Raw genomic sequence first — 576,716 nt, forward strand, 5'->3', positions numbered from 1 at the left:
GTCTACAGGGCTCTTCCCCCTCTTTCAATCCCCTCCCCCAGCTGTTCTATTGTACAGGGCTCTTCTCCCTCTTTCAATCCCCTCCCAGCAACTGTTCTAGTGTACAGGGCTCTTCTCCCTCTATCCCCTCCCCCAGCTCTTCTAGTGTGTAGGGCTCTTCTCCCTCTTTCAATCCCCTCCCCCAGCTCTTCTAGTGTGCAGGGCTCTTCTCCCTCTTTCAATCCCCTCCCCCAGCTCTTCTAGTGTACAGGGCTCTTCCCCCTCTTTCATTCTCCTCCCCCTGCTCTTCTAGTGTACATGGCTCTTCCCCCTCTATCCCCTCCCCAAGCACTTTTAGTGTAGAGGGCTCTTCTCCCTCTTTCAATCCCCTCCCCGAGCTCTTCTAGTGTACAGAGCTCTTCTCCCTCTATCCCCTCCCCCAGCTCTTCTAGTGTACAGGGATCTTCTCCCTCTTTCAATCCCCTCCCCCAGCTCTCCTAGTGTACAGGGCTCCTCTCCCTCTTTCAATCCCCTCCCCCAGCTCTTCTAGTGTACAGGGCTCTTCTCCCTCTATCCCCTCCCCCAGCTCCTCTAGTGTACAGGGCTCTTCTCCCTCTTTCCATCTCCTCTCCCAGCTCTTCTACTGTACAGGGCTCTTCTCCCTCTTGCAATCTCCTCCCCCAGCTCTTTTAGTGTACAGGGCTCTCCCCCCTCTTTCAATCCACTCCCCCAGCTCTTCTAGTGTACAGGGCTCTTCTCCTTCTTTCAATCCCCTCCCCCAGCTCTTCTAGCGTACAGGGCTCTTGTCCCTCTATCCCCTCCCCCCAGCTCTTCTAGTGTACAGGGCTCTTCTCTCTCTTTCAATCCCCTCCCCCAGCTCTTCTAGGGTACAGGGCTCTTCTCTCTCTTCCAATCCCCTCCCCCAGCTCTTCTAGTGTACAGGGCTCTTCTCCCTCTTTGAATCCCCATCCCCCAGCTCTTCTAGTGTACAGGGCTCTTCTCCCTCTTTGAATCCCCTCCCCCAGCTCTTCTAGTATATAGGGCTCTTCCCCCTCTTTCAATCCCCTCCCCCAGCACTTTTAGTGTAGAGGGCTCTTCTCCCTCTTTCAATCCCCTCCCCCAGCTCTTCTAGTGTACAGGGCTCTTCTGCCTCTTTCAATCCCCTCCCCCAGCTCTTCTAGTGTACAGGGCTCTTCTCCCTCTTTCAATCCCCTCCCAGCAATTGTTCTAGTGTACAGGGCTCTTCTCCCTCTATCCCCTCCCCCAGCTCTTCTAGTGTACAGGGCTCTTCTCCCTCTTTTAATCCCCTCCCCCAGCTCTCCTAGTGTACAGGGCTCTTCTCCCTCTTTCAATCCCCTCCCCCAGCTCTTCTAGACTACAGGGCTCTTCCCCCTCTTTCAATCCCCTCCCCCAGCTCTTCTAGTGTACACGGCTCTTCTCCCTCTTTCAATCCCCTCACAGCAACTGTTCTAGTGTACAGGGCTCTTCTCCCTCTTTCAATCCCCTCCCCCAGCTCTTCTAGTGTACAGGGCTCTTCTCCCTCTTTGAATCCCCATCCCCCAGCTCTTCTAGTGTACAGGGCTCTTCTCCCTCTTGGAATCCCCTCCCCCAGCTCTTCTAGTGTATAGGGCTCTTCCCCCTCTTTCAATCCCCTCCCCAGCTCTTCTAGTGTGTAGGGCTCTTCTCCCTCTTTCAATCCCCTCCCCCAGCTCTTCTAGTGTTCAGCATAGCTCGCAACCATTTGTGTTGCAAAGGCGGGTGAAATCACCCGATTTTTTTTTTGGCGGGTGAAACGCCCATTGGAATGAATGGGCGTGCAGGAGGCTTGGCGGGTGAGTCAGCCCTTTACAAGGCGGGTGACACCCGCCATAAGAGTGTGAGTTCAGAGCTATGGTGTTGAGGGCTCTTCTCCCTCTTTCAATCCCCTCCCCCAGCTCTTCTAGTGTACAGGGCTCTTCCACCTCTTTCATTCTCCTCCCCCAGCTCTTCTAGTGTACAGGGCTCTTCTCCCTCTATCCCCTCCCCCAGCACTTTTAGTGTAGAGGGCTCCTCTCCCTCTTTCAATCCCCTCCCCCAGCTCTTCTAGTGTAGAGGGCTCTTCTCCCTCTATCCCCTCCCCAGCTCTTCTAGTGTACAGGGCTCTTCTCCCTCTTTCAATCCCCTCCCCCAGCTCTTCTAGTGTACAGGGCTCTTCTCCCTCTATCCCCTCCCCCAGCTCTTCTAGTGTACAGGGCTCTTCTCCCTCTATCCCCTCCCCTAGCTCTCCTAGTCTACAGGGCTCTTCTCCCTCTTTCAATCCCCTCCCCAGCTCTTCTAGTGCACAGGGCTCTTCTTCCTCTATCGCCTCCCCCAGCTCTTCTAGTGTTCAGGGCTCTTCTCCCTCTTTCAATCCCCTCCCCCAGCTCTTCGAATGTACAGGGCTCTTCCCCCTCTTTCATTCTCCTCCCCCAGCTCTTCTAGTGTACATGGCTCTTCTCCCTCTATCCCCTCCCCCAGCACTTTTAGTGTAGAGGGCTCTTCTCCCTCTTTCAATCCCTCCCCCAGCTCTTCTAGTGTACATGGCTCTTCTCCCTCTATCCCCTCCCCCAGCTCTTCTAGTGTACAGGGCTCTTCTCCCTCTTTCAATCCCCTCCCCCAGCTCTCCTAGTGTACAGGGCTCTTCTCCCTCTTTGAATCCCCTCCCCCAGCTCTTCTAGTGTATAGGGCTCTTCCCCCTCTTTCAATCCCCTCCCCCAGCTCTTCTAGTGCGTAGGGCTCTTCTCCCTCTTTCAATCCCCTCCCCCAGCTCTTCTAGTGTTCAGCATAGCTCGCAACATTTGTGTTGCAAAGGCGGGTGAAATCACCCGATTTTGTTTTTGGCGGGTGAGACCCCATTGGAATGAATGGGCGTGCAGGAGGCTTGGCGGGTGAGTCAGCCCTTTACAAGGCGGGTGACACCCGCCATAAGAGTGTGAGTTGAGAGCTATGGTGTTGAGGGCTCTTCTCCCTCTTTCAATCCCCTCCCCCAGCTCTTCTAGTGTACAGGGCTCTTCCACCTCTTTCATTCTCCTCCCCCAGCTCTTCTAGTGTACAGGGCTCTTCTCCCTCTATCCCCTCCCCCAGCACTTTTAGTGTAGAGGGCTCTTCTCCCTCTTTCAATCCCCTCCCCCAGCTCTTCTAGTGTACAGGGCTCTTCTCCCTCTATCCCCTCCCCCAGCTCTTCTAGTGTACAGGGCTCTTCTCCCTCTTTCAATCCCCTCCCCCAGCTCTTCTAGTGTACAGGGCTCTTCTCCCTCTATCCCCTCCCCCAGCTCTTCTAGTGTACAGGGCTCTTCTCCCTCTTTCAATCCCCTCTCCCAGCTCCTCTAGTGTACAGGGCTCTTCTCCCTCTTTCAATCCCCTCCCCCAGCTCTCCTAGTGTACAGGGCTCTTCTCCCTCTATCCCCTCCCCCAGCTCTTCTAGTGTCCATGGTTCTTCCCCCTCTTTCAATCCCCTCCCCCAGCTCTTCTAGTGTACAGGGCTCTTCCCCCTCTTTCAATCCCCTCTCCCAGCTCTTCTAGTGTACAGGGCTATTCCCCCTCTTTCCATCCCCCTTCCCCAGAACTTCTAGTGTACAGGGCTATTCTCCCTATTTCAACCCCCTCCCCCCCAGCTCTTCTAGTGTACAGGGCTCTTCCCCCTCTTTCAATCCCCTCCCCCAGCTCTTCTAGTGTACAGGGCTCTTCCCCCTCTTTCAATCTCCTCCCCCAGTACTTCTAGTGTACAGGGCTCTTCTCCCTCTATCTCCTCTCCCAGCTCTTCTACTGTACAGGGCTCTTCTCCCTCTTGCAATTCCCTCCCCCAGCTCTTCTAGTGTACAGGGCTCTTCCCCCTCTTTCAATCCCCTCCCCCCAGCTCTTCTAGTGTACAGAGCCCTTCTCCCTCTTTCAGTCCCCTCCCCCAGCTCTTCTAGCGTACAGGGCTCTTGTCCCTCTATCCCCTCCCCCCAGCTCTTCTAGTGTACAGGGCTCTTCTCCCTCTTTCAATCCCCTCCCCCAGCTCTCCTAGTGTACAGGGCTCTTCTCCCTCTTTCAATCCCCTCCACCAGCTCTTCTAGTCTACAGGGCTCTTCCCCCTCTTTCAATCCCCTCCCCCAGCTCTTCTAGTGTACAGGGCTCTTCTCCCTCTTTCAATCCCCTCCCAGCAACTGTTCTAGTGTACAGGGCTCTTCTCCCTCTATCCCCTCCCCCAGCTCTTCTAGTGTACAGGGCTCTTCTCCCTCTTTCAATCCCCTCCCCCAGCTCTTCTAGTGTACAGGGTTCTTCTCCCTCTATCCCCTCCCCCAGCTCTTCTAGTGTACAGGGCTCTTCTCCCTCTTTCCATCTCCTCTCCCAGATCTTCTACTGTACAGGGCTCTTCTCCCTCTATCCCCTCCCCCAACACTTTTAGTGTAGAGGGCTCTTCTTCCTCTTTCAATCCCCACCCCCAGCTCTTCTAGTGTACAGGGCTCTTCTCCCTCTATCCCCTCCCCCCTCTCTTCTAGTGTACAGGGCTCTTCTCCCTCTTTCAATCCCCTCCCCCAGCTCTTCTAGTGTACAGGGCTCTTCTCCCTCTATCCCCTCCCCCAGCTCCTCTAGTGTACAGGGCTCTTATCCCTCTTTCAATCCACTCTCCCAGCTCTTCTAGTGTACAGGGCTCTTCTCCCTCTTTCAATCCCCTCCCCCAGCTCTTCTAGTGTACAGGGCTCTTCTCCCTCTACCCCCTCCCCCAGCTCTTCTAGTCTACAGGGCTCTTCTCCCTCTTTCAATCCCCTCCCCTAGCTCTTCTAGTGCACAGGGCTCTTCTCCCTCTATCCCCTCCCCCAGCTCTTCTAGTGTACAGGGCTCTTCTCCCTCTTTCCCCTCCCCCAGCTCTTCTAGTGTACAGGGCTCTTATCCCTCTTTCAATCCACTCTCCCAGCTCTTCTAGTGTACAGGGCTCTTCTCCCTCTTTCAATCCCCTCCCCCAGCTCTTCTAGTGTACAGGGCTCTTCTCCCTCTACCCCCTCCCCCAGCTCTTCTAGTCTACAGGGCTCTTCTCCCTCTTTCAATCCCCTCCCCCAGCTCTTCTAATGCACAGGGCTCTTCTCCCTCTATCCCCTCCCCCAGCTCTTCTAGTGTACAGGGCTCTTCTCCCTCTTTCAATCCCCTCCCCCAGCTCTTCTAGGTTACAGGGCTCTTCCCCCTCTTTTATTCTCCTCCCCCAGCTCTTCTAGTGTACAGGGCTCTTCTCCCTCTATCCCCTCCCCCAGCTCTTCTAGTGTACATGGCTCTTCTCCCTCTTTTCATCTCCTCTGCCAGCACTTCTACTGTACAGGGCTCTTCTCCCTCTTGCAATCTCCTCCCCCAGCTCTTCTAATGTACAGGGCTCTTCCCCCTCTTTCAATCCCCTCCCCCCAGCTCTTCTAGTGTACAGGGGTCTTCTCCCTCTTTCAATCCCCTCCCCCAGCTCTTCTAGCGTACAGGGCTCTTGTCCCTCTATCCCCTCCCCCCAGCTCTTCTAGTGTACAGGGCTCTTCTCTCTCTTTCAATCCCCTCCCCCAGCCCTTCTAGGGTACAGGGCTCTTCTCTCTCTTCCAATCCCCTCCCCCAGCTCTTCTAGTGTACAGGGCTCTTCTCCCTCTTTTAATCCCCATCCCCCAGCTCTTCTAGTGTACAGGGCTCTTCTCCCTCTTTGAATCCCCTCCCCCAGCTCTTCTAGTATATAGGGCTCTTCCACCTCTTTCAATCCCCTCCCCCAGCTCTTCTAGTGTGTAGGGCTCTTCTCCCTCTTTCAATCCCCTTCCCCAGCTCTTCTAGTGGTCAGGGCTCTTCTCCCTCTTTCAATCCCCTCCCCCAGCTCTTCTACTGTACACGGCTCTTCCCCCTCTTTCATTCTCCTCCCCCAGCTCTTCTAGTGTACATGGCTCTTTTCCCTCTATCCCCTCCCCCAGCACTTTAGTGTAGAGGGCTTGTCTCCCTCTTTCAATCCCCTCCCCCAGCTCTTCTAGTGTACAGGGCTCTTCTCCCTCTATCCCCTCCCCCAGCTCTTCTAGTGTACAGGGCTCTTCTCCCTCTTTCAATCCCCTCCCCCAGCTCTCCTAGTGTACAGGGCTCTTCTCCCTCTTTCAATCCCCTCCCCCAGCTCTTCTAGTCTACAGGGCTCTTCCCCCTCTTTCAATCCCCTCCCCCAGCTCTTCTAGTGTACAGGCTCTTCTCCCTCTTTCAATCCCCTCCCAGCAATTGTTCTAGTGTACAGGGCTCTTCTCCCTCTATCCCCTCCCCCAGCTCTTCTAGTGTACAGGGCTCTGCTCCCTCTTTCAATCCCCTCCCCCAGCTCTTCTAGTGTACAGGGCTCTTCTCCCTCTTTCCATCTCCTCTCCCAGCTCTTCTACTGTACAGGGCTCTTTTCCCTCTTGCAATCTCCTCCCCCAGCTCTTCTAGTGTACAGGGCTCTCCCCCCTCTTTCAATCCCCTCCCCCCCAGCTCTTCTAGTGTACAGGGCTCTTCTCCCTCTTTCAATCCCCTCCCCCAGCTCTTCTAGCGTACAGGGCTCTTGTCCCTCTATCCCCTCCCCCCAGCTCTTCTAGTGTACAGGGCTCTTCTCTCTCTTTCAATCCCCTCCCCCAGCTCTTCTAGGGTACAGGACTCTTCTCTCTCTTCCAATCCCCTCCCCCAGCTCTTCTAGTGTACAGGGCTCTTCTCCCTCTTTGAATCCCCATCCCCCAGCTCTTCTAGTGTACAGGGTTCTTCTCCCTCTTTGAATCCCCTCCCCCAGCTCTTCTAGTATATAGGGTTCTTCCCCCTCTTTCAATCCCCTCCCCCAGCTCTTCTAGTGTGTAGGGCTCTTCTCCCTCTTTCAATCCCCTCCCCCAGCTCTTCTAGTGTTCAGGGCTCTTCTCCCGCTTTCAATCCCCTCCCCCAGCTCTTCTAGTGTACAGGGCTCTTCCCCCTCTTTCATTCTCCTCCCCCAGCTCTTCTAGTGTACATGTCTCTTCTCCCTCTATCCCCTCCCCCAGCACTTTTAGTGTAGAGGGCTCTTCTCCCTCTTTCAATCCCCTCCCCCAGCTCTTCTAGTGTACAGGGCTCTTCTCCCTCAATCCCCTCCCCCAGCTCTTCTAGTGTACAGGGCTCTTCTCCCTCTTTCAATCCCCTCCCCCAGGTCTCCTAGTGTACAGGGCTCTTCTCCCTCTTTCAATCCCCTCCCCCAGCTCTTCTAGTCTACAGGGCCCTCCCCCCTCTTTCAATCCCCTCCCCCAGCTCTTCTAGTGTACAGGGCTCTTCTCCCTCTTTCAATCCCCTCCCAGCAACTGTTCTAGTGTACAGGGCTCTTCTCCCTCTATCCCCTCCCCCAGCTTTTCTAGTGTACCGGGCTCTTCTCTCTCTTTCAATCCCCTCCCCCAGCTCTTCTAGGGTACAGGGCTCTTCTCTCTCTTCTAATCCCCTCCCCCAGCTCTTCTAGTGTACAGGGCTCTTCTCCCTCTTTGAATCCCCATCCCCCAGCTCTTCTAGTGTACAGGGCTCTTCTCCCTCTTTGAATCCCCTCCCCCAGCTCTTCTAGTGTGTAGGGCTCTTCTCCCTCTTTCAATCCCCTCCCCCAGCTCTTCTAGTTTTCAGGGCTCTTCTCCCTCTTTCAATCCCCTCCCCCAGCTCTTCTAGTGTACAGGGCTCTTCCCCCTCTTTCATTCTCCTCCCCCAGCTCTTCTAGTGTACATGGCTCTTCTCCCTCTATCCCCTCCCCCAGCACTTTTAGTGTAGAGGGCTCTTCTCCCCCTTTCAATCCCCTCCCCCAGGTCTCCTAGTGTACAGGGCTCTTCTCCCTCTTTCAATCCCCTCCCCCAGCTCTTCTAGTCTACAGGGCTCTTCCCCCTCTTTCAATCCCCTCCCCCAGCTCTTCTAGTGTACAGGGCTCTTCTCCCTCTTTCAATCCCCTCCCAGCAACTGTTCTAGTGTACAGGGCTCTTCTCCCTCTATCCCCTCCCCCAGCTTTTCTAGTGTACAGGGCTCTTCTCCCTCTTTCAATCCCCTCCCCCAGCTCTTCTAGTGTACAGGGCTCTTCTCCCTCTTTGAATCCCCATCCCCCAGCTCTTCTAGTGTACAGGGCTCTTCTCCCTATTTGAATCCCCTCCCCCAGCTCTTCTAGTGTATAGGGCTCTTCCCCCTCTTTCAATCCCCTTCCCCCAGCTTTTCTAGTGTGTAGGGCTCTTCTCCCTCTTTCAATCCCCTCCTCCAGCTCTTCTAGTGTTCAGCATAGCTCTCAACCATTTGTTTTGCAAAGGCGGGTGAAATGACCCGATTTTGTTTTTGGCGGGTGAGACGCCCATTGGAATGAATGGGCGTGCAGGAGGCTTGGCGGGTGAGTCAGCCCTTTACAAGGCGGGTGACACCCGCCATAAGAGTGTGAGTTGAGAGCTATGGTGTTGAGGGCTCTTCTCCCTCTTTCAATCCCCTCCCCCAGCTCTTCTAGTGTACAGGGCTCTTCCCCCTCTTTCATTCTCCTCCCCAGCTCTTCTAGTGTACAGGGCTCTTCTCCCTCTATCCCCTCCCCCAGCACTTTTAGTGTAGAGGTCCCTTCTCCCTCTTTCAATCCCCTCCCCCAGCTCTTCTAGTGTACAGGGCTCTTCTCCCTCTTTGAATCCCCATCCCCCAGCTCTTCTAGTGTACAGGGCTCTTCTCCCTCTTTGAATCCCCTCCCCCAGCTCTTCTAGTATATAGGGCTCTTCCCCCTCTTTCAATCACCTCCCCCAGCTCTTCTAGTGTGTAGGGCTCTTCTCCCTCTTTCAATCCCCTCCCCCAGCTCTTCTAGTGTGCAGGGCTCTTCTCCCTCTTTCAATCCACTCCCCCAGCTCTTCTAGTGTACAGGGCTCTTCCCCCTCTTTCATTCTCCTCCCCCAGCTCTTCTAGTGTACATGGCTCTTCTCCCTCTATCCCCTCCCCCAGCACTTTTAGTGTACAGGGCTCTTCTCCCTCTATCCCCTCCCCCAGCTCTTCTAGTGTACAGGGCTCTTATCCCTCTTTCAATCCCCTCCCCCAGCTGTCCTAGTGTACAGGGCTCTTCTCCCTCTTTCAATCCCCTCCCCCAGCTCTTCTAGTGTACAGGGCTCTTCTCCCTCTATCCCCTCCCCCAGCTCTTCTAGTGTACAGGGCTCTTCTCCCTCTTTCCATCTCCTCTCCCAGCTCTTCTACTGTACAGGGCTCTTTTCCCTCTTGCAATCTCCTCCCCCAGCTCTTCTAGTGTACAGGGCTCTCCCCCCTCTTTCAATCCCCTCCCCCCCAGCTCTTCTAGTGTACAGGGCTCTTCTCCCTCTTTCAATCCCCTCCCCCAGCTCTTCTAGCGTACAGGGCTCTTGTCCCTCTATCCCCTCCCCCCAGCTCTTCTAGTGTACAGGGCTCTTCTCTCTCTTTCAATCCCCTCCCCCAGCTCTCCTAGGGTACAGGACTCTTCTCTCTCTTCCAATCCCCTCCCCCAGCTCTTCTAGTGTACAGGGCTCTTCTCCCTCTTTGAATCCCCATCCCCCAGCTCTTCTAGTGTACAGGGTTCTTCTCCCTCTTTGAATCCCCTCCCCCAGCTCTTCTAGTATACAGGGTTCTTCCCCCTCTTTCAATCCCCTCCCCCAGCTCTTCTAGTGTGTAGGGCTCTTCTCCCTCTTTCAATCCCCTCCCCCAGCTCTTCTAGTGTTCAGGGCTCTTCTCCCGCTTTCAATCCCCTCCCCCAGCTCTTCTAGTGTACAGGGCTCTTCCCCCTCTTTCATTCTCCTCCCCCAGCTCTTCTAGTGTACATGTCTCTTCTCCCTCTATCCCCTCCCCCAGCACTTTTAGTGTAGAGGGCTCTTCTCCCTCTTTCAATCCCCTCCCCCAGCTCTTCTAGTGTACAGGGCTCTTCTCCCTCAATCCCCTCCCCCAGCTCTTCTAGTGTACAGGGCTCTTCTCCCTCTTTCAATCCCCTCCCCCAGGTCTCCTAGTGTACAGGGCTCTTCTCCCTCTTTCAATCCCCTCCCCCAGCTCTTCTAGTCTACAGGGCCCTCCCCCCTCTTTCAATCCCCTCCCCCAGCTCTTCTAGTGTACAGGGCTCTTCTCCCTCTTTCAATCCCCTCCCAGCAACTGTTCTAGTGTACAGGGCTCTTCTCCCTCTATCCCCTCCCCCAGCTTTTCTAGTGTACAGGGCTCTTCTCTCTCTTTCAATCCCCTCCCCCAGCTCTTCTAGGGTACAGGGCTCTTCTCTCTCTTCTAATCCCCTCCCCCAGCTCTTCTAGTGTACAGGGCTCTTCTCCCTCTTTGAATCCCCATCCCCCAGCTCTTCTAGTGTACAGGGCTCTTCTCCCTCTTTGAATCCCCTCCCCCAGCTCTTCTAGTGTGTAGGGCTCTTCTCCCTCTTTCAATCCCCTCCCCCAGCTCTTCTAGTTTTCAGGGCTCTTCTCCCTCTTTCAATCCCCTCCCCCAGCTCTTCTAGTGTACAGGGCTCTTCCCCCTCTTTCATTCTCCTCCCCCAGCTCTTCTAGTGTACATGACTCTTCTCCCTCTATCCCCTCCCCCAGCACTTTTAGTGTAGAGGGCTCTTCTCCCCCTTTCAATCCCCTCCCCCAGGTCTCCTAGTGTACAGGGCTCTTCTCCCTCTTTCAATCCCCTCCCCCAGCTCTTCTAGTCTACAGGGCTCTTCCCCCTCTTTCAATCCCCTCCCCCAGCTCTTCTAGTGTACAGGGCTCTTCTCCCTCTTTCAATCCCCTCCCAGCAACTGTTCTAGTGTACAGGGCTCTTCTCCCTCTATCCCCTCCCCCAGCTTTTCTAGTGTACAGGGCTCTTCTCCCTATTTGAATCCCCTCCCCCAGCTCTTCTAGTGTATAGGGCTCTTCCCCCTCTTTCAATCCCCTTCCCCCAGCTTTTCTAGTGTGTGGGGCTCTTCTCCCTCTTTCAATCCCCTCCTCCAGCTCTTCTAGTGTTCAGCATAGCTCTCAACCATTTGTTTTGCAAAGGCGGGTGAAATGACCCGATTTTGTTTTTGGCGGGTGAGACGCCCATTGGAATGAATGGGCGTGCAGGAGGCTTGGCGGGTGAGTCAGCCCTTTACAAGGCGGGTGACACCCGCCATAAGAGTGTGAGTTGAGAGCTATGGTGTTGAGGGCTCTTCTCCCTCTTTCAATCCCCTCCCCCAGCTCTTCTAGTGTACAGGGCTCTTTCCCCTCTTTCATTCTCCTCCCCAGCTCTTCTAGTGTACAGGGCTCTTCTCCCTCTATCCCCTCCCCCAGCACTTTTAGTGTAGAGGTCCCTTCTCCCTCTTTCAATCCCCTCCCCCAGCTCTTCTAGTGTACAGGGCTCTTCTCCCTCTTTCAATCCCCTCCCCCAGCTCTTCTAGTGTACAGGGCTCTTCTCCCTCTATCCACCCCCAGCTCTTCTAGTGTACAGGGCTCTTCTCCCTCTTTCAATCCCCTCCCCCAGCTCTTCTAGTGTACAGGGCTCTTGTCCCTCTATCCCCTCCCCCCAGCTCTTCTAGTGTACAGGGCTCTTCTCTCTCTTTCAATCCCCTCCCCCAGCTCTTCTAGGGTACAGGGCTCTTCTCTCTCTTCCAATCCCCTCCCCCAGCTCTTCTAGTGTACAGGGCTCTTCTCCCTCTTTCAATCCCCTTCCCCAGCTCTTCTAGTGTACAGGGTTCTTCTCCCTCTTTCAATCCCCTCCCCCAGCTCTTCTAGTGTAGAGGGCTTGTCTCCCTCTTTCAATCCCCTCCCCCAGCTCTTCTAGTGTACAGGGCTCTTGTCCCTCTATCCCCTCCCCCAACTCTTCTAGTGTACAGGGCTCTTCTCCCTCTTTCAATCCCCTCCCCCAGCTCTTCTAGTGTACAGGGCTCTTGTCCCTCTATCCCCTCCCCCAACTCTTCTAGTGTACAGGGTTCTTCTCCCTCTTTCAATCCCCTCCCCCAGCTCTTCTAGTGTACAGGGCTCTTGTCCCTCTATCCCCTCCCCCCAGCTCTTCTAGTGTACAGGGCTCTTCTCTCTCTTTCAATCCCCTCCCCCAGCTCTTCTAGTGTACAGGCCTCTTCTCCCTTTTTCAATCCCCTTCCCCAGCTCTTCTAGTGTACAGGGTTCTTCTCCCTCTTTCAATCCCCTCCCCCAGCTCGTCTAGTGTACAGGGCTCTTCCCCCTCTTTCAATCCCCTCCCCCAGCTCTTCTAGTGTACAGGGCTCTTGTCCCTCTATCCCCTCCCCCAACTCTTCTAGTGTACAGGGCTCTTCTCCCTCTTTCAATCCCCTCCCCCAGCTCTTCTAGTGTACAGGGCTCTTGTCCCTCTATCCCCTCCCCCAACTCTTCTAGTGTACTGGGCTCTTCTCCCTCTTTCACTTTCATTTCTCCCTGTGGCGAGTTAGTGCTGGGGAGGCTCTGCCTGGAGACGGGTGATGCGGCGGGTCTCTGGGTTCTGATTGGTGGAGCCGGCCCCAGTGCAGGGCTGGGGTGAGGCTGAGTGAGTGAGTGCTTGCGAGGCTCTGCCTAGAGACTGGTGACGCGGGAGGGACGCTGCATTCTGATTGGTGGAGCCGGCCGTGTAAGGGGCTGGTCCGCAGCTGAGTGAGTTCAGAACTCACGGGACAGTGAGTGCTGAGGAAGGTCCGCAGCTGCTTCCAGCGTCATTACATCATAAAATGCTCCGGGGTCTCCGCATGGATTTACTGCCCCCTCTCCTCCTGCTCCTGGGGGGGCTCTGGGTGCAGCCCGCGCGGGCAGGTGAGTGACTTAGGAAGGGAAGGGAAGGGGGGGGCTTGCACCCTGGAATCTCCGCTCTCTGACCCCTCCTGTGTCTTTCTCCCCCAGGTTCGCACTCCTACCGCTGGTTCTACTCGTCCCTGTCGGAGGGGGTCCCCCGCTTCTCCATAGTGGGGTTCGTGGATGACGTCCCCATCGCCGGGTACAGCAGCGACACCCGCAGGATGGAGCCCCGGGCCCCCTGGGTGGAGAAGGCCGTGGACCCCCAGTACTGGGAGAGGAACACGGAGAGGGCCCGAGGAGTGGAGCCGGCGCAGAGGGCCAACGTGGAGATTGCGATGGAGCGAGTCAACCAGACCCGGGGTGAGTGATGGGGGAGCACGCACAGACCCGGGGTGAGTGACGGGGGAGCACGCACAGACCCGGGGTGAGTGATGGGGGGAGCACCCACAGACCCGGGGTGAGTGATGGGGCGAGTCAACCAGACCCGGGGTGAGTGATGGGGGAGCACGCACAGACCCGGGGTGAGTGATGGGGGAGCACGCACAGACCCGGGGTGAGTGACGGGGGAGCACGCACAGACCCGGGGTGAGTGATGGGGGGAGCACCCACAGACCCGGGGTGAGTGATGGGGCGAGTCAACCAGACCCGGGGTGAGTGATGGGGGAGCACGCACAGACCCGGGGTGAGTGACGGGGGAGCACGCACAGACCCGGGGTGAGTGATGGGGGGAGCACGCACAGACCCGGGGTGAGTGATGGGGGGAGCACCCACAGACCCGGGGTGAGTGATGGGGCGAGTCAACCAGACCCGGGGTGAGTGATGGGGGAGCACCCACAGACCCGGGGTGAGTGATGGGGCGAGTCAACCAGACCCGGGGTGAGTGATGGGGGGAGCACCCACAGACCCGGGGTGAGTGATGGGGCGAGTCAACCAGACCCGGGGTGAGTGATGGGGGAGCACGCACAGACCCGGGGTGAGTGATGGGGGGAGCACGCACAGACCCGGGGTGAGTGATGGGGGGAGCACCCACAGACCCGGGGTGAGTGATGGGGCGAGTCAACCAGACCCGGGGTGAGTGATGGGGGAGCACGCACAGACCCGGGGTGAGTAATGGGGGAGCACGCACAGACCCGGGGTGAGTGATGGGGCGAGTCAACCAGACCCGGGGTGAGTGATGGGGGAGCACGCACAGACCCGGGGTGAGTGATGGGGCGAGTCAACCAGACCCGGGGTGAGTGATGGGGGAGCACGCACATACCCGGGGTGAGTGGTGGGGGAGCACGCACAGACCCGGGGTGTGTGATGGGGGAGCACGCACCTAGCCAGAGAGTGAGTGACGGGGTGATGAGTGACAGCACACAGGGAGGTGGGGGGTAACTTTAGGAGGAGGTGTAGCTGCCGGTTCTCCTCTGGTGATGGAAGACCAGCCCCCCCCCCGCCCCCATTATTTACATGAAGCTCTTCCATCTGCGAGTTTCACAGGGACTCGTGCCTCACCCCCTAAAGCTTCCTGGTCCTCTGAGGAACCACTCTGGGTCGGGGGGGTGCAGGGGGGCATGTCCTGGATAATGCCCCCTACCCAACCCTCGAGGAATGAGCTTTACACGATTACCCGGAAGAGAGTCAGGCAATTGCACCATGGGGTTGTGGTGGGGGAGGGGGGAGGGGTGTAGCAGCACTTGAAGGGCTGCTCTTGCTCTCCTAATATTCTGGGGAGGGGTGCTGGTATTCGGCCCCACGAAAAAGGGAGGTAGGAGCCACTGAGTGACAGGACTCTGGAACCCGGAGGTGCGGGGGGGGGGGGCAGTATAATGTAATATAATTATGTATTTGTAAAGTGCTTATACACAGGTGAAGTGCTTCAAGGCGGGAAAGGGACAAGGGGTTACCATCGTCATTATTAGGCCTTGAAGTTTCCGAATGATCTAACAGCAATAACTAGCGCCCTAGGCCGGGGCAATTCTACTAGTGTAAGTGCGTGACAAGGAGTGGGCGAAGAAGGGGGGCGGGGGGCAAACAGATCACTAAACTACCGCATCAAGCCTGGCGACATTTCAGACGCTTGGTGGTTGGTCATCCAATGCGCCTATGCACGGGCATTTCAAGCACAACCAAGCTGGGAGTGGGGGGGGGGGCAGAGGGAGGGACAGGACAGACTTGCAGGGCCTCAAGCATTCAAGGTCAAGGTCATACAAGTGCGCAAACAGGAAGTGCGAGGGAGGAGGAGGGGGACAAGTGCACCCTGTCCGGCAGGGGCCTGGGTTAAGTGCAGAGTGGTTGCCCCTCTCATGGAGCATATGGCAGTAGTGCCAGGCAGAGTGCGGAGGCCCGGAGGCAAGTGCAGGACTGGCGGGGGAGCCTGGGACCTGTGAGGCTCTGGAGGTGCACCAGGCGACCAGTCAGCGAGCTGAGCAGGTTGGGGAAGAGAAGGAGGGAGGGAAGCAGGAGAGAAAAGAAAGGAGGTTACGAGGGAGAGAAGAGGTAGGTCTTGAAGAGTTTCTGGAAACTTAAGGAGGTCCGGCTCAAGACAGAGAGAGGCAGGGAGGCTGTACCAGGGGGAGGCACCTGCAGAGGATAAGGATCTACCCCCTAATCTCTGGAGAAAAGGCTCAGCCACAGAGGGTTGCAGGAGCCCGAGGGCAGGGCTCTAGAAGGAGAGTATTTGGGAAGAGAGCGTTGTACATGGTGCAGGCCCCGACCCCAGAAAGCCTTGTGGACTATGCAGGGGGTCTTGACCTTGATCCTTGCAACCACGGGGAGCCAGTGGAGTGATTTTCAGCGCGGGAGAGATGCATTCCCTGGGCTTGAGGCCAAGGATATGATATTTTAGGATAAGTCAGTGACCAGCTCCCACCCCCCAGCTCCCACCCCCTCTCTATTAATTATAATGAACACGCATCATTCAGAAACCAGATACATGTTTATAATAACATGGAATGTTGTGTGAGGGGCATTTTCCAGGTCCCCAGAGCAGTGTCCCGGGTGTAAAAGCAATCAATTAATTAAATAATCACCCCTTATTTGACACCTTAAACACTATTCCGGAGCATTTCCTGCTTTTTCTGGGGCACGGAGCAGAACTGCCATGTCCAGCTGCCCCTACGCTCCGCCAGCAAAAACCAAACATTTCCCTCCCGCCACAGGTGCCTCGGATTCCAGGGAATCCGCCTGCTCTGTACAGCAGGAGGACGCTTCCTGCGGCCACAGATGCCTCGGATTCCAGGGAATCCGCCTGCTCTTACAGCAGGAGGACGTTTCCTGCGGCCACAGATACCTGGATTCCAGGGAATCCGCCTGCTCTTTACAGCAGGAGGACGTTTCCTGCGGTCCCCAGTGGAATCCGCCTGCTCTTTACAGCAGGGGGGACGTTTCCTGCGGCCACAGATGCCTGGATTCCAGGGAATCCGCCTGCTCTTTACAGCGGGGACGTTTCCTGCCAGGGAATCCGCCTGCTCTTTACAGCAGGAGGACGTTTCCTGTGGCCACAGATGCCTGGGATTCCAGGGAATCCGCCTGCTCTTTACAGCAGGAGGACGCTTCCTGCGGCCACAGATGCCTCGGATTCCAGGGAATCCGCCTGCTCTTTACAGCAGGAGGACGTTTCCTGCGACCACAGATGCCTTGGATTCCAGGGAATCCGCCTGCTCTTTACAGCAGGAGGACGTGTCCTGCGGCCACAGATTCCTCTGATTCCAGTGGAATCTGCCTGCTCTTTACAGCAGGAGGATGTTTCCTGCGGCCACAGATGCCTCGGGTTCCAGGGAATCCGCCTGCTCTTTACAGCAGGAGGACGTTTCCTGCGGCCACAGCACAGCAGAGGACGTTTCCTGCGGCCACAGATGCCTCTGGTTCCAGTGGAATCTGCCTGCTCTTTACAGCAGGAGGATGTTTGCTGCGGCTACAGGTGCCTTGGATTCCAGGGAATCCGCCTGCTCTTTACAGCAGGAGGACGTTTCCTGCGGCCACAGATGCCTGGGATTCCAGGGAATCCGCCTGCTCTTTACAGCAGGAGGACGTTTCCTGCGGCCACAGATGCCTCGGATTCCAGAGAATCCGCCTGCTCTTTACAGCAGGAGGACGCTTCCTGCGGCCACAGATGCCTGGGATTCCAGGGAATCCGCCTGCTCTTTACAGCAGGAGGACGTTTCCTGCGGCCACAGATGCCTGGATTCCAGGGAATCCGCCTGCTCTTTACAGCAGGAGGACGTTTCCTGCAGCCTCAGATGCCTCGGATTCCAGGGTACAGCAGGAGGACGTTTCCTGCCATGGAATCCGCCTGCTCTTTACAGCAGGAGGACGTTTCCTGCGGTCCCCAGTGGAATCCGCCTGCTCCTCGCGCCCGTTTCTTGCCGCCTTTGTGCGTAATTGGGGAGCGGACTTTACACTCCATGCAAATGTTGCTGTGTCTACTTTGCACACCTGGCGGCGCAAGTGATAAACAGTGCAGGGCGGTCCTTCTTGTGTACACGGGACCTCAGCCCACCGTGCAAACCCCCTCCTGCCTCATCAGTATGAAGATGTCCAGTTCGTTGCTCAGGAGGGCATTTATACAATGTGTAAACTGCACGGACTGCACCCTCTATAGTACTAGCACTTCTCAGCGTGGCGCTATACTTCTAATAGCGCGGCGCCTGCACTCCCAGCAAAGGCGCTACATTTCTTTCAATAGCACCTTCACTCTTCAGGAGATCTGCCAACCTGATGTGGGCAGCGCCAGCATTTCCCAAAAGGGGGCTTTACTCTAAAGTGCACAGCATGAGCACTTCGCAGCGCGGCTGGCACAGTTCACAGCAGGCTGGCACACTTGCTCTAGTGTGGCAGTGCTTCCACGCCCCTGGCTATACTCTAAAGTGCACAGCATGAGCACTTCACAGCAGGCTGGCACACTTGCTCTAGTGTGGCAGTGCTTCCACGCCCGTCGCTGTACTCTAGTGCACAGCATGAGCACTTCAGTGTGACTGGCACACTTGCTCTAGTGTGGCAGTGTTTCACGCCCCTGGCTATACTCTAAAGTGCACAGCATGAGCACTTCACAGCACGGCTTGCACACTTGCTCTAGTGTGGCAGTGCTTCCGCGCCCCTGGCTATACTCTAAAGTGCACAGCATGAGCACTTCACAGCGCGGCTGGCACACTTGCTCTAGTGTGGCAGTGCTTCCGCGCCCCTGGCTATACTCTAAAGTGCACAGCATGAGCACTTCACAGTGTGACTGGCACACTTGCTCTAGTGTGGCAGTGCTTCCATGTCAGAAGGACCGCTTTACTGTTGAATCATAATAATAATAATTGGTTATTTATAACGCGCTTAATACCCAGAGGTTTCTAAGCACAGACCTGGAGATCCAGAGCGGGATCATCCATTAGGCCAAGTAGGCCCCGGCCTCTGGGCCCCACTCCTTTTAGGGGCCCCGCGACAACAGATCCAAATAAAGCCGTGCAGATCATTTAAAATTAATTGAGAGATAAGTTGTGAGGGAGGGCCCTGACATTTCAGCTGCCTAGGGGCCTCTGCTGGCTCGAACCTGAGTTGCTCCTCTTTGTCTTGCTTCCAAGACGAGCGCGTTGCCCCTGAGCTATCCTCCAGCGACGTTAGTAGCACAGGCTTGGCACCTGTTAGCCAGGGTCAGACTGGGCCATACAACTGTCTCGGGCACCAATGAAAGAGTGGCCCACAGGTATTAATATTACATGTTTGCACCGCGCAAGACACCCATGGGCCTCAGTGCACTCGCAGACACAAGGCAATACCCATAACGTGTCAGAGCAGGTGAAGTCCAGTAGCCACAAGGAACTCCAATCTAATCCTCGGAGTCACAGAGGAAGGTTTTATAGCTTCTTGAGGCCTTCCAGCAAGTGGCTTCCCTGATATCACTGGGAAGGGAATTCCAAAGGGTCAGTGCACCGACATTAAAGCAGGTACCCCAACATGTGTCAGTTTATACCGGGGTGCAGAAAGCTCGGCCAGTCCATTAGAGCGTAATGGTGGCAGGACTGGGATTTTCTGAAGCCGCCGTGTCGAGTAGGCCGGAGCTTGGCTCGCCAGACATGTATGGGGAGAGACCAGATCTCACGAGGGATGTGACGGTGAGCCGGTAGCCAATGCAGGGATCTCCTTGCCTGCAAATGGCCATTCATTCCTTTTCTGACACTGTTTGAATAGTACCCAAGTTTGGGGGGCTGGGGGTGGATAACATGTGATGCAAATTTGTGCATTTTAAAGAATATTTATTCAGCAACACTGGTCAAAACTACTAGCCACATAGTGAAGTAACTCATCAAACTGGCCCACGCCAGCATTTTGCGTTTTTGGTTTCGCCGTGAGCCTATTGCCCTATAGGCCAGTCCAAGCCTGCTGTTTGCAGTGTCAGCAGAGTCCAAGAATTGAATAGTCATCGTGTCTGAACACCAGGGGGTACTGCCAGGAAGTGTGAACACCCAGGGGGTACTGCCAGGAAGTGTGAACACCCAGGGGGTACTGCCAGGAAGTGTGAGAAGATGTCATGGCTTCAGTGTAACCCGCCATTTGTATAGCGCCTGTCAGCATTGGTATGGTCAAAAAACGCTACAGGTTGAACACCCTCGGAGGGACCGAAGTCCAGGGATGGGAAACTCGAGGAGGTGCTGGTATGCGTGTGTGCATATTAACCAATATGAGGAGTGGCCAAGTCCCTGCCAGCCACCCATGTCTACCTGTGCAGAATGTAACCTTAAATTGATGCCAGTTCGGTACCTTCCATGCCCTCTGTATGCGTGATATGACTGACACAGCCCCAACCCTACCAGCCTTGAACAGGTACTTGTCTGTCCAAATGTCAGCTGGATTCTATAAAGAATAGTCTGGCATAGGCACTGGTAAAGTTAGGTGCGCACCAGCCATGAGCCGGGCACCCCTCACCTGAGACTGGTAATGCTCCAGTGCTGTGGAGCTGTCGCAGGCAGGAATCGGCCTACTATGAAAAGTGCAGCTTTCTCCTGCTCAAGAAATGTATCTTCAGCCTGTGGCTTCCTGGATCATATTCTGGAGAGATAGGCTGATGGGTTAATGTGCCTGCAGCCTATGGCTTCCTGGATCATATTCTGGAGAGATGGGCTGATGGGTTAATGTGCCTGCAGCCTGTGGCTTCCTGGATTATATTCTGGAGAGATGGGCTGATGGGTTAATGTGCCTGCAGCGTCCTGGATCATATTCTGGAGTGATAGGCTGATGGGTTAATGTGCCTGCAGCCTGTGGCTTCCTGGATTATATTCTGGAGAGATAGGCTGATGGGTTAATGTGCCTGCAGCCTGTGGCTTCCTAGATTATATTCTGGAGAGATAGGCTGATGGGTTAATGTGCCTGCAGCGTCCTGGATCATATTCTGGAGGGATAAGATGGTGGGTTAATGTGCCTGCAGCCTGTGGCTTCCTAGATCATATTCTAGAGAGAGAGGCTGCTTCAGTCTGTGGCTTCCTGGATCATATTCTGGAGAGATAGGCTGATGGGTTAATGTGCCTGCAGCCTGTGGCTTCCTAGATCATATTCTAGAGAGAGAGGCTGCTTCAGTCTGTGGCTTCCTGGATCATATTCTGGAGATAGGCTGATGGGTTAATGTGCCTGCAGCCTGTGGCGTCCTGACTCATATTCTGGAGAAATAGGCTGATGGGTTAATGTGCCTGCAGCGTCCTGGATCATATTCTGGAGAGATACAATGGTGGGTTAATGTGCCTGCAGCGTCCTAGATCATATCCTGGAGAGATAAGCTGATGGGTTAATGTGCCTGCAGCCTGTGGCTTCCTAGATCATATTCTAGAGAGAGAGGCTGCTTCAGTCTGTGGCTTCCTGGATCATATTCTGGAGAGATAGGCTGATGGGTTAATGTGCCTGCAGCCTGTGGCTTCCTAGATCATATTCTAGAGAGAGAGGCTGCTTCAGTCTGTGGCTTCCTGGATCATATTCTGGAGAGATAGGCTGATGGGTTAATGTGCCTGCAGCCTGTGGCTTCCTAGATCATATTCTAGAGAGAGAGGCTGCTTCAGTCTGTGGCTTCCTGGATCATATTCTGGAGATAGGCTGATGGGTTAATGTGTCTGCAGTCTGTGGCGTCCTGGATCATATTCTGGAGAGATAGGCTGATGGGTTAGTGTGCCTCTTGCAGCGATGCGTGTGTTCATAAGACTTCACAAATGCGGCAGAGTCGAATTAACCTTCACTTGTTCATTTATTTACAATGTAATGTGTTATAGTTAAAAACTTTACACATTTCATATAAAACATTATATAAAAACATGCATGAAACACAGAGGCATTATAAACAAGAGACATACAATTCCGAAAAATATAAAATACTGAACAGGTTTCTTAAATAACTACATCATAGTTCTTTGAATAATCGAGCAAAACCCTATTGAGAAGACACCGAGAATCTTGGGGGGGGGGGGGGCATCAGCAGATTCTATAGAGTGCCAGGTGCACGCTATTACTGCTGGTATTCACACGCTATCCTCGAAAGGGTCGACCTTTAATCGAGTCTAAGTGACGGGCAAAGCCCCCGCGGCCTCGCATATAAAATACCCCAGTTCTGGACATACAGGGAATGCACGTGTGGCTGTTTCCCTGCACCCCAGATTATCACACAGTCACCAGCCTGCACCCCGGATTATCACACAGGGTTCAGGATTCAACCAACAATGCTAAGCGGCCCACAGGCAATCATTTAAATAAATAAAGCAGCAGATGGAAGACCAACTCACCCCAAAGTGGATGCTGTGGCGTCCCCCAGGGCTCCATTCATTCTATCCTTAGAAAAAGTCTCCATTACACCCTTGGCTTCTCGGAGCGGGCACTGGACTGGCTTACCTCCTTCCTAACTGACTGTTCCTCCAAAACCGTTCTTGGCCCTTTCTCCTCCCCTTCTTGTGGCGTCCCCCAGGGCTCCATTGCTTCGCCCTGGCTCTTTAACATATACCTTCTCTGCTGGCACGACTCTTTCCTCCTTCTCTCCCAACTTCCAATGCTACGCTGATGATGCACAACTTTCCTTCAAACTTCCCACTGACGCCCTTGCACCCTCCTTCATCCCTGACTGCCTCTCTGCCATCCAGGCCTGGTGCACTGCCAATGACCTCTGCCTCAATGCCAGCAAAAGAGAGATCCTCCTTATTGGGTCCCCTGCACCCTACTTCTTTCCTGCACTCTGGCCTTCCACCATGGCCCCCCCCTCCCCCTCCACTGCAGCTAGGAATCGCAAAGTCCTCTTCAACTCCTCCCTCTCTTTCGTCCCTCATATTCAGGACATTGTCAAGAAGTCCCCCTTTCAGCTCTTCCTTATCAAAGTGACTCTTCCTTTCCTCACCTTCCCCCAGAAACTCAATGTCACCCGTGCTCTGGTTCTTTCCAGGCTAGACTACTGCAATAGCCTCCTCAATCTTTCTTCCTTCACCCTGCGACCCCCTCCAGCTAACCCAGAATAGGGCAGCGAGACCTATCCTTGGCCTCAAGCCCAGGGACCGCATCTCTCCTGCCCTACAAAGCCTTCACTGGCTCCCGGTCTCAGCACGGATTCAATGCAAATCCCTCGGTATCATACACAAGGCTGTCTCTACCTTCAACGCTTCCTGACCAAATACTCTCCTTCCAGACTCCTCCATTCTGCCGGCACCAACTCCCTACGTGTTAAGCGCTTTGCTAAGCGGAGAGCTGGTGGGCGATCACTTTCCTCGGCTGGCTCTCTCCTGTGGAACAGCCTCCCTCTCCCTCATCGTCTTGAGCAAGACCTCCTTAAGGTCCGAAAAAGCCTCAAGCCCTTTCTTTTTACCTCCTCCTCTCTTCCCTGCTAATCCTACAGCAGCGTGACTGATGTGCAGGGCCCTTATGTGTCCTTGGGGCCTTGACCCCCCCCACATCTCTCGTCTCAACCGCTTTCTTAATACTGCACTTACTTGGCTCACCCACTCGATCAGTGATTGCGCTTAAGTTCTGCTCCTCCTTGCACTTACTCTTAGCACTTCTCCATGAGCATCATAGCACCTTTACTTCCCCCCCCTCCCCCTCTGCACTTGGCACGTTCTGAACACTCACAAGGCATAGTAGGTTTGTCTCCCCTTCCCTTATTCTCATTATTTGTTTGTACTATTATTGCAATCATTTATCCTTGCTGTAATTGATTGTCCAACAACCCCTGTCCCCACCATGTTGCCCTGTGGGCGCTTTGAAACAGTTTTGCTAATTGTATAAGCGCCTAACAGCAGAATGTAAAATTCCTACAAAAAAGATCAAAACCTCAGCATGAAAGCTCAAATTAACAGTCTTGTACCCACACCCTCCTCTTATATAAGGCTATTGTCTCATATATGCCAATATCGCTCCAAAAAGAGCAGTTAGACTATTGGGAGAGAGATTATAGGCTCCAACTTAGACGATTGCAGCAGCCTTTTGACAGGAGTAAACAAAGGGGAAATCGCAAGACTCCAGGTCTTACAGAACAGTGCCATCAGAGCTATATTCAGACTTAAAAAATACGACCATATCTCAGAAGCCAAGAGGGGCTTACGTTGGCTCCCGGTGCAGGCTAGGATACACTTCCGTTTGCTCACCATAGTGCACAAATGCCTGGAGGGTTCAAATCCGCAATATTTGGCAGAATGGATAACCAAGAAGCCTGCTGTAAAAAAAAAAAAAAAAAACACTACTATACATAGAGCTGACTGGGCCGCTGGCCTGGCTCTGAGAATAGAGTTACGGTTACCACTACCATACAGAGAGCGGACTGTGGGCCGCCGGCCTGGCTCTGAGAAGAGAGTTACGCTTACCACTAGCATACATAGAGCTGACTGTGGGCCGTTGGCCTGGCTCTGAGAAGAGAGTTACGCTTACCACTACCATACATAGAGCTGACTGTGGGCTGCTGGCCTGGCTCTGAGAAGAGAGTTACGCTTACCACTACCATACATAGAGCTGACTGTGGGCCGCTGGCCTGGCTCTGAGAAGAGTTACGCTTACCACTAGCATACATAGAGCTGACTGTGGGCCGCTGGCCTAGCTCTGAGAAGAGTTACGGTTACCACTAGCATACATAGAGCTGACTGTGGGCCGCTGGCCTGGCTCTGAGAAGAGAGTTACGCTTACCACTAGCATACATAGAGCTGACTGTGGGCCACTGGCCTGACTCTGAGAAGAGAGTTACGGTTACCACTAGCATACATGGAGCTGACTGTGGGCCGCTGGCCTGTCTCTGAGAAGAGAGTTACGCTTACCACTACCATACATAGAGCTGACTGTGGGCCGCTGGCCTGGCTCTGAGAAGGGAGTTAAGCTTACCACTACCATACATAGAGCTGACTGTGGGCCGCTGGCCTGGCTCTGAGAAGAGAGTTACGCTTACCACTAGCATACATAGAGCGGACTGTGGGCCGCTGGCCTGTCTCTGAGAAGAGTTACGCTTACCACTACCATACATAGAGCTGACTGTGGGCTGCTGGCCTGGCTCTGAGAAGAGTTACGGTTACCACTAGCATACCTAGAGCTGACTGTGGGCCGCTGGCCTGGCTCTGAGAAGAGAGTTACGCTTACCACTACCATACATAGAGCTGACTGTGGGCCGCTGGCCTGGCTCTGAGAAGAGTTACGGTTACCACTAGCATACCTAGAGCTGACTGTGGGCCGCTGGCCTGGCTCTGAGAAGAGTTACGGTTACCACTAGCATACCTAGAGCTGACTGTGGGCCGCTGGCCTGGCTCTGAGAAGAGAGTTACGCTTACCACTACCATACATAGAGCTGACTGTGGGCCGCTGGCCTGGCTCTGAGAAGAGAGTTACGGTTACATACATGGAGCTGACTGTGGGCCGCTGGCCTGGTTCTGAGAAGAGTTACGCTTACCACTACCATACATAGAGCTGAATGTGGGCCGCTGGCCTGGCTCTGAGAAGAGAGTTACGGTTACCACTAGCATACATAGAGCTGACTGTGGGCCGCTGGCCTGGCTCTGAGAAGAGAGTTACGCTTACCACTAGCATACGTAGAGCTGACTGTGGGCCGCTGGCCTGGCTCCGAGAAGAGAGTTACGGTTACCACTATCATACATAGAGCTGACTGTGGGCCGCTGGCCTGGCTCTGAGAAGAGAGCTACGGTTACCACTAGCATACGTAGAGCTGACTGTGGGCCGCTGGCCTGGCTCTGAGAAGAGAGTTACGGTTACCACTAGCATACATAGAGCTGACTGTGGGCCGCTGGACTGGCTCTGAGAAGAGAGTTACGCTTACCACTAGCATACATAGAGCTGACTGTGGGCCGCTGGCCTGGTTCTGAGAAGAGTTACGGTTACCACTACCATACATAGAGCTGACTGTGGGCCGCTGGCCTGGCTCTGAGACGAGAGTTACGGTTACCACTAGCATACATAGAGCTGACTGTGGGGCGCTGGTCTGGCTCTGAGAAGAGAGTTACGCTTACCACTACCATACATAGAGCTGACTGTGGGCCGCTGGCCTGGCTCTGAGAAGAGAGTTACGGTTCCCACTACCATACATAGAGCTGACTGTGGGCCGCTGGCCTGGCTCTGAGAAGAGTTACGCTTACCACTAGCATACATAGAGCTGACTGTGGGTCGCTGGCCTGGCTCTGAGAAGAGAGTTACGCTTACCACTACCATACATGGAGCTGACTGTGGGCTGCTGGCCTGGCTCTGAGAAGAGAGTTACGGTTACCACTACCATACATAGAGCAGACTGTGGGCCGCTGGCCTGGCTCTGAGAAGAGAGTTACGCTTACCACTAGCATACATAGAGCTGACTGTGGGCCGCGGGCCTGGCTCTGAGAAGAGAGTTACGCTTACCACTACTATACATGGAGCTGACTGTGGGCCGCTGGCCTGGCTCTGAGAAGAGAGTTACGGTTACCACTATCATACATAGAGCTGACTGTGGGCCGCTGGCCTGGCTCTGAGAAGAGAGTTACGCTTACCACTACCATACATGGAGCTGACTGTGGGCCGCTGGCCTGGCTCTGAGAAGAGAGTTACGGTTACCACTACCATACATGGAGCTGACTGTGGGCCGCTGGCCTGGCTCTGAGAAGAGAGTTACGCTTACCACTACCATACATGGAGCTGACTGTGGGCCGCTGGCCTGGCTCTGAGAAGAGAGTTACGGTTACCACTACCATACATGGAGCTGACTGTGGGCCGCTGGCCTGGCTCTGAGAAGAGAGTTTACGCTTACCACTACTATACATAGAGCTGACTGTGGGCCGCTGGCCTGGCTCTGAGAAGAGAGTTACGCTTACCACTACCATACATAGAGCTGACTGTGGGCCGCTGGACTGGCTCTGAGAAGAGAGTTACGGTTACCACTAGCATACATAGAGCTGACTGTGGGCCGCTGGCCTGGCTCTGAGAAGAGTTACGCTTACCACTAGCATACATAGAGCTGACTGTGGGCCGCTGGCCTGGCTCTGAGAAGAGAGTTACGCTTACCACTAGCATACATAGAGCTGACTGTGGGCCGCTGGCCTGGCTCTGAGAAGAGAGTTACGCTTACCACTACCATACATAGAGCTGAATGTGGGCCGCTGGCCTGGCTCTGAGAAGAGAGTTACGCTTACCACTACTATACATAGAGCTGACTGTGGGCCGCTGGCCTGGCTCTGAGAAGAGAGTTTACGCTTACCACTACTATACATAGAGCTGACTGTGGGCTGCTGGCCTGTCTCTGAGAAGAGAGTTATGCTTACCACTACCATACATAGAGCTGACTGTGGGCCGCTGGCCTGGCTCTGAGAAGAGAGTTACGGTTACCACTACCATACATAGAGCTGACTGTGGGCCGCTGGACTGGCTCTGAGAAGAGAGTTACGGTTACCACTAGCATACATAGAGCTGACTGTGGGCCGCTGGCCTGGCTCTGAGAAGAGAGTTACGCTTACCACTACCATACATAGAGCTGACTGTGGGCCGCTGGCCTGGCTCTGAGAAGAGAGTTACGGTTACCACTAGCATACATAGAGCTGACTGTGGGCCGCTGGCCTGGCTCTGAGAAGAGAGTTATGCTTACCACTACCATACATAGAGCTGACTGTGGGCCGCTGGCCAGGCTCTGAGAAGAGAGTTACGGTTACCACTAGCATACGTAGAGCTGACTGTGGGCCGCTGGCCTGGCTCTGAGAAGAGAGTTACGGTTACCACTACCATACATAGAGCTGAATGTGGGCCGCTGGCCTGGCTCTGAGAAGAGTTACGCTTACCACTACCATACTGTAAAGACTGGTAGGGGGTGTCTGTACTTCCGCTCTCTATATGTAGAGGAGAGGCACAGAGGACCCCAGCCAAGATTCTCTATTGTGGTAGCAATGGACGAGCAATCAAGGCCTAGCTTCTCAGGAGGTGATGCAGGCTGGTTCTTAAGTACAGTGTAGTCCCCAAGCCCCCACAAAGGAATGTCCACACACTGTATTACTGAAAACACAGTCTTTATATAATTAATATTCAAAGGTTATATACACTTATCACAATAACTCACTTTGTGCTCAGGAAAGTCAACAATGGTAAATATCTACAATTCTAAAGTGGTACCACTAATAATGTCAGAATGTCACACAGATCAATAGCAAGGAAACCAGCAATAGAGAGAGGAGGGAAAGCAGATGGTTGAAACAATAGGCAGAAGACTGACCCTGTTACCTAGGTACAGTTCTGTGTGGAGATCCCCCCCCACCTGGGCAACCTGTAAAATAAAGAGATATAACACAAGCCCAGTCCATATATTGTTCAATAGTCTTATTCTTCTAAGAAGCGTCGACAGATCCTTCTTGAGTGACCCCCTTTAAAGCCGGAGTCACGGATCGTCGAGAGGCGTCGAGGAACTCGGTGTTCGGCGTCGGGGAATCGACGGCCCTTCTTGAGTGCCTTCCCTTTAAAGCGGGAGACACGGGTCATCGAACGTCCGACAGTGAACGAGGTGGAACAGCGTTGATGAGGCGGCAGGCTTCGATCCGAGCGGTGCTCGTCGGGACGTCGGCGTCCTGCGAGGAAGAGGCGTGCGGGGCACCTCGGCGACACTAGTTCTGGACCGCAAAGATTGGGAATGACGGTGGCCCAACAAGGGCGTCGAGCCGCTCGAGTCTTTGGGGTCGTGAGGTGGCGGGAAACCCACCGGCGGATTCTCCTCGGTGCGTTGGTCGTCCTCGATTTTCTCCGGCAGGATAAAGCGGTCGACGGTGCGGACGAGGGAGTCCTTCGATTCGAATGTTCTTAGGGAAAGGAGCGGGCGGCTGCAGTCGTCGGTGGCACGGCGTCAAGCGGTTCCCTCTTCTGGGACGACACGGCTTCGACGGGCCTCCAGCGGTTACACGAACCTGTGAACCCTGGTCGACGGCAATGGACTTCGACAGCGTCGAGGTCCGGGTGCTTTACTTCGTTCTCCTCGGCGGTCCCCTTCTCCGGTCGGCAGCCTTTCGATGGTCTGGCGTCCAGGGAGCTTCGGCGAAGATTCAGCGGTGCTCAATGGTCCCTCGGAGCACGGGAAGAGGGCGCCTAGCCAGGTCCTCTCTCGGGTCAGTCCTCGACGATTTCGGCAGCCTTCGGATCGGTCGAAGCAAATGCAGCAGCAAGTCTTCTTCTTCCAGCTGGGCGTCAAGGATCAGCAGTTCCAGTTACTCTTAGAGTGGAGACTCAGCTCCAGAACGCTTCTGAACAATTACTAGTGGTGAGAGGTCCCCAGATATACTATTCTGTCTCTCATCCACACTGCTGGCACACACTCAGCAGCCAATCATACAGAAGGGCATTCATGCAGTCAGTCAGCCAATCAGGCACACAGTGCATTCAGGCCATCCTCCTCCCTCTCAGACACTCACAACAAGGAATGTGGATTGGGACAAGTACCCAGCCATTCAACACTACACACTGCATTCAGGCCAGTTTCGGACAGGGCTGTCTCAGTCTTTGTCTCTCATGCCAGAAACCAGACGGCCACAACAAGGAGTGCATATTGGTCACACCACTCCATTCACCCAGGTCCCCGCCACAGGGGTACCCACAACACACGGTCACTGGGAAGGCTCCAGCTAGTCTCGCCTGGCCTTTACAACAATACCATATATGGAACTTCCACCCAACAGCCAGTCAGGGGGAAGGGACAGAGTCAGGGCTTCCCAGGACTTTGGGAAAACAAGGTAACAGGCAATAGAAAGCAAGAGGCCACAGGGGCCATCTTGTTTTCCATCAGGAATCAACTGATTCCAATGGCAGGGCCTGGGTGTCCCAAAATGGAGGACCCCCAGAGCACCTGTCAGATTCAGCACGGTGCTGCCACCAGCCTATACCCTGCTCTGTGGGTCACACACAGGTGCCCAAAAACATACACTAGGGGCACAGGATTGTACCCCCACCCATGGGTGCCATAAAGGTATCCATGGGTCTGTACACCAAACCAAAAAGAGGAAGAGCTGCACTGCCAGGAGTCCCACTTGGACTTGGGCAGAAAATAACACAGAACACAATATGAAAAAGGACTACAGGACAAGGACAGGGAGCCCCTGTCCCTCCAATGCCTTTCCAGCATCACACATACATAGAGCTGACTGTGGGCCGCTGGCCTGGCTCCGAGAAGAGAGTTACGGTTACCACTAGCATACATAGAGCTGACTGTGGGCCGCTGGCCTGGCTCCGAGAAGAGAGTTACGCTTACCACTACCATACATTGAGCTGACTGTGGGCTGCTGGCCTGGCTCTGAGAAGAGAGTTACGGTTACCACTAGCATACATAGAGCTGACTGTGGGCCGCTGGCCTGGCTCTGAGAAGAGAGTTACGGTTACCACTACCATACATAGAGCTGACTGTGGGCCGCTGGCCTGGCTCCGAGAAGAGAGTTACGGTTACCACTAGCATACATAGAGCTGACTGTGGGCCGCTGGCCTGGCTCCGAGAAGAGAGTTACGCTTACCACTACCATACATTGAGCTGACTGTGGGCCGCTGGCCTGGCTCTGAGAAGAGAGTTACGGTTACCACTAGCATACATAGAGCTGACTGTGAGCCGCTGGCCTGGCTCTGAGAAGAGAGTTACGGTTACCACTACCATACATAGAGCTGACTGTGGGCCGCTGGCCTGGCTCTGAGAAGAGAGTTACGCTTACCACTAGCATACATAGAGCTGACTGAGGGCCGCTGGCCTGGCTCTGAGAAGAGAGTTACGGTTACCACCAGCATACATAGAGCTGACTGTGGGCCGCTGGCCTGGCTCTTAGAAGAGAGTTACGGTTACCACTACCCTACATAGAGCTGACTGTAAGCTGCTGGCCTTTGAGGCTCTGAGAATTGAGCGGTGACTAGCTCAGAAAACTCTTTGATTTAATCACGTAATACATGAATGTCTCTTACATATACCTAGCGGTGACTGCGGGCCAAGTGCCTTTTGAACCTCTGGAAAGTTAAGCTATGTGGGCAGTCCTTAGGGACAAAGGTTTTGGTGTACCTTTCATAAATGTAATAATAATCGTGCTCTAGTGAAAGAAATTAAATGATATGATAAGGCATTTATAACGCGCCTTTAGACGAGTGTTTCAGGGCATGACAAATTAACCCAATATCGTCTGAAGGATGGAAGAGCTATATATTAGCTCTTTATTTTAGAGAGAACGTAAAGGAAAGAGACTTGTCCTATGAAACCTTGGAAGACAATGATTTTTTTTCAAATTTACTCGAGGATATTGAAAAAATTATAAAAAATCCGAAACCCTCTAGAGCCCCGGGTCCAGACGGCTTGCCGAATGTCCTATTTAAAGCTCATTCTCAAATATGGGCCCACGTTGTGTTTAGTATTTTTCAGAATATCTTGGTAACGGGCCAAATACCAGATTCCTGGAAGCAGTCCCAGTTAATCGTGATATATAAAAAATGTCCTAGAGATCTCCCGGGTAACTATAGACTACTGCCCATGATTGATTGCAGTGCCAATATACCAATACTGGCCATGATATATTGCAGTGCCAATATGTCAATACTGGCCATGATTGATTCCAGTGCCAATATGCCAATACTGCCCATGATTGATTGCAGTGCCAATATACGAATACTGGCCATGATTGATTCCAGTGCCAATATGCCAATACTGCCCATGATTGATTCCAGTGCCAATATCTTCTGTACAATATATGAATGCATGGCTAGAGAAAGAGCATATCCACAGCATCCAACCATCTGGATTTAGAAGGGGTTTAGTACTATTACAAATGCATGGGTTTTGATGTATTTTATTTGTAAGCTTTGAGTGATCGAAGCAAGACCCTCTATATCTGTTTTATTGATTTTACGAAAGCATTTGATACTGTTGATCATCACATTTTATGGGGAAAAAATGAGGTTGGGGGAATTGCATGACCAGATCTTATTTTTTCGCTAAAGCAAATTATATGAATAAGAGAGTGGAAGTCAGAATAAATCAGGGAGGGGATTTAAGTGGGGATATCAGAGTCGATCATGGTTTAAAACAAGGTTGTAATTTTGGCTCCCTCCTGCTTCAATATCTAATTAGCAGACTTGGGAACTCACCTGCAGGACTGTAATAATGCGCCATGAGGTGCGCAATGCCGGCGGCTTGGCTTTCGTATGCCAATGACCTTGGGCCTCATTACAAGGTGGACGGAATGGGTTTACCGGCACCGGTGCCACTAAACCCATTCTGCCCTATTATGAGGTTCCCCCTCTGGTCAGACCAGACGTCCTTTGCAGGTCCCGCAAGGGGACCAGGGAGCTAATAAGGGGCCCCGTTATTAGCTCCATCCCCATTCCCATTGAGCCCTATAGGGGCTCGAATGGGGATGGGTTTTTTGAATGAGGAATTACCGGGTCCTCCAAGGTTGGAATGACCTGGTAATTCCTCATTGAAGGAACCCGGACATGATTTTGGAGGCAGCCATGGCGCTAATAGCATCATGGCTACCTCCAAACTCGTAATGAGGCCCATAGTCATTTTTGACCAAACTGCATTGGGCCTACAGAATAGTTTAAAGGCTCTTAAGAGGTTCGGCCTGGAAAATGGTCTGATCATTAACTTGGGGAAAATGATATTAACATGTAAACTTTATATTAGAATCCTGATGAGTCAGGATAGAACAAAATCACTATATTCCTATTTCTTAAATCAGCAGGGCTCTTTTATAAGTACAGCAGCTTTGAAAGAATGTAGAAAGGATAGGAATACCTTTCTGATGAATATAGGATGTACATGTGAAGCTACTGAAAATCTTGCCAGCAAATTTAAAGAGATAAAAAGTTAGGCTGCTACTTGGGACAGTAAAGAAAGCTGAATTAATCTCTCCAGGAAACGTAGCTATGCAGAATTCTCAAGACAGGCTTTTCCTGTTAATACTCTGTGTACATATATAAAACATTTGCAAAAGCAGCATGTTAGGAGCTTTCTAATGCTGTTAAGGTTTAATCAGCTCTCTGTGAATTGGAAGTAGAAACGCCATGGCATCTGCTTACTAATTGTTATAAATTAACTACTGAATAAGCATATGGGACCAGGGTACATGCACTGCACTTTATTTGCACTGACCAATTTGGGTCTAATGTATATATTGGAGATAACATAGTTTTTTGAAAAAAATATATTTTTATTTGCATTTTCAACACCAAACATTACAATGCACCATTAACCAACAACACACTTAACTCTTCTACTGGCACTTCCGTATCGGGGTCCGTCATATCACTTGCTTGCTCATTTCGCGGCAGAGCCCTCTTCCACTGTCCGTGTTGTTTCTGCGCCATTTTGTGCATTTCGCCCTGATGTGGCTAAGCCGGCCCTGTTCTTTCACAGCATCAGAGCTTCCCTCATTGCCCGTTAGCTCTCGGCTTGGTTGCCTGGCTCATCTGTACTGTCTCCTTCGTTGTTTTTAAACAGTTTGTGCACTAGTGCATTCCATGCTAGTATCTTGGCTCCACTATTGCCCTCCCCTCTCTGCGTCGCCCTTGTCCATACTGTTGTTTCGGCCATCGCCCATTTGGTCAGATCTACCCACCCTCCATCGAGGGTCCTGTACTTGTGTTCCGCGCCATTGCTATGCGGCGTTTCGCCAGTATTGTCATCGGGTCCTTCATTTTTGCCAGGTGCGATCTCTGCTTGTCTCCCCTCGGGAACGGGCCCTTCTGCGCTCTTTCCTTGATGGTGTCCCAGAAGTTCATTATTCTCGGGTGACATATCTGCCAACTCCTCCGCACTTCCGGGGCAGCTTCGGGTCTGGCCTCTTTCCATTCTCGACATCCGTTTTGGCGTCAGATACGCGCTATGCGTGCGTAAGGGAGATATGAATTTTACCTTATTATCTGTGGAAAGAAATGTATTCGATGTTTTGGACATTAGTTGACTGGTTTCTTCTTTGTTTTAGAAATGAATTTTTTATGACATGAATTTTTCGTGAAATGTTATGAATGTTTATAAAGTGTAAAAGGTTTTATCTAACCAAAAAAAAGTGTGTTTTGCTGTAATTGCCTGCAACCGCCACGAGGAGGCAGTAGAGTATTACAGAAGCCGAGACTCGAGTTTGAAATCCATTTGTCCAATTATTTTTTTAGTGTTGAATTAAACCAGCACCGTTTTCTGTATTTACAAAGAAATCCGCTATATTCATTTACTTTTTAAAGGACTCACAGGTGGCAAACTCATCGCAGCCTTTTCCCCGCATTTTTTTTATTTTTTATGTGGGGGCAATCGCACACAATAATAAAAAAAAAAATCCCTACTTTTCCACCCACCCCACTCCCCCAAACGGCCAGATGATGCCCCAGTGAAGGGAACCTGGACTTCATTAGCACTCTGTGGCCCCTGAGAGCCATCATACCCAAGGGCCCTGCAGGCAAAGTGCCCTGGCCTCTACAGCGCCCCCTCTCCCCATCAGGACACTTAAAGAGTCTCCTGCACTCACACACACTCCTGACCTTCCTCAGCCCCTGACCACATGCAGGGCCGGCTCACACACTCTCCTGATCTCCCTCAGCACCCGACCACATGCAGGGACGGCTCACACACTCTCCTGACCTCCCTGAGCCCCTGACCACATGCAGGGCCGGCTCACACACTCTCCTGACCTCCCTCAGCCCCCGACCACATGCAGGGCCGGCTCACACACTCTCCTGACCTCCCTCAGCACCCGACCACATGCAGGGCCGGCTCACACACTCTCCTGACCTCCCTCAGCACCCGACCACATGCAAGGCCGGCTCACACACTCTCCTGACCTCCCTCAGCACCCGACCACATGCAGGGCCGGCTCACACACTCTCCTGACCTCCCTGAGCCCCTTGACCTCATGCAGGGCCGGCTCACACACTCTCCTGACCTCCCTCAGCACCGGACCACATGCAGGGCCGGCTCACACACTCTCCTGACCTCCCTGAGCCCCCTGACCTCATGCAGGGCCGGCTCACACACTCTCCTGACCTCCCTGAGCCCCTGACCACATACAGGGCTGGCTCACACACTCTCCTGACCTCCATCAGCACCCGACCACATGCAGGGCCGGCTCACACACTCTCCTGACCTCCCTGAGTCCCCGACCACATGCAGGGCCGGCTCACACACTCTCCTGACCTCCCTGAGCCCCTGACCACATACAGGGCTGGCTCACACACTCTCCTGACCTCCATCAGCACCCGACCACATGCAGGGCCGGCTCACACACTCTCCTGACCTCCCTGAGTCCCCGACCACATGCAGGGCCGGCTCACACACTCTCCTGACCTCCCTGAGCCCCCTGACCTCATGCAGGGCCAGCTCACACACTCTCCTGACCTCCTCAGCCCCCGACCACATGCATCCCTCCAATGGTAAGCTCTGCCCCATGGGTCCTGCTGCTCCGTCCTGGCCTAGGTAAGTGCCCCCCTGGTCCTGCTGCTCCGTCCTGGCCTAGGTAAGTGCCCCCCTGCTCCTGCTGCTCCGTCCTGGCCTAGGTAAGTGCCCCCTGGTCCTGCTGCTCCGTCCTGGCCTAGGTAAGTGCCCCACCTCCATATCTGCCCCACGGGCCCTGCTGCTCCATCCTGGCCTAGGTAAGTGCCTCCTGGTCCTGCTGCTCCGTCCTGGCCTAGGTAAGTACCCCCTCTGGTCCTGCTGCTCCGTCCTGGCCTAGGTAAGTGCCCCCCTGGACCTGCTGCTCCATCCTGGCCTAGGTAAGTGCCCCCCTGGACCTGCTGCTCCATCCTGGCCTAGGTAAGTGCCCCCTGGTCCTGCTGCTCCGTCCTGGCCTAGGTAAGTACCCCCTCTGGTCCTGCTGCTCCGTCCTGGCCTAGGTAAGTGCCCCTCTGGTCCTGCTGCTCCATCCTGGCCTAGGTAAGTGCCCCCTGGTCCTGCTGCTCCGTCCTGGCCTAGGTAAGTACCCCCTCTCCATATCTGCCCCATGGGTCCTGCTGCTCCTTCCTGGCCTAGGTAAGTACCCCCTCTGGTCCTGCTGCTCCGTCCTGGCCTAGGTAAGTACCCCCTCTGGTCCTGCTGCTCCGTCCTGGCCCAGGTAAGTACCCCCTCTCCATATCTGCCCCATGGGTCCTGCTGCTCCGTCCTGGCCTAGGTAAGTACCCCCCATGGGTCCTGCTGCTCCATCCTGTGCTGGTAGTTTTGCCCAATCAGGAGTGTAGGCTGCTTTCTATGCAGAAGAGTCTGCGCTGGGAGTCACTTTGCCCTGCTCCAGACCTCTGCTGACTGCTGAAGGAGGGCATCGAGCAAGTCTTGTGATAATAGCCCTTGTTGGGTCCGTTCCTCTAATGCGTGCAGTAGGCCTCGCCTATGGGCAGCGGGTGCTCAGTGGGCAGCAGGGCTGGCTTTACATGTGTGCAAATGCAAAACGGCATCAATACTGGCACAGAAATATGAGCCCCAACCCAAAGCTCCGGGCTTGTGGGCAGTTGGATGACTTGCACCAAAGGCAGCGTAAACCCCAGGCCCTGCTAATGGCCGCACCTGCGCCCTGTGTTAGTGCGACTGCAGGCACCCTTGGGGGTCTGGCAGGAGCCGGAATGAGGTAGTCTGGTATTATGCGGCCTGGATCTGAAGGCAGGGGGTGGGGGGAAATAGGGGGTTCTGCAGGTTTAGGACGATTAATATCCCTGCAGATCATGAGCACAAAAGCCAGCACTGGCCTTGGTGTGGACTGAGGGTTCCTTCTAACCGGGGGTGGTCATGTTATGCGGGAGAATAGGAGGTCACCGTCCTGGAGGGATTACAGCTCTGATGGGGGAACACAAGCGGCCTGATTTACGCGGGAGACTCACGAGTTTTCATTTCAAAATGGTGCTGGTTTTTTTTTTTACTGTCTCCCGCCTAAAATAAATCTAACCCCAATGCAATCCTTTGGGAAAAGTACATTCTCCCGATGTCTGTGGTGCAATCCAAGCTGGGACTGGCCTATAGGGCAATAGGCCCATGGCCGACCAAAAAGGCAAAATGCTGGCGTGGGGCAGTTTTTTTGGGTCAAGTGGGTCGCTTTTTTGGCCAGTTTGATGAGTCACTTCACTCTGTGGCTACTAGTTTTGACCAGTGTTGCTGAGTAAATATTCTTTAAACTGCACAATTGTCATCACATTTGATCAGAAATCTCCCCTTGGGTAGGATTCAGACAGTGTCACAAGAGGAATGAATTGGCACTTGTCACTGTGGGCCACTTTTTCATTGGTGCCCGGCTCACACTCTCCGACCCTGGTGAAATCTCCCTCTGGGGGGCTCCGCAATGTTGGCACGTCTGCTTCAGACTATTACTCTGTGACGCAAACAGACTCCCCCCAAATGTGATCCATTCCAGATCAAGGGAACCCTACCTATATAGTGACCTCGCTTACCTGACCAATGATGGACCTGCTTACGCGCCACAGTGGCAAATCTCCCGCAGGAATGCGGATCTCATACTCCAGCAACATAAGCGCGGAGTGATGGAGAACAAGAACTGCCTGGTGTTCCTAGAAGGGCAGGATGAGCCTTCTGAGGCGCACATACATGACGAGAAGACGGAAGCGTGTCATGTATCATGTGAAATGAACGCCGCGTGCAGAACAAAGAAAAAGCACGTGTTAGAAAGATTCGAACATTGCTTACAATTCTATGAACCACGTAACATTCCAGAGCAATGGACAACACTTTGCCAGAATGCTTTGGGGTCTTTTAGTTGCAATACGCAAAGTAGGAATAAAATGGTGAGAAAAGAATCCAAGAGACTGTAGCAATATGGCTACCAAGGTGGCGCCACTGGGTTTCCTCCGTCACAATATATGTATCAAGCCTTTGCAAGTAGTTAGACAGTAAACCCCAAAGTCTTATGGAGGAAAATGGTGGAAAGAGCCCTTGGCACAGGGGTGTGCTTTGCAAAGCAAGTGCTTCAGGAGTGCTCTCGTTTCTGAGTGATAACATATATGGCGGGCCATTTTGGTGCGCAACATTCAACCCTGAAGGGGTTGCGGGATTAAAACTCAGGTGGGAACCATCTGTGCGTTAGCCGTGTTGTACCACTGAAGATGGACTCGGTTCCGAAATGCAACGGCTGCACGACACCTATGTACGCTCCCTGCCTTCCATGATGGAATTATATCATTGGTCTTGAGTGATCTGCTTCAAGAATGCCCTTAGCATTGAATGTATGGTTTTAATGAATGAGTAATTTGAATGGAATTTGAAACAAATTGGGATTGAGAGCATATGGTTGGCCCAGGGGCAACCCTGAACCACTTGTTTTCTTAAAAAAGCTAAGAGAACTTTAATGCCAGTCAAAGAATCACCATGGGATTCCTTTAGACCAGAGGTCTTCCAGGACTGGGGATGCGCAGCAAAGATGATTGTATGGCAATTAAAAGCTTAACATAGAAACAGAATGATTGAAATCTGAGGAGACTACAGCAGTCCTGACGTCACTGAAGAACTCTCGAGCTCCTGGTCCAGATGGCTTGTGCAACATTGTGATTCTCCAGAATGTTGGGCAGGGTTTGCTGGACCAGTGTTTAATGCAATCGCAATAAGAGGGATCATCCTAGATTTGGGGCGAGAGGAACTCCTGGTATCCATCGATAAGAAAGGCATTGGATCCATCTTCGTATTGGCCAATGGCCCTTCTTCACTCGCTTAGTAAAGCGTTTGCTTCTCTAGTCCGAAGGAACATAAAGCAGTGGTCGACGGACCATCACATCTTACACCGGTTCCAAATAGGATTTAGAGAAGACTGCTCAACATTTCAAAGCCTACTAACCCTCATGGCCTTGGCCACATTTTCCAGGCTCAACAATAGAGCACCCTTATTTCTGGCCTAGATGGATTTCTCCAGAGCGTTCGACCGTGTGTAGAAATCGCCTTATTTCAAATCTACAGAGAGCAGGTTTAGACCCGGCCAGGGGTAGATCTGTACAGATTCTGCATTCAGATGCATCAGGGAGGGTTGGATTAGAAGAAAGAACCTTCAGAGGCCTTAAACAAGGCAGAGTCTTGGCTCCTTTTTGGTTTCCATTTCATCAGATTTTCACTCTGCTCTCGACAACGCAGACGCGTTCCCTCCTGAGTTGGGCAACGTGCATATTCAATGGTCCTCGTACACCGAGGATTTGGTTGGATTTGATCAGACACCGTTGGACCGGCAGAGAACAGTAAATCCACTGCAGAGGGACGCAGAAGACGCCCATTAAGCACTAAATCTGAGAAATCAAAGATTATGATTTTCTCAGACTGAAAGAGGGTGTGTCAAACAAAAGTATTCTCTTGGCATCTGGCCAAAGATAAACTGGATATAGAGTAAAGACATTACATATTCGGATATGGAATTTTGTGAAGCCTTAAATGGAAAGACTGAAAAAAGACCAAAAAAGGCGGCCATTTTGGGATCACCATTGAGAGGGATTGATCATAAGATCGGCCGCTATTCCCTAGTACCAATTCGTATGATATACTTGCAGAAATATACCCCATCAATCAGATATGATGTCGAAAAAGGACATGGACAAAGAACCTGGAAGGATAGCGCGGTACATTTAGGTCTGTTATGTTATCAAATATTTATATAGCGCTGTCACCCATTGGTATCCTGGCGCAGGGTTCAGGGAGAGTCGTGAACGGAGCAAAGACCGGGTCCACTGTCCTAGCTAATTGGGATAGAGAAAGGTCTTGAGTGCTTTCTGGAACTTGACATGATTTTCCGTCTGTCTGAGGGCCAGTGGAAGCATGTTCCAAAGGGAGGCGGCCGCTAAGAAGGCGCTGCCACCCACAGACCCCTTCTTAAACCTTGGAACAAAGGAAAGACGGAGATTGGAGGAGCGGAGATCTCTGAGAGGCGTATAAGGGATGATCTTCTCGTGAAGGTGAGAAGCACCTGCCCATATAAAGCACAGTGAGCGGAGATCTCTGAGAGGCGTAGAGGGGATGATCTTCTCGTGAAGGTGAGAAGCACCCTGCCCATATAAAGCACAGTGAGCGCAGATCTCTGAGAGGCGTATAGGGGATGATCTTCTCGTGAAGGTGAGAAGCACCCTGCCCATATAAAGCACAGTGAGCGGAGATCTCTGAGAGGCGTATAGGGGATGATCTTCTCGTGAAGGTGAGAAGCACCCTGCCCATATAAAGCACAGTGAGCGGAGATCTCTGAGAGGTGTATAGGGGATGATCTTCTCATGAAGGTGAGAAGCAACCTGCCCATATAAAGCACAGTGAGCGGAGATCAGAGGCGTATACGGGATGATCTTCTCGTGAAGGTGAGAAGCACCCTGCCCATATAAAGCACAGTGAGCGGAGATCTCTGAGAGGCGTATAGGGGATGATCTTCTCGTGAAGGTGAGAAGCACCCTGCCCATATAAAGCACAGTGAGCGGAGATCTCTGAGAGGCGTATAGGGAATGATCTTCTCGTGAAGGTGAGAAGCACCCTGCCCATATAAAGCACAGTGAGCGGAGATCTCTGAGAGGCGTATAGGGGATGATCTTCTCGTGAAGGTGAGAAGCACCCTGCCCACATAAAGCACAGTGAGCGGAGATCTCTGAGAGGCGTATAGGGGATGATCTTCTCGTGAAGGTGAGCAGCACTCTGTCCATATAAAGCACAGTGAGCGGAGATCTCTGAGAGGCGTATAGGGGATGATCTTCTCGTGAAGGTGAGAAGCACCCTGCCCATATAAAGCACAGTGAGCGGAGATCTCTGAGAGGCGTATAGGGGATGATCTTCTCGTGAAGGTGAGAAGCACCCTGTCCATATAAAGCAGAGTGAGCGGAGATCTCTGAGAGGCGTATAGGGGATGATCTTCTCGTGAAGGTGAGAAGCACCCTGTCCATATAAAGCACAGTGAGCGGAGATCTCTGAGAGGCGTATACGGGATGATCTTCTCGTGAAGGTGAGAAGCACTCTGTCCATATAAAGCACAGTGAGCGGAGATCTCTGAGAGGCGTATAGGGGATGATCTTCTCGTGAAGGTGAGAAGCACCCTGTCCATATAAAGCACAGTGAGCGGAGATCTCTGAGAGGCGTATAGGGGATGATCTTCTCGTGAAGGTGAGAAGCACCCTGCCCATATAAAGCACAGTGAGCGGAGATCTCTGAGAGGCGTATAGGGGATGATCTTCTCGTGAAGGTGAGAAGCACCCTGCCCATATAAAGCACAGTGAGCGGAGATCTCTGAGAGGCGTATAGGGGATGATCTTCTCGTGAAGGTGAGAAGCACCCTGTCCATATAAAGCACAGTGAGCGGAGATCTCTGAGAGGCGTATAGGGGATGATCTTCTCGTGAAGGTGAGAAGCACCCTGTCCATATAAAGCAGAGTGAGCGGAGATCTCTGAGAGGCGTATAGGGGATGATCTTCTCGTGAAGGTGAGAAGCACCCTGCCCATATAAAGCACAGTGAGCGGAGATCTCTGAGAGGCGTATAGGGGATGATCTTCTCGTGAAGGTGAGAAGCACCCTGCCCATATAAAGCACAGTGAGCGGAGATCTCTGAGAGGCGTATAGGGGATGATCTTCTCGTGAAGGTGAGAAGCACTCTGTCCATATAAAGCACAGTGAGCGGAGATCTCTGAGAGGCGTATAGGGGATGATCTTCTCGTGAAGGTGAGAAGCACCCTGCCCATATAAAGCACAGTGAGCGGAGATCTCTGAGAGGCGTATAGGGGATGATCTTCTCGTGAAGGTGAGAAGCACCCTGTCCATATAAAGCACAGTGAGCGGAGATCTCTGAGAGGCGTATAGGGGATAATCTTCTCGTGAAGGTGAGAAGCACCCTGCCCATATAAAGCACAGTGAGCGGAGATCTCTGAGAGGCGTATAGGGGATGATCTTCTCGTGAAGGTGAGAAGCACCCTGTCCATATAAAGCACAGTGAGCGGAGATCTCTGAGAGGCGTATAGGGGATGATCTTCTCGTGAAGGTGAGAAGCACCCTGCCCATATAAAGCACAGTGAGCGGAGATCTCTGAGAGGCGTATAGGGGATGATCTTCTCGTGAAGGTGAGAAGCACTCTGCCCATATAAAGCACAGTGAGCGGAGATCTCTGAGAGGCGTATAGGGGATGATCTTCTCGTGAAGGTGAGAAGCACTCTGCCCATATAAAGCACAGTGAGCGGAGATCTCTGAGAGGCGTATAGGGGATGATCTTCTCGTGAAGGTGAGAAGCACCCTGCCCATATAAAGCACAGTGAGTCAAGCAGAGGGCTTTAAACTTCCCCCTGCTTTCAGCCGGGAGCCAGTATACTTGACGTAGTACAACAGAGGTATTTGCCTACTTTGACAGGCCAGCAGTTAGCAGAGCCGCTGAATTAATTTTGCAGGATTTGTAACCTGTTAAGATGATACTTGGACTGGGCCAGTAAAGTCTCATTGCAATAGTCAAGAATTCCTAAAACCGAAGAAGCAACCACAGGCCCCCTTAATGCATCGGGATAAAAGGCATCATCTTTTTTTTAGTGTTTTTAATTTAAAGTGACCCGCTTTGTACATTAAGATCCATCCTGTGTTCATGTTCCAGCTTCATGCACTGGCTTGACTTTCTCCATTAGTGTTGCCTTCCAGCTGGATGCGATTCCCTGCCCGCTTTGGTTAGCAGCGCCACACGAATATACAAGGGTGCCATGTGCAAGTCACGACACATTGAGGCGCAAGTGCAATTATGTATGGTCACGGTCAGACGGATTCACACTTGGGTCCTGTGGATTCACTCTTGGGTCCTGTGGATTCACTCTTGGGTCCTGTGTATCTGGTATCATTCCATTTCAGTCCGTGATTATTCATCCAGTCTCCAATGGCTGCGCGACAGCCCCTTAAAGGCACAGTTGCTTCCTTCAAGGTCTGATCCACTCTTCGGACCAACTGAGTGTCCTCAGCGTACGAAGGAAAGCGGCCTCCGTGGGAGTGACTGAGGCTAGCTGAGGGAGGGGAGCGATGGGTGATCCCTGTGGAACCCCGCAGGTAAGGGCAGAAGAAGCCGACCTAAACCGCGGGAAAGATAACGTCGGCCTGCAAGGAAGTACCTGAACCAGTGAAGCTCAGTGCCTGTCACCCCGGCTTCATCTAGGTGATGACACAGGATGGAGTGGTCGATCGTATCAAAAGCCCCCCCACGACGTGAAGGGGCGCTCGTAGCCCACCCCAAGAATGTACACGGGCCAAGAGAGCAGCAGCCACCGGTGACTCGGCACACTGACCCCACACGTTGCTCCACTCAGACACAGGATTATGGATGAGTTCAAATTCCTCCTCCACAAAATAAAGGTAGGAGCAGCTGCAGGCCTACCTGTAACGGAGTAACGAACAAATGTAACGAGTGCGAATCTCCGACAAATCACCTGCTACTCAGCCCGATGCCCACACACCGCAAAGCAGTCCAAGTTCCCGCCAAAAAAGGAATTATAAAAGTGCTAAAGCACCATTCATATCAAAGGGGAAAGGCCCCGCAGTCACCACTCAGCCGGGGGGGGGCAGCAATCGAAGTGCGCCGCACAAATAGAAAGCAGATTTTGGAAAGCTTGGAGATGGAAAGCCTCCCACAGAAAGAGATATTCCCGCGGGAAACACGAGAACACACTTCACCGCACTCCGCAAGCTATGGAACTACAGGCCTGCAGCCCACAGGCCCCGGACTGCGGAACAGCGGGTAGCAGCCCACAGGCCCCGGACTGCGGAACAGCGGGTAGCAGCCCACAGGCCCTGGACTACGGAACAGCGGGTAGCAGCCCACAGGCCCTGGACTACGGAACAGCGGGTAGCAGCCCACAGGCCCTGGACTACGGAACAGCGGGTAGCAGCCCACAGGCCACGGACTGCGGAACAGTGGGTAGCAGCCCACAGGCCCTGGACTACGGAACAGCAAGTAGCAGCCCACAGGCCCCGGACTGCGGAACAGTTTCCTCCTCTCCACTTCGCTCTGCTGCCTGTACCACTCCGCCATCACCATAACCAGTGGACCCAAATGAGGGCAGTTGGCACCCAAGCCTCCCCCATGTACCACACGAAACGTTAGAGTGTTGGCAATAAAAAGGCTGTGGGGGGTTTTTATTGCACATCATTATGTGATAATAAACAAAACAATCCTAATAACCAAAACATAATGTGTGCTCTTGGGCGCAAGTCCTGAGGTTAGGCCCCCCAGGCCCGTGCCGCCTTCTTGGTCCCACGGTGGTGTGGGCCCCGTGCGGTACCCTGTTCTCTCTCCTCCTTCTTCTCTCCCTTTTTCTTGGGTAGGAGGATTTCGGGAATGCGTAAGCAGGGTACTTGTTTGGGGCTCCGTACGGAGTTCCAAACAGATTTGTTTTTTTTAATTTCTTTATTTACATTTTACCAAATAAGAAAACAAGAAACAAAAACACCATTGCATGTGATGAACAACAACATAAACAACAAGTGAAGAGAAGGAAGAATAAAAATAAAAATTATAAACAAATAATGCCCCCCCCCCACCCTAATACATACCTGAAAACACATCCCAGACCCTAGCATGAAGGTGCAATTTTCCCATCCTCCTGTACATTCCCTTTTCAATAGCCGCCAAAGAAACCATCTCATCAATCCAATCATTCGAGTTAGGCGGGATCCAGGATTTCCAGCCCCTCACGATCATTTTCTTGGACACTGAAGCACCCCTGAACAGAAATTTTTTCCTCAGACATAGAAAGATCCTCAAATAAAATACCACTGCCCAAAACCATCGTCCTAAAATCCAAATCAATACTGCAATTCAGGACCTGCAAGCATATAGTACAAACCTCCTGCCAGAAACCCCTGACTCTGACACAATCCCAAAGCAAATGTTCGAGAGTGCCAACTTCCACAGCACAACACCAACACACATCCGAATCCGACATGCCCCTGCTCCTCAGCCTCTCCGGACACCAAAACATTCTGCTGAGAACTTTAATTTGCCTAGAGCGCTCACACAAATTAACGGGACAAAGTCTCACATTCGCACACAACTCAAGCCACATATCAGCAGTGATCTCACAACCCAAACGTCTACTCCATTCATCCATCAGACCAGTATTATCTTTTATTTATTTTAATTTTTATTTTTTATTTTATTTATTTTATTGTCATAGCTGAACTGAGTCAACTTTACAATATTTCATTCATATTCCATCTTCATTCATATTTATAAAATTATAGAATTGTATATAAAAAGGTACACATAAAAAAAGTACAAAAAAAGTACACATATACATACATATATATATACGGAGTTTGGCAGCAGAGTTGAAGCTGCAGTCTGTGGCAGTCCGTGGACAGGACGAGCAGCCCAGCAGGATGGTACCTAAACCACCGTCGGGCCGGGACCGGGAAGATGGACGAAGACTGACGAGGAGTGTGAGTGTATCGCTAAGCAAATTAGAGCCAGCCAGGGGTGCCTGATCCCGAGGCTGCCCGCCCCATACCCTATCCCTCACCAAAGACTCCAAATACGCTCGGCAATCTAACTGTTCTGGAGAAATCTCGTCGGCAGACAAAACATTCACACAACTGGGGTCTCCTACCCCAGTTAATAAGTTCACTTTTCCGCAAGCTATCTCGCCTAAGTCTGTGGCCGACGACACTTACGTGAAGATGGCACCGCTGCGCTTACAGCATCTCCAGCATCTCCAAGCGGCGAAGCCGAGCTCACACAGCTACCACTGCCCGCAGCGGCATATACTCCTGGCTCGCCCCCAGTGCAGTCTGCCGAAGGGCTGACTGCGAGGGACTCGCCTGCCGGTTCGAGCTGCGCTGCTGAGGGGCAAGACGGTCGCCCTCGGAGAGGCGCTGGGTTCCCACTCGGCGTGCCTTGGCTGGGACCCGCGGAGTCGAGTGTCTCGACGGTGGAGGTGGTGCTCCCCACGGCCGACACCCCGCCGATGAACTCTATAGAGGAGCCGCGGGTGCCGGATACGGTGGAGGAGCCAGATTCTTCATCAGAGCTGCGGCGGAATGCCGTGTTATTCCACGCTGCGGAAAATGCTGCCCCGCCCCCAGGGGAAGGTGGAGTCAAGAGCCACTTAGAAGAAGAGGAAAAAGAAAGAGGAGGAGAGAGCGAGAAAAAACAAAAGAAAATGTTTTGGTCAGCGCCGGAAGGGCAAAAGCCCCGTACTTTGATCTCAGAGTCCAGTGTTCAATGAAATGAATACCACGGAGGACTCTACCTCCTCCATTGTGACCCCTCCTCCAAAGAAAAAAATCAACAAAGGAAAGCAAGGGCCAAAAGTGTCTAATTCAGCAGTGCTAAAAAAACCTAAGAGCATGCAGCAAATCGCACAAAAAAGAAACCGCCTGCTCTAAAGACTATGTCGAAAGCAGTGCTATGCAACTCCCTGAAGGAATACTTCACCAGCCAAGGGAAAAGGAAATACGATGTCCTAAAAGAACTTACGGACGCAGAGATACTAGAAGTCTCTTGTGAGCATCTAACAGAACCATCTCAGAGCGTGGCTGATTCAATTGGCTTCAACAACTATAACAAAGTCCTTGGGCCGTTTAATTTTTCAAGCGTAGTAGAGGTTCCCCTGAAGGCCGTGTGCCCGATTATCTTACCGGCCCCGGCAAGTCCAGTTCTTAATGTTAACCCTACGGTTAACACCAACGACAAAACCTGTGGTCTTGTTTGTCCAAATTTTTTACCACAGATTCCGTTATCGCTTACTTCAACAATATTACTGAAACCGCAATCCCTTTCGCCAAACACGTCTCAATTGGAAAGCGTGACGGATCCAGAAAGTTCAACAGATCTTTACAACGGAACCCCACTTCAAGGAAACGCTAAGAGAAACCAGACCAGTTCCCCAAGAACTTGCTCCCCACCTCAAGGGGCTGTATCCCCGATAGCTAAGGCCCCGAGTTGTAGAGCGGGGAAAAAGAGTCGGGAGCAAAACCCTCAGCTTCCCTCAATTCCCCACTTAGCAACCCCAAGGAGAAAAAGTAAATCAGGAGAACAGCCTCAACAAGAAAATCAGAAAGACTTGCCTCCTAAGCGGCTGGATCTAGCAACGCTGATGTCTGCAATCACTATTGCCCTAGCCCCGTTCGGCAAACTCTACGAGGCATTAAGTGATTCATCAAAAGATCATACTACCCTACCAGCAATGATCCACACAAAACTGATTTACCTGGAAGGTTATATCGCAGCAAAGGAAAAACTGGATTCTGAACTCTTTAATAAAATCCTGCTGACATCCTCTAAAACTGTCTCGACGCCAAAACAACCAAGCCAGAGACCGATTGAAATTAAAGACTCTACAGACCAAGGCTCACAAACTGAACCTGTTCTTCAGCCGACGCATCAGTTGACATCTAACCTCTGTGGGGCGGCCAGTAACCTACCCGAGGCCAATTCTCTCGTGTCCCAGCTTAAACATAAAAAGAACACGTCCTGCTCTGTTTTGGTGGGTACAACCAATTCATTTTCGTCGGCAAACGGGGGGAGGGGTCCCTCCACCATTCAACCACTTCCTAAAGAACGTCCTGTGAAAAAACCTATGGATACTCCGAACAGCTTGTCACTCCCGTCAACAAGGAGGGACACAGCGAAGGTCCTGATACACAGAGATAAAAATACAGATTCCCGAGATCAAGAGACCACTACTCCGCAATCACCTTTAACGGGACCTTCGACCAGGCCCAAAAATAATCACCTTAAGGTCAAAGAACTTCCATTTCGAAATTCGGCTGTAGAAAACCCAGCAACTCCATCTAATCGAAGAAAGTCCCCAATCACAACGGAAGATTTCATGAGTGACGGCCACTTCATGAACCTCACCCCCCATTCTTCACCAGCAAGTGAAGAGGAACTACAAAATTGGCACCAGGAAAAACAGGTTTTGTCACTTGAAAAGAACAAATCTGCCTCTTCCCTACCGCTAAAACGAAGAAGACGGAGTGGTACATGCATTGATGACTATCCGCAAAGATACCCAAGAGGTCCGAAGGAAGGAGGTCAAGTTCCATCTCCAACAAAACACCGCCGGAAAGAACCAGACTCAAAGGAAGACAATTGCCGCGACTCAAACAGGAGAAGATCTTCTACTAGTCCTAGAAGATACCGCACTTCAAAAAAACAAAATAGCCCAATTAGACAAAAAGTCTTTTCAAGAGTCCATAGATCCGAAAAAAAACTTCCTCCATCGACTATCTTCAAAATTGAACAAATCCCACAAAACTCAGAAGTAATACAATCCTAAAAATTCTGAAGCATTCCAAGATTTTAAAACATCTGACAACGGAAGACTTAACCCTAGTGGAACCCTATCATAAAGGAAACAAAGCTAAGGCTTTTTTTCATGTCAAACACCAAGCGGTAAGGAGAAGTAATAGTGACGATTCCAGCGATCTCCGCAAATGCGTGTATACCATCACTGAATGGTTATGCACAGCAGACAAAGAAACCAAGTCTGGGCAACACCGACGAGCTACTCAAGGCAAATCAGAAAGAGAAAGAAATAGGAGTACCAGGGACTACAGTAAACCTTCAGGTCAGCAGACACTCTTCAGACTTAACAACGATAAAGAGGGGGGAGACCCAAAAGAGAAAGTAAACCAAACACCTGTGGCAGTAGTAAGCGATAAAAGAGAAGAACACAGTACAAGCCCAGTTCCAAAAGATTTATCGGCGACATCAAGAACCGAGATAAACACGACAGCTGAAAAGTCAAGGTCTAGGCCCCAACAAGCAGGAAACACCAAATCATCATTTGCCCCTTTAAAACAACTTCTTGCGTGGCTCCCTCAGGCACCAAAGCCATCAACGAAAAAATAGCAATCATCATCATCAGTGAGTCCGAGAAATAATGACTCCATCTCTCAACTACTCTCGAGAGACTCACAAGCCTTAACGCCCGAAGAACGCTCGGATATTACGCTGATGTCTTGGAACACAAGAGGATTTAACCACCTTACAAAACCTGGTGAGGTTAACCTTGCAGATTATGACATTATCACCCTGCAAGAAACATGGCTCCTAGAAAAACCAGGAATCGATGGATTCTCAGTCATGGTAGCACCAGCTAGAAAGGGTCGTGTGGGACGCCCCTCTTCCGGTCTGCTGATAGTACGAAACGGAGTAGGTCTCACAATCAAGAAGCGTTTGGGAGCCACTCAAAATCATCTAGCTGTGCTTGTCGAATGGTCACAATCCTCTGAAGCAACGACTGATGAAAATAAAAATAGAAAAAACAAACAAAAAGAGACACATTGCCTCGCCATTATCACAACGTACTGGAACCCACAGTCCATTACGGACGAGAAATTCCTTAACATCATTGAAGCTGAGATAGATGGAATTCTAACAACCCAAGAAGATTCGCTGATTATAATAACGGGAGACCTGAATGCAAGATGCCCAAGAAAGGGACAAGACAACATCTCCACAAAAGAAAAAATCAAGGCAGGTTCTCGAGGGGATAAATGGCAGTCACTTATGAACACCAGAAACCTTCACAACATCGAGGAAGCACTCCTCCCAACGAACCCGATCCCGTCTTGGGAAAGAGGCAGGCAAAAGGGGACAATAGATTACATTTTTACATCAGAGGCCCTGTTAGCCCGGATGACCTCGTTTGAAATTTTGCGCTCTGGGGCGAGCGACCATAACATCTTAAAAACCAGCTGGCCATCCACGCGAGACGCAAGACTTTTTCTATCTGAAGCCTCGGAACCCACCCTGCAAGGAAACCGACTCAAACTCACGAGCAAAAGGATTAGAGAACTGACGAGTGCGTATGAAAGGCAGCAGTATAGAGAAGTGGATCCTCTAAACCATCTAGTAGACTACCAACCTCTGCTAATTCCATATTATTCTAAAACTCAAACAAAAAGAACTGCAATTAAGCCTTTTCACGAGTACAACCGAGAATTAGTACTTAAAAGACGAGAGCTCCGGAAATTGAAAAGACAGGCGACAAACTTAAGAACGACTGACGCTGTGAAACTTTATATCCAAGAGCAAAAAATCTACAAAGCCTGGTTACGATTCCATCGATTTGCTTTATACCAAAAGGACGCCGAAGAAATGCTTAAGAAATTAGCAGACAAAAACTTGGGAGCGTTTTGGCAACTGATAAAAAAAAAACAACGGCACCGATATGTCATCTATAACCTCAAATTGTGTTGGAGAGGCAGCATGGATATCCCACTTCTCGTCCATTTTCAAACCCCCTGAGACGAATGTTAAGAATAGAATATCGCCAGTTGCAAACAACGTCTGGGAGGATCTTTCTGACATTGACGACATCAGGCTAGCCATAAAAAGGCTAAAACCATCCAGAGCGCCGGGCCCCGACGGAATTACTAACATCGACCTAAAAAACCATCCCGCAGAATGGGCCTTGTTTATTAGCAAAGTGTTCAAGAACTGTACTCTGACTAGATCAATTCCGGAGTCCTGGTCTACTTCAGTTGTTTCCCCCATATATAAGAAAGGGGACAGGTCGGCCCCGGTCAATTACCGCCCAATCGCCTTGTTGGACACTATTGGAAAGATCTACGGGTCGCTTCTCCAAAAAAGCTTTCAATCGTGGTCCAAATCAGCAGAATGTAACGGTCCCTTCCAAGCGGGCTTTATGAAAAACTGCGGAACCCAAGTCAACATATTGATTCTCAGCATTTTGAAGAGCAAAGTGATCGAAGGATCCGGGAAGATCTATTTAGCCTTCATAGACCTTACCCAGGCTTTTGACCAAGTCGATCGAGAGCTGCCATGGACCAAACTATCTGCCTGGAACTGCCCGCCATCATTATTGGCACCGATTAAAGCTCTCCATACAGCAACTTTTATGAGAGTAAAATTGAACCGTCAAGGGTTACTTTCTGAAGCCATATCGACCTTCAGAGGGGTAAAGCAGGGCTGCCCCCTTGCACCGGCCCTGTTTATCTCCTTTATGGGGGACTTTAAAGAAAGCGCAAGCCAAATAAGATCTTTTCCACCTAAAATTGGCCAAACACCTTTAGCCAGGCTTCTCTACGCCGACGATATTATCCTTCTCGATCAAACAGAAATTGGCCTACAAAGGCAACTTAACAACTTGGCCTCGTATATATCCGCTAACAACTTGGAAATCAATAAGGAGAAGACGAAAATCTTGAAAATAGAAAAATGCCAGGGGAAGAAGCAAAGAAAAAAAACCAAGCTGGAACATTGACAAAGTACCCTTGGAGAGTATTAAAACCTATAAATATCTCGGTGTAATGATTGACAGCTCCAAATCTGAACTCGCCATGCAGCACCATCTGTGGGACAAAACCCGAAAATTAACAACACAGGCGAGGATCATAGACAGGAAGTTCGGACGCTTCTCGTTGATACCGGTGCTCAAATTCTACAAGGGTAAGGTAGTTCCTTGCCTGGTCTACGGAGGCGATGCCCTTCCCACCCTCCCGATGGCTTTATGGGGAAAACTGGAGGGGTACTTCTGGCGGAAGGTCCTCCAGCTTCCGAACTCGGCACCGATTGCAGGTATCAGAAGGGAGCTAGGTTTTCGATCGCTGAAAGCAGCTAAAGAGGCAGGAGAAATGTCACTATTTAGAAAAATACTTATGCCCAAGTCCCCTCCGCTATACAACCTGTTAAATACAGAAATGAGCAGCAACACCTGTAAGATGCTGACCACATGGGCGTCTAAACAAAGAGCTATTCTTGAGAACATCGCATGCACAGAAGAGACATTGATTGGTAACCCAGTCAAAGTAAAAAAAAAAATGGACCAAGAGGACTGGGTTGAAACTCACACAATGGCCGAAAAGAACAAACTTCTAAAACATCTCCCGTCTCAACCTAAAAAATTGGATGCGATTCCCGAAATAATCAAAAGATTTCCAGACAGAGCTCTCCGCTCAACTCTTCTAAGGGCGAGATTGAATCTTTTGCCTACCAACGAAATACGGGCCATAAGAGGCCTTTCTGACTCAAACCTCTGTCGACTGTGTAACACACAATCCGAAAAGGAGTCCGTGAAACACCTTCTCATGAGTTGCCCTAAAACCATCAAATGGAGAAGAGCGTTTTTAGGTCCTCTATTAAAACCCTTCTCACAGTATGATGAAGAAGTGTGGTGGTCCCGTTTAATGAGTGGCTCACGGACCACGTGGTCTATAGCAACAGCCAAAATTCTTAATGCCGCGCTGGACGAATGCGCAAAGAAAGGTTTGGTCAACGTCAGTGAATAGTACTGAATCAAACTGAAACAAACTGTTAATTGAAAATACCCACAAATGGACGGGATAACAAGAAATAAACAATCGAAAAAAAAGGAAATTAAGTGAAAAGAAATGAAACGTAACAACAATTTTGCAAAATCATAAAAATGATAAAAGCAAAAAACACAAAAAAGGAGAAAAAGACACACCCACAGGGCTTAACTAACTAAATAAACTGCACAGATTTCAATCATTAAAGTAAAACAGAGCATCAGTATCTTCTATCACTTAAACAACCAACATAATCTCTACTTGCTCCTTCCAACCATCAGTACACTTCTTAAAAATGTACTCATCATTATCCATGCAGTTTAATTCCTAGCAAACTCCCTAATATTCTGCTCAGAGAATTTTAATCTACTCATAACCGATTCCCATGTATATATGTACTTAGCATTTCAGCTATATATAAAAACTGACTAGGCATTCATCAGTATCAATAGGTGCACTCTTTTACCTCAGTATTTGTACGTATTGTTTATCTATGTTGTACTATGTTAGCCAAGACTCATCTAATCTTACTCTTCTCCCAATATCCCTCACTAATGGTTACCACAGTGGGTTATACCTTGGGTTCTGTCAGTTCTTGATCAATATCCAATCTCAAATCCTTCACAAGAGCAATGGTAGCAAGCCTTAGAGGAGTGGTATGCCCGCAATAAATCAACCACCAAAGAGATCCTGTTGTAATTTGGGTGTTTTCATATAACAGTGGTTTAAAGCAGAGCTCCTGTTTCTGTTTAAGGGTTTGACATTCTGTAAGAAGATGACGTAAGGTTTCAGGTTGATCATTTATCTTACAGAAGCGGCATAAGTTATCTTCCTTCATTATCATTTTCCGTTTAGCTTTCAGATCCCTCGTCTCACATAAGTTAAACCATATTCTTAAAAATTGTCTTCTATGATCAGTTGATGGTGATCTAAGTAGATATGGTTCCACTATACTATGCCTTTTATGCAGGTACGGATTTTTGGGGAAATCATGATACTTCAAACATATCTCCCTCGTACGTAACCAGTCATGCAGAAATATCTTAGTTTTGGCTCTACCTGGATTTGTAAGGAGGTCATCAAGGGAGAGATCCGCTTCAGCCAAAGCGTCAATTATAGTGTACCGCCATTTCACCATATATTGGTCATTAGTTGTGAACACGTAATCAGCAAGGGTATTGATCAATTTATGCCTACCAGAAGCCAAAATACATTTTCTGAACAATGATATCATTTGCCAGATGTAACGTGCATGCAATGATATTAGCCCTAATTCATTCCTAATCCAAGCCATAGGTACACATTTTGGTAAACCCAGAATGCGTTTCCAAAATTTACTCTCAAAACGTAACCATGTATTTCCCATTATACATGGTTTTCTTTCCGCTCCATAAAGTAGTACCGGGACCACTTTCTGTTTGAAGTATGTTATGGCGGGTGTGATGGTAAATTTACCATATTTGGCTTGGATAATTGAGGCTTGTGAGATCATGATATTCAGCTTCTGGTTGAGGCTTAGTAGGAATGCTTTATTACTTGCTCCATCAATAACAACTCCTAAATAAGTATATTGTGGAACTATTTCTAGTGTATGCTCTTGTAAACACCACCTTAATGCTTTTTGTTTCTTGTTTAGGGTACCACTTGGGTTTGGGTTACAAACCATTATCTTTGTTTTGTTCATATTCACGGTTAACCTATTCTCAGTGACATATCTGGCAAGTGCATCAAGCAGGTTTTGAAGGCCACGGGGAGTCTTCGAAAACAGTACCAAATCGTCTGCAAATAACAGAGCTGCAAGTGCTTTGCCTGCTAATTTTGGCGCATCGGAAATAACCTCTTTGAAGGCTTTGCATATATCGGCGATGAAAAAATTAAGCAAAGTCGCCGCAAGTATGCAGCCTTGGCTGAGGCCTCTATGAGTTGAAATATTCGTGGTTAGTAAGCCTTGTAAATTTAGCCTCACTCGTATGCTGGTCTCTGAGTGTAACATACTTATCAAATTAATTAAGTATGTAGGGCACTTTTCTCGGGCTAGTTTGTCAAATAATATTGATCTAACCACTGAGTCGAACGCCGCTCTAAAATCGACGTTGTTTCAGGAGGTTATGATGCTGTATTAAAGCTGTTATTGATAACAGATTTATAGAAGTCCCCATGCCAGGTATAAACGCTGTTTGATGCGGATCTTGCTTGTCACAAGTTCTTGCTCCATTGTTAAAGTCCCGTAAAATGAACCTGCAAAAGATTTTCCCAGGTATATCCAAAAGCGCGATCGGTCTGTAATTAGCCGGTTTAGACCTGTCGCCTTTTTTAAAGATGGGCACTACCACAGAGGATTTCCAAGACTTTGGAATACTGTTGGATTGTAGGACATGGGTAAAGATGTTATACAGAATCAGGGCCCATTGTTCCGGATGCTGCTTCATCATATAGTTGGTTAACCCATCAGGTCCTGGGGCCCTTGAGTTAGACGCTTTGTGGATATATCCTAGTATATCTTCTCTAGATATTTGTAATAGTTCCATGCTGTTACATATTATCACAGGGTTATTTTGTCTGACCTCAGGGTCAGCATATAATTCCGTATAATAGTCGATCCATAGTGTTTCAATTACACCGTTTATCTGGACCCTGTTCCAAATGGTTAGCAGCAATTAAGCAAAGCCCAAATTTGGGCTGTGTTTTTTGACATAATCACCTTGAGCATTTCTTCACCATCAGACTGATATAGAATACATCTACGAGTACGGATCCAAGCCGTGTATGCACGTTGAAGAGAGCGAATGACCTCAAACCTGATATTCACTGGCAATAATAATTCCATTCTCTTTTCTCGTCTCAGTAGGGTTTTACGTTTTTGAACCTGTTCGTCAGCACTGTGTCTGGGTGCAAAGTACATATGAGTTTGTATTGAAGAGTGCAGTTTGAACATTTGGAGTGTGACGTTATAAGGTTCTTCTACCCCACCGTTCCCCGTCTGTTCACCCAGCAACTCTTCATTCAACTCATTCAGTGTAGATTCATTCCACCTAAACCTTATTCTTGAGTTATTTGTTATCAGATTGGTAGCATACCGCCCTTTTTCTAGGTTTTGTGGTTCTTTATAACAGTTCCATTTCAAGGTTAGCATGTGATGATCACTCTCAGTCTGTGTTATCACCTTAAATGAAGCAATGTTTTGGAACGTTGCTTTGTCCGTGTAAATATAATCAATTGTAGAGCTACTGAGTCCTCTACGCCACGTCTCACTAGAGGGTGTGTTGCCAGGTATCGCACAGTTAAGCATCAGCATATTACGATCACACATCACATCCGCCCATATTTCATTTATGTGGCCCTTTTGCGTTTTTTTGGCTTTCAGACATTGCATATTCAGATCTCCCACAAGAATAACATTTGTTATTTCGGGGGTCATAAGAATCATGTTGAAGAAATTCTCCAGTTCTTTAATGAAAATCTTATCTGAAATAGCCATCGGGTTACGGTAGATATTAATTAGAGCCAAACATCCCCCAGGATACATTTTTTTAACTAATTGCATAAATATATTTGGGGCTGCCCAAGGCCTAATTGACAAGCCCCTCCCCATTTTGGTGGCAATTAGTAACCCAGAGGATGGACGTCCTTTCCTATTTGATTTGGCTGCCAGAAATGCTATTTCATGATTATTCCATACCGGGCAATCCACCAGCCACGTCTATTGTAGGGCAACTACATCATAGTTGTTAAGATCATTGCTATCTTTTACAGAGAGATGGGCATGACCACAGGTATTCCAACTCACTAGGGTCAGTGTGTCATCCCGCCACCCCTTGTATTATGATCTTTTATCACTCGGTCTGTATTCATTTTTTCCCAAACCTCCTACCATCTTGTTTTGATCTAGTGAGTTTTGTTTATGATATACGTTTAAGGATCTAGTAGTCACGTTATCATTTGGATCCTGTAATTTTTCATAGTTCATATTAGTTGGTAGGATTGTAGGATCAACTGCTAGCAAAAAACCCGTTGTGAACAATTCCATCCTAGCTTGCCATATAGTATTTCTGACAAGGTTGGATGAAATCCACAATCGGACAGCGTCAAGCCTCTCCTCATTTAGAAATTCGACTTGTTGAATGTCAGTTGAAGAGATATCTCTTAACTCTTCAGTATCTTCAAATATCGTCAGCCCGCTTGTTCTATTTAGGTCATAGGATATATGGGGAGAAGGGCGACATTTCAGAATGAATCTATGATATAGTTTCGGTCTAGGGCATGTTTTAATTTCTTTCCTGTACCCCCACCCAACCGTTCCATCTCAAGTCGTTGGTTTGGTTCCGAATTTCTCTCAATATTTTGTATTGTATCAGATGGATACACTGTAGTTTTGCTGTTAAATGACACTTTACCTCTCTCCACTACAGTGTTTGCCACGAGAGTCTGATCTTGCTTCCATTTTAGATACTCATCAACCGAGTTCTGTATGGTCTCTTTAATGTCTTTTAGTATGTCCAGCGAAGGTTCTCTCGCTAGAGGAGGGTTCGCGCTTGTAGTATTTGTTATAACATCATTCTTTGGGTGGTTTGTCACAGCAGTACTAGCCAGTGGGATGCAAGGGGTTTCATGGGTTGTGATATCAGCAGCTCGTTGCAGCCGCAGTTGTTCCTCAGAACCTTTTTTTGCAAGCAAAGCCACTAGATCGTCTAGTGGGACATAGTCGTTGTGAGATACAACATTCACAGGTTGACTAGCTACCGGTTCTCTAGCCTGTTTTAAATTAGTATAATTAACTTTTAATCCTCCTCTCACAACAGCTTTACTTTTGGTGGTAATTTGCAGTCGTTTTAGGAATTGATTAGTAGCGGCCTTTGTTGGTCGCAAAGCCTGCTTCTGATTCTTAGTTTTCTTTTTAGTTATTGTATTAGCTTTTGATCTTACATTGGTTCTTGAATCAAACATATTATACACACCAAAGTCATTCTCTCGGTTATCTTCAACAATTTTATCTTCATTCACCTTAATAGGGATACAACTTTCCACTGTCACCATCTCATTACTAGAGGGGCTACAGTGCACTTCATCATCACTGGGTATGACAGGGCATATAATAGCCTCAAAAACAGGTAAGATCGGTACTACATTCTCAACCTTGCTCTTCTCCTTTACATCAGATGTCATTTGTGCAGTCTCTTTATTTTTAGTATCTTTCGTTGTCTTTGGTAGCCTATTATCACCCATGTCAATGTACCTAGACATTTTATCTAGGTTCTGGGTAATCGGTTCAATCTGCTTAGCATCCAAGGTCTCAAACAATTTAAAAAGGGACATAATCGAGATGTTTATGGCATTCAGCGTTATTTCCACCAGTGAGCCATGTACAATTTGTCCACCATTACCATCTGTGATTCCCACACTCGGTGTAGGATAGACAAAGGAGGATGTCAAGTCTCTAGGGCACTGTGTATGGTGGTCAAAAAGGCTTGGAGAGCCATATGGACTACCATCATTACCCTTAGTTCTATCATTAACAATGGGAGATTCAGACAAACATTAATAGAATCTTCCAAATTAGATTTGTTTGTAACAGTTATATTTTCATTCTCCTCCTGCATATCTTTATTCTCCCCCTCGTTAGCCGCTTCCTCATTAGTATAGTTTAGGTCGTTTTTACATGATAAAACAGGATTTTGTGTAGTTAAATCGATTAGAGGGCACTCCTCAGTTCCCTCAGAGTCACGTTGTGTTGAGCATATCTCATTTACAATAATAGTGTCTGAAATCGACAGATTTGAATTCACAGGAACCACGTGCGGTGCAATTGGCCCTCCTCCCATATTTACAGGGCTCGAAGGTTGATTTTCAACACACGTGGGAATAAATAAATCTGAATCGCCCCTTAAAGTGCAAAATCCTCGTATATCACTAGTAGAGTTCTTTCTCACGGGAGTCACAATAGGTGAACCTCCTAATTTTTTTTAAGAATAGTAATGGGGGAGGCTTTAGGGGTTACAGGCTTAAGGTTCACAGAGGCTCTTGTAATTACAATGTTTGCTGGCATCCCAGACGTCAGCGTATATGTAATACCTTTCATTCGGCACGTTTAACAAACTAATGGTTAACAATGCAACAAATTGGATATAAGCGAAAAAGTCTTACTCCGCAGTCCACAACCCGCTATACCCGCTCTAACAGCGGTAACAGCAACCTTTCCAAAGCAAACTTGCAGAGCGCGCGCGCAAAGCACGTGCATTTGCAGTAAATAGATTCCTGTTGGCTGGGGGCGGAATTTCACCACAGCACGTCCTATGGGTGAAGAGGAGACAAACTACCGTGAGTGCACTGATAAAATTCGCCTAAGCAGTTGCTTAAGCAGTTGCACAAACAGTTGCCTTATACAACCTTGGGTAGTAAAAGTCACAAGAGTTCTCACTTTGGTGCAGGCAACAGTCAATCACACTTCGTCTGTGAGTCCAGTAACGGAGCGTCTCGCAGCGGTAACAGCAACCTTTCCAAAGCAAACTTGCAAAGCGCGCCTTATCTTTGTAGCTCGCAAAAATTCGGCGATACACTTTGCTCGCAACAGACTGACAGCCCATCACCAAATGTTCCAAAACCACAGAATCACTCCCATCAATCTCATCAATGCATCTCTTCAATTTCCTGTAGTCTGCAATGGAAACATTTTCAATATTGAAATTTGCACATAGTACATCAAAATCAATACATTTTCCAACTCTGTATACATCATTAATCCAGTGAACTCCACCAACAAACCATTCCGGCCAAAATATAGGCTTGCCAGCCTCTGTGATTGCCTTATTAAACCAAGTCGAGGCCGAAGGTGATTTCAGAGCAGTTGAACCACACATTTCGTGAAAGCCTCTCTACACCTCACGCAAAAAATGGGTCAAAGGAAATCTCCTACCACACTTACTAACAGTCGTAAACGCCTCTCGAGGGGCAAGAGGGCCTAAAGCACTTGCTTCCGCCACAGCCCAAGCACTCGGAGAATCAACCAGAAAAGGAAGTAAAAACTGGCAAGAGAAGGCAAGATGATACACTCTAAAATTGGGGACCCCAAGGGCACCTCTTTCAACAGGCAGCTGCAACTTCCACAGTTTAAGTACAGGAGGTTTCCCGTCCCAAAGGAAAGATTGCCAAGTTGCATCAATTAATCTCCAGTAACATGCACTGACCCTCAAAGGAAGCATACTTAAAACATAGTTGATTTTCGGGGCCGCAACCATCTTCAAGGCGTTCACCTTGCCCCACAATGACAAACGTAAGACCGGCCACCTCTGCGTAGATGACTTCAGCTCACGGCAGGCCTCCCCTAGGTTCACCTCCACCATATCACTCACAACTGGAGTCAGCCAAGTCCCCAAATATTTCATTTTGCGTAAACACCATTGAAACCCACATCCAGTCACCAATGATTTAGCACAACTCCCCGTGATAGGCAAAACCTCGGACTTCGACCAGTTTATTTTATATCCCGCCACCACGTGGAATCGATCCAGAATGTTCATCAAGGATGGCAAAGAAATTTCCAAATTCCGTAAAACCAACAAAAGGTCATCGGCATAAAATCAAGTTTTCTGTTCAACCCCATTGAAGGACACACCTTTCAAGTACGAATCACTCCGCAGGGCAATAGCAAGAGGTTCAATGGCCAGCACAAACAATAAGGGAGAAACCGGACATCCTTGTCTAGTGCCCCGCAAAAGATTGAACGTTCCAGATAAAAAGCCATTCGTCTTAACATTCGCCGTAGGACGAGCATACAAAAGGGAGACCCAAGAGATGTACTCATCACCCAGATTCATCGCCCTCAGCACCGTAAACATATATTGCCAATGAATACGATCAAACGCTTTTTCAGCGTCTAAAGAGAACACAGCCACATCTTCGTCCATATTCTGGGCCTGTGACATGGTCAACAAAAGATTCCGAATGTTGCTAGAAGTTCATTGATGTTTAATAAAACCGGATTGATACGTGTGACTAAGTCTTTGAATAACATCCTCAATGCGTAAAGCGAGCACCTTAGCCAGGATCTTATCAGTATTTATTAAATTTATATGCCGATAGCTGGAAGGTAAGGCACTATGCTTTCCTTTCTTTAGAAAAATTGAGATGGTAGCATGATTGGTGGATTCTGGAAGAGATCCCGCCTCCCTGGACTCAATATACATATCCCTCAAGAGCCCCAGTGCCGCTTCAGGAAGAATCTTGTAAAACTCAGCCGGCAAACCATCAGTCCCCGGAGTTTTCCCAGAATTCAAACCGGCATTAGCAATCCTATTTTCATCAACAGTAACCGGCCGGTTCAGACCAGCCATAGTATCATCAGAAATGTTCGGAATATTCAAATTATCAAAGAAGCGGTCGCCACGACCAGTAATACCAGCCGCACACTCGTACAAGTTCATGTAAAAATCCTTGAAAACAGCATTAATCTCACATGGATCAAAAGTAATCACCCCATACAGACCTTTTATAGAAGTAACTGCACTCTCCGAAACCTGCTGCCTCAGTCTGTAGGCAAGCCATCTGTCACACTGCTCGCCCTTCTCCAAGTAAGCACTTCTAATTCTATATAAATCCTTTTCCGCTCTAGCGTCCAAAATATCATTCAGGTTTTTTTTCAATCAAATCATTCATCACTTCTACAATGCAGGCATCAGTTTCCAACTGCACCTTTGCCAATCTTTTCCTCCTGCCACAGGATAAGCCTAGAGTAATGCCCCTCATCGTACATTTGAACACCTCCCATGTAACATTCTTACTCATATCATCTGAAGAATTCTCACTCACAAAGCATTCAGCCTCCGTTCTGATTTTCTCTAAAATATCCTCATCCTGTAAAATGGATGTATTCATCTTCCATTGAAAAGTTTTACAGCGGTCAAAATTCAAAAATAGGCCCGAACAAATAGGTGCATGGTCAGTGACCGCAATACAACCAATTTGACTAGTCAAGACTTGAAGTCGCTCCACCAGCAGTAAAAAACATATCAATCCTCGAATAAGTGTTATGAGATCCAGAATAGAACGTATACTCCTTGAGTCTGGGTGTTGTAACCTCCAACAATCTTTTAGATCAAAATCCCCAATCGGCGTCCGAAAAGAGCAAAAATGTGCGTCCCTCCTCTGTATAGCCGAACGTCCAGTGCTATCCATGGAAGGATTGTCAAACAGATTGAAATCACCACCCAGAATGATATTAGTGGAGTTCAAGTCAAGTATCATCTGCGACACTTCCCCATTGTCCACCGACGGAGCATAGACATTGCATAGCACATGTTGGACACCTTGTATTTCCACCAGAAGAGCCACGACCCGCCCCTCCCGGTCACAGCTAGACTTCAGAACTTTAACAGGAGAATCCTTTCGTAAAAGAAACGCTACCCCCTGATCTTAGAGGAATAACAGGAAGCAACAACATCACCCAACCACCTCTTACGCAACACCCCAATTTCCTCCAACAAAAGATGAGTCTCCAGTAAAAAAAAAACAACCATCACATTGCATCTTTCATACAGTTCCAAATGTTCTGCCGTTTGGCAGGATTATTATCCCATTACCATTTCCATTCCCATTCCCATTACCATTCCAGGAAGAGACCAAAAGACGAGACCCTCCAATGTCAGACATGCTGAAAGTTAGAAGGAAGCCAAGAAAACACCCCTATCCAAAAACCATAAAAAAACAAGACCAAAAAGAAGAACTCCCCCCTGCACCATCTGCAACAGAAAAAAGATGCCAACGTTGAAAAGCAACAAAAAAGAAAAAAAAAACAACCCAACACCCCCGGTACCCCTCACACAAATTCTCCAGTGCTGAATCCTACATACCTTAGAAAACACAAATGGGCAAATAGCCAAACTCATATACCCACCCAATATTACAGTGAGGGTGTAGCCGTGGGTTTGTATTCTGCTTGGTCTGTGTGGTCTTGTCACAGTAGGTTGGTGTCACAGGGTCTTCGCAGTGATGGGCCGCGGGTAGCGGTGGAAGGGGTTTGCAGTGGTGGCAGTGAGTATTCTGATTTTTCGCTGCCCTGGGCTTTGTCTGCCTGTGTGGTGGCTGTGCCCAGCCCCCGGCCGGCTGGCGCTGATGGCAAATCGCACCCTGAGGTACTTCCTTTGTTGTTACCTGATGTTCCTGACCCCCCTGCCCTGGGGTACTTGCACTTGCTTGTTGCTCCCACCTTGCCCCTCATCCTGCCTGGCTCCAGGAGTCTGAGGAGAGTGAGGGGAGGGGGGTGTGCTTTTGTTTTCCCTGACTTTGCTGTGCTGCTGCCAGCCATTTTCCCCGACCCCTCTCCTTGTCCTACCCTCCTTGGGGCACAGGTTACTGGCCCTGCGCGTTCGAGCTGCGGGGTCCCCCCTCCGCAGCGCTGGCTAGAATCGGAGGAAAGCACCTCTGAACATCAGTACCAGGGGGTCAAGCCGCACCTCCCTCGCTACTTGCATTGAGTAAAGGCCGCTTCCAACAATGGCTTTCTGTACTATGAAGACAGTCATGCCTCCAAAACGTCCCCTGTAAAATCCCTGGAATTTCACGCGTGCTACATCCCTGTTGTGATCCTCTGCACACAGGGTTGCTGGGGGCAGAAGGAAAGCACAGGGGGCCTCACAACCCAAGCAGGAACCAGATGCTGGCAGCCGGGCATCACTGACCCTCCTCCCTACTCTGGAATCCCGAGGCTGGGCATGTGTGCTGCTTTCCTGTTGTGATCCTCTGCACACAGGGTTGCTGGGGCAGAAGGAACGCATAGGGGCCTCTAACTCAGAGGGACTGGGAGCCGGGAATCGCTGCCCCGCCCCCTGGAATCCAGAGGCTGGGCATGTGTGCTACTTTCCTGTGATCCTCTGCACACAGGGTTGCTGGGGCAGAAGGAAAGCATAGGGGCCTCACAACCCAAGCAGGAACTAGGAGCCGTTGATGCTGGCAGCCGGGCATCACAGACCCTACTCCCTACTCTGGAATCCCGAGGCTGGGCATGTGTGCTGCTTTCCTGTGATCCTCTGCACACAGGGCTGCGGGGGGGGGGCAGAAGGAAAGCATAGGGGCCTCTAACTCAGAGGGACTGGCAGCCGGGCATCACTGACACTCTTCCCTACTCTGGAATCCCGTGGCTGGGCATGTGTGCTGCTTTCCTGTGATCCTCTGCACACAGGGCTGCTGGGGGCAGAAGGGAAGTATAGGGGCCTCGTATGTACTTGGTATGTCGGGGTTGAAAGATTTATGCAGGTGGGCTCATGATGTATTTGGGGGTTATTATAAATCGCTGCCTAAGTGAGAAGGCAGGGTACCCGACCAGTTGGCGGCCCCAGGGCTGGGATTGCACAAGCGATGGGGCAAGTTACCGTGGCCCCGGCTCTGACCTTTTATAAACAGAAGGTGGTTCCGATACTCACCTATGGGGGGAGGGAGGGGGGCCTCCCATCTCTCGTGGCTAATCTGGGGAGTTCTGGGGGGATTCTTCTCCCTAATTGGGTCCACCCCCAATGTTTGTTATTGTTCTTTGGGAATCTGTCCTTTGGGGTTTTGAGAAACACGAATAATGGCAATGCTGATTGGTTACTGGATAGCTGGCCAATGATATGTGGGGGCTGGGGAATGATATGTGGGGGCAGGGGAATGATATGTGGGGGCAGGGGAATGATATGTGGGGGGGCTGGCGAATATGTGGGGGTGGGCTGGGGAATGATATGTGGGGGCTGGGCTGGGGAATGATATGTGGGGGCAGGGCTGGGGAATATGTGGGGGTTGGGCTGGGGAGTGATATGTGGGGGCTGGGCTGGCAAATGATATGTGGGGGCTGGGCTGGCAAATGATATGTGGGGGCTGGGGAATGATATGTGGGGGCAGGGCTGGGGAATATGTGGGGGTTGGGCTGGGGAGTGATATGTGGGGGCTGGGCTGGCAAATGATATGTGGGGGCTGGGGAATGATATGTGGGGGCAGGGCTGGGGAATATGTGGGGGTTGGGCTGGGGAGGGTTGCCAGTCATTTGGTCGAAAAAAATTGGTCGACCAGACAAATGGTTGAACCAATTTGATCGAAAACCAAATGGTCGAATTTTTTTTAATTTTTATTTTAACCCTTTTTTTTTTTTTTTTGGGGGTCCCCCCCCAACCCCCTTTTTTTCTCTAAAAACCCCTTGTTTAACTAAACGAAAACCCAAAAAATAAATATATAAATTAAAAAAAAAATTCGACCATTTTCGACCGAGTTGACTGGACACCCTGGGGAATGATATGTGGGGGTGGGCTGGCCAGTGATATGGTGGGGGGGGGCTAGGCTGGCAAATGATATGTGGGGGGCTGGGCTGGCTGGCGAATGATATGTGCCTCACCCCTCCCCCCCCCCCCCCACCCGGGAATGGGCAAGAAAAGAGGACTGGGGAAACTCGAGAACAAAGAAACACACATAGATCACCATTCCTGTGTTGCCAGGTGCGCTTATTATAAGCGACTTTGGGCTTGTTTTTGCCCAAAGTCGCTTATAATATTTGGAGGTCGCTTGTCGCGGTTGGACCGTCTGTGCGCGTGTAATTGGGCTTGTTTATATTGCTCTTAAGCCCATTACACGTCGCACAGAGCGTCCTGCACTGGGCTGCTGGCAGCACTTGTGTCTTGCTCCCGGTGCGCCCTGTATTTTGAATATGCTTAAGTGTTTGGCACTGATGGGATCGTTACTTGCCCACCAGGTGGCCCATCAATGCCAAATGCCTAAACATATGCAAAAAGAAAGCGCCCTTTAAAAGTTTTGTCATGCAGGCAGACACACTGACATGTACAGATGTAAAGAAGGGGATTGGTTTAGTTTAGCAAGCGTCACTCTATAGCAATATTATCCTGGTGATATCCCCAGTGCTGACGCATTATCCACTAACATCCTTTATTTATTTATTTTTTTAAAACTTTTTTTTGCAAGACTGGGTTAGAGGATTATTGGAATCTATATACAACATTTATTTTCTCAGAAACATGTATGCAGGAAGGCCATGTTTCTTTTCAGCTTCCAATTGGCCATGTTACAATATTATATAGCGCCTTGGATTAAGGCGCTATATAAAACAATAAATACAAATATTTGAGGGCCGTATTATTTTGCAATCTGGGACTTCTAGTCGCCATGCAATACAATATTGTTGTTCTAACACACTATGTCAGTGTTCTCTCTATGTATGTGTTATGTTCCTTACTTTTGAGAGCTTTCCACAACCTTTTAGGTGCACGCTTGTTTTGGGCTTGTTTTTGAAGGGCATTCAGCTTATTTTTTCCTTCCGACCTGGCGACACCGTGTGAGTGTGCTGAAGAGTGGTCTATAAAGTGTGCTGGGGGGTGGGGGGCACAGGGGGGGGGGGCTTGCCCCCTGAGTGCCTGGCTGCTGTGGGAGGGGCGCGGGACCCCCGGACTCTGGCCGTGCTCAGTCCCCGGGTTTCTAGGGTCCGGTGGGCGCTCGAGCCTCGTCCTGGTCCCTGGGGGGGGGGGGAAGGGGGTCGTCTCTCACTGGCCCCCACTGCGCTCCTCTCTCTATTGGGGTCACGCCCCTCACTCATTCTCTCTCTTCTGCCCCCCCCCCAGGTCTGCACTCCTTCCAGCTGATGTACGGCTGCGAGCTCCGGGGGGACGGCTCCATCGGGGGGTTCCAGCAATACGCCTATGACGGGGAGGACTTCCTGAGCTTCGATAAGGACCGGATGAGGTTCATCGCCACCGCGACCCCGGCCCGGCTCACCGCGGACCGATGGAACTCGGAGAAGATTCAAGCTCAGAGACAGAAGGCCTACCTGGAGGAGGAGTGCATCGAGTGGCTGCAGAAATACCTGCAATATGGGGAGGAGACCCTGCTCAGGAGAGGTGAGGAGCCCTGCATGGGGGAGGGGAGGAGAGCCTGCTCAGGAGAGGGGAGGAGCCCTGCATGGGGGAAGGGAGCCTGCTCAGGAGAGGAGGTGAGGAGCCCTGCATGGGGGAGGGGAGGAGAACCTGCTCAGGAGAGGTGAGGAGCCCTGCATGGGGGAGGAGACCCTGCTCAGGAGAGGGGAGGACCCCTGCATGGGTGGGAGACCCTGCTCAGGAGAGGTGAGGAGCCCTGCATGGGGGAGGAGACCCTGCTCAGGAGAGGGGAGGACCCCTGCATGGGTGGGAGACCCTGCTCAGGAGAGGTGAGGAGCCCTGCATGGGGGGAGGGGAGGAGACCCTGCTCAGGAGAGGTGAGGAGCCCTGCATGGGGGAGGCGAGGAGAGCCTGCCCAGGAGAGGTGAGGAGCCCTGCATGGGGAGGAGACCCTGCTCAGGAGAGGTGAGGAGCCCTGCATGGGGGAGGGGAGCCTGCTCAGGAGAGGGGAGGAGCCCTGCACGGGGGAGGGAAGAGCCTGCTCAGGAGAGGTGAGGAGCCCTGCATGGGGGGAGGGGAGGGAAGAGCCTGCTCAGGAGAGGTGAGGAGCCCTGCATGGGGGGAGGAGACCCTGCTCAGGAGAGGTGAGGAGCCCTGCATGGGGGAGGAGAGCCTGCTCAGGAGAAGTGAGGAGCCCTGCATGGGGGAGGGGAGGAGAGCCTGCTCAGGAGAGGTGAGGAGCCCTGCATGGGGGAGGGGAGGAGCCCTGCATGGGGGAGGGGAGGAGAGCCTGCTCAGGAGAGGTGAGGAGCCCTGCATGGGGGGAGAAGAGCCTGCTCAGGAGAGGTGAGGAGCCCTGCATGGGGGAGGGGAGCCTGCTCAGGAGAGGTGAGGAGCCCTGCATGGGGGAGGGGAGCCTGCTCAGGAGAGGGGAGGAGCCCTGCACGGGGGAGGGAAGAGCCTGCTCAGGAGAGGTGAGGAGCCCTGCATGGGGGAGGGGAGGAGAGCCTGCTCAGGAGAGGTGAGGAGCCCTGCATGGGGGAGGGGAGGAGAGCCTGCTCAGGAGAGGTGAGGAGCCCTGCATGGGGGAGGAGACCCTGCTCAGGAGAGGTGAGGAGCCCTGCATGGGGGAGGAGACCCTGCTCAGGAGAGGTGAGGAGCCCTGCATGGGGGAGGGGAGCCTGCTCAGGAGAGGTGAGGAGCCCTACATGGGGGAGGAGAGCCTGCTCAGGAGAGGTGAGGAGCCCTGCATGGGGGAGGAGACCCTGCTCAGGAGAGGTGAGGAGCCCTGCATGGGGGAGGGGAGCCTGCTCAGGAGAGGTGAGGAGCCCTGCATGGGGGGAGGGGAGCCTGCTCAGGAGAGGTGAGGCGCCCTGCATGGGGGAGGGTAGGAGAGCCTGCTCAGGAGAAGTGAGGAGCCCTGCATGGGGGAGGGGAGGAGAGCCTGCTCAGGAGAGGTGAGGAGCCCTGCATGGGGGAGGAGACCCTGCTCAGGAGAGGTGAGGAGCCCGGCATGGGGAGGAGACCCAGCTCAGGAGAGGTGAGGAGCCCTGCATGGGGGGAGGGGAGCCTGCTCAGGAGAGGTGAGGAGCCCTGCATGGGGAGAGCGGGGAGGAGAGCCTGCTCAGGAGAGGTGAGGAGCCCTGCATGGGGGAGGGGAGCCTGCTCAGGAGAGGTGAGGAGTCCTGCATGGGGGAGGAGAGCCTGCTCAGGAGAGGTGAGGAGCCCTGCATGGGGGAGGAGACCCTGCTCAGGAGAGGTGAGGAGCCCTGCATAGGGGATGGGAGGAAACCCTGCTCAGGAGAGGTGAGGAGCCCTGCATGGGGGAGGAGACCCTGCTCAGGAGAGGTGAGGAGCCCGGCATGGGGAGGAGACCCAGCTCAGGAGAGGTGAGGAGCCCTGCATGGGGGGAGGGGAGCCTGCTCAGGAGAGGTGAGGAGCCCTGCATGGGGAGAGCGGGGAGGAGAGCTTGCTCAGGAGAGGTGAGGAGCCCTGCATGGGGGAGGGGAGCCTGCTCAGGAGAGGTGAGGAGTCCTGCATGGGGGAGGGGAGCCTGCTCAGGAGAGGTGAGGTGAGTCCTTCATGGGGGAGGGGAGCCTGCTCAGGAGAGGTGAGGAGCCCTGCATAGGGGATGGGAGGAAACCCTGCTCAGGAGAGGTGAGGAGCCCTGCATGGGAAGAGGGGGGAGGAGAGCCTGCTCAGGAGAGGTGAAGAGCCCCTGCTCAGGAGAGGTTAGGAGCCCTGCATGGGTGGGAGACCCTGCTCAGTAGAGGTGAGGAGCCCTGCATGAGGGAGGGGGGGAGCCTGCTCAGGAGAGGTGAGGAGCCCTGCATGGGGCAGGGGAGGAGACCCTGCTCAGGAGAGGTGAGGAGTCCTGCATGGGGAGGGGAGCCTGCTCAGGAGAGGTGAGGAGCTCTGCATGGGGGAGTGGAGGAGTCCCTGCTCAGGAGCAGTGAGGAGCCCTGCATGGGGAGAGGACCCTGCTCAGGAGATGTGAGGAGTCCTGAATGGGGGGAGGGGAGCCTGCTCAGGAGAGGTGAGGAGCCCTGCATGGGGGGAGGGGAGCCTGCTCAGGAGAGGTGAGGAGCCCTGCATGGGGGAGGGGAGCCTGCTCAGGAGAGGGGAGGAGCCCTGCATGGGGGAGGGAAGAGCCTGCTTAGGAGAGGGGAGGAGCCCTGCATGGGGGAGGAGACCCTGCTCAGGAGAGGTGAGGAGCCCTGCATGGGGGAGGGGAGGAGAGCCTGCTCAGGAGAGGTGAGGAGCCCTGCATGGGGGAGAGGAGACCCTGCTCAGGAGAGGTGAGGAGCCCTGCATGGGGGAGGGGAGGAGAGCCTGCTCAGGAGAGGTGAGGAGCCCGGCATGGGGAGGAGACCCAGCTCAGGAGAGGTGAGGAGCCCTGCATGGGGGAGGGGAGGAGACCCTGCTCAGGAGAGGTGAGGAGCCCTGCATGGGGGAGGGGAGGAGACCCTGCTCAGGAGAGGTGAGGAGCCCTGCATGGGGTGGGGACCCTGCTCAGGAGAGGTGAGGAGCCCTGCATGGGGTGGGGACCCTGCTCAGGAGAGGTGAGGAGCACTGCTTGGGGGTGGGCAGTGACCCTGCTCAGGAGAGGTGAGAAGCCCTGCATGGGGGAGGGAAGAGCCTGCTCAGGAGAGGGGAGGAGCCCTGCATGGGGGAGGAGACCCTGCTCAGGAGAGGTGAGGAGCCCTGCATGGGGGAGGGGAGGAGAGCCTGCTCAGGAGAGGTGAGGAGCCCTGCATGGGGGAGAGGAGACCCTGCTCAGGAGAGGTAAGGAGCCCTGCATGGGGGAGGGGAGGAGAGCCTGCTCAGGAGAGGTGAGGAGCCCGGCATGGGGAGGAGACCCAGCTCAGGAGAGGTGAGGAGCCCTGCATGGGGGAGGGGAGGAGACCCTGCTCAGGAGAGGTGAGGAGCCCTGCATGGGGGAGGGGAGGAGACCCTGCTCAGGAGAGGTGAGGAGCCCTGCATGGGGTGGGGACCCTGCTCAGGAGAGGTGAGGAGCCCTGCATGGGGTGGGGACCCTGCTCAGGAGAGGTGAGGAGCACTGCTTGGGGGTGGGCAGTGACCCTGCTCAGGAGAGGTGAGAAGCCATGCATGGGGTGGGGACCCTGCTCAGGAGAGGTGAGGAGCCATGCATGGGGTGGGGACCCTGCTCAGGAGAGGTGAGGAGCCCTGCATGGGGGAGGGGGGAGGAGAGCCTGCTCAGGAGAGGTGAGGAGCCCTGCATGGGGGGAGGAGAGGAGACCCTGCTCAGGAGAGGTGAGGAGCCCGGCATGGGGAGGAGACCCAGCTCAGGAGAGGTGAGGAGCCCTGCATGGGGGAGGGGAGGAGACCCTGCTCAGGAGAGGTGGGGAGCCCTGCATGGGGGAGGGGAGGAGACCCTGCTCAGGAGAGGTGAGGAGCCCTGCATGGGGTGGGGACCCTGCTCAGGAGAGGTGAGGAGCCCTGCATGGGGTGGGGACCCTGCTCAGGAGAGGTGAGGAGCACTGCTTGGGGGTGGGCAGTGACCCTGCTCAGGAGAGGTGAGAAGCCATGCATGGGGTGGGGACCCTGCTCAGGAGAGGTGAGGAGCCATGCATGGGGTGGGGACCCTGCTCAGGAGAGGTGAGGAGCCCTGCATGGGGGAGGGGGGAGGAGAGCCTGCTCAGGAGAGGTGAGGAGCCCTGCATGGGGGGAGGAGAGGAGACCCTGCTCAGGAGAGGTGAGGAGCCCTGCATGGGGGGAGGAGACCCTGCTCAGGAGAGGTGAGGAGCCCTGCATGGGGGAGGGGAGGAGACCCTGCTCAGGAGAGGTGAGGAGCCCTGCATGGGGTGGGGACCCTGCTCAGGAGAGGTGAGGAGCCCTGCATGGGGTGGGGACCCTGCTCAGGAGAGGTGAGGAGCACTGCTTGGGGTGGGGACCCTGCTCAGGAGAGGTGAGGAGCACTGCTTGGGGGTGGGCAGTGACCCTGCTCAGGAGAGGTGAGAAGCCATGCATGGGGTGGGGACCCTGCTCAGGAGAGGTGAGGAGCCATGCATGGGGTGGGGACCCTGCTCAGGAGAGGTGAGGAGCCATGCATGGGGTGGGGACCCTGCTCAGGAGAGGTGAGGAGCCCTGCATGGGGGAGAGGAGACCCTGCTCAGGAGAGGTGAGGAGCCCTGCATGGGGGAGGGGAGGAGAGCCTGCTCAGGAGAGGTGAGGAGCCCGGCATGGGGAGGAGACCCAGCTCAGGAGAGGTGAGGAGCCCTGCATGGGGGAGGGGAGGAGACCCTGCTCAGGAGAGGTGAGGAGCCCTGCATGGGGGAGGGGAGGAGACCCTGCTCAGGAGAGGTGAGGAGCCCTGCATGGGGTGGGGACCCTGCTCAGGAGAGGTGAGGAGCCCTGCATGGGGTGGGGACCCTGCTCAGGAGAGGTGAGGAGCACTGCTTGGGGGTGGGCAGTGACCCTGCTCAGGAGAGGTGAGAAGCCATGCATGGGGTGGGGACCCTGCTCAGGAGAGGTGAGGAGCCATGCATGGGGTGGGGACCCTGCTCAGGAGAGGTGAGGAGCCCTGCATGGGGGAGGGGGGAGGAGAGCCTGCTCAGGAGAGGTGAGGAGCCCTGCATGGGGGGAGGAGAGGAGACCCTGCTCAGGAGAGGTGAGGAGCCCGGCATGGGGAGGAGACCCAGCTCAGGAGAGGTGAGGAGCCCTGCATGGGGGAGGGGAGGAGACCCTTCTCAGGAGAGGTGAGGAGCCCTGCATGGGGGAGGGGAGGAGACCCTGCTCAGGAGAGGTGAGGAGCCCTGCATGGGGTGGGGACCCTGCTCAGGAGAGGTGAGGAGCCCTGCATGGGGTGGGGACCCTGCTCAGGAGAGGTGAGGAGCACTGCTTGGGGGTGGGCAGTGACCCTGCTCAGGAGAGGTGAGAAGCCATGCATGGGGTGGGGACCCTGCTCAGGAGAGGTGAGGAGCCATGCATGGGGTGGGGACCCTGCTCAGGAGGGGTGAGGAGCCCTGCATGGGGGAGGGGGGAGGAGAGCCTGCTCAGGAGAGGTGAGGAGCCCTGCATGGGGGGAGGAGAGGAGACCCTGCTCAGGAGAGGTGAGGAGCCCTGCATGGGGGGAGGAGACCCTGCTCAGGAGAGGTGAGGAGCCCTGCATGGGGGAGGGGAGGAGACCCTGCTCAGGAGAGGTGAGGAGCCCTGCATGGGGTGGGGACCCTGCTCAGGAGAGGTGAGGAGCCCTGCATGGGGTGGGGACCCTGCTCAGGAGAGGTGAGGAGCACTGCTTGGGGTGGGGACCCTGCTCAGGAGAGGTGAGGAGCACTGCTTGGGGGTGGGCAGTGACCCTGCTCAGGAGAGGTGAGAAGCCATGCATGGGGTGGGGACCCTGCTCAGGAGAGGTGAGGAGCCATGCATGGGGTGGGGACCCTGCTCAGGAGAGGTGAGGAGCCATGCATGGGGTGGGGACCCTGCTCAGGAGAGGTGAGGAGCCCTGCATGGGGGAGGGGGGAGGAGAGCCTGCTCAGGAGAGGTGAGGAGCCCTGCATGGGGGGAGGAGAGGAGACCCTGCTCAGGAGAGGTGAGGAGCCCTGCATGGGGGGAGGAGACCCTGCTCAGGAGAGGTGAGGAGCCCTGCATGGGGGAGGGGAGGAGACCCTGCTCAGGAGAGGTGAGGAGCCCTGCATGGGGGAGGGGAGGAGAGCCTGCTCAGGAGAGGTGAGGAGCCCTGCATGGGGGAGGGGAGGAGAGCCTGCTCAGGAGAGGTGAGGAGCCCTGCATGGGGGAGGGGAGTAGAGCCTGCTCAGGAGAGGTGAGGAGCCCTGCAGGGGGGAGGGGAGGAGAGCCTGCTCAGGAGAGTGAGGAGCCCTGCATGGGGGAGGGGAGCCTGCTCAGAAGAGGTGGGGAGCCCTGCATGGGGAGAGGGCAGGAGAGCCTGCTCAGGAGAGGTGAGGAGCCCTGCATGGGGGAGGGAAGGAGAGCCTGCTCAGGAGAGGTGAGGAGCCTTGCATGGGGGAGGAGACCCTGCTCAGGAGAGGTGAGGAGCCCTGCATGGGGAAGGAGAGCCTGCTCAGGAGAGGTGAGGAGCCCTGCATGGGGAGAGGGGAGGAGAGCCTGCTCAGGAGAGGTGAGGAGCCCTGCATGGGGGAGGAGACCCTGCTCAGGAGAGGTGAGGAGCCCTGCATGGGGGGAGGGGAGCCTGCTCAGGAGAGGTGAGGAGCCCTGCATGGGGAGAGGGAAGGAGAGCCTGCTCAGGAGAGGTGAGGAGCCCTGCATGGGGAGAGGGGAGGAGACCCTGCTCAGGAGAGGTGAGGAGCCCTGCATGGGGGAGGGGAGCCTGCTCAGGAGAGGTGAGGAGCCCTGCATGGGGGAGGGGAGGAGACCCTGCTCAGGAGAGGTGAGGAGCCCTGCATGGGGGAGGAGAGGGGACCCTGCTCAGGAGAGGTGAGGAGCCCTGCATGTGGGGGAGACCCTACTCAGGAGAGGTGAGGAGCCCTGCATGGGGGAGGGGAGGAGAACCTGCTCAGGAGAGGGGAGGAGCCCTGCAGGGGGGGGTAGAGCCTGCTCAGGAGAGGTGAGGAGCCCTGCATGGGGGAGGGGAGGAGAACCTGCCCAGGAGAGGTGAGGAGCCCTGCATGGGGGAGGAGAGCCTGCTCAGGAGAGGTGAGGAGCCCTGCATGTGGGGAGGGGAGCCTGCTCAGGAGAGGTGAGGAGCCCTGCATGGGGGGAGGGGAGCCTGCTCAGGAGAGGTGAGGAGCCCTGCATGGGAGGGGAGGAGAGCCTGCTCAGGAGAGGGGAGGAGCCCTGCCTGGGAGAAGGGGAGGAGAGCCTGCTCAGGAGAGGTGAGGAGCCCTGCATGGGAGGGGAGGAGAGCCTGCTCAGGAGAGGTGAGGAGCCCTGCATGGGGGGAGGGGAGCCTGCTCAGGTGAGTGAGGAGCCCTGCATGGGGGAGGGGAGGAGACCCTGCTCAGGAGAGGTGAGGAGCCCTGCATGGGGAGAGGGGAGGAGACCCTGCTCAGGAGAGGTGAGGAGCCCTGCATGGGGGAGGGGAGCCTGCTCAGGAGAGGTGAGGAGCCCTGCATGGGGGAGGGGAGGAGACCCTGCTCAGGAGAGGTGAGGAGCCCTGCATGGGGGAGGGGAGGAGACCCTGCTCAGGAGAGGTGAGGAGCCCTGCATGGGGGAGGGGAGGAGAGCCTGCTCAGGAGAGGTGAGGAGCCCTGCATGGGGGAGGGGAGGAGAGCCTGCTCAGGAGAGGTGAGGAGCCCTGCATGGGGGAGGGGAGTAGAGCCTGCTCAGGAGAGGTGAGCCCTGCAGGGGGGAGGGGAGGAGAGCCTGCTCAGGAGAGTGAGGAGCCCTGCATGGGGGAGGGGAGCCTGCTCAGAAGAGGTGGGGAGCCCTGCATGGGGAGAGGGCAGGAGAGCCTGCTCAGGAGAGGTGAGGAGCCCTGCATGGGGGAGGGAAGGAGAGCCTGCTCAGGAGAGGTGAGGAGCCTTGCATGGGGGAGGAGACCCTGCTCAGGAGAGGTGAGGAGCCCTGCATGGGGAAGGAGAGCCTGCTCAGGAGAGGTGAGGAGCCCTGCATGGGGAGAGGGGAGGAGAGCCTGCTCAGGAGAGGTGAGGAGCCCTGCATGGGGGAGGAGACCCTGCTCAGGAGAGGTGAGGAGCCCTGCATGGGGGGAGGGGAGCCTGCTCAGGAGAGGTGAGGAGCCCTGCATGGGGAGAGGGAAGGAGAGCCTGCTCAGGAGAGGTGAGGAGCCCTGCATGGGGAGAGGGGAGGAGACCCTGCTCAGGAGAGGTGAGGAGCCCTGCATGGGGGAGGGGAGCCTGCTCAGGAGAGGTGAGGAGCCCTGCATGGGGGAGGGGAGGAGACCCTGCTCAGGAGAGGTGAGGAGCCCTGCATGGGGGAGGAGAGGGGACCCTGCTCAGGAGAGGTGAGGAGCCCTGCATGTGGGGGAGACCCTACTCAGGAGAGGTGAGGAGCCCTGCATGGGGGAGGGGAGGAGAACCTGCTCAGGAGAGGGGAGGAGCCCTGCAGGGGGGGGTAGAGCCTGCTCAGGAGAGGTGAGGAGCCCTGCATGGGGGAGGGGAGGAGAACCTGCCCAGGAGAGGTGAGGAGCCCTGCATGGGGGAGGAGAGCCTGCTCAGGAGAGGTGAGGAGCCCTGCATGTGGGGAGGGGAGCCTGCTCAGGAGAGGTGAGGAGCCCTGCATGGGGGGAGGGGAGCCTGCTCAGGAGAGGTGAGGAGCCCTGCATGGGAGGGGAGGAGAGCCTGCTCAGGAGAGGGGAGGAGCCCTGCCTGGGAGAAGGGGAGGAGAGCCTGCTCAGGAGAGGTGAGGAGCCCTGCATGGGAGGGGAGGAGAGCCTGCTCAGGAGAGGTGAGGAGCCCTGCATGGGGGGAGGGGAGCCTGCTCAGGTGAGTGAGGAGCCCTGCATGGGGGAGGGGAGGAGACCCTGCTCAGGAGAGGTGAGGAACCCTGCATGGGGGAGGGGAGGAGAGCCTGCTCAGGAGAGGTGAGGAGCCCTGCATGGGAGGGGAGGAGAGCCTGCTCAGGAGAGTGAGGAGCCCTGCATGGGGGAGGGGAGGAGAGCCTGCTCAGGAGAGGGGAGGAGCCCTGCATGGGGAGGGGAGGAGACCCTGCTCAGGAGAGGTGAGGAGCCCTGCATGGGGGAGGGGAGGAGAGCCTGCTCAGGAGAGGGGAGGAGCCCTGCATGGGGAGAGGGGAGGAGACCCTGCTCAGGAGAGGTGAGGAGCCCTGCATGGGGGGAGGGGAGCCTGCTCAGGAGAGGTGAGGAGCCCTGCATGGGAGGGGAGGAGAGCCTGCTCAGGAGAGGGGAGGAGCCCTGCCTGGGAGAAGGGGAGGAGAGCCTGCTCAGGAGAGGTGAGGAGCCCTGCATGGGAGGGGAGGAGAGCCTGCTCAGGAGAGGTGAGGAGCCCTGCATGGGGGGAGGGGAGCCTGCTCAGGAGAGTGAGGAGCCCTGCATGGGGGAGGGGAGGAGACCCTGCTCAGGAGAGGTGAGGAACCCTGCATGGGGGAGGGGAGGAGAGCCTGCTCAGGAGAGGTGAGGAGCCCTGCATGGGAGGGGAGGAGAGCCTGCTCAGGAGAGTGAGGAGCCCTGCATGGGGGAGGGGAGGAGAGCCTGCTCAGGAGAGTGAGGAGCCCTGCATGGGGGAGGGGAGGAGACCCTGCTCAGGAGAGGTGAGGAGCCCTGCATGGGGGAGAGGAGACCCTGCTCAGGAGAGGTGAGGAGCCCTGCATGGGGGAGGGGAGGAGAGCCTGCTCAGGAGAGGTGAGGAGCCCTGCATGGGGGAGGAGAGCCTGCTCAGGAGAGGTGAGGAGCCCTGCATGGGGGAGGGGAGGAGAGCCTGCTCAGGAGAGGTGAGGAGCCCTGCATGGGGGAGGGGAGCCTGCTCAGGAGAGGTGAGGAGCCCTGCATGGGGGAGGAGAGCCTGCTCAGGAGAGGTGAGGAGCCCTGCATGGGGGAGGAGACCCTGCTCAGGAGAGGTGAGGAGCCCTGCATGGGGGAGGGGAGGAGACCCTGCTCAGGAGAGGTGAGGAGCCCTGCATGGGGTGGGGACCCTGCTCAGGAGAGGTGAGGAGCACTGCTTGGGGGTGGGCAGTGACCCTGCTCAGGAGAGGTGAGAAGCCATGCATGGGGTGGGGACCCTGCTCAGGAGAGGTGAGGAGCCATGCATGGGGTGGGGACCCTGCTCAGGAGAGGTGAGGAGCCCTGCATGGGGGAGGGGGGAGGAGAGCCTGCTCAGGAGAGGTGAGGAGCCCTGCATGGGGGGAGGAGAGGAGACCCTGCTCAGGAGAGGTGAGGAGCCCGGCATGGGGAGGAGACCCAGCTCAGGAGAGGTGAGGAGCCCTGCATGGGGGAGGGGAGGAGACCCTGCTCAGGAGAGGTGAGGAGCCCTGCATGGGGGAGGGGAGGAGACCCTGCTCAGGAGAGGTGAGGAGCCCTGCATGGGGTGGGGACCCTGCTCAGGAGAGGTGAGGAGCCCTGCATGGGGTGGGGACCCTGCTCAGGAGAGGTGAGGAGCACTGCTTGGGGGTGGGCAGTGACCCTGCTCAGGAGAGGTGAGAAGCCATGCATGGGGTGGGGACCCTGCTCAGGAGAGGTGAGGAGCCATGCATGGGGTGGGGACCCTGCTCAGGAGGGGTGAGGAGCCCTGCATGGGGGAGGGGGGAGGAGAGCCTGCTCAGGAGAGGTGAGGAGCCCTGCATGGGGGAGGGGGGAGGAGAGCCTGCTCAGGAGAGGTGAGGAGCCCTGCATGGGGGAGGGGAGGAGACCCTGCTCAGGAGAGGTGAGGAGCCCTGCATGGGGTGGGGACCCTGCTCAGGAGAGGTGAGGAGCCCTGCATGGGGTGGGGACCCTGCTCAGGAGAGGTGAGGAGCACTGCTTGGGGTGGGGACCCTGCTCAGGAGAGGTGAGGAGCACTGCTTGGGGGTGGGCAGTGACCCTGCTCAGGAGAGGTGAGAAGCCATGCATGGGGTGGGGACCCTGCTCAGGAGAGGTGAGGAGCCATGCATGGGGTGGGGACCCTGCTCAGGAGAGGTGAGGAGCCATGCATGGGGTGGGGACCCTGCTCAGGAGAGGTGAGGAGCCCTGCATGGGGGAGGGGGGAGGAGAGCCTGCTCAGGAGAGGTGAGGAGCCCTGCATGGGGGGAGGAGAGGAGACCCTGCTCAGGAGAGGTGAGGAGCCCTGCATGGGGGGAGGAGACCCTGCTCAGGAGAGGTGAGGAGCCCTGCATGGGGGAGGGGAGGAGACCCTGCTCAGGAGAGGTGAGGAGCCCTGCATGGGGTGGGGACCCTGCTCAGGAGAGGTGAGGAGCCCTGCATGGGGTGGGGACCCTGCTCAGGAGAGGTGAGGAGCACTGCTTGGGGGTGGGCAGTGACCCTGCTCAGGAGAGGTGAGAAGCCATGCATGGGGTGGGGACCCTGCTCAGGAGAGGTGAGGAGCCATGCATGGGGTGGGGACCCTGCTCAGGAGAGGTGAGGAGCCCTGCATGGGGGAGGGGGGAGGAGAGCCTGCTCAGGAGAGGTGAGGAGCCCTGCATGGGGGGAGGAGAGGAGACCCTGCTCAGGAGAGGTGAGGAGCCCTGCATGGGGGGAGGAGACCCTGCTCAGGAGAGGTGAGGAGCCCTGCATGGGGGAGGGGAGGAGACCCTGCTCAGGAGAGGTGAGGAGCCCTGCATGGGGTGGGGACCCTGCTCAGGAGAGGTGAGGAGCCCTGCATGGGGTGGGGACCCTGCTCAGGAGAGGTGAGGAGCCCTGCATGGGGGAGGGGGAGGAGAGCCTGCTCAGGAGAGGTGAGGAGCCCTGCATGGGGGAGGAGAGGGGACCCTGCTCAGGAGAGGTGAGGAGCCCTGCATGGGGGAGGGGAGCCTGCTCAGGAGAGGTGAGGAGCCCTGCATGGGAGGGGGAGGAGACCCTGCTCAGGAGAGGTGAGGAGCCCTGCATGGGGGAGGAGAGCCTGCTCAGGAGAGGTGAGGAGCCCTGCATGGGGGAGGGGAGGAGAGCCTGCTCAGGAGAGGTGAGGAGCCCTGCATGGGGGAAGGGGAAGGAGACCCTGCTCGGGAGAGGCAAAGAGCCCTGCATGGGGGGAGGAGACCCTGCTCAGGAGAGGCGAGGAGCCCTGCATGGGGGAGGAGAGCCTGCTCAGGAGAGGTGAGGAGCCCTGCATGGGGGAGGAGAGCCTGCTCAGGAGAGGTGAGGAGCCCTGCATGGGGGGAGGGGAGCCTGCTCAGGAGAGGTGAGGAGCCCTGCATGGGGGAGGGGAGGAGAGCCTGCTCAGGAGAGGTGAGGAGCCCTGCATGGGGAGAGGGGAGGAGACCCTGCTCAGGAGAGGTGAGGAGCCCTGCATGGGGGGAGGGGAGCCTGCTCAGGAGAGGTGAGGAGCCCTGCATGGGGGAGGGGAGCCTGCTCAGGAGAGGTGAGGAGCCCTGCATGGGGGAGGAGACCCTGCTCAGGAGAGGTGAGGAGCCCTGCATGGGGGGGAGACCCTGCTCAGGAGAGGTGAGGAGCCCTGCATGGGGGAGGAGAGCCTGCTCAGGAGAGGTGAGGAGCCCTGCATGGGGGGAGGGGAGCCTGCTCAGGAGAGGTGAGGAGCCCTGCATGGGGGAGGGGAGGAGAGCCTGCTCAGGAGAGGTGAGGAGCCCTGCATGGGGAGAGGGGAGGAGACCCTGCTCAGGAGAGGTGAGGAGCCCTGCATGGGGGGAGGGGAGCCTGCTCAGGAGAGGTGAGGAGCCCTGCATGGGGGAGGGGAGGAGAGCCTGCTCAGGAGAGGTGAGGAGCCTTGCATGGGGGAGGGGAGAGCCTGCTCAGGAGAGGTGAGGAGCCCTGCATGGGGGAGACCCTGCTCAGGAGAGGTGAGGAGCCCTGCATGGGGGAGGGGAGGAGAGCCTGCTCAGGAGAGGTGAGGAGCCCTGCATGGGGAGAGGGGAGGAGACCCTGCTCAGGAGAGGTGAGGAGCCCTGCATGGGGGGAGGGGAGCCTGCTCAGGAGAGGTGAGGAGCCCTGCATGGGGGAGGGGAGCCTGCTCAGGAGAGGTGAGGAGCCCTGCATGGGGGAGGAGACCCTGCTCAGGAGAGGTGAGGAGCCCTGCATGGGGGGAGACCCTGCTCAGGAGAGGTGAGGAGCCCTGCATGGGGGAGGAGAGCCTGCTCAGGAGAGGTGAGGAGCCCTGCATGGGGTGAGGGGAGCCTGCTCAGGAGAGGTGAGGAGCCCTGCATGGGGGAGGGGAGGAGAGCCTGCTCAGGAGAGGCGAGGAGCCCTGCATGGGGGAGGGGAGGAGACCCTGCTTAGGAGAGGTGAGGAGCCCTGCATGGGGGAGGGGAGCCTGCTCAAGAGAGGGGAGGAGCCCTGCATGGGGGAGGGGACCCTGCTCAGGAGAGGTGAGGAGCCCTGCATGGGGGGGAGACCCTGCTCAGGAGAGGTGAGGAGCCCTGCATGGGGGAGGAGAGCCTGCTCAGGAGAGGTGAGGAGCCCTGCATGGGGGAGGGGAGGAGAACCTGCTCAGGAGAGGTGAGGAGCCCTGCATGGGGGAGGAGAGCCTGCTCAGGAGAGGTGAGGAGCCCTGCATGGGGGAGGGGAGGAGACCCTGCTCAGGAGAGGTGAGGAGCCCTGCATGGGGGAGGGGGAGGAGAGCCTGCTCAGGAGAGGTGAGGAGCCCTGCATGGGGGAGGGGAGGAGAGCCTGCTCAGGAGAGGTGAGGAGCCCTGCATGGGGGAGGAGACCCTGCTCAGGAGAGGTGAGGAGCCCTGCATGGGGGGGAGACCCTGCTCAGGAGAGGTGAGGAGCCCTGCATGGGGGAGGAGAGCCTGCTCAGGAGAGGTGAGGAGCCCTGCATGGGGGAGGGGAGGAGAACCTGCTCAGGAGAGGTGAGGAGCCCTGCATGGGGGAGGAGAGCCTGCTCAGGAGAGGTGAGGAGCCCTGCATGGGGGAGGGGAGGAGAGCCTGCTCAGGAGAGGTGAGGAGCCCTGCATGGGGGAGGGGAGGAGAGCCTGCTCAGGAGAGGTGAGGAGCCCTGCATGGGGGAGGAGACCCTGCTCAGGAGAGGTGAGGAGCCCTGCATGGGGGGGAGACCCTGCTCAGGAGAGGTGAGGAGCCCTGCATGGGGGAGGAGAGCCTGCTCAGGAGAGGTGAGGAGCCCTGCATGGGGGAGGGGAGGAGAACCTGCTCAGGAGAGGTGAGGAGCCCTGCATGGGGGAGGAGAGCCTGCTCAGGAGAGGTGAGGAGCCCTGCATGGGGGAGGGGAGGAGAACCTGCTCAGGAGAGGTGAGGAGCCCTGCATGGGGGAGGAGAGCCTGCTCAGGAGAGGTGAGGAGCCCTGCATGGGGGAGGGGAGGAGAACCTGCTCAGGAGAGATGTGGAGCCCTGCATGGGGGAGGAGAGCCTGCTCAGGAGAGGTGAGGAGCCCTGCATGGGGGAGGGGAGGAGAGCCTGCTCAGGAGAGGGGAGGAGCCCTGCATGGGGGAGGGGAGGAGAGCCTGCTCAGGAGAGGTGAGGAGCCCTGCATGGGGGGAGGGGAGCCTGCTCAGGAGAGGGGAGGAGCCCTGCATGGGGGAGGAGAGCCTGCTCAGGAGAGGTGAGGAGCCCTGCATGGGGGGAAGGGAGCCTGCTCAGGAGAGGTGAGGAGCCCTGCATGGGAGGAGGAGACCCTGCTCAGGAGAGGTGAGGAGCCCTGCATGGGGGAGGGGAGGAGACCCTGCTCAGGAGAGGTGAGGAGCCCGGCATGGGGGAGGGGAGGAGAGCCTGCTCAGGAGAGGTGAGGAGCCCTGCATGGGGGAGGGGAGGAGAGCCTGCTCAGGAGAGGGGAGGAGCCCTGCATGGGGGAGGGGAGGAGAGCCTGCTCAGGAGAGGTGAGGAGCCCTGCATGGGGGGAGGGGAGCCTGCTCAGGAGAGGGGAGGAGCCCTGCATGGGGGAGGAGAGCCTGCTCAGGAGAGGTGAGGAGCCCTGCATGGGGGGAAGGGAGCCTGCTCAGGAGAGGTGAGGAGCCCTGCATGGGGGGAGGAGACCCTGCTCAGGAGAGGTGAGGAGACCTGCATGGGGGAGGGGAGGAGACCCTGCTCAGGAGAGGTGAGGAGCCCGGCATGGGGGGAGGCGAGCCTGCTCAGGAGAGGTGAGGAGCCCTGCATGGGGAGGAGACCCTGCTCAGGAGAGGTGAGGAGCCCTGCATGGGGGAGGGGAGGAGAGCCTGCTCAGGAGAGGGGAGGAGCCCTGCATGGGGGAGGAGACCCTGCTCAGGAGAGGTGAGGAGCCCTGCATGGGGAGGAGACCCTGCTCAGGAGAGGTGAGGAGCCCTGCATGGGGGGAGGAGACCCTGCTCAGGAGAGGTGAGGCGCCCTGCATGGGGGAGGGGAGGAGAACCTGCTCAGGAGAGGTGAGGAGCCCTGCATGGGGGAGGGGAGGAGAGCCTGCTCAGGAGAGGGGAGGAGCCCTGCATGGGGGAGGAGACCCTGCTCAGGAGAGGTGAGGAGCCCTGCATGGGGAGGAGACCCTGCTCAGGAGAGGTGAGGAGCCCTGCATGGGGGGAGGAGACCCTGCTCAGGAGAGGTGAGGCGCCCTGCATGGGGGAGGGGAGGAGAACCTGCTCAGGAGAGGTGAGGCGCCCTGCATGGGTGAGGGGGAGGAGACCCTGCTCAGGAGAGGTGAGGAGCCCTGCATGGGGGAGGGGAGGAGACCCTGCTCAGGAGAGGTGAGGAGCCCTGCATGGGGGAGGGGAGGAGACCCTGCTCAGGAGAGGTGAGGAGCCCGGCATGGGGGGAGGCGAGCCTGCTCAGGAGAGGTGAGGAGCCCTGCATGGGGAGGGGAGAGCCTGCTCAGGAGAGGTGAGGAGCCCTGCATGGGGGAGGGGAGGAGACCCTGCTCAGGAGAGGTGAGGAGCCCTGCATGGGGGAGGGGAGGAGACCCTGCTCAGGAGAGGTGAGGAGCCCGGCATGGGGGGAGGCGAGCCTGCTCAGGAGAGGTGAGGAGCCCTGCATGGGGAGGGGAGAGCCTGCTCAGGAGAGGTGAGGAGCCCTGCATGGGGGAGGGGAGGAGACCCTGCTCAGGAGAGGTGAGGAGCCCTGCATGGGGAGAGGGGAGGAGACCCTGCTCAGGAGAGGTGAGGAGCCCTGCATGGGGGAGGAGACCCTGCTCAGGAGAGGTGAGGAGCCCTGCATGGGGGAGGAGACCCTGCTCAGGAGAGGTGAGGAGCCCTGCATGGGGGAGGGGAGGAGAGCCTGCTCAGGAGAGTGAGGAGCCCTGCATGGGGGGAGGGGAGGAGAGCCTGCTCAGGAGAGGTGAGGAGCCCTGCATGGGGGAGGGGAGCCTGCTCAGGAAAGGTGAGGAGCCCTGCATGGGGGAGGGGAGCCTGCTCAGGAGAGGTGAGGAGCCCTGCATGGGGGAGGGGAGGAGAGCCTGCTCAGGAGAGGTGAGGAGCCCTGCATGGGGAAGGAGACCCTGCTCAGGAGAGGTGAGGAGCCCTGCATGGGGGAGGGGAGCCTGCTCAGGAGAGGTGAGGAGCCCTGCATGGGGGAGGGGAGGAGACCCTGCTCAGGAGAGGTGAGGAGACCCTGCTCAGGAGAGGTGAGGAGCCCTGCATGGGGGAGGGGAGCCTGCTCAGGAGAGGTGAGGAGCCCTGCATGGGGGAGGGGAGGAGACCCTGCTCAGGAGAGGTGAGGAGCCCTGCATGGGGGAGGGGAGGAGACCCTGCTCAGGAGAGGTGAGGAGCCCTGCATGGGGGAGGGGAGGAGAGCCTGCTCAGGAGAGGTGAGGAGCCCTGCATGGGGGAGGGGAGGAGAGCCTGCTCAGGAGAGGTGAGGAGCCCTGCATGGGGGAGGGGAGTAGAGCCTGCTCAGGAGAGGTGAGGAGCCCTGCAGGGGGGAGGGGAGGAGAGTGAGGAGCCCTGCATGGGGGAGGGGAGCCTGCTCAGAAGAGGTGGGGAGCCCTGCATGGGGAGAGGGCAGGAGAGCCTGCTCAGGAGAGGTGAGGAGCCCTGCATGGGGGAGGGAAGGAGAGCCTGCTCAGGAGAGGTGAGGAGCCTTGCATGGGGGAGGAGACCCTGCTCAGGAGAGGTGAGGAGCCCTGCATGGGGAAGGAGAGCCTGCTCAGGAGAGGTGAGGAGCCCTGCATGGGGAGAGGGGAGGAGAGCCTGCTCAGGAGAGGTGAGGAGCCCTGCATGGGGGAGGAGACCCTGCTCAGGAGAGGTGAGGAGCCCTGCATGGGGGGAGGGGAGCCTGCTCAGGAGAGGTGAGGAGCCCTGCATGGGGAGAGGGAAGGAGAGCCTGCTCAGGAGAGGTGAGGAGCCCTGCATGGGGAGAGGGGAGGAGACCCTGCTCAGGAGAGGTGAGGAGCCCTGCATGGGGGAGGGGAGCCTGCTCAGGAGAGGTGAGGAGCCCTGCATGGGGGAGGGGAGGAGACCCTGCTCAGGAGAGGTGAGGAGCCCTGCATGGGGGAGGAGAGGGGACCCTGCTCAGGAGAGGTGAGGAGCCCTGCATGTGGGGGAGACCCTACTCAGGAGAGGTGAGGAGCCCTGCATGGGGGAGGGGAGGAGAACCTGCTCAGGAGAGGGGAGGAGCCCTGCAGGGGGGGTAGAGCCTGCTCAGGAGAGGTGAGGAGCCCTGCATGGGGGAGGGGAGGAGAACCTGCCCAGGAGAGGTGAGGAGCCCTGCATGGGGGAGGAGAGCCTGCTCAGGAGAGGTGAGGAGCCCTGCATGTGGGGAGGGGAGCCTGCTCAGGAGAGGTGAGGAGCCCTGCATGGGGGGAGGGGAGCCTGCTCAGGAGAGGTGAGGAGCCCTGCATGGGAGGGGAGGAGAGCCTGCTCAGGAGAGGGGAGGAGCCCTGCCTGGGAGAAGGGGAGGAGAGCCTGCTCAGGAGAGGTGAGGAGCCCTGCATGGGAGGGGAGGAGAGCCTGCTCAGGAGAGGTGAGGAGCCCTGCATGGGGGGAGGGGAGCCTGCTCAGGTGAGTGAGGAGCCCTGCATGGGGGAGGGGAGGAGACCCTGCTCAGGAGAGGTGAGGAACCCTGCATGGGGGAGGGGAGGGAGCCTGCTCAGGAGAGGTGAGGAGCCCTGCATGGGAGGGGAGGAGAGCCTGCTCAGGAGAGTGAGGAGCCCTGCATGGGGGAGGGGAGGAGAGCCTGCTCAGGAGAGGGGAGGAGCCCTGCATGGGGAGGGGAGGAGACCCTGCTCAGGAGAGGTGAGGAGCCCTGCATGGGGGAGGGGAGGAGAGCCTGCTCAGGAGAGGGGAGGAGCCCTGCATGGGGAGAGGGGAGGAGACCCTGCTCAGGAGAGGTGAGGAGCCCTGCATGGGGGGAGGGGAGCCTGCTCAGGAGAGGTGAGGAGCCCTGCATGGGAGGGGAGGAGAGCCTGCTCAGGAGAGGGGAGGAGCCCTGCCTGGGAGAAGGGGAGGAGAGCCTGCTCAGGAGAGGTGAGGAGCCCTGCATGGGAGGGGAGGAGAGCCTGCTCAGGAGAGGTGAGGAGCCCTGCATGGGGGGAGGGGAGCCTGCTCAGGAGAGTGAGGAGCCCTGCATGGGGGAGGGGAGGAGACCCTGCTCAGGAGAGGTGAGGAACCCTGCATGGGGGAGGGGAGGAGAGCCTGCTCAGGAGAGGTGAGGAGCCCTGCATGGGAGGGGAGGAGAGCCTGCTCAGGAGAGTGAGGAGCCCTGCATGGGGAGGGGAGGAGAGCCTGCTCAGGAGAGTGAGGAGCCCTGCATGGGGGAGGGGAGGAGACCCTGCTCAGGAGAGGTGAGGAGCCCTGCATGGGGGAGAGGAGACCCTGCTCAGGAGAGGTGAGGAGCCCTGCATGGGGGAGGGGAGGAGAGCCTGCTCAGGAGAGGTGAGGAGCCCTGCATGGGGGAGGAGAGCCTGCTCAGGAGAGGTGAGGAGCCCTGCATGGGGGAGGGGAGGAGAGCCTGCTCAGGAGAGGTGAGGAGCCCTGCATGGGGGAGGGGAGCCTGCTCAGGAGAGGTGAGGAGCCCTGCATGGGGGGAGGAGAGCCTGCTCAGGAGAGGTGAGGAGCCCTGCATGGGGGAGGAGACCCTGCTCAGGAGAGGTGAGGAGCCCTGCATGGGGGAGGGGAGGAGACCCTGCTCAGGAGAGGTGAGGAGCCCTGCATGGGGGAGGGGAGGAGAGCCTGCTCAGGAGAGGTGAGGAGCCCTGCATGGGAGGGGAGGAGAGCCTGCTCAGGAGAGTGAGGAGCCCTGCATGGGGGAGGGGAGGAGAGCCTGCTCAGGAGAGTGAGGAGCCCTGCATGGGGGAGGGGAGGAGACCCTGCTCAGGAGAGGTGAGGAGCCCTGCATGGGGGAGAGGAGACCCTGCTCAGGAGAGGTGAGGAGCCCTGCATGGGGGAGGGGAGGAGAGCCTGCTCAGGAGAGGTGAGGAGCCCTGCATGGGGGAGGAGAGCCTGCTCAGGAGAGGTGAGGAGCCCTGCATGGGGGAGGGGGAGGAGAGCCTGCTCAGGAGAGGTGAGGAGCCCTGCATGGGGGAGGGGAGCCTGCTCAGGAGAGGTGAGGAGCCCTGCATGGGGGAGGAGAGCCTGCTCAGGAGAGGTGAGGAGCCCTGCATGGGGGAGGAGACCCTGCTCAGGAGAGGTGAGGAGCCCTGCATGGGGGAGGGGAGGAGACCCTGCTCAGGAGAGGTGATGAGCCCTGCATGGGGGAGGGGAGGAGACCCTGCTCAGGAGAGGTGAGGAGCCCTGCATGGGGAGGAGAGCCTGCTCAGGAGAGGTGAGGAGCCCTGCATGGGGGAGGGGAGGAGAGCCTGCTCAGTAGAGGTGAGGAGCCCTGCATGGGGGAGGGGAGGAGACCCTGCTCAGGAGAGGTGAGGAGCCCTGCATGGGGGAGGGGAGGAGACCCTGCTCAGGAGAGGTGAGGAGCCCTGCATGGGGGAGGGGAGGAGAGCCTGCTCAGGAGAGGTGAGGAGCCCTGCATGGGGGAGGGGAGTAGAGCCTGCTCAGGAGAGGTGAGGAGCCCTGCATGGGGGAGGGGAGTAGAGCCTGCTCAGGAGAGGTGAGGAGCCCTGCAGGGGGGAGGGGAGGAGAGCCTGCTCAGGAGAGTGAGGAGCCCTGCATGGGGGAGGGGAGCCTGCTCAGAAGAGGTGAGGAGCCCTGCATGGGGGAGGGGAGGAGAGCCTGCTCAGGAGAGGTGAGGAGCCCTGCATGGGGGAGGAGAGCCTGCTCAGGAGAGGTGAGGAGCCCTGCATGGGGGAGGGGAGGAGAGCCTGCTCAGGAGAGGTGAGGAGCCCTGCATGGGGGAGGGGAGCCTGCTCAGGAGAGGTGAGGAGCCCTGCATGGGGGAGGAGAGCCTGCTCAGGAGAGGTGAGGAGCCCTGCATGGGGGAGGAGACCCTGCTCAGGAGAGGTGAGGAGCCCTGCATGGGGAGGGGAGGAGACCCTGCTCAGGAGAGGTGAGGAGCCCTGCATGGGGGAGGGGAGGAGAGCCTGCTCAGGAGAGGTGAGGAGCCCTGCATGGGAGGGGAGGAGAGCCTGCTCAGGAGAGTGAGGAGCCCTGCATGGGGGAGGGGAGGAGAGCCTGCTCAGGAGAGTGAGGAGCCCTGCATGGGGGAGGGGAGGAGACCCTGCTCAGGAGAGGTGAGGAGCCCTGCATGGGGGAGAGGAGACCCTGCTCAGGAGAGGTGAGGAGCCCTGCATGGGGGAGGGGAGGAGAGCCTGCTCAGGAGAGGTGAGGAGCCCTGCATGGGGGAGGAGAGCCTGCTCAGGAGAGGTGAGGAGCCCTGCATGGGGGAGGGGAGGAGAGCCTGCTCAGGAGAGGTGAGGAGCCCTGCATGGGGGAGGGGAGCCTGCTCAGGAGAGGTGAGGAGCCCTGCATGGGGGAGGAGAGCCTGCTCAGGAGAGGTGAGGAGCCCTGCATGGGGGAGGAGACCCTGCTCAGGAGAGGTGAGGAGCCCTGCATGGGGGAGGGGAGGAGACCCTGCTCAGGAGAGGTGATGAGCCCTGCATGGGGGAGGGGAGGAGACCCTGCTCAGGAGAGGTGAGGAGCCCTGCATGGGGAGGAGAGCCTGCTCAGGAGAGGTGAGGAGCCCTGCATGGGGGAGGGGAGGAGAGCCTGCTCAGTAGAGGTGAGGAGCCCTGCATGGGGGAGGGGAGGAGACCCTGCTCAGGAGAGGTGAGGAGCCCTGCATGGGGGAGGGGAGGAGACCCTGCTCAGGAGAGGTGAGGAGCCCTGCATGGGGGAGGGGAGGAGAGCCTGCTCAGGAGAGGTGAGGAGCCCTGCATGGGGGAGGGGAGTAGAGCCTGCTCAGGAGAGGTGAGGAGCCCTGCATGGGGGAGGGGAGTAGAGCCTGCTCAGGAGAGGTGAGGAGCCCTGCAGGGGGGAGGGGAGGAGAGCCTGCTCAGGAGAGTGAGGAGCCCTGCATGGGGGAGGGGAGCCTGCTCAGAAGAGGTGGGGAGCCCTGCATGGGGAGAGGGCAGGAGAGCCTGCTCAGGAGAGGTGAGGAGCCCTGCATGGGGGAGGGAAGGAGAGCCTGCTCAGGAGAGGTGAGGAGCCTTGCATGGGGGAGGAGAGCCTGCTCAGGAGAGGTGAGGAGCCCTGCATGGGGAGAGGGGAGGAGAGCCTGCTCAGGAGAGGTGAGGAGCCCTGCATGGGGGAGGAGACCCTGCTCAGGAGAGGTGAGGAGCCCTGCATGGGGGGAGGGGAGCCTGCTCAGGAGAGGTGAGGAGCCCTGCATGGGGAGAGGGAAGGAGAGCCTGCTCAGGAGAGGTGAGGAGCCCTGCATGGGGAGAGGGGAGGAGACCCTGCTCAGGAGAGGTGAGGAGCCCTGCATGGGGGAGGGGAGCCTGCTCAGGAGAGGTGAGGAGCCCTGCATGGGGGAGGGGAGGAGACCCTGCTCAGGAGAGGTGAGGAGCCCTGCATGGGGGAGGAGAGGGGACCCTGCTCAGGAGAGGTGAGGAGCCCTGCATGTGGGGGAGACCCTACTCAGGAGAGGTGAGGAGCCCTGCATGGGGGAGGGGAGGAGAACCTGCTCAGGAGAGGGGAGGAGCCCTGCAGGGGGGAGTAGAGCCTGCTCAGGAGAGGTGAGGAGCCCTGCATGGGGGAGGGGAGGAGAACCTGCCCAGGAGAGGTGAGGAGCCCTGCATGGGGGAGGAGAGCCTGCTCAGGAGAGGTGAGGAGCCCTGCATGTGGGGAGGGGAGCCTGCTCAGGAGAGGTGAGGAGCCCTGCATGGGGGGAGGGGAGCCTGCTCAGGAGAGGTGAGGAGCCCTGCATGGGAGGGGAGGAGAGCCTGCTCAGGAGAGGGGAGGAGCCCTGCCTGGGAGAAGGGGAGGAGAGCCTGCTCAGGAGAGGTGAGGAGCCCTGCATGGGAGGGGAGGAGAGCCTGCTCAGGAGAGGTGAGGAGCCCTGCATGGGGGGAGGGGAGCCTGCTCAGGAGAGTGAGGAGCCCTGCATGGGGGAGGGGAGGAGACCCTGCTCAGGAGAGGTGAGGAACCCTGCATGGGGGAGGGGAGGAGAGCCTGCTCAGGAGAGGTGAGGAGCCCTGCATGGGAGGGGAGGAGAGCCTGCTCAGGAGAGTGAGGAGCCCTGCATGGGGGAGGGGAGGAGAGCCTGCTCAGGAGAGGGGAGGAGCCCTGCATGGGGAGGGGAGGAGGAGACCCTGCTCAGGAGAGGTGAGGAGCCCTGCTCGGGAGAGGTGAGGAGAGCCTGCTCAGGAGAGGGGAGGAGCCCTGCATGGGGAGAGGGGAGGAGACCCTGCTCAGGAGAGGTGAGGAGCCCTGCATGGGGGGAGGGGAGCCTGCTCAGGAGAGGTGAGGAGCCCTGCATGGGAGGGGAGGAGAGCCTGCTCAGGAGAGGGGAGGAGCCCTGCCTGGGAGAAGGGGAGGAGAGCCTGCTCAGGAGAGGTGAGGAGCCCTGCATGGGAGGGGAGGAGAGCCTGCTCAGGAGAGGTGAGCCCTGCATGGGGGGAGGGGAGCCTGCTCAGGAGAGTGAGGAGCCCTGCATGGGGGAGGGGAGGAGACCCTGCTCAGGAGAGGTGAGGAACCCTGCATGGGGGAGGGGAGGAGAGCCTGCTCAGGAGAGGTGAGGAGCCCTGCATGGGAGGGGAGGAGAGCCTGCTCAGGAGAGTGAGGAGCCCTGCATGGGGGAGGGGAGGAGAGCCTGCTCAGGAGAGTGAGGAGCCCTGCATGGGGGAGGGGAGGAGACCCTGCTCAGGAGAGGTGAGGAGCCCTGCATGGGGGAGAGGAGACCCTGCTCAGGAGAGGTGAGGAGCCCTGCATGGGGGAGGGGAGGAGAGCCTGCTCAGGAGAGGTGAGGAGCCCTGCATGGGGGAGGAGAGCCTGCTCAGGAGAGGTGAGGAGCCCTGCATGGGGGAGGGAGAGCCTGCTCAGGAGAGGTGAGGAGCCCTGCATGGGGGAGGGGAGGAGACCATGCTCAGGAGAGGTGAGGAGCCCTGCATGGGGAGAGGGGAGGAGACCCTGCTCAGGAGAGGTGAGGAGCCCTGCATGGGGGAGGGGAGGAGACCCTGCTCAGGAGAGGTGAGGAGCCCTGCATGGGGGAGGAGAGCCTGCTCAGGAGAGGTGAGGAGCCCTGCATGGGGGAGGGGAGGAGACCATGCTCAGGAGAGGTGAGGAGCCCTGCATGGGGAGAGGGGAGGAGACCCTGCTCAGGAGAGGTGAGGAGCCCTGCATGGGGAGGGGGGAGGGGAGCCTGCTCAGGAGAGGTGAGGAGCCCTGCATGGGGGGAGGAGACCCTGCTCAGGAGGTGAGGAGCCCTACATGGGGGAGGAGAGGAGAGCCTGCTCAGGAGAGGTGAGGAGCCCTGCATGGGGGAGGGGAGGAGAGCCTGCTCAGGAGAGGTGAGGAGCCCTGCAGGGGGGAGTAGAGCCTGCTCAGGAGAGGTGAGGAGCCCTGCATGGGGGAGGGGAGAGCCTGCTCAGGAGAGGTGAGGAGCCCTGCATGGGGGGAGGAGACCCTGCTCAGGACAGGTGAGGAGCCCTGCATGGGGGAGGGGAGGAGAGCCTGCTCAGGAGAGGTGAGGAGCCCTGCATGGGGGAGGAGAGCCTGCTCAGGAGAGGTGAGGAGCCCTGCATGGGGGAGGGAGGAGACCATGCTCAGGAGAGGTGAGGAGCCCTGCATGGGGAGAGGGGAGGAGACCCTGCTCAGGAGAGGTGAGGAGCCCTGCATGGGGGAGGGGAGGAGACCCTGCTCAGGAGAGGTGAGGAGCCCTGCATGGGGAGGGGGGGAGGGGAGCCTGCTCAGGAGAGGTGAGGAGCCCTGCATGGGGGGAGGAGACCCTGCTCAGGAGAGGTGAGGAGCCCTACATGGGGGAGGGAGAGGAGAGCCTGCTCAGGAGAGGTGAGGAGCCCTGCATGGGGAAGGGGAGGAGAGCCTGCTCAGGAGAGGTGAGGAGCCCTGCAGGGGGAGTAGAGCCTGCTCAGGAGAGGTGAGGAGCCCTGCATGGGGGAGGGGAGAGCCTGCTCAGGAGAGGTGAGGAGCCCTGCATGGGGGAGGAGACCCTGCTCAGGAGAGGTGAGGAGCCCTACATGGGGGGAGGGGAGCCTGCTCAGGAGAGGTGAGGAGCCCTGCATGGGGGAGGGGAGGAGAGCCTGCTCAGGAGAGGTGAGGAGCCCTGCATGGGGGAGGAGAGCCTGCTCAGGAGAGGTGAGGAACCCTGCATGGGGAGGGGAGAGCCTGCTCAGGAGAGGTGAGGCGCCTTGCATGGGGGAAGGGGGGGAGAGCCTGCTCAGGAGAGGTGAGGAGCCCTGCATGGGGGAGGGGAGAGCCTGCTCAGGAGAGGTGAGGAGCCCTGCATGGGGGGAGGAGACCCTGCTCAGGAGAGGTGAGGAGCCCTACATGGGGGGAGGGGAGCCTGCTCAGGAGAGGTGAGGAGCCCTGCATGGGGGGAGGAGACCCTGCTCAGGAGAGGTGAGGAGCCCTACATGGGGGAGGAGAGGAGAGCCTGCTCAGGAGAGGTGAGGAGCCCTGCATGGGGAGAGGGGAGGAGACCCTGCTCAGGAGAGGTGAGGAGCCCTGCATGGGGGAGGGGAGGAGACCCTGCTCAGGAGAGGTGAGGAGCCCTGCATGGGGGAGGGGAGGAGACCCTGCTCAGGAGAGGTGAGGAGCCCTGCATGGGGGAGGGGAGGAGACCCTGCTCAGGAGAGGTGAGGAGCCCTGCATGGGGGAGGGGAGGAGAGCCTGCTCAGGAGAGGTGAGGAGCCCTGCATGGGGGGAGGAGACCCTGCTCAGGAGAGGTGAGGAGCCCTACATGGGGGAGGAGAGGAGAGCCTGCTCAGGAGAGGTGAGGAGCCCTGCATGGGGAGAGGGGAGGAGACCCTGCTCAGGAGAGGTGAGGAGCCCTGCATGGGGGGAGGGGAGCCTGCTCAGGAGAGGTGAGGAGCCCTGCATGGGGGGAGACCCTACTCAGGAGAGGTGAGGAGGCCTGCATGGGGGAGGGGAGGAGAGCCTGCTCAGGAGAGGTGAGGAGCCCTGCATGGGGGAAGGGAGCCTGCTCAGGAGAGGTGAGGAGCCCTGCATGGGGGAGGGGAGGAGACCCTGCTCAGGAGAGGTGAGGAGCCCTGCATGGGGGAGGGGAGGAGAGCCTGCTCAGGAGAGGTGAGGAGCCCTGCATGGGAGGGGAGGAGAGCCTGCTCAGGAGAGGTGAGGAGCCCTGCATGGGGGAGGGGAGGAGACCCTGCTCAGGAGAGTGAGGAGCCCTGCATGGGGGAGGGGAGGAGACCCTGCTCAGGAGAGGTGAGGAGCCCTGCATGGGGGAGGGGAGCCTGCTCAGGAGAGGTGAGGAGCCTGCATGGGGAGAGGGGGGAGGGGAGCCTGCTCAGGAGAGGTGAGGAGCCCTGCATGGGGGAGGGGAGGAGACCCTGCTCAGGAGAGGGGAGGAGCCCTGCATGGGGGAGGAGAGCCTGCTCAGGAGAGGGGAGGAGCCCTGCATGGGGGAGGGGAGCCTGCTCAGGAGAGGGGAGGAGCCCTGCATGGGGGGAGGGGAGGAGAGCCTGCTCAGGAGAGGTGAGGAGCCCTGCATGGGGGGAGGGGAGGAGAGCCTGCTCAGGAGAGGTGAGGAGCCCTGCATGGGGGGAAGGGAGGAGAGGAGCCTGCTCAGGAGAGGTGAGGAGCCCTGCATGGGGAAGGGGAGGAGACCCTGCTCAGGAGAGGTGAGGAGCCCTGCATGGGGGGGAAGGGAGGAGAGCCTGCTCAGGAGAGGGGAGGAGCCCTGCATGGGGAGGGGGAGCCTGCTCAGGAGAGGTGAGGAGCCCTGCATGGGGAGAGGGGAGGAGACCCTGCTCAGGAGAGGCGAGGAGCCCTGCATGGGGGAGGAGACCCTGCTCAGGAGAGGTGAGGAGCCCTGCATGGGGGAGGAGACCCTGCTCAGAGAGGTGAGGAGCCCCTGCATGGGGAGGGGAGGAGAGCCTGCTCAGGAGAGGTGAGGAGTCCTGCATGGGGGAGGAGCCTGCTCAGGAGAGGTGAGGAGCCCTGCATGGGGGGAGGGGAGGAGACCCTGCTCAGGAGAGGTGAGGAGCCCTGCATGGGGGGAGGGGAGGAAGCCTGCTCAGGAGAAGTGAGGAGCCCTGCATGGGGGAGGGGAGCCTGCTCAGGAGAGGGGAGGAGCCCTGCATGGGGAGGAGAGCCTGCTCAGGAGAGGTGAGGAGCCCTGCATGGGGGAGGGGAGGAGAGCCTGCTCAGGAGAGGTGAGGAGCCCTGCATGGGGGGAGGGGAGGAGAACCTGCTCAGGAGAGGCGAGGAGCCCTGCATGGGGGAGGGGAGGAGACCCTGCTCAGGAGAGGTGAGGAGCCCTGCATGCGGAGATGGGGGAGGAGAGCCTGCTCAGGAGAGGCGAGGAGCCCTGCATGGGGGGAGAGCTGCTCAGGAGAGGTGAGGGAGCCCTGCATGGGGGGTGGAGAGCCTGCTCAGGAGAGGTGAGGAGCCCTGCATGGGGGGAGGGGAGGGGACCCTGCTCAGGAGAGGTGAGGAGCCCTGCATGGGGGAGGGGAGCCTGCTCAGGAGAGGTGAGGAGCCCTGCATGGGGGAGGAGACCCTGCTCAGGAGAGGTGAGGAGCCCTGCATGGGGGAGGAGACCCTGCTCAGGAGAGGTGAGGAGCCTGCATGGGGGAGGGGAGAGCCTGCTCAGGAGAGGCGAGGAGCCCTGCATGGGGAGGAGACCCTGCTCAGGAGAGGTGAGGAGCCTTGCATGGGGGGAGGGGAGGAGAGCCTGCTCAGGAGAGGTGAGATGGGGGAGGAGACCCTGCTCAGGAGAGGTGAGGGAGCCTTGCATGGGGGAGGGGAGGAGAGCCTGCTCAGGAGAGGTGAGGAGCCCTGCATGGGGAGGGGAGAGCCTGCTCAGGAGAGGTGAGGAGCCCTGCATGGGAGAGGAGACCCTGCTCAGGAGAGGTGAGGAGCCCTGCATGGGGGAGGGGAGGAGACCCTGCTCAGGAGAGGTGAGGAGCCCTGCATGGGGGAGGGGAGGAGAGCCTGCTCAGGAGAGTGAGGAGCCCTGCATGGGGGGGGGAGGAGACCCTGCTCAGGAGAGGTGAGGAGCCCTGCATGGGGGAGGGGAGCCTGCTCAGGAGAGGTGAGGAGCCCTGCATGGGGAGAGGGGGGAGGGGAGCCTGCTCAGGAGAGGTGAGGAGCCCTGCATGGGGGAGGGGAGGAGACCCTGCTCAGGAGAGGGGAGGAGCCCTGCATGGGGGAGGAGAGCCTGCTCAGGAGAGGGGAGGAGCCCTGCATGGGGGGAGGGGAGGAGACCCTGCTCAGGAGAGGTGAGGAGCCCTGCATGGGGGAGGGGAGGAGAGCCTGCTCAGGAGAAGTGAGGAGCCCTGCATGGGGGAGGGGAGCCTGCTCAGGAGAGGGGAGGAGCCCTGCATGGGGGAGGAGAGCCTGCTCAGGAGAGGTGAGGAGCCCTGCATGGGGGAGGGGAGGAGAGCCTGCTCAGGAGAGGTGAGGAGCCCTGCATGGGGGGAGGGGAGGAGAACCTGCTCAGGAGAGGCGAGGAGCCCTGCATGGGGGAGGGGAGGAGACCCTGCTCAGGAGAGGTGAGGAGCCCTGCATGCGGAGATGGGGGAGGAGAGCCTGCTCAGGAGAGGCGAGGAGCCCTGCATGGGGGGAGAGCCTGCTCAGGAGAGGTGAGGAGCCCTGCATGGGGGGTGGAGAGCCTGCTCAGGAGAGGTGAGGAGCCCTGCATGGGGGGAGGGGAGGGGACCCTGCTCAGGAGAGGTGAGGAGCCCTGCATGGGGGAGGGGAGCCTGCTCAGGAGAGGTGAGGAGCCCTGCATGGGGGAGGAGACCCTGCTCAGGAGAGGTGAGGAGCCCTGCATGGGGGAGGAGACCCTGCTCAGGAGAGGTGAGGAGCCCTGCATGGGGGAGGGGGAGAGCCTGCTCAGGAGAGGCGAGGAGCCCTGCATGGGGGAGGAGACCCTGCTCAGGAGAGGTGAGGAGCCTTGCATGGGGGAGGGGAGGAGAGCCTGCTCAGGAGAGGTGAGGAGCCCTGCATGGGGGAGGAGACCCTGCTCAGGAGAGGTGAGGAGCCTTGCATGGGGGAGGGGAGGAGAGCCTGCTCAGGAGAGGTGAGGAGCCCTGCATGGGGAGGGGAGAGCCTGCTCAGGAGAGGTGAGGAGCCCTGCATGGGAGAGGAGACCCTGCTCAGGAGAGGTGAGGAGCCCTGCATGGGGGAGGGGAGGAGACCCTGCTCAGGAGAGGTGAGGAGCCCTGCATGGGGGAGGGGAGGAGAGCCTGCTCAGGAGAGTGAGGAGCCCTGCATGGGGGGGGGGAGGAGACCCTGCTCAGGAGAGGTGAGGAGCCCTGCATGGGGGAGGGGAGCCTGCTCAGGAGAGGTGAGGAGCCCTGCATGGGGAGAGGGGGGAGGGGAGCCTGCTCAGGAGAGGTGAGGAGCCCTGCATGGGGGAGGGGAGGAGACCCTGCTCAGGAGAGGGGAGGAGCCCTGCATGGGGGAGGAGAGCCTGCTCAGGAGAGGGGAGGAGCCCTGCATGGGGGAGGGGAGCCTGCTCAGGAGAGGGGAGGAGCCCTGCATGGGGGGAGGGGAGGAGAGCCTGCTCAGGAGAGGTGAGGAGCCCTGCATGGGGGGAGGGGAGGAGAGCCTGCTCAGGAGAGGTGAGGAGCCCTGCATGGGGGGAAGGGAGGAGAGCCTGCTCAGGAGAGGTGAGGAGCCCTGCATGGGGAAGGGGAGGAGACCCTGCTCAGGAGAGGTGAGGAGCCCTGCATGGGGGGGAAGGGAGGAGAGCCTGCTCAGGAGAGGGGAGGAGCCCTGCATGGGGAGGGGGAGCCTGCTCAGGAGAGGTGAGGAGCCCTGCATGGGGAGAGGGGAGGAGACCCTGCTCAGGAGAGGCGAGGAGCCCTGCATGGGGGAGGAGACCCTGCTCAGGAGAGGTGAGGAGCCCTGCATGGGGGAGGAGACCCTGCTCAGGAGAGGTGAGGAGCCCTGCATGGGGAGGGGAGGAGAGCCTGCTCAGGAGAGGTGAGGAGCCCTGCATGGGGGGAGGGGAGGAGAGCCTGCTCAGGAGAGGTGAGGAGCCCTGCATGGGGGAGGGGAGCCTGCTCAGGAGAGGGGAGGAGCCCTGCATGGGGGAGGAGAGCCTGCTCAGGAGAGGTGAGGAGCCCTGCATGGGGGAGGGGAGGAGAAGCCTGCTCAGGAGAGGTGAGGAGCCCTGCATGGGGGGAGGGAGGAGAACCTGCTCAGGAGAGGCGAGGAGCCCTGCATGGGGGAGGGGAGGAGACCCTGCTCAGGAGAGGTGAGGAGCCCTGCATGCGGAGATGGGGGAGGAGAGCCTGCTCAGGAGAGGCGAGGAGCCCTGCATGGGGGGGAGAGCCTGCTCAGGAGAGGTGAGGAGCCCTGCATGGGGGGTGGAGAGCCTGCTCAGGAGAGGTGAGGAGCCCTGCATGGGGGGAGGGGAGGGGACCCTGCTCAGGAAGAGGTGAGGAGCCCTGCATGGGGGAGGGGAGCCTGCTCAGGAGAGGTGAGGAGCCCTGCATGGGGGAGGAGACCCTGCTCAGGAGAGGTGAGGAGCCCTGCATGGGGGAGGAGACCCTGCTCAGGAGAGGTGAGGAGCCCTGCATGGGGGAGGGAGAGCCTGCTCAGGAGAGGCGAGGAGCCCTGCATGGGGAGGAGACCCTGCTCAGGAGAGGTGAGGAGCCTTGCATGGGGGAGGGGAGGAGAGCCTGCTCAGGAGAGGTGAGGAGCCCTGCATGGGGGAGGAGACCCTGCTCAGGAGAGGTGAGGAGCCCTTGCATGGGGAGGGGAGGAGAGCCTGCTCAGGAGAGGTGAGGAGCCCTGCATGGGGAGGGGAGAGCCTGCTCAGGAGAGGTGAGGAGCCCTGCATGGGAGAGGAGACCCTGCTCAGGAGAGGTGAGGAGCCCTGCATGGGGGAGGGGAGCCTGCTCAGGAGAGGTGAGGAGCCCTGCATGGGGGAGGAGACCCTGCTCAGGAGAGGTGAGGAGCCCTGCATGGGGGAGGAGACCCTGCTCAGGAGAGGTGAGGAGCCCTGCATGGGGGAGGGGAGAGCCTGCTCAGGAGAGGCGAGGAGCCCTGCATGGGGGAGGAGACCCTGCTCAGGAGAGGTGAGGAGCCTTGCATGGGGGAGGGGAGGAGAGCCTGCTCAGGAGAGGTGAGGAGCCCTGCGTGGGGGAGGAGACCCTGCTCAGGAGAGGTGAGGAGCCTTGCATGGGGGAGGGGAGGAGAGCCTGCTCAGGAGAGGTGAGGAGCCCTGCATGGGGAGGGGAGAGCCTGCTCAGGAGAGGTGAGGAGCCCTGCATGGGGGAGGAGACCCTGCTCAGGAGAGGTGAGGAGCCCTGCATGGGGGAGGAGAGAGCCTGCTCAGGAGAGTGAGGAGCCCTGCATGGGGGAGGAGAGCCTGCTCAGGAGAGGTGAGGAGCCCTGCATGGGGGGAGGGGAGGAGAGCCTGCTCAGGAGAGGTGAGGAGCCCTGCATGGGGGGAGGGGAGGAGAGCCTGCTCAGGAGAGGTGAGGAGCCCTGCATGGGGGAGGAGAGCCCTGCTCAGGAGAGGTGAGGAGCCCTGCATGGGGGAGGAGACCCTGCTCAGGAGAGGCGAGGAGCCCTGCATGGGGGGAGGAGAGCCTGCTCAGGAGAGGTGAGGAGCCCTGCATGGGGGGAGGGGAGGAGAGCCTGCTCAGGAGAGGTGAGGAGCCCTGCATGGGGGAGGGGAGCCTGCTCAGGAGAGGTGAGGAGCCCTGCATGGGGGGAGGGGAGGAGACCCTGCTCAGGAGAGGTGAGGAGCCCTGCATGGGGGAGGGGAGGAGAGCCTGCTCAGGAGAGGTGAGGAGCCCTGCATGGGGGAGGAGACCCTGCTCAGGAGAGGTGAGGAGCCTTGCATGGGGGAGGGGAGGAGAGCCTGCTCAGGAGAGGTGAGGAGCCCTGCATGCGGAGATGGGGGAGGAGATCCTGCTCAGGGGAGGTGAGGAGCCCTGCATGGGGGGAGAGCCTGCTCAGGAGAGGTGAGGAGCCCTGCATGGGGCAGGGGAGGAGACCCTGCTCAGGAGAGGTGAGGAGCCTTGCATGGGGGAGGGGAGGAGAGCCTGCTCAGGAGAGGTGAGGAGCCCTGCAGGGGGGAGGGGAGCCTGCTCAGGAGAGGTGAGGAGCCCTGCAGGGGGGGAGGGGAGCCTGCTCAGGAGAGGTGAGGAGCCCTGCATGGGGAGGGGAGAGCCTGCTCAGGAGAGGTGAGGAGCCCTGCATGGGGGAGGGGAGGAGAGCCTGCTCAGGAGAGGTGAGGAGCCCTGCATGGGGGAAGGGGAAGGAGACCCTGCTTGGGAGAGGCAAAGAGCCCTGCATGGGGGGAGGAGACCCTGCTCAGGAGAGGTGAGGAGCCCTGCATGGGGGAGGGGAGGAGAGCCTGCTCAGGAGAGGGGAAGAGCCCTGCATGGGGAAGGGGAGCCTGCTCAGGAGAGGTGAGGAGCCCTGCATGGGGGAGGGGAGCAGAGCCTGCTCAGGAGAGGTGAGGAGCCCTGCATGGGGGAGGAGCCTGCTCAGGAGAGGTGAGGAGCCCTGCATGGGGGAGGGGAGGAGAGCCTGCTCAGGAGGGGTGAGGAGCCCTGCATGGGGGGAGGAGAGCCTGCTCAGGAGAGGTGAGGAGCCCTGCATGGGGGAGGGGAGAGCCTGCTCAGGAGAGGTGAGGAGCCCTGCATGGGTGAGTAGCCTGCTCAGGAGAGGTGAGGAGCCCGGCATGGGGGGCAGAGACCCTGCTCAGGAGAGGTGAGGAGCCCTGCATGGGGGAGGGGAGCCTGCTCAGGAGAGGTGAGGAGCCCTGCATGGGGAGAAAGGAGGAGAGCCTGCTCAGGAGAGGTGAGGCGCCCTGCATGGGGAAGGGGAGCCTGCTCAGGAGAGGTGAGGAGCCCTGCATGGGGGAGGAGACGCTGCTCAGGAGAGGTGAGGAGCCCTGCATGGGGGGGGGGAGGAGACCCTGCTCAGGAGAGGTGAGGAGCCCTGCATGGGGGAGGGGAGGAGAGCCTGCTCATGAGGTGAGGAGCCCTGCATGGGGGGAGGAGAGCCTGCTCAGGAGAGGTGAGGAGCCCTGCATGGGGGAGGAGACCCTGCTCAGGAGAGGGGAGGAGAGCCTGCCCAGGAGAGGTGAGGAGCCCTGCATGGGGAGAGGGGGGAGGAGAGCCTGCTCAGGAGAGGTGAGGAGCCCTGCATGGGGGAGGGGAGCCTGCTCAGGAGAGGTGAGGAGCCCTGCATGGGGGAGGGGAGCCTGCTCAGGAGAGGTGAGGAGCCCTGCATGGGGGGAGGGGAGCCTGCTCAGGAGAGGTGAGGAGCCCTGCATGGGGGAGCCTGCTCAGGAGAGGTGAGGAGCCTTGCAGGGGGGAAGGGGGAGGAGACCCTGCTCAGGAGAGGTGAGGAGCCCCGCAGGAGGGGAGGAGAGCCTGCTCAGGAGAGGTGAGGAGCCCTGCATGGGGGGAGGGGAGCCTGCTCAGGAGAGGTGAAGAGCCCTGCATGGGGGAAGGGGGAGGAGACCCTGCTCACGAGAGATGAGGAGCCCTGCATGGGGGAAGGGGGAGGAGACCCTGCTCAGGAGAGGTGATGAGCCCCGCATGGGGGGAGGGGAGGAGAGCCTGCTCAGGAGAGGTGAGGAGCCCTGCATGGGGGGAGGGGAGCCTGCTCAGGAGAGGTGAAGAGCCCTGCATGGGGGAAGGGGGAGGAGACCCTGCTCAGGAGAGATGAGGAGCCCTGCATGGGGGAAGGGGGAGGAGACCCTGCTCAGGAGAGGTGAGGAGCCCTGCATGGGGAGGGGGGAGGAGAGCCTGCTCAGGAGAGGTGAGGAGCCCTGCATGGGGGGAGGAGAGCCTGCTCAGGAGAGGTGAGGAGCCCTGCATGGGGGAGGAGAGCCTGCTCAGGAGAGGTGAGGAGCCCTGCATGGGGGGAGGGGAGCCTGCTCAGGAGAGGTGAGGAGCCCTGCATGGGAGAGGTGAGGAGCCCTGCATGGGGGAGGAGAGCCTGCTTTGGAGAGGTGAGGAGCCCTGCATGGGGGGAGGGGAGCCTGCTCAGGAGAGGTGAGGAGCCCTGCATGGGGGAGGGGGGGGAGGAGAGCCTGCTCAGGAGAGGTGAGGAGCCCTGCATGGGGGGAGGGGAGCCTGCTCAGGAGAGGTGAGGAGCCCTGCATGGGGGAGGGGAGGAGAGCCTGCTCAGGAGAGGTGAGGAGCCCTGGATGGGGGGAGGGGAGGAGAGCCTGCTCAGGAGAGGTGAGGAGCCCTGCATGGGGGGAGGAGACCCTGCTCAGGAGAGGTGAGGAGCCCTGTATGGGGGCAGAGCCTGCTCAGGAGAGGGGAGGAGACCCTGCATGGGGAGGAGAGCCTGCTCAGGAGAGGTGAGGAGCCCTGCAGGGGGGATGAGAGCCAGCTCAGGAGACGTAAGGAGCTCTGCATGGGGGGAGCCTGCTCAGGAGAGGTGAGGATGTAACGGTTTATTGAGAAGCCACCCTCAACATGTGGAATTCCATCCCTCCCCACTTAAGTGGTTATGCACCAAACTGTTTAGCAGATTCTTTTCTTTAGCCCTGTCTCACACACATATCATGCCCCTTGGATCTCTCTTTCTCCTGAGCTAAGAATGAGCCAAGAACCAGGCCCCTGTACGGGAAATATATTGGTATTTGTTTAAATTAAAAGTAATAGAAATTAGCACGAAAATGTCCAAAACCACTTTATCCGTAGCATAACACAATCAAATTATCCCATCATAAATAAATCACAAAAGTGAGTAAAAAAGAACACCGACAAAATGCTTCCCTTTCTGTAAATTTCACTTCATGAAATAATTACACTGATCAATAACGAAGGCACTTATGTAATGTGTGATTTTAATTTTCCTGCAGGCTTAAAAGTCTAGCAGTAGGATTTCAAGATTGGTAAAAAAATACATATAGCAATAATAATTTCGCCCACATTTTTGGTTTCAAATAAACACAGGGTGATTTATCCCTTTGTTTTTCAGCCCCAGCCCCCTTGGGAAGTCAGACAGAAACATTGGAATGCTTTGGGTGAATTTTGGATTTCAGACCCCTCTTACTGAAAGGCCTGTGTCAGGGAAGAACAAAGACAATCCTCTTCCTTAAAGAAGTCAGGGTCAGCTGGACAACAAGGATTACCCAATTAAATTATAGGCTATAGTTTTCACACTGGGAATTGAGATTTGTAATTTAAAATTTTAACAAAATTCACCCCGTAGTGTTCTGCCAAATGGGGAATTAATTAAATTAATGTTTTTGGTTACATAGGTCTCAGATTCTGTAGGTTTATCACTCACACTTTCCTTACCACTAGCCCACTCCTCACCTGATGATTCTGTGTGGGTCTTTACGGATTCGTCGGATGAGCTTTCCAGCTTTTCCCTCCAGGCTGTCTTTGTCTTTGTCCTGACGGTCTTATTCTTCTGTTTGACGAGATAGGTGCGAGCTCCCCCGGAGGCCACTTTGCCTATAAGCAATTAGCCCGGCAGCGGGGACTCCGGGGAGCTCACCCCAAACCAGGGAAAAGCCTTGCCGTAAAACCCTGGAAGATTGTGTAGCTGTAGTAGGCAGGGGTAAGTTGTAGTCATCCAGAGAGGAAGTTGTCGGTGAGCACTGGTATCCAGACTTCAATACCCAGCATGCACTGGTAAGTGTTCGTAGTAGATAGGGAAATAACGATCCATTGCGGAACAGCACAAACAGTTCAGTACTCCAAAGTGTTCCCAGCAAAGAGCGTCTGACGGCAGGAGAGACGCTGTAGCAGGAATGAGTACTAGAAGGCAGCGCGGAGCGCGGCACAACAGCGGAAGCAGAAACAAACAGGTAAGCGGAATAAACGGGAGGGGGAAACCGCGAACAGCGGTGACGGAAAGACACGGGCAGACGAACAGGGAAGGAAGGCAAGGGAAACACAGAGGATCAACTGGAGGCAGAGCACAAGCGTAGTGAACTCATGTAGGCAGCAAGAAAGTTGCAACGCACAGGTGTTCTCCATTCTCAGGTTCTTGTAGGTAGTACAACAGAAAGACTAGACCGCACCTTGCAGTGACTCGGAGTCTAGTCCTTCTTCCATATCGCCCATCTGCTCCATACTTTCCATGGGCGATATGACAATAGGCTAAGGATCTACACAGTTTTAACCCCCCGACCCCCCCCCCCCACCCACTATAAAGGGACATGATTCAAGGCAAGCAAATTACCCTCACCTTTTGGTTTTCTAGGGCTTAGTTCTACTTACATAACAAACCTCTGTTTAAGGTTCAGGAAAGCCAGCTGCATCTCAGGACACTCTGGAAAGATAGGGCAGGGGACTGGTCACTCCACTTTCAAAGATGGCCTCCCGCTCTCCACCACAGGACCCAGTCAGCTTTGAGGCCTTCCTAGAAATAGACAACTCCCCCCAAATGCACTCTCAGCAATCTCTTCTGGTGTCTCCTTGGACCTGTCAGATGGTAAGTTTCAGCAGCCTTCCTGATGATCTGTCTCTTCTCTCTTTCCTCCTGTCTTTCTCCTTTTTCTGTCTCCCTGGTTTTTGTGTCTCCCCTATCCTAGTGCAGTCCCCATTATTTAGCAGAAATGACATCACCAATTTTACAATCTTGTGGAAGTACCCTGCAATAATTCCTGCTACTAGGATTGGACCGTTACTCCTCTCTCTCCTCCCAACCCCGCCTCCAAGCCAGGATTGGTTTAGGGGACTGGAGCAACATATGGCACTTCCTATTTGTAATCGGCCCTTTGTTCTCCCTTCAACTTTTTGGCAAAAACTAGTTATGTAGTACAACTTCATAATTCTACTAGCAACTGCCATACTAAACCTATTTTTTATTTTAGCTGATCATGGAGAATTAGATAAACCGACCACCAAATCCGTACGATGTAGCAGGGCCATGTGGCACATTTCTGCCGTTTCCATAAAAATCACAACAGTTATGAATATGTAAGTTATTAAGCATATCCCTAATTTCATTTTCCACCCGCTCACCAACTCTCACATTTGGAACATGTTCCGATCAGCCAGAAACCTAGTCTATCTGGCCATTACAGTTACTAGAGTCGCAGGTAGATGGATTTTATATCCCCAAAATCACTTAGAAATGACTTAACAAATGGTACAAAAATGAAATCCATCCGCCTTACGATGTCTGGGAAAGAGGCCTAAATGATAATAGTCTATTTAAATTAATTGTATATCTGTAGGTTCAGCAAATGGGAGATCTACTTCATCCAGCACAGCCATCTGTCTCCCTGGGCCTGCCTGTTACCAGAGGTTTTTATGAGTTTCTTTGAAGTTGGTAGTTTGCTCTTTGAAATTGCAGCCCCCAGTCTTCACACCTTTTAGTCATGCTCCAGCCAAGAGTGAATTTCCTTGAAGTCCCTACTTTAACTGCCAGCAAGTCTGGAGAACACTGGGCTTTCGACACCTTCAGCTGTAAATGTTATTGTGAGTGGTCATTAGATGGGAGATGTGACATCCAGGCTAAGAGTGGGAGTTTTCCTTATGATGTTTTGCCCTCAGCCAGCAAAAGGGTCTGCCTTGGGCTGACTTTTTTTTCATGAAGACACAGTGGCTTTTCAAACATCACTGGAGTTTTGTGGGTGAAACATAATATACATTTCTTTTATCAACCCACACATCATGTTTTGTTTTCCTGACATTTTTCTGTGAGCAGTGATATTTTTTTCAGTTTCATTTTTTTCCAACCGTTTTTATTTGCACACACATGTGTAGGCCGTTTTTGTATTCAGTGTTTAAAAATCCTGTTTTCCATATGACGGGGATCTTGAATTCCTCCTTCTTTTGTAAACTAAAAGGCTGCTTGTCCATTGGTAATGACAGGTTGGCCCCCTTCCATATGGCTCTTTAACTTTGCTTAAAAAACAAAAACGAAAGCCAAGCCATTTTTGTTTGTGTTTAAAATCGTGCTGTTCATGTTAAAGGGACTTCTGTTTGGGGCCTTTAAATGCACCCCACATGCCCCCCCCCCTGTTCTTCCATGACTCTTTGTTGGGGAAGAGCAGGGCAGAGTGGGGTTAGGTGCAATTCTCTTCATCAGGGAGTGGGCACTCCAGTTTCCCCTTCCATCTCTGGGTTGGGGTGTATGGCATGGCACCGCCTTTTCTTCTTTCTTTTGGGAGTGGACACTCCAGCCTCCCCTTCCATCTTTGGGTTGGAGGGCATGGAACGGCACCTCCTTTCTTCCTTCCTTTCCAGGTCCCTGGGATTCTCACCGGACTCCACTCTCACCTACAGGCTGGAAGTTAAGGAGGTTAGTTCTCTAATAAAAGATAGAAAAAGAGTTACACACATTCTTCCCTGGGAAGATTTACATAGTGTTTACAACAACATGGGGCCTCATTACAGGTCGGGCGGTCCGGAATTAACAGTGGCGGTAAACACGCTGCCACTGTTAATTCCGGACCGCCCGATCCCAACTCCTGCAGGCGGGAGGTGATGTTCCTGCCAGGTCTGACCTGGCGGGTTTACCACCGCCCGCCTGCAGGCGGACGTGGAAACACCAGCACCATCGCAAGATGGTTCCGGTGTTTCCACTTCCCCATTCCCATTGAGTCCTATACAATGGGAATGGGGATTTACACCATTCCGCCTCCGGGATTCCCAGGACACCAGGGTCGTAATGCCCTGGTATTTCCGGGAGTCACGGAGGCGGAATGGTAATACGAGTCCGGCGGTAACCAGGCGGTTTTACCGCCGCGGTTACCGCCGGACTCATAATGAAGTCCATTGACTTATAACATGACATTTCCATTTCACAAACACATTTTTATTTTTCATAATTTGTACAATAACACCAAGTAAATGACTCCCTGTTATATAGATCACATGCTGTGCATAGGCCGACATCTAGTGGAAGCTGCAGAGTATTACAGTTGTTGTTTTCGAAACTCGAAAAGGGACGTCAACAGGGTATGCCAGTAATACTATCCCTAGTATGACATCCACTGTACCCATGATCCCTCATGCGTCGGGATCCCTCAGATTGTTTTTTTCTGCCATTCTAGATGGACGCTTATAGCGGAGTTCCTTTCGGTGTAAAGCCATTGACTATTTACAATTAGCAATAGTATTTCTTTCTATCCTTTCACCGACCTCCGAAACACCACGCCAGTAAAGATAGAAAATATGCCTGTCGAAGACTACCGCAACGGACCGTTCGGCCTGTGGTTAGACAAACACTTAGTTTGTAATTTGTGTCTTCCGAGAGACCACGTCAAAAGTACAGGCTCTTCAAGCCAAAGACGTTAAAGGACCACTCCACGAAACGCTGGGTCCACTACGCCAGGCAGCGAGGCCGACCGAGTAGCTCCAGCTACTCAAGCGCAGGCCCCCGACCCCGTAGGACAGGCCGGCGGCCATGTTGTGGGGACTACACCCGGCAACGGTAGCGCTACAAAAACTCACACCACTAAGCACATAAGCCCAAGTCGAGACTCGACACATGGGTCAAGTGATCGACAATGATCGACACCAAGGGAAAGGTCAGCTGAGTCCCGGTCCTCTGGGCAGTCTCACTCGAGATCGCCACACAACAGGGCCCAACCATCAAAAGACAGCAAGAGTGTCGCTCGCAAAACTCCCTCAGAAGGTTGATCGTCCGTGGACGAGGCCTCGGCATTACCAGCAGCCGAAATTCAACGCTTGGCGTCAGATAAGCTGGCAGGCCCCAAGAAGGCTGTAAAACACTCCTCTGGGCCCCGGGGGGGGGGGAAACATCACAAAAAGACCTCAAAAACCCCTCATAGGGACAAGAGCCCTCAGAAGGAAAAGTCTAAATCATCCAAGCCCATAGCAAAACCTACAGAACCTAGGCCTAAAGTGGTACCTCCCACAGATGAGGACCTAGGACTTTCCCCTCAATCTGTAATAATCCCAAATTCCCATGAATTGTTTTCACAGGACATTGACAGAGTGATGAAAAGAATGACCTTTATGGTCAATTGTTTCCAGAAGAACCCTGATTACCTCCAGAGCTTCAATTCCACTCCTCACACCACAGCTCCATCTGGCTCTCAGGCCTCTGCCATGCTTACTCAACTCCCCTCTAAGAGGTCTCATTCGAATTCTCCTTTACAGAGTACAATCATAGATCTCTATGACCCTGAATCAGACCCAGAAGATCTCTCCTTTGTAGAGGCATCTGACCCTCAGCTTATTGATGAGGATACAGAGGACCCTTATTATGGGGATGATGAGGACCTAGAGGCAGACCAAGAGGCTTAGATGTACTCTATAGATTCCCCTCTTAACCAAGACACTCCACTGGTCGATTTCCCTATTGATAATCAACCCCTCCTCAATGAAGTATTAGCCAAGGCGGCTGAGCACTTTCAGATTGACACACAGGAAATACAGGAGACTTTGCAAAACAACTCCTTGGGAACAAAAAGAGAGTCGCCCAGTTTATCCCGCTACTGAAATCAGTGCAACGCAGAATACAGCCATCCTTAGAAGCCCCCAATCTCACATGGGCCGTAAACCCACGTGTGGAGAAGTTATTCAGGCCCGCACCTTCGGACACTTTATATATTAGAGGTCAACTAAAACCAGACTCCTTAGTTGTCACCACAACTAGAAAGAGAGCAGGTACACCCCTTGCTTCCTCCGAGGCTCCACCTGATAAGGAGAGAAAAAAGATCTATGCCATGGGCCGAAAGGTCGCCTCCTCTCCGGCCTATCAAACAAGAATAGCAAACAATCCAACCCTCTTGGATAGTTACAACTGCCACAAGTGGGAGGAAATGTCTGCTTTACTTTCATCTGCCCCAGAGCCACTCAAATCCCAACAAGCACAGGTGGCTGCAGATGCGAGGGCTGTGTCTAGCTGTCTCCTTAAATCCAATTTTGATGCAGCGGACAATGCCGGAACGGTCATTGCACAGGGGACCATTATTAAGAGGCATGCATGGCGCACCAGTCAGGTTTTAGACCGGAGACTCAGGCCACTCTAATAAACATGCCAGTGGAACCTAACGTGCTCTTCGGTAAGGCCGTTGAAGAGGCGCTTAAAACAGCAAAGGACGAGTATGACACTCTAAAATCTTTAGGTCAACTCACTAACAAGCCTTCTGGTCAAAGGGGTAATGGAAATCTTTGCTGCTTTCGAGGCCAAAAGTCTCAACGTGGATCCAGCTACTATCAAGGCCAGGGCTCCTCCTGGGGAAATAATCAAGGCCAATCCTGCCAGGGCTATCCCAGAGGACAACGCAGAGGTCTTGGTCAGGGCAGAGGCCCTGCTCGAGGTGGCACTCCACCTCAGAGCAAGTGACATTCCTCTTCAGGTGCCCTCCCATGCTTCTCCACTAGGAGGACGCATTTCCAGCTTCACCCATGCATGGGAGGGAATCCCCTCAGACAGATGGGTGCTGTCCACAGTAGCAGGCGGATACTTTATAGAACTAATCCAACATCCCCACGACCACCCCCCCACGACAGGATCCACTCAGAAGAACATCAGCGTATCCTTCTCGAAGAGATAGCCACACTTCTATTAAAGGACGCCATAGAAGTCGTCCCGGCCAACCAGGTAAACCGGGGTATTTATTCAACTTACTTCCTTGTGCCAAAGAAAGACCTAACCATGCGGCCAGTATTAGATTTGCGCCCTGAAAACAAGTATGTCAAGCCACAAAAGTTCTGCATGACTACGCTACAAGAGGTAATCCCTCTACTAGGAAGGGGGAGTACATGGCAACACTGGATATGAAAGATGCCTATTTTCATATTTCAATGTTCCCAGTGCATAGAAGATTCTTGCATTTCAAGATAGCGAACCAGCACTACCAATTCAAGGTGCTGCCCTTTGAAATAGCCTCGGCTCCAAGGGTATTCACAAAGGTACTGGCGGTGGTGGCAGCGCACCTGCACAGGGAGGCAATCCCAGTGTACCCTTACCTGGACGACTGGCTCATTAGAGGGGAATCCCCCCTGATTTGCAGACAAAACATTCAGAGAACAATCAACCTCCTCTTTCAATTCGGCTTCTCCATCAACGAGAAAAAGCCAAACACTTAAAAACAGTTACTAGGAGCTGTCTTAAACACAGAGGAAGGGTTGGTCTTTCCATCAGAGGAAAGAGTAAAACATTTGTTACTGCAAATAGCACATTATCAGGCCGGCCGCCAGATAAGGGTGCGCAAAGCTATGCGTTTAATAGGCATGATGAAATCCGTGATCCTTCCAACATGGCTGTTGAATACGAAACGCAGCTTACCAGCCTTTACGCGCTACGTTCAACTTCCTACAAAACAGTCATGCTCCCGCAGCTTTGCGCGTCTCAACGCTACCACTTAGTGTAGTGTAGTCGGACCTGTGTTGCCGGAGTTTGCTCAGGGCCTCCTTCCGAGTCCCATTTTCCATTTCCTTGATTTCGCTCCCTTTCCATTCCCTTTCCTTGAACTACCCTCTTCCGTGCTGTTACTCCTGGACTCTTCCTGTTTCCTTCCTGGCTCCCAGTCTGGATATTTGAACGATCCTTGGCGTAGGACTTGCTTCCTCACGCTTGAATCCGAAGACCTGCACACAGGCCTGTACAAATCCCGGACCGTGCGAAAGAACACATCCAAGAAGGTTGCAAGCTAAGAAAGACAGGTGAGAAGGGACTTGTGACAGATTGAGACGCCTTAAAACCGATACAAATACAAAGATGGAAGCCGTGGTTCAAGACCTCATGCGAGGTATGCAGGGACTAACCACTGATGTCCAGAACCTTAAAGCCGCGAACGCTGCATTAAAGCAGCTAGTCTTATCTCGTGACTCTGCAGCCAAAGAAAGCGTTTTGTTGGGAGGAGTAGTGGACAAATACGATGGCTCTTCAAAAAATCTCTGTGCCTTCCTTGATTCATGTTTGGTACATTTTACCTTCAAGCCATACTACTTTTCCACCCCAAGAGCAAAGGTGGGATTTATGATATCACATTTCACGGGCAATGCCCTGTCCTGGGCAACCCCTCTAGTCAATACGGGCGACACACTCCGGAATGATTATGATGGGTTTGTGGAAGCCCTAAAGGCCATGTTTGATCGCCCAGAACTTGTTTACAGTGCTCAAGAAAGACTGCTTGATTTTCAACAAAGGTCCCAGGATATGCCTACGTATGTGACCCTCTTTAAACAATTAGTAAAAGAGGCTGATTGGTCCCAAGAAGCCAGCTTCACCCTCTTTCGAAGAGGTCTAAATGAGGAGATAAAGGACGAGTTAGCCAGGGTAGCCCGCCCAAGCTCCTTCCAAGCTCTCATGGATCTCGCCCTACAAATCGATTTCCGGATCCAGGAAAGAAAGGCAGAGAAAAGGAAGCCTAAACTAACATCATTTTTTTTTTATTTTTTTTATTGTTTTAACCCATTGGTTTTAACAAAAGAAGCTTCACTTATGCTTTATGTTTTGCTTTATGTTTTGTACTTGGGACACCACTTTTGGTAAATCATGCAAATCCATACCGGGCTTTGCCCCGGCTGTAGCTTCTCTTGTACTACTTTCAATGGCCGCTGCCGTCTGGAGGGTTGATTTTCTTTAACGCTACCTCCAAGAATTTGGCTGTAGACCTAGCCCATCTTGGAGAATCTCCTGCGATCAGACGGAACCACAAGGTCTCTTCATCAATTATTGTTAGATCTGATGTGAGTGGTGCCAAGTACATTTGTCTTTCTCCTGCTAAGGCTGAACAAAACATGAGCAGATGTCGAATTGTTTCTATTTGAGCATGATCGGCACAGAGCCGGCAATGCGCATTGGTTCCTGGACTTCTGATAGCCATAATTTCATTTGTGTTCAATAAATTCAGCCTGGCTCTCATGAAAATTTTTCTCAGGTTCTTCTCTGGAAATTTCTCGCAATAATTCAGAGGGACTTTTAGGCGATTTGTAGTGGGTGGCAGATGTTTTAATGATTTATATCGAAGAATTTTTTCGGTGGTGCGTATCCAATCTTGATTTTCCAATTTTTTCTTTACTTTTCCAGGGTTGCTCAGGAGCGTTTCTGTTGAACAGGCCACTTCTTCTAGACTTTCTAGAATCTTTCTTTCCCAATCACATAAAGGTTTGCAAGACTTTTTTGCAATTTCAGCTTCCATGATGCGAAATATCGGCAGCGAGCTAGGTAACAGGATTTTTCTGTACAGTTGGACGGCACCTTGCAATATCGCTGAGGCTAGAGAAGGCAGACCCAAGTCTCTCCGTATGGCGGATATGGGGGCAGAATTTGGTAAAGACAACACTGATCTCCATATGTGACCTTCTAACTTCGACCAAATTTCAGATGGTAGGTTTAGGTTTGACGCCATGCCGTAAGTTAAAGCTAGAACTACTTTTGATTTGTAGTACTGCACTGCCGGTATCCAGGAGAATTTTCCGAATTTATTGTCAACAGCACGGGTTTGGGCTGTGAGTCTTCGAATTTTTTCCCATAATGAGTGCTGCAAGGCAATGTCTTTAGTTGAGTTGTCCATCTGCACGCCCAGATATTTAAATTCTTTTACTGCCTCAATTTTTGACTTCTCCAGAAACCAGGAGTGGGATTGTTGAACTCCCCTTGTATGTTTGCAGAATGAAATAATTTTGGTTTTTGTTGTATTTATCTTTAGATTATTGCTCTCCATGTATGCTGACAGATTGACTAACTGTCTTTGCAGGCCTATGGCAGTTTGGTCCAACAGGATCAAGTCGTCCGCGTACCATAGTCTTGAGATTTTAACTTCTCCCAACTTAGGCGGGAAGGCTCGCACGTGCTCCTCGGTGGTTTGGAAATCGCCAATAAAGGCTATGAATAGAGCTGGAGCCAACGGGCAGCCTTGTTTCACTCCTCTCTTGGTTTCAATCTTGTCTGAGAGTGTTCCTTGTTGGCATAATCGAATTCTTAGAGATGTCTTCGTGTGGAGGGACATGATAGGATCCAAGATCTCTTTTGGACATTCCCAGTTTGTTAATTTCGACCAAAGTTTTTGACGATCCACCATGTCAAATGCCTGAGATAGGTCGATCATGGCCATATGAACATTGGGGGCACCTTCCTTCACCTTTGCTTTGATTGTATTAAGGACCAGAAGATTGATTTTATTCTTAGGTGAGATTCCTGAGCCTAATCGAATTGCTGTTAACAAACCTCCAGAGGGTCTTCCTGACACGGGTCTCTGAGCTGGCGAAACTTCGATACTGAATCCCTCAAGAGTAGGTTTCTCTGTTAGCCATGTTTCTTGCAGGCAAATTAGGTCGAAGCGGTTCAACTTTACATCGCTAGGCTTAGTTAGGTGGATGAATCCTCTAGTATTCCACGACGCCATCTGAAGTGAGGTCTTTTCCTTAAATTGGTCTGGGACCGTTACCTGGATCTTGTTATTGACGGCGTCATGGATTGACTGCTAGGCCTTCTTCTTACGGCCGAACGTATCTGCAATCCATTTCCAAGGTTTGGTTGACGTGGTGGGGGATTGAGCTGGTTTGAGCTCTGTCGCCTGATCCCTCTTTATGTAGGCGTTACGAGAACTTTCCACTCGTCGCCTTGGCGTGGTAATTGGTATGTGATGATTTCTGTCCCGTTTTAGGGGGTAATCTTCCCCTTTACCTCTTTCTTCTCTGTCTCGACTGGCGTCCAACTCCTCCTTTCTATTTTTTTTTGTCCCATTTTCTGATCTTGTGTCATTAGCAAATTTCAAGGGGGCATATCTTTGAGAACCTGTCGTATCTTCATTTACCTTTAGTTTTTCTAATTTTAAGCCCAGACACTGTAGCTCTTTTGCCATTTCAAGGGGCCATTCTTGCAGGACTTTCGACCTTATGTGTAGGTATGCTTTGGCTTTATGGTCTTTGTGGTAGGGTTCCACCAAAACCAGGTCCCTTGTTGATAGATGCCGCAGTTTGTCAATTTTTGCTGTAATTTTTAAGACTGTCCTTCTATTAAGGACCATGTATCTATCTTTAGATGAAATTTGCTCTAGTTTAAATAAAGATGTCCCTTCGAGTTTTAGGAGTTTTTTTTTTCTGCCGGTTTTGATCGACCATAGTCTTTTTTTATAGGAATTGATCCTATACTTTCTTTGCTCATGATCAGGGATCCGTTTTTCGCGACGGTCTGTCTCTTTTTTAAGGACTGGCTTCTCTTCCACTTTCTTTAGGGTTTGGATAGCATCCAAACCAGTAGTGGGGGTGCTCGAACGAGATCTTCCATGGTCGCTTGGAGCCTCCACAAGCGTGATCCTCCTTGCTCCAGACCGCGTCCTAACCCGTGCCTGCGGAGTAGCTATTCTTGGTTGCTGCGGGCTTAGAATTTCCTCTTCAGCGCAGTCAGAGTCGTCAGAAGAGTTAGATGAATCGGGGGCGTGGATCAGCGTGGGAGACCTTTGCGCGATTTCGGGGCGATCTTGCTGTAAGTGATTTCCCACTATGTTCGCCTGTCGCTTTTCTTTGCTGAGAATGGCTCTGTCGGATCTCTCGACAAGGGGGTCCACCGAGGAGGTAAGAGATGTTTTCACTCGAGTGTCTGGGAGACTCTTAGGAGGAACACACAAGAGGGGGCTCTCCATTGCATGTTTCGTCATGATTTTTGACTGCAAGGCTCGTCTCTGATCCGACACACCTCCTGGTAATTTGACACGGGCTTTCGTGAAAATCGAAGCCACTTCTGTGACTCTGGCCATCTCTTCCGTTTGAGTACTTTGAGAGGTCATTGCACGTGTCTGCCTGGTTTGTCGATCCATCTTGAGCAGCTTGTTTTCGAAATTCGTTAGTTTAGTTTCAAGACTCCTTTGTATGGTATTTGAGTTCCTTTCCACTGCTGTTAAATACCCTTCTATAAAGGTCAATTTATCCTTAAGTGAGGTGATCATGGACGTGTGTTCCTTTAAGGCCTCATGAATCGCCTCATACAGTTTGCTGAAGGGGTTTAGCGCTATTGAAAAGGCTGACATGATTGATAGTAAGTCAGCCTTTTTTTTCTTTTCTGAGGATGTTTCTTTCTCAAAACCACCCGGGATATCACTTTGTCTCCTGTTTCTGGTTGGCGTGTAAAGTTCTTTTTCGTTATGGAGCTGATTGAATTTTTCAGAAAATCTTTTGTCCCCTCCTGCGATCACGCCTTGTAAGCTGGCTGAAGTTTCCGCCCATGATATGTTACTGTTTGCCTGGATGTGAGATCTAGTCCACGCCGCTTGCTCTTCAACGTAGGACTGTCTTTCGCTTGGTTTGAGTCTTGTCTGAGTCTCTGAATTAGCCATGGCTACTGGTGCCTGACATTCAGGTTGGGCTAAAGTGTCTTTTTTGCTCAATAAACTGTGTGGACCTTCACTGACTGCATTTGATGGATCTAACGTTTGATGGTCTATTGCCGTTATTGTTTTTTTTTTGTTGTCTTTTTGTTTTGAATCTCCTAAGTGTGGTGTCTCCCCACTTGGCTCACTAGTGAATTCGTCATTTGTCCTTAGGATGTTTAATTCTTCTGCATTTTCCTCTGATGTCATAAGGTCCTTCGCACTAATTTCTGTCGGGGACTTTCCTTTCACAACTTCAATATCGTGAGTTCTGTTTGGTGAAATACGAGCGTGCCATTTGACTCTTGGTAGTGGTTTTTCCTGTGTCTGATCAATTTTCTGGGCTTTACACGGTGAGGGAGGATCTCGGATAGCCGCCAGAATTTCAGCTTCTGACATTTCTTGGTCTGTAACTTGTTTTTGCTTTGTTTGTTTTATAAAGTAATCCCTCACGGAAGCTGAGAGTAACGCTGTTTCTTGTCTTTTCGGAACTTCACCCGTTTTAGGGCCTACTTTCCGGCTTTTCTTTTTAGGTGGTATATCATTCCCTGCCCTGACTTTGCCTCCAGCCTTCATGGTTTTTTTGAAGATTTTTTTCCTTGTAGTCGTATCTCTAGGTTGTTTATATTCTTCGTCCTGTGATGTAGACTGATCAGATGACACACTCATCTCGCAATTTACAATTTGATCACTGGGCCCTTTGTTCTCTGGATTTCTGGCCCTTGACTCTTTTAGGAGATCTTCTTTTTCTTGTTGTACTTTTTCTAATTGAATTCTTTGGGCTTTTGTTTCTTCTGCTGATAAGTCTTGGCTGGATATGTTCCCGCCCTCCGACATTGTCTCTATGAAAACGGAGTCATCTGCGTAGTCCCCCGGCCCTGGCTCCTCTCGTTCTTCGTTTTCGTGTGTCTTAAGAGAGGGAAGCCTTTCCAACGGCAAAGTGGCCTGCTTTTTTCTATCTTTGTCCAGCATGTTTCTGTCTTTGGCCACCACAATTGGGGCCCTTTTTCTGACGCTGTTATGTACAATGGCCATTGCCAGGCCTCTCCCCTCTCGGCTCTGGACTAGGTCGTCCTTTTTCACCTATGCCTTCCATGCCTATCCTAATGTCTTCACGCGGCGTTGGTGTCAGATGCCGTTGGTGCAAGGGTTGCCCCATGTCTCCTTCCACCTGAAGAGACCCTCGCCAAGCAGACCCCAGCCGAGGCCGTCCTCCGACAGCTTCTGGCATGGTGTCACTCGCCGAGGCGGTACGCTGGCGGGGAGTTTGTATGGAATCAGTGGAAGGGGCAGGGCCTTTTGTTCTTTCCAGGTTTAAGTTGACTTTCTGTTTATTTACGGTCGCTTCTTGAAGGGAGGTCTCGGGTGGCACGTTTAGGTCTATTTGGTCTCCAGTTTTCAGCCCCCTTACAGTAGATGCTGGATTCACTGGGACCATGATGCTCATGTTTTTCACTCCTGAGGTCAGTGGAAAAACATCTGGAAGCTGCCCCTCTTGCGAGGCATTTGACATGCTGCTGTTATGTTCTAGCGTAGCACTATTGGACTGCTTGCTGGTCACCCTGGAGCCATATTCTAGCTGTGTTTTGTCACTGCGCATCCACCTCCCGGCCTCCACTTCTGTCGGTGAGGGCGGCGCCATTCCCTTTTTGATATTTTTGGATAGCCGTTCGCTTGAGAATGAAACACGAACGGGGGTTGTGGGCGCTCAAGTAAGGCAAAAGTCTTTGAGCGAGACTGGCGTAGGATCGAGGTATTTACAGTATTTACAGTGTCTTAGATGTCTTATTCACGGAGCCGGAGCGGAGCGGCGGGAGAGACAGCAGAGGAAAGGTACAAGAAAGAGCTAGAGGTGGAAAAAGGAAGAGGGAAGAAGGAAACGGAAAAGGGATAGGGGGATAAAAGAAAGAAGCGAAAAGGAAGGAAGAGGGGGGGAAGAAAGGGGAAGGGGGGGAAGGAGGGGAGGGGGAAAGCTTCGCTGCTCACCGCTCTTTGCTTCTAGCTCCGTTTTTCTCTCTCCGTTCTCCGGTCTTCAGCCTTAGGCCACTGGACACTAGACACACTGTGCCACACACCGCGCCGCGCTCCGCGCGTGCGCAGTAATTTTAAAGAGTCTTGTGGCAATAGTAGACGGACTATCACAGGAATCACAGGCATCACGGAGCGAACCGCACAGAGGTCTGTCCTCAGTCCTCACTAGACACACTGTGCCACACACCGCGCCGAGCTCCGCGCGTGCGCAGTAATTTTAAAGAGTCTTGTGGCAATAGTAGACGGACTATCACAGGAATCACAGGAATCACGGAGCGAACCGCACAGAGGTCTGTCCTCATTCCTCACTAGACACACTGTGCCTAACATCCCAAAAGGCTGCTACGGAGCACCCATGCAAACCAGAGTCCGCTACATCTCCAACCCCGGACCCAGAGCCCATGCAACTAGGAGCCTTCCGAGGACCCATTACCCCACAAGAAAGGATGCGTCGGATTCATACCGGACTGTGCATGTACTGTGCCTCTGATAAACACCTTGTGAGAGAGTGCCCAATTGCTCCACCTAGGCGTTCGGGAAACGCCAGCTCCCAATCCTAAGTGGGGCACAGTTTCGGGAGAAAGAAGTCTGCTCCTCCCCAATTCCTTCCTTGAACACTCCAGGACAGAACAATCTTGTGATTCTACAGGCATTCCTGTCACCTTCAAAAAAAGAATCCTACCCCATCCTGGCTTTAGTGGACTGCAGAGCCATGGGCATATTCATAGATCGGGATCGGGTAACTAGTCATAACGTTCCCTTCGAAACACGGGAGAAAATGCAACCTGTTGAGGCCATTGATGGGAGACCCTTGTCTTCAGGACCCATAACCCACCAAACCAAAGAAATACTTCTTTCAATAAACCACCACCAAGAGAGGATTAGATTTGACATACATCATAAGATCTGCCCACTACTCCATGGTTCTAGGCATACCCTGGCTACAGAAACACAATCCCTACATCAATTGGGCAGCAGGCCCCTTGTTTCTTGGTGCAGAACATTGTATGTCCCACTGTTTGTCACCTACCGCCTTACCAAGTTCCTTTAAAGACCCCCAAGAAAACCAGCAATTCCCAGTAACCGTCTCTAACATTATCCGGATTTCCCAGGCTTACCAGACTTACTCAGATGCGTTCTCAACAGCTATTGTTCAGTCTCTACCACCCCACAGACCTGAGGATTGTGCCATTGACACTGAGCCTTCAGCAGTGATCCCCTTTGGAAGAATGTTCATTCTATCCGAACCCGAAAAAAGGGCTCTCCGGGAGTATCTGGACACCAACTTGGCAAATAGAACTATTCGACCATCCAAGTCCCCAGCGGGAGCGTCCCTCTTCTTCGTTCCTAAGAAGGATTCCAAGGAGCTCAGGCCATGTCTGGATTACCGTGGCCTTAACCAATGCACCCTCAAGGACAGTTACCCATTACCTCTTATTTCGGACATCCTGGAAGCTGTGAGAGGTGCAATCATCTTCACAAAACTAGATCTCAGGGGTGCCTACCATCTTATTCGTATAAAAGAAGGTGATGAATGGAAAACAGCCTTCAGAACATCTTTTGACCATTTTGAATATTTGGTCATGCCCTTTGGACTTGCTAATGCCCCCGCAATTTTCCTAACGTTTCATGGATCGGGTCTTTTCTGACATGTTGTTCCTCTTCGTCATAGTGTGCCTAGACGACATACTGATTTACTCCAAGGAAACTCGGGAACATGAAGAACACGTTAAGGCAGTTTTACACCATTTACGACCACATAAGCTCCTGGCCAAACCTGAAAAGTGTCTTTTCCATGTATCTACTGTCCACTATCTTGGATTTGTTCTTAGCCCAAAATGGATTGGAATGAATTCTTCCAAGGTTGATTCCATCCTATCTTGGCCTATTCCAACCACTGTGAAACGGGTTCAATCCTTCCTGGGGCTCTCTAACTTTTACAGGAAATTCATACCTGCATTCTCTGAGATTGTAAATCCCATTGTCACACTATTAAAGAAAGACACCCCCTTTCAGTGGTCCTCAGCTCAAGACTCGGCGTTTCAACGGTTGAAGTCGGAGTTCACACAAGCTCCGATCCTGGCTCAACCCGACAGAGACCGTCCTTTCCTTGTTGAGACTGATGTGTCCAATTACGCCATCGGAGCAGTTCTGAAACAGGAACTTGATGACAAGATAGATCACCCCTTTGCCTATCTCTCCCGCACCTTGACTCCCAGTGAAACTCATTATTCTGTCCTGGAGAAGGAGTTGCTAGCTATTCGACAAGCCTTCACTGACTGGCGTCATCTCCTTCTGGGAGTCAAACACCCGGTGCAAGTCCGTACGGATCATCAGAATCTTCAATTCCTACAATCCCTGGAGTGCAGAAACAGCCGTCAAGCCCGCTGGGCCTTCTTTTTTGCCCAATACCAATTTCAAATCTATCACTTTCCTGGAACACATAACATTATAGCCGATGCCTTATCCAGACGTCCTGATTATGAAACCCTTGAGGACTGGACCTTTCCCAAGATGTTTCCCAACACAATATTCGTAGCTCAAGCCGTTACTCTCCTGGAGGATATTCGAGCCCAAACTCAGTCCTCCGAACTCTAGAAAGACTTTTAAAAGAGAAAATTGGTGGAATCTCAAGATAAAAGACGGATTCCTATTCAAGGATACTCGGCTAGCCATTCCCACTCCAGGGTTGAGACAAAAGATCACCAATCTATGCCATGATACTCTACATTCGGGACACCATGGAATCTCCAACACTCTTATACAAAGACAATTTTGGTGGCCAAGGATGAAGGATGACGTAAAAACCTATGTCCAAGCTTGTGCAGTCTGTAATCAGAATAAACATGACAATAGAAAACCAGCAGGTCTCCTGCACCAACTGGCAATACCAACAAAACCCTGGGAAATCATTGCCACGGATTTTATCGTGTAATTTCCATCTTCCAGAGGCTTCACGACTATAATGGTTACCATTGGTTTGTTCACACATATGGCTCATTTACACCTCTATACAAACTACCATCCTCATCTGAACTAGCTGGGATTTTTCTAGAACACATATTTCGACTTCATGGATTACCTTCCAAAATCATTTCCGACAGAGGGCCCCAGTGTATATCCCAGTTTTGGAAACAGTTATGTTGGATATTGGGGATCCAACGTGCCTTATCCTCGGGCTATCATCCACAGACCAATGGAGCTACTGAGCGAGTAAACCAAGCCCTGGAACAGTATCTTCTTTGCTTCGCCACCAAGGTCCAGGATGATTGGTCACTCTTGATACCTGTGGCCGAATTTGCATACAACAATTTGGATCATTCAGCTATCAAGACCAGCCCTTTCTTCTGTAGCCAAGGATTTCACCATTCAGTCCTACCAATCGTTCTCCCACATCCTACCCCAGTTCCTGTGGTCGATTCTTAACTCTGGTCAATGTACACAAGGAAGCAAAGGCCCGAAGAGATGTTAAACAATACGCAGACTCCAAAAGAAGACCTGGTCCTTCCTATTCAATAGGCGATAAGGTTTGGCTATCCTCAAAACTCCTTCCTCATCACCTACCACTAAATAAGTTGGCTCCCAGGTATCACGGACCCTTTTCCATAAAGGAAATTGTTAATCCAGTGGCCTATCGACTCCGACTACCAGAGCCATGGAAAAGGATTCATCCAGTCTTCCACACTTCTCTGTTAAAACCATATGTGCAGCCCTCTCGAACTGCTCCAAGATCTACTCCAGTGATTGTCAATAACCAACTTGAATATGAGGTCTCTAGAATTTGTGACTCCAGGTACCGACAAGGTCAATTACAGTATTTGGTCGAGTGGAAAGGGTATCCTCCCAGTGAGCGCACTTGGGAACCTGTCTCCAACATGAATGCCCCCCGGCTGTTGCGAAGATATCATCTTATCCACCCAGGCAAACCCGGAAGTGGCGGGTTTCAGAGAAGGCATGCTGTCATGAACTGCCGATTATGTCCGTTCTGGACATCGTGGTCCCTGACCCATAGAGGACTAAATTCCGTGATCCTTCCAACATGGCCGTTGAATACGAAACACAGCTTACCAGCCTTTACACGCTACGTTCAACTTCCTACCAAACAGTCACGCCCCCGCGGCTCTGCGTGTCTCGACGCTACTGCTTAGTGTAGTCAGACGTGTGTTGACGGAGTTCGCTCAGGGCCTCCTTCCGAGTCCCATTTTCCATTTCCTTGATTTCACTCCCTTTCCTTGAACTACCCTCTTTCGTGCTGTTACTCCTGGACTATTCCTGTGCTCGCATCACGGTGTTCCTTGTCTCTGAGTTTGGATACTGTTTCCTTCCTGGTTCCCGGTCATGGATATTTGAACGATACTTGGCGTAGGACTTGCTTCCTCGTGCTGGAATCCGAAGACCTGCACACGGGCCTGTACAAATCCCGGACCGTGCGAAAGAACACATCCAAGAAGGTTGCAAGCCAAGAAAGACAGGTGAGAAAGGCAGAGACTTGTGACAACACCTCTCATGAGGAAAGTGGTGAACAAGATGCACAAGGATCCGATGACGCTTATCCTAGTTGCTCCTATGTGGGCAAGACAACCGTGGTATCCACATCTGCGCAAACTGGCGATGTGCGATCCCATTAAACTCCTGTGCCAGTACAACCTACTCACCCAGCATGAGGGACTAACAGTGCACCCGCAGCCGTGTTCAATGAACTTGGCAACATGGCTCCTGTGGTCCTATAGTTCGGACATCTCAACCTGCCACAGAGATGCATGGATATCTTGAAAGAATCAAGAAAACCAAACACCAGGCACTGTTACTTTGACAAATGGAGGAGATTCGTAATTTGGTGCCAGGCTAAACAGATCAACCCCATAGAATGTACTCCATGCCACATTCTAACTTATATGCTCCATTTTCTTGATGGAGGGTTAGTGTTTAACTCCCTAAAAGTCCACCTGGCGGCTTTGTCAGCCTACACACCCTCTCATAAGAAGGTCTCATGGTGGAAAGTACCAGTCATCAAAGCATTTATAGAAGGGGTAAAGAGACTCTACCCTCCAATTTCTAACCCGCCGCCAGGTTGAGACATCAATGTGGTACTCGCTAAGCTCATGGGACCCCCTTTTGAGCCTATGCACAAGTCAAGTCTAGTCTCAAACACCTGACTTATAAAACTGCCTTCTTAGTAGTCATCACTTCCATAAGAAGGGTTAGTAAAATCCAAGAATTTTCAGTGCAGGATCAAAGACAAGCTGGTTTTATGTACTCACCCTAGGTTCTCACCTAAATTCATCTCCAAATTTCTTGTAAACCAGTCAATCCAGCTACCAGTTTTCTTCCAGGAACCCTACAGCTCAGCTGAGGCAAAACGCCACACACTAGATGTGAGGAGAGCGGTCCTCTACTACATAAACAAGACCAGACCGCTAAGAAAAACAGATCAACTGTTTGTCTCCATAGCGCCAGGCAGAGAAGGTGACCGCATCTCTAAGAATGCCATCTCTAGGTGGATAGTCAGATGTTTTCACTGTGCTATTCCCTATAAGATACAACACTGCATTTTACGCCCAGGGCTCTCTCCACAAGAGGTACTGGAGATTACTCGAGGTCCGTAGTAACTGTTTTGCAATGTCTCTCTAGGAGCTCCGCGTAAGGCGACCATAAACTGGGCGGAGAAAAATACAAACAGAGGGACCTCGACGCGTGAGGGATTGTGGGTACAACGCACGTCACTATAGGGATAGTGTTACAGACACGCCTTGTCGACGTCCCCTTTTTCGACTACGAAAAACAAAATGCAATACTCCGCAGTGACCACTGGATGTCGGACCTATGCACAGCATGTGAATCTAAGCAGATACAACCATCAGAAATGCTTTTACTGTAAGTAATGCATTGTCATATATGTATGTATATATTTTCAATCTGATTTTTCATCCTTCCATTTCATTCTTTAGATGGTTCCTCTTCTCGACTTTCATTTGGCTCATCAATCAGTTGTAAAGTGTGTCTGGGTTGACAGCTTTTCAACTGGTTGATGTGGACCCATTTTTCGTCTGTCAGTTCTCCTTTTGGGATGCAGATCTTGTAAGCAACAGGTGATATTTCATCTACAGTTTCAAAGGCACCACGCCAAGATGGGAGGAATTTCCGCTCCTTGGCCTGATTCCTTTGAAAATTGTACAGGTTAACCTTGTCACCTATTTCATACTCTTTCTTGGTGATCTTTAGATCATAGTAGGTCTTCATTCCTTCAGCCGACCTTTCTAAATTGCACTGAGCAAAAGCATGCTATAGGTGCTCCCTTAAATTTTCAATGTACTCAGGAGTCCAAAATTTCGGAATGCCCAATGAAGGTTCTATAAAAATATATACTTTAATCAAACGCAATATGTACCCAAACAACTAACTAGAATACACTGTAAAAAAAAACACCCTTGGAGAAGGAACACAGAATATGCAAAGCTAGAATGGATGCAGCATTCTGGGTAATGAGCCCGGGACGGGAGGGTATTAAAAGACCACAGTGATCAAAAATATGTCTTGGGTTCAAAAGGGATACAAGTAACCTAACCAGTCTCTAGGGTCCAAAAATGGACCAAAGGGGCAGTTGGCAGTCCATTTGAACATTTTGCGATTCTTGATGGTCCGGCGGTGCTGAACCAGACGTCTTGACGACTTGCGAGCAAATCGAAGATCGGGAGAGTGCCAAAGGCAGCATCAGAGGGTCCTGGTGGGTCGAATGTGTTGAATAGTTCCTGAAAAACAGCTTCAGGAAGTTCAATGGGGACAGACACTAGGCTCCCGACTGACTTTTCTCTCTGGGTGCTGTGGGTCCTGACGAGGGGCACAGGGCGCAGTTACGATCTCGGTCTTGTCGATGCATCTCGTTGTTTACCTGTGTGAGATTTTCATGCAGGAGTACAACAATGATTCATATGGAATCCGCGTTGATTTAGCACCTGCTTTCACTAATGAATGCCGCCTGCAAACATGAGTACCCCTGGTTTTTCTCTTCAGTGTTTACCTCTACCTCGTGAATGTGCATGCAATTTACATTTCCTCAAATTACCACCATACAGGGTAACTTTACAAAAAATCTAAATTGCATCCAAGGGACGAGCAACGTTTGTACTTATATGCTGTGGGTCCCTACATGCAATTTTACACATTTACGGGCGTAGGGGAGAAGGAAAGAATAAAAGCCAGGCAAACGTTTACCCTTTCATTTTCATTTCCATCTCATGAAAAAAAACACTGCCTCCAAATATGTTTTGCAGGCAGCGTTTACCAGTGGATTCCTATGGAATATGCACGGCTTTGATCAGGTGCAAAACTGAGGCAGATTCCATAGGAATCCATATGGATATATAAAGGAGACAGATTCAAAAGTTTTCAAATACACTGATCTTTTACAAACAAGTTTGATGTTCCCCACCTCCCTATACCATTAGTCTTGAAAAAATAGACCAGGTAAATGATGCTTCTTCCAATTATCCAAACCAAACTTATTTTAATAAAGTTTTACACAAAGTTAAAACAATTCATAAAAATAGGTTTATACATAAATATGACCCGACATCACAAACCATGGTAGATAAAAACAATACAATCACCAATTTCACAGACATAGTGACATACAATAGTCAAACCAAATACAACAGACCCACAACAAATGGTTTTTGCAATTTTTCTAAAGCTGAGTAATTCAACTCAAGCTAACAACCATCCCGACATGTTTCAGTTCTTAGTTGCATTGATTGCATGAACTTTCTTCAGGAGAGATACCCAATTTTCTTATTCTCCACCATGTAATCCAGGGCCACACTTGGAGTTATCAATTGTACTCCTAAAATCAGAAATATGAAGGGAAGGTGGGGAGAAAAAGGAAAAACCATATTTTTGTCACTCTAAATCACCATCAAACATCTAGTAAAGTCAGAAACGAGCTGGAAAACATAGCTTCATGACCCAGACTGTATGCCATTAGTTTGCAATACATTGGGTAGGGTACAAGGTTACTGTCAAACCTACCCCACAATTAAAAAAAATCACCACATACCTCTTAGTAGGATCTTAGTAGTACTGGAGTAGCAATACACCCTTGTGTACCCGTAAACTTCAAATATCAAGTCTATATGAATTTCTTTCTGGCTCCTAAATAGCCTTGCTCCTGATCAGTGCTGCAAAACAACAAATCACAAACACACCGACCCATAGTCTAGTGTCAATATGGAGTCGCATACAACTGTAAACTTCATCAATCGCCACCAACACCACTTGTGCCTTTCGTGCCTTTCGTGCTACTCCTGAACTGGTGTAAACCCACTAACCAATACAGATAAACCACACCCCGTGTCCCCGGGTGTGCTAATCACAGGCGTTGTGCTGACGTTCTGTTGTCCCATCACCACAATAACATATGACAGGATTAAAAATACATTTCCCTCCTCCAACGAGATCTGTATGGTCGCAAAACTAAATCAAGGTCTTTTTATACCAATACAACAAACTTTGGCTGTGACTCCGCACCTCCAATAGTCAGGTATCTAAATCAGGGTAAACAAAAAACTGGCACACTGTCACCTTGAATCTCATGAAATAAGACTGCACACCTCTTTTACTACGTATCACTTGTGTGGCTCTAGAATATGAAATTATTTGCAATTTACCTTTAATCTCCGTCCAGGCAAAAAACAAACCGGCTCTCCGAGTGACCGCGTCTGAACTAGCGTTCTAATCGCACTCGAAACTTGAGCGCCTGTTCCCAAATGCTACCGCGGTCGAAGGCAGACTGTACAAGCCGTCCTCCATGGAGGTAAAAAAGAGGACTATACCGTCGCCCGTAAACTCACGTGATTCGAATCGCCATGTTACCATGCCGTATACACCACGTTGGAGGGATGGTGCATGGCCCATCATAGGTGATAGTTGCAAGTGCTATTGCTGGAATCTCATACAGTCCAGAGCATACAACAGAACTCCACAGTAGGATTTCCATACATTCGCCAGTGCCCCATTGAACTCGAGGAAATAGACCAAGGGAATGACAGAACCCCCCCATTATGTAACTAAAAAAGGTACCGGCTCTGGATTTCATGTTGGGAAACGTATACAGATGAACTTCCTTTGTTAACCAAATGGACCACACTATAAATTATGTACGAACAAATGTGTCACACTTAACAAGTATATCAATTACTAGAGCAGAACTCCTCAAGATACCCCAGCAATACATATACATCAGTTGCACCACAATGATATTTCTTTTTAGGGGGACACAAAATTATTGTTGGATGTATTCACAGTTTACAGTCAGTACATATTACATTAATCATGCGTATGTTGCCAATCTACTGCCTCATTTTGTTTTGGCTTTTCTTTAAGATGGTCTAGTGTCGCCCTTACCTCCTCTGGGAGACCCGGGTCTAGTGTCGCCCTTACCTCCTCTGGGAGACCCGGGTCTAGTGTCTCCCTTACCTCCTCAGGAGTGTCTAGTGTCGCCCTTACCTCCTCTGGGAGACCCGGGTCTAGTGTCGCCCTTACCTCATCGGGGAGTGTCTAGTGTTGTCCTTATCTCCTCCGGTAGACCCGGGTCTAGTGTCGCCCTTACCTCCTCGGGGAGTGTCTAGTGTCACCCTTACCTCCTCGGGGAGTGTCTAGTGTTGTCCTTACCTCCTCGGGGAGACCCGGAAGAGGGATTCCTTGTAAATATGATTCCACCTCCTCTGCCGTGCAGGTGTCTGCATTAGAATATGGCTCATTATAACACCTGTCAGCTTCCCTGTCTGCTTTACAGGCTGCTACATGTGATTTTTGCCACAGCCAAACCCTCCCTGAGGCTGCTAACCCTGGACTATTGGACTACCATGACTCTTTCAAAACATTCTACATGGGTTAGTCCCTCCTTTCTGATTTCCTTTGTACTTCCTTCTTTGCTGGTACTCTTTCAGCTCTCCCTGTTATGCACTCAATTGAAGTCGTGTCAGTACTCACCATTACCATCTGACTCCCACTTGATTCCTTAACTGCAGGGCCTTCATTTATCCTGAAAGTCAAACTTGGGCATATTTTGCATTTAACTTGAAAGTCAAACTTGGGTGTAATTTTGCATTTAACTTGAAAGTCAAACTTGGGTATATTTTGCGTTTATCTTTGGCCATTGATTGTAACCTGCTGGCCCAGTGACTGTTCTATACCGCTGTATTTGCTTACTCCTCCCTCTGCCTCCTTGCTTCACACTCATGGCGCTTTCTGTTTCTCCAATCTATTCCAACTTCTTCTCTATCCACTATTCTTCCCTTCTCACTAAGTCTGGAAAGAAGAAGTTTAAAAAGGATATCTTGGCCTCCAACCCTGGTCTCCCTATTGCTGATACCTACATCAGCGCCTCTTCCAGACAGACCCTCACTGACACCCTCTTTGGTGATCCTTCGCCAGATCTATGGACCCTGCATATGATCTCTGTGCTCTGTCCTGTCTACTCTTCTCCCATTAATGGTGACCCTGGCTGGGAAGTCCTCATGGCTTCCTTCGACTCCTCCAGAGTGATCTTTAATGTCTACCTAAATGGCACTGTCATGGTCCAAGGTCCTCAGGCCAATCTCCTTCTTCGATAGGCGGTTCCCTCACCTCATCAACTTCCTTTCATCTCCAGATGTCCCCGCCTCTCGTTCCCTGGCTACCTTGCCCACTCTTCCCTCCTCTGCCCCTCTTCAGGCTACCTCCACAGCTCCGCAGGTCGTACCTCTGATTTGTACCCCTTCCAGAAGGTCTTGAAGGCTGGCAACCTTCTGCATCTTGCCACTCTCAACTCTCGCTCTGCTATCAAACCCCCGTCTGACATCTGACACCTCCTCGAAGAACTGGACCTTGATGTCCTTGGTCTTACGGAGGCATGGTTCACGTGTCAGTTTAGAAAAATGGATACCTCTCATGATTGACGGCAAACGTATTTTGGTGGCCGTGGGCCAACCGTCTCATGCACGATACGATAGAAATACAGGTTTCCAAGTTTACCAATGAACGGCCATTTTGATGTAACAAGGATCGCCATTTTTTTTTCTATCAATTGCTCATTGCTTTCTGTTCAAATAGTTTCACGGCACATTTTTTTTGCTTACACTGCTCGACTGTTAACATTGTTGTCTGAACGTGAAAGGACAAGGCCGCAGGGCCGCAAGGCTAATAAGAGTTTGTTGAAACACAACGTAGGCAGCACCGGGAAGGAATGCCCGGCTCCCTCCCGAATGTAGCCTTGAAGAAGAGCCGCAGGAAATTTAATCATTTCACAGCTGCCAGCCAGTCTCGTTATATGGTAGAATGTTAGAATAAAGCAGCTAAAGGCTTGAATTATGCTCTTCTTACGGCCCCCCTTTACCGAGCCCTGTAGAGCGTGTCGGCTCCCAGGACACAAATAGCACCTCATAGATAGCAAGGTCTGGAATGTGACTCTTCCCCCGTATGTAGCTCGCTTCCAAGAACAGAAGCACTGTGTTCTATTCAACAACTAAAAGATGCCTCCGCACTTGCAAAATTGCATATTGTTACTAGAATAGATATTTGAAGGTGTCATAATTGTCGAAAGTGTCCATCATCACACCGAGTTCAAAGAAACCCAATAATGGGGGGTTAAAACTTCCAATCCAGAGCCTAATAATGACATCAGAGAGCGCATGGTAAGCAAAAACGCTGGGCGAAGTATTACACATGGCCCAATATTATGAGAACAGAGTGACTGCGGAGAAAGAGAAAGAGGAGAAGGATAGGGTAAATCTGAAGACACGGGTGCTACTGCAGCAAGTAGCAGGACACACTAGAGGGAGAGGGAACGCACAAGGAAGGAGTAATTTGAATATGCATGGGGGGCCATTGGGACCAAATCAGTGTGCGTACTGTAAGGAGGACGGACACTGGCGAGCGCAATGTCCACATCTGCAGAATAGAAATGGGTCTGGTCAGAGGAGACAGCACAGAGGGCACCAAGGAGCGAATTCGCCAAATAGGAATAGTATGCAGCAGCACCACAATAATGGAGGTAATCAAAACCAAGCCCAAAACCAAAGTGCTCCTAACCAGAGTCGGGGTCAGCAAAACCAACAGTATGGAAACCAGAGTGGGGGAAATAGAGGGAAGAGTGGGAACGTTTTCGATACACAGCCAAATACGTATTACAGTAATAGTAGTGATTACACGTCGGATGACGTGTTATTTCCCCAATAGGACAGCCCACGGCAGGGGTCGGAACCAGTGTCTATTCCCGTGAATCAGAGAGGACCCTACTTAGAAATGAGAGTCGGGAATGAGGATCACCCCTTCCTCAATAGACCACTGTCAGGGCAAAAGAATGTTTCCGTAGGGTTCGCAGGTACACCAGTCATAAACCCAGTGTCCCAACCAGTACCAGTTACCATAGGACCATTCACTGAACATTGTCCTTTCCTTTTAACAGAAAATTGTGGGGAGAACCTGTTGGAATTAAATTTGTTGAAAAAGTTAGGTGCAGTTATACATTGCACGGCAGACGGGGTGTTCCTGACGATGTGGCCACAGGATGTCCCTGTGTCAGAATTCATGTCTGAAACTTTACCAGGAGAGCTAAGTAAAGTGCCAACCTCTATATGGGCAATGCATGACAACGATGTAGGATGCTTGAAAATAGAGCCAGTAAAGATCATTTTGAAAGAGGGTGTTACACTACCGCGAATTCCCCAATACAGAATTTCGGCTGAAGGTGAGAAAGGATTGAAGAGTATTGTTACAGATTTGGTGAAATTAGGGGTGATTTAAGAAATTACAGGCAGTACATGCAACAGCCCGATTCTTCCAGTTTATAAAAAAGGAGGCAATGAGGTACCATATTGTTTCATAATTGATTTGCGCGCGCTAAACAAAGTAGTAGATCCACAATTTCCTTTAGTCCCAGATGTCACTACAATATTGACAATGATACCTGTCCAGACACTCCAGCTTATAGCGATTTTGCGATCCCGCAAAATGCTGCGAAAACGGCCATTTTGCGCAAAATGCTGCAAAAACGTCCGTTTTGTGCAAAAACAGTATCTTTAATAAAATTTTTAAAAAATTACGTTTTTTTTTAAAAGTAATTGCAAAAATTACTGTTTTAAAAAAATACTCAGGGTGCCAGGTTCTCAACTTTTTTTTTTACACAAAAAATGAAATGCACTAACACATCTCATCACTTGCGCCCCAAAAAAAGTGCAGCCCAATCCACAAGGGACACATGATTGGGCACATTTTATATGCGCGCCCATTCAGATGGCCTTTTTCACCTCCTTAATCAAATAAAGTGGCGATTCTGTCAATTTAAAAGCGCATCCCTCATTCCCAAGCAAGATGCACTTTTAAATGTTCAGAAATTGTAGGCAACCCTACGTGCACGGGATGTGGGGCTGCCACTGCATGACAGGGTCTTTCCTGATCCGGTCATGCATTTCTTTTAAGGTATGAACCGTTGCTGTGTCGCTTGCATTTCTGTTCCTCAAACAGGATAAAAATGCATTTTTTGGGTCGCATTTTACAGCGGCAGGCACCTGGAGGGCCTGTCCCTGTGAAAGGCGCTGGGAGCTTGCAGAACACTGTCTGGAGAGCGATTCTATTCAAAGTACTGCCCATTTTGATGACAAAAATCTATCGAATGTTACAATTTGACCTATTTCATCCAGTATTATTCGATCGATTTTTATAAATAATGAACATGTTTTGCGGGGGTTTGACACCCGCTCCCCATGTTCAGTATTTTTGGTCTAGGGTGGTTGCAGAAGTGTTTTCCCCTTTTTCCTCAAAATTGGAGGCGGGGACAGAAAAAAAAGAAAATAACGAAAAAGGGACCCTGCGGAGTCGGATCCGACGCACGTTAGAGGGACGGATCTGGCACCGCAGGGTTGCAGGGGAAGCGGCAGCGACCAAGCAGTTAAGTGGGGGAGAGGGTGGGGTGGTGGTGAAAGGTACATTTTGGGTTGTTTGGCTGAAGTGCAAATCAATTCGCAGCAAAATTGACTACGGTCAATTCCGCCGCAAATAATTACACTTCGGTCAAACGACCCAGAACACCATTCAAGGCAGCTGGCCAGCTCAAGCCTGTGCAAATGCGCTGGTCACCTTTGAGAATAAGGTGACCTGCTCATTTCCAAAAAGAGGTTGTCTAAAAATAGCATATCCTCCGTTCTTTTTTTAAATTCCCCATTATTTGAGGAACTGGGTCAAAATCTACATTTAAAAAAAATAAAAAAATGATTATACTATGAGAGAGGGAGAGTGGTGGGTGAGATGTGAAGTGATAGGCAAGAAAGCAGAGGGAGAGCAGTGGGTCAGAGGAGGAAGCGCTGCACAAGAGAGCAGAGGAAGAAGTGATGCGGTGGGCCAGAAATCTGAGAGCGAGCAGAGGTACAGAAAGTAGAGGGAGCGTGTGGTCATTGAGCCAGAAAGCAGAGAGGAAGTGGTTGGCCAGAAAGAGGCAGTGAGCTGCAGATTGGGGAAAAGGATGAGGGAAGAGTGCGATAGAATGGGAGAAAGGATGCAAGATGCAGAAGCAGCACAAAAGAATGAAGGACTGTATATTGCGGGAGGAATTGTAGAGTGTAAGGTGTGAGTTGGGAGTATGATTTGGAGTGTGGCAGGGGCTGGGCAGTACAAATTGTGACTTGACAGTGTGACATAGCACATCAGTATTTGTATGACAGATTGAGAGGTTAAGGAATGTAAGTTGTGATGGAGAGTTGGTGAGATGTGTGTTGGTGAGAGAGGTGTGTGGGTGTTTGGGGGATTGGAGAACATAGAAGGGGAATATTTTCAGCATTACAATTGATAACGATCAATTTAGTTAATACTATTAAATAGGCATGAACATTAAACCAGAAATCTAGCCAAATCAAACACTGTTCTGCCAAGCCAGAGACATCTGGGACTCTTCCTATTAAATGAATACAAAAGATACATAATAATGATACCCTGGCTCTCTTGTAGCCTTGCACTCTGCCTATTTCCTGCAATGTGGCAATCTTACACCCTCCAGTTAATACAAAATGTCCCGCAAAAATGCCGCAATAAATAAAGGTTTGTGCCGCAAAATTTGCCATTTCATGCCGCAAAATCCTGGAAGGTCTGCCTGTCTCAGCAGAATACTTCAGTGTAGTTGATGTAAAAAATGCGTTCTTTAGCATTCCGGTGGACAAGGACAGCAGATATTTGTTCGCGTTCACATTAGGAGGATGATCATTTACATTTACGCGGATTCCGCAAGGATACACGGAAAGTCTGAGTATTTACAGTAGAGCATTGAAAGAGCAGCTAGACATGCTAGAATTACCAGTGGGTTGCGTACTCTTGCAATACATAGATGATCTGTTGTTAGCTGCTGACACAGAGGAGATTTGCAAAGAAAGCACTGTATTACTACTGTCACACCTAGCGGCACATGGCCATCAAGCTAGTTTGAAGATGTTTCAATATAATCAAAAGGAGGTAGCTTATTTGGGCTACCTACTTTCGAACAAGGGGAGAAGGCTAACGCCAGAACGCATAGAAAGTATTTCTTGTATGCCTATTCCAAAGACACAGAAAGGAGTCAGAGCCATAATAGGCATGGCTTCGTATTGCCGACTGTGGATCGGTAATTTTGCGTTAATTGTGAAACCGATGGTGAATTTGACTAGAAAGGATGTGGTTATGCCTTTACAGTGGGATGAGGAATGTCAGAGAGCGTTTGATCAATTGAAAACCGCATTATGTTCTGCTCCAGTTTTGGGCACACCAAATTATGAAAAGGTTTTTAGACTGTTTGGGCCTCATTACGACCCCGGCGGAGGACCATGGTGCTAATAGCACCATGGTCCATGCCGGTAATTTACCGACTCCGCCATGGAGAAAGGGAGAAAAACCACCCCATTACAAGGTTGGCGGGGCGGTAATTCCCCCTTCCTCCATGGCCCTTCCCCATTCCCATTTTTGCCCCATAGAGCTCAATGGGAATGGGGAAGGCGCTAAGTACGGTACCGCAAATTGCGGTACTGTACTTAGCACCAAGGTCCCTTTGCGGGTCCCTACTTTAACGACTGGTAAAACCAGCCGTTAAGGTCTGGTCCCGCAAAGGGACCTCGTAATCAGGGGCTAAATGTTTAACGGCGCCGCAGCCTTTTACGGCGCCGTTAAATACTTAGCGCCAGGGTCGTAATGAGGCCCTTTGTGTGTGAAAGTGAAGGATGTGCATTGGCGGTTTTGACACAGGAACAAGGTGGAAGAAATAGGCCGTGCGGCTATTTCTCTTCCACGATGGACCCTGTAGCGCGCGCACTACCAAGATGTTTGCGATCTGTCACGGCGGCTGCTGCGTTGGTGAAACAAACGGAAGGGATGGTATTGGGGCATACTTTAATTCTGATGGTGCCACATGCCATAGAAGTTCTATTAAATAGGACACAGACGCAACACCTCACCTCTGCTAGATTGACAAGATATGAGATTATCTTGTTCGCGCCCCATATCCAGATTATGAGGTGTAGCGCTTTGAATCCTGCAGAATTAATGCCACTGCCCATAAAAGAAATTGGGGACAACGAATCGCCCCCCCATGATTGCTTAATGGTCACTGAGGAAGAAACGAAGGGAAGAGTTGATTTAAGTGACACCCCACAGAAAGAGCCAGATGGAGAGTTATTTTGTGACGGCTCTTGTTTCAAATTACCTGATGGCACGACAACTGCCGCCTACGCTATCACTACCTTAGAGAGCATTGTAGAAAGCAAAAGAATCCCCTACAACTCGGCACAAGCCGCAGAGATAATAACATTGACCAGAGCCTGCGAGATTTCTGAAAATTTGAATGTGAATATATATACTGATAGTTAGTATGCTTTTGGGGTGGTTCATAACTTTGGTCGACTCTGGGCTGAGAGAGGTTTCTTGACATCACATGGTGCCAGAATTCAACATGGCCCTTTGATTGTACGATTACTGTCTGCACTCACGTTTCCAAAGCGCCTAGCAATAGTGAAATGAGAGGCACATAAAAAGGTAACATGCAAAGTAGGAGAGGGAAATGCGTTTGCAGACAGAATTGCGAAACAAACTGCCACTGATTTAAATACTAAAATGACAGTCCAGACCGAGGAAGTACCCTGTATGATAGAAGATGGAATTGCCACTGTCAAAGAAATGCAGGCCGAAGCCACGGCCGATGAAATACAAGGGTGGGCAGAGGGCTCTGCTGAGTTAGATAGATTGCCAAAAAGGGGGAAGGGCAAAGAGTGCCCCAACGTTGCTCAGCAGAATCTACATCACTGTTGGCTGACATAAAATCTGCATTGCAAATACCGGCAGACACTAAACGTGTGCCCCTTTGGCGCCCACCAGCACTTGCCAGCACGCCAAAGACCGAATCTGCATCACTGGCGCGGCGCACACAAGCACCTGCAGTAGCGCCACAGGCTGACTTTGAGCCTGGATCTGGAAGTGCACCGGCACTGTTCACGGATCACACAATACCAGGAGTGAGGCGATATGATTTACGGCTTCGAAAGACAAATTGATCCACAGTTCTTTGGTGTTTATGTTAACCTCTGGTTCCGCTTATGGACGGAGGAGGAACTAGAGGTGTAGAGGAGAGAAGCGTGAGAATTGTGCAAATCGGACAATTCAAGACTCGCGGCTCCTCGGTGCGATCATAAAAAGTACATGTGTCCTGAACCAGAGCGGACAAGCTGGGCGCACATGGTACTAAGGCAATAGATAACTGATCAAAAGTCCTCTGAGCAGTATGAGAAAGGACAAGAGATCTTGCCTAAAAACAAATAAGCAAATCCAGGCTATAAAGGACTGGCAGAACTGAACTGTGACAATTCCGTTGAACTTATTGACATCAGAACAAGTGCAACGAAGAGAGATCTCCACGACGAACTCTGATAAGGAAGAAGATGTCATGGATCACAGAGTGCGCCCCTTTTGGGCTTCTTGGTCTCTGTCACAGCGGGCTTGCACTCATTAATACTCCCAACATGGCCGTCCAGCGTAATCCCTTCTCGCTCCATGTGCTGGACGTAGCCGTTTCTACTAATAGACCACGCCTTCCGCGCATCTCAATGCTATTGCGAAGTAGCGACCAGACGTGTGCTCTGTAGCTCGCGGTTTTCCTCCTTTTTCCAATTCCGCTATCCCTTCCTTGTCCTCCCCCTTCTACTTACCTCCTGGATTCGTGGCTAGCGTGCTTCCACTGCCTCCTGGATTCCTGGATTCGGCGTCCTGGAAACTGAATGCATTCTGGATTCGGAACAGACTCAGGTAGCCTTCTTCAAGACCCGGTCCATCCGCAAGAAGGCATCGACCAAGGACACCAGTAAAGAACGGACTCAGGTGAGAAGGGGGGGAACTCCTTGACAGTTTGAGACGCCACCCGACCGAACTAGATATTCATATGGAGGCTGCCGTGCAGGACCTGATGCGTAGTATGCAGGAATTATCAACCGAGGTACAGAACTTAAAGGCGAAGAACACTGCTCTCAAACAGTTGGTCCTATCCCGGGATTCTGCTACAAAAGAAAGTGTCTTACTGGGCGGCATCGTGGACAAATACGACGGCTCAGCAAAAACCCTTCGTGCATTCCTGGATTCGTGCTTGGTCCACTTTACCTTTAAGCCCTATTACTTTTTGACCCCCAGGGCCAAGGTGGGTTTTATAATCTCTCACTTTTCCGGGAATGCCTTAACTTGGGCTACTCCCCTCGTTAACTCTAGTGATGCCCTCTTGGACGACTATGATGGGTTTATACAGGCCCTTAAAAACATGTTTGACCGCCCTGAGCAGGTTTACAGCGCCCAGGAACGCCTGTTAGACTTTCAGCAAGGTTCCCAGGATATGCTCACGTATGTGACCCGGTTTAAACAATTGGCTAAGGAAGCTGACTGGTCTGCTGAGGCGAGCTTTACCCTGTTCAGGAGAGGATTGAACAAAGTGATTAAGGATGAGCTGGCCAGAGGGGCACGACCAAGCTCGTTCCAGGCACTAATGGATCTTGCCATGCAAATTGACTTCCGTATCCAGGAAAGGAAGACAGAAAAGAAAAAAACCAGGGAAATCCTCCCAAGGTATCATTTGAGAGTACCGTCAGACCGGACACCAACCCAAGCCCAGTCACGGAACCAGAGCCCATGCAGATTGGGGCTTTTCGTGGACCCATATCTCTGCAAGAGAGAATGAGAAGAATTCATACGGGCTTGTGCATGTATTGTGCCTCAAATAAGCATTTGGTTAGGGAATGCCCTCTAGCACCCCCTTGGCGTTCGGGAAACGCCAGCTCCTGAACCTAGATGGAGCAGAGCTTCGTGAGAGAGATGTTTACTCCACATCAATTCCATCCTTGAACTCTCCTGGACAAAACAATTTGGTGATATTACAGGCCTTCTTATCACCCTCCAAGAATAAGACCTATTCCATTCTGGCCCTGATATACTGCAGAGTTATGGGGATATTCATCGATCAAGAATGGGTTACTAAACATCGAATTCCGTACGAGACACGAAGCACCATGCAACCTGTGGAAGCTATTGACGGAAGACCCCTCGCATCAGGGCCCATAAGCCTGCAGACCAAAGAGATCCAACTTTCAATAAATCATCATCAGGAGCTGATTAGGTTTGACATCATTAAGTCAGCTCATTACCCCATGGTTTTGGATATGCCCTGGCTACAAAAACACAATCCATATATCAACTGGACAGCGGGTTCTCTATTCCTAGACTCAGAGTTTTGCATGTCTCACTGCCTATCCCTGGAACCTCTGTTAACACACCCAAAGGAACCAACAAGGGAACAACAGACATCACTCATGGTGTCTAATGTCGTACACGTTCCTGAGGCCTATCAAGGATATGCTGATGTGTTTTCAACTGCCATAGTCCAGGCCTTACCCCCACACAGACCTGAAGACTGCGCAATAGATACAGAACCTTCCGCAGGGATTCCCTTCGGCAGGATGATTATCCTTTCCGAACCCGAGAAAAAGGCCCTAAGAGAATACCTGGATACCAACCTTGAAAATGGCACCATAAAACCTTCAAAATCTCCTGCTGGTGCTTCCCTATTCTTTGTTCCCAAGACGGATACCAAGGAACTCAGACCCTGCCTCGATTATCGCGGCCTAAATCAATGCACCCTCAAGGACCGGTACCCGTTACCCTTGATTTCGGACATCCTGGAAGCCGTGAGAGGCGCGGTAATATTCACCAAGTTGGATCTCTGGGGCGCCTATCATTTGATTTGTGTCCGGGAAGGGGAGGAATGGAAAACCGCCTTCAGAACACCCATTGGCCATTATGAATATCTATTCATGCCCTTTGGACTAGCTAATGCCCCGGCAATTTTCCAACGCTTTATGGACAGGGTGTTTTCTGACATGTTGTTTCTCTTCGTCATTGTATATTTGGATGACATATTGATCTTCTCCAAGGACCCTATACAACATGAAGAGCATGTGAAGGCAGTCTTGCAGAGACTTAGAGAAAACAAACTCTTAGCCAAACCCGAAAAAATGTTTGTTTCATGTAACCTCTGTTCATTACCTAGCATTTGTCCTTAGCCCAGAAGGAATCGGTATGGATCCTTCAAAGGTAAAGGCCATACTGAGCTGGCCTGCTCCTACTTCCGTGAAACAAGTTCAATCATTCCTGGGCCTTGCCAATTTCTACCGCAAGTTCATATCTAATTTCTCCGAGATAATACAACCGATTGTTGCTCTCCTCCCTTCCTCTGGTCTACACCACAAGAAACGGCATTCCAGCATCTGAAGACAGAGTTTACACAAACTCCTATCTTTGCCCAACCCAATACTAGTCGACCCTTCCTAGTAGAAACGGACGCCTCTAATTACGCCATAGGTGCGGTCCTGAAGCAAGAATTAGGAGATAAACTGGAACACCCAATTGCTTATCTTTCACGAACCCTGACTCCTAGTGAAACACACTATTCAGTCCTGGAAAAAGAATTGTTAGCCATCCGTCAAGCCTTCATTGAGTGGCGACATTTACTTCTGGGAGCTAAACATCCAGTTCAGGTCCGTACGGACCACCGTAACCTCCAGATTTTACAGTCTTTGGAGTGTAGGAATAGTCGTCAGGCGCGATGGGCCTACTTCTTTGCCCAGTACCAGTTCCACATCACCCATGTTCCAGGATCACAAAACCTAATTGCTGACGCCTTATCTCGACGACCAGACTATGAGCCCATTGAAGACAAGGCATATCCTCAGATGTTTTCCCCCAAGATCTTTGTAGCCCAAGCAGTCCACCTCCTTGAAGAAATCCAAGCTCAGACCCAATCCTCTGATCTGTGGAAGGATATATCCAAGAAAAATGTATTGGTCATCCCTACAAAAAGGCTACAACAAAGAATAATAAATCTCTGTCATGATACCCTACACTCCGGACATCGTGGTATCGCCAATACCCTCCGTCTTATACAAAGGCAATTCTGGTGGCCTAGGATGAGATTCGACGTACGGCAGTACATTCAATCCTGTATTGTCTGCAGTCAAAATAAACATGATAACAAGAGACCGGCGGGCCTTCTACTGCAACCTACACTGCCAACCAGGCCATGGGAGATTATCGCTACGGACTTCATTGTGGAACTACCACCTTCCCGTGGATACACTACCATTATGGTTACCATAGACTTGTTCACTCATATGGCTAATTTTACACCCCTGCATAAACTGCCATCCTCCTCTGAACTAGCAGGAATCTTCCTGGAACACATATTCCGTTTGCATGGACTCCCTTCCAAGATCATATCGGATCGTGGACCTCAATACATCTCACAATTCTGGAAATGTCTCTGTCAATGCTTAGGAATCCAACGTGCCCTTTCTTCAGGATATCACCCTCAAACCAACGGAGCCACAGAACGTGTCAATCAAACCCTGGAACAGTATCTTCGATGCTTCGCCACCAAGGTTCAGGATGACTGGTCCCTCCTGATACCCGTGGCTGAATTCGCCTACAACAATTCCGACCATTCGGCACTTAAGACCAGCCCCTTTTATTGCAGTCAAGGTTTCCATCCATCGGTCCTGCTTTCTGTTCTTCCTCAACCTACACCAGTACCTACAGTTGACTCCTGGATCGAAACCCTTGTCAATATACATAAGGAGGCCAAGGAATTCTTGGAGAAGGCCAGAAAACAGACCAAGAAATATGCAGATTCCAAAAGAAGACTAGGCCCTTCTTATGCAATCGGAGACCAGGTCTGGTTGTCCTCAAAATTACTACCCCGACATCTACGGCCTGGTAAATTGGCCCCTCGGTACTATGGTCCATTTCCCATCAAAGAAGTTATAAATCCTGTTTCTTATCGGATCAAATTGCCAGACTCCTGGAAGAAAATACACCCAGGCTTTCACACATCTTTGCTGAAACCCTAATATCTATCCTCCCGGAAACCCTGCAAACCTCCTCCTATACTGGTCGACAACCAATTGGAGTACAAGGTGTCCCGGATTTGTGATTCCAGGTATAGAAGGGGCCAGCTTCAATATCTGGTTGAATGGAAAGGATATCCCCCTAGTGAAAGAACCTGGGAGCCTATGTCAAACATCAAGGCCCTTTGGATGCTCAGAAGATTTCATCTCATTCACCCGGGCAAACCTGGAGGGAAAGGTCTTCGGAGGAGGCATGCTGTCATGAATCACAGAGTGCGCCCCTTTTGGGCTTCTTGGTCCCTGTCACAGCGGGCTTGCACTCATTAATACTCCCAACATGGCCGTGCAGCGTAATCCCTTCTCGCTCCACTCGCTGGACGTAGCCTTTTCTACTAATAGACCACGCCTTCCACGGCTCCGTGCGTCTCAATGCTATTGCGAAGTAGCGACCAGACGTGTGCTCCGTAGCTCGCGGTTCTTCTCCTTTTTCCAATTCCGCTATCCCTTCCTTGTCCTCCCCCTTCTACTTACCTCCTGGATTCGTGGCTAGCGTGCTTCCACTGCCTCCTGGATTCCTGGATTCGGCGTCCCGGAAACTGAACGCATTCTGGATTTGAAAGAGACTCGGGCAGCCTTCTTCAAGACCCGGTCCATCCGCAAGAAGGCATCGACCAAGGACACCAGTAAAGAACTGACTCAGGTGAGAAGGGGGGAACTCCTTGACAGAAGAAGGACGATGAGAAACATGTCGGGACCGGTTTCAGCCTCCTCTTGCACCACTGCTGAGAATTAGTTAATTGTAAAGACTGTAAGTTTAAGGAAAACGCATGGAAAAAAAATTGTATGCTGGCACTGACAATAATCACGTGCTTCATGAGTGTGGTAGCACCAATAACGACAGCCTTAGTATTATGGTATGTGGAATTTATACACCCATTGGGAATGTTTTTACCAATAGTTAATATGTCCACTACTGAAAGCCCGGTTCAGGTGATTACTTATACCTTGTCCCCAATGGAAGAAAGACACAGGGAAGGGTATGGGAACAATACGCTGTTACTGATTATGAATATGACATACAATTCTAAAGAAAACAAATTGATTGCTGGGTATGTGCCGATTTACCGCAGCATGCTGGGAAAGGAATAGGTTGGTATGTACAGCCATTACCATTAAGTTCTGCATGTAGTGCATCTTTAAGTGCAATGTTCTATGTGAAATGGAATAAGAGTGGTACGGGTCAATTAGACAGAAAAAACATGAATGAGTTTGAGGAAATAATTATGAGGCCTATGGGTTGTTTCATATTCCATCAAGCACAAGTGATGACCCCAGAACCTACGAGGAAAGGTACGCGAAAAATAACATGACAAAATAGACAAGATAGATTGTCCCCACCAGTTAAAACATCTGTGATGATGTTTCGTGTAAGAACAGACGGGAACAAAGATGCAGTTCCCCCTTCTTACATGGTAAATTATAACCCGAGAACTGTCCCTTTTTGTCTAAAAAAGAAAGGCTCCTATTCAGTCGGAACATTTACTGGATGCATGAATACAGTGGTATTAAAATGGGAAATAGAACCAGTAAATGTGGGAGATCCAGTCTATTTTATATGTGTAGAGAAGGCATATCCTTGGTTGCCCAGAAACTGGGGAGGTACATGTTACCTAGGTCTACTGTTCCCAGGAGTGTTCCTCATAGAAACAGCAGACATGGCCAGACTATCCAGATCTAGAACCAAAAGGAGTAGCGAAGGTGTTTTGATAGCGACTGACGTAGCAAAATCATTCATTCCATTCTTGTCCCAGATAGTGAACTCCTATAACATAAGGCAGCTGTCCAGAATACTAAAAGATTCCATAAACACAACGACAGATATACTATTTAACATGACGTTGGAAGAAAAAGGAATTGGGTTAATGACACTGCAAAATAGAATGGCTCTCGATGTGATCCTGGTTGATCGTGGGGGAATTTGCAAGATTGTGGGATCAGTGTGCTGTGTATTTGTAAATGACTATTCCCCTACGATTTTTGAAGCAATAAATAAAATGCATGTCCTAAGCTCTGAACTCCCTACTGGAGAAGGGGGCTGGGGAATAGAGTCCTGGTTTTGGGGAATACTGCGTTCTTGGGGATGGAAGTTGATCTCGATATTAGTAGTGGTGTTTGGAATATTCATAACGTGCTGTTGTTGCATACACTGCCTACCGTTAGTTTGCACTGAGGTAACTGAGGGATGTACGAAGGGATGTATGCATATGATAGCAAGAAGAAAACAAACGTATGGCCGGGATGACAGAGACACAAATGAAATGAAAACAGTGAAAGAATTAATGGCTATAGATATTAATGAAGATGATGATGCTTATAGTAGCATGCAAAACTCGGACATAAGTGCTTTAGACTTATCGTCATCAGAGGGGGATACAATAAATGAATGAGACGTTTGGCATACGGCCAAAGGAGGGTTTGTCAGTCTAGAAAAATTGATACCTCTCATGATTGACGGCAAACGTATTTTGGTGGCCGTGGGCCAACCGTCTCATGCACGATACCGAGTTTACCGATGAACGGCCATTTTGATGTAACAAGGATCGCCATTTTGTTTTCTATCAATTGCTCATTGCTTTCTGTTCAAATAGTTTCACGGCACATTTTTTTTGCTTACACTGCTCGACTGTTAACATTGTTGTCTGAACATGAAAGGACAAGGCCGCAGGGCCGCGAGGCTAATAAGAGTTTGTTGAAACACAACGTAGGCAGCACCGGGAAGGAATGCCCGGCTCCCTCCCGAATGTAGCCTTGAAGCAGAGCCGCAGGGCATTTGATCATTTCACAGCTGCCAGCCAGTCTCGTTATATGGTAGAATATGTTAGAATAAAGCAGCTAAAGGCTTGAATAATGCTCTTCTTACGGCCCCCCTTTACCGAGCCCTGTAGAGCGTGTCTGCTCCCAGGACACGAATAGCACCTCATAGATGGCAAGGTCTGGAATGTGACTCTTCCCCTGTTTGTAGCTCGCTTCCAAGAACAGAAGCACTGTGTTCTGTTCAACAACTAAAAGATGCCTCCGCACTTGCAAAATTGCATATTGTTACTAGAATAGATATTTGAAGGTGTCATAATTGTCGAAAGTGTCCATCACACCGAGTTCAAAGAAACCCAATAAAGGGGGGTGTTAAACATGTCACAGCTGATTGTATGATATGCATTTTGTATATATGTAACTGATGTACGTAATTCACTCTCTTGCGTCCCTCGAGGTCTAGAGATACACATTGCGGGGCGTGAGACCGAGTTGGCCAACTGAGACTATTCGCTTTGCAATAAACCCAAGCTTTGGGAATACAACATCGTGCCTGGCGTATCTATCGTGTGTGGTGACTTGCCTTGTTTCCATAGACGTGAGTGACACCTAGGGGCCCCTTTCACACGGCCAGCTCTATCACAAGCTTTGACACTCTCCTCCCTGATGGCTACATGATCCTCCCCGCACCCTGATCTACCCGGCCGGAGGTGGTGTAGCCCTGATCTTTCCAGAGTGGATTCCTGCTACTATCATTCCCACTCAGATCTACCCATCCTTTGAATGCCTTATCTGCAGGCTCTCTATCTCTCCTAGCCACTGTCTTACTGTTGCTACTTTCTATTGGCCCCTTTCTCTCTGAGTGGGCTGACCTCGCCTCCTCCCTTCTGGCCTCAACCACTCAACTCCTCCTCCTAGGTGACCTCAGCATCCATTTCAATGCTCCCTGTCCCTCAACTTTGCTCTTTCGCGACCTTTGCGATTCCCTCTCTCTCTATCCTCCCCTCTGACCCAACGCAATCTGCAGGACACACACTTGATGTCTTGATCTCCTTTGGCCTCCCCCTCTGATCACTCCTCTCTCCTGGAGTGACCACTGCCTTATCTCCTCTCATCTCTCACTCTCTTCCCCCCCAAGCTAAGCCTGCCTCAACACTGCCACCTACCTTCTCGGACATCGGACCTATGATGCGTGAGTCAGTTGAGGCTTTTGCTGCCACCTTCTCTCCCCACCTTCTGCCTCTTACTGACTCACACCCTTCCCTTCTCTACTCTTCTATTTCTGATACTCTTGATGCTCTTGCCCCTGTCATGAGGATCTGCCTGAAGTCCAAAGCCAAGTGCAGTTCCTGGTATGACTCTGACCTAGCTACACTTAAACGTAAGTGTAGGGCAGCTGAGAGGAAATGGAGGGCTTCCTGTTCATCCTCTGACAAACTGGCCAGTCGCCTACTCCAAAGGCAATACCGTCTCTCTGTCCTCGCCAAGAAGAGAGCCCACATTCAAGCCCATGTCTCTGCGCTTCTAACAACTCGGCCAAACTCTTTAAAATCTGCAAGGATCTGGCCAACCCTGCTGCTGTCTCTACCCCTCCTTTTGCCTCTCAGGCTCTTTGGAATGCCCTAGCCTCACACTTTATCGAAAAAACCCAGGACATCTTGTCCACCCTCTCCTCTACTCCCTCTCGTCTCCCCTCTCCGCCTGTACTCACTGACCCTCCTCCAGCCAATACCCCCCACCCTCCTTCTCTTCCTTTCCTCTTTTCTCCCCTGATGAGGTCGCTAGACAAGTCCGATCTATGAAAGCATCGTCAAAACAGGTTCATCCCTGTTCCTCTAAAACTATCAAGGACCACATTGATACCCTCGCTCCGGCCCTTGCCAACTTCTGCAACCACTCCTTTGCCTCAGGATCCTTCCCCTCCTCTCTTAAGCACTCCCTTGTGCATCCTCTTCTCAAGAAACCCACAGCCGATCCTTCTTGTCTGACCAACTATCACCCATTTTCCATCACTCCCTTCTCGGGCAAACTCCTTGAAAAGCTGGCCATCTTTCAGCTAAACCTTCATTCCGATTCTGTTGGCTGTCTCCATGACCATCCGTCTGGCTTCAGATCTGGCAGAAGCACGGAAACTGCTCTCCTGAACATCCGTGAAGGTCTGCTTTCCAACCTTGACTCTAGCATTCCCTCTGTCCTCATCCTACTCGATATCTCCTCTGCCTTCGACATGGTTAACCATACCATCCTGCTCAACCATCTCCGTGATAACCTGGGTATCACCGATCAGGCTCTGGCCTGGCTGACCTCTTTCCTCTCTGATCGACTCTCCCAGGTCCAACTTGGGTCCTTCCTATCCTCTATCTCCCTCTCCACCTGTGGTGTTCCCCAGGGGTCTAACCTCTCGCAGTGGCTTTTCAACCAATACCTGGCAACTCTCGCCCCTTGGGGTCACCTTTGATGCCACACTTTCCTTCTCCGCCCACATCGCAGATGTATCAAAAAAGTCAAACTTCCTACTGCACCTCTTCAGAGGTACTCTTCCTTTCCTCTCATTCCCCCAGAAGCTCACTGTCTCCCAAGCCCTGGTTCTCTTTAAGTTGGACTATTGCAACAGCCTCTTTCTTAATCTACCTGCCTCTACTCTCTGCCCTTTGCAACTTTTACAGAACAGGACTGCGAGACTTGTCCTTGGCCTCAAGCCCTGGGATTGTATCTCTCCAGCTCTGAAATCTCTCCATTGGCTCCCAATGGATTCAAGGATTAAATTCAAAACCCTCTGCATTGTCCACAAGGCTTTCTGGGGCCTGGGTCCAACATACCTTCAGCTATCCCTCTGCAAATACCTCCCATCTCGAGCACTCTGCTCCTTTACCTCTAACTCCCTCAGGGTCAGTCGTTCTGAAAGAAACGAGCTGGGAGTAGATCCGTCTTTGGCTGGGGCCTCCCTCTGGAACAGCCTCCCTGCCACTCTAAAACTTGAGGAGAACCACCTCCGGTTCCAGAAGCACCTCAAGACCTTCCTCTTTGCTTCTGCCTTCGCCCCCCCTCTCCCTTGCTGATTCTGCTCTCCCTCGGCATCCTGCACCTGGCCACCCTCTGTCCTCCGTGCCCAGGTACCTGCTCATCCTGCCACCCTCTTGCACTCCCTCCTGGCCACCACTGGCACTCCTGACTGTATCTATACCCATGCACTTCTCCCCCTGCCCCTCTCCCATGCACTTGCGTGTTCTCAATGTCACTGGGCCTAGTAACCTAGTGAGATTGTTGTTTTTGTTCTCCCCTATTCCCCTTCCCTTGCCTTGCCGCGCTCTGAAACACTTGTGTATGAGCGCGATAAAAATAAAATAGCAATCAATAGGAATTCTTTGTTAATCACTTCAGAGGTTGTCAAGAGTTCTCCGTTTGTCCCTTCAATTCCTGTGATAGGCGCTCTCCCTTTCTCGCTTTTAACTATTCTTGCCAATAACCGCCCAGGTCTGTCTTCCTACCCATAGCATTGTGCCTTCCTCTGACCCAGAACTACTCGGACGGGGCTGCAAGGATGAGGCTACTGATGGAACATTGCAAGCAACCAGGAATTCACCGCCCCGGGAGTTCAGCAACTCCCTGACCCACCTAAGGGCAAGTCGAGCCGCGGGGCACCCACTCCCTCGCAGGAGCACGTGAGGAAAGCACCAATGCACGGATGGGGCATCAAGGCGCACTGCCTCCATTCCGGAACCGACATCTATCAGTTCTGTGTGTTCCTGCCAACATCACTGCTGCACAAGGTAGTACACAAGTTACACTAGGAACATCTAACGGTGATACTCATTGCTGGAATGTGGGTGAGACCGCTGTGACTATCTCACCTGCTGAACACGTCTCTATGCCCGCCAATCAAACTTCCTCCATGGTGTTTGCAAATGTTGATGGAGGCAAGAAGCGTGACACCACACACTGTTACCTCAATAATGGAAGCCACCTGTAATCTGGTTACACAAGAGTAGATCAGCCCCATAACTGCTCACCAACAAACATTGTTCCTGACCTTCATTTAGAGGACTCAGGCCTAGTATGCAATGCACGAAAGGTGCATTTAAGAGCATTGTCAGCATACACTACCTCACAACACAAGATATCTTGGTATAAGGTACCAGTTGTCAAAGCTTTCTTGGAAGAGGCTAAACGCGTGTATCCACTGGTAGCGCCTGCCACTGGGTTGCCATTTGCACCCGGGATGGGATCACTGTGCTGTGTAAACCAATGGGTCCTCTATCTGTACCAATGCACAAAGCTAAGGACCTTGCATTCAAAGTGGCATCTCTTATTGTGTTGTTTTTTTTTTTGTTTTTTTTTTTTTAGTTTTATTCAAACCTTTAAAAATATACAGAATTCATCAAAACATGAAACAAACAACAAAACCACATATCTTTGGATCTTATTACGTATTTTTAGTCACCACATACGACAGCGGGTCAAAAATCAAGCCGTCTTGTCCATCTGATCGGCCGAAATGGCGTGTAAACGATCCTTTACAGCCTGAAGAAAGGAGACCAAAGCATATAGCAAAGGTCTGTTTGACCCATCAAACAGGGCTTTCCACCAATCGTCCCGGGATAGAAACTGAAAATTCTTTGTAACTGTGCCAAAGATGCTGTTTCTTTCTTGCTCTAATCCGGAACATGTCATCGTCAGATGTTTGAGCGTTTCGTTTGAGGTTTTACAGAAGCGACACATAAGGTCCGAGTCAGTTGACTGGGACCAAAAACAGAGTCGCTCCTTAGTCGGCAGGACATTAAGCCTAAACTGCAAGTATAGGGATCTCAACCACTGGTCCGGGAACCAAGACAGGTATGCCGGAGTGCAGCCGTAAGCTCTCGCCTCTTCAGGGGCTTCTTGTATTGTCCTTGATGTTGCTCTTAGATTACAGGTGTTGATCCAGTCGGTTCTCCACAACTTCAATTTGGCGGCATCAGGATTTTCAAGCAGCATTTGTATCGTGATGTCGTATGAGTTAAGAACCTCGTGGCATAACACGTTCCATTGGTACAGGATTGTAGGAGCTTTCTCGGTCTCTAGTTTGTGAAGATTTGCAATTTGGGGCGTCGGATTCGTTAATTTCGATTTCCTAAAGAGACTTAATAGGTTCCAGGCAACCCTCGCTTGCATAGAGATGTACCCAAGCTCATATCTTACGCAGGCCGTGGAGGTGCCCTTGGGGAGGTGTAGAACTTTGGACCAAAAGATGTTTTCGAGCGAGTTCCATACTTCATTCCCGCAGCCAAATGCATTTTCACCAGCATAGATCAGAGAAGGAACCACCTTTTGCTGAAAAAAGTTTATCGTTGGTTTCAGGGAAAATTTTCCAAATTTTTTGTTGATTAGGGACGCCTGGGATGCCAGTTGTCGGCATTTTCTCTTTACTGATTCCACCCATGGTGCGTCGTTTATGCTCGCACTTATTCGCATTCCTAGATGGGTGGTGTTTTGCACACGCCTGATGGGTTCTTTGTCCAGGTACCATTTGAATTTCTGCCTGTTAGTGTTCAAGCCTTGCAGTTTTTCAAAGACAATGATTTCACATTTCTCCTTGTTGATATTCAGGCCATTATCTGTTAGATATTTTTCCACGGCAGTAAGTTTACGTTGTAGACCTATAGGTGTTGAGTCTAGCAGAATGATGTCATCCGCGTAAACTAGATAATCAACGTGAGAACCATGAATTTTGGGAGGGAACGTGTGTAATCCGTTAAAGACGTCTTTGATGTCTGATATAAACAAGTTAAATATACTTGCTGCTAGAGGGCAGCCTTGTTTGACACCTCTAGAGGTGTCGATAGGAGCTGATAAGTTGCCCTTAAGATCCAATCTGACTCTGATCGAGGTGTTTGTGTGGAGTTCACAAATGGCAGCCAACAGGCTAGTTGGACAGTTCCATTTGGTCATTTTCTCCCATAATAGATCTTTGTTTATACTGTCAAACGCCTGCGATAGGTCTACCAGAGCAAGATAGATCTTAGAGTTTGATCGAAGGGCTTCCATCTTTAATAGGTTTAGCAGAAGGAGATTAACGCAGCAGCCCACACCCTTGACAAAACCTGTCTGTCTCGGATCCACCTGATTACAATTGGTGGACCACTCCAGAAGTTGTTGTTGGAGGAGGGTGGCGTACACCTTTCCCAGCACATCAAATAGTGCAATTGGTCTGTAATTCTTAGGGTTTCTGCGGTCTCCTTTTTTAAAGATTGGTATAATCACTGCGGATTTCCATGAGTTGGAGGTCTTGCAGCATTTAGTAATTCTGTTGAACAACATCTCACAAAAGACTGCCCATTCTTCTGGCTGATGCTTGATCGTAAAGTTCGTGAGCCCATCTGGACCTGGTGCTCTGGAATCATGCACGTTCTTAATGACTCTCAAGATGTCATCGTAGTCGAATGCAAGATCCCAGTGTGTTAGGTTTGGAGGTTCCCATTCATTAGTGCGTTTGCTCTTATGAAAGAGATCAGCGTAGAAGGCTGTCTACTCAGACTCTAGGACCAGATTGACCTGTAGGGCGTGTTGTGGAGCAAGGTTGTTGTTTATAAGTCTCCAGTAATCAGCTGAGTTGGAGCTCACCATTTTTGACAGCATAAGCTCTGCGTTATTTTGCAGCATGATGGACTTTTGAGACTTGAGCCAGTTCTTATAGCCCTGTTTAAACTTTCGTGCTTGGTTGCTGTCATCTATGGGAAGATGTTTTCGTGCCGTTCTCAGCTGCCAGCGAAGAAGGCGTTTTTGTTGTAAAACCTCAAGATCAAATTTGTGTTTAGATGTAAATTGAGTATTTCTTAGTTTGTTCCTCTGTTCTTGATATTGCGTCAGAAGATGATCGTACTCCAGAGTTCCGGAGGATTGAAAACACGTCAAGATGTGGCCTATCTCACTGGAGTCGAGGTTTAAGCGAATACGGCCAGTTCCTGTTCTAACTGAATAAGCCCATCGATCCTGAGAGGGTCGTACGTTTGAGGCAAATATTAGGATCACCATGTCGTGATCGCTGTGATTCATTTTTGTGACTACGAGACTGTTAGTTCTCGTGTGGATCTTTCCGGATACCAGAATGTAATCAAGTGTGGAACTTTGTTCCCCTCTTCTCCATGTAGGAACCGCCGGAATATCCCCCGGAGTTTGACCATTAAGCATCGTCAACTCGCGTACGTAACTCCATTTCCAGGCACCACCGAGTTGTCAGTTGTTGTTCCAACTTATTAGCTCTCTTCTTGTTACCAGGTAAATTTAGGTGGCTAATGCAGTCAATATTGAGATCACCACAGATGATCAGGTCATGTTAAATACCTGTTTCCATGAGGTCATCAAGCGCCGTTGTAACTTCATCAATGAAGAGTTTAGCTTCGGTGGCCCCATGGTTCCAATAAAGGTTGATGATGCAAAGATTAGGAGCCAAGTCAACGACTGCCCCTACAATACCAACCGTTACCACCTGGATAAAGGGGGAAATGTTGACGCAGTTCAAAATCCGGAGACCTGAGGCAATCCTAACTGCCACCAGGAGACCAGCCATAGGTCTACCCTTGGTCTGTTTGATGGCTGGGTTATGGGCAATTTCAAAGCCCTCCAATCTTGGTCTTTCACACAACCACGTCTCCTGTACACAAATGAGATCCAGTTCAGCAGTCCAAGCAATGTTGAACAGGTGGCTAAAACCCCTGGTGTTCCAAGATCCTAGTGTGTAGTTTTTGCATAGTTCGAAGGCCTGGCATTAACATGACCGTTCATTGTTTAGAGTTTCAGCAACCCAGGACCAGTCATTACCGTTTACTACTTTCGGCGAACAATGTTCGATCGAGTCCGCATTGGAAGGTGCTGGATTCGCTCCTTGGATTGTTATCTTTATGCGGTTATTGCTGGTTAGCTCAAACGGTGCTTTCTGGTTAATAGAAGCGGGGCATTGGGGGTTTGCAAAGGATGTGGATTTGGCAAATTCACTCGTCCCCGACATGTATAATTGGTTACTGTCACCAACATCTGGCATGTTATGCACTTCTTTCTTTGCACTAGTTGTGTCACGAGTCGGTGCTAGGGAGATGTCGAACCCCAACGACAGTAGTACCGGGCCAGCTTGAAGAAGTATATCAACTATGAGTTTAGACTGAACGTGTAGTATAACTGCGTCGTTTTTGGTGTCATTAAAGAATTCCACAATTTTTAAGTCTCCAGATTCAATTGCTCTGAGGCTCGGTACGAGATGACATAGCCACAAGACGTTATGACGATTCATAATTAAATCATCTGCGGAGTCAATACGTTCCAAAAGCACTTGATGGAGCAACGATTCATTTCTTGAATGACTGACCTTGTTGGGGTCATTTGATGGATTTTTTCTGGATGTGGATCTTGTTGGTAGACTCCCATTTGTTTTGGGCAGCGTTATTTCCGTCTTACAGTCGGCAAGATATCTCAGTGGGCTGAGCACTTGCTGTTGTCATCTATGTGTGATCTGCAGGTCACAGGTTTGATTTCCGGCAAGGCCAACTCAGCCTTTCATCCTTTCGAGGTCGATAAATGAGTACCAACTTCGGTTGGGATGATGTATGTAAATATGTTATATGTACAGCGCTTAGGCGTAAGCGCTATATAAATAAAGAAATCATAATTATAATTTCCATCAGAAGGATAAGCGACCACCTGCAGGCATTATCTGTGCCAGAACCATTTGTCTCGAAGCATAAACGCGAGGTGGTTTTAAGAACACACCCAAGATTCTCTCACCCGACAACCCACAACTTGCTGTTTCATGGGGTCTCTACTAAACTTCCAGCCCAGGAGGTGTTACATACAACTAATATTTGATGTAACCATTTAAGCCCCGCCCTTTTTATCTGCACTGAGTCGTCGTGGAACAGCAATGGTGGTCCGGGTTGCACAGTGCCAAGTTCGTGTTAGTGGGCAATGGCGTGGCTTCCTCCGAGGTAAGTACCGATAGCGGTCCCGAAGCTTGTGCCTGGCGGTCCATGGTGCCAGCAGTGTCTTCTGGACTGCTGCATAGGTTCTCTGGGAAGATTCCCTGCTGGTCTAGGGTGACTGCAGCAGCTCTGCCTGTTGTCTCTGGGCATTGGTGCATGGCATGGCAGGCAGCTGCATAAGTTCTCTGGGAAGAATCCATGGTGGCCTAGGCGGACTGCAGCAACTTTGCTTGTTGTCTCTGGGCATTGGTGCATGGCATGGCAGGAGACCGCATCAGTTCTCTGGGAAGAATCCAGGTCCGGGCGGACTGCAGCAACTTTGCGTGTTGTCACTGGGCAGTGGGACACAACATGGCAGGCAGCTGCATAGGTTCTCTGAGCAGAATCCCGATAGCTTTATTTTACAGGTTGCCCAGGTGGGGGGATCGCCACACAGAATGTGTCTAGTGGTAGGGGCCAGTATTCTGCAAATTGTTCTAACCAACTGCTTTCCTCCTATATCTACTGTTGGTTATCTTTATCAATTTGATCTGTGTGACATTTGACCAGAGTATAGTTAACACACTATAATGAGATCTAATATTAATTGTGGTACCACTTAAAACTGTAAATATTTGCCATTGTAGGTTAACCGAGCACAAAGTGAGTTATTGTGATTGTGTATATAACCTTGAACCTTAATCATATAAAGACTGTGTTTTAACTAATACAGTGTGTGGACATTCCTTTGTGGGGGCTTGGGGACTACACTGTACAAGAACCAGCCCGCATCACCTCCTGAGAAGCTAGGCCTTGATTGCTCGACCTGCGCTATCCTATTGAGAATCTTGGTTGGGGTCCTCTGTGACTCTCCTCTGCCATATAGAGAGCAGGAGTACAGACACCCCCCTCCGGTCCTTCACAGCAGGCAGCCGCATACGTTCTCTGAGCAGAATCCCTGTGTTCTAGGAAGACTGCAGCAGCTTTGCTTGTTGTCACTGGGCAGTGGTGCACAGCATGGCGGCGCATAAGCTCTCTGAGCAGAATCCCTGGTGGTCTAGGGGGCCTGTAGTAGCTTTGCTTGTTGTCACTGGGCAGTGGTGCACAGCATGGCGGCGGCATAAGCTTTCTGAGCAGAATCCCTGGTGGTCTAGGGGGACTGCACCAACTTTGCTTGTTGTCATTGGTGCAGTGGTGCATGGCAGGCGACCGCATCAGTTCTCTGGGAAGAATCCAGGTCAGGGGGGACTGCAACAGCTTAGCTTGTTGTCACTGGGCATTGGTGCACAGCATGGCAGGCAGCTGCATAAGTTCTCTAAGCAGAATCCCTGGTGGTCTAGGGAGACTGCAGCAGCTTTGCTTTTTGTCACTGGGCAGTGGTGCACGGCATGGCAGGCAGCTTCATAGGTTTTCCCAGAAGAATCCCTGGCGGTCTAGAGGGACTGCAGCAGTTTTGCTTGTTGTCACTGGGAAGTGGTGCATGGCAAGGCAAGCCTCTGCATATGTTCTCTAGGAAGAATCTTTGTGGTGCAGAGGGACTGCAGCAGCTTTGCACAATGTCACTGGGCAGTGTTGCATGGCATGGCAGGCAGCTACATACGTTCTCTGAGCAGAATCCCTAGTGATCTAGGGGCACTGCAGCAGCTTTGCTTGTTGTCACTGGTGCATGTCATGGCAGACAATTGTGTAACGCTCACCCGATTCCCACGGAGGCGCAGGTCTGGTTTCGAGTGCTGATGCTTCTTCAATGGTGAAGCGCAGGACTCTGAAGATGGACAGGAAGGGCCCTCTACTCTGGCTTCTCCGGCTCGCAGGAATATTCCCCTGTGCGTGAAAAGGGAGTATTACCTACTGACTGAGTTATGCTCAAGCCTCCCACTCTCTTCCAACCCTCCACGATACCCTTCCACGATTCCCCGTGAAGTCTCACCTTAGGGTCTGAAAGGACGAGCTCTCCATCCTGCTTCTGACGCAGGGGCGTGTTGAACCCAGTTACTTCACTGGATTGAGGCTGGATGGGAGTTCAGGTAAGCTTGATTATACTGGTAAGGCGCTGTAAAAGTTCTGTTGCAAGTTCAAAAGTTCAAGCTTTAAATAATAATGTTCATTGTCTTTTTTCAGGTGATGAATGAAGATTCCTTTGGAGACTTCTTGCAACAAAGCGCTGATGTTGATGTCTTTTCCCCATAGGGGCCGGGGTTCGGAATGCCGGAGATATGGCGCCGACCCGAAGTGAAACGTGCAGTTCCAGTAAAGATCTGGTAAGTCCCAGATGAGCGCTCAGGTAATGTTTTTGCATTCGCTCATCTAATGTCTTTGTCTTTTTTCCCCATAGGGGCCGGGGTCCTGCTTGGAAGCAGCAAGACCCGAAATGAAATGGGAATGACCCAACAGGTAAGTCTTATAAGGAAACTGAGCTTTTCCTATTCCCTTCCTTCTCTCACCTCTTATTCTTGTCTTTTTCTCTAGGCTCTGGGAAGTGGCTGTGTATCCGGATGATTGCTGCTGAAGATGGAGGAACCCAGGAAAGGTGAGTGAAATGCAGCGCTGCAGCGATCGTAACGAAATGCTTTTAAAAATGATGTCTTCCCTTTCAGGATCGTCGGTGATGTCTCTGTGGTGCAGATTAGCTGGTAGGTCTCTTGTCTCCCTTTGCAGGTGACCCAGGATGCTGACAGGTGTGGCTGAAGTCCAGATGCAGGAGCTGACACGGTGAGCGTCCAGCTGCGAGGAGCAGAACAACGCGAAGCGTGAGTTGCTGATCGGGTGTGGTTTAAATAGCTTTGGAAGAAGTTCCAAGTGTGTATCCTTCCTCCGATCAGGTATGTATCCTTCCCCGACCACACCCGGGTGGAAAGTAGTCCCACAGGTAAAGTAGTTCCTATTCAGGCCTCAAGAGGGCCTGGATGTGGCAGCATGGTCTGCATCAGGTAAGTGCACATTAAAACACTTGAACACATGTCGAGCTTTATGAGCCTGGCGCCTAAGGCGCCAGGACAGAGGTCCAACATGAGCCTGGCGCCTAAGGCGCCAGGACTGAGTCCAAAGGGCCCCAGCTTGGGCCCGCTGGCACTACCCTGGGGGAAATGATGCCTGCCTCTGGGGTTGCTGGGTCGGACCTGGCTCCTTGGAGGTAGGCATCATGACAGTTGCATAGGTTCTCTGGGAAGAATCTCTGTGGTCGAGGGGGACTGCAGCAGCTTTGCACAATGTCACTGGGCAGTGGGGCACGGCATGGCAGGTGGCTTTATAGGTTCTCTGAGCAGAATCCCTGGTGTTCTAGAGGGACTGCAGCAGCTTTGCACAGTGTCACTGGGCAATGGTGCACAGCATGGCAGGCAGCTGCTGTCATGCCTGTGCCACTGGCGCACACATTGGCAACCATCATGGACTATTTGGAACTCATTTATCTTCATAATACTCTTTGAACAACCCATATTCACACTTTGGTCCTTAGTTTCCATTTGCACAACTTTGGTACTTTCTTATTTAATTCAGCTAACTACATGTACCACATTGCACCTTGCTACAGTTATCAATTCCTGGCTATTCCCATTCATCAGTATTCGAAACACAATCCCCAGAAGCCAGAGCGATCAGTGCTGCTTCCACCTTCTCAGGACCAGAGAGGTAGGAGGCAGATTACCTTCAGGTGTGCTGCTCCAGGTGCTGCCAATTAGCCTGCCTCAGTACAGGGCAGGGCTATATTTAAGCAGCTGCCTGCAGGAGCTCAGTCTATTGCATTAAGAGTTCTTCCAGCACCTTTTCGCCTTGAGCCACGATTTGTATGCTGTTCCTGTTGCCTTATTATCCTGCTTCTGATCCAGTGCCCTTTGCCGGCTCATCTGGGCTCCCTGCCTTACAGCCTGCTACACTCCTCTGCCTTCAGCCCTGGTCCTCTGGTATCCCTGCCTCGCTGCCCTGCTCCTTTGGGCTCGCTCCTTGCTACCCTGCTCGTCTGGGCTTCCTGCCTTGCAGCCTGCTACACTTCTCTGCCTGCAGCCCTGCTCCTCTGGGCTCCCTGACTTGCAGCCTGCTACACTCCTTTGCTTGCAACCCTGCTCCTCTGTGCTCCCTGTCTTGCAGCCTGCTACACTCCTCTGCCTGCAGCCCTGCTCCTCTGGTCTCCCTGCCTTGCAGCCTGCTACACTCCACTACCTTCAGCCCTGGTCCTCTGGGCTCCCTGCCTCGCTTCCCTACTCCTCTGGGCTCGCTCCTTGCTGCCCTGCTCCTCTGGGCTCTCTGTCTGCAGCCTACTACAGCTTTCTGTCCGGCTCCTCTGGACTCCCTGTCTTGCAGCCTACTAGAGTCCTCTGCAGTCCACAACAGTTTGCCTGCACCATGTGCCATCCGTTCCTGCAGCCCTGCTTCCTTGTTTGCAGCCCCCCTATTTCCTGGGTACTGCTCCCTTGCTCTCTTCTTTGTTTGCAACCCCCTGTTCTTGATCCCTGTCCTTCCCTTCATTGAGTCTTCTGTCCTCCCCTTAGGTTATCCATTTCCGTTATACTGTTTCCTTCTTTTCCTTCTGCTAGTTTCTCTTGTCTTTCCAGCCCTGAGTTACTGTTCTACTATTCCGTGTACAGTTTCCGGTCACCATTCCCTACAGTTAGATACTAGGGTCTGCCCTTCCTTTCTTCCGGATCCTGTTCTGAACCTTTGACTTCCTTTTCCCTGAATATTTCTGTTCTTGTCTTCACTTGTGTATTATGTAAATCTTTTGTACAGAGCTTGACTGTTGGTTTCCGGCAGGCAACCTCTGCCCCTTCCCTTGTCGTGTTTTCCGTGTCATACTTTGTGTCATTGTTTGGTTCCTGCTGGACCCGTACAGGCTTCAGTCTTGTGAAGTACTGTTACCTTGTTTGTGCCTTAGGGTTCAGGTACAGACACCCACTGCATTTGTTCCCAGCCATGAGCATACAGAGTGGGCCCCTGTTATGGCAATCTGTGCAGAAGGCTGGAGTTTCCAAAGGTCCGTGGAACACTCTTTCCCATTTCTGCATACAGCCCAAGAGGGAATCCAGTTTGTTTGTACCTTTGTAATCCCTGCCCCTTTTTGTTCACAGCTACTGTTGCCGATTCTTCTTTCTTGTTGAGCTTCCTGCTGTGTGTGCTTATCTGTCACCTTACATCAGCACAGCCACCCAAAACCTACCTGGCTGCCCTGTGCACTCTTGACAGAGTGCCATTCCTGACAGCTGCATAGTTTCTCTGAGCAGAATCCCTGGTGGTCTAGGGGGACTGCAACAGCTTTGCTTGTCACTGGGCAGTGGTGCACGGCATGGCAGGCAGCTGCATAGGTTCTCTGGGCAGAATCCCTGGTGATCTGGGGGACTGCAGCAGCGTTGCTTATTGTCAATGGGCAGTTGTGCACGGCATGGCAGGCAGCTGCATAGCTTCTCTGGGAAGAATCCCTGGTGATCTGGGGGACTGCAGAAGCTTTGCTTGTTGTCACTGGGCAGTGGTGAACGGCATGGCAGGCAGCTGCATAGGTTCTCTGAGCAGAATCCCTGGTGGTCTAGGGAGACTGCAGCAGCTTGGCTTGTTGTCACTGGGCAGTGGTGCACGGCATGGCAGGCAGCTGCATAGGTTCTCTGAGCAGAATCCCTGGTGATCTAGGGGGACTGCAGAAGCTTTGCTTGTTGTCACTGGGCAGTGGTGCACAGCATGGCAGGCAGCTGCATAGGTTCTCTGAGCAGAAGCCCTTGTGGTCTAGGGGGACTGCAGCAGCTTTGCTTGTTGTCACTGGGCAGTGGTGCACAGCATGGCAGGCAGCTGCATAGGTTCTCTGAGCAGAAGACCTTGTGGTCTAGGTAGACTGCAGCAGCTTTGCTTGTTGTCATTGGGCAGTGGTACACGGCATGGCAGGCGGCTGCATAAGTTCTCTGAGATGAATCCTTGTGGTCCAGAGGGACTGCAGCAGCTTTGCACAGTTTCACTGGGCAGTGGTGCATGGCATGGCAGGCAGCTACATACGTTCTCTGAGCAGAATCCCTAGTGGTCTCGGGTGACTGCAGCTTGGCTTTTTGTCACTGGGCAGTGGTGCACAGCATGGCAGGCAGCTGCGCAGTTTCTCTAAGCAGAATCCCTGATGTTCCAGGGAGACTGCAGCAGCTTTGCTTGTTGTCACTGGTGCATGTCATGGCAGACAGTTGCATAGGTTCTCTGGGAAGAATCACTGTGGTCGAGGGGGACTGCAGCAGCTTTGCTTGTCCTCTCTGGGCAGTGGTGCACGGCATGGCAGGCAGCTGCATAGGTTCTCTGAGCAGAATCCCTGGTGGTCTAGGGGGGACTGCAGCAGCTTTGTTTGTCCTCTCTGGGCAGTGGTGCATGGCATGGCAGGCAGCTGCATAGGTTCTCTGAGCAGAATCCCTGTTGGTCTAGGGGGACTGCAGCAGCTTTGCTTGTTGTCACTGGTGCATGTCATGGCAGTTGCATAGGTTCTCTGGGAAGAATCACTGTGGTCGAGGGGGACTGCAGCAGCTTTGCTTTTTGTCTCTGGGCAGTGGTGCATGGCATGGCAGGCAGCTGCATAGTTTCTCTGAGCAGAATCCCTGCTGGTCTAGGGAGACTGCAGCAGCTTTGCTTGTTGTCAATGGGCAGTGGTGCACGGCATGGCGGCCGCATAACGTCTCTGAGCAGAATCCCTGGTGTTCTAGAGGGACTGCAGAAGCTTTGCTTGTTGTCACTGGGCAGTCGTGCACAGCATGGCAGGCAGCTGCATAGTTTCTCTGAGCAGAATCCCTGGTGGTCTAGGGGTACTACAGCAGCTTTGCTTGTTGTCACTGGGCAGTGGTGCATGGCATGGCAGGCAGCTGCATAGGTTCTCTGGGAAGAATCCCTGTGGTCTAGGGGGACTGCACCAGCTTTGCTTGTTGTCATTGGTGCAGTGGTGCATGGCAGGCGACCGCATCAGTTATCTGGGAAGAATCCAGGTCAGGGGGGACTGCAGCAGCTTAGCTTGTTGTCACTGGGCAGTGGTGCACAGCATGATAGGCAGCTGCATAGGTTCTCTGAGCAGAATCCCTGGTGGTCTAGGGAGGACTGCAGCAGCTTTGCTTGATGTCACTGGTGTATGGCAGGCAGTTGCATAGGTTCTCTGAGCAGAATCCCTGGTGGTCTAGGTAGACTGCAGCAGCTTTGCTTGTTGTCATTGGGCAGTGGTGCACGGCATGGCAGTCGGCTGCATAAGTTCTCTGGGAAGAATCCTTGGGGTCCAGAGGGACTGCAGCAACTTTGCACAATGTCACTGGGCAGTGGTGCATGGCATGGCAGGCAGCTACATACGTTCTCTGAGCAGAATCCCTGGTGATCTAGGGGCACTGCAGCAGCTTTGCTTGATGTCACTGGTGTATGGCAGGCAGTTGCATAGGTTCTCTGAGCAGAATCCCTGGTGATCTAGGGAGACTGCAGCAGTTTTGCTTGTTGTCACTGGGCAGTGGTGCATGGCATGGCAGGCAGCTGCATATGTTCTCCCAGAAGAATCCCTATTGGTCTAGGGGGACAGCAGCAGCTTTGCTTGTTGTCTCTGGGCAGTGGTGCACGGCATGGCAGGCTGCGACATACATTTACTGAGCAGAATCCATGGTGATCTAGGCAGACTGCAGCAGCCTTGCTTGTTGTCTCTGGGCAGTGGGGCACGGCATGGCAGGCAGTGGCACAAATTCTCTTAGCAGAATCCCTGGTGATCTACCTAGACTGTAGCAGCTTTGCTTGGTGTGAGTGGTGCACGGCATGGCAGGCAGCTGCATAGGTTCTCTGAGCAGACACCCTGGTTGTCTCGGGGGACTGCAGCAGCTTTGCTTGATATCACTGGTGCACGGCATGGCAGGCAGCTGCATAGGTTCTCTGAGCAGAGTCCCTGGTGGTCTTGGGGGACTTCAGAAGCGTTGCTTGTTGTCACTGGGCAGTGCTGCACGGCATGGCAGGCAGCTGCATAGTTTCTCTGAGCAGAATCCCTGCTGGTCTAGGGAGACTGCCGCAGCTTTGCTTGTTGTCAATGGGCAGTGGTGCACGGCATGGCGGCCGCATAACGTCTCTGAGCAGAATCCCCGGTGTTCTAGAGGGACTGAAGCAACTTTGCTTGCTGTCACTGGGCAGTGGTGCATAGCATGGCAGGCAGCTGCATAGGTTCTCTGAGCAGAATCCTTGGTGGTCTAAGGGCACTGCCGCAGCTTTGCTTGTTGTCAGTGGGCACCAGTGCATGGCAGGCAGCTGCATAAGTTCTCTGAGGAGAATCCCTGGTGGTTTAGGGGGACTGCAGCAGCTTTGCTTGATGTCACTGGTGCATGGCAGGGTAGGCAGTTGCATAGGTTTTCTGAGCAGAATCCCTGGTGGTCTAGGGAGACTGCAGCAGCTTTGCTTGTTGTCACAGGGCAGTGGTGCATGGCATGGCAGGCAGCTGCATAGGTTCTCTGGGAAGAATCCCTGTGGTCTAGGGGGACTGCAGCAGCTTTGCCTATTGTCACTAGTCAGTGGTGCACAGCATGGCAGGCAGCTGCATAGGTTCTCCCAGAAGAATTCCTATTGGTCTTGGGGACTACAGTAGCTTTGGTTGTTGTCACTGGGCAGGAGTGCACCTCATGGCAGGCAGCTGCATAGGTTCTCTGAGCAGAATCCCTGGTGGTCTAGAGGGACTGCAGCAGCTCTGCCTGTTGTCACTGGGCAGTGGTGCATGGCATGGCAGGCAGCTGCATAGGTTCTTTGAGCAGAATCACTGGTGTTCTAGAGGGACTGCAGCAGCTTTGCATGTTGTCACTAGGCAGTGGTGCACATCATGGCAGGCAGCTGCATAGGTTCTCTGAGCAGAATCACTGGTGTTCTAGAGGGACTGCAGCAGCTTTGCATGTTGTCACTGGGCAGTGGTGCACAGCATGGCAGGCAGCTGCATAGGTTCTCCCAGAAGAATTCCTATTGGTCTTGGGGACTACAGTAGCTTTGGTTGTTGTCACTGGGCAGGAGTGCACGGCATGGCAGGCGGCTTCATAGGTTCTCCCAGAAGAATCCCTGGTGGTCAAGGGAGACTCCAGCAGCTTTGCTTGTTGTCACTAGGCAGTGGTGCATGGCATGGCAGGCAGCTGCATAGGTTCTCTAAGCAGAATCCCTGGTGGTCTACGAAGACTGCAGCATTTTTGCTTGTTGTCTCTGGGCAGTGGTGCATGGCATGGCAGGCAGCTGCATAGGTTCTCTGAGCAGAATCACTGGTGTTCTAGAGGGACTGCAGCAGCTTCGCATGTTGTCACTGGGCAGTGGTGCACATCATGGCAGGCAGCTGCATAGTTTCTCCCAGAAGAAACCATAATGGTCTATGGAGACTTCAGCCGCTTTGCTTGTTGTCACTGGGCAATGGGGCACGGCATGGCAGGCAGCCGCATAGGTTCTCTGGGAAGAATCCCAGGTGTTCCAGGTGGACTGCAGCAGTTTTGTTTGTCCCTGGGCAGTGGTTTATGGCATTTCAGGCAGCTGCATAGGTTCTCCCAGAAGAATCCCTGCTGGTCCAAGGGGACTGCAACAGTTTTACTTGCCACTGGGCAGTGGTGCATGGCATGGCATGCAGCTGCATAGGTTCTCCCAGAAGAATCCCTGGTGGTCTAGGGAGACTGCAGCAATTTTGCTTGTTACTGGGCAGTGGTGCATGGCAGGCAGCCGCATAGGTTCTCTGGGAAGAATCCCTGGTGGTCCAGGGGGACTGCAGCAGTGTTGCTTGTCACTGGGCAGTGGTTCGTGGCATTTCAGGCAGCTGCATAGGTCCTCCCAGAAGAATCCCTGCTGGTCCAGGGGGACTGCAACAGTTTTGCTTGTCACTGGTGCATGGCATGGCATGCAGCTGCATAGGTTCTCCCAGAAGAATCCCTGGTGGTCTAGGGAGACTGCAGCAGTTTTGCTTGTCACTGGGCAGTGGTGCATAGCAGGCAGCCGCATAGGTTCTCTGGGAAGAATCCCTGGTGGTCCAGGGGGACTGCAGCAGTTTTGCTTGTCACTGGACAGTGGTGCACGGCATGGCAGGCAGCCACATAGGTTCTCTGGGAAGAATCCCTGGTGGTCTAGGGGGACTGCAGCAGTTTTGCTTGCCACTGGGCAGTGGTGCATGGCATGGCAGCCTCATAACTTCTTTTCCTTCCCAGTCTCTCCAGGGTTATCCTGAATGGATCACGCACACTTTCCCTTAGTGACGCCTCATCACAGGCCTCGAGCGTGGTGTTCTGTCCAGGGTTATCCTGAATGGATCGCGTGCCCTTTCCCTTAGTGAGGCCTCATCACAGGCCTCAGTGAGTGTAGCATTCTGTCCAGGTTATCCTGATTGGATCACTCACCCTTTCCCTTGGTGAGTCCTCATCACAGGCCTCACTGAGTGTAGCATTCTGTTCAGGGTTATCCTGAATATATCTCAAGCGCCCTTTCCCTTAGTGAGTCCTCATCACAGGCCTCACTGAGTGTAGCGTTATGTCCAGGGTTATCCTGAATGGATCAGGCACCCTTTCCCTTAGTGAGGCTCCACCTCGGGCCTCACTGAGTGTAGCGTTCTGTACAGGGATGTCCTGAATGGATCACCCGCCCTTTGCCTTAGTTAGGCCTCGTCACAGGACTCGCTGAGTGTAGCGTTCTCTCCAGCATTATCCTGAATGGATCACCCGCCCTTTCCCTTACTGAGTCCTCATCACAGGCCTCAGTGAGTGTAGCATTCTGTAAGGGTTATCCTGAATGGATCACGCACCCTTTCCCTTACTGAGTCCTCATCACAGGCCTCACTGAGTGTTGCATTGTATCCAGGGTTATCCTGAATGGATTGGACACGTTTTCCCTTAGTGAGTCCTCACCACAGGCTTCACTGAGTGTAGCGTTCTGTCCAGGGTTATCCTGAATGGATCACGCACCCTTTCCCTTAGTTAGGCCTCATCACAGGCCTCACTGAGTGTAGCGTTCTGCCCAGGGTTAGTGTAGAGGAGGAGCCAAATGCCTCTACAGGAAGTCCCGCCCCTCTACTACCTGTGTGCTGGAATCCAGAGGCTGTGTCAAGCCGGATACAAGTAACTATGATTATTCTGAGGAAGGTCTTTGAAACAAGGTATCCTTTAAGAAGACCCTATATGATGTATCCTTGAAGAGATGATGACTTAAGAGAAACAATCCCAAAGGAATATGAAAATAAGATAGAAGAGGCTGGTGACGTCATGAAAGATGAGTGACGCACTGAGTAGAATGAGCAGAGAAGAGAATGTATAGGCGATATAGAATCTGATGGCAAAATAAAGAATCGAGAAGACTTGAAGATTGCACGTGTGAAGAACACTGCAGAAAACTAGTCGTTTTACAATTGTACAGATGCTGCAAAGCAAGTATTCATAGGGCTGGCTATACGTAGTATATAGACTGCAGGCGGTGCCGTCAATATGTATGTATATAGAATTCTGGACATTCGAGATCACAATTTTAGTAAACAAGTCTCCATGAAGGAAGATGGATTCAGAGCTATGCGTGCGTTGCAGCAAAGGATAAGCTCGATTACGAAGCAAGACCAAAAAGGCTGTCTGGCTTGGTGTCAAGGCTGGCAGCAGCCAAGAACTGGTTATCAGCCCGTGAAGAACAGTATACGTGAGAAGCCGATACTTCCCTTGTTAAAGTTGCAAAGCGAGAACATCATGAGTGCCAAGCTTTTCATTTAAGACAATTAAATGCTATAATAACAGGCCGATTCACGGTCTCTGATCACGTGAGCTGAGGATGAAAATAGATGACGAGCATGGTGCAGCAGACTGAAGATAGCGAGTGCTCACGCTCACTTATATTCCCAGAGGCGAGAAGCTACTACAAGGCTAAGTTCAAAGACAATCTTGATGGCCGACGACATGAGTGATGAGAGATGATGGGCTAATTGGGTGGGGAGGTGCGGTCAAGCTCACCCACCAGCACCTGGGGTACCAGTTTACGTGCTGCTAGCGAATTGAATGCTCCAGAAGGGCACAAGCATGCCAACCAATTGTAGAAGGCTTTATAATGAAGAGCCTTATAGTTTGAGAACCAATCATGTGTTGTGTTTCTAATTACTGTCGATGAGTGGCCCACCTGTCTATAGAAACCTAATCACGATCCTATCCATCCCATATAGAAAGTATACTTAGATATTCCCATTGAGCCAACCACAATCCCATGTAGGTTTTCTTAATTTGCCATGTAGTATGATGGATTTTTAGTATATAAATGTGATTTTCTATGAAATGCACTGAGATTATGCTGTGCAACGTCCGTTGTACTCCCTGTTTTAAACAATTGCAAATGAAACAGTTATTTGCCAACTTCCTGAGTCAGTCTTATTGTTTAGTGTGAGACATTCTCCATCCCATCCATAGTATGATGTGTTACCTTGATTAAAAGGGCCTCTAAGGTTCATTATCCTGAATGGATCACCTGCCATTTCCCTTAGTGAGTCCTCATCACAGGCCTCATTGAGTGTAGCGTTCTCTCCGGGGTTATCCTGAATGGATCGCCCGCACTTTCCCTTAGTAAGTCCTCATCACAGGCCTCGCCAGCATTCTCTCCAGGGTTATTGTGCAGGGTCAGAAATGTGAGGACCACCAGTGAGGGTTCTCAATAAATGCCATTTTATTAGAATATAAGGTTGGATGAACGTCTCGCTATCCCGAGCCTGACGAGGATTTCCCTGCCTAGAATAAACTGAAGGAAACCCTCTAACAAAGGATATCTGTCCCTCGCACTTAAACATGCAACAAATAAACAAGGAAATACACGGCCGTTCAAAACAGTAATGATTGAGTTCATAAAGTAACCACAGTTTTTCTTCACAGCCTGGGCGGACTCACTTCCCCAAGGTTTATACGTGATTCTGCTTCACAGTTCAAGGAAAGAACTCAAGCAAATCTAAGTTTTCAGCAAAGTTCCAATATAGTCTGATGCGACTTCAACTTGTCAACAGAAAATTCCAACACACAGATCACAAGAGTCTTCTTCTTTGCACAGGTGTTTAGTTCCTCAACAGCAGCAATATGTATATTGGCCAGGATGATTTGCCACTTTAGCAACTCCAGGAAATATAACTTCTCCACTACAGCCTTGCTTGGCTCTTCCTCCAATACTCCTAGCACAAACAATGTCTCTGGCAGGACCTCCTTATAGCACTTTGCCACCTTTCACTTGCCTGCTTCTATGCCGGGCCTACGATCCTAGCACAAACAATGTCTCTGGCAAGTCCTCCTTATAGCACTTTGCCACCTTTCACTTGCCTGCTTCCATGCCAGGCCTACGATACTAGCACAAACAATGTCTCTGGCAGGTCCTCCTTATAGCACTTTGCCACCTTTCACTTGCCTGCTTCCATGCCAGGCCTACGATACCAGCACAAGCAATGTCTCTGACAGGACCGCCTTATAGCACTTTGCCACCTTTCACTTGGCATGCTTCTATGCCGGGCCTACGATACTAGCACAAACAATGTCTCTGGCAGGACCTCCTTATAGCACTTTGCCACCTTTCGCTTGCCTGCTTCCATGCCAGGCCTACGATCCTAGCACAAACGATGTCTCTGGCAGGTCCTCCTTATAGCACTTTGCCACCTTTCACTTGCCTGCTTCCATGCCAGGCCTACGATCCTAGCACAAACGATGTCTCTGGCAGGTCCTCCTTATAGCACTTTGCCACCTTTCACTTGCCTGCTTCCATGCCAAGCCTACGATCCTAGCACAAACGATGTCTCTCTCAGGGCCTTCTTATAGCACTTTGCCACCTTTCACTTGGCCTGCTTCCATGCCAGGCCTACGATCCTAGCACAAACAATGTCTCTATCAGGGCCTCCTTATAGCACTTTGCCACCTTTCACTTGCCTGCTTCCATGCCAGGCCTACGATCCTAGCACAAACAATGTCTCTATCAGGGCCTCCTTATAGCACTTTGCCACCTTTCACTTGCCTGCTTCCATGCCAGGCCTACGATACTAGCACAAACAATGTCTCTGGCAGGACCTCCTTATAGTACTTTGCCACCTTTCATTTGGCCTGCTTCCATGCCAGGCCTACGATCCTAGCACAAGCAATGTCTCTGACAGGACCGCCTTATAGCACTTTGCCACCTTTCACTTGGCCTGCTTCCATGCCAGGCCTGCGATCTTCAGAGGCGTGCCATTCGGGTATGCTCCCTTGAAGAAGTGACAGCCGCTTCGCAGCATTCAGCAGATGCCAGTGTTAATACTTTCAACACCTTTTTAGGGAAGACAAGACTCGCATTGATGCTCTTCAACACTTTTCTGCAAATGCTGTTCCTTTCCTTCTGGACTCTTGTCCCCAGAAGGGCAGCCTTTTTGCCACTCTTGTTTCCTCACTTTACAAACAAACAAAGACTGGCAGGAGGGCCTTTTAAGCCTCCCAGTCCGCTCAGGTGTGGGTCATCTACAATAATGAACTGACCACCCCTGCAACACTGTGCCTCTTCAGCCCTCTTGCTCTTCCCAGTACCCCGGGAATTCTGGGACTTGAAGTCCCTAAGGGAACAATCATTATTTCTTGTGTTGTACTGCTTTCAAACCTCAATGTGTTACTTATAGCATTCTCTAAAGGAACTTTACAAGAATTAGTCATTAACCCTGATTGTACAGAAGATGGCAATTATTTTACGCTGTTTTCCCATTTTCCTTTCACTGCCTCTTTGAGTAAAAGGGAGTTTCTTTGCTTTATATGTCTCCTGAACATTAGAAAAATGTTGATTTCTCTCCAAGTCCAGGGGTGCATGAGTGGGTTCCCCCTATTTGTATGAACATCTCGTCGGCCATTGCAGACTTTGTCATTGCTAAATCCTCCCCCTAGAGCAGTGGTCTTCAAACTTCAGGCCCCCCCTGAGCAAGATGTGGGCAGGCCAGTCCCCCCGCAAAAATGCCTGATGGACAGTATGTGCAAATGGCTATGAATTATTGCGTGCTGTCCCAGCACCCTTCTCCCAGTATAGACCCTGGGCTCCCCCACCTGCTCCCATCACAGTCGCTGGGCTCCCTCATCCCACTCCTACGCAGTCCCTGGGCTCTCCCCACCCTATGACAGACCCTGGGCTCTCCCACCTGCTCCCATCACAGTCGCTGGGCTCCCTCATCCCACTCCTACGCAGTCCCTGGGCTCTCCCCACCCTATGACAGTCCCTGGGCTCCCCCACCTGCTCCCATCACAGTCGCTGGGCTCCCTCATCCCACTCCTACGCAGTCCCTGGGCTCTCCCCACCCTATGACAGACCCTGGGCTCTCCCCACCCTGCTCCCACCTCTATAGCTTGGCTCCCGCCCATCTTGCACCCACCACAGTCCCTGGGCTCCCCCACCTGCTCCCATCACAGTCGCTGGGCTCCCTCATCCCACTCCTACGCAGACCCTGGGCTCTCCCCACCCTATGACAGACCCTGTGCTCTCCCCACCCTATGACAGACCCTGGGCTCTCCCCACCCTGCTCCCACCTCTATAGCATGGCTCCCGCCCATCTTGCACCCACCACAGACCCTGGGCTCTCCCCACCCTATGACAGACCCTGGGCTCTCCCCACCCTATGACAGACCCTGGGCTCTCCCCACCCTGCTCCCACCTCTATAGCATGGCTCCCGCCCATCTTGCACCCACCACAGACCCTGGGCTCCCCCACCTGCTCCCATCACAGTCGCTGGGCTCCCTCATCCCACTCCTACGCAGACCCTGGGCTCTCCCCACCCTATGACAGACCCTGGGCTCCCCCACCTGCTCCCATCACAGTCGCTGGGCTCCCTCATCCCACTCCTACGCAGTCCCTGGGCTCTCCCCACCCTATGACAGACCCTGGGCTCTCCCCACCCTGCTCCCACCTCTATACCATGGCTCCTGCCCATCTTGCACCCACCACAGTCCCTGGGCTCCCCCCACCCTGTTCCCAACACAGTCCGAGGGCCAGTGGCGGCTGGTCAATCTTTCAAGTGGAAGGGCATAAATATTTCCCCCAAAAATGCCATAGCGACCGAGCGTGCGAGGGAACCCAAACCATTCAAGTGGGGTTTAGGGGGTATGCCCCCGTGAATTTAAAAAAAATAATGGGTTAAAATCTTGCATTGTAGAGAATACTTTAAAAAAAAAAATGGGTAAAAAGCCAAACGGTTTGCAATTGGTGCTGGGGGGCCCAGGGGGCAGGCATGACATTTTTTACTAGACATCTATGATAGATGTTCATTAAAAAGATACCATCCCTGTTCCCTGGGCCCCACTGTGCCTAACACAGCATAGTTATGTGTGTATGCAAGGTGCTGGGGGGCAAAGGGGGAAAGCATGGTATTTTTGACTGGACATCTATGATAGATATCCAGTAAAAAAATACTGTCCCTGTCCCCTGGGATCCACAGCACCTCAGAAGGAGAGCTGATTTTGGCAGGTGGGCAGGGGGTTTGTGCAACAAAATGCCTTTGTTGTACAACCCTCCTTCCCCCCCTCAACCCCCCACTCGCCAAAATCAGCTCAACGGACCAAAACAAACACACACACACATTCACACAAGCACCCATCACCATACACTCACTCATAAAACAAGCATACATGCATCCATACACATATTTAAATTAAACATACCATGCGTGTGGGTGCTGAAACGCCCCACTCCAGGCTGCTCTGTCCGTATGTGCGAGGAGGCGCAGAAGCTCCCCCTTGCACATACAGACATGCAGTGCCCCAGCCAGCATTTCCAATGAGCTATGCGAGGCTGGCGAAGCAAAATGCCCCCAGCCTTGCATGGCTCAGTGAGCATGTGCGGCTGGGGAACTGAACTGAGCTGTCAAAGGGAAACTGTGTTTCCCTTTGTCAGTTCAGCCAGCCCAGGAGCACTCACTCAGCTGGAAAAATTAGCTGAGGGAGTGCTCAGTGTTTCACTGGGCTGGCTCCTTGGCTCTTGCATAATGGGTCAGGAGGCCACCGGGTGGACACCCCTCGCCCATTATGGATGAGCCACCAGGCTCGGACTGGGTATAGGGCAACAGGGCAACGCCCGTACCAAATATGCAAAATGCTAGTGTGGGCGAGTCAAAATGGGCCACTTTTCTGGCCAATGTGGGTCAGTTTGATGAGTTACTTCACTATACAGCTAGTAATTTTGTCCATTGGTGCTGAATAAATATTCTTTAAATATCACAATTTGCTTACATTTTAACAAAAAAAAAACTTTGGATACTATTCAAACAGTCTGTGACTAAAGGCATGAATAGCAATTGCAACTGGGGGCCACTTTTTCATTGGTGCCTGAGACAGTTCCATGCTCCAGTCCGACCATGTGAGCCGCCCCTGCCCATTTACTCCAATCTAAAAAAAAAAAGAAAATGTTTTTCTTTATTAACATTTCATGCTGGGCTCTCGCGCCTCCCCTGCGGGGGCGCACCCCACAGTTTGAAGACCTCTCAGAGAGGAAGATGAATACCATGTCTCATCCCACAGCTTCCTCTCACTCCCCTGGGCCCGTTCTCCTCCCACGTGATCCCCCAGTAGTACGCCACCCCCAAGGTCAGGATCAGGAAGCGTCTGCCTTTCCCTGGCCCCCAGGGTCAGGATCAGGAAGCGTCTGCCTTTCCCTGGCTACCTTTCCTTACACCACCCCCAAGGTCAGGATCAGGAAGCATCTGCCTTTCCCTGGCCCCCAAGGTCAGGATCAGAAAGCGCCTGCCTTTCCCTCGCCACCTGCGAGGGGGTCAGGAAGTGTCTGCCTTTCCCTCGCCACCTGGGAGGGGATCAGGAAGCGTCTGCCTTTCCCTCGCCGCCTGGGAGGGGATCAGGAAGCGTCTGCCTTTCCCTCGCCGCCTGCGAGGGGGTCAGGAAGTGTCTGCCTTTCCCTCACTGCCTGGGAGGGGATCAGGAAGCGTCTGCCTTTCCCTCGCCGCCTGGGAGGGGATCAGGAAGCATCTGCCTTTCCCTGGCCACCTGGGAGGAGACTTTAGGCAAGGAGTTAGTGAGGCGTCCCTAGGATTCATCACAATATCCTCACCTTAGACCCCCTGTTGTACACACGTGTGATGCTCACCAGACCCCTGCACTGCTTTAGATGCCCCCACACCTTTTTTCACCAGGTCTGGTATTTCCCGGTTGAGCACCTCTCCTGGCAAAAAGTAGGAGTTGCACAGAGACTGAACTCTTGCTGAATACTGGTTCCAGTTAGGTGATGGACCTGCAGTGCCCCCCAGGAGGTTATAGCCCCCTGCAATGAGAATCTCAGCCACAGACCAGCGCTGCTCATTTTCAGAAAGTGCTGCGCCTCCTCCTTCGCACAATTTCAAATGTGGTTGCCCTTGTGGTGCAAATGGGGTGTAATTGGGATTTTTCTTTCTTCCTCCAGTCCCCCCTGGAACAATGGTTTCCAGAAGGAAGTCTGGCGACCGCACCCTCCTGACCTGCTACGCATATGGATTCTACCCCCGAGAAATCGAGGTGAAATGGATCAGGAGTGGCGTGGAGATGCCCTTGGAGTGGAGTCAGCTCCTTCCCAATCCTGACGGAACCTATCAGATCAAGGCGACGGTGGAAGTTCAGGAGGGAGATGAGAAGAACATGTACGAATGTCAAGTGGAGCACAGCAGCCTGCCTGAGATTGTGACAGTGGTGTATGGTAAGTACATGTCGCTGTGCAGATCAGGGGTGCATGTATACTAGGTGGGGGTGCTGCAGCCTCCTGGGGATTGTGACAGTGGTGTATGGTAAGTACATGTCGCTGTGCAGATCAGGGGGTGCAAGTATACTAGGCGGGGATGCTGCAGCCCCCTGGGGATTGTGACAGTAGTGTATGGTAAGTACATGTCACTGTGTAGATCAGGGGGTGCATGTATATTAGGTGGGGGTGCTGCAGCCTCCTGGGGATTGTGACAGTGGTGTATGGTAAGTGCATGTAACTGCAGATCAGGGGACGCATGTATACTGGGTGGGGGTGCTGCAGCCTCCTGGGGATTGAGACAGTGGTGTATGGTAAGTACATGTCATTGTGCAGATCAGGGGGTGCATGTATACTAGGTGGGGGGTGCTGCAGCCTCCTGGGGATTGTGACAGTGGTGTATGGTAAGTACATGTCATTGTGCAGATCAGGGGGTGCATGTATACTAGGTGGGGGTACTGCAGCCTCCTGGGGATTGTGACAGTGGTGTATGGTAAGTGCATGTCACTGTGCAGATCAGGGGGTGCATGTATACTAGGTGGGGGTGCTGCAGCCTCCTGGGGATTGTGACAGTGGTGTATGGTAAGTACATGTCATTGTGCAGATCAGGGGGTGCATGTATACTAGGTGGGGGTACTACAGCCTCCTGGGGATTGTGACAGTGGTGTATGGTAAGTACATGTCACTGTGCAGATCAGGGGGTGCATGCATACTAGGTGGGGGTACTGCAGCCTCCTGGGGATTGTGACAGTGGTGTATGGTAAGTACATGTCACTGTGCAGATCAGGGGGTGCATGTATACTAGGTGGGGGTGCTGCAGCCTCCTGGGGATTGTGACAGTGGTGTATGGTAAGTACATGTCACTGTGCAGATCAGGGGGTGCATGTATACTAGGTGGGGGTGCTGCAGCCTCCTGGGGATTGTGACAGTGGTGTATTTTAGTGCATGTCTGTGTGCAGATCAGGGGTACATGTATACTAGGTGGGGGTACTGCAGCCTCCTGGGGATTGTGACAGTGGTGTATGGTAAGTACATGTCACTGTGCAGATCAGGGGGTGCATGTATACTAGGTGGGGGTGCTGCAGCCTCCTGGGGATTGTGACAGTGGTGTATGTTAGTGCAGGTCTGTGTGCAGATCAGGGGTACATGTATACTAGGTGGGGGTACTGCAGCCTCCTGGGGATTGTCACAGTGGTGTACGGTAAGTACATGTCACTGTGCAGATCAGGGGGGATGTATACTAGGTGGGGGTACAACAACAGGGTGGTTTCTCACGAGCAAAAAACAATGCAATATATTTTTAGCAAATGTGTAACGGATAAACTGTTCATCTACCGGGGAACTTGGGGAACTGGGGAACACATAAAAGGAAGAGGTGGAGGGGTCACATTACATCTCAACAAATTCATGTATTATTCATTATGAAGCGTGGAAAGCATTGTTAAAAAGAAAATTCTCCAGAAAAAATACTGCATGCGCAAATGCGGCAAAGTGCTAAAAAGGGGGATTAATTAGCACCCTGCCTGTGTAAACATTATTTTTGTGCAAATATAGCTTCACGAACAACACATACAATTACTAAACATGTGCGAAACTTGCTTCACAGACCACGCATACAATCATTGTACAGTTATTGTACATGTGCAAACATAGGTGCAGTAAACATCACAATACCAATGGTGTCACATGTCACTCTGCTGTGACAGATCCGGGAAACCCTTGACACAGAAGTAGGTTTCAAAACATGTAATAACCTGGTCAGGAGGAATGTGGGCAGGGACATCGATTCAGCAAAATGCCAGGGGTAGGGAAGTGGCATCACACACCTGATATCACAGGAAGTGATGTCCTCTATAACCCTGGTGTCATCACCGGAAGTGGCATCACACACCCGGTCAGGAAGTGATGTCCTCTCTAACCCTGGTGACATCACCGGAAGTGGCATCACACACCTGATATCACAGGAAGTGATGTCCTCTATAACCCTGGTGACATCACCGGAAGTGACATCACACACCTGATATCACAGGAAGTGATGTCCTCTATAACCCTGGTGACATCACCGGAAGTGACTGGCAGGAGTAAAAAAAAAAAAGGACATAAATGTACAATTTGTAAAATACCAAATGGGTCCAATAACAGACCAGAATATTTTAGAAACCAGCAACATTCTAACACTGGTGCTGCCTTCATATGCCATGGATGGGGGTCATGACATGATGGGGTTAGACCCAATAGACTCAACAAAGGCAGAGGCACTGCCATAGATATGCCACTTCAGCATTGTATGGCCAGGTTCTTCCATATTTTGCCAGTTATAGCTGCACGTCAGGTCTGATAATGATTTGTTATTCGTATAGCGCTTTCGCCAAAGCACTTTTCATAGCACATATTTAAATACAATTATCATTCCAACAGAAGTTGCTACTCATTTATTAACCTCCGAAGAATTAAAGAATAAAAGGCTGGTTTGGCCTTGCTGGGATTCAAACCTGTAGATCACACAGGTAGATTGCAGCAACAAGTGCTTAACTCGCTGAGCTATCTTATCGCTTTGCTATTACAAATTCAATGCCATAATAAGAAAACTTGCCAAAACTGGCTGCACAATATGGGCTAGACATGCAATATCACTTATCATGCTGGCTGTAGCCTTGATGATGCACAGTGAAAAATGCCATGCCACAGTGTTGGCATGGCATGCCTTGGTGGGTTTGCACCAAAATGACAACCTAACCACATAATAACATTTATCATGCTTACTTTATCATAGATGCCCAGATAAATATACCAGGACACAGTAAGGAAAGGCAAGACTGGCTGCACCCAAATGCCAGTCTAGCCAGATAATTACACTTATGATTGTTTTATCAGAGATGTCCAGTGCAAAATGTCAAGCACAGAAAGAAATTGCTAGATTAGATGCACCATAATGGTAGTCTAGCTGCGTAATAACACTTACAATGCTTACTTCATTATATAGGGCCAGAAAATATGCCATGAGACAGTAAGAAATGACTAGACTGGCTGTACCAAAATGCCAGTTTAGTCACAAATACCTGCCACTAATACCGGTCATGCCTGCTTTATCATTGATGACCTTGATGTATTAGGGCACCCCTCTCTTACCCCACTTCTCCCGTACGTCTCATTTCCCTCCCACCCTCCTCCAACCCCCAAAATTTACTCCTCGGCCGAGTATTACCTCAATGTCCCTCTTTCTCGTCCCAGTACTTATATATGAGGCAAGGTGGTTCATATACAAGTACTGGGACGAGGAAGAGTGGCACTAAGAGTAATAAAGATTACTGGTAAATAATCTATTTAACAAAGCACACACATTCACACACCACTTGCTCCTTTATACATGCATTCATTCACCATACACTCATCCAAGCACGCCCAGCCAGTATAACATTTGCATTGTTAGGTAGCTGTGTTTAGTCTTGTTCACAAAATACATTGTTAGGTGTAGGCCTCTCTCCCCCTATACAGGACTCTTAAATTTAGCAGTGTTTAGTTTTGAACAAACATTGCATTGTTATGTAGCTGTGTTTAGTCCTGTTCACATACTGCACCGTTAGGTAGCTGTGTTTAGTCTTGTGCATAAATTGCATTGTCAGGGGGAGGCCCTTTCCCACTATTCAGGACTCTCAAATCTAGCTGTGTCTTGTTTCACACACACAGGTTGTCCTGTTCTACCTGGCACTCAACCTCCATCGTGAAACTTAATCCTCGATCCGTACCAGTCATCGAGGCACCATGTCACTCACTGGCCATAACCGTACAGCTCCCGGGTGCACCTCTCGCCCCACTGAGACCCATCACTCTTTAACCCCACTGCCACACAGCCCACCCCACTTCCACAGGGCACATCCATCTGGCATCCCTCACCCCCCCTTTCTCCCCTGCCCCATCCATACCCTCCCACCCCAAACTCTCACTCTTTACCCTACCCGTAGATCTCGATCTGCACAATCAAGAGCAACAAGTTGGAGAGACAGACCAGATAGCTCTCACCCACGGAACACACAATCCCAGACACAGCACATTCACATTCCCCCAACTATCTACAGACCACTCCCATCTCCCACTTCCTCTCATTTAGCACAGCAAGAGAAGCTCTAGCCAAAACTCCACTCACCAGAGAACCACCCACTCTCTCCCACACTCCCATGACCGCACATAATGCAAGGAAAGGGCGAGTCTGCAGTCAGCTAATGCCCCCCCCCCAGCATCTCCCATTCTCCGACACAGTTTGCGACCCCTGCCACCGCAATATAGGAGCGAAACCTCACTGCCCGGACCCAACCCAGTCCTAGCGCTCTTCACCTCCCTCCCCTGTCCACCCACTCCAACTACTCCCTCTTCCCCACACTCCACCTTCCCCCTTCCCTTCCCCCCTCACTGCCTCTCCCCACAGCAGACCCTGCTCTTCCCCCAAACACCACCCACCCTCCACCCACAAAGGCATCCCTCCAAATATCCTGCAACCTCATCAACGGCAGGTCTGTTTCCAAAAACAAACTCCACAACTTCGACCTCATCACAGAAGAAAACCCAGGCACCCTCTTCATTACTGAGACCTGGTTCTCGGATGACCACGAACCTCTCGTGCACGAGACCTTCCCACCTGGTTACATTCTCACCGTTTTTTAACAGATCTCGTAGGGGAGGCAGGCTTGCAATATTACACAAAGACCAATTCAAGCTATTAACCAAGGACACCTCCACTAGCACCAAATCCCTCCTGGTAAAACTCTGACTTGCACCATCCACCTCACACAGCTTTCTACTCCTCTATAGACCCCCCCGTCTATAACAAAAACTTTGCAGATACATTTGGTTAAGCTCTGGCCGCCAACCTCATGAAACACCCAACTCTCAGGAGACTTCAACATATGGTTCGACTCACCATCAAACCCCATGACCAGGTCACTTACAGACAGTCTAGATGCACTCAATCTGAAACATCACACATCCACACGAGAGGCCACACCCTTGATGCAATATTCAGCACCACAAACATATCCACCCAACCCCTGCGCCCACTGTCATGGTCGGATCACTTAGCACTCTGTTTCACCATACCGCTTAGCACTGGGGTCAGCGGCCAACACCCGACACGTCCTCCACAAACTGCCCCTTCCACTTTTCCATTATGGAACAAAGTGGTAATCACCCCAGATCTTGAACTCTTACTCCGCAACTCCCTCAACTCTTTCTCCCTAGCGGAAGGACCACCGGCAATTCACTCCTTCGACCTCTGGTTTACCAATGCCCTCAAACCCCTTACCCCATCAAAACGTTCCTCGCAGAGATGTGGAGCATCACCGAAGTGGTTCTCCCCCAATCTCAAACTCCTCAAAACTCTCAAGCACTGTCTGGAACGGGCCTGGAGAGCTGACCCTTCAGCCCAAAACAAAACCGCCCTAGCAAGGACAACCAGAACCTAGAGATTGGAAATCAGAAAAAGCAAGAAATCGTTCTATGGGAACCGAATCCAAAATGCTTGCAACCCTAGTAAGGAACTACATAAAATCAAAGCAGAATTAAAATCCCCCTCATGTTCTCGCTTGATCATCCCAAGCCTTATGCGACACCCTCTTGCTCCACTTCTACAACACCACCAACGAAAGACACAACGCCATCATCGCCAAACTAAAAATCCTACCACCACCACACACCCGCATCACCCCACACAAATCCCACCCCATTCACAATCTTCATTTTGACTCTTTCTCTCCCATCACACACTAGGAATTCCTGTCGCTGATAGTGACCAGTCGCCCGTCAGGCTCTCCGGAAGACGCGTGCTCACCCACCTTGCTCAAGAAAATACTAACCGCCAGCTTTGCAGGTAATGTCGCTTGCACAATCCTTAACCACTCACTCACGTCAGGATCCTTCCCGAAAGCCCTAAAAACATCCTACACCAAACCCGTTCTAAAAAAACTGACGCTTGACCCGCTTCTTCCCCAAAACTACCAACCTATCTCCAATACACATTACATCGCCAAATTAATTGACCGCACGGCTTACAAACAGCTTGGCCAATTTGCTGAATCTAATAACCTCCTAGACCCAGCACAATCAGGTTTCAGACCACTAAGGGGAACAGAAGCCTCCCCCTGGGACGACCTAAAAAGAACAGCTGACGCAGACGGCTGTGTGTTTCTCATCCTTCTAGACCTTTCTGCAGCTTTCGATACCATCGGTCACATGATTCTATTAGACAGACTACAAACACTAGGAATCAAAAGCACAGCCCTGTCGTGGATCTCTTCCTTCATATCTAACCGGTCGCAAATGATGCACCTGGACCCATTTACATCCATATCACGTCCAATTTGCAAAGGTGTTCCCCAAGGAGCATCCACGTGACCACTAATCTTCAACTTCTTCATACAATCCATTCCCGCAATCATCCGTTCATACAACCTTACCTGCTACAACTAAGCAATGATACCCAGATCATCTTCAAAATCCCAAATACTGGGGATTCGGCAGCCCGGAGCTGTCATCCTGCCTCTCTGATATTGATCACTGGATAACGACCAACCATCTCATCCTCAACCCTGGGAAAACCGAAATCGTACTCTTCGGGAAAACATTTCTCATCCCCCAACCAATCCCTTCACCCGAATCCCTAGGATGTGAATTCGACTCAGATCTATCCCTCACCCAACACACCACCAGTGTATCCAAAACCTGTTTCTTTCACCTACAGATTCTCAGGCAGATTTTCCCCTACCTCACCTATCCCCACCGCTTCTCGGTTATCAACTCCATCATCCTCTCCCGCCTTGACTATGGAAACTGCCTTTACCTTGGAGCCCCCGCATCCCAACTACGGAAACTCCCAAAGAATCCAAAATGCGGCAGCACACCTGCTCATTAACCTTCCCTCCAGAGAACACATCAGCCCTGGACTGAGAGCCCTCCACTGGCTCCCGATTGCTCGGCGCACCACCTTTGTAGCCATGTATATCACCCATCGCACAATCCACTACACTGGCCCGGAATTCCTGCGAGACAAAATTGTCCCTTACCAACCTTCCAGGAATCTCAGATCTCGCAATGCATTTCGTCTAGTGATCCCACCGAATAGCTCCATAAGACTTGGCAGCTCTTCCTTCTCCGTCCAAGCGCCAATCATCTGGAATTCCATCCCCCTACACATTTGCAACATCGAAAACCACCTGAAATTCAGGAAGGCCCTTAAAACCTGGCTCTTTCCAATACTCTCCTAAACCACCGCACCCTGTGAATACACCACTAATAAACTCCACCGCTTTCGATCATAACTCGGAGGCCGGCAGCTCTCGCAGCGGTTTCACCTGATACATCACCACTCTCTGCTCAACAACACTGCCTGCCGTCTAGAATTCAAGGTAAGCCAGCAGCTTTCGTTGTGGCTTTCCTGATCCACCAACATCCCACCCACAACAACATTCCAACCCTACAAGCACCCATACTAAGCCAGCAGCCTTCGCTGTGGCAACACTCGCCTCACACTTACTGCGTAACCGTGCCCACCAGTCCACATGAGACAATACGAGACAAAGGCCCTGGCTAGCACACGCACATCACTGCCTCTGTTAACCCGCAACACTCACCCTGGGAAGCTCCCACCACTAGCAACCCCCCCCATATCCCTATTCACCAAGCTAGGTCCAACAAGCTCTCGATGACTGTTACATTACGGATACTTACTATACATTCGGCTGTAACCCACAGCCTTTCATGCCTAGTCCCCCCCTCCACCTACACGAATCGAGGGGTAGCCCCCTCCGTTTGCTCGTTTTAATTGGAGACCCCAGCACCACGAAACCGGGGCCGCCTGCCGACCATAGAGGTTTCTCAATTTAGGCACAGCCTCTCTTGGCTTACTATATGACGAAACTTACTGCAGGGGGGCACCCGGGACTCACTACTCAAGGATTCTCTTCATAGCCCTCTACTCAAATTGCACTGTTAGTGTAGGCTCTAGCTTGTTTAGCCTTGTACTCCATTGCATTGTCAGGTGTAGGGCTCTCTCCCACTATACAGGACTCTGGAATCTAGCTGTGCTTAGCCTTGTTCTTAAATTTCACTGTTAGGTGTAGGCCTCCCTCACAATATACAGGACTCTCGAATGTACGGTACGTGTAGCTTGCACCACTAGCGTCGACACAGGCCGCAGGCACGGCCAAGCATCCATGCATGTTAGAATATGCCTATTGCTTAGCACATCCGGCCTAATGCACACATAGCCGACCAGACTAAAACACCTGACGTACCTCAACACCTCTATCACTAGGACGCAGCAACCACCACCGAAAGGAATTTGGTATAGCTGACACACATAAACTCTCTCAACAATAGCAATCTATCTCTAACCCTCAACAGCACCCACCAATGTGTCTGACCTCTCTTGGCCTGCTTAGTCAAGCCTTGCCAGCCACCTAAGTCCTAGAACGGCAACATGCACACATGCATCTCCTAAACCAACCCCCCTAGAACTCTCTATCGACATCGACTATGGTCACCAACGGCATTCAACCAAGGAAAAAAGCGCATTGAGGCCACACAAGTGGGGAAAGAGCGCTATATAAATAACAGAATACAATACAAGACAATACACACACACACACACACACACACACACACATGATTTATACACACACATACATTACATAACTCACACACACTATTACATTTAAAAAATATTTGTCCTTACCTTTCAGAATGCGTTGCTGCAGCTCCTCCTCTGCAGGCATGAGTCTGGCTCCGATGCACCAGCACGCATGCACACACACAAGGAACCAGCTCTGGTTCATGTCATGCGCAGCAGAGCACAGGAGCCAGAGCCATCCATGTCGTGCAGGGGTGGGAGGCTCTGGTTTCAAAATGAAATAATTTCTTCAAACTGACTTCAAAATAAAATGATTTCCATTTCGTAAAAAGAAAAGTCAGAAAGCAACATATCCATAACCCATCTTTAAAAACACCCAGTGAACGAAACATGAAGAACAAACTAAAATGTGTTATTGTCAATCAAAACCTCTGAGTGTGTACCTGTGAAGAAATAATTATGTGGTACTGAGACGAAGAAAACCACTGGAGGAATACAGAGTGTAAATAAAACAGAGAAGAAGGACTTTGACACGATGCCAGGGGAAGACACTATGCCGGGGCAAGTTCCACGGTAGCATTCAAAATCTTGGAGGCAGAGACCTTCGTAAGAGGAGAAGCCGCCAGTTTCCAATCAGCTGGGGGAGAAAGGCTGAGAGAAACTGGGACGCACAGCGTCCGATGCTGGAAAGAAACCGGAGTGCAGCTTCTAATGCGTGGCACTCGAGGAAGAGTGAGACGCGATAGACCGAAGTGGATGCAACACATCCTGAAAGAGAGCAACAGCTGGTGGCGTGACCGTATCCGGGTGGGCCTGGAAGCCCATTAATGACACCAATACCACTTTCCTAAAGGCATCACAGAGCGAGGCGATCGGAGTAGAGAAGGGTGGAGAAGCCAACCTGACATTCAAGAAAGAGGGTCCCAACCTGCCACAACTCCTGATGATGTTATTCCTGAAAAATAAATGTAACCGGGAAAGCGGGAGACCCGGGGGGGGGACTGCTGATAACTGGAGCTTGCATACTCCTCCCAGTCGAGATGAAGAGTCAAGAATATACGAGAAAGGATGGATTCATTATTGGAACGCACATACCCATTCCAGTCAGGATAAATTGTTGAATACCTGAGGAGGCTGAGAATCATCACTGGAACGTTCATACTCGTCCCATTCGAGAGTGTACGAGGAGAGTGAGAATCATTAGTGAAAGAGACTGTGAGGAGGCTGAGAATCATCACTGGAACGTTCATATTCGTCCAATTCGAGAGTGTACAAGGAGAGTGAGAATCATTAGTGAAAGAGACTGTGAGGAGGCTGAGAATCATCACTGGAACGTTCATACCCGTCCCATTCGAGAGTGTACAAGGAGAGTGAGAATCATTAGTGAAAGAGACTGTGAGGAGGCTGAGAATCATCACTGGAACGTTCATATTCGTCCAATTCGAGAGTGTAGAAGGAGAGTGAGACTCATTAGTGAAAGAGACTGTGAGGAGGCTGAGAATCATCACTGGATCATTCATACTCGTCCCATCGAGAGCGTACAAGGAGAGTAAGAATCATTAGTGAAAGAGACTGTGAGGAGGTTGAGAATCATCACTGGAACGTTCATACCCGTCCCATTCGAGAGTGTACAAGGAGAGTGAGAATCATTAGTGAAAGAGACTGTGAGGAGGCTGAGAATCATCACTGGAACGTTCATACCCGTCCAATTCAACAGTGCACAAGGAGAGTGAGGAGGCTGAGAATCATCATTGTAACGTTCATACTCGTCCCATTCGAGAGTGTACAAGGAGAGTGAGAATCATTAGAGAAAGAGACTGTGAAGAGGCTCAGAATCATCACTGGAATGTTCATACCCCTCCCATTCGAGTGTGTACAAGGAGAGTGAGAATCATTAGTGAAAGAGACTGTGAGGAGGCTGAGAATCATCACTGGATCGTTCATACCCGTCCCATTTGAGAGTGTACAAGGAGAGTGAGAATCATTAGTGAAAGAGACTGTGAGGAGGCTGAGAATCATCACTGGATCGTTCATACCCGTCCCATTCGAGAGTGTACAAGGAGTGCGAGAATGATTAGTGAAAGAGACTGTTGAAACCTTGAAGAACCCAGTGTCTGAACTGTGCGAGTTGATAAAAGTAGTTACAACTTAAAATACTTGATTGAAATGAACTTGCTGAGAAACCAGCTCACATGAGAAGGGAGTCATTCTCCTGTTCCTTAGTAGTTCTTATAGTGGTAGGGTCAGGATAGGTTAGTTTGGACAGTGGACAGAACTTGGTTTGTGTCAGGGGCTTGAGGGCGGAGAAGTGCGCTCAAAGCGGGAGGGGAGAAACATGCACAAAGGCAGGAGTGTAAGAAATCCTGCAGACAAGAAAGGATAGGCAAGCACTCCAGACAGGCAACAGAGGCAGTGAACAGGAAGGGTTAGAGAGTGCAACTTTAGCTTCCCACTGGAGGTGTACCCAGAATGGGGGAAGAATTTCCCTCAGGGTCTGGTGAAACTCTAGCCCTCTGAGCTGGTTACTGTTACAGGGCCCCACTCTAAATGCTCATGGAAAGGAGCAGCAGGAATGGGTGTCTGTGTCTGGACCCTAAAGCACAAACAAGGAAACAGTACTCACAAGACTGAAGCCTGTATGGGTCCAGCAGGAACTGAACAATGACTGCCTCCTGAAGCAGGAACCAGCACACTGTTAACAATATGGCACATAGTGCAATACTGAAACGCGACAAAGGAAAGGGTCAGAGATTGCCTGCTGGGAAACCCAGCAGCCAAACTCTGAACAAAGAATTTACACAAGCACAACTGAGGACAAGAAAAGTAACAGAAATATCCAGGGAAGGATAGAAAGTCAAAGTAAGCAAGGTTCAGGACAGAGACCAGGAAGAAAGAGGAAAAGCAAGAAGAAAAGAATCTAAGTGCAATGGTACAGGAGACTGGAACTTCAGACTAGAACGTAAGGACCGGAATCAAGGAACAGTGGACTGAACTAGAGATCAGGAGCAAGAAAACTCAGGACTGAAACTCTGGAATAGGATAGCAAGGACTGAACTTAAGACTGGTGGCAAGGAACTGTAACAGTGGCCTGGAATAACAAGGGCGGGACTGCAGACAGATAACAAGGAAACTCAGGACTGGAATCTAAGAAGCTAAAGCCAGGTAACACGGACTATGGGCACAGAACAAGGAACTGCAGGCAAGGAACAAGATGATAGGTGGTAGAGAGCAAGGGGCTGCAGACAGGGAACAGAGGACTGCAAGCACGGTAACAGGGCTGCAGTGCAGTAAGCACAGAGGTGCAGGGCATTGTAGGCAGAGTAGCAGGGCTGCAAAGCAGGGAGCACAGAGGTGCAGGATAGTACAGGCAGAGTAGCAGGGCTGCAAAGCAGGGAGCACAGAGGTGCAGGATAGTACAGGCAGAGTAGCAGAGCTGCAAGACAGGGAGCACAGAGGTGCAGGGCGGAAGGCATGGGAGTGAAGGCAGAGGAGCACGGCAGTGTAGGCAGAGTAACAGGGTTGCAAGGCAGGGAGCACAGGGCACTAGAACAAGAGCAGGCTCTGGAAGCAAAAGAGAAAGGGTGGTTATCCAAGGATCAAAGGTTGTGAGTGAACTCCATGCAAGAGCCCTGTGCTCCTGCAGGCAGCTGCTTACATGCTGACCATCCCTCTGCTGAAGTAGGCTCTTTAGCAGCACCTGGAGCAGCACACCTGAAGGTAATCTTCCTCCTCCATCTTTGGTCCTGGGAAAGTGAAAGCAGCACTGATCGCTAAGGCTTATGGGGATTGTAGTTCTAAGACTGCTGCATAGGAATAGCCAGGACACGAGAACTGGGCCAAGGTGCATTATGTGATATGTAGTTTGTGAAATTAAATAAGGAAGTTCCAAAGTCTTGCAAGTGTAAAGACAAAATTATGAATAGTTATTGTCCAGGGAGGCTTATGGGAATGAGTCCAAAATAGTCGAAAATGGGTGTCAATTAGTGCTCCAGTGGCACAGTTTGGGACTCTTGTGATGACTGACGAGCACCTTAGTTAGCTTTGTTAGGTAGGGAACATCCTTAGTCTAGGGAAAGTTAGGAGTTTTCATCTTTCATTAAATAAAATACAATAGTGAGATGGCAAACCAGAGTCTGTGTTATTCTTCTGACCCACCACAGGGGGCAGAGGCAGGGGAGGGCATGAGGGAGCACTGGCTGTTGCTGGTAGATTATGCTTATGTTCCTGCCCTCTTGATTGTCCAGTGCCTCTCCCCGGGCGCTATTAAGGACTCTCCCCCCCCCCCTCTGCCTCTTGCTAGCTTTAAATGGGACCTAATGCCCTTTGCCATTGTAAAAGTCTCTTTCCCTCTTTGCTGGCTCTATGGGGGATGTAGTGCATGTTAGGAAGACCTTTCCATAGCCCTCTGGTGAGGGCGTTATGACATGACTTCTGCCCGGCAGGAGTAAAAGACTGAGTAGTGGCTAAACCACCCTCACACTATTACAAACCAGCAGTGACCCCAATCATAAAGGTCAAACGGGCACAGTCAAGAGATATACCTCCTTCATGGGCTGAGGTCAGGCTGTACTCTTAAGAAGGGTGTAAATGTCAGGACAGTAGCAACCTGAAAGGCCATAGTAGGAATGTCCCAAAATAAAGAAATGTCCAATCAAGGTTCTATACAAAGATATATTGTGGTAAGTCAGACACAGGAGACTGACGAGAAGACCTGTTTCAAGGGTGTTTATTAAAGAAAAGAACAACCAGAACTAGTCCCATGTCTACGATGAGGTTCCCCATCTTAAAAAAGAAAATGACAACCAGTATTCCTCAGAATGTCTCTCACAAATTATGTCCTCCGTCCAAACCTATTTATCCGATGCTCGCCCTACCACTAAAAGTAACCAAACTGTAACAAACCTTAGTAAATTACATCCACTATACTTATGGCCAGGGAGGCTGGTTTCTGAGCCACCCCCCGGCTGTCTTTGGTTCTCCTTTTTAACTCTTTAAGGCTGAAAGATGGCAAGAGGGAATGGTGTGGTGTAAATTGAAGGGAAGCTGGCTTAGGAAAGAGCCGTGGGGGACTCTATAGGGAGACTGAAAAATGGCAAGAGGGAATGGTGTGGTGTAAATTGAAGGGAAGCCGGCTTAGGAAAGAGCAACGGGGGACTCTATAGAGAGACTGAAAGATGGCAAGAGGGAATGGTGTGGTGTAAATTGAAGAGAAGCTGGTTTAGAGAGACTGAAAGATGGCAAGAGGGAATGGTGTGGTGTAAATTGAAGGGAAGCTGTCTTAGGAAAGAGCCGCGGGGGACTCTATAGGGAGACTGAAAGATGGCAAGAGGGAATGGTGTGGTGTAAATTGAAGGGAAGCTGGCTTAGGAAAGAGCCACGGGGGACTCTATAGAGAGACTGAAAGATGGCAAGAGGGAATGGTGTGGTGTAAATTGAAGGGAAGCTGGCTTAGGAAAGAGCCACGGGGGACTCTATAGAGGGACTGAAAGATGGCAAGAGGGAATGGTGTGGTGTAAATTGAAGGGAAGCTGGCTTAGGAAAGAGCCACGGGGGACTCTATAGAGAGACTGAAAGATGGCAAGAGGGAATGGTGTGGTGTAAATTGAAGGGAAGCTGGCTCAGGAAAGAGCCACGGGGGACTCTATAGAGGGACTGAAAGATGGCAAGAAGGGAACAGTGTGGTGTAAATTGAAGGGAAGCTGGCTTAGGAAAGAGCCACGGGGGACTCTATAGAGAGACTGAAAGATGGCAAGAGGGAATGGTGTGGTGTAAATTGAAGGGAAGCCGGCTTAGGAAAGAGCCGCGGGGACTCTATAGAGAGACTGAAAGATGGCAAAAGGGAATGGTGTGGTGTAAATTGAAGGGAAGCTGGCTTAGGAAAGAGCCACGGGGAACTCTATAGAGAGACTGAAAGATGGCAAAAGGGAATGGTGTGGTGTAAATTGAAGGGAAGCTGGCTTAGGAAAGAGCCACGGGGGACTCTATAGAGGGACTGAAAGATGGCAAGAGGGAATGGTGTGGTGTAAATTGAAGGGAAGCTGGCTTAGGAAAGAGCCACGGGGGACTCTATAGAGAGACTGAAAGATGGCAAGAGGGAATGGTGTGGTGTAAATTGAAGGGAAGCTGGCTCAGGAAAGAGCCACGGGGGACTCTATAGAGGGACTGAAAGATGGCAAGAAGGGAACAGTGTGGTGTAAATTGAAGGGAAGCTGGCTTAGGAAAGAGCCACGGGGGACTCTATAGAGAGACTGAAAGATGGCAAGAGGGAACAGTGTGCTGTAAATTGAGGGGAAGCTGGCTTAGGAAAGAGCCGCGGGGGACTCTATAGAGAGACTGGGAAGAGAGGCAGAGCATTGAGCAGCCAGGACCCCAAGTAAGTATATAGTGATCATAGAAGCAAAGGTTTGCACTGGTCCAGAAATACCCTAGGATGGAAGAGTTGTGAGAAGGACAAGGTTAATAGCACATCGAACGCAACAAAAGATGATTTTAATGTGTGTCAACTGCTGTGAGCTGCGGCCTTCTGTGAGTTGAGGTGTGACATCCCTGTCTTTCCACACCAAGCATGTAACTATGTCCAGCCATTCATGCACAGGAAAGCTTGTCCTTGCAGTAAAATCTGCCCTGTAACTCTGCACCTGTGTTACTCTATCCACAGAGGAGAAGTCTCCAGGACCTAGCATTGGGCTCATTGCTGGAGTGATCCTTGCAGTTGTGCTCGCTGTGGGGCTGGCTGCTTTCGGAGTTTGGTTTGCCTTTTTCAGAAACAAGCGTCCAGGTAAGCACTGCACCATTGGATAATTATAGTGTTGCTGCCATTACTCTGTAATTCATGGCATTGGGCTGTGAGGGGGCAGCAGGGGCTTAAGATTGCCTTGTCACCTGTGACTATGGAAGGGTAAACTTCTAACCTCTTGTGGCCGGTTTGCCATGCAGTAATATCTCGTAACTTATATCACCCATGACATTTAAGTTGGGCGTACCTTCTAACCTGTCACCTGCATGGCATGTAGAGGAATCGCATAACCTATATGAGTGGGCATACCTTCTAATCTGCTCGCTGTCTGGCATGCAGGGACTTCTCGTAACCTATATCAGCCATGGCATGTGAGTGGGTGTACCTTCTAACCTGCTGCCTGTATGGCATGCAGGGATATCTCATGACCTACATCTGCTACGGGATGTCAGTGGATGTACCTTATAACCTGTTGCCTGCATGGCATGCAGGGGTATCTTGTAACCTATATCAGCTGTGGCATATTACTGGGCGTACCTTCTAACCTGTTGCCTGCATGGCATGCAGGGGTATCTTGTATCCTATACCAGCCATGGGATGTGAGTGGGCGTACCTTCTAACCTGTCGCCTGCATGACATGCAGGGGTATCTACTAACCTATACCACCCATGGCATGTGAGTGGGTGTACCTTCTAACCTGTCGCCTGTATGGCATGCAGGGGTATCTCGTAACCTATATCAGCCACGGGATATGAGTGCGCAAACCTTCTAACCTGTCGCCTGCATGGCATGCAGGGGTATCTTGTAACCTATACCAGCCATGTGATGCGAGTGGGCGTACCTTCTAACCTGTCGCCTGCATGGCATGCAGGGGTATCTACTAACCTATATCACCTGCATGGCATATGAGTGGGTGTACCTTCTAACCTGCCGCCTGCATGGCAGGCAGGGGTATCTCGTAACCTATACCACCTATGGCATGTGAGTGGGTGTACCTTCTAACCTGTCGCCTGCATGGCAGGCAGGGGTATCTCGTAACCTATACCACCCATGGCATGTGAGTGGGTGTACCTTCTAACCTGTCGCCTGCATGGCATGCAGGGGTATCTCGTAACCTATACCAGCCATGGGATATGAGTGGGCATACCTTCTAACTTGCTGTCTGTACGCATACAGGGGTATCTCGAAACCTATATTGGCCATAGGATATGAGTGGGTGTACCTTCTAACCTGTCGCTTGCATGGCATGTAGGAGTATCTCATAACCTATACCAGCCATGGCATATGAGTAGGTGTACCTTCTAATCTGCCGCGTGTATGCCATGCAGGGGTATCTTGTAACCTATATCACCCACGGGATATGAGTGGGCGTACCCTCTAACCTGTCACCAGCATGGCATGCAGGGGTATCTCATAACCTATACCAGCCTTGGCATATGAGTAGGCGTACCTTCTAACCTGCTGCCTGTATGCAATGCAGGGGTATCTTGTAACCTATATCAGCCATGGGATATGAGTGGGCGCACCTTCTAACCTGTCGCCTGCATGGCATGCAGGGGTATCTCGTAAACCTATATCAGCCATAGCATATGAGTGGGTGTACCTTCTAACCTGCCGCTTGTATGGCATGCAGGGGTATCTCGTAACCTATATCAGCCTTGGCATGAGTGGGCGTACCTTCTAACCTGTCGGCCGCATGGCATGCAGGGCTATCTACTAACCTATATCACCTGCATGGCATATGAGTGGGCGTACCTTCTAACCTGCCGCCTGCATGGCATGCAGGGGTATCTCGTAACCTATATCACCCAAGGGATGAGTGGGCGTACCTTCTAACCTGTCGCCTGCATGGCATGCAGGGGTATCTCGTAACCTATATCAGCCATGGCATATGAGTGGGTGTACCTTCTAACCTGTCGCCTGCATGGCATGCAGGGGTATCTCGTTACCTATATCATCCATGGCATATGAGTGGGCGTACCTTCTAACCAGTCGCCTGCATGGCCTGCAGGGGTATCTCGTAACCTATACCAGCCATGGCATATGAGTGCGTGTACCTTCTAACCTGTCACCTGTATGGCATGCAGGGGTATCTCATCACCTATATCGGCCATGGCATATGAGGGCGTACCTTCTAACCTGTCACCTGCATGGCATGCAGGGGTATCTCAAACCTATATCACCCATGGCATATGAGTGTGTGTACCTTCTAACCTGTCGCCTGTATGGAATGCAGGGGTATCTCGTAACCTATATCTGCCACAGCATATGAGTGGGCGATCCTTCTAACCTGTCACCTGTGATTGGCCAAAGGGAACAGCTTAGGTAAATGTCCAATGAGAGGCCAGGAGTGGGTTTAGAGGGGGAGAACAGGGCTATAAAAAGCTAGGTGATGCAGGGAGGGTGACAGGTGTTCAGTCGAGGTCAGGAGCAGAGAAGGTGGAACAAGAGACCCACGGGGAGGGTGTGGCAGGTGGAGAAGGATTGCAGGGAGACTGTGGAGTGTTGAGATAGATCCAGAGGGGAGGGTGTCTCAGGTGGAGAAGAACTGTGAAGTGCATTGAGATAGTGAAGGTTAGGTGTTGGGTGTCAGAGGCACTACGTGAGTGGTTTGTGAGGGAATGAATGGAGGAAGGATAGATAGGAGTTAGGATTAGGCTTAAGACAGGCTGTGTGCGTGCGGGGTGTATGCATTAAAGAGGGAAGTGAGACACAAGAGGGTAACAGGGAGTAGAGGCAGGCGCATTGGTGGGAGTAGGGGGTGTTGGAGAGAAGGAAGACCAGGGAGAGTTGGTGGGCGGAGACATAGTGGAGCATCAAAAACTGAGGATAGAGTGGCACGAGCGAGATCGGTAAGACCAGGATGCAGACCTAGCAAGGGGTGGTGGGAGACCGCTTGGACGGTAGAAATAGAAGTGGAAATAAGCAGTAAGATCAGTGGAAGAAGAATGGAGAAGGGGTGTGAGGGAAGGAGGCTGCAGTGTGAGGAGAATCTGTGGAAGGAGAGCAGAGAGAGACAGTGAGAAGCAGGGGGAGGGGTGTGAGGGAAAAGAGACTGCAGTGAGGAGAATCTGTGGAAGGAGAGCAGAGAGAGACAGTGAGAAGCAGGGGAGGGGTTTTAGGGAAAGGAGACTGGAGTGAGAAGAATCTGTGGAAGGAGATAGACAGTGAGAAGCAGGGGGAGGGGTGTTAGGGAAAGGAGACTGGAGTGAGGAGAATCTGTGGAAGGAGAAAGACAGTGAGAAGCAGGGGGAGGGGTTTTAGGGAAAGGAGACTGGAGTGAGGAGAATCTGTGGAAGGAGAGCAGTGAGAAGCAGGGGGAGGGGTGTGAGGGAAAAGAGACTGGAGTGAGGAGAATCTGTGGAAGGAGAGCAGTGAGAAGCAGGGGGGGTGTGAGGGAAAAGAGACTGGAGTGAGGAGAATATGGAAGGAGAGCAGCGAGAGACAGTGAGAAGCAGGGGGAGGGGTGTGAGGGAAAAGAGACTGGAGTGAGGAGAATCTGTGGAAGGAGAGCAGTGAGAAGCAGGGGGGGTGTGAGGGAAAAGAGACTGGAGTGAGGAGAATATGGAAGGAGAGCAGCGAGAGACAGTGAGAAGCAGGGGGAGGGGTGTGAGGGAAAAGAGACTGGAGTGAGGAGAATCTGTGGAAGGAGAGCAGTGAGAAGCAGGGGGAGGGGTGTGAGGGAAAAGAGACTGGAGGGAGGAGAATCTGTGGAAGGAGAGAGACAGTGAGAAGCAGGGGGAGGGGTGTGAGGGAAAAGAGACTGGAGTGAGGAGAATCTGTGGAAGGAGAGCAGAGAGAGACAGTGAGAAGCAGGGGGAGGGGTGTTAGGGAAAAGAGACTGGAGTGAGGAGAATCTGTGCAATGATTGTTGAAAGGAAAGAGAACAGTGAAACCAGGCAGCCCGTTCCTTGGGATGCCCCTGAGGGAGAGGGTTAGAGAAGGCCATAGCCTTTTAGGCCCCCCATAAGGTAAGGGATATCCCAGACCATAGGGGTCACCCATTGATAGTCAACGGATATTGGAGGGACATTGTGGGTAATGGGGAAGCCTGGGTTAGGGGGTGACCACTTGGAGGTTGAGGTAAGTGGCAGGGACCTCCTCTAATCTGGAATGTCCTATTGTTTCGAAATACTGGTTTCTTTCTTTTATATAAAATGTTCAAGTGTATTCATTGCCATGAGATTCTTGGAGCAAGGGGTCGCAATGCATGAAATGAAACAGACCTACAGTATCAAAACAATCCTGAGAGTGGCTCGAGTGGCTCGCAGTACAGGGGTCACAATGCATAAAATGAAACAGACCTACAGTTTCCTAACTATCCTGGGAGTGGCTCGCAGTCCAGTGATGAGATTCCTGGAGCAAGGGGTCGCAATGCATAAAATGAAACAGACCTACAATGTCATAACAATCCTGGGAGTGGCTCGCAGTCCAGTGATGAGATTCCTGGAGCAAGGGGTCGCAATGCATAAAATGAAACTGTCAAGGATGCCACTCTAATAAGAGTGGCACAAGACACCCAGAAGAGTTTGGGTGCTGAAATAAAGTGGACAGACAAGTACACACACTGCAGAACGGAAAGAGAACGAAGAGTAGGGAAGAGTAGCAAGGGAAAAGGTACAGAGTGAATACCCTCTTGGGGTGTATGCAGAATAGGAAAAGAGTATTCCACGAACCTTGGAAATACTCTAGCCTTCTGCACAGTTTGCTATAACAGAGTCCCACGCTGTTTGCTCATGACTTGGAACAGCAGCTATGGGTGTCTGTAATGTAGAAACAAGACAAAGGAAGGGGCAGAGGTTGACTGATGGGAACCAACAGACAAGCTCTGAACAAAAGGGTCAACAAACAGTACAAGAGATGTTACTACAGACAAATCCAGGAAAGGAGGAGATAGCAAACTAGCAGAAGGTATAGAAGGGAAAGTCGAGTAACGGGAAAGGATAGCAGAGGACAGTAAGATACAAGGTAGAGAGCTCCGAGGAGCAGGGAAGTAGTGAGTAAGTCCACAGGAGTAGGACGGTAAGGTAGAAAGCCAGAGGAAAAGGGTTTAGGGCAGCCGGAGAGAGGTAGGCTGTAGAGCAGGGAGCCCAGAGGACAAGGGCTAAGGCAGCCGGAGTGAGGCAGGCTGTAGAGCAGGGAGCCCAGAGGACAAGGGCTAAGACAGCCGGAGAGAGGTATGCTGTAGAGCAGGGAGCCCAGAGGACAAGGGCTAAGGCAGCCGGAGTGAGGCAGGCTGTAGAGCAGGGAGCCCAGAGGACAAGGGCTAAGGCAGCCGGAGTGAGGCAGGCTGCCGAGTAGGAAGCCCAGAGGACAAGGGCTAAGACAGCCGGAGAGAGGTAGGCTGTAGAGCAGGGAGCCCAGAGGACAAGGGCTAAGGCAGCCGGAGTGAGGCAGGCTGTAGAGCAGGGAGCCCAGAGGACAAGGGCTAAGGCAGCCGGAGTGAGGCAGGCTGCCGAGCAGGAAGCCCAGAGGACAAGGGCTGAGGCTGGAAAGCAGCAGAGCGAGATCAGCTGCAATGTGGAGAGCCCGCAGGGCAAGGGCGGAGGCTGGAAGGCAGCAGAGCGAGATCCGCTGCAATGTGGAGAGCCCGGCAGGGCAAGGGCGGAGACTGGAAGGCAGCAGAGCGTGATCCGCTGCAATGTGGAGAGCCCGGCAGGGCAAGGGCGGAGACTGGAAGGCAGCAGAGCGTGATCCGCTGCAAAGTGGAGAGCCCGGCAGGGCAAGGGCGGAGACTGGAAGGGGCAGCAGAGCGTGATCCGCTGCAATGTGGAGAGCCCGGCAGGGCAAGGGCGGAGACTGGAAGACAGCAGAGCGTGATCCGCTGCAAGGTGGAGAGCCCGGCAGGGCAAGGGCGGAGACTGGAAGGCAGCAGAGCGTGATCCGCTGTAATGTGGAGAGCCCGCAGGGCAAGGGCAGAGACTGGAAGGCAGCAGAGCGTGATCCGCTGCAATGTGGAGAGCCCGGCAGGGCAAGGGCGGAGACTGGAAGGCAGCAGAGCGTGATCCGCTGCAAAGTGGAGAGCCCGGCAGGGCAAGGGCGGAGACTGGAAGGGGCAGCAGAGCGTGATCCGCTGCAATGTGGAGAGCCCGGCAGGGCAAGGGCGGAGACTGGAAGACAGCAGAGCGTGATCCGCTGCAAGGTGGAGAGCCCGGCAGGGCAAGGGCGGAGACTGGAAGGCAGCAGAGCGTGATCCGCTGTAATGTGGAGAGCCCGCAGGGCAAGGGCAGAGGCTGGAAGGCAGCAGAGCGAGATCCGCTGCAATGTGGAGAGCCCGGCAGGGCAAGGGCGGAGACTGGAAGGCAGCAGAGCGTGATCCGCTGCAATGTGGAGAGCCCGGCAGGGCAAGACTGTGAGGAAGGGAGCCTGGAAGGCTATGGCTGGAGGCAGCAGGGTGGAGCAAGCAACAAGGCAGGGTCCAAGCAGAAGTGATGATTAACAGCAAACAAGGATCCGTAGTCAGAAGCGAAAGGTGGAGGAAGGACTCTCAGATGCAAGAGGCTGAGCCACTGCAGGCAGCAGCCTTTATACTGCCTAGCCCAGCACAGAGGCAGGCTAATTGGTTTCACCTGGCGAATCACACCTGCGGGCAATCGGCCACCTCCCTTTCTGTTCCTGGGCTGGTGGAAGCAGGACCAGACTCTAAGGCTTCTGGGGGGTGTAGTTCCATAGAAAACCAATAGGAACGGCCAGGAAACAATGCTTGCGGCCAGGTGCATTATGGTATGCGTAGTTAGTTGACAATAATCATTTAGCAGCAAAGTCCAAATGGAGCATAAATGGATGTGCCCATGGCGCAGGCATGACAGTATGCCCCTCTCCAGGCCCCTCTCCAGGCTCCCTGAAGACCGACCTGTAGGAAGAGTGTCTGTTCCACAGTACAAAAGTCTTACTCAAAAAGACACATCATGAGGCACCAGAAACGAGTTGTAAGGTGAGAGTCTTGAATGACGGAGCCGGTACCAATGTTCTGAACCTTTGATGTAGAATTCAGAAAAGATGAAGTCTTTGGAACACAGACCCCAACTGTGTGTGCATGAAGAGAGGAACTGCGAAAAACTGCTGCAGGCTCCAAGATAGATTTTGCCTTGACGGGCAACAGTATGATGCTGGAAAGTGGAGCCATAGGTACAGCAGAGTTGGTATCTTTAGGAAGGTTTTCCAAGACATCCGAAGTAGTAATGACAACATTAGGGTTAGCCATAGAGAGTTCAGAGGATACAGCAGCGGTGAGATCTTGGATGGCTATAGGGGGTATCGATGCTGTAACTAGGTGTGAGGGTGCCATGAGAGAGCCAGCGGGCTGGAAAGCACCTGAGACTGGTAGAGTAGAGTCTGGCAGTCTTAGTGCTATAGATATACCAGCAGGAACAACTGGAGTAGTAGTTTCAGGATTCACAATAGCTATAGCAACCTCAAGATCTGTAGCAGGGACTTCAGGAGTCTCAAATGTGTCCGGGGGTTTAGGAACCACAGCAGCAGGCAGATCATGAATAGCAGTTGGAAGTTCGAGTGCTATAGCAGCTACAGACAGATCAGGTGTTGCAACTACTGGTAGATCGGGTACCACAACCACTGGCGATTCAGGGGGTATCGAAGAAACAGAAGATGTTAATTGCTCGAGAGTGATGTCTGATAGCACAGCCACACTTTGGCAAGCCCCGCTTGCCACTTCAGCATGCTCGGTGTGAACTGTGCCAGTCTCTTCAGCTGCCATTGTCATTGCAGAGGAGGTTGTAGGTGTGAGTACTGGACGATAGGCAAGGGTGAGGGCGGAATCATCCTTTGACTCAGAGGGATTTTCAATCAGTAGACCACCCTTGTCTTGTGGTGCAATGACTGTGTGCGTGATTTGACCCACCGGAGGAGTTAATTCTTTTCTGTCAGTACAACAACCTGAGTTTCTGCGGCTGGAAGGTGAAACAGCTGTGTCAATCTCTAGAAGGGATACGTATGCTATATTTAGGTCTTCCATCTGCTTGGTAAAAGTCTGTATACTTTTCTGTATGGCAACTCCAGGCCTAATCATGTCGATCTCTAAAGATAAGATGTCAGGTGTTGGACATATTGTCAGAAGGTCTGGTGACTTGTGTCCCTTCATAAGATTCTTATAATACAAAGAAACAAAGTCGTCATAGAGGTCTTCGGTCTTTCTTTTAAGGCGTAGGAGTTGTTCGTGTAGCAGGTAAGTATCATTAGTTTGATCTAAAGCTTCAGAAGCTGGTGTGGCAGAAAATTCGGTTGTAGCAATGGGAAGACTGACCTTAGGGTTATCGTGGTTAGTAGATACTGTGGAAGTATTAAGACAACCGATGGTTAGTATAGGTCTTTTGTACCCAGAACCAGATGCACAAACCTCAGGGTAATGACTCCCTTGTCCTGTCAAATAAGGGTTTCCAGCATTCTGGGGAGCTTGCCAAGCTGAACTTGCGCATATTACACTGGCAACGGCGTATTCTGGTTTAGATTCTCTCACAATGAGTGATATGTCCTTAGCTGTTGCGGTGTTAGAAGGCTTATCAGAAGACGCAGGAGAGTTTTCCACTGTTTGGTCTAACAAGATCTGTAAGAATTCATTATCTTGCTGTAGCTCTGCAACAGATAAGGACTGCGGATCATAGTCGCAAATGTCATAATAATTGTACATGGAAGAAGGGTCAGCTAGCCAGAGAGTATAGTATCGTGCTTGTAAATCTTTGTTTACTAAGGCGAGTCTGTTCTTTAGACTAGGTTTCTTGTCTGCTGTCTTTAGGGAAACCATAGGTTTATGCAAAGGTTTCTTAACTCGAAAGGAAAGCATCTTTGGTCTGTGTGTGCCTTTCCGGCCAATGAAATAAGAAATTTTTGGCTCTTGCATTCTGTCAAGGATGGCACTCTAATAAGAGTGGCACAAGACACCCAGAAGAGTTTGGGTGCTGAAATAAAGTGGACAGACAAGTACACACACTGCAGAACGGAAAGAGAACGAAGAGTAGGGAAGAGTAGCAAGGGAAAAGGTACAGAGTGAATACCCTCTTGGGGTGTATGCAGAATAGGAAAAGAGTATTCCACGAACCTTGGAAATACTCTAGACTTCTGCACAGTTTGCTATAACAGAGTCCCACGCTGTTTGCTCATGACTTGGAACAGCAGCTATGGGTGTCTGTAATGTAGAAACAAGACAAAGGAAGGGGCAGAGGTTGACTGATGGGAACCAACAGACAAGCTCTGAACAAAAGGGTCAACAAACAGTACAAGAGATGTTACTACAGACAAATCCAGGAAAGGAGGAGATAGCAAACTAGCAGAAGGTATAGAAGGGAAAGTCGAGTAACAGGAAAGGATAGCAGAGGACAGTAAGATACAAGGTAGAGAGCTCCGAGGAGCAGGGAAGTAGTGAGTAAGTCCACAGGAGTAGGACGGTAAGGTAGAAAGCCAGAGGAAAAGGGTTTAGGGCAGCCGGAGAGAGGTAGGCTGTAGAGCAGGGAGCCCAGAGGACAAGGGCTAAGGCAGCCGGAGTGAGGCAGGCTGTAGAGCAGGGAGCCCAGAGGACAAGGGCTAAGACAGCCGGAGAGAGGTATGCTGTAGAGCAGGGAGCCCAGAGGACAAGGGCTAAGGCAGCCGGAGTGAGGCAGGCTGTAGAGCAGGGAGCCCAGAGGACAAGGGCTAAGGCAGCCGGAGTGAGGCAGGCTGCCGAGCAGGAAGCCCCTGCCTAGCCCAGCACAGAGGCAGGCTAATTGGTTTCACCTGGCGAATCACACCTGCAGGCAATCGGCCACCTCCCTTTCTGTTCCTGGGCTGGTGGAAGCAGGACCAGACTCTAAGGCTTCTGGGGGGTGTAGTTCCATAGAAAACCAATAGGAACGGCCAGGAAACAATGCTTGCGGCCAGGTGCATTATGGTATGCGTAGTTAGTTGACAATAATCATTAAGCAGCAAAGTCCAAATGGAGCATAAATGGATGTGCCCATGGCGCAGGCATGACAGAAACAGACCTACAGTGTCATAACAATCCTGGGAGTGGCTCGCAGTCCAGTGATGAGATTCCTGGAGCAAGGGGTCGCAATGCATGAAATGAAACAGACCTACAGTGTCATAACAATCCTGGGAGTGGCTCGCAGTCCAGGGGTCGCAATGCATAAAATGAAACAGACCTACAGTGTCATAACAATCCTGGGAGTGGCTCGCAGTACAGGGGTCGCAATGCATGAAATGAAACAGACCTACAGTGTCATAACAATCCTGGGAGTGGCTTGCAGTTCAGTGGTTATAAGTTATAGGCGACTGTGATCTAGTGGCCATTTTGCAAGATGTCATACAAGCTCTAGGGTGGTGCTGTCTCGCACGCATGTTACAGGGCTGTCCCTTTGGGGGTTACCTTTACAAGTGACCATAAAAGATGCATTCATGTGGAGGTGGGAGCTCACTGCCACAGGATTTCAGCACAAAGCAGGTCACCCCTCGATAAGCCTTTTTTCAAATTAATGTTCTGGAGATACACGCTGTACAATAAGCTCTCCAGATTCCCAGCACTCCTCCTTCAGAAGTTTTCTAATGCACATGGACAACACAACAGCCATGTTTTATATAAACAAAGCAGAACAGTCCCCAACGTTGTCACAAATTACCCAGCAAATGTAACCGTGGCACATGGAGACCTGTTTATTCAAGCTCAACATGTCCTGGGAGGCAACTGCTTGGCTGGCAGCCCTGAGCAGGTTAGTGGTTCAGGGACACGAGTGGGACACAAGTACACGCAAACAAAGCTTAGAAACATGGGAGCATCTGGAGACACTTAATTATCTAGGTCTCTTTCTTTCCCTCTCCCTTTCTCTCTTCCCCATCCCCCTCTCTTTCTCTTTTTTATATCTAAACACCCTCTGGGAATTGCAAACTCTCCCTACTCTAACCAGCTGTTGTTGGTCTAAAGGGACGTGGGGAATTGTGCCTTGCAGACACCCTGCTAGATGTGACAGTTGCTTTCACGCTCTCTCTCCTCTCCCTTCTCTCTCCCTACACTCCTTCTCCACTCCTCATGCCTTTACTCTCTCCTCTTTTCTGTCACTCCAATGTCTTTTTCACTTTCTAGGCCTTGCCTCCACCCGTTGATGTTACCTCCCCCCCCCCCCCCCCCTCCAGGGACTGGTGTAAAGCAGTCCATACAACTACAGAGGGTGCATGGCTGGTGTGAGGAATTGCCATCTGGCAAGTGTGTGAAAGCTTTGGCTTTTTTTACTTTTATTAATTAATACACAATGCAGGTAATTCCATCTCTGAAAGAGTAATATGCTGATCAGAGTCCCCTTTCATAAACCTCATGCCATAAGCGCAGTGTGCATCTGTGCCCTGCTGCATCAGCATCCTGATTGCAGCGCCTGCTCTGCAAGTGGCATGGAGCATGTTCAGAGATCACAGCTGCTCATTTGACAGCTCCAGTGATGGCGCAAGGACTGCATTTAAGATGTCTCCTTTACCAAAACTATGATTATCATAAGTAGTCCATGATGGTGGCAGTGTAAGCTCTAAATATAAGCTATGCCAGAGTTAAGGCATGGTGCATAGCACTTCTTATAATCATTGCAGCCATATTCAATTTGATATCACATGTCCGCTCCTGTGAGCCAGCTCATCTGATGAAAGTGATGTGTTTTCTGGCCAGACAGGCTGTGCCTGCCAAATGACAGGACAGGACCCTGAATTGCCATGCCTCTTTGTGAAGGCAGGTAACACCCTCTGCCAGTGACTAACGCACAACCGGAAGCTGTCCTAGGCCCAGGCATCAAAGGAGCACACCCATTCAAAGGGAGTAGCTTCACACCAGGGTGCTACGCTTCTAAAGGCCTTTGTTCCTAGCGAGAAGGAAAGGGGGCGGGATTAGAGTAGACCGGGGGGCTCTGTACAGTGGAGGAATACTTCCATCGTCTTGTTTCCCTCTGCCTCTTTCTCCTTCCTGTCCCCTTCATTTCCTCAGGAGCAAAGCATGTTGGGTGTGATGTCAGAAGAGCAAGGTCCACTCAATTCAAGAACAGGGATTGGGCCACTAAGGCGGGCTAGCTTTAGTCTAATCACCTGCAGACGTCCAGCCCTAAAAGAAGGGGCCACCCACCACCTGAGAAGGATTTGGCCCTCTTTTGGGAGGGTTGCATTTTTCAAAGCCTTCAACCACTGAGGTGAAGGAGCAGTGCAAGGCATAGGAGAGCTCTGACTCTTACCCACACCAAGGGCACATTGGGAGTGAAACTTGCTGTGGACCAAGGCCTGTCATTCTGCACCAGAATCTCCCAGGGCTAGGAGAGCAGACCCACAAAGGACCCCCCTATCCTCGAGCCCCTGGATTGGGTTGCACAGCATTTGGAGGACCATATCTGCAAAGGCTCCCCGTTCCACTGCTTTGAAACCAGTCAGACTGTCGTCGATCGATACCGAGGGATCCCGACGTTGATACTTTCTAGCGCTACTATGAATGTTTGAACAATTGCTTGCACATTGAGCCCACTCAACGCTGCATCGTGCCCTTGCTGAACCCATCACCTGCTAGGCTCGAATTGACTGTTCGACACCCGGGACCCGACTTGAAACGCTGGAGTCACTTGCTGACTCGAACTAGGGGTTCTCCAGCATGGGGTCTGGCATGGATTCACATGCTCATGAATATTCCCCGTCGTCAGGCTGGGAATCCTCGGTAAAGAAAAAAACCAGTATCAGTTTCGTTTCTGATCTGTCTTTCGTAGTAATAACCAATCACTGGTCTCTGCGTCATACTGACCACAGCCAATGACTGCCCTCTACCTAAGCACCGCCTCTGGCAGCCATCTTCAGATTTTTACCGCACGTTCATGTGTTGGGATCCTCGTGCTATTGCTCTCGAGCGTTAGTGCTATTTTTTCGCTTTTTCACAAAAAACTTCGATTCTTTCGGTCAAAAGAGCCTCAAGCTCCACCGATCCTACATCCGATCAACGGGGACCCGTGTCGGATTCGTCTGTGCCCCTCAAGGGTGAAGATTTCGTCGAGCTACACTTCGGAGGACTCCAGAAGCTTCTCAGGCCCGGTCTCGGAGATGGCCCAGGAGAAGGGAAGCTCGACGCCCGGAAAGCTGTTCAGGGTCTGCCCTGGATGCCAGCTGCAGAACGTCTTTAAGGAGGACGAACACTCTTTCTGCCTTTACTGCCTTCATGAGGACAAAACGCACGTGGAGAAGGACTGTGCGTTTTGCGGCAACATGTCGGAACGGACCATGAAGGACCGTCATCAACGTCTCGCCAACTGGCTGGAGGGTAAGAGCCCGTCTGGCGAGAAGAAGAAGAAATCCGAGCGGTCTTCTAAGACCTTTGAGGGCGCCCCGGCGACGGGGGCCCAACATAAGGCCAAGCACCGCGAGTCCGCTGGCACCGGGAGCGCCGAACGGTCGGGCTCTACGGGCGCCAGGCAGGGCGCACCCTCCCCGGCACCATCAACCACGAGCCAACGCTCTGGGTCGGGTAAGAGGAAGGCCGAGCACCCGGCGAAGCTCCTGGAGAGGCCCCGGTCGAGCTCTAAGGCAGAGGAGGAGCGTGGCAGTGCCCCCTCCCTCAAGGATAAGGCGGTGAGCGCACCTAAGGTGGTGAAGGCCTTGATCCATCCGACCAAGCCCTCTATCGAAACGGTCGCGGCGGCCCTGGCTCAGCCTGTGGAGGCTGCACCAGTGGTGGCGACCTCAGGGCCCAGAATCTCCCTGCCTCCTCGGAGGGAGTCTTCTTTTGTGCCCATCGATAGGACCCCCGTGAAACCCTCCGTGGGGAAGAAGAAGGGGGGGCAGGGCGTCGTCGTAGATTCGGCCTCAACCTCAGAAGAGGAGCTGATCGAGGTCTTAAGCCACGGCCTAGGCGTGGAACAAGGCCAGCCCGTCGGAATGGACCCCGACGCAGGTGACGACGACGACATCGTCGAGGATACCGACGGGGCCCCTGCTCGCCCGTCGGATTCCCCTCTGCCAGCGCCGCAAGACAACTCGGCGGCCATTTTGTTGGCCATACAGTCCTTATGCACCGAGATAAGGACGAGGCTACCGTTACCGACGGAGGAACCTCTCCCGTCGGGGGATCCAGAACCGGGACCTTCTGGTGTTCCCCCTACCAAGAAAAGAAGGATCCATCCACCACCTCCTTTTCAACCGTCGCGCCCCGTCCAGCCCTCCTCCCCGTCCACCCGAGGGGATGATACGGGGACTGACACGGCAGCGACGGGTACGGACGACGAGGCATACGACGAGGATTTTCCGTCGTCGCCTCCCACCAGGGCTTCTCCGCCCGACGAGATCGGATCTTTCCACTCCATGATCTCCAGGGCTTCCGAGCTTTTCCAACTCTGCCCTGAGGAGAAGAAAAAGGAAGGCTTCCTTTATCAGCGGCGCGAGGCCAAGAGGAAGACGGTCCTCGCAGTGCCTCTGTTGGACGACATTTGGGATGAGGGCCTTTCCCTCCTCAAGAACCCTTCCACGACGCCAGCTAGAAGAGACCGGTACGAGAAAAAGTACCGGGTCCCGGACACGGCCCCCCTATGCCTCCGGGCGCAGCCTACCCCGGACTCCGTCGTCTCCGCGGCAGCCAGGAAGAAAGCGGGGGGGGTGCGGCCCCCACATCGACTTCCCCGCCGGACGGCGAGGGAAGGAAATTGGATGCTATGGGACGTAGAGTCATCTCGTCGGCAGCGACGACGATTAAAGCGGCCAACGCCTTGGCTATCGTGGCCCGCTACGACAGGGAGCTCTGGTACAAGATAGCTCCCCTGCTGGATTTTCTGCCGGACGACAAGAGGGCGGAGGTTCTCTGTCTGGTGCCACGCACAGAAGATTAACCCTCTACGGATTACGGCTCCCCAAGTACTGCCGTACCTGCTGACGCTGGCCAAAGCTGGTTTGGCACACGCGTCCATCAAGATTCATCTTGCTGCGATCTCCCGATACACCAGAACCACGGGGCGGACGTCCTTGTGGTCTCATCGTCTGGTGAAAGAGTTCATGAAGGGACTGTTCAGATCGTTCCCGCCGGTGAAGGCTCCGGCCCCGGCGTGGGAGCTCAACGTGGTGCTGACCAAGCTCATGGGACCTCCGTTCGAGCCTCTGCACTCGGCCCCGTTGAAGTTTCTATCGTGGAAAACAGCTTTTCTTGTGGCCATCACCTCCGCACGACGAGTGGGAGAGATCCAGGCCCTTTCCTGCAAGGCCCCGTACTTGACTTTCCACGACACGAGGGTAGTGCTCAGGACGCACCCCTCCTTCATGCCCAAGGTACCGTCGGACTTCCATCTCAACGAACCCTTGGTGTTACCTGTGTTCTTCCCGTCGCCTTCGTCGCCGGCTGAGAGGACTTTGCACTCGCTGGATGTAGCTAGAGCGCTGAAGTTCTACGTGGACCGCACAAAGGGTTTTCGGAAGACGTCACAACTCTTTGTGAACTTTGGACCTGTCAATCAGGGGAAGGCTCTCTCGAAGGCTTCCATCTCCAGATGGCTCTCCGGCTGTATCATGTGCTGTCACCGGTTGGCAAACCGACCGCTGCCTGGCCGTCCGAGAGCCCATTCCACCAGAGCGATCGCAGCTACCACAGCGTTCCTATCTGGTGTGCCCCTGCTGGACATATGCAGGGCTGCTACGTGGAGGTCGACGCACACCTTCACAAAATTCTACTGCGTCGACCGGGATTCCAGGGAGGAGTCCAGGGTCGGCCAAGCAGTGCTGCGCAACCTGTTCGCCTGAGGTGAGCCTGGTGAGGAGGTAAGATGCTTAATGTTGAGTTGATGTGATGCTTAATGTTGAGCCTTTGCCACCTCCCGTGGTTGTGCATGTGTGTACTGCTATGTATTCTTTATTCATGAGCATGTGAATCCATGCCAGACCCCATGCTGGAGAAGGAACAAGTTACTTACCTGTAACTGTTGTTCTCCAGCATGGGTCTGGCATGGATTCACATGCGAACCCTCCCGCCTACCCCTCTGCGGCTCTTCACTTGGTCATACTGCCACTTCACGTGCTTCCAAATCTGAAGATGGCTGCCAGAGGCGGTGCTTAGGTAGAGGGCAGTCATTGGCTGTGGTCAGTATGACGCAGAGACCAGTGATTGGTTATTACTACGAAAGACAGATCAGAAACGAAACTGATACTGGTTTTTTCTTTACCGAGGATTCCCAGCCTGACGACGGGGAATATTCATGAGCATGTGAATCCATGCCAGACCCATGCTGGAGAACAACAGTTACAGGTAAGTAACTTGTTCCTTATGCCATGACTCAACCCGACTCGGCCCTTGAAACTGCCACTTGGCTGAATCGCGCATCAGAGCAACAGGATCAGCAATTAGACTTCTGCTGACTTGAATGACCGAAGCGTCCCATATCGACCCTTCCCGGGAGTTACAACCTGACTTGACCTAGCCTAGCCTCAAAGAGATCCTGGTGAGTGCTCCGACCTGCATCGCTGAAGCCCACCTTTGAGGCACACAGAGCTACTGTGTCTAAATCTACTCGACACCAGCTCGATGTGTCGGCCCACATGATCCACCGTATCGGAACTGAGCTCAATCCGCTTGCATCACTGCTCGAAGCAAGGTTGGATGCCATCAACTCACCAAAGACCCAAAACAAGATACTGTTGACCAATAAATGTGCCCTTGGTCGACTTGGGCCCTAGAGACTGATTAGGCCACTTTTTAAACTTTTTTCACCCAAAATAATATCCTTTTTGTGATCAATAATTTGCCTGTAACCCCTGTTTTCATACTCCGAGTGCTACATTTCGCTATGTATTGCATCTTATCTGTTTTTCCCACAAGGGTCGGTTTTGTAAAGTGTTTTTCTAGTTAGTTTTCTTGCAGATGGCGTTAGATTAAAGTGTATATATTTTATAGAACATTGATTGGATATTCCCTTTATTTTGGACTGCCCTGCTGTGTTTTTGTCACTACTGGATCACATTCACACCCCTCTAAGAGCATATCCTTCCCTCGGCCCACGTTACCACAAAGCGGGAAGGTGGTCAATCTTAACTGTGCATGTTTTACCTTAATGATTGTGTTGGCTCTCGGTTAAGTGAAGAGTCAGGAATGAAACTCGGACACAAGTGATTAATGGTTTTGGCCATAGACCTTTATTGAACGAAAATGGGTGTGCAAAATGCCTCTGTCCCTGCTCCAAGAGGTATTTTCCCTCCCTAAAAGAAAGCCAATGGGTCAGTCCTTTGTCAAGTTCTTCAAAGCATACTGTTCTGTGTCCAAAGTACTATTCTGACCCTCACATTCTAACAATCAACTATAAGCTGAAAAGGGAAATGTCTTTGTCCTTGAAAGGTGTACTAATGTTCCAAGAGAAGAATGCTTAACTCCAACAGAAAGGTTCCAGGAGGATAAAGTTCACCATTCCAGAGGGTGGCTCCCATCCCCTGGATGTCTCTTCACTCAGTGTTATACTGGTTCCTTAAGTTCCTTTAGATCAAATATAATTAATATACAAAGTAGCTTGGCTGAAAGTCTGACTCTTGATAGACTACCTGGTGTACTCTCCTGCCAGGTTTCTTCTTACTCCTTGATATGTCTCAATCACACTCTTTGGTTACTTTCTGATGTATCCTTATCAGGATTTTTTCATGCAGTGTATTTTTATAGATTGCCCAATTTTTCTTTACCCAGTAATCTCTCCTGCTTGGATTCTGCAAACACAAACCCTTATACAATGCCTGGTATACCCTCCTGCCAGGGATTTTCTCAAATGCACACTTCTGCACCTTGGGTCTGCCTGGTATACTCTCTTGGCGGCAGGGCTTTTCTTAAATGCCAACACTTCTTCTTATACACAAAACACTTGTGACTTGAAATGTCTGGTATACTTTCATGCCAGGGCTTTCTCACATGCGTATTGCGCACACTTGTAAACTTAAACAGTTTCTTATATTTATTCTGCTCTGTTTCTTTAAGAAATATGGCATTTTTCATTCCTTCTCATTGCTTCATTTACTTGTGTTCACCTTTGGTCAGTTGCCGAAATGCCCCAATGTCCCCTCTTCCCTGACGAGGACGCACTGGTTTTCTAGAGCGGGAATGGCTTCTCCTGTAGTAAACCTGCAGTGGCTTGTTAGCGTCCCGCTTCCTTCGGGCTTGCCGCTTCTACTTCGTAGTTCCTGACCTTCCCGTGGCTCTCGCTTGTCTATTCCACGCTCACCTGGGCTCCAACAGTGCGGAGGCTGCTCTTCAGTACAGCTGCACACCAGTATGATATGATATGATAGGTTATTTGGAACGCACTTAATACCCCGAGGTTTCTAAGGACAGTAGGCTGTCCTTCCTCCTTTAGCGTTCCATCCATGTACCGATCTCTGCAGGTCTGCATCTTTGGCTTTCTCCGGTGAGCCGGTTGACTACACGGACCTGGCATTCGCCCAGCAGTCCCTCAGTTGGCACAGAGAGGACTTAACCTCTCCAGCCAGCTCCTTCCTCTCAGCTGGCTTTGCGGTTTAAATGTCCCACCATCCAATATGCGCTTGCAACAACTAGAGCTCAGCTTACGTTCTGAGCCTGCACTGATCTTCATAACTCGGCTCAGCTTCCTCGTGGCAGTACCTCTATCCTTAGAAAATAGGGAAGTCAGTTCGTGATAACTTTTAGAAAGGAAGGTGTTCTCATTAGTTTTGAATGGCATGTTTGATGACTTGTATGCAGAGTCTGGGAAGGTGTTCTCAGTAGTTTTAAATGGCAAGTTTGATGACTTGTATGCAGAGTCTAGGAAGGTGTTCTCAGCACTTCTAAATGGCAAGTTTGATGACTTGTATGCAGAGTCTGGGAAGGTGTTCTCGGTAGTTTTAAATGGCAAGTTTGATGACTTGTAGGCAGAGTCTGGGAAGGTGTTCTCATCAGTTTTAAATGGCAAGTTTGATAACTTGTATGCAGAGTCTAGGAAGGTGTTCTCAGTAGTTTTAATTGGCAAGTTTGGTGACTTGTTTGCAGAGTGTGTAGTATTTTCAGTAGTTTTAAATGGCAAGTTTGGTGACTTGTATGCAGAGTCTAGGAAGCTGTTCTCAGTAGTTTTAAATGGCAAGTTTGGTGACTTGTATGCAGAGTCTAGGAAGGTGTTCTCAGTAGTTTTAAATGGCAAGTTTGATGACTTGTTTGAAGTATTTTCAGTAGTTTTGGAGGGCAAATTAGGTTTTACATCACTTGGAGGAAATGGATACCGAATTGCCTGGGGAGTGATTTTCACTACTCCCCGTCTCTTCCTCTTCTCAGTGGCCTCATATTCCCCCTGACCCCCTTAATGAAGCCAAATCTAAATTACAGGCTACTGCCCAAAAGCAATGTCATGTGTTCTAACCACTCTTGGGCCAAATCGGAGTGATATGATATGATATTACATTTATAACGCGCCTATACACAAGTGTTTCAAGGCGTGACAAGGCTAGGGAGGGGAAACAGTGGGAGGACAAAAACAACGATCTTACTAGGCCTAGTGACATTGAGATTGCGCAAGTGCAGGGGAGAGGGTAGGGGAAAAGTGCCAGAGGAAGGGCAGGAAAGGCAAGTGCAGGACACAGGATCAAAAACAAGTGTTGGGGGCAGCAGGTGGCAGTGCAAGGGTTAAGTACAGACAACAAGTGTCTGGTAAGTGCAGGTAAGGGAACTGTAGGGTTGCAGATACAGACCCAAGTGCAAGGGTTGCCAGGAAGCAGTGCAGGTGTGCAACTGGGCAGGCAGGGACATGGGCCGAAGTTCAGAGGGTTCTAAAGAAGCACTTGTGTCCCAGTAGACTTAAGGGCCTCAAAGGACCTTCTACTAAAAGAGGGTTGCTGTCACAAGGGGGCTTCAGGTGAAGTCCCTCTACCCACAAGAGGAGACCAGAGATTTTACAAATAAGAGGGGAAAAGGTTTAGGGATCCCAAAACAGTGACAAAAAAACAAAATAGAGTTCTGCCCTAACAGTGCCCATCCTTACTATCCACATGGGAATGGAGGTACAGAAACGTACTCATTGCTTCCTGTGCTTGCACAACTCACATCATGTCGGAAATGCAATCTGAGGACTTTGGCATGTGTAGCATCATGGGTACATGTATCCTTAGAGTAGGGCTAGTGTGACAGGAGTGCCCATGTCAATGCCCTTTTACTTAACAAGTCAACAACTTGCAATACTCCTATGCAAAGCATATGGCTTAGCGCCACACCGCTAGATGACGGCCTATGAAAAGCATATGGCTTAGCGCCTGTTATGTGCAGTGATACACTCCAGAAACGTTGCAGCAGATTAACACTCTTTATTGAAAAGGTAGGTTTGTTTCCAGGGAGAACGGCCCCCAGCCAGGGACAGCGCAACTGTCCTCCTCTCTTCCACCCGCTCCATCCTCCTCCACTCTGGAACTTAGAACCATTACCGAAGGATAGCAGTCAGGTTCCACAGTAGCTAGGTTACATGATGCACAGAAGATGCATGATAAACAACAAAACAGAATGGATAACTATATCCCATGTGTGACACCTAACTCCACCCAACACCTCCTTTCCTTTTCCAAACAAAAACAGTAAAAAAAAATAATGAACTGCACACAGAACTACGGAACAGTGAATGATATTGAAAGTAGTAGGATTCAAGTTGAGTCCTGTGGAAACAGATCCCTTTGGATGCAGTTTAATCAACCTCCATTCACCTCCTTGACATTATATTGTTGTTCAAATCTCTTAGGTCAACACACATCCTAATGTCCCCCCCCTGCTTCCTTACTATAACGATGGGGGACAACCACTCCGAACTTTCTATCGGTTCAATGATATCTTGGGAACACAATCTTTCCAATTCTTTCTTCAAAGGATCACGTGTTCCAACTGGTATGTTCCTCAACTTATGCACAACAGGTCTCGCTCCTCTTTTCAAAACAATGCGATGCTTAAAGCCTCTGAGTACCCCAATCTTCTCATTGAATACTTCCGGAAATCTCTGAACCAAACCATCAGGGGAATCACAACATTTATCTAAGACGCTCAAAATGGGCTTGACTTCTCCCGGGTGAATTCTAATCTTTAGTGCTGCTTGTTCCCACCAACCAACTATGGCAAAACCTTTGAGTGCCACGTACAACTTGCAGTAAGTTTGTCTCCCTTCGAAGGACAACTGTACCCAAGCATAGCCAACGATATCAATAGAGGATTTGCCATACCCTGTCGCTTTGACTCTTGTCCTATGTAGATCCTCCATCTTCTTATTCAAAATTCCTTCAAACATGTCTTTGTCTACTATGGTATACGGAGATCCAGTATCGACCATAATTTGTATGGTCACTCCATCCACTTTCATTGGTACCCACGGACCCACTGCTTTTCCACTGGACGAAAGAGCCAAAATATGTATTACTTCTTCAATTTCATCAGAAATTGCAACTACTCCATCTGGCTGCTGATTCTCCTCTACAGTTCTCACTCCTGATGTAGATTTCCTACTGTTAAATCTATGACCTCTATAATTACTCCCACGCATGAAATATCTCCCCCTTCCTCTGATGCTTCTGCACATCTTGCCAGTGTCCCACTTGACCACACTTAAAGCATTCTGTATTAACTGCTGGACAGTCTTTGTCTGGATTCGCATGTTTAAACCATCCACACTTGTCACAATTGGCTTGATATCTGGAAAGGGTATCTCTGTTTTGCCATGAGCTTGCACCCCTATCCGATCTCACTATTTTCTTTACCATAGCAATCAATGACTCTTCATCTTTATCTGGGCTCTCGTTCTGCACAGCCTGAATTGCACACTTATCAAGTGCCTCCTGTTTATTTTGCACTTCACGCATGCATTTATCTCCCAGTTCAATGGATCTTGCAATCTCCAATGTTTGTTCCAAAGTTGGATTTTTCGCTTGCCAAAGTCTCTGTTGTATTTTGGGATCAGCAACATGTAGAACTATCTGATCTCTTAGGTACTCATTAGCTATACCAGAAAAATCACATGTTGCGATGAGACCTCTCAATGCTGCCACATACACATCAATCGACTCATTTTTGAGTTGTTTCCTGGTAAAGAACCTATATCTTTCTAGGACAACATTTGTCTTATTTCCAAAGTGTTTGCCCAATTTCGTTAATGCCACCTCATACTTCCTGGAACTGGTCGTAGCATCACCTGAACTACTACCAGAGTCAGCATCCCCAGGTAATGTCCTGAAAATTCTCAATGCTTCTGTACCTATGCAGCTCAACAATGTAGCTTCTTCCAAGTCATCACTGAACTTTGCACCTCCTATAGCTCTCATGTAGACTTGAAAATTGTCCAACCATTGTTTCCAAGACAACACAGGATTTCCTGGATGAGCTAAAAACTTTTCTGGAGCTGGTATACTCTGCATTTTGTTTTTTAATTTTAATTACTTCCCCTTATAATGTATTATTCTTTCTTCCTTGTATGCAGTTATCTGTACTGTGTAACTCCTTTTATTGCATCTGTTATTGTCATTTATTCACTTTAGTGATACTGTGCTATTCTTACAGTTCAGCTGCTTTAAGTACATATTCACTTCAAGTGTTACAGTACAATAGATCGGCTGATTTCAGTTCTGGGCCTATAGATCTTTTTTCTAGTGCACACTGTTATTGCTTGTACTTGGTACACTTTGCCACTTATGCAGCAATCGATGGTAAATCACTGATTGCTCTGTGATGAATCTTCCGCGCTCCTTTTACGAAGCAGCCGTTCCGTACAAACTTGTTGTTTGTTTACTCCCCCAAGATGGCGGCACGTAAAGCACGTTTTCTTAGGGTGCTTTACTCTAAGAACGTGACATGCGTCATCACGTTACTCTTCATGGCCGCTCCACCGTCTCCTACAGTACCGCGCGCACAATTCAAAACACGCAGCAAGTCATCCGTCTGCCGTTCACTCTAATAAAGTCTATAGCTTGCGCTGTTAACTGTACGGCATGTACACATCCAGCTCCAGTACCTCACTTCATTTCCACGATGCTTGAATCTGTTGTTCCAGTGTCTTCCTCTTACGGGAACTCTCCACAATAAGGAACAACAATCCCATCCTCGTCGCCACTTGTTATGTTCGTTCCTCAATATACTTCACAGCATCATGTCACGGCACAACTCAGTTCATGTGTTTTTGTGCGTTTATTCATATGGAGAGTTCCCCTTCAGCCATCACAGCTCCGATGTCGTTATCTCCCAGGAGCTCGCAACACGAGCCTCGCAGACAACGTCATCTGGAATCCGAGCTGGTGAAGGTTCTCAACTTAGTGATGCAATCACCAAGTTACACAACATAACAGAGCCACCCTCTCTTTGTTCCCAATACCACCTCCTTTGACCAAGACAGAACTAGGTCCTTTACAACTTGTTATGGCTGGGAAAATAGTGAAGCCCCTTTGCGTACCTTGGTGGGAAGTTTGACCTTAATCCAGTCACCCTCCCCAAGTCTGAAATCCCTGCAAGCATGCTTTTGATCATACCACTCTTTAGATCTGACTCCAGACTCAAATATTCCCCCCTCACCTTCTCCAAATCCACTCCTACTAACCTAGATCTACCCATCCAGTCAGGACATATGTGTGAATTGGGTTTTCTCCCCAGTAGTACTTCACACGGGGACACACCTGTGACACTGTGGGGAGCTAGTCTGTTTTGAAATGTTCTTTCCATCACAGTTCTTATCCAATCGCCACCAGTGGTTACAGCGATTCTAATGGCATCCATGGGCGTCCGGTTGAAACGTTCTACAAACCCATTGGTTTGGGGGTGATATAAAGACGTGTTCACTTGTTCTATTCCATGACTACTCAAGAACTCTCTAAATTCCCTGGACACCAATTGGGAGACATTATCAGACAGACATTGTCTGGGGAATCCTTCTCTCCAGAACAACTGTTCCATACATTTTATAATACTGCTGCTAGAAATGTCTTTTAATACACAGACTTCAGGCCATTTTGACAGTAGGTCCATAACTGCTAACACGTAGCTGTCTCTTCCACCCCTAATATTAAATGGACCCAACAGATCTAAAGCAATTTCGTCCCATGGAACACTAGGGGATTTCCTCACAGTCATGGGCACTTTCTGTACCCTGAGTCCTTTATTTCCTTCAATACAATCACTGCAATCATTGACCTGTTCCTCAGTATCTTTGTCAACACCAGGCCACCAAAACTCTGACCTCACCAAACCTTTAGTTCTGGCAAGCCCCAAGTGTCCCACATGGGCTTAATCTATTATTAGTTTTCTCATCTTGAAAGGTGCCACCATTTGATGTCCCCTATGTAAGTAACCATTCTCGACCTATAGTTCTTCCTTTACTTTAGCAAATCCATTTAAATCACCATTGTAATTCTTTATTTTACCATCCATCACCAAAGTCAAGAGTTTTTGGTAAGTAGCATCTTCACCACAAGCAGTATCCCAATCGTTCGTTTTTAATGTCTCATGTACCTGGAATATCTCCACACTCTCCTCAGAACTCGAATGTCAATCTCCGATTTGATATTCCCTCTGCACTGATCTAGATAAAGCATCAGCAACCACATTGGTCTCACCACTGACATGAAGCATAATATATTGTAGACCTTGCAACGACGTCACCCACTTCATGATGCGCCTGGATGAAAATCCCAACCAAAGGCTTATGGTCAGTACAATTTGTGAACTCCCTGCCCCACAGAAACCTTTTACATTTTTCCACTCCCCAGACACACGCTAGCGCTTCCTTTTCTACCAGCGAGTACCTTCAGGTCCCTTGAGCGACCTAGATGCAAATACAACCGTGTGCAGATCCAGCTGATCCCCCTGCATCAAGACAGCACCAATGCCATAGTTACTGGCATCTACGAAGAGCAAAGTACGTTTCCCTTCCTCAAAAGTCTTCAAAATAGGGGCATTGATAATGGAATTTTTAATTTTCTCAAATTCTGCCTTACATAGATCATTACACCTAAAAGTAACTCCCTTGCAAGTAAGAATTCTCATGTTTCTTGACATTTCTGACAGTACGGCTCAAAGAAGAAAAGTTTTTCTATCCTTCTGTCCTCCTCTAAAGCAGCTAAATATCCGCTATGGTTTATGCCACCCATGCTCCTTCAAGGTAACACACGAAGGTTGCACTGCTGTGTTTGATGATCCAGCAGATTTGAGGTCCTTCATACCATTCATAAAAAGTGACGGCATGGACACCTCCACTCCTGCAAATGCCTTAAAATCATCTACTACTTGAAAATTTTACCTCATAACATGTATGAAATGTTTTATTGTCTATTTTTGAATTTTATTTTAAAAAAAAGTTATTATTTACCTAATGCAATCATTATCCAATTACCTTAATAGATTGGGGCGGGCGCTCTTTTGGTGCTCATCTTCCACTGATGGTTGTTCTTCCGCTTTTGGCGACCCAGTTGGCGTTACCTATCCCTGGTATTTCTCTCCTCCCGGATCCTTCTCCTATGTCCTGTTTGATCTCTAAAACCATTTGTATTTCATTGTCTCAGTCTCTGCAATGTATGATCAAACCCCTTTCTCCCATCCCAGATCCTCAATGTTCTATCCTCCTGTTTCATTGTTTGGGTATATATGTTTTAAACCACATCACTAAGAATCTGATTCTATTATTGCACTGCAGCCATAAATTGCATGTCTATCGTTATGTTTCTGACTAAATGATCTTTAAGTGCATAACATGAAACATCAAAGGATGTAAGAATCCCATTAAAAGATGCAAAGTTATATCGCATCTGAACAAATTTAAGCCAGCGGTTGCTTACCTACAAGAAACTCATTTATCCAACAAAGAAACATTGAAGCTTAAATCTCTTGGGGTTAAGGAGGTTATCTCCAGTCCTGCTATATCCAAGAAGAATTGAGTTGCTATATTAATTAGTAAAAAACAACCCTTCAAAATTCTTGAACAAGATGCTGACACGAATGGTAGATGGGTATGGGTAAAACCTTTAATTGATTCCACACGAGTATCTATCCTTAACGTCTATGGTCCCACACTACCAGACCCCCCCCCCCCTTTTGGATCGCAATCAAACAAATGATACTTAAAAATAACTTTACCAATTTAATTATATGTGGAGATGTTAATCAGGTCCTTGACCCTTTTTTAGACCGTAAATCCAGCTGCATGTTTAAATCAAATAAAACTCATAAGTCCTTTGTTAATTGCCTTGCGGAGACAGGATTAATTGATACATGGAGACTATCCCATCCTACACAACTAGACTATACCTTCCATTCACCCCCACACAATACACTATCACGCCTCGACTATATTTTTGCAATCAAAACCCTCTCTGGATCCATTATAGATTGTAACATCTCCAATATAATTATATCAGATCATGCACCTGTTATCACATCCATTTGCCTTGCAGAAGCGAACAAAACTGCTACTAGATGGAAACCTAACTTCCTTCTAAATGATCCCCAGTTTAATGAATCCGTTTAATCATTCATCCAACAATATTTCACTAACAATCAGGACTGTGATACCTCTGTTGTTAACAACTGGGATGCATTCAAAGCTGCTTTAAGAGGTCACATTATGGCCCTCTCCGGTAGGAACAAGAATCTTAGGAAAAAAACCTAGATGATCTTTATTCTAAACTCACCCAAGCAGAACAATGCTAATATTTAGACACTAGCTCGATAAACTTAGGACAAGTAATAAAGCTACGTTTCGAAATTAACAAAGCAATTACAGAACTGGCGGCAGGTACAGTACTTAAATACAAAACAAAGAGATATCAAACATCTAATAAAGCGGGCAAAATGATTGCTTCTTACTTAAAAACCAAAAAGGAAAAATTTCATATTTCCCATATTAAGGATACTCAGGGCACATCTCATCACTGTGCTGATGAAATACTTGACTGCTTCAGGAAATGTTATACCGATCTTTATACTCCAGAAAGCTCTATTCCCAATGATAATATCGATTCAATTCTTAATAGTATAAGTCCTACCTCTTACCCTCGAATAGACCTTTCTCACCTTGATAATGATATTACTTCCTCAGAGATCACTAAAGCCATTCATAGTCTGGGTAAAGGAAAAGCACCTGGCCCAGATGGACTATCCACCGAATTCTACATCAATCTATCTCAAGTATTAACCCCAAAACTTAAAACACTATTTTCATGCTTTATATCACAAAAACCATCCTCTGGTTCATTTTCAGAATCTTTACTTATCATTTTCCCTAAACCCATCAAAGACCCTTCCCTCCCAAGCAACTATCGACCCATTTCCCTTATCAACATAGAAAGTAACATTTTTGCTAAAATACTAGCTAATATAATTGAATCCTCACTTCCAATCCTGGTAAAAGCAGATCAAACTGGCTATGTCAAAGGACGCAATATATCCTCTAATGCCAGACTTCTACTCAATGACATCAAGCTAGCAGCTAAAGACAAAAAAGATAGACAAGGCTATGCTGCCATTGCATTGGATGCAGAGAAAGCGTTTGATCGTGTGGATTGGAACTTTATGTTCCAAACCCTACGCTGGCACGGATGTGGAGAAAAATGTCTTTCTCTTGTTAAACTCCTTTATTCAGCCCCTAAATCCTCTATCTATTTAAATGGCCAAACATCCTCCTTTTTTCCCTTGCTTAGAGGTACGCGGCAGGGCTGCCCCTTCTCACCGTTATTATATATTCTTTCACTCAAACCGTTATTGGAATTAATAAGATCTAACAAAAATATCCCGGGGATTCAAGCAGGTGCCTCAATTACCAAAATAGCAGCATGTGCAGATGATATTCTCACTCTTATCAAAAACCCCAAACTTCATCTACCTAATCTCCTTAATGCTTTATCTCAGTTTGGTCATGTATCCGGATATAAACTAAACGGACAGAAATCAGAAATGATGCCATTAAATCCCTACTGCCTCAAACATGACATTGATATTTTTGGTCTTAAATGGTGCAGAAGCTCCATCAAATATCTAGGACTTCATTTTTCCCCTACAATCCAAGATACCATAAAGCTTAACACTAAGACGTTAATAGACACTCTTAAGGACCCAACATCCAAATGGTCCCCCCTTTACCTCTCTTGGTGGGGGCGTTTGGAAACGATTAAAATGATGCTGTCCCCTATTGTACTATACTACCTTTAGCTTCTCTCCGTTCCACTATCTCTTTCCTTTTTCAAATCTATATATTCCATATTACTAAACTTTCTTTGGGGAGTTAGTAAAAGTAAAAGAATTGCGCTAACCAAACTTAAAGCACCATATGAAATGGGCGGTGTTAGATTTCCAGATTTTAAGCTATATCACTCTGCAGTTCTCATAAAGCAGTCTCGCCAATGGTTCACAGATCCCGAATACGCTGATACCCCTACCTGGTGCACACTAGAAAAACACTCAGTTCATCCACACAACATTACTGATTATATATACATATTTAAACATACCTGCAAGAACATCTTGGACTCTATCAAAGCATCCGTTACAGCTCTACAAACCTTTCTCTTCCCCCATCCCAAAACTCCCAATAAGTTCCTTTCCCCTTTTCTATGACACAACAAGAATATAGTGATCAATAACAAGGTCCTTAATCGTAAAGCACGGATCAAAAAAGTAATTAGATTCATCCAACACATTATAGATGGTCCTTCCATTCTCCCCTTCCAGCAATTCTCATCCAAATTTACCCTTCCCAAAGCTGATTTTCAGTACAACAATAAATTAATCAACTCCTGTCTCGATGCACTTAATCACTTTTCCAATGAAATTCTTTCTCCAGACGCCTTCAGACTACTACAGCTAACCATGACTTGTGATGTGAGAGCCTCAAAAATATATATAATATGCTCACCTCAACATTTAATGTTTGTTCAATTCGTTTGAAATGGGAATTCAACTTAGGATGTATGTTTGAAGATCATATATGGTTCCTTTTGTTCTCCAAATTAAGCACATATCGGTCTCAGCAAATAAAACACAACATTATTCTTCTTCATCCATAGAGCAGTTATTACTCCGGCTAAACTGGCTAAGGCTAACCCAAATCATGATGCTAAATGTTGGTCATGTGGCTTGTCTCCCGCCACATATATGCATATGTTCTTTGAATGTTCATATATTTTCAGATTTTGGCGAGACATCTGGAAGTTCATTAGGCTTATTTATTCTGTGGATGTTCCGTTATCCTCCGTGAATGTATTTTTAGGAAGTTTGGCCATAACAACAACATATATTTCTCCTGACCCATCCAGACTATATGATTTATTCCTCTGTATAGCCTTAAAATGAATATATCACAGCTAACTGGAAAGACTTTCGATCTCTTTCTACCAGAGGTTGGTGGAACGCTATTTGTCATATTTATAAAATGGAAATGTGCATGGCTAATAATCATAATACAATTCCTAAATACAATGTTAAATGGTATTTTTTCATCCGTTATCTCAACTGTTTCAATACAACGGCTCATGGCTCCTGAACCTATATTCTCATATGTAATTTACTAGCTAGATGACTATAGTTATATTCAAATGCCTGTTTCATATTATTATAGCAATGTTAATAACAGTTTGATCAAATAACTCATAACCATCTCCCCCTTACCCTTCTCCCATCTGTCTCTTGTATGTCTTATGTCTGTCTCCCTGTGTGTCTCCCCACATTTCTATTCTTTTCCCCTTTAAGATATTTCTTGTACAGACTTGTTACAATAATCCATATTCAATTGGTAATACTTCCATCCACTATTCTTGTTTAAATATGTATTATTTTCCAATTTGTTTAATGAATGTTTTTAGTATTGATCAAGTTCTTGCTTGTTAATATTTTTAATCTCTGTTATTGTTGCCAGTTCCGCTCAAAGTCTGTAACTTGCTAATATATGTAGTATTTTTAGCATCTTAAACAATAAAAAATTATAAAACAAAAAAATAAAATTGCATTTCCCAGACTGCAGCACCACTTTCCTAACTTGCTGGAAGCTACGACACCTCAGAGCTGTCGCTATCCTTTACTACACCCTTTTCCTTCTCTAAAATTAGCATTTCCCAGACTGCAGCACCACTTTTCTAAATTGCTGGAAGCTTAAGGACACTTTCGCAAATTAGAAAAGTGGCAGTCTTTAAAGACATGTTGGTACTGCCACTGATGCACGTGTTTCTCCGCAGTGAGAGGTTTTAGCAGCTTTTGCTGCAGGAAAGCACCACATCTCGCCTCCAATACTTCCAGCCACCTCAGGGTGGAAACTGGAGAGGAGAATGTCAGTTTTCCACACTACCTTTAGCACAAGCCCAGGATCAGGTCTGGAGAGGGCTAACAACTTAAATGAGGGCATCGTTCTACTGGCACGTTCTGTATTCACACCACATGAGGCCAAATACCATTTCACCGCACGAGGTGAGCCCGGTCAGGTCAAAACACTCACATGATAGGACTTGTGAAGGTCCATCTGACGGCTACATGGTGGTAGGGAGAGAGATACTCGGCTGCATCAAATTTTCATATGTTTGGGGCCAGCAAAATTGTAGGGTATCTAAACTTGCCACTACATTTACAAAGGCGTTCCTTTATCTTTCTTTGCTGATCTATTTGAAATCCTGCTTTCAATTTAGAGAACAGGACATCCTGATCGGGTATATTGAAACTCTATTGGCATTTACTAAATTTACATTTACCTATGTTTCTTGTATGTATTAAAATGCACCACAACAAACCATGCTTGCCGGTACTTTACAGGGATATTGTATGTGATCACATAAGTGAAGCGTGGTAAGCCAGACGGACGAGAAGACTGATTTAAACTTAGACGTTTTATTATAGGAACGGAAGTCTCACCTGTCCCTGCAGAGGAGACATTGGTTTCCCAAAGCTTCAAGAAAGTAAAAAATGAGTGCTTGCCAGGATGTCTTAGTTTTCTGGCCTTAGTCCAAAGCCATTCTAAGCTATCATCTGTCCCTACCTCTTATACTTTACCCAGGTAAGAATATTCCCCCTTTCTTGGCTTCTGACGGCAGGTTTCTGACCCCCGCCCAAATCTGTCTTTGATTCTCTTTCTCTCTCAGACCCCGGCCTGCTCAAACAGTTCAAAATGGGTCCTTTATTCGTTCTCTTCCTAGGGAAAGTTGTTCTGGACCTCCACGTAAATATTCTTATCAGTTCAAAGGGTTTGATTCTCAAGTGGAGTAACTGATCTGGTAAACCTAGTCCTTGTTTGACACAACAGGCTTTGTGAATCTGTTTGGGACTTTCTTGCGCTCACCTTGAAATGTCTATTTCCCTGTGAGTTATCCTATCTTTTAGCTCGGTGTGGGCCTCCTGGCTCTTTAGCCCGTTTCAATGTGTCACTGTTCTTACCCCGCCGTGGGATACCTGGATCCTCAGCCCTGCCTAGGCTAAGAGGCTTATCAGAAAAGGAGCCCTCCCATCACCTGCACACTATGTAATGTTGTCAAAATGACAATCAATAATTGAAATAGAGTTTCACATGTAGAGCACGTTCAATTATAACCAATAATGGTCTCAATTTAGGAAAAGTAGAAACATTTATTTAAGGATAAACAAAACAAACATGTTTTTCTTATTACAGTTGACAGTAAGTATGTCGGCATTGTAAACCTATACCAGGTTTTTGGTGTCAGTGAGGGGGGTTGTTTTACGTTCAAGGTGTATACATGATTTTTGTGTGTCTTGCTGCAGAATGGCATTGTAATGGGTTGCCCGATCTTTCTGAGTACAAACTGTTGCGGGATGCACTGGCCATGCTGGGGCACCCCACTATTCTATCAGTATGTCGAAGGCCATGGGGGATGAACCACCAAATGTAATGTCTTGGAATATCAGGGGGGTTACCAACAGTACAAAATGTCGATTGGTGATTAGCCAAGCTAAGTTGCATAAAGTGAATGTGTTATCGTACAAGAAACGCACATCCTGAGGGATGGCACGCTCCCACTGGCTAAGGGCTGGGGGGTGCATAGATATGGGTCTTCCTTTTGATCACAGTCTCGAGGGGTAGCAATTTATATTCACCAATCCTTAAATGAAAGAATTTGATACCGAGGGTCGATATGTGTTCCTCGCGGGTGAAGGGTGAGGGTTAAAAATCCTGTTTATTAATATTTATGCTCCTAAATCTCGACTCGCCTGAATTTTTCCAGTACTGTGTAGCCCTGCGTCATAAATTCCCTACATATGAAGTGGTATGGGTGGGTGATGTTAATGTGGCACTGTCCCTGGATTTTTATCAGTCATCAACAACACAAATAACTCTACCTTAAGCTGCCACTACCTGGGGCGATATAGCTGACTCACATGAATTGGTAGACATTTGGAGACATATGTACCCAGACACAAGGAAATTCTCATTTTACTCGAGTGCCCATGGTAGTGCTTCTAGGATCGACTATATTATGTTGACTATTCCCCTTGCTGGGGCGATACAGTTTACTAGAATGCTGCCAAGGACACTCTCCGACCACTCTCCTGTACTGTCCTCCATTTCCATCCCTGATGCAACACCACCTCCCCCCCAATGGCGCTTCTGTCCCGCGCCCTTCAAGACGCAGTGTTCCAGGCAGGTATCCAAGAAGATATTCTTATTTTCTCACCAACCCTGATTCAGTCCCTGACTATAGAACGGTTTGGGAGGTCTATAAGGTTTTCATAAGGGGCTGCTGCATCTCCAGAGAGGGGGTGTTCTCAAGTCCCTGAGGACAACCTTACGCCGTCTAGAAGCAGAAATTAAAGACCTCGAACATAAACTGATGCTGGGTAGGGACCCACAGGTTGAAAGGACACTAACCGACAAGAGATGTACACACCTCGAAACCTCAAACAGAGAGGAAAGATATCTTGGGGACCCAATCCTGGTGTCACAATACGCTGAGGGTGGCAGACCCAGCCAGACTCTTGCCTGGGCAATCCGTAAGGATAGGGGACAGGGTGCTATACTTGAGGTTACCGACCCGAGTGGGAACCCAATGCGCTACTCTAAGGATATCAATAGGCTATTTCGGGATTACTACAATACATTATACTTTTTTTTTTTTATTTGTTTATTTTTTTTGGTCGTAACCGACTTTTACAAAATATTAACATTAGATAAAAGATATGCATTTATATTAATTATTTCAGTCATTTTCTAAATACATTCAAGGACGAAAGTTAAAAATGCACATTTAACAGAGGGAATTAAGAGGTGAGCAGAAAAGTTAGTCAAAGCCAGTACAATGTATTTATCTTTTGACAACCTCTTGCAGCCCCCTGTTTTCTGTGCTTTCAGTCAATTTTCTTCTGGTTAGAAGCCATATGCCGATGGCAATCCATAACCACTTCTTTGCCAGCTCTACTTGTTTTTAAGAGCATTGCCAGGACTCTGTGAATAATGGTCATGAATAATTACAGCCCTCAGAAGATCCTGGCCTACTGCTATTGTTAAGGCTGTATTGTGCCCCGAGATCAACAGGTTCCAAAAGATTTCTGAGAGCAACCAGTCCTCTTTATCCACGAATTTGATAAAATATTTTGCTCTTAAATCCCATGTGCCTTTGCAGTACCTGAGTAGATGGCTCAGATTTTGATAAGCTGGGTTTGTGCAGTTGTTACACACCTTGATTGCATTTTGCCTTTGACCTCTGATGCTCAATGTGTCTCCTGTATGGATAATATTTAGGCGGACCCTTAAGAATGCATTTCTGGATTCCCAGTCTGGACATTTTGTTAGGTAGTTTGGCAGTTGACCTAATTTCTTGTCCACGACTAGGAAGCTGTTCCAGGGTTTGATTTGTCACATTTTCCCGACAGCTCTGATCCAGTCCCTAGTTTCCATGTCTTTTTTCGCTTTCAAAGGGTTGGTAATTAGAACTTTGATGGTGGTGTCTGCCTCCTTCAGAACTCTCGAAGCCTTTGATTCATGAGTTTGTAGGTATAGATTAATATCTTCATATAGCAAGTTTTTTTTAGGCTCTACTATTAGCCTATACAGGGAGGATAGCCTCCATTCTGCTAGTGTCTCCAGAGATTTGAGGCCCAGTTCAAACCCGAGGGCTGACCTGGGGAGGCATGTTGGCAAGCCTTCAGACCTCTTCCAGATCTGTCCTTCCATTTTTTGCCCGTCCAAATCCCAAAGTACTGGTTTGGTCTCCAGGCCATATGAAATTACTGGCACTATTTTTGCAACATAAAATTTCAGTAAGGGTTTGATAGAGAATTTGCAGAGTTTGTAGAAGATCTTCTTCATCTGCAGCACTATTCGCTCTATTTTCACCCTTATTTCCTGTTCCATTTTGCAGATTGATGGAGAAACATAGACTACAGAGCCCAAGTATACTGCCTCCTCCACTCCTGGGATAGCTTCGCCTTCTAGCACCCAGCGTGCAGATTTTATGTGTTTATTTGAATGTTTAAACACTATGATTTCTTAGGGTTGATTAATAGGCCATTTAATTTGGCGTATTCATTCAGCCCGTTCAATAGATGTTGCAGACCCACTGCAGTCCTGTCTATCAATACGATATTGTCTAAGTAGGCGAGCCAGTGTACCTTGGTTGTGTTAAGCCCTGGACTTGCCAACACCCAAGACTGCAGAAAAGGACCTAAATCTGCCAATTATAGGTTAAAGAAAAAGGGCACGCCCAGACACCCTGTCTGACTCCTTTCTCCACCTTGATCGGGTCAGTGAGGTGTCCGGCCTCATCTAGCCGCACCCTCAGTGAGGTATCTTTGTGGAGTTCTATTAACATGGACAGCAGACCACTTGGTGCACCCCAGTCCCTCATTTTGGCCCAGAGGCATTCTCTTATCACAAGGTCGAAGGCCCTAGGAAAGTTAATCCAGGCTCCATAGATGGGCCCCTCCCCCACCTCTCTTGAATACTCAGTCAATAGATTCAGTGTCAGCCCATTTAGGGTTGTCGACATCCCACCTCTAAAGCCTGGTTGGAACTTTGATAGTATATTTGCTTTCTTAGCCCATCCTTCCAGGTCCTTCAGCAAAATCCTCATGAAAATCTTGCTTTCGATATCAAGGAGGGCGATTGGTCGATAGTTCTCTGGTTGTGACCGATCGCCCCATTGTAGAGTAGAATTATAATTGCATGCTTCCATGAGGAAGGGAAGGTATGCCTTGCCAGGATCCCTTTGAATAGGTAATAGAGTAATTTCGCCCAGGTCTTTAAGTTGTATTTTAGGACCTGGTAAGTTAAACCATTGGGACCAGCGGCCTTGGAGGATGATGCTTTTGTTCTAAGGGTCTCTATTGTCTGTGTCTCAAAGGTTAGTTCCCATTTGGCGTTATCCATCCTACTTACCTGAATCTCAAAATTATTTTTGATTTTTTGGTGAGGTACTCTGACCAGCTTTTTTCTGAGACAAAATGACATTGAGTGTTATTATATTTTTTTCCAGTCTGTTAATAATGGACCAGAAGTTTCTGCTACTATCTTTGCAAGAGCCTCCAACATCTACTCGTTGTCTTGTTGGTGGCGCGTGAGTCTTCTCGAGACAGACCAATGCTTGTCGGCCCTTGTAAATCTTTGTAGCTCTCCTCGTAGAGTATTCTGATTGAGGTTAAGTTTTCTTAGATGTCTAATTTCCCTCCGAAATATTTTGTTTTGGACCCGCGTTTCTTCATCAAACTAGTGTTGGTGATGTGTGATTATCCGTGACCCTCCTAAACTTGGAGGGTGAACTGACCAGATGAAATTCTTAAAATGTTAAGGGTGACAGTTTTCCTTTTGTTCTCTCGAAGTAATAGCGACAAGATTGTCATTTAATTTCTTCCCCTCTCTTTTATACTTCACCAGGGTTGCTTTGCCTTTTCTTAGTAGCAAGTTGTGGGCATACTTTTCAGCTTGAGTGATGGTGATGTCTGATATGGCTATTTTTAGACGGGCGTGGTCGCTCCCTTCCCCCCAGATAGTTTCCATGTATATATTTTTTGCCAGGATACTTCCAGACACAAAAACATAATCCAGGATGGACGAGGATTTGCCACGTGACCATGTTGGGCCTGTTGGGCTGTCGCCTGACACTGCCCCATTCAGCATATTAAGGCACCATGAATTCAGGTAATTCACCCATTGTTCCCCATTCTGGGATTTCTTGGCCCGACTTGGATTGTTCGTATGATTTTGGAATTGGGTGCACTGTGCGTTTAGATCCCCTGTCAGGATCACATAGACATCACCATAATCCAGGGCTATCTTTTCCATTAGTGTTGATAATGAGGTTGGACGGCCTGAAGATGAATCTGGGCAGGGTTCCAGTAGACATCCACTACTATGAACTGCACCCGTCCCAGTGGAACTTTTCACGCCAGGATACCATTCTTGTTGCTATGTATTAACGTAACATCCTTGCTTAGTGAGTTGCTAATTCCCAGCAGGACCCCCGCGCCCCCCGATGGACGACCCTTAGCTTTCTGATGCGCTGGTACTGTGAAAATTGTGTAGCCCTCTATCTGTGTAGGATGGGTTAACCAAGTCTCTAGAAGGAGAACAATGTCAGTATCGCAAAAGAAGATATTTCTCATTCTTTTAGTTCTAAATGTTTTTGGGCCGTGCGTATTCCAGCCTACCACATTCAATCGATCCTGCCTAAAGAGTCTGAGGACCCAACCCTAATTTTTGAAGCACTTGTGTTAGGATCTCAGGCAGTGCCGCTATCATATTGGCCTCTGGCTCCCTAGTAACCCCACAAGAATTTGAGGATGCAGTATAGTTCAGGGTTCCTTCATATCTGGGGTACTTCCCAGTTTTGAGGAGCTTGTTTTCATCATTGGCCATTTTGGCTTCCTCTGGTGCAATAGAGAAGACCTGTACATTGTTTTTCTCCAGTTCTTTTTCGTTGTTTTCTATTGCCTTCCATGCTTTTGTGGATGTAAGTCCCATTTCTGCAAGTTTCGAGTTACTTCTGTTCGTACGCTATATCTCCTGTCCCGAATAGATAAAGATTAGGAATCTTGTTGAAATAACGCAGAATTGCCCCTCTACAGAGGGAATTGTGTAGCAGAATCTTACTTGTTGCTTTAAGCCACAATTTTAGAATTGCATATTTTAGATCTTTTGTATTCTCCTATTCTAAGGGTAGATTTTTCTCCTGGGGCGTTTTGGGCTGGGAATTCTCGAGCCAGTGCTTCCTGGGGGAACAGTTTTTAGCAATGTCATTTGACTCTTCCCGAATTACCATCGTTTTGCCTTGTCCATTTTTACTTCCACTAGTCACAGAGGGCGTAGATTGTCCCAACGAAAGGTTGTTTCAGGAAGATGGGTGCTATTCTTCTATTTGCTTCTTCTGCTGAGACATTTACTGTCTTTGGAATGGCCTTGGGACCCTTCTTCTTCATGAAAATTGGCGCCCATGGTGGACTTTTTGCTGAAGGGCTCCGCTTCAAATTGTTCTTCTCTCCCGTCTCATCTCTTTTGTTTAGAAGGCTTGAGAGTTTGTTAATCTCTGTCCCCAGGTGTTGTAGATCTTCAATATGTATTATTTGAAGGTCTGTTTGTTGGCCCACACTTGCACTGGTTATTTCAATCTGCTTGGGGTCCTGTCGGCCTTGTATCGAATCCGCAGCTTTTTTCCTGGCATTTTTCTTTCCTACAATGATTTTAGGGGACAATTCTTCACTTAATTCACTTTTCGCCCCCTCGGTGGCTAGGTGGATTTCTTCTTCTTCCTGGTCTATTTCTTGTCTTTCTTCCTCTAGTGTATTTGGCCCTATTGTGTTGTTTTTTTTCTCTTCAGAGGGTTTTATTTTTTACTCCTCCTTGTTTGCTGCATTTTTTGTTTTTTTTCTAAGAGCAAATGGGAAGGCAGTAGTACATTTCCTTTTTACTTCTCTTTTCTTGGCTTTCCTTCTGCCCTTAGGTGATGCTTGCCTGCCTCAGTCCATTCTGCTGTACATACCTTCTGTTTATGAATCAGAATGTCAGGGCCTGCTTGCTGATACTCAACTAATCCATCTTCCTCCTCTTCTACTACATGTGCCAACCTTCTGAATTCCTCGAGTACCGATTCGGAAAGAGGGGTGTCATCAAAGAGGTTGTTACCTTGCTCTTCTTTTCTGTGTTCTTTCTCTTCTCCATTCTTTTCCCAGATGCAAGTTTTCAACAGAGATAGAGTTTCTTGAAGCAGGATATTTTGTTTTTCCTCGTCTTTTATTATCTTCCTCAAAGACCCTTTGAATGGCCCAGAGATCTAGTCCTTGCTTTGCTGTTTCTACCCTCGGATCTTTCAAGGATGGTGTGGTAACTGAGGGGATTGTGGTAGTTAACCCCACTAGAGCTGCCTCTATATTGGCTGTCTCTTTGGTCAGTTCCAGTAGCGTTCCCGCCTGCATTTGAACCTCTGTCTTGAGGTGTTCAAAGACTGTCACTAAAGAGTTGAGGACAAAATCCAGCGCTGGAAGGGTTGCTGCCCCTATTTGGCCATTGTCCTCCTTGTCTGGTATATTTGACAAACTGGCCTTGGTGTTAGAGCTTTGTTATTCTCTTGTGTTTTGATGGTGTCCAATTGCTTTGGATCCATCTCAAGAGAAACTACCCCCAGTGCTTGACACTCAGTGTCACTTCTTACACTGCTGTCTATTTCTACAGTGCTTAGTTGATAGTGTTCATAGCTTCCTTGGGCATTTGATCATCTCTAGGTGGTGTCACTACAGTCTCTTTGTGTAGATCATTCAGGCTTTTTGTTCTTTTTTTTTTTGCCGAAGTGATCATCTATTTTTTTCTGTATTTTTTTTGTCGTGGTAGTGTACTCTAACCCCCGCTTCCAAAAGTGTGTTATTTCGGAGGAGGTACAGCTTGACTTTGACTCTGCGCATGCACCTGTGGCGTTGTAAATGTTGCAGGGGTAATTATTGGGTTGGGCGAGCTGTGCAGTGTGGTTTTTTGTTCTTGTCCTCCAACTCCATCTACGTATGAGCCATCCTGCTCCGGGCATCTATGATCGTCCAAAAGAGCCTTGCTGCGCGCATCATGTTTCTCAGGATTTGTTGGGATTTTTGGTTTTTTTGCTGCTTTTTTTGGTTTAACTTGACTATGAGAAAGCTTTTCTCAATACTCCTACCGTCACTTCTCCTCTTGTATTTATTTCCTTAGTCCACAAACCACCCCTGATACACCTGCCCTAACGGCAAAGTAGGACTGAACTTCTTTCCTTTTGCACGTTAATAGGAGAGTAACGTGGCGACAAAATGCACTGATTTGCCCTCTAGGAGGAAGGAGTACTGTAAATGAAGCTCCTCTGTGTTCCTTCAGTCCACTAGCAACATACACAGTTTGATGTGGCAAAGTGTTATGGAGGGGGGTGATGTGCTGGTTTTCTCAATACTTTCCAGTGAATCTTATGTACTGGCGTAAGTAAAATTCTGCTCTCCCGGAAACCCCAGTATCGATAGCACTGTTAGGAAATCAAGTAGTCAAACAGCACCCTCCCTCCTTAACTATACCGTGGTACAACGAGTAAAGCTTTCAACGGAGGTAAATGGCAGTTCACAAAGCGGTGATATCTTTTACCACCAAACAATGTGTTGAGCTGAAGACCTCTTCACTCTGCTCTCTCTGGGTGATGCGCTGATATTTTTCCAGCTTTCCGTGGCCTTCAATGGCACTGGTGGTCGCTGTTAGGCAGAATCCTGTGCAGTGCCCCTAGGGACCACTACACACAATTAAGACTACAAGTGGTAATACAAGTTCACCTTTGGTACAAGCCTGTACTACTAAGGACTACAGTTACTGTGACTCAAGCAAACACTGACTCAAGGTTTCAGGTAAAAAATATAAGTACATTTATTTTTAAACCATTTGTTATAAACACAACCATTCTATTAATTCAAAACCACACGTAAAATACACTACAACCAACCAATTCACATAGTACAGTATAACTCAAGGTAAGTACCCTATGTTTTATCGGACCGGTGTTGTGAAACAAAAGACGTTACCGGGAATACACTTGCGATCACTTTTTGACAGTAAGGACAGTTCGGTCTTACTAAAGATACGCGTATCCGCAGAAAGAAATGTTACCGGGGCAAAAACACACTTAGCACCTGAGATACCCAGAGACAGTTGGGTGCAAAAATCATAGGCAATACTTTTGTCAGGGCAGACAGAATCAGAGAACACTAGTTGACAGAAATTCAAGAGTCAATAGGCCAGAGCCAGTGTCAAGTGGAACCGGGTTCCTATTGTCGAGGATCACACAGTCGGACAGTTCAAGATTCGACGTTGCCAGGAGTACTTGGATATTGTCAACAGAGGAAGCAAAAGTTATAAGAAGGAGAGAAGATAAGGGCAAGCCTTGGAGGAGGAGAAAAGATATTAACCTAAGCTCCTTGAAGCAGAACACAGTACCTTATTCAAGGAAGAAGCTGGTGCCACGGCAGTTGTTCCTGGTAGTTTCCTGCAGACCCACGGTTCCTGGAGCTTCGGCAAGAAGGAGGACGTCTGGAGAGGTCTGCACTACGCAGGGATGAAGCCAGCAGCAGCGACGGTGTATAAAAGGTGCGCTCCTTAAAAACAGGAGAGGCTCTTCAGATGGCTAACCGGACCACTACAGCAGTATGCAGCGATTTCGACCAAGAAGAGGATCCTCTGGCTGTGGAAGATGAGCTGGTTGACCCCACCAGGCTCAACAGAAGAAGACTCCGGACTGGATCTTCTCTGGTCGTCGAAGGGTAGATAGCTCAGGACTGCAGCAGGGCTTCACCGGGACAGGATAGTTGCAGCAGCCGTCGTCTTCTCCGCTTCTCTTCGGTTCCTTGTAGTTCCAGTGGCGACTCTGACTTCCAGCCCAAGAGTCCTGCCTTTTATGTGAAAATCCCCCATTCACACAGCCTGGCTGTCAATCACGCAGCAGGGGGGTTGTTCAGCCCGGATAACCACCTCAGCCAATCATGGCAAAGTGCGACTTGGGTTTCCTAGGATACCCTGTGCAGGGGGTGACTACACCCCTCCGTCACATTCAGCCCACCTAGACACCCAGGCGCCTAGAGGAGGGCTTCTTGGCAGAAGCCCGCCAAAAGACGGTGAACAAAGAAGGCGAAACTGGTTTGCCGCGCAAAGTAAAACACAAGAAGGACTTTAACAAAAAGAAATGGCGAATAAACCCGACCTGAGATAAAAGAAAAAGTATTTGGTCAAGCGGGTTTAGGTTCGAGGCTAATATAATAGCCTAAAACAATACCACTTTTATATAGTATAAACGCTGTAGAAAAGTTAGGGTAGATACCACTGCCACCAGCCAAGTCTAAATGTTAAAAGAGCAAAACAAGGCTCTAGGAGGTACAGATAAAAAGGGCTAAGAAGTAACCCTTTCCAATGCTCCATGTAAGATGGGGTGTACTGGATCTGTGGTTAAAGGACTATGTAAAGTTAATGGCAACTTTACCCTTTTCTGGGGGACAGTAGTCAGCCCCAGAAATGGAGTCGGTGGGAAGTCTAAAAGACAACCCTGTGTCACTGTGCTGAAGGTGCTGCGTAACTCTCAAAAGAAGGGGGCTACTGGATTGGTGTACTCCAGAGCCCACAATCACAAAAACAGATGAAATACACATGGCAAAACATGGGTAAGAGTGGGGAAAAAGCTCACACTCTTACCAAGTGAAACAAAATAACTCCAGAAATCCAGCAAAGCTGCTGAGGGACTCACTAGGTAAGGGAAATTAGCCATTGAATGAGAATTCTCCCTAACAGTCGCGGCACTGTAGGCTGCTATTACTGGCTCTACCAGCTCCACAGCCACAAACAGTCCTGAAAGTACGCCGCCCTTGTCTCCGCGGCCGGGCTTCTCGCCGCAAGGGCAACGCGCACTGGATTATGTTCCTTTCTTCCTGATCACGTGTCAGATCATGTGTCCGGATACAAGGAAGTGTTTTTTAAAGAGACAGAGCCCGATCTCACTCGGCCAAATCTCAAGGGTGTCAGGTTGTAGGTAAACACTGCAGATGCTCGTAAATCCTTCACTAGGTGCGCACCGCTCTGCTCCACTCCACTCCAGCACCAGCTCCACAGCCACAAACAGTCCTGAAAGTGCGCCGCCCTTGTCTCCGCGGGGTGGCTTTGTGATGCTGGAAATGCATTGGAGGGACAGGGCCTCCATGACCTTGTCATGTACTCCTTTTTATCATGTGTGTTCTGTGTTATTCCTGGCAGTGCAGCTCTTCCTCTTTTTGGTTTGGTGAACAGACCCTTGTGATACCCTTATGGCACCCATGGGTGGGGGTACAAACCTGTACCCCTGTTGTATGTTTTTGGGCACCTGTGTGTGGCCCACAGAGCAGGGCAAGGGCTAGTGGCAGCTCCATGCTGAATTTGACAGGTGCTCTTTGTATCCTCCATTTTGGGATGCCCATGCCCTGCCATTGGAATCAGTTGATTCCTGATGGGAGACAAGATGGCCCCTGTGGCCTCTTGGTTTGTATCGCCTGTTACTTAGTTTTCCCGAAGTCCCGGGAAGCCCTGACACTGTCCCTTCCCCTGACTGGCTGTTGGGTGGAAGTTCCATATATGGTATTGTGGGGGAAGTCTAGGCCAGTCTGCCTAGAGCCTTCCCAATGACTGTATGTTGTGGGTATGCCCGTGGGGTGGGACCTGGATGAATGGAGTGTGTGACGAATATGCATTTCATGTTATGGGTGTCTGGTATCTGGTGTGTGACACAAAGAATGAGACAGCACTGCCAGAAACTGGTATGAATGCAGTGTGGAGTGCTGAAAGGCAGGGTGTTTGTCCGAATCCACATTCCGTGTTGGGAGTGTCTGGATGGAGAAGAATGGCCTGAATGCACTGTGAGTCTGATTGGCTGCCTGCCTGCCTGCCTGCCTGCCTGAATGCCCTTCTGAATGATTGGTTGCCTGAGTGTGACCCAGCAGAGTGAATGAGAGACCGAACAGTATATCTGGGGACCTCTCACTGATGGAAATCGTTCAGAAGCTGAAGTCGATACTTGATGCTTACCTTGAAGCCCAGCTAGAAGAAGGATTTGCTGCTTCTTACTTTCAATGCAATCCGAAAGCTGGCATGTCTCCAAGAACTGCTCCAAGAGAGGACCTGGCTAGGAGACTTCTTTCCGTGCTACGAGGGACCATCGTGCACCAGCTCATCTTCTTCAAGGCACCCTGGAAGTCAGTCCTCGAAAGGCTGCCGTCCAGAGACTGAGTCCACCAAGAACCTGAAGTAGAGCACCCAGACATCAGGTCTATCCCCGTCGACTGGGGTTCAGAGGTAACGCTGTAACCTCGTCGACCGGAGCCGCAACGCTCCATAGCCTAAGACATTTGAATCCAGGACTCCCATGCTCATCACCGTCAACGCTTTGTCTTGCCGGAGAAAGTCAAGATTGCTGACGAACCGAGGAGAATCCACCGGTGGGTTTCCCACCACCCGAAGTCCTGAAAGACGCTGACGAAAATCCGAAAGCCAACTGTGGTCGAGCCCCGATCGCTGACGCCAACCACTGACGACCCGACGCACTTGCTGGGCCTATGTTCTTCATTGATCTGCTTTGCAGCAACAAACTATCGTCGTCGAGGTGTAACGCACGCCTCATCTTTGCAGGACGTCCACGACCGATCGACAACGAGCACCGCAAGGACCGAAGCTGCTGCCTTGACAGCATTGTTCACCCTTTTCTTCGTGGAATCTTGATGGTCCGTGGCTCCCGCCTTAAAGGGAGTTCACTCAAGAAGGATCTGTCGACGACCCAACGAAGAACTCTGCTAAACCAGGTACATTGGGGTAGTTGAACATTTGTAGAAGGAAATAAGACTCTGCTAAACATATGGACTGGGGTTGTCAATATACTTTATTTATAGGTTTCCCAGTTGGGGGGATCCTCACACAGAACTGTGTCTTTGGTAGGGACAAGTATTCTGCCGATTGTTTAACAACCTTGTTTCCTGCTAAGTCTATGGTTGATACCTTTTGCTATTGATTTGTATGCCATTTGAAACTGTCAGCAGTTGGTGCATTTTAATGGGAGTCAAAGAGTAATTGTGGTACCACATAGAAATTGTACATTTATCATTATAGTATTGCCTGAGCACAAAGTGTCCTTTTGTATGTGTATATAACTTGAACATTATTTATATAAAGAACTGTGTTATCACTAACATAGTTTGTGGGCATTTCTTTGTGGGGGCTTGGGGACTACACTGTACTTAAGAACCAGCCTGCATCACCTCCTGAGAGCTTAAGACTTGATTGCTCGTCCACGTTTACCAAATAGAGAATCTTGGCTGGGGTGCTCTGTGCTTCTACTCTGCCATATAGAGGGCAGGAGTACAACCCCCCTCCAGTCTTTACACTGGTGACAGCAGTGGGATGCTAATGGTTTTAAGAATCAGTGTGTAGCCTTGCCACTTACAAAATATCCACACTTTGTGAATTTGAGGTTTAGGTGTGTACTAGATAACTACATTACAAGCTTTTGGAATCTATTGCAAATGTTAAATTGACTAGTATGAGCTTAGAGGCTCTCCAGAGTGCTTGTGAAGCCAGGGAGTTAGACTTTGAAGATAAGTATAGGGCTGAGCTGATAGCTGCCCTGGTGGACTACCAGACTGATTGTGTAGCTCTTGATGGAGGGGGTGTGGGGGTGCAACCATTGAGGACCCTGCCCCTGGGGTTGTTACTGAATCTGTTTCTGGGAGTGCCACCACTCCTGCTGCCTCAATAACAAAACCCAGCAATGTTTCTTCAGGGAACCCATTAGAACTTGAATCATTGAGGATGAAATTGGCCTTTGACATGACATGACATGAAAGGTTATTTATTGCATGCTTAATACCCAGAGGTTTCTAAGTGCGGACCCGGGGATCGAACCTGTGTTGCTTCAGTGCCGCCTTGCTTCAAAGGCAAGCACGTTGCCGCTGAGCTATCCTCCCGAGACTTAACGTTGGAATATAAAAAGTTGAAACAGAAGCTGAATTTAAGAAAGAGGAGTTGGCACAGCAAGTGATACTCATAGGGATCTTGAACTCCAAGACAAGGATACTGAATGTCAGAGAAGCCAGCTAGAGAAAGCTAGAGTGGAGATGTCAGCCAAACCAGCTGAGAGTGTCAGGTCCCCTGCCACCAAGTTTATGAAAGATTTGGTTGGTGTGTATTTTGAGGGTTCTGATATCCTCCAATAGATTGAAGTATTTGAAATGGCTGGTGGAATCCATGATGTTGATAAAAGAGATTTGCTGAGTGTTTGTTAGGTAGAATGCCCCAGACTAGTTATGACTGTTTTCTGAAACTGTGTGTGGAAGAAAGGGGTCAGTATGAGTGCATGAAATCTGCTTTGATTGCCAAGTTTGGCAAGACACTAAATGTTCAGGGAATATAGGAAAAGAGAGAATGTGTCTTTGGTTGACTGGGTGAGTGCTGCACATATGAACATGATGGGGTGGATTGATGGCTACAAGGTGAAAACGTTTGTTGAATTGTCCCACCTTTTGTTTTTTGAGCATTTCTCTGAAGCCTGTTCAACAGAGCTGCGTCAATATGTTGCTGACCAGAACATTTTAGATCCCTTTAAGCTGGCCAGGCTGGCTGACAAGTGGGTCTCCCACTGGGTGTCCCCTAAGGAACCCAGTGGGAAGGACAAAGAAAAGGCGGCCTCCCAGAAGACTGAGAAGACCCAAAAGCAGTCACAGTTGACTAAACCAAAACCTTCCTCTCATAAGACCCAAATATCTAGTGGGGATAAATCTATGTGGGTGGGAGTAAAAGTAGTGGTCCTCCTGCTGCAAAGCAGGCTCCCAGTGGCTCCAGTACGGCACCTCGCATTCCTGGCACTTGTTGGGACTGTGAGGCTCTGGACCACAAGAAGGGTGACCCCTTGGTGTAGGAAATATCCTTATTTGATGGATTCTCTGGGTTACGTATTAACTGGTCCAAGTCCAAAATCCTGCCGCTAGCTCCGGCTGTACATCCCATGGATGTCAGTACTGAATTCTGTTGGTGCCTCGGGGGCATGACGTACCCAGGTATCGTTGTCTCCACCTCCCCATCTAAGCTCTTCGAAGAAAATGATCTGGCGGCCCTGGAGCAGCTGGAACGTAAGGTTAGGGTCTGGATCCGTCTTCCTCTGTCCCAGGCTGTACGGCTAGCCTTGGCCAAGATGGTAGTGGTCCCGAAGATGCTTTATATCTTCAACAATGTTCCTTTGATCCCCCTCTCCTGGTACTGGAGGCGGGCCCAATCACTGCTATTTAAGTTGGTGTGGGCAGGGGGTCATGCACGTATCACAGTGGCCACCTTGACGCTACCCTATGTTGTCAGCGATCTGGACTATCCTGACCTATTTTCATATTTTCTCACTGCCCAGATTCAGTATGCCATCTGGTGGTGGCAGCCCTTGCCTGAGCTGCTGCATATTAAATTAGAAAGAGAACTTGTTTGGCCTCACGACCTGAAAGGTCTGTTATCTGGAACACCCAAATGCATTCCCAAGGGGAAAAACAATCTATCGATGTGACATGCTGGGCATGGGACCAGATTGGCTGCTGTTCTGGTGTAAAGGGACATTATCATGCCGACTCCGCTCTGTACTCTGTGCACGGGGACTCTGTCACTCACAAGGGGATCTTTAAGACACAGTTAGAGAAATTGGACATCCACTGCTTGGGGGACATAGTACAGGACGGTAGATTCATACAATGGGATATCCTGAAGGGTCGGGGTCCCCTGGAATGCTGTGTCTATGCATCTTTATTTTAGATTGAGGAAAACACTGCAAGGTCTGTGGGACGGATTCCCAATGGCACCGACTCCCTCTCCCTTGGCCCAATTTGTGACAAACCCCCCCCCCCAAACTCACCCGCTTGGTCTCGGCACTGTACAAACCTATAAAATCGCTACGGCTTTCCCCACCAGGTTTGTACAGAGCCAGATGGGATACTGTGCTGGACACACCCCGGTTGGAAACCCAGTAGCATCTGATCTGTAACATGACCCGAACAATATCCATGAACACCCGGTTCCGACTCACACATTTTAAGTACCTACATCAGTCCTATCACTCTCCCGCACAACTTCATACATTTTACCCAGATACAGAGGCTTCATGTCCACAGTGTAAGGTTGACCCAGCTGATAATATGCATATAGTATGGGATTGTAGTCGCATACAGACCTTTTGGAAGGGTGTGTACGAAACCACGAGTAAACTGATCCCAGACTGCCCATGTGATTCACCTGTGGTTTGGCTGCTGGCACTCTTTGAACTCCCTGTTAAGACGGAAAGGAAACTTTTGGCCATGGCATCTGTAGTAGCTAGAGCATTAATAGCTAATACATGGAAAAGGACGAGATCACCTACGGTGAAGGAGTGGATGCATAGGCTGAAAATTAACGAAAGCCGGGAAACATCTTATCTCTCCTCCCTCCAACCGGATCACAGCCAGCAGACTATTGGGCCCCATTCCGGTTATATATCCTCATGGTCGAAGACCTCCCCTCATTGTGATACAACATGTGTGGACCGACAGGATCAACTAATCAGGAGGCAGTGGAAGTCCTCCCATGTCCGCACATTGTAAAACACCCTATCAACCCTTCCCAATATGTCTAAAGGTACGTTTCTCAGAGATTCTTCTCACACTTGTATGCTTTACACAACTGTATTTGCACCTGTTGTTTTGGGGATAGGGATGCGGGATAGGGGATACTCAAGTTGTTGTTATGATAACATTGCAGAAAACTTGAATAAAAAGAGATTTAAACAAAATAAATAAACTTTGAAGCGTTCTACCAGACTGTCAGTCTGGGGGTGGTAAACTGAGGTTCTTACATTTTTTTTATATTCAGTACATCCTTCACCTCCTGCCTGAGACGGGACAAAAACGTTGTACCCTAATCAGTGAGGATTTGTTGGCTCGTGGGTTTCTCAGCGGAAATGCCTCAGGATAATGAGTGGCATTATCCAGTATTAAAAGTATGTACTTGTTACCCAACTTATTTGGTTTGAGGGGTCCCACTATATCAATAACTATTCTGGAGAATGTTACTTCACTGATGGGCAATGGCTGCAAAGGAGCTCTTGGTGCTGGGGTGGCGGAGGTCTTTTGGTATGTCAGAGTTGGCTACATAGGTCTGGACATTGGCATATATGCCTGGCAAATAGAAATTATTGAGAAACTGGTCTTGGGTTTTTGCCACACCCTGGTGACTGGCCGTTAAGTGTGAATGAGCCAACTCCATGACCAACCCCCTATAGCTCCTAGTAATTACTGATTGGGTTTTCCTAGTTCCATCTCGCTCACTACATCCTCAATATAGTAGGCTCTTTTTCTTGAAGGGTCCGTTCTAATCCAAGCCCTGACTTTCCGAGATAGTCCTTTTGGATGACTCCATTCCTTTGTGCATAGGCTAGATCCAGTAAACGTGGTGGTATCATCCCCTTCATTTGGGGAAGGTGGAATCAAGTTTTTATTGTATTCCCCAAAACCTATGCAGCATTGAGATGTTTGGGAAAGATTGTCTACCTCCTGTACAGCTGGGATTACAGTTTCTTCAAGCATTTCCTGGGCAACGGGTTCTCCTTCCTTCGCAGTATAACTATGGATTCCTGAATTGTGTAACACTACTTGAATCTCCCCTCGGTAGTCTCGGTCTGGTCTATGGCACCTGCTGCTACATCAAGAGAATACCTCCAAGCAAAACCAGACTTGTGCCGCTAACCAAAGACAGCTCGCTTGGAGAGCAGAGATGCTAATCCGGAAAGGGATCAGCCGTCTTTCTCTGATTGTTATCTTGACTTCTATGGTACTAAAGAAATCAAAACCAATAGATTGGGGAGTGGCATTTTCAGATAGTTTGGCTGTGGGAGTCGGACATTGAACTAACATGGGTCCCAACTGTGTATTGTGTAGTTTGAATCCCACCCTCTGACACCACTTGTGGTATGTCAGACATAGAAGAGAGACAAGAAGACATGATTTAAACTTAGATGTTTTCTTAAAGGAAAGAATACCTCACTTGTCTCTGCAGCTATGATGATGGTTTCTCATAAGCTTAGAAGAAAATAAACTAGCGCTCGTCAGGATGTCTTACAAATATTCTGTCCTCCGTCCAAATCTATTGTAAGCTATTCGAATGTTCTTGTCAGTTCAAAGAGTTTGATTCTCAATTGGAGTAACTGGTCTGGTAAACCTACTCCTTCTTTCACACAACAGGCTTTATGAATCTGTCTGGGTCTCCCTCTGTACACGTCGAAATATCTATTTTCCTGTGTTGGGTTCTCTGGTAGTTTTATTATGTCTTGAACCTGTCTCTTGTTCCCCCCATGCTGGGTGTTTCAATCCATTTTGGTTTATCGTATCTTTTAGCCCGGCAGCCTTTCAGGGCATGTCAGATTGGTATTGCTTTCACCCCCTCGTGGGGTATCTCGGTGCCCCACCACCCTCCTCCTGTTCCTCTGTCAGTTGTGTACCTCGTTCTTGGCAGCGGTTCTCGTCGGGGGAGGCTGTTTCTCTGACATCTTCATGGTCGGAACGCCTGCTTCGGTTTCTCCAGTCTGTGACCGACGGGTATTTGGCATCAGGCTTGAAGGACGCCGGTGTGCCACGTCTGTGGCGGCTGTCTCTTGTTCTCTCAATGGTTCTAAGCTCCTCAAGCTCTCCGCCTTCCTGGAGTCAGCAGCGTTCTGCAGGCTCCGGGTTACCTCCACCCACCACGTTGTCTTCGTGATCCTGCCCCCAGGCTCCTCCTGGAAGGGTGATGTCCCCTCCTCTGCGCTCCACCGCTGGCTCCTGTCTTGGCCTCAGACTGGCTCTTTTTCTCTATGGGTCCCATGTCCTTTGTTTCTCCCTGGAATGGGAGAGGAGACCTCATGGTTCCGCTCTTCAGTCATGGATGTTAACGGCTCCGGGTCAGAAGGCAAGCCTTTCACCTTTAAAGGGCCCTGTACATTATTGTACTGCTCAAGCTCCATACAACCGCCAACACTTGGGATTCTGTGTTAAAGGGAGGTGTAGTAAAACCTTTACTTGGCGATTCCTTGTCCCCTAGAGGGGGGTCCAGTGAGATCCTGTTTGCCCTGTACCCTAGGGGGTGTTGAGCATCACAGGCTCACCTCCCTAATCCCAACAGAGTCCACATTCTCTTGTCCTTTCCCTTTCGATGTTCTACAGTGAAGCAGAAAGGTTGTAAGTCTGAGAACCACCTCATTACTCTGGCATTGGAGTCTATTCTTAGAGGTGCCCATGTTAGTGGAGAATGATCAGTAATCCGCTGAAATGTGTGCCCTGTCAAGTAATACTGTAGACTGGTATCGGACTATTTGATTGCCCGAGCCATCAAATCCACAGAGGCACAGAATTCCCTGGATTCATCATAGCATTCCCTGGATTCATCCTAGATATAGCAAATCCACAGATGCATAGCATTCCCTGGATTCATCATAGATATAACAAATCCACAGATGCATAGCATTCCCTGGATTCATCATAGATATAACAAATCCACAGATGCATAGAATTCCCTGGATTCATCATAGATATAACAAATCCACAGACGCATAGCATTCCCTGGATTCATCATAGATATAACAAATCCACAGACGCATACCATTCCCTGGATTCATCATAGATATATCAAATCCACAGACGCATAGAATTCCCTGGATTCATCATAGATATGACAAATCCACAGTTGCATAGCATTCCCTGGATTCATCATAGATATGACAAATCCACAGTTGCATAGCATTCCCTGGATTCATCATAGATATGACAAATCCACAGTTGCATAGCATTCCCTGGATTCATCATAGATATGACAAATCCACAGATGCATAGCATTCCCTGGACTCATCATAGATATAACAAATCCACAGATGCATAGAATTCCCTGGACTCATCATAGATATAACAAATCCACAGATGCATAGCATTCCCTGGATTCATCATAGATACAAATCCACAGATGCATAGCATTCCCTGGATTCATCATAGATATAACAAATTCACAGATGCATAGAATTCCCTGGATTCATCATAGATATAACAAATCCACAGATGCATACCATTCCCTGGATTCATCATAGATATAACAAATCCACAGATGCATACCATTCCCTGGATTCATCATAGATATAACAAATCCACAGATGCATACCATTCCCTGGATTCATCATAGATATAACAAATCCACAGATGCATACCATTCCCTGGATTCATCATAGATATAACAAATCCACAGACGCATAGCATTCCCTGGATTCATCATAGATATAACAAATCCACAGACGCATACCATTCCCTGGATTCATCATAGATATATCAAATCCACAGACGCATAGAATTCCCTGGATTCATCATAGATATGACAAATCCACAGTTGCATAGCATTCCCTGGATTCATCATAGATATAACAAATCCACAGACGCATAGCATTCCCTGGACTCATCATAGATATAACAAATCCACAGATGCATAGAATTCCCTGGACTCATCATAGATATGACAAATCCACAGATGCATAGCATTCCCTGGACTCATCATAGATATAAAAAATGCACAGATGCATAGAATTTCCCGGATTCATCATAGATATAACAAATCCACAGATCCATACCATTCCCTGGATTCATCATAGATATGACAAATCCACAGTTGCATAGCATTCCCTGGATTCATCATAGATATGACATATCCACAGATGCATAGCATTCCCTGGATTCATCATAGATATAACAAATCCACAGTTGCATAGAATTCCCTGGATTCATCATAGATATATCAAATCCACAGATGCATAGAACTCCCTGGATTCATCATAGATATAACAAATCCACAGACGCATACCATTCCCTGGATTCATCATAGATATAACAAATCCACAGATGCCTAGCATTCCCTGGATTCATCATAGATATATCAAATCCACAGATGCATAGAATTCCCTGGATTCATCATAGATATAACAAATCCACAGACGCATACCATTCCCTGGATTCATCATAGATATAACAAATCCACAGATGCATAGCATTCCCTGGATTCATCATAGATATGACATATCCACAGATGCATAGCATTCCCTGGATTCATCATAGATATAACAAATCCACAGATGCACACCATTCCCTGGATTCATCATAGATATGACATATCCACAGATGCATAGCATTCCCTGGATTCATCATAGATATAACAAATCCACAGTTGCATAGAATTCCCTGGATTCATCATAGATATAACAAATCCACAGATGCATAGAATTCCCTGGATTCATCATAGATATAACAAATTCACAGATGCATAGCATTCCCTGGATTCATCATAGATATAACAAATCCACAGATGCACACCATTCCCTGGATTCATCATAGATATCATTCACAATGTCATGAGCGTAGTCATGAGCCGCGCAGTAGGGTCACAGAGCAAAGGTTGCTTAGCTTACCCTGAGTGACAAATTACTGGGTTTGTGTTGTGTTAAACCGGAACCTTAACGTCAGTTTTAGTCACTTTGCTTCCCCACTGAATTTCAAGGGTTTTAATGATTCTGTGGGCCCTTGGGCCGTCCCTCTCTCGTCCCTCTCAACGCACTTCCTCCTAAGCCCAGACGCCCTTAGCCAAAGGTTAGTGTCGAGTGTGTGTTTCTCCCTCAGTATACTAATCGCTAGATGAGCTGCAATGGTAACCTAAAGGCCCTTGGCCTTATCACTCTAGAATCCCTCAGGAACGTCTGAGCTTTCCCTACTCAGTGATCTGAAGGGAAGTGGGGAATTTTGCCTTGCAAATGCCCTGCTAGATTTGACGTTTCCTTTCACCCTCTCTCTCCTCTCCTGTTTCTTTTCCTCTGACTACACTTCTCAACTCCTCTGCTCTACCCTACTGATTTTTTTTTCTCTCACACTTTTTAGGTCTCACCTCCACCCTTTGTTACTTTTCCCTTCTACACACTACTACTCAGTCATCCTCCATTCAGGAATTTCATACTCACTCCCTACACTAACTCGCCTAACCGCACTCACCACACTATCATGCACTCACACTGCAGTACCACTTCCACTCAATTGTCAATACCTCACTTGGTTGCCACCTCCTCTAACTTCACCCGAATAACCCACACTTTCTGCTTCCAGTTGCCTCCTCATATTTCCCCACCTCTGCTGGTATTTGCCTTCTGTCCCTGGCTAATCTGGCCCTATCGTACCCATCTGGAGCGTGTTGAAAACCCGAAGTCATAAGTAGCATGCTAAGCCCCGCCCACTTTTCAAACATGGGTCTGCTGCGGAACAGCCATGGTGTTTCGGTAGGGTAATTGTGCTTGCCGGTATCCCGTGGTAGCACCGCACGGATGTGCCACTGGCTGCACCTGGATGCGGCTTCCCTCTGCGACTATCCCTAACTTGAAGTCTTGATACCGCGGCCCCGGAAGCACATGGCAACCCTAGAACACCTCCTAAAAGATCACAATGCCTAAGATCCAAGGTCTGGCTTTCACCAATCGCAGTTACAGAAACTGCATGCGATGTGAAACAGGATTGAGTAGACCCCAGAGAACTCTTGTCCTACCACTTCCCCTCCCATGACCGAATCCACATCTCTTGCCCCCTCAATCACAGAGAAAAACAGGTTTTGTGCATTTTAAACCGTGAAAGGTTGCCACCAAGACTCCTTGTGTTCTCGCATCAAGTCCCACACACACGGCCAGACATCCCATTCACATATTATAACCCCCCATTACCCCCTTTTGCCTTCAACATGTACAGTGCTTCGGTGCTTCCTAGCTAGCTTCGCCCTATATAAAACCCACTACAGACACAAAAATACCATGTCTGCAGCCTAGCAACAGCAGATTGTCCTCGCATTCACAGCAGTCGAATGGCAGTTCTAAATACCATGTCCACAGCCTAGCAACAAGAGACTGTCCTCTCATTCACAGCAGTGGAATGGCAGTTCTAAATACCATGTCCTCAGCCTAGCAACAGCATATTGTCCTCTCATTCGCAGCAGTGGAACAGCAGTTCTAAATACCACATCCGCAGCCTAGCAACAGCAGATTGTCCTCTCATTCGCAGCAGTGGAATGGCAGTTCTAAATACCATGTCCACAGCCTAGCTACAAGAGACTGTCCTCTCATTCACAGCAGTGGAACAGCAGTTCTAAATACCACGTCCTCAGCCTAGCAACAGCATATTGTCCTCTCATTCGCAGCAGTGGAACAGCAGTTCTAAATACCACATCCGCAGCCTAGCAACAGCAGATTGTCCTCTCATTCGCAGTAGTGGAATGGCAGTTCTAAATACCACGTCCACAGCCTAGCGACAGCAGATTGTCCTCTCATTCACAGCAGTGTAATGGCTGTTCTAAATACCATGTCCTCAGCCTAGCAACAGCATATTGTCCTCTCATTCGCAGCATTGGAATGGCAGTTCTAAATACCATGTCCACAGCCTAGCAACAAGAGACTGTCCTCTCATTCGCAGCAGTGGAATGGCAGTTCTAAATACCATGTCTGCAGCCTAGCAACAGCAGATTGTCCTCTCATTCGCAGCAGTGGAACAGCAGTTCTAAATACCACATCCGCAGCCTAGCAATAGCAGATTGTCCCCTCATTCACAGCAGTGGAATGGCAGTTCTAAATACCACGTCCACAGCCTAGCAACAGCAGATTGTCTTCTCATTCGCAGCATTGGAATGGCAGTTCTAAATACCATGTCTGCAGCCTAGCAACAGCAGATTGTCCTCTCATTAGCAGCAGTGGAACAGCAGTTCTAAATACCACATCCGCAGCCTAGCAACAGCAGATTGTCCTCTCATTCGCAGCAGTGGAATGGCAGTTCTAAATACCACGTCCGCAGCGTAGCAACAGCAGACTTTCCTCTCATTCGCAGCAGTGGAATGGCAGTTCTAAATACCATGTCTGCAGCCTAGCAACAGCAGATTGTCCTCTCATTCGCAGCAGTGGAACAGCAGTTCTAAATACCATGTCCACAGCCTAGCAACAGCGGATTGTCCTCTGCCACTTAACACATCCTAGCAGATGAGGGGAATAATGTCTCTTGCGCATCCACTTGGCAGTACCCCTGCTTCCTTCTCAGCTGTCCTAGTCTTGGAGCACAGTCACATATCCCTGCTGATGCTCTTCTGCAGCTGGTGTGTGGTGAGAGCACCTCCACAGTCTCAAGTCTGCACCAGAGTCTGATGCCTGGCTCTGGAAGACCGCTCAGATGGGACCCAGAAAACAAACAGGGCAAGGAGCCAAAGAAAGACAGAAGTCCACCCTAGGCTATCTGGGGTTCTTATTGGGCCTTTTGCTGCCTCCCTCTCAGAGTCGTGGGTTTGTAGTTTCCAAACCCAACCTGGATTTCCTCCATGCTGTCTCACTGCAAGTTAATTTCTAGTGTTCCTTTCCCTAGAGTTTCTCTCCCCCTTTGTCACTTAGTTTTGGCTTCTGGCGTACATACTCACCGCTCACCCGATTCCCACGTTTGCCCTCTCGCAAATTCTTTTTTCTACTTCCTGGTTCAGCTCTTCACCTTCTGCTCAAATACCACTTTCTTAGACACCTATAATGCATGCTGCTTTGCCGGCCCTTTCTTGACTCCTATTGTCACCTCCTCGTTAGCATCTCTCACCTCTCCTGACTCTTCATACCAGCTCCTGTTGAACTCTCGTCACTGCCTCCTTCACTTCTCTCAGCTTCTCTGATTCCTCATACTACCTCCTCCTTGACTCCTCATACTGCCTTCTCCTGACTCCTCATACTGCCTCCTGCGGAACTCCTCTTGTCTCCTCCACCTTGGCTTCTCTCCCCTCCTCCTTGACTCCTCATACTACCTCCGCGGAACTCCTCTTGTCTCCTCCACCTTGGCTTCTCTCACCTTCTCCTTGACTCCTCATATTACCTCCTCCTGACTCCTCATACTACCTCTGGCTGAACTCCCCTTGTCACCTCCACCGTAACTCCTTGCACCTCCTCCTTGACTCCTCGTATTACTGCCTGCTGAACTGCTAGTCACCTCCTCGGCTTCTTTCCCTTCCTCCTTGACTCCTCATACTTCCTCCTGCTGAACTCCTCTTGTCACCTCCACCTTGGCTTCTCTCACCTCCTCCTTGACTCCTCATATTACCTCCTCCTGACTCAACATACTACCTCCTGCGGAACTCTCCTCGTCACCTCCTCAGCTTCTTTCACCTCCTCCTTGACTCCTCATACTACCTCTGGTTGAACTCCCCTTGTCACCTCCACCGTAACTCCTGGCACCTCCTCCTTGACTCCTCGTATTACTGCCTGCTGAACCGCTAGTCACCTCCTCAGCTTCTTTCCCCTCCTCCTTGACTCCTCATACTTCCTCATCCTGACTCCTCATAGTACCTCCTGCTGAACTCCTCTTGTCACCTCCCCCTTGGCTTCTCTCCCCCCTCCTTGACTCCTCATAATACCTCCTCCTAACTCCTCATACTAACTCCCGCTGAACTCCTCTTGTCTCCCCAAAGTAGGCTTCTCTCACCTCCTCCTTGACTCCTCATACTGCCTCATACTGAACTCATGTTGTCTCCTCCACCTGGCTTCTCTCCCCTCCCCCTTGACTCCTCATACTACCTCCTCCTGACTCCTCATACTGCCTCATACTGAACTCCTGTTGTCTCCGCCACCTGGCTTCTCTCCCCTCCCCCTTGACTCCTCATACTACCTCCTCCTGACTCCTCATACTGCCTCCTGCTGACTCCGCAATCTGCCTCCTGCTGAACCCCTCTTGTCACCTCCACCTTGGCTTCTCTGACCTACTCCTGACTCCTCATACTGCCTCCTGCCGAACTCCTCTTGTCTCCCTGGCCTTGACTCCTTGTACTGCCTCCTGCTGAACTCCTCATCACCTAATCTTTAGCTTCTGTCACTCCTCCTATTTATCTCTCCCACCTGCTCTATAGGCACCTCTTTATCCAGTGCTAGCCTCCTCTCTTCCCCTCTAAACATTGTGATTTCTGAACCTGCATGTGCAGGCCCGGCAGGGTTTGAAATTGCTGGGAGCTATGTAGCTCCTAGTTATAGCCTAGGAGAGCCTGGTTTGCATGACCCCAACAGGTACCAGAACCTACTTTTCACTCCCTAGTTCATCTGGGACCAAACACAAACATTTATGTGACATTAACTCTGTGTGTTTTAGAATGTGTATAATGGAACACTGGGAGACAAGTAGAAGAAGAAAATAACACAATGGGTCTTATGTGATCAAAACAGTTCTGTTCTGCATCTGATGTGGAAGTTAGATTTGCACATACTAGTTACTAGCCGCTTGGCCCGCACAGGCAGCTCCTGCTCGCTCTGTGATGGTGGATACCCAGGAGCTGCTTTTAGCTCCTGCTCGCTCTGTGATGGCAGATACCCAGGAGCTGCTTTTATCTCCTGCTCGTTCTGTGATGGCAGATACCCAGGAGCTGCTTTTAGCTCCTGCTCGCTCTTTGATGGATACCCAGGAGCTGCTTTTAGCTCCTGCTCGCACTGTGATGGCGGATACCCAGGAGCTGCTTTTATCTCCTGCTCGCTCTTTGATGGATACCCAGGAGCTGCTTTTATCTCCTGCTCGTTCTGTGATGGCGGATACCCAGGAGCTGCTTTTAGCTCCTGCTCGCTCTGTGATGTCAGCTACCCAGGAGCTGCTTTTAGCTCCTGCTCGCTCTTTGATGGATACCCAGGAGCTGCTTTTATCTCCTGCTCGTTCTGTGATGGCGGATTCCCAGGAGCTGCTTTTAGCTCCTGCTCGCTCTGTGATGTCAGCTACCCAGGAGCTGCTTTTAGCTCCTGCTCACTCTGTGATGGCGGATACCCAGGAGTTGCTTTTAGCTCCTGCTCGCTCTGTGATGTCGGATACACATGAGCTGTTTTTAGCTCCAGCTCATCAAATCCTTATATCGATCTGTGCGCTGCCACCTCTGCAGGACCACCCGTTCTCAGTGAGCCCTAAACCTTCAATGTAACCAATACCCTGGGTCCTGTTGGCGGCATGGTGGGGGTAGCTGGGTGATCATCCCAAGCCCTCCCTCAGGTCCAGTATCACATGGCTTTTGGTGGCACCCGGCAGGGAAGCTGACTTTTGATTTTCCCCGGGGGAGTGGACAGATTTCAATGAAGTTCCATTTAAAAGTATAGGGACTTCTAGTGCAGGTGGCTGTGCCCAAAGGGTGCTTGGGCCCCGGAGCACCCGCGTACTCAGCGCCCCTGGTCCCTGGCCCCCTTGGTATAATGTTTTCTAACCCTTTTAAATCCTCACGATAATCGTAAGAATCCCTGGGAGCATTACCTCTATCCCACAATGCCTGGGGCTCCCCCAAGCACGTCCTAGTGCACGCACCTTCAATCCTTACCTGTATCCCACAATGCCCGGGGCTTGCACAAGCACCTCCCAGTGCATGCACCTTCAATCCATACCTGTATCCCACAATGCCCGGGGCTCGCCAAAGCACGTCCCAGTCCACGTGCCTTCAAACCTTACCTCTATCCCACAATGCCTGGGGCTTGCACAAGCATGTCCCAGTGCACGTGCCTTCAATCATTACCTTTATCCCACAATGCCTGGAGCTCTGCCAAGCACATCCCAGTGCACGTGCCTTAAATCCTTAACTCTATCCCACAATGCCTGGAGCTCCAACAAGCACGTCCCAATGCACGTGCCTTCAATCCTTACCTCTATGCCACAATGCCTTTGGTTCACCCAAGCACATCCCAGTGCATGCGCCTTCAGTCCTTACCTCTAGCCCCCAAATCCTGGAGCTCTGCCAAGCACGTCCCAATGCAATTGCCTTCAATCCTTACCTCTATGCCACAATTCCGAGGGCTCTCCCATGTATGTCCCAGTGCATGCGCCTTCAATCCTTACCTCTATCCCACAATTCCTGGACCTCCGCCAAGCTTGTCCCAGAGCACATGCCTTAAATCCTTACCTCTATCCCACAATGCCTGGAGCTCCACCAAGCACGTCCCAGTGCACGTGCCTTAAATCCTTACCTCAATCCCACAATGCATGGAGCTCCACCAAGCATGTCCCAGTGCACGTGCCTTAAATCCTTACCTCTAACCCACAAATCCTGGAGCTCTGCCAAGCACGTCCCAATGCAATTGCCTTCAATCCTTACCTCTATGCCACAATGCCTATGGCTCGCCCAAGCATGTCCCAGTGCAGGCGCCTTCAATCCTTACCTCTGTCCCACAATGCCTGGGGCTCTGCCAAGCACGTCCCAGTGCACGCGCCTTCAATCCTTACCTCTATCCCACAATGCCTGGGGCTCTGTCAAGCATGTTCCAGTGCAAGTGCCTTCAAACCTTACCTCTATCCTACAATGCCTGGGGCTCACCCAAGTGTGTCCCAGTGCACATGCCTTCTATCCTTACCTGTATCCCACATGGCCTGGGGCTCACCTGAAGCACGTTCCAGTGCTTGTGACTTCAATCCTTACCTCTATCCTATTTGTATTTATTTGTATTTATTTATTTATAACGCGCAAACCAACAGGCCCGGAGGCATCAGGGCGCAATTTGTACATCCCACAATGCCTGGGGCTCTGCCAATCACGTTCCAGTGCATGTGCCTTCAAACCTTACCTCTATCCCACAATAACTTGGCTCGCCCAAGCTTGTCCCAGTGCACGTGCCATCAATCCTTACCTCTAGCCCACAATACCTGGGGCTCTGCCAAGCATGTCCCAGTGCACGTGCCATCAATCCTTACCTCTATCCCACAATGCCCAGAGGAGCTCGCACAAGCACGTCCTAGTGTACGCGCCTTCAATCCTTACCTCTATCCCACAATGTCTGGGGCTCTGCCAAGCACATTCCATTGCACGTGCCTTTAATCCTTACCTCAATCCCACAATGCACAGAGCTCGTACAAGCACGTCCCAGTGCACGTGCCTTCAAACCTTACCTCTATCCCACAATGCCTGGGGCTCCCCCAAGCATGTCCCAGTGCACGCGCCTTCAATCCTTACCTCTATCCCACAATGTCTGGGGCTCTGCCAAGCACGTCCCAGAGGAGGCGCCTTAAATCCTGACCTCTATCCCGCAATGCCTGGGGCTCTGCCAAGCAGGTCCCATTGCACGTGCCTTGAATCCTAACCTCAATCCCACAATGCATGGAACTCTGCCAATCACGTCCCAATCCACTCGCCTTAAATCCTTACCTCTATCCCACAATTCTTGGGGCTCTGCCAAGCACGTCCCAATGCACGTGCCTTCAATTCTTACCTCTATGCCACAATGCCTTGAGGTCCGCCAAGCACGTCCCAGAGCATGCGCCTTCAATCCTTACCTGTATCCCACAATGCCCGGGGTTTGCCAAAGCACGTTCCAGTGCACATGCATCCAATCCTTACCTCCATCCCACAATGCCTGAGGCTTGCCAAAACATGTCCCAGTGCATGTACCTTTAAGCTTTACCTCTATCCCACAATGCCTGGGGTTTGCACAAGGACGTCCCAATGCATGTGCCTACAATCCTTACCTCTATCCCACAATTCTTGGGGCTCTGCCAAGCTGTCCCAATGCACGTGCCTTCAAGTCTTACCTCTATGCCACAATGCCTGGGGCTCGCCCAAGCATGTCCCAGTGTAGTGCCTTCAATCCTTACCTCTACCCCCACAATGCCTGGGGCTTGCACAAGCATGTCCCAGTGCACGTGCCTTCAATCCTTACCTTTATCCCACAATGCCTGGAGCTCTGCCAAGCACATCCCAGTGCACGTGCCTTAAATCCTTAACTCTATCCCACAATGCCTTCGGTTCACCCAAGCACATCCCAGTGCATGCGCCTTCAGTCCTTACCTCTAGCCCCCAAATCCTGGAGCTCTGCCAAGCACGTCTCAATGCAATTGCCTTCAATCCTTACCTCTATGCCACAATTCCGAGGGCTCTCCCATGTATGTCCCAGTGCATGCGCCTTCAATCCTTACCTCTATCCCACAATTCCTGGACCTCCGCCAAGCATGTCCCAGAGCACACGCCTTAAATCCTTACCTCTATCCCACAATGCCATGGAGCTCCACCAAGCACTTCCCAGTGCACGTGCCTTAAATCCTTACCTCTATGCCGCAATGCCTATGGCTCGCCCAAGCAGGTCCCATTGCACGTGCCTTGAATCCTAACCTCAATCCCACAATGCATGGAACTCTGCCAATCACGTCCCAATCCACTCGCCTTAAATCCTTACCTCTATCCCACAATTCTTGGGGCTCTGCCAAGCACGTCCCAATGCACGTGCCTTCAATTCTTACCTCTATGCCACAATGCCTTGAGGTCCGCCAAGCACGTCCCAGAGCATGCGCCTTCAATCCTTACCTGTATCCCACAATGCCCGGGGTTTGCCAAAGCACGTTCCAGTGCACATGCATCCAATCCTTACCTCCATCCCACAATGCCTGAGGCTTGCCAAAACATGTCCCAGTGCATGTACCTTTAAGCTTTACCTCTATCCCACAATGCCTGGGGTTTGCACAAGGACGTCCCAATGCATGTGCCTACAATCCTTACCTCTATCCCACAATTCTTGGGGCTCTGCCAAGCACATCCCAATGCCCGTGCCATCAAGTCTTACCTCTATGCCACAATGCCTGGGGCTCGCCCAAGCATGTCCCAGTGTAGTGCCTTCAATCCTTACCTCTACCCCACAATGCCTGGGGCTTGCACAAGCATGCCCCAGTGCACGTGCCTTCAATCCTTACCTTTATCCCACAATGCCTGGAGCTCTGCCAAGCACATCCCAGTGCACTTGCCTTAAATCCTTAACTCTATCCCACAATGCCTTTGGTTCACCCAAGCACACCCCAGTGCATGCGCCTTCAGTCCTTACCTCTAGCCCCCAAATCCTGGAGCTCTGCCAAGCACGTCCCAATGCACGTGCCTTCAAGTCTTACCTCTATGCCACAATGCCTGGGGCTCGCCCAAGCATGTCCCAGTGTAGTGCCTTCAATCCTTACCTCTACCCCACAATGCCCGGAGCTCGCACAAGCACGTCCGAGTGTACGTGCCTTCAATCCTAACCTCTATCCCACAATGCCTGGGTCTCTGCTAAGCACGTTCCAGCGCACGTGTCTTCAAACCTTACCTCTATCCCACAATGCCTGGGGCTCCCCCAAGCATGCCCCAGTGCACGTGCCTTCTATCCCACAATGCCCGGTGCTCACACAAGCACATCCCAGTGCATGCACCTTCAATCTTTACCTGTATCCCACAATGCCCGGGGCTTGCACAAGCACGACCCAGTGCACGTGCCTTAAATCCTGACCTCTGTCCCACAATGCCCTGGGCTCGCCTGAAGCATGTCCCAGTGCACGTGCCTTCAATCCGTACCTCATTCCCACAATGCACAGAACTCCGCCAATCACGTCCCAATCCACTCGCCTTAAATCCTTACCGCTAACCCACAATTCTTGGGGCTCTGCCAAGCACGTCCCAATGCACGTGCCTTCAATTCTTACCTCTATGCCACAATGCCTTGAGCTCCGCCAAGAACATCCCAGAGCATGCGCCTTAAATCCTTACCTCTAACCCACAATATCTGGGGCTCGGCCAAGCACTTCCCAGTGCAAATGCTTTCAATCCTTACCTCAATCCCACAATGCCTGGAGCTCCACCAAGCACGTCCCAATGCATGTGCCTTCAATCCTTACCTCTATACCACAATTCTTGGGGCTCTGCCAAGCACGTCCCAATGCACGTGCCTTCAATCCTTACCTCTATGCCACAATGCCTATGGCTCGCCCAAGCATGTCCCAGTGCAGGCGCCTTCAATCCTTACCTCTGTCCCACAATGCCTGGAGCTCTGCCAAGCACGTCCCAGAGCATGCGCCTTAAATCCTTACCTCTATCCCACAATGCCTGGGGCTCTGCCAAGCACATTCCATTGCACATGCCTTTAATCCTTACCTCAATCCCACAATGCCCAGAGCTCGCACAAGCACGTCCCAGTGCACGCGCTTTCAATCCTTACCTCTATCCCACAATGCCTGGGGCTCTGTCAAGCATGTTCCAGTGCAAGTGCCTTCAAACCTTACCTCTATCCTACAATGCCTGGGGCTCACCCACGTGTGTCCCAGTGCACATGCCTTCTATCCCACAATGCCCGAAGCTCGCACAACAAGTCCCAGTGCACGTGCCTTCAATCCTTACCTGTATCCCACATGGCCTGGGGCTCGCCTGAAGCACGTTCCAGTGCACATGCATGCAATCCTTACCCCTATCCCACAATGCCTGGGCTCCCCCAAGCATGTCCCAGTGCTTGTGCCTTAAATCCTTACCTCTATCCTACAATCCCACAATGCCTGGGGCTCTGCCAAGCACATCCCAGTGCACGCACCTTCAATCCTTACCTCTAGCCCACAATACCTGGGGCTCTGCCAAGCACGTTCCAGTGCACGTGCCTTCAAACCTTACCTCTATCCAAGAATGCCTGGGGCTCGCCCAAGCATGTCCCAGTGCACGTGCCTTCAATCCTTATGTCTATCCCACAATGCCCGGAGGAGCTCGCACAAGCACGTGCTAGTGTACGCGCCTTCAATCCTTACCTCTATCCCACAATGCCTGGGGCTCTGCCAAGCACATCCCAGTGCACGCACCTTCAATGCTTACCTCTAGCCCACAATACCTGGGGCTCTGCCAAGCACGTTCCAGTGCACGTGCCTTCAAACCTTACCTCTATCCCAGAATGCCTGGGGCTCGCCCAAGCATGTCCCAGTGCACGCACCTTCAATCCTTACCTCTAGCCCACAATGCCTGGGGCTCTGCCAAGCACATTCCAATGCACGTGCCTTCAAACCTTACCTCTATCCCACAATGCCTGGGGCTCCCCCAAGCATGTCCCAGTGCACATGCCTTCTATCCCACAATGTCCGGAGCTCGCACACGTCCGTCCCAGTGCATGCACCTTCAATCTTTACCTGTATCCAGGAACTCCGCCAAACACGTCCCAATCCACTCGCCTTAAATCCTTACCTCTATACGACAATTCTTGGGGCTCTGCCAAGCACGTCCCAATGCACGTGCCTTCAATCCTTAACTCTATCCCACAATGCCTGGGGCTCCGCCAAGCACTTCCCAGTGCACATGCCTTCAATCCTTACCTCAATCCCACAATGCCTGGACCTCCGCCAAGCACATCACAGTGCACGCGCCTTAAATCCTTACCTCTATCCCACAATGCCTGGAGCTTCATCAAGCACGTCCCAATGCACGTGCCTTCAATCCTTCCCTCTATCCCACAATTCTTGGGGCTCTGCCAAGCACGTCCCAATGCACATGCCTTCAATCCTTACCTCTATGCCACAATGCCTAGGGCTCGCCCAAGCATGTCCCAGTGTACGCGCCTTCAATCCTTACCTCTATCCCACCATGCCTGGAGCTCCGCCAAGCACGTCCCAGAACATGCACCTTCAATCCTTACCTCCATCCCACAATGCCTGGGGCTCCGCCAATCACGTTCCAGTGCATGTGCCTTCAAACCTTACCTCTATCCCACAATAACTTGGCTCGCCCAAGCTTGTCCCAGTGCACGTGCCATCAATCCTTACCTCTATCCCACAATACCTGGGGCTCTGCCAAGCACGTTCCAGTGCACGTGCCTTCAAATCTTACCTCTATCCCACAATGCCTGGGGCTCGCCCAAGCATGTCCCAGTGCACGTGCCTTCAATCCTTGCCTCTATCCCACAATGCCCGGAGCTTGCACAAGCACGTCCGAGTGTACGTGCCTTCAATCCTAACCTCTATCCCACAATGCCTGGGGCTCTGCCAAGCACATTCCAGTGCATGTGCCTTCAAACCTTACCTCTATCCTACAATGCCTGGGCTCCCCCAAGCATGTCCCAGTGCACGTGCCTTCTATCCCACAATGCCCGGTGCTCGCACAAGCACATCCCAGTGCATGCACCTTCAATCTTTACCTGTATCCCACAATGCCCGGGGCTTGCACAAGCACGACCCAGAGCATGCGCCTTAATTCCTGACCTCTATCCCACAATGCCTGGGGCTCGCCTGAAGTATGTCCCAGTGCACGTGCCTTCAATCCTTACCTCAATCCCACAATGCATGGAACTCTGCCAATCACGTCCCAATCCACTCGCCTTAAATTCTTACCTTTATCCCACAATACTTGGGGCTCTACCAAGCACGTCCCAATGCACGTGCCTTCAATTCTTACCTCTATGCCACAATGCCTTGAGCTCCGCCAAGCACGTCCCAGAGCATGCGCCTTAAATCCTTTCCTCAATCCCACAATGCCTGGGGCTCTGCCAAGCATGTCCCAGAGCACACGCCTTAAATCCTTACCTCTTTCCCACAATGCCTGGAGCTCCGCCAAGCACGTCCCAGAGCATGCGTCTTAAATCCTTACCTCTATCCCACAATGCCTGGGGCTCCACCAAGCACTTCCCAGTGCACATGCCTTCAATCCTTACCTCTATACCACAATCCTTGGGGCTCTGCCAAGCACGTCCCAATGCACGTGCCTTCAAACCTTACCTCTATCCCACAATGCCTGGAGCTCCCCCAAGCATGTCCCAGTGCCTTCTATCCCACAATGCCCGGAGCTCGCACACACCCGTCCCAGTGCATGCACCTTCAATCTTTACCTGTATCCCACAATGCATGGAACTCCGCCAATCACGTCCCAATCCACTCGCCTTAAATCCTTACCTCTATACGACAATTCTTGGGGCTCTGCCAAGCACGTCCCAATGCACATGCCTTCAATCCTTACCTCTATACCACAATTCTTGGGGCTCTGCCAAGCACGTCCCAATGCACGTGCCTTCAATTCTTACCTCTATGCCACAATGCCTGGAGCTCCGCCAAGCACGTCCCAGAGCATGCGCCATAAATCCTTACCGCTATCCCACAATGCCTGGGGCTCCACCAAGCACTTCCCAGTGCACATGCCTTCAATCCTTACCTCAATCCCAAAATGCCTGGAGCACCACCAAGCACGTCCCAATGCACGTGCCTTCAATCCTTACCTCTATACCACAATCCTTGGGGCTCTGCCAAGCACGTCCCAATGCACGTGCTGTCAATCCTTACCTCTATGCCACAATGCCATTGGCTCGCCCAAGCATGTCCCAGTGCAAGCGCCTTCAATCCTTACCTCTATCCCACAATGCCTGGGGCTCTGCCAAGCACGTGCCATTGCACATGCCTTCAATCCTTACCTCTATCCCACAATGCCCGGAACTCGCACAACATGTCCCAGTGCACATGCCTTCAATCCTTACCTGTATCCCACAATGCCTGGGGCTCTGCCAAGCACATTCCAGTGCATGTGCCTTCAAACCTTACCTCTATCCCACAATGCCTGGGGCTCCCCCAAGCATGTCCCAGTGCACGTGCCTTCAATCCTTACCTGTATCCCACAATGCATGGAACTCCGCCAATCACGTCCCAATCCACTCGCCTTAAATCCTTACCTCTATACGACAATTCTTGGGGCTCTGCCAAGCATGTCCCAATGCACGTGCCTTCAATCCTTACCTCTATCCCACAATGCCTGGGGCTCCGCCAAGCACTTCCCATTGCACATGCCTTCAATCCTTACCTCTTTCCCACAATGCCTGGAGCTCCGCCAAGCACATTCCAGCACACGCGCCTTCAATCCTTACCTCAATCCCACAATGCCTGGAGCTCCGCCAAGCACATCCCAGTGCACGCGCCTTAAATCCTGACCTCTATCCCACAATGCCTGGAGCTTCACCAAGCACGTCCCAATGCACATGCCTTCAATCCTTACCTCTATGCCACAATGCCTAGGGCTCGCCCAAGCATGTCCCAGTGCACGTGCCTTCAATCCTTACCTCTGTCCTACAATGTCTGGGGCTCTGCAAAGCATGTCCCAAAGCATGCACCTTAAATCCTGACCTCTAGCTGACAATGAGTGGGGCTCTGCCAAGCACGTTCCAGTGCATGTGCCTTCAAATCTTACCTCTATCCCACAATGCCTGGGGCTCGCCCAAGCATGTCCCAGTGCACGTGCCTTCAATCCTTGCCTCTATCCCACAATGCCCGGAGCTCGCACAAGCACGTCCGAGTGGACGTGCCTTCAATCCTAACCTCTATCCCACAATGCCTGGGGCTCTGCCAAGCACATTCCAGTGCACGTGCCTTCAAACCTTACCTCTATCCCAGAATGCCTGGGGCTCCCCCACGCATATCCCAGTGCACGTGCCTTCTATCCCACAATGCCTGGAGCTCGCACAAGCACATCCCAGTGCATGCACCTTCAATCTTTACCTGTATCCCATAATGCCCGGGGCTTGCACAAGCACGACCCAGTGCACGCGCCTTAAATCCTGACCTCTATCCCACAATGCCTGGGGCTCGCCTGAAGCATGTCCCAGTGCACGTGCCTTCAATCTTTACCTCAATCCCACAATGCATGGAACTCTGCCAATCACGTCCCAATCCACTCGCCTTAAATACTTACCTCTATACCACAATCCTTGGGGCTCTGCCAAGCACGTCCCAATGCACGTGCCTTCAATTCTTACCTCTATGCCACAATGCCTATGGCTCGCCCAAGCATGTCCGAGTGCAAGCGTCTTCAATCCTTATTTCTATCCCACAATGCCTGGGGCTCTGCCAAGCACGTACCATTGCGCGTGCCTTCAATCCTTACCTCTATCCCACAATGCCCGGAACTCGCACAACATGTCCCAGTGCACGTGCCTTCAATCCTTACCTGTATCCCACAATGCCTGGGGCTCTGCCAAGCACATTCCAGTGCATGTGCCTTCAAACCTTACCTCTATCCCACAATGGCTGGGGCTCCCACAAGCATGTCCCAGTGCACGTGCCTTCTATCCCACAATGCCCGGAGCTCGCACACGCCCGTCCCAGTGCATGCACCTTCAATCTTTACCTGTATCCCACAATGCATGGAACTCCACCAATCACGTCCCAATCCACTCGCCTTAAATCCTTACCTCTATATGACAATTCTTGGGGCTCTGCCAAGCATGTCCCAATGCACGTGCCTTCAATCCTTACCTCTATCCCACAATGCCTGGGGCTCCGCCAAGCACTTCCCAGTGCACATGCCTTCAATCCTTACCTCTTTCCCACAATGAATGGAGCTCCGCCAAGCACATCCCAGTGCACGCGGCTTCAATCCTTACCTCAATCCGACAATGGGTGGAGCTCCGCCAAGCACATCCTAGTGCACGTGCCTTAAATCCTGACCTCTATCCCACAATGCCTGGAGCTTCACCAAGCACATCCCAATTGACGTGCCTTCAATCCTTACCTCTATCCCACAATTATTGGGGCTCTGCCAAGCACGTCCCAATCCACTCGGCGTAAATCCTTACCTCTATACCACAATTCTTGGGGCTCTGCCAAGCACGTCCCAATGCACGTGCCTTCAATCCTTACCTCTATGCCACAATGCCTATGGCTCGCCCAAGCATGTCCCAGTGCACGCGCCTTCAATCCTTACCTCTATCCCACAATGCCTGGGTCTCCGCCAATCACGTTCCAGTGCATGTGCCTTCAAACCTTACCTCTATCCCACAATAACTCGGCTCGCCCAAGCCTGTCCCAGTGGACGTGCCATCAATCCTTACCTCTATCCCACAATACCTGGGGCTCTGCCAAGCACGTTCCAGTGCACGTCCCTTCAAATCTTACCTCTATCCCACAATGCCAGGGGCTCGCCTGAAGCATGTCCCAGTGCACATGCCTTCAATCCTTACCTCAATCCCAAAATGCCTGGAGCTCCACCAAGCACGTCCCAATGCACGTGCCTTCAATCCTTACCTCTATACCACAATCCTTGGGGCTCTGCCAAGCACGTCCCAATGAACGTGCCGTCAATCCTTACCTCTATGCCACAATGCCCGGAACTCGCACAACATGTCCCAGTGCAAGCGCCTTCAATCCTTACCTCTATCCCACAATGCCTGGGGCTCTGTCAAGCACGTGCCTTCAAACCTTACCTCTATCCCACAATGCATGGAACTCCACCAATCACGTCCCAATCCACTCGCCTTAAATCCTTACCTCTATATGACAATTCTTGGGGCTCTGCCAAGCATGTCCCAATGCACGTGCCTTCAATCCTTACCTCTATCCCACAATGCCTGGGGCTCCGCCAAGCACTTCCCAGTGCACATGCCTTCAATCCTTACCTCTTTCCCACAATGCCTGGAGCTCCGCCAAGCACATCCCAGTGCACGCGCCTTCAATCCTTACCTCAATCCCACAATGCCTGGAGCTCCGCCAAGCACATCCCAGTGCACGTGCCTTAAATCCTGACCTCTATCCCACAATGCCTGGAGCTTCACCAAGCACATCCCAATTGACGTGCCTTCAATCCTTACCTCTATCCCACAATTATTGGGGCTCTGCCAAGCACGTCCCAATCCACTCGGCTTAAATCCTTACCTCTATACCACAATTCTTGGGGCTCGCCCAAGCATGTCCCAGTGCACACGCCTTCAATCCTTACCTCTATCCCACCATGCCTGGAGCTCCGCCAAGCACGTCCCAGAGCATGCACCTTCAATCCTTACCTCTATCCCACAATACCTGGGGCTCTGCCAAGCACGTTCCAGTGCACGTGCCTTCAAATCTTACCTCTATCCCACAATGCCAGGGGCTCGCCTGAAGCATGTCCCAGTGCACATGCCTTCAATCCTTACCTCAATCCCAAAATGCCTGGAGCTCCACCAAGCACGTCCCAATGCACGTGCCTTCAATCCTTACCTCTATACCACAATCCTTGGGGCTCTGCCAAGCACGTCCCAATGAACGTGCCGTCAATCCTTACCTCTATGCCACAATGCCCGGAACTCGCACAACATGTCCCAGTGCAAGCGCCTTCAATCCTTACCTCTATCCCACAATGCCTGGGGCTCTGCCAAGCACGTGCCTTCAAACCTTACCTCTATCCCACAATGCTTGGAGCTCCCCCAAGCATGTCCCAGTGCACGTGCCTTCTATCCCACAATGCCCGGAGCTCGCACACGCCCGTCCCAGTGCATGCACCTTCAATCTTTACCTGTATCCCACAATGCATGGAACTCCGCCAATCACGTCCCAATCCACTCGCCTTAAATCCTTACCTCTATCCCACAATGCCTGGGGCTCTGCCAAGCACGTGCCTTCAAACCTTACCTCTATCCCACAATGCCTGGGGCTCCCCCAAGCATGTCCCAGTGCACGTGCCTTCTATCCCACAATGCCCGGAGCTCGCACACGCCGGTCCCAGTGCATGCACCTTCAATCTTTACCTGTATCCCACAATGCATGGAACTCCGCCAATCACGTCCCAATCCACTTGCCTTAAATCCTTACCTCTATCCCACAATGCGGGCTCGCCTGAAGCATGTCCCAGTGCACATGCCTTCAATCCTTACCTCAATCCCACAATGCATGGAACTCTGCCAATCACGTCCCAATCCACTCGCCTTAAATCCTTACCTCTATACCACAATGCCTGGGGCTCCACCAAGCACATCCCAGTGCACTTGCCTTCAATCCTTACCTCTTTCCCACAATGCCTGGAGCTCCGCCAAGCACATCCCAGTGCATGCGCCTTCAATCCTTACCTCAATCCCACAATGCCTGGAGCTCCAGCAAGCACATCCCAGTGCACGCGCCTTAAATCCTGACCTCTATCCCACAATGCCTGGAGCTTCACCAAGCACGTCCCAAGGCACGTGCCTTCAATCCTTACCTCTATCCCACAATTATTGGGGCTCTGCCAAGCACGTCCCAATGCACATGCCTTCAATCCTTACCTCTATGCCACAATGCCTAGGGCTCGCCCAAGCATGTCCCAGTGCACGCGCCTTCAATCCTTACCTCTATCCTACAATGTCTGGGGCTCTGCCAAGCACGCGCCTTAAATCCTGACCTCTAGCCCACAATGCGTGGGGCTCTGCTAAGCATGTCCCATTGCACGTGCCTTCAATCCTTACCTCAATCCCACAATGTATGGAACTCTGCCAATCACGTCCCAATCCACTCGGCTTAAATCCTTACCTCTATACCACAATTCTTGGGGCTCTGCCAAGCACGTCCCAATGCACGTGCCTTCAATCCTTACCTCTATGCCACAATGCCTATGGCTCGCCCAAGCATGTCCCAGTGCACGCGCCTTCAATCCCTACCTCTATCCCACCATGCCTGGAGCTCCACCAAGCACGTCCCAGAGCATGCACCTTCAATCCTTACCTCTATCCCACAATGCCTGGGTCTCCGCCAATCACGTTCCAGTGCATATGCCTTCAAACCTTACCTCTATCCCACAATAACTCGGCTCGCCCAAACCTGTCCAGTGCACGTGCCATCAATCCTTACCTCTATCCCACAATACCTGGGGCTCTGCCAAGCACGTTCCAGTGCACGTGCCTTCAAATCTTACCTCTATCCCACAATGCCTGGGGCTCACCCAAGCATGTCCCAGTGCACGTGCCTTCAATCCTTGCCTCTATCCCACAATGCCCGGAGCTCGCACAAGCACGTCCGAGTGTACGTGCCTTCAATCCTAACCTCTATCCCACAATGCCTGGGGCTCGCCTGAAGCATGTCCCAGTGCACATGCCTTCAATCCTTACCTCAATCCCACAATGCATGGAACTCTGCCAATCACGTCCCAATCCACTCGCCTTAAATCCTTACCTCTATACGACAATGCCTGGGGCTCCACCAAGCACTTCCGAGTGCACATGCCTTCAATCCTTACCTCAATCCCAAAATGCCTGGAGCTCCACCAAGCACGTCCCAATGCACGTGCCTTCAATCCTTACCTCTATACCACAATCCTTCGGGCTCTGCCAAGCATGTCCCAATGCACGTGCCGTCAATCCTTACCTCTATGCCACAATGCCTATGGCTCGCCCAAGCATGTCCCAGTGCAAGCGCCTTCAATCCTTACCTCTATCCCACAATGCCTGGGGCTCTGCCAAGCACGTGCCATTGCACGTGCCTTCAATCCTTACCTCTATCCCACAATGCCCGGAACTCGCACAACACGTCCCAGTGCACGTGCCTTAAATCCTGACCTCTTGCCCACAATGAGTGGGGCTCTGCCAAGCACGTTCCAGTGCACGTGCCTTCAAATCTTACCTCTATCCCACAATGCTTGGGGCTCACCCAAGCGTGTCCCAGTGCACGTGCCTTCAATCCTTACCTGTATCCCATAATGCCCAGCGCTTGCACAAGCATGTCCCAGTGCACTCACCTTCAATCCTTACCTCTATCCCACAATGCCTGGGGCTCTGCCAAGCACGTGCCATTGCACGTGCCTTCAATCCTTACCTCTATCCCACAATGCCCGGAACTCGCACAACACGTCCCAGTGCACGTGCCTTAAATCCTGACCTCTAGCCCACAATGAGTGGGGCTCTGCCAAGCACGTTCCAGTGCACGTGCCTTCAAATCTTACCTCTATCCCACAATGCTTGGGGCTCACCCAAGCGTGTCCCAGTGCACGTGCCTTCAATCCTTACCTGTATCCCATAATGCCCAGCGCTTGCACAAGCATGTCCCAGTGCACTCACCTTCAATCCTTACCTGTATCCCACATGGCCTGGGACTCGCCTGAAGCACGTTCCAGTGCACATGCATGCAATCCTTACCTCTATCTCACAATGCCTGGGGCTCGCCCAAGCACGTCCCAGTGCATGCGCCTTCAATCCTTACCTCTATCCCACAATGCCCTGGGCTCGCACAAGGACATCCCATTTCACGCACCTTCAATCCTTACCTCTATCCCACAATGCCTGGAGCTCCGCGAAGCACGCCCCATTGCAGGCACCTTCAATCCCTGCAAACATTTTACTCCAGCCTTGCAAACTGCTTAACCAATCACATTTGAGCATGTGCCCGACAAGCTTAAATGTATACAATTTCATACTGAACGTATTTTGTTAAAAATTATTGCAGTCAGACCACTTAAAGAAAACAATGAGACGTATTCTGATTCTACCGCAAACAAAAATGAATTGGTGGAACTCTATTCAGCTGTGTGTATGAGCAGAACTGTCACATGTTTTCCTGTGGGGAAACCCTGACACATGCAAAGCACTGTATGTCTTTTCACACCACTTTTGGACCGATGGACTGATTTCTCCAAACCTTTCAAATATTTGCTAATAGGTTGTCAAACGTTTCTGGAAAGTTTTGTACGCATTCGTGAAAAAGTTCGAATGTTATGAACAATAGAATTGAGCAAAATGCTAGCAAAGTTGTGTCTTCACTATAGATCAAAAACTGTTGACCTGTTTAAAAAACAATTCTATATTTGGGGTCAGGGTCTGCTGCATTTCTCTCCCCTGGGATTTGGGCATCTCTGGTCCAGATTCAGGGGTTACAGAGAGTATGCAATGCTTGCAGAGCTTTGTGGAGGGGGTTTGAGTGTATGAACCAACAGTGTGAGTGACTTGCTGTTTCTACCCAGGCCTTGTGTATGGCTCAAATACTGTGTATTATGTTATGTTACCCTGCTTTCATACTGTGCCAGCGCCTGATCCTTGCCCGTGGCTTCTTCTGCCCACACCCGGGGTGCCCCATCGTATATGCCCTGTGTACATGCCTTGTGTATGGCTCAAATACTGTGTATTATGTTATGTTACCCTGCTTTCATACTGTGCCAGCGCCTGATCCTTGCTCGTGGCATCTTCTGCCCACACCCGGGGTTCCCCATCTTATATGCCCTGTGTACATGCCTTGTGTATGGCTCAAATACTGTGTATTATGTTATGTTACCCTGCTTTCATACTGTGCCAGCGCCTGATCCTTGCCCGTGGCATCTTCTGCCCACACCTGGGGTGCCCCATCTTATATGCCCTGTGTACATGCCTTGTGTATGGCTCAAATACTGTGTATTATGTTATGTTACCCTGCTTTCATACTGTGCCAGCGCCTGGTCCTTGCCCGTGGCATCTTATGCCTCTGCCCGCCCGGGGTGCCTCCTCTTATATGCCCTGTGTACATGCCTTGTGTATGGCTCAAATACTGTGTATTATGTTATGTTACTCTGCTTTTATACTGTGCCAGCGCCTGATCCTTGCCCGTGGCATCTTCTGCCCACACCCGGGGTGCCTCCTCTTATATGCCCTGTGTACATGCCTTGTGTATGGCTCAAATACTGTGTATTATGTCATGTTACCCTGCTTTCATACTGTGCCAGCGCCTGATCCTTGCCCGTGGCTTCTTCTGCCCACACCCGGGGTGCCCCATCTTATATGCCTTGTGTACATGCCTTGTGTATGGCTCCAAATACTGTGTATTATGTTATGTTACTCTGCTTTCATACTGTGCCAGCGCCTGATCCTTGCCCGTGGCTTCTTCTGGCCCCGCCCGGGGTGCCCCCTCTTATATGCCTTGTGTACATGCCTTGTGTATTATGTTATGTTACTCTGCTTTTATACTGTGCCAGCGCCTGATCCTTGCCCGTGGCTTCTTCTGGCCCCACCCGGGGTGCCCCCTCTTATATGCCTTGTGTACATGCCTTGTGTATGGCTCAAATACTGTGTATTATGTTATGTTACTGTGCTTTTATACTGTGCCAGCGCCTGATCCTTGCCCGTGGCATCTTCTGCCCACACCCGGGGTGCCTCCTCTTATATGCCCTGTGTACATGCCTTGTGTATGGCTCAAATACTGTGTATTATGTCATGTTACTCTGCTTTCATACTGTGCCAGCGCCTGATCCTTGCCCGTGGCTTCTTCTGGCCCCACCCGGGGTGCCCCCTCTTATATGCCTTGTGTACATGCCTTGTGTATGGCTCAAATACTGTGTATTATGTTATGTTACTGTGCTTTTATACTGTGCCAGCGCCTGATCCTTGCCCGTGGCATCTTCTGCCCACACCCGGGGTGCCTCCTCTTATATGCCCTGTGTACATGCCTTGTGTATGGCTCAAATACTGTGTATTATGTCATGTTACTCTGCTTTCATACTGTGCCAGCGCCTGATCCTTACCCGTGGCTTCTTCTGCCCACACCCGGGGTGCCCCATTTTATATGCCTTGTGTACATGCCTTGTGTATGGCTCAAATACTGTGTATTATGTTATGTTACCCTGCTTTCATACTGTGCCAGCGCCTGATCCTTGCCCGTGGCTTCTTCTGCCCACACCCGGGGTGCCCCATCTTATATGCCTTGTGTCCAGGCCTTGTGTATGGCTCAAATACTGTGTATTATGTTATGTTACTATGCTTTCATACTGTGCCAGCGCCTGATCCTTGCCCGTGGCATCTTCTGTCTCTGCCCGCCCGGGGTGCTCCATCTTGTATGCCTTGTGTACATGCCTTGAGTATGGCTAGAATACTGTGTTATATTACTTTACTCTGCTTTCATACTGTGCCAGCGCCCGAACCTTGCCCGTGGCATCTTGTGCCCCTGCCAGGGGTGCCCCATCTTATATGGATTGTCTTCTGAAGAAAGTCAGAGAATAGATGTGTTGCGATAGCCTAAGCAATTTGGTTCCAAGGCAGGTTTGGAGAGCTATGAATTACATATCGATTAATGTCATGAATAGATTCTACACAACCTAACCCCCCACCTAGATCCCCCTTACAGCCTTGCTACCAGTCACTGATTATACAGTAAGTGCAAGCTGCCTAGCCCCTCTCTCACAGCCTTCCCGTCAGTCACTGATTATACAGTAAGTGCAAGCTGCCTAGCCCCCCTTACAGTCTTGCTACCAGTCACTGATTATATAGTAAGTGCAAGCTGCCTAGCCCCCCTTACAGTCTTGCTACCAGTCACTGATTATATAGTAAGTGCAAGCTGCCTAGCCCCCCTTACAGCCTTGCTACCAGTCACTGATTATACAGTAAGTGCAAGCTGCCTAGCCCCCCTTACAGTCTTGCTACCAGTCACTGATTATACAGTAAGTGCAAGCTGCCTAGCCCCCCTTACAGTCTTGCTACCAGTCACTGATTATACAGTAAGTGCAAGCTGCCTAGCCCCCCTTACAGTCTTGCTACCAGTCACTGATTATACAGTAAGTGCAAGCTGCCTAGCCCCTCTCTCACAGCCTTCCCGTCAGTCACTGATTATACAGTAAGTGCAAGCTGCCTAGCCCCCCTTACAGTCTTGCTACCAGTCACTGATTATACAGTAAGTGCAAGCTGCCTAGCCCCCCTTACAGCCTTGCTACCAGTCACTGATTATACAGTAAGTGCAAGCTGCCTAGCCCCCCTTACAGTCTTGCTACCAGTCACTGATTATACAGTAAGTGCAAGCTGCCTAGCCCCCCTTACAGTCTTGCTACCAGTCACTGATTATACAGTAAGTGCAAGCTGCCTAGCCCCCCTTACAGCCTTGCTACCAGTCACTGATTATACAGTAAGTGCAAGCTGCCTAGCCCCTCTCTCACAGCCTTCCCGTCAGTCACTGATTATACAGTAAGTGCAAGCTGCCTAGCCCCCCTTACAGCCTTGCTACCAGTCACTGATTATACAGTAAGTGCAAGCTGCCTAGCCCCTCTCTCACAGCCTTCCCGTCAGTCACTGATTATACAGTAAGTGCAAGCTGCCTAGCCCCCCCTTACAGTCTTGCTACCAGTCACTGATTATACAGTAAGTGCAAGCTGCCTAGCCCCCCTTACAGCCTTGCTACCAGTCACTGATTATACAGTAAGTGCAAGCTGCCTAGCCCCCCTTACAGTCTTGCTACCAGTCACTGATTATACAGTAAGTGCAAGCTGCCTAGCCCCCCTTACAGTCTTGCTACCAGTCACTGATTATACAGTAAGTGCAAGCTGCCTAGCCCCCCTTACAGTCTTGCTACCAGTCACTGATTATACAGTAAGTGCAAGCTGCCTAGCCCCCCTTACAGTCTTGCTACCAGTCACTGATTATATAGTAAGTGCAAGCTGCCTAGCCCCCCTTACAGTCTTGCTACCAGTCACTGATTATATAGTAAGTGCAAGCTGCCTAGCCCCCCTTACAGTCTTGCTACCAGTCACTGATTATACAGTAAGTGCAAGCTGCCTAGCCCCCCTTACAGCCTTGCTACCAGTCACTGATTATACAGTAAGTGCAAGCTGCCTAGCCCCCCCTCTCACAGCCTTCCCACCAGTCACTGATTATACAGTAAGTGCAAGCTGCCTAGCCCCCCTTACAGCCTTGCTACCAGTCACTGATTATACAGTAAGTGCAAGCTGCCTAGCCCCTCTCTCACAGCCTTCCCGTCAGTCACTGATTATACAGTAAGTGCAAGCTGCCTAGCCCCCCCTCTCACAGCCTTCCCACCAGTCACTGATTATACAGTAAGTGCAAGCTGCCTAGCCCCCCTTACAGCCTTGCTACCAGTCACTGATTATACAGTAAGTGCAAGCTGCCTAGCCCCCCTTACAGTCTTGCTACCAGTCACTGATTATACAGTAAGTGCAAGCTGCCTAGCCCCCCTTACAGTCTTGCTACCAGTCACTGATTATACAGTAAGTGCAAGCTGCCTAGCCCCCCTCACAGCCTTGCTACCAGTCACTGATTATACAGTAAGTGCAAGCTGTCTAGCCCCCCTTACAGTCTTGCTACCAGTCACTGATTATACAGTAAGTGCAAGCTGCTTGCTCACTCTCCTTATTTTATTTTTCAGTAAAAGACGGCTACACTCCACCGAGAGAAAGTGTGTGACTTCGGAATTGTGGGTGAGTTTTCTTAGTTATCTGGGCGTGGGGGGTGGGGAGATGCTCTTGTGATGCCCCTGAACCTTTGATGTCATAGTTTGATTGATTATCATTGGCCGATCATCACCAGAGACTCTCTTCACTAAGATTTTCAATAAACAGTCCCTTGTAATGTTATTCATTTTTTGAATTAATAAAGATTTGTATGCAAAAAAAGCTAAAACCTCTTTTAAAGAAAACAAGTGAAGCCTCACGCGGTGTCCGTCTTTCTTCTCTGTCCATATCAGGTCCTGCTGATGTCATCCAGCGCCTCTAATGCCTGAAGGTAGGGTACGGCGCCCCGTTGTTGCCATCTCCAGAAAATGCCAAACACAAATGAGTAGTCTATATGAGGATGTTTTAGGATGTGTCTGAAGGCCTGCTCCGTTTATGTGAACGTCCAGAGTTGTTACCCCAGAGCCCATGTTTTAGTAGCTTGAGTAGGTTTTGTTAGCAGGTGGGTCAAGGCTTCTCCCCCCTTTCCTCGCCTGTTGGTGGGGTTAGACGAGCACTCTACACCGCACTCAGAAAGGAAGTGCAGTGGACGAGGAAGCAGCTATCATACAGTGGTTAGTGTCACTACTTTCCATCGCTGTTAAGCTGTGTACATTATTTAAGGAAAGTTGATGTCAATTCTAGAAACGTACAAGTCTCTGGGGTTAAACGCTTATAATCTCTTAACAGTTGGAGCCAACGTCACAGACAGTTAGGACTCACTGATGCTCGGTACAGTGAGTACTCAAAGATTAGGCATATAGAGGGGCAGGGGGGGCAGGACCACCCTCCACTCCACCATGATGCAGAGCTTCTTTGGAATACTGGTTGGTAACTTACAGAGGTGGTAATTGTGAGTTGTGGTCCTGAGCAGTTATCGGTGGAAGGGGGAATATGACCCCCAGTTGGCCCTCTTGTGCCTCCTTCATGGAAGGTTGGCTCTTTGAAAGTAACACTTGCAGGTGCTCTGCTCTGGGTAGAGTTACAGGCTTCATGGAAGAAGCTCGGCAGGTACCAGGTGTTGGGATCTGCTCTGGGTAGAGTTACAGGCCTCATGGGAGAAGCTCGGCAGGTCCAGGCATCGGGATCTGCTCTGGTTAGAGGTACAGGCCTCATGGAAGAAGCTCAGCAGGTCCCAGGCGTTGGAATCTGCTCTGGTTAGAGGTACAGGCCTCATGGGAGAAGCTCGGCAGGTCCCAGGCATCGGGATCTGCTCTGGGTAGAGGCGCAGGCCTCATGGAACAAGCTTGGCAGGTCCCAGGCGTTGGGATCTGCTCTGGGTAGAGTTACAGGCCTCATGGGAGAAGCTTGGCAGGTCCCAGGCATTGGGATCCACTTCTTTGGATGCTTTGAGAGGAGCGGCTGGAAAGAAGGGGCAAAAAATGCTTGTGTTTCAATTCCAAATGTGCAGCCAGTGAAATAACTTCACCCACAGGACCAGATGCTGGTAACACCATCAGGCCCCTGGATACATTGTGAGAACCTTTCCCCAGGGTTTACTATTAAGTTATCAGTTATCAGTATCAATGGATACCCTGGAGTATGGGTGCAGAGCTCATGGGGGGGGAGGCTGACTCTTGAGTTCACATTTCTTAATCCTTCCAAGAATGGAAGAATCCCATACCTGCTCTTGAATTGAGAGCCCTTCTTGGCTGTCAGTCATGTCCTTCTTTTTATTTTACTTCAGTTTGTTGTGGTGCATCCGGACCCCCCCCCGTCCCCACCTCTGTGTGTTTTACCTGAACAGGCAGGGGGCGCACATTCTTCCAGGCTTTGTTGGATAGGTCTCCAGCTCGGGGGGAGGGTCATCTTGGACAGAGTTTCTCCTGCGGGGGTTCATGTTCTGGATGCGATTTTAGCAGAAGTGGGCGATCTTAGCAGAAGTGGGCGATCTTAGCAGAAGTGGGCGATCTTAGCAGAAGTGGGCGATCTTAGCAGAAGCGGGTGATCTTAGCAGAAGTGGGCGATCTTAGCAGACTTCAGTTCGCTGCTCGCAGGTGGAAGCTATATCTGCAGGTGGTTCAGTACATGTTCTATCCTTGTGGATGGATTGTATTATTTAGAAAATGCTCTTGCCTCACTGGGTGAGTGGGAAAGGGTCCGGCGGATGCCTTCTGTCTGGAATGGTAAGGAAAGGCTCTTTCACCGTCTCTCCAACACCAGTGACTGGCAGAACTTCACAGACATTCAGATGCTTCCCGAATGCCATGATGATTCCAGTTGCCGTAGGCCGGCTTCACTAGTCCTGGTGTTTAGAGCTTGTGGAACAGGGTGTTCCTGCAACTTCCTCTAAGGGAAGCCCTCAACCTCCAGAACATTCTCCCTAGGTTTGGCACACTTTATGAATGTCTAAATAAATAAATAAATAGTGAGCAGTGACAGGTTCCTCAGGGTCCAGGATCTCCGAGGAAAGGTCTCGCCCTCCTGAACACTGTGAGCAGTGGCAGGTTCCTCAGGGTCCAGGATCTCTGAGGAAAGGCCTTGCCCCTCCTGAACACTGTGAGCAGTGACAGGTTCCTCAGGGTCCAGGATCTCTGAGGAAAGGTCTCGCCCCTCCTGAACACTGTGAGCAGTGACAGGTTCCTCAGGGTCCAGGATCTCAGAGGAAAGCCCTCGCCCCTCCTGAACACTGTGAGCAGTGACAGTTTCCTCAGGGTCCAGGATCTCTGAGGAAAGGCCTCGCCCCTCCTGTACACTGTGAGCAGTGACAGGTTCCTCAGGGTCCAGGATCTCTGAGGAAAGGCCTTGCCCCTCCTGAACACTGTGAGCAGTGACAGGTTCCTCAGGGTCCAGGATCTCTGAGGAAAGGTCTCGCCCCTCCTGAACACTGTGAGCAGTGACAGGTTCCTCAGGGTCCAGGATCTCAGAGGAAAGCCCTCGCCCCTCCTGAACACTGTGAGCAGTGACAGTTTCCTCAGGGTCCAGGATCTCTGAGGAAAGGCCTCGCCCCTCCTGTACACTGTGAGCAGTGACAGGTTCCTCAGGGTCCAGGATCTCTGAGGAAAGGCCTTGCCCCTCCTGTACACTGTGAGCAGTGACAGGTTCCTCAGGGTCCAGGATCTCCAGTTCATTGAAAGGTCTTCTTAGCCTCGGCTTTTAGGGGATGGGTGCAGCCAGGAAGGAAAGTAAAAGTGAGTGGATGTGTCTCTGCCATTGGTCACTCTGCAACGGTACTAACCCCCCTTCCCGGCAGGTTGGGCAATGCGTGGGGTACTGCAGTATCGTACAGCCTAGTCACTCCTGATAAAGTCACAGACTGCGTCCATTTCTCAGCACCAGCCTAAAGAGTAACCAGACATCCTAGGGTCCATCAGGCTTCTCTGGGTACCGGATTCTCCTAATGTTACATAGGCTGCATGCCTGTGGCTCCACTGTTGTTGACAGGGGACGCCCACTTACAGTTGGGAGAGGCATGACGAGTGCTCCAGATTGAGCCCATCTCACACTAGTACCCTCCACCCCTTTTTGGTTCTGGAAGCCAAAGGTCCTTCCTCTGACCCAGATGTTTAGTGAGCCTCTTCTTTCCTAAAATGCAGATGTGGAACTTTTTGTCAATCCAGTTCCTGATCCAGCGCAAGAGCCATCATTCAGCCAACACATGAGACCCCTGTGCCTGCTGTTAGGGGTCTTGGCATTAATGTCCACTGTCACAGGCCAAGCAATCACCACAGCACTTGCGCACCAAAACTGCCGAACCAGAGAGGGTGTATTTTACCTAACACTGGGATGGGAGTAAGGGAAGTAATCCATGATGGTAAGGATCGTTGCTCAAAGTCCCAAAGTTTTCAGAGTGGCCATTGCATGGTCCAAAGGCCCACACACCCCCTGAAAATGCAGCCATGTTCAGTTCTCCAGGTTGTGGAGCATCTGGCACCCCTGGCCGCTGCTGGTGCACGATGGCCCTCCTCTGCAGTGGTCTTTGGCTTGCGGTGGCATTTTACTTCTTTTCCACCTGTTCTTGGTTGATTTTTAGGCCATTGTTGTTGCCTCTGCCCAGGGTGATGCAGCAGCTGGCCTGGCTGGTGATATGATGTGATATGATGGGTTATCTATAAAGCGCTTAATACCCAGAGGTTTCTAAGTGCGGACCCGGGGATCGAACCTGTGTTGCTCCGTATCTTCTTGCTTCCAAGGTGAGCATGTTGCCTCTAAGTTATCCTCCCTACCCCCCTCTTGGCTCAGCGTCTGTAGGTAGAGACCCCTCTAGGTCCTTCTCCACTGTCTCTCAGGTTCTTGGGTGGTTAGTGATTTTACTTGGACCCAGAATCTGGCTCCGGACTACCCACATACCTTCATCTTGCTCTCTGGGGGTCTTTAGGCTTTTGCCCTCACCACTCGCTGGGCGTGTACCTTGACTGCACCCCTGCTCAAGCCTCACAGGTATTTTCTGCTGCTTCTTAGCACCTCTCTAGCCATTGCTGTCTTGGATTGGCCAATGCTTGTTCTCTGCGTGGGACCTCTCTCCCCCTCCTGCTCCTCTCTGACCCTACTATATCGCCAACCTTTCCCTGGCATGGGTATTCATACTTTGACTTATTTTTTATTGAGCAGTCACAACCTGACTGGGAACATCCCCCCGCGCCCCTTGACCTGCCAGCGCGAGGTATGATACAGTCAATCTCGTGACTATAGAAAACACTTCTAGCTAAGGAATGTGCTCCAGAATACACCTCTGCAGATTCCCAGATACTGGTATTGAAATGCTTCTTATCACTCAGATGGATAAAGAATTTCCTCTAGAATAAACCTCTGCAGCTTCCCACATACTGGGATTTAAATACTCCTAATCACACTGATGGATAAAGAATGTCCTCCAGAATAAACCTCTGCAGCTTCCCAGATAGTGGTATTTAAATGCTTCTTATCACTCAGACTGATAAAGAATGCCCTCCAGAATAAACCTGTGCAGCTTCCCAGATACCAGTATTTAAATGCTTCTTATCACTCAGACGGATAAAGAATGTCCTCCAGAATAAACCTCTGCAGTTTCCCACATACTGGGATTTAAATGATTCTCATCGCTCAGACGGATAAAGAATACCCTCCAGAATAAACCTCTGCAGCTTCCCAGATACTGGGATTTAACTACTCCTAATCACTTAGACGGATAAAGAATGCCCTCCAGAATAAACCTCTGCAGCTTCCGAGATACTGGGATTTAAATGCTTCTCATTACTCAGACGGATAAACTGCTAAAGGCAAAGCAGGGAAAGGAAAGACAGGCTGAAGAGGGAGAATAGTAACGGGTTAAAGGCAGTAGATCCTGAAAAGGAGAAATTGGCAAAAACAACAGAAAATGAACAATAGTCTTGCAAAGTGAGGGACACGTGACTAGGCATGGCACACAAAGAACATTCTAGTTGCCAGTAGAATGGTGCATTCTGGGATTAGGCTCTAACACAACTGCTTAACTTGAAAGGCACAGAGCCATATTCTTTGCTTTCGATGACGAACGCTGGAGAACTTGCGTCACTGGTAAATAACTTTCCATTGTTGCCTCATTTTATTTGAAATCTGTGCCCTGTGTCCGGTCGCTAGCTGAAAATGATAGTGATGAAATGGGTGTCTTAAATATTCTTGCTAAAGTTGCTTCTCTAATCTCAAATATCCCTTTTTTACAGATGCAGGGACTGGGAAAGGAAGCCACTTTCAGCACCTTCTGATGAATGCAAAAACTAGACCAAGAATCCTTTGGGATCTTTGGGAATCTGAGCTCAGGCAGATGCGGGAACATTAGGATCTCCTTTGTTGCTGCTCCATGATTCTTGCTTTCATCACACCTGCTTCCACCAAAAGCGCTTCCTTTTCCTTTTATTAAACTCCTTTAAAAATTTGTATCGGGACATCAATGGGGCTTCATAATCTAGAATGATTGAGGGGTGAGAATCTTTTCTTGCATTTATTCTGATTTGTTTGTAAGCTTTGATTTTTTTGGGCAGAGCATAGTACCCTGTAAATGCATATTCTGCGCACTTCATGGTTGGCATGTAGACATTTAAGTCCAGAATTTAGAATTTGTTTAAATGTTGTGCCTTCGGAACTCTCTGAATATCCGTCTGTAATTGCATTATTTCTGTGATAGGCTGTTCAAATTCTGCCACAAGATTTATCATGTATTGACCAAAGACCCACCTGTTTCTATCCCACAAGCCCATTTACCCAAAGTCTGTGCCTAGTACCCTGCTGAGGTCTGTGGATATGGAGGTTGGAGGGGATCGGATAGGGGGGCCGAATGGCAAATCTTGGGGAGCAATAACTTTAAGACAATTATTATACACATATAGAATGAATTCTAGAGGCTCATGTGAATCATTGGACGATGCTCGTGGGCTCCGCATGCAGAGATCTAGAGAGCCCACGAATCCGGTCTCTTTAGCAATATCCATTCCAAAGTCCCCTCAATGGATAGAATGTGGCATGGTTCTGTGGCCGCGTCTATGCATCAGCTCACAGTGTAGCTCAAACCTTCATTCTCAGTTCAGAGTCATGGGTAGTCCTGGGGTTCAACGCGGGTGGGTTTGGGAGGAGAAGGCCCGCTAATCATTTCCCCATAACCAACCCATTTTCTGTATTTGGCCACGACGATCAGCGATAACCAATGTAGAATGTACAGAGGCGGGTCTGGCTGTCCTCATTTTAATTGTCTCTTTGAGGCTGGGGTTTTGGATTTTGCTGCTTATTTCTGCAATAAATTGAAGATAATAAAAAAAGAGCCTTTTTCATGTTCATATTTGTTTATTTTAGATTTGGAAGACACTGAAGCCATACGTAGAGGGCTTCATGGCACCCCGAGAGGAAATGGGGAGGGGAGACCAGCAACAGGGGGAGGAGGTGGATGCTGGAAACCAGTCAATAGCATTTCTTGGAGCATCCAGACTGAAGGATCAAAAGAAATATCGAGGCTTAATACCACCAAAAATGAAATATGCCAGTCACGAGTTCAAAAGTACATGTACAGTTTTATTGGTCAGATAGCTATCTGGCTCTCAACGCCTCACAGTGTGTACAGCAGACGCCGTGAGGAGGGAGAGTGCTGGACATTACAAAGTCACAGGTTTATATACCTTTTCCACAGTCCCAGTTACATCGTCCAGCCCATCTTCGAGTTACTTATTCATTAAGGGTTCGTAGTCAGTTCACATACCTAATGCAGATTCAAACAACTATACATTGTTCAATGTTTTCCTCAAACACTAGACATGTTTTTCTATACATAAAACACAATGGTAACATTTGTTTTCAAGCTTGAAGTTAATCCATTTTCAAGGAACTGAAGGCGAGCGTCCCCCAGATAGCACAATCCTCCCCACAATGAGAGACAATAATGGACTCTCCCAGGATGGGAATAAGGCCAGGACAAAGTGCGGGTGAGCTTAAATGGGAGTCTATCAATCAGAATAGGGCATGCAAAGAACTCTGCAAACTCCGAGAGCGCTCTGTCTGACAATAGCAAAGGCAGGCGTATATATTTACAGAATGCGTCATAAGAACCTACATGCTATAGGGGGCACAAGTTAGTAGGGATTGGGTGACGACGATTAACTATAGGTGTTGCTGCGATGTGGTTTGCCGAGGCTGGAGGACGTCACTGGTTACCCTCGTGGGTTGGGCTGGGCCTGGCAGGTCAGCTGGGCTCATCCGGACGGTGTTGTTGTGCCAGCCGTGGCCAGTGTCAGTGATGAACGTCTTTCCTGGCTTTCTGCCCTAAGGCCACGCACACCGCAGTCATTCAACATTGCAATATTATCTTTCCCTGTAAATCCTACAATTGGTTACACTACAGGTTAATGCAACACAGGAGGAATGCACCTAGAGTGGGGTCTTTTGGTGATACATGAATACATGGTTACCATCGTCCTGGTGACCGGGTATCATAGGTCGCGAGGTTGGGTCTCAGGGCATGGGACAGGCTGTCCGCGTTATCATGTCTTGTTAGAAGTCATTATGGATGTGTTCCTAATTTTACAGGGGCCATTAATCTAAGGTGAGCCGGTGGGTCGTGGAGCCTAAGAAAGGGCGCCTTTGGATCTGTGTTTTAAGGCCGGGGTTTACTGCTGGGTTGTAAATAATTCAGGTGGCAGGCCGTGGCCTTGGGTGCTGCGGGGGAATGTGAATGCTTGAAGCGGCTCCAGCCGAAATGGGGGAGGTGGAGCAGCGCGGCACAGGCCTCTGCTTTTTCGTCTGGCAGGCTTCAATGGGAGGAAGGGGGAATGGCCAAGCATGTGCTCACAAAGGTATTTTCCTTGTGTGTTGCAGATTTAGGTGGAAGAGACATAAACATTCACATAATATACAATACTCATTGAGTCTTTTCAAAGCTCACGTTTTTTTGACATTGTTAGTGCCTTTCATATGGCCATTTCGAACACGTTACTTATACGCTAAGTATTTAACAACCACAACATTTTGTTACATGTCTTTACATGTGCGGTAAGTGAGGTAGTAGTAAGGTTGGTGGAGCGCGCAGGAACAACCCGCCAATAAGACTGACGGCAGTGACACATGGTGAGCTTGGACATACATATGGTGAATTTTCATGCACCCCTTACGTGAGCTCCCAATAGGGTTGCATTTGTCTTCCCTTGCACTCTAGCAGCATTAGTTCAGTTATGGCATGGGACCTTGGGGTGCAGGCTTCTTGGTAAAACACAAAACATGAAAAAAACCCGGGACACTTTTACTATTTGCGCATAGCTACAGGGATGTGGGTGCTTCATCCCTAATGTCATATAGCACACATTCTGCCATTTTTATGGAGGTTACAGGTTTTTAGTCAGAGAGGTCGTGGAGAGAAAAGTTTCATCACAGGTGGTTTGCTCATTAGTATTTGGGGACTCTGCTTTTGTCAGGGGACCATTTTACAGTTCTTTTCCACCCAGGCCCTGCTGGCCGGGTCATACTGGAAACAGCGATACACTGCGGAAGGTGAAATGGTACAGTGTTGGTATCTAACACTAGCTCATGTCCGTCTGTTCGTGGGAACGGGCTCTCAGCGGATCTGCCAGAGAGCTGCAGCCACAGGGATAATTGAAACTCTCCAAGGGTGGGGGCCGCGCAGTGCACAGGGCTCAAACCATCTTTATTTCACAAAATGGTTTCCAGGGCCTAGCTAAATTCAACAGGTTTGGTCAATGTCTTCAGCCAGTGGCCCACCCACCACCTGGGCCCTGGTGGCAGGGGGAACCCCTGACGAGCCATGGACTTCACCGGGGGGAAAGGATGCAGGGGTCTCTTGGACCAATCCTCCCATACATTTCCCCCCTTTCGTTACTTAAGTAACGAATACTTTAAATCCTCCAATCTCCTTCACTCTTCCTCGTCAGCTATAGCGTCATCCCATGCAGGGGTGCCTTTTATGGGCATCCATGCCCTGCACACCCCTCGCAGGCTCTCTCCTCTCCTAGCATATTCATCTGGGGTGCAGGTCAGGTATATACAACCGCTCTCCCCTTCTAAGTCCACCCACACCTCCTCGTACCATTCAAGTATACAGGGCTCTTTAATTGTAGTGTGGCATAACTTATCTACTATATCCTTGTCGTGGCACATGGGCACCATCTGGAATCTTGACGTGTAATCTGTTCCTGTTTGTACCTGTACTTCCTGCATAGTTTGTATCGTACCGCGGACGTTGCCCATTGTCACCATCATCATTGCACCTTTCGGTACTGCGTTAGCACAACATCGAAGACCCACCTGGCACAGGCAAAAAATGAAAAGGAGGAACACTACAGCCGGCATCAAAAATTTAACAGTCATTCCCAGCCACGATGGGACCCAGGAGAAGATGTTGTTGAACCAAGCATCTTTCTTCTGCTCCACCTTCCATGTTCATTCTTTCTCCTAGGCTATGTACTGCTTCGATCACATGGGACAAGGAACCATTATCTGCGTCTTCGGAAGGTACGAAAGTGCAGCAGGCACTTCCAATTTTTCGGCAAACACCTCCGTCCATTGCTGTCAACAGGTCCAAGACATACCTATTTTGCATGGTCATTAGCCGCAGTGCTCGCAGTTCCACCTTTATTACGTTAAATCCTTCTTCAGTGTCATTCGCCAGCTGGATCAGCTCCCAGCGTGTGATTTGGAGCCATTTTGCATTTGCTCGTGTCTGGATGCTAGGGATGAGTGAGGCAAAGAAAGTTTCTGCAGAGCTGAATAATCGATATCTATCCGGGATCTGTGCCAGAAGCTCTGATGATGCTGTTGATATGTAGTTGGATGATCGTTTGTTTCGGGACAGCACCTCCTCCTTGTTACCGGAAGACAGGACATATACTTGTGACTCTGCAGTTGGCTGGGCCTCATTCTGCTGAGCGGTCTCTCGCATTCTCTTGCTCCCATCAATGTGGCTTTCCGGGATCACCATTAGTGCGGAATGTAGGGTGGCCAATGAGCAGTTGCCACCACAGGATTGTGGGAGGTGTAGGTATGCCTGGTTGCCACATACCCGATAAGTGTCCATGAGGGCCGCTGTCCCCTTTCTCATATCTGGGATGGTGAGGGTCTTGTTGCAATTTTTGTTTACCCCCATGATGGTTTTCCCGTCTCCCTTGAAACACAGTTCATAGTTTATTTCTTTCTGTAGCTTGAAGGGTTTTTCAATGGCCGTTACCCAAGTCAATTTTGAGATGTGTTACTTCCATACTGGTGTGCATGTTTCTTCTATCCATTGCAGTTTCTCTGGTGCCACACCTCGCAGGGCTTCAGCCTTGCACATTATCTCTTCGTCTTTCCACTTATTTTCTGAAAAAAGTGTCCCTTGTATTATAAAAAATGGCTCCTCCTTCGGATAACAGGTCTTCTCATTCTGCAGCATTTTAAAAGTCACTTCATGTGCCTGGAAGGTGTTCTTAATTCTGCACAACGTGAGATGAAGGAGACATTGGGCATCGACAACAGGCAACTCTTTGGGCAGCAATACTTTGGGTGTACCTGAAGCATGGGGAATGAGGGAGCAGACATAACAGCTCTCATTTGTGGTTTGCTTAGCCGTTGCACTCATGTCCGCATACCATTTATTTGTCTGGTGGGGGTGTCGTGGGTCTTCCATTTTATCCAACCCCAACCCGTAATATTCGTCGTATTTTCTCCTTCCCGCCTCCCTTTTCCTTCTGTTATTTCTAAGGTATTTCTTAGCTTCATGGGCGATGGACAGTGTGGGCCCCCCTTTCTCCCTCTCGCCCCCCTTTGCCCAGTCATCATATAATACTTCATATCTCGCTGTCATTTTTTCATTCTCTTTCTTCATGCTATCTAGCAGTGTGTTTTCTGTTGCAGGAGCGGGCACGCTGGTGGGGTGTTGTATAACCATGATATAACAGAGGGGTTACGATCATTTAAACTATGGGCATTGTAATTAGATACTTTTGGCGGGGAAGTTGTGCTGTTTTGCATTTTTTCCTGCAAACTTTCATTTGGCGAGATAGCAACATTAGATGGTGTCGTGTAATATCCCCATACCAGTTTAGTTCCATCCCATACCAAAAAATCACCTTCTTTAGTGTTTACAATTGCTGTTTCATTTGTCACATTAATCCCGTTATTCCCTCCCCCCTTGTTCATCTCGATAGAGATGAACGCTATAAACCAATACGTAACCAGGCCAAACAGTATTGTAAAAAATAATGTAATGCATACAGACAATCCACACTCATACGAATATCTACATCTCTCAGCTAAAAATTCTCTATATCTAATAAATCTATCCGTTGCAGGCTGCCTGTTAGTTGCCATGGTAGTTCCTGTTTGAGATATAAAAGTGCATTAAGTGCATGCATGTAAACATTTTTGTTGGCGCTACCAGTGCCAAGAGGGGTCATGGAAGGGAGATGGGTTTGGGTAGGGGAGGGCGGTTGGGATGTACAGAGAAGGGAGCAGACAATATACATATTCTTCACATTATTATTTACACTTAAATCCTTTTTTTTTAAATCTTTTATCTTTATCGATAACCTGTAATATAATGTTTCTCGTTAACAATTTTATCTGTCAGGTACACTCTTCCATTCACATGTTCACGTTCACTCATTATTTTCATTAGTATTGTTTGCTGTTGTCTGAGCCTCCTCATCCACCTCTTCCTGCACACTATTATATGCCTTTCGCACATCCGTCGAATGTATCCAATATTTGAGCCCCTTAACTTTTACAGCTGTAGGGGTACAAAATACCACTTCGTACGGTCCGTGGAACCGTGGGGCATTCCACCGGCGCACAAAGCTCCGGACATAAATGAACTCTCCTGGCATTAATTGTCCCTGTACTTCATGTTCTACATGGGATCCTGTTGTGTTTCCTTCTTCCCTTGTGAATGGTGGAGAGAGCTGCTTTGAGATTGCGCGCGCAGCCCTAGTTAGCTTCTTAAAATATTCTGTGAACTCATCTCCCAATATCGTGGCGCGTCTGTGTGCGTCTGATTGTTGGCGAAGTGGGGAATGTGCAGTGTGCATCCGTCTCCCTGTCACTATTTCGTGCGGGGACAAATGGTGGTCCTTGCTTGGCTGATTCCTCAGCTCAAACAGCGCAAGGGGCAAACAGTAGATCCAGTTTTTCTTTAATGAAAAACACAATTTTGACAGTCTCCCTTTTAACAGTCCGTTCATCTTTTCTACCACGCCATTACTTTGAGGATGATAAATTGAGCACAATTTATGTTTTATTCCCAATAATGTGGTCACTTCTTTGAAGAGCTCGTTCACAAAGTGAGTGCCGTTGTCTGAGCGAATTACGTCGCAAATTCCCCAACGCGGGAACACTTCCCTTACTAGGAACTTTGCAGCACTTTTAGCATCAGGTCGTGCACATGGGCCTGCTTCCACCCACCTCGAAAATGGGCACACAACCACTATCATGTAGCGTGCCCCATTACACCTTTTCCCCCATATCCGCGTAGTCAATGTGCAGTTCTCTGAAGGGCCCTATCGGTTTTGGAATTGTTCCCCTGAGTGTTCGTAGCGTCATTCCAGAGTTATATATCTGGCACGTTGTGCACTCCATTGTCAATCTTGATATGTGCTCCTGGAGATGGGGCACAAACCAGTCTTCTTGTATCTCTGCTGCAATATGTTGTTTGGTGTTGTGTGCTGGGAAGTGTAATTGCTGAAACGCTATCTCTAATAGTTTGACCGGCATTACTACTTTCCCTGAGTTATTTTGTCGCCATAGGAAGTCTGTTGCCGATTGGCTGCACCCTCGTTTTTCCCACACCATCTTTTCATCACCACTTGCTCCTTCCTGCAGCTCTAGTATTTGTGATATGGGCATGGCATTGTATCCTTCTGGGAGCTCTTCGCTTGTCTTTTGCTGTAATATGTACTCACCTGTTTCATGTTTTTCAAAGTATGAGGCCTCCTTGGCAGCAGCGTCCGCTGCCGCGTTCCCCAAAGACAGAACGTCTGTGTTGGACGTATGTGCTTGGCACTTCACTATTGCTACCACTGTTGGATCTTTTAGGGCCTCAATCAACTCCTTCAGTAGTTCTGCATGTTGCACTGGGGTCCTATCTGCTCTTCGAAACCCTCTCCGCCCCCATCTTGCTAGACCTCCATGTACTGTTGTCATTATGTAAGCTGAATCTGTATATATTGTTACTGCACAACCTTTAGCTGCATGTAATGCTTCTATTAGGGCAATAAGTTCAGCTGTTTGTGCTGAGAAATGTGATGGCAGGCGATACTGTACTAGTATCTCACACTCACCTTCTTCTAACCTCACCACTGCCAATCCCACATGTTTCTCTCCTGTGTTCATGTCAATCGATGCTGACCCATCCACAAAGTACACCTCTCCCTCGCTCAGGGCATTCTCGCACACCACCGTGTCCTCCCCTGTTTCCCCTGTGTAAGTTGCACAATTGTGTTCTTGCATGTCCTCTAGTGTGCATGGTTCTGTGATGAATGTTGCCGGGTTTACTGTCCTGCACCGTACCACGTGGATATTGGCGCTGGACAATATTATTTCATAGGCAGTTGCTCGCTGTGTGGTCAGTGTACTTTTTGATCTTTCAAGTATCGCAAATAATCAGTGTTCCACGAACAACGTGACAGGGCACCCCATTACTATTGTGGCACTTTTCTCAATGGCGAACGCGGCGGCGGCGAGAGATTGCTTGCACACGAAATGTCCTTGCATCACAGCATCCAATGTGCCACTATAGTAAGCCAATGGTTTGTGTCCTAGGGAAGTTTTTTGTGTCAGTACAGCTGTCATAGGTGTTTCCTTACAGTGTGAGAACAGGTAAAATTTGCGTTCATAATCCGGATTGGCGAGTACTGGAGCACTCGAAATCAACTCTTTTTAGTGACTTAAATGAGTCGCCCATCTCTTCTGACCATTCTATTTTTCTGTTCTCTTGTTGGGCCTCCTTGAGTGCTTGCAGTAATGGTCTGGTGTAGGCTGCATAATCTAATATCCATGCTCTACAATAGTTACACATTCCCAAGAATTTCTGCATCTCCTTCACTGTTGTGGGTTCTCTCACTGACCTTATTGCTTCCACTCTGTCAGGGATTATTCTTTTACCGTCCTTTGATATCAGCTGCCCCAGGTACAGTACCTCTTTCTGACAGTATTGTAGCTTTTCCTTGTCCACTTTGTACCCTTTATTAGCCAGCAGCGTCAGGAGTGTTACTGAGTCTTTTCTGCACGTTTCTTCATTCTGCGCGGAGACGAGCAAATCGTCTACGTACTGAATGATCGTGCTTTCAACTGATAAGTTACCCAGGTCTTCGTGTAGTATGCGGTTGAATATGCTTGGGCTTTCACAGTATCCCTGTGGTAATCTGCAATGTTCGTATCTCTTTCCCCCTAATGTGAATGCTGTCAGGTATCTGCTTTCTTCTGCCAAGGGGATGGAGAAGAATGCGTTTTTCAAATCGACCACTGTGAAATGTGATGCCGTTTTTGGGATGCTGCATAATATCGAAGCAGGGTTCGGGACCAAAGGGAATTCTTTCTGTATGACGTCATTTAGGGGGCGTAAATCCTGGATCATCCTCCATGCCCCTCCCTTTGCTTTTTTGATCTGGTAGATACACGTGTTACATGGGGAGTTTGAAGGCACTATTATCCCCTGTGCTAATAATGCATTTATTGTCTCTTTTATCCCTTCCTCAGCTTCACGGGACAATGGATATTGCTTCACTCGGGGCAGAATTGCCCCTTGTTTGAGCTTTATTACCACTGGTGTTACTCCATGCAGCAACCCTACATCATGGGGGCCTGTTGTCCACAAATTGTTTGGCACCAGTCGCATGTCATCGTCAAAAAACGACGGTGGCGTTCCCACGACTGCCATCAACTGGACGGGAATTTGTCTAGTCTGAATCAAAATGTCACAGGGCATTGCTATTTCCATTATTATTTCGCCATCATTTTCTGAATCAGAAAAGAGATCCTCATCAGATAAGTCCCGTAGGGCAATATTGGCATTGATGCACAGTACAGTGCGCCACTCACACCCATCTATGTCCATCCCCATCACTGCAATCCTTTTTGCTGATACCTGTACAGCATGCAAGTCTAAGGAGACCACTTACCCTGGTGCTATGTCTGGGCGCACTATTGGGCGGAAGACGAACTCTGCGGGTATTCTCCACTCCAACTTTTTTAGCTCAGGAACTACTTGGGCCAGTGTTTTTAAACCTTCAATGAGCATTCTCTCGTCCACTGGTAGGCCACGTATTTCTGGTGCAGTTGTTCGAGCCTGTACTACCAGCATTATGCGTAATGGGCATATTCCTGGTGTCGAACACACTATTCCTCTTTCTGTGAATGATATTGTCATGTTAAGCTTGCTAAGAAGGTCCCTTCCGAGCAGGTTTATTGGCGATTGTTCATAATACAGTAAGGGTGTTTTTACCATTTTACCCCCCACTGTCACATCCAAAGCTTCTGTGTAAGGAACTTCAATTACAGCCCCAGAGAACCCCTGCATCTCTAACTTCCGGTTAGATAACGGAAACCGGCCCTCCCTAATACATGATTTCTCCGCTCCCGAATCCACCATGAATATGAACTGCTTGTCTCCTATTTGCGCCCCTACCAATGGTTCCTCTGCTGCATCGTAGGTTGTAGATAGAACAGGACACGCAAGTGTTCTCTGTGGGCTGTCCTATGCTGGGTGTCTCATTGCCCCCCCCCTGGTTGAACACACTCCCCGAAACTACTGATACACCACTATAGGGGGCTGGTGCTGGGGCTCCATTTGCTGTCGTTGCGAAAGGGTTGCCTGGGGTGTAGTGCATAGAGTTGTTGTTTTGTGGATGATTCTGTGTTCTGTAGTGATGCACCTGCCTTTGCTCTGGGTACCCCTGCTCTGGTTATGATATGATATGATATGGCATTTGTAACGCGCCTATACACAAGTGTTTCAAGGTTATCTTTGTTGTTGCCCCATTTGGGAGACCATATGGGCTTCCCGGGTGGGGGTGGCCATAGTGTTCTGTCTCTGGAAATCCGTTGTTTGTTCTACTCCTGCATTCTCTGGAAAAGTGCCCCCACTTCCCGCAGTTCCAACAACTTCCCTGCACGCCTCTGGGACCTTGCCATCCATTTCCTCCCAGTCCCCCGTACCCTTGTCCACCCCCTCTTTGACCCCTGTACCCACCTTGTCCCCCTCGAGGGGCCCACTCTTGCCACTGCGGACCTCCACTCTGCTCCTGCTCGTTCCACTGCCGTTGCCCTGCTCCTGCCCAATTCGTTGCCATCCTCCCCTGTATGGCTACCAGCCCCTCCTCCTCCTCGTCTCCCTCCCTGCTGTGTGGGAGTGCGGCTACGGCTGCAGCGACCTTCACTAGCTTTGTTTGTACTAATTTTGCCTCGTCTGCCAATCTTTTCTGCGCTATCTCCTTTTCCCTCTCTTTTATTCGTTTACAGTGGTGAACTATTATGCTCTGTATTTCGGGCCATCCTTTTGCTTCAATACCTGCGATTTTGTCAAGTGCTTTTTGCACCTCTTTTGGGAGCCCCCTCTTTATTATGAAGTAGAATAATGATGTTGATTGATACCAGGGCGTGCCCGTTTCTGCTCTCCACATCTCTTGGACTCGAAAAATGTAATCCACAGCATCTTCCCCGTCATTCATTGTACATTGCATTACTGACTGCAAATCTGGGGTATCTGGAAACGTCTCTCGTAAGGCGTCCCACACCCTGGCACGTACTGTGTTGAAAGAGGCGCCATTATGGCAGTCGCAGTCTAAAGTTACTCCCGGGAATCCAGCCTTTACCCATACTCTGTCAGCTTGATCCCCAACTGCTGATACTAGCAAACTCTTCACATCGCCTATTGCTAGAGGTACCCCGGCTGTGTGTTTCTCAAATGCATATATCCACTTGCTTGCCCCTCCTGATAGCGGGGGCAGTAACTTTAACAAATTGGCCTTATCCATCTGAGCCCAGGGTATGTAATTCGGCCTCCCTCCTCCCCTGTGTATTAGTGGGAGTTGTAACCTCCCCTTTTTCGTTGTATCTGCACTCACCTTCGTTCCGTTTTTTTCCTAATGGTGCCATTTTCCCCAACCTGTTCCTTAGTCGTTCTGTCCACTCTTCGTCCATGGTCCTCCCTGAACATGCGCCATCCAACCCCTCGCTTCCCCCTCCCATTGCCATTATTAGCTTTTCACTTTCCTCTAAATCTTCTCCTATATCACACAGTAGCTCCTCTCTACCTCCTGTAGTCCTTATCTCATCATCAGTGCACACCTCCCTTCCCTCTAGTTCAAATAAACAATATCTCCCCTTTTTTCCACCCCTCTTCAATGGTTTTATTCTCACTCTGCGCTCTTGATATAGGCTCTGACCTAGCAGCATTGGTTGCAGTCCGTTCACGTATGCTTTTTATTCTTGAGAGCTCATCTTTTGCCATAGAGAGCCTGGACTCTAGGTCTCCTGTTAATTTCTCTATGTTCACTATTGGTGTACTTACCTGGTCTCGCTCTCTATGACTCTCATACGGTGGGGGTGCTGTTGGCCCTTGAGTCGTAGTGACTGTTGTTGGGGGTACATATGTTGGGTCACTGTATCCTTCTGCGGGCACTGGCTTATTTAGTTTTGGGTACAACCTAGTTACCTCTACCGGTGGCTCCCCTTCTGGTAACACCTTGTCATCTTTTGGTATCAGTAATGGATTGTCAGTGGTAGATGGCAGATCAGTACCTAATTCCCTTTTCTTCAGCGGGGGTATTTCTTCAAACAACCTCCATAGGTCTAATATTTCTCTCCTATTATGTAGCTGCTTCCCCTTGTACTTCAAACGAATGCATGTAGCTACCATATCTAAGACACTCTTGTCAAATGATCCCCCTTCGGGCCATATCTGAGTTAATCCTTCTCCCTTCAGCTCTGTGATCCACTGACCATGATATTTCTTAATCCGTTCAGCGTACCCAGGTAGACTCTTACAAATTTGTGATAAGGGTGTTTCTGCCCCCATACTTCGTAGTTGCTCGATACTGATGTATGTCTATATATATATCTTAATATAGATGTATCACCATATGAGTCTACGTATTTATGTCTTACTGAGCGTGGGGACCTGCGTGTTTTTCCGCCACCTGTACAGTATGAGAATGGCTGTGCACAGCCTCTATTCTATACACTTTATGGGGCACATACAAGAGCAAACCATCAATAACGTCAGCAATTTTACCCAACAAATCGAAGAAATAAACACTCACTTTACCACATTACACTCTTCTTTGTGATATTTCTTCTGGTCACACTTACCATAACCATACCATAATTATGCATTTCTGACCACCTTTACACACTCATTATAACAAATATGTTCTGACACATACGATGCTTACACACCCATAGGCAACACTCTATTCATAACCCAGTTTATCCTCCCTTGCCAGCTGTCCCTTTCCGTCTTACTCTGATATGTATTCGTCTCCTAGTTTTGATATAAACTTGTCTTTCTACTTAGATTATTTCTTTGTTTGTCCTAACCCTGTTTTATCCCCGTAAACCCAGAGAGAAGAATAGAAAAAATAGCAGTCACTAATGTATTCTCTGTGTCTGGTGTCCAGTCAATTCGTCGACCTCAAATTGGTCGAATGACATTTGGTCGACGCAATTTCGTCGAAAACCATTTCGTCGAATTTTTTTTTTAAATTATATATATTTTTTTGGGTGTTCGTTTAGGCAAAAAAAGGTTTTTTAAGGCAAAAAAGGGGGGTTGGGGGGGGGACCCCCCCCCAAAAAAATAAATAAATAAAGGGTTAAAATAGAAAAAAAAAAATGTCGACGAAATGGTTTTCGACCAATTTGCTTCGACCATTTGTCTGGTCGACCAATTTTTTTCGACGAATTGACTGGCAACCCTGTGTCTTCCTTTACCAGACACCTTTATCTCATTTTCTACTTCTTCATATATTCCCAGTACTAGTCAAGATAGCACAATGCGGCGCCGCCTTCCACCCCCTCGCGGAGCTAGGTTCCCGTCTCTTCATCTCTGTTCACCTCTTAATCCTAATGGCCATATGCGAAGAAAAAGCAAAGAAAGTTTAGAGTGGTCCTTAGTAGACCCAAAGTGTCCCCGTTCAACTAGCCTCGTTCCCTGTCCTATATTTCCTCCCCTACTCCCTTTATGGTTGCTCGCACTCAATACTCACGTGCCCGTCTTGAACCGAGAGTCTCTGAAACTGGGTCCGTCCAGGCAGTGCCGCCGTACGCTCAACGGTCAGCCCCGGCGAGCGGTACTCAAAGGGGATTTTTCAACCGGGATCCCGTACCCTCTCTCTGTTGAGTGGGCACTTCTGAGCGTACCGGTCGCCGTTGGCGGGCAGCCTTCCGGAGCCAGCGCACCGTGCGTATCCCTTTTCGACCGGAGATTTTCGTGCCAAAGGGGGCGGTAGGGATATATATATGTTAGCAGAAAATAATAATCACGCTTTCGGGGTCACCACTAAAGGCGAGCGTCCCCCAGATAGCACGATCCTCCCCACAATGAGAGACAATAATGGACTCTCCCAGGATGGGAATAAGGCCAGGACAAAGTGCGGGTGAGCTTAAATGGGAGTCTATCAATCAGAATAGGGCATGCAAAGAACTCTGCAAACTCCGAGAGTGCTCTGTCTGACAATAGCAAAGACAGGCGTATATATTTACAGAATGCGTCATAAGAACCTACATGCTATGGGGGCACAAGTTAGTAGGGTTTGGGTGATGACGACTAACTATAGGTGTTGCTGCGATGTGGTTTGCCGAGGCTGGAGGACGTCACTGGTTACCCTCGTGGGTTGGGCTGGGCCTGGCAGGTCAGCTGGGCTCATCCGGGCGGTGTCGTTGTGCCAGCCGTGACCAGTGTCAGTGATGAATGTCTTTCCTGACTTTCTGCCCTAGGGCCACGCACACCGCAGTCATTCAACATTGCAATATTATCTTCCCTGGTAAATCTTCCAATAGGTTATTCTACAGGTTAATGCAACACAGGAGGAATGCACCTAGAGTGGGGTCTTTTGGCGATACATCAATACATGGTTACCATCGTCCTGTTGACCGGGTATCATAGGTCGCGAGGTTGAGTCTCAGGGCATGGGACAGGCTGTCCGCGTTATCATGTCTTGTTAGAAGTCATTATGGATGTGTTCCTGTAGTGTTGCCATGATATTGGGTGTCCTAATTTTACAGGGGCCATTAACCTAAGGTGAGCCGGTGGGTCGTGGAGCCTAAGAAAGGGCGCCTTTGGATCTGTGTTTTAAGGCCGGGGTTTACTGCTGGGTTGTAAATAATTCGGGTGGCAGGCCGTGGCCTTGGGTGCTGCGGGGGAATGTGAATGCTTGAAGCGGCTCTAGCCGAAATGGAGGAGGTGGAGCAGCGCGGCACAGGCCTTTGCTTTTTTGTCTGGCAGGCTTCAATGGGAGGAAGGGGGAATGGCCTTGCATGTGCTCACAAAGGTATTTTCCTCATGTGTTGCAGATTTAGGTGGAAGAGACATAAACATTCACATAATATACAATACTCATTGAGTCTTTTCAAAGCTCACGTTTTTTTGACATTGTTAGTGCCTTTCATATGGCCATTTCGAACACGTTACTTATACGCTAAGTATTTAACAACCACAACATTTTGTTACATGTCTTTACATGTGCTGTAAGTGAGGTAGTGGTAAGGTTGGTGGAGCGCGCAGGAACAACCCGCCAATAAGACTGACGGCAGTGACACATGGTGAGCTTGGACATACATATGGTGCATTTTCATGCACCCCTTACGTGAGCTCCCAATAGGGTTGCATTTGTCTTCCCTTGCACTCTAGCAGCATTAGTTCAGTTATGGCATGGGACCTTGGGGTGCAGGCTTCTTGGTAAAACACAAAACATGAAAAAAAACCCGGGACCCTTACTATTTGCGCATAGCTACAGGGATGTGGGTGCTTCATCCCTAATGTCATATAGCACACATTCTGCCATTTTTATGGAGGTTACAGGTTTTTAGTCAGACAGGTCGTGGAGAGAAAAGTTTCATCACAGTTGGTTTGCTCATTAGTATTTGGGGACTCTGCTTTTGTCAGGGACCATTTTACAGTTCTTTTCCACCCAGGCCCTGCTGGCCGGGTCATACTGGAAACAGCGATACACTGTGGAAGGTGAAATGTTACAGTGTTGGTATCTAACACTAGCTCATGTCCGTCTGTTCGTGGGAACGGGCTCTCAGCGGATCTGCCAGAGAGCTGCGGCCACAGGGATAATTGAAACTCTCCAAGGGTGGGGGCCGCGCTGCGGTGCACAGGGCTCAAACCATCTTTATTTCACAAAATGGTTTCCAGGGCCTAGCTAAATTCAACAGGTTTGGTCAATGTCTTCAGCCAGTGGCCCACCCACCACCTGGTTCCTGGTGGCAGGGGGAACCCCTGACGAGCCATGGACTTCACCGGGGGGAAAGTATGCAGGGGAGGGGGGTCTCTTGGACCAATCCTCACATACAGAACGTACACACACATTTCTGCAAACACACGGTTTCAGCTATTCAACATTTTGTTCCACTGTTTGAACGAGGATGAAGCTATTGATACAGATAACATCTAAATTACTGTTCAGTTCAACTCTAATTTAGCTCCAAGGTTTCTTAGTGCAGGACAAACAATCCACTCTCAGCAGCCACAACATGTTTATCTGTGTTGACACAGTGCAAAGTTAATTTTTCTATACTGGAGCCGAAAACACAAAGTTTAACATGAGGCAGAAACAGGAGTTAATCAAAATGGCGGATGATTCTAACATGGCGGCGTAGTCAGCCTTATTCAGGTTCATTCAAATGCGATTTTCAATGTAATCCGAATGCGCTTAGGCCAATGTTGGTTATCAGGCAGTATTATGTGAAATATACTTTAACACAGACCAAGGTGCAGGTCTAAGTACCTGCAGGTGCAAAGTATATACATCCATAAGCTTGAAGCCAAGGTCCAGAGTACATGGGATGAATCTGGCCCATGAAGGCAGGTGAAGGTGGAATCAGGGGGTTCGTGAGGAGGGTTACAGAGGAGTTTGTGCTCAGAACAGCTGAAGCCCTACAGACTAGAAATGGTGATTCCAGACGCTGAATAAGCCTGCTTGTAGAAGAGGGGTTTAAGCATTCTTAATTTCAGTGGCTTTCTTCAGAGTTTAAGTGCATTGGTAAGTTGTTCCTTAGGGCAGAGCTAGAGCTTATAGCATGCAGACAGAGCTTACTATACAAGTGGAAATAGGATGGCTTTCATCCTGTGGTTAATCTAAGATCACAATGAGGGGTGTGGGATGAACCATGCAGAGTCATCCCTGACCCCCAGCCTAAAATCTCCTCCCATGTGACCAGGGGAAAGCAGCCGCCACCTGATCCTGACTCTGCAGATGGTCTTCTGAGGGTGGATCACATGGAAGGAGATGACTATCATGGGGATGTCACAGGTTTCCCCCCTTCTCACCTGTCTGTATTGTTTGTTTGTGATCTTCGAAGATGTCTTCTTTCACACTGTTCGTGTTTTGTATAACCCTGTGCGTAGATCCTTGGGTTCCAACGTGCAGTTCGTGACCCGTCTCCAGCAAGCATTCAGATGTCTGGGAAAAATGGCGAGGAGTGCACTCGGAGATACAAATGCGCTGGCAATCCAGGAAATGCAAAGTGAGGAAAAAGGGGAAGGATGAAAGAAGAAGAGATTCAGAGAACCGGGAACCAGGAATCAGAAGTAATCGCTGTACGAACTCCGGCCGCACACATCTGACTAATGCAAGCGGTACCGTTGAGACGTGCAGGGCCGCAGGGGTGGGTCTGCTTTGTAGAACGTAGAGCGTACAACGCGGAGACTGGCAAACAGCATTCCACGTTCAGTGGCCATGTTGGGAGTACTGCTGAGTTCAGTCCCCTATGGGTCAGGGACCACGAAGTCCAGAAGGGACACGTACGGTGGTTCATGACAGCATGCCTCCTCCGAAACCCAGTTCCTCCGGGTTTGCCCGGGTGTATAAGGTGGTACCTTCGGAGCAGTCTGGGGGCATTTATGTTTGAGACTGGTTCCCAGGTGTGCTCACTGGGACGGTACCCTTTCCACTCGACCAGATACTGTAGCTGTCCATGTCTGTACCTGGAGTCACATATTCTGGAAACCTCGTATTTTAACTGATCATTGACAATCACAGGGGTAGATCTTGGAGCAGTTCGGGAGGACTGAACGTATGGTTTCAACAGAGAAGTGTGAAAAACTGGGTGGATCCTCTTCCAAGATTCTGGTAGTCTGAGTCCGGAAGGCCACTGGGTTAATGATTTCCTTTATGGAGAAAGGACCATAGTACCGGGGAGCCAATTCTTCTTGGTAGTAAGTGTTGAGGCAGAAGTTTTGAGGATAGCCAGACCTTATCACCTATTGTGTATGAAGACCCTGGTCTTCTTTCCGAGTCAGCATAGTGCTTGGTGTTTGTTCGGGCCTTTTTGAGGTGTTCTTTTGCTTCTTTGTGTACGTTGATGAGGGTTTCAATCCAGGAGTCAACCGTAGGAACAGGGATAGGATGTGGGAGAATGGATGGTAGAACCAAAGGGTGGAATCCTTGGCTACTGAAGAAGGGGCTGGTTTTGACAGCCGAGTGATCCGAATTGTTGTAGGCGAATTCAGCCACAGGTATTAAGAGTGACCAATCGTCCTGGACCTTGATGGCGAAACAGCAAAGATATTGTTCCAGAGTTTGGTTCACGCACTCAGTAGCTCCATTGGTTTGTGGATGATAACCTGAGGATAGGGCACGTTGGATTCCTAGCATGTGACATAATTGTTTCCAGAACTGAGATATGTACTGGGGTCCTCTGTCAGATATGATCTTGGAAGGTAGTCCGTGAAGTCGGAATATGTGTTCCAGGAAGATTCCGGCAAGTTCAGAGGAGGATGGTGTAAAATGAGCCATGTGAGTGAATAAATCAATGGTAACCATGATAGTTGTGTATCCCCTGGAAGGTGGTAGTTCCACAATAAAGTCCGTAGCAATGAATTTCCAGGTCTTGTTGGCAGCGCTGGTTGGAGCAGGAGACCTGCCAGTTTCTTATTGTCATGCTTGTTTTGAGTGCAGACTGCACAGGTTTGGATGTAATGCTGGACATCATCCTTCATCTTCGGCCACCAAAACTGTCTTTGTATTAGACTGTCATGTCCCAAGTCGGTAGACGTCTGTGGGACCGCTGGCATTTAAACAGCCATAATAGTGCAGTTTTTTTCTAGGAATCACATCGAGCGGTCTAGTTGTTCTGACACTGTCCGCCGACAGGTATATCTTCCCTCCCCTTCCGGCGGACAGTGCGTTGCAACCCTTGGCTCGGCGTCCCGCTTTTCCTCTTTGGGAGGCATCAATAGTTTTTTCCGCTCCATTACACACTGTACCCTGTCTTTTGCTCTCCTCTCTTTCCCCCGCTACAGCGCCCTTTGCTTTCCGTTCTTCCCCTTCTTAGTTGCTCCCCGCTCCTCTCTTTCCTTCGTTGCTTTTCTTCGTTGTTTCTCTTGGTAGTGTATTTTCTCTGGCACTCCGGCCACTCCCGCTCTGCAACACCCTGACTCACCTTCATTTCGTTATTGCTGCTCCTGGTATATTTGTGTCTTTCTTCTGTCCGCCATTCGCCATCCGCTCCGCTCCTTGGCAAGATACTCACACGGCTGTTCTCTGAAACCCAGTCTCCACGGTAGCTCCATCAGAGACTCAACGACATACGAGGAAAGGGTTTTTTTGTGCCTATGGGCTTTTTCCCCTGTTACGGCTGTTCCGGAAAGGGGCCCCTGGGTTGTTGTTATCAACTCCCACAGTGGCTTCATCCCGTGACAAGCCACATCTGCAAATAAAAAAAAGAAGCATATGGGAAAGGAGGCTACAGAAATTACAGCAGGAGGCTCCGGATTCAGGTGAGGAGGAGGGTGATTTGCTTCAAACCATTAAAGAAGGCAGTAGCGCTGACATAGACGAAGGGTGTTGGTGATGCGACGGTGTCCTGTATAAAGGGTATCATGACATAGGCTTGTGATCTTTTGTCATAGTCTCTGAGTGGGGATGACCAGGCAATTGTCCTTGAATAAATATCCACCCTTCGTCTTGAGGTTCCATCGATTCTTTCCACTAAACTCCTTCCAGATTTCAGAGGACTGAGTTTCAATCTGAATGTCTTCTAGGAGACTGATTGCTTGGGCAACAAATATTGTGTGAGGAAACATCTTTGGGAAGGATCGGTCTTCAAGAATTTCGTAGTCAGGACGTCGGGATAAGGCGTCGGCTATTATATTGTGTGTTCCAGGAACATGATGGATTTGAAACTGGTACTGGGCAAAGGAGAAGGCCCAATGGGCATGACGACTGTTCCTACATTCCAGAGATTGCAGGAATTGAAGATTCCGATGGTCCGTGCGGACCTGAACAGGATGTTTCACTGCCAGGAGTAGATGATGCCAGTCTGTGAAGGCTTGACGGATATGATATGATATGATATGGCATGGCTAGTAGTTCCTTTTCCAAAACAGAATAGTGGGTTTCGCTAGGTGCGAGAAAGGTAGGCGATGGGGTGTTCTAGCTTGTCATCAAATTCCTGTTTCAGGACTACCCCGATGGCGTAGTTAGAGGCATCAGTTTCCACTGATCAATGTCAGGTTGGGCCAGGATGGGGGCTTGTGTCAAGAACCGAGGCTTCCTCCCCCAACTCCTCACCTGGTTCTTCTGGGAAGGATTCGTTAGGATTGGCCTCTGGCTTCTTCTGATCCCTTCTCCTTGAGGGAGTCTTGTCCTTTGGAGTTCGGACCTTCTTATCGTGTAGGTAGGGTCTGGCCCCTCCGGAGGCCACCTTGGCAGAGATGTAACTCTGACCTCGGGGATCCCCAGAGGGCCAGTCCTAATCTCCAGGGAAAAAGCACGAATGCAGAAAAAACCCTGTTTCCGAATGGGCTCTGATAGGGGACAGTCGGTTCCTCTCAATCGACAAGGAAGGCGTTGTTTGCTCCACACCAAAAAGGAATGCTGGTTGAGTAGATTTCTGATTCCACTATTGTCCAGACTGTAGGGAGTTTAAATGGAAGAGAACACCAGAAGTTCTCCAAATTGAATGCTGAGATGAGTAAAGGATATAAGGAGAAAAGGCAACACCACGTGATAAGTGACAGAAGATGATATAAATAGGATTAGTGTGAAAAGAATATCCTGAGCAGGTTGTGAAAGGCTGACTGAAAGGAAATAGAAATGTAGACGGATATGTTCCGATAAAGCAAGAGCTAAAGGTTCCCAGGGTGTAGTCTGAGCAGCAAGGACCCAACAAGTGAAAGGCAAAGGCAGCGCCGATAGAAGTATTAAATACCGGCGCCTACAATACAAAATGAAATAATAAAGGAAAGGCAGAGTAGCGAATGGAACGAGAGCTAAGGAAGACAAACTAAGGGCAAAGGCACAGAACCAGGCGGCACTGAGACACCGTGAGTAGAAGGAAAAAGAAGATAAGGCGGAGAGCAAACAGAACAAACGGACAAAAGAGGCACGGGTAGGAAGGAGGAGAGAGGCTAGGGTAAGATTCAAGGCGGTAAGTAAGTTCGCTGTAGGAACGCAAGGATCCACAGAAGAAACTCCAACACACGAACCGAGCGTTGACAAACAGATGGTGACAAACAGATAGATAGACTGGAGCGCGCGTCGATCATAGCCTCCAGCGCTTCCACAATCTCCAGTTCCTGACAGCTTGTGTAAACTTCGAATTTAACCGTTGAAACGCCTCATCTTGGACTGCTGTCCAGTGAAAGGGTGTATCCTTCTTCAACAATGTAACGATCGGATGTACAATCTCAGAAAAAGAAGGTACGAATTTCCGGTAGAAGTTAGCAAGCCCCAGGAAGGATTGAATTTGTTTCATAGTAGTTGGAACAGGCCAGGATAGAATAAAGTCTACTTTCGAGCGGTCCATTCCAATTCCCTCTGGGCTGAGGACGATTCTGAGATAGTGAACAGTAGACACATGGAAAAGGCATTTCTCGGGTTTAGCCAGGAGCTTATGTTCACGCAGACGTTGTAAAACTGCTTTAACATTTTCTTCATGCTTCAGATGGTCCTTGGAGTATATCAGTATGTCGTCCAGGTATACTAGGACGAAGAGGAACAGCATATCGGAGAACACCCGGTCCATAAAATGTTGGAAGACCGCTGGGGCATTGGCAAGTCCAAAGGGCATAACCAAGTATTCAAAATGACCAAAGGGTGTTCTAAAGGCTGTTTTCTATTCGTCACCTTCCTTTATACGGATCAGATGGTAGGCACCTCTGAGAACTAATTTTGTGAACACTACAGGTCCTCTTACCGCTTCCAGGAAATCCGAGATTAGGGGCAATGGGTAGCGGTCCTTGAGGGTGCATTGATTAAGACCACGATAATCTAGGCAAGGCCTAAGCTCCTTGGTATCTTTGTTGGGGACAAAAAACAACGAAGCTCCCGCCGGGAATTTGGATGGTCGTATAGTACCATTTTCCAAGTTGGTATCCAGGTATTCTCGGAGGGCTCTTTTCTCAGGTCCTGATGGAATGAACATCCTTCCAAAAGGAATCACTGCTGAGGGTTCAGTATCAATAGCGCAGTCTTCAGGTCTGTGAGGGGGAAGGGCTTGAACTATGGTGGTCGAAAACACATCATTGTAATCCTGATAGGCCCTGGGAACCTGGATGATATTCGAGACAGTGAATGGACCTTGCTGGTTAGTTTGCGTATCTTCAGAGTATCTTGACGAGGGATCTAGGGATAAACAGTGGGACATACAATGTTCTGAACCAAGAAACAAGGATCCTGCTGCCCAGTTGATGTAGGGGTTGTGCTTCTGTAACCAAGGCATACCCAGTACCATTGGGTAATGGGCAGATCTTATGATGTCGAATTTGATCCTCTCTTGATGGTGGTTTATAGAAAGCAGGATCTCTTTGGTTTGAAGGGTAATGGGTCCTGAAGAGAGAGGTCTTCCATCGATAGCCTCTACAGGTTGCATGATGTCTCGTGTTTCATATGGAATGTTATGGGTAGTGACCCAGTCATGATGTATGAATATCCCCATGGCCCCACAATCCACTAATGCCAGAATGGGATAAGATTATTTCTAGGAAGGCGATAGAAAGGCCTGCAGAATCACAAGATTGTTTTGTCCAGGAGAGTTCAAGGATGGAATAGATGTGGAGCAAAGATCTCTCTCCCGAAGCTGTGCTCCATCTAGGATCGGGAGCTGGCGTTTCTCGAACGCTGTGGAGGGGCAATAGGGCACTCTCTCACAAGATGTTTATCAGAGGCACAATACATGCACAGACCAGTGTGAATCCGTCACATCCTTTCTTGCCGAGTTATGGGTCTGCGGAAGGCTCCTAGTTGCATGGGTTCTGGGTCCGTGGTCAGGGAAGAAGCAGGCTCAGGTCTAGAGGAAGGTTCTGTAGAGGCCTTTGGTAGGGTATTTTAGTCTTCTTCTTTTCCGGTTTTCTTTCCTGGATACGAAAGTCAATTTGTAAGGAAAGATCCATGAGAGCCTGGAAGGAACTTGGGCAAGCTACCCTGGCTAGCTCGTCTTTTATCTCTTCATTCAAACCTCTTCAAAAGAGGGTGAAACAAGCCTCAGAGGACCAGTCTGCTTCCTTGGCAAGTTGTTTAAAGTGTGTCACATAGGTAAGCACATCCTGGGAACCTTGTTGGAAATCCAGTAGGCGTTCCTTGGCACTGTACACCTGTTCTGGGCGAACGAACATGGTCTTTAGCGCCTGCACGAAATCATCATAGTCATGCAGGAGGGCATCACCCGAATTAACTAAGGGGGTTGCCCAAGTTAATGCATTCCCGGAGAGATGTGAAATCGTAAAGCCCACCTTTGCCCTGGGGGTGGAGAAGTAGTAGGGCTTAAAGGTGAAGTACACTAAACATGAATCGAGGAAGCCACGAAGGGTCTTTGAAGAGCCATCATATTTATCCACCACTCTGCCCAACAACATACTTTCCTTGGTTGCAGAGTCACGTGACAGGACCAGTTGTTTCAATGCCGCATTGTCGGCTTTAAGATTTTGAACTTCTGTTGTTAACCCCTGCATGCCGCGCATGAGGTCTTGAACTGCAGCCTCCATTTCTGTAACTGTATCAGTTTGTTGGCGTCTCAATCTGTCACAGGTTTCACCCCTTCTCACCTGTCTGTATTGTTTGTTCGTGATCTTCGAAGATGTCTTCTTTCGCACTGTTCGGGTTTTGTATAACCCTGTGCGTGGATCCTCAGGTTCCAGTGTGCGGTTCGTGACCTGAGTCCAGCAAGCATTCAGATGTCTGGGAAAAAGTCCAGGAAATGGCGAGGAGCGCACTAGGAGATACGAATGCGCTGGCAATCCAAGAAATGCAAGGTGAGGAAAAAGTGGAAGGATGAAAGAAGAGGAGATTCAGGGGACCGGGAACCAGGAATCAGAAGTAATTGCTGTACGAACTCCGGCTGCACACGTCTGACTACTGCAAGCGGTAGCGTTGAGATGCGCAGGGCCGCAGGGGCATGTCTGCTTTGTAGAACGTAGAGCGTACAACGCGGAGACTGGCAAACAGTGTTCCGCGGCCATGTTGGGAGTACTGCTGAGTTCAGTCCCCTATGGGTCGGGGACCACGAAGTCCAGAAGGGACGCGTACGGTGGTTCATGACAGGGGAAGTGGTGACTCTGAAGGAAAGACATGGGATTCTCCTGATGTTCATGAGGAGAAAACATTGATTCCAAAATCCTAACTGGCTTGCTGCCATTATTCAAAACCATCAGAGTGTAAAACTAGGAAAACTACTATTAAGCATGATCTGGTTCAGACTCCATATGTAAATGATCATGAAGTATTTTGTTGTGAAACGCCTGATGTCTTAAGTGATGTTAATACAAATCCAACTGTTCAACAAACTGAACTCAAATCATGTAAACATATGGGGACTCCAAGTACTGAGACGAGTAGGATGAACCAGGAGTTAATGTGGAGGAACTGTGATTGCGAAACTAACGTGCAGTCTAGTTGTTGTCAGCCAAGTCAATTGCACAGGACTTTTAAAATCCCCAATCAGCTATGGCAAGAGAGAAAGGAGAATCGAAAGGAACGAAGGAAGAGAAAGTTCTGAGGCTGTAGAGTGTGCAGAGCGGGAAGCGTGACCAGTGACAGAAGAAGGCAAACGGAGGAGAGCCGTGAGGAAAGAGAGGGTTTCCCTGCTAAGCAGTTAAGCATTTCCCTATACCGGAGAAGAGCTCCTGTCAAGAGAGAGGAGATGACGAGCAGCGGGACTGGAAAAGAGGTGGTCCTGTGGAGCTGCAAAGGTCTTGGCGCCCAAGGCTAGGAGAGCCGATGTGAAGATTGATAGAGACTCTGTCACAGAGGGAGAGCTGGCCCCTCGCGAACACCTTGCAGCCACAGCACAATGAACCACTGAGTCATCCTGCTTACGGAGGGGGACCTGGGACGTGAAAAAATGTGAAAGAGCATGATAGAAGTCATTTTGAATACCAACCAAATATAATTAAGTGGCAAAGACGAATGTGGTACAATTCTCCTGACATAAGAAGTCAGTTGGGAGAAACCTGTGACAAGCATTGTCTAAGTCAAGAGACATTGTTTAAAGGACGCTAAAGGTAAAGATGTTCCAATTCTCCTGACATAAGAGGTCAGTTGGGGGAAACTGGGAACAAGCATTGCCAAGAGCTAAAAGACTTTGTGAGGGAAGTCATTAAGAATTCTGCCACTGGAGAGGTGCAACTAAAAGACGATTGAACGGAGAGTGAATGGTACAGAGAGGCCTGAGAAGGATATCAAGTTGTGAACCCTTTTGAGAGGATATTCCTGGCAAGGGAGCGCCCCAGTAGATTCAAGTGAATCAAAAGGGAATCGGAGAGTGAATGGTACAGGAAGACCTGGGAAGGATATCCGGTTGTGAAACATTTTGAGAGGAGATACCTGGCAAGAGAGTACACCAGGAGATACAAGTGAATTAAAAGGGAAGCAAAGTCAACAGATACCTGGGTGGAGACTATTCCAGGGAATCTAATTGTATCAAAAGTCTGATATTCCTGGCAGGAGAGTAAACCAGGAGATCAAGAGTTTTTAACTTTCAGTGAAGTAAAAGAGTTTCCTGGTATCAGAGTGTACCCGGAAACTTATATTTGTGCTGCTTTGGTTCCTCTTAAAGTTATTGTTTCATGTGAACATTTCATCAACCAAAGGTTTTGAAAAGACATGTCTTTTTTCTACTTAAATCATTATATCTGGCAGAGACATTTGCTTTGACATTTTGAAAAGTGGAAAATACGTTTACTTGTCTTACCTGAGCCAGCGATATGGACTGAACATTTGTGTTGTCATCCTGAGGAAAGTGTTGTATGTAAATGACACTGGCAATTCCTTTAAGAGACTGATCTTGATAAAACCCTTGTGTGAATAATTTTCCTCAAGCATCCAGGGAAGGAGTCAAGCCTTAGATTCAAGAAGCCGTTTTGTTTAAGTGATATGTTTGAGTTATTGCACTTTTTATCACGTTGCAGTTTGAAGTATTTACCTTGCACTGTTTTATTGAATGTATTATTGTGTGGGTCAGATTGAGTTTGGACACTAGTCACCCTGCTTTAGTTTTAGTTATATAGGAAGGGACACTCCTGTTAGGTTAGGGAAAGTTAGGCTTTTATCCAAAACCCCTTTCTGTTAACAAAATGAAAAATCTTGAGAAAAATATATCTTTGTGTCCGCCTCTAATGGCTGACCGCTCACAGATGTAGAGCGGGCGTGTCCCAGGAGTCTCCTTTTGGAAGATGCAGGCTGATGTAGAGCAGGTCTGTCCCAGGAGTCTCCTTGTGGATGATGCGGGCTGATGCAGTGTGTGGCCGGTCCCAGGAGTCTCCTTGTGGGTGATGCGGACTGATGTAGAGCGGCGTGTCGCAGGAGTCTCCTTTTGGATGATGCGGGCTGATGCAGTGTGTGGCCGGTCCCAGGAGTCTCCTTGTGGGCAATGCATCTTAACGGGGAAGCCAGTGGAGTGCTTTCCAGGATGGAGTGATGTGATCATGGGGTACGTGGGCTGGCCAAGGTCCAGGGTATTGCAGTAATCCAGTGTTGCCATCACCAGTGCACTGGGCACACCCACCCGCTGCTGCATTTCCAGGTTTGCGTAGAATGTGAAGGGGAAGTTGATTATCTGGGGAACCTACCTCCTTGATCTTTCTAAAGAAGGAGAATTTGTCATGGAAGAAAACCCCCAGGCTCTTGTCCTCTGCTGTGGGGCGTGGGAAAGGGGATGGTGTAGGGCTTTGGTTGGCAGGCCACAGTGGAGGAGAGAGCTGGGTATCTATGATCATGCAGAGGTGCTGCATTTCCCAATGCTCGTGCCCTCTGCTGTGGGGGGACGGGGTGTGGGGTCTCTGGTGGCAGGCCATAGTGGAGGAGAGAGCTGGGTATCTATGATCATGCAGAGGTGCTGCATTTCCCAAGCCACTTACCCTCTGCTGTGGGGGGGAGGGGGGTGTGGGGTCTCTGGTGGCAGGCCACAGTGGAGGGGAGAGCTGGGCATCTATGATCTGCCGATAAGGATCTTCTTTTTGGCTCATTAAAGCAGAGGTGGTTCTCTATTATCCAGTCCCGGGCTGGGTATTTTGAAAGCTATTTGAGTGTTGTGGGTGTGCACCTGGAAGGAGGTGGATAGAGTCCAGGATCTGCGCCACAGGTTTCAGATGCTGCACTAGGAGTTTACAAGCCATGATCAGAAGCAGAAACATTGGTGGGTCATTTTTCCGATGCAGGGCAAAGCCCCTGTCATGCGTGACAGCAGGTGAAATTGCCCTTAGAATGACAACTCAAATCACTCCTGTTCTTTCCCATTGCATGCAGGGATGTGTAAACCTATACTTACAATGAGGGGAAACTTCAAGTCCCAGCATGCAATGGGAAAAATCAGGACTTGCCCGAGGTGTCATGCAGGACACAGGGAAACTTGGCAGCTATGGAAGCAGATTGGAAACGGTGGGGGAAAGCACTGTGACTGCTACTTTTTTCTATCTCTCTATTTACCTGCATTTGTCAGGCTGAGTTTGGGTGAGGAACGGACATACCACGTCTCCCTGCTTTTCCTGCTCTGTTTTTACACATGTGACTGCCTTACCGCCAATAATGCAATGGATTTCTGTGGCACCTACCTCGAATTCCCACTGATGGCACGAGTTTGCAGGAGGACTGCAGGGATGGCATTTGATACTTTAAGCTGAATGACAGAGGGAATAGATGGGGCTGTGGTGACTGGGCACCCTTCACTTTAACTGGAACCTTTTTGCAGAGTGTGTGAGAAATCTGAGGGCGTCCTCCCATCTACTCCCCTTGGGTCTTCTCAGGTAACCAGGGAGAGCACATCACTCTTGGATCCTGACCCTGGAGGTGGACAAGTGCAGGAGCATCACCTGGGTGGAGGGTCCTTGGTGAGTGGGAATGAGATGTCCTTAGGCGAGATGCGGTACCCCTCATTTCCAATTCAGGAAGAACCCTCAATCCCAGACGCCTTTCTGGGGTATTGCTACCCATGTCCCACTGATCAAAACACCAGGAGATATTTTCTGTATAGAAACACCAGTAAGAGGGTGAAGAAGAGAAGGTTTAAGGGTGAGACAGATGAGCCATGGTATTCCCCTTTCCCTGCTGAGAACCAACCTAACCCTCCCCTGGACTTTATGGGCTATTGTAAAACAACACCCCTCATTTTCTCTCATTCGCCCTACTACAGTACTGGGACGAGGAAGAGGCGACTAGGATTAGTGAACACCATTGGACCATTTAACCACTCCAGTACTGAGACGAGGAAGATGCCTGCAGAGTGCTGTGAATGTCAGGCATGTCCCTCTAATTGCAGTCAGGCAACGCCATTTCGAAACTCACACCTGCAACCTGTCATATAGTTGCAGGTGTATAATAAGGGAGGAAACCAGCAACAAAGAGACCCTCTGAGAGGCTTGTGTGGGAGAGTCCAACAGGAAGTCCAGTTTGTAAGGAGGCAGCCGTGGTGGCTCCTGCAGATAAGCCAGGATGCCGATAGACGAACCACAGAATCAGTGAAGCTCAGGAGCAGGCGGGCCATAAGGAAGTCACAGGTGTGGGAGCCTCCGAGGTCGGAGACCTGCTGTGGGAGAAGAAGAGGCTGCCAAGTTGTCGCCAGCATCCGCGGAAGGGAAGCAGAGCTGCCGGCGAACGGAGAAGTGCCTCAGAAGTGCAAGCGCAGCTTGTAGTTAAAGGAACACCAGCAGGAAAAACCGACCAGCGCAGCTGCCTAGATGGAATGCCAGGAGCGGTGAGTGAACAGAGAGAGTCATTCGAGCCGGGGCACTCCTGGGGGCTGTGGGAAAGCAAGGCGAATGCCGAATGAACGAAACAGCATGAGAATAATGGAACTAACCCGGAACCGCAGGTTGGATGAAAAGTAAGCAGAAAAGCAAATGCTTACAAATATTGAATGCCGAACTGAATGAACCTTTTATGAAAAGAGTGAATACTGATAAATATTGAATACCGGAGCGCATGAAATCATTCTGGGCAATATTGCAATCAGATGATGAATGAATATGAGAGGCAAGAAGACATTGCCTATTGGAGAGCAAAATAAGAAGCAAAAGAGTAAGAGTGGAAGATTGCAATGCAAGGCGATAAAGAAGTAAACTCACCACAAAGTAAACTTTATGCATGAATACTGTGTGGCACACCCAGCACTGGCCAAGCATATATGACAGTGTGGCAAAGCCAAGAGGCTGACAAGGAGAAGCCAAGTACATGTGAACATCCACACAGGAGCAGATGCAGAAGAACCTGTGTGGGGCAAAGAACCTCAGGTTCCTGGTTGCGTTACCTGTGATGGGTGGACCGTGTGGTCTGACAACTGCACCTAGACCAGAGGAACCCTCAGCTGTGAAAGTCAAAGACCTTATTAAAGCAAACCAAGAAGGAATTAACTGGTGAGTTGCTGAGCCTATCCAGAAGGTTTGTTAAGTTGATTTGAAAGTTGTTTTGAACATTACAAGACTGAGACCAAGAGTAAGTTGGTGAGTTGAAGTCTTGGGGAAGGGAGCCCTGAGAGTTGATGACCTTTGAATACAGTCTTGAGAACAAAGCCCCCAAGACCCTTTTTCTGTGTGGAACTTTTGCCTTGAACATGGGGAAGGAAAGCTCAAGGATTTGTGCAACTGTTTTGAGAACTGTAATCTTGAGACATTTGTGGAACTTTCGTGAACTTGGGAAAGGGAAGCTGAAAAGGAAGCTAAGAGCCGGAAGAAGCTCAGAACTTAATTTTGATCACCATTTCTTTCATTAGTGACATCCCTACACTTTTTTCTAGCTTTAGTGGTGAGGGCAAGGATATGGTTTGGACACAGACAGACTTTTAAGTTCAACGTACTGACTCAGACCCTCCTTAGTTTTTGTCATGATGCCTACCTCTAAGGAGCCAGGCCGGGCCCAGCAACCCCAGAGGCAGACATCATTTTCCCCAGGGAAGTCTCAGCTGGCCCAAGTCGGGGCCCTTTGGACTCAGTCCTGGCGCCTTAGGCGCCAGGCTCATAGCGGACCCCAGTCCTGGCGCCTTAGGCGCCAGGCTCATAGAAGAGGATATGTGTTTAAGTGCTTGGGTGCACACTTACCTGATGCAGACCTTGCTGCTTCATCCAGGCCCTCTTGAGGCCTGAATGGGACTACTTAACCTGTAGGACTACTTCACCACCCGGGTTTGGTCGGGGAAGGATACATACCTGATTGGTGGAAGGATACATACCAGGAACTTCTTCCAAGGCTATTTAAACCCCACCCGAACAGCCACACATGCTTCGCGTTGTTCTGCACCTAGCAGCTGGACGCTCACCGTGTCAGCTCCTGCATCCTGACTTCAGCCACGCCTGCCAGCACCCTGGAACACCTGCAAGGGGAGAAAGGAAGAGAATAGGAGAAGAAAAGCCCTTACCTGCTAAATCTGCATCCCGGAGTCATTTCTCCAACGGCCCTTAAAAGGAAGACATCATTTTAAAGGCATTTCGTTTCGATCGCTGCAGCGCTGCATTTTACTCACCTTTGCAAGACGCTTCCATCTTCAGCAGCGATCTTCCGGATTCAGCTACGCCCCGGCGCCTAGAGGAAAAAAGACAAGAACAAAGGTGAGCGGGAGAAAAGGAATAAGGAAAGCTCAGTTTCCTTTTAAGTCTTACCTGTTGGATTATTCCCACTGCATTTCGGGTCCTGCCGCTTCCTGGCATCTCGTGACCCCGGCCCCTATGGGGAAAAAAGACAAAGACATTGAATGAGCGAATGCGAAGACATTACCTGAGCGCTCATCCAGAACTGTTTCACTTCGGGTCGGCGCCATATCTCCGGCACTCCGAACCCCGGCCCCTCAGGGGAAAAAGACATAAGCATTAGCGCTTGCTGCAATTAGACAACGAACATTATTATTAAGCTTGAACTTTTGAACAGAACTTTTACAGCGCCTTACCTGAACAGTCAAGCTTACCTGAACTCCCATCAATCCTCAATCCAGTGAAGTAACTGGGTTTCAACGCGCCCCTGCATCAGAAGCAGGATGGAGAGCTCATCCTTCCAAACCCTAAGGTGAGGCTTCACGGGGAATCGTGGAGGAGGTATCGTGGAGGGTTGGAAGGGAGTGGGAGGCTTGAGCATTGTTCCACAGTTGGTAATACTCCCTTTTCACGCACAGGAGGGTATCCAACGAGCCAGGGAAGCCAGAATAGAGGGGCCCTTCCTGTCCATCTTCAGAGTTCTGCGCCTTCGACGCCGCGCCTCCGTGGGAACCAGGTGAGCGTTACAGAACGCGAAGCCCTACCACAATTTCCCACCTGGGCGCTATGGAGACTTCCGAGACAGATCAGCTGGCCCATCTTTTAGGGGAATTACGGGCAGAAGTGCACTCAGCCCGCCAGGAGACTAACGCTCTCAGAAGGGAACTAATCCTATCCAAGGAAAGAACGGATGATCTGGCCAAAAGGTTATTGCAGGGCCAGGCAGAGCACACTCCTTTACCTGTTTCCGGAGATATTTCTACAACAATGGGTTCGAATAACCCGGTACAAATCAATCTACCTGGACACATGCCTTTGGCCCCGCCGGAACGTTTTGCGGGGGATCCCAAGAAATATGCCGTTTTTATGAACCAATGCCGTTTACACTTTTTATGCAGGCCCGGGGCCTTCCCCAACGACCAGACCAAAGTAGCCTTTGTACTATCTTACCTCAGTGGCTGTGCTGCCGATTGGTCTATTCCATTGGTAAATCAGGATGATGCCATTCTCCGGGATTTCCAGGGCTTCCAGGCCAGCATGGAAAGATTGTTCGCTCGACACTCGCAGGGACAGGCCCTTGACAACGAACTGCTATCCTTACGACAAGGTAATCAGGATCTTTTGTCCTATATCGCCACCTTTAATAGACTAGTTGTGGAAACCGGATGGCCTGAAAATAAAAGGGTCACATTGTTTCATCGAGGCCTGCGCGCAGAGCTTAAAGATGTTATAGCTCAGATAGTAGATCCACCCCAGGCCTGCGCAGACTACATAGACTTAGTGGTTCAACTTGATCACAGACTTCAAAATAGAAAAGCAGATCGGCTCAAGTATGAAACCAGAGTACCTATCAAGACCCATGTTAACTCCAAGAGTACTGACGTTTCCGAACCTATGCAAATTGGCAGTGTTAAAGGACCATTAACGCAGAAGGAACGAGAGAGAAGGCGACAAATGCAACTTTGTCTGTATTGCGGAACTTCCGGTCACTTTCTTCAAAGTTGTCCAGTTAAACCACCCAAGAAGGTGGTTGGAGCCACTGATAACGAGTTATTGACACCTGGTTCGGGAAACGACCTAGCCCGACAAGCGTAGGGGTCCGCTTGCCGAGCTTGAAAACAAACTCTTTGACCTCGCATTTTGTCATGCCAATGGTGCTTGTGAACCCAAAACAGCCTCAGCAGTTGCATGCTATAAAAGCATACATAGACAGTGGAGCTATTGGAAATTACATAGACCGTGAATTGGCTTCCAGGATTAAGCTTCCTCTCCGCCCGGAAGTAACCCAAGATGTAATTACTACAGTTGATGGAACCGAAATAGCCTCAGGGCCTGTAACGCATTCCACAGTTGAAATCACTCTGGTGGGTCAGGACGGACATCGGGAAGCAATCGTGTTTGATGTGATCAAGGCCCCACAATTTCAAGTACTTCTTGGAATCCCTTGGTTAGAAACACATAATCCGAGAATAGACTGGCGAGCAAAGAAGATAACTTTTCCTGATTGTGAACCAACCTGTTACCCAAGGAATCCAGCTATGGGTCTAGCCTCTGTAACTTCCACCCCTGTACAGCTACCATCTGAATACCAAGAATTCCAAGACGTTTTTCAGAAAGAGCAGGCTAACACCTTACCTCCCCATCGATCTTACGATTGCCAAATCGACTTGGTACCCAATGCACAACTACCTTGTAGTAGGATTTATGCTCTTACTGAACCTGAGAACCTGCATTTGCGCCAGTATTTGGATCAATACCTGGCCAATGGTTTCATTCGCCCATCAAAGTCACCAGTCTCTTCCGCTTTGTTCTTCGTACCTAAAAAGGAAGGAGACCTTAGGGCCTGTATTGACTACCGCGCCCTAAATCAGATAACGATTAAGAATCGTTACCCTTTGCCCCTGATACCTGAGCTTATCGACCAAGTAAAAGATGCTCGTGTGTACACCAAGCTAGATCTCCGAGGAGCTTACCACCTGGTACGTATAAAAGAGGGCGACGAGTGGAAGACTGCATTCCGCACCAAATTTGGGCTCTTCGAATATCAAGTAATGCCCTTCGGTTTGTGCAACGCACCTGCCGCCTTTCAGTACTTCATGAATGATGTTCTTCGGGAACTTATCGATGTTTGTGTCATCGTTTATATTGACGACATCCTGGTGTATTCCTCCTCAGAATCTGATCACAGAAACCATGTTAGGGCAGTTCTTGAGAAATTGCGCCAGCACAAATTATTTGCCAAGCTCGAAAAATGCGTTTTTCATACCACAGAAGTGGAGTTTCTCGGATTCATCCTGACACCTCAAGGAATCCGAATGGACTCGCGGAAAGTGGACGCCATTCTCAAATGGCCATCTCCTAGCTCTGTGAAGGGAGTGCAAAGCATGCTTGGCTTTGCCAATTTCTATCGAAGGTTCATCCCGGAATTTTCTCGAACTGTTCAACCCATCACAGCTCTCCTAAAGAAAAATAAACGCTTTGAATGGACTCTTGAGGCTGAACAAGCCTTTCAGGACCTGAAAACCAAATTCACCTCTGCACCTGTATTGAAGCACCCGCGCCCAGATCTCCCTTACATCGTGGAAACCGATGCATCCAGTTCGGCCATGGGAGCTGTCCTGTCGCAAAGAGACCCAGAAACTAACCAACTACACCCTGTAGCCTTTTGGTCCAGAAAATTCTCTCCACCTGAACTCAATTACGCAATTACCGACAAAGAACTACTGGCTATTAAATCAGCTTTCAAGGCTTGGCGTCACTATCTTCTCGGTGCAAGACACACCATCACCGTAATTACGGACCACAGAAATTTGCAGTATTTAAAGACGGCCAAAGCTCAATCTTCGCGACAACTCCGATGGGCTTTATTCTTTGCGGAATTTGATTTTGTAATTACCTATCGCCCTGGCTGCAAGAATGGTAAGGCAGATGCCTTATCCCGGATAGGCATGGAAGAACCCAATTCGAGTTTAGAACCTGTGCCAATCATACCGGAACAAAGAATTCTGGGCTTGACTTCATTGCAAACCATTGAGGACATCCAAGCTCAAGTAAAACAGCTTTTTGACTCTTCTGCCTTACTGGAATGGAGTCAAAAGGGTCCTCACTACACCGTTAAGGATGATTTACCCTACTTCCAAGAGCGGTTATTTCTGCCAAGTAAAGAATTGCAGGAACTTGTCATTACCCGTCATCATGAATCATTAATGGAAGGACACCCCGGTATCGCGAAAACAGAAGAAAAGATCAAACGCCACTTCTGGTGGCCTTCTTGGAGAAAAGACATAAAGTCATTTGTGTTGTCTTGCGGAATCTGTGCCCAAAATAAGAGTCAAAAGAAAAGGCCAGCCGGCCTACTTCAACCTTTGGACATTCCACCAGCACCTTGGCACACCTTGTCAATGGACTTTATAACTGACCTGCCTCCTTGTGGTGGTTACAACACGATTCTCGTAATAGTGGATCTATTCTCCAAAATGGCCCATTTTATCCCTTTAAAAGGATTGCCGTCAGCTTCCACCTTGGCCAAGGAATTTATGGAAAATATAGTGCGGTTACATGGTTTCCCTTCCATATTAGTATCAGACCGTGGAAGTCAATTTATCTCCCACTTTTGGAAGAAATGTTGCCAACTAGCACAAATAGACGTGCGGTTATCCACCAGCCACCACCCCCAGACCGACGGACAAACCGAGAGAACCAATCAGACTCTCGAGCAATATCTGCGGTGCATGTTACACCAATCCGAGTTGAATTGGAAGGACATCCTTTGGATTGCAGAATATGCATACAACAATTCAGTGCATTCTGGAACCGGACAGACTCCTTTTTATACCCTGTATGGTCACCATCCTCGGACCTCTGACCTAGATCCACCTCTGACCCTGGAGATGCCTGCAGTAAATCACCTACATTCCACAATAACCCAAGCCTTCAAAGAAGCTACAGCCCACTTACAGCAAGCCAAGAAAAAGTATAAAGAAAACGCTGATTTGCACCGAAGTAAAACTCCTCCTTACCAAGTAGGAGATCAGGTATGGCTAGCAACTAAACATCTACCCCTCAAGGGTCAGCGAACTTTTAATCCCAGATTCATTGGGCCTTACCCCATCAAAGCTATTATCAACCCAGTGGCCTTTAAACTCGATTTACCATCCAACATGCGGATTCATCCCGTTTTTCACGCATCTCTTCTAAAACCAGTACAACCTGGAACCAGACTGTCTGAGCCCCCAGGCCCTGTCCAAATTGATGGAGAATTAGAATTCGAAGTGAAAGACATTTTAGATTCCAAGATAGTTAAGTCGAAACTCTTCTATCTTGTTGATTGTAAAGGATATGGACCTCAGGAAAGATCTTGGGAACCCAGTAACTATGTTCACGCACCACGATTAATTCAAAGATTCCATCGAAGATTCCCGCACAAACCAAAACCCCCGGAGGAAAAGACCTTGGGAGGGGCCTTGAGGGGGAGTACTGTCATGATCCCTACCTCTAAGGAGCCAGGCCGGGCCCAGCAACCCCAGAGGCAGACATCATTTTCCCCAGGGAAGTCTCAGCGGGCCCAAGTCGGGGCCCTTTGGACTCAGTCCTGGCGCCTTAGGCGCCAGGCTCATAGCGGACCCCAGTCCTGGCGCCTTAGGCGCCAGGCTCATAGAAGAGGATATGTGTTTAAGTGCTTGGGTGCACACTTACCTGATGCAGACCTTGCTGCTTCATCCAGGCCCTCTTGAGGCCTGAATGGGACTACTTAACCTGTAGGACTACTTCACCACCCGGGTTTGGTCGGGGAAGGATACATACCTGATTGGTGGAAGGATACATACCAGGAACTTCTTCCAAGGCTATTTAAACCCCACCCGAACAGCCACACATGCTTCGCGTTGTTCTGCACCTAGCAGCTGGACGCTCACCGTGTCAGCTCCTGCATCCTGACTTCAGCCACGCCTGCCAGCACCCTGGAACACCTGCAAGGGGAGAAAGGAAGAGAATAGGAGAAGAAAAGCCCTTACCTGCTAAATCTGCATCCCGGAGTCATTTCTCCAACGGCCCTTAAAAGGAAGACATCATTTTAAAGGCATTTCGTTTCGATCGCTGCAGCGCTGCATTTTACTCACCTTTGCAAGACGCTTCCATCTTCAGCAGCGATCTTCCGGATTCAGCTACGCCCCGGCGCCTAGAGGAAAAAAGACAAGAACAAAGGTGAGAGGGAGAAAAGGAATAAGGAAAGCTCAGTTTCCTTTTAAGTCTTACCTGTTGGATTATTCCCACTGCATTTCGGGTCCTGCCGCTTCCTGGCATCTCGTGACCCCGGCCCCTATGGGGAAAAAAGACAAAGACATTGAATGAGCGAATGCGAAGACATTACCTGAGCGCTCATCCAGAACTGTTTCACTTCGGGTCGGCGCCATATCTCCGGCACTCCGAACCCCGGCCCCTCAGGGGAAAAAGACATAAGCATTAGCGCTTGCTGCAATTAGACAACGAACATTATTATTAAGCTTGAACTTTTGAACAGAACTTTTACAGCGCCTTACCTGAACAGTCAAGCTTACCTGAACTCCCATCAATCCTCAATCCAGTGAAGTAACTGGGTTTCAACGCGCCCCTGCATCAGAAGCAGGATGGAGAGCTCATCCTTCCAAACCCTAAGGTGAGGCTTCACGGGGAATCGTGGAGGAGGTATCGTGGAGGGTTGGAAGGGAGTGGGAGGCTTGAGCATTGTTCCACAGTTGGTAATACTCCCTTTTCACGCACAGGAGGGTATCCAACGAGCCAGGGAAGCCAGAATAGAGGGGCCCTTCCTGTCCATCTTCAGAGTTCTGCGCCTTCGACGCCGCGCCTCCGTGGGAACCAGGTGAGCGTTACAGTTTTGTTCAGGTAGGCAAAACCCGCCTTGGTATAGGGCAAGTTAGGCCTTCAACCATCCTGACATTTACATTAATAACCATTTTATTTTGAACTTTGAATCTGTTGTCTTTGTCTTGATTCATGATGCCATCACAGTGGCCAGGATGCATTCTGCCTAGTTGGCACCTGTATGCTATTTTCCATTAAGCCCACAATGATCAAACAAATGATGCCCAGTTGGACAAGCACCATCGCCAGATTCCTGCACATCCAGTTACCCCAGCGAGACCAGATTCCCTTAGGGCCAGTCAGCACTGATGCCTTACTAGATTATACCACACCCAGTTGGCCTGCCGTGGTCGGACCCTTATGTGCTTTACTAACATACATTGGAGCCATTTAGCACAGAATGGGCTGAATCATCCATTGCCAATATTCACATCATTGCCAGAATGTGTTAGACCCAGTAATCCAGCATAGCCAGTTGATATTGGGCTAACATCCATCCTAGCCAGATATCATTACACTCTGTTATGGAATGTTTTAGCCTAATCCATTAGAGTTAAGTTTGCTTATTGTGGCCAGATTCCATAATGGGCAGCTGGCCCGGCGCTATCAGATTCTGTCCTGCCCAGTGTATCTGCCATGAGAATATTCATTATATCCAGTTACCTTGCTGGGCCACCTTTTATTATGCACAGTGAAGCCAACATCGGAGCCAGCTTTCATCACACTTGCTTAGCCAGAATGGCCATATTCCATAATGAGCAGCTAGCCCAGCGCTAACAGATTCTGTCGGCCCAGTGTATCTACCATGGCAATATTAATTATATCCAGTTACCTTGCAGGGCCACCTTTTATTATGCACAGTGAAGCCAACATCAGAGCCAGCTTTCATCACGCTCGCTTAGCTACAATGGCCAGATTCCATAATGGGCAGCTAGCCCAGCGCTGTCAGATTCTGTCCTGCCCAGTGTATCTACCATGAGAATATTCATTATATCCAGTTACCTTGCAGGGCCACCTTTTATTATGCACAGTGAAGCCAACATCGGAGCCAGCTTTCGTCACACTCGCTTAGCCACAATGGCCAGATTCCATAATGGACAGCTAGCCCAGCGCTAACAGATTCTGTCCTGCCCAGTGTATCTACCATGGCAATATTAATTATATCCAGTTACCTTGCAGGGCCACCTTTTATTATGCACAGTGAAGCCAACATCAGAGCCAGCTTTCATCACGCTCGCTTAGCCACAATGGCCAGATTCCATAATGGGCAGCTAGCCCAGCGCTGTCAGATTCTGTCCTGCCCAGTGTATCTACCATGATAATATTCATTATATCCAGTTACCTTGCAGGGCCACCTTTTATTATGCACAGTGAAGCCAACATCGGAGCCAGCTTTCATCACACTCGCTTAGCCACAATGGCCATATTCCATAATGGGCAGCTAGCCCAGTGCTAACAGATTCTGTCCTGCCCAGTGTATCTACCATGGCAATATTAATTATATCCAGTTACCTTGCAGGGCCGGATTGTATTAAGTGCAGTTGAGCCAACATCGTGGCCAGATTTCATTACACTCGGTTAGCCCAGTATGGCCAGATTTCACTATGCAGAGCCAGTCAATCAAGCGCAGTAAGAGGGAGTTCTCAACTCAAGAACATTTTAAAGGATGGTTTTAAAGGGTGCATTTTGCAGCACACTTTGTGTGAAAATGTCGATAAAGGGCAACAGTTTGCATTTTGTTTTGTACGGTAAATCCAATCCAAAAATGCAAAAGATGCAAGTCACCAACAGTGCACAGGAGCATTTCCCAATGCATTTTCATGATGCCTTTGTCCACAATATATGCCAGTTTAAGAAAAATGTTTACACTGGCTGTGCTCATACATTTCAATGCTGGCTGCACCAATATATGCCTGTATTCCCAAACAAGATGCTACTCCTGTTTGTTTTGCCCATAATGCCAGTAAAGATGCTATAAGAATAGATGTCCATGCTGGCTTTGGCAATATATGGCAGAATATATTCTCCCCATGTAAGACAATACTCCTGTTGGCTTTGGCAGTAAAAAAACCTGTTCACTTGTCAGTAATCGTCACACACAACTTTCCCACAACACACACACGCAATTGTCTCATTTAACACGTTAATGCGCACACATGCTAACACATATATAAATTCACAGAATTACAACACTCGCAGACAGTCACACACACTTTCGGGCAGTCATGGTCCAAACGTATCCCCAGGAGGACAAGAATTCTGAGGCATCCATCCCCTCCTCCATCCTGCTCTGAATCAGGCTGAGGGTGGAGTCCGCTCTCTGACCCCACCCCCTGCCCGATATGGACATGGAGGGTGAGGGTTGAAGAGGTATTTGTTCTCCAGCATTGGATCTTTCACAGAGTCACATACTGCTTCAATATTCCCCGTCGTCGGGCTGAGGGTGGAGTCCGCTCTCTGACACCACCCCAGCCTGAGATGGACATGGAGGGTGAGGGGTGAAGAGGTATTTGTTCTCCAGCATTGGATCTTTCACAGAGTCACATACTGCTTCAATATTCCCCGTCGTCGGGCTGGGAATCCTCAGTATGATTAAGGCCATTTAAATGTGAAACTGCAGTCACTTTAGTGTTCTTTTAGTCATCTTCTACATTGGACAATCTACACACTTTACCTGCGACTTCATCAATATTTTGATAATGCTTTGAAAGCCTCTTTCGAGTTCTTTCATGATGTGGTGGTCAGGATAGTTTTTTGCATTCCTGGTGCTTCCCTGCTGGCCATACCTTTGCCACCTCAGGGTTGAGGTCTGTTGGAGGTCTCCTCTTCACCCCCCCAATGGCTGATCCAAAGGCGAAGAATAGTCTCTTCAAGGCCTGTGCCACGTGCCACTTATAGAATGTCTACCTTGAATACCAGCATGTAGACGTATCTACTGCCTGTACTCGGAGCGCAACGTCAACTTGTGAACTATCTGTCATTCCTTCTCCAACAAGACTCTGGGACCGGCACAAAAGGATCGTGACTTAGCTTGATGAGGGCACAGTGGCCTCAGACACTGCTTCTGTTTGGAGCCACGCTTCACTCTGCCAGAGCAGATCTCAGGGGCGGGCTCCCTCTTCCAGGTTCAAGGTCCCACGAGGAGGGTTCCCATGGAAAAAGGGTGAGGGAGGAACATGACACCCACACTCAGGCTGCCCAGAATATGACAGTAGACATGCCCAAGTCACCATTCAAGATGCCAGAGTCGAGGAAAGCGCTGTGGTGGTTTCATCAACGGCTACCTTGACGACGCTGTCTGTGTCTACGGCTCACTCGTCCACTAAGATGACTACGTTGATGCCCTACCCGTCAATGACTAAGCGCAGCAAGTCTTTTTCCATCCATTCCACATCCTCGTCCACTACTCCATTGACACCTTCCTCGGCGCCTCTCTCAATAACTACTTTGTCCACGAGACAGTCGATGACGAAAACACAGTTGACAACCAAAGCATCCAACTCGGGAATGACGAGATAACCTGAGTCCATTTAGTCATATCCCACTCTCTGACACCATATGTAAGGAAGACATGGTTATCAGAAGCACGACAGACCCAAGGAGTACAATCCAAGGGTATTTATTAAACAGTATGTGGGTGAGAAAAACGCCTAATCTAAACCTAAATCTAAGATGGAGCGAGCCACGACCATCAAAATATAGAAAACGCTGTCTTAGTGGTGTTGTGTCAAAACAAAATGGCCTATACTAAAAAACATATTGCCAAATCATTACTCTATATAACAAAAGCGTACGGGACAATGATATGCATAACGAAACAGTGTAATGCGAACTAAAATGTCCAAAAGACTTTCAATAGTTCAAGACTGCTGAACTGATACACTCCCTTCCCCGAGTTGCATCACGGGACAAGCGGAACAGTGACATGACTGTGAGCCCCCCTTGAGGCTATAGGCACCAGGAAGCCGTTCCTTCCGAAAAGGCAGGATCCCTCGAATCAATGTCTTTTGCCTGGCAGCATAATACTTCTCCCAGGATCTCATGATGCAGGATTACCCTCTTCTCCGGCTTTCTCGTGATACCCCTTCGTTGGGTTCACCTTCGTCTTTACCCCACTGTTCAATCACTTTATGAAAATGCGGGATTCACCTTTCCTTGCTTTCACTTGGCATCCCTTCCCCCGGGTTCACTGTAGCCTTCAAATCACAGTTCAGTTAACTTTACCAGTGCCCTGCTAGTGTATACAAGTACCGATAATTAAGGCATTCTCAATGCGCCAGTGCCCTGCTAGTGTAGACAAGGACGGATAATGAAGACATTCTCAGTGCACCAGTGCCCTGCTAGTGTATACAAGGACCGATAATGAAGGCATTCTCAGTGCACCAGTGCTCTGCTAGTGTACACAAGGACAGCTAATGAAGGCATTCTCAATGTGCCAGTGCCCTGCTAGGGTATACAAGGACCGTTAATTAAGGCATTCTCAATGCGCCAGTGCCCTGCTAGTGTAGACAAGGACAGATAATGAAGGCATTCTCAATGTGCCAGTGCCCTGCTAGTGTAGACTAGGACCGATAATGAAGGCATTCTCAATGCACCAGTGCCCTGCTAGTGTAGACAAGGACGGATAATGAAGGCATTCTCAATGCGCCAGTACCCTGCTAGTGTAGACAAGGACTGATACTGAAGGCATTCTCAATGCGCCAGTACCCTGCTAGTGTATACAAGGACCGATAATGAAGGCATTCTCAATGCGCCAGTTCCCTGCTAGTGAAGACAAGGACCGATAATGAAGGCATTCAATACGCCAGTACCCTGCTAGTGTATACAAGGACCGATAATGAAGGCATTCTCAATGCGCCAGTTCCCTGCTAGTGTAGACAAGTACCGATAATGAAGGCATTCTCAATGCGCCAGTGCCCTGCTAGTGTAGACAAGGACCGATAATGAAGGCATTCTCAGTGCGCCAGTGCCCTGCTAGTGTATACAAGGACCAATAATGAAGGCATTCTCAATGCGCCAGTACCCTGCTAGTGTAGACAAGGACCGATAATGAAGGCATTCTCAATGCGCCAGTTCCCAGCTAGTGTAGACAAGGACCCATAATGAAGGCATTCTCAATGCGCCAGTGCCCTGCTAGTGTAGACAAGGACCGATAATGAAGGCATTCTCAATGCGCCAGTTCCCTGCTAGTGTAGACGAGGACCCATAATGAAGGCCTTCTCAATGCGTCAGTGCCCTGCTAGTGTAGACAAGGACGGATAATGAAGGCCCTCTCAATGCACCAGTTCCCTGCAAGTGTAGACAAGGACGGATAATGAAGGCATTCTCAGTGCACCAGTGCCCTGCTAGTGTAGACAAGGACGGATAATGAAGACATTCTCAATGCATCAGTGCCCTGCTAGTGTAGACAAGGACGGATAATGAAGGCATTCTCAATGCATCAGTGCCCTGCTAGTTTAGACAAGGACCCATAATGAAGGCATTCTCAATGCGCCAGTGCCCTGCTAGTGTAGACAAGGACAGATAATGAAGGCATTCTCAATGTGCCAGTGCCCTGCTAGTGTATACAAGGACGATAATGAAGACATTCTCAATGCAGCAGTGCCCTGCTAGTGTAGACAAGGACCCATAGTGAAGGCATTCTCAGTGCACCAGTGCCCTGCTAGTGTACACGAGGACCCATAATGAAGGCATTCTCAATGCGCCAGTGCCCTGCTAGTGTAGACAAGGACCCATAGTGAAGGCATTCTCAATGCACCAGTGCCCTGCTAGTGTACACGAGGACCGATAATGAAGGCATTCTCAATGCGCCAGTGCCCTGCTAATATAGACAAGGACCCATAATGAAGGCATTCTCAATGCGCCAGTGCCCTGCTAGTGTAGACAAGGACCGATAATGAAGGGATTCTCAATGCACTCGTGCCCTGCTAGTGTACACGAGGACCCATAATGAAGGCATTCCAATGCGGCTGTGCCCTGCTAGTGTAGACAAGGACCGATAATGAAGGCATTCACAATGCACCCGTGCCCTGCTAGTGTAGACAAGGAGCGATAATGAAGGCATTCTCAATGCACCAGTGCCCTGCTAGTGTAGACAAGGACCGATAATGAAGGCATTCTCAATGCGCCAGTGCCCTGCTAGTGTACACGAGGACCCATAATGAAGGCATTCTCAATGCGGCAGTGCCCTGCTAGTGTAGACAAGGACCGATAATGAAGGCATTCTCAGTGCACCAGTGCCCTGCTAGTGTAGACAAGGACCGATAATGAAGGCATTCTCAATGCGCCAGTGCCCCGCTAGTGTAGACAAGGACCAATAATAAAGGCATTCTCAATGCGCCAGTGCCCTGCTAGTGTAGACAAGGACCGATAATGAAGGCATTCTCAATGCACCCGTGCCCTGCTAGTGTACACGAGGACCCATAATGAAGGCATTCTCAATGCGACAGTGCCCTGCAAGTGTAGACAAGGACCTATAATGAAGGCATTCACCATCACCCGTGCCCTGCTAGTGTAGACAAGGAGCGATAATGAAGGCACTCTCAATGCACCAGTTCCCTGCAAGTGTAGACAAGGACGGATAATGAAGGCATTCTCAGTGCACCAGTGCCCTGCTAGTGTAGACAAGGAGCGATAATGAAGGCATTCTCAATGTGCCAGTGCCCTGCTAGTGTAGACAAGGACCGATAATGAAGGCATTCTCAATGCGCCAGTGCCCTGCCGGTGTAGACAAGGACCGATAATGAAGGCATTCTCAATGCGCCAGTGCCCTGCTAGTGTACACGAGGACCCATAATGAAGGCATTCTCAATGCGGCAGTGCCCTGCTAGTGTAGACAAGGACCGATAATGAAGGCATTCTCAATGCACCAGTGCCCCGCTAGTGTAGACAAGGACCGATAATGACGGCATTCTCAATGCGCCAGTGCCCTGCTAGTGTAGACAAGGACCGATAATGAAGGCATTCTCAATGCACCCGTGCCCTGCTAGTGTACACGAGGACCCATAATGAAGGCATTCTCAATGCGGCAGTGCCCTGCTAGGGTATACAAGGACCGATAATTAAGGCATTCTCAATGCGCCAGTGCCCTGCTAGTGTAGACAAGGACAGATAATGAAGGCATTCTCAATGTGCCAGTGCCCTGCTAGTGTAGACTAGGACCGATAATGAAAGCATTCTCAATGCACCAGTGCCCTGCTAGTGTAGACAAGGACGGATAATGAAGGCATTCTCAATGCGCCAGTACCCTGCTAGTGTAGACAAGGACTGATACTGAAGGCATTCTCAATGCGCCAGTACCCTGCTAGTGTATACAAGGACCGATAATGAAGGCATTCTCAATGCGCCAGTTCCCTGCTAGTGAAGACAAGGACCGATAATGAAGGCATTCAATACGCCAGTACCCTGCTAGTGTATACAAGGACCGATAATGAAGGCATTCTCAATGCGCCAGTTCCCTGCTAGTGTAGACAAGTACCGATAATGAAGGCATTCTCAATGCGCCAGTGCCCTGCTAGTGTAGACAAGGACCGATAATGAAGGCATTCTCAGTGCGCCAGTGCCCTGCTAGTGTATACAAGGACCGATAATGAAGGCATTCTCAATGCGCCAGTACCCTGCTAGTGTAGACAAGGACCGATAATGAAGGCATTCTCAATGCGCCAGTTCCCTGCTAGTGTAGACAAGGACCCATAATGAAGGCATTCTCAATGCGCCAGTGCCCTGCTAGTGTAGACAAGGACCGATAATGAAGGCATTCTCAATGCGCCAGTTCCCTGCTAGTGTAGACAAGGACCCATAATGAAGGCCTTCTCAATGCGCCAGTGCCCTGCTAGTGTAGACAAGGACGGATAATGAAGGCCCTCTCAATGCACCAGTTCCCTGCAAGTGTAGACAAGGACGGATAATGAAGGCATTCTCAGTGCACCAGTGCCCTGCTAGTGTAGACAAGGACGGATAATGAAGACATTCTCAATGCATCAGTGCCCTGCTAGTGTAGACAAGGACGGATAATGAAGGCATTCTCTATGCATCAGTGCCCTGCTAGTGTAGACAAGGACCCATAATGAAGGCATTCTCAATGCGCCAGTGCCCTGCTAGTGTAGACAAGGACAGATAATGAAGGCATTCTCAATGTGCCAGTGCCCTGCTAGTGTATACAAGGACGATAATGAAGGCATTCTCAATGCAGCAGTGCCCTGCTAGTGTACACGAGGACCCATAATGAAGGCATTCTCAATGCAGCAGTGCCCTGCTAGTGTACACGAGGACCCATAATGAAGGCATTCTCAATGCGCCAGTGCCCTGCTAGTGTAGACAAGGACAGATAATGAAGGCATTCTCAATGTGCCAGTGCCCTGCTAGTGTAGACAAGGACCCATAGTGAAGGCATTCTCAATGCACCAGTGCCCTGCTAGTGTACACGAGGACCCATAATGAAGGCATTCTCAATGCGCCAGTGCCCTGCTAGTGTAGACAAGGACCCATAGTGAAGGCATTCTCAATGCGCCAGTGCCCTGCTAATATAGACAAGGACCCATAATGAAGGCATTCTCAATGCGCCAGTGCCCTGCTAGTGTAGACAAGGACCGATAATGAAGGCATTCTCAATGCACTCGTGCCCTGCTAGTGTACACGAGGACCCATAATGAAGGCATTCCAATGCGGCTGTGCCCTGCTAGTGTAGACAAGGACCGATAATGAAGGCATTCACAATGCACCCGTGCCCTGCTAGTGTAGACAAGGAGCGATAATGAAGGCATTCTCAATGCACCAGTGCCCTGCTAGTGTAGACAAGGACCGATAATGAAGGGATTCTCAATGCGCCAGTGCCCTGCTAGTGTACACGAGGACCCATAATGAAGGCATTCTCAATGCAGCAGTGCCCTGCTAGTGTAGACAAGGACCGATAATGAAGGCATTCTCAGTGCACCAGTGCCCTGCTAGTGTAGACAAGGACCGATAATGAAGGCATTCTCAATGCGCCAGTGCCCCGCTAGTGTAGACAAGGACCGATAATGAAGGCATTCTCAATGCGCCAGTGCCCTGCTAGTGTAGACAAGGACTGATAATGAAGGCATTCTCAATGCACCCGTGCCCTGCTAGTGTACACGAGGACCCATAATGAAGGCATTCTCAATGCGACAGTGCCCTGCAAGTGTAGACAAGGACCTATAATAAAGGCATTCACAATGCACCCGTGCCCTGCTAGTGTAGACAAGGAGCGATAATGAAGGCACTCTCAATGCACCAGTTCCCTGCAAGTGTAGACAAGGACGGATAATGAAGGCATTCTCAGTGCACCAGTGCCCTGCTAGTGTAGACAAGGAGCGATAATGAAGGCATTCTCAATGTGCCAGTGCCCTGCTAGTGTAGACAAGGACCGATAATGAAGGCATTCTCAATGCGCCAGTGCCCTGCTGGTGTAGACAAGGACCGATAATGAAGGCATTCTCAATGCGCCAGTGCCCTGCTAGTGTACACGAGGACCCATAATGAAGGCATTCTCAATGCGGCAGTGCCCTGCTAGTGTAGACAAGGACCGATAATGAAGGCATTCTCAATGCACCAGTGCCCCGCTAGTGTAGACAAGGACCGATAATGACGGCATTCTCAATGCGCCAGTGCCCTGCTAGTGTAGACAAGGACCGATAATGAAGGCATTCTCAATGCACCCGTGCCCTGCTAGTGTACACGAGGACCCATAATGAAGGCATTCTCAATGCGGCAGTGCCCTGCTAGTGTAGACAAGGAGCGATAATGAAGGCATTCTCAATGCGCCAGTGCCCTGCTAGTGTAGACAAGGAACGATAATGAAGGCATTCTCAATGTGCCAGTGCCCTGCTAGTGTAGACAAGGACCCATAATGAAGGGATTCTCAATGCACCCGGGCCCTGCTAGTGTAGACTAGGACGGATAATGAAGGCATTCACAATGCACCAGTGCCCTGCAAGTGTAGAAATGGACCGATAATGAAGGCATTCTCAATGCGCCAGTGCCCTGCTAGTGTAGACAAGGAGCGATAATGAAGGCATTCTCAATGCGGCAGTGCCCTGCTAGTGTAGACAAGGAGCGATAATGAAGGCATTCTCAATGCGGCAGTGCCCTGCTAGTGTAGACAAGGACCGATAATGAAGGCATTCTCAATGCAGCCGTGCCCTGCTAGTGTATAGAAGGACTGATAATGAAGGCATTCTCAATGCACCAGTGCCCTGCTAGTTTAGACAAGGACGGATAATGAAGGTATTCCCCATGCACCCGTGCCCTGCTAGTGTAGACAAGGACGGATAATGAAGGCATTCTCAATGCACCAGTGCCCTGCTAGTGTAGACAAGGACCCATAATGAAGGCATTCTCAATGCACCCGTGCCCTGCTAGTGTAGACAAGGAAAGATGATAAAGGCATTCTCAATGCACTCGTGCACTGCTAGTGTGCACAAGGACCGATAATTAAGGCATTCTCAGTGCACCTCTTCCCTTCTAGTGTAGACAAGGACCCATAATGAAGGCATTCTCAATGCGCCAGTGCCCTGCTAGTGTAGACAAGGACGGATAATGAAGGCCCTCTCAATGCACCAGTTCCCTGCAAGTGTAGACAAGGACAGATAATGAAGGCATTCTCAGTGCACCAGTGCCCTGCTAGTGTAGACAAGGACAGATAATGAAGACATTCTCAATGCATCAGTGCCCTGCTAGTGTAGACAAGGACGGATAATGAAGGCATTCTCAATGCATCAGTGCCCTGCTAGTGTAGACAAGGACCCATAATGAAGTCATTCTCAATGCGCCAGTGCCCTGCTAGTGTAGACAAGGACAGATAATGAAGGCATTCTCGATGTGCCAGTGCCCTGCTAGTGTATACAAGGACGATAATGAAGGCATTCTCAATGCAGCAGTGCCCTGCTAGTGTAGACAAGGACCCATAGTGAAGGCATTCTCAATGCACCAGTGCCCTGCTAGTGTACACGAGGACCCATAATGAAGGCATTTTCAATGCGCCAGTGCCCTGCTAGTGTAGACAAGGACCCATAGTGAAGGCATTCTCAATGCACCAGTGCCCTGCTAGTGTAGACAAGGACAGATAATGAAGACATTCTCAATGCATCAGTGCCCTGCTAGTGTAGACAAGGACGGATAATGAAGGCATTCTCAATGCATCAGTGCCCTGCTAGTGTAGACAAGGACCCATAATGAAGGCATTCTCAATGCGCCAGTGCCCTGCTAGTGTAGACAAGGACAGATAATGAAGGCATTCTCGATGTGCCAGTGCCCTGCTAGTGTATACAAGGACGATAATGAAGGCATTCTCAATGCAGCAGTGCCCTGCCAGTGTAGACAAGGACCCATAGTGAAGGCATTCTCAATGCACCAGTGCCCTGCTAGTGTACACGAGGACCCATAATGAAGGCATTCTCAATGCGCCAGTGCCCTGCTAGTGTAGACAAGGACCCATAGTGAAGGCATTCTCAATGCACCAGTGCCCTGCTAGTGTACACGAGGACTGATAATGAAGGCATTCTCAATGCGCCAGTGCCCTGCTAATATAGACAAGGACCCATAATGAAGGCATTCTCAATGCGCCAGTGCCCTGCTAGTGTAGACAAGGACCGATAATGAAGGCATTCTCAATGCACTCGTGCCCTGCTAGTGTACACGAGGACCCATAATGAAGGCATTCCATTGGGCTGTGCCCTGCTAGTGTAGACAAGGACCGATAATGAAGGCATTCACAATGCACCCGTGCCCTGCTAGTGTAGACAAGGAGCGATAATGAAGGCATTCACAATGCACTCGTGCCCTGCTAGTGTAGACAAGGACCGATAATGAAGGCATTCTCAATGCGACAGTGCCCTGCAAGTGTAGACAAGGACCTATAATGAAGGCATTCACAATGCACTCGTGCCCTGCTAGTGTAGACAAGGAGCGATAATGAAGGCATTCTCAATGCGCCAGTGCCCTGCTAGTGTAGACAAGGACCGATAATGAAGGCATTCTCAATGCGCCAGTGCCCTGCTGGTGTAGACAAGGACCGATAATGAAGGCATTCTCAATGCGCCAGTGCCCTGCTAGTGTACACGAGGACCCATAATGAAGGCATTCTCAATGCGGCAGTGCCCTGCTAGTGTAGACAAGGACCGATAATGACGGCATTTTCAATGCGCCAGTGCCCTGCTAGTGTACACAAGGACCGATAATGAAGGCATTCTCAATGCACCCGTGCCCTGCTAGTGTACACAAGGAGCGATAATGAAGGCATTCTCAATGCGCCAGTGCCCTGCTAGTGTAGACAAGGAACGATAGTGAAGGCATTCTCAATGTGCCAGTGCCCTGCTAGTGTAGACAAGGACCCATAATGAAGGCATTCTCAATGCACCCGTGCCCTGCTAGTGTAGACTAGGACTGATAATGAAGGCATTCACAATGCACCAGTGCCCTGCAAGTGTAGAAATGGACCGATAATGAAGGCATTCTCAATGCGCCAGTGCCCTGCTAGTGTAGACAAGGAGCGATAATGAAGGCATTCTCAATGCGGCAGTGCCCTGCTAGTGTAGACAAGGACCGATAATGAAGGCATTCTCAATGCAGCCGTGCCCTGCTAGTGTATAGAAGGACTGATAATGAAGGCATTCTCAATGCACCAGTGCCCTGCTAGTTTAGACAAGGACGGATAATGAAGGTATTCCCCATGCACCCGTGCCCTGCTAGTGTAGACAAGGACGGATAATGAAGGCATTCTCAATGCACCCGTGCCCTGCTAGTGTAGACAAGGACAGATGATAAAGGCATTCTCAATGCACTCGTGCACTGCTAGTGTGCACAAGGACCGATAATTAAGGCATTCTCAGTGCACCTCTTCCCTTCTAGTGTAGACAAGGACCCATAATGAAGGCATTCTCAATGCACCAGTGCCCTGCTAGTGTAGACAATGACCCATAATGAAGGCATTCTGAATGCACCCGTGCCCTGCTAGTGTAGACTAGGACCGATAATGAAAGCCTTCTCAATGCGCCAGTGCCCTGCTAGTGTAGAGAAGGAGCGATAATAAAGGCATCCTCAGTGCACCAGTGCCCTGCTAGTGTAGACAAGTACTGATAATGAAGGCATTCACAATGCACCAGTGCCCTGCAAGTGTAGACATGGACCGATAATTAAGGCATTCACAATGCACCAGTGCCCTGCTAGTGTAGATAAGGACCGATAATGAAGGCATTCTCAGTGCACCAGTGCCCTTCTAGTGTAGACTAGGACCTATAAAGAAGGCATTCTCAGTGCAGCAGTGCCCTGCTAGTGTAGACAAGGAATGATGATAAAGGCATTCTCAATGCACTCGTGCACTGCTAGTGTACACAAGGACCGATAATTAAGGCATTCTCAATGCACCCATGCCCTGCTAGTGTAGAAAAGGACCGATAATGAAGGCATTCTCAGTGCACCAGTGCCCTGCTAGTGTAGACAAGGACTGATGATAAAGGCATTCTCAATGCACCAGTGCCCTGCTAGTGGTGACATTGACCGATAATGAAGGCATTCACAATGCCCCAGTGCCCTGCTAGTGTAGACAAGGACCCATAATGAAGGCATTCTCAATGCGCCAGTGCCCGGCTAGTGTAGACAAGGACCGATAAAGAAGGCATTCTCAATGCACCAGTGCCCTGCTAGTGGAGACATTGACCTACAATGAAGGCATTCACAATGCACCAGTGCCCTGATAGTGTAGACAAGGACCCATAATGAAGGCATTCTCAATACGCCAGTGCCCTGCTAGTGTAGACAAGGACCAATATTGAAGGCATTCTCAGTGTGCCAGTGCCCTTCTAGTGTAGACAAGGACTGATAATGAAGGCATTCTCAATGTGCCAGTGCGCTGCTAGTGTACACAAGGACCAATAATGAAGGCATTCTCAATGCACCCGTGCCCTGCTAGTGTAGACATGGACCAATAATGAAGGCATTCTCAATGCACCCGTGCCCTGCTGCTGTAGACAAGGACCAATATTGGAGGCATTCTCAGTGTGCCAGTGCCCTTCTAGTGTAGACAAGGACTGATAATGAAGGCATTCTCAATGTGCCAGTGCCCTGCTAGTGTACACAAGGACCAATAATGAAGGCATTCTCAATGCACCCGTGCCCTGCTAGTGTAGACATGGACCAATAATGAAGGCATTCTCAATGCACCCGTGCCCTGCTGCTGTAGACAAGGACCGATAGTGAAGGCATTCTCAATGCACCCGTGCCCTGCTAGTGTAGGCAAGGACCGATAATGAAGGCATTCTCAGTGCACATGTGCCCTGCTGGTGTAGACAAGGACCCATAATGAAGGCATTCTCAATGCGCCAGTGCCCTGCTAGTGTAGACAAGGACCGATAATGAAGGCATTCTCAATGCACCAGTGCCCTGCTAGTGTAGACAAGGACCGATAATGAAGGCATTCTCAATGTGCCAGTGCCCTACTAGTGTAGACAAGGGCCGATAATGAAGGCATTCACAATGCACCAGTGCCCTGCTAGTGTAGACAAGGACCCATAATGAAGGCATTCTCAATGCGCCAGTGCCCTTCTAGTATAGACAAGAACGGATAATGAAGGCATGCTCAATGCACCAGTGCCCTGCAAGTGTAGACATGGACCGATAATGAAGGCATTCTCAATGCGCCAGTGTCCTGCTAGTGTAGACAAGGACCGATAGTGAAGGCATTCTCAATGCACCAGTGCCTTGCTAGTGTAGACCAGGACCGATAATGAAGGCATTCTCAATGCGCCAGTGCCCTGCTAGTGTAGACAAGAACCGATAGTGAAGGCATTCTCAAAGCACCAGTGCCCTGCTAGTGTAGACAAGGACAGATAATGAAGGCATTCTCATTATGTCAGTGTCCTGCTAGTGTAGACAAGGACCGATAATGAGGGCATTCTCAATGCATCAGTGCCTTGCTAGTGTAGACAAGGACAGATAATGAAGGCATTCTCATTATATCAGTGTCCTGCTAGTGTAGACAAGGACCGATAATGAGGGCATTCTCAATGCATCAGTGCCCTGCTAGTGTAGACAAGGACCGATAATGAAGGCATTCTCAATGCGCCAGTGACCTGCTAGTGTAGACAAGGAGTGATAATGAATGCATTCTCAATGCGCCAGTGACCTGCTAGTGTAGACAAGGAGTGATAATGAAGGCATTCTCAATTCGCCAGTGCCCTGCTAGTGTAGACAAGGACAGATAATGAAGGCATTCTCATTATGTCAGTGTCCTGCTAGTGTAGACAAGGACCGATAATGAAGGCATTCTCAATGCATCAGTGCCCTGCTAGTGTAGACAAGGACCGATAGTGAAGGCATTCTCAATGCACCAGTTCCCTGCAAGTGTAGACAAGGACGGATAATGAAGGCATTCTCAATGCACCAGTGCCCTGCTTGTGTAGACAAGGACCGATAATGAAGGCATTCTCAATGCGCCAGTGCCCTGCTATTGTAGACAAGGACCGATAGTGAAGGCATTCTCAATGCACTCGTGTCCTACTAGTGTAGACAAGGACCAATAATGAAGGCATTCTCAATGCACCAGTGCCCTGCTAGTGTAGACAAGGACCGATAATGAAGGCATTCTCAATGCGCCAGTGCCCTGCCAGTGTAGACAAGGACCGATAGTGAAGGCATTCTCAATGCACTCGTGTCCTACTAGTGTAGACAAGGACCGATAATGAAGGCATTCTCAATGCACCAGTGCCCTTCTAGTATAGACAAGGACGGATAATGAAGGCACTCTCAATGCACCAGTTCCCTGCAAGTGTAGACAAGGACTGATAATGAAGGCATTCTCAGTGCACCAGTGCCCTTCTAGTATAGACAAGGACCGATAATGAAGGCACTCTCAATGCACCAGTTCCCTGCAAGTGTAGATAAGGACCAATAATGAAGGCATTCTCATTGCACCAGTGCCCTGCTAGTGTAGACAAAGACTGATAATGAAGGCATTCTCAGTGCACCAGTGCCCTGCTAGTGTAGACAAGGACAGATAATGAAGGCATTCTCAATGTGCCAGTGCCCTGCTAGTGTAGACTAGGACTGATAATGAAGGCATTCTCAATGCACCAGTGCCCTGCTAGTGTAGACAAGGACCGATAATGAAGGCATTCTCAATGCACCAGTGCCCTTCTAGTATAGACAAGGACGGATAATGAAGGCACTCTCAATGCACCAGTTCCCTGCAAGTGTAGACAAGGACTGATAATGAAGGCATTCTCAGTGCACCAGTGCCCTTCTAGTATAGACAAGGACCGATAATGAAGGCACTCTCAATGCACCAGTTCCCTGCTAGTGTAGACAAGGCAGGGACGTCATTTGGGGGTCACCAGAGGTCACAAGTGCGACCTCTGAGGTCTCCCTTGCGACCTCTAAAAAAAGAATATATATATATATATATATATATTTCTTTTTCAATGCAAACTCCTGGGCTGTGGCCTGCACCATGTGGCTCTTTACTTCTGGAGTGGCTGCTTTCTTGTTCAGGCCCCTTAAAAAAAGAAGAAAAATAAGAACATGAGGGCCACAAGTCTAACACTTTCAGCACTGAACCTAACCTCAATAAGAAAGAATAGGAATGCCAAAAAATGTGTCTTTCTGGAATTCTATACAATAATTGCTAGACTCATTAAAGGTTTATTTCAGGAACACTTCCTTCATGTGTTAAGTCACTGATTTAGTCTGTTCTCAAACGCCTCAACTTAGCCTTTCATCCTTCTGAGGTCGGTAAATGGGTACCAACACAGGTTGGGTGATTTTGGGTGTATATTTCTTCTATGTAAAGCGCTTAAGCGTAAGTGCTATATAATAACACATCATTATCATTTGGCCATGGACGTCTACTTGCATTCACAGTAATTTGGTAATATGGTCCTACACACAATGATCTTAATGATACATATGGCGATTCATTCAGGTATGAAATGTACATCACATTATAGTGATATCGTAACCATATTTTTCGTAGTGTACAATGCTATGTGATGCCGCTTCCTGTTTTGTGAACAGGTGAAAGGTCGTGTTCCATCGCTTCCCGCGATATCACTTCGGGGTGGGGTCAAATGACATCACTTCCTGTGATGTCATCAGGGGTCAAGGGTTGTGTGATGTCATTTCCGCTACCCCTGGCATTTTGGTAAAATGACGTCCCTGAAACAAGGACGGATAATGAAGGCATTCTCAGTGCACCAGTGCCCTGCTAGTGTAGACAAGGACGGATAATGAAGGCATTCTCAATGCACCAGTGCCCTGCTAGTGTAGACAAGGACCCATAATGAAGGCATTCTCAATGCACCCGTGCCCTGCTAGTGTAGACAAGGACAGATGATAAAGGCATTCTCAATGCACTCGTGCACTGCTAGTGTGCACAAGGACCGATAATTAAGGCATTCTCAATGCACCTCTTCTCTTCTAGTGTAGACAAGGACCCATAATGAAGGCATTCTCAATGCACCAGTGCCCTGCTAGTGTAGACAATGACCCATAATGAAGGCATTCTGAATGCACCCGTGCCCTGCTAGTGTAGACTAGGACCGATAATGAAAGCCTTCTCAATGCGCCAGTGCCCTGCTAGTGTAGAGAAGGAGCGATAATAAAGGCATCCTCAGTCCACCAGTGCCCTGCTAGTGTAGACAAGTACTGATAATGAAGGCATTCACAATGCACCAGTGCCCTGCAAGTGTAGACATGGACCGATAATTAAGGCATTCACAATGCACCAGTGCCCTGCTAGTGTAGATAAGGACCGATAATGAAGGCATTCTCAGTGCACCAGTGCCCTTCTAGTGTAGACTAGGACCTATAAAGAAGGCATTCTCAGTGCAGCAGTGCCCTGCTAGTGTAGACAAGGAATGATGATAAAGGCATTCTCAATGCACTCGTGCACTGCTAGTGTACACAAGGACCGATAATTAAGGCATTCTCAATGCACCCATGCCCTGCTAGTGTAGAAAAGGACCGATAATGAAGGCATTCTCAGTGCACCAGTGCCCTGCTAGTGTAGACAAGGACTGATGATAAAGGCATTCTCAATGCACCAGTGCCCTGCTAGTGGTGACATTGACCGATAATGAAGGCATTCAAAATGCCCCAGGGCCCTGCTAGTGTAGACATGGACCAATATTGAAGGCATTCTCAGTGTGCCAGTGCCCTTCTAGTGTAGACAAGGACTGATAATGAAGGCTTTCTCAATGTGCCAGTGCCCTGCTAGTGTACACAAGGACCAATAATGAAGGCATTCTCAATGCACCCGTGCCCTGCTAGTGTACACAAGGACCAATAATGAAGGCATTCTCAATGCACCCGTGCCCTGCTAGTGTAGACATGGACCAATAATGAAGGCATTCTCAATGCACCTGTGCCCTGCTGCTGTAGACAAGGACCGATAGTGAAGGCATTCTCAATGCACCCGTGCCCTGCTAGTGTAGGCAAGGACCAATAATGAAGGCATTCTCAGTGCACATGTGCCCTCCTGGTGTAGACAAGGACCCATAATGAAGGCATTCTCAGTGCACCAGTGCCCTGCTGGTGTAGACAAGGACCGATAATGAAGGCATTCTCAATGCACCAGTGCCCTGCTAGTGTAGACAAGGACCGATAATGAAGGCATTCTCAATGTGCCAGTGCCCTGCTAGTGTAGACAAGAACCCATAATGAAGGCATTCTCAATATGCCAGTGCCCTGCTAGTGTAGACAAGTACTGATAAGGAAGGCATTCTCAATGCGCCAGTGCCCTGCTAGTGTAGACAAGGACCGATAATGAAGGCATTCAATACGCCAGTGCCCTGCTAGTGTAGACAAGGACCGATATTGAAGGCATTCTCAATGTGCCTGTGCCCTACTAGTGTAGACAAGGGCCGATAATGAAGGCATTCACAATGCACCAGTGCCCTGCTAGTGTAGACAAGGACCCATAATGAAGGCATTCTCAATGCGCCAGTGCCCTTCTAGTATAGACAAGGACGGATAATGAAGGCATGCTCAATGCACCAGTGCCCTGCAAGTGTAGACATGGACCGATAATGAAGGCATTCTCAATGCGCCAGTGCCCTGCTAGTGTAGACAAGGACCGATAGTGAAGGCATTCTCAATGCGCCAGTGCCCTGCTAGTGTAGACAAGAACCGATAGTGAAGGCATGCTCAATGCACCAGTGCCCTGCTAGTGTAGACAAGAACCGATAGTGAAGGCATTCTAAAAGCACCAGTGCCCTGCTAGTGTAGACAAGGACAGATAATGAAGGCATTCTCATTATGTCAGTGTCCTGCTAGTGTAGACAAGGACCGATAATGAGGGCATTCTCAATGCATCAGTGCCCTGCTAGTGTAGACAAGGACAGATAATGAAGGCATTCTCATTATATCAGTGTCCTGCTAGTGTAGACAAGGACCGATAATGAGGGCATTCTCAATGCATCAGTGCCCTGCTAGTGTAGACAAGGAGTGATAATGAAGGCATTCTCAATGCGCCAGTGCCCTGCTAGTGTAGACAAGAACCGATAGTGAAGGCATTCTCAAAGCACCAGTGCCCTGCTAGTGTAGACAAGGACAGATAATGAAAGCATTCTCATTATGTCAGTGTCCTGCTAGTGTAGACAAGGACCGATAATGAGGGCATTCTCAATGCATCAGTGCCCTGCTAGTGTAGACAAGGACAGATAATGAAGGCATTCTCATTATATCAGTGTCCTGCTAGTGTAGACAAGGACCGATAATGAGGGCATTCTCAATGCATCAGTGCCCTGCTAGTGTAGACAAGGACCGATAATGAAGGCATTCTCAATGCACCTGTGCCCTGCTGCTGTAGACAAGGACCGATAGTGAAGGCATTCTCAATGCACCCGTGCCCTGCTAGTGTAGACAAGGACCGATAATGAAGGCATTCTCAATGCGCCAGTGCCCTGCTAGTGTACACGAGGACTGATGATAAAGGCATTCTCAATGCACTCGTGCCCTGCTAGTGTACACGAGGACCGATAATGAAGGCATTCTCAATGCGCCAGTGCCCTTATGGTGTAGACAAGGACCGTTAATGAAGGCATTCTTAATGCACCACTGCCCTGCTAGTGTAGACAAGGACTGATAATGAAGGCATTCTCAGTGCACCCGTGCCCTGCTTGTGTACACGAGGACCCATAATGAAGGCATTCTCAGTGCGCCAGTGCCCTGCCGCACTTTCCATCATGATCACGTTAAGCACTGCTGCATCCGCCACCATGACCAGCTTAAGTGCTCCTGCACCCTGTACCATGACAACCTTAAGCGCTGCTCTACCCTCTAACATCACCACCTTAAGTGCTGCTGCACCTGCCACCATTACCACCTTAAGTGCTGCCGCACCTTCCACCATGTCCACCTTAAGTGATGCTGCACCCTTCACCATGTCCACCTTAAGTGCTGCAACACCCGCCACCATGTTCACCTTAAGTGCTGCTGCACCTGCCACCATGACCACCTTAAGTGCTGCTGCACCCACCACCATGTTCACCATAAGTGCTACCGCACCCTTCACCATGTCCACCTTAAGTGCTGCCACTCCCTCTACCACCTTTATATCATTTTCAGAGTCGAGCACTCCACTTCCTTCTGCAGGTTCCAGTCCACAGGATGCACGTGCCAAACAAGCTGCTGTATAGTCCACATTGGCCCAGCATTGCTTAATGAGTGTAGGGGTGGGTCTGACCATGTGACTGTCCCACACATGTCCACCAGGACCCCATGGTGTGTAAGGTGGGATTTGAGCCCTGTTTTTCTGGTTCCACAATTTAAACCGGAGAGGAGACTTCATCTGCTCCTCTTCCAACCTTCCAACACACTAGCTGCTGACTTGTTATTCAAAGGCTAACTTAATAAGTTTTTCAATATATCTAACTTTCACACTGTTTAAAAAATCATATGGCTTCCAAAGCACCAAGTCAGGTGATAAAGCAACCTGGAAAAGGTAAGAAAGTCTTAAAAGAAACACATGTTCATATGGAAATTATTCAACACTCCATCTGAAATAATAAAGAGTCAGAACCGTAGGGTGCGGTGGCATGCAGGTCAGGAACAGATCTCAGTAGCAGCCACAAAATATGCTGATCTACCTTCCCAAATGTGTACCTCTGTCTGATTTGCCCTAATTTCCTTGCCCATTAAGTTCCATGTCCTTCCCTTGCACTGCAGCCTCCATGCCAGTGTAGCTCCTGCTTTTCTTTTTCCTGGCCCAGAAGCCTAGTATTATAAATACTCCCGGCTAGGAACAGACCTACGGATGTCATCTGGCTAACCGGCCCAGCTCCAGCAAAGGGTGCACTCTTCCCTTTCCCGGAGCACAGACCACTTCCAGGGATACCACCCACCATCCCAGACCAGCTGCTCTGGTGGGGTGCACCAAGCTACCTGCAAATAAGAAGGGCCACACCCTGAGTTCCTTGATAATGAACAGACACGGCACCAGAGTGAATTTTATATAGAGACTCCCAACAGGGTCCCTCTTTATTAAACATACCCTTATTAGACCCTAGGATTCCCCCGGAGGGAACTCCATCTAAGCGGGGACCAGCTACGTTTGCTCACCCTTCCTCGGAGGAGCCCCATGGACCCTAAGGATGAGCTTACTGCAACCAATCCCTTTCCTAAACTCAGGTACCACCCACATGGAGAGTGAGGCCACAGGATGGCCTCTGTGGGTGGTGCCGTCTTGCAAGGCACCCTTGGAGAGGCTGTCAACCTATAACAACACCCCATGCCAGGGTGCCTCCCCTCTATCCCCTATTTAAACTAATGGCCATCTGATCTATTCCTACTTAACAATGACCTTATTTAACATTCCCCTAATACCCCAACTCCCTAACCTTCCCTACTTAACATTTACCCAATGTAACAATGCTGAATTATACACATAACATGCATACATATAGACATACTACACAAACACAAAACCCTATGTCACAATGGGGTGGCTGCTGCAGACAGCCACCCTTTCACAGTACCTTTAGGTCTGTCCAATGTGCAGGGCTGCTCCTGATGACACTGGCTGATGAACAGGGCCCTGCCCCACAGATGATGGGTGAGGTCTGGCCCCCTCCTTTTCTTCCAGGGTGGGGCCACCGCAAACCCTTCATCTTTTCATTTCTTTTTCATTTCATTGTTCTGGGTGACCCTCTTTGCACCTGGGGACCGCCAACACTCACTGCCGCGACCCACTGTATAAGTATATATATATATATATATATATATATATATATATATATATATATATATATATATATATATATATTATTTCAGGGTGGGCCCTAGTTGGCTGGGGGCCCACCTGACATCATCGCCATGACCCGTAGACTTTTTAAAGTTAATGGGTGGGCCCCATTGGCTGGGGGGCCCACCCAAAGTCACTGCGCGTCCCGGGCACCATTATCAGAGCTAGCGGTGTCCCTGTTGCTATGGGGATGCTGCTGCGCTCATTCCAGAGCATCAGGCCTCCTCCTGGCCCGCCTCAGCAATGCATTGTGGAAACGCAGGGGGCAGGCCGAATCTACACCCGGTCCACTCCGCTGTGCAGCCCGGGGCTTTCTTCACCTGGGCCGCTCAATGGAGCGATCCGGGACTTACACACCGCCTCCTCTTCACCCGGGTTGGCGGCAGCCAACCCGGGGCTTCTGCTGTGTGTCTCTGCAACCTCATTTGTGATGTCATCTTTGATGTCCTGGGTGTTAGTTTTAGCAGTGCACGGTGGTGGCGTGGGTTATGGTTGCTTAGTTTACCATAACTGGTGAATTTCAGGGGTTTTTCGATTTTACCTAGAACCATAGCGTCCCCTTAACAAAGTTTTTTTTACTGAATTGCACAGGTTTTTAGTAGTGCAACTTAACCATAACGTCCCTTTAACAAAGTTTTTTTTACTGAATTTCACAGGTTTTTAGTATCACTACTTAACCATAACGTCCCCTTAACAACGTTTTTTTACTGAATTTCATAGGTTTTTATTAGTGCAACGTAACCATAACGTCCTTTTAAATGGATGAAGACCATTACCACCCCAGCTACCCAAAGCGGGAACCCGAGGTTCTAAAAAAAAATATTTTTCTTCCCAAACTGGTACGCCTGCGGCGTCCCGGTGTAGGAAGGAAAATCCTTTAACAAGATGGTCACCAAGGAAAGGGAAGGTGGGGTTCCATACAGGGCCCCTCTTCCCTTCACAACACGTGTGCGCGGTCTTCACAGCTACTTGTTTTCTAAAGCGCGTGTGCATGTTCAGATGAGGCGCGTGTGAGCTCGGATTCATCTAATTTCTGCGTATTTTTCTTCAACGTGTGTGCGTGGTCTTCTCAGCTATGTGTTATGTACAGCGCATGTGCGTGGTCTTTTCAGCTATGGGTTATCTACAGCGCGTGTGCATGGTCTTCCCAACTATGTGTTATCTACATAGCGTGTGTGCACTCTTTTCAACTATGTGTTGTCTACAGCGCGTGTGCATGGTCTTCGCAGCTATGTGTTATCTACAGCGCGTGTTCATGCTCTTCGCAGCTACAGGTTATCTACAATGCCACCGCGTGTGCGTGGTCTTTGCAGCTACGTGTTTTCTAGAGCGCGCGTGCGCAGTCTTCACTAGTACGTGTTTTCCGTTAACTCCTGTACGTGGTTTTGTTCAACGCATGTGCGTGTTCGGATAAGGTGCGTGTGAGCGCGGAAATGCGTGTGCGTGGTCTTTGCAGCTACGTGTTATCTACAGCGCGTGTGCATGGTCTTTGCAGGTACGTGTTTTCTACAACAAGTGTGTGTGCTCTTTGCAGCTACGTGTTATCTGCAGCACCAGTGCGTGTTTGTGGTCTTTGCAGCTATGGGTTTTCTACAGCGCGTGTGTGCGGTCTTCACTGGTATGTGTTTTCCATTAACTCCTGTGCGCGGTTTAGTTCAACGCATGTGCGTGTTCGGATAAGGCGCGTGTGAGCGCAGAAACACGTGTGTGTGTGGTCTTTGCAGGTACATGTTTTCTACAGCACGTGTGCGCGGTCTACACTGGTACGTGTTTTCCGTTAACTCCTGTGCGTGGTTTTGTTCAACACGTGTGCGCGGTCTTCTCAGCTACGTGTTATGTACAGCGCGTGTGCGTGTTCGGATAAGGCGTGTGTGAGCTCGGAAACGCGTGTGCGTGGTCTTTGCAGCTACGGTTTTTTCTACAACGCATGTGCGTGGTCTTCTCGCTACATGTTATCTACAACACATGTGCGTGATCTTCGCAGCTACGTGTTATCTACATCGCGTGTGTTCAGTCTTTACAGGTACGTGTTTTCTACAGCGCGTGTGTGCGGTTTTGACTGCTACGTGTTTTCCGTTAACTCCTGTGCCCAGTCATCATTTCTGCGCATTTTATTCAACGCGTGTCCGTGTTCGGATGAGGCGCACGTGCGAGTTTGAAAAAGAAAGTGTGTGAGCATTTTGACTGTCGCGTTATATGTGAAGAACGGGTGAAGTTATTCTGCACATGCGCTTTACTGCGTGAGCGTGGTCTACACCGCTACATGCTTTCTTCGCGTTCGGATGTTGTTTAGTTAACACATTTTTGTGCTTCTTGCAGCCATATTCCATCCCATCCTCATCACCCCTCAGCTCCCCAAACATTATTTGATCAGCTTCAGGAGTGCAATGTTGTTTTTTTTCATATGTTTTGCCGCGATGTCTGTGGACACCGACGAGAATCCAAGATGGCGGGCGTCTCCAAAAATCTGACGCACTTCACGCTTCACCCCAGCCAATCAGAGAGCAGGTCATATGTCCGCGGACATCACATAAGCCGCTTGGCCAATCCGTGACCTGTTCGCGTAGCGAACAGGGAAGTGTGTCGCGGAGCGGACATAGATATCACTAATTTTTGGCCTTACATTTTGGTCATTTTAAAGAAAACTGCTGGACGGATTTACACCAAATTAACAAAAGCACGCTTTCGGGACCAAGCCGCTGCTCCTGCCGCAAATTTGGTGCAAATCCGTCCAGCAGTTTGGGCTGTAGGCGTGAGCAAAGTTTTTTCCCATTATGTCTATGGGAAAAAAAGACGTTTTGGGACCCCGCATATAACTTTTCCCTCCCTAGACGAATCCTCACCAAACTTTGCAAAAGAATTCAGAGTGGCCCATGTACTTTGCAAAGTTTGGTGAGGATTCGTCCAGGGGAAGCGTAGGTATAGGACGCCCAAAAAGTGCTATTCCTATGGAAACAGCAACTTAACCATAACTACACGGCCACTACCGTGGCCGTGTAATTACAGCGGCATATTACTGCGGTAGCGCTCCTGTAGTTATGATTAAGCTGCTCAACCCATAGGAAGAGCACTTTTTGGGCGGCTTATAACTTCGCTCCCCCTGAACGAATCCTCACCAAACCTTGCAAAAACAGTATATGGCCCCGTCTGAAGTCTTCTGGCAAGTTGGTGAGGTTTCATCAAGGGAGGGCAAAGTTATAGGGGGGGGCCCACAATTTCTGTTTATTCCATAGACGCAATGGAAAAACAATTTTGCTCATGCCTACAACCCAAACCACTGGACGGACTTTCACCAAATTTGTAGCAGGAGCGGCGGCTTGGTCCCAAAAGCGTGCTTCTATAAATTTGGTGTAAATCCATCAAGTAGTTTTCTTTAAAACGGGCCAAAAGTAGATTTTTAAAAATGTTGTGATATCTGGGTTCGGTCCGCTGACTTATTTCCCTGTTCGCTCTGCTGGACGGGCCCGGATTGGCCGAGGCACCATCATGATGTCCGCGGACATCCGACACACCCACTGATTGATTGGTGAAAAGCATGAGGTGCCTCATATTTTTCCAAAATGCCCATCATGATGTACCTGCGGTCAACCAAGGTTGTCCAAGGACAGCACGGTGGGGAACAGGGCTGGGAAACACATTTTGGGCCATTTGGTGTTGGAAAGAGGGGCTGGGAAGAGTGGGGGAGTGAAAAAGATGATATGGGGCTATTTGTTTAGGTGGAAGAAGAGCGTACAGGGCCAGACAATCCACATACACCGCACAGACACAGTCTTGGGCAGGCAGCTTATTTGGTGACTGCAAGCAGGCTTTGTTAGGGTAGAGAAGTGGAATCTAGATGATATGGGGATATCTGCATATGTAATAAATAGGCCATGCACCAGAGAATCTAGGCAATGGCACAACCACCACAGCATAATACGGCCATGCACCCAAGAATCTGACCACAACCATTGTAATAAGTCTTCGGCGGACAGTTTGAAAAACACTTTTGGAGTTATTTGGTGACTACAAGAGGGCTTGGTTAGAGTAGGAGAGTGGAATCTAGATGATATGGAGATATTGGCATAGGTGAAAAACAGGATTGGTGGTCTGTTTTGATGTCTGCAGATTTAATTTCAATTGGGAAATTAAGGGCAAGTTGTGGTGTGGTGGTTGTGACCAGTGGCCAGATTCTTGGGTGGATGTCTGTAGGCCGTAGGCTTTTGGCCATGCACTCAAGAATGTGGCCATTGTCCACAACTATTGTAATAATATGGGTACAGAAATGGAATTCGGCCACTGGAAACAACCATTATAATAATATGTGCATAGTAACTATACATAGTGTGTGGGCAGTGTATAGTTTTTGTAACATGGTGACACAATACAATTGACGTGCAAATGGTACTTATGATTGATGTACCATTGGGGTACAGGTTGACTTTGGTTTACATGGTAATGCAGGAGAAATCTTTGCTTCTTTGTCTGTGAAAAAAACATAGCATTATATGTTAGGTAGGATAGTTCACAATGTCACATTGCATACAATCTCACATATTCATGTACTTTTTAGGGTTCATGTGTTAATATCCCCGCAAAAATATCGCCATATTTTTGTGTCAATATTAAGGCATGGAACCTGTGGGAGACACACCCGCAACCCCCGTATTATTTTAAAAGGGGCGGATGGCACCCCCGCAACCCCTGCTCCCAAAAAACCCTAATATTATCCCCACTAAAAATATTGCCTATGGCCGTTCCCGATGACTATATATACGGCGATATTTTTGGTGGGGATAATATTACCTGATACCCTTTTTAGACCCTCATAATTATTACATTCCAAGTACTATGTTTCAAACAACATTACTGTGCATTTTGCACAGTTGCTGTTTTTGTTTGCATAATCATTGGGCCGTTGGGAAAAGAAATCCATACAAGATTTTTTTTAAACAACTACATTTATTTGCTGTCACGTGTCACAGTATGTTTGTTTGAAGTGTGCAGTACTTAAAGGACTGTTTAAGGGGCACAAATAAGTGGATTTGTTGTTACAAGCAGTGTTGCAGTAGGAAGAACCATGCGGTAAGTGTTTTGCTTTTCGAAAATTTCACGTTCTGCCACTATCCCTCGCTTCGGTGAAAACGCGATGGATAGTGGCAGAACGCCGAAATTAAGGGATTAACCCATGATTTTGTGAGATGGAAACCCAAAAGTACTAAATAGGAAGTAATTTGCCCACAAAAAAGTTATTGTTTTGAAAAAGGCCCCTGAGAGGCTGAAACACGTGTGAACAATCAATGGGCAATGGGAGATAATTAATAATAAATTGCTCCAATACTACCAAAGCAAGTGTGACCAGATTTCTATTATTTACGGAGGTGGCGCAGTCAAAGTGTGTACCAATTGACTGTATGTTTATAAGCAGTTTCATTCCTGTTGGTGCATTCTAAGTATTTTACTATTGAAATGTAACATTGCAGTATTATGGGTGCAGCCAGATACCGGTTGACGTATTCTAACTGTTCATAGTTTTATAGTTTTGAAGGGTATGTTTTGAAACAGTTTGATTCCTGTTGGTGTATTCTAGCTATTTTGCTATTCAAAAATAGTATTGGAGTAGTATGGCTGCAGTAAGATACCAGGTGGCGTATTCTAACTGTTGATAGTACTACAGGTTAGTGACTAAACTTTGTAGACCCTCATAATCAGTATGTTCTAAGTACTATGGTTGAAACAACATTAGTGTGTGTGTTGCACAGTTGCTTCTGTTTGTATAATAATTGTGTCATTGGGAAAAAAACTATACAGCATTACAAAAAATGTGGTACATTTATGTCAATTTAACTTTCACACTATGTTTGTTTGATTTATGCAGTACTTAAGGGCATGTCTAAAGTGCACTAACTCTTGATAGTTTGTTTCACAGGTCAGTGACTAAATTTAGGTTTAAGGAATATTAAGTAGGCATTTATTAGATTTGCTGGTAATCTCTGTTTTAGAGTAATGGAAGTGTCATTGCATTCAAACCAACCGCATCTTTTTTAATGTATGCAGTATAGTGACCTGCAGTGGTTGTGGCACCAGTGTGGTAGATTATGCCTACTGTTGTGAAGGTTTTCTTGCTAAGAGATACTTGCACATGTGTGGAGCTAGTAAGCTTACAGTTGTTTTTGGTACCCTCTACATTGTACCTTGAAAGCATTAGTATTACATATTGGCTATGTGAGTTTATGTGTAAGGTGGAACGATTGTCTGAATTACAAACAGTGCATAATATTCCATGATTTGCATTTTGCACTAGCTGGTGAAATGGAATGGATTCCCAATTTGGTATAGATGCATACAAAAATTGTTCATTTAGGCATGTGCTCTTGTGCAACATCGTTGCAGAGAGTGCATGTATGTTTCCACGTGTATGAAATCTGGAAGATTTCATTTATAGGTATGTTTTTGGTTTCCACTACTTGCACTATTCACTATTCTCTAGTCACTATTCACAGATAAAAAGGTCTCACCCTAGTTCAGGTATTGGTTGACATTGGCAGCACAATCTTTAAAGAAGGTATGAGTTATGGAGCACTTTCACATTTACATACACTTGAAGGACTGTTTCTAGTCAATTTCGATGCAAACAAAGTCAAGGCTGACATTCCCTGCATCGTAGACTACAACAGACTACGTGCACTCTACACACCCCATCTCGATAAGTACTCTGCTCCTGAAAAAGGTAAACTTTTAAAAATAAAATTAATGAAAACAGAACTTATAAGAGATCTCCCAACAATACCACCAAAGAAACTAAAAACAACTGCTACTACATCAAGTAGCACAACCACAAAACTATCTAGTGCAAGTGCAAGTGCACATCCATCAGCAGAAAAAAAGAGAAATACCTCTTCTAAAAGAACAAGTGGCGGTCCACCAAATGACACAGAGACAGAACTCTAGAGTCCATTTACATTTTCCAACACAACTGATGTAAATTGCTATGCAAATGTAGCAATCAATCTTCTGTTCCAATTGCCACCAATTGTTCAAAACATTTACTTGAATATCTCAGACCAGTTGTCTTTACAAATGCTCCTTCTTCACAGAAATGCAACAAACAATCCTGACAACACTTACAGTGTCTCAGGAATAAGGCTAGAATTGGACTACTGTGCAGGAATGGTAAAATTCTCCATAAACACACAGGATGTCTAATGGAGCCCGAGAGCCCCAAATGGGGAAGCAGATTCAGGCAGAAAAATTGCAGTTGTTTTCCGCAATGCCGCGTTGTTTCTGCCTGAATCTGCTTTCCCATTTGGGGCTCTCGGGCTCCCCGTGGGGAGCCCAAGAGCCCCAAATGGGAAAGCAGATTCAGGCAGAAACAACGCGGTTGTTTTCCGCAATGCCGCGTTGTTTCTGGCTGAATCTGCTTTCCCATTTGAGGATTTCTGTGCCTTGGACAGAAGGCCCTTCAAGCGCAAGCGCCTCTGTGACGTGACGCGCGCAGGCGTGCATGGGCGTTTCAGTGCGCGTGAACAACTGCACATCCGCGTGTAATCCAAGGAAAGGGCCCATGCGCGTAAGTGACGTGACACGCACGGGTGTTTCCCTCAGCACGGGTTAAAAGTGAGCGGGGCCAGCAGTTCGCTGTACGTGCCTTTCGTGGAGACCGACGTGTGTTGCTGCTTCCGTATCTCTTCTTTTGGCAGAGGTATTGGCTGCGCATGTTTTTCTGCATCGCGCTAGTCAGACGGTGAGTCGCACACGCTATTTTTCCCACTGCGGGTGCCCCTGTGTATCGCACCCATTTTCGATGTCATAGTAGCCTGCGTCTCCCATGCGTACGCGTTATTCGTGTTACTGGGTGCCACCACGTACTGCGGGAGGTTTAATCCACGCACGTAGGCTGCAGGGTTGCGTGCACGGTTTTACTGCAGTTTTGGGGTGCCTGAGCGTTGCGTGACCCGTCACTACATCACCGGGGTCACATACAGCCTTGCAGGTGCAGGGGGGCTGTTAACATCTTGCTTCCCACCCCCTTCACCCCAATTGCCCAGGTCAATTGTGGTGTACACCTCCCATTGGCACTACTCCATCTGTGCCGGCACTACTACATCTGTGCCATGGTTGGGAGGACACCAAAGGTGAGGGGCGCCTCAGCTGGGCGTACTCCTCGTGGCAGGCGTGGTCGAGGACGTGGCCGTGGTGACCAGGGAGTGGGGGGACTCCAGGGTGTCCAGGGCGGCCACAGAAGGGGAAGAGGCAGGGGTGCGCCACTTGAGCACAATGTTGTGCCCTGTGTCGGTGCAGTCATGCAGTCATGCCACCACCCCCTGTGGTTCCGGGGGATGCAGCTTCTGCATCTGGCACTGGCGCCCGTGTCTTACCCGGCAGTCCTTTCCATCGACTGCCACAGGCCCAAGGGTAGTGGTAGCTTCAGGTGCAGCTGTGGACACCGCCACCCAGGCTCAGGGTCTGCCAGCGCAGGCTGGGTTGGCACTTGAGGAGCCCTTGGTAGATTTCCAACAGGCCAGGAGGGAAACCATAGGGGCAGACAGGGCTGCTCAGACCAAGACACGTGTCCCTGGGGCAGTTATGTCATCTGCTGCCCCGAACAGCCGGGTGTTGGCAAGTGCAGGGGCAGATGCACCCAACAACACCCCGGTTGTGAGTCTGCCAACCAGGACCGTTGCGGTCAATGACCCTGCCACAGCTGATGTTACTGCGCAGGGTCCATTAGAGGGCACCCAGATGCCACTGACACAAGTCAGGCCTTTGGTCATCCCTCCACCTGCCACTCCCTTGGCTCAATCCACCAAACCCACTGGCCATACTGGTCAGGGCGGCATTAGCCAGCCAGGGTCTGCACCACAGTCCAAGAGGAGGAAGGTTGCACCTGCAGCACAGGCTGAGACCCCACACACAGCCACGACCTCCTGCACGTCGAGGAAGAAGCCTTTCTGCAAGCAGGAACTGGACTTCCTCGTGGGCTACGTGTGGGGCCACAGCCGTGACATGCTAGTGGGTGCCAATAGTCAGACTACGGCTGCCCAACGTGACACCCACTGGAAGCATGTTGCGGAACATGTCAGTTCATTCGGCCATGAGGTGCGCACGGCGCAAGAGTGCAAAAAGCGTTGGAATGACATCAAACGCAACACTAAGGCTAAGCGTACCTCTAATTACAACTTGACTCTGGTGACTGGCAGTGGGCCTGCACCAGAGGAGGAAGAGCTCACTCCGCATGAGGCACTCATTGCAGAGTTCATACCACCTGAATTGGTCGAAGGAGTGGGAGAGATGCTGGACTTTGATGCCCAGTCCAGTGAGTGTTGATGCGTGTTTGTTGAGGACATGTGTGTTTCACTTGTGGGATGTGTTGTGCATAATTGCCACTACATGTGACGTGTACATGGTTCTGATGTGTAAGTAATGCAATGCTTCCGTGATGCATGTCTGCTCTGCTCGATGGTGGACATGTGGAGCATACGGGGACTGTCCGCATCACCACTATTGCACCCTACTGACATGCTGGTTACAAGTATGCCCCTCCGGTCCATGTTCCAGCTCACTGGCCCTTCTGCATGTGGCGTGGGGTTACCTTCCTCTCAGCCCAGGCACAATGTCATTGCATGACTGACGTGCATGTCTCCTCTGTCTGCATGCGGGGACTCCATGTAGGCATACTCCCTTGCCCCTCCTCCGCCACTCTGCACCCCAGTTCCACCTTTGCACTGGTCTGCTTCAATCTTGCCAATGTGTACATTCCTGTTCATGCGTCCTGTGTAGATGCTAACTTCCAGCGTACAATCTGCCAGACATATGCCATGTGGTACAGCCTTAGTACTTGATGCAGGGCATCTCACTTGTACTGTGCATAGGCCAGATGTCCCGCAGGGACATGAGTGCCCATTCATGCTCCATGTGCATTGCACGCATGCCCCTATGTGTCCTTGACTGGATGATCACTGTAATACAAGTCCTGGGTGACATACATTGCATGGCATCTCATCAGCCTTCCCATGTCAACTGTGGGTCAGTACTCCATTGCACACATGTTTAGGGTCTGACAATCTGTGGTTCACAGGCCTCAGCCTGTTTAATGGCCAATGACTCTGTCCAACTGTTGTAGTGTCTTCTTCACACGTGGGCGGCCTCCAGAGTTTTCATCATGTGTCCTGCTTACTGTCCCAGCATCATTTGCAGTGTTGTCACTTGAATCACATTAAGCTGTTGATGCCAGTCAACACTGCCTGTCAATACACAGGTCTTTGGTCAGCCTTTTGATACCATGCTAGGCATCCCTGCTTTGATACTGGGGTGGAGGGGTGCTTGGCTTCTAGATATGGTACACATTGAATGCACAATGCACGTGATGCCTGAATTTGACCTTGCACTGCCTTCACATTTCCTGACACACACCATGGAGTCCTTGTACATGTAGGTAGTGAGTGGCGTACACATTTTCTGCACTGCATAGACCCACTTCCATGGAAACTGCCACCTTTCAACAGGTCTGATCACAGAAGCAATTCAAAGTTGACCCAGCATGCATGCCAGGTTATATGTTGTGTGTCACATGTCTGCCTGATGCGTTTGTTGTTGGTGTGTGTGTGTGTTGTGTGCTTCTGACATGTGTAGTGACAATTTTTCTCTCTATTTTTCAGGTGATGACACAATGGAGGTGGAGGATGGTGTTGTCATGCCAGACACAGGGTTGTTACCACTACATCAACCCGGCACAAGTAGGGGTCGTGGGGTGGTAGGCCACGAAAACCCCCAAGTGCTACAGTCCATCTTGTCTCTGGCTGCCTATGAGTCCAGCCTTGATGACGACTCTGACGTCCATGTCGAGTTGGATGAGCATCAAGTCCATGTGTCAGGGGTGAGTGATTCTGATGTGGACACTCCTCTGTCCGCGACACCTGCACTGAGGGATCAGACAGTCTTGGTTCCTCCGCCCATGGTTATCGGGACGCAGGGTCACCCTCCACACCAGTCACTGATGTACCTGGGACATCACGTCGACGGGGGCATGTAGTCGTGCAGCCGCGGGCGGTGCCAACACAGCGAGGACACCCGGTCCTTGGGTCCCGCAGGGGTCAAGCCCAGCAACGCGGTCGCCGCGCGCAACCGCAGTATACTGAGTGGGAGCAAGACATGACTGCCAATTCAGAACAGCAGGGGGCAGCAATGGAGAACATCGCTGAGAGCATGGAGCGTGTGGCCCGATCTATGCTCCCCACTGCTAGGCAGGTGCTTCTCCAGCAGCAGGCGGCACGGTCCACGGCCCGCTCGCTCAGGCTGGGCATGGCGGCCTCAGACAGGGCACGCCAGGCTGAAATTTCGTCTCTGCGTCAAGCAATTGCTGCTCACGCAGAGGCGCACATGGATGCCCTGAGGGAAGAGTATGCTTCCCTCAAATCCACTCTGGGTGTCCTTATGATGTCCCAGGAGGCAGCGGGCAGAGGAGAGGTTTGCACAGCTTGAGCGTATCATCTCGGCAGAGCTACAGGCTTGCCGGGAGGTGCAGCGGTTGTCCAGCTAGACCTTGCAGGAGGAACTCTGTGTTACACGTGCTACCTTGCAAGAGGAAGCATGTGTATCACGTGAGGTTCTGCATGCAGACCTACGTCACATCGCCACACAGAACCAGGCTCACCCATCCGGCAGACTTGCTGCCGATGAGGGGCAAGCTGCGGCTAGGCGTGGCCAGGCTACTGTGCCACGTCCTCCTTTCCAGGATGAGCCAGACTCGGACGACCATCTATATCCCACATAGGTCGGGCTGTGCAGGCGTTGAGCCCATGGAGGTTTTTGTTTTGGCTCAGCATCATCGCATGTGGGTGTTGAGCAGCACCCTGTACCTCCCCCCTCCTGGGTCCCTCCCCTCCCCCCCAGGTCGTATGTGGCTATTTTTGATTTTTCTTTTAGTTTAGTGAGTTAAGTTTCTGTTTGATAGTTAGTTTAATTAGGTAATGTAGGTTTTTCATAGTTAGTGTAATTAGTTAATATAGTTTAAAATTGCTTGTCTATTGTGCTTTCATGTGACGGTGCGGTGCTTTGTGGCTTTTGAAGGCATCCACTGTCTGTTCCAGCTGGGCCCTTCAGGCTTGTCTTGTGTATGTGTTTGCTGCTTGGGGTCCTTGACTCACATATGCCACTCCTGCCTCCCTTATCCATGGGCTCGCAAGGATGGTTCGGTGTGACAGCCTATTACACAAGGGCTTTGGACTGTCATATCTGTGGCATGTCTGGTGCTGTGTAACTTGTGTTGACACCCCTAGTGGGGATGATTGCGGTGTTATTGTCCACTGTTCAGCTTTTGCTAGATGGGGTGTTTCATGATTAATGTGTACATTCATTGCTATGCATTGTGTAGTATGTTTCTTATCTTTACTGTACACATGCTTGTTGCAATTCATTCCATAGATAGTGTGTTCCACACTTTGGATGTGAAAGACGGACTGATGGTGTGATTTCTGATGTAAGTCTCTGACATGGTCCAGTAATGAGATGCCTGAAGAGACACACACAGATGACTTTAAAGCATTAATAATGTGTTTCATGCCCTTTCTGCAGGGGGATGAGCCTCCAGACCACCTTTGCCAGCAGACATGGCCCATTGGACGTCTGAATTCTGGATACGTTTGTTGGTGCCCACATGCACATGTGTGCACAAGCAGAGGAACAGGGATTGCTGACCTACATCCTAGAACTGCTGACGTGTTCCAAGGAACTCCAGGCAAGGTGAGCAGCACAGGGGGGCCACAAAACAGCAAAGCTTGCACCAGGCGAGTTGCACATGCAGGCTTAGTAACAGCACTGAGGGTGAGCTTGGACAAATATTGGTGTTGAAGCACACAATACAGCTCAGATGTGTTGGTGGACTGATGGCTGTTGATTGTAAGGTTGTCTGGGGCACCTGCAGGGGCAGTGGCACATACCCTCCGGTACACCAAGGTCTATCGAGGCACTTGTATCAACCATGTAGCCTTCTGAGACATGGAAAGGGCCAGCTCACAGGGACATACAGCAAGGGACATACTCGGGTGCAGTGCATTTCATTTCCATGTACATTTTGAAACATGTACTGCCTACTTTGTTTCGGTCATGGTGGAACACGACTTGTTCTGAAGTCATGCCTTGCTATATGGGTCTGTCTGCTTACCCAGGGAACATTGCATGTTGTGTGAATTGTGACACATTGGTGTTCCATTTGCCACGCACCCACCGGCGGCTGACTTACTGCATTGACTGTGTATGACCCATCACAGGGGTAATGTTACATATGGGTACGAAGCATCTACACCAGATTGTCTGTTTGTAGAGTAGTTTTTTTTTTGTTTCTACTTACTTGTACTGCACTTCCCCCCTCCCCTTCCCCTTGCACTTCTCCCTTCCCCCCACCCCTGCACTTGCGCGATCTGAATGACACCTGGCCTAGTAGAATCTTTGTCTGTCCTCCCCTTGTTTCCCCCTCCCTGCCTCGTCGCGCCTTGAAACACTTGTGTATAGGCGCGTTACAAATGCCATATCATATCATATCATATCATATCATGGGGCATATTTGGTGCTGTGTTTTTGTGTTATGGGCACGGACAGATTATTAACTGTGGCTCTCTTTGCAGCATTGAACTGCTCCTGTAACCGGACCTGAGAGTGCGCAGGCAGGAGGCCAGCACTCAAAACCAGAGCTAAGTGTCTTGTTGTTTTTCTTTCAAACTGCTCTGCATAGGCTTGCTGGGGGGTGCACTAATGCATGGATGAATGTGTAATTCAATTTGGTATGTTTGTTTTCCCCTAATCACCCGGAGTCCTATCCAATTTTAAACCCTGTACCCTCTACCCGGTGTTCATGCTTCCCGTACCTATCCAAGCAACGTTCCCTAACCCTCTTTCCCCGCTGGGGTTGCGGATGCCTGTGTAAGCCCCAAACTCGCAGGCGCCAAAACCCTAGAGGGGGTGGTTGGTTCATGCCGCTCCTAAGCCTGGACTACAGAAGGCCATGACAATGATGTCCAAGTTTGTTCAGATTGTGTATGTGTTCATGCAGGTAGTACATTTTCGTGCATTCCCTACTTTCATGTGTCATTCCTCCTCCCCTCTCCTGCCACTCATTCCAGTTATCCAGTGTGCCCACACCTGTCCCGACTGCATATCCCTGACCCTCCTTCCCCACCAGGGTCTCAGAGGCCTGTGTGAGTTTGACCTTGCAGGCACCCGGGCCACGGTGGGGGTGGTTGTTTCGTGCCACTCATGCGCCTGTACACGGGACCTGGACAGTACACATCCGTTCATGGTGCATCATTCTATGTTATATACCACACATGGTTCACATCCTGTTGTGACATTGTTTTACTGTGCTACCTTGGTTGTTACATCATTGTGGTAGTACTTGGCCTTTGTGAGGTACTGCTACGTCAAGTCATCTATTGGAGGGTGATCTGGTTCGTTTTTCTGGCTTGGATTTTGTGATTTTGCAAATGAGGGTGGACTCTGAGGGTGCAGGCACCTTTTTACACACAAGGTGGGAGATGGTGACGAAGGGGAAGGGTGATCCTGTGGCCAGGTGAAATTGAGGGTTGAAGGCTCCATGACCCAGGTGCAGTTGTTCAGTGGGTCATGGTCATTTGTGAGGGAGGGGGGGTGTTTTGTTGTTGATAGTTGCCTTGCCCTGCAGTGTGATGTGAACCCTGACATTGTAATTGTGGTATCCTATGTACATGTTGTGTTCTGCTGATCAATGCCTGTTCATGTGTTGTGTTTACCTTTCAGGTGTATTTGTATTTATTTATTTGTATAGCGCAAACCAGGCCCGGAGGCTACCGGGCGCATATCTTGACAGCAATGGTTACATAAATTGCATACAGTGATTATATGACAGTCAATAAATATAACATAGAAGTAGGCATGGGTAAGTAGTGCATCGATACATGGTTTGTCGATAGTACATCCGAACATAGGTTATTGCATCACGTTTTAGAATGTAGCTTGGGCATTGGTAGTGACTAGCCAACATTTGGCTCTGTGTTTGAATAGGTTGAAGGAGGGGAGGTTTCTGATAGTCAAGGGGACAGCGTTCCACAATTTGGCTGCCAGGACTGGGAAGCTAGATCCACCAGCTGTTTGGAGCTTGTATCTAGGTATCAGTAGGCTCTGGTTCAGGGTAGATCTGAGTGAGCGCGCTGGGGTGTAAAGCGTGAAATGTGTGGAGAGATAAGTGGGGGCCAGGTTATTCATGCATTTGTATGTTAGGGCAAGTGATTTTAGTGAGATCCTTTGGGTGACTGACAACCAATGAAGGTTCTTCCTGGTATCCGAGATGTGTGCAGATCTGGGAATGTTGAGGGCTGCCCTGATGGCGTTATTTTGTATGATCTGGAGCTTGTCTAGGTTACCCTGATTAGTGCCCTGGTACAGTGCATTGCAGTAGTCCAGTTTGGACATGACCAGGGTCCTGGCAAGGGTAGTACAGTTGTGCGTGGAAAGAAAAGGACGACATGCTGTGATCAGCTTGCAGGTATAGGCGGCGGCCGCCGCAACTGCATTTGTTTGTCTGTGAAGGGAGAGGGTGGAATCGAGGTAGATTCCCAACGTTTTGGTATCTTTGGAGACTTTTATTAGATTTCCATCGATGTTAAAGGAGCTGAACATAGGGTTCAGCTTGTTTAGTCTTTGCTGAGTGCCTAGGATGAGGAGCTCTGTCTTGTCATCATTGAGACAGAGCTCATGTTGGGCCATCCATGATTGAATAACATGGTAAAAGTCATTTAAGGCTTTTGAATCTACTGTGTAATCACCCGTGATGGGGATGAGTATCTGGGTGTCATCAGCATAGTTTGTGTAGGTGACACCCAGATAGTCAAGCACATCAAATAAGGGTTTAGTAAATACATTATAGAGGGTAGGGGATACACACAAACCTTGGGGGACTCCGCAAGGGACTGGTGCGGGGTCAGCTGCGGAGGTGGGCGAGAATACCCTCATCTGTCTGTTATCCAAGAAGGATTGAATTCAGTTTGTGGCCATGTCGGAGAAGTGAGCTGCAGTTTTTAGGTGGTGACAGAGGATTTGGTGATTGACCAGATCGAAGGCAGCCGATAAGTCTAAAAGTAGTAAGAGGGCTAGTTTCCCTTTGTCTTTGAGATCCTCGTTTTGGGTTTTGAGATCGAGGAGGGCAGTCTCCATGCCGTGCTTCGGTCTGAAGCCGGATTGTCTCGTGCCTAGTAGGTTGTTTGATTCCAGATAGTTCTGTATCTGGAGGTAGGCTGCTCTATCTAGGATTTTTAGTAGAAATGGGACCGTTGTGATGGGCCTGTAATTGGTTGGGTGTGAGGGGATAGTTGTGGTTTGACATGCTGGGGTGTACACATGGTGAATGTTCACATGTGATGTGTAGAGGACACTGATGGTCACTTGATTGCACATGCATATGTTGAGTGCATGTCCTTACTGACCCACACACTTGCACTATGATGCACTACATGTACAACCACCCTTGGATATCCACGTTTGCCTTCTGGTGCCCACTGTGTCCCTGCAGCACATGTTCTGTGACCAATTATGGATCCTGTACATGCCTAATTTGCTTTTTGATGTGGTTTGTCGCTTAGATGTGATGCTCAGGGTGTGCATCACACACAATAGCTGTTCACTGTGCTGTGCGCTGAGCAGTGTGTTGCAGGAGTTGGACACAGCACACAGAAGCTGCAGTGTTGATTTTGCAATGCACAATGTGCATGTAGACAGGCATTCATTGTTATGTTACGTCTACAACTTTTGTAATGCATTTGGGAATGACTTATTTTGGGATGGGAGGTTGTTGGTCAGTCATTTCATCTGATTCCATGTCAGGCTTCATTGTCTGATGCCACTGTACATTTTTGACATGGCAATGTGTGCCTTATTGGTACTGTGCTGGTGTATGGCTATTGCTTGCCATGTCATGTTGTGGTTTGGGAGGGTTTGAGTGACATAACAGTGATGGTCATGGCCTGTTTTGCAGGTGTGTGTGATGCACACCTTGCATGTCAGGGTCATCCGCTTCTCAAAGCAACTAGCTGGGGGTAGATCTCTCTCCACGGCAGGAGCCTCCCTCTGGAACAGCCTTCCTGTCTCAATGGAACTTGAGGAGAACCATCTCCGGTTCCGGAAGCACCTCAACACCTTCCTCTTTGCTTCTGCTTTCTCTCTCCCTCTACCTTGCTAAATTCTTCACTGGAACTGCACTGGATCTGCAACTGGGCCACTCTCACCGACCTCGGTCCCTGGCCCAGCCACTCTCCACTTGCACTGCCTCTCTGGCAACCCCTGCACTGCGGGACTGTCTCTCTATCCCTACAGCCCCCCCTTCCCAGCACTTGTCTGCACTTACCTTTGCAGTTGCCACCAGCTGGCCTATTTATTTGTTTTTTATTCTACTTACCCTGTACTGCACTCCCCCCCTCCCCTTCCCCTTGCACTTTTCCCTTCCCCCTACCCCTACACTTGCGCAATCTAAATGACACCTGGCCTAGTAGTATCGTTGTCTGTCTTCCCTTGTTCCCCCCTCCCTGCCTCGTCGCACCTTGAAACACTTGTGTATAGGCACGTTACAAATGCCATATCATGTCATGTCATATGTGTGACTTTTGGTCACACAGGATAGCTTTTGTTTAAGTAGCTAGGGATGCAGACAATGTGGCACTTCCATGGCAACTATCTCAGGGTGGTAGGGTTGTGACAGTTGACTGTCTCTTTGTCATCATCGATTGTCACCTGGTATGTGCCAGGCCTGTGTGCACTCCAGAGGGGTGGGAGTTTAGGTGAAAAATGTGGCCACAAGCTGGGTCCGGGCTTCCTTGCCACGTGCCCTGTCCCCTCCCATGGACAGCGCCTGTGCCTGTGGTTGGGGATGTGGGGGCACCACCATGTCCACCGGTACGCCCTGCCGTGTTGCAACATTGTGCAGGACACATGCTGCCACAATGATCCTGCACACTACTGGGGGTGCATAGAGTAGCTGCCCGCCAGAGCGGTCAAGGGAGCGGAAACGTGACTTGAGCACTCCAAATGTGCGCTCCACTATGGCCCTGGTTGCAATATGGGCTGCGTTGTATCTTACCTGGGGTGGTGTGGTGGGGTTCCGGATTGGCGTCATCATGTGGTTGCTCAGAGGGTAGGCACTGTCCCCTGGGGAGGTGTAAATGGTTGTGATTATTGGGGTTTGTGTATTTGTGTTTGTGTGTGACATGCATGCATGTGCAAGGGCATTTGTACTCACCTAGGAGCCAGGTGTCGCCATGCTGCCCAGCTTCCAGGGCCCGGCTCAGGGCCGACATTCTGTATATGAAACTGTCATGGGTGGAGCCAGGGTAGTTTGCATAGACAGAGGTGATGATTCCCTTTGCATCGCATACCACCTGTACATTGATGGAATGCCAGTGCTTGCGGTTTCGGTAGATGTGCTCAGTGGCTCTAGGTGGACGTAGGGCCACATGGGTGCAATCTATGGCACCGAGCTTTTTGGGGAAGTGTGCCACCCTGAAAAAATCCAGGACAACGGCCTGCCTTTCTGCGGGTGTTCTGGGCATGTACATGTGCCTGCGGACTGAGGGGCGCGCTGTCATGATTGCCAGTACCTGGTGTAGGCAGCGTGACTGCGTGGCCTGTGAGACCCCCTCACTATGGCAGTAGTCCGCTGAAATGACCCAGTGGCCAAGAAATGCAGGACATTGAGCACCTTCTCCAAGGGGCTCAATGCTTGGGAGCAAAGGGTGGGGGATGTAAGGTCATCTTCCCTCTCCCTGACCAGGTCTAGGATGATATGGGGTGGAAACCTATACCTGCCGTAGACCTGGTCGTCAGGCATCCCAAAAAGGCTTGTCCGTGGTGTGAAAATGCGTGCCCTGGCTATTCTCCTCCTCCTGCGGTGTCCCACGATCAGTGCTGCGACAAATGGGGCATTCATCGTAGCTGTATATACGTGTTTGTTGTTTGCGTGCACGCTTCCACCTGCCTTCGTGTGGCGGACGCGTTGACGCCTGTGTGTGTCTTTTGCCGTGCGCGGGTTTCCCATATTCGAATCCATGAATACGGGTTGTTCGCGTGCGGGTGGGCGTTCCGTGTAGTTCCCTGCAGTACTTCCCCAGTTACGCCTTCTTTTTCACACGTTATTCCCCATTCCGCGTGTTACGCCCACTGTTCTGCCCACTTTGGTTGTGTGCGCCGTGCTATGTGTGCTTTTGCTGTGTGCGTAGCGCACACCGTGTGTGCCCGCGTGCGCCATGAAAGGATTTGGCGCACGGACAGCGGGAAACACGCGCAGTGTCTTCCTTGAATCTCACGCGTGCGTGTGCGCTGGGTTTCTCACGCTTGCGCCACCTTGCGCCTGCTTGCGCTGGGATTTTCGGCGCACGTTTGCTCCATGAATCGACCCCTATGTTGTGATTTCAGCAGTGGCAAGTTTTCTTCTGATTGCATATATTGATACATGGTGTTCTCTACTTCAGTCATGGCAAATTCTGCTTCATTTACTATGATTGGCTCTCCAAGTGCTTTGTGGCTTCCTGTGACAGAAGGTTGACTGCCCTCAGGAGTGTCTTCATTTAGTTATGCTTGAACTTATTCCTCTTGTTGGCATTCATTGTCCAACATGTTTTTGTATTGCTTGAAATTGACATTTTGTCACAAGTCTAGGCGGAGAGTACAGGGCAGAGACTATCTCTCACTTTATACAAGTAGATTAAGGGAGATTCCGGAGACAATGCTAGAATATAACAGATGAAAGTTACATACCAAGCTGTTAGTTGAAACAGGTATTCACAGGAACTGCAGGAGCAGGCTGTAAACAAAGAGACAGAGAAAAGGCAAAGACAAGCAAGTACGCTGGGCAACTTGGATTGATCAGAAATAAGGGTGTACTGGAATATGATAAGGGGTCTCCAGGGATTAAGGAAAGCCCATGGGATAGGTACCAGCAGATTACTCTTAGCAACAGTCACACAGCAACGTCATGACTTAGGCGTGCCGAGGATACTGTTGTACTCAGTGCAAGGGTAAAACTGAAAGACCATATACTGAGGCAGGTACGACTTCAACGGACTCGGTGAAAGCAACAGAAGTCTTCCCTTATCTGATCTGAACGGAGACCAACCCATGGTCACATTGTAAAATGGATTCAAGTGGAGACACCACAGTGGACCAAGATGTATACAAGTATAAAGCAGTGTTGAAAGAAATAACCAGGTACAGGACAGGATAGGATATCAGACGTTGGAACAGGCAGGAAGCAAGGCAAGCAGCCCAGAGGAACAGGGCAGAAGGCAAAGGAGTGTGGCAAGGCTGCCAGGCAGGGAAGCCCAGAGGAGAAGGGAAGAAGGCAGCGGAGTGCAGCGGAGCCGTCAGGCTCAGGCCCAGAGGAACAGGGCAGAAGGCAGCGGAGTGCGGCAAAGCTGTCAGACGGGAGCCCAGAGGAACAGGGCGGAAGGTAGCGGAGTACGGCAAAGCTGTCAGGCGGCAGCCCAGAGGAGCACGGCGGAAGGCAACGGGGTGCAGCACCGCCGTCAGATGAGAGCGCACAGGAGCACGGCCCACAGGAGCAGGGCAGAAGGTACAGGTGGGAGCTCAAAGGAGCAGGGCGTAAGGCAGCGGAGTGTGGCAGAGCGGTCAGGTGGAAGCCCAGAGGAGCAGGGCGGAAGGCAGCAGAGTGTGGCAGAGCGGTCAGGTGGAAGCCCAGAGGAGCAGGGCGGAAGGCAGCAGAGTGTGGCAGAGCCGCCAGGTGGGAGCCTAGAGGAGCAGGGCGGAGGACAGCGGAGTGCGGCAGAGCCGTCAGGGGGGAGCCCAGAGGAGCAGGGCGGAAGGCAGCAGAGTGTAGCAGATCCGCCAGGTGGGAGCCCAGAGGAGCAGGGCAGAAGGCAGCAGAGTGCGGCAGACTTGAGAGGGAGCTGCAAGCATCAACAGCAACAAGAATCAAAAGGCTAAAAGGGGATTTCCAGGAAAGGTCAAAAACTGGTAACAGGAGCACCAGCACGAACTCCCAGTGGAAGCAGTTGACTGACAACTGCTTCTGTTCAAAGTGAGCTTATAAAGGCCCTCCCAGCCAGCAGGCCAGGAGGGTGGAGCTGATTACAGACTCTGGCAGCTGTGTTCAATTAAGTCCAGCCCTGGCTTCAGTAGCCTGCAGCAGTAGCAGAAGTGGTTTCTAATGAAGTGCTCTCCAGCTCTCTGCAGCCTAGCCTGCAGTAGCTTGGAACAGGTGAATGCAATCAGGCCCTCTGCAGCTCTTAGTAGCTTGTTGCAAGAAAATGTATTTAGTATGCCTCCTTCAGCCTCTGCCTTTTGGACAGCATACATGTCCCAGAGTGCATCTGCTGGTTTAACCCAAAAGCCAGAATGGAACATGAAATTAGATTAGTCCAAAACTGCAGCGGTAAAACAAGGAAATAAAGGCAGAGGCGCATGTAGCGGTGCTGGGTGGCAGGCGAGCAGGATCGTGACACATTTGCTATACTGCTTTCATTGGTCATGGGTGCCTAATAAATCTTCCTCTTTTCCCAATGGTTTAATAAGTTGCAGTAGGGCCATGTAGTAAAGTTCTCTATGTTGAAGAGTTTTAAATGATAGTTCATATGATTAATTAGGCTGGGTTTGGTAAGTTTGACAAGGCTCCTTTCACAAGCTGAAACCACATATTTTCCATTTTTCATCTGGTTTAACATTATTCTTGTAGGAGAAATGTATGGCTATGTGGTACAGGCACATGTTTTCCAAAGCAGTGCTTCTGTTTGGGTAGTATGTGTCTAATAAATTGTTTTTCAAAATGTCCTGGCTGTTGGGATAATTTGTGGCTATTGTTTCTATGTCTTGGTACGATTTCAGCACTCTGTTTCTGGATGCAGCTGGACAAAGGCTTAGCCAGACTATGTTTGTTTGTTTGTTTGTTTTATTCGCTTATAATGCGCACCAAACCCGAGGGTAGCTGGGCGCAGCAGTACAGGATATGCAAGGCTTAGGTACAGTTACAAGATACAAACAGAGTAAAGTATAAGCAGTGAATTACAGTATAAACAGGCAATTACAGATTATATGTGGGCAGGCCGCATAATATATACAAGATATATACAAATACAAGGCGGACAGCAAAAGCATGCAGAAGAGGGACAATGCAATACCCTGTTCGGGGGAGAGGAGTGAGGATGTGCACATAGGGTATAAAACAAATCAGTTATGGGCATACTAGGGATTAGGTAGTATAGAACTGGAAGGATAGAGGTTCGCAGTTTTCAACAGGTTGATGTAGTTGGATCTAAATTTAAGAAATGGCTGCTCCTCCCGAAAAGGATGGGGCAATGCATTCCATAATTGGGCTGCTCGTACCTGGAAGCTACCTCCCCCAGCCTTGGCTAGCCTCAATCTTGCTATAATGAGACTTTTGGGATTAGGGGTTGGGGCGGTATTGTTCAAAGCTTTATGGACCAGGAATACCACTTTTAAGTGGATTTTGTTTTGGGTGGACAGCCAGTTGTAATGGTGTCTGATCCTGGATATGTGCAATCTTTTGGACTCACCAAGAGCTGCTCGCAGGACGTTATTTTGTAGGATTTTAATTCTTTGGATGATGGATTTATTGGCACCAATGTAGAGGGTGTTGCAGTAGTCGAGCCTGGATAAGATCAAGGCTCTGGCTAAGATAATGCAGTTGCTGTTTGAGAGGAAGTTTTTGCCTGCTCTAATGAGTTTACAGGTATAGGCTGTGGCAGATGCCATAGATTTTATCTGTTTGTCAAAGGAGATTGTGGAGTCCAGGTAAAAGCCAAGTGTCTTCACCTCCTTGGATACACTGATAATATTAGCGTCAATCTCAAATGAGCTGTAGACTTGGCTCAGTTTTTTGAGGTTGGTGGGGGTTCCTAGGATGATTAGCTCTATTTTGTCATCCTTCAGGCATAGACCACGAGTAGCCATCCATGCCTGAATGATGATGTACACCCTATTCACCAAGGCCAAATCCTCGCTATAATCCCCAGAAAGTGGGAGGAGAATCTGGGTATCATCTGCATAGTTAGTGTAGGTGATACCAAGAAGGCCCAGACCATCAAAGAGGGGCTTGGTAAATATGTTGTATAGTGTAGGGGAGAGGCAGCAACCCTGACGAACTCTGCACAGGATGGGAATAGGGTTGGCTGCTGCCGCAGGGGAGAACACCCTCATAGTCCTGTCACTGAGGAAGGACTTGATCCAGGTTATGGCTTCTTTAGAAAAGTGTGCCGCTGAGTCTACGTGGCTGCAGAGGACCCCATGGTCCACAAGGTCGAAAGCAGCTGAAAGATCCAACAGCAGAAGCAGAGCCATTTTTCCTTTATTTCGTAATTCATCTATTTGCGCTTTCAGGTCAATGAGGGCGGTCTCTGTACCATGTTGGGTGCAGAAACCTGATTGGCATTTTCCTAAGAGTGTATGTTGTGCCAAAAATGTTTGGATTTGGTTGTAGGCAATCTTGTCCAAACTTTTAAGAAGAAAGGGTACTGTCGTGATGGGACGGTAGTTCGTGGGTATAAGTGGGTCTAGGTTTTGCTTTTTAAGCAGGGGTAGTACCCAAGATTGTTTTAGGTTGGTCGGCACAATGCTAGACGTGAATGAGGCGCTGACGAGCTTCGAGATAAATGGGGAGAGATCCCTGGCCACGTCCTTTATCAGTTGGGCAGGGCATGGGTCACCCTGGCAGTTTGAGGGTTTAAGAGAGAGGATAACTTTCTCCACCTCAAGGATAGAGGTTTTGGCAGACATGAATCGTGCAGCTATGCACTGTTCCTTAGGAGTGGGGTCCATGTTTAGGTTTTTTGTCTGGGGGTGTTGAGTGAGAGAGGCTTTTTTCTTGGCGATTTTCTGTTGGAGCATGGTTATTTTGTTCGATAGTGCTTGTTGAATATCGCAACACCATGATTTATCTTTAGAACAGGTGTCCGGAATGGGGATGGGTGACTCTAGTTTTTTGAGGATGGAGAACAATTCTGTCATACTTGAGTTAGCATTAACTATATGTTTTTTGAAAGAGTTTTGCTTGGCAAGATGGACTTCCTTTTTGTAATGGGCAGAAATGTCTGTGAGTTTATATTTGTGGTCATCTGAGGGGGTAAGTCTCCATGCTGGTTCACAGCTTCTCTTGAGTAATCAAAGTTCCTTTAGTTCGGGGGCAAACCATTTTTTTAGGTGGGATTTGGGTTTACTCGGTCTAAGTTTTAGAGGGGCGATGTTTTCCAGGGTGGATAACATGATTTTATTATACGCGTTGACAAGTGTTTCAGGGTCCAAGTGATCTGTTAGACGGTTAAGAGTGGGAAGGATCTCCGGAATCACTTTATCCTTGGTGATGTTCTTGTTGTTTCTTGTAGGACATGGCGGGGCCATGGTGGGTGCTGGCGAGAGTGGTCTAGAGGTGGAGAGATCAAAGAACACGAAGAAGTGGTCTGTCCAGAGTTGTGGGACAATGGCTTTGATGTTGGCGGTGCAGTTGTAATCTGCTAGCCAGTCGAGGGTTCTCCCTTTGATGTGAGTGGGTTTGAGAGTTTTTTGTGTTATGCCCAGGTTGGAAAAAATATTGGCAATGATTGTGGTATTTTTATCAAGGGGGTCATTGAAACCCAGGTTGAAGTCCCCTAGGACAAGAAGTTGTGAGGAAGTTTTGAGGTTGTTGGAGAGTAGGTTGTGGATGTCCTCCTCGAACGACCCTATGGGACCAGGCGGTCTGTAAATAAGATGCACGGTCAGTGTTTGGGAGCTAGCTAAAGGCAATTTGATGGTAAGCGTTTCACATGATTCAGAAACTGTGGTAGGTGTGGATCTCCTGCCTTGGCAATGATAGCAATGTCTCTGCCGCGCATATTAGTTCGGTCTTGTCTCAATATGGTGTAACCTTCCGGGATGGCAAGTGAGAGAAGTGGTCCTGCTGCATCATGTAGCCAAGACTCTGTGACAGTGGGTAGTGATCAGCAGACACATGTAGGTTAGCAGGCTACGGGCTGTAGTAAACATGCTCACAGTCGTGTGCACAAAGGGCTGCACAGATTAACTTAGGAATGGGTTCAGTTCAGTACATTTAGCTGTAACGATGAGTTAATCGTAAGCGCTGGGGGTTGTACAGGCTAGAATCATAGTAGGCACAATGGGCTGCCGAACTATGTGCGAGATGGGCACATTTCAGCAGGAGTAAAGGGCTGCAGAACTAAATTCAGATAATCACAGTTCAGCATGGGCATAGGGCTGCAGGCTAAATGCAGGTAGTCACAAATAAGCATGGCGCAGGGGCTGCAGGCTAGATGCGAAGTATGCACAGTTCAATATGGGCACAGGGGCAGAACTAAAGTAAAAAAATGCAGTATATTCACAGACCCACATGGCGCAAGGGCTGCCAGCAAAATTCAAATGGGCAAAATTTGAGAGGAGCACACTACAACATGGCACTGGGGGTGCGAGTTAAATGCACAGTAGTAATCAACGTGGCACAGGAGCTGTAAGCAAAATGCAAAGTAGTCACAAATTAACATGGCACAAGGGTTGCAGGCTAGATGCGAATTGGGCACAGTTCAATATGGGCATAGGGGCAGCAGAACTAAAATCAAAAAATGCAGTATATTCACAAATCAAAATGGCGCAGGGGCTTAAAGCAAACTTCAAATGGGCAAAATTCGAGATGGGCATAATACAACATGGCACCGGAGCTGCAAGATAAAAGTACAGTAGTAGCAGATAGTACAGTAGTAATAGATCAGTGTGGCACAGTAGTCACTAGTCGACCTGGCGCAGGGGCTGCAAGCAAGATTTGAAATGGGCAAAATATAACGTGGCACCGGGGCTGCAAACTAGATATACAGTGGTGACAGATCAGTGTGGCATAGGGCCTCTAGGCAAAAATTCAGGTGTTCACAATAAAGCGAGGCACGGGGCTGTGGGCTAAATACAGACTAGTACCCAATTAACCAGGCACAAGGGGTGCAGGCTAGATGCACAGTATAGTATGGGCACAGGTGCAGCAGAACTAAAATCGAAAGGTTTAATACAGTTACAGGTCGGGGGCTACAGACAAGAATCGAAATGGGAATAATACACCATGGCACCGGGGCTGCAGGCTAAATGCACAGTAGTAACAGATCAACGTGGCATACGGCTGCCAGCAGAAATGCAGGTGATCACAGTATAGCGATGCACGAGGGCTGCAGGCTAAATGCAGAGTAGTTGCACATCAATGTGGGCGCAGGGGCTGCAGGCAAACATCGCTGGGTTGTCACAACGTGGTCATGTCTGTGAGCTGTATAAAGACTATAGCAAATGAATATTGTGCATTTGGCGTATAAGATACATTTTGGCAGTGATTACACAATAAACAAGTAGCTGGGGGTGATGCTTATAACAGGCTAGCACCGCATTTAGAGTCAGAGAGAGCGTAGTCTGTGGAGAGCATAGGGCTAGGGTGTTTTGACCATATGTGAGCAGGCTACATGGGGCTAGAGGTCTTACCAGATCGCAGACTGGGTGATGGAGGGATGAGGTGTGGTTCCTGGTAGGTACAAGTCCGGCATTGAGTTTGGCCCTGGGCTTTGTCTGGCTCGGAACAGGCTCAGGACAGGTGGCAAGCCTTCTAGGTCGTGCCTTAGAGGGCGGGCTGGCTTCTCGCCTGTCGGCGAATAGGATCGGGGTAAGTAGGATGGCTATAGCCAATCCTGTGCAGCCTTGTAGAGGCTGAATGGCAAAACATGAACAAGGCAGCTTACTGTGTTCAGATGTGCCATATAAGGCTGTGTCTGTTAAACGGTCTGCAGCTTCATAGCATCCACAATCTCTATGGGAGAGCATTGTTATGCCAAAGCTTTTTTGTGGTAGTGTTTTGTTGGATGATATGTCATCCCTATGGTATTTTAGCTCTGTTTTCTCAACTTTGGTGAGGTAGGCTGTGACATATCTTGCAACAGAAGTGGAATTGTCTGCAATATATTGTATATCTATGTTTGCATTCCACAAGAGGGCAATGATTGCATTCTAATCATCTATGTACTTTGAAGCTTCATTTCTTTTAATGCAGTATGTGTTTCTAGGCAATTTGCCTTTGACGCTGTGTCTAACAGAAGACATGAAGCTGTTTACTTGTCCTTTTGCTGAAAAAGGTCCAGGGAAACCAAAGCGGCTTTTGGTGCAGTATTTACCTTTGTTTTTATATCTGTGTGGGCCGTATTTGCCACACTTGTGTTTTTGTAAGCGTAAAGGCATAAAATTTGTGTACATAGCTCACTATGTGTGGTTTCTGAAGGGATGTCGCAGGTTATGTATTTGTGAATAAACTGCAAAACAGTGGCATCACTGTCATGCCCAAATTTAGGAGCATCTTTTATCCACAAATGCATGTGCATTTGTGGTGCTCCTCTGGATTGATATTCTTTTCTCCAAAAGAAGTTTTCTACTTCTCCGAGGGGAGGAATATTTTTATTACAGATGAAGTGCAGCATGGCAATATAGCGGTGGTGAAAGTATCTTGATACATTAACATGGTCAAGAGAGCAGAGTTCTCCTGGTGTTTTGTATGTCTATCCCTTCTTTGTTTTGTTTTGCTATGCATAGGAAGTCATGCAAGTCATCCTATGCATATTATGCACAACTTAAAGTCACAAACCATGTGGGTGGGCCAAGGTGTCAAATGTTTCCCCTCGGCTCACCTGAGTTCTCTTCTTGTGGTGTTCCGCGGAGGACTCCTTCTCCCGGTCGGACCGGGACTTGTATAAGTGCGCGCGAATCGAGTCTCACTCCAGTGTGAGCGTTCAAAGTTCCATGAAGTCACGTGTTCCAAGACGTCCAGGAAGAGGACCGAAGAAAGGTAAGAGATACTGGAAACAGGGGAAAAGGGAAGAAGAATAAGGGAGTTGGCCAGGAACTTGGAAGGGTAACGCCGAGCAGCACACACACGTCGAGACACTACCTAGAGATAGCGTTGAGACGCGCGGAGGCGCGGGGGCATGGCCCATTTATAGAACGTGCCGTGTCCGACGTACAGGCTAGTACGGAACACGGCAGTGGGCACGGCCATGTTGGAAGTATCAAGGAGCACACTCTCCATCTGGACCAGGACCAGGAAGACCAGAAGGGGCTATGTGCATGGTTCATGACAGCATGCCTCCTCCGAAACCCCGTCCCACCAGGCTTGCCAGGGTGTATGAGATCGAATCTTCTCAGCAATCGAGGGGTGTTTAGGTTGGATAGTGGTTCCCATGTTCTCTCGCTAGGAGGATGGCCTTTCCACTCGACCAGGTATTGAAGCCGACCCCGTTTGTACCTGGAGTCACATATTCTGGATACTTGATATTCCAGCTGATTGTCCACAATCACAGGACTGGGTCTGCCGGTTTTCCGGGTGGAGTGGATGTAGGGTTTGAGTAGAGAAGTGTGAAAAACTGAATGTATTCTCTTCCAGGAGTCTGGTAGCTTGAGCCGATAAGAAACAGGATTGATGATTTCTTTTATGGAAAATGGGCCATAATATCGGGGGGCTAACTTGTTAGGACGTAGATGTCGTGGTAATAGTTTCGAGGACAACCAGACCTGGTCACCAATAGAATAGGAGGGTGCCGGTCTTCTTTTGGAATCAGCATATCGCTTAGTGCGAATCTGGGCCTTTCCCAATTGTTCCTTGGCTTTCTTGTGGATGTTGAGGAGAGTTTCAATCCAGGAATCAAGTGAAGGTACTGGAGTTGGATGTGGTAGAACTGAAGGTAACACAGAGGGATGAAAACCTTGACTGCAATAGAAGGGACTAGCGTTGATCGCTGAGTGATCTGAATTGTTATAGGCAAATTCGACCAAGGGTATAAGGAGGGACCAATCATCCTGTACCTTGGTTGCGAAACAACGAAGATATTGCTCCAGGGTTTGATTAACACGTTCTGTGGCCCCGTTGGTCTGTGGGTGATATCCATATGAAAGAGCGCATTGAATCCCTAGAACACGACAGAGATGTTTCCAGAAATGTGAAATATATTGCGGTCCTCGGTCCGATATGATCTTGGAAGGGAGTCCATGAAGACAGAAAATGTGTTCTAGGAAAATTCCTGCGAGCTTTGAAGAGGAAGGAAGTTTATAGAGAGGCGTGAAATGTGCCATATGAGTAAACAAGTCTATGGTTACCATGATGGTCGTGTAACCCCGGGAAGGTGGTAATTCCACGATGAAGTCTGTAGCTATACATTCCCATGGTCTTGTTGGCAGTGTAGGTTGCAATAGAAGGCCCGCCGGTCTCTTATTGTCGTGCTTATTCTGACTGCAGACAGTACAGGTCTTGATGTACTCTTGTACCTTGCATTTCATTTCCGGCCACCAAAACTGTCTTTGTATAAGACGGAGCGTGTTGGTTACACCATGATGTCCAGAATGAAAAGTATCATGGCAGAGAGTTATTATTTTATGTTGAAGTTTCGGTGTGGGAATGACCAAGGCATTGTCCTTGAATAAGTATCCTTCCTTGATTCTTAAGTTCCAGGGATTCTTCCTAGAGACGTCCTTCCAGAGGTCAGAGGACTGGGTTTTGGCTCGAATCTCTTCCAAGAGGTTGATCGCTTGAGCTATAAAGATTGTGTTGGGAAACATTGTAGGATAGGTCCTATCTTCAGTGGTTAAATAGTCAGGACGTCGGGACAAGGCGTCCGCAATCATGTTTTGTGATCCAGGAACATGAGTGATTTGGAATTGGTAGTGGGCGAAGAAGTAGGACCAACGCGCCTGACGACTGTTCCTGCACTCCATAGATTGGAGAATTTCTAGATTTCGATGGTCCGTACGGACCTGGACTGGATATCTAGCACCCAGGAGTAAATGTCGCCATTCTGTGAAGGCTTGGCGGATTGCCAACAGCTCCTTTTCCAGGACGGAGTAATGGGTTTTGCTGGTTGTTAGGGTTCTAGAGAGGTAAGCCACTGGGTGGTCCATCTTGTCCTCAAGCACCTGTTTCAAGACTGCTCCTATGGCATGGTTGGAGGCATCCGTTTCCACTATGAAAGGGCGATCTAAGTCAGGCTGAGCCAGGACGGGGGCTTGCGTGAATCTTGTCTGCAAGCGTTGAAAAGCCTTCTCTTGCGAGGAAGACCAGATGAAGGGAACATCCTTCTTCAGCAGAGCAACGATCGGTTGGACGAGCTCAGAAAAGGTAGGAATGAACTTTCGATAAAAGTTAGCAAGTCCCAAGAAAGACTGAACCTGTTTCACCGATGTAGGAGCAGACCAGGCCAGTATGGCCTTACCTTTGAAGGGTCCATTCCAACTCCTTCTGGGCTGAGGATGAATCCAAGGTAATGAACTGAAGTCACGTGAAAAAGACATTTCTCAGGTTTGACCAAGAGCTTGTTTTCACGGAGCCGTTGTGGTACCGCCATGACATGTTCTTCATGTTTCAAGGGATCCTTGGAATAAATCAAAATGTCTTCTAGATAGACAATGACAAAGAGAAAAAGCATGTCAGAAAACACCCTATCCATGAAACGTTGAAAAACTGCAGGGGCATTAGCTAATCCACAGGGCATGACTAGATATTCAAAGTGACCAAAGGGCGTTCTAAAGGCGGTCTTCCATTCGTCCCCTTCCCGGATACGGATTAAGTGATAGGCACCCCGGAGGTCCAACTTCGTGAATATTACGGCGCCTCTGACAGCTTCCATGATATCTGAAATCAGAGGCAGAGGGTACCGATCTTTGAGGGTGCATTGATTTAGACCACGGTAGTCGAGGCAGGGTCTGAGTTCCTTGGAATCCTTCTTAGGAACGAAGAACAATGAGGCACCCGCTGGAGATTTTGAGGGTCTTATGGTGCCATTTTCCAAATTGATGTCCAGGTATTCTCGGAGGGCCTTTTTCTCAGGTTCTGAAAGGATAAACATTCTGCCAAAGGGAATTACTGCCGAGCGATCTGTCTCAATGGCACAATCTTCGGGTCTGTGAGGGGGTAAAGCCAGGACCATGGCAGTCGAAAAGACATCAGTATATCCTTGGTAGACCTCTGGGACTTGTTTGAAACCATGAGTGAGGTTTTGCTCTCCTGAATGTTCGATAGCTGGTGTTAAGGAGAGATCCAGGGATAAACAGTGGGACATACAAAACTCAGAGCCCAGAAACAATGACCCTGCTGTCCAATTAATGTACGGATTATGTCTTTGAAGCCAGGGCATACCCAGAACTATTGGGTAATGGGCTGATTTGATGGTGTCGAATGTAATCTGCTCTTGGTGGTGGTTTATGGAGAGACGGACCTCTTTTGTCTGTAGGGTTATGGGTCCTGAAGAGAGAGGTCTCGCATCAATTGCTTCTACCGGCTGTTTAATGTTCCGTGACTCATATGGTATTTTATGTCTGATAACCCAGTCTTGATCAATGAAAATTCCCATAGCTCCACAGTCCACCAGGGCCAGTATGGGATAGGTCTTGTGCTTGGAGGGTGATAGAAAGGCCTGTAGCACCACCAGGTTATTCTGTCCAGGAGAGTTCAAGGATGTGATTGATGTGGAGCAGACATCTTTCTCCCGAAACCTCGCTCCATCTAGGGCCGGGAGCTGGCGTTTCCCGAACGCCGTGGAGGGGCTAAAGGACATTCTCTAACGAGATGCTTGTCTGAGGCACAATACATACACAGGCCGGTGTGAATTCTTCTCATCCTTTCTTGTGGAGTAATTGGCCCACGAAAGGCGCCTATTTGCATTGGTTCGGAGTCGTTATCAGGGGTTGAGACAGGATCGGATTTCACAGTCGACTCCAGAGGGGTTCGTTGAAAGGCAGTCTTAGCCTTTTTCCTTTCAGCCCTTCTTTCCTGGATACGAAAGTCTATTTGTAGGGCTAGATCTACCAAAGCCTGAAACGAACTGGGGCGAGCCACTCTGGCTAATTCATCCTTGATATCGTCATTTAGACCCCTTCGAAATAAGGTGAAACTCGCTTCAGGGCCCCAATCAGCCTCCTTTACCAGCTGTTTGAATCTGGTAACGAACGTTAGCATATCCTGGGATCCTTGCCGAAAATCAAGTAGGCGTTCCTGGGCGCTGAACACTTGTTCGGGGCGGTCAAACATAGACTTGAGCGCCTGGATAAATGCATCATAATCGCCCAGGAGGACGTCTCCAGAGTTCACTAGGGGAGTGGCCCAAGTTAACGCATTCCCTGTAAAATGGGAGATTATGAAGCCTACCTTGGCCCTGGAAGTTGAAAAATAATAGGGCTTCAATGTAAAATGCACCAAGCAGGAATCCAGAAATCCACGTAAGGATTTTGGCGAGCCATCGTATTTGTCTACCACTCCACCCAGTATCACGCTTTCCTTATTGGCAGAGTCACGTGACAGCACTAATTGTTTCAAGGCTGCGTTCTCTGCCTTTAAGTTCTGTACCTCGGTTGTTAGCTCCTGCATGCCGCGCATGAGGTCCTGGACCGCTTTCTCCATAGCGGTATCTGTGTTGATCATTTGGCGTCTCAATCTGTCAAAGGTTTCCCCCCAGCTCACCTGAGTTCTCTTCTTGTGGCGTTCCGCGGAGGACTCCTTCTCCCGGCCGGACCGGGACTTGTATAAGTGCGCGCGAATCGAGTCCGACTCCAGCGTGAGCGTTCAAAGTTCCAGGAAGTCGCGTGTTCCAGGATGTCCAGGAAGAGGACCGAAGAAAGGTAAGAGATACTGGAAACAGGGGAAAAGGCAAGAAGAATAAAGGAGTTGGCCAGGAACTTGAAAGGGTAACGCCGAGCAGCACACACACGTCGAGACACTACCTAGAGATAGCGTTGAGACGCGCGGAGGCGCGGGGGCCCATTTATAGAACGTGCCGTGTCCGACGTACAGGCTAGTACGGAACACGGCAGTGGGCACAGCCATGTTGGAAGTATCAAGGAGCACACTCTCTGTCTGGACCAGGACCAGGAAGACCAGAAGGGGCTATGTCCATGGTTCATGACACAAGGTTCCTTAGCATACACTGTGCATCAGCGTGATGTCAGAAACAGTATTCTTTTGTACAACACATATTTGCCAAGAAATTTATGATACTTTACTGCAAAACTTCATCTTTGTCTTTAATCTTTTGAAGAAGTTGGGTAGCAGACATATTTAAATAATTGGAGCCTGTTTTCAATGTGTGTGCAACTCTGTAACACAGAGTTGCTAGTTCACTTTCTAACAGGAGGTGGAATATGTATTCAACATTTTGTCTGAATCAGGGGTCTTCAGAAAACATTTGTAAAGAGTGGTATTCTGATGCTGTTATTTGTGTGCATCTTTCATCATATCTTCCCCCTTTTCTGTAGGAAAGAGTAGAGGAAACGCTTGTACTTCTACACTTTTCTCCCATATGCTGATTGGAGATCATTTGGCTTGATGCATTTGCTATGTTTCTAATGCATCTTCTATGGTGTCTTTGGAGTGTAGTGGGTGAATTGCATATTGGTCTAAAATATTGGATGCCGTAATATGATCTACAAGTTCAAATTGGCCAGTTGGTGAGGAATAATTAATTAGTTGGGTGGTTTCCATTAGGTTCTGTTCAATGTTTATATCTTTGTAATAGTCATTGTTTTCTTTTAGATATTGTAGGGTTTTTCTAACTTTGTTTAAGTCTACTAGTTGTTGCCAAAAGTATTTGGCTTTCATTGGTACACCATAAACTAGGATAATCAAAGTTACCTATTGGCCGTTGCACTCCCAGAGTTTCTACATTTTCATTTAGATCTAATGGCAAATAAATTACTTTGCCACAGAGGCCTTTAGTAATTCAGAAGGAGGCAATTTGGCAGTTTTGGGTTGAAGGTGTATGTACTGTTGAAATGGGTGTACTGTTTGGATTATAATGCTCTGATACAAAGTAAGCTGCTGGACAAATTTGGAAAGTGGAAATATTTCCAAGTTATTTGTGATAGCCTGTGAAGGCATTTGGTTATTATCAAGATTTGTATTGCAGTATGCTCCAAGTATTGATGGGGTCAGTTATTTTGTATTTGTTATCTGTTATAAGATATGGAGCTGATTGGAACCATGGGGATTCCTCAAGTCATATCTGCAGTTTTTGTGCTCTTTTTATAAAAAGTTCTGCAACAACACACACATACTTGGTTTGGTACTTCAGCAGAGGTGCTTTTAAACTTTGTGATTTCTTTTTTGGAAGTGTTTATTAGAAGATTAGCATTTGTAAGGTTTTCTCTAATGTTCTCTAAAGTTACTGAATTTTGTAAGTAATCTTCACTTCCAAACTATTTACTTTGGATGTGTTCTATTTGCTCAAGGAGTTCTTTGGCTGTCCCATGTAGGAGAATGTTATTAAAATGTTGCAGTTGTAAAGCAGGACATTTTTCATAGTACAGTCTCTGGAGAAGATTCTGTATAGTGGAATGGTGTGTTGCTAACATTTTGATGCGGCGGAAGGTGCTTTTGAAAGCAGGTCTCGAAATGCAGGCGAATGAATGTCCACACAGCCTAGTGTAATTGTGCACTGGACAGGAGTACATGTTTTGTAAAGTTTTTATTCTAATTTTGTCTTTTACTTTCACCTAGTGATTGAGGAATTGTCGTAAATATTTAAAGGATTGCTTCCGTACATTACACATTGAGGTGCATGACCATTTGTGGACTGGATGGATTGGTTCAGTGAAAGGAACAGTTGATTGCAAGTTTGTTGGGGAAATGTTTTCAATAAGGGTTTGTTGTGCCATAATGTTGTTGTCTAGCATTTCATAGCCTTGGCCACTACTATGTATGGCAATTGTTTTTTTCTGTTCTTGTTTATAAGCCTCTTCATTGAAATATGTTTCCGTGCTGCTTGTGTGAATCCATTCACCGGCACAGAAGTTTGCAAAGGTATCTATGTTGACATTGCACATGTTTTGAAGTATTTTTTGTAGTTTACTGATTAATTTTGTTAGTGGTTTCATTCTGGTTAAAATTAATATAAACAATTTTCTTTTGAGGAGCATTGTGCTGTCAATGAGAGCTTCCAGGATTAGTCTTCTGTTGTAATTTTTAAGGGTTGAGCGTGACTTTTCCGCTGTTTTTATAAAATTTTAAAGTACTCTATGGTGGAACATTGTGTGCAAAATGAATTTGGTAGCGTTATTAGCAGTTTTATTCTTCTTTATACTTTTCTTTTTATTTTAACTTTTTGGAAGAGGGGCCCTAGTTTTTTGTGCTAGCTGGTTAAGATTTGTCAACGGACTGTATTAGCAGTTTTGTTTGAATATTTGCTATAAATTCTGCTAGAGGTAGATGAGTATTTCCCATGCTTTTATTTTTATATTCTCAATTTTTTCTTTGTTTTCTATGGATTTTCTTTTTAGTAGGCATTCTGTTCTGTCTGTTGGAGAAAAAAGGAAATTGTGGGCTTGAAAGTTGTGGAATATATTTGCGTGCATTGTGAATGAGTGTGTGAATATGAGGGCAGGCAAAAATAGAGGGCTGTGTGATTGTGCAATGGGATGCTCTATATGTGTCCTTCCCCATTGTCCAATCTCATCGATTCATGTATCCCTTAGCTCCCACGTCATAGATGATGTGGTTTTGTCACAAAATGTGAATGTTTGCTGATGTTTGGCAGAGCGCTCTCAGAGTTTGCAGAGTTCTCTGCTTGCCCTAGTCTGGTTTGGATAAACTTTTACTTTTTGACTTCACCCACACTTGGTCCTGGTCTCATTCCCACTCGGGGTGTGTCCATTATTGACTCTCACTGGGGAGTTTTAAATGCCTTATTGGGGGACACTCACTTTCATACTAATGGAGCTGGAAGGTGCCTTGTGAACGAAGGGGTATGTTCATTTTTGTACAATGTTGGGATGTCATCCTTCCCAAATGAGAACATTCTGGTGTATGGTGGATGTACTTTGTTCAGTGATGGCATCATTTTTACAGATTGTGGCAATGCAATCGTTCTTGCTAATATTCAGAATGCACTCAGAACATTCTTGTGAAAATGATGTAGAGTGCATGTGAGTAGGTATAGCAAAACAAATCTGAAAATCCCATAAAGAAAATCAAAATATTAAAAAAGGTGCTTTTCAGAGCCATCACTCAAGACTAAATAACTTACCCTGTGCTTAATTTGCCTCCCCACCCCCTTGAATTGGCCGATCTGTCCGTGGACACCACAGCAGTCCACAGATAGCACTTGCCACACCCAGGTCTTTTGAGGATGGCAGGCATGGAAATGGGACTGTGCAGGTCAGGGTATTATCCAATCAGGTTTCCTGGGTGTGGTATGCAAGGAGAGAGTTTGGCAGAAGGTGTGTTTGCTGAGAGGAGTGCAGATGGCTATGGCTATGTCTTTCAGGAGGCAGAGTGTGTGGATTCTGGGGGACTATTCAATTAACTCATTGAAGTACATGCTGAGAATAAAGGCATTCTTGGAAATATTCGGTTGCCGGAAGTGTATGTTTCTTGAAATTCATTATGTGGCTAAAACTGGGCAAGCCTGCTTTCCTTTTGTGAGAGTATGGCATATTTTAAAAGTCCAGATATTGTGATTGTCCATTGTGGAGGGGACAGTTTGGGATTTGTGACTCTAGTGTTGTTAGACGCTCCTCGGCACACCAGAACACTGCTAACATCTCCACAACATCTTCCCTGGGTTCCCACACTACTCCCTCCAGGGTTCGAGACTCACGTGATTTGGTTACCCCAAAGGACCAAAAGCTCTGTATCAGGTACAATGTACATGCCCGGTTGCAGCCCTTCCTGCATTGGCAGTTGCCATGGAGAACATACAGCAGAAGGGGCGGTGGAACACCTCTGCATCGATCATTCATTTGCTCACGTGATTCAGAGCGGCGTTTCCCACGTGACCATGGTGGACGTCACATGACCCAGAAGCGCACAGTATATAAAGCTTGATGCACAGAGCACTCACAGCTTCTCAGCTGTCTTTCGACTCTGTTTGGCGCTACGTTTGATATACTCTGTTGGTTTACCTTGATCTTGGATCTTTCACCTGGACTCCCTCGGATTACCCTTTTGTACCTTTGCTTGGAACTGTTTACCCATTGCTGAACCTCGACACGACCCTCACCTGTCTTCGGATCATCCCTTGGTACTTTGTTGGACTTCTACGCCATTGCCCTTTGGGAACTCAAGCTACGTCTTCAGCTCTACAGGTGGCCTATCCTGTGTCCACGCTTGACTCCGTTCCCTGTTGTTCTGGGGACTGCCTCTCATCTGAGTCTCGAACCTCCTTCACTAGGTTTCCCGGGTTTTCCAACTGCCGGATAGGTAAGATTATTCAGATCCTCTGATTCTTGCGTTATATTGTATTTGCCTGGTACTTAACCTTCTTCTTTCTGCAGCAGCATCGGTGTTCCAGAGGTTCCGTGGATCCGGGAAGTAACATCTCCCACCTGTGGCTCCAAAGGTCACACAGCGGGGTTCTTTTGGTTCCCCTGTGCGTCACTTGGGGACAGAGGTCTCAACGGTCTACACGACACTCAAGTCAGAACAGACTGAGAAGCCGTATAGTCGTGTTGGATAATGCAGCGGTCCACGGAAGAACCCATAGCTGCTTTAGTTCAGGCAATTACAGTATTAAGGGCAGATATGGCCGCCACTAACACGGTGATTCACCAAAGGCTAGATTCCATACAGAGTGTCCAGCATTCCCTCCCTGCAGACTCTGAATTCGGGGATGCTGCCACTCCAGCCACACCTCCTCCATTGGCAAGTACCCCAGCTCCAACCCCGGTGGTCCTTCCAGCTCCTTCTCCCTTGGCCGCTCTTGAACGTTATCAAGGCGACCCCAAGAAGTTCAGGAACTTCATCAATCAGTGCAAGTTACACTGCCTGTGTAGACCTCTGGCCTTTCCTAATTCCACTGCTAAAGCGGCGTTTGCCCTTTCCCACCTGGCCGGAACGGCTGCCGCTTGGGCTAATCCTTTACTGGAGAACAATAGCCCGGTTCTCTATGATTTTGATTTGTTAGTTACAGAGATGTCCCGAGTCTTCGACACCCGACACAAGGCACAATCTAGGGATCTGGAGTTGTTAGAACTAACCCAGGGTAGAGGGACCTTGATAGACTACATCACCCGCTTCAACCAATTGGTCGCCGAGACATCATGGCCAGAAAGCAAGCGGGTGGTCATATTCTATAGAGGGTTGAATAATCCAATGAAAGATGCCTTAGCCGTGATCCCTTCCGTGCCCACTCAGTATCAAGAACTAGTGGATCTTGCCCTGCAGGTAGATGCACGTCGCTCAGAGCGCAGGGCTGAGTTGGGTTTTTCTCATCATACAGCTGTCGGTACTCCCGCCTCCAGCACTGAGGAACCTATGCAAGTGGGAGGTTTACGTAGTCCTATCACGAAATCCGAGAGAGAACGTAGGAGGGTTGATAATGCATGCTTTTATTGTGGCACCACGGGACATTATGTTAAGGAATGCCCTCGACGTCCCAAGAAGTCCCAGGTTTTTCGGACAGCTCGACCTTAGATCCGGAGACCAGGTCGAGCTTCCAGTCCTCATCTCCAGGTGCCACTCCTGCTTTCGCTCGTGTCCAGCCCATCTTTGTACAGGCCACTCTTTGTCCCTCTGCGGGTATTTCTCATGCAGTCATGATCATCATTGACTCCGGTGCCACGGGGAACTACATAGACATTGCTTTAGCCCATTCTCTCAATCTACCTTTAGTAGAACCGGTTCAGGCCGTAGATGGCACTGCCCTAGTCTCTGGTCCCGTTAGACACCAAACTGCTCCTCTATTATTGACTATACAAGACATTCACACAGAGACGCTAAGTTTTGACTTGATCACCACACCCCAGTTCGGTACCATATTAGGAATACCATGGTTGCGTGAACACAATCCTCTGATTAATTGGCAAACAGGCACGGTTCTCTTTGAGTCGGATATCTGCCAGAACTTTTGTCTCCCAACCCATCAAGAAACAGATACTCCTTCACGGGCCTTGGGAGCTCTCGCTCAGCTCACATTGAATGATGGTGGATCAGCGGTTGTGAATTCCCATACCGTCGGAGGGGTAGTTACCGGGATTCCCTCTGAGTACAAAGCATTCGAGTCAGTTTTCGATCGTGGTTCTTCCGAGGAGCTTCCTCCACACAGATCATATGACTGCCCGATTGAATTAATCCCGGATTCTACCGTTCCTTCGGGCAGGATCTATTCTCTGTCCCCCTCGGAAGAACAAGCTCTGAAACAGTATGTACAGAACGCTCTACGACTAGGACACATCCGCCCCTCTACTTCACCAGCTGCAAGCCCTATTTTTTTTGTACCCAAGAAAGAGGGGGACTTACGTCTTTGTGTGGATTACCGACGCATTGACGCCATCACGAAAAAGGACAGGTATCCAATCCCTTTGATCACCCCTCTCCTGGACCGCTTATCCCATGCCTCCGTTTTTACCAAGCTGGACCTTCGCGGCGCATACAATCTAGTGCGCGTCCGCGAGGGCGATGAGTGGAAAACTGCCTTTTGCACCCGTTACGGGTTGTATGAATATCTAGTCATGCCCTTCGGCCTATGCAACCCCCCGGCAACATTCCAGCGTTTTATGAATGACATATTCAGGGACATTCTGGACGTATACATGGTTGTTTATCTGGACGACATCTTGATCTTTTCACGGAATCTTGATGACCATGTAAAGCATGTTCGGGAGGTCTTATCCCATCTGAGGGAACATTCGCTGTTTGCCAAACCCGAGAAATGTCAGTTCCATAAAACGTCTGTTGAGTTTCTGGGCTTCCACATTACCCCTGGGGCACTATCCATGAACGAATCCAAGGTTAAGGCGGTCTTAGATTGGCCAGTTCCTCAGACACTCAAGGCCTTGCAGGCCTTTTTGGGCTTCGCCAACTTTTACAGGCGCTTTATTTCGTCCTTTTCCACAATTGTGGCCCCACTTACGGCTCTGACTAGCCCTCAAGTACCCTATCAGTGGCGAAAGGAACATCAGGAATCCTTTGAGGCTCTGAAGACCGCTTTCACCACCGCACCGATTCTTCAGCACCCCAATCCCGAACTTCCATTCATAGTCGAGGCGGACGCCTCTTCTTTTGCCCTCGGTGCGTTGTTGTCTCAGACATGTCCTACGACGGGCAAGTTGCACCCGGTGGCATACCACTCCCGCAAGTTTTCCAGTACTGAGACCCATTATACTGTAACGGAGAAGGAACTTCTGGCTGTCATGGACGCCTTTCGTGTCTGCCGCCATCATCTCCTGGGGGCTAAGCATCCAATCACTGTCTACTCCGATCATCAGAACCTACAGGATCTGGCCTCCTTAAAGTGCATCAACAGCAGACAGGTCCGGTGGCATCTCTTCTTTTCCGCCTTTGATTTTCACATTACTTATCGTCCTGGGATCACTCATGGAAAAGCGGATGCCTTGTCACGCTCTCTGGGTGGAGTCTCGTTGCCAACCTTCCCCGATACCGTTCTAGGTAAGAGTCACGTGATTTGTCTCTGCACTCCCTCTTTATCATTGTTGGATTCTGTGCCTGCATGGACGAGCAGTCATTCTGACCAACTGCAGGATTGGGATCCCGTATATTGTGATGGTTTGCCTTTCGTGCATGATCGCTTGTTTCTCCCCACTCCTGACAACCGTAACCTGGCCCTTGAATGGTCTCATGATGCCCCCTTTAATGCCCATCCCAGCCAGGAGCGTACCATGGATCTCCTAAAGCGCTGGTGCTGGTGGCCCTCTATGAAGCGCGACGTGGAATGCTATGTCAAATCTTGCTCTGTCTGCGCTCAGGCCAAACATCAAAGAGGTCGTCCAATCGGCCTGCTGCTTCCGCTACCGGTACCCCCAAGACCTTGGCACACACTGACTATGGATTTCATGACCGATCTCCCCAAGGTGCGGGGTTTTGATGCCATCTGGGTGGTGGTGGATACATTCACAAAAATGGCTCGCTTTGTTCCCTGTAAGGGGATCCCTTCGGCCCCGGTCCTGGCTGAGTTGTTTTTTGAATCTGTGTTCACGTTGTTTGGGCTTCCTTCTGTCATTATTTCCGATCGTGGGTCGCAGTTCACCTCTCGTTTTTGGAGAGCTTTGACTAAGCTGCTTGGCATCGATACCAGGTATACCTCAGCCTATCACCCCGAGACTGATGGGCAGACTGAAAGGACGAATCAATCTATGGAGCAGTATCTCCGGTGCCTTATCTTGCAGCAGCAGTCCCCCTGGTTGAGTGCTTTACGGCTTGCCGAGTTCGAATACAATAACGTGGCTCACTCTGCTACAGGTTTTTCTCCTTTCTACGCCCTCTATGGCCAACACCCCAAGGTCTTGCCTGTCCCTGACGCCTCTGTCTCTTTGAATCCTGCGGCCACGGCTTGTCTTAGGGATCTGTCTGCTGTTCATGCTTGTACTTTGGTCCATCTTACTGAAGCAAAGGCCTCTATGAAGTCCCGTGCTGACGGTAAGCGCTTGGCTGCTCCTCCCCTTGCGGTGGGTTCCAGGGTGTGGTTGTCGTCCCGTCACCTTCGCCTGGTTGGTTGTCGGAAACTTCTGCCTCGCTTTGTTGGCCTGTATGTGATCTCTCAGGTTGTGAATCCAGTGGCTTTTCATCTGGTTTTCCCGAACTCTTTGCGAATCCATCCTGTTTTTCATGTCTCTCTCCTCAAGCCCTGCCCTGATTCCTCCCGCCTTTGGGCCCCAGCAACCCCGGTGTCCCTGGCCTCCACTGATGTCTTTGAAGTGTCAGCTATTTTGGATTCCCGTTGGTTTAGGGGTAGGCTCCAGTATTTGGTGGATTGGAAGGGTTATGGCCCAGAGGAGCGCTCTTGGGTTTCCGCCCCTGGACGTTAACGCTCCTCGGTTGGTGGCCCGGTTCCATAGCGATCACCTGTCCTGCCCACGGGGTCGTGGGCCGTTGGGGGGGGCTATGCTAGATGCTCCTCTGCACACCAGAACACTGCTAACATCTCCACAACATCTTCCCCGGATTCCCACACTACTCCCTCCAGGGTTCGAGACTCACGTGATCTGGTTACCCCAAAGGACCGAAAGCTCCGTACCAGGTACAATGTACGTGCCCGGTTGCAGCCCTTCCTGCATTGGCAGTTGCCATGGAGAACATACAGCAGAAGGGGCGGCGGAACACCTCCGCATCGATCATTCATTTGCTCACGTGATTCAGAGCGGCGTTTCCCACGTGACCATGGTGGACGTCACATGACCCAGAAGCGCACAGTATATAAAGCTTGATGCACGGAGCACTCACCGCTTCTCAGCTGTCTTTCGACTCTGTTTGGCGCTACGTTTGATATACTCTGTTGGTTTACCTTGATCTTGGATCTTTCACCTGGACTCCCTCGGATTACCCTTTTGTACCTTTGCTTGGAACTGTTTACCCATTGCTGAACCTCGACACGACCCTCGCCTGTCTTCGGATCATCCCTTGGTACTTTGTTGGACTTCTACGCCATTGCCCTTTGGGAACTCAAGCTACGTCTTCAGCTCTACAGGTGGCCTATCCTGTGTCCACGCTTGACTCCGTTCCCTGTTGTTCTGGGGACCGCCTCTCATCTGAGTCTCGAACCTCCTTCACTAGGTTTCCCGGGTTTTCCAACCACCGGATAGGTAAGATTATTCAGATCCTCTGATTCTTGCGTTATATTGTATTTGCCTGGTACTTAACCTCGTTCTTTCTGCAGCAGCATCAGTGTTCCAGAGGTTCCGTGGATCCGGGAAGTAACATCTCCCACCTGTGGCTCCAAAGGTCGCACAGCGGGGTTCTTTTGGTTCCCTTGTGCGTCACTTGGGGACGGAGGTCTCAACTGTCTACACGACACTCAAGTCAGAACAAGTGTCCCTGCAAGTTGCGTTGAAGGATTTTTTTAAAAAGCCTTATGCAACTGTTTCCTGCTGCTAAGATTCTTTTTTCGTGGAAATAAATTAGAGACACACATGGAGATGTCTAACAACCTTTTTCAGTCCTAAAATTGAACAATCAAGACAGATTGTCAATAAAGGTGTATCTGCTTTTTTGTATGGTTCTGTAACGTCATCTTTTGAGAATGATAACATCAATTCTTATGGTTTGAATTATTTTGCCCTGGATGTAATTCAGTTTTCAAATATTGGAAATGCAATTTTCCTTTATAATATAAGGAATGCATTGAAAAGGTTCCTGTAAGGAAAAAAACAAGATGAAAGCAAAAAAAAAAAGGTGTTCGTTTACAAACCGCTTAAAGGAAAAGGTTCTTTTCAGAGCCATCACTAAAGAGTAAATAATTTACCTTGCGTTAAACTTCTCTCCCAAACCCCCATGATTGGGACGATCAGTCCGCGGACAACGCGGTAGTCTACAGACGGCACATGCCACATCCGGGTCTTTCGAGGATGCCAGGCATGGAAATGGGACAGTGCAGCCCAGGGGATTGGCCAATAAGGTGTGCAGTCTGTTTTGGTGAGCCTGAGACTGCCTGGGCTCTTTCTTCTCTTACTGCACAACTTGTTGGAGTCTGCTTTCCCTTGCCATCACTGCTTCCTGGAGGAAGCTGTACTAAACACCCGGTACACGCGACGCGAAGCGCGCGGTGTGCGCAGTGTCTTTTGGTGTTTGGTGTGGGAGTGAGGAGAGAGGGTGTCTGGAATGGAAGGGACCTTGCCTAGTTCTGGGCCTTGCGGTGATCGCCCGCCCCCTCCTCACACAAGGCTGCAACTTCGACGCTGAAAGTCCATAACTGAGGCAAAACCATCAGATCTGACGGAATTATCTCATGTAAGTAACATAAACACCATCAACATTGGAAATGAAAGTGGAACTGACTCTGTTGATAATGAGCGCGAGGTTGTAAACATTACTGCCCCTACATGCTTGAGGCTCGGTATGCATGGGAAAACCGAGGCGCGGAATGCTGTTAAACATTTGCCTCTTTCGTCTGCCCTGCAACCGCAATCCCACAAAAGTTCTTTAATCCCACGGCCCCTGTGGCCCCCACCTTGTCCACCCCGGGCTGTCTCATCGGAGACGTGTGTATTCTCTTACTAGTTGCCGTGCTGTTCTCTGCGGGTGGGGTGGGGGTCCCGCCCTTGTGTGGATGGTCCTCAGCCCAGGGGACGGGTGGTGTCGGGTGTGGAGACCGCAGGTGGCAGGCTGCCCCTGGCACTTGGCTGGGGTGGGCCCATGGGGCTAGTTTTGGGGGAGGGTGCCTGCACGGAAGAAGCCACCTGCCACGAAGTCTTGGTAACGGAAAATTAGGAAGCTGCCTCATTGCTGGCCCCAGATTCGTTGACAGATGAAGAGAGGAAGAGAAGTCGCGGCATGGAGTCCTGCGATTCCCTGTCTCCTAATGCCGTAATTACACCCTCGGAGCTGCCTGTCGTTTTTAAAATACACACTAACACTACATCCGTGGACTGTTCAACCTCCTCCAGTTTTTGCAAACCTGGGCGGCAGAGACCACAATTGACTCTTTGCATAGGAATGTGCCCAAATTAATGGTCCTAGCCTGGCGCTCGCATAAGCTGTTAGGTCTTAATACTGACAGCCTACATGAGCCAAAATTACCAGAGCAACATGAAGCAATGATGTCGGACAGGAGCCCTCTAGACTGTCCACACAGAAAACAACGAAGATGCTTGCTCACAAGCCGTTTTGACGCCTAGGATCAACAAAAGTATCACTGCAAGGGAAGACGAGGTGTTCTGCCCCTCAAATACCCACTTACATCTGTTAAACGGAAGGCGTGATTTATCCCCATACACCAACAACAGGAGGAACTTGTTAGAAGTGGTGAACAAAATTTTGCAAGGAATTACCCAAATAAATAAGACATGCAATTTTACTAATAATAGTGCTACTATAGCACCAAGACCTGAAAGAAACTTGTCATCTTCTGTGTGTATTATTGAGGGGTCTCCCGGTTCCAGTGACTATATTCCACACGCAGAACCAGCTCACATGTGGAATAATGTATCGAACAACCAAAGCCAAGTCGGCATCACTGTTTCTCCTCTCTTAGCCTTATCGCAAGCACGGCATCCTCCTTTGCAAGATAAGACACAATTCCCACTCAAAAAGATTGGGAAAGAGGAAGGCAAAACATACGACACAAGCAGTACTTCCTCTGAAAACTGCTCTACCGACTCTTCACTCATAGAGCGGGACTATCCTAAAGTTAGATGCACAAAAGTGAGACAACACAAACAAGATTGTCAATCGGATCTTAAACTGAATGAAAGACTCATCAAGGAATTACAACCGATATTGATGTCCTCCATGGCAATCACGATCGCCCCTTTCTTAAAGTTATACAAACAAATGAAGGACAACGCTAAGGGCTTGGCAACTTTGGTGGCACTGATTCATTCAAAATTAGTAAACATGGAAAGAGACACAGCAAGTAAGGAGACCATGGAAGTAAGGAAAAACCTGGACCCGTCATTACACCAATCATAGATCAAAAAGAAAACAACAGACTAGACAAAAAATTATTGGCTGAGATTGCCAGAGAAACTCTGAGTTTGTTGAAATATCGTCCAGTCACGACCCAAACCAAACAATATCGCGAGACGCATGAGACTCAGCGAGCACCAAAGGAAGATGCTGTGCAGCTTGAAACTCTGAGCAGAGACATTGTGTCATCAAACCCTCAATTGATGGATGCGTGTCTCACTGAAAATCAAATCTCCATGGGGGCCCTCGAGACTCGAGATTGCCAAAGAGACCGGACCACTAGCCTCAGACCCTAAAACCTTTGCTGCAATTGCCAGTACTCACGAGCACAGCCCTTCAAATGGAAACAAGTCTACTCTAAACATATTTGAATCGATCAAACTATGTGACCGTGGAATAAACCCTCCCAATTCATCGAATCCACAAATTGAACTTTGCCAGCGCTTTGGAAAGTAGCAGAGGCTCAAGCAATCTTGCTTCCCTAGATCCTCAAAACCCTTCTAATTCAGCCATGGTTATTGGGATGAGCCCCCCTCAGGAGACACTTGCGATCCCTACTCCACAGACGGCTGAAAAAACAGTCATATATTTGACATATTCAAAAGAACCACCTCTCAAAAACCAGAAGCAAATGGAACAAAACCTGGCCAAATAAAAAAAGTACATATGTCTGTGTCTTCTATGCCACAGACGGCCAAAAAAAAATAGTCCTATATTTGACACATACAAAAGGAACCGCCTCCCAAAAACCAGAAGCAAATGGAATCAAACCTGTTTAAACAATAAAAGCAAAAAACCAACGAACAAAAAACCAGAAGAGAGGTAACGACTCAAGAAAATTCCTCCGAAATCTAAAAACTGTCAATGTCATTGTTCACAGTAATAACACAGATGTGAGACGCCCAATAAAGCAAAAAGAGCCCTTACCTGTGAACCTGAACAATAACATGGAAGGAGGCACAGTTCCATCAAAAACTGTCAAGGAACCCATAATTGACCATATGGATTTGTCTGTATACGAAGACCTGGAGAACCAGGAAGAGGGGCGTTGAGACTGAAGAGAGTGTTGCTCAGGTTGAACAACTTCCTATTCTAACAGGATCTGAAGGCAGAGAACCGGTGAACACTCAAATCCCAGCTGGAGTCATTAGAATTTGTACTCTGGTTGAAAAACCCGCTAGGCAAGACGGCCACCTAGCTGTTCCATCAAGTCCTCGCTTTAAAACGCTGGAAGATAGGCGAAAAGTGCTCGCCAACATATGGAAATCCTCAAGACCCGAGATGAGAAAAGACGCAAACTTGAGGGACACCATGCGGCCCAACTACAACTCCTGCATGAAGACATATAAAGATGCCGAAAAAAACAATGCATTCAAGAGAAGAGAAAGATTGAACGATAATCAGGCCGACGACCAGAATAAAAGCTCTGTCTGAAATGGATCGAAGATTGCGAATAAGAAAGACAGCAGCTTCAGCGACAAAGTCCAAACGCCACATAGAGCTCAGCTAGAACGCATTGAAAGTTGTGACAAACTAATGCTCAACCGGACCAATGTTCTATGCCTATTGCACTATGTGCCTTCTCTTAGAACGATCCAATCTGAGGACATAAAAACAGTCAAATTCACAAAAGAAGACCACAACGACAAAATCATCTTACATTTTAGATCTAACATAGTCCTGAATATAGTACTACACGCAGCCTCTGTACTTATGTCCCTGGGTTTTGACATCTCAGAAGTGTTGGATAATACCAAAACAGAACACGGGTCGGAAACCTCAAAAAATATAGACAATGTGTCATTCAGGAAAGCGCCTGCAACCAGACGAGATACTGAAGAAGTGGCGACGATAAGCCTAGAAACCCATAGAGGTAGTGATTCTCTACAACTTACTAACAAAGGGAAAACTGCGGCTGCCACCCATGCACATGGCGAACCTTTGGGAAAAACTGTCCGGAGAGGAAAACATCAAAATCACAATTAAAGGTGATAGTGACCTGGAAATGAGGTATGGCAATCAGACACTCCCTAAGCCTCAAAGTGTGGAATCAAATGACTGGTGCTGGCTGGCGGAAGCACTCAGCAGACCAACAAGACTATAACATCAGGTTAAAGAGGAGTCTCTCTTGTTCAAGATTGAATCTTGGAACACCAGAGGCTTTTCACATTTATTTCAGGATCCGTGGCCGGCTGACCTCGACATAGTCTGTCTCCAGGAAACTTGGATGGACGTTTGCCCGCCCTCTGACACCTATGAAGTGGCGATCAACCCCGCCTTTAAAAAATCCAGAGGAAGACTAATGGCCGGCCTGTTAACATTTGCCAAAAAAGCTTCGGGCTGTCGCATTACCAACTTAGTAAATTACTCTGCAGTTATACAGGTGACTACGATCGCCACAGCAGAGAAGCTAAACAATAACATCAGCCACTTCCATATTATTAATCTATATTGGAATCACCTGAAAGCCGGCACAACTATCTTTATAGGCCAAGTCTCAACAGAGGTCGACGAGCTACTGCTAGCCAACGAGACATCAAACATCATAATATGTGGAGACTTGAACACAAACTCTGTGTCCATAAAGCACAAAAATACTGAAGTCATTTACACACACGGCCACGTGGCCTCAAGGTGGATGTTGCAGATGGATGTAGGAAATCTTGCAATGCTAAATGGAAACACCATTGGCACATACCGGCCAAGTCAACATGGAGGAGAAATGAGCAGAAATCCACTCTGGACTACTTGTTTGTGCCTGAAAAGATTCAGCAAGTGACATCATCTCTGCTTATAGTGCCCAAGTGCCCATGGCTCATAACGATGATGAGATGGTGATTTTGTCTCTGGCAGGATCGAGGCAGATGGAACATAGAGCATGGAACCATCGGATCCTGGTGGAGTCATACAGAATAAGGCTGAAACTTCAAACAGAGGAGGTCTCTGAGATTAAAAACATCTATATTAATGAAGAACTTGGAGTGGAATGCGCCCACTTGCTACAACAATTTGGGGAAAAAAACAAGGGCCGAGAAATCTCGGCTTCGTCAACAAGCCCAAATTCGATGTGGAGGTCATGAGACAGAAGAGGGCACTACTCGCCACCATAAGAAACATAAGAACTAAGTAAGCCACCATTTGCAAGCAAAGCACACCGCTAAACAAAAATATAAAAATTGGCTGAGAGCCCATAAAGCTTTAATGTTCCAAAATGATGCCGAGCTTATGATGCAAAAGATGGGAAACAAAAACTCAGCTGAGTTTTGGAAAATCCTGAATAACGAAGTGCCCCTCAACCTGCATTGATCGCTAATATGGTACCTGAAACGGTGTGGATATCCCACTTCTCAAATCTCTACTGCAAAAAAGGCAAGTGGAGACACCCTTCAATGCCGACATTGGAATGATGGAATCTCAACTTCATCAAGGAAGACATCTTGCAGACAATCAACAATGCCAGTGTCTCAAGCGCCCCTGGACCCGATGGCCTGACCAACTTAACTTTAAAACAAAATCCTGACAGATGGGCTGAGGTGTGCAAAGAACTTTTTAACCGCATCTGCAGTCGGTGTGATACTCCAAAATCATGGAAGAAAGCTATAATAGTCCCCATTTTTAAAAAAGAGAATCGTCTGGAGCCCAAAAACTACTGTCTTATAGCGCTCTTGGGCATGCTGGGGAAAGTTTACGCCTCAATGCTGCAAGAGAAATCATCAGACTGGTTCTCAGGCAGTGGTCACATGGATGTAAGGCAGACTGGTTTTGTAAAAGGAGTTGGATGTGGCCTAAACCTCCTGCTACTAAACTTGTTAAAAATGGAATCTATAAGACCGGGGAGAAAGGTCTATTTAGCTCTGATTAACTTTTCTCACGCCTTTGATTGATCGAGAGCTTCTTTGGACCAAGATGTTGAACTGGGGATGCCCTGAGAGCTTACTAGCTGCAATTAAAGAACTCCACACTGCTACTACCCTCAAGGTCCGATTAGATCAGAGTGGATCTTTAACGGAAGAAATTAATACCTACTGCGGTGTAAAGCAAGGATGCCCAGTGGCGGCAATAATTTTCAATCTGTTCTTGTCAGATATTGGTAGTGCAATTGACAAGCCTCGATTATTCTCTCCAAAAATCCATGGGTCTGCGCTGATTTGGATGCTATACCCGGATGACCTGATCTTGTTAGATTCTACACCGATCGGTCTCCAGCGAAAAATGAATGCAGTAAAACGCTATGGGGCTGATTCATGGAATTATGTGCGCCGAAAAACTGGCTTTGTGCGCCATTCTGCCCGCAAATCCCTTTTTCACAAATGGGGATTTGCGGGAAGAATGGTGCACAAAGCCCGTTTTTCGGCGCACATAATTCCATGAATACGCCCCTATGTGGAAACCAACGGACTGTTAATCAATAACGCAAAGAGCGAAATATTAACACTACAGAACCTGCAAACAGGCGGGCACGGAAACAACAAAATGTTTAAATGGCACTTAGGAAAAGAGTCATTAAGTACTGTCGAGACCACTAGATATCTTGGGATGCAGATTAGCGCAAACATAAATGATGGTCACTGGGCGGAGACCGCGAAAAAAACAATTTGCCAATTTGCCTACCAGGCCTTGATACTGAACAGAAAATATGGTAAGTTCTCACTAAGGCCGGTGATAACTTTCTACCAACAGAAAGTAGTTCCAGCCCTGATATACGCAGCGGAAAACATCTTTGGATGCCCAGAAGAACTTTGGTCAACCCTGGAACACATATTTTGGGTGAAAATACTCCCTCTACCCAATAGTATCTCAACAGCTTGTTTACGATATGAGGTAGGGTTGATCTCCATTAAAGCCTGCATCTGCTGGAATACTATTGCGTTATTTAGGAAAACCATCTTGACAAACGTTGCTTCGCAATTTAAAATCCTAAGTAATCCCAGTAGTGGTAACCCTGAGTGCTTACTATCCTTATGGAGCACAAGATGCGAGGAGCTGTTGACAATGTACGGAACAGATCTTAGAAGGCTCCAGGATAACGCAGACTTGGTGAAGAAAACGATCTGGAGACTCGACTGGATAATAACTGGCAAAGAAAGAAGCGCGACCAAACTAATGAAAGATGTGCCTTGTGAAGCTAGACCGTACAATAGCCTGCAAAACTATGCAGCTCTATTCCCTGATAATAAGAGAAGATCTGCATACATGCGCTTTCGCCTTAATCTGCTAAAGAGTAAAGAGAGAACTAAGAATTGGGCTGGTATGGATAAGATGAATGTAAATTGTAGGTTCTGTGAACTTCATGAAGAAACGACTAAACATCTCGTCCTATTTGCCCTCTACTCTGAACACAAAGAACGAAATGCCTTGGCCCCCTGATGGCAGGACTGTCAACGAGGAAAGCAGAAGTGTGGTGACGCTTGATGTACACCGGAGAGAACAAAAACAATAACAATTGTACTAACTCTGTTCTTGGATGAGATTGAAAATTGTCTTGAAACCACGGACAATGTCTGTACAAAGTCTGCTTAGAGCCAAGCCATGCGCTTGGGCGGTGGCAGTAAATTAAGTGCAGATGGCTATGACTATGGCTATGTCTTTCAGGAGGCAAAGTGTGTGGATTTTGAGGGACTCCAGGATATATTGGTTGAAGGTGTATGCAGAGCCTGGAGTGGCTGGAAATCCTGGATTTCATGATGTTCATGTGGAATGGTATGGAGTGCATGACATGAAGTGTGTCGAATTGCTCCCATTTTGTGTCAATTTGGTCACACGCCAACATCCAGACATTATCATTGCTCATTGTGGAGGGAGCAGTTTAGGACATGTAGCTGGAATTTCACTGCAGTTTGCAATGAAGGAGACATTTGGCAAAATGAAGGAAATGTTCGCAAACTCTTGACACATGTTTTCTCGCATTGCCCAGAGACAGATGGGGATGCGCTCCAGTTCAATTTGACCGCAAATGGGGAAAGCGAGGCGCAATGTCAACAAGGCTGTCTTCGCATTTTTGGGAGACATTGGCATGATATCTTTCGATAATGAAAATATAAAATTTGACATTGCCAATATTTTTCACAAAGATGGAGTACATCTTATTGATGCCGTTAATCAGCTTTTTCTGCAAAATATTCCAAATCCTTTGAAGCAATTTTTGTAAATATAGAAAGCATTTTCCAGTAGGTGGAAAAAAAATGCATGGAAGGATGGCGAAAACAAAATGCGTACTGTTTTGCAAGTTGAAAAAAAAAGTTTTGTTCCTTAGAATGTTGCTTAGTTTACTTTAAAACATGAAAATTATTTCGAAAACAAAAAATAAAAAAAAGGTTCTTTTCAGAGTCAGCTCTTTCCCAAACAAAATGTTTTTGATGCCACCACCATCCACCTTTTTTAGATGTCTGCAGACTACTGCACTGTCCACAGACTTCGCAGGCTGCGTTGGGGCCTGTAACATTTATTGGTACTTCTATTTTTGAACTGGGAAAGGTGGCGCTGAAAAGAACCTTTTTTCGTTGATTTTTTGTGTTCTATATATTTTTTGGCTTTTTTTCACTGGAGACACAAAGGAGGAGAGGGAAAGGAGGGTATGAAAAGGGAGGGAAGGGGCACCAACCACAGGGACGAAGGGGCAGATGGAGAGAGGAAAATGTTGGGTGGGCCTTAATCAGGTACGGGACAGTGTTTCTCATGCTCCTTGACCGCAGCCTCGAAAGCAGTTTATAACTGCTCCTCCCTACAGAGCGGTGTGTCACAGTACATAGAGAGCACTGTCACCCTCGAAAGATAAGGGTCGACTGTGTCATGTATGTCCTGTGAGGCTTCTGCAGGGATCCTCTGCCCCACAGGAGTGTCCCTTGTGGTAGCAGGAGCGAATGATGAGGGTGTGGTACTGGCCGTCAGCCTAGTCGTCCCTTCGAACGATACAACCTTCTGAACTGCTACCTTGTGATTGGACCTGAGGTGGCGGCGCATGGAGGTGGTCCCGTAGCTGTACAGACCTGGTTTTCCACGACTGAGTATAACCTTGCACTCAGTGCATCTAACCTTGTCCGCCCGAGACTTAGGTACACCCCCGATGGTGGTAAAAAGGTGCCACACCCAGGATTCATGCCGGGAGCTGGAGAGAGGAACTTCCAGTACCTCATCCTTGTATTTGTATTTGTATTTGTTTATTTATAATGTGCAAACCATCAGGCCCGGGGGCATCAGGGCGCAATTTGTACAAGGTTACAAGAAAAAAACACAGGCAGAGAGATTACATTACAAAATTTAACAGTATCAGCATAATAAAAATCTTACTAATTACATATATTACATAGGTTACAGTGCAACCAGGATTAACAGAGGATGTATCCTAGGGTGAGCTGAGATAGTTAGCAGCGGTAGTGGGCCAGAAATGGTATCAGGGGAAGCGGACCAGAGTAAGTAGGACAGAGATGTCGAACATGTCTTATTGCTGGTCAAAGAGCCAAGATTTGGTTTTGGTCTTTAAGGTGTTGAAGGAGTCTTCGGCTCTGATAATAGCAGGGAGGGTGTTCCATAGTTTAGAGGCTAGGACAGGGAAGCTGGTGCCTCCCGCCTTTTGAAGCTTAAACCTGGGGATCATTAGGCAGTAAGTCTGAGCAGTTCTTAATGGTCGGGCAGTAGAATGGCGCGATAGCCGACTGCAGAGATAGATCGGGGCCTTGTTAGCTAGGCATTTGTGTGTGAGGGCAAGAGTTTTTAAAGAGATTCTCTGCTTCACAGGTAACCACTTTAGGCTGGTTCTGGCATCTGAAATGTGGTGGTTACAAGGGATGTTCAAGGCCGCTCGAATGGCATTATTCTGGGTAGTTTGGAGTTTGGACAGGTTCTCTTGGCTGGTGCCTAAGTAACGAGCACTGCAATAATCAATTTTAGCCATAATAAGTGTTCTGGCTAGTGTGACACGGTTGGGGGTGGTGAGAAACGGTCTGCAGGCTGAAATGAGTTTGCACGCATAGGCAGAGGCAGACCTGACTGCATTTGTTTGTCTAGATAAGGATAGGCTGGAATCCAGGTAAAAGCCTAATGTTTTGGTTTCCTTCGAGACTCGAATGGAGTTGCCGTCTATGGTGAATGACTGATAAGACGGCTCAAGTTTGCTCAGGCGTTGTGAGGTACCCAAGATAAGGAGCTCCGTCTTATCGTCGTTTAGACATAGCTGGTGCTGGGCCATCCAAGCTTGGATGACCAGGTAGACGTCATTGAGGGCCTTGGTGTCAGCTAGATAATCAGCTGTGATGGGAATGAGTATCTGGGTGTCGTCCGCATAGTTGGTGTAGGAGACACCCAGATAGTCAAGCACATCAAAGAGTGGTTTCGTAAAGATATTGTAAAGTGTAGGTGACACGCAAGAACCCTGAGGTCCCCCGCAATGAATAGGGGAGGGATACGCGGCTGCGGAAGGTGCAAAGACCCTCATGGATCTGTTGCTCAAGAAGGATTTGATCCAAGCCGCAGTGGACGGTGAGAAGTTGGCAGCAGAGTGGAGGTGCCTGCAAAGGATCTGGTGGTTGACCAAATCAAATGCGGCGGAAAGGTCGAGGAGTAGTAGCATTGCTAATTTGCCCTTGTCCTTCAATCCTTCGATCTGAGTTTTTAGGTCTAATAGAGCCGTTTCGGTCCCATGTCTGGGCCGAAATCCGGATTGTCGTAGACCTAACAGATTGTTCGATTCGAGATAGTTTTGGATCTGCAGGTAAGCTGCGCGGTCCAGTATCTTAAGCAGAAACTGTACTGTAGTAATAGGTCGGAAGTTCGTGGGAATACTTGGGTCTAGAGAAGGTTTTTTTATTAGCGGGATCACCCACGCGTCCTTAAGGTTGTCCGGGACAATACCTGTTTTAAAGAAGGAGTTAATGAAGGCTGTAATGAATGGAGCTAAATCCTGGGCAGAATACTTAATGATGGGAGCTGGGCATGGGTCACCTTGGCAGTTGGACGGTTTAATCCTCAGGATGATGTTTTCTACCTCAGTGACAGTGAGCCGTGAGAAGGTGAAGGGTTTAGTGTTAGCAGTGTTTGAAAGGGTGGGCCTGGTAGGGGAGAGTGAGCGGTTGTCACGCTTCAGGCTGTCCTGCTTTTCTTTAATTTTGGATTGAAGCATAGAGATTTTGTTTAGTAAGGCTGCTTGAATGTTAGCACACCATTTGCTGTCTTTCGTGCATGTGTCTGGAGGGGAGACTGGGGTTTCAAGCTCTTTTAGGATTCTAAAGAGTTCCTTGGAGTTTGAATCGGCTTGCAGAATACGATTGTTAAGCAACTCTTTTTTAGCAGTGATGATGGCATCTTTATAAGTAAGGGAGGCGAGGAGGAAGCCATGTTTATGCTCATCAGACGGGTGGTTTTTCCAGCAATTTTCCGCACAGCGTTTAGCTTTGCAGAGGATTCTTAGCTGTGGAGTGAACCATGAGTTAAGATGTGCTTGCGGTTTGGCCTTCCTAGGTTTGATTGGTGCTATAGAGTCTATAGCCGTGAGCATAGTTTTGTTATAGGTGTCTGCTAGGGAGGTGGGATCAGAACATGAGTTAGTAGCCGCATTAAGGAATGGGAGTAACAGTGGGAGGAGTTGTTCCTTCGTTATATTTTTTTTATTGTGAGTGGGGATTGCTGGGGCTATTGGTGTCGGGGCTCGCGGGGTAGCTTGAATGTTAAACGTTATGATGTGATGGTCGGACCATAAGCATGGGGAGTTGTTGAGGACCTGGATGTTGCAGTTGGAGCCGGCTAACGAATCGATGGTCCTGCCTTTGATATGGGTCAGTTCTTGGATGTACAAGGTGAGGCCTAGGTCTGTGAGAACATTCTCCAGATCAGTTGCCACGGGATTTTTTGGGTCGCCACGACCTAAATTAAGGTCGCCTAAAATGATTGTTTGTGAGTTGTTTTTCGTTTTGTCAAGAAGGAGAGTGGAAATTTCGCTGACAAAGGTGGGTGCCGGACCTGGGGGCATGTAGATAAGGTGAAGGGTGGCCGTTTGGATGGGTGTTAGTAATAATTCGATTGACAGCAGTTCGGCTGATTCGAGTTTGGAATCGGATACCACTCTTAGGTCAAGGGAATTTTTGTGGATGAAGGCCACGCCGCCGCCTCTAGTTTGTGCAGAGGAGCGGTCACAGAGTGTGATGCCATAGTCAGGTGGTAAGGCTAGGGATAGAGAGGGGCCAGATGCGGCGTGTAGCCAAGTTTCGGATATGGCGATGAAGTCAAGGTCAGCAGTGGTGATGAGGTCGGCTATGTCAAGAGCGTGTGCTGTGAGAGATCTAGCATTGATGAGGGCGCCTTTGAACACAGGCAGTTTAACCCCTGTGGTCTTAGTTTTGCAAGTAGCGGTGGGCGAGGGTGGGCTGGGTAGAGTATGTGGGGTTTGCTTGGTGGCGTTAGTGCGGGAGTGACGAATGCGGAATCTAGTGCCCAGTCTCTTATTCCTGAGAATGAGGGGGCAAGGTTGGTTGGGAGTGGGTTTCGTGGCAAAGTGTTCCAGCCAGAGAGCTGGGCCATTAAGGTATTGGTTAATCTGGTTGCTAGGCTGGTGAGCGCCTACGGTAGTTGCTGAGGGGCTCGTTATAGGGGTCATAGTCATGGTAGGTGAAGCTGGGTTGTGTAGGTTCGGGCAGGCCAGATTATTAACCCCAAGGGTTAAGGTAGTTGCCGTGGGTAGTTGAATGACTAGGGCAGCGTGTGTGGCTAGAATGTAGTGCAGTAGAAGGCGCACATTGACGTTCATGATGGTGGTGCTAGCTGCCTGAATGGGGTAGCTATGAACTTGTTGACAAGGGACAAGATTGGGTCTCATAGATGGGACAGGTGTGACAATGGCAATAAGTGCAGATGCTATAATATGACTAGAAGCCTGGAAGAGGCATTGCAAAATGCAGCGCAGCTATGTTTGGGTGTCAGGCTCATTAAATACAATAGTGCGGAGTGCACCAGGCAAAGGTGTTGCAGTTAGGCTGGAGTGCACCTAGTGGTATCTAGTTGTGACACGTTACAGTGGGCTAGAATGCACACGGCAAGGCAACACCTAAATTTGACATATCACAGTGGCCAAGTAGCACGCACCTAAATAGGGATATCACAATAGCTAGAATGCACAGGTCACGGCAGCCCTAAATTTGACTAATCACAGGCTGAAGCACAGGGCAGTAACACACACCTAAATTTGACGTGACCCAAATCACGCAAAGGCACAGCACAGTTTAAAATGGTCTGAAAGCGACCTTAGGCACAACAGTTTAAAATGGTCTGAAAGCGACCTTAAGGCACAACAGTTTAAAATGGTCTGTAAGCGACCTTTAAGCACAACCTTAACACAGTTGAAGTGGTCTGAAGGCGACCATGAGGCACAACGCAGTTTGAGTGGAGAACTAACAGCAGCCTAGACGTGTGCAGATTAGGGTCGAGGACATAAGCTTGCTAAGCTTTGTATGAGAACAGATGTTTAAAGCGGGCGAGTTTGATTGGTCAGTGGGCTAAATAGTGTGCAAGTGCAGTTACAATACAAGGAGGCAGAACTACAGTTAAGGTATAGTGACCGTATTAAATGCCGTGACAGTTGTAGAGGGCAGCAGAGGCGTAATTGAAGGCTAGGTACGAACAAGACCATCAGAGTAGCGTGACTTGTACACAGACAGAGTAGCGGGCATACCCTGTAAGATGCTCTGTGTGCAAAAGCAGGTTCAATACTACCTGAGAACGGGCATAGACAGGCATGTGCAGTACAGGTAAGCCAGGTCAAATGTGTAATGATCTTAAAAGAGTGTTGATGGGATGATGCCCTGAGGGGAGCGACCAAGAGCGGCTCAATAAAGCATACATAACAGGCCAGCAACATAATAGCAAAGTCCACAGAAATCGAGATGTTACCAATGCACCTTACAGATACCCCGCAAGTGCAAGACAAAGTAGGCAACGTTATGTTCAAGGGTCGAAATGGCAGGCAGTGGAGTCAGAGGAGCCTTACCCAAAGGGGACAGAGTCCTGGACGCCTCCGGACAGGCTCCAGACAGGCAGGGATCCTTAGGTCGATGGTCCTTTGGGAGTGGGCCTGCATGTAATTGGCCTAGTAAAGCCAAGGCAAGCCAATCGAGGCAGGCGATGAGATCATGTGGTCGCCGAAGAGTCCGAGAGGGTGCCGGCGGCCATCTTGGATCAGGGATCCCTCGTGGATTCCAATGGTGGCCGAATGAATGTGGCTAAAAGCAGCTTTTGGCTCAAAGTCGGAGCCTGGGAGGATTTTTAGCTTGCTAAATCAGAATTATGGGAATCAATGAGGCAATTTCCGAAGTGGGTGACAAAAACAGACGGGGGTCTGTGGAGGAGGCTAATGTGCCTACCTTGGGCAGAGGTAAGGTCAGCTGGGCTGCTGACCACTGCTCCTGCAGTGGAGGGTGCTCCTGCACCTCCTCTGTCCAGTCTGAAGAGCAGGCTCCAGACAGGCAGGGATCCTTAGGTCGATGGTCCTTTGGGAGTGGGCCGGTGCTCGCCTGCCGGCTTGTAATTGGCCTAGTAAAGCCAAGGCAAGCCAATCGAGGCGGGCGATGAGATCATGTGGTCACTGAAGAGTCCGAGAGGGTGACGGCGGCCATCTTGGATCAGGGATCCCTCGTAGATTCCAATGGTGGCCAAATGAAAGTGGCTAAAAGCAGCTTTTGGCTCAAAGTCGGAGCCTGGGGGGATTTTTATCTTGCTAAATCAGAATTATGGGAATCAATGGGCCTCATTACGACCCAGGCGGTAAGTTACCGCCTGGGCCGTGACTTTACCACCATGGCGTAAACTATGTTTACGCCATGGTGGTTGGCGGATTTACCGCCCCATTCCAACCTTGGCGGGGCGGTAAATCCCCATTTTCCCATTTTCCCTTCCCCATTCCCATTTTTCCCCCTAGGGCATAATGGGAGTGGGGAAGGCGTTAATTACGCCACCGTAAATTACGGTGGCGTAATTAACTCCATGGTCCCTTAGCGCCATGGATTTTAACACCTGCTAAAAGCAGGTGTTAAAACCTCCATGGCGCTAAGGGACCTCGTACTCAGGCGGTAAGGGTCGGCGCTGTTTACGCTGCCGTAAACCCCTTACCGCCTGAGTCGTAATGAGGCCCAATGAGGCAATTTCCGAAGTGGGTGAGAAAAACAGACGGGGGTCTGTGGAGGAGGCCAATGTGCCTACCTTGGGCAGAGGTAAGGTCAACTAGGCTGCTGACCACTGCTCCTGCAGTGGAGGGTGCTCCTGCACCTCCACGCTCCTGTCCAGTCTGAAGAGCAGGCTCCAGACAGGCAGGGATCCTTAGGTCGATGGTCCTTTGGGAGTGGGCCGGCGCTCGCCTGCCGGCTTGTAATTGGCCTAGTAAAGCCAAGGCAAGCCAATCGAGGCAGGCGATGAGATCATGTGGTTGCCGAAGAATCCGAGAGGGTGCCGGTGGCCATCTTGGATCAGGGATCCCTCGTGGACTCCAATGGTGGCCGAATGAAAGTGGCTAAAAGCAGCTTTTGGCTCAAAGTCGGAGCCTGGGAGGATTTTTAGCTTGCTAAATCAGAATTATGGGAATCAATGAGGCAATTTCCGAAGTGGGTGAGAAAAACAGACAAGGGTCTGTGGAGGAGGCCAATGTGCCTACCTTGGGCAGAGGTAAGGTCAGCTGGGCTGCTGACCACTGCTCCTGCAGTGGAGGCTGCTCCTGTACCTCCGCGCTCCTATCCAGTCTGCTTGGTCCACCTCTGTATCACCATGCCTGTTCACCTCTCCAGGCCCTCCAGATGGTGGTGGTGGTGGTGTTGGAGGGGCAGCTGCAGTGACCATGGAAGCAATTCTGTCAAGATGCACAGAATCAGAGAAAGCCAACAGACAGCAGAACCAGCAGCAGGTGCTCTCGCCTGGACAGCCAGAAACACAATGAGGAGTAGTAATGGGTGGGTCCCTTTAGAGGGGCTGTCCGCATAAAACATGGTCTAGGTCCTCTGCAAGGGTGAAGTTTCAACTTCAAACACCCTGGATTGGCCAAAAATACAGTTTTAAATTGTCTGGGGGTATGGATACTGTCCGCGGATGCTCTCGACACAGTGCTTGGGTCCGGTCACATGAATGACATCCCTGGGTGGCCGTGGACAGGATTGTCCTGCGGACACCTATTGCGCAGGAGACAGCATGTGCATGTGTGCTAGTGTCTGTAGGACAGGGCGAAGTCCCCAAACTAATTAAATATGGGACATGTAAATTTCAGACATTGCCAGGGCTTGTGGGTAATTAATTCTGGGGCGATTCGCGCAAGTCAGACCTCTGTGGATTCCCACAGGTGTCTTCTTTCTTTTCAGAAATGCATGGGGTCCCCTGTGTTCCTTGGTGGCTGTAACACCCCAGGCCCAAATCTGTAAATTGTCCACAAGAGCAAATTCCTGCAAAATCTGCTCCCCCAAAACACTTGGGGTTACCAGTGGTTTAGCCTTTTCCCTTTGCACCAGGTAGGTGCACCCACACATGTGAGGTACCATTTTCCTCAGGACACCTGTGGAAAGGCGGGAAGGTAGGACATGTGTTGTTGGTGGCGTGTTTCGGTGGTTTGAAGGTGTGAAATGTCTAAAAATTGAGGTTTATTTCTCTGCATTTTGGACTTTGCCAGGGATTGTGGATTCCCACGGGTGTCTTATTTTCAGAAATGCATGGGGTTCCCTGTTTTCCTTGGTGGCTGCGACACCCCAAGCCCAAATCTGTGGGTTGTCCACAAAGCCAAATCCATTCTTCCCCAGGGAATTTGATGTAGCAGTGGCTTGGCCTTCTCCATTTGCGCCCAGGTAGTTGCACCCCCACATGTGAGGTACTGTTTTCATCGGGACACCTTTGGGAATGTGGTAAGGTAGGACATTTGTTGTTTTCTCTTGGTTTTTATAACGTTTTCATACATTTGCTACTGCACTTTGTTACACAACCCTTTCCTTTCCCAAATGTGACCTACATTTAGTTGTGGCTTTAGGCACTGTACGCTTTTGTAACCTGCACAAGTCACCTACCCTTCAAAACATCTGCCTGTGCTCTTTTAAAAAATGTATGCTTGCCATTCCTCACCACATTTGTTTTCCTTATTTACACATGCTAAGTACGTCTGTTTAGGCTGTCAGCACAGAACTCCTGTGTATCATGGCGCCGTTTTTTGGCTTGTGGTATTGCTTGTTTTGTGAAACACTACAAAAAATGTGTGATTTCCTAACTGGAAGAGTCGGGGAATGTAGCGGGGCATTGCTTTTCTCAATATTCACAGAAGCCATTACCTTAGGTGCAACCATGTCCAGCACATACCTTTTATATCTGTCATTTTTCCAATTTTTCCCCAAACTATGGGAATTTTCCTTACATAGTTGTTGCCTGACCTGCGCAAATCAAGCCTTCCTAAATTTGTAATTTTGTCTACTTTTCAGAAATGTATGCCTTTCTGACTTCCCATTCAGCTTTCCTACCTCTTCCATTCCGTCCACGCATGTCCTATTGGTAAAAAAGGGTAAAATCGCCTACCTCTCACAAAACTGATGGTAACCTTATAAAAATTTGTTTTTTGGTTTTCACTCAACCTGTTCTTGAAAGCCTGAAAAATTGCGGTTAAACACAACCAGTGAGTCGAGGGATGAACCGATAAGAACCAGGTTGTGATGAGTGAGGATCGCAAAGTGGCAAGTTTTGGAACAGAAAACGTTGAACTGTGAATGAACTGTATAGAGGGTTAAGGGTATAGAGGGTTAAGGGGAGACCAGCTAAAGAGGGAAACATGCCCAACGTGGGTACTAACTCGAGAAACTGTGGTTGCTCCTCTTCCAGAAACCAGAAGGCCAAAGGAAAGCCACCAAAGGAACTCAAAGTGGTCATACGTGAGAATCGAGCAAAAGTCCTGTACAATCGAAAGACTTTGATCCGCAGGTTGGCTAAAGGCAAGGCAAGGGAAGTGAATCCTGAATTGTGAAGGAAACAAGGGGACGTGAATCCCGTGAACATTTGAAACCAATTAGAAAATATTGAAAAGGATATAGTGAACCCAGAGGAGGGATGCCAGTGAAAAGGGACAAAGTCTAAAAGTCCTGAGAAACAGACTGTTGACAGAGGGAAACCCAGAAGAGGGGTGCCTAGCGAACTGTGTGAACAAATATTGAGAAAAGTAAGGGAGCTAAATCCTGCTAAGAAAAGAAAGGCATAGTAAACCCGGAGAAGTAAGACTGAGATCTGAGAAGGGTCAGAGCCAAATGAGGGAGAGCCGGGGTGAAGCTAATACTCAAACCTTGGCCGCCGAGAGAGGTCCGAGCCTGAATGAGGGTGATCCAGGGGTGAAGTCATCGCCCATGTGCTAGCAGTCGAGAAAGGTCCGAGCTCGAACGAGGGAGATCCAAGAAGTGAAGCTATCACCCAAAGTTTAGTGAGAAGAGAATAGAGATACAAAGTAAGAAGGGTCAGCCCAGAAGAGGGGGATGCAGGGGTGAAAACCATCACCCTACTTGAACTATAGCTAAAAGCTGAGAAGGGTCAGCGCCCAGACGAGGGGGACCCAGAGGGGAACAATTATCACCTGAAAGGTTTATTATTTGTTAAAGGAACTTTTGTTTTGCTTGTTTGAACATATCAAGCCCTCAAGGGTATGTGACTTTCGAGAGGAAATGAGACTTGGCCATCGAAGAACCTGAAAGCCGAAAAGAACTGTTGTCTCGTGCCAGAGAAGCCCGATGCTGTACTGTGCTCCACCAACTCCACCTTACCCCATGCTCAAAACGCTTACCCCATGCTCAAAACGTGAGGAAGGGAGAGCCAGGCTATCGACCGCCTGACATTATTTGAGAACACTTCTTTTTTCTTGAAACTTATCCCACACCCTTTTGTATCTAGCGTAAGGAATTGGTAATAGGTTTTCTTAGAACAGGACCTTTTGTTTGGCACAAAACCAAAAGGACTGCCTTATTTTCATTTGATGGCTGGCTCTTGCTCCCATTTTAGATTAGGATTAGATTAGGCATTTTCCCAACCTGCATACACCTGCCATTGTTCAAATAAACACCCTTGAACTGTGATCATTTGTGTCAGTCTTACTTGCTGTCACCATGAGTTCCTTACAACAGACAATTGGAGTGACTAAAACGTTTTGGAAGCTCTACCCACTCTATGTCCTTCGAAGGGATGGTTTCTAGGTCTGGGATTAGATGGAATAAATCCAGTAGCCACAATATATTGAAAAAGGGACTATGGTCCGTTGGCGCCATTTCCACGATTTTCAGATATTTAGAGGGAGACTCAGTACCGTTCATTGGCAAATGACCAGACCGTTGCTGACCTGCCCGTTTATGCCATGGGATGGCTTTGTTGTTCATCAGCCTAGGCTCCCCTGCTTAGCCATCTTTATCTTGATGCTTGTGTTGTGAGGTGTTTGGATTTGTTCAGCTGAGGGACGTGCTTTGTCTAGGCAAGGGCTGGCCAGCAGTTCTTGTAGCAGGAGATGATTTGGGGCCTAAGCCGAGTTTCTTCTTTTGTTGTCCCTGTAGTAGCTGTTTCATTGTCCTCTGAAAATTTGTTGTTTGTGGGCCAGCTGCCACAGAGGAGGCCGCATTTACGGGAGGAAGCCGAGTCCCACCACCCTCCCCCAGTTCCTGGGTGATTGCCTAGAGGTCGTGGGGCCACGCAATATTATCTCCCTTATAGTGCCATCTGTTCATATGTTTGTAACTGCGTGTTTTCCACTTCCTAGAGTCCCGCTGCCAGCAATACTCAGCTGTCGTTTAGCTGTATGGTAACTACTAGTTTTAATTTTTGGTTGTACAGCCCCTCCTTACTGCAAGTGCTGAGTTATCAAGGTGTGCTTCTTCCGAGATAGTCTGCAGGTTCCATTTGGTGCGTTGAGCATGGCCTGCTCTATGGCAATGATTTCAAGAGCTTGTTCCCTAGAGCTGGCTGTAAATCTAAAAGCTTCTACCACAGTTTCTCGAGTTACCAGATCGACCACCTTGTTGGTTCCAGAGGGCACAGTGGGATGTTTTGCCTTCTTGTTAGCCTGGGGGTTATGGAGTCCTTTAAAACACTCCCAATGGTTGTTAGTGCTCAGGCGCACTTGCTGGTAGTTAGGGATCAAGCCATTCCTATTAGAGGCCATGATAGTGTCAACCACAAGGCAAAGCCTGCGGTTAGTTTCACACTGGGCATCAGCCATTTCTCTGCACAATACGAATAGTGAGTCAAGCCTGCTTGTTAGAGAATTCCAGACTGGGGTCCCTGGCTGTTAGGAAAGATTTCTTAATTGTGGGTAATTTTCCTTCCATGTGGCAACCCCTTAACTTTTTGCTGTTGTTTTCACCATGATCTAGACTTTGCCAGAGAAGTGCAGCCTTCTGCCGCACTCCTCTGGGCTTTCGCTCCATTCTTACGGGGAAACTGACATGCCCTTAAGACAGTCAGTACCGGGAAACGCTGTTTTCCGTAGTTTCTTTATCATGTTGCAGCTTTCGCGCAACATGGCACAAGAGGGCACTGTAAGCTAAGTTACTGCTCTCTTGGGTCTCTAGTCTTCTACAGGCCCCAAATACTCTCTTTGGATTGTAAATGAACGGTGCAAGTGAATCACGGACGGGATTGGTGGCAGCGATTGTTTCTTGTGTTTTTGAGCTCTTTTTGGCGTTTTCCAAAATGGTGGCCTGGCTCCCAAAATGGCCAGACCATGAGGCTCTTTGTCCTGTCCGCTGACCGTCTTGCCCCCTTCACCTCCCCCAGGTCGAGCCGACCCGGGGCCTTCCTTATTTGGGCATGTACTTTCCCGCGAAATACAGATGCTTTCGCAGGCTTCTACAGGCCTGGTGTGTGCCTCCAGGATGGGGGCTGGGATGTCTGGTCCCAATACACATGCTGGGCACCAGAGAGTCTAGGGTGGTGTGAATGCCTTGGACCCCCGTGGTCCATGATAAGGTCCACAGATGGTGTGAGTGTTTTATGAGGGGATCTCCCATTGGGTCCCCTCCGTTTTGGCGTGAAGGGAACCGTGGATAAGAGGGGGCTGGAAACGCCACTACCAGGTTGATCTCCTGAGTTCTCACGAACAAAGGAATACAGGAGCCAAGTATCCTGCAACCCCGAGGCTGAACCGAGGAATCACTGGTGACCCGCTGAAGGACTGCTCCTCTGCACTGCTGTCGCTTTGTGAAACCCTTTCTACCTCTGATCGAACGAGAAGGCCTGTACTGGTACTTCGACCCTTGGAATAGTGGGAACAACTATTCTCGGCATCTTCACCATCTCCTGCACGTAAGCCTTCGGAAGTGTCTCTGTGTCAAGATGTGCGTCCCTAGGGCGCTGCGTACCTGTGTTTCCTGTAGGCTTGCGTGCCGGGGTCGCCAGGATGTTGCTTGTAGAACAAAAGATGAGAGGGTAACGCCAGGAACCGGCCCAGGTCCCGTCCTGATTGCAGGATTGAAAATGGGTCCGATTCCTGACGCCACGGGTGAACACTTCCCTGGATTTACGTGGCGCCAGAACAGTGCGAGCACTGAACAGGGAAGGCCGGTAGATGAAGACTGCGAGCTTGAGTGCGTTGCTGATTCTGCAGAATCCTTCTTGAAGATGTGGAGAGAAGCCAGCCGGGACTGTAGTATGGCAGAAAAGGCAGACGGCAAGTAGGACCGAACAAAGGCACCGGAGGCACTGGCACCCAGCACAAGGCAGAGGAGTATTCAGGTAAGGAAGGTGGTCAGGCAGGAGAGGGATAGGAGGTAAGGAGGAATAATGAAGGGACCGGGGGAACCAGGCCAGGACCGGACAATACCCAACCCAAGAGAGCAGACCCCCAACCAAGGAACCTAACCACCAGGGTAAGGGAAGGCCGGGCAAACTGGAAGGAAACAAGGGAGGCAAGAGAGAAGACCAAGGAAGAACAAGGATTTCCAGAAGCGAGCAGGAGGTCAGGACCAAACCGCGTTGAGACGCGGCGAGTTCAGATCCGGAAGCCCCTTTATAGTGATTCGGCACGGAAGCGAGGCTTGACCCGCAATCCGAGTCGGCGCATGCGCGGAATCACAGTATTCGTGGGAACGAGGCTTGGACCACAAGCCCGTTCCCTGCCGCTTCCGCGTATGCACGCATGCACCCCAACTCGCCCGAAGCGGGCTCGCACCCCAAATGAGCGATGAGCTCGGAGAATGCGCCCATGACCAAGGCGAAACCGCGGGTACAGCCGCCAGGCATCACCCCGCCCACGAGGACACAGCCGATCCCGATCCCGGGTGAGTGTCCTAACACCATGCCCCCTCCCAGAAAGACCCGGGGCCCCCGGTCTATAAGGATGGCGTAAATAGAACTCACGCACCAAACGGGGAGCATGGACATTCCCAACAGGTTCCCAAGTGCGGTCACAAGCCGAATACCCCTCCCAATCCACCAGGAACTGCAATTGACCCCGATGGAAACGAGAATCACAGATTTCTCGGACCTCATATTCAGGAACACCCTGCACCTCAATGGCTGCAGGACGAGAGCCCGAGCGCCCATAGGGGTCCTCCAGGTGAGCCTTAAACAAGGAGACATGAAACACAGGATGCACCCGCCAAGATGGGGGTAAATCCAGTTTGAATGCCACCGGGGAAATCCGTCTAGTAATCCGGAAGGGTCCTAGGAAACGGGGAGCAAATTTCGTAGGTAAATTGCAAACAGGTAAGTTCTTGGAAGAAAGCCACACCTTCCCACCAACCTTGAATATAGGTTCCGGGGTACGCCTCCTATCTGCCTGGACCTTCATGTCCTCACGTGCCTTGACCAGGGTACCAGTCGCCTGGGCATGCAGTCTTCGGATCTCTTGAATCAGCTGATCAGCAGAGGGAACCGCGCTTGGTCGTACAGGAACAAACGGAAAAAGTCTAGGACTGAGTCCATAGGTACAAAGAAAGGGGCTTACTCCAGTTGCAGAATGAATCAAGTTGTTGTAAGCTACCTCAGCAAAGTCCAGTTGCAATGCCCAGTTGGTCTGAGAGGCGTTGGAGAAACAGCGCAGATATTGTTCCAACGTCTGATTGGTCCTCTCCGTCTGTCCGTTGGACTGTGGATGATAGCCGGAACTAAGTGCTCGATGTATACCCAGGTGATGACACAGTTGTTTCCAAAAGGATGATATGAACTGGGAACCGCGGTCCGAGATTATCTTATCAGGTAGTCCATGCAACCGGTAAATGTTGTGCAGAAATGCTCGGGCCATGGAACTCGCAGAGGGAACTTTAACAAAAGGGATAAAATGAGCCATCTTGGAAAAACAGTCAACTACTACCATAATGTATGTGAAGCCCTCGGAAGGAGGTAGTTCCACTATGAAATCAGTGGCTATGGTGTGCCAAGGATAGGGCGGTGTCTCGATGGGTTGGAGTAGACCGAGTGGTTTCCTTCTGGGTATCTTTACTTGTGCACATACTGGACAGCATTCCACGTATTGTTTAACTTGTTTGGCCAATCCTGGCCACCAAAACTGTCGGGCGACAAGTTCTTGTGTAGCACGTATGCCCCGATGACCCCCAATCTTCGAATCGTGAAAAGCATTCCGAAGAGAGTCGGTGGGTGCATACAATCTACCACTGAAGTAGAGCAATCCCTCGTTCTCACTAACTTGGGGCAATTTCAATAATTCAGTTCTGTAAGGGTCTGCCAATGTTTCCTGTAAGAACGTATCCAGGCAATGAGACACTGAAAACAAGAAATGTTCTGGGGCTAGCAATAACTGGTTCTGGCTGTCTTGCTTGATGTCTTCCAAGGAGCGAGACAACGCGTCTGCTTTCAGATTCTGAGCATTTGGTATGTAAGTGATCGTGAAATCATAATGAGAAAATAAAAACGCCCAACGGGCCTGACGGGAATTGCGACATTGAAGAGATCGTAGATACTGTAGATTTCTATGGTCGGTACGGACCTCAACAGGAAATTGGCCTCCCAAAAGATGATGGCGCCATTCCTCAAAAGCCAATTTGATGGCTAAAAGTTCCTTCTCGATCACGGCATAATTCCGTTCGCTCGACGTTAGTTTTCGGGAAAAATAAGCCACTGGGAATTCAACATCCGACTGCGGGTCCTTCTGTAGCAGAACTGATCCAACGGCGAAATTCGACGCATCTGCTTCCACAATGAATGGTCTACTTTGGTCGGGATGATGTAGGATTGGAGAGGTGCTGAAGGCGTCTTTGAGACGTTCGAACGCATTGGTGGCTTCCTCATTCCACACAAACAACGTCTTACTGCTGGTTAAACTGGTTAAAGGTGCTGTGAGATTGGAAAAACCTGGTATAAAGCGCCTATAAAAATTGGTGAATCCAAGGAATCGCTGAAGGGCCTTCACATCATTAGGTCGTTTCCATTCTTGAATAGCCCGTGACTTAGTTGGGTCCATCTGTATGCCAGAACGGCAAATCACGTACCCAAGGAACTCAATCTTGTCTTGATTGAAGAGACATTTCTCAATCTTGGCGTACAAGTGGTTCTGACGTAAACGGTTGAGAACTTCTTTGACATGTATGATGTGTTCCTTCTCATTCTTTGAGAAAATCAGTATAACATCTAGGTATACCCATACTGATATTCCGAATAAATCCGAAAATATGTCATCCATTAAACGCTGAAAAACGGCTGGGGCATTGCATAGTCCGAAAGGCATTACACGATATTCATAGTGCCCTAAGGGTGTCTTAAAAGCCGTCTTCCACTCGTCACCAGTCTTGATTCGTACCAGATGATATGCCCCTCTTAAGTCCAACTTAGTAAATATACAGGCAGAATGCAAGGATTCCAGGATATCACGTATTAGAGGCAATGGATATCTATCCTTCCGAGTAAGTTCGTTTAACTGCCGATAGTCCACACAGGGACGTAACGTACCCTCCTTTTTCTTGACGAAAAACAGCGGAAATCCCGCAGGAGACTTGGAAGGGGTGATATACTGTTTCTGAAGGCAGTCGTTGAGATATTCTTGTAAGGCTGTTCTTTCTTGTGGGGATAAGGAATACACTCGTCCATGTGGAATCACGGATCCTGGCAACAGATCTATGGCACAATCAAAACTTCTATGAGGAGGCAGGGGTATGTCCCTAGGTTCCGAAAACACAGAGGAATAATCTGCATATTCATAAGGTATGGTAGACAACAGGCATACACTAGATGTTCCATTCACCTCTGTCTGCGTGGCAATTGTAGATATCCCAACTGATAACCTTGCGGAGGAACAATCCAGCAAACAACGATCCGAATTAAAGGTCAATGTACGGGTTACCCAATTAACCTTAGGGTTGTGGTACAACAACCAGGGTAAACCCAACACGATCGGATAAGATGGTGACTTAATCACATCCAAAAAATATGTTTTCCAGATGTTCATTGATCCGCAACTGCAGAATTCCGGTGTGATGTTGAATGGGACCAAAAGACAAAGGTGTACCATCAATGACCTCAATCGGTGTAGCTTGCCTTTTCTTAAGTAGAGGAATCTGGTTCTTCTTGACGAACTCAACATCGATATAGTTGCCAGATGCACCACAATCTAGAAGACCCATGATTTCAGTTGACTTATCCTGCCACAGTACTTTAATTCGGAGTACCAAGAGGGCTGCGGGAGACATGGGCAGTAAGATCCCATCGGTATCCGGAAGGGCTGGTGTGAACGGTAGGCCTGTCATTGCCTTCCTTATACCTGACAGGCCTACTAGTTTTCCGACTTCCTGAGTGGTCGTAACTGACAAGTACCCAGATAGTGCCCGGAGGCACCGCAATATAGGCACAAATTCAAGTCCCTTCGACGTTTCCTCTCTTTCGCGGACAAAGGTCCCCTGAGTGCCCCCAATTGCATGGGTTCCGGACCCGTTTCTGCTGTACTTGAAGCGCCAGTAGGTGATGGAAAAGACCTGGGGTACGGCTTCTCCAACCGACGTCTTTCCCACTTCCGCTCGGCCAAACGGTGATCGATTCGTAGGAACTGTTCCTGAAGTACCTGTAAAGTATCTGGTTCTGGTATATGAAGAAGTTCGTCCGTGTACTCCTCTCTCAGACCACGCCGAAAAAGCGTCTTCTGTGTTACTTCTGGCCATTGAGAATCCGCCGCCAATTGACGGAACCGACCAATGTATGAGATCAGATCACTTGAACCCTGCTTTAAATCCATCAATTGGTTTTGTGCTGAGGCGGCCAAGTTAGGTGACTGGAATACTTCCAAAAACGCTTTCTCGAAGGCGGCAAAATCACCCAGTATTGGGCTGTTTACTGACACCAAAGGAGCTGCCCATGCAAGCGCATTTCCAGTTAGATTCCCTAGAATATACCCAATCTTCGCCTTCTCGTCGGTGAAATGGGAAGCCCGGAACAAAAAATGGATCCTGCAATGGTTACAAAATTCGGCCACTCTTCTAGAATCCCCGTCGAACTTCATGGGTGTCGTCTGTGCCATGGCAGAATCAGCCTGGGTTGTGGTGCTAGTCCTATGCACCACCATCTGACGTAGAGTCTCGTTTTCTAGACGAAGTGCTGTCATTTCAGACCTTAAAGACCTGATTTCGTCCCTCAGATCAGAGGTTTCCTCCATCTCTGGGTCTGACTCGGAGGTTAGGCGTCTCAATCTGTCAAGATGTGCGTCCCTAGGGCGCTGCGTACCTGTGTTTCCTGTAGGCTTGCGTGCCGGGGTCGCCAGGACGTTGCTTGTAGAACGAAAGATGAGAGGGTAACGCCAGGAACCTGCCCAGGTCCCGTCCTGATTGCAGGATTGAAAATGGGTCCGATTCCTGACGCCACGGGTGAACACTTCCCTGGATTTACGTGGCGCCAGAACAGTGCGAGCATTGAACAGGGAAGGCCGGTAGATGAAGACTGCGAGCTTGAGTGCGTTGCTGATTCTGCAGAATCCTTCTTGAAGATGTGGAGAGAAGCCAGCCGGGACTGTAGTATGGCAGAAAAGGCAGACGGCAAGTAGGACCGAACAAAGGCACCGGAGGCACTGGCACCCAGCACAAGGCAGAGGAGTATTCAGGTAAGGAAGGTGGTCAGGCAGGAGAGGGATAGGAGGTAAGGAGGAATAATGAAGGGACCGGGGGAACCAGGCCAGGACCGGACAATACCCAACCCAAGAGAGCAGACCCCCAACCAAGGAACCTAACCACCAGGGTAAGGGAAGGCCGGGCAAACTGGAAGGAAACAAGGGAGGCAAGAGAGAAGACCAAGGAAGAACAAGGATTTCCAGAAGCGAGCGGGAGGTCAGGACCAAACCGCGTTGAGACGCGGCGAGTTCAGATCCGGAAGCCCCTTTATAGTGATTCGGCACGGAAGCGAGGCTTGACCCGCAATCCGAGTCGGCGCATGCGCGGAATCACGGTATTCGTGGGAACGAGGCTTGGACCACAAGCCCGTTCCCTGCCGCTTCTGCGTATGCACGCATGCACCCCAACTCGCCCGAAGCGGGCCCGCACCCCAAATGAGCGATGAGCTCGGAGAATGCGCCCATGACCAAGGCGAAACCGCGGGTACAGCCGCCAGGCATCACCCCGCCCAAGAGGACACGGCCGATCCCGATCCCGGGTGAGTGTCCTAACACTCTGGGCCATCCAGCAGACTGCCCAGCCTACCCAGGAGCCTTGCTCTGTAACCGCCATCAGGTTGTGTTGTATTACGAGTCCTTGTCACTCTCACACGATTCGTACACTTGGCATTCCCAGGTCTGAAGTGAGTAGTGTACATTTGGCTGAAATACACACGGCCGCTCCGTTGCCCTGTTGTGGTAACAAACCGTGCGGGTTCACTGCGTTTGGGACGTCCTCAACTCAACTTCTGCTGCTGCGGAATCTACACGACGACGAGACGTCCCCTGCTCCTATCTGAACCTGCCAGCAGTGAAACTGACGCGGAGAAGCCTGGGCCTGCTTGCATCGGGGACCGGTGAGTAGCATCGCTAGGAACTGGTCGCCCTCCTGCAGGAGCCCATAGCTTTTCCCCGCTGTGTCTAACAGCACGCCTTTCCGTACTCGCGCTCTGCTTCTGCCCACAGTGGAGGCTGCGCTTGAGTCGCGGTGCTCTGTTCATCTTCATTTGTTCACCGAACTAAACTGCCCGATTCCCTCGAAGAGACTCCCCTTTTTGCCCGTTGGCACCAGCTTGTGCAGGTACTTTTGAGCACAAGGCTCCACTCTTCGTAGGGCTTGGACTTCCTTTTAGTTAGGTGCCTCTGAAGGCGGACTGGGTCTAATTATTATTTGCACTTGCTGTTTTCCTCCCCATCAAGGTGGTCTACACATTTCGTGCGTCTAACTCGTTAGACTCGTTTGTATTTGTATATATATTGTATTGGTTTGGTATGTGTTGGTGTACTAGAGTTTTATCGTGATTTCTCGCTACGGTCATTGTTGCAAAGGCCTTGTAATAAACGTCTATATATTTTTAATATAACACCTGCTTGGAGTAATTTGTAAGCGTCCTTGCTTTGTGTGCTCATTGCAGGCTTTCAGTCACCCTCACCCTGTCATGATCTCTGCTTCCAAAAGGTCAGGGTTTTCCCAACTCCCTTGGAAGCAGATCCATAACCCAGGTTCCGAGTGCCAACCAGTCCCAATTGGGACCTTTTGGACCCAGTCCTGGTGCCAGTGGCACCAGGCTCATAAATATGCCCAGTCCCAGCGCTGGAAGCGCCGGGCTCATAATACTTGGGTGGACTTACCTGCAGCAGACCATGCTGCTTACTTGCCTGCCAGTTGAGCCTCTGATCCTCTTCTGTTTGGAACTACTTTTCCTGTTGGGTGGGGCAGGAGCCACTCCCTAGATTCAGAACACTGGAACTCTTCTGGAAAGCAGGAACTCTTTTCTTACCTAGGCGTGGCTGTGGAAGGAGACACCTAAGCACTACAGGAGGCTATTTAAACCACACCCGATGGATGAATCTTGCTTTGCGTTATTCTGCATCCTCTGCAGCAGAACGCTCATCGTGTCTTCTGCATCTGATCCTGGGCCTAAGGAAAAAGGCTTACCATCCTGAATCCAGTCTTCAGCAACACCTATAAAGACAAGAAAGAACAGGTTAGCATTACGGTCTTCAGTGACAGCTCTTCACTTACCTGATCCATCGGCTGTCACCAACGCCTCGCGCTGCATTCCGGCATCTGAAAGACAAAGGCTTACCTACTCTTCGTGCGCTCCGGAGGTCTTCACACTGCATTCCGGCATCTGAAAGACAAAAGCTTACCAACTCTTCGCACGCTCCGGAGGCCTTCGGCGCTGCATCCCGCATCTGAAAGACAAAACAAGGTGCGTTTAAAGACATTGGGGAACTTTAATACTCACGTGCCATTACTCCTTTCCACATCTAACCCAGTGGGTATTCCGGCACCCTGCAGCCGCTCCGAACTTGTACCTGCAAAATAAAAAGACAGTTAGAGCGCATCGTGAAGCAGGCAACAAGCGCTTACTTACGTGCTTCCAGGCGCTTCTATTCATCACACGGGCTCCATCTTCAACTCACTTCAGCCCGTCATCCGCCATCGCCGGAACCCTGCAAAACAAGAAACATCATTACTAAAGACTTTAAAGACATTAGAATTACTCGAAACTTACCGTTCGTGCCGTAGACGACGGACAGCAGTCCTCTGAAGTCAAGAGGCCTGCTCCCCTTATCCAGTGAAGAAACTGGTTACAGCACCCTGCCCCGAGGCAGATGGAGAGCACGGCGTTCACTTACCTAAGACATCTTACCCTTCGAGTCAGACATACAGTGCACAGAGGTCCAGCCCAAAGAGCCAGCCGTGTGTTACACATCACCTTTGAAGATACGGTATACGCCCAGTCAAGACCGGCGCCTCTACGGGAATCAGGTGAGCGTTACAGAACGCAAAGCCTACCACAAAACTCCCGTCCAGGCGCTATGGAAACCTCAGATACCGACCAGCTAGCCCAGTTACTTGGGGAATTAAGGGCAGAAGTGCATGCAGCCCATCAGGAAACGAACGCTCTAAGAAGGGAACTGATTATTTCCAAGGAGCGAACAGATGATCTCGCTAGACAATTGCTACAGTCACAAGCCGGACAGACCCCGTTACCCGCATCTGGGGGAAATCTTCCTTCTACATCCTCTATGAATCCAGTGCAGATCAACCTACCTGGGAATGTATCTCTGGCTCCGCCCGAACGATTTTCTGGTGACCCAAAGAGGTTTTCAGTATTTATCAATCAGTGCCGGTTGCATTTCTTATGCCGGCCAGCAGCCTTTCCAACTGATCAAGCTAAAGTAGCTTTCGTGCTTTCGTACCTTAGTGGCAATGCGGCAGACTGGTCGATCCCTCTAGTAAATCAAGATGATCCGGTCCTCCATGATTTTCAAGCTTTTCAGCTCAGTATGGAAAAACTGTTCGCAAGACATTCACAGGGGCAGGCCTTGGACAATGAGCTTCTTTCGTTGCGACAAGGTAATCAAGACCTTTTGGCTTATATTGCGTCTTTCAACAGACTGATAGTGGAAACTCAATGGCCTGAGGACAAAAGGATTACGCTGTTTTATAGAGGTCTACGTGGAGAGCTCAAAGATGTGTTAGCCCAAGTAGTGAATCCCCCACAAGATTGTTCGGAATATATAGACTTAGTCGTTCAAATAGATCACAGACTGCAGAACAGGAAGGCCGATCGTTCCAAGTTTGATGCTCGAGTATTTTCCAAACCGCCAACTCCTTCCAAAGGAGTAGACTCCGGGGAACCCATGCAAATAGGGGGTCTGAAAGGTCCTCTAACACAAAAGGAGCGGGAAAGGAGAAAACAGTTGCAATTATGCCTCTATTGCAGAAACTCAGGGCACTTTCTTCGAGACTGTCCGGTGAAACCTGCCAAGAAGGCAGTAGGAGCTGCAGTTACCAAAGTTACAAACTCTGAGCAGGGAAACGACCTCGCCCGACAAGAATAGAGGTCCTCTTGCCGAGCGTGAAAACCAGTTCCGTGACCTCGCATTTCGTGATACCTATGGTCCTCATTAGCCCTGATAATCCGGATCGATTACATGCAATTGAAGCTTACGTCGACAGCGGTGCCATCGGCAATTATGTGGATCATGAAATGGTTTTGAGGATGAATCTAACTCTTTGTCCCAAGGCTGTAAAGGACGTCATTACTACGGTGGATGGTACGGAGATAGCCTCCGGGCCAGTAACGCATACCACTCAAGAGGTGACACTAGTAAGTCAAGATGGACACCATGAGAAGATCGTGTTCGATGTGATCAAGGCCCCTCAGTTTCAGATTATTCTAGGAATACCTTGGTTAGAGAAACACAATCCTCTGATCGATTGGCGAGCAAGAACGGTCCAGTTTCCAGAATGTGTCTCTACTTGTCACCCTCCACCTGGTGTTGCACTGGCAGCAATATCTTCAGAGACTCCCCAGTTACCTCCCGAATACCTAGAATACCAAGATGTTTTCCGGAAGGATCAGGCTAACTCTCTACCTCCTCATAGGTCTTATGACTGCCAGATAGACCTGATACCTGGATCTACTCCTCCTTGTAGTAGAATTTATGCCCTCACCGAGCCTGAGAACCTTCACCTTCGACAATACCTGGATCAATACCTGGCAAATGGGTTTATTCGTCCTTCCAAGATCCCTGCTTCTTCAGCTTTGTTCTTCGTTCCAAAAAAGGAAGGAGACCTTAGAACTTGTATAGATTATCGCTCCCTGAACCAGATCACCGTTAAGAATAGATATCCGTTACCTTTGATCCCTGAACTCCCGGACCAAGTCAGAAAAGCATGCATATATACAAAGCTGGATCTTAGAGGAGCTTACCACTTGGTACGAGTAAAAGAGGGCGATGAATGGAAGACGGCCTTCCGCACCAAGTATGGGCTATTTGAATATCAGGTCATTACCTTCGGACTTTGCAATGCCCCGGCCGCCTTTCAATATTTTATGAACGATGTCCTCAGAGAGCTCATAGATGTGTGTGTTGTTGTTTACATTGACGACATCCTCGTTTATTCTTCATCGGAATCTGAACATCGGAAACACGTGAAAATGGTCCTCGAAAGATTGCGTCAACACAAACTTTTCGTTAAATTGGAAAAATGTGTTTTCAACGTGACTGAAGTTGAATTCTTGGGATTCATATTATCACCTGGTGGAGTGCGTATGGATTCAAAGAAGGTCGATGCAGTTCTCAAATGGCCATCACCATCCTCCGTAAAAGGTGTGCAAAGCATGTTAGGCTTCGCTAACTTTTACCGCAGGTTTATCCCCGAATTCTCTCGAATAGTCCAGCCCATCACTGCCTTGTTAAAGAAAAACAAACATTTTGAATGGTCTACCGAGGCGGAACAAGCTTTCCAGGATTTGAAGACTAAATTTATCTCTGCACCAATCTTAAAACACCCTCGCCCCGAACTCCCCTACATCGTGGAAACTGATGCTTCAAGCCTTGCCATGGGGGCAGTTCTATCACAAAAGGACCCGGTAACCAATCAGTTGCATCCCGTGGCATTTTGGTCCCGCAAATTCTCGCCTCCTGAAATCAATTACACGATTACTGACAAGGAACTTCTGGCTATCAAGTCTGCCTTTAAGGTTTGGCGGCATTATCTGCTGGGGGCCCGACACACCGTTACTGTGATTACGGATCACCGAAACCTGCAATATTTGAAAACCGCAAAAGCCCAATCCTCTAGACAACTCCGTTGGGCATTATTCTTTGCCGAGTTTGACTTCATAATTACCTATCGACCTGGTACAAAGAACGGTAAAGCTGATGCCCTTTCTCGGATGGGAGTGGAAGAACACTTGATCAACCCTAAACCTGTACCAATCATTCCCGAACAAATAATTCTGGGTGTAATCGCCACAGAATCCATAGAGGAAGTTAAGGATAAAGCCAGGCAACTTGTAACTCCAGCAGACATACAGAATTGGCATCTGCAGGGAAAGGACTTTGCAGTAAAGGACAACTTATTGTATTTCCAAGAACGATTATACCTACCCAGCACAGATTTACAGAAAAAAGTAATCTCTTGTTATCACGATTCTTTAATGGAAGGACATCCCGGTATGGCCAAGACCTCAGAAAAGATCAAGCGCTACTTCTGGTGGCCGTCTTGGAAAAAAGATATCAGAGACTTTATAATGTCCTGTGGAGTATGCGCCCAAAATAAGAGTCAAAAGGAAAGACCAGCAGGCCTCTTACGCCCTATTGACATCCCACCTCGCCCTTGGCATATGCTTTCTATGGACTTCATCACCGATCTACCTCCATGCTCCGGATACAATACGATTCTAGTAATCGTGGACTTATTCTCCAAGATGGCGCATTTAATTCCGCTCAAAGGCTTGCCAACAGCAGCAACTCTGGCCCGAGAATTTCTCGAAAACATCGTCCGACTGCACGGTTTTCCTTCGGTTCTAATTTCGGATCGAGGTAGTCAATTTATTTCTCATTTTTGGCGAAGTTGCTGTCGGTCGGCTCAAATTGATGTGAGTCTATCGACCAGTCACCACCCTCAGACCGACGGACAAACCGAGAGGACCAATCAAACTCTGGAACAGTATTTACGCTGCATGCTGCAACAAACTGAAAAAACTTGGAAAGACATCCTTTGGATAGCCGAATATGCCTACAATAACTCTGTCCATTCGGGAACTGGGAAAACCCCGTTTTTTCTTTTGTACGGCAGTCACCCTCGAACCTCGGAGTTGGATCCCCTCCAAGATCTTGAAACACCAGCAGTAGACTACCTGCATTCTACAATCACCCAAGCCTTTAAGGAAGCTGTTTCTCACCTTCAAAGGGCTAAAGAACAATACAAGAAAGGAGCAGATCAACATCGGAAGGAAGCCCCTCAATATCAAGTAGGGGATCAAGTCTGGTTATCCACCAAATATCTACCTCTAAAAGGGCCACGCACATCCAACCCAAGATACCTTGGTCCCTATTCCATCACTACCATAGTAAACCCAGTAGCGGTCAAGTTGGACTTGCCCCCGCACATGAAGATACATCCGGTCTTCCACGTCTCTCTATTAAAACCCGTGCAACCTCAAACCCGACTAACAAAATCTCCAAAACCTATCCTAGTTGATGGAGAACTCAAGTTTGAAGTCAAAAGCATTCTGGACTCCAAGATCTCCAAATCTAAACTATTTTACCTAATTGACTGGAAAGGCTACGGCCCCCAAGATCCTGGGAACCTGCTGAATATGTCCACGCTCCTCGCCTAATCAAAAGATTTCACCGAACATTTCCTGACAAGCCAAAACCCCCGGAGAAGCCCGGTTTGGGAGGGGCCTTGAGGGGGGGTACTGTCATGATCTCTGCTTCCAAAAGGTCAGGGTTTTCCCAACTCCCTTGGAAGCAGATCCATAACCCAGGTTCCGAGTGCCAACCAGTCCCCATTGGGACCTTTTGGACCCAGTCCTGGCGCCAGTGGCACCAGGCTCATAAATATGCCCAGTCCCAGCGCTGGAAGCGCCGGGCTCATAATGCTTGGGTGGACTTACCTGCAGCAGACCATGCTGCTTACTTGCCTGCCAGTTGAGCCTCTGACCCTCTTCTGTTTGGAACTACTTTTCCTGTTGGGTGGGGCAGGAGCCACTCCCTAGATTCAGAACACTGGAACTCTTCTGGAAAGCAGGAACTCTTTTCTTACCTAGGCGTGGCTGTGGAAGGAGACACCTAAGCACTACAGGAGGCTATTTAAACCACACCCGATGGATGAATCTTGCTTTGCGTTATTCTGCATCCTCTGCAGCAGAACGCTCATCGTGTCTTCTGCATCTGATCCTGGGCCTAAGGAAAAAGGCTTACCATCCTGAATCCAGTCTTCAGCAACACCTATAAAGACAAGAAAGAACAGGTTAGCATTACGGTCTTCAGTGACAGCTCTTCACTTACCTGGTCCATCGGCTGTCACCAACGCCTCGCGCTGCATTCCGGCATCTGAAAGACAAAGGCTTACCTACTCTTCGTCCGCTCCGGAGGTCTTCACACTGCATTCCGGCATCTGAAAGATAAAAGCTTACCAACTCTTCACACGCTCCGGAGGCCTTCGGCGCTGCATCCCGCATCTGAAAGACAAAACAAGGTGCGTTTAAAGACATTGGGGAACTTTAATACTCACGTGCCATTACTCCTTTCCACATCTAACCCAGTGGGTATTCCGGCACCCTGCAGCCGCTCCGAACTTGTACCTGCAAAATAAAAAGACAGTTAGAGCGCATCGTGAAGCAGGCAACAAGCGCTTACTTACGTGCTTCCAGGCGCTTCTATTCATCACACGGGCTCCATCTTCAACTCACTTCAGCCCGTCATCCGCCATCGCCGGAACCCTGCAAAACAAGAAACATCATTACTAAAGACTTTAAAGACATTAGAATTACTCGAAACTTACCGTTCGTGCAGTAAACGACGGACAGCAGTCCTCTGAAGTCAAGAGGCCTGCTCCCCTTATCCAGTGAAGAAACTGGTTACAGCACCCTGCCCCGAGGCAGATGGAGAGCACGGCGTTCACTTACCTAAGACATCTTACCCTTCGAGTCAGACATACAGTGCACAGAGGTCCAGCCCAAAAAGCCAGCCGTGTGTTACACATCACCTTTGAAGATACGGTATACGCCCAGTCAAGACCGGCGCCTCTACGGGAATCAGGTGAGCGTTACACACCCCTCTTGAGACCTAGTCTTGACCGCCGCGATCGCTACCCTGATTGGTCTGGCTTGTCCAGAGGTTACCCTGTTCCAAGAAACTAGGCTGGCCTTCTGAACCTCTGCCCCTCCAGGACAGAGTTCAGAAATCCGTCTTAACACTGGCACACTGTTTCTTGGCAAGTTTTCTCAGGTTCATCATCACACACAGAGAAATTCAGTTCATGTCTTCCTCTCGTGGGGAGCTTTCTGATGTTGTGACCAGTTTCTCCAGTTCTGGGCTAGCGGACAGGTCTGCCTCAGAGGCTGAACTCTCATTGTTACTCCCGGATGGCGTAGAGTTTCCTTTAAGGCCCTGACATAGGTTCATCAGGGAACCATTGTTGTCAATAGAATAAGAGCTGTCAGATTCCTCAGCCATTGCCGCTGAGTTAGAAGTGAAGTTTGGATTCTGAGGTGGAGACGGGCACCGGGCCCCCTTGTCCGTACTCTAAGCAACTGAGTTGTTTACGGCCTGGTTCGGGGCAACAGGTACTCCCTCTGAAATGTCACTTTGGGTCACCACGTTGTGACTCTTAAAGTCTTTTTTCCACTTCTTAGTTTGTGGGGGCAGAGAGCCGCCAGTTTGGTCATTAGTGGGGCTTCATGCACGTATTCTCACAGTCGGTCCTGCACTGCGCAGACCTACCCTGCAGGATTTGTTCCCCTTTCCTTTTTGCCGGCATGTTAGGTGTTTTTGTCCTGAGTAAATAGCTATTAACCAGCAGAGAACACCACAGTCAAAGACAATAGAGCCCCCTCCTAATCAGGTGCAGATGCTTACTTTTTGTTAGGCTCGGAGGGCTCAATATGCAGGAGGATAAAAGTAATTACAATCAGCTGCTCATGATAGAACCCAAGGGCCTTACCGTAGCTTGCCAGCCGGGCCACCGTGGACCACCTCTTCTCCACCTGCGCTCCGCGTTCCGCGGGTGAATGTAGCTTAAAAAGTCCTTTGCAGGGAAAAGCTTGTATGAAGCCACACCTCCAGGTAATGATACACATTGCAGAAGCACTGCAATTACAAGCCAGCACCACAGCAGACCACCTCTTCTCCACCTCTGCTCCACGTTCCGCGGGTGAATGGAGCTTAAAAGTCCTTTGCAGGGAAAAGCTTGTATGAAGCCAAACCTCCAGGTAACGATAAACACTGCAGAAGCACTCTGCAATTACAAGCCAGCACCACGGCAGACCACGGCTGACCACCTCTTCTTCACCTGTACTCTGCGTTCCGTGGGTGAATGTAGCTTAAAAGTCCAGGGAAAAACTTGTATGAAGCCACACCTCTAGGTAACGATAAACACTGCAGAAACACTCTGCAATTAAAAGCCAGCATCACGGCAGAACACCTCTTCTCCACTCCCGCTAATAAATGTTGTTATTAGGAAACAGGACGTGAAGAGGACATAAATCCTTAGAATGTGAGCATGAAGTTGTTAGTTGGTAACACACTGGGACCCTTATGGACATAGGGTCTGTTGACCCTCACATGGACAGAGACATAATCAATAATAAAATATAACCTCCTGGGGCAGATATTCATGGATGACTCCCATTTAATTACATATAGGTTTCCAGGACAGACTTATGGCTCCTCCCTACAACCACTATATCGCATAGGCCATACATGAATCATCTAATATGAGGCTGAAATAATAGAATTGCATGGACGACACATGCATAATGTGCATAACTAGGTCACAAAGATGACGAGCGGAAGGATCTTTTCATTGGCATGGACGCAAAGATATTAAAACGCCATTGTGATGTTGTCGCACTACTGTGTGATGATGTCATGATGTAAGTAGCAGCCATTTTGGCATTCGCATTGTAGCGCGGCTCAGAAGGGCATGTGACAGCAACCCAGGAATGGCTGGTTTGGAAGGTAAGTGAGAGAACAATAGTAGGGGGCACTATGTCCAGCCTGCTACAAGCGGTCCCTATTAAGATAGGAAGCCTGATTTAGATACTTATCTTTACCATAGGCACATTGGGGAGAACACCAGCAAGAGGACCATTTGAGATCCAACCATATACAAAGGGTGAAGCTGGAAGTAACACACATAGCCATTGCTGGGGACTTGGCAGGTCTGGAAGGCCAACTTGCATTTAGAAGTATCATCTGGACGGGGTATCACCACACAGAGAAGGTGAGAATAGTGGTTGAAGACCACTAGTAATAGCTGGAAAGACAGGATACTTTGCGATATACATATATATGATTTATATCATTAGGTAGAAAATCTTGTTGGGAAGAAGAGAGCATATCCCAAAGTTGGTGGAGTACTACACAACCCTTGGGCTGGGACAGAAAAATACTAGGTGAATATCAACTAACGAATCATGACAGACACAAATCTGAACTGACATGTGAATCAGAACTGATAGACATATCATTTATTATCTAGAACAAAAATGTAATAGTGGCAGAAGTCGAGATGAAGAATAGCTCCTGAAGAAGGGAATGAATTTCCCAAAATGCATTGAGCAAGAGAGAAAGATCAATAGTTTCTCTATATATAAAAAAAGAAATTCAGATTGTAGATATTGGTAATGATTGGTGTGTCTTCTGAAATGACAATATATATGGAATTGTATCATCACAAAAGTGTAATCTTTGTATAAAAACAAATATAAAAAATAGTTTGTTGACAAACGGATTTGCGAAGTTGGGTTATTCATAAAGGAGATTTAAAGTCTTTCATTATTGAATATACACAAGATAGCGATCAAAATATTGATTGGATTACACAGGAGTGTGGACACCTGCTGTCATTCTAATTGGTTATACAACCTAGTGTCAGGGTTGCTTGTTCTCCCCTGCACCCTGATACATTCTCTGAACTATACTAAGTGGATAGCACACACCAGGGAGTGCTTCTAGACAACAATAGTCGGCGCCATGCTGGTACAATGAGCACGCTCTTTTAACCTGGTCACCAAAAGAGAGTGATCAACCAGGTCAAAGGCTGCCAAGAGTTCTAATAGCATGATGAGGACTGACTGACCTTTGTCCACAATGCAGGCAAGATTGGATTTAAGGTCCAGCATGGTGGTGTCAGTGCCATGCCTGGCTCTGAAGCCTGACTGCTGAGGACCGAGGGTATTGTTGCTTTTGATGAACTTGTGTAGATGAATGTATGCCACACCTTCCATAATCTTCAGTAAGAAGGGAACGTATGTTAAAGGACGGTAGTGTTTGGCTATGGAGGAATCGAGATTGTTCTTCTTCAGAAATGGAGTAATCCAGGCTTCCTTTAGTAGGCAGGGAACACTACTTTCAGTGAAGGAAAGGTTGATCAGTTTGGTTACCCAAGGGCCCAGAACATCCATGCAATCCTGGAAGATGCTTGAGGGGCATCTGCCACCAAGACAAGAAGTAGGTTTCATTCAAGCCACAAACTTACACATTTTAGCTTCAGTGCAGTGTTTGAATTCAAATTTTACAGGTGAGTTTTTGTCTTGGGTAGCTCGGGAGTCAGAGTGGTGGGGAGGGGTTGGGGGGTGAGCAATTTCTGGTATTCAGAAGTGACCCTTTTTTGGCCAGGATTGCTTGTTGAGGGACTAGTCTTGGAGGAAAATGAGTCATGGACCATCTGGCACCATGCAGAATCTTTGTTGGGTGCTGGTTTACTGACAGATTTGCCCTCAAATTCCTTCAGGATTCAGAAAAGCTCCCTGGAGCTGGCTTTGGCAAGAGCAATCCTGTTGTTGAAACTGGTTGATTTTGCCTCAACAACTGCTAGTTTGAATTTTTTTTCCTGATTGTTTATATAGCAAAAGGGTATGAGGGGAAGGATGTTTTGCCAGTCCATTTCTGCAGTCCAATTCGAGTGTTTGAGTAGCTGAATGGTTTCACTGAATCCGGAGTCTGTATTTGATTCAGGTTTCACTAACTTCGATTATTCAGGGGCGAGAGCCTCAATGGCACAATTTATGGTCATAGTAAGATGTAAGGCAAGATCGACGGATTCAAGGGAGATAACCTAGCTGAGAGTCCAGCGGACAGTTTCTGTGGCGTATTGCTTTTGATATTTCTGGTCTTTTTAAAATGTCTTGGTCCGGCATCCAGGTAAACAGAAAGGTTGGGAACAATAATTATAATATCTGTAAAAGTGAGATCTGGAACAATGAATTAACAGTACATTTAAATGATTAACTCATAAGCTGAAAATCAATTGTTTTTATTTAGATTTCTAAAATTTCAATTAAGATACAAACAATAGCACAATGCAATTATTCATTCAAGAATTCAATTCATTCAACCCATACAACACATTCAATCCATCCATGTAGACAGTTAAACTATAAATTCAATAGAACTGTGTACAAAACCATTACAACATAGAGGAAGATTGTAAATAAAACAACAATAAAGCCAAAGAAAAATATTTGGAAAAATGTATATTTTGATGTGTAGACAGGAGAGGACTGAAATAGCTCAATCTTGGCAATGTTGACTTCCTGCTACTCTAAAAGGAAGCACCAACCAGGTTCGACGTTGACGAAATAATTCTGAAACATCTTGATCAGGGGGATTAATAGATCTAAGAACAAATACACATGTACACATTTTCAAATCAATGCACAGCAAACTGCATGAAGTAGTATCCAAACACACACAATCTGTAATAAAAACTAAATGTACTCACAGTCTATGTTGTCTAAATCACATATGAACAGTTAAGCAAAGCATCAGGCACCAATACATCATTTGGAAGCCTGTACAGAAAAACGAAGGGTCATCAACTGTGGGTGAACCCAGGTCCTTTCAAGGCAGAGACAGCCAATGTGGCAGCAGGTCTTTCCAACAGATACCAGGCCCTCAAGGAAATGCACAAGTAGGGGCTTCAATCATAACTGCCCCCAAGTGCCCTCCAGCCAGAGACTTCCAAACCCCCTGGAGAGCATACAGGTGGTAGAGCCACCTTTACCAGTGTGTTGACACACCTGATCAGGATTTCATTAAGGCACAAAAAACAGGCCCAATCGTAGGTACGTTTTAGTCATATGGTAGATAGTGAAAAGAATCCCATTACAGAGGAGGACTGCAAGGAAAGTGAGGAGTTGAGGGTGATGATGAAGAATAAAAAACAGTTTCAGCTGCAAGATGGACTGTTGGTCTGAAAATCTAATTCAGATTCAGTGGGTGGTCCCTATTTCATTTTGAGGGCTAATGTTACATCATGCTAATGATGCAATAACAGCGGGTCACAGGGTTGTGCATAAAATGTCTGAAATCCTAAGGGAATATTCTTATTGGCCACATATGTCCCAAGATGTGGAATTGTATACATGGGGGTTTTTGGTGTGTGCCCAATTCCAGCCCACCTCCCTGACACATAGAGCACCATCAATGAAGAGAGGATTGACCCTTCCCTGGTCAGATTTGCAAATTGATTTTATTGGCCCAGTCCAAAGATCATCACATGGAAACAAGCACATGCTGACAGTTACTTGTTTAATGTAAAAATGGTTGGAATGTATGCCTGTTCCTGATTGTAGGGCACAGACCACGACTACCTTGTTGGTGAATCACATATTTTCCAGATTTGGTTTGCCCCAGAGAATAGAATCAGACTGTGGAAGCCATTTTACCAGTGCATTGATGACCAAGATGTGGAAAATTCTAGGGGTAAAGAGAAAGTTACATGTTTCATATCGGAAATCCTTCAGTGGTGGAGTGGAAAGATGCAACAGATCAATAATCAATAAATATACTAAATATTTGTGTGGCTGAAGCAGGGTCTAGTCGCGATTTACATCTCCCTTTAGTGCTCATGGCAATTAGAGTGACACCATCAAAATCTACCAATCTCAGTCCGAATTAGATAATCACAGGCAGGAAGAAGGTACATCCCCAACATTTATTTTACAGGACCAATGAGCAAGTCTTGGTAAATGCATGCACAATTCACGAGTATGTGGAAGAATTGAGAAAGCCTTTGCAACACGCATTTGCATTTGTGCAGTGAAATCTAGAAAAAGCAGCTGAGGGTGCCATGTCATATTATGACAGGAAGTTGTCTGTCTGGGAATATGAGCTAGGAGACCAAGTAAACACGTTCAACTTTGAAAAAGGAAAAAGAAGGAATTCGAAGTGCATGGCGTCTTGGATACAATTTTGGCTGTGGTGTATAAAACACTTATGAAGGAAGGCGATCTGGCTGTGGAACAGTTTGTCCACGTGAATCCAATGAAGCCCTTCCACTCAAGACATGAAAATAAACAGTTAGAACATCCAGGAGAAATCAACAAGGATTGAAAGGCGTAATGGTTAGAGCATCAGAGACAAGGATGCACCGGGGGACCTAGTTAAGTAAATCAGTTTTCAATGGTCCTGTGGTTAAAGGATTCATCGTAACGGGTAATTAGGTAGGTTTAGTGTACCTGGAGGAATGAATGAACAGTTGAGGTATTAATAAATAAGAAGGGAAGAACCTTTGGATAAATGTATTGGTGCTGGTTAATTAACCTGTCTGTCTCTCTCCTCTGTTATAGAACGTGGTTAATTGTTTCCCGCCAAAAAGGTTTGCTGGAGCCCTGTGTCCATGGAGGAGGCCCCCCGACGAGGAAAGGAGGAGTCCCCGGGACGAGAGAAGGAGGACTCGCTAAGGCGGAAAGAGACCACTGGGAGCAGAGGAGAAGACCAGATGTCAGGACGACAGTTCACGCTACGTGGAAAGAAGAGGGGAGCAATGATATTTTTGAACTGTTTCAAAATGTTTTAGGTATAATAGGCAAAGTGACATGGACACAGGCCACACTGGCAAATGGACAGGTTTTGATTGAGCTGGGCCAGCGTCAGGCATTGTGATGGAGGTGTAGGCATGGACCTTTAGCTCCACTCCTTTACCGAAATTAGGCCCACCTCTAGAATTACAAAGTGCACCTTTTGTCCATAAAGCAAGTTTATTGTACAGATGGCCGGGGTGGTGGGCTCAGATGACATCTAACACTCACACTAACCCTGGTCTCCCTGAACCATACAAAGAACACATATTATATACAGTTTGCAACAGTTAATACACTACCTCAGATACTGTTACAAAGGCATCCCCCAAACATAATTGGTTGCCCTGTGCAGAGAAATCTAAAACCCACACAGTACATTGGACACAGACATTATAACACAATACCCTAAAACATATAATTACAAGGTTTACTTTTTCAACACACCCCTTCCCAAAGACCTCTCCATATTTGGTGGCAGCCTTGCCTCTTAGTTACTCACCAACAGGATTCCAATTAATGACACACACAGACCTGCCCTAAAAATACCTAAGCACACGAAGACGAGAGAAAGACACATAAATTCCCTTTTTATGTATTCATGTTTGCTAACCGCATTGGCCAAACCTGTCTGGTGTCCAATTTTTATGACTACTGACCTCTCCTATTCACATGAGTTCTGCCCACTCTCTGACAACACAATTGCTCTCCTGTAAATTATTACTGCTATTCTCAGCAAGGAGAAGCCACCTGTTCAATTGACCCCACAAGTTTCACAAATGCCTATCCCTTACAACAATGAGCTCTCCTGTTTACCAGAGATCATATCTTCCCTTCGCCTTCCAGCAGTTGAGCCATCTGCAAACTGACCACAGCAACCCTGTTCGCCAACTTACAAAACCTGTTCCCTGACTGCTGATGGACCTTTACAGCCTTTGCGATAACACCCTTCTAATTAATCCACAATACGAAGACCCATGATACACAGAGCAACCACACCTCATATATTTCACATCTTTTACAAAATTTGAAAAATATTTCCCATACATGTAGATCATTATATGTGTGTTTTATACCTATTATGATCCCCTCTCATGGCTACCACTCACACAGCTAAACTCCATGTGCACATATTGATCGCGATAACATGCAGCCCCTTTTCCAGCTGGGCTGCAGCACGCCCCACCATTACTGCCGCAGGCCCGGCGTTCACCACAGGCCATGGCCATCATCACGCGGCTCCAGTGGCTGACACCGCCTCTCTCCTTTGTGCGGCCAACACCGTTCTTCTTCCTCCTTGGTCAGCACCGAGGCTTCTGGCAACACGCACGCCAGTGCGTGGGTACAGACCACCCCTCGTCGCCAATGTGGCGGCATGCTCTTTGGCTTTCGGGCAGTCCACACTAATGGGCGGGGTCACCTGGCAGACCATACATTTGTTAATGCGCAGATGGTGTACCACAGGGGGCACCCCGCGGCAGCCGGATCACCGGATCCATATACTGTGGCTGGGAATTCGATTAATAGGGGTTTGAGGGAGCACTGCAGGGGGAAATCTTAACTCATGTGCCATCTACCCGTATAGTAAAAGTGTTCCTATTCATTTGTGCTTTGGATATGTTATAGTAGAAGGTCAAACTAAGTGTATTTCATCATTTATTCTGTATTTATCTCCCCATTGGTGATTGCTGCCCAATATTAAAATTGTGTGATTTCATTTGAATTTTAAAATAAATAAATATCGTATTTCCACCCACCGGCCTGGTTCATGGTCCATTGTGACCCGGGGTATCTGTAAAAGGAGGTGTGAGATGGGTTGGGTGCCAGATCAATCCGAATTCATAGAAAATAAAGAAAAGGTATTCTAATTGAGCGCTACATCCTAGGCTAATGGCAAGAGTCCTGGTCCGGTGTGTGATACCTGATTGGAATCCTTTACAGCTTGGAGGCTCGTGCCGGGGATTGGGTAAGTGTTGCCACCCATAGCAGCTTAACACAGCAGACTAACCTTCAGGGTAGTGATACTTTGTGTGGCTGGAAAGCTGTGTTACGCTGTCAAAAGCACCTCCCAAAACAAAGAACCTAAGTGCTAGGCCTGTGTATAAAATAAATCGAAATCAACCCCAAACTAGACAAAAAGCAACAGAATACAGGTTAACCTTATAGAAATTAATTAATAAAGAAATAACACTTTCCAAAATGGCCAGAGTAGAGATCAACATGGCTAGAGAGCACCTTCTGCACAAGTTATTTGTCAGAGGAGAATGACGAGAGCAAGATGAGAAAGTCTGGCTAGACGAAATGATGCAACAGGTCACCGTCATGGACATGGAGACGTGGCAGGACGGTGGCCTATTACATCAAGCTTTGAGCGAGTTGTACATGACTCTGTAAATTAAAGAGGAGCAGATTAAAATGGTCAGAATCACAGCCTATTTGTATCTCCATATAGGAGTTATGCAGGCAAAACATGAAGAAAACAGAACCCATGCGTAAAACCAATCTGGGCTTTTTAACAAAATCCAGCCTGAATTAAAATTAGTGGAAGAAAAATTGAAAAAGAGCTAAGATTCTGAGATATAATTTAAAAATTATATTAAACTGATAAAAGAGGACTTAGCCCTACAACGACAGAATAATTCAGACCAACAAGGCGGTCATCTTGAAGCACTTTTCTGCCCACAAAAACTCCCAAGAGGCTCGCAAAGCGGCCTAAAATTTACAATGCGGAGAAGATCAGGGCCCACGAGAATTTGTGCAGGAGCTAAAACGCACCTTTGCACAAACTACCAGGAGGGTGCGCACGGATAGAAGAGAGTTTATAACCACTTATTGTCATGTGCTACCAAAAGACAACATGACCCAGCTGGTGAAGGATTTTCATGATAAAAGATCCCTGGACTGGGTAATAGAGCAGGCTACCCAGATATATGAGGTCCAAAAACCTGCAGAAAATAAAAATCAGGTAAAAAAAATAATACAACCAACACCCCCGCTGCTGCTAAGGTGGCGGAGGTGAAGGTTGCCCCCATTTTGGACCTAGAAATGGCGGGCCCTAAAAATGCAGCTACCCAAAACCAGCAAAATCAGAGGCAAAGAAGGCCGTCTGATCAATCAGTAAAAGGTGGCAGTCACGGAGGTAATCCCGCCAATGGGACCCCTAACTCTCCTGATTACATAATTCCCAGATACAAGAGCAACCAACCTATCTTGGGGTATGTATGCATTCCCCCAGCCCAAGTACTGCCCCGGGAAACGCCCCCCCTAACTTCCCTCAGGAGGGCTGTAATCCCCCAAATCCTGGGTTAAGTTTCTTTCCCCGGAATCCACAAAACCCCAACCTGCAGGACAACCCTCCTTTCTTTCCCCGCTTTCAGGAGCCCAGACTACCCAATCCAGGAGAGGGGAGACCAAGGGTGGAGGGTTACCAAAATCCCCAATACCCAGGGTGCTCTGGGAGAAGGGATAGTTACCCTTCCCGTGAAACACCTAGGTATGAACAAAGACCCCCATACCAGCCGGAACAGGTGTCCCAACTGGAGCGCCAGGTCCAGAACCTCACACAGGATCTGGGTTGCATGTTGAGGGCTCAGCAGAACCCTCAGATGAACATGGCGGCTCAGAACCCCTCAAACCAAGGTTCTGGCACCCCAGAACAATGACGGGGAGAGAACCCTGACAACTCACTGGTTCCAGAGGAGGAGGCACGGGAGGAAGGGGGGTGTAAAGCCCTAGAGGTAGCTTCCTTCCTCACCCGTGAAAAGCCCATAGACACCCTGGAACCAGAACTAAAATCTCTTGCCCCTGAAAATCTGCAACCCAGGGAACAGAGGGTGGGCAGGAGAAATAAATACATCAAAAAGGTCATTTTGTGGAGGAAGTTAGTGTTCTCCAGTTTGAAGGAGAAGGATCCTTAGAGGATTCTGGGAAAAGAATCTTCTCCTTCAGGGACGGGGGAATTCTTCCCAAAGGAAAATGGGTCCCAAGTGATCTGAATGAAGACTGGGTGGGTGTGGGGACGGATTCAGAGTCACCCATCCCTGAACCTCAGAATTGTCATCCTGAGAAGAGAATAGTAATGGAGGGATCCTCCACACAAATTGGCTGTAGTGACCGCCACCCGGTAAGAGGGGGCAGCACAGAGCTAAGGGAAACAGGGGATTCCAAAATCCCATCTATTTCAGGATGCCACATATTTATTACAGATTCCCAGACTCCGGCACAAAAAATTGTCCAAAACTCCACTGTGTTGGAGTCCAAAATAAAGAACTTGACCACCCATCTTGCCCAAAATGCCCATTACCTTTGCCAGCTTGAGGAGAAGGAGGGGAGATTCTATGCCTCCATCCAAGTGCAAGGGCCATGTACATTTTTAGCATTGGTTGACACTGGATCCCAAGCCACTCTCTGTCAAAAAGGGCCTTTGAGCAGCTAATTTCAGGAAGGGGGGAGAGACACCAGATCCCTCTCACCCCTCTTCGTGGACAACTCCAGAACTTCGACAGGAATGAAATTCATGTCGAGGCGACAGCAGATTTGGAAATAAAAATTGGGCGACATAAGGTGAAACATCCGGTCATAGTCGTAACTCTAGAGGGAACATCCTGTCTACTCGGGAATTACATCCTTCGCAGGTTGTCTCTCCTAATAGACTGTGTGAACAAGGTACTCTGCACTCAGACTAACAGGCCAATAAACAGAGTGTCAACCATGTTAGTTTAATGGCACATGCCACATGCCACATGGTTGAACAAACATTTGATCATATTGAGTTTCATTTCCAGAATAATCAAATACCTGACGTCACATTAGTACCTGGCGAGAGACAATCAGAATGCAACAAGCATTCTGATTGGCTCTCACCGGGTCATTACCGGCCGAGAATCCTTCGATTCTCGGCTGGGATTCCAGCCGCCTTGTCCTGGGCAGGGGGCGTGGCATCCCCTCAGCCAATGAGGAGGTGCGAAGCAGGGCCATCCCCGCTCTGAGCCTCCCCAAGGGTGGAGGCTTCCTTCGTCCCCCGCCGGGGACTCAGGTAAGATTTTTATTTTTCCCCAGCCTTTCCTCCCTGCTCCCTCCCCACCCCACTTACCTTCTATCCCGCGGTCTCTGGCGGGGGACGATGGAAACCTCCAGCCGTGTGGAGACTCGCTCCAAGCCTCCACACGGCTGGAGGCTTCCATCGTCCCCCGCCGGAGAAAGCGGTACGTTTTTTTTTTTTCCTCCCCATCCCCTCCCGACCCCACTTACCTTTTTTTTCTTCTGTTCTTCGAAGCGAACGCGCTGGGAACACTTCTGTTCCCAGCGCGTCCGCTCCCGATGGCCGTCATGGAAAGGGAAAACGGACTACGTTTTCCCTTTCCATGGCGGCGGCCATTTTGTTGCCTTTTTTTTTTTTTTTTACACGTCTTTTCGGAACAGAAAAAAAAGCAATTAGTTCCCCGGTTTAACAGGCCGGGGTATTAATGGCAATAAGCTTTGCTCAGGCCTATAACTCGCCCCGGGGGCATTACATGGGGCGGTATTGGCCCGCCACCTCGTGGCTTATTGCCATAGTAATTGCTGTAGGACAACAAACTGGTGATGGGAACTCCTCTCCATTCCTGAAAATCAACCTCCCTTCCAGTTTTAAGTGGCATTCCACACAGTGAAGGAAATACTTCGAAATTTTATACTGATTCACAATCTGAAAATCCCAATTCTATAGTCAAAAGTGATGAGAAACCACCTCAAAGTTTAGCTGACATTCAGAAAATTAGAGAACAGTTGTTCCTCCCTAATCAGTTAAATGAGGGGAAGGAGTCTGTTCTCGCCCGAGTGTGCTTGAACAACGGAAAGAGCTTCATCAGCGAAGCCATGTTCAGAAAGATCCCAAAAGATCCAGCCATTCCCACATTTAAATTGATCGATAAGTGGGAAATGGGCCTGGAAACTCCCAATTCCAAACATCTCCTGCCTAGCAGGTGTATGCTCAAAATGTCTATAGGTAACAAAAGCATAGAACATAATTGTTGGGTTGTGCGGTATATCCCTGCTGCATTCTATTTAGGCAGTGACATTCTCAATCGGTTTGCAATTAATTTGGACCTGATAAATTACAAGGCCTGGTCCCGACTAGAGGGCAATCCCATGGGCTTTGATGATTCTGAAAAAGCATTTTGTTTGGCCAAATTGCTGCCATATGCGGTTGAAGTTCAAATTGGAGAGGAGGTCACCATTCCAGGACGGACCCAACAATTTCCACTTGAATTCAAAATTAAAAGAGGACAGAAACTTCAAAATCCTGACGCATATGTACACCTCAATGCCCATCTCCAACAGTAGGGGTTGGGGTTAAAACCAACACCCTTAGTCAATGTAGAACGCAACACCATTCCAATAGTGGGGGATAACAGCGACCTCAGGAGTATCACTCTGGGCGCAATCACCATTATTGGAATGGCGGTTGATGACTGACATTTTTCCATGAATCTAGAAAATGAACTGATAGACCAATCCCCAATGACTGCTTTGACAATGACAGTTACAATGACATAGCACCAGACAGGATCTTCACCCAGCAAGGGGGTAATTTCCTGGTGTACTCTTCCTGCCCTTATGGGAAGAGGTGACCAGTGACATCAGGCAGGATGAGGTGATCTTCCAGGTCCGCAATGACAGCCTCTCCTACCTGAAACCCTCTGCCCCGGTCAACACTTTAACCAGAGAGCTTTCCACCCCGCATGGAGGAGGCCGCTGAGATAGCAAAACCCAAAGTGTTTCCAGGCTTCAGGCAAATGGTTGAAGAGCGGGGCAACCTACCTAATGCCTGTGAGACTGAGGAGCAAAAGTTGAAACAGGTGTTCTTAGATTTTCAAGATCACTTTGCTGTGGACTCGTACAACTGTAGTCGCAACGAGATCCATAACACAACAATTCCCACAGCCCCTGGAATGACCCCTGTGTTTGTAAAGCAATATCGCTTGCCTCTCGGATCCATGGAGTCCCTGACAGAAATCATCAAAAAACCTTGAGTCCTGTGGGATAATTTGTCCAGTCCACAGCACCTTTAATAATTCAGTGCTGGGGATTTTAAGACCAAATGGCCAATCGAGACACTGCGCAGACCTTAGGGAGCTAAACAAACAGGTCCACATTTCCCGAGGGCCTCTCCCCTACATTGACCAACGGCTGGCCCAGATCCAGGGGTCAAAGGTATATACCACTATTGACCTGACAAATGGATACTGGACCGTGCCCGTCAGTAGGGAGGACCAATACAAGCTGGCCTTTACCTTCAGGGGGCAGCAGTACACATGGACCCAGACTCCCTTCAGATACATAAACTCCGGCAATGAATTCAACATCTTCCTACACAAGGCCATGCCCGACTTGGATGAAAGGGGTAACCTGGCCTAGGTGGATGATGTCCTGATAAACAGCTCAACTGTTGAGGAACATATAGCGGAAATCCGTTATGTTCTGACCCAGTTGAGGGTTGCCGGAGCAAAACTGTCCTTCCAAAAGGCAAAGTGGTGCAGTAACCATGTCAACTTCTTAAGACATGAAATAACTCCTGAGGAGCTCTGTCCCCAGGAGAGGAAAGTGAAAGCACTCCTAAAACTAAAAAAACCCACAACTCTGCGTAAGATAAGGAGCCTCCTTGGACTGACTAATTACAGTAGGAAGTTCATTGAGGATTACGCCAAGGTCACAAGGCCCCTAATCCATTTGTTGAAGGGGGGAGTCAAGTAGGAGTGGGGTCCAGGACAAGTTGAGGCAGTAAAACCACTCAAAAGAAGTCTCCCACAAGCGCCTTGTCTAGCTCACTGTGTCAAAAACAAGGAGTTCTTCTTGGAGACAGGATTCTCGAATACATGCTTGACAGCAGTATTATATCAAAAGCATGACAATGTCAATAAAGTCATCTCCTATGCAAGCAAGACTTTATCCTCTGTGTAGGAAAAATTCAATGATTGGGAGAAGGCACACCTGGCAACAGTGTGGGCATTGAAAAATTACCACCCGTTCATCCAGGGGGAACACATCATAGTGGAGACTCCACACCAGCCTCTGCAATACCGCCAAAGTGACAGAATCCGGGCCGGAAATGTGAGTAATTCCAGAATTACTTCTTGAATTCTGTTCCATGCAAGACTTTCCTGTGGAGGTCAGATATGGCCAAAACAAGAAGAGTCTCCTCGTGCAAGGTCTGGCTGACTAGCATGATTGTACCAGAGAAAACTGTCTCGAGGACGAAAGTCTTAAAACCCAGGACAACATGGAGGCGTACCTGAATTTCCCACTCAAAGCCCATGAAGAAGATAAGTTCCAGGGTATGCCCACAGTTTATGTGGATGGGTGCTCCTACCATGTTGACAACAACGGGGAAAGGGAACTGGTGGCCGGCGTTGGGAATGCCTGGGTGAATGATGCCCCGGAACCCTCCGCTGGGTACAGAATCGGTCCCACAGTAGTCAGGTGGCGGAGTTGATGGCAGTTCATCAAGCCATCCTCACTACTGTCCAACACCAACTCCATCAACTGGTCATCATCACCGATTCCGATTATGTCCAGAACGGGTTCGTGGAGCACCTGGTTAATTGGAAAACCAGAGGCATACTGTGTGCTAATAGCAAACCACTTAAACATGGCAAGCTTATACAAAATATTGATGATCTGGTCATCTCTAATGGGATGACCATCTATTGGAAAAAGATTAAGGGTCATTCCCGAATAGATGGTCCAGACAAAACTGGAAACGACCCAGCTGATCAGCTGGCCAAAACCAGAGCCCTCCAGGGGGTTCTCCTCGAGATGGAGTCCCTGTTGGGGGAAATCCATGTCACTGCTGTCACGAGGTCCCAGACAAATGCTCACAATGAACTCTCAACTGCCCAGTGGAGTAAGGAGACCCCAGATGCTGATTTAATCACAGCACAAAAAGGGGATCCAATTATTGGGAAATGTTATCAACACATTGAGGACCCTGAGAACTTTCCTCTGATGAATACTGATTACATTGGGAAAGAGGACCTCAGGGTGTTGATGAAGTGTCCAAAAATGTTCCGAATCCAAGACGGTTTGTTGGTAAGGAGATCCATCTCTGGATGTGACCAGTGGATGGTATCTACCTCATTCCGAAGCCTGATGGTAAGTCGCGCCCATGACGCAGCTACAGCCGGTCATCAGGGGTTTCACACTACTCTAGAAATCTTGCGGGAGGTTGCATACTGGCCACACATGGGGCAGGACCTCGACCAATACCTGAAGGGGTGTCTTGTGTGTGCACAATTTTAGCCAACCTCCCTCACACACCAAGCTCCCCTCCAGAAGAGGGGGATGACACTGCCTTGGTCAGATTTACAAGTAGATTTCATCGGGCCCATGATTCGCTCCTCTAGGGGGAACAAGTACATGTTAACCGTAACATGCTTGTTTACCAAATGGGTGGAATGTCTCACGGCCCCAAATTGCAAGGCAGAAACAGCAGCTGCCCTGATGATCAACCACATCTTCTCACGTTTTGGCCTACCCCAAAGGACTGAGTCAGACTGAGGTAGTCACTTCACCAGCGAAGTGATGACAAAGATGTGGGAGATACTTGGGTTAAAAAGGAAACTTCACATTGCATACTGCGGTCCTCTAGTGGGGGAGTTAAGAGGTACAATAAAACAATTGTGATAATTCTAAAAAAAGTTTGTGGCCGATTCTGGGCCAAGTTGGGACATCAGATAACTGCATGTCCTGATAGCCATCAGATCTACACCATCTTCTGCAACCAAGATGTCTCCATTTGAGCTAATGACTGGACGAAGGCTGGTGCTACCTCAGCATCTGCTCCATAGAACACAAGAGCAGACACTGATAAACGCCTACACAACTCATGAATATGTTGAGAATCTAAGAAAACACCTTCAACATGCTTTTGCGTATGCTCAGCGGAATCTGGAAAAATCTGCAGAGTGGATGAAGACTGGGCCTCATTACGACCCTGGCGCTAATGGGTTAACGGCGCCATAAAAGGCTGCAGCGCCGTTAACCCATTAGCGCCTAATTACGAGGTCCCTTTGCGGGACCCGACCTTAACGGCTGGTCTACACCAGCTGTTAAAGTAGGGACCCGCAAAGGGACCTTGGTGCTAAGTACGGTACCGCAATTTGCGGTACCATACTTAGCGCCTTCCCCATTCCCATAGAGCCCTATGGGGCGAAAATGGGAATGGGGAAGGGCCATGGTTCAATGGGGAATTACCGCCCCGCCAACCTTGGAATGGGGTGGTAATTCCCCATTGAACCATTGGAAGACCCGTTACAACACCGGCACCAACCATGGTGCTAATAGCACCATGGTTTAGCGCCGGTGCTGTAATGAGGGCCAATATGACTTAAAAACAACCAAAAAGGAATACCAAGTAGGGGACAGGGTCTACTTGTACAATTTCCAAAGGAACCAGACCAAGGAGCAGAAATGTCTTCCTAGCTGGCGCAGTCCTTTTGAAACAGTAGATAAGATTTCACCTCTCGCCTACAGAATCCACATCCCCAAAGGAAAGTTGGCAGAAGAGAAATGGGTCCATATTAATCAGTTAAAGAGGTGTCACCCTAGGCACACTTTGCAGCTGATTGAGGAGCCAAGAGAAAGTCAAATAGAGGAGACATCTGGAGAATGAGAACAAGAAAATGAAGAACCCGAAGGAAACAGGTAGGTTCATAAGTATATCTATCTAACAGGGAGTACTTTTCTTCATTCCCAAAAATTCTAGGAAAAATATCAATAATTATCTGTGTCTTGTGAGGGATTATTTGTTGTTATTGTCTGAGTACTGTAATGATCGTAATGCATGTGTGTCCCACTGCTGTCAACCTTCTGGGAAGGCAGTCAGTGGGAAAAATGTTGTAACCGGTTCTTATTTATTCACTAGATTCGTAATGATTCCACTCCTTAATAGACCAAGGGGGGCTTTCCCGGGGACCTGGAAAGGAAAGACCGAAGGAAAATCTGGAGGTGTCGCTCCACACCACAAAGAAGGACCGAAGGAAAAGCTGTGGGTGTCGCGCCATACTCTAACGAAAGACAATGGGAGGATTGTGGTGTACCACTCCCTGATGGAAGAAGGACTCCACCTGATGAACCCCACTTTGCCCTACTCTCCCTCAACAAGAAGTCTCAGGAGAGTCGGGGTGAATTTGTGGGGTACATTTCCCCACCCAGCAGAATTCCCCTCCATCACTAAGCTGCACTTCAGCAGTTACCAACAGAATGGCTACACCAGCTCCTTTGAACACCATTGCCTCGCATCAAAACTGCATTTTGCATCTACAAAAATTAAGCCTGCACTATCTTGCCAAGCACCTATTAGGCAAGATGAAACAGGGAGCACACCGAGAAAGGTTGCCAGTGTGTTTTCTGAGGTGCAACAAAGAAGAGAATTGAAAAGCAGTGCTGCTTTGCTGCTAGCTCAAAATTTCCCATTGAAAAAGGTAACATTTGGCATTTAAAATGATGCTGCCCTGATGCTCTTTTTTGTCTGTTCAGCATTACACAGTTCTGATCCAGTGAGACCCAGCTATGCCCATCCATATTCAGGTTGTGCTCCAGCAAAAGAGCATTTCTCACTGAATGACAGGCTGTGTCGGGCAAGATCTGGTAAATCACCAGAAACTTTACTCTCAGTCGTACAGAAAAACGCTTGACTTTTATGCTACAAAATGTCAAAAATAAGCTCTTCAAAAGAAGCCCTAGCTCTCTGTGCATATGTCAATTTCAGTGGACCTGTGCCTTAGACAGATTGCTATGTAAGAGAAATTGACTAGGGCTGCAAACAATGTTTGGAATCCAGATAGAAGAGAAAAGCGAATTTGAAAGGGACATCCCAGCAGAATTCACCATGTGTCAAAATGTGCTTTTGCAAACATGAAAATATCTGTTTTAAAAGTGTAATGTTGAATAAGGCCCTCTCCTTGCCTAGAAATGTAAGGGGGGGTTGGTTAAAATCTAATATGATGCTTAATTCCATGCTTAATTCCAACAGCCTTGCCTTTTGGGATCAGGAAAACTAACTAAATAAATAAATAAACGCATTGGCTGTACTGGGGAACCAGCCAAACAGGTTTTCCTGCTTGGCTTCAAAGGACATTTGTGTGCTGGCAACAGGAGTGGCCTTCCACCATAAGGAGCCACCCCCCTGGAAACCTTGAATGACCAAGAGGAAGAATGTAACATGCTCATCAGACTTTGTGGCTGGGCTCCAATAGAGTTCCAGGACATCTATGTCTTACTCTTGGAAGTGACACCTCCCATCCACTTAAACTGAGAAGCTCCAAAGACATACTCCATGGCAACCCTGGGCTAAACTAACTGGTGGTAGCCTGGGAAGAAATGGCCCTATTTGGAGGACAAAGGCCAGCCCATCTGGCTCAAAACACTATTTTAATGAATAAACTTTAAGACTGTTATTTCTACAACCGGGCAAACGGGCAACGCAGGAATGTAAAGGTTTAACAGTTTAAATGTAATTTTTGTGGCTGTAAAACAAGATGGGCCTCATCACAAGTTGGGCAGTAATGACAGCGCTAATAGCGCTGGCGTTATCTGTCCTACCGCCAAACCCACCGGCGCTATTAGCGCCTGATCATGGGTTTGGCAGAACGGGAAATCCCCATTCCCCATTGAGCCCTTTCGGGAATGCCCCATTCCCCATTGGGCTCAATGGGGAAATTTTGCACTATTACTGCCAGCGGATTTCCCGCCGGCGGTAAGAGCATGAAATTTCGGCAGATTTCAGCCCAGCTAAGAGCTGGGGGAAATCAGCCGAAGCCGTGATTTGGCGGACCCTAAAATCCGGCGGTAATAGCGCTACCGATGGATTTAAGGGTTACCGCCAAACTCATGATGAGGCCCATTGTGGCTGTCCATGGCATGTTTGGGACGCAAACGCCAGGAAAATGTGAATCATATGGTGGAAGGTTACAAATGAATGGAAATATGCTCTATGATAATATGAACACATATCTAAAATTGTGGAATTTTGGGTGAAGCGGTTCCCACTAAAAATCGTGAAAAATTATTAGAAGCTCAAAACAATGTCGTGCAGACTTGGGAGCTGGAATACTATGTTCTGTATGAAATATGCAATTTGCCTATGTAATTTGCAAAAATGTCACAACTGTAAACATGGGCGATTTATGTCACAATTGATTTTTAGCACAAATGACTGTGGTATGGCCTTGTACCTCATAAAACACAACCCCATAAACTGAGTTCCCTCCTTGAGGAGGCGACCAACATAGGCTGACCTATCCGGTTCTTAGGGGTAGGTTTAGCTTAGTTCTGCCCAACAATAAAACCTGTGATGTCACCCGCCTTATAAAAAAGGGGGAAGCTCACCGAGACAGAAGACACTCTTCTGAATTTTCCAGCTGCTCCGTATCCAGACTTTCTATATTCATCCTGCTGATTCCATATCCACCCTGCAGATTCCAGACTCGACTGCAAGGAAAGGATTATTTGGTTCAGGCCCTCCTATTCAGGCAGCACCACCCTTCAGAACTAAACCCCATAACAAAATCCCACTAAATTCAGGGAGAAAAGGGAAAGGTGGCTGAGCCTGCGTTGGGATTCTCTAGTGCCGCCTGCTACACGCTCCATCCTGCGGAGGCGTCACTGTTACCAGACCCTTGCCCAGCTGTCTTTTGTCAGGAGAACTGCTGCTGTGCTTTGACCAGAGCCTTTGAGTCCAGAAACCCAGTTGCCTGTCCCAAATCCCAAACTGAAGTGCTGATTGTATTTCCCCATCCTATAGCAACACATAGCATACCCCATCTTGATACCTTGTCTTTGTCCTACTCTCTATGTAATCCCATCAATACCCTGATAACTTGTTCAAACTGTCAGAATTCTGTGAGGATCCTGTCCTTGATCTCCAAGCGTTAGCACCATTCTTTCCCATCCCTTTAGTCCTTTACATAAGTCCTTAGTCATATTTGGAGTAAAATAATGAATTTCCACATAAAGAGACATGCAGCGTGAAGGGGCTTTAGACGGTCGCTTAACCTGTTTCATGGGCAGCGTTATCTTCTTGATAATCTAGTTATAAAGATATAGTTGTAGTAGCACTTGTCGCTTTTTTCTCCCAACCGATTTTCTTTAACTGCTTTTATTTTCCCGAAACTCCTTTCACATTGAAAATCTCATCCAGTTATTCAGCTATAGTCACTTTTTCACATTCATATTGTCCCTGTGATGTGCAACTATCACCCAGCTTAAAAAACGCATTCCGATTCTGTCTATTTCACCCATTTTTCAAACCATTTTTGACATTTACACCTGTGCAATTTAGCAAAGGCAAATTCTGTTTGTGTGATTTCGGCTGCACTATGTTTTCACTTCAAGTTGCTTTTTGAACTGTATGCCCTTACCTGATTTTGTTTTCACACTAATAATAACACAGTTATATCGATTTGTAGAGAGTTTTTCAAAGAAAGGCCAGTATGCCTAATTGCGCTTTCCGAATAGTCTCTTTTTGCACTTGTGGTGTGCTAAAAGACACATGCTCTATCACCTTGATTTAGGCATGTGTTAGCTGCCCCCCAAATGAAGATAAACATTAATTTTATTAGGTTTTCTCTGGGTAGGCAGGTGCAGATGCAAATTAGTTAAAATTGTGGAGAATTTTCTTCAGCGAAGGTCTCTCTTGAGGTAGGTCGCTTCAGATAAAGAGAGGGTCCCTGGATATTTATAACAGGGTAACCCCGAATGGAACGAACAAAAACTGTGCGGTACGTTTTTTGCACTAGGTTAGAGTCGTTCTCCTAGCCGACCGGTTTCTGTGGTGCAAATAAGTGGGCCACATTCATCAGGGCTTATACATGACATCAGGTGTGTGCCAGTTGTTAGTCTCGTAAAGCAGCTCTGTCTGCATTTCTTGATGTCCTCTCCCTGTCGGGGTGACAAGAGGGAGGGAAGAGAGAGAGAGGGAAAACAGCTGTAAATATCACGTGCTGTCATTTCGAACTATTCGAAGACACTGCATCCAGAGGGGAAAAAGGCTTACCCGCTCCGTGTGATTTGGCGACTAAATCATGAACGGTGAGACGGCCCGATACCTGGGGGCCAAAAGGACAATAATTAATGTCTTACTTGATATCTGAATACTTCAGATCAGAAAGGTGACAGTACAAAGCGTTACTAAATGTTCTAACCAAATTGAGTAAATCTCCTGTCTAGCGCGACACGCACTCAGCGTTGTCGCTACACGTTTAGCAAACATTTATATAGGACATCCCGGGTGCTCACTAGGGCCCGCTTGTCTGACAACAAGGGGAGGGGGGGGTGGCTAAACCAGGTGTACTACAGGGGGCTTACCTCTGAGCAGAGTTCAGTCCGTATTACGAGCCGCGCGCGAGAGGGCTACGTCTGCGCGGGCCGTAATGGTACACTATTTATGTTGCCATGGGGTCGCGCGTTGTCACGTGATCACGTATGCCTGACTCTGACATGGCCGTCCCATAGAGAAGAGGCGGCGGCCATCGCTAGGTCAGGCCCCGCGAGCCGGGTCCCCAGGAACTCAACATCAAGTATTATGTGGGTGGAATTAAACCCCAATTTCCCATCATTATTAATGATGCAAATGCCTATATGTGTCATCCTAGGCAGCCATTCACACATACAGCACTTATCACGAACACAATCAGGAACGCCAAGTCGGAGTGCATCAGAATCATCTCCCTGTAACAGTCGATCAGGATAGTTGTTAACCAACTGGCAGTTAGATTCATAAAGTAGCCAGAGTTTGCCAGCTGGTTGCTTCGTTCAATCCGTCTTTGTCTGTTTTGAGCCGGAATATCCAAAGTTGTTCACGTTTGAACAGTAGGTTCTGTAGGTTCCCACCTCTTGTCGGGATGGGCAATTTTTCAATTATTGTCCATGTGAAATCTTCCGGGGTGTGTTTAGCAGCTAGGAAGTGTTCTACCATAGGTGCCGTGATCTTCTTAGTGCGGATGCAAGATCTATGTTCTGCAAGGCGTGTTTTTATAGGACGTGTTGTCATGCCTATGTAGCGTTTGCCGCATGGGCATGTGATCATATAAATCACGTTGCTACTGTTGCAGTTCGTCAGGGTTTTCTGAATCCACGGATAGTGCCACCCTATGTTGATGGAGGTGGTTCTCTTGGTGCTTGAGCAGGCATTACATGTACCACAGGGGGTGTGGCCCGTCGCTGGGTTCTGCCCCCACAGTGTGTTCAATCTGGGTTCTTTATCTCTATATGAATGTACCAGGGTGTCACGCAGATTCTTCCTTCTTTTAAATGCAAACCTCGGAGTTCCAATACTATGCTGGCCAACGTTCAGAATTGGCCATAATTTCACAATCTCTTTCTTGATTTTGTTGGCAATTGGGGAGAAGCTCATTACTGCAGTTATAGTATTCTCGGCTTCATTGGGCTTGGCATGATGTTCCATAGTGACTTCTCGTGGGATATTGCTGGCACGTTTTCGTGCCTGTTTGATTATTCGTTTAGGGTAACCCCTGTTACGGAGTTTAGCTGCGAGGCTTGCTGATTGCCGATTGTAGTCTGCTAGTGTGGAGCAATTTCTCCGGTATCTAAGGAATTGTCCAAATGGTAGGTTCCTTCGCAGACTGGTGGGGTGGAAACTTCCATATGTAAGAAGTGAGTTTCTGTCCGTAGGTTTATTGAATACTGTGCTGATGATGGTTGCATTCCGTATCTCCAGAGTGAGATCCAGGAAATGTACAGATTCAGTACTATGTGTCTCTGAGAATTTGAGAAAAGAGTTCTGCCCGTTGAGCCATATCATGAACATTGCAAGTTCTGGTTCGGTACCTTTAAAGATTAGTAACACATCGTCGATGTATCTAGCCCAAAGGTCCAAATTGGGTAGCCATGGATTGGTTAAATTGTAGATGATTGCTTCTTCAAAATTTGCTACATAAAGGTTCGCAAGACTCGGGGCAAAGGTAGCTCCCATTGCGGTCCCGGAGATTTGTTCATAGAACGAGTTCTCATAGATGAAAAAGTTTTTAGTTAGGGCAATCTCTGCCAATTGCATCACCAGGGAGACTGGGGTTGTCATCGGAGGGTCTCTTTCCCGTAGTATTTTGTCAATGACTCTGAGTGTAGCCATTTGCGGAATCTTCGTGTAGAGTGATTCAATATCTAGTGTCACCAGAATGTTCACTGTGGGGTCAAACGGTCGGTCCTTAATGAGTTCTAGCACAGCTGTGGTATCCTTCAGATATGAACGCATCTTTGTAACTTCAGGTTTCAAAAAGTAATCTACAAATTGTGACAGTGGTTCTAGTATTGAGCCTATCCCAGTCAGGCATACGTGATCACGTGACAACGCGCGACCCCATGGCAACATAAATAGTGTACCATTACGGCCCGCGCAGACGTAGCCCTCTCGCGCGCGGCTCGTAATACGGACTGAACTCTGCTCAGAGGTAAGCCCCCTGTAGTACACCTGGTTTAGCCACCCCCCCTCCCCTTGTTGTCAGACAAGCGGGCCCTAGTGAGCACCCGGATGTCCTATATAAATGTTTGCTAAACGTGTAGCGACAACGCCGAGTGCGTGTCGCGCTAGACAGGAGATTTACTCAATTTGGTTAGAACATTTAGTAACGCTTTGTACTGTCACCTTTCTGATCTGAAGTATTCAGATATCAAGTAAGACATTAATTATTGTCCTTTTGGCCCGCAGGTATCGGGCCGTCTCACCGTTCATGATTTAGTCGCCAAATCACACGGAGCGGGTAAGCCTTTTTCCCCTCTGGATGCAGTGTCTTCGAATAGTTCGAAATGACAGCACGTGATATTTACAGCTGTTTTCCCTCTCTCTCTCTTCCCTCCCTCTTGTCACCCCGACAGGGAGAGGACATCAAGAAATGCAGACAGAGCTGCTTTACGAGACTAACAACTGGCACACACCTGATGTCATGTATAAGCCCTGATGAATGTGGCCCACTTATTTGCACCACAGAAACCGGTCGGCTAGGAGAACGACTCTAACCTAGTGCAAAAAACGTACCGCACAGTTTTTGTTCGTTCCATTCGGGGTTACCCTGTTATAAATATCCAGGGACCCTCTCTTTATCTGAAGCGACCTACCTCAAGAGAGACCTTCGCTGAAGAAAATTCTCCACAATTTTAACTAATTTGCATCTGCACCTGCCTACCCAGAGAAAACCTAATAAAATTAATGTTTATCTTCATTTGGGGGGCAGCTAACACATGCCTAAGTCAAGGTGATAGAGCATGTGTCTTTTAGCACACCACAAGTGCAAAAAGAGACTATTCGGAAAGCGCAATTAGGCATACTGGCCTTTCTTTGAAAAACTCTCTACAAATCGATATAACTGTGTTATTATTAGTGTGAAAACGAAATTGGGCAATACACAGTTATATTACCCTAAAATAGTCCTCCTTTTGATTTGGTCTATTGCCCTTACCTGATACCTTGCCTTGTATTTGCTTGTGTTTTTTCATTACTTATACTGTGATAAATCATATTTACCTCATTACTCAACCGCATGTTTACATGAATTATTTACCAATTCTGAGTGTCATTTATGCAATTGCAAAGGTTTTCAAAATTTGATTCTGTTTTCTGCCCAGTATCCCCGACTCCTTGCTGCTCCTTTCTATCCACTCAAAATTCGATTAATAGGAGTTTGAGGGAACATTGCAGGGGGAAATCTTAACTCGGGTGCCATCTACTTGAATAGTAAAAGTGCTCCTATTCATTTGTGCTTTGGATATGTTATAGTAGAAGGTCAAAGTAAGTGTATTTCATCATTTATTCTGTAAGCATCACCCCATTGGTGATTGCAGCGCAATATTAAAATTGTGTGATTTCATTTGTATTTTAAAATAAATAAATATCGTATTTCCACCCACCAGCCTGGTTAATGGTCCATTGTGACCCGGGCTATTTGTAAAAGGGGGTGTGAGAGAGGTTGGGTGCCAGCTCAATCTGAATTCTAGGAAATAAAGAAAAAGTATTCTAATTGAGCGCTACATCCTAGGCTAAGGGCAAGAGTCCTGGTCCAGTGTGTGATGCCCGATTAGAATCCTTTACAATATATTGGCCCTGGGTAGATGCATATTGATCCAGGAGAAGAACCCTTTAATCTAAAGTCCTTTCCTGAATCGCTTATGTCTGTTATCACTATTTTCAAAAAATAATTAACTAAAGGCAATAACATTGTGCATTGTGCAATATCACTAAAATAGAGCTGCCTAGACTGGGCAGTGAATCCAATTGGGCACTGGTCGAACTCTCCTCACCTATAATGGTGGCTCTGAAAAAAGCAAATATCTATGCTTTGAAAACAATGGGTCTCTCAGAGACAGAGACAATACAATGTTGTGCTAACTGACAAACTGTAGTAAAGAATGAAATAGAATACCCAGGAATATAATTCATATTTTAGAAAGACAAAAGGATTTGCTTTTATTATTGATACTGATCTTTTTTTTCTACAGGAAACTTGGGCACAAAGTTCTTATTTTATAGGTGGTTTTACAATATCATATACCCAAGCGATTCCCTCTAATAAGGGCAGAGCAAGTGGTGGCCTAGCCATTGGAGTGCGGTCAAATATGTCAATTAAGGTTAATGCATGTCAATATAGTTCTCATTCTGTTCTGTCAGCGATGATGCAGATCTCAGCCTTTCCATTGAGCGACATTTTGGTAATCAATGTGTATGACCCACCTATGGGTCATTTTACAGATGAAGTGCTAAAAACTATAAGGGAGCTGCTACTACGATGGGAAGAGCAAAGCCCTAGTGGAGAGGTCATGATCGCAGGGTACCTATACGTTATATATCTTCATTTTGAAGATATTGAATGGAATTGTAGAGCACGAAAATGGCTTCAGTTTATGACAGCATTGGATCTAGAATTCCTAGTTTATAAAAAAGTTGATGGAGCTTTGGAATTGGGAACTTGGTCAAATGGTGTAAGTCATTCTCATATAGATTATGTTATAAAAATGGATAATATTGATAACCACCACACCATTGAGGTAAAAAGAAATGATACAAGTGACCATAAAGTTCAATCTTGGCAGACAAGAATCTCCTCGCTAGTCAGAACTGATTCTCTTGGGGGAACCTATAAAGTTAATATTCAGGGCTATTGTATTAGATGGACAGAAGCGACAATTAAAGAAATCAAGAGCCATCTGTCGATCAATTATGGAAAAGTGTCACCAACAGGATGACGAGGAATGGAAATAAGACAAATAGCTGCAGAGATGAAAAACCTGCACGGGATTAGGAAAATTCAAACCCTTAGGAAATGACATCAATCTCCATAAAAATCCCTTTGATATATTAATTCATAAGGAAATGTAGCCTATATTTTTTTTTATAAATCTTTTTTTATTGGTTTATTGAACAGAGAACAAAAGAAAAAAGAGACGGTAGCACATTCAACGTGAGTACACAGAAGACATTAGGAGATCCAAATTCAAGGTCGCAGTAGATAGCAGTGCATAACATAACTCTAGACTTCTGTGTGGTACGGCAGGGAGGGCGGGGTGGGGGTCGAGAATCCGCACCGGCCGCCCGGTGGCTTCGCGGGGCGTCGCCGCTGCCCCTTGTTATGGCCTTAACATTTTATAATTCCCATTTTCCCCATATTTTCTGAAACTTACGGGGGGAACTCCTTGCATTGTAAATTCGCCTCTCCAGGGAGGCGCATCTGTCCATTTCATTGGACCATCTGTCAATGGTTATCCTGTCACCTGAGCCCCATGTGGCTGCCGTGAGTCTCTTTCCCGCACCAAGTGCTACTCCTAGAAATATTCTTTCGTGTTTATTAAGGTCAGTTTCGCCTCCTATACCTAGCAGGATAAGTTTAGGGTCTCTCTGGATTGTGGTACCAAGTATTCTGGAGAGGCGGAGTAAACACGTGGTCCAAAACTCCTGCAGCACCCCGCATTCCTACAACATGTGGTAGAAGGTACCTTCTGCTCTTTTGCATCGGGTACATTCTGCGTTGTCATCCCCCCCCCCCAGGTGGCCATTTGCGTTCTGGAATAGTAAGACCTGTGTAGGATTCGGAGCTGAATCAGCCGGAGTTTGGCATTGATCCCAATTTCCCGCGGGGACATCAGGGCTTCCACCCACTCTTCTGTCTCCAGTCGCCCTAGGTCCTGTTCCCATTTATCCCTGAGGTTGACGAGCTCCCCGGATCCAAAGGAGTTAATTGCCTGATAGAGGGTGGAGGTTACCTTGTGTGGGATACTTTGTGGGAGTATGTTTGTTTCCAAGGGAGAGCAGGCGGGTATATTGGCCAGGTTCGGGAATTGGGTATTAATGGCGTGCGTAAGTTGGAGGTATCTAAAGCGGTCCATGGGTGACAGCCCGTGCCTCGTCTCTAGGGTTTCAAAGTCTATCAGTCGCCCCTCCTGGACAATGTCCGCCAGTGTGGAAATCCCTTTCCTCTCCCAGGTTTCAAAATGGACCATTTTTTGTATTTCGGGGAGATGTGCATTACGCCAGAGAGGTTGGATCAGGGTTGGTCTGTCTTCCCAGCCTAAGTATCTATGTATCGCCCTCCAAACTCGCTTTATGTGACGGGACCCGGTCAGTGCCTCTTTTAGGTTCCTTGGGCTATCGTATAGAATATGCAGAGGGGAGGGAGGGCCAGTGTCTCGTGTCTCCACTCGGATGTGTGGTAGCAGCGGGTCTCCGTGTAGCCATTCATTCGCCACCCCCGCTTGTGCCGCCCAGTAGTATGTGGGGATGTTGGGCAGTCCTATACCCCCTTCCCACACAGAGCGGTAGAGCGTTTTTAGGGCAATGCGTGGCTGTTTCCCTCCCCAGAGAAGTGTGCGGAGGGTCCGGTTGATATCTGCGAATGTTGTGGCCGGGATGGGGAGCGGGGCATTTTGGAGGATGTACAGAAATCTCGGGAGTGCCAGCATCTTAAAAAGTGCTGCCCTCCCGAGTAATGAAAGTGGGAGGGAGTGCCAGTGGCCGACATCATTCTCTAGTTTTTCCATTATCGGGTGCAGGTTCAGTTTGGGGAAGTCCTCCTGTGTCCTATTAATTCTTATGCCTAGGTAGGTGAAGCCCAGAATTGAAACGGAGTACGGACAGGGATATGGGATTGCTTCCTCTCCTCCCTGTACCGGGAAGTAGATTGTTTTCTGTGTGTTGACCCGGAGCCCCATGAAGTGTTGGTATTCCTCCAGGGTTCTGGTCACTATCGGGCAGGAGATTATTGGGTTGCTCAAATATATCAAAAGGTCATCCGCACACAGCGAGACCCGTTCCTCCCCGCCCCGTGGCCAGGCGAACCCTGTCCATTGTGTATCAGTTCTCAGCCGGATTGCCAAAGGCTCGATGGCGAGGATAAACAGCAGGGGAGAGAAGGAGCATCCCTGCCTGGTCCCCCTACTCAGCGGGAATGTGGCAGATGATTTCCCATTGACTCTTACAGAGGCCTCGGGAAGGGAGTAAAGGAGCTTAACCCAGGACATAAAGTATTGTCCAAAGCCCATGCGTTCCATTATGGCCCACAGGGCATCCCATCCCACCGTGTCGAAAGCCTTCTCAAAGTCCACCGCCAGGAGGGCCAGCGGGGACGGGATCTCGTCCGCCCGATCAAGAGCAATCTGGACCCTGCGGAGATTCATTCGTGTGGACTTACCGGGCATAAATCCACACTGGTCCGGGTGGATTAGAGATCCCATCACCCCCAGCAGTCTGCCGGCGAGGACTCTGGCTAGTGTTTTGGCCTCCCCATTTATTAAAGAGATAGGCCTGTAGGAGGCGCAGTGCTCCGGGGGTTTCCCTGCTTTGGGGATCACCACTCTTGTCGTTTTTCGGAGGTCTGGGGGGAGGGTGCCCTGTTCTCTGCTACGGAGGAACATGGTGTGCATATGTTTCGTTGTGGTTACACTCAGTTTTTTCCACAGTTCTACCGGGAACCCGTTGGGGCCGGGGGTCTTCCCGGTTTGTAGTTGAGAGAGGGCTTCCCCTACCTCGTCTTCGGTGATGGCTGTGTCTAACTGTTCTATCTGGGATTCAGAGAGGCGGGGGATCGTGATTGCGTCCAGAAAGTTTGGGATGTTTATTGGGGGTTCTCGTATTTGCGGGGAGTATAGTTCTCTGTAGTAGTTTGCAAATTCCCCGGCAATCTCCGCGTCCCCCATTAGTAAATCCCCGTCCGGGGTTTGGATGACCCGTACTTGTCCTTTACTCTGCTCTCTACGCTCCAGCCAGGCTAATCTTTTGGTGGCTTTGTCTCCCCTCTCGTGTATCTGGCTCCGGACCAGCCAGTGGGCGGTTTGGGCGTTGTCTAAGGCCCTGTCTTTCAGGATTGTTTGGGCTGTTACCAACGCCTCATGTGCCTCCTGTGTTCCCTGCCTCCTGGGTTCCCTCTTCAAGGAGTTGCTCCTCTCGCCTAGTTACCTGGGCCTCCGCTTCGGAGATTGCCTCGATGTGCTGTTTGCGGTGAGCTGCCACCAAGGAAATTGCTTCCCCCCTTATGACGGTCTTGTATGCTTCCCACCTTATTATTGGGCAGTCCACCGCCTCCTCATTTAGGTCGAAGTATTCCGATGTTTTATTTGCAAGCCCCTCTAGTATTTCGGGTATCCCTAAATAGTAGGTGTTCAGGCGCCAGGTGGGTTCCTGTTTTGTTGTCAGACCCTTGATTTTCACCAACAGGGGGGAGTGGTCAGAGATCCCTCTCGCCAGGAGTTCTGCAGATAATAGTCGGTGGGCCATGTTCATGGCGGTGAGAATATAATCGAGTCTGGATAGGGACCGGTGTGCGTTGGAATGGAACAAGTAGCCCCGATCCGTGGGGTGGGCTGCCCTCCATGTGTCAGATAGCCCCATAGCTTCTGCAAAGGTGCGGAGTTTGGTCGGGGTGTCTACTGCTCTGCTGCCCACGTGTGTTCTGTCCCAGGCTGTCTCCATGACCTCATTGAAATCTCCCCCTATTGCCCATGAGGTGCATACACTGCCACGAGGCCCCAAGTCTCCCCCCGCAGTTCCCCCAATACCATCACAAACCTGCCCCGAGGGTCTGCTTTGACTTTCCTTGTGATAAACGGGAATCTTTTATGTATGAGGATCATGACTCCCCTAGAACCTCTGGAGAACCCGGCGAGGTATGTGTGTGGGTAGTTTGTTTTTCTAAAGAGCCCACTGTTGGTACCGATCAGGTGGGTTTCTGTTATGAATGCAATGTCTGGGGAATGGCGGTTAAGGTATTGAAGTACCAGTTTACGCTTTATGCCTGACCCCAAGCCGTTTACGTTCCAGGTCAACAGAGATATTTGTCTCTTTTGTGTTATATCGGCATGAGTCTTGGTTCGGGGTTATATGGAAGGATGCGGTGTGTTTCCTGTGTTTCTATTTTGTCGGCCGTTTTGAGGCGTAACTGACATCTGAGCCCTCCTGCCGTTCTTATTTGATGATCAATTTTGTGTACTACATGTGCAAACTCTAGAACCCTAACCTGTGGACCGTAGGCCATGTCCGTGTAGATAGGTATATGCTGGTCAGTGGGGGGGATGTTTCGGTCCCTCTCATATCTTATGCAAGGATTTCTCTGAGTTTCTGTTTTGCTGACCATTACTGCTGGTATTTGTGACATGAGGCCTTTCCCTTCCTTCCCCAAGAAAACCCCCAAACTCCCCCCACCCTGCACTTCCCCCCAACCAGAAGTACCTGTTCCCCTAACCATTTAAACTACTAAAGGGGCAAAGGCCCCAACTCGGTGGCGGGGGGAGGGGTCAGAAGGACCCTACCCCGCAACTTGTGTGGTTCAAGGTAACCACTGAACGTAACGTAGAACTAACAGTGAAGAGTCCCCCTCAGGGGGCGTAGAGGTGTTAGTTGTCCACTTCCCCCACAGCCCCTCCAGGGCCGCCGGCTGTGAGGATCTCATACCGCTTCCTTAGTCCTATCGGTGAGTAGTTGCACAATTTCAGGTGTGTCTCATGTTGATCGGAGATCCGGGTTTTCCGGCTTCTTCATGTGGTGGGGTGACCTGTCCAGCGGGGTGGTCGTTGTCTCCGTCGTGCCTGCGGGGTGTGCTTCCACCCGGTTTATTCGGGCATGGAGTAGAGAGGACCTGTGTTTCCAACCACTCCCAGGCCTCGCGGGGGGTGTAGAACACATGAACCTTGCCATTGTGATATACCTTGAATGTTGCCGGAAAAAAGAGTGCGTATTTAATGCCCAGGGGTGACAGTTTCTTTTTTATGGAGTCGTAGGATTGTCGCGACTTCTGGACCTCTCTCGTATAGTCGGGGAAGAACCCGATTCGGTTACCATTGTAAGTGATGGGGCCAGTCGCCCTTGCCATGTGCAGCAGTGTGTCTCGGTCCCTGTAGTTCATGAGTTTTGCGATTATCGTTCGTGGGGGGCCCCCGGGACTGGTCTGCCCGTCGGAACTCTGTGTGCTCTTTCTATTGAGAAAAATTTAGAGAGTTGCTTGGGAGCCATCAAGTCTGCCAGCCAGTCTTCCAGAAAGAGCTCCATAGAGGGCCCCTCCTCTTTCTCGGGAAGGTCGAGTATGCAGAGATTATTCCGGCGGGACCTGCCCTCACTGTCTTCAGCTCTATTTTCGAGCGTGGTGATTTTCCGTTCCATTTGTTCAAGGCGGTCTCCCAGGTTTTTAACTGTGTCTTCGGTGTCGGATATTTGTTGTTCTGCTTCCCCAACCCTGGTAGTTAGGTTCCTTAAGTCTTGCCTCACAAAGGACACCTCGGAGGCCAATCCATCTATTTTGGTCTCTACCGAGGCTCTGGAGTCGTTGATTGCTGCCATGATGTCGGTGAGAGACAGCGTTTGGGCCGCCTCCCCCTTCGTTGACTCGTTGTCCGCCCTACTAGTTGGGTCCTGGAGAGCTGCCGGGGTGCTCATCGTGTATTTATTTTGTTTTGGGTCGTTCCCCTGCGGGGCTGATCCTTTCCCATTCTGACCCTATGGGGGTGGCACTGGGTGCGGTTCCGTTGGATCGGAGGTTCCCTCCTGGGGGGTCCTTAGGCCTTCGATCCATTTCTGTGGCCTCCGGTGGATTGTCGACTGGTGGCCTTATCCCTGGTCCCCAGCGTGTTGCTTTGCCCCTGTCGGGCCTTGGCCTGCGCAGTCTGGCCTTATGTCCAATGTGACCCAACCCTGGGCATGTTTTATCATGTAGTTCAGGGGGCGGGAGGGGTGATTATGCAGGCGGTGAGGGTGGCGCCAGCCGGATGTGTCGGCGTGCTTACTCCGGCCGAGGTGGCAAGTTTGGGTCTAGGCGTCCGGGGGCGAGTCCTTGGCCTCTCTCCCAGTGCGTGGCGGGTGCTTTTTCCCTGGTGTTTGGAGTGAGCACCTCCACTATTCCAGTTGTGCTGCACTTCCTTTTAGGAGGCAACCTCAAGTTGCAGCGCCTGGGGTCAGGAGCAATCCCCCGGCAGGTCCGCTCCGACCCGCTGGTGTTCAGTCTTCGTTGCCGGCCGCCCCGAGATATCCCCTCTCCCTCTTCCAGCCGCCGCGAGTGCCTCCCCCGCACTCGATGTTTCCTCCCCACGGGCAGCCCTCAACCCAGGCGACCCGTCCGCGGCGGGGGCCGGGGAGGGAGAGCCCGCGCGGGTGTTGTACAGGGGGGGGAGGAAGGAGGAGGCGGCCCCAGGTCCAATTGGGCGCCCCTCCGAGCTCAGGACCAGTCGGTGGCTGTGGCGGCAGTGGCTGGAGCGGAGGCCCGGGGGGGAGGGGTAGGGCAAGTCCTCACCTCTCAGTTCGCAGGGCGGCGACACCGGTTCTGCGGCAGCTGTCCCGGGAGCCTCGGGGGTCGATTGGTGAGCGCGGCGTAGTTCCGGCGGGGCTCTGATGGGCACTGCCAATGAGGGCGCTTCCTTCCCGCCGGCTGGCATGCATGCAGATGCTTCTCTAACGGAGTCACAAAAGACAGCAAAATTGGGCTCTGCTTACAAAAATTTGCTACGCCAACATAAATACTCAGAGAAAAATGTAAAATGGTTATTATTTATTGGTTTACTTAAGACTCAAAATAAGAAAAGATGTTGGAAATGCTATAATGAAAGTAGAACCGCTGTTAAATCCATCGAGTTAAACAATATTAGTGTCATTGAGTGGAGCAGTTATATTTGAGAAATGTACAATGATGAAAGTAAAACATCCTTAGATATTATATGGAAGATACAATGCAGTAATACATGGTTAAATTATGAGGATGACATTAGAAATAGTTTAACTAAATTAAAATCTACGAGTGCCCCGGGCCCGGATGGCATACCCAACACCCTATATGTAAGCAAGGCATGTTATCAACAGTAAGATAGACACAAGTAACCACAGTTCAAGGGTGTTTATTAAACTTACACAATGGTGGGATAACGCCTATCTAAACCTAAATCTACAGATGGGAGCAAGCTACGACGATCAAATAATAATAATGCCGTCCTAGTGGAGTCTTGTCAAAATAAAATTGCCTATACTAAAAAAAAAAGATTGACAATCCTTACCGCTAAATTACAAATAATGAGGGGTAGTGTTCATGAGAAAGAAAGAAGTGTTCACAAAATAATATGTCAGGATGCTCGGGCTGTTGGTCTCCCCTCCCCACGTTTTGAACACAGGGCAAGGTGGGTCACTTGAGCAAAGCACATACACTGGCTTCTGCAGCACGAGGATATAGTTCCATTTTACCAGTTCAGGACCTTCTGTCTCCAAGTCTCTTTACTTCTGGCAGGTCTCTTGATGCAGAGGACCTGCTGTACCATAAACAACACGCAAACATTCTTTTTAACACAATTCAATTTGGGTGTTCACCCTGAATCCCCCTCAGACGGGCTCAGATTCCTTTTCAAGCAAAAGTTCAACGTTGCATTCCCCTCTCCTGGGCTCAGATCCCTTTCTTTGTTCAATTAGTCGCGCTCAGCCGGGCTCAGACCAATTGTGATGTACATTAAACTATCGAAGACTTTCGAATGTGCACGGGGTTTAGCATGACCCATTGCATGACCACTTCAATCTCAATATCTCTTTCTCTCACACTCAGCATCAGTTGGATACCTAACAGAGACTTTCGAATGATCACCTACGTTGCGCTGGACCACTCTGTGTATGGTATCTTTTCTTAGCCTCCCAATGTTCAATTATAAAAAATCAACTAATTCCTTTGGCTTCCAATTGTATTTGCATCGCTGATCCCAAACGCCTCACACGTTGTTCTTTTTATACAATGTTGCTGTTTGCAAACTTGGTTCAAAATACAAGCTGGTTTGGTATCAATCTCTCTGACGAACTGGCTGTGCTGTCTTTGCTGACGCTGCTTTGTTGTAGGAGCCAAGGACAGCGTTGACAGCAATAGAAAAGAAGCAAATACGGGGTAATGGGGTACAGGATTTCTTGCCTTGGAGGTCCGTTTTTTTCAGGGCTCCCATGTTTGATCAGTGTCCTGCACAGAAAAGGGTGGACATATTAGAACATTTAGGAGCTGAAGAATCAGTGCTGTATTTTCAGTGTGTAGTTTAACATTTAACAGTTGACATTAACACTTAATATTGGGGGAAATAGAGTGGGTTAGATTTGTTATGCTTGGGCCATGAAAATACTGGTAGCAGCAGGCGCAAGAATACAAGTGTTCCTGGGTTCCGAAAATAATGCAAAATTGAAAGCTGAATGGCTGTACTTTGCAAGGCAGCACGTGTGATGTATCAAAGGCAATGATCCTTGAAAATAGTAAAATCATTGTTCATGTAGGAGAGAAGGAAGAAAGATGGAGAGAAGTGCAACATATTCCCTGGGCCACAGGATATCGTGCTAAGCAGAACACTGTCCAAAAGTCAGGGGCTGGAAAATTACATGCGCTGATATGCGGGTGCTGACAGAGGACACCACGAAAGAGGCTGGGAAATTGTACAGAAAATATACATAATCATATAGAGAAGGAGGTTTTCAATGAGGGTTTGAAAAAGGGGCAGAGGAGGGTAGTGGGGGACTTCCTGGAGAGAGAGTGCTGTGCTGCGTGTCTGGAGCTTTGGCAAGGATTGTGTGACGGGCTGCCAATCAGTGCAGCTGGGAGATGGAGCTGTGAGGGAATTCTTTGAAGACTGGGAGTCGACCCTGGGGCAGTGTCTGGGCAGAGACAGTCTCAGACTTACCTAGCTGCAGGAAGGGAGCTGGCGAGCCAAGGGGGAGGCAGCCCATCTGAAAGGCAGAGAGTCCATAAATCCTTTGGGGGGTGAGTATAAATGGGTCCAACGATTAATTAGGACCCCTCCTATAGGCTAATTGGCAAGGTGTCAGACTGGACAAGAAGGGCATATCTCCCTTAATCTTTTAGGCACCAAAAGATTAATGGAGTAGCCGAATTCAAAACTTTGATGGGGAGTTTGTCCCTTTAGCGCAGAAGGGGTCATAATCTAACAACCCATCCATTGATAAGCAAGGGAAGAAGAATAAGAAAGAGCTGAAACCATACTCATATTTTATTGCTTTTATAACAAAGGAATGCCAGTTAGGGGGTTGGGGTTAGAAAGAAAAACACTTATGTTTGAAATGTCATGCTGAAGTAGAGTGTGTTTTGCACATGCAAAATGTTTATTGCAAATGTACTCGTGTCTAACAAGCGACCTGATTGAATTGTCTGTCTGTTTTTGCTGCTGACATTGAATATATATAAAGTGCATAACTGTGAATGTGTATAGTGGTCCTTATTGTGTCTAGAGCCTGCCCTTTTTCTTGCATCTAGAGGTAAATGGACATTGTGAATGAAAGGCATAGTACGAAGCCTAAGGATGCATAGCTAAGGTCCCGGATATAATAAAAGTGGTAGAAAGGAAGAGTCAGGCTATTTCTTCCAACAATCCTATCACAGATGTCTGTGGGGCAATAAGGAGACAAAGGGGCAAGGACCAGGTCCACCACACATTGGAATGCATCAGTGAACAAAGGGGAGACTATGTTCCCCAAGAATCTCAGCAGCGGCAGCTCCTATTGGGACGGTGGCACTGATCTGGCCCTGGTTGGTGGGCTCTCTTTGGGAGCAATGGGTTCACAATGTAGGCTGCTCGCCCTACCACAGAATTGCTCCATGTTCCGACCAGGGACCACCTTTAAAGATCAACTTGGTGCCAGTTATGTTGCAATGAATGAAGATAAGTCACAGTACAAGAAGAATAAGCCAAGTTCATGAGTTCATGGTAAGTCTTTGGAAGTGATATTTAGAACACATTTGTGAAACCCACTGGTGCACCAAAACCCAGGCAACAGATCAACGGTCACTTCTGTAACACATGCACAGTAACATCCCACAATGCCTACATCGCAGATATGGCCACACCTACGCTCATCCACACTGTCGCCCTCACATACGCAGTAGGATAAATAAACACAGCGTGCGTCACTCCCCACACCAAGCCCCTCAGACCCACTTATGCATCAGACACGGAACCCCACAGACATCTTATCAGAAGTAGGGACAGGTGCATGAGGTAAAAGAGGTCAAAGAAGAAAACACACACACAACACTATTATTAATGAAGGTAAAGTGTGGGTCAGGTGACAGAGCACCCACACTTGCCAACATTATGTGAGCCAAAAGATATACAATTTTTAAAGTTTCAAAATAATACTTTGCATAAAAATACCTAATCCCCCACAATAGCGTGAGATCGGGGTTTAGATTCTATTAAAGACAAGGAAGCGAATATTATGCATTACAATCTTTACTCTGACATCACAGCAGCAAAGAAGAAAAATACTTTGTAATAAAACTTTTCTGAAAATGAACTCATCACAGTTCCAATAGTTCAATGTAAAACATTCCAATCCAAAATGGAGGACAGGTCATGCATTCCTCTAACACCAACTCCTCTTGCTGTCGCTGTTCTTCTTCGGACGTCCACTGCAGAACCCATCCGCGTAGCACGAGGAGTGATGATCCAACTGAAAACAGGCGGAACTTGAACTCTCCCGCAAACCAAATTCGAACTGATCTCCTTTAAACCAGGACCTCTCACCCGAAAGCTGAAATAACCAAAACAACCAGTAAGGGCAGGCGGGAGGGATAATATTCGCCTCCTTGCCTTTAATAGAATCTAAACGCCCATCTCACGCTAGTGTGGGGGATTAGGTATTCTATGGCAAGACAGAAGGCTCCTATTATGCAAGTTCAAAGCCCTTGCAGAACATCAGCAGCCACATGAGCAATGTGTTTATGATAAAACGTTTCGAAAGTTGACTCTCTTGACCAATCAGCTGCTTTAAGAATCTGTTCCAGACTGCCGCCCAGGAAAGCGGCTTCAGAGGCCACAGAGCCCCTAACCGAATGGGGACCAAAGGAGGAAGTGTCAACCCCCGCCTCCCGCATGAACCATCTAACCCACCTGGCTAAAGTGAAAGGGGATACTGGCTTATGGGGCTTCCTGTAGGAAATCAGCAGCTGAGAGGTATTCTGGGGCCTCAGACTTTCAGTTTTTAACTCAAAACATTTCAAACATGCGATAACATACAACTTACTGTCTTCTGGGAAGGCTGGATAGGATATTGACAAAGTCATACATTTAGTCCTTCGTGAAACAAAAAAGGTAACCCCTTGAGGGGTAAACATTCTATTGTCCACATCTAAGGCTCTGATATCAGATACTCTCTTAATAGATACCAGACACAACAACATTGCTAGTTTGGAAAATAACTGTTGAAAGGACAGATCCTCATTAGGCGGCCAGGATCGGAAGAGATCTAAAACCATGTTAACATCCCAAAGAACCGAATACTTTGGTTTCGGAGGAACCTTAATACAAATAGTTTTAGGGCTCTACGCACTAAAAAATGCCTACCTACAGGTTCCCTTTTTACCAAAAGGTGACCCGCTGAAATAGCAGACCGAAAGCCATTAATGGTTCTATAGGCTTTTCCTTCCTTGAACAAATCCACCAGAAAATTAACTACCTCTACAGGAGGGGCAGAAACGGGATCAAAGTGCCTAACCACACACCAGCTAACCCAGCGGTTCCATGCTGAAAAGTATCCCAGCTTGGTAGAGGAGGCCCAAGAGTCCCTGATGACTGACACAGAGTCCTGTGAAAGTCCTTGGAAGCACCGGGAAGAGCTGAAATCTTCCAATCCATAAGGAAGAGGTGCCCCTGAAGGACCAGCTCGTGAGGGAGCCCTCCCGGGCCTATCAGTAACTGGGGATGAAGGGGAAGAAGACAAGGAATGTCCACCGACAACTCTAGAAGAGCTGGGAACCAGATTTGAGAAGGCCAAAAGGGAGTTAATATCACTATTGTGGCTTCCTGCCTGCGAACCTGAACCAATACCCTGGCTATCAGTGCAAAAGGAGGGAAGGCATACAACCTCTGACCCGACCAATCCTCTAGGAACGCATTGGTAGCTAGAGCGCCAGGATCTGGTCTCCAACTGTAGAACCTGGGAACCTGGCAGTTTAGCCTCGAGGCAAACTGATCCACTGCAAACAGACCCCATAGAGATTCTATCTTGGCAAAGAGGCCCCTGTCTAACATCCAGTCGCTTCTGTCCTGCAGGTGACTGGAGTTCCAATCCGCCACTTCGTTGCTGATCCCCGGAAAGTATTCCGCCTTCAACACAATATTGCGGTCGAGGCAAAAATGCCAAAATTCCCTTGCCAGATCCGCTAGGTCCCTCCCAAATGATTGACATATCTTACCGCCAAGACATTGTCCATGCGGAGGAGGACACAACAATTCCCCTGATCTTTGAGAAGACTTCGGACTGCAAAAGACCCCGACAACAATTCTAGACAGTTGATATGGAGCTCTTTCTCCATTTCGGACCATTTTCCCCCTGTGGAAACCTGACCCGGTCTGGCTCCCCAGCCAAGCCTGCTGGCACTGGACTCCAGAACAACATCTGGAGAGGGCCAAAAATTGCTTTCCTATTCCAGGCATCCATGTGCCTGAGCCACCAAAGGAGCTCCAACCTGGCTTCTGGGGACAGCACTGCTATCTGAGAGTAAGATAGGCATATGCGCAGATGTCGTGCCCTAAGACGCTGTAACTCTCTGTAGTGTAGGGGGGCTGGGAAGATAGCTTGAATGGATACTGACAACATCCCCACTACCCTGACCAACTGCCTGAGAGAGATCCTGTCCTTCTTGAGGATAATCCGAATCTCTTTCCTTACCTTGGACAGCCTGCTATCTGGGAGGAGAAGGATGCAAAGCTTTGAATCTATATTGAAGCCCAGAAACTGGATACATTGCATAGGCTTCAATATGGACTTCTTGGCATTTAACACAAAACCTAGGCTCTGAAGAAGAGTCACCGTAAATTCCAGATGAGAGCACAGATTCTGAGGGCACTGGGCTAACACGAGCATGTCGTCAAGATATATGATGAGTCGAATCCCCTTGGACCTGAGAAGAGACATCACAGGCTTCATCAATTTGGTGAAGCACCATGGGGCTGACGACAGGCCAAACGGGAGGGAGGCAAACTGCCAAACCCGACTCCCCCACTGAACCACTGAAAATGGAGAAACGCATCCTTGAGATCCAACTTGACCATCCACCCTGCTGGAAGAAGGGTGTCCCTGAGAAGATGGATTCCCTCCATCTTGAAGTGGTGGTATACTACAAAAGAGTTGAGGGCCTTTAGATTTATCTCTGGGCAAAACCCTTGATCTGGTTTCGGAACTAGGAAAATGGTACTCAGAAACTGAGAGGCCGTGTAAGAGGCCGGGACTATCGCTCCTTTGAAAATGAGGTCCTTGACCTCCACATCTATTAGAGACTGCTTGACTTTGTCTAATACCACTGGGTGGGGAGCGGAGAACTGGCAAGGAGGGGAATAAAACTCTATGCGATATCCTTGGACTGTCTGTAATACCCAGGGATCTGATGTGAGGGACTCCCACTGTGGGAGGAACGTGGCCAATCTGCCCCCAGATCTCTGTGGGAAAAAACTCTTAACACTTGAGAAAGTACCTGATCCTCCTCTTGACCTCCCGGCACCTCTTCCTCCATGTCCTCTCCAGCTCACATTTTGCTGAGGGAAAAATTGGGTATTCGATCCCCGAGCAGAGGAGGAATTATGTGCGCCTCTGGTGGCGAAATGACGGGGACGGGAATGGCCCTGGGAGAAACGGCTGGAAGAGCGGGCTCTACCTCGCCCGGCCTTGGGGAAAACCTTATGCGCAAACACCTTTTTAATGCTGGCTGGAGCCTTATCCAAAGCTGTGAATGTATGCACATAAGCCGAAAGGTCTTTCAAAAATCTATCCCCAAACAAATTTCCTTGGGCTGAAGGCCCTGCTTCCCTTTCTGACATGTCTGCCAACTTGAGATCTAGTCTCATGAGCAAAGACTTGCGCCTCTCTTTGGAGATTGAGTCATTCGCATTGCCGAGCAGGCAAACAGTCCTTTGAATCCAACCCCTTAAAACATTCACTTCAACCTGGGAATTAGAGGATGCCGCCTCTTCAGCCAGCTCAAATATTTGCGTGACTGGACCCAAGACATCCAACAGTTTATCCTGGCAGTTACGCCAGGCCTTGTCAACCCCTTTTTTGGGGTCTTTCCCCTTTTGAGAAAGAAACACCGCCATAGACTGATCTATCTCGGCTGTAAAAGCCACCTTGTCAGGAAGGACCGGCCTAGGGCATTCAGACCTCAATTTACTCCTGTCTCCCTTAGGTAGTGGACGCCTGATCCAATATTCTCAGAATGAAGAAACCTCCTGTGAAGGATGCCACTTTGCCGATCTAGGGTGTAATATAAGGGCAGGGTCAAAAAATGGTACACCATTAACATCCAGAACTGGACCTTTTCGAGTAGGGACAGGAGCCACCTTTCTTTTGCGTCTCTTACGGGGGGAATCTGAATCGTCAGAACTATCCGAGGTGGAAATAGGAATAGGGGATACCGCAGCAGGAAGTTGCGAGGGGGCTGGCCAAGGGGTCGAGGAGAGGGGTTGCTGAGACTTTGCACACCTGCGCTTCTGACCTCTCCTAGGGGAAGAATCAGGGGACCTGACTGGGGAAGTTCTGAGTTGTCCTGAAATATGCTTAGTTTTGCTGGTACATTTTTTAGGGGGCTGAGGTTTGACAGAGGGTCCCGCCTCCTGAGAAGGGTGAAAATCCTTAATGCGATTTATCAACCTATCAAACGCTGAAGCCAGTGTATCATTGAGACCTGACAAAAGAGAATCCAGAGAAGACTGGATTGCTTGTTGCACACACGGCTGGTGAACAGACTGGTCTACTACACTGTCACTTTTCTTGGAAGAACGCACTTGAGTGCTGGCATCTACAGAAGCTGGGACCATATTCTTATCCATGACAGCCTTAGCAATTAACGTGTCACACCCGAACCTTCAACTCCCACACCAACCAAAATGCAGCCGAGCAGGCTATCTAATAGGCGCACGTTAGCCAAATCAGCCGAGCAGGCTATCTAATAGGTGAACTTTAGCCAAATCAGCCGAGCAGGCTATTTAATTTAAACACACCCTAGCAGGGTGACAGGACTGGTAGCAGCCGAGCAGGCTATTTAATATTACACAGCCACGGTAGTGGCCGTGTAGTTATGGTTAAGTTGCTGTTTCCATAGGAAGAGCACTTTTTGGGTGGCTTATAACTTCGCTCCCCCTGGACGAATCCTTACGAAACTTTGCAAAATAAGTATATGGGGCACTCTGAATGGTTTTGCAAAGTTTGGTGAAGTTTGGTCCAGGGGGGGCAAAGTTATAGGGGGGTCCCAATACTTCTGTTCTTCCCATAGACTGAATGGAGGAAAAACTTTGCGCACGGCTACAGGCCAAACCGCTGGACGGATTTTCACAAGATTTGCGGCAGGAGCAGCGGCTTGGTCTCGAAAGCATGTAAATTTGGTGACCTTCCGTGTAGTACTTTTCTTTAAAATGACCAAAAAGTAGTGCTTAAAAAATTAGTGATATCTATGCTCCGCCGTTACACTTCCCTGTTCGGTCCACGGACAAGACACCGATTGGCTAAGGGGCTGGCGTCATGATCGCAGACACGCAACGTCTCTGCCGATTGGCTGCAGTGAGACGTGTTCTGCGTCAGATTGTTTGGATGCGCCCGACATCTTGGATCCGTCAACCGCGGAGTGGGTACCAGCAGCAACAACCTATTTCGAAACCTATTTTGCTGTGTCAAAGTGCTTGGGGAGGTTTAGACAGTAAGAGATGGGTGAAAAACTGCTTTTGTTGTGGCGGTAGGTGTTCCTGATGTACTTTCTATGGCCGCCTTGTTTGGGATGTTTGTACGTACAGACAATGAGGGGTCTAATAAGGGTAGTATTTCAGTCCGTACTCTGTACAGGAAACGTGAAACTGTTCTAAGTACACGCGTTCTGTTAGCGAACATTGAAATTGAGTACATGTGTATTTACATTACTTTTTCCTATACGTACACCATTCATTCAAACACCACCATGGCTGTGACATGCTGCGGCGGTTGTGGCCAGGGCCTAGAGTCTTGGATGCATGGCCGTCAGCCGTAGGCCGACGGCCATACTTCCAAGACTCTCGGCCCTGGCCACAACCACCACAGCATGTAACAGCCTTGGCTACACCTGTAGTATTGATTATCGATTAGCTCGTTGTGGGGAGTATGTACAGTCTTGGGTGCATAGCCAAAGGCCATGCACCAAAGAACAAAGTTATAAGCACTGGAGGTTTAGGCCACTGTACACCCATAACTTCTAATATCTATGCACATACAGGTACGAGTCCAGCCTCTGGCCAGAAGTACTGAAGCATAGCACACCTATACATACACCCGTACTACGGCACATCACTGAGGTGGTTGTGGAGATGACCTGCAGTGCGCCCAAGAACAAACTTATAACTGCTAAATTTATAAGCCAACATGGATTTTATATAGTGCAGTGGTTGTGGGCAGGACGTAACCTTTTGGTTGCATGGCTGAAGGCTGTAGGCCACACACCGAAGAGTGTAGACCCTGGTGTCATGATTCCTGCCCCTCATGTCCCCAGCCCTCCAAGATGTCAGGCTGGAGCCAGGCCACAATCACCTACATGGCCCTCAAGGGCCTCTCCATCCCTCCAAAGACCCACTTGGAGTCAGACTTGGCGCTTGTGGCACCAGACTCACCCACTCCCATAGGACAACATTGGGTATTGGACTTGCAGTGCATTGATGGGGACAAGATGGATGCCCCCACATATTTCGGTTCCCAGAACTGCATGTGCAGTCTAGTCTTTTGGGTGTGGTGCAGCCCAGAGACACCTGGGATACCCAGAGACTATTTAAGCCATGCCCAGGCTGAGAAACATGCTTTGCGTTTTCTGCACCTGCAGCGTGACACTCACCGTGTTCGGATCAGTCTCCAGTAGGCCTGCATCTTTCTTCTGCGCTCAGCTCCTGCAAGAACAAGAACACCATTAGGAACAGCCTTACCTTGCAGCACTTCTGCCCATCATTCATCGCTCCTTCTGTTCTGCGGGCATCTTCGGCGGTGTCTTTCCGATCCCGGCATGGCGCTTCCTAAGGAAAAGGGAAAAGAACAGAAAAAAGGCATTAGTAAGCTTTCTGCAAATCTTTGCTTATTTTTAAACACTGTTCGAGCTTCAAACACTTGCCTGAATCCAAGCCGCTCTGGGGGAACTCTGTCTCCGGAACTTCTCATCCATCTGCAAGAGGGGAAAGACACCCCAGGTTAGCGTGGAAACATCTAGAGGCGCCACATACTGCGCTTACTCACCACAATTGTTCTTCATAACCGGCATCCACGCTGAAAATTCGCAGCACCAAATAGACACAGAAAAAGAACCCAGTTCAATACAAATACGAAAGGGGTGCATCGCGCATCGCGCTCTCACTCACCTTCAGCGCTACTCATCTCAGCAGCATGCCGCCATCCCTGGACGCCGGCCATCATCCAAGGAAGGAAAGGAACGAAGTTAGAGAACTGTTCAAAAGACTCATTATATTTACCTGTCAGACTCTTGCCAGTGAAGTAACTAGGCAGCAACGAGCCGGCATCAATCAACGCGCCCCTGTGCCGAAAGCAGGATGGAGAGCACACTATCCAAGAAAACAAGGTGAGCTGTGGATCAAAGGGAAGGGTTGGACCCCGGGAAAGAAGGGGTTCAAGCACACAGAGACAATAGGGAGTTAAACTCTACCAATCCTGTGTTTCAGGCCCAGTCTCCAGTCGAATAGCCTCCAGGGATGGGTTTGAGGTCGTAAGAGGTCAGAACAGGCTGAGTGACGTCCCTGTGGATACCAGGTGAGTGTAACAGAACGCAAAGCCTCACATCAAAATCCACCTGGGCGTCATGGAAATGTCAGAAACTGACCAGTTAGCCCACATGTTGGGGCAGCTATGTTCCGAAGTACATGCAGCCAGGCAGGAGACCAACACCCTGAGGAGAGAGCTGATAGTAGCCAAAGAACGCACTGATGATTTAAGCCGGCAACTTCTCCAGTCACAAGCAGGGCATGCACCATTGCCGGGAAGCGTGCCCTCAATGCCAGCACCATCAGCCAATCCCGTTCAGATAACCCTTCCTGGGGCAGTTCCTTTGGCCCCGCCCGAACGATTTACGGGGGATCCCAAGAGGTTTGCAATGTTCATGAACCAGTACCGCCTGCACTTTCTTTGTGGGCCAGGGGCCTTTCTGAATGACCAATCACTGGGTCGCTTTTGTGCTATCCTACCTGAGTGGTAGTGCCTCGGACTGGTCTGTACCCTTTGTGGCCCAAGACGATCCTTTGCTGCATGACTTCAGGGGCTTTCAGCAGGAGATGGAAAAGCAGTTTGCCCGTCGTACTCATGGGCAGGCATTAGACAACAAACTTCTGTCCCTACGCCAAGGGAATCAAGACCTATTAACATACATAGCCACGTTCAATAGACTCGTAGTTGAAGCAGAATGGCCAGTGGAGAAGAGAACCACATTATTTCATCGGGGGTTGCCGGGGGAGCTCAAGGATGTTCTTGCACAAGTAGTGAAACCCCCGAAAGACTGCTCAGAATTCATTGACCTTGTTGTTCAAATGGATCATAGGTTGCAGGACCGAAGAGCAGGTCGAATCAGACCGGACCCTCGCCCTATGTATGTGCGTTCAAAGGACAATACTGCCCGAACAACGGAAGGTTCAGGAGAACCAATGCAAATCGGGGGGGTCAGATCCCCCTTGACTAAAGCGGAAAGGGATAAAAGGAGACAGCAGCAGTTATGTCTGTACTGTGGAAGGTCAGATCATTTCCTTAAAGAGTGCCCTGTGAAGCCACCGAGGAGGACAGTAGGGGCAACAGACAAGGAAGATACCATCAAGGAATCGGAAATCTCCCCAGCCCGGCAAGTGTAGGGGTCCAATTGTTGAGCGAAGAAAGTGAACTACAGACCTCCCATTTTGCACTATCTGTGGTCTTGATCAATCACCAACAACCATCTTGGATGCATGCAGTAAGAGAGTACATAGACAGTGGAGCCGTTGGGAATTACATCGACCAGGATCTTGCGGCAAAGATGGGGCTTCCATTACGCCCTAAATCAACCACCGACACTGTTACCACTGTCGACGGCACGGAAATAGCTTCTGGTCCAGTATCCCAATGCACTGCAGCTTTAACCCTTCTGTGCCAGGATGGACACCAAGAATCTATCGTTTTCAACCTCATTAAGGCACCACAGTTCCGGTTGATTTTGGGAATGCCATGGTTGGTAGCTCACAATCCTCAAATCGATTGGCGAGCAAAAGAATTGGCCTTTCCCGAGACTTGCGCCCACACATGTTATCGCCAAGAGAGACACCCAATAGACACCAGAACCTTCATGCTTGCGACTGTGGCAATCGGCACCCTACCAAGTGAATACCAGGACTTTCAAGATGTCTTTCAGAAAGAACAGGCTAATACCCTGCCACTGCATAGACCATACGATTGCCAAATCGACCTGATACCCGGTGCACAAATCCCTTGTGGGCGAATTTACGCACTCACGGAACCAGAAAACCAGCACCTGAAGGCCTATCTTGACCAATACCTGGCCAATGGGTTCATCCGTCCCTCGAAGTCTCCAGCAGCCAGTCCTCTATTCTTCGTACCGAAAAAGGTGGGGGACTTGAGAACATGCATCGACTATCGCGCACTGACCCATATTACAGTAAAAAAACGCTACCCCCTGCCACTGGTCCCTGAATTGCTTGATCAAGTCAAAGATGCCCAAATCTACACAAAAATAGACCTGTGGGGGGCATATCACCTTGTTTGCGTAAAACAGGGGGACGAATGGAAAACCGCTTTACGCACCAAACAAGGCTTGTACGAATATCAAGTAATGCCCTTTGGCCTTTGCAACGCACCTGCTGCATTTCAATACTTCATGAACGATGTCCTATGGGAATTGATTGATGTCTGTGCTCTAGTATACATCAACAATATCCTAGTATATTCCGCATCAAAGCAGGACCACGTTAAACACGTCCGATCCGTATTGGAGAAACTCCGCAACACCAGCTCTATGCCAACATTGAAAAGTGCTCATTCCACGTCTCTGAGGTGGAATTCCTGGGCTATACTCTCAGCCCGAATGGAATCCGAATGGATGTACACAAGGTAGATGCTATCCTGAAATGGCCATCACCAAATTCATTCAACGGGGTTCAAAGTATGCTGGGTTTTGCAAACTTCTACCGCCAGTTCATCCCAGGATTTTCGCAAATCGAGCATCCCATCACTTCATTACTAAGGAAAAGCAACAAAAGGTTCCAGTGGACAACAGAAGCTGAGGAGGCTTTCCAGGAACTCAAAGCAAGATTCACATCTGCCCCAATCTTACGCCACCCTCGCCCTGATCTCCCATACCTGGTGGAAACAGACGCCTCAAGCATGGCTATGGGAGCCGTCCTCTCACAAAAGGACCCCGAAACGGGCCAGTTACACACTGTTGCCTTCTGATCGCGTAACTTCACACCCCCTGAACTCAATTACGCTATCACAGACAAAGAACTCCTGGCCATTAAGTCAGCCTTCAAGGATTGGCGGCATTACCTCTTGGGTGCGAGAAACACAATCACCGTAATAACTGACCCCAGAACCTCCAGTACCTAAAAACAGCAAAGGCCCAATCCTCACGACAACTACGTTGGGCTCTTTTCTTTGCTGAATATGACTATGTGATTAAATTTCGACCAGGGGTGAAAAACGGGAAGGCCGATGCCCTTTCCCGTATGGGGGTAGGAGAGCAAGGGTATCAGACCCCTGACCCAATATCAATCATCCCGAGTGACAAGCTCCTAGGAATCACAGCAACCATAACTCAGAAAGAATTACATGAAGAGATCCAAAACCTGATGAGTCCAGAGCAATTACAAGCGTGGAGGGCGCAAGGAGAACATTACATGATAAAAGATCAGTTGCCCTACTTCAGGAATTGTTTATTCTTACCAAGGGCCACCCCGGAATCAATAAACCCTAGCCAAGGTAAAACGAAATTATTGGTGGCCCACGTGGCGTAAAGACATTATCCAATTCATCCTATCTTGTGGAGTGTGTGCTCAAAACAAGTCATCCAAGCAGAAACCGGCTGGGCTATTACAACCATTGGAAATCCCACCAGCACCATGGCACACGTTGTCCCTCGATTTTATTACTGACTTACCACCCAGTCAAGGGTTTAACACTATTCTTGTGGTCGTGGACCTATTTTGAAAAATGGCACATTTCATTCTTCTTAAGGAGCTCCCAAAGGCTTCCACTCTGGCAAAGGTATTTCTTGAAGGCATTGTATGGCTCCATAGGTTTCCTTCAGTTTTGGTCTCAGACCGAGGTACTCAATATGTATCTAACTTCTGGAGAAAATGCTGCTCTATGGCCCAGATCGACATCTGGCTATCCACCAGTCACCATCCCCAAACGGATGGTCAAACTGAGAGGACAATGCAGACGCTCAAGCAGTTTCTGCGTTGCTTGTTACACCAAGCTGAAGGAAGCTGGTTCGACCTATTATGGATAGCTGAATATGCTTATAATAATTCCCTACACACCAGCACTGGGCAGACACCCTTTTATACCATGTATGGCAGGCACCCACATACTTCTGAGTTGGACGTTCCTACAACCCTGGAAAAGCCAGCAGTCAAAACCTTGCACACAACCATTTCTCAAACCTTTAAAAGGGCAGCTGAACACCTACTTCAAGCTAAGAATCGCCAAAAGAAGTTTGCTGATCAACACCGAGCAAAGGTCCCCAACTACCAAGTGGGAGACAGAGTCTGGCTGGCGTCTAAACACGTGTCCAATAAAGGAACCCGAACTTTCCGTCCAAGATACCTGGGGCCATTCACCGTCACCTCTGTGATAAATCCTGTGGCGGTCAGACTAGCTTTGCCGTCAAACATGCAGATTCATCCTGTGTTCCACGTGTCTCTCCTTAAACCTGTTCAACCTGGGACCCGGGTAGCAATGCCACCGCAGCCAGTAGTAGTCGCCGGGGAGCCAGAATTCGAAGTCAAGGACATCCTAGATTCAAAGTACGTCAGATCCAAATTATACTGCTTAGTAGACTGGAAGTGGTATGGTCCACAAGACAGGACATGGGAGCCTTGTGAGTACATACATGCACCTCGCTTGCTTAGACGATTTCATCAAAACCATCCAACCAAACCAGGACCAGAAAGAAGAGCCACCTTGAGAGGGGCCTTGGGGGGGAGTGCTGTCATGATTCCTGCCCCTCATGTCCCCAGCCCTCCAAGATGTCAGGCTGGAGCCAGGTCACAATCACCTACATGGCCTTCAAGGGCCTCTCCCTCCCTCCAAAGACCCACTTGGAGTCAAACTTGGCGCTTGTGGCACCAGACTCACCCACTCCCATAGGATAACATTGGGGATTAGATTTGCAGTGCATTGATGGGGAAAAGATGGATGCCTATAGAAAGAAAGGGTCAGCCGTCAACAACGGCGGACATTACAGATGCACACTTTTGCGCTGACACTCAGCCAAGCTATTTCCTTAAACTTAACGTATAAACTGAAATTCTTTTCTTGTAAAAAATACAAAAGTATAAAAATATGTGTATCTTTATTTTTCCATTTTTTCTCTTTAACACAGAGTTCTCAACAAGTTTATAACTCACTCATTTAGACCTTCAACAACATTTTGTGTCATTATATACATATAACATAATGTGTGACAACACAATTTTTAACTATAAACAAAATTCAATTCCACTTGAATGCAATATCATGTTCAAATAAAGTATTTCTGATATCCTGTATCTGTTGTTCCAGTATGACTGCCCTAATGACGGGCTTCTGGGATTTCCACTACGCGTTTCGGGCAATTAATAAGCCCTTCTTCAGGTGGGAATATCAGGTTTCTCTGTCTTTTTTCTACAAAATTAAATGTAGAGAGGGAGCTCAATTAATATCTTTTTCTGTTAAAAAGTATATTTAAACACATTATTGAGGACTATTTACACTTCACTAACCTCTGTCCAGGTAAGCCGTTGTGCGGTAATACTTTGCCCGGTGCTATATGATGGCTGCTTGTATCTGCATATGGCTGTTAGTATAATTGCTGGGATTCATCAAACTATAGAGATAAAACATAAATCAAAATACCAGAAGTCACTACTCTATTCCATGTGTATAGAGACTCACACTGCTATGTCAGAAATAGGTAAATGTGGAGCGATCACGAGTGGGACCAGTCGCTAAAAACAGCGCTGGGTCCCACCCTGTGATCACATATTAAGAAAAGTCGATTTTCAATTCTTGTTGGACTCACCCGCGTCCTGCCGTGGTGTCCGTACCACACAGGCCCTCCCTCGCGGTGCAGCGTCTCCGTGTCCTGTACTTTTCGAAAGGATGTAAACGTGTTGCTGTAATTAAATCTCGCGTGGGTGTTATGCCTAGAAAACTCTTTCTATCTTTCAACCCTTAGTCGATTCCTTAGCTACACTGGTCGCTCCCGTCACGGTACTGAGTTCTGGGTCCTGCATCGTCAGGTTGCCACGCAACCGCTCTCCACTTTTCTGTCTATTCCGTTGCCTGTTCCAGTACAGGCACACCTTTCGATGGGCGCCATGTTGGGTGAGGATGTAATCTAAGATGTGCAGATTAGATCGTGTATTGCTGATCATGTTTGTTAATGCTGACTGTTGAATTATTTACAATAATGGTGAATTTTAAACAGTACAGTATAATACATTAAAACGCACTTTGAGAAAGAAAGAAAAACAGTTGGTGTATATTACATTTGCGAATACTGTTCTCAATGAATTAGTGCTTGAAAGTTCTCCAACAAAATAGTGAATAATGAACATTGTGGCGGATATAATCATATCTAAATCCATGATTTCACATATACACATTTCCCTACTATCACAGATGACTCATAGTCCACAACTTCTCAATATTTCATTCACATAAACCAGTCTGACATAACATAATTTTAGTGGGTTTGTATATACATCAACAAAACATTTCATTGATTGGGTGTGAGTTAGTTGGTCACCTCTATACTCAGTGCTGGTTCTTAGGGGGGTATAAGGGAGTGGAAACACCTTAGTTCAAATTTACAAAAAGCAATTTAAATCCCATTCCATATTCATGCCCCTCGGGTACATACTGTCCAATTTTTCTATCCAAAAAATCTCTCTCTGCTGTAAGAATTTGTTCAAGTTCCCCCCTCTCCTGGGTAGGGTAACGTGTTCCAGAATCACAAATTTAATTTGTGCGATCGTGTGTTTTTCTTTCACAAAGTGTTGAGCCACCGGAGATTTTTCTGAGTTCTGTCTTATGTTTGATTTGTGTTCACACCATCTTGTTTTTACTTTTTGGCCTGTCAGTCCTACGTAATAAAGTCCGCATGGACATTTTATTCCATAAATTACATTACAGGTATCACATGTTGAGGTGTGTTTGAGTTGAATTCTATTTCCATTATGTGGATGATATATCACATTTCCTTTAATTAGATTGTGACAACAATTGCAATTATTACATGGAATAGTTCCTTTATATGTTGTCTCTTTTTTCTTTTCATGTCCAATATCTGATTTCATTAAATGATCTCGTATAGATGGGCTTTTGCCGTAGGCAAATAATGGTGGATTCGGAAATAGAGCTGTTAGGGTTGGATCCAATTCTAATAATTTCCAATTCTTTTTGATTATTTTTCTGATCACATTGCTCTGTTGTGAGTAAGTAGTTACATAGACCATTTCAGTTGCTGTTGTTTTTGTTCTCGGTGTCATTGCCTCTGTCCTTGCCATTCCTTTTACTTTCGCTGAATGTTGTGATACTGTCTCCGCACTGTATCCTCTTTCCAAAAATTTCTTGGTTAAATCCCTTGCTTTGATATCGTACTCTTCCTCTTTGGATATAATCCTCCTATATCTCAAAAATTGGCTCAAGGGAATACTTTCTATAGTTTTCTTGGGGTGAAAGCTTGATGCTAACAACAAACTATTTCTGTCCGTTGTTTTCATGAAAATTGTCATCTCCAGTTTGTTCTCTTTCAGGTAAACTTTCACGTCCAAAAATTCTATGGACGTTTTACTTAATTTATATGTGAATTTGATTCTTGGTGTAATCGTGTTCATGAACATAAAGAATTCACTCAAGTCTTCCACTGTTCCATTCCATATTCCAAACAAATCATCTATGAACCTCACGAAGCATTTCAATTTATTTTTCCATCTCGGGTTCTGTAGTACATGTTTTTCTTCCAAGTATGTCATGTAAGTGTTAGCATAACTGGGAGCCATAGCCGCTCCCATGGATGTTCCCGAAATCTGGATGAAGTAACGATTCTCAAACATAAAATAGTTGTTGTTCAATATGATAGTGAGTAACTTAAGTATAAACAAGCGATCACTCATAACTGTTTCTCTTGTATTTAATAGAAGCCATTCCATTGCTTCTAATCCCTCCTGATGATTAATGTTAGTGAAGAGACTCGTCACGTCCATCGTGAACATGATGTCTGTTTCTTCCTCAAATTTAATGGATTCCAGTATTGTCAAAAAATGGTTTGTATCCTTGATATATGTCGTTGATTTTTGTGTCAAGGGTTGGATTACCTTATCAACATATTGTGCCAATGGCTCTCGTAGACTATTCTTTGCTGCAATAATAGGTCGTCCCGGTGGTTGTTGGAGGTTCTTATGAATTTTAGGGAGTATGTATATGACTGGCATAATTGGATAAGTCTTCATTAAAAACATCTTAGTCTTGTTAGTAATGATGTCGTCTGCCTATGCTTCTTCGAGAGTTTTTTTTATTATTTCCCGTATTTTTTCAGTCGAGTCATTAAATACTTCCAAGTATGTGTCCTGGTCACTTAATTGTCGCTCCACCTCTGCTTTGTATTTGTTGGTGTCCATAATGACTAAAGCTCCACCTTTGTCCGCCGGTTTCAAGATGATGGGCCTCATTACGACCCAGGCGGTAAGTTACCGCCTGGGCCGTGACTTTACCACAATGGCGTAAACTACGTTTACGCCATGGTGGTTGGCGGACTTACCGCCCCATTCCGACCTTGGCGGGGCGGTAAGTCCCCAATCCCCATTTACCCTTCCCCATTCCCATTTTTGCCCCATAGGGCATAATGGGAGTGGGGAAGGCGTTAATTACGCCACCGTAAATTACGGTGGCATAATTAACTCCATGGTCCCTTAGCGCCATGGATTTTAACACCTGCTAAAAGCAGGTGTTAAATCCGCCATGGCGCTAAGGGACCTCGTACTCAGGCGGTAAGGGTTAGCGCTGTTTACGCTGCCGTAAACCCCTTACCGCCTGGGTCGTAATGAGGCCCGATGTCAGGGTTGAGCCACAATTTATTAAGTACTTGTCTTTCTCTGTTCGTTAGATTAGATTTCTTTCTGTCTTTAAATTTGACTTTCTGAAATTCTTTCAATACAACTTTCTGAAATGCCTCCATTACTGGATTTTGAATTTGAGGATTAAATACGCTCTTGGGTTTCATCTCCAAATTTTCATTAGTGAAAGTCCTTTCTTGTGTTTCCACTGATTCAAAGAAAATCTTTAATCTCATTTTCCGGATCAATTTGAAGAAATCTATCTTCTCTTTCAGTAATGTTGTGTTATATGATGGGACAAATGAAATTCCTTTCTGCAGTGTCTTTTTCTCAAAATTTGTGAGTTGATAGTTAGAGATGTTTATAACTAGGTTTTCTTCTGTTGTAAGTTGGCTTTTCTTGCTGGGTTTTTTCTTTTTACCTCTTCGGCACGGATTCGGTCTAAAAAAGAATACACTGGTATTGTGTTTTCAACTGTTTGTTTTGAGGTCATTGGTACTTGATTGATTCCCCTTACCTCTTTGTGCTTGTCTCTTGGTTTTCTCCCTGCTACTTCAGGTGGTTCAGTTTAACCACTAGATGCGTCTGACGATTGTGTATTTGGATTTGGTTCTCGTCTGTTTCTATCGTTCCAACTTGGTCTTGTCCCTCTACTGTTATCTTTTTGTTGATAATATTCCTTCCACGTATATACTATGTCCAGTTTATAATCTAGGGTATCCCTTCTGAATTTCCTGATCTTTTTGGATTCTATTTCTTCTTTGTAGTTATCCAATTTGTTGTTGATTTCCTCTAATAGGGAAGACAATTCATCCTTTGTAATTAATGATGCCAGTGACTTCTTAGTTTGTTCTAAATCTAATTCAATTGATGTTAAAGATTTCGATAATTCTTCTATCGTTAAAAGAATCAGATCCAAAGAACACTTATTCAGTATAAGTCTCCACCTCTTAACAAACTCTGGCCTTTCCTTACATAAGGTCGGTTCCAAATCTATCCTTAGTCCCCTTGGGATTCTTTGTGCTTTAAAGTATTGTGCCAATGTTGTTGCATGTAATCTTTGGCTTATCTCTCTACGTATCAGTCGCTCCAATTGGTTTACTAGTTCTTCTGGTTTTGTGTCAGTGCTTAAGTCCTGTTCGGTATCTTTAATTAGTTTTAGTATCTTAATCGCCTCTTCTTGAGAAAATGCAAGTGTTTCTGCCCTATTCTTCGTTATTGATTCAATTTTAGAGAATTACATGATATTTACTTGATCGGTGCCACCTCCCGATTGTTGTAGCAAAAACAGAATTGATCGAGAAGATTTGGATGGGGAGGTGCACTCATGGGTTATTGTAATTTTATTTGCCTAACTCACTTGTGGTTGTTTAGGTGCAATCTGTATAGAGTCTGTGCTACCAGACCAGAGAAGTATATAGAAAGAAAGGGTCAGCCGTCAACAACGGCGGACATTACAGATGCACACTTTTGCTCTGACACTCAGCCAAGCTATTTCCTTAAACTTAACGTATAAACTGAAATTCTTTTCTTGTAAAAAATACAAAAGTATAAAAATATGTGTATCTTCATTTTTCCATTTTTTCTCTTTTACACAGAGTTCTCAACAAGTTTATAACTCACTCATTTAGACCTTCAACAACATTTCGTGTCATTATATACATATAACATAATGTGTGACAACAACATTTTTAACTATAAACAAAATTCAATTCCACTTGAATGCAATATCATGTTCAAATAAAGTATTTCTGATATCCTGTATCTGTTGTTCCAGTATGACTGCCCTAATGACGGGCTTCTGGGATTTCCACTACGCGTTTCGGGCAATTAATAAGCCCTTCTTCAGGTGGGAATATCAGGTTTCTTTGTCTTTTTTCTACAAAATTAAATGTAGAGAGGGAGCTCAATTAATATCTTTTTCTGTTAAAAAGTATATTTAAACACATTATTGAGGACTATTTACACTTCACTAACCTCTGTCCAGGTAAACCGTTGTGCGGTAATACTTTGCCCGGTGCTATATGATGGCTGCTTGTATCTGCATATGGCTGTTAGTATAATTGCTGGGATTCATCAAACTATAGAGATAAAACATAAATCAAAATACCAGAAGTCACTACTCTATTCCATGTGTATAGAGACTCACACTGCTATGTCAGAAAGAGGTAAATGTGGAGCGATCACGAGTGGGACCAGTCGCTAAAAACAGCGCTGGGTCCCACCCTGTGATCACATATTAAGAAAAGTCGATTTTCAATTCTTGTTGGACTCACCTGCGTCCTGCCGTGGTGTCCGTACCACACAGGCCCTCCCTCGCGGTGCAGCGTCTCCGTGTCCTGTACTTTTCGAAAGGATGTAAACGTGTTGCTGTAATTAAATCTCGCGTGGGTGTTATGCCTAGAAAACTCTTTCTATCTTTCAACCCTTAGTCGATTCCTTAGCTACACTGGTCGCTACCGTCACGGTACTGAGTTCTGGGTCCTGCATCGTCAGGTTGCCACGCAACCGCTCTCCACTTTTCTGTCTATTCCGTTGCCTGTTCCAGTACAGGCACACCTTTTGATGGGCGCCATGTTGGGTGAGGATGTAATCTAAGATGTGCAGATTAGATCGTGTATTGCTGATCATGTTTGTTAATGCTGACTGTTGAATTATTTACAATAATGGTGAATTTTAAACAGTACAGTATAATACATTAAAACGCACTTTGAGAAAGAAAGAAAAACAGTTGGTGTATATTACATTTGCAAATACTGTTCTCAATGAATTAGTGCTTGAAAGTTCTCCAACAAATTAGTGAATAATGAACATTTTGGGGGATATAATCATATCTAAATCCATGATTTCACATATACACATTTCCCTACTATCACAGATGACTCATAGTCCACAACTTCTCAATATTTCATTCACATAAACCAGTCTGACATAACATAATTTTAGTGGGTTGTTATATACATCAACAAAACATTTCATTGATTGGGTGTGAGTTAGTTGGTCACCTCTATAATCAGTGCTGGTTCTTAGGGGGTTATAAGGGAGTGGAAACACCTTAGTTCAAATTTACAAAAAGCAATTTAAATCCCATTCCATATTCATGCCCCTCGGGTACATACTGTCCAATTTCTCTATCCAAAAAATCTCTCTCTGCTGTAAGAATTTGTTCAAGTTCCCCCCTCTCCTGGGTAGGGTAACGTGTTCCAGAATCACAAATTTAATTTGTGCGATCGTGTGTTTTTCTTTCACAAAGTGTTGAGCCACCGGAGATTTTTCTGAGTTCTGTCTTATGTTTGATTTGTGTTCACACCATCTTGTTTTTACTTTTTGTCCTGTCAGTCCTACGTAATAAAGTCCACATGGACATTTTATTCCATAAATTACATTACAGGTATCACATGTTGAGGTGTGTTTGAGTTGAATTCTATTTCCATTATGTGGATGATAAATCACATTTCCTTTAATTAGATTGTGACAACAATTGCAATTATTACATGGAATAGTTCCTTTATATGTTGTCTCTTTTTTCTTTTCATGTCCAATATCTGATTTCATTAAATGATCTCGTATAGATGGGCTTTTGGCGTAGGCAAATAATGGTGGATTCGGAAATAGAGCTGTTAGGGTTGGATCCAATTCTAATAATTTCCAATTCTTTTTGATTATTTTTCTGATCACATTGCTCTGTTGTGAGTAAGTAGTTACATAGACCATTTCAGTTGCTGTTGTTTTTGTTCTCGGTGTCATTGCCTCTGTCCTTGCCATTCCTTTTACTTTCGCTGAATGTTGTGATACTGTCTCCGCACTGTATCCTCTTTCCAAAAATTTCTTGGTTAAATCCCTTGCTTTGATATCGTACTCTTCCTCTTTGGATATAATCCTCCTATATCTCAAAAATTGGCTCAAGGGAATACTTTCTATAGTTTTCTTGGGGTGAAAGCTTGATGCTAACAACAAACTATTTCTGTCCGTTGTTTTCATGAAAATTGTCATCTCCAGTTTGTTCTCTTTCAGGTAAACTTTCACGTCCAAAAATTCTATGGATGTTTTACTTAATTTATATGTGAATTTGATTCTTGGTGTAATCGTGTTCATGAACATAAAGAATTCACTCAAGTCTTCCACTGTTCCATTCCATATTCCAAACAAATCATCTATGAACCTCACGAAGCATTTCAATTTATTTTTCCATCTCGGGTTCTGTAGTACATGTTTTTCTTCCAAGTATGTCATGTAAGTGTTAGCATAACTGGGAGCCATGGCCGCTCCCATGGATGTTCCCGAAATCTGGATGAAGTAACGATTCTCAAACATAAAATAGTTGTTGTTCAATATGATAGTGAGTAACTTAAGTATAAACAAGCGATCACTCATAACTGTTTCTCTTGTATTTAATAGAAGCCATTCCATTGCTTCTAATCCCTCCTGATGATTAATGTTAGTGTAGAGACTCGTCACGTCCATCGTGAACATGATGTCTGTTTCTTCCTCAAATTTAATGGATTCCAGTATTGTCAAAAAATGGTTTGTATCCTTGATATATGTCGTTGATTTTTGTGTCAAGGGTTGGATTACCTTATCAACATATTGTGCCAATGGCTCTAGTAGACTATTCTTTGCTGCAATAATAGGTCGTCCCGGTGGTTGTTGGAGATTCTTATGAATTTTAGGGAGTATGTATATGACTGGCATAATTGGATAAGTCTTCATTAAAAACATCTTAGTCTTGTTAGTAATGATGTCGTCTGCCTATGCTTCTTCGAGAGTTTTTTTTTATTATTTCCCGTATTTTTTCAGTCGGGTCATTAAATACTTCCAAGTATGTGTCCTGGTCACTTAATTGTCACTCCACCTCTGCTTTGTATTTGTTGGTGTCCATAATGACTAAAGCTCCACCTTTGTCCGCCGGTTTCAAGATGATGTCAGGGTTGAGCCACAATTTATTAAGTACTTGTCTTTCTCTGTTCATGAGATTAGATTTCTTTCTGTCTTTAAATTTGACTTTCTGAAATTCTTTCAATACAACTTTCTGAAATGCCTCCATTACTGGATTTTGAATTTGAGGAATAAATACGCTCTTGGGTTTCATCTCCAAATTTTCATTAGTGAAAGTCCTTTCTTGTGTTTCCACTGATTCAAAGAAAATCTTTAATCTCATTTTCCGGATCAATTTGAAGAAATCTATCTTCTCTTTCAGTAATGTTGTGTTATATTATGGGACAAATGAAATTCCTTTCTGCAGTGTCTTTTTCTCAAAATTTGTGAGTTGATAGTTAGAGATGTTTATAACTAGGTTTTCTTCTGTTGCAAGTTGGCTTTTCTTGCTGGGTTTTTTCTTTTTACCTCTTCGGCACGGATTCGGTCTAAAAAAGAATACCCTGGTATTGTGTTTTCAACTGTTTGTTTTGAGGTCATTGGTACTTGTTTGATTCCCCTTACCTCTTTGTGCTCGTCTCTTGGTTTTCTCCCTGCTACTTCAGGTGGTTCAGTTTCACCACTAGATGCGTCTGACGATTGTGTATTTGGATTTGGTTCTCGTCTGTTTCTATCGTTCCAACTTGGTCTTGTCCCTCTACTGTTATCTTTTTGTTGATAATATTCCTTCCACGTATATACTATGTCCAGTTTATAATCTAGGGTATCCCTTCTGAATTTCCTGATCTTTTTGGATTCTATTTCTTTTTTGTAGTTATCCAATTTGTTGTTGATTTCCTCTAATAGGGAAGACAATTCATCCTTTGTAATTAATGATGCCAGTGACTTCTTAGTTTGTTCTAAATCTAATTCAATTGATGTTAAAGATTTCGATAATTCTTCTATCGTTAAAAGAATCAGATCCAAAGAACACTTATTCAGTATAAGTCTCCACCTCTTAACAAACTCCGGGCTTTCCTTACATAAGGTCGGTTCCAAATCTATCCTTAGTCCCCTTGGGATTCTTTGTGCTTTAATGTATTGTGGCAATGTTGTTGCATGTAATCTTTGGCTTATCTCTCTACGTATCAGTCGCTCCAATTGGTTTACTAGTTCTTCTGGTTTTGCGTCAGGGCTTAAGTCCTGTTCGGTATCTTTAATTAGTTTTAGTATCTTAATCGCATCTTCTTGAGAAAATGCAAGTGTTTCTGCCCTATTCTTCGTTATTGATTCAATTTTAGAGAATGACATGATATTTACTTGACCGGTGCCACCTCCCGATTGTTGTAGCAAAAACAGAATTGATCGAGAAGATTTGGATGGGGAGGTGCACTCATGGGTTATTGTAATTTTATTTGCTTAACTCACTTGTGGTTGTTTAGGTGCAATCTGTATAGAGTCTGTGCTACCAGACCAGAGAAGTATATAGAAAGAAAGGGTCAGCCATCAACAACGGCAGACATTACAGATGCACACTTTTGCGCTGACACTCAGCCAAGCTATTTTCTTAAACTTAACGTATAAACTGAAATTCTTTTCTTGTAAAAAATACAAAAGTATAAAAATATGTGTATCTTTATTTTTCCATTTTTTCTCTTTAACACAGAGTTCTCAACAAGTTTATAACTCACTCATTTAGAGCTTCAACAACATTTCGTGTCATTATATACATCTAACATAATGTGTGACAACAACATTTTTAACTATAAACAAAATTCAATTCCACTTGAATGCAATATAATGTTCAAATAAAGTATTTCTGATATCCTGTATCTGTTGTTCCAGTATGACTGCCCTAATGACGGGCTTCTGGGATTTCCACTACGCGTTTCGGGCAATTAATAAGCCCTTCTTCAGGTGGGAATATCAGGTTTCTCTGTCTTTTTTCTACAAAATTAAATGTAGAGAGGGAGCTCAATTAATATCTTTTTCTGTTAAAAAGTATATTTAAACACATTATTGAGGACTATTTACACTTCAATAACCTCTGTCCAGGTAAACCGTTGTGCGGTAATACTTTGCCCGGTGCTATATGATGGCTGCTTGTATCTGCATATGGCTGTTAGTATAAGTGCTGGGATTAATCAAACTATAGAGATAAAACATAAATCAAAATACCAGAAGTCACTACTCTATTCCATGTGTATAGAGACTCACACTGCTATGTCAGAAATAGGTAAATGTGGAGCGATCACGAGTGGGACCAGTCGCTAAAAACAGCGCTGGGTCCCACCCTGTGATCACATATTAAGAAAAGTCGATTTTCAATTCTTGTTGGACTCACCCGCGTCCTGCCGTGGTGTCCGTACCACACAGGCCCTCCCTCGCGGTGCAGCGTCTCTGTGTCCTGTACTTTTTGAAAGGATGTAAACGTGTTGCTGTAATTAAATCTCGCGTGGGTGTTATGCCTAGAAAACTCTTTCTATCTTTCAACCCTTAGTCGATTCCTTAGCTACACTGGTCGCTACCGTCACGGTACTGAGTTCTGGGTCCTGCATCGTCAGGTTGCCACGCAACCGCTCTCCACTTTTCTGTCTATTCCGTTGCCTGTTCTAGTACAGGCACACCTTTTGATGGGCGCCATGTTGGGTGAGGATGTAATCTAAGATGTGCAGATTAGATCGTGCATTGCTGATCATGTTTGTTAATGCTGACTGTTGAATTATTTACAATAATGGTGAATTTTAAACAGTACAGTATGATACATTAAAACGCACTTTGAGAAAGAAAGAAAAACAGTTGGTGTATATTACATTTGCGAATACTGTTCTCAATGAATTAGTGCTTGAAAGTTCTCAAACAAAATAGTGAATAATGAACATTTTGGGGGATATAATCATATCTAAATCCATGATTTCACAAATACACATTTCCCTACTATCACAGATGACTCATAGTCCACAACTTCTCAATATTTAATTCACATAAACCAGTCTGACATAACATAATTTTAGTGGGTTGGTATATACATCAACAAAACATTTAATTGATTGGGTGTGAGTTAGTTGGTCACCTCTATACTCAGTGCTGGTTCTTAGGGGGGTATAAGGGAGTGGAAACACCTTAGTTCAAATTTACAAAAAGCAATTTAAATCCCATTCCATATTCATGCCCCTCGGGTACATACTGTCCAATTTCTCTATCCAAAAAATCTCTCTCTGCTGTAAGAATTTGTTCAAGTTCCCCCCTCTCCTGGGTAGGGTAACATGTTCCAGAATCACAAATTTAATTTGTGCGATCGTGTGTTTTTCTTTCACAAAGTGTTGAGCCACCAGAGATTTTTCTGAGTTCTGTCTTATGTTTGATTTGTGTTCACACCATCTTGTTTTTACTTTTTGTCCTGTCAGTCCTACGTAATAAAGTCCGCATGGACATTTTATTCCATAAATTACATTACAGGTATCACATGTTGAGGTGTGTTTGAGTTGAATTCTATTTCCATTATGTGGATGATATATCACATTATCTTTAATTAGATTGTGACAACAATTGCAATTATTACATGGAATAGTTCCTTTATATGTTGTCTCTTTTTTCTTTTCATGTCCAATATCTGATTTCATTAAATGATCTCGTATAGATGGGCTTTTGGCGTAGGCAAATAATGGTGGATTCGGAAATAGAGCTGTTAGGGTTGGATCCAATTCTAATAATTTCCAATTCTTTTTGATTATTTTTCTGATCACATTGCTCTGTTGTGAGTAAGTAGTTACATAGACCATTTCAGTTGCTGTTGTTTTTGTTCTCAGTGTCATTGCCTCTGTCCTTGCCATTCCTTTTACTTTCGCTGAATGTTGTGATACTGTCTCCGCACTGTATCCTCTTTCCAAAAATTTCTTGGTTAAATCCCTTGATTTGATATCGTACTCTTCCTCTTTGGATATAATCCTCCTATATCTCAAAAATTGGCTCAAGGGAATACTTTCTATAGTTTTCTTGGGGTGAAAGCTTGATGCTAACAACAAACTATTTCTGTCCGTTGTTTTCGTGAAAATTGTCATCTCCAGTTTGTTCTCTTTCAGGTAAACTTTCACGTCCAAAAATTCTATGGACGTTTTACTTAATTTATATGTGAATTTGATTCTTGGTGTAATCGTGTTCATGAACATAAAGAATTCACTCAAGTCTTCCACTGTTCCATTCCATATTCCAAACAAATCATCTATGAACCTCACGAAGCATTTCAATTTATTTTTCCATCTCGGGTTCTGTAGTACATGTTTTTCTTCCAAGTATGTCATGTAAGTGTTAGCATAACTGGGAGCCATGGCCGCTCCCATGGATGTTCCCGAAATCTGGATGAAGTAACGATTCTCAAACATAAAATAGTTGTTGTTCAATATGATAGTGAGTAACTTAAGTATAAACAAGCGATCACTCATAACTGTTTCTCTTGTATTTAATAGAAGCCATTCCATGGCTTCTAATCCCTCCTGATGATTAATGTTAGTGTAGAGACTCGTCACGTCCATCGTGAACATGATGTCTGTTTCTTCCTCAAATTTAATGGATTCCAGTATTGTCAAAAAATGGTTTGTATCCTTGATATATGTCGTTGATTTTTGTGTCAAGGGTTGGATTACCTTATCAACATATTGTGCCAATGGCTCTAGTAGACTATTCTTTGCTGCAACAATAGGACGTCCCGGTGGTTGTTGGAGGTTCTTATGAATTTTAGGCAGTATGTATATGACTGGCATAATTGGATAAGTCTTCATTAAAAACATCTTAATTCAAGATGGTGTGAACACAAATGAAACATAAGACAGAACTCAGAAAAATCTCCGGTGGCTCAACACTTTGCGAAAGAAAAACACACGATCGCACAAATTAAATTTGTGATTCTGGAACACGTTACCCTACCCAGGAGTGGGGGGAACTTGAACAAATTCTTACAGCAGAGGGAGATTTTTTGGATAAATTGGACAGTATGTATCCGAGGGGCATGAATATGGAATGGGATTTAAATTGATTTTTGTAAATTTGAACTAAGGTGTTTCCACTCCCTTATGCCCCCCTAAGAACCAGCACTGAGTATAGAGGTGACCAACTAACTCACATCCAATCAATGAAATGTTTTGTTGATGTATATACCAACCCACTAAAATTATGTTATGTCAGACTGGTTTATGTGAATGAAATATTGAGAAGTTGTGGACTATGAGTCATCTGTGATAGTAGGGAAATGTGTATATGTGATATCATGGATTTAGATATGATTATATCCCCCAAAATGTTCATTATTCACTAATTTGTTGGAGAACTTTCAAGCACTAATTCATTGAGAACAGTATTCGCAAATGTAATATACACCAACTGTTTTTCTTTCTTTCTCAAAGTGCGTTTTAATGTATTATACTGTACTGTTTAAAATTCACCATTATTGTAAATAATTCAACAGTCAGCATTAACAAACATGATCAGCAATACATGATCTAATCTGCACATCTTAGATTACATCCTCACCCAACATGGCGCCCATCAAAAGGTGTGCCTGTACTGGAACAGGCAACGGAATAGACAGAAAAGTGGAGAGCGGTTGCGTAGCAACCTGACGATGCAGGACCCAGAACTCAGTACCGTGACGGTAGCGACCAGTGTAGCTAAGGAATCGACTAAGGGTTGAAAGATAGAAAGAGTTTTCTAGGCATAACACCCACGCGAGATTTAATTACAGCAACACGTTTACATACTTTCGAAAAGTACAGGACACGGAGACGCTGCACCTCGAGGGAGGGCCTGTGTGGTACGGACACCACGGCAGGACGCGGAGCCCCGTCCAGGATATTTTAAAAAAAGGCTGTACACGGCCCTTTTCTCAACTAAGATACAGAATGGTCAATGGACTCAGCGCCGAAACTAAGATCTAGAAGGGGACTGAGTCATCAGTAATGGGTGAGTCCAACAAGAATTGAAAATCAACTTTTCTTAATATGTGATCACAGGGTGGGACCCAGCGCTGTTTTTAGCGACTGGTCCCACTCGTGATCGCTCCACATGTACCTATTTCTGACATAGCAGTGCGAGTCTCTATACACATGGAATAGAGTAGTGACTTCTGGTATTCTGATTTATGTTTTATCTCTATAGTTTGATGAATCCCAGCAATTATACTAACAGCCATATGCAAATACAAGCAGCCATCATATAGCAGCGGGCAAAGTATTACCGCACAACGGTTTACCTGGACAGAGGTTAGTGAAGTGTTAATAGTCCTCTATAATGTGTTTAAATATATTTTTAACAGAAAAAGATATTAATTGAGCTCCCTCTCTACATTTAATTTTGTAGAAAAAAGACAGAGAAACCTGATATTCCCACCTGAAGAAGGGCTTATTAATTGCCCGAAACGCGTAGTGGAAATCCCAGAAGCCCGTCATTAGGGCAGTCATACTGGAACAACATATACAGGATATCAGAAATACTTTATTTGAACATTATATTGCATTCAAGTGGAATTGAATTTTGTTTATAGTTAAAAATTTTGTTGTCACACATTATGTTATATGTGTTAGGAAGGTGAAAAAAATTATGTATATAATGACACGAAATTTTGTTGAAGGTCTAAATGAGTGAGTTATAAACTTGTTGAGAACTCTGTGTTAAAGAGAAAAAATGGAAAAATAAAGATACACATATTTTTATACTTTTGTATTTTTTACAAGAAAAGAATTTCAGTTTATACGTTAAGTTTAAGGAAATAGCTTGGCTGAGTGTCAGCGCAAAAGTGTGCATCTGTAATGTCCGCCGTTGTTGACGGCTGACCCTTTCTTTCTATATACTTCTCTGGTCTGGTAGCACAGACTCTATACAGATTGCACCTAAACAACCACAAGTGAGTTAAGCAAATAAAATCACAATAACCCATGAGTGCACCTCCCCATCCAAATCTTCTCGAAAAGATGGATGCCCCCACATATTTCGGTTCCCAGAACTGCATGTGCAATCTAGTCTTTTGGGTGTGGTTCAGCCCATAGACACCTGGGATACCCAGAGACTATTTAAGCCATGCCCAGGCTGAGAAACATGCTTTGCGTTTTCTGCACCTGCAGCGTGACACTCACTGTGTTCGGATCAGTCTCCAGTAGGCCTGCATCTTTCTTCTGCGCTCAGCTCCTGCAAGAACAAGAACACCGTTAGGAACAGCCTTACCTTGCAGCACTTCTGCCCATCATTGATCGCTCCTTCTGTTCTGTGGACATCTTCAGCAGTGTCTTTCCCATCCCGGCACGCCGCTTCCTAAGGAAAAGGTAAAAGAACAGAAAAAATGCATTAGTAAGCTTTCTGCAAATCTTCGTTTATTTTTAAAAACTGTTCGAGCTTCAAACGCTTTCCTGAATCCCAGCCGCTCTGGGGGAACTCTGTCTCCGGAACTTCTCATCCATCTGCAAGAGGGGAAAGACACTCCAGGTTAGCTTGGAAACATCTAAAGGCGCCGCATACCGCGCTTACTCACCGCATTTGTTCTTCATAACCGGCATCCACGCTGAAAACGTCGCAGCACCTAAAAGACACAGAAAAAGAACTCAGTTCAATGCAAATACGAAAGGGGTGCATCGCGCTCTCACTCACCTTCAGCGCTACTCATCTCAGCAGCACACCGCCATCCCCGGACGTCAGCCATCAACTAAGGAAGGAAAGTAACGAAGTTAGAGAACTGTTCAAAAGACTCATTATACTTACCTGTCGGACTCTAGCCAGTGAAGTAACTAGGCAGCAACGATCCCACATCAATCAACGCGCCCCTGTGCCGAAAGCAGGACGGAGAGCACACTATCCAAGAAAACAAGGTGAGCTGTGGATCAAAGGGAAGGGTTGGACCCCGGGAAAGAAGGGGTTCAAGCACACAGAGACAATAGGGAGTTAAACTCTACCAATCCTGTGTTTCAGGCCCAGTCTCTAGTCGAATAGCCTCCAGGGAAGGGTTCAAGGTTGTAAGAGGTCAGAACAGCCTGAGTGATGTCCCCGTGGATACCAGGTGAGCGTTACACCTGGCCACAAGCACTGCAGGTCATCACTTTCATACACAACAGCCATATATTCCATTATGTATCTGGTTGGTCTGACCAGGGCCTAGAGTCCTGTGTACAAATTGAGTACATGGTCCACTTACAATGTTTATTGAATGGGTGTGGTCGTGATGTATAAGCGACCATGGATGTAATATGCTGTGCTGGCTGTGGCCAGGGCCTAGAGTCCTGGGTGCATGGCCATAGGCCGTAGGCCATACGCCATAATTCCAAGACTCTAGGCCCTGGCCAAAACCACTGCTGCATGTCACAGCAATGGATACACCTGTAGTATTGCTTATGGATCGTACTACGGCACATCAGTGAGGTGGTTATTGCCAGCACCTGCAGTCTTCGGTAAAAGAAACGTATAAGCTCTAAATTTGTAAGCCAACATGAATTTCATACAGTGCAGTGGTTGTGGGCAGGACGTACCCTTTGGGGTGCATGGCTGAAGGCTGTAGGCCACACACCGAAGAGTGTAGACCCTGTCCACAAGCACTCCAGGACATCACTTTCATACATCACGGCCGCACATTCGATTATGTATCTGCTAGGTGTGACCAGGGCCTAGAGTCCTGAGTATGAATTGAGTCCATGGTCCACTTACAATGTTTCATTGTATGGGTGTGTTAGCAATGGGTACACCTGTAGTATTGCTTTTGGATCAGGAGGTTGTGCAGAGTGTGTAGAGACTTGGGTGCATGGCCGAAGGCCATGCACCCGACAACAAATGTCTAAGCACTAGAGCTTTAAGCTACTGCACACCCACACATTGCAATATCTACGTACAAACAAATAAGAGTCTATACTATGGCCTCATCCACTGCAACATACCACAACTATACATACACCTGTAGTATCACCCATCACTCAGGTGGCTGTAGGGAGGGCCTGCAGTCATGGGTGCATGGCCAAAGGCCATGCACCCAACAGCACATTTGTACGTAGTGTAGTTACACGCCCCAATGGGTGTTTTATGGTGTGGTAGTTGTGGGCATAACATAGAGTTTTTTGGTGCATGGAAAAGTTATACGCACTGCGGTTGTAAGCCACTATTGCTTTTATATATATACTGCATACCCATACATAGAAAAATCTATGGCCTCACACCCGAGTCTGTAGCCTGTGGCCACAACTACTGCAGCATATCACAGATATAGGTACACTCGTACTATAAAACATCATTCAGGTGGTTGTGGGGAGGGCATAGCATTTTGGGGGCATGGCCGAAGGCCATGCTCCAAAAACCAACTTTATATGTAGTGAAATTAGAAGCCACAATGGATGCCATATGCTGTGGTGGTTCTGGCCAGGACCCAGAGTCTTGGGTGCATGGCCAAAGCCCATGCACCCAAGACTGAAGTCATAAGCAGTGAGGTTATAAGTGAACATGGGTGTGGTGTGGTAGTTGTGTGCACGTCCTAGCGTCTTGCGTGCATGGCTGCAGACTGTGCACCCAAGAGTAAACGTATAAGTAGTCAAATTACAAGCACCATGGTTTTGATATGCGGTGATGGTTGTGGGTAGGACCTATAGTCTTGGTAGCTTGGCCGTAGGGTGTAGGTGGTAGGTTATACATCCAAGACTCTAGGCCCTTCCTACAGCCGCTGCAGCATATTAGTGCCAGAGATTACACGTGTAGATGTGCATATGTATGAGATGACTGTAATATACTTACTGTTTACTTTCAGAATCCATTTATGTCTTATATGACTTTAGTACTTGGCGGAACTATCCTTTTTTAATTTCTGTGATAAAAGAAAAAAGCATGTTAGTGTTTGTATTTTACACTTATTACATTGTATAATAGACAGTTTAGCTTTTTTTTACACTCATATTTAGTTTACAAACAAGTGCACTGTGCATTTTGCTCAGTTTCTGTGTTTATTATTGAAATCATTGGGTCTGGGGGAAAAAAATCCTTGTTGGATTAAAAAAAACCTTTATTTGCTATGCTACACACTATTTCTTTGTTTTCTTTGAGTGTTTCCTTCTTCTTTCTGGTTAATGTTATATTTATTGCCTTGCTGCTGATTTTTAGCAACAGTTAGATACCTGTTGGCATAATCTAACTGTGCATTTATGGTTATGGATCTGTGATATTCATTTATCTGTGTCGTTGTTATACACTCTTGGCCAGTTAGATACCTGTTGGTGTATTCTAACTGTTTGCAGTCTTTCTCTTAATTTTTTTGGTAATGTTGAAGTACACATTAGTTATTACATTTTGGTTTTAAGAAGATTAAATACGCATTTGTGAGATTAGCTGGCAATCTCTGTGTTAGAGTAATGGTGCTATCATTACATTCCAACCATCCACATTTCTTTTTAATGTATGCAGTGTAGTGACCTGCATCGGTTGTAGCTCCTAGATGGTAGATTATATCTATTGTTGTAAAAGTTTTCTTTACAAGCGACACTTGACCGTGTGTGACTCCAGTCAGCTTGCAGTTGTTTTTGGTACCATCTGCATTATAACGTAGAAGCATAAGTATTATGTAGTTACTATGTGTTTGTATCAGTAAGGTGGAGCGAGTATCTAAATTGCACATAGTACATAATCTGCCATGGTTTGCATTCTGTACAAGTTGCTGAAATGGAATGGATTCACATGGATACGTACACAAATCGCTCATTTGGGATTTGTTCCTGTATCACATTGCTACATGTTTCCACATGTATGAAATCTGGAAGATTTCATTTATAGGTATGCTTTTGTTTTCCAGTACTTGTCGTAAGTACATTAGAAATTCTTGTGGATCTTCTTGTGTGTTTATAGTGAATCTCAACATTCCAGCACAGTCATCCAATTCTTGTTTTATTCCATGAACACTGTACGTGTTGTCAGGGTTGTTTGTTGCATTTCTATGCAGGACTAACATTTGCAAACACAATTGGTCTGTACTGTGTAAGTAAATATTGTTAACAATTGGTGGCAATTGAAATAGAATATTCATTGCTACATTTGCATAGCAACTTACACCACTTTCATTTAAAATTTTGAATGGACCAGCTAGTTCTGTATCTGAGTGCATTTTTCGGCCTTTCTGTTCCTTCTTTGAAGAAGTACCTGGTTTACTTTCCTTAATACGTTCTTCTTTGCTTGTGGTAATTGATGAAGCTTTGGCTTCTTTTGTTTTCTTTGAAGGATTTGCTATCAGATTCTGTTGCATTTCTGTTTGATTTAGTTTTCTTTTACCACGTTTTACTTTTTCTGGAACAGGATATTGTTTCAGATGTGGGGTGTACAGTGAACGCAGTCTATTGTATTCTAAAATGCAAGGAATATCAGCGTTCACTTTACTTGCATCAAAGTTAATTAGAAATAGACCGTCAAGTGTACATAAGCATGATAGCGCTACGTAACTCATGCCTTCTTTAAAGACTGTGTTTCCTATATCTATCAATGTTTTGTCAAGGGTAAGACCTTGGGGTTTATGAACGGTGACTGCATATGCAAGAGTTAGAAAATATTGTTCTCTACGTACCTACATGTCTTTGAAGAGAAGGAATCAAGCAGTTGAGCGCTGTATGCTTTTCACTTCTGAAAGTTTGTCGAAGCGAATATCGACAAACTGAATGTTGTTGACACATGGGTATGCTTGAAAGCCAACAACTGTACCCAGTGCCCCATTAACTAGCCATTGCTCCATGTCAAGTTTACGTTTAAGCATTACTCTACAATTTTACGGATAATTTTAATATTTCTTCCAACCCAGCTGTGTTGGAGATTGAATTTTCTAAGCTATTTAGTCTTGTTGTGGCTTGCTCACACACGGGTACTGTCATACCATGTACGTCTAGTTTGTCTTTGGCGCTAATTTCTATTATTGGTTGCATTTCTTTATTTAACATTGTTTCATTGAATTTGAAACAGCTTGCAAGAGGCACTAAGGCCATACAATTGACATTTTTGTGCGCTAATTGTTCCATAACATCAGTAGCACATGCATTATCGCCATAAAGTGCATGAATGTGCCGGTTTTTCAATACAACTTGTGCTTCTTGCGATAGTACACCAACTCCAATACTTTTTAAGATGTTGGCATAAGTGAGATTTGCATATTGCCGCATGTTTTCTGATAATTCTCTGTATTGGAAATGTTGCCAAAGGTTGACATTTCCTATGCTGCCAACAGTTTTACGGCAGAGTTTGTGTCCTAAAGTTTTAAAAATAGGTTCACCTTTCACTGGTGTCAATTGTAGAAGATCTCCGAAAACGATAATGTGTTTTCCTGCAAAGTTTTCCTCATAGTTGGTTTTAAGTACTTCTTGCAATCTGAGGTGAATCAAGGCCAACATTAGGTTGGAGACCATGCTCACTTTATCTATTAGTAGCATTTTCATGTGTTTTAATACTCTGCGTAGTTCCATTGCAGCTTCTGCAGAAAGTTTGTAATAGTCTAATTTGTTTTGGTGCTCTACTGGAAGGAGTAGTAATCGGTGTAAAGTGACACTGCCTATGTTGTAGGCAGCTACTCCTGTGGGGACAGTTACAACAGCTGACAGTTTGTTGTTTGTCAATTGTTGAAGGAACTTGCTGATGATTTTGATTAAGAATGTTTTTCCTGACCCAGCTTCACCACTGACGTACAGCAGTATAGGTTTGTAATTTTGGCAGGGACATTCTTTATTTTCGTGTTGCACACCATGTACAATTTGTTTTGTTACGTCTTCAAAAATGGTGCGCTGATCTTTGTTAAGTTTTGCTTGCTGTACAGTTAAGTCTTCTGTATCTTCTTGATAGTGACACATGGTGTTTTCCACTTCTGTCATAGCTAATTCTGCCTCATTTGCTATTAGTGGCTGTCCTAGGGTTTCTTGGCTTCCTGTTACAGAAAGTTGACTACTGTCGGAAGAGTCCTTATCTAGTTGGGTCTGAAGTTCTTCTTCATGTTGCTGCTCATTGTGTAACATTGTTTTGTACTGCGAAAAGTTCACATTGGTGATAGCACTTTCATTTGCTTTGAAAGCACCTCCATAGCAGTCATAGCTATCTAGTATCTCTTCCTCTTTTCTCCACGGTTTCAAAAGTTGTAGCAGCGACATGTAATATAATTCATTTTGTTGAGGAGTGTTTAATGACAATTTAACATGATTAATTAAGCTTCGTTTGGTAAGTTCACTAAGCTGCCTTCACAATCGGGTACGCCATATCTACCTTTGCTTTCATCGGGTTTTACACTATTTTTGTATGCAAAGTTTTGAGCTATGTGGTATAGACACATGCTTTCCAAAGTGCTACTCCTGTCGGATAGTATGTGCCCAGTAAATAGTTTTTTAAAATGTCTTGGCTGTTGGGATCATTTCTGGCAATTGTTTCTATGTCCTCACATGATTTCCGAACTCTTTTTCTAGACTTAGCCATACTATGTTGTCTGATTTTCCATACAAAGCAGTACCGGTTAAACGATCTGCTGCTTCATGGGCACCACATTCTCTATGAGAGAGCATTGTTATGCCTAGGCTGTACAATTTCTGCGATAGTGTTTTGTCTGATGCTAGGTCATTCCAGAGGTCTTGAAGCTCTGTTTTTTCTGCTTTTGTTAAGTAGGCTGTAACATATTGTGCAACAGCAGTAGAATTGTCTGCAATGTACTGCACATCTATGTTTGCATTCCATAACAGAGCAATGATTGCATTGTAATCATTGATATATTTTGATTCTGCCCTTCTTTTTATGTAATACATGTTCTTAGGTGATTTACTTTTAACACTATGTCGAACTGAAGACATGAAGTTGTTCACTTCACCTGTTTCTGTAACTGGTCTAGGGAAACCAAAGCGACATTTGGTGTAGCATTTACGTTTATTTTTGTATTTGCAATGACAATATTTGCCACATTTGTGTCTTTGAAATTGTAAAATCTGCCCATGCATGTCACTATGTGTCCGTTGTGACGGGATTTCACAAGTGACATATTTTTGGATGGACTGCAAAACAGTGGCATCACTGTCATGACCAAATTTAGGTGCACCTTTGATCCATAAAAGCATGTGAATATGGGGTGCTCCTCTCGCTTGATATTCTTTTCTCCTAAAGAAGTGTTGCACTTCTCCGAGGGGAGGAACAGTTTTATTGCAAATAAAGTGTAGCATAGCAATGAAACGATGATGCAAATATCTTGACACATTAACTGGATCTACAGAGCAAAGTTCTCCAGGTGTTAACATATCTATGTTGGTTTTGTTGTTGGTTGCTATGCGTAGGAACTCATGTAAATCTTCCCATGCATATTCTGCACAACTTAGTGTCACAAACCAAGTTGGTGGTCCAAGGTTTCTGATCATACAATGTACATCTCCATGCCGTCAAAACCAGTATTCTTTTGTACCACTCATGTTTGCAAACAAATTTGTTATACTTGATTGTAAAACCTCATCTTTTTCCTGTACTTTTTGTATTAATTGCGTAGCTGACATATTTTGAAAGTGGGTTCCAGATTTCAAAATGTGTTCAACTCCGTAATAGAAATCTGTGACACGTGCACAGTAGTTTTTGAAGTAGGTGCTTTGCAATGATATGCAACTTCCCTTCAGAGTCATCGTTAGTACATTTGAAGTGCGAAATGTTGATGACGGAGTTTGATTTAGCGATGATGATTGTGATTGGTGGATGGCTGTGTGACTGCTTAGTTCTGTCCAATGAGTGAATGGATTCGCGACTGATGTAAAAAGGGTAGGCGGACTGGGTAACAGTTATGTTCTGCACGTAGACAACGCTTGTCCGAGGGTAGGGCATGACGCATACCGGTTTCTACAGCAAATCTAGCATGGAAAGGGGACTGTAGGCATCAGCCAATCAGATGTTCACATTGATCTTTTGTGTCGAAAGATGGTGCGTACACTGAAGATGGCAGAGGTGCAGAGAATCAGGCATTTGTTGCTTGGGGATATTTTTGTCCATGGTTTACAGCACTATGCCGAGAGTAGGCATGTGGCACACCATCTCGATGTGAGAGGAGTGGAGGTGATGTGGTGCGCTGAGCGTGATCGCAATGTTGAGGCAATTCTGGAAGTTTGCCGACACATGCGTATTATGACCACTCCGCATGTGGTACTTTTGCATTACGGTGCTTGCCATTTGGGCTACGTGACTTCACGTACTTTGTTAAAGGATTTGGAACAGTTGGTTCAAGCTGTCATGAACATCTTTCCAACTGCGACAGTAATTTTTTCTGGTTTACTCCCTAGAAGAAAATGGGACAACAGTTTTGTTTTCTGTCCTGATCAAAACATTGGGAGGTGCATCATCAATCGCGGCATGCGTGCTTTCATGTTACGAGCTGGTATGTTTTTCTGCAGCCACGATAACATTGTTCCCAGTAATGCCGATTATTTTGAAGCAGATGGTGTTGCTTTGTCTTCTTTGGGAAATGCCATGTTCTTTTGGAATGTACGGCTTGCTTTACAGAAGGTTCTATAATGGTTGTAGGAGTAAAGCAAGAAAAAAAAATGATATAAAAAACACAAAATAACACGTGTCTGTAAGGCATCTGCCCCAAAAACAAAACAAAAAACAGCTCTTTTCAGAGCCCAACTTAAAGGGGAAAAGGCGAATAATACTTAAATGCACAGTCGTCACACTCTGATCCTGTACGTGTCCGCAGACATGGCGGTGGTTTGCAGGCAGCGCATGTTAACAAGGGGGAATCTGGGGTGGAGACTTATGCAAATGAGAATGAGCGGAGTTAGGGATTGGTCAGTAAAGTTCAGTGGGTGTGTTCTGAACGGAGAAATGTACTGAGACCGTCTTCTCCCTGACAGGAGACTAGACAGTCATGGCTCTGTGTGCGCGCAAACAGCTTATCTGGATTTTGGGAGACTCCTGGATACATTGGTTGAAGGTGCATGCAGAAAGTAACGGTCTATCTGCAGATCTTGGATTTCCTCATGTGGAAGTGCACTGGCATGGCGTGCGTGGAATGAGGTGGCTCGACTTGGTACCTCTCTGTGCTACTTTACAGAAAGAGCGTCATCCTTGATATAATTATCATTAATTGTAGAGGAAACAGTTTACGCCATGTCTCTGGAATTTCTTTGCAATTTGCAATGAAGGAAGGACTTGCGAAGGTCATGGACATGTTTCCAAATTGTCAAATACTTTTTTCCCGTATTGCACAAAGACAAATACGGCTGCGTTTTTCTGCATTTGGTCCACAAATGGAGAAAGCGAGGCACAATGTCAATAAGGCTGTTTGTGCCTTTCTAAGAGATGTTGGCATGTCCTCTTTCCACAATGAAAACATTTTGTTTCGCAGCTCTTTCATTTTTCGCAGAGATGGAGTCCATCTCACATATGCTGGCAATCAGATTTTTCTTCGCAATGTACAATCTGCATTGCAACCTTTTTTGCATTCACTGTACCCTATTTGACAATACGTTTTTTCAAATGTACAATTTTTGATGCACACAAAACACCACCAAAAGGCTCTTTTCAGAGCCACCACTTACTCGCAGCCTACAGTCCATTGGTTTTGTTCCACTTGCACCATCCAGTTTTGTGTGTCCTACGACTGTCCGCTGACTTTTTTGAAAATGCGCGGGGGCCTACAACGGTCACTTGATAGTTCTATTGTTAAACTAAGAAAAGCGGCTCTGAAAAGAGCCATTTATTTAAATTTTTTGTAGTTTTCCACTTTACTGCTTTTGGCCACAGGACATACTAGGAGAGGAGGCCAAAGGAGGGTAAGGAAGGGACACCAACTACGGGGATAAGAAGGGGCAGGAGGAGAGAGAAAGATATAGGGTGAGCTTTACTTGGGTAGGAGGCACTTCTTCAGGTGCTCTGTGACCGAAGCCTCAAAAGCACTTCGAAAATTCTCCCCCCTGCAGAGTACTGCATCGCAATACACACACAATATTGTCACCTTCGAAAGGTAAGGGTCAACAGCATCGCGAATGGCTTGTGAGGCAATTAGAGGGAGGCGCTCCTCCACAGGAGTGTCTCTTGTGGTGAGAGGATCGGACACAGAGGATGCTGTGGAGGAACTCAGTCTACTACGTTCTTCACATGGCACCAACTTGCGAATGTCCGCACTGTGGAACGAAGTTAGATGTCGCTTTATGGTTGTCGTACCAAAGCTGTACGCACCAGGTCTCCCGCGACTCAGCACCAACTGCCACTGGTTACACCTCACCAGGTTTGCACATGTTTTTGGTACGTTCCCACAAACGGAAAATAACCGCCACACCCACGACTCCCGGCGAGTGCTTGTAGTGCGGAGTTTCTCCCCCTCATTCTCTTCTTCCTCTTCCTCCTCAATCTTCTACATCCTCACACGTATATCCCTCTGCAGGCCCTTGGGGTGGTGGTAGTGGTGGAGGGTTTGGGGGTGCTGCTGAAGCTAATGAAGCAACAGTACCCATGGATGCCATAACGGATACTTTCCTATTGGTCGCTACAGCAGTAAAGGCAATACAACTCAATATGCAATAGCCAGAAGCACAATGAAGATGCACTCGGGGGTGTGGCCATTTATAGGGGTGGAGCGTTGTGGCTCAAGACCAACTTCATCACTCAAAAGCGCTCCAAAAACTTCAAACAATACGTACACAGGTACAGCTATTGTATGGGAAATGTGAAATGATGATTTTATACTGTAAAATAATGTCCCTTTCTGCATATAACTTCTTTTGTAATGTTGCGGAAGCACACAAACTGCACAAATTAGTCCACACGCTCAGCATGGGTGCGGTCACATGATGACGTCCTGAACACATCCGCAAGGGAAATGAGTGCCCGCTGGACAGCAAATGCAGAGTTACAAACGTACAAATGCGCGGAAATGTCCTACGGACAGTGTTCGGGTCCTGCGACTAATTAAAAGTGCGACACAAGTGAGACGGACAGTTAGGGACAGGCGCTATGTACGATGTACTTGTGAGTGTTCTGTGCATGTGCAAGCATTAACTCATAACTGTACAGACAGGTCCAGTGTCCTTAGGACACCTCCATTTTCTTTGACTACGAACATGCCGGCCACCGCCCCTGTTCTACGGACGCTTCCATCTTGGATGCGGACGATACGGACAGGTATAGTGTCCTTAAAACACTCCCATTTTGCTCATTTACCGACATCCTGGACACCTGGTGTCTTCTAAGAACATGTTTTATCTAATTTATGAGCGGTACGGAGAGGTACAATGTCCTTAGGATGCCCCATTCTGTTTATTTATGCACAACTTGCACAGATGGTGTGTTCTAACATAATTTCCATCTTGGTTGCCATTGCTACGGTTAGGTGTTTTGCCCTTAGAACATCCATACTCTATTGCTTACGGATAGCTTGAACAGACGCGCTGTTCGCAAACATTTTACGTCTTTTTAAAAAACTTTTTTTTCCCCTCAAACTCTTCAATAACAACTAATACACAAAACCTTTCCAAATACACACACACACTTCAATCAACAGAAATACAGGGGGAAGCAGATACTGACACGAACACAGTGGAATTAGGATTCAATACGGGCTGGTTGTGAGGGGAAGATTTGTGCGGGGAAGAAGGGATGGATGTTTCATCAAAACGTTTATTTTCCTCTTGAAGGGTTGGGGACGGATCACTAGGGAATGGAGAAGGGGGGCAGGTATAGGTGGGACAGTGATAACATATTTTTCCTCTCACAAACTCCTCCACAAATTCCCTTAAACTTTTAAAATTATCATTTAATGTGTCCATTTTCAGCTCTATCATTTTCAGTCTGTCTTTCTCTGTGTCGTTTGTTGGCCTTTCATCTTTTTTTTCCTGATCTGTTAAAAATAAATATATATATGTTAAATGCCCATTAAATACTGACCATTACTTTGCTTATGCAGAGCAGTGTATACCATTATTATCGCTATCTTCTGACATTTCCCCATGCGGAAAATTCTCCTCCAGCCAATCCAAAGTACTGCACATTTCTGTGTCAAAACAAGAGAAAGAAATTATTTTTTCTAATCTCCATACCAACAAAAGTACACACACAAATAAGAAAAATGAAGTTCACTTACTATTTCCTTGTAATTTGCCTTCCTTGCACTGCGTGCGTCCATTGTCGGTCCGGGCTGCAGAGTTTCTGTGAGGTACTTACATTGGAGGCATACCTTTTTTTTGTTATGGTATAATCCATTTCATTCTGCATGATTATTGAATGCATGGTTTTTATTTCACACGATTAGGTTTCCATATTAATTTATTAGTACTTATCATGTCTTTATGGGCCTTATTACGAGGTGGCCAGTAAGGGATTACCAGTAAAGGCACCGGTGCCGGTAATCCCTTACCGCCCTACTATGAGTTCCCTTTGCGGGTCCTCCCTTAACGCCTGGTTTTAAGGACGGGACCCGCAAAGGGACTTTGGAGCTAATAACGGTACCGCAAATTGCGGTACCGTTATTAGCGCCTTCCCCATTCCCATTGAGCCCTATGTCTAATGTGAGGCAGGCAACGCGACCTGCCTGAAAAACAACACGGCGGGAGCGCCGCCTAAGGGAAAAAAAATAATAATAATTCCCTCAAGTCCGGCACGTTCCAAACAGAACTCCGCAACCATGTAGCACTGTCTCAGGGAGCACAGTGTTCTAAAGCGAACGCGGCCCCAAGTGAACTTCAAATACCAATTTATTCAAATGAAACGAATGACAAATTTCACAGTCACAGTGCAGTTATAGGTCAAAACTCTTCCTATATCCAAACTTCATATATCAAACACTAAGGCAATAACTAGGAGGAGTGACTTAGCTGTGGCGTCAGCAGCAAAGAAAGAGGAGTTGGTGTTAGAGGAATGGACCTTTATGGGACTGGCTCTTAGCCAATTGGTTACACTAAGGGCATGACCTGTCCTCCATTTTGGATTGGGATGTTTTACATTGCACTATTGGAACTGTGATGAGTTCATTTTCAGAAAAGTTTTATTACAAAAGTGTTTTCTTCTTTGCTGCTGTGATGTCAGAGTAAAGATTGTAATGCATAATAGGATCCTCCTGTCTTGCCCTAGGATTCGATCACAGGAAAATACAAAACATACATTGTTGGCACCAGTGAAGCATGCTAAAATACACAACTCATCAAACAGCACAACATTGAAAGATGTTCAAATGTTTAAAATGTATAATTCTGAATAGTAAGCTAACACCGAATTCAATTACGTAACTTCACAGAAGGTAATCACACAGAGCTGGTAGGCAACGTTTGCCACTGCTCTGTAGCAGCAGCACGGACAATACCTATGTATTCCTGTAGTGCAAGATGAATAACTGAACAACATGCGGACTGATACCCTCCTCAGTCTGATATGCAGATGCTGTGTGATGGTGGTACGCTCTGCCACTTGCCTTCACTGGTGTTTCACGTAAGGCCTGTCCCGGCCAGAGTGCAGTGCAGTCACGTAGCTGTCAGGTCACTAGATTGGTCGGAGCCCAACACTCAAAGTAATCACTTACCCGCCCATGGCACAGACCGACTAATTAATGTGTTGCGTGCTTTGTCCTGGGCCCGTCTCAAGCAGCCTGCCTCAAGAGTCACATACATTACCTGCCTCTGTAAAAAGCAGTAGGATCTCATACATGCCATCCCTCCGGATTTAGGCACCCGATTTTTTAGTTAAAAATAATGCTATTTTTAACTGTCTCCCGCCTAGAATCATTATAACCCCAATGCAGTTTTATGGGAAAACTGCATTCTCCCGATTTGTGCTGTGAAATCTCCCTCTCAGGGGCTCCTCACTGTTGGCATGTCTGGGATCTGTCACCCAAATCTGTAGGACTGCTTAAGAAGCAGTAGCCTATAGCCTAAATCAGTAGGGTTGGCGAGTATGGCACCCAGTTGAGGGCTCACAGACGCCATTCTGCCCTCCGTTAGGGCTCCTTGCCCATGTTCTGATGTCACAGGTTGTTTCCCAGGGCAAAGCTATGGCCTCCCTGCATACATGCCAACATGCCCCATTCCAGGTGGGAGATGTTAGTCCAGTACTGGCGTTCACTTGCATTCTGAAACTTGTAGTCCTGGGTTTAAATGGGGAAATCCGAGACTACAAGTCCATGAATGTAAAGTTAAACCCAGGACTGGACTAGCATCTTCCGAATGGAATGGGGCATGTTGGCATGTATGTCCCTGGTCCGTGCTCTCCTCCTCGTGGGACTGCGTTCTCTGATACCCTGCACCCTCATGTGACCCGCAGTTGCCGAGAGAAAAGCTGGACTGGGGCGAAAGTGAAAGTGAAAGTAAACCCGGGGAGCTGGAGCCATGGCTGCTCGCGGTGCAGTACCACGGATCCCCACCAGAGGGTGGGCACAGTAGGAAATCTGCACTTTCTTGCTCTACCGAGCCACTGGTGACGATGCCAGAGCTGACAGGCTGTCGGATAGCACCTGCTACAACTACACGTGTGCCTGGCTACCGATGACGCGCCCCGAGCTTCACCACTATTGGCTGGCTGGAATAAACACAGTCGCTGCCACGGCATGTGCACTAGCCCAGCAACTCATGACGCACCAAATCTGGGCTCTGAACGTGATTGGCCGGCATCTCTGGGAAGCTAAAGTGAAGTACAGAAGAAGTCTGTGTATAAACTAGAGGGTAGCGTGGTCGGGCAGTCTGCCCTTGCCTGGCTACCGATGACGCGCCCCGAGCTTCACCACTATTGGCTGGCTGGAATAAACACAGTCGCTGCCACGGCAGGTCCATTAGCCCAGCAACGTATGACGCTACAGATCTGGGCTCTGAACGTGATTGGCCGGCATCTCTGGGAAGCTAAAGTGAAGTACAGAAGAAGTCTGTCTATAAACTAGAGGGTAGCGAGGTCTGGCAGTCTGCCCTTGCCTAGCAACAGATGACGCCGCAGAGCTTCAATATGATTGGGCTGCGTCTCAAGGAAGCCAGGCTGAAGGGGCGGAGTCTCGCTGGCTGTAGTATAGAAGGTTTAGGGACTTGGCGCTCTGCCATTGCCTAGCAACAGATGACGCTCTGGAGCTTCAATATGATTGGTCTGTGTCTCTAGGAAGCTAGGTTGAAGGGGCGGAGTCTCGCTGGCTGTAGTATAGAAGGTTTAGGGACTTGGAGCTCTGCCATTGCCTAGCAACAGATGACGCTCTGGAGCTTCAATATGATTGGTCTGTGTCTCTAGGAAGCTAGGTTGAAGGGGCGGAGTCTCGCTGGCTGTAGTATAGAAGGTTTAGGGACTTGGCGCTCTGCCATTGCCTAGCAACAGATGACGCTCTGGAGCTTCAATATGATTGGTCTGTGTCTCTAGGAAGCTAGGTTGAAGGGGCGGAGTCTCGCTGGCTGTAGTATAGAAGGTTTAGGGACTTGGCGCTCTGCCCTTGCCTAGCAACAGATGACGCTCTGGAGCTTCAATATGATTGGGCTGCGTGTCTAGGAAGCTAGGCTGAAGGGGCGGAGTCTCGCTGGCTGTAGGATAGAATGTTTAGGGACTTGGCGCTCTGCCCTTGCCTAGCAACAGATGACGCAAAGGAGCTTCAATATGATTGGTCTGCGTCTCTACGAAGCTAGGCTGAATGGGTGGTGTCTCACTGGCTGTAGACTAGAAGGCTTAGGGACCTGGTGCACTTCCCTTGCCTAGCAACGGGTGACGCGGCGGAGCTTCAATATTATTGGTCATTGTAAAGCTCTGGGTTCCCAATGATGACTCTGACGTCTCTTGATGTTCCAGTTGTTCCTTTAATGAGTTTCCAGTACATCTTTTATGTTTCTTATGTCAAGTTCATCAGAGCTGCAGGCAACATGCACCAGCATCCCCCCAGGTAGGCTTCATCTCACCAACCCTCTCACTCAGAACTCTCAACCATACAACAACATTCTCACCAGCAAGATTCCATGTCACTCACTCAGCATTCTACTCATTCTGCAAAGACAACATGGAAACCTAAATCACTACATATCTCCCTTCCTTGCACAACAATAACAACGCCTACCAAAACCGGTCACACTCACAACACACAGCACACACACACTCCAACACATGCGCGTGCATCTCAACCACATGAATTATCAACACACCCGTACAACCTGAACACCTTCACAGTTCAAATGGTACCATAACACAATACTAACAATGCCCCTCCCCTTTTCTACACAGTAAAGGAAGGACACCTACCAATGAAAATTGTACCACTAGCAATCAATCTTCAACAGCTCAGGTATCTCTCTAACTTCTCTCCTCCTCTACTACACAAAAACTATAACCAATACTAACCTCATAGCCACACCACACACACAACTCCGAGCTGTGCACCAGACACACCAAAGAGCAAGGCTGGGCATTCACAACACGAGTGAAACGACACAATAACACATTGCACCCTAAGGTACCTATGCCGCCACCCTCACTTCGTTGCCTGTGTCCTAAAGATCCACCTAAAGACCAAACAACAACTATGAGAAAGCATTGTCACACTCAACATATAAATAAATGCATCACTTTCACCAGAACAGCAGTACTCTTGTTACACTCAGCCACCCATAACTTCACAGCCAAATAAATACACACCACTATGATGTGCACCTCACAATCAAAGAACCAGGTTGGACGTTCCAAACGTCTGAGTGAAACAACATCCAAACAGCACAAACAGTGCGATATTGCCACCCCTTATCCGTCACCTGTGTTCCTTGAGTCCAACAAACTAACTCAACTGCTGTGAAGAACAACACCATTGAACACACCATACACCATTCGATCAAGCACAGGAGCACAAAATCACCAAAATGCCAAATCTCTAGCACACCACAAAGACTTACACATGCAGATCCCCACACTGCAACAACAAAACAGTGCTTTAAAATTAATAACATTTCTGCTAAATTTACTAACTAAACTTCTTAGTTCTCCCTAAATGGCACAAACGTCCTTTAAACAGTCCCACATGCAAAGCAAAAATTTAGTAAGCATGTTCCATTTATCACATTTCCCGTGCCATGTACTATAGCTATATCAGTCCACTTTGCCCTTTTGCATTGAAAAGTCCATCTGTGGAAAGAACATGCGTTAAACACAACTGCTTCCTAAAGCTGACATTGCTCACATCAAATATGTGTCTCTCAATAAAGGCTACAACACCACACACTCTCATTCAGTGTACATTCACCCACAAAAATGCTCATGTTGCAATTATGGTGTCAAAATATCACAGGCCTCACGTGACAATTAAAACCTAACATGTTAAACTAAACTCTGCTGCATACTTTGTAAAACACCACATATAATCAAAGCAAAAGTAAATCCATAAACCACCAGCTTATTAACCAGCTCCTTGGCGCTCTCTAAATGGGCAAAATGCCCTTCAGCCGCACCGCAATGGGCTCTAGGCCCTTCCTCATCACAGCATTTGGGCTCCAAGCCCCTCCAGACGCTGCAGTGGCCTCCAGGACCTTCCTCTTCAGATCTTGTGGCTGCAAACCCCTCCAGGCTCTGTAATGGCCCACAGGAACCTCATCTGTACAGCATATGGGCTCCAAACTCCACAAAGTCACTTACGACCCTCGTAGAAACACAATTCTCATAGTGGGCACCTACCCCCTCTGCCAGAGAGCAGTGGTCTCCTAGTTTCTCCTAGGCGCAGCTCCGGCTCCTAGCCTCTCCCAATGCTGCTGCCCTGGGCTCCAAGCCCCTCAGCTGCACAACATGACCTCCGGATTCTTCAATCCCCAGGCGCTGCTTAGGCTCCAAGCCTCTCCTATTGCTTCTGTCATGGGCTCCAAGCCCCTCAGCTGCACAGCATTGCTCCCAGATTTCTAATTTCCAGGGAAAAGCTCAGGCTCCAAACCTCTCCAATTGCTATGCCATGGGCTTCAAGCCTGTCAGCTGCACGCCATGGCTTCCAAATACTCCCAGACTCCCAGCCTCTTCAAATGCTGCTGCCTTGAGCTCCAAAACCCTCCATGCCGCAGCTTTAGGTTCCCAAACCCCTTCAGACAGTCAATGGGCCCTCTGCCCTGCCAAAGTTCCTCTGCCTTTCACTGTGCTTGACCTGCCCAACTGGTGGCAGACCAGCCGGCCCTTGGCCCAGGCTCTGCTCACTCTCTTCTGCGCCTCTGCCCTTTGCGCTGGGCCCTCCTGCGCCTACAGCATAAAGCGCTCGCCCTACCTGGGTTGGGGGGGGCAGTGCATGTGCCATCCTCAGTGCTGTCCCCCCAGCACAGCCAACATCCTTGTCGCCAATGCTAATCCATTGTGCTATGCACGCGTGGGTTCGGATCCCATCCTCGTCGCCAATGTAAAGCTCTGGGTTCCCAATGATGACTCTGACGTCTCTTGATGTTCCAGTTGTTCCTTTAATGAGTTTCCAGTACATCTTTTATGTTTCTTATGTCAAGTTCATCAGAGCTGCAGGCAACATGCACCAGCATCCCCCCAGGTAGGCTTCATCTCACCAACCCTCTCACTCAGAACTCTCAACCATACAACAACATTCTCACCAGCAAGATTCCATGTCACTCACTCAGCATTCTACTCATTCTGCAAAGACAACATGGAAACCTAAATCACTACAGTCATATTATTGCTCTGCGTCTCTAGGAAGTTAGACTGAAGGGGCGATGTCTCGCTGGCTGTAAATAGAAGGCTTAGGGACTTGGCGCTCTGAGCTTGCTCAGCAACAGATGACGCGAAGGAGCTTCAATATGATTGGTCTGCGTCTCTACGAAGCTAGGCTGAATGGGCGGTGTCTCACTGGCTGTAGACTAGAAGGCTTAGGGACCTGGTGCACTTCCCTTGCCTAGCAACGGGTGACGCGGCGGAGCTTCAATATTATTGGTCATATTATTGCTCTGCGTCTCTAGGAAGTTAGACTGAAGGGGCGATGTCTCGCTGGCTGTAAATAGAAGGCTTAGGGACTTGGCGCTCTGAGCTTGCTCAGCAACAGATGACGCGAAGGAGCTTCAATATGATTGGGCTGCGTCTCTAGGAAGCTAGGCTGAGGGGGCGGAGTCTCGCTGGCTGTAGAATATAGGTTTAGGGGTTTGGCGCTCTGAGCTTGCTCAGCAACCGATGACGCGAAGGAGCTTCAATATGATTGGGCTGCGTCTCTAGGAAGCTAGGCTGAAGGGGTGGAGTCTCGCTGTCTAGAATAGAAGGCTTAGGGACTTGACGCTCTGCCCTTGCCTAGCAACAGATGACGCGAAGGAGCTTCAATATGATTGGGCTGCGTCTCTAGGAAGCTAGGCTGAAGGGGCGGAGTCTCGCTGTCTAGAATAGAAGGCTTAGGGACTTGATGCTCTGCCCTTGCCTAGCAACAGATGACGCGAAGGAGCTTCAATATGATTGGGCTGCGTCTCTAGGAAGCTAGGCTGAAGGGGCGGAGTTTCACTGGCTGTAGACTAGAAGGCTTAGGGACCTGGTGCACTTCCCTTGCCTAGCAACAGATGACGCCGCAGAGCTTCAATATGATTGGGCTGCGTCTCTAGGAAGCTAGGCTGAAGGGGCGGAGTCTCACTGGCTGTAGAATATAGGTTTAGGGGTTTGGCGCTCTGCCCTTGCCTAGCAACAGATGACGCACTAAAACTTCAATGTTATTGGTCTTCTCTCTAGGAAGGTAGACTAAAGGGGCGGGGTCTCGCTGGCTATAGTATATAAAGCTTCGGGACTTGGTGCTCTGCGCTTACCCAGTGACAGGTGACGCACCAGAGCGTCAATGTTATTGGGGTACGTTTCTAGGAAGCTAGATTGAAGGGGCGGAGTTTCGCTGGCTGTAGACTAGAAGGGTTAGGGACTGGGTGCTCTGCACCTGCCTAGCAACAGATGACGCAGCGTACCTTCCACGTTATTTGGGTGCCTCCCAAGGAAAGGACTCTGGCTGGCAATAGAATAGAGAGCATTGAGGCTTGGGGTAATGCTCTGATTACTTACGGTAATCTTCATTACTCCTAGTCCCACTCTTCCTCCTCACAGTACTTACCTCATGAGGACCCTGCCTCCAACACAGGACCTTTTCTATTTCTTTAAATCGCTATAACTCCTCCCCCACTGTCATGATGCCTGCCCCCGGGGAACCAGGCCAGGTCCAGCAACCCCGGAAGCAGGCATCAAGTTATTTTGACCAAATTCCAAAAACCCCTGCTAGGGGCTGTTTGGGTGCGGTCCTGGCAAGTCAGTCCTGGCGCCTATAGAGTAGAACTTATCTGATGCAGACCATGCTGCAAGCTAACCTGATGTAGACCATGCTGCAGAGCTCCAAGACAAATGAGGCTTGGAAGGGACTATTTTACCTTGGGACTATTTTTTACTTGGGTGGGGCTGGGGAGGAATACTTACCTGGGACTACTTTGGAGGCTATTTAAACCACGCCCGAAGAGCAGCACACGCTTTGCGTTATTCTGCATCCAGCAGCGTAACGCTCACCGTGCCTGCAAGCCTGCATCCAGTCTTCTGCCACGCCTGCCTCGAGTCTGCAGCTCCTAGAAAAAGGAGAAGAGGTTAGAATAAAAGCAAAACCTTCGATCCTTACCTGAATTCTGGATCCACCGCACCTTCGAGCTGGAAGAAAGAAGCATTTTACGCGCGCCGCCTCACCTGCTGCAGCGCCGCGCTGAACTCACCGGCCTTCGCAGCATCCTCAGGATCCACCGCATCCTTCTGCACGTTCCCGCCGCACCCTGGCACCTAAGGGGAACACAAGAACAGCAAAGGTGAGCCAAGGGAATAAACAGAGGCAATAGTAACTACCCCCATAGACTTACCTGATTACCGCCGGGGGTACTATTCCTCTTCATGGGTCGGCGCAGTCTCCATTACATCCTCGCCGTACCCTGGCTCCTAAGGGGAACCAAAGGACAACAAGGTGAGACGAAGGGACAAACAAGGGGAACTCTTCTCACCACAATAGACTTACTTAATTTTACTGCTGGAGGCATTATTCCCCGAACTTCATATTTTCTCTCCACACCTGAATAAGGGAGCAAGCCACAGGTTACATTCTGGCCTTATTTTATTGAACTGTGTAGGATAAGCCAAATCCTTACCTGAACTTCGTCAGCTACCACGAGGAACTCTTCGCTGGGGTCAAGCTGCAAACTGCAAGGAATCGGACAAGAGTGAATGTCAGACATGTGAACTCTTACGAACTACATACTTTTCAGAGTCAATATTGTTTTGGAACTCACCAATTCCTTCGAGCCAGTGAAGCAACTGGTTATTAACGCGCCCCTGCGCTCAATGCAGGATGGAGAGCTCATCTTTTCAAACCATCAGGTGAGACTATAAGAGGGGACATCAAAGGTGATCTGTGGGGAGAACAGCGGGGGTGGGGGGATTTACGCTCAGCCCCACGGGTGGTTAATTCCCTTTCTCCATTTACAGAAGAATAATCCTACGGGCCAAGCAAACGAAGCTAGGTGGGCCAGTTCAGTCCATCATCTCGGCCCTACGCATCACATTGGTGGAGACCGCAGCTGTCCAGTTCAGATCGACGCCTCTGTGGAAGCCAGGTGAGCGTAACACCCACATCCACGTCACTCAGTTTCATATTACCACGCCGGAGCATGGGACCTTACCCACAGGGAGGGTGAGGAGGGTCGTCAGTACTGTGACGAGGAAGAGTATGACTAAGAGTAATGAAGATTACCGTTAAGTAATCAGAGCATTACCTCCACGTCCACTCTTCCTTGTCCCAGTACTTGCCTCATGAGGTACACCAAAGCAGCAACGGGGAAAAGGTCCCAATGAGACCCAGAGCCAAAAACAGTGCAGCAAAACACACACCCAGAAGAACTCTTAATTCACATCCCCACAGACAAAACTCCAACCACGAAAGGAACCAACCCCTGAGTGGGAGAAACTTAACCCATAGTGGTTGATGAAAATGCCTAGACCAGCCAAGGCGGCAGCCATACAAATCTCTTGCAGAGAAAACCCTCCTTGCATCGGTCCAGGATGCTGCCAAACCCCTGGCGGACCGCCCCCGACCGTGCGCAGGCACAGGCAGGACAGAAGCCACATAGGCCCTGGAGATCACAACCCGGAACCACCGGAAAATGGAAACCACAGATGCGTTATGCCCAGCCCCAGCCAGACCACAAGCAATCAGAAGACTATCAGATTGGTGGAAAAAAGCAAACCTAGCCAAATACTCCAACACCTCCCGCCGGATATCAATGTCAAGCCAAGCCACCTCCTCAGGCGTTCTCGGATCATGAAAGAAGTGAGGGAGAACCAGATCCTGAGACGTGTGAAAACCAAGAGACAACTTAAGGGAGAAATTTCGGACCACACCTCAGCACCACCGAGTCTGGCAGCACCCTCAGGAAAGTAGGGTTACATAAGAGAGCCCCAATCTACCCAAGCCTACGGGCATAAGTGAGGGCAATAAGAAAAGCAGATTTCAGTGTAAGATATTTGATATCAATCTCGGAAATGGGCTCAAAAGGAGGCCCTTGAAGGAACCGTAATACAAGAGGGAGATCCCAAGGGGGAAGCCCTTTATCAGCACAAGGATGGGAAGAAGAAAAACCCTGGAGCAACTTCCCCACCAACACCTCACCATCCAAGTGACCATCAGAGTCCCCCAAAAGGAATTTCATGGAGGCCCACCAAGAGTAAAGCCTGGAAAAAACTGCCAGGCCCCTGTCAAAACCCCTCCTGGAGGAAATGAAGGATAGCAGAGAGGCCAGAACGCAGGGGAGGGATCCCAGACCGCCCATACCAGTCTCGGAAAAGGCCCTAATACCTGCCGAACACCTTCAGAGTGAAGGGTCTAAGAGCATCCATTATGGACTCAACTACAGGATCTGAGAACCCCTGAGATATCAACCTAGACTGAGCAATAGCCACACTGCCCATTGCATCCGGTGGACCTCCAACCACAGATCCCAATGAAGGGGACACAGCCACCTCGGAACCAGCCAAGGTTCCTAGGACCGAAGCTCCAACAGAGAGGGGAGCCAACTCTGGCGGGACAAGAACGGAGCTAACAACAACACAGTCACCCTGGACACTCTGATGCGCCAAACCCGGGGCAGAAGGGGAATAGGCGGAAAGGCATAAAGGAAAACCCCAAGGCCACTGTTCAGAGAGGGCGTCCATCCCCCAATCCCCTCGGCCTGAAACCGAGAGCAGAAGAGGGGAACTTCTGCTGAGGCCAGGGATGCAAACAGGTCTAGAACCGGGGCCCTAATCTGACACAGGTCACCGCAAAGACCTGGGCCAACAGGACCGGTTCCTCAGAGGAGTGAAACCGGCGTCTGAGAAGATACGCTTGAACATTGTCCACCCCTCTGATACGTGAGACCACCAGAGACACCAGATGAGATTCCTCCCAGGTGCCTATCAGCGCTGCCAGAGCATTCAAGGAGCGGCCGGAACCCCTTTTGCAGTTGACATATGCCAAGGCCATTGTATTGTCCGTTCAGACCAAAAAACGCCAACCGTCCAGCAACTCCTCGAAGTACACCAGAGCTTGGATAATGGCACAACTCTCGCCAATTGGATGATCGCTGGCTCTCCCCAGAAATCACATCTTTGAGCTGAGAGGTCCCCCAATGTATACCCCCCCAACCCATTCTGCTGGCGTCGGTCGTAAGAGAGGCCACAGGAGGAAGGACCAGACACACCTCAGCCGGTAGACTTGGAACCCCCTGACACCATAGCAGGGAGACTCGCAGTGCTGGGGACAGTGAAATCAAAACTACGAAAGCCGAGACGTCGGGAGCCAGTGGGAGAGAGTATAAGACACCAGGGGACGTAACTGAAGACAGGCCCAAGGAACTGGAAAACATGCAAGACGCCACGTGCCCCGTAACTTCAGCAACAGGCGAGCCGAGACATACTGGCTTCTGAGAACCCAGCCCAGAACAGCCAGCAAGTGCCCCCCCCCCCCGCTCAACATCCAGAGTACGTTCCGCAAAGTCCCCACGTTGAAGCGTTCCGTCCGGATAAGCATTGCAGGGCCTTGAGACCCATAACAGGTGACATCCTAGAAGGCATAGGGACCAGGAACACCCGCACGTAGAAACTTGAGGAAAGGGCAAGATGGTAACCCACAACAACCATTCAGAAAGAACGGGTCCCATGGCCAACTACTTGGACCGTGAGCTGGGTACCAAAGTCCTAACCATGCAAACCTGGACAGAAGGAGACAGGAACGGCAACTGATACCCCCCTCCAGAAGGAGCCCATTACCCAGGAAGCCGAACCCCCTGGTCCCATACACCTCCAAGAAGATAGAGACGAGGAGCCAGGGAAAACCGCCAGTCACTGCACTTGCACCAGAGGAAAATCACAGGACGTTGAAGCAGGCCACAATATGCAATATAACAATATGCTTGTCAACCCACAAAGAGGTCCGACCTATCAAAAGGAAGATACAGGACAGCCCAGAAGTCCAGCAGACCATGGCCTCCTCAGCCGACAGAGGAGCCACCAGGCTGGCGTCAAAAGGGCAGAGTACTGTCACAAAGCGGGGCAAAGCAATCCATCCCGGATAGCAGACATCAAAGGCAACCCCATACCTGGGGTATGCCTATACTGGAAAAACCCACTGAAGGGACATCCCCCTCCACCGGCACCAGGGGCTCTGAGAATCCCTCTAGGCACAGACATGTGCCACCATCTGCCATATTATGCATCTGAGAGGAGGTGTGAAAGCAACACGTCGGCACCGGAGGACCTATGCCCTAAAAGAAGAGACACTGGGAACCCCCTGCATGGCTGTTACTTCCATGATGCTTTTTCTATAATTCCATGCCGGACAAGGGAAAAGAAAATCATCTCCTTTGACCTTCCCTCACGCAGTTCAGAGGAAGAGGACATGACAAGGAGACTGCGTCCATGACTAGCACAGACCCAAACACACCACTAACTCGCCACATGACTGAGAGGTGGCTTGAGCCCTGTATCCAGTAGCTGGGAGCCCCAAGCTCTAAATGGTTCCAATGCATCTGTCTAGGAAGGATGAAGGGCCGAGTCAGCACCGCTGAGACTCGAACCCAAAGTGTAGACTATGCCAGGCCGGTACCCTTCCGGCCGCTTGCAGACGTGTCCAATCTGCGCCGTTTTCACAGGCTGCACACAAAGAATGCAGCTAGCATCTGCTGCATCCTGGGCTGTGTGTGACAGAGGAGCGGGTGGTATGTGACATGCCTGCGACAGAACAGAGCTCCCGCACTTTCAAAGACTCTCTGCCACTGTCATCCCACGACAAGAAGCAGAGAGTCCTCCCAATCCCAATCCGCCCACGGATACCTGCTCTAAAGACAAACCATGGTGCACCAGTATCCAAAACGCCCTTAACAATAAAATCATAGGACTCCAAACTAAAATCAAGGACAAACACCTACAACTCTCTAACAATAAATTCACCAACCCTGGCTCAACTACACCCATCAAAAGCAAATCAGGCTTCACATTCATGAAAGTAACCACGGTAGAAGTTCAGAAAATCATCTCCTCACTTAAGCCCTCAAACTGCAAAGGAGATAGCTGTCCCCGCCCAGATCATAAAGGACGCGGCCAGAGACTTCTCCCCTTTCATCACGAAACTCATCAACCTATCATTCCTCAACAATTCTGTCCCCAGCAATCTAAAACAATCATGGGTTCTTCCACTCCTGAGAAAACAATCCCTCGACCCAGCCATCCCCACCAACTACAGACCCATCACCACAGTTCCCTTCCTATTAAAAATCCTGGACAGAGTCGCATACCTCCAAATTCAGGAATACCTAGAATCCAACCAACTACTAGGTATACACCAATCTGGCTTCAGACCTCAGCACGGAACCGAAACTGCCCTTGTTGACCTCAAAAGCCAAATTGATGAAATTAAAGACAAAGGCAACAACGCTATCCTACTCCTCTTAGGCCTCTCAGCGGCCTTCTACTTGGTCGACCATAAAACCCTCTGCAGCCACCTAGCCACAGCAGCTCACTTCTCCTCTGCTGCAGTCACATGGATACAATCCTTTCTGGCAAACAGAACCATGCGGGTCTTCTCAGCTACACATGCAGCAGACCCCATCCCCATCTCCTGCGGAGTCCCACAAGGCTCCTGTGTCTCCCCCATTTTGTATAACATATTTACAAAGCCACTATTTGACCAACTGGACCGTCTGGGTGCCACCTATACAAATTACACAGATGACACCCAGATACTCCTTACCATCACAGGCAACTACCAGACAGACGTCACCCGGATAAACGAGATATTTTCCATCATTCAGGCATGGATGGCCTCCCGTGGCCTCTGCCTGAACGATGAGAAAACGGAGCTCCTCCTTGTCGGCTCTCCCAGCAACCTGGAAAAATTGAATCCTAAATACAACAACATCGCTATCGATGGTCACACCATCCCCATCGCCAAAAGCGTAAAAACGCTTGGTTTTTACCTTGATGCTAACTGCAACCTTTCCAAACAAACTAACATGATTGCTGTGGGAGATTTCCCTTTGTTTGACAAGTCCGCTATCTCCAACACATGTTTGATTTATTGGTTTTGAAGTAGATTTTCACTTTCTTCCTGTTCCGGCACTCTCATCCCTGGTTCAATATAGTTCACTTGGTTAGCTCCTCTGCATACTCTAGCAAAATGCCCCTTCTTATTGCACTTTAAACACGAAGCATTTCTTGCAGGGCAAAATGTGCTCATAGAGATGTGTCGATTGCTGCCACACTTGTAGCACTTGGTTTCTTTGTTCATACTGGTTTTTCGGATTCCTCTCACAGCTGCTACTTCTCCATCTTTTTTTTCTCCCTTCGTGGTCGCCATGTATTTATGTGTTTGCTCCATCCCTCTGGCCGTGTCTACCGCCACCTCCAGAGATGCATCTTTTGTCAACAATCTCTCCTGTATTTTCAAGTTGCTAGTGCATCTCACTAATTGATCCCGTATCAACGAGTCAGTTAATTTAATAGTATTCTATACAATTGCCTCAGCCTCTGCTTACACCGGCAAACTTATTAGTGCCAGTAGACCCTTCCTATCTTCCAACAGTTGCCTTACTCTTGCAAGAGCCCTTATACAATCCAAACTGGATTACTGTAACAGCCTGTACCTAGGTGCCAACCAATCTATAATCAACAAACTGCAAATACTTCAAAATAACGCACTACATGCAGCACTCAACATTCCCAGACGGGAGCACGTCTCCACTGCCAGGAAATCCTGCAAATGGCTCTCCATCCGACAAAAAATCGACCTGAAATCAATCTGCCTCACATACAAGGCCTTAAACCACATAGCCCCACCCTATCTCACCAACAAATTCTCCTTGAAACACACCACTAGAACCACCAGATCCTCCAATGCCCTTTGCTTGTCCGTACCCAGATTCCTCTTAAAAAGAGCTGGAGGAGCTAGCTTCACAGTAATTGCCTCCCAACTCTGGAACACCTTACCACTCCACATTAAAACTATCGAGTCCTTCCAGATCTTCAGGAAACACGTCATCAGATGGCTCCTAAAAAGGAGTAACCCCACCATAGGCTCAAATATATGTATATTCTGTAAATTATCGTTTTCAACTACTGTAGTTACTCCCAATAGGGGAGTACCCTGCCTTTGCTCAAACATGTCTGTATACCTGGTAAACTGCTATAATTGGAATCTGTATGTACCACAACTATGTGACCATCTTCTTAAGCGCCCTTCTACCTCCGAGTTTGGAGCGCTATACAAATAAAATAAACAAACAAACAACAAAAGGGAAGGCTAGCCCATACTGCCAAGTGCTTGCCATCATTTCCAATAAAGATGTGTACACAGAGCACGAGGAAACGGCCTGTCGAAGGAGTCAAGATGGCCAAACCAGCAGAAGAGGGGAAAAACATCAAGCACAGTCCTCCCCTCTCCTTACCTTCCACCGGAGAATGCAGCTAACATCCGGTGCATCCTGGGCTGTGTGTGTCTGAGGAGCAGGTGGTATGAGACATGCCTGCGACAGACCAGAGCCCCCGCACTTTCAAAGACTCTCTGCCACTGTCACCCCACAGCAAGAAGCAGAGAGGCCTCACAACAAAAGGGAAGGCTAGCCCATACTGCCAAGTGCTTGCCATCATTTCCAATAAAGATGTGTACACAGAGCACGAGGAAACGGCCTGTCGAAGGAGTCAAGATGGCCAAACCAGCAGAAGAGGGGAAAAACATCAAGCACAGTCCTCCCCTCTCCTTACCTTCCACCGGAGAATGCAGCTAACATCCGGTGCATCCTGGGCTGTGTGTGTCTGAGGAGCAGGTGGTATGAGACATGCCTGCGACAGACCAGAGCCCCCGCACTTTCAAAGACTCTCTGCCACTGTCACCCCACAGCAAGAAGCAGAGAGGCCTCACAACAAAAGGGAAGGCTAGCCCATACTGCCACTGCCAAGTGCTTGCCATCATTGCCAATAAAGATGTGTACAAAGAGCATGAGGAAACAGCCTGTCGAAGGAGTCAAGAGGGCCAAACCAGCAGGAGAGGGGAAAAACATCAAGTACAGTCCTCCCCTCTCCTTACCTTCCCCCGGGCCGTGCAGGACCCGGGACACAATACTCACACGGCGGTCCGGAGCCCAGCAAAGAACCGAGCAAGGCAATCCGGCTCAACTGTGACCCCAAGCCCGCAGGGGACCCAGGAGCAGTGCCGCACCTGCGGGAGCCGAGGGCCCCGCCACACAGCCCCCCAGGGGGTCAGCAATCGGTGCTCCCCAGTGCCCCGAACCGGGAAGAAAAAGTCCAACCTGCGGGAGGCAGGAAAAATTAAACTGAGTGACGTGGATGTGGGGGAGGAGTTATAGGGATTTAAAGAAATAGAAGAAGGTCCTGTGTCAGAGGCAGGGGCCTCATGAGGTAAGTACTGGGACGAGGAAGAGTGGACGTGGAGCTAATGTCTACACCTAGCAGACAGCAACGGGTGCAGCCATAAACATTGCTGCCAGGGCCGCCATGCACAGGAAAGTACAGCCATCTCCTGAAAGAAGTGCAGCCTACACACAGGGAAAAGGACGGCCATGTACTGAAAACTGGCCCAAGTGTAGACAAAATGTAGTCCGACGATGTTCCCATCTCTGCTTTGCCACCACAGACACACCCCCAACCACATTCAATTCAAACACCACACCTGGGTGCTGCCTTTCCTCGCCTCCATACCCAACACTGTGGTTTACAGCAGTACTATCAAGACTGACGAACATATAGTGAAAGAAAATGCACTTAAATGAGCACCATTGGGTCAGTCATTGTCCCCACAACATGCAGCTGTATGCAGCCTCCCTCCCAATCAGCATTCTGGGACTTGTGGTACCACTTTTCTCTTATAAAACCTGGACTACAAGTCCCAGAATGCAATAAGAAAACCAGGACTGGATACTCACTTACAGATTGGAATGGGTCATGTTCGCAAGTATCCAGTACTAACTATAGCCACACTCCACCCCCAATAACTGCACAAACAACTGTCTGTAGAAACTCCCCCCCCCCCCATCCTCTTCATTCCCTCCCCCGCCTCTTGAGCCCAGTAACACCCTCTCTGGGTTTCCCCTCCGTGGTTTCGCTCATGCTTTCCTTTCAGTTTCTATTTGGCAGGTAGAGGCCCGGTGGGGTGGGGAAGGGCAGGGCACAGGCAACCGCAGGGCAGAGTGAGGGACACGTTGCAATGGCGCTGCTGGACCTTCTCCCCGGCTCCCGGGACTGGGCTCTGCCTCTGGGCATTAACCAGGACGAGAGGCCCCTGGGTTCCTGCAGGGAGCTGCTGGGGGGACACATGGCCCTGCCCAGGGGGCTCGAGGTAAGGAGAGCCGGGGATTCCCGAGGCGGGCATAATCATTTAATGTGATGTCTTATTGGGGGGGATGGGGGGCAGGCCTACTCTTCTTCTTACATTTAGTTTTTGCTCCTGCAGTGCCAGCACGGCAGCTGGGAGGGGGCGAGGGCGTGCAACCCCCCCTCCTTCCGATGCAGGCCTTCCTTCTGACCCGGCCCACCCACCCACGGAAGTTTCATGGGATGGGCGCTTGTTCTAAGACCACACCTCTAATGCAATAAACCGACCCCACCGAAACCTGGGGTACTTAAACATCTCCCTCATATCTCCCCTCTCTACACTACCCTGTGTTTAACATCCTGAGGAATTTCAACATCTCTCTCATATCTCCCATCTCTACACTACGCGGTGTATATCCGCCTGAGGGATTCCAATATCTCCCCTCTCTACCCTATGTTGTGTATATCCTCCTGAGGGATGTCAACATCTCTCACATCTCTACACTACGCTGTGTATATCAACCTGAGCTATTTAAACATCTCCCTCATATCGCCCCTCTCTACCCTACCCTGTGTATATCCGCCTGAGCTATTTAAACATTTCCCTCATATCTCCCCCTCTACACTACGCTGTGTATATTCGCCTGAGCTATTTAAACATCTCCCTCATATCGCCCCTCTCTACCCTACCCTGTGTATATCCGCCTGAGCTATTTAAACATCTCCCTTATCTCTCCCCTCTCTACCATACGCTGTGTAAATCCTCCTGAGCTATTTAAACATCTCCCTCATATCTCCTCTCTCTACACTTCTCTGTGTATATCCGCCTGAGTTATTTAAACATCTCCCTCATATCTCCCCTCTACACTATGCTGTGTATATCCGCCTGAGCTATTTAAACATCTCCTGCATATCTCCCCTCTCTACACTACGCTGTCTATATCAGCCTGAGCTATTTAAAAATCTCCCTCATATCTCCCCCCTCTACACTTTACTGTGTATATCCGCCTGAGCTATTTAAACATCTCCCGCATATTGCCCCTTTCTACACTTCTCTGTGTATATCCGCCTGAGTTATTTAAACATCTCCCTCATATCTCCCCTCTCTACACTACGCTGTGTATATCCACCTGAGCTCTTTAAACATCTCCTGCATATCTCCCCTCTCTACACTATGCTGTATTTAACCTCCTGAGGAATTTCAACATCTCTCTCATATGTATCTTCCCCTCTCTATGCGGTGTACATCAGCCTGAGCTATTTAAACATCTCCCGCATATCGCCCCTTTCTACACTACTCTGTGTATATCCACCAGAGCTATTTAAGCATCTCTCTCATATCTCTCCTCACTATACTATGCTGTGTTTAACCTCCTGAGGAATGTCAACATCTCTATCATATGTATCTCTCCTCTCTACACTACGCTGTGTATATCCGCCTGAGCTATTTAAACATCTCCCTCATATCTCCTCTCTCTACACTACACTGTGTATATCCACCTGAGCTATTTAAACATCTCCTGCATATCTCCCCTCTTTATACTACGCTGTGTATATCCGCCTGAGGTATTTAAATAACTCTCTCATATCTCCCCTCTCTACACTACGCTGTGTATATCCGCTTGAGCTATTTAAACATCTCTCTCATATCTCCTCTCTCTACACCACGCTGTGTATATCCGCCTCGGCTATTTAAACTTTTCTATCATATCTCCCCTCTCTACACTACGCTGTGTTTAACCTCCTGAGGAATTTCAACATCTCTCTCATATCTCCCCTCTCTACACTACGCTGTGTATATCCGCTTGAGCTATTTAAACATCTCTCTCATATCTCCTCTCTCTACACCACGCTGTGTATATCCGCCTCGGCTATTTAAACTTTTCTGTCATATCTCCCCTCTCTACACTACGCTGTGTTTAACCTCCTGAGGAATTTCAACATCTCTCTCATATCTCCCCTCTCTACACTACGCTGTGTATATCCGCTTGAACTATTTAAACATCTCTCTCATATCTCCTCTCTCTACACCACGCTGTGTATATCCGCCTCGGCTATTTAAACTTTTCTATCATATCTCCCCTCTCTACACTACGCTGTGTTTAACCTCCTGAGGAATTTCAACATCTCTCTCATATCTCCCCTCTCTACACTACGCTGTGTATATCTGCCTGAGCTATTTAAACATCTCCCTCATATCTCCTCTCTCTACCCTACCCTGTGTATATCCTTCTGAGCTATTTAAACATCTCCCTCATATCTCCTCTCTCTACACTTCTCTGTGTATATCCGCCTGAGTTATTTAAACATCTCCCTCATATCTCCCCTCTACACTACGCTGTGTATATCCGCCTGAGCTATTTAAACATCTCCTGCATATCTCCCCTCTCTACATACGCTGTCTATATCCGCCTGAGCTATTTAAAAATCTCCCTCATATCTCCCCCCTCTACACTTTACTGTGTATATCCGCCTGAGCTATTTAAACATCTCTCTCATATCTTCCCTCTCTACACTATGTTGTGTATATCAGCTTTAGCTATTTAAACATCTCCCGCATATTGCCCCTTTCTACACTTCTCTGTGTATATCCGCCTGAGTTATTTAAACATCTCCCTCATATCTCCCCTCTCTACACTACGCTGTGTATATCCACCTGAGCTCTTTAAACATCTCCTGCATATCTCCCCTCTCTACACTATGCTGTATTTAACCTCCTGAGGAATTTCAACATCTCTCTCATATGTATCTTCCCCTCTCTACACTACGCGGTGTATATCAGCCTGAGCTATTTAAACATCTCCCGCATATCGCCCCTTTCTACACTACTCTGTGTATATCCACCTGAGCTATTTAAGCATCTCTCTCATATCTCTCCTCACTATACTATGCTGTGTTTAACCTCCTGAGGAATGTCAACATCTCTATCATATGTATCTCTCCTCTCTACAGTACGCTGTATATATCCGCCTGAGCTATTTAAACATCTCCCTCATATCTCCTCTCTCTACACTACACTGTGTATATCCACCTGAGCTATTTAAACATCTCCTGCATATCTCCCCTCTCTATACTACGCTGTGTTTATCCGCCTGAGGTATTTAAATAACTCTCTCATATCTCCCCTCTCTACACTACACTGTGTATATCCGCTTGAGCTATTTAAACATCTCTCTCATATCTCCTCTCTCTACACCACGCTGTGTATATCCGCCTCGGCTATTTAAACTTTTCTATCATATCTCCCCTCTCTACACTACGCTGTGTTTAACCTCCTGAGCTATTTTAACATCTCCCTCATATCTCCTCTCTCTACACTACGCTGTGTATATCCACCTGAGCTATTTAAACATCACCCTCATATCTCCCCTCTCTACACTACGCTGTGTATATCCGCCTGAGCTATTTAAACATCTCTCATATCTCCCCTTTCTACACTATGCTGTGTATATCTGCTTGAGCTATTTAAAATTCTCTCTCATATCTCCCCTCTCTACACTACGCTGTGTATATTAGCCTGAGCTATTTAAACATCTCCCGCATATCGCCCCTTTCTACACTACTCTGTGTATATCCACCTGAGCTATTTAAGCATCTCTCTCATATCTCTCCTCACTATACTACGCTGTGTTTAACCTCCTGAGGAATGTCAACATCTCTATCATATGTATCTCTCCTCTCTACACTGCGCTGTGTATATCCGCCTGAGGTATTTAAATAACTCTCTCATATCTCCCCTCTCTACACTACGCTGTGTATATCCGCTTGAGCTATTTAAACATCTCTCTCATATCTCCTCTCTCTACACCACGCTGTGTATATCCGCCTCGGCTATTTAAACTTTTCTATCATATCTCCCCTCTCTACACTACGCTGCGTTTAACCTCCTGAGGAATTTCAACATCTCTCTCATATCTCCCCTCTCTACACTACGCTGTGTATATCTGCCTGGGCTATTTAAACATCTCCCTCATATCTCCTCTCTCTACACTACGCTGTGTATATCCACCTGAGCTATTTAAACATCGCCCTCATATCTCCCCTCTCTACACTACGCTGTGTATATCCGCCTGAGCTATTTGAACATCTCTCATATCTCCCCTTTCTACACTACGCTGTGTATATCCGCTTGAGCTATTTAAACTTCTCTCTCATATCTCCCCTCTCTACACTACGCTGTGTATATTCTCCTAAGCTATTTAAACATCTCAATCATATCTCCCCCTCTGTACACCACGCTGTGTATATCCACCTGAGCTATTTAAACATCTCTCACATATTTCCCCTCTCTACTCTACGCTGTGTTTATCCTCCTGAGTGATTTAAAAATCTCTATCATATCTCCCCTACACCGGTTTTATCTTCATACTCCTGGGGTACTTAAACATCTTGCTCAAATCTCACATCTCCACCCTCTGCTGTATTACTCCTGAAGTATTGTATTTACATAGCTCAGATGATTACATCTCTCCCTCATATCTTTATCTCTTTATTTGACTGTATTGGTAACACTGAAGTATTCAACTGCACCCCTTATACATCCCCTCTCTGCACCTCTTATATATCCCGTCTTTGCCCCTCTTATATCTCCCCTCTTTGCACTCCTTATATCTCCCCTCTCTGCACCTCTTATATCTCCCCTCTTTGCACCCCTTATATCTCCCCTCTCTGCACCCCTTATATCCCCCTTCTCTGCACGACTCATAACCTCTCTCTCTGCATCCCTTATCTGTCCCCTCTCTGCACCTCTTATAACCCCCTCTTTCCTCCTGTTTTATCTCCCCGCTTTGCACCCCTTATATTGCCCGCTATGCACCCCTTATATCTCCCCTCTTTGCGCCCCTCATAACTCCCCTCGCTGCACTCCTTATATCTCCTCTCTCTGCACCCCTTATATTTCCCCACTTTGTACCCCTTATATCTCCCCTATCTGCAGACCCCTTATATCACCCCTCTTTGAACCCCTTATATCTTGCCTTCCCCTGCCTGTTATCCTCTCACGGTGCACCCTAACACTAGGTTCTCCCTATGTACTCCTGCACTGACCATGTCTTGTACACTCCTGGATTATCCTCCCCTGTACACTCCTACACAAAGCCCTCCCTGTACACCCGCAGTTAACCACTCCCTGTACTCCCCAGCATTATCCTCTCTCTGTGCACCCAGAGTTAGCCACTTCCTGTACATCCCTGCATTATCCTCTCTCTCTGCACCCCTGCATTATCCCTTCCCTGTGCACCCCTGTATTATCCCCTCCATGTGCATCCCCGCATTATCCCCTCCCTGCGCACCCCAGCATGATCCCCTCCCTCTGCATCCCAGCATTATCCCCTCCCTGTACACCCCAGCATTATCTCCTCCTTGTGCACCCAGCATTATCCCCTCCCTGTACACCCCAGCATTATCCCCCTGTACACCCCAGCATTATCCCCTCCCTGTACTCCCCAGCATAACCCCCTCCCAGTGCACCCCAGCATTACCCCATCCCTCAGTACTCCAGCATTATTCCCTCCCTGTACACCCCAGCATTATCCCCTCCCTGTACACCCCAGCATTATCCCCTCCCTGTACACCCCAGCATTATCCCCTCTCTGTGCACCCAGCATTATCCCCTCCCTGAACCCCCCAGCATTATCCCCTCCCTGTACTCCCCAGCATTATCCCCTCCCTGTACTCCCCAGCATTATCCCCTCCCAGTACAACCCAGCATTACCCCCTCCTTCTGCACCCCAGCATCAGCCCCTTCCTGTGCACCCAGCATTATCTCATCCCTGTACACTCCAGCATTACCCCCTTCCTGTGCACCTCAGCATTACCCACTCCCTGTGCACCCCAGCATGATTCCCTCCTGCTGTACCCCAGCATTATCCCCTCCCTGTACACCCCAGCTTATCCCCCCTGTACACCCCAGCATTATCCCCTCCCTGTACTCCCCAGCATTACCCCCTCATTCTACACCCCAGTATTAGCCTCTCCCTCTACATCCCAGCATTATCCCCACCCTGTACTCCCCAGCATTATCCTCTCCTTCTACACTCCAGCATTACCCCCTTCCTGTGCACCTCAGCATTACCCACTCCCTGTGCACCCCAGCATTATCCCCTCCCTGTACTCCCCAGCATTATCCACTCCTTCTACACCCCAGCATTAGCCCCTCCCTGTGCACCCCAGCATTACCCCCTCCCCCTACACCCCATCATTATCCCCTCCCTGCGCACCTCAGCATTATCCCATCCCTGTGAACCCCAGCATTTTCCCCTCCCTGTACACCCCAGCCGTATCCTCTCCCTGTACACCCCAGCATTATCCTCTCCCTGTGCACCTAGCATTAGCATCTCTCTCTCTCTCTCTCTCTCTCTCTCTCTCTCTCTCTCCTCTAGACCCTAGCATTATCCTCTCCCTGTACACCCCAGCAGTATCCTCTTCATCTACACCCCAGCTTTAGTCTCACCCACCACAGTATTAGCCTCTCCCTCTACACCCCAGCATTAGCATCTCTCTCTCTCCTGTAGACCCTAGCATTAGCCCCTCCCTGTACACCCCAGCATTATCCCCTCCCTGTACACCCCAGCATTATCCCCTCTCTGTGCACCCAGCATTATCCCCTCCCTGAACCCCCCAGCATTATCCCCTCCCTGTACTCCCCAGCATTATCCCCTCCCAGTACAACCCAGCATTACCCCCTCCTTCTGCACCCCAGCATCAGCCCCTTCCTGTGCACCCAGCATTATCTCATCCCTGTACACTCCAGCATTACCCCCTTCCTGTGCACCTCAGCATTACCCACTCCCTGTGCACCCCAGCATGATTCCCTCCTGCTGTACCCCAGCATTATCCCCTCCCTGTACACCCCAGCTTATCCCCCCTGTACACCCCAGCATTATCCCCTCCCTGTACTCCCCAGCATTATCCCCTCCTTCTACACCCCAGTATTAGCCTCTCCCTCTACATCCCAGCATTATCCCCGCCCTGTACTCCCCAGCATTATCCTCTCCTTCTACACTCCAGCATTACCCCCTTCCTGTGCACCTCAGCATTACTCACTCCCTGTGCACCCCAGCATTATCCCCTCCCTGTACTCCCCAGCATTATCCACTCCTTCTACACCCCAGCATTAGCCCCTCCCTGTGCACCCCAGCATTACCCCCTCCCCCTACACCCCATCATTATCCCCTCCCTGCGCACCTCAGCATTATCCCATCCCTGTGAACCCCAGCATTTTCCCCTCCCTGTACACCCCAGCCGTATCCTCTCCCTGTACACCCCAGCATTATCCTCTCCCTGTGCACCTAGCATTAGCATCTCTCTCTCTCTCTCTCTCTCTCTCTCTCTCTCCTGTAGACCCTAGCATTATCCTCTCCCTGTACACCACAGCAGTATCCTCTTCATCTACACCCCAGCTTTAGTCTCACCCACCCCAGTATTAGCCTCTCCCTCTACACCCCAGCATTAGCATCTCTCTCTCTCCTGTAGACCCTAGCATTAGCCCCTCCCTGTACACCCCAGCAGTATCCTCTCCCTGTGCACCCCAGCATTAGCATCTACACCCCAGTATTAGCCTCTCCCTCTACACCCCAGCATTAGCATCTACACCACAGCTTTAGCCTCACCCACCCAGTATTAGACTCTCCTTTTAGAGACAGCATTAGACCTTCCTGGTACAGCGCAGCATCATCCTCTCCCTGCACCCTAAGATTATATTCTCCTCATACACCCCAGAATTATCCTCTCCCTGTACTCCCCAACATTATATTTTCCTTGTACACTTCAACATTATCCCCTCTCTGTACCCCCATGTGAGGAACTCGACCATCCACACAGGGAGAGCGTGCTCGCTTGGGCTTTTTGATTTTTTAATAATGAAAATGAATGATGGGGTATCAACCTCCAAGAAATGTGTGAGGCCATTCTGCACCCCTTTCCTCTGCTTCCCGCACAAAATGCATAGTCACATGTACTCTCGGAAGACACTGCCTACAGATGCTGTGTTTCCCTGTCATATTCAGCTGGAATGTGACAGCCAATAAGGGGGAAAGCACACCTTCATCCAGCCATGGGCAGCCTAATTTAAATATCAAATGCTCCATGGATCTGCTTTTCCTTTGTCTAATCTGGCTGGTGGCAGTGCATACTAAATAGGAATAATTAAGGCAACCCTACTGAAGTGGCTTGGTTGCCAGAATAGACAATAGGAATGGTCGGTCTAACACCCCTTTGGTATGCAATGTGTCAACTTGAAGCTAGTTCCCACCGCTCTGTATGAAAGGCGGTGAAATGCATCTCTGGGTCAACTATTTACTGCAGGCAAACTCCTGCAGAGTTGACCCCTTTCAGAGGGGAGAAGTATGTGATTTGGGGGAGACAAGAAGTCTGCTCTCACCACATACTTCAAGCGAAACCTGCACTTTAATCAAAAGTTGCAGAGGGCTCAGTTAACCAGAGGGACACTTTGATCTACAACAGACAGAAAGTTGGGTGGGACCTGGGTATATGTTGTCACCCCTCACCTTTTCCTGCTGCAGAGCACTCTGGTCCTGACCTCAGGCATAACAGAAGATTGTTGGTGGGGACCCAGGATTGGTTCATTAAGGTAGGCTTAGCCTGCACCAACCACTGGGGCCCATTTGGCTTTAAAAGAGGGCTGAACCCACCACTTAGCAGATCATCCAACGAATTAAAAGGAGTAAGAAGAAGGAATCATTTGGACCCGGGCTGAATATACAGTCTACCTTACATCTTCCGCCAGTGAACGAAGGCCAGGAGGTCCAAGAGGGAAGCAATATCCCTCCCCTAAACATCTCACAGGGAACTGAGGGAGATACCGGACTCAGAGGACCCGTCCAGCAGCTCCAGAACTTGTACCCATTCAGCACACAGAATACCCTGCTCGGTTTTGCCAGCACGCTTCCTAGGTGGGAAGTGTTGGAGAGTATCTGAACTAAGGACAAGGGCTTTGCCTGCAAACACTCTCCTAAGCTTTGGGCCATCCGCCTTGAAAGGTACGACACAAGCCCTGTGAAGAAGCTAGGAGTGCCACACAAGCATCAACCAGCATCCATATTTTATGGACATTTTTTGAGACAGTCGAGTCCTCCAACTGCAACCGGCTTCACCGCTGACTGTTGGCACGCTACAGTAACTCAAGCCGTTCGAGATGCCTCGACCAGCATTCCAGATCCACCAACCAGCACAGAGACGATTCTTGACCCAGAGCCACTGTATAGGCCAGCCTGTAGCCTTCCGTTCAGCCTCGCTTGCCGAACAGCCTGCTGCCTGTTCCTCGCAGCTATCTCCCATCTCGAACTCTATTTTAGGAGCTGCCAAGTGCCCTGGAACCAATTCGATGCTGTCGAGCATCAAGAACTTCCTAAGCACCAGGAACATTGTGGTTCTGCCCCCTGGTCCTTCTCCAAAGGCCCCTAGAGACAGTTACCACCCTTTCACCCTTGGTGCTGAAACCAAATAACCTTGAAGAGTAAAACTGATTACTTTACCATCAATATCCAGAGTGCATCCCTTTCCTTCGTGAAACTGTCTGTCCTCTGGGTTCCTTCACAGAGTGGGTTGTATTTTGTAGTGTGCTAGAACTATCTGTTATAGTAATAATAAAGTAGATATTTGTATACAACCATGACTGGAAAGTCCCTTTTATTATTGGGGGGTAATTGTATTTTCGCTGTTTTGCAACTAACCAACGATCCACAACCTTGCCGAGATAAGCCTGCCATTCCGTCCACGTTACCAAAAATTGGGACAAGGAGGTTTATAATTGACTTGTGTTCCAATCTGTTCGGATCCCTTCTGGTGAACTAGAGGTGTGGGGCTGATTGATGGTTTAGAAACCGATATTTATGCCTGGATCAGTGGTGCCCCGAAAGTTGATTTGTCACATTGGTAGCAAGCGGTCGGATCAGTTGGAGCCTTGCGCACAGCTTAGTCGCCCAATGATAAAAGTACTGTTGCTGGCAACGTTTAGTCACTGCTGGGTATTAGTAATAGTCATGGAGTTTGACATGGAGACTGTAAAAGGCAGGAACAAGGATGTCTTGTGCGTCTTATTTCAAGAGAGGGGACTTCCCCACTGCACTAATAAACCTGAGTTGCTGACCAGCCTACAAGCTTGGGTAAAAGCGAGGGCGGTTGGGGAGAAGACCCCAGGGGACGAGCTAGGCACTGTGTACCCGAACAGACAAGACCTTCCAGAGGGGAAAATGACAAGGACAACCACGCGAGCAGTGTGTCTCGCCAATCATCCCGCCGGGGGGCAAGTGTGGTTTCTCAACACTCAAGGTTTCAGTGAGGATGGGGGCTAGTGCGGCATCCTGCAGTTCCCAGGCCTCAGCACAGTCTCTAAGTGGCCCAGTAATTGTTCCGGCTGTTAATGAGGTAGCGGCTAGAAAGCTCCTGCTCAAGGAGAGGAGACTAGCGCTTGAGGAACAGAAACAGCGGGACATGGTCACCTTAGAGCTGCGTAAACGGGCACTTGAAGAGCAGAAGGAGGCCAATAGATCCGCTTCTAGCGAAAGCAGCAGTAATGGCTCAAACCAGAGTGCCCGGGATAGGCCCCATGGAACATCCCCACAGACTTAGTACAGGTTTATGAAGTGGGGAAGGATATTTTTGACAGTTTGAAGTGCTCGAACTGGCTTTCCAGCTACAGGAGGTGGATGAGGTACTGTGGGGTGCAGCCCTGATGAGTCGCTTACTGACACCAGGGTCTGATACTATTCTTCAGTTAACTCCTGAGGAAAGGCCCGTTTATGACAGCATGAAGGTATCCCTCCTCAGGAAGTTCTGTAAAATCCCAGAATAGTATCTCAAGAGCTTCAGAGAGCTTGGAAAGAAAAGTGGGCAGACATTTGAAGCGTTCACACACTTCTCGTTGAAATATCTGAGCGGGTGGGTGAGTGGTAACAAAGTTGACACAGGGATGTACAATTTGATTGCGTGTGAGCATGTGTTGAAAAATTGTGAGGTTGACCTACACCAGTATCTTGTGGACAAGACTATTACAGACCCTAGGGAGCTTGCAAAGACTGCTGACAGGTTTGTGAGTACTTGAGTCCAGAAAAAGGCTCAGGTGGGCACACCCACACCGGAAGTGAAATTGGCGGACAAAAAGTAAACAAGGATGGGAAGGACAAAGGTCCAACCAAATCCTCTTCAATGTCAGGTCTCCCAAAGAGCAAAGGGAAATCCCCAAACACTAGTTCAGCCGTGCACCCTGAAAAGAAGAGCGCAGGCACCCCTAACACTGGGACACCTGCCTTCTCACCTCCCAAAGGTTGTTTTGTGTGGAAGGAGCTGGGCCATAGGAAAGGGGATCATGCTTGCACACGCTTACCCAAGCAAGCCATAGTGAATGTTGGACTCGTGGAATTCCCACTAGGCCAGGCAGTAACCAAATGTGGATTGGTTATATTGAGTCGGAACAGTACCGGGTCTCCAGAAGAAACCCCAGTTCCCAATAATTATCAACTCTATCTAGAACATGTGTATATCAATGGACACAAAACACCTGCGGTCCGAGACACCACGGCTAGCGTCACTATTGCTCGGCCTGATTTGTGTGTAAATGGGTTTGATGGTAAGAGTAAGTGCCACTTGGCGATAGTAGCATTCAGCTGGTGAGGTGAAATGATCCAGCACGGTGTAGCGGAGAAAGACTCCATCCCTGTTGCATGTCTGTTGGGTAATGATCTACCTGATCCTGAAATAGTTGCAGCGGCTACACGATTGAGGGCCAAAGAGAACACCAAATTGAACGCTCTGAAAGCCTTAGGGCCTGGAGTGCTTCCAGAGGGCTTGTTGGAAGGACCGGCGTGGCCGGTAACCCCTAGTCCTTTCACACAGCCTACTGAGTCACCCTATTCCAGCCGGAGAGGGACTGGTAGACACTGAGGACCCTACTTTGGTTGCAGGGGACTCAGTGACTTTAGAGTTGCCTGTAGCAGCGCAGGAACCTGAGGTGGAGGACCAGGTAGGCGCAGATCCGAAGGGTCTGCCCAAGCTGGAAGAGTTTGCATCAGCTGGGGGCCCAGATCAGACTGACTTCTACACAGCCCCGAAAGAGTGTCCCACTCTGGCGGGTCTGCGGAAGCAGGCAGGGGAGCAGGCTAAGGGCAAGGCACCTGGACTGTTCAAAGTGTACTGGGAGGATGGACTCCTGTACAGTGAGCCAAAAGACTCTGAGAGCGAGGGCACCAGAAGTTTGGTGATTCCCCAGTGCCACAGAAAAGTACTTTTAGATTTGGCTCACCAAATTCCTTTAGAGGGTCACTTGGGAGTGACTAAGACTTCAGACCGGTTGTCTGCGCACTTTTACTGGCTGCAGTTTGGTGTAAAAGTTAAGGAATTTGTCCGGTCAAGCTTCTGGCAAGTAAGGTGGTGCCACAAAGGCCCCCTTAATTCCACTACCCGTGGTTGGGCAGCCTTTTGAGAGAATAGGCATGGGTATTGTGGGTCCTTTGGATCCTCAAACCAGCTCAGGGAACAGATATATCTTGGTGGTGGTAGACCACGCCACAAGATACACTGAGAGTGTCCCTCTAAGGAGCATCAAAGCCCCCCTGGTTGTCTCGGGAGGATAGCTCAGGGGCAACATGCTCGCCTTGGAAGCAAGACGACACGGAGCAACACAGGTTCGATCCCCGGGTCAGCGCACTTGGTATTAAGCGCGTTATAAATATCATATATCATATCAAGGCTCTGATTGGGCTTTTCTCCCGTGTTGGATTCCCCAAGGAAGTCGTTTCTGACAGTGGATCAAACTTCACATCAGCATATGTGAAGGCTATGTGGGAAGAGTGTGGAGTCACCTACCGGTTCTCTAACTCCTTCCATCCACAAACCAATTGGCTTGTTGAGTGGTTCAACAAGACCCGGAAAGGCCTTATAGGTGGCTTGGAAGAGCACCTGAGGAGAAAATGGGATATTCTCCTGCCATGCCTTTTGTTCGCCTACAGGAAGTAGGGTTTAGCCCCGTTAAGCTTCTGTTTGGATACTCTGTTCGAGGTCCCCTCAGTCTAGTGAAGGAGGGATGGGAAAGCAAACCCTTGTCCCTGTCACAAGATGTGGCGAACTATATACTCAGCCTTCGTTAACGGAATATTTCACGCCACTTACCAATGTAGATTATGAAAGACATATCTTTCACACTACATGCCTTAGACCATTTTGTAATGTGACTACGCATAAAGCTGAAGCACTGTGAATTCCATTGATACTCCAATGACGAGGCCCTGCGGTCTCAGGTATTTGCGGGGTGTGAGTCCCATGGTTTTCGGAAAAAGCTCCTGCAGAAAGAGCAGTCGCTCGAAGAAATTCTCGGCCTGGCACGCATGGCGACAGCAGTGGAATCTCAATTGGACAATTTGGGTAAAGTCACCATACAGTAAAAATCCACTGATCAAGAAGCAGTCAACAAGCTTTTCACATCACCATACCCTCAACCTAGACGCCCTGACGCCACATGCTACAGGTGCGGGTATAAATACCCTCATACGGGAGACTGCCCCGGCCTGGGACAATAATGCACTGCATGTGGGGTTACAACCACTTCAGAGCCATGTGCAAGAATGCCCCCAACCACTCTACAAGCCGGAGAAGTCTAAGAGGGCAAAGGAAGTCTTTGCTGCCAAGTCCTTGCGAAGCAGGATCAGACTCAGACCTTAGATGGCAGAGTCGAGATGAACGGGACCAAAGGAAAACATACTCACGAGGAGAGTATAGGCCGTCTGAAGGCTCCCGACACGGTGGGCGCAAGCGCTTTGTCCGCTACATTGAAATGAAGTCGCCCTCCAGTAGCGAGTCGCCTTCCTCAGATGAGGACCAGCTGAAAAAGGGGTATGTGTGGGCTCTGAACAACACCACTGCAACCCTGCATAGCCCAGTTCTAGCCATTGAGGTCAATGACACGCCACTGGACTTTCTCTTTGACACTGGCGCCACAGTTAATATAATTAGCGAGGAGATACACAACACAGTCGCAAAGGCGCCCAAACTCAAAAAGGCCACGGTTGATATCTACCCATATGGCGCAACCACGCCACTACCATGCAAAGGTGTCATCTCTGCCAGATGCACACACAAGGCCCACGCTGCAAAGATACAGTTACATATCCTCAAGACGAAAGTAAACAGCGTCTGTATACTCAGTTTCAAAACTGCAGTGGACATGGGTCTAGTCCATATCATGTATCAACTGATGGCCCACAAATACTTTGCTCGACAAGATGACTTCGAAGCAGAGTTCCCAAAAGTATTCAAGGGACTTGGGAAGCTAAAAAACCGCTAAGTCCAACTTCACATTAAACCCAAAATAAAACCTGTCGCCCAACACTACCGGGGCATACCCATTAATGTACAAAGTCAGGTGGAGGAGGAAATTAACAAACTAATAAAGCAACATGTCATTGAGACGGCAACAGGTCCAATGGGTGTCTCCCATAGACACATCCCAAAAAAAGTCCCTGGATGGCTCCATTAGACTATGTGTAGACACGAGAAGGGAATGAGGCCATAGAAATAGAAAGACAGCAGGCACCATGGATAACTGACATGATGTCATCTTTGATGTTCTGGGTGTTAGTCTTAGCAGTGCACAGTGGTGGTGCGAGTTATGGTTGCTTAGCTTACCATAACTGGCGAATTTCTAAGGTTTTTTGGTTTTACTTGTAACCATAACGCCCCTTTAGCAAAGTTTTTTTCATTGAATAAAGATATATGCAAGTCTCCTTGGTGTTGCCTGAAGGTGGCCAATTAGAGAACTTAGAAGATATATAGTAACACTATAAGGGTAGCCTGTCCATTGCATTTAGAGATTCCTATGATCCCAAGATCCTATGTCTGTCACCCCAAGAAAATGTACTAAATTAGTTGGTCTAGTGCGTATAGATGACTTTGAGGGTAGCCTATCTATAGTACCTAGAAGAGCCTAGGAGGGTACCTTCACTTTTCACACAGATGATCTGATCACACAGCAAGATCAAAGATATGTTCCATGTGCTAATCTATTCTCATGCTTTTTTTGGTGGTTTGGGGGTCTCCAGCCAGTAACAGCAGGCATCCACCCTGGTTCCTTTACTGGTTCTGTGTGATACTAGTAGGTCTGTGATGACAGGCCCAATACTCATTACGTGTCCTTCTTTCTTACCAGCCTGCTCACTTCCTCCAGTCGTGCACAGAGGGTGGCAGTGGTGCAAAACTCGAGCTCTGGCATGGGACCACCACCCTGGCCTTCAAGTTCCAGCATGGGTGGTGGTGGCGGTGGATTCCCGGGCCTCCGCAGGGAGTTATATTGGTGAGTGACATCTTCTTCCCTCCTCTCTTTATCCCCAGGTATTGGATCATCTTTGGGTGACGTTTCCCATTCATCCCTTTACATAACAGACACAGGCCTATGACAGAGGTGCTATCCTTCGGGGTACAGAGACCTTACTGGCTCAGGCAGCAGAAATATCCCTGAGGTTACAGAAAATGTACTAGCCCCCGCAGCAGAACCATACCTCAGGGTACAAAGACCTTACTTCCTCAGGCAGCAGTCCTATCCCTCAGAGAACTTACTGGCTCAGGCAGCAGTCCTATCCTTCAGACACCTTACTGGCTCAGGCAGCAGAGCCACCCCTCAGGGTACAGAGACCTTACTGGCTCAGGCAGCAGTCCTATCCCTCAGAGACCTTACTGGCTCAGGCAGCAGTGCCATCCCTCAGGGTACCGAGACCTTACTGGCTCAGGGAGAAGATCTAACCCTGAGTTTACACAGAGCCAACATGCCTAGGGCCCCCACTGCAGAGCAACCGTTAGGTACCACAGATCTTACAGACTCAAGGCTCAGCCAGCAGAGCTATCCCTAGGGTTATACCAACCTCAGGCAACAGACCTACCCTCAGGGCTTGCAGATTACAGGCTCAAGCCTCAGCAGGGCTATCTCTTGGGATGTACAGACTACTTAGGTGTAGGCAGCAGGTGTAACCCTCAGGTTATGCATATTCGATGCAGAAGGCTCAGACAGCAGAGCTATCCGTGGGGTTACACCCACCATCAGGCACATGCAGAAGATCTAACCCTAAACAGGCACAGAGATATCCCTGGGGTTACACCCACCATACAGGCACTTGCAGAAGATCTAACCCTCAACAGGCACAGAGCTATCCCTGGAGTTACACCCACCATACAGGCACATGCAGAAGATCTAACTCTCCACAGGCACGGATTATCCCTGGGGTTACACCCACCATACAGGCACATGCAGAAGATCTAACCCTCAACAGGCACGGAGCTATCCCTGGGGTTACAGCCACCACACAGGCACATGCAGAAGATCTAACGCCCAACAGGCACAGAGCTATCCCTGGAGTTATACCCACCACACAGGCGCATGCAGAAGATCTAACCCCCAACAGTTACGGAGCTATCCCAGGGGTTACACCCACCACACAGGCACATGCAGAAGATCTAACCCTCAAGAGGCACGGAGCTATCCCTGGGGTTACACCCACCATACAGGCACATGCAGAAGATCTAACCCTCAACAGGCACAGAGCTATCCCTGGGGTTACACCCACCATACAGGCACATGCAGAAGATCTAACCCTCAACAGGCACGGAGCTATCCCTGGGGTTACACCCACCATACAGGCACCTGCAGAAGATCTAACCCTCAACAGGCACGTAGCTATCCCTGGGGTTACACCCACTGACAGGCACATGAGAAGATCTAACCCTCAACAGGCATGGAGCTATCCCTGGGGTTACACCCACCATACAGGCACATGCAGAAGTTCTAACCCTCAACAGGCACGGAGCTATCTCTGGGGTTATAACCACCATACATGCACATGCAGAAGATCTAACCCTCAACAGGCACGGAGCTATCCCTGGGGTTACACCCACCATACAGGCACATGCAGAAGATCTAACCCTCAACAGGCACAGAGCTATCCCTGGGGTTACACCCACCATACAGGCACATGCAGAAGATCTAACCCTCAACAGGCACAGAGCTATCCCTGGGGTTACACCCACCACACAGGCACATGCAGAAGATCTAACCCTCAACAGGCACGGAGCTATCCCTGGGGTTACACCCACCATACAGGCACATGCAGAAGATCTAACCCTCAACAGGCACGGAGCTATCTTTCAGCTAACACATATCCCACAGGCGTGACTTTAAGAGGGCGCATTTCTCCATCATGATACACGACTCTTAGAGGCTCAGCCTCAGATAGCAGCACTATCCCTCAGGATACATCGATCATACAGGCTCAGGCCTCAGACAGGAACATTATCCCCCAGGTTACATGGATCATACAGGCTGAGGCCCCAGCAGTGATATCCCTTGGGTTTCATTGATATTAGAGGCCTTTTTCCTGTTACCATTTCCTGGCTCCCCTGAAGTGCACTCTCCATGGAGTACTTGTTCCGCACTCCGTAACCCCCTGATTTCATCTCTTTCTCACCTGCAGCCAACACTCAAGTTAACAAGGTCATTGAGATCAACCCCTACCTGCTAGGCACCATGTCTGGGAGTGCGGCCGACTGCCAGTACTGGGAGCGGATGCTGGCCAAGGAATGCAGGTAAGAGCCCCCCCAGCCATTTGCCCATTCACCTGAGGGCCCCCTCCTGGCACACATGCAATGAAACACCCTCTGAGACATCTGTGGACCCTTACACTAAGGAACAGACCCTTCATCTAACTGATGGCCTCTGATTCCCCCCAAGAGCAACGCACTATCTAGTGCATGACCTTTGACTCACAAGAACTGTCCCCTCATCTGATTTATGACCACTGACTCCTAGGAGCAACACCCTATCTAGTGCAAGACCTTTGACTCCGAAGAACTGTCCCCTCATCTGATTTATGACCACCGACCCCCCCCCCCCGAGACCAGTGCCCTATCTAATGCATGACTTTTGACTCCTAGAACTATCCCCTCATCTGATTTATGACCACTGAGCCCACAAATAACAGCAACATTTCTACTGCATGACCTTTGACTCTCAAGAGCTGTCCCCTCATCTGATTTATGACCACTGACCCCCCCAAGAGCAGCACCCTATCTACTGCATGACCTTTGTCTCCCAAGAACTGCCTCTCATCTGATTTATGACCACCGACCTCCCCCAAGAGCAGCACCCTATCTACTGCATGAACTTTGACTCCTAGAACTGAGATTGTGGAGTATGGAAATGTCAAAGTGAAGAACATTGAAAACCTAGAGCAATCCACGGGCAGGGAAGGCCCCCTTTTACTGGTAGAACATTGTTGGTTTCTTCTACACTTTGGAACTTTATGATGAACTTTGGAAAGGAGCTGCAGGTAATCATCTAAAAGACATGTTCCCCTTCACGCTATATTGAGTTTATTGTGTCAGGGTCAGGTTAGGATTTTGGACACAGTATGGAGACCATGTTGTTTTGGATATTCTGACACTGTGAGAAACCTGAAGGAACTCTCACAACTACTCCCCAGGGATCTTCTGTTCAGGTGGCCAGGAAATGGCCATCGCTATTGGATCCCGACCCTGGGGGTGGACGAGCGAGGGAGGATCACCTGAGCAGAGGGTCCTTGGGGATTGGGGTGAGAGTGCCAGAGTGCGAGACATGGTATCTCACCTTTTCCGATAGCAGCATTCCTTACCCTCCCTTAGCCTTTCTAGGATATTGTTATTCCTAACCTAACACCCCTTCTGACTGCACCAAATACTGAGACGAGGAAGAAGCCTCATAGAGTAATGCATGACATCTATACAAAACACCACTATAGTACTGGGATGAAGAAGAGGGATCCTGCGAATTACAGAACTGAAGGTCAGGCATGTCACACTAATTGGCCTAAGTGGAGTCAGGCAAACCAGGCAAAGAGGTCACGCCTGAATCACCTTAATAGGATTCAGTTGTATAAAAGCTGGACTGCAAGAGCGAATGCGAGAGATGGCAGGGGGTGAGCAGCAGAGAAGGCCAGAAAGACCGTTGAGGACCTGACGAAAGTGGGACGTGAGAACTCTGAAAAGCTGCAGAGCAGGGTGCTCTGCAGAAGCGTGGCGAGGGAGCCATGTCTCCAGGGAGCTGGCAAGGTCAAAGGAAGGGAGCCGTGTGCCAGAGCGGCCCTTCGTGCTTGATTTTGCAAGTGCTCGTTCCCCTGGGCGGAAAGGCTGGCTCAGGAGTGTCTGAGGGGCAGATGGTGAGACCTTGACCTCAGAGTGAGAGAAGCCGTGTATGCAAAGGAGCCCAAGAAACAACAAACAAGACCAGTGAGTCTCCATGAATGAAAGAGACTCGGTACGCGTGCATGAAAGACTGACAGGATACATTGTATTGGAGTGGTCTCGTGCAACCGGCATGTTCTCGAAAGTCTCAGATTGCTGAAAACTAACTAAACCGATGAAGATAGTAAAACGCAAAGAACTGTGTGAAAAGCTAACATCAGAGTAGTCACGTAGAAGAGGAATAGTACGTGTTGAAAAGTCTCGGAGGATTCGGAAAGTGTGAAACCTATGAAGGAGCTGCCGAGGGGAGCAGCGAAAAGCAAGCAAATAAGGAAAGCAGCATACTAAAGACTGCGGAGGGGAGCAGCGAAGTGTGAGCAAATGTAAAGATTAATTAAGGTGATGCTAAGCTTGAGTAAGAGCCACTGGTTGCGTGACCTGTAATGGGTGGACCGTGCAGTCTATCAACTACGCCAAGACCAGAGGGCCCGACAACGATCAGAAAGGAACCTACCCTAGCTTGGGCAAGGGAGTCAGAAGCTCCTAATTGAAGTTGCTATTTTGAACTTGGGGAAGGAAACACAAAGTCTGATTGAACTATTGTGAATCCAGGTGAACATTGATATATTGAATGCAAGTGTACATTGTGAAGGGAATCCAAGTGGAGTATGTGAAACCTACAACTTGAAGAACTATATCTTGAACTTGGGGATGGGAGCCAGAAGCTTCCCCAGACTTTATTTTAGAGACGGGTAGGATTTCCACAACCCTCTCGTTAATTTATCAATAAAAGTTCTTAACAATCACCATAATGCCACTGAGTCCGAGTCTTACTCTTGATCTCTTACTGTACATACAATAGGAGTATTTCTGACTGTCAATCTTGGAATGTAATGTATATGGTCAGTAAGACAAGTGTAATGCCCGTATAATGACTGCAGTATATGCTGGAAAAGATCATGATAAATTAACATTGTAACAGGTTTAAAAAGAGGCTGTTTGCAATGTTAGTGCAATTAAATAATGCCCTTCTTTTAACATAGCTTATTTTTCTGAGAATACACAGAATTTCATCTATGAAAATATCGTTCCTTCTTGGAAAGGGTAACACTGGGATTAAAACCAATGATCTGTTTCTTCTGTGAGTACCAATGAAATGCTCAATTGTGCATGCCGGCCACTGAATGGCAGCCCTCATAATTAACAAAACATAGAAAATAACAATCACATCTGTAGACCCTGCAGCCTGGTCCTCTGGTCCCTTGCTAGGTCTATCAGAGCCCCCCTCTCCAGAGCCTATGTATGTCCCCATTTACCCCCCCTCTTGTAGACAATGCACTCTGAGTGTGATTGTGACATTCCTGCAGGACACATAGAATGACAATGTATGTCTCCAAATACCAGGCTGCTCACCTCCTTGGAGGAGGCCCAAACCACAAAGCCTACACATCCACAGAGCTGTCCAATACGTGTTCTCTCATGTGTCCTCATGAAACCGTAGAACTCCCCGCTAGCTGCTCTGACCCGTAAACCCTCGGTACTGTCCAGTACACCTTCCCTCCTAAGACCTCTAAAAATGTTACAGTACTATGTTGAGCGCCTCCTGTGCAGGACTTTAGCCAATCTCACCATAGTGATAGGACAGACTTTGGGGTTTCCTCCAGACATGAGCTCCAGATGCAAGAAGCCTCACTCCCCACAAGTATCAGGAAGTCTGGAGACGACCCCCTTCCAGGGCATACCACTTTGGCTCAGGTGTTAACAAATTTCTCCCATTCTAGGCTGTACAGACTGCGGAATAAGGAGCGGATCTCAGTCTCGGCCGCCTCAAAGCTGTTATCCAACATGATGTGTGAATATCGGGGCATGGGGCTGTCTATGGGCAGCATGATATGCGGCTGGGACAAAAAGGTGAGTGGAAGGGCCCCCCACCATGGTTAGTGTAGAATGACTCCAAGCAGGTACCCTCATCAACACCCTACCACGGTCATTGCAGATTGAATCCTCATCAACGCACGACCACAGTAAGCCAGAAGTCCCTCATGCAGGTACACTCATCAACTCCCACCGCAGTCAGTGCAGATTGACTCCATGCAGGGGCCGTTCATCAACCAACAGTCAACCACGAGAAGCACAGAATTACTCCATGCAAGGACCCTTTCCCCAGCACCGACCTAAGGGAAGCACAGATTTACTCCACGCAGGGACCCTTCACCACCACCCACCCATGAGAAGCACAGAATTACTCCATGCATGTACCCTTCTACAACACCCACCCATGAGAAGCACATAATTACTCCATGCAGGGACCCTTCACCACCACCCACCAATGAGAAGCACAGAATTACTCCATACAGTGACCCATCTCCACTACCCACCCATGAGAAGCACAGAATTACTCCATGCAGGGACCCTTCACCACCACCACCCACCCATGAGAAGCACAGAATTACTCCATGCATGTACCCTTCTACAACACCCACCCATGAGAAACAAAGAACTACTCCATGCAGGGACCCTTCACCACCACCCACCAATGAGAAGCACAGAATTACTCCATGCAGGGACCCTTCACCACCACCCATCCATGAGAAGCACAGAATTACTCCATGCATGTACCCTTCTACAACACCAACCCATGAGAAACAAAGAACTACTCCACGCAGGGACCCTTCACCACCACCCACCAATGAGAAGCACAGAATGACTCCATGCATGGACCTTTCACCACCACCCACCCATGGGAAGTGTAGAATTACTCCACACAGGGACCCTTCACCACCACCGATCACCGGAAAGCACAGAACTACTCCATGCAGGGACCCTTCTCCAACACCCACCCATGAGAAGCACAGAATTACTCCATGCAGTGACTCTTCACCACCACTGCATTGCTGGTCACCGTATTGCCGCTCTCTTCCCCAACCTTCAGTGCTATGTGGATGACACACAACTAATTTCAGGCCCCCTTCTCCTTCTCACATCTCTGTCTGTCTGCTATCCAGGAGTGGTGTGCCGCCAATGATCTCTGCCTTAATGCCAGTAAGACCGAGATTCTCCTCATCGGCACACCCGCTCCCTCCTTTCCTGTCACTCTCTGGCCAGCCTCTCTTGGCCCTCTTCCTGCTCCCACCTGTGAGGCTAAGAACCTCAGGGTCATCTTTGACCCCACACTCTCCTTCTCTCCTCACATCTCTGATGTCTCTAAGAAGTCACACTACCAGCTACACCTCCTCAGAGGTATTCTTCCTTTCCTCTCCTTCCCCCAGAAGCTCACTGGGCCTCATTACAAGTCCAGCGGTAACCGTGCCGGTAAACAGGCGGGTTGCCGCCAGACTTGCAATATTTACTGGCACCTAGCTTGCCGGAAACACCGGGGGATTACGACCCTGGTGTTCCGGGAAGTCAGGCGATGGAATGGGGATTACGGCGCTTCGTTGAAACTCTGCGGGCGGGACGCCACCCGCCCGCAGAGTAGTAGTGTGCCGGTCTAGTAACCACCATGCTGGTAGACTTACCGGCACTGTTGTTACCGGACCGGTACACTTATAATGAGGCCCACTGTCTCCAGAGCTCTGGTTCTCTCCAGGCTGGACTACTGCAACAGCCTCTTTCTAAATCAGCCTGCCTCTACTCTTCGCCCTCTGCAACTCATCCAAAACAGGACTGTGAGACTCGTCCTTGGCCTCAAGCCCAGGGATCGTATCTCTCCAGGACTGAAATCTCTGGACGGGCTCCTAGTGGCGGCGAGGATTAAGTTCAAAACCCTCTGCATTGTCCACAAGGCCTTCTGTGCCCTGGGGCCTCAATACCTTCAACTCTCTCTTCCTAAATATCTTCCTTCTCAAGCTCTTCGCTCATCCGCCTCCAACTCCCTCAGGGTTAGTCGCTTCTCTAAGCAACGAGTTGGTAGTAGATCTCTTTCTTCTGCTGGGGCCTCCCTCTGGAACAGCCTCCCTGCCTCTCTAAAACTTGGAGGAGCCTGAGAAACTCAGAAAGAAAATCTGCAGCGTTTTCAAACACAACCGCATTGTGTTTCCGCCTGCCGTGGCTATCCCTTTGGGTCTCCGGTGCTCCCCCAGGAGAGCACCGGAGACCCAAAGTGAAAGCAAAGGCAGGCAGAAACACAACATGGTTGTGTTTACATGCCGCAGTGTTTCTGCCTAAATCTGCTTTCCCATTTGGGGCTCTAGGGCTCCCCGTGGGGAGCCCTAGAGCCCCAAATGGGAAAGCAGATTTAGGCAGAAACACTACGCGGTTGTTTACCGCAATGCTAAATGCTGCAGTGTTTCTGCCTAAATCTGCTTTCCCATTTTGGGCTCTAGGGCTCACCGTGGGGAGCCATAAAACCCCAAATGGGAAAGCAGATTTAGGCAGAAACACAATGCGGTTGTGTTTGAAAACGCTGCGGTTTTTCTTTCTAGGTTTCTCAGGCTCGGAGGAGCCTGAGAAACTTAGAAAGAAAAACCGCAGCGTTTTCAAACACAATAACGTTTTATTTAAGTTTGCAGTTGCTTCAAAAGCTACCGCAAACGTAAATACAACATTTTTAAAGCTGCGGTTTTATTTCTACGTTTTCCGGGCTCCTCCAGCACGGAAAACTTAGGAAAAAAAACGCAGCTAGTTCTTATTTTAAAAAATAAATAAGTAGCACTTACCGAGATGCAGCTGCAGCTTTTCTGCCTGTAGTCTCTGGTCCGCGTCCTCCGAGTCCCGGCACCAATGAAGGAAAAGCCACCTAGTGGTAGCTTTTGTTTACTACAGCTGGCTGGCTTTTCCTTAATTAGTGCCACAAAAGCAAAAGCCAGCACAGGCGGGCATCCATTTCACAAAATGGATGCGCCCATGTGCTTGCTTTTGCACATTTTTGAGCTTGAATTGCTCAAAACTTTACATAGAGACTTCGAAAAAAAAATGCCAATAGTTTTTTTTTATATTGCCTATCTATTTTTTAAATCAAATTTTTTGGGCGAACCATTCCTTTAATACAGGTGTAAATATCTGTGTATCAATATTACAACATATCTCGCTTGCACTGAATTATGTTCTGTTTATATTTGCTGCATTGAACTGGATTCTGCCATGCTCGTGTTGGTGCCTTCCACTGGATTCTTTCACGTTTACATTTGCTGCCTTGCACTGGATTCTGTTCTGTGTATATATGCTCCCTTGCACTGTATTATGTCCTGTGTATATTTGCTGCCTTGCACTGGATTCTGTCATGCTTATGTTGGTGTCTTGCACTGGATTCTGTCATGCTTATGTTGGTGTCTTGCACTGGATTCTTTCATGTTTACATTTGCTGCCTTGCAGTGGATTCTGTTCTGTGTATATATGCTCCCTCGCACTGTCTTCTGTCTGGTGTATATTTGCTGCCTTGCACTGGATTCTGCCATGCTTATGTTGGTGTCTTGCACTGGGTTCTGCCTTGCTTACATTTGCTACATTGCAGTGGAATCTGACATTCTTGTGTTGGTGCCTTGCACTGGATTCCGTCATGTGTATGTTGGTGCCTTGCACTGGATTCTGCCTTGCTTACATTTGCTAAATTGCACTGGATTCTGCCATGCCTGTGTTGGTGCCTTGCACTGGATTCTTTCATGTTTACATTTGCTGCCTTGCAGTGGATTCTGTTCTGTGTACACATGCTCCCTCGCACTGTCTTCTGTCCTGTGTATATTTGCTGCCTTGCACTGGATTCTGTCATACCTATGTTGGTGTCTTGCACTGGTTTCTGCCTTGCTTACATTTGCTACATTGCAGTGGAATCTGACTTTCTTGTGTTGGTGCCTTGCACTGGATTCTGCCATGCTTGTGTTGGTGCCTTGCACTGGATTCTGTCATGCTTGTGTTGGTGCCGTGCACTGGATTCTGTCATGCTTGTGTTGGTGCCTTGCACTGGATTCTGTCATGCTTGTGTTGTTGCCTTGCACTGGATTCTGTCATGCTGGTGTTGGTGCCTTGCACTGGATTCTGTCATGCTTGCGTTGGTGCCTTGCACTGGATTCTGTCATGCTGGTGTTGGTGCCTTGCACTGGATTCTGTCATGCTGGTGTTGGTGCCTTGCACTGGATTCTGTCATGCTTGTGTTGGAGCCTTGCACTGGATTCTGTCATGCTTGTGTTGGTGCATTGCACTGGATTCTGCCCTGTTTATGTTTGCTGCCTTGCTCCAGTTCTGCACTGTGTATATGTGCTGCCTTGCACTGGATTCTGCCATGCTTATGTTGGTGTCTTGTACTGGGTTCTGCCTTGCTTACATTTGCTACATTGCACTTGAATCTGCCATGCTGGTGTTGGTGCCTTGCACTGGGTTCTGTCATGTTTACATTTGCTGCATTACACTGCATTCTGTCATGCTTGTGTTGGTGTCTTGCACTGGGTTCTGCCCTGTTTATATTTGCTGCATTGCACTGTATTCTGTCCTGTGTATATTTGCTGCCTTGCACTGGATTCTGTCATGCTTATGTTGGTGTCTTGCACTGGGTTCTGCCTTGTTTACATGTGCTGCATTGCACTGGATTCTGTCATGTTTACATGTGCTGCCTTGCACTGGGTTCTGACTTGTTTACATTTGTTGCCTTGCACTGGATTCAGCCATGCTTATGTTGATGCCTTGTACTGGTTTCTGTCCTGTTTATACTTGCTGCATTGCACTGTATTCTGTCCTGTGTATATTTGCTGCCTTGCTACAGTTCTGTCCTATATATATTTGCTGCCTTGCTCCAGTTCTGTCCTGTGTATATTTGCTGCCTTGCTCCAGTTCTGTCCTATATATATTTGCTGCTTTGCTCCAGTTCTGTCCTGTGTATATTTGCTGCCTTGCTCCAGTTCTGTCCTGTGTATATTTGCTGCCTTGCTCCAGTTCTGTCCTGTGTATATTTGCTGCCTTGCTCCAGTTCTGTCCTATATATATTTGCTGCCTTGCTCCAGTTCTGTCCTGTGTATATTTGCTGCCTTGCTCCAGTTCTGTCCTATATATATTTGCTGCATTGCACTGTATTCTGTCCTGTGTATATTTGCTGCCTTGCTCCAGTTCTGTACTGTGTATATTTGCTGCCTTGCACTGGATTCAGCCATGCTTATGTTGGTGCCTTGCACTGGTTTCTGTCCTGTTTATATTTGCTGCATTTAACTGTATTCTGTCCTGTGTATATTTGCTGCCTTGCATTGGATTCTGTTTTATGCCTCTGCCAGCTGTCTTGCAAACACTTCTGTCCTGGCACAAACCCCTGTGGCTCTTTGTTTCTAGGGCCCTGGGCTGTACTACGTGGACGAGGCTGGGACACGTCTCTCCGGGTCTATATTCTCCACTGGTTCCGGGAATAGCTACGCCTATGGGGTTCTAGACAGCGGCTACCGGTACAATCTCTTGGCAGAGGAAGCCTACGAGTTGGGACGCCGAGCCATCGCTTACGCCACACACCGCGACTGCTACTCCGGTGGTGTTGTCAACTGTAAGTCTGGGTGGTACTTACCATCCTCTTGGGTCTGAGCAGGGCTTTGATATGGAGAGTGTAGGGGTCATTTTATTGAGCATGGGGTCGGACTAGTTCAGAAGAGGATGGGAAACCCTTTTCTAAACCACCACTGGTAGTGTGGGAGTTATTTGTTCATGCTGAGAACTCAGAATGATTCAGCGTGACTGATATTCATAATTCATGGTCCATTCACAGAAATTGTGTATTTTGGCAAGTCTTTCTGATCACAGACCCTGCTTGTCTTCTTGTGCACTGGGGAGGGGGCACGTCTATAACCCAGAACAAGGTTGTTCTAATCCAGGGTATTCTGTTCTTTTCAAAGTGTACCACATGCGGGAAGACGGATGGGTCAAAGTCTGCAAGGAAGACGTCAGTGACCTTCTGTACCAGTACCAAGCTGAGAAACATTGAAGGAATGTACCAGTACCAAGCTGAGAAACATTGAAGGGATGGACCAGTACCAAGATGAGAAACATTGAAGGGATTTACCAGTACCAAGCTGAGAAACATTGAAGGGATGTACCATTAACAAGCTAAGAAACATTGAAGGCAATTGCCTGCTCTACTCGTCACAGGATCGTGGCGTAGGAGTTCCTGCATCCTATGCAGTCCTTTTTCCTCCAGTACTCTGGACGCCATTCTACACATAGTGTGCAATGCTTCCGAAGAGTGACACACATACACTCCTTTCCTATGCTTTGCACAGGCTTCATAATGGCATGGAGCTTCTTGCCTGCACCTCTCCCTCTATGCCTGGTCGACATGCTCCCCTGGCATGGAGCTTCTTGCCTGCACCTCTCCATCTATCCCTGATAGACATTCTCCCCTAGCATGGAGCTTCTTGCCTGCACCTCTCCATCTATGCCTGATAGACATGCTCCCCTGCCTTGGAGCTTCTTGCCTGCACCTCTCCATCTATCCCTGATAGACATGCTCCCCTGGCATGGAGCTTCTTGCCTGCACATCTCCATCCATGCCTGGTTGACATGCTCCCCTGGCATGGAGCTTCTTGCCTGCACCTCTCCCTCTATGCCTGGTCGACATGCTCCCCTGGCATGGAGCTTCTTGCCTGCACCTCTCCATCTATGCCTGATAGACATACTTCCCTGGCATGGAGCTTCTTGCCTGGACCTCTCCATCCATGCCTGGTTGACATGCTCCCCTGTAATGGAATTTCTTGCCTCCATCTGTGCCTGATCGACATTCTCCCCTGTCCTGGAGCTTCTTGTTTCCATCTATGCCTGATGGACATGCTCCCCTGGCATGGAGTTTCTTGTCTCCATCTATGCCTGATTGACATGCTCCCCTGGCATGGAGCTTCTTGCCTGCACCTCTCCATCAATGCCTGGTAGACATGCTCCCAGGGCATGGACCTTCTTGCCTGCACCTCTCCATCTATGCCTGATTGATATGCTCCCCTGGTATGGAGATTCTTGCCTCCACCCCCCATATCTATACTTTCTCATGCATAACTACGTCTCAGGGATTCTTGTATCCATCTATGTATTGCCCTCGCACTACCATGGCGTGTAGGTTATTGCATCTACCGCCTTATTTGTCTCTCACCCACCCGCTACTATGGCATGGAGGTTCTCGCTTCAACCTGCCTGTGAGTGCTTTGCCTCCTTGCTTCCTGCCACCTAGCAGCCAGCATTCCTCCTCTGGCCCACATCACTCCCCAGGTCTGTGTTGGATCCTTCTTCACTCACCTTTTCCAGTACTGCTGAATTCCCCCCAACTCTGTCCCAGTACATGAGATGCTTTCAACTTAATGTCTCGCTCTGCACCTGAACCCCGCCCCTTCATCATTGATCTTCTAAGCAGCCATGACCCCTCCTGGATTCAGATGGGATTTCCCTGGACTTCCTATGCTCCGAGCATCGGCTTCCTCCACATTTCCTCTGCAGGTTCCTCTCTCATGCCTGGAATGGAGAGATGAGGTCCTATTGTGCTCCTGATTGTCCTCTGTAAGGATGGGCCTCTACGCTGTCCTCTTACCTGAATCCTCCATGTACGGATGGGCCTCTAGTCTGCTTGTACTCCAACCTGAAGCCCTCTTGAATGGATGGGCCTCTGGTCTGGTTGTCCTCTCACCTGAATCCTTCATGTACGGATGGGCCTCTGGTCTGATTGTCCTCTCACCTGAAGCCCTCTTGAATGGATGGGCCTCTGGTCTTATTGTCCTCTCACCTGAATCCTTCATGTACGGATGGGCCTCTGGTCTGCTTGAACTCCATCCTGAAGCCCTCTTGAATGGATGGGCCTCTGTCTGATTGTCCTCTAATCTGAACCCTAATGTATGGTTGGGCTTCTGCTGTGGCTGATCTCTCCATGCTATGTTAGAAACACTATTTCAGGCCTGGTCCATGCTGAATTGAACAGTACAAATAAAACAATTAGAAATATATCACCTGTGATTCCTCTGCTTTCATAAAAATGAATCAGGATTTGAGACTGCGTTTAACCCTTTCATGTGCCATCGGGTTCAGACAGTGGATCACAAGTCTTCAGGAAAAGGCCCCTGGAAGTGCAGACTGGCAACATGCGTGTCGATGTAAAGGGCAGGTTGAACATTTTCTTTAGAGGTCTTAAATGTTGTGTACCATGGCTTGTGTTTAGAATTTAGATCTTGGTGCCGGTAGGGGGGATACCCCATCTGGACATCAGAGGGAAGCTTTTTCCACCTCTCCCCAAGAAGGCACACACCGCATTCAAGGCATATCCCCATGTTCTTGAGGCAGTCCCTCATAAAAGGTCTCTCAGGGGTCGAGCTTACCAGTATCAACACTCTGCCATCTCGCCACCTATTCACCTAGAGAGATGTGAGATTCCCACACTTGCAGAAAGCGGTAGGATTCCTGGCCTAAACAATTATTAAGTGCCCCTGCTGGGTGTGACAGCGGGATCCCAGGCCTAAACACTTATTAACGGTGCTGGGTGCAGGAACCTGTCCTAAATACTAAGTACCACAGCTGGGTGTGAAAGCAGGATCTCAGACTTAAACACTTATTAAGTGTCACAGCTGGGTGTGACAGCAGGAGCCCAGGCTTACACACTTATTAATGGTGCTGGGTGCAGGACCCCAGGCCTAAACACTAAGTACCACTGCTGGGTGTGATAGCAGGATCCCAGGCATAAACACTTATTAAAGGCGCTGGGTGCAGGAACCTGTCCTAAACACTTATCAAGTACCACAGCTGGGTGTGGCAGCAGGATCCCGGGTTTAAACACTTATTAACGGTGCTGGGTGCAGGAACCTGTCCTAAACACTTACTAAGTACCACAGCTGGGTGTGACAGCAGGCTCCCGGGCCTAAACACTTACTAACGGTGCTGGGTGCAGGACCCTGGCCTAAACACTGTACCACAGCTGGGTGTGACAGCAGGAGCCCGGGCCTAAACACGTATTAAGTACCACAGCTGGGTGTGACAGAAGGATCCCAGGCCTAAACACGTATTAAGTGTCACAGCTGGGTGTGACAGCAGGAGCCCAGGCTTAAACACTTATTAATGGTGCTGGGTGCAGGACCCCAGGCCTAAACACTAAGTACCACAGCTGGGTGTGATAGCAGGATCCCAGGCATAAACACTTATTAAAGGCGCTGGGTGCAGGAACCTGTCCTAAACACTTATCAAGTACCACAGCTGGGTGTGGCAGCAGGATCCCAGGTTTAAACACTTATTAACGGTGCTGGGTGCAGGAACCTGTCCTAAACACTTACTAAGTACCACAGCTGGGTGTGACAGCAGGAGCCCGGGCCTAAACACTTAGTAACAGTGCTGGGTGCAGGAACCTGTCCTAAGCACTGTACCACAGCTGGGTGTGACAGCAGGAGCCCGGGCCTAAACACGTATTAAGTACCACAGCTGGGTGTGACAGCAGGATCCCAGGCCTAAACACGTATTAAGTACCACAGCTGGGTGTGACAGCAGGATCCCAGGCCTAAACACATATTAAGTACCACAGCTGGGTGTGACAGCAGGATCCCAGGCCTAAACACGTATTAAGTACCACAGCTGGGAGTGACAGCAGGATCCCAGGCTTAAACACTTATTAAGTACCACAGCTGGGTGTGACAGCAGGATCCCAGGCCCAAGCCCTTATTAAGTACCACAGCTGGGTGTGACAGCAGGATCCCAGGCCTAAACACGTATTAAGTACCACAGCTGGGAGTGACAGCAGGATCCCAGGCTTAAACACTTATTAAGTACCACAGCTGGGTGTGACAGCAGGATCCCGGGTTTAAACACTTATTAACGGTGCTGGGTGCAGGAACCTGTCCTAAACACTTACTAAGTACCACAGCTGGGTGTGACAGCAGGCTCCCGGGCCTAAACACTTACTAACGGTGCTGGGTGCAGGACCCTGGCCTAAACACTGTACCACAGCTGGGTGTGACAGCAGGAGCCCGGGCCTAAACACGTATTAAGTACCACAGCTGGGTGTGACAGAAGGATCCCAGGCTTAAACACGTATTAAGTGTCACAGCTGGGTGTGACAGCAGGAGCCCAGGCTTAAACACTTATTAATGGTGCTGGGTGCAGGACCCCAGGCCTAAACACTAAGTACCACAGCTGGGTGTGATAGCAGGATCCCAGGCATAAACACTTATTAAAGGCGCTGGGTGCAGGAACCTGTCCTAAACACTTATCAAGTACCACAGCTGGGTGTGGCAGCAGGATCCCGGGTTTAAACACTTATTAACGGTGCTGGGTGCAGGAACCTGTCCTAAACACTTACTAAGTACCACAGCTGGGTGTGACAGCAGGAGCCCGGGCCTAAACACTTAGTAACAGTGCTGGGTGCAGGAACCTGTCCTAAGCACTGTACCACAGCTGGGTGTGACAGCAGGAGCCCGGGCCTAAACACGTATTAAGTACCACAGCTGGGTGTGACAGCAGGATCCCAGGCCTAAACACGTATTAAGTACCACAGCCGGGTGTGACAGCAGGATCCCAGGCCTAAACACATATTAAGTACGCCAGCTGGGTGTGACAGCAGGATCCCAGGCCTAAACACGTATTAAGTACCACAGCTGGGAGTGACAGCAGGATCCCAGGCTTAAACACTTATTAAGTACCACAGCTGGGTGTGACAGCAGGATCCCAGGCCCAAGCCCTTATTAAGTACCACAGCTGGGTGTGACAGCAGGATCCCAGGCTTAAACACTTATTAGGTACCACAGCTGGATGTGACAGCAGGATCCCAGGCTTAAACACTTATTAACGGTGCTGGGTGCAGGAACCTGTCCTAAACACTGTACCACAGCTGGGTGGGAGAGCAGGATCTCAGGCTTAAACACTTATTAACATTGCTGGGTGCAGTGTCACGTCTCCCAATAGGCAACCCACTAGGCAGTCTCCCACTAGGCAACGCACTAGGCAACCCACTAGGCAACCCACTAGACAACCCATGATCAGTCCACATTTTCCTGCCACATTTCTTACTGCACATCAGAGACCTTCTGTTCATCACTGGAGAAGGATGACTGGCTTTCCAGGTGTTTTCCAACCTTCATTGTCCTGGCAACTCCCGTGGAAAATCTCGTATACCTTACGGCGCCGCCTAGGAACACGGCGATTCATGCGTCAAGTGAGATGAACTGCTGTCAATCACGTTTATCCTTTACCATCACGTGATTTTCCACGCTGCTGCGTTTTGCATCATGTGACCACAATTAAACATTCAAAAACGCCGGAAACCATGTTGGCAGCGCTTCTCAGCTGCTTTTCGTAAGGACTGTTTGGCGTTATTGTTTTCATCAAGAATTCTTTGGCTCTTCGACCACGGACTGTTTTTTGGATACTCTACTTCTTCCCGGCTTCATCTGTTACCTTTGCCTTGGAACTTTATTCGACCCTATACCTTTTCCACGGATTGCTCAAATGAACTCTCCCTTGCTGGGATCTTGTGCATTGAACTGGTTTCGACCCCGTTGAACTCTTGTTGGCAACCTACCCAGGTGTGGAATCGCCAGCCTAGCCTCTCTGAAACCCGACCCACTGTCTCTGCAGATTGCCCCTACTGCATTACAACCCAACTCACACTACACCTAGGTAAGCCTTGCTTCAATCAAAACCTTATTACTGTGTTCATATTGCATTGGTGTAATAACCGTATATTGCCTTACAGCGGTCAAAGGGGTTCTTCCGGCGTTTCCTGGTTCCATTCGAAGGCTCATCACACCTGTGGCCTCAAAGATTGCACATACAGTTTTGGTTATTCTGTCTGTGTGGTACTTGGGGACGGAGGTTTTCAATAATCGGCACGACCATCAAGATCAGAACAGACTGAGAAGCCCTTTATTTGGTCGTCCTGATTATGGATCCCTCCGCTGGGGACCCCGTGGCCGCTCTAATGCAGGCAGTTGCTGCCCTTAGGACCGATATGGTCACCGCAACAACGGCAATCCACCACCGCCTCGATACATTACAAAGCACACGTCATCCTCTACCGGCTGATGCCGAAATTGAAGACCCTCCTCAAGCCCAGCCTCCGCCCGCTCCGCCCAGAGCTCCCACTCCTGTATTACTTCCTACTTCCTTTCCCCTTGCTGCCCCAGAACGATTCCAAGGTGATCCAAGGAAATACCGCACATTCTTGAACCAGTGTAAACTACATTTTTTATGCCGACCTCAAGTTTTTCCAGATTCTGTCACCAAGGCGGCCTTCCTTCTTTCTCATTTATCTGGCGTGGCAGCTACCTGGGCGAACCCGTTACTGGAAAATAACCATCCAGCATTATATGATTTTGACCTTCTAGTAACTGAAATGGCTAAAGTATTCGATACCAGGTATAAAGCACAATCCCGAGATTTGGAACTACTAGAGCTCTCACAAGGCAGACAAACACTTATTGAATATATAACACGTTTCAACCAACTTGCTGCCGAGACCTCATGGCCGGAGGAAAAGAAAGCCATCGTGTACTACAAAGGGCTATGTAATACTATGAAAGATGCCCTTTCAGTGATCCTGGCCCTTCCCTCTGTTTTTTCCGAATTGGTAGATTTAACCCTGCAAGTTGATGCACGTCGGTCTGAACGTAAGGCCGAAGTTGGTTTTTCAAGTCAAACACCTTCGACTTTGCCGGCTCCCGAACCCATGCAAGTCGGTGGGATTCGAAGTCCCATTACACAGGCCGAACGGGAACGCAGAAGAACGGATAATTCTTGTTTTTACTGTGGCATCAATGGACATTACGTAAAAGAATGTCCACGACGCCCAAGAAATAAGAATCAGGGTTTTCAGAAGGCTCACCCCTAAGAGCGGTGGTACGGGCGAGCACCTCCATGTCCCCCACTGAACCCGTTTTCGGTCCCATCAGACCTGTCGTGGTACAAGCTTCATTGAAACCTACTAGGGAGCTTACACATCAGGTACATATAGTGATCGATTCTGGAGCCACTGGCTGTTTTATCAATATAGCATTGGCCCACAAACTTAATTTACCCTTGATCAAGAAGGAGCACCCAGAACCAGTGCAAGCAGTTGATGGCACCTCTTTTGCTTCTGGTCCTATCATGCATCAAACGGCTCCTATGGAACTGATAATCCAAGATACCCATAAGGAAACTATGTCATTCGATCTTATCACCAACCCGCAATTCGGTGTCATTCTGGGCATTCCCTGGTTGAGACAACACAACCCATTAATCAATTGGGGTACGGGTCAAGTTACCTTTTGAATCTGATATTTGTCAAAACTTCTGCCTAATAGAGTCCCAGATGCTATCCTCCCCTGCCAGTATTCTTGGGGCAATGGCCTCTTCCAGTCTAGAGGAGACAATGCAAAGTGTACCCTCGACACATACTGTAGGGGCTGTATTGGCTGGTATCCCCACGGTATCCCCACGGTTTATCATGAATTCTTGACTGTGTTTGACAAAGCCACGGCAGAAGGGTTGCCGCCACACAGACCCTATGATTGTCCTATTGATCTAGTCCCTAATGCAGTGATTCCAAGGGGCAGGATATATTCTCTATCTCAGTCAGAGAAACAGGCCCTAAAGGAATACATCCAACAAGCTTTACGATTAGGCCACATACGACCCTCCTGCTCTCCGGCTGCTAGTCCCATCTTTTTCGTACCAAAAAAAGAAGGGGACTTACGTCCTTGTGTGGACTACAGAAAACTGAACGCTATTACCATAAAGAACAGGTACCCCATTCCATTGATCTCCCCGCTACTAGATAAACTGACACGTGCAACCATCTTTACTAAGCTGGACCTCTGAGGTGCTTACAACCTCGTTCGTATGCGTCAGGGAGACGAGTGGGAAACTGCATTCTGCTCCAAACAGGGCCTGTTTGAATACACTGTGATGCCTTTCGGTTTATGTAATGCCCCAGCTACCTTTCAACGATTTGTCAATGAGGTGTTTAGTGATATTCTTGACATATACGTAGTGGCCTACTTGGACGATATTCTGGTGTTTTCTTCATCCTTAGAGGAACATATCGTCCATGTTAAAGAACTATTAACACGCCTACAAAATCATGCCTTATTCGCTAAACCCGAGAAATGTGAATTCCACACTAAGGAGGTGGATTTTTTGGGTTTTCACATAACTCCTGGTGGTTTATCCATGAACAACACGAAAGTCTGCGCTATCATAGACTGGCCTGCCCCTACCAATCTGAAACAGTTACAATCGTTTCTTGGTTTTGCCAATTTTTATCGACGTTTTATCGCCGGGTTTTCCTCCATTGTATCACCGCTAACCGCCTTAACCAGTCCTCTTGCTCCGTTCTGGTGCTTCAACACCCGGATCCGGAGCTTCCATTTGTCCTGGAGGCCGACGCTTCCTCCTTTGCATTAGGTGCAGTACTCTCTCAACCTTGTTCAGCCACGGGGCAGTTGCATCCCATAGCCTATCACTCAAGGAAGTTTACATCCTCCGAATATCACTACACGGTTACTGAAAAAGAATTGTTGGCCTTTAAGGACGCTTTGCAAACATGGCGTCGTCACCTTATAGGGGCAAAACATCAGACCATAGTGTACACTGATCACAAAAACCTTCAAGACCTGGCTTCCCTTAAATGTGTAAACAGCAGACAGGTACGCTGGCATCTCTTCTTCGCTGCATATGATTTTGTAGTGAAGCATAGGCCGGGGACTACCCATGGCAAGGCGGATGCTCTTTCTCGTTCTCCTGGGGGGGAGTGCTTGTCTTTGTATCCTGAAACACTATTAGGGAAGGGTCATGTAGTCTGTTTATGCACACCATCTCTACCCATGCTATCCACCATTAGGCAATGGGTCTTACAACATTCTAATGAGTTGACAGATTGGGATTTGGTATTTCAGGAAGGGTTACCATTTATTCACGGGAAACTCTTTCTTCCCACAAGTGATGTACGCAATCAGGCACTTGCTTGGTCCCAAGATGCCGCCATCAATGGTCACCCTGGACAGTTACGTACCCTGGAACTACTAAAGCGCTGGTGTTGGTAGCCAACGATGAGGCGCGATGTGGAGGCTTATGTGAACTCTTGCTCCATATGTGCTCAGTGCAAAACACGTCGTGGTCGACCGCTAGGTTTGCTCCAACCTTTGCCCCTACCCCCAGACCCTGGCACACTGTTTCTATGGATTTAGTCACAGACCTACCTCGCAGACAGGGCTATGATACTATCTGGGTGATCGTTGACTCATACACCAAAATGGCCCGTTTTATTCCTTGTACTGGGATACCCTCGGCCCCTACATTGGCCCGCTTATTCTTCAAATCAGTGTTTTGTCTTTTTGGTTTACCACAGGTCCTGGTTTCGGATCGTGGATCACAATTCATCTCACGTTTCTGGCAAGCCCTCACTAAGCTTCTTTGTATTGACTCTCGCTACTCCTCCGCTTACCACCCGGAGAGCGATGGGCAGACAGAGAGAGTGAACCAGACCTTAGAACAATACTTACGCTGCCTGACTCTTCAGTTCCAAGATACTTGGTTGAATCTTCTCCACCTCGCTGAGTTCGCCTACAATAACTCTCAGCATTCCTCCACGGGCTTTTCTCCTTTCTATGCTTTATACGACCAACATCCCCGAAACCTTCCTTTTCCTGATTTCAACACCTCTACTGCCCCTGCTGCTGCGGCCTGCGCCCGCGATCTGGTTTAGATTCATAACCAGACCCTTCTCCATTTACGTGAGGCCCAAGTGTCTATGAAGGCCAAGGCAGACCGGAAACGGGCGGCAGCTCCTGATTACTGTGTGGATGACCGTGTCTGGTTGTCGACCCGCCACCTGCATATCCCTGGTTGCCGAAAGTTGTTGCCTCGATTTGTTGGTCCGTACAAGATTCTCAAGGTCCTAAATACTGTGGCCCTACGTCTTTTGATTCCATCAACATGGCGTATACACCCAGTATTTCATGTCTCCCTGCTCAAGCCTTGCATTCCTCCCACATGCATCATCACTCCTCCTGCCCCTGTTTCGGTCTCCTCTCCAGATGTCTTTGAGGTCAGTGCCATTTTGGGCTCTCGTCTTAGACAGGGTCGACTGCAATACCTTGTGGATTGGTTGGGTTACGGTCCTGAGGAGCGCTCCTGGGTCTTTTCCCGGGATGTTAACGCCCCTAGACTGGTAGCTCGTTTCCATCGGGATCATCCTTCCTGCCCACGGGGTCGTGGGCCCTTGGGGGAGGGCTCTGTCACGTCTCCCAATAGGCAACCCACTAGGCAGTCTCCCACTAGGCAACACACTAGGCAACCCACTAGGCAACCCACTAGACAACCCATGATCAGTCCACATTTTCCTGCCACATTTCTTACTGCACATCAGAGACCTTCTGTTCATCACTGGAGAAGGATGACTGGCTTTCCAGGTGTTTTCCGACCTTCATTGTCCTGGCAACTCCCGTGGAAAATCTCGTATACCTTACGGCGCCACCTAGGAACACGGCGATTCATGCGTCAAGTGAGATGAACTGCTGTCAATCACGTTTATCCTTTACCATCACGTGATTTTCCACGCTGCTGCGTTTTGCATCATGTGACCACAATTAAACATTCAAAAACGCCGGAAACCATGTTGGCAGCGCTTCTCAGCTGCTTTTCGTAAGGACTGTTTGGCGTTATTGTTTTCATCAAGAATTCTTTGGCTCTTCGACCACGGACTGTTTTTTGGATACTCTACTTCTTCCCGGCTTCATCTGTTACCTTTGCCTTGGAACTTTATTCGACCCTATACCTTTTCCACGGATTGCTCAAACGAACTCTCCATTGCTGGGATCTTGTGCATTGAACTGGTTTTGACCCCGTTGAACTCTTGTTGGCAACCTACCCAGGTGTGGAATCGGCAGCCTAGCCTCTCTGAAACCTGACCCACTGTCTCTGCAGATTGCCCCTACTGCATTACAACCCAACTCACAGTACACCTAGGTAAGCCTTGCTTCAATCAAAACCTTATTACTGTGTTCATATTGCATTGGTGTAATAACCGTATATTGCCTTACAGCGGTGAAAGGGGTTCTTCTGGCGTTTCCTGGTTCCATTCGAAGGCTCATCACACCTGTGGCCTCAAAGATTGCACATACAGTTTTGGTTATTCTGTCTGTGTGGTACTTGGGGACGGAGGTTTTCAATAATCGGCACGACCATCAAGATCAGAACATGCAGGAACCTGTCCTAAACACTTATTAAGTACCACAGCGGGGTGTGGCAGCAGGATCCCAGGCTTAAACGCTTATTAACGGTGCTGGGTGCAGGAACCATCCTAAACACTTACTAAGTACCACAGCTGGGTGTGACAGCAGGAGCCAAGGCTTAAACACATATTAACGGTGCTGGGTGCAGGAACCTGTCCTAAACACTTATCAAGTACCACAGCTGGGTGTGACAGCAGGATCCCAGGCTTAAACACTTATTAAGTACCACAGCTGGGTGTGACAGCAGGATCCTGGGCATAAACACTTATTAAGTACCACAGCTAGGTGTGACAGCAGGATCCCAGGCTTAAACGCTTATTAACGGTGCTGGGTGCAGGATCCTGTCCTAAACACTTATTAAGTAACACCAGCTGGGTGTGACAGCAGGATCCCAGGCTTAAACACTTAGTAACGGTGCTGGGTGCAGGAACCTGTCATAAACACTTACTAAGCACCACAGCTGGGTGTGACCGCAGGATCCCAGGCTTAAACACTTATTAAGTACCACAGCTGGGTGTGACAGCAGGATCCCAGGCTTAAACACTTATTAACAGTGCTGGGTGCAGGAACCTGGCCTAATCACTTATTAAGTATTTCCATTGGGTATTTCGCTGTAGGGTCTTGGTCAAGAGGAGTTTGTTGTGCCCAAATCGGTGCAGTATTACTGATTGACATGATCTCAATGTTGGTGGCCTACTGGGACTCATACATTGGTAGATGCAGCTGAGTCCATTCAGTAATTCCAACCTATCATGGCCTTGATCTTGGGATAGCCTGAGATCAGCAAGTCCAACATATCATGGCCTTGATCTTGGGATAGCCTGAGATCAGCAAGTCCAAAATATCATGGCCTTGATCTTGGGATAGCCTGAGATCAGCAAGTCCAACATATCATGGCCTTGATCTTGGGATAACCTGAGCTCAGCAATGGCAACATATCATGGCCTTGATCTTGCGATAGCCTGAGATCAGCAAGTCCAACATATTATGGCCTTGATCTTGGGATAGCCTGAGATCAGCAAGTCCAACCTATCATGGCCTTGATCTTGCTATAGCCTGAGATCAAGCGATGTGCGGTGGCAGACGGATAGAGGCGCACTCGGATGGAGTCACCTATGGGAAAAGCATGGGAACATGAGAAAGGGCGTCCTACCACATTAATTTACATTAAACAATTCCTGCATTCCTTATTTACTGCAGAGGTAAACTCCATTTGACATACTAAGTATCAACAAGTTTGTAAACTCATAATTAGACGAGAAATAAATACACATAGAATGATGAAATTTACTTTTAGGCTGCTTAATTCAACTAAAATGTCAATCAACCATAACATTTAATAGTTTTATATGAACAACACATGCCCACTTATTTTGCAAACATAATCAAAATAGAAACAAAGCAAAAATAGATTGGAAACATAATTCAATTAGTTGCCATACCGATTTGCAATAACATAACATGAAAACTGAACAATTGTTTCATAAATTGTCGTTAGAGAAACACAGAAAAAACGTAAAAAACGTAAAACCGTAGGTGATGAACCATTAAATGTAAATTAATGTGGTAGGACGCCCTTTCTCATGTTCCCATACATTACAGCTCTATAAAGTCCTACCACTTTTTTGAGCAGTCCCTTCAGTTACGTAACCTATGGGAAAAGCAGCAAGTGGGACCCCGGATCTCTGGGGAACCAGGTGAAGCCAGCAGCTTCCTGATGTGACTCCATGAAGTTGTGAATGGAGGATCCTCCAGAATGCCCCCAGACACCTCTCAGAAGCCCCACTGTGTACCTTGCAGTCACCATTTCCAGGAAAAAGCTACAGTATCCCCCATCAGAAAATATCTCTCCTCATTTGGGGGGAGGCAAAGTTCCCAGTACTGCCATCATATGGGGCATCAGTGTGAGGGGTCTGAAAGCCCAGGAAGGCCAACTCCAGACAGGGTTTGGCATGAGTGCAGCTGTGCAGCAGATGTGCAGCCTGCTCCAGGCCCCATTCATGAATCCACATGTGGAGGGGGAGGGACACAGTGGGTTGAGGAAGGGTGTTACTGATACCCAAGCCAATGGTCCTCAAGGTATGAACTGTAGACCGATGAGTCCGCTCTACCGGGACAACAGGTAGAAGTTCCTTCTTGAAGATGGCGGCCTTAATCAAGTTCCCATATCTTTTCATGAATGTCCCAGTTCTCAAACCCTGCACAACATGGTGGTAACAGCCGCAGAGTCCTTTCTGAGGAGTTTTATTAAGATTGTCAAGATGGGCGGTGGCTCAGGTAGAGAAGCTGCTCCCATTAACAGTTCTGCATACACTGTCTCCCTTACCACCACTCCCCGGTCTGTGAGTGGAGGGGGCCAAGGGTGGCAAGTCGAGACTGGCACTCTTTCCACAACAATGGGGAGAAATTACCATGGAGATGGGAGTGGCGGGCACTGTTTGCAAAAGGTCACCCTCTATCAAACACTGAAGGACATAAACTCAAGAAGCAAGAGAATATGTTTTCAGATATATTATTTTATTGTTCGTTTATAACGCGCTTAATACCAGCGAGTGGTTTCTAAGCGCGGGAGCGGGATTCGAACCTGTGTTGCACCACATTGCCCCTGAGCTATCCTTCCTCCCCAAATAAAGTCCAAGCACGTACCCCTTCTGTTAGGAGAGGTGAATGCGCTATGAAAAAGGGCCCCTCAAAGGTGAGCTGGAACCCAAAAGGGGAGGAGGTATTTATTCCATGTACTTTTTTATTTCCAAGAAGACAACACACCAAGGTCCACTCTGGATGTAAGGCCACTGAACTAATGGGTCAGGAATTCAAGAGGACAAACTCTAGGAGGCCATTTCTATGATACAATCCAGAAACCACATGAGCACGATTGATCTCCTGGGGGGATACATTGATATGTCATATATTGCTATTGAAATGACAACAAAATAAATCCACGAACCAACAACAAGTGGAGCTGGAAGCCAAACATGACCAGTTTGAGGTTCTTCTGTTTGGGGTAAAGCAAGAGGGCTGACAAGTAGTTTATCTGTGGGGCTACACATGTATGTAGACATGCAGTATTGCCTGCTAAAGGGGAACATGTCAGAGAGTAGTCTATCAGACATTCGCACCCTAGCAAGGGCATCAGCCAGTCAGGTGGCTGGAAACATGGGCATACGCTGCCAGTGTCCACTCGTGTTCAACCAACTACCTGCGCCTCTTCCCTGGTAGCACCCATTTCTTCCCTCCGTACCTGTGCCCACAGCCCCTCCCCCACGTCATCCCTCACCCCTCTCCTTCCCAGCTTACCAACCTAGCTGGTAGCCAAGGGCTTCAGGCACCAACTGCCATGACCCCTCACTGTCTGCGGCGGCCATAGAAATAGCAAAGGGACTTGGTTACTTGTCTGTTCTCTGTGGCAGAGGCCATCTTGTTTTCTTGATGAGATATTGGTCACTCTCAATATGTACAGAGCTCATCACGTGGCCACAAGCAAAAACAAAACATTTAAACTATTTGCACCCTTGCTCGAGACCAGGGTGTGAATAGCAATCACCCCGGTGCCCAGGGGCATGCAAGGCCAGTAACGGCTTTGAGCTCTCACCTCCTAGGCAAGAGCGAAAGGTTGGCTGTTACGAGTCCTGTATGCCCTCAGGAGGTGGGGTGATAGCTATATTAAACAAACATTAAACACTAACCTAGGTTATTTTATTATGTGATGTTTTGAAAATCCTGTGGATTAGATATCTTAAACCTCTTTTTATTGTACACGGTATTCTCACAACCACTCAGGCATTGTCTATTTGTAAATCTACCCTGTACTTTTACATGGCAAGAAATGAAGGTGTTGACGGAAAAGAAGCAGCCAAAATGGAGGAGGCACCCCGATAACCGGGGCATGGTCCTCCTCCTCCCTGTGGTAGGGGGAGGGATGAATCCAAAAGCGCGCCAAAGCGCTGGGAAAGCCCGCGAAGGGCAACAAAAGGAAGGGGCGAGCCAAGCCCCATATAAGCGGCGGGCGTCCTGCTGCAAAGAACTTGCAGCTTTCAGCAGAAGGACGCCCGCCGCAGCAGAAGAGGACGGCAAGGCAGTGTTTTGGCGACCAGTGCAAGAGACAGACTCTGAATGAGCCATTGCAAAGCCAGAAGGGTCTTTGCTCTTTCGGACCAAGGCTTCTTGGGAGCCTAAGCGGCGGGGGCATCTGGTGATAGCAATGAGGGCTCAGCTTCCCCCCAACAAACGGCGCTCTCTCAGCCCAGGAACACCTGCAGGGGGCAGGCGGGGCTCAGACACGAAGGGTTGGGGGAGTTGTGCCTATTATGGATTTGCTGGAAAAAGGGGGAAGCAGGTTTTGGACACGGAGCAGTCACTGCACCTTCGGAATGATTTTCACTATTGTTTGCTGTGTTTATTATGTGTGGAAAGAAGACATGTCTCATTCTGCACCTTACAGGTTGGGAAGAAGGAGGGGCCAAAAGAATGAGCACGGGTGATGTATGTTGGCATAACAAATGGACAGATTCCCGGGGTATGTCTGTGCTTGGCTCAAGGGAAGTACATCAACCAAGCCCTTGCATGATGGCAGCTAACCAACTCGGCCATCATTTCTTAGATGTACTTTAGTGTTTTATCGTGTTATCAGTTTTCTCCTTTTTAAATAATAAATTGGATTTTTATAATTTACTGCATTGTTGTATTTGTATTGATGTATTTATGGATGTATTGCAACCTGAAGATTTTATATCGCACTTGGGCATGGAATGAAACACACATTGCTAGTCTGGCACAGTTTGGGGGTCATTGTGAATCAGAATCTGTCGGATTGAATTCCCAGGCAAAGGAAGAGTCTTCGGGGCTCGCTGCAGAACACAGACTATTGCCTTCCAACCCACAGAGAGGGATTAACCCTTTCAGGAGACAGTTCCCCTTTACCAGATGTCTCAGGCAATTCCCAGCAGCAAGAAAGACGCTAAAAGGGATGGTGGAGACGTACAGTTGTGTGTACCTAGTGCCTGGCGTAGGATTCTGCATGGGGCTGTGTAGAGAAGTCGCGAGAGCCCCGCTCTCGCGAGATCTCGCGGAACCGGAAGTCCCGCCCCCGCGCGCTCCGCGCGCATTACGAGCCGGGCCGAGGACGCGTAGAGAAGCGCCCTGCCGGCTCCTCTGAGAACGGGGCCCGCAGCTCAGTTAAGGACGTGAGCTGCATCTAGCAAACCCCAGACACTTCAGGCCCATTGGCCTTAATTCATAGAGACACGCAGTTTGCGTGTATTTGGGATTGGCTGGCAATTCATCAATAAAGCCCTTCCAACTAACCAGCAGGTCTCCTGTCTTATGTTACTGCAATTTACTACATAAATTGGCGACGAGGATCACCACAACCCACGAAGAAGCATGCAAGGAGCAACGCCACCGCCACCCTTCCTCCAAACTCCAGGTAGGCCTGCCATTCCGTGGCCACAATGGCAGCCCCTATTTATGACCTACGTGGAAGCACTGGGTGGAGCAGGGTTCTCGGCGGCAAGGCGCAGGGCCATGTTACTCAACGCCCTGGGGGTAGAAGGACAAAGAATTTTCGAAAGCCTGACCCCGATCCCGGTTGCTGGCGACAACGACGACGTGTTCAAGGAGGCGGTGAGGAGAATCACAAAGAGGTTTGCCAGCAAAGAAAACACAGTGCTGCACAGAATACGGTTCTACGGTCGGAAGCAGGAAATGTCGGAACCAGTGGATGATTACGTCACTAAGCTGAGGGAACTAGCGGCATTATGTAACTTTGGCAACAATGCGGAAAACCTCATTTGTGACATGTTGACCGTTCACACGAACAGCAGGAAAGTCCAAGATAAATTTATCATCGAAAAGGAACTGCAGCTGGAGAAAGCAATCGAAATTGCCAGAGCAGTCGAAGAAACGGCGGGAAGACGGAAGGAGCTCACAGGAGCCCAGAGCTCCGCTGAAATACAGGCAGTGGGCTTCCATTCAAAAAAAGAAAAGCCGACATCGGACATGAGGGATGTGAAGGGAAACAGGAAAGAACCCCTCAAGTGCCACAGGTGCACCAGCACGAAGCACTTAGCGTTTGACAGAGAGTGCCCAGCCAGAGATAAGGAGTGCTCCGTATGCAAACGCATTGGCCACTTCTCAATCGTGTGTCGATGGAGAAACAGGAAAGTCACCAGTCTCAACGCAGAGCGCATCATGGAGAGAGAATCATCCTCAGAAGATGAAGGTAGGCCCACAGTTATAATGGTGAACAGCACAAGAGCCAGGAGAGAGAAGCCCCATTGCACGATTAAAATAGACGGAAATGAAACTAGGGTTATGGCAGACTCAGGTTCGGATCTAACTATCATTCCCCTGAGGACTTACAAAGAAATGGTGGGAAAAGAAAAAGTACAAGTGCTGACTACGCGGCACAAGCCCACAGTTTTTGGGGGAGCGTCGATTGAACTCTTGGGGTACATAAAGGGCAAAGTCGAATTCAAAGGGAGAGTGGCAATCACTAGAGTTTACTTCAGCCATGAAGGTCCAGCAGTGTTAGGTTGGGACGATCAAGACAAACTGAAAATTAGACTGGATCCCAGCACAGAGGATCAGGTACTGTCAGTCAGTGCAAAGGACGGACCTGTGGTCAAAAACGATTATCCTACACTATTCTCAGAGGAGCCGGGGCACATTAAGGGTTTTCTCCACAAAATTGTTCTCAAAAGAAATGCTGTCCCAGTCAAGCATCGGGTGAGGCCGGTACCTGCCACAGCCAGAGATACCCTCAGAGGACAGTTAGACAAGATGAAGAGGGAGGGGGTCATAGAAGAAATCGAAGCATCCGAGTGGTTGAGCCCGGTGGTTCTCATAAAGAAGCCCCAATCCCAGGAATTGAGGGTCTGCATAGACCTGCGCAGCTTAAACTTGGAAGTCATCACGGACAATTACCCTCTTCCAAGCATCAACGAACTCATTCTATTAATGAAAGAGGCCAAGATATTTTCAAAACTCGACATGAGAAATGCATACCACCAAATACAGCTCCATAAAGATTCAAAACCCCTCACGGCATTCATCACTCCGTTTGGGACATACCAATTCACCAAAATGCCGTTTGGGTTGTCATCAGCAGCATCGGCTTTCCAAAGGATGATGGATGTCCTGCTACGCAATGTTAAAAACGTAGTGTATTTCCAGGACGACATCCTGGTGTATGCAGGGGATGAGCAGACCCACGACTCCACGTTGAGAAAAGTCCTCAACAAGCTACAAGAAGCAGGCATCCGCTTACGCCATGAAAAATGTATGTTCAAGGTGAAAGAGGTCGAATACTTAGGGTACCTGATCTCGGAAAAAGGCATCAGTCCAAAACGGAACCTCATGCAGGCCATCAGTAGAGCTCCAGAACCCACCTGCAAAGAAGAAGTGAGGTCATTTCTTGGACTCGCTGAGTACTATGCCAAATTCATACCAAAGTTCTCAGAAACCACAGCACCCCTCCGCGACTTACTCAAAAAAGGGTCGGAGTTTACGTGGCAAGAACCGCAAAAGATTGCGATGGGAAGCATAAAACAGCACATCATGGATGCCCCATGTCTGCAACCATTTAATCCAACGTGGGAGACCGTCATCACCACAGACGCCAGTGCGTATGGACTGGGAGCAGTATTAACTCAAAAGAAAGGTGACACGGAACATGTGGTAGCCTTTGCGTCGAAGGCGTTATCGGAAGCGGAACAGAATTACTCCACCATTGAAAAGGAAATGCTGGCGTGTGCATGGGCAGTGGAACATTTCAGAACATACGTGTGGGGCACAAAGTTCAAGCTGCTAACGGACCATAAACCGCTCATCCACATGCTCAGCCCTGGAGGGACCAAAACATCCACACCCAGATTAGCACGCATTGCAGCAAAACTGCAAGAGTACACTTTCGAAGTCCAGCACATTTCAGGTTGGAAAAATACGCAGGCCGACTGCATGTCGCGGCTGCCGGAAGATAAGGATAAAGCAACCACATTCCTACATGGGGAATGCATCGTGGCATCCGTCATGGACTTAAGAGCACCCGACTACCTGGAACTCAGTGAAAGGCACTGGGAGGAAGAGGAGGGGAAAGACCCCACCATGACCAGGATTCGAGAATGCATCAAAGAAGGTTGGCCCAGTGAAAAAGTGCTGCCCGAAGGCATGAGGCCATATTGGAAAGTGTCGGATGAGCTGTCCGAAATCGAAGGGATCGTCATGAAAAATGATCAAATCATTCCCCCAATAGGTATGAGAAAAACCATTCTCTGCCGGGCTCACGCGGGACACCTCGGAAACACGATGACTCGCCGCAGAGTGAGAGAGGCCTACTGGTGGCCGTCCATGGACCAAGAAATTCGCACCATGATAGAACGGTGTCATGAATGCTTAAACAGCGACAAAAGACTTAAGGTCCGCCAGGCACCCCTGATACCCACAGAAATACCCGAAGCAGTATGGTCCAAAATAGGCATCGACTTCATAGGACCCCTGGAGGCTATGTCGCCGGAACACAGGTATGGCATAGCGCTGGTGGACTACTTATCGAAATGGGTGGAGGCAGAGTTTGTCCCTAATATCACCACCAAGACGGTCATAGAAGTACTCACAGAAATTTTTCAAAGGGAAGGCCTCCCCAAGGAGGTGGTTACGGACAATGGGGTGCAATTGGTCTCTAAAGACATGGAAGATTTTCTAAAAAGAAATCATATCATTCAAAAGAAAGCTGCCCTGTATCACCCTCAGGCCAATGGGCTTGTAGAAAGGGCAAACAGGTTCATAAAGGGCGCCATCCAATTGGCAACAGCTTCAGGAATGGACCCGCTCAAAACCACCAAAGAGGCCATAGCGGCCCACAGACTCACTCCAAATGGCATCACGCAGGTTTCCCCGTTCAAAATGTTGAGAGGGAGGAGTGCGGCGTCCACGCTGAGTCCACCATGGCTATCGAAAGTACGAGAAGATGAGGCTGTGGACATGTCAGAAGTAGTGTGGCGAATCCAAAGCAGTAAGGCACGTATGAAGACATGGAGTGATGAGAGAAGGAGGGCCAAACAAGCGCCAGACATAAGAAAGGGAGACCTGGTCAAGATCAGACTACCAAAGAAAGATCAAATCACAGGGTCCCGATACAGTCGACCCTGCCAAGTAATTCACAAAGGAACAAACTACATTCGCACGGAAGACGGGCGCACGTGGAACGTTGAAAGAGTAGCACTGTACCAGAAGAGGCAAGAAAGAGAGAGGTCTCCGGAGAGATCACTAGTAGAGACTGAGAAGAACCATGGGAGAAGCGAGGAACGTGAACACGAAGGAGTCGACCGAGAAAGGTTAGAACCTGAGATCGAACCGGAAGAACTCGATGCGGACCCGGAACCAGAGCAGCAAGAAGAGTGCGCTGGAACCAGGGAGCGGCCCAGAAGAGAGCACAGAAGACCGGTGAGATACAATGACTATGTTGTACAGTGACTCTATTATCAGTCGGAAAAAAAGGAGGTGTGTAGAGAAGTCGCGAGAGCCCCGCTCTCGCGAGATCTCGCGGAACCGGAAGTCCCGCCCCCGTGCGCTCCGCGCGCATTACGAGCCGGGCCGAGGACGCGTAGAGAAGCGCCCTGCCGGCTCCTCTGAGAACGGGGCCTGCAGCTCAGTTAAGGACGTGAGCTGCATCTAGCAAACCCCAGACACTTCAGGCCCGTTGGCCTTAATTCATAGAGACACGCAGTTTGCGTGTATTTGGGATTGGCTGGCAATTCATCAATAAAGCCCTTCCAACTAACCAGCAGGTCGCCTGTCTTATGTTACTGCAATTTACTACAGGCTAGTACAGGGAATGCTCAATACACAATGGCCACAAGCCCCAGGGGTCGGGGAACATCTAGTGGCTGTAAGTGCGTAGGTTCTCAACTTGTTGAATGGACGGCATTTAATGAAAGGCTGTCCTTTCTCTCCCGCTCCTCTGCAGTTGATAGCAGCGGTGCACCTCAGGTGGGCTGGCGAGCACATTACAGCACATTCAGTCCAGGGAGTTGATAAATAAATAAATAAATACACCCGAACACATGGCACATTGACCTTCTAGAGCTCAGTGACGCCAAGTCAGAGGGTTAAACATATGGTTAAGGTGAACCACACACCTGCAGTGAGGTCATCAGTGGGTCACCTCAAGACTCTAACACAGCCACAAGATGCTGAGGGAGGACAGTGTTGGCTGAAACACTGTGTCGTGAAGCTGAGTGGGATCAAACACAAGCCAGACGCAAACACAATGTCTTCACACTTCTTAATTAGAGGCAACTTACAGGAAGCACCCAAATCAACTCCGTCAGGGCCAAAACCTTTCCCAAAATAACTTGCACTGTGTCAACACACGGATTCACCATGATGGGGTCAGTTCTCATGGGGTCTCTCTGGGAGGTTCAAAAGTGTTCAAAGTAAAAGTTCTTCAGTTCTTGTTAAGTCCGGGGCCAGGTCTCTCCCAGTGGCTTAACACAGCAAAAGGGATGCGAATAGGAGCTGGCTGATGAAAGCATAAAATGTCTCTCACAGCTTCTCAAGGTCTCCCCCATTGATCTCATCTCATTACCCAGAATTCACAGCTTCTGTGTTCTCTTTCTCTGCGTACTTCTCTTTCTCTCTGCCTCTGCCTCTGTGTACTTCTCTTTCTCTCTGCTCTCTGCCTTTGTGTACTTCTCTTTCTCTCTGCTCATTGCCCTTTGTGTACTTCTCTTTCTCTCTACCTTTGTGTACTTCTCTTTCTCTCTGCTCATTGCCCTTTGCGTACTTCTCTTTCTCTCTGCTCATTGCCCTTTGTGTACTTCTCTTTCTCTCTGTCTCTGCGTACTTCTCTTACTCTCTGCCTCTGTGTACTTCTCTTTCTCTCTGCTCTCTGCCTTTGTGTACTTCTCTTTCGCTCTGCTCATTGCCTTTTGTGTACTTCTCTTTCTCTCTGCCTTTGTGTACTTCTCTTTCTCTCTGCTCATTGCCCTTTGTGTACTTCTCTTTCTCTCTGCCTTGGTGTACTTCTCATTCTTTCTGCTTCTCTGCCTTTGCGTACTTCTCTTTCTCTCTGCTCATTGCCCTTTGTGTACTTCTCTTTCTCTCTGCCTTTGTGTACTTCTCTTTCTTTCTGCTTCTCTGCCTTTGTGTACTTTTCTTTCTCTCTGCTCATCGCCCTTTGCGTACTTCTCTTTCTCTCTGCTCATTTCCCTTTGTGTACTTCTCTTTCTCTCTGTCTCTGTGTACTTCTCTCTGCTCTCTGCCTCTGTGTACTTCTCTTTCTCTCTGCTCTCTGCCTTTGTGTACTTCTCTTTCTCTCTGCTCATTGCCCTTTGTGTACTTCTCTTTCTCTCTGCCTTTGTGTACTTCTCTTTCTCTCTGCTCATTGCCCTTTGTGTACTTCTCTTTCTCTCTGCCTTTGTGTACTTCTCTTTCTTTCTGCTTCTCTGCCTTTGTGTACTTCTCTTTCTTTCTGCTTCTCTGCCTTTGTGTTCTTCTCTTTCTCTCTGCCTTTGTGTACTTCTCTTTCTCTCTGCTTCTCTGCCTTTGTGTACTTCTCTTTCTCTCCGCCTCTCTGCCTTTGTGTACTTCTCTTTCTCTCTGCTCTCTGCCTTTGTGTACTTCTCCTTCTCTCTGCTCATTGCCCCTTGTGTACGAATGGCAGGAAACCTACCCAAAATAATATAAAATCCACTACATTAATATAGGTCACAAAGTGAGACATTGTCCCTGTTTCTGCTACAACTTTGTGGTGCTAAATATAGCACGAGTGAGACACTAAAGCCTACTTTAAAAATACTTGAAGCAACAAAATCGATAACCACTCTGTTTGCATACACAACCTCCAAACACTGAGTGTGAAAGGTGGTGGGGCGATGTGGGGCGGTGAGTAGTGGGACTGTGGACTTGCTCCCACATGTGAGGCTATGAACCTCGGGGTCATCTTGACTCCACACTCTCCTCTCCTCACATCTCTAACATCTCTAAGAAGTCAAACTACCAACTGCACCTCCTCAGAGGTATTCCTCCTTTCCTCATCTTCCCCCAGAAGCTCACAGTCTCCAGAGCTCTGGTTCTCTCCATGCTGGACTACTGCAACAGCCTCTTTTTAAATCTGCCTGCCTCTACTCTCCGTCCTCTACAACTCATCCAGAACACGACTGCAAGACTTGTCCTTGGGCTCAAGCCCAGGGATCGTATCTCTCCAGCCCTGAAATCTCTGCATTGGATCCCAGTGGCTGCAAGGATCAAGTTCAAGACCCTGTGCATTGTCCACAAGGCTCTCTGGGCCTGGGACTACAATACCTCCAACTCTCTTTGTAAATACCTTCCTAACTGAGCTCTTCACTCCTCCAACTTCTTGAGGGTCAGTCGCTTCCCCAAGCAACGAGTTGGGGGCAGATCTCGTTCTTCGGCTGGCGCCTCCCTCTGGAACAGCCTCCCTGAAACTTGAGCAGAACCATCTCCGTTTCTGGAAGCATCTCAAGACCTACCTCATTGCTTCTGCTGTCTCTCCTCCTCTCCCCTACTGATTTCCTGTCTGATACTGCACTGGTCACCTGGCTACTCTCTGAATTCGGGCCCAGGTCTTTGCCTGCCCAGTTGCACACTTGCACTGACTCCTGGCAACCCTTGCACTTGGGTCTGTATCTGTAAACCCTACAGTCCCCTTACCTGCACTTATTGACACCTGTTGTCTGTACTTTTAACCCTGGCATGGTCACTTGCTGGCCGCACTACTTGTTTTATCGAGTGTCTGGCACTTGCCCTTCCTCCCCTTCCACTGGCACTTTTCCCCTCCCCTCTACCCTGCACTTGCGCGATCTCAATGTCACTTGGCCTAGTAAAATGGTTGTCTTTGTCCTCCCTCTGTTCCCCTCCCTTGCCTTGTCACGCCTTGAAACACTTGTGTATAGGCACGTTATAAATGTCATATCATATCGGCGCCACGTGGGCGCCCATTCTAAAGACTCTGGCTGGTCCCCTTTTCTTGTGAACGTTCTAGTAATAAGAGGACGTAGGAAAGGCCGACATAAAGAGTTAAGGTGGTCATACAAGGGTCGAGCCAAAATCCCTTGTACAATCAAATGTCCTTAACCCATTAAGTTTTGACATTGTGAAACAGGCGTGTGTGTCCGGCTTAGGGAAACGCTGCGCGAACGGTGAATACGAGAAAGCCTGACTGGGGGCTTAAGAGAAAGCCTGACCAGGGGCTGGGAAAAGCTACGAGAAGTGAATCCCGCAAGGTATTGCCACTAAGTGAACCGTGTTAAACTGGAAAATGTGAACCCGGCTGAGGGATGCCAAATGAATGAGAGCAAAACTTACCACCCCGTAAACATTGTATCAACAAGTGTCAACCCGGCTGAGGGATACCCACGAATGAGAGCAAAGCATAACACCCTGTAAACATTGTATCAACAAATGTGAACCCGGCTGAGGTATGCCAAACGAATGAGAGCAAAACTTACCACCCCGTAAACATTGTATCAACAAGTGTCAACCCGGCTGAGGGATACCCACGAATGAGAGCAAAGCATAACACCCTGTGAACATTGTATCAAAAAATGTGAACCCGGCTGAGGGATGCCAAATGAATGAGAGCAAAACTTACCACCCTGTAAACATTGTATCAACAAGTGTCAACCCGGCTGAGGGATACCCACGAATGAGAGCAAAGCATAACACCCTGTAAACATTGTATCAACAAATGTGAACCCGGCTGAGGGATGCCAGATGAATGAGAGCAAAACTTACCACCCCGTAAACATTGTATCAACAAGTGTCAACCCGGCTGAAGGATGCCAAACGAATGAGAGCAAAACTTACCACCCCGTAAACATTGTATCAACAAGTGTCAACCCGGCTGAGGGATGCCAAACGAATGAGAGCAAAACGTACCACCCTGTAAACATTGTATCAACAAGTGTCAACCCGGCTGACAGATACCCACGAATGAGAGCAAAGCATAACACCCTGTAAACATTGTATCAACAAATCTGAACCCGGCTGAGGGATGCCAAACGAATGAGAGCAAAATTTACCACCCCGTAAACATTGTATCAACAAGTGTTAACCCGGCTGAGGGATGCCAAATGAATGAGAGCAAAAATTACCACCCCGTAAACATTGTATCAACAAGTGTCAACCCAGCTGAGGGATGCCCACGAATGAGAGCAAAGCATGACACCCTGTAAACATTGTATCAACAAATGTGAACCCGGCTGAGGGATGCCAAATGAATGAGAGCAAAACGTACTACCCCGTAGACATTGTATCAACAAATGTGAACCCGGCTGAGGGATGCCAAACGAATGAGAGCAAAATGTACTACCCCGTAAACATTGTATCAACAAATGTGAACCCGGCTGAGGGATGCCCACAGTGAACCATTGTTTAAAAAGACATTGAAACTCTTGAATACTACAGGTGATAATATTGGGAGTGAAAGGCCGTAGTGAACCCGACTGAGAGAGGCCAACTTTGCAAAAGGACCGGAGTCTGGTAGAGAGGGATCCATGGGTGAAGGGAAATCACCTGATGGGAAGAAACACTGAAAGGAACTTTTTGTTTGTTGTTCAAAGTACATCAGGTCCTCTGAGGCAAGAGACTTTGGGGGTCATTCCGAGTAGGGCGGTAAGGGTTAACGGTCACCGGTAACGAGACCGGTGCCGTTAAACCCTTACCGCCCTATTCCGAGTTCCCTTTGCGGGTTGGTACTTAACGCCTGCTTTTTGCAGGCGTTAAAAAACCAACCCGCAAAGGGACCTAGGAGCTAATTACGGCACCGTAATTTACGGTGCCGTAATTAGTGCCTTCCCCATTCCCATTGAGCCCTATGGGGCAAAAATGGGAATGGGGAAGGGCCCATGGTGAATGGGGAATTACCGACCCCGCCAACCTTGGAATGGGGCGGTAATTCCGCCTTTCACCATGGCGGAGTCGGAAAAATAATGGCGTCAACCAAGGCGCTAATAGCGCCTTGGTTAACGCCAGGGTCGGAATGAGGCCCTTTGTGTGAAAGAGACTTGGCCACAAAGGCCCTGATATTTTGGAAACAAACTGTAAGCTCGTGCTGGAGAATCCCAGGAGTGTGCTGTGCTCGAGAGTCCCGCCTTGTCCTGTGCTAAAAAACGTGGGCAAGGGAGACCCCTCTTATGCCATCCTGACTTATCATTTTGTGAACACTTCTTTCTTTTCTGGTGAACATTATGCCAGACTTTTTTGTAATTTAGCAGTAAGGAATGGCAATAGTTTTTTTTCTTCATATAGGCCCTTTTTATGTGACAAGATTCCACTAGGATTTTCTTATTATTATTTGATGGTCATAGCTTGCTCCCATCGTAGATTTAGGTTTAGATTAGGCGTTTTTCTCACCCACTTAATAAACACCCTTGAACTGTGATCTCTTGTGTCTCTCTTTACTATTGCCACCATGAATTCCTTACACTAGGCATGGGCAATGAACCTACAGTTGATGTTGCACATTGGGGGTTATCCCAGTTGAAGTAGACGGAGTCAAAAGACTTCCTAAAGACACCAAAAAGCAGAGACAAGGTCTGAGAGCCTGGTCTGTAACCCTGACACTCCGAGCACTCAAACCTTGGAGCCACCACAGAGGCCGCTCCCTAGATTCCTGAAAATGATCAACTCTCCCCTCTTGCACCTATGTATTGGCATCTGCCACTTCTCCCTATGTATTGGCATCTGCCACTTCTCTCTATGTATTGATATCTTCCACTTCTCTCTATGTATTGGTATCTGCCACTTCTCCCTATGTATTGGCATCTGCCACTTCTCTCTATGTATTGGCATCTGCCACTTCTCCCTATGTATTGGCATCTGCCACTTCTCTCTATGTATTGGCATCTGCCACTTCTCTCTATGTATTGGCATCTGCCACTTATCCCTATGTATTGGCGTCTGCCACTTCTCCCTATGTATTGGCATCTGCCTCTTCTCCCTATGTATTGGCGTCTGCCACTTCTCCCTATGTATTGGCGTCTGCCTCTTCTCCCTATGTATTGGCATCTGCCACATCTCCCTATGTATTGGCGTCTGCCACTTCTCCCTATGTATTGGCATCTGCCACTTCTCTCTATGTAGTGGCGTCTGCCTCTTCTCCCTATGTATTGGCATCTGCCTCTTCTCCCTATGTATTGGCGTCTGCCACTTCTCTCTATGTATTGGCATCTGCCACTTCTCCCTATGTATTGGCGTCTGCCACTTCTCCCTATGTATTGGCATCTGCCTCTTCTCCCTATGTATTGGCGTCTGCCACTTCTCCCTATGTATTGGCATCTGCCTCTTCTCTCTATGTATTGGCGTCTGCCACTTCTCCCTATGTATTGGCATCTGCCTCTTCTCCCTATGTAGTGGCGTCTGCCTCTTCTCCCTATGTATTGGCATCTGCCTCTTCTCCCTATGTATTGGCATCTGCCACTTCTCTCTATGTAGTGGCATCTGCCTCTTCTCCCTATGTATTGGCATCTGCCTCTTCTCCCTATGTCTTGGCATCTGCCACTTCTCTCTATGTATCGGCATCTGCCTCTTCTCCCTATGTATTGGCATCTGCCACTTCTCCCTATGGATTGGCATCTGCCACTTCTCTCTATGTATCGGCATCTGCCACTTCTCTCTATGTATTGGCATCTGTCACTTCTTTCTATGTATTGGCATCTGCCACTTCTCTGTATGTATTGGCATATGCCACTTCTCTCTATGTATTGGCATCTGCCACTTCTCTCTATGTATTGGCATCTGCCACTTCTCTCTATGTATTGGCATCTGCCTCTTCTCTCTATGTATTGGCATCTGCCACTTCTCTCTCTCATGTAGTCACCCAGACCTGCTCTTGATCACTGGCCCTTGTTGAAGCTCTCTCGGAAGCCCTGCAAACTCTGTTTAGCTGAGGATTCCTCCAGTGCATTTTAACTAGAGGAACCCCAAAGTAGGTGGTAGAGACTATTGAGCCAATAGGAAGAGGAGCATTTTGGTGGAGTAGGTGCACAGTCCTCTTCCTTTCCTGCTCCTCTTTTAAAGACCACATCAACCTCCTTGATGATAACAACTGTCCCTTCTAGCACCATCCACACTTCCCCACCCAACACCCTACATCTCCATTGACCACCTCCTCGATGATAACTGTCCCTTGTAGCACCATCCACACTTCCCCACCCAATACCCTACATCCCCATTGACCACCTACTCGATGATAACTGTCCATTCTAGCACCATCCACACTTCCCCATCCAATACCCTACATCCCCATTGACCACCTCCTCGATGATAACTGTCCCTTCTAGCACCATCCACACTTCCCCACCCAATACCCTACATCTCCATTGTCCAACTCCTTCCTGGTCCATGCTTTGTCCAGTCATCTTTCTCTCTAGAATATCCAGATATCTTCGAGATACAGATCAGTTCTGTCATTTATGTTCCTCAAGCCCAACCGTCCACATCCCTCTCGAGAGGAGGGACTCCTCATCGTACCCAAATATTTCATGAAGGAATCACCTACTCCACCAGGCGTCTTATTGAGCGTGCTCCATTTGGTATCTACATCCCAAGTGGATTGACTACACTCTGCTGCATAGGGCAATGATACACAATGCTGTGCATGCATGCAGGGCTTGAACCAGGTCCTGAGCCGGTTTCCCCTCTTCTGGCAGACTTTGCCAAAGTCACTGTGGCGGTGATGCGCCTTGGAGGCAGGGACACCTTCTGTGCTGCACGGGCTACCTTCACTGGGTCAGCTCCCTTAGCAGTTGTGATAGCAGCCGCCTCTAACTCTATCGTCGACAAAGTTTTCACCTGTGCCGATTGGGCCTGCTTGGGCAGTTCGGCCTTCTTCTCCTCCGTCCGCGGCTTCTCTGACTTCTCCCGCTGTTGATGATTTCCTTTTCAAGGAGGAGCTCGATTGCCGGCTGGCAATGCAGGTGGAGGGTGATGTTGATCTCCCCCTATCCACCTTGGGACCTGCTTCCGCAGCGAACCCGGTGGACTCGGACTTGCGGTTCTTGGCCTTGTCTTGGGCCCCCACAGATGAGGCGCCCTCAAAGGACTTAGAAGACCACTCCTCGGACCGGCTGGTCCTGGGTGAGGCATGACCCTGCTCGGAGCATGGGGCAGAGGTCCCGGCATTAAGTCACGCCACCAGTCTACTGTGCCTGTCCCTCATCGTCTTCTTGGAGAACCCAAGGCATATCTTGCATTCCAGTTCCTTATGGTCCGAATGAGGGAAGTAGAGGCATTGCAGGTCTTCTACAAGCACATTCCTTAGCTTGCATTTGGTGCAGGGCTTGAAGAGGGACTTCCCTCCTTCTTTTCCTCCGTCATGGCCGGAGGGTGCGAAGTAGGCCTGATGGCCTTATAGAATCTTCAGCGCTCTTCGCCCTTGCGGGGTGCTGAAATATAACGACAACGGATCCCTGCTGTCGGCAGATGGAGAAGTGAGCACACAGGCTCTTTAGGAACAAAATTAGAATGTTTTTCCATCAAAAACACGAGAAAAACAACATAGAAGTAGCTTGCAGATCAAACTCAAGGACTCCCAACACTGAAGCGTGGGGTAAAAATCTGAAGATGGCTGCCAGATGAGAGTCGTAGGGAGAGGACTGTCATTGGATGGGGGCAGTATGACCCAGAGGACAGTGATTGGTTTAGAGGAGAAATACAGTTTTAAAGTGAAAGTGAAACTGGTTGTTCTTTTACAGAGGATTCCCAGCCTGACGACGGGGAATATTCATGAGCATGTGAATCCATGCCAGACCCCATGCTGGAGAATATTCATGAGCATGTGAATTCATGAATCCATGCCAGACCCCATGCTGGAGAATATTCATGAGCATGTGAATCCATGCCAGACCCCATGCTGGAGAATATTCATGAGCATGTGTATCCATGCCAGACCCCATGCTGGAGAATATTCATGAGCATGTGAATCCATGCCAGACCCCATGCTGGACCCCATGCTGGAGAATGTTCATGAGCATGTGCATCCACGCCAGACCCCATGCTGGAGAATGTTCATGAGCGTGTGCATCCACGCCAGACCCCATGCTGGAGAATATTCATGAGCGTGTGAATCCATGCCAGACCCCATGCTGGAGAATATTCATGAGCGTGTGCATCCACGCCAGACCCCATGCTGGAGAATATTCATGAGCGTGTGAATCCACGCCAGACCCCATGCTGGAGAATATTCATGAGCGTGTGCATCCACGCCAGACCCCATGCTGGAGAATATTCATGAGCGTGTGAATCCACGCCCGACCCCATGCTGGAGAATATTCATGAGCGTGTGAATCCACGCCAGACCCCATGCTGGAGAATATTCATGGGCGTGTGAATCCACGCCAGACCCCATGCTGGAGAATATTCATGAGCGTGTGCATCCACGCCAGACCCCACGCTGGAGAATATTCATGAGCGTGTGAATCCACGCCAGACCCCATGCTGGAGAATATTCATGAGCGTGTGAATCCACGCCAGACCCCATGCTGGAGAATATTCATGAGCGTGTGAATCCACGCCAGACCCCACGCTGGAGAATATTCATGAGCGTGTGAATCCACGCCAGACCCCACGCTGGAGAATATTCATGAGCGTGTGAATCCATGTCAGACCCCACGCTGGAGAATATTCATGAGCGTGTGCATCCATGCCAGACCCCACGCTGGAGAATATTCATGAGCGTGTGAATCCATGTCAGACCCCACGCTGGAGAATATTCATGAGCGTGTGAATCCATGCCAGACCCCACGCTGGAGAATATTCATGAGCGTGTGAACCCATGCCAGACCCCACGCTGGAGAATATTCATGAGCATGTGAATCCATGACAGACCCCATGCTGGAGAATATTCATGAGCATGTGAACCCACGCCAGACCCCATGCTGGAGAATATTCATGAGCATGTGAATCCACACCAGACCCCATGCTGGAGAATATTCATGAGCATGTGAATCCATGCCAGACCCCATGCTGGAGAATGTGAATCCATGCCAGACCCCATGCTGGAGAATATTCATGAGCATGTGAATCCATGCCAGACCCCATGCTGGAGAATATTCATGAGCATGTGAATCTATGCCAGACCCCATGCTGGAGAATATCCATGAGCATGTGAATCCATGCCAGACCCCATGCTGGAGAATATTCATGAGCATGTGAATCCATGCCAGACCCCATGCTGGAGAATATTCATGAGCATGTGAATCCATGCCAGACCCCATGCTGGAGAATATTCATGAGCATGTGAATCCATGCCAGACCCCATGCTGGAGAATATTCATGAGCATGTGAATCCATGCCAGACCCCATGCTGGAGAATATTCATGAGCATGTGAATCCATGCCAGACCCCATGCTGGAGAATATTCATGAGCGTGTGCATCCATGCCAGGGAGAATATTCATGAGCGTGTGAATCCATGCCAGACCCCATGCTGGAGAATATTCATGAGCGTGTGAATCCATGCCAGACCCCATGCTGGAGAATATTCATGAGCATGTGAATCCACGCCAGACCCAATGCTGGAGAATATTCATGAGCATGTGAATCCACGCCAGACCCAATGATGGAGAATATTCATGAGCGTGTGAATCCACGCCAGACCCGATGCTGGAGAATATTCATGAGCGTGTGAATCCACGCCAGACCCCATGCTGGAGAATATTCATGAGCGTGTGCATCCACGCCAGACCCCATGCTGGAGAATATTCATGAGCGTGTGCATCCACGCCAGACCCCATGTGGAGAATATTCATGAGCGTGTGCATCCACGCCAGACCCCATGCTGGAGAATATTCATGAGCGTGTGAATCCACGCCAGACCCCATGTGGAGAATATTCATGAGCATGTGAATCCACGCCAGACCCCATGCTGGAGAATATTCATGAGCATGTGAATCCACGCCAGACCCCATGCTGGAGAATATTCATGAGCATGTGAATCCATTCCAGACCCCATGCTGGAGAATATTCATGAGCATGTGAATCCATGCCAGACCCCACGCTGGAGAATATTCATGAGCGTGTGAATCCATGCCAGACCCCACGCTGGAGAATATTCATGAGCGTGTGAATCCATGTCAGACCCCACGCTGGAGAATATTCATGAGCGTGTGCATCCATGCCAGACCCCACGCTGGAGAATATTCATGAGCGTGTGAATCCATGCCAGACCCCACGCTGGAGAATATTCATGAGCGTGTGAATCCATGCCAGACCCCACGCTGGAGAATATTCATGAGCGTGTGAATCCATGCCAGACCCCACGCTGGAGAATATTCATGAGCGTGTGAACCCATGCCAGACCCCACGCTGGAGAATATTCATGAGCATGTGAATCCATGACAGACCCCACGCTGGAGAATATTCATGAGCATGTGAACCCACGCCAGACCCCATGCTGGAGAATATTCATGAGCATGTGAATCCACGCCAGACCCCATGCTGGAGAATATTCATGAGCATGTGAATCCACGCCAGACCCCATGCTGGAGAATATTCATGAGCATGTGAATCCATGCCAGACCCCATGCTGGAGAATATGAATCCATGCCAGACCCCATGCTGGAGAATATTCATGAGCATGTGAATCCATGCCAGACCCCATGCTGGAGAATATTCATGAGCATGTGAATCTATGCCAGACCCCATGCTGGAGAATATCCATGAGCATGTGAATCCATGCCAGACCCCATGCTGGAGAATATTCATGAGCATGTGAATCCATGCCAGACCCCATGCTGGAGAATATTCATGAGCATGTGAATCCATGCCAGACCCCATGCTGGAGAATATTCATGAGCATGTGAATCCATGCCAGACCCCATGCTGGAGAATATTCATGAGCATGTGAATCCATGCCAGACCCCATGCTGGAGAATATTCATGAGCATGTGAATCCATGCCAGACCCCATGCTGGAGAATATTCATGAGCATGTGAATCCATGCCAGACCCCATGCTGGAGAATATTCATGAGCGTGTGCATCCATGCCAGGGAGAATATTCATGAGCGTGTGAATCCATGCCAGACCCCATGCTGGAGAATATTCATGAGCGTGTGAATCCATGCCAGACCCCATGCTGGAGAATATTCATGAGCATGTGAATCCACGCCAGACCTAATGCTGGAGAATATTCATGAGCGTGTGAATCCACGCCAGACCCGATGCTGGAGAATATTCATGAGCATGTGAATCCACGCCAGACCCCATGCTGGAGAATATTCATGAGCGTGTGAATCCACGCCAGACCCCATGCTGGAGAATATTCATGAGCATGTGAATCCACGCCAGACCCATGCTGGAGAATATTCATGAGCATGTGAATCCATGCCAGACCCCATGCTGGAGAATATTCATGAGCATGTGAATCCATGCCAGACCCCATGCTGGAGAATATTCATGAGCATATGAATCCATGCCAGACCCCATGCTGGAGAATATTCATGAGCATGTGAATCCATGCCAGACCCCATGCTGGAGAATATTCATGAGCATGTGAACCCATGCCAGACCCCATGCTGGAGAATATTCATGAGCATGTGTATCCATGCCAGACCCCATGCTGGAGAATATTCATGAGCATGTGCATCCATGCCAGACCCCATGCTGGAGACGCCAGACCCCATGCTGGAGAATATCCATGAGCATGTGCATCCACGCCAGACCCCATGCTGGAGAATATTCATGAGCATGTGAATCCATGCCAGACCCCATGCTGGAGACGCCAGACCCCATGCTGGAGAATATCCATGAGCATGTGCATCCACGCCAGACCCCATGCTGGAGAATATTCATGAGCATGTGAATCCATGCCAGACCCCATGCTGGAGACGCCAGACCCCATGCTGGAGAATATCCATGAGCATGTGCATCCACGCCAGACCCCATGCTGGAGAATATTCATGAGCATGTGAATCCATGCCAGACCCCATGCTGGAGAATATTCATGAGCATGTGAATCCATGCCAGACCCCATGCTGGAGACGCCAGACCCCATGCTGGAGAATATCCATGAGCATGTGCATCCACGCCAGACCCCATGCTGGAGAATATTCATGAGCATGTGAATCCATGCCAGACCCCATGCTGGAGACGCCAGACCCCATGCTGGAGAATATCCATGAGCATGTGCATCCACGCCAGACCCCATGCTGGAGAATATTCATGAGCATGTGAATCCATGCCAGACCCCATGCTGGAGAATATTCATGAGCGTGTGCATCTATGCCAGACCCCATGCTGGAGAATATTCATGAGCGTGTGAATCCATGCTAGACCCCATGCTGGAGAATATCCATGAGCGTGTGAATCCATGCCAGACCCCATGCTGGAGAATATTCATGAGCGTGTGAATCCATGCCAGACCCCATGCTGGAGAATATTCATGAGCATGTGCATCTATGCCAGACCCCATGCTGGAGAATATTCATGAGCATGTGCATCCATGCCAGACCCCATGCTGGAGAATATTCATGAGCATGTGAATCCATGCCAGACTGTAATGCTCACCTGGTTCCCACGGAGGCGCGGCGTCGAAGGCGCAGAACTCTGAAGATGGACAGGAAGGGCCCCTCTATTCTGGCTTCCCTGGCTCGTTGGATACCCTCCTGTGCGTGAAAAGGGAGTATTACCAACTGTGGAACAATGCTCAAGCCTCCCACTCCCTTCCAACCCTCCACGATACCTCCTCCACGATTCCCCGTGAAGCCTCAACTTAGGGTTTGGAAGGATGAGCTCTCCATCCTGCTTCTGATGCAGGGGCGCGTTGAAACCCAGTTACTTCACTGGATTGAGGATTGATGGGAGTTCAGGTAAGCTTGACTGTTCAGGTAAGGCGCTGTAAAAGTTCTGTTCAAAAGTTCAAGCTTAATAATAATGTTCGTTGTCTAATTGCAGCAAGCGCTAATGCTTATGTCTTTTTCCCCTTAGGGGCCGGGGTTCGGAGTGCCGGAGATATGGCGCCGACCCGAAGTGAAACAGTTCTGGATGAGCGCTCAGGTAATGTCTTTGCATTCGCTCATTCAATGTCTTTGTCTTTTTTCCCCATAGGGGCCGGGGTCCGGAGATGCCAGGAAGCGGCAGGACCCGAAATGCAGTGGGAATAATCCAACAGGTAAGACTTAAAAGGAAACTGAGCTTTCCTTATTCCTTTTCTCCCTCTCACCTTTGTTCTTGTCTTTTTTCCTCTAGGCGCCGGGGCGTAGCTGAATCCGGAAGATCGCTGCTGAAGATGGAAGCGCCTTGCAAAGGTGAGTAAAATGCAGCGCTGCAGCGATCGAAACGAAATGCCTTTAAAATGATGTCTTCCTTTTCAGGGCCATTGGAGAAATGACTCCGGGATGCAGATTTAGCAGGTAAGGGCTTTTCTTCTCCTATTCTCTTCCTTTCTCCCCTTGCAGGTGTTCCAGGGTGCTGGCAGGCGTGGCTGAAGTCAGGATGCAGGAGCTGACACGGTGAGCGTCCAGCTGCTAGGTGCAGAACAACGCGAAGCATGTGTGGCTGTTCGGGTGGGGTTTAAATAGCCTTGGTAGAAGTTCCTGGTATGTATCCTTCCACCAATCAGGTATGTATCCTTCCCCAACCACACCCGGGTGGTGAAGTAGTCCTACAGGTTAAGTAGTCCCATTCAGGCCTCAAGAGGGCCTGGATGAAGCAGCAAGGTCTGCATCAGGTAAGTGTGCACCCAAGCACTTAAACACATATCCTCTTCTATGAGCCTGGCGCCTAAGGCGCCAGGACTGGGGTCCGCTATGAGCCTGGCGCCTAAGGCGCCAGGACTGAGTCCAAAGGGCCCCGACTTGGGCCCGCTGAGACTTCCCTGGGGAAAATGATGTCTGCCTCTGGGGTTGCTGGGCCCGGCCTGGCTCCTTAGAGGTAGGCATCATGACAGTACCCCCCCTCAAGGCCCCTCCCAAGGTCTTTTCCTCCGGGGGTTTTGGTTTGTGCGGGAATCTTCGATGGAATCTTTGAATTAATCGTGGTGCGTGAACATAGTTACTGGGTTCCCAAGATCTTTCCTGAGGTTCATATCCTTTCCAATCAACAAGATAGAAGAGTTTCGACTTAACTATCTTGGAATCTAAAATGTCTTTCACTTCGAATTCTAATTCTCCATCAATTTGGACAGGGCCTGGGGGCTCAGACAGTCTGGTTCCAGGTTGTACTGGTTTTAGAAGAGATGCGTGAAAAACGGGATGAATCCGCATGTTGGATGGTAAATCGAGTTTAAAGGCCACTGGGTTGATAATAGCTTTGATGGGGTAAGGCCCAATGAATCTGGGATTAAAAGTTTGCTGACCCTTGAGGGGTAGATGTTTAGTTGCTAGCCATACCTGATCTCCTACTTGGTAAGGAGGAGTTTTACTTCCGTGCAAATCAGCGTTTTCTTTATACTTTTTCTTGGCTTGCTGTAAGTGGGTTGTAGCTTCTTTGAAGGCTTGGGTTATTGTGGAATGTAGGTGATTTACTGCAGGCATCTCCAGGGTCAGCGGTGGATCTAGGTCAGAGGTCCGAGGATGTTGACCATACAGGGTATAAAAAGGAGTCTGTCCGGTTCCAGAATGCACTGAATTGTTGTATGCATATTCTGCAATCCAAAGGATGTCCTTCCAATTCAACTCGGATTGGTGTAACATGCACCGCAGATATTGCTCGAGAGTCTGATTGGTTCTCTCGGTTTGTCCGTCGGTCTGGGGGTGGTGGCTGGTGGATAACCGCACGTCTATTTGTGCTAGTTGGCAACATTTCTTCCAAAAGAGGGAGATAAATTGACTTCCACGGTCTGAGACTAATATGGAAGGGAAACCATGTAACCGCACTATATTTTCCATAAATTCCTTGGCCAAGGTGGAAGCTGATGGCAATCCTTTTAAAGGGATAAAATGGGCCATTTTGGAGAATAGATCCACTATTACGAGAATCGTGTTGTAACCACCACAAGGAGGCAGGTCAGTTATAAAGTCCATTGACAAGGTGTGCCAAGGTGCTGGTGGAATGTCCAAAGGTTGAAGTAGGCCGGCTGGCCTTTTCTTTTGACTCTTATTTTGGGCACAGATTCCGCAAGACAACACAAATGACTTTATGTCTTTTCTCCAAGAAGGCCACCAGAAGTGGCGTTTGATCTTTTCTTCTGTTTTCGCGATACCGGGGTGTCCTTCCATTAATGATTCATGATGACGGGTAATGACAAGTTCCTGCAATTCTTTACTTGGCAGAAATAACCGCTCTTGGAAGTAGGGTAAATCATCCTTAACGGTGTAGTGAGGACCCTTTTGACTCCATTCCAGTAAGGCAGAAGAGTCAAAAAGCTGTTTTACTTGAGCTTGGATGTCCTCAATGGTTTGCAATGAAGTCAAGCCCAGAATTCTTTGTTCCGGTATGATTGGCACAGGTTCTAAACTCGAATTGGGTTCTTCCATGCCTATCCGGGATAAGGCATCTGCCTTACCATTCTTGCAGCCAGGGCGATAGGTAATTACAAAATCAAATTCCGCAAAGAATAAAGCCCATCTGAGTTGTCGCGAAGATTGAGCCTTGGCCGTCTTTAAATACTGCAAATTTCTGTGGTCCGTAATTACGGTGATGGTGTGTCTTGTACCGAGAAGATAGTGACGCCAAACCTTGAAAGCTGATTTAATAGCCAGTAGTTCTTTGTCGGTAATTGCGTAATTGAGTTCAGGTGGAGAGAATTTTCTGGACCAAAAGGCTACAGGGTGTAGTTGGTTAGTTTCTGGGTCTCTTTGCGACAGGACAGCTCCCATGGCCGAACTGGATGCATCGGTTTCCACGATGTAAGGGAGATCTGGGCGCGGGTGCTTCAATACAGGTGCAGAGGTGAATTTGGTTTTCAGGTCCTGAAAGGCTTGTTCAGCCTCAAGAGTCCATTCAAAGCGTTTGTTTTTCTTTAGGAGAGCTGTGATGGGTTGAACAGTTCGAGAAAATTCCGGGATGAACCTTCGATAGAAATTGGCAAAGCCAAGCATGCTTTGCACTCCCTTCACAGAGCTAGGAGATGGCCATTTGAGAATGGCGTCCACTTTCCGCGAGTCCATTCGGATTCCTTGAGGTGTCAGGATGAATCCGAGAAACTCCACTTCTGTGGTATGAAAAACGCATTTTTCGAGCTTGGCAAATAATTTGTGCTGGCGCAATTTCTCAAGAACTGCCCTAACATGGTTTCTGTGATCAGATTCTGAGGAGGAATACACCAGGATGTCGTCAATATAAACAATGACACAAACATCGATAAGTTCCCGAAGAGCATCATTCATGAAGTACTGAAAGGCGGCAGGTGCGTTGCACAAACCGAAGGGCATTACTTGATATTCGAAGAGCCCAAATTTGGTGCGGAATGCAGTCTTCCACTCGTCGCCCTCTTTTATACGTACCAGGTGGTAAGCTCCTCGGAGATCTAGCTTGGTGTACACACGAGCATCTTTTACTTGGTCGATAAGCTCAGGTATCAGGGGCAAAGGGTAACGATTCTTAATCGTTATCTGATTTAGGGTGCGGTAGTCAATACAGGCCCTAAGGTCTCCTTCCTTTTTAGGTACGAAGAACAAAGCGGAAGAGACTGGTGACTTTGATGGGCGAATGAAACCATTGGCCAGGTATTGATCCAAATACTGGCGCAAATGCAGGTTCTCAGGTTCAGTAAGAGCATAAATCCTACTACAAGGTAGTTGTGCATTGGGTACCAAGTCGATTTGGCAATCGTAAGATCGATGGGGAGGTAAGGTGTTAGCCTGCTCTTTCTGAAAAACGTCTTGGAATTCTTGGTATTCAGATGGTAGCTGTACAGGGGTGGAAGTTACAGAGGCTAGACCCATAGCTGGATTCCTTGGGTAACAGGTTGGTTCACAATCAGGAAAAGTTATCTTCTTTGCTCGCCAGTCTATTCTCAGATTATGTGTTTCTAACCAAGGGATTCCAAGAAGTACTTGAAATTGTGGGGCCTTGATCACATCAAACACGATTGCTTCCCGATGTCCGTCCTGACCCACCAGAGTGATTTCAACTGTGGAATGCGTTACAGGCCCTGAGGCTATTTCGGTTCCATCAACTGTAGTAATGACATCTTGGGTTACTTTCGGGCGGAGAGGAAGCTTAATCCTGGAAGCCAATTCACGGTCTATGTAATTTCCAATAGCTCCACTGTCTATGTATGCTTTTATAGCATGCAACTGCTGAGGCTGTTTTGGGTTCACAAGCACATTGGCATGACAAAATGCGAGGTCAAAGAGTTTGTTTTCAAGCTCGGCAAGTGGACCCCTACGCTTGTCGGGCTAGGTCGTTTCCCGAACCAGGTGTCAATAACTCGTTATCAGTGGCTCCAACCACCTTCTTGGGTGGTTTAACTGGACAACTTTGAAGAAAGTGACCGGAAGTTCCGCAATACAGACAAAGTTGCATTTGTCGCCTTCTCTCTCGTTCCTTCTGCGTTAATGGTCCTTTAACACTGCCAATTTGCATAGGTTCGGAAACGTCAGTACTCTTGGAGTTAACGTGGGTCTTGATAGGTACTCTGGTTTCATACTTGAGCCGATCTGCTTTTCTATTTTGAAGTCTGTGATCAAGTTGAACCACTAAGTCTATGTAGTCTGCGCAGGCCTGGGGTGGATCTACTATCTGAGCTATAACATCTTTAAGCTCTCCGCGCAGGCCTCGATGAAACAATGTGATCCTTTTATTTTCAGGCCATCCGGTTTCCACAACTAGTCTATTAAAGGTGGCGATATAGGACAAAAGATCCTGATAACCTTGTCGTAAGGATAGCAGTTCGTTGTCAAGGGCCTGTCCCTGCGAGTGTCGAGCGAACAATCTTTCCATGCTGGCCTGGAAGCCCTGGAAATCCCGGAGAATGGGATCATCCTGATTTACCAATGGAATAGACCAATCGGCAGCACAGCCACTGAGGTAAGATAGTACAAAGGCTACTTTGGTCTGGTCGTTGGGGAAGGCCCCGGGCCTGCATAAAAAGTGCAAACGGCATTGGTTCATAAAAACGGCATATTTCTTGGGATCCCCCGCAAAACGTTCCGGCGGGGCCAAAGGCATGTGTCCAGGTAGATTGATTTGTACCGGGTTATTCGAACCCATTGTTGTAGAAATATCTCCGGAAACAGGTAAAGGAGTGTGCTCTGCCTGGCCCTGCAATAACCTTTTGGCCAGATCATCAGTTCTTTCCTTGGATAGGATTAGTTCCCTTCTGAGAGCATTAGTCTCCTGGCGGGCTGAGTGCACTTCTGCCCGTAATTCCCCTAAAAGATGGGCCAGCTGATCTGTCTCGGAAGTCTCCATAGCGCCCAGGTGGGAAATTGTGGTAAAGCTTCGCGTTCTGTAACGCTCACCTGGTTCCCACGGAGGCGCGGCGTCGAAGGCGCAGAACTCTGAAGATGGACAGGAAGGGCCCCTCTATTCTGGCTTCCCTGGCTCGTTGGATACCCTCCTGTGCGTGAAAAGGGAGTATTACCAACTGTGGAACAATGCTCAAGCCTCCCACTCCCTTCCAACCCTCCACGATACCTCCTCCACGATTCCCCGTGAAGCCTCACCTTAGGGTTTGGAAGGATGAGCTCTCCATCCTGCTTCTGATGCAGGGGCGCGTTGAAACCCAGTTACTTCACTGGATTGAGGATTGATGGGAGTTCAGGTAAGCTTGACTGTTCAGGTAAGGCGCTGTAAAAGTTCTGTTCAAAAGTTCAAGCTTAATAATAATGTTCGTTGTCTAATTGCAGCAAGCGCTAATGCTTATGTCTTTTTCCCCTTAGGGGCCGGGGTTCGGAGTGCCGGAGATATGGCGCCGACCCGAAGTGAAACAGTTCTGGATGAGCGCTCAGGTAATGTCTTTGCATTCGCTCATTCAATGTCTTTGTCTTTTTTCCCCATAGGGGCCGGGGTCCGGAGATGCCAGGAAGCGGCAGGACCCGAAATGCAGTGGGAATAATCCAACAGGTAAGACTTAAAAGGAAACTGAGCTTTCCTTATTCCTTTTCTCCCTCTCACCTTTGTTCTTGTCTTTTTTCCTCTAGGCGCCGGGGCGTAGCTGAATCCGGAAGATCGCTGCTGAAGATGGAAGCGCCTTGCAAAGGTGAGTAAAATGCAGCGCTGCAGCGATCGAAATGAAATGCCTTTAAAATGATGTCTTCCTTTTCAGGGCCGTTGGAGAAATGACTCCGGGATGCAGATTTAGCAGGTAAGGGCTTTTCTTCTCCTATTATCTTCCTTTCTCCCCTTGCAGGTGTTCCAGGGTGCTGGCAGGCGTGGCTGAAGTCAGGATGCAGGAGCTGACACGGTGAGCGTCCAGCTGCTAGGTGCAGAACAACGCGAAGCATGTGTGGCTGTTCGGGTGGGGTTTAAATAGCCTTGGAAGAAGTTCCTGGTATGTATCCTTCCACCAATCAGGTATGTATCCTTCCCCGACCACACCCGGGTGGTGAAGTAGTCCTACAGGTTAAGTAGTCCCATTCAGGCCTCAAGAGGGCCTGGATGAAGCAGCAAGGTCTGCATCAGGTAAGTGTGCACCCAAGCACTTAAACACATATCCTCTTCTATGAGCCTGGTGCCTAAGGCGCCAGGTCTGGGGTCCGCTATGAGCCTGGCGCCTAAGGCGCCAGGACTGAGTCCAAAGGGCCCCGACTTGGGCCCGCTGAGACTTCCCTGGGGAAAATGATGTCTGCCTCTGGGGTTGCTGGGCCCGGCCTGGCTCCTTAGAGGTAGGCATCATGACACAGACCCAATGCTGGAGAATATTCATGAGCATGTGAATCCATGCCAGACCCCATGCTGGAGAATATTCATGAGCATGTGAATCCATGCCAGACCCCATGCTGGAGAATATTCATGAGCATGTGAACCCACGCCAGACCCCATGCTGGAGAATATTCATGAGCATGTGCATCCACGCTAGACCCCATGCTGGAGAATATTCATGAGCGTGTGCATCCACGCCAGACCCCATGCTGGGGAATATTCATGAGCGTGTGAATCCACGCCAGACCCCATGCTGGAGAATATTCATGAGCGTGTGAATCCACGTCAGACCCCATGCTGGAGAATATTCATGAGCGTGTGCATCCACGCCAGACCCCATGCTGGAGAATATTCATGAGCATGTGAATCCACGCCAGACCCCATGCTGGAGAATATTCATGAGCATGTGCATCCACGCCAGACCCCATGCTGGAGAATATTCATGAGCATGTGCATCCACGCCAGACCCCATGCTGGAGAATATTCATGAGCATGTGAATCCTGCCAGACCCCATGCTGGAGAATATTCATGAGCATGTGCATCCACGCCAGACCCCATGCTGGAGAATATTCATGAGCATGTGCATCCACGCCAGACCCCATGCTGGAGAATATTCATGAGCATGTGAATCCACGCCAGACCCCATGCTGGAGAATATTCATGAGCATGTGCATCCACGCCAGACCCCATGCTGGAGAATATTCATGAGCATGTGAATCCACGCCAGACCCGATGCTGGAGAATATTCATGAGCATGTGAATCCACGCCAGACCCCATGCTGGAGCATATTCATGAGCATGTGCATCCACGCCAGACTCCATGCTGGAGAATATTCATGAGCATGTGCATCCATGCCAGACCCCATGCTGGAGAATATTCATGAGCGTGTGAATCCACGCCGGACCCCATGCTGGAGAATATTCATGAGCGTGTGCATCCACGCCAGACCCCATGCTGGAGAATATTCATGAGCATGTGAATCCACGCCAGAACCCATGCTGGAGAATATTCATGAGCGTGTGAATCCATGCCAGACCCCATGCTGGAGAATATTCATGAGCGTGTGAATCCACGCCAGACCCCATGCTGGAGAATATTCATGAGCATGTGCATCCACGCCAGACCCCATGCTGGAGAATATTCATGAGCATGTGCATCCACGCCAAACCCCATGCTGGAGAATATTCATGAGCATATGCATCCACGCCAGACCCCATGCTGGAGAATATTCATGAGCATGTGAATCCATGCCAGACCCCATGCTGGAGAATATTCATGAGCGTGCGCATCCATGCAAGACCCCATGCTGGAGAATATTCATGAGCATGCGAATCCATGCCAGACCCCATGCTGGAGAATATTCATGAGCGTGTGCATCCACGCCAGACCCCATGCTGGAGAATATTCATGAGCATGTGAATCCATGCCAGACCCCATGCTGGAGAATATTCATGAGCATGTGCAATCCACGCCAGACCCCATGCTGGAGAATATTCATGAGCATGTGCATCCACGCCAGACCCCATGCTGGAGAATATTCATGAGCGTGTGAATCCATGCCAGACCCCATGCTGGGGAATATTCATGAGCATGTGCATCTATGCCAGACCCATGCTGGAGAATATTCATGAGCGTGTGAATCCATGCCAGACCCCATGCTGGAGAATATTCATGAGCGTGTGAATCCATGCCAGACCCATGCTGGAGAATATTCATGAGCGTGTGAATCCATGCCAGACCCCATGCTGGGGAATATTCATGAGCATGTGCATCTATGCCAGACCCATGCTGGAGAATATTCATGAGCGTGTGAATCCACGCAAGACCCCATGCTGGAGAATATTCATGAGAATGTGCATCCATGCCAGAATATCCATGAGCATGTGAATCCATGCCAGACCCCATGCTGGAGAATATTCATGAGCATGTGAATCCATGCCAGACCCCATGCTGGAGAATATTCATGAGCATGTGCATCCACGCCAGACCCCATGCTGGAGAATATTCATGAGCATGTGAATCCACGCCAGACCCCATGCTGGAGAATATTCATGAGCATGAGAATCCACGCCAGACCCCATGCTGGAGAATATTCATGAGCATGTGAATCCACGCCAGACCCCATGCTGGAGAATATTCATGAGCATGTGAATCCCCACGCTGGAGAATATTCATGAGCGTGTGAATCCATGCCAGACCCCACGCTGGAGAATATTCATGAGCATGTGAATCCATGCCAGACCCCACGCTGGAGAATATTCATAAGAATGTGAATCCATGCCAGACCCCACGCTGGAGAATATTCATGAGCGTGTGCATCCATGCCAGACACCACGCTGGAGAATATTCATGAGCGTGTGAACCCATGCCAGACCCCATGCTGGAGAATATTCATGAGCGTGTGAATCCATGCCAGACCCCATGCTGGAGAATATTCATGAGCGTGTGAATCCATGCCAGACCCCACGCTGGAGAATATTCATGAGCGTGTGAATCCATGCCAGACCTCACGCTGGAGAATATTCATGAGCGTGTGAATCCATGCCAGACCCCACGCTGGAGAATATTCATGAGCATGTGCATCCACGCCAGACCCCACGCTGGAGAATATTCATGAGCATGTGAATCCACGCCAGACCCCACGCTGGAGAATATTCACGAGCATGTGAATCCACGCCAGACCCCACGCTGGAGAATATTCACGAGCATATGAATCCATGCCAGACCCCACGCTGGAGAATATTCACGAGCATGTGAATCTATGCCAGACCCATGCTGGAGAATATTCACGAGCATGTGAATCCACGCCAGACCCCATGCTGGAGAATATTCATGAGCATGTGCATCCACGCCAGACCCCATGCTGGAGAATATTCACGAGCATGTGAATCCACGCCAGACCCCATGCTGGAGAATATTCACGAGCGTGTGCATCCACACCAGACACCATGCTGGAGAATATTCACGAGCGTGTGAATCCACGCCAGACCCCATGCTGGAGAATATTCACGAGCGTGTGAATCCACGCCAGACCCCATGCTGGAGAATATTCACGAGCATGTGAATCCACGCCAGACCCCATGCTGGAGAATATTCATGAGCATGTGAATCCACGCCAGACCCGATGCTGGAGAATATTCATGAGCATGTGAATCCATGCCAGACCCCATGCTGGAGAATATTCATGAGCATGTGAATCCATTCCAGACCCCATGCTGGAGAATATTCATGAGCATGTGAATCCATGCCAGACCCATCAGACCCCATGCTGGAGAATATTCATGAGCATGTGAATCCATGCCAGACCCCATGCTGGGGAATATTCATGAGCATGTGAATCCATGCCAGACCCCATGCTGGAGAATATTCATGAGCATGTGCATCCACGCCAGACCCCATGCTGGAGAATATTCATGAGCATGTGAATCCATGCCAGACCCATGCTGCAGAATATTCATGAGCATGTGAATCCACGCCAGACCCATGCTGGAGAATATTCATGAGCATGTGAATCCATGCCAGACCCCATGCTGGAGAATATTCATGAGCATGTGCATCCATGCAAGACCCCATGCTGGAGAATATTCATGAGCATGTGAATCCATGCCAGACCCCATGCTGGAGAATATTCATGAGCATGTGAATCTATGCCAGACCCCATGCTGGAGAATATTCATGAGCATGTGAACCCATGCCAGACCGCATGCTGGAGAATATTCATGAGCATGTGCATCCATGCCAGACCCCATGCTGGAGAATATTCATGAGCGTGTGAATCCATGCCAGACCCCATGCTGGAGAATATTCATGAGCGTGTGAATCCATGCCAGACCCCATGCTGGAGAATATTCATGAGCGTGTGAATCCACGCCAGACCCCATGCTGGAGAATATTCATGAGCGTGTGCATCCACGCCAGACCCCATGCTGGAGAATATTCATGAGCATGTGCATCCATGCCAGACCCCATGCTGGAGAATATTCATGAGCATGTGAATCCATGCCAGACCCCATGCTGGAGAATATTCATGAGATTGTGAATCTATGCCAGACCCCATGCTGGAGAACAACAGTTACAGGTAAGTAACTAAAACCATCCCGAGCATTCAACAATTCAAAATGCTGTACATGCAACAATACACAATGCTTTGCATGCAAGACTTTATATTCACCTTCAAAGCTCCCCACACTCTCCTCAACACCACCATCTTCCAAGGAAACATCCTTCTGAAGCTCAACACTCTCCTCAACACCACCATCTTCCAAGGAAACATCCTTCTGAAGCTCAACACTCTCCTCAACACCACCATCTTCCAAAGAAACATCCTTCTGAAGCTCAACACTCTCCTCAACACCACCATCTTCCAAGGAAACATCCTTCTGAAGCTCAACACTGTCCTCAACACCACCATCTTCCAAAGAAACATCCTTCTGAAGCTCAACACTCTCCTCAACACCACCATCTTCCAAGGAAACATCCTTCTGAAGCTCAATACTCCTCAACACCACCATCTTCCAAAGAAACATCCTTCTGAAGCTCAACACTTTCCTCAACACCACCATCTTCCAAGGAAACATCCTTCTGAAGCTCAACACTCTCCTCAACACCACCATCTTCCAAAGAAACATCCTTCTGAAGCTCAACACTCTCCTCAACACCACCATCTTCCAAAGAAACATCCTTCTGAAGCTCAACACTCTCCTCAACACCACCATCTTCCAAGGAAACATCCTTCTGAAGCTCAATACTCCTCAACACCACCATCTTCCAAAGAAACATCCTTCTGAAGCTCAACACTTTCCTCAACACCACCATCTTCCAAGGAAACATCCTTCTGAAGCTCAACACTCTCCTCAACACCACCATCTTCCAAAGAAACATCCTTCTGAAGCTCAACACTCTCCTCAACACCACCATCTTCCAAAGAAACATCCTTCTGAAGCTCAATTCTCTCATCATCCAAGCAGCCTCCTCACCCTAATATAATCCCTAGACCAAACAAACAAAACACACTCACATAGAACTGCGCCAGATTTATTTTTTTCTGAGTTTAATTTAAAGAAAAGAATTCATATGATTGCCCTTTTATCATGACACGTTTTTCGGCGCTGGCCGCCTTTTTGAAATCAGGGTTTGTGCTATAATGTACATTAAACACAAACTTGATAGTTCAAATATATCCAGAACATAAATGACATTACAAAAACAACAAGTAAATAAGTAACAGTATTGTTTCAACACAATTTGTTGTCGTCGTAATCACAGAAAGTTGGGGGTTGCTATAAGGGAGGATTGTTAGGGAGTTGGAGAAGGAAAAACAGAAGAAAAGGGGAGAATATTATAAATACAACGAAACTTCTCTCAAGGTCTCTTGTTGGCTGTACTATTGCAGTCCATATGTTTATGTCTACACATGATAGCACCACGCATGAATACCTCCATACTATGCTTTCAAACTTGGTGCACACTAATTAGTGTTTGCTTATTCCTATTACTCTATCCAAATGTCTGATAGACTTGCGTTAGGAAAGTTCAATTGTATGTTTTTTTCAGCGCCCCCTGTTGATATATTTCTGTTACATTCAGACCATATAGTGCTATCATGCTTCTTTTGTAAACACATGACATTCATGTCCAAATTAAATACCGTGGTCTTACCATTGTTGTCTTGTGTTGGTCTATTAGTTTCATATATAATAACCTTCAAAAGGCTAAGCACCACGAGAGAAGCAATTGTTTTATCATGTCTGATATGGATAGCTACAGACAGGAGAGCCTAGTCACTTTAACAATTGATCAATTGAGAGAAATGTGTAAAGCTAGGAATCTCGCTGTAAAAGGCAAAAAGGTTGAATTGATAGAAAAATTGTTGGAATACAAAGTCTGAGGAGTGGGTCTCAAACACCTACACCTGCAGAAAATGTGGAAAATGTTTCAGAGGGTAACTCAAATATTATTGATGAGTTAAATGAGGCAGAAGAGTCTCACAATGTAGGCCCTGTTTTACCTCTACCTGCTCATAGGCCTCAACCTTTGACCACAGGGACCCCATCAGGTCCAACACTAAGTCCTGAATGTGTCTCTCTGGAAAGGATGAGACTAGAATTGGAATTTAAAAGAATCCAAGTCCAAACTGAAAGCAAACATCAAGAACTTAAGCTCAGAGAAATGTGCTTACACTTGTAGTCCTAATTGCCTGTAGTCTTCCCCAAGGGTACTGCAGGGGATTCTGCCTAACACCTTACCTAACACCTTACATGCCCATCGTCCTCCACTGCCTAGTGCCAGCCTTGCATGGGCGCAGTAATCGCTTATGAGTTACTGGACATGCCGCCGTTGGGTGAAGGTGGCCTGTCGCAGTAATGTTCACGACGAAAGTGGCATAAGCAACCTCACACCCAATCAATCTCCTAGCTCAAACATGTCACACGCCCACTGATTATCCTGAATATTACTTGAATACCCAAGACTCTGTGATTTCTAATACCCTTCCCTGGGAATGCTGTCGCAGCTCTTTCCCAACGCCAATCTACTCTAACCTGTTGGAAGGTTCCAGAGAGTCTAGCGATGACCATAATGATTGGCAGCCCAACAAGCGTGAAGAGAGTCAGTTTCCAGGACATCCAGAGCATGAACACGTAGAGGGAGGTCACCCTCATAAAGCACCACATCAGCAGGCTCAGGTTCAGAGACTCGCTCATCATGTTCGCGTCAGTCGTGATCGGTGAAATGATTTCTTCTGCGACCAAAGGGAAGACATGGTGGTCAACATGCGGAAAAGGTCCACATGGGGCTCACTTGGAGACATCACTTCATAGAGAGGGCAACAACTAAATGGGTGTGAAGACTGGATGTTCCTTCCAGTCACTAGAAGTTATGCCATCATGGAGCGGCAAATGGATGCATCATTGGGCTAGCTAGACTAATTTCTCAACCAATATACCAGCCCAGGGCATCCGAAAAGCGGCATATGTGGGGTTTAAAATCTCCTGTAGGATTTACAAGTCTTAGAAAGTGGGATTTTTGAGTCCTCTGCCAGATGGAATTCTAAGTAACCTCTCAGGAGGATTTTTAAGTCTAAGCACAGAGAGGATTTCCATGACTATACACTTTGGAATTTAAAGATCCAGGATTTTAGGGGGAGTAAGATACAAGGCAGCTTTTGGAGAGTTTCAAGTTTCAGCACCTGGGTTTAGGGCCTAAAGATGGATGGGCTGGCATGGTGTCACCTACATCCGTTTCAATAGTAAACTGTTTAGTCAAGAGATAAAGATCACGCTTTATCGATCTGTATAAGGTCGTTGCCCAGGTTCTGATGGCATTCCAGACGATCTATTCAGACATTCTAGATCTATTTCAGCTCCTTTTCTGTCCTCGAGCTTTATTCCCAGGATTAGGGATCTGAGTGTTCCAGATTCTTGGGAAAAGGCAAAAATCTATCCATCGACATCTAGGCCAATCTCTCTCCTGGACTTGCAAAACTAGAATCTTGGGTATCAGAAAATCACATTTTAACTGATATTCATTTGGGATTTTGGCATGGCCTAGACACCAATGAGCAGATTCTAAATGTATATTTAATCCTCGCCACCTCAGTGTACATTAAATAGGAACCAATATATTTGGCATTCATGGATCTCAGTACCGTCTTTGATACATTGTGACAGATACCTGGATCCATGAACTGGCCGGCACCTTTGTTGGAATCACTGGTTCGGATTCACCAGGGGACCTGAGCTTCTGTTAAGAGTGGACTAGATGGGCAATGCCCAGCGGACTTTCCGACTGCTTTGGGAGTCCACCAGGGTCGTGTCTGGGCTCCCCTTCTGTTTTCACTGTGTATTAATGACCTCCTTAATGTCTGTCTTCGCCCAGAGGCTGATGCTCCAGAAATTGGCAATTGTTTTATCCCTGCACTAGTGTATGCAGATGACGCTGTGATCCCGTCACGGATTCCACGTGCCTCTCAGCAACTCATTGCTGCATACAATGGTCTCATGAATTTCCTGATCTAAAGGTCAATGCGCTCATTACTGCATAAAATGGTCTCATGAATTCCCTTGATCTAAAGGTCAATGCGGAAAAATCACCCTTAATGATGTAAAAACTCAACATCCTTGGTCATCAGTCAAGGTTGCCCCCAAGGGAGGGACACCCCCTCACCTCACCTAGGAGGAAATCCAATTTGATAGTCCCATCTAATGTGGATTACTTGACCCCATCTAATGTGGATTACTTGACCCCATCTAATGTGGATGACTTCACCCCATCTAATGTGGATTACTTGACCCCATCTAATGTGGATTACCTTTACCCCATCTAAAGTGGATTACCTTTACCCCATCTAATGTGGATTACTTTACCCCATCTAAAGTGGATTACCTTTACCCCATCTAATGTGGATGACTTCACCCCATCTAATGTGGATTACTTGACCCCATCTAATGTGGATTACCTTTACCCCATCTAAAGTGGATTACTTGACCAGATCTAATGTGGATTACATTTACCCCATCTAATGTGGATTACTTTACCCCATATAATGTGGATTACCTTTACCCCATCTAAAGTGGATTACTTGACCAGATCTAATGTGGATTACATTTACCCCATCTAATGTGGATTACTTTACCCCATCTAATGTGGATTACTTGACCCATCTAATGAGGATTACCTTTA

At 49.1% G+C, this 576,716-nt stretch overlaps 2 protein-coding genes across 3 annotated transcripts; both read left to right on the forward strand.

The window, feature by feature from the left end:
• Window positions 1-12,489: 12,489 nt before the first annotated feature.
• On the forward strand, window positions 12,490-266,167 carry LOC138522067 (RLA class I histocompatibility antigen, alpha chain 19-1-like). 2 transcript variants are annotated; one of them, XR_011283228.1, is made up of 8 exons: window positions 12,490-12,665; window positions 12,753-13,007; window positions 64,840-65,115; window positions 166,231-166,500; window positions 181,815-181,934; window positions 259,378-259,429; window positions 259,696-259,733; window positions 265,063-266,167. XR_011283228.1 is itself a non-coding variant. In XM_069635305.1 (8 exons), exons 1-7 carry the CDS (start codon window positions 12,584-12,586, stop codon window positions 259,722-259,724), a joined length of 1,062 nt encoding a protein of 353 aa, XP_069491406.1. In that variant the 5' UTR covers window positions 12,498-12,583; the 3' UTR covers window positions 259,725-259,733; window positions 265,063-266,167. The 2 variants fall into 2 exon arrangements, 1 of the variants encoding a protein (XP_069491406.1); XM_069635305.1 differs by having other exon boundaries at window positions 12,498-12,665; window positions 259,378-259,407.
• A 232,604-nt stretch (window positions 266,168-498,771) lies between these two features.
• LOC138522068 (proteasome subunit beta type-8-like) lies at window positions 498,772-528,024 on the forward strand. Its single transcript, XM_069635306.1, has 6 exons — window positions 498,772-498,950; window positions 514,083-514,226; window positions 516,394-516,505; window positions 519,919-520,048; window positions 525,389-525,593; window positions 525,940-528,024. The coding sequence occupies exons 3-6, from the start codon at window positions 516,447-516,449 to the stop codon at window positions 526,026-526,028; spliced, it is 483 nt and encodes a 160-aa protein (XP_069491407.1). The 5' UTR covers window positions 498,772-498,950; window positions 514,083-514,226; window positions 516,394-516,446; the 3' UTR covers window positions 526,029-528,024.
• The last annotated feature ends 48,692 nt before the right edge of the window (window positions 528,025-576,716 follow it).

This window comes from Ambystoma mexicanum, chromosome 13, assembly GCF_040938575.1.
Source record: "Ambystoma mexicanum isolate Mex_15411 chromosome 13, UKY_AmexF1_1, whole genome shotgun sequence".
Taxonomy (NCBI): domain Eukaryota; kingdom Metazoa; phylum Chordata; class Amphibia; order Caudata; family Ambystomatidae; genus Ambystoma; species Ambystoma mexicanum.

Bases quoted from the DNA above. Each gene is read 5' to 3' on its own strand.
- LOC138522067 (XM_069635305.1), top strand. From the start codon at position 12,584: ATGCTCCGGGGTCTCCGCATGGATTTACTGCCCCCTCTCCTCCTGCTC. The intron at 181,935-259,377 runs GTAAGCACTGCA...TTTATTTTTCAG, and splicing joins TTTCAGAAACAAGCGTCCAG to TAAAAGACGGCTACACTCCA. The intron at 259,408-259,695 runs GTGTGTGACTTC...TGTCCATATCAG, and splicing joins CTACACTCCACCGAGAGAAA to GTCCTGCTGATGTCATCCAG.
- LOC138522068 (XM_069635306.1), top strand. From the start codon at position 516,447: ATGTCTGGGAGTGCGGCCGACTGCCAGTACTGGGAGCGGATGCTGGCC. The intron at 516,506-519,918 runs GTAAGAGCCCCC...CTCCCATTCTAG, and splicing joins ATGCTGGCCAAGGAATGCAG to GCTGTACAGACTGCGGAATA. The intron at 525,594-525,939 runs GTAAGTCTGGGT...TTCTTTTCAAAG, and splicing joins CTCCGGTGGTGTTGTCAACT to TGTACCACATGCGGGAAGAC.